Genomic DNA, 429291 nt, shown 5'->3' on the forward strand with positions numbered 1-429291 from the left:
ACTCATTTTTAATAAAAGTGCGTAAAATCCGCAGTCTATTAATCACTACCTAGCAATTAAGTGTTAGTTCTTGATCGTGTATTTTTTAATACGGCAAAATATATTTTCGTTCAGCACTGAAATCGCGAACCGATTACAAAGGGACAAACGAAGGAATAATATCCGCGATTATTAAGGAATAATATTACCGGGCATTCTCTTAACTTCGAATTTTCGCAGACTTTTGTATTTCTGGGGTGATGATCTCATATTTAACAGGAGCGTAACTAAAGTAAACTAGAATAAAAAACGGAAGATGCGTTGGATGTAGACGTAAATCCTCGCTGATCGTACCAGAGATAAGTTTTCTTTTACGTAATGTTCTGTATCTAGTAGTGCTTACCAAACGTGAGTAGACTCATTTCATCCCTGATCATGCACATGTATGTAGAGACAAACAAGACAGCAGACAGGTGGTTGAATATGTGTACAAGTGGCGTAGTACATTAGGGCGTTAAGGGGACGATGCAGTTAAAAATAATGAAAAGCGCAGGAAATTCTATCATTTTATCGATCTTTTAAACCAAAAAATATTAAAGTATTCTTTGTGAATTTTTTCGAATAATTTTGTCTAATTTCCCCTCTATTAATTAAATGGATACACGAATAATTTAAATTTTGAGCGTGTAAAGACTCGCGCGATATTTCATGCGAGAATAACCATCGATTGTAAAACTGATCAATCAATTGATCGCAAAAGAGTGTTTAAATTTCGGTGCAATTTGTGTTAAAAGAGTGCAATATTTATATTAAAAGAAAGGGATTAAATTTTAAGGTATATATATTTCTTTCTTTATTTATTTAACCGCATCTTCTCTTTAGAATCGATTTCGATGGAAATTTCGAGGTTTTCGACGTTCGAATCGAACATCGCAGTTGACACTACTGTGCCGATATAAATTCGAGTCAATGCCGAAGTTAACCTTGTTCTTGGCCTAGTTTGTCGGTAACGATGCAGGGGAGCGAGCTCGATATTTCCAAGGGATGATACACTGATAATGGAAGAAATTCTCGGCGCGAGGCGGTTCTGCGTTCTGCACATACGTCTTTTTTCTCCAGTTCCGTCAAAACTGTTCCACGTTCGTTGATCTGGTTTCGATTAAATGGTGCGACGTCCAGCTACGGAAAAATGCGATCATCATGTGTAAATATCCTGTAATGTAATGTTAATTGAACGACGCATCCAAAGATTCCATGGATTGTGGGAAACGTCAATTATCGCGAACGGACACGAGCGTGATTTTTTTGTGTACGTGTAGTACATAATTAAAGCGCAATAAATACGATCACTTAAGATTTAGGTTGTATCCGAAAGTTCTCGTGTAAGCACTTCTCAAGGTATGTATATATTCTAATTAGCGTTTCGTGTCCGTTCCAAACGATTTTTATATGTATTTGATTTAGTTTGTCTATTTGTGCATTGTTTCATATTTGTTTCCTAAACGTTCAACATTTTCTATTGAACGTCGAGGACATTATTTTTCCAGGTTAGTTCGCGAGCACATGACAGAGACCATCATTTTTCCCGCCGATTTTCGAAACCTTAGGATCGCGACGTTCGTTGAAACATTGCACAATCGCGAATTTTTCGGCAGTCGTAAATTTGAATTTGAATATCATCGGCTCTAGGAAAGCCTTCGAGAGCTTTGAAATGACGAGATAACATTCAGACAGCGGTTCTATTATTTGTTCCAAATGATGTTTCATACACCGAGATAACGAACTAAACGATTCAGTTAATGTGGAAACGATTTAATTATTAAAATCGAGAAACTAATTAATTGCTATGTAACTTTGTCAAGTGAATATCTGTTATTATAATTTGAGATTCTTGTTAATCTTTTTCAGACAACTTTCACGCATTCCTACCAACACATATATTTATTGGTAGAGTTTATCTGAAACTAATTTGGATTAGTTATTCGATCAGGCACAAAACACATACCAATATCATTCATGCAGTTCTATGTAGATATGATAGATAAAAGTAAAAGTTGCCGTGGGGTGAGTACAACAAGAATGTTATTTTACACAGAAATATTTGAATTCTGTGCTTTTTGCCTTTCCTTCAAAGTGTGCGAAATATAATTTACTGTAAGAACCACTGAGATAATTACATATTGAAATGAACGGAAACTATTAAAGTGTATTTCCCTTATCTAAGTCAATTATCTTATCTCTGTTGCATACAAGTTTTTTCTGATCCTCATGTTGAACGTTTAGTTCTAGCAAGAATATATTCTACTAAAGGTGATTCATTATTTCCAATTAATTTACACACACACACACAACATCAAAATTATAATATATTATTTTATAATTGGAAAGTGAATATACATTTCATATGATACCTTGTTACATGTTTATTTTTATTGATTTCTGTTTTTTTTTTTAATATTCTTTTTTTAGTTAGTGTATTGGTTAATGTTAAGGTGAATACATTTAAAAATGGCAATTGGAAGTATTATCTGTGGAGCCAATACTCCCAGAATCAAGAGAAAGAAGGCAAAGGTACATTGTGTTTCATTTTCATTATATTTAGTGTGAAATATTACACGAAATCATTTCTTATATACATTCGCTAGTAGCTATCAACGTTAACTATTTGCACTGATTTGTTACAGGCTACTGAACGTAGTTGGATAGAAGCAACTTTTCAAAAAAGAGAATGCTCAAAATTTATACCGAGTGCTAAGGATGAACACAGGTATAGTATATTTTTATTTACTTGTCTACTGTTGAGATTAAAGCTCTGTGTCTATGGATAAACTTAAAGTTAAAGTTACAGAAAATTTATCATCCATTTCAATTACCATATAATGTTCAGCCTGAAGTAACAACATTGAGTTAATCAACATTTGTACTTGTTCTTTTTTTGCACTCTCCTGTCAAGTGAATAATTTACAGATATTTCCTTTTGTCGCGGAAAAAACAATATTTTTGCAGAGGCAATATGAGAACAGTTACATAGTTATACAGTTAAGTTGATTACAGGTTAACTTCTCATTCTGTTTTATTTATTTTTTAAACCTTTACAACAGCCATATACACTATTACAGATTTATTTACACACTGTTTCAGGTTATCGTTAATACACATTTTCTTGTGTTCATTTACTTTTCATTTACTTTTCTTTCTTTCGTTCCATTTATAGGTTTTTGCAAGTACAGGGAGATAAGATTGCAGAATATGATGTGATCACCACTTCCAGGTGAGACTTCATTATGCATTCTGCCGCGACTTACACTTTTGTTTTTGTTATCTTTCTCTTTTCTTTTTTTTTCTTAGATAGATATTACAAACGAGAATATTTAATATTGCTTCTGCAAATATATCATATCTATAAAAGAGTATGGTATGCATTTTTATATATTCAAATAATTAACATATTGTTACTTATTTTGCGTGCATAGCGTTCTCAATTTCAATAGCCTTATATGCGAAGAACATTTCTAACTTCTGTAGATAGAAAGAATCTCATTGTAAATATTTCCAATAGTTCATTTCCATAATTTTGCTCATAAAATATTCATTAATGTTAAATTTTCTTTATTGCTTTGTACAGAGTGCTTGTTTCGAACATACGAGGCAATTACATTCATTGATTCATCTATACATATGTATGCAATACGTAAGGAATAAGAGTATCGTAGCTGTAGTATCATGTTTAATGGTAACTAGCATCGATTAAATCATTTCAATGAATTTAAATAATACTCAACATTATCTTTCTTAAGCCATGGTAAATTCTACAATTCCTTCGTGCAACGCAAGAGAATACAAAACTTGTACAGCAATATGCTATTCTATTGTGCCAACAAAGTGAACAGCTGTGACAAGGGGCAACTGCATGCAGAAAATATTATATTTTAATTATTAATTCCTGTATGCTTTTATGGTGTATTATTATAAGAGCTCCGCTTTAATTCAGAAGATAAGACATTGCATTCATTTCTGCCCAAGTGCGCTTGATCTCTTATTTACTTAACACTAACGCATGACTATAATTATTGTAGATGTTGTTGCGGCCATTCTTATACGCACCACTGTGGAACCGGAGCAGATATCAAAAGCTACACCACTAGCAATACCAAAGAGAAAGATCGGGAACAATGGTCTCCTGGTAAGAACACACGATCGGTTCCAACCGATGCTTACGGTACAATTGAGTTTCAAGGTGGGCCACATCCGACAAAAGCACAGGTAAATAAGAGATCTTCCTTACGTTTAAGTGATACATGCGTAACGCATTGTTAATGTTAACTAATCTGTATCCCATAGTACGTCAGATTAGCGCATGATACAAGACCGGAGCCAATAGTGCAGCTACTATGTAGAGAATGGAATTTGGGACTGCCAAAATTACTCATCACCGTACATGGTGGTCGTTCCAACTTTGACTTGCAATCCAGTCTGAAAAAAGTCTTACGAAAAGGCTTGTTAAAGGCTGCAAAGACAACCGGCGCATGGATATTCACTGGAGGGACTAATACAGGTTGGTCGCGAAATCTTCTTTTATTTCAATGTCACGATCAAATCGTAATCTCAATGGAAATTCGACAGGTGTTACGAGGCAAGTAGGCGATGCACTACTTTTAGAAAAGTCCCAAAGGCAAGGACGCGTTGTGAGCATAGGTATAGCACCATGGGGAATTTTAGACAAAAGCCACGAACTCGTGAGCCGTGGAGGCGAAGTCCCGTACGATTGTCTTTCATCTCCATGGTGAGAAAGAATTCTAAGTGAATGCTGCTGCACTATTCGCTTGTTTCGCTTGTTCATTCAGATAAATTTTTTAGGTCGAAATATGCGGTTCTAAACAATCGACACGCATATTTTTTATTGGTGGACAACGGTACCGGCGGTCGTTACGGTGCAGAAATCGTATTGCGCAGGAAGCTAGAAAAATACATTTCGAATTTGAAGCTGCAGCCATGTGAGCGTCACCTTTTTGCTTTCACAGCCTTTCACGACGTCTTCTGTACGTTTCAAGAAACATCTGTTTTGTTGTAGACACGCACAGCAGTATTCCCGTTGTGGCGTTGGTCATCGAGGGAGGAACAAACACGATACGCTCAGTTTTAGAATACGTCACAGATGATCCTCCAGTACCTGTAGTAGTTTGCGATGGTTCGGGTCGTGCAGCTGACCTTATCGCTTTTATGCACAAGTAATATTTAGTTTTTCAATGAACTACGTAGAGACTATAGTTTAAATATTAGTACATGCAATACAAAAATCATTTAGGTATGCCTCGGAGGGAGATGCGGAAGGGGGAGAAAGCGAGGGGCTATTAGAGAGTATGAGAAAACAAGTTTTGGACACAATCGAGCGTACCTTCAAAGTCTCCTCTGAACAAGCATGTCAACTGTATTCCGAACTTTTGCAGTGTACGCGTAAGAAACACTTGGTAAGTCTCTACAACTTTGCCCGATACACTCCGTATCTTCGTATGAATTCGATACACGATTTGATTTGTTTGCAGATAACAGTGTTCAGGATAACGCAGGATCGACCTCAGGAGCTCGACCAAACAATCTTGACGGCCTTGTTCAAGTCTAAACAACTATCCCCAGCAGAACAGTTGTCTTTATCATTGATATGGAATAGAGTGGACATAGCGCGCAGCGAAATATTCGTTTATGGGCAGAAATGGCCGCCGGGTGCGCTGGAACAAGCGATGATGCAAGCATTGCAACACGATAGAATCGATTTTGTGAAGCTTCTTTTGGAGAACGGTGTCTCCATGCGGAAGTTTTTATCAATACCTCGACTCGAGGAATTGTACAATACTGTGAGTTTAAAAACTTTTACTGAACCGTCTTGATCAAAGTTTCCCACAGCTTCTTTAGTTATCAAAGAAATTTCCTCGTTTAGAAAGAAGGTCCCACGAATACACTTGGTTATATACTGCGCGATGTGAGACCGAATATTCCTCGTGGTTATATGTACACGCTCCATGACATTGGCTTGGTGATCAACAAATTGATGGGCGGAGCGTACCGTTCTCAGTATACACGCAGAAGGTTTCGGGTGATTTATACCAAAGTAATGAAGCGATCGGGAGCTCATCAGCAGCATATGCACCGAAACAGTTGCGCCTGGGGAAGCGCTGCTCGTTATTATTCAGGTTCGAGCAACAAGCAGGAAAGTTCAACGATAAGTCTCTTGGCGGAGACCTTGCCGGCGAATCGGGATACTCCGCTTTTCGATTATCCTTTCAACGAGCTGCTGATTTGGGCTGTTCTGACGAAACGCCAGCAAATGGCGTTGTTGATGTGGCAACACGGAGAAGAAGCATTGGCGAAAGCGCTTGTAGCCCTGAAATTGTACAAAGCCATGGCGCACGAAGCTGCCGAGGACGACCTCGAGACAGAAATTTACGACGAGTTGCGAAGCTGTGGAAAGGAGTTTGAAAATATAGGTAAGAGCTTGTCTGGTAGAATTTCACGGGGCGACCAAGGTATTAACAATGATATTATAGGATAAAATGAAAACCCAACCACGTATTATACGAAACATAAGTTTCTATTCACAGCGTTGGAATTATTGGACTATTGTTATCGCCAAGACGACGATCAAACGCAACAACTGTTAACTTCCGAGCTACAAAATTGGTCCGGTCAGACCTGTCTTTCTTTGGCGGTTACGGCGAATCATCGACCACTCCTGGCGCATCCGTGCAGTCAAATTATCTTGGCTGATCTGTGGATGGGTGGTCTTCGAACAAGAAAGAATACAAATCTGAAGGTAATTTTAGATCACTCTTGGGGCGCATCACGGGCATAGACGCGACATAGTATTTGATTTTTAGGACTGATCGAAATTTCATTCGTGTCCAGGTTGTTCTGGGTCTCGCGTGTCCCTGGTACATAACTTGTTTGGAATTCAAAAGTCGCGAGGAGCTGCAACTGATGCCGCAGACTCAGGAAGAACATTTGATCGCTCTCGAGGATGAGAAAGAAGATAGCGACTCCGAGCACGGCGTGCCAACTGGTCCAGATGTCGAGGTAGCCATCCTTAACAGCGCCTACTTAAAATATCTTAAACTATTTTAGAAATATTTGAAAGGGAAAACTCTGTTCGGAGCTCTTGACTCACAAACAAATCGACTCGTAACATTCTATAGAATACCAAATACTAAATACGGTAATTAATATTAACTAATTAATTAATTAATACAATCTGCCAGTGCTTTTGTTATAATTCATTATTCATTCTCCATGCTGCAGTTATTACCATTGCTTTATTCATTTATTTACTTGTTCGTTTACTTATTTATTTATTCATTTATTTATTCGTTTCTTTGGTAATAGCTTTTAAAGTTACAAGATCAAATGAAAAATACTCGTTGCACTTTAATCGCTGATAGAAGTTGCTTAGTATATAAAACTGTATTTGCAATAAATGGTTAGATATGGTTGCTGGTTTTGAACTGTGTAGTGTGATGGAGTTACACACGAAAACGTATAATCGTGTAGATTCTATTAATAATATTGAAAAGTTTCGACCATCGGGTTGTGATCGGTATTAATATCAATAGAGCGTTGTTATTTCAGTTGTTGATTTTTGTTCCATACATGTGGCGTGAAAGGTGTCGCAGTTACATTTTATCGTTGGCAGTATACAGTTTTATTACTTGTTATTTGAATGCGTATATTCCAATGGTTTGTTTGATGAGGGTGTTACATGCTTATTGGTCGGCCAGTGTTCAATGGTATAAAGTATCAATCAATGTTAGAGGTATCGATATGTGTTTTTGTGATTCATAGACTATGTGGGTATGCGTATGAATTGTTTTTTAGAAACGTCAGCGCAGGAGCCTGAGCGTACGCAACAAATCCAGCAGCCAACAAGGCGCTAAGGTATAATCTATAATGGCCTGAAACACAATGACTCTCTATGACCAATAAGTTCACACTTTCCGGTGCACTTTTCAACTATCTCTCTTTTGTTGTTAGTTATCGACAAGGAAAACTTCTGTTTATTCAGTATCGGAATCTGTACCGGTGAGGATGATACCTAATGTTATTATCGTAAACGCATATCGTGCCGTATTATAAAATAACTTGAAATCATTTTATGTCGACGAGATACCTATTGTACAATACATATTATATTAATGTCATGTACTATACTTAATGTCGTGTGTCGAATATCGGTATCACTCCACCAAGTTAAATGTTTACGATCCGATTAACATCCGAATTTGCAGCACTTCCCCATTAATCGATAACTACTTTGGTCAACATTACTACTTTGGTAACATTACATTTTATTCGACCGGCATATTACCACGATACATCAATGTTTTCTACCGCGATGATCGAAGTACGAGAATTAGCACAACTACAACCGTTTCTAAAATTTCAGTCCACCGTTGGCTTCGAAACAGTTTGATATAAGAAATCGTTATCGATCAGAAGGAAAACGGAAATGGAAAGAAATTAAGTCTGTCCTTTACAATCTAATGATCCTCCTCACTTACTAAAATGCACTAATCATATATATATATTCTGAGCAGCCATGATTCTTGACACGAACTGCACCTTGTTCATCGCTTTCTATTTTTATTCTCACCTAATCCATAAGCTTCTTTAATGTTTTTTGCTGTGATTCAGTTGCCAATCTAGATTGCAGAATTGCTAAGTCCCCTATTGACATTCTATACACGAGGTGTTATCAAAAAGAAAAGGATGATCCAAGATCTAGGATACAGAGAAGTGACCTAAAAAAAGCTGTTAAGCTGTTTTTCTTTTTAACAGCACCTCGTGCACGTCTAGCTCTTCGAGAATCATATTCTCTCTCATTCTCTCACATTTTCTCATATTCTCTCAAGAATAAAATCTCTATTACATAGAAAACGAAGCATTTAAACGATAGCCATACATCTCTATAGATACTACATAAGACTCGCGTACCTATGATTCTCTGTCCCACTTTCTTCCAGAGTGTTCCGAGACGTTATAGAAATACTTTTATTTCGTTGTTTGCTTCTTGCGTACGATGTATTTACCATGTATTACCATGTATTACCATTGTATTACCAGACTGTCTCCCTTAATTGGTTTGTTCGCAAAGTCCTTACCGTATAATTCGTTTCCGAGAATGGTCAAGAATTAGTCAAGATAATTCTTAATACCTCTTCGATACTTGTAAATCTCCTGTTATCTATGTTTATATGTTCTGTACGACCAGCAGAAAAATCGCCTATGCTTTTTAAGCCTAAAACTGTTCTTTTTCGTTTAGGCTTTGATCAGCAACGAACACACCACCACGGTGGTGAAAGATACAATCGTCCAAGAAAACGGGAAAGTACTGACGGACAACGACGATATCATTCATCGTGCTTATGGCATTCATTCCGACTACTATGATATCAAGAATAGCAGGCCGCTACGACTGAGGAAGAAGCTGTATGAATTTTATACAGCTCCTATAACTAAATTTTGGGCAAATGCTGTGAGTACTACCGTTACGCTGTATATACCCTTACTTTATTCTAATCACTATAACTGAGAGTGCCGTGTATTTTCTTTGTCGCAGATAGCGTACGTAATTTTTCTGGTCTTGTTCTCTTACTCGATCCTCATACACATGGAGAACCATCCGTCATTGGCGGAGATTTACGCGATCGCCTACATTTGTACCCTTGGCTGTGAGAAAGTACGGGAAATCGCAACGTCGGAACCAGCCACGCTCTCGCATAAATTCAGCGTGTGGGCGTGGAACATGTGGAATCCCTGTGACGCAGCTGCCATCATATTTTTCCAAATTGGCTTGGCCCTGCGCTTAAGACATTCCACCCTCGACGTCGGCCGTGTCATTTACTGCGTCGACTGTATTTATTGGTACTTGCGGATACTCAACATTCTCGGCGTGAACAAGTATTTCGGTAGTATTTCTTGCCTTCTTAAAGATCATGTACTTGTACCGTACCGTACTGTAGCGTATCCGCTTGGACATAAGTATATACATATACACGTGTATGCATTTCTGTTCTCTTTTTTAGGTCCTCTGGTTACCATGATGGGAAAAATGGTGAAAAATATGATATACTTTGTGGTGTTGTTGTTGGTCGTGTTGATGAGCTTCGGAGTAACACGGCAGGCTATTTTGAACCCCAACGCCGAGCCGAAGTTAAAGATCATTCGAGACGTGTGTATTTTCTATCGATTACCTATGTTCGAGATTAGCACGATTACTTACCACGTTTCTTTTTATCACATATAGATATTCATGGAGCCATACTTTATGTTGTACGGGGAAGTGTACGCGGACAACATCGATCCAGACTGCGGGGACGAGCCGGGAATGATACCGTGTCTTCCAGGCCGGTGGATCACGCCTGCTGTAATGTCGATTTACCTGTTAATCGCGAACATATTGATGATAAATCTACTGATCGCGGTCTTTAATAATATTTTCAATGAGGTAAACGCGGTGGCGCACCAAGTATGGATGTTCCAACGTTTTACTGTTGTCATGGAGTACGAACAGAAACCAGTTTTACCTCCCCCGCTCATTGTAGTTTCTCACATATATCTGCTGGTGAAATATTTGCTGCGATATGTGACACAAGGGAAAGCGAGTACGGGTGAAACGTACGACAACGGGCTTAAGTTGTTCCTAGAAGCCGACGACATGCAGCGCCTCTACGATTTCGAAGAGGACTGCGTCGAGGGATACTTCCGCGAGCAAGAGCTCAAACTCCAAATGTCCACCGAGGAGCGCGTCAAGATAACGACCGAGAGGGTAGAGAACATGCATCAGAAAATAGAGGATATCGATAAGAAGGAGCACACTCAGAACGCTTCGCTTCAGGTAACGAACACATCGTTTCGATCACTAGAGCGGTCTAAATACCGTTTAGGCACCTGTTTAAACTTAGAATTTGTTTGCTCGCAGACTGTAGAGTTCCGCATCCGTAAGCTGGAGGAGCTGAACGAGCAGACACTGGCGCATCTTGGAGTGATCCACCGGTTCATGGCGACGCACATGCCCAACATCGAAACGATATCCAGCTTCGACTCGGAAGGTCGTCAGCGTAGAGTGTCGGAGCGATCGGAGCGTTCGGAGGTACTGTCGGAGACTGATTCCCACACGCAACTGCCCACCATAACGGCGAAACGCAAGAGATTGGTTCGATCGCTGACCGACGGGACGTTCCTCAGCATCGGTCCGCCGATAGACGACGAGTTGCTGAAGCACTCGGAGATGGCTGTATCGCGCGAGAATCTCAGTAGAAACGATTCTTCCGTGAGCGGGGACGGGAACACGGCTCAGGACGACTTCAAGACGACCACGAGTCTCGAGACCGAGGTTAGCAAAGGAGACAGCGGGGGAGACGTTCTGAAGAAAGATACGTTTTCACAGTCCGACAGCAGAGAAGCCAGCGGGGAACAGAGCAGAGAGGCTAGCGGGGAGCAGAGTAGAGATCAGAGTAGGGACCAAAGCAGAGATATCAGTAGCAGGGAGCCTAGCTCGGATCCCAGCAGACAGACCAGTAGGGAGACGAGCCGGGATGCGACCAGCAAAGAGCCGAGCAGAGAGGCGAGCAGCGAAGCTCCGGCTTCCGAGCCGGCTAGACAGGACTCGGTGGAGCGTCCCGCAAAGCAGAACAGTAGAACGCGCTCGGAATCGGACGAGGTGATCATCCTTCCTTCCGGTATCGCCAGAGGCGTCACCTGGGCGGAACCGCGAGTCGCGATGATCCCGTCGATGTCATCGAGCAGCAGCACCCAGAGGTCCATTCTATTGGCCATGCGAGCAGAATATACAAGCATAACGGACGAATTGGAGAGCTACTGCGGCCTGCTCAGTCCACCTAGAACGCCGCCCATCTCGCCACCGCCGTCCAGGGTCAGGCATCACTCTGAAATGTCGAACGCGGAAATGGCCTGGCAAATCGAGAACGAGCATCTGCGCGACGCCGAGGAGTGCGATTACCAGCAGATGGAGGATTTGATTCAGAGGAGGTACATCGGAGACGACGAGGAGACCTTGCACACCTCGGACGAGGCGAGCGGCGGTCCGTTTTTCATATCGAACGAGCACAGGCACCAGCTCCGCCGAGCATCCGCCATCGACGAGGAGTCTCGAAGACCACCACCCACCATCAGCGTCACCAGAGAAATCGAACAAACGCTTTCTCGACCGCCGATCCGCGAGCCCGAGAACTCCGACCCCAACGACAAAAATCTGAGCACCGTACCTGCTCCGGCTTCGGAGACCATGTGCTAACTTATCGACTGCTACGAATTTCGAAATCATAGCGTTCCCTCTGTAACTGTAACGTCCCCGTGACGCTTCCAACTTGACCGCCGAAGACGGACATGCTCAGCTACGGAGGTAACGAGATGTGCAGTACGCGCGTAAAGGTACCCTTGCTTGGTTCTGCTTGTGATCGCCGGTCCATCGCCGGCCATTGTTCGACGCCAACAACAAATATAGCTGCTCGCCATTACGGAGATCACCGAAACGGACACAGTGGTGTACATCTTATCTGAAATAATTTATTGTCGGCTCGCACAGTTATACACGTTCTGTCTTTCTCCTTCTTTTTTTTTACATTGAATCTCGTTTTCTCGAAACTAGAAAAACGAACCAGAAAACAGTGCTTTATAGTCAAACAAATGAATCGAGTTACTGGTTGTATAGCAGCGAATTTGATCGACTTTAATTGTCGTTAATTTTTCTCCGATTTGGCTCGATTTTATTCGATTTTATTCGATTTTATTTCTATTGATATACATATCTTTTTACTCTTATGCGAATAGACCGATTCCACGTTTGTTCCGTATATACTTTTATAAATTGTGCATAACGCGTGTGCATATCCATAGCAAATATGCGTGTACCGATAAGAAGGCTATTGTACTTTATAATGTTACAATTAATTCGGGTATTCAGATGTTGTTACATATTACGATGAGTTTTTTCCCCTGTTTGAATACTTACCACATTTCTATGTACAGAACGATTCGATGTTTTTATCGATTTTACAGACTATTGATCGACTTGTACAAAGTATTTTCAATTTCGACTTTTATGCACGTCGTATACAATTTTATCGATTATTTATTAACGCGCGATAAACGATTCTGGATGTAGAGAATGTAGACGGTACGATTACGATACGCTTTCGAATACTCGAAGAAGTTGGACTAACGCCAATAATACCATACCACACACCGTGTTGTACGCTATCGTTAGACTGTAACTCTTAATTTGGAATTTAACTGAACCGTGCAAACTTTTTGCCCAGCTGTACACACAAAGTGCACCTATACAATATTTCTGTACATAAACGTATCGTATAATTAAGCAGCCAGTACGTACAAAATGTAGAAGAAAGTATCGCGTTCGCGCGAGCGTTTTACATAATGTAGATGAATTTTCGCTCTGTATTCGGTTCGATCGATTTCGAATTCTCAACTTTTGATTAATCGCGTCGTATTCTTCGGTAAAGAGTACCGGCTGGTTAACGGTGTGCTTTTCTGCGTAGATTCGAGAATCATCGGCGATTCTCGGGACGAAAGAGCGACTTTACGACGGCGCACCGAGCGACGACGTCGATTCGTGATCAACGAATCCGCTGTCCGTTCGATCGACCGCCGCGTTTACGGTCGAGCACTTTGAACTTCGCTCTGTAGCGGTACTCGGATTCCTTCCATTTTCTAGATCGTGGACTTTACAATTTTGTATTTGTTGCGCGTGCATCTGTGTGTGGCGTGCGATTCGTTCGACGGGGCGGCAACACGCAGAACCGTACTGGCTTTAGGTGCAATTTCATTCTAGCGTGTACAGTAGAGAGATCACTCGAGAGATCGTTTCGATCGGCGTTCCAAACGTAAATAGTTTAGCGATGATCGTTCGTTAGAGACACGTGCGAAAAGCGTTCGCGTTGGTCGGACGTGCCGACGACGCGGCGACGTGCTACGGTAATGTCTCTCCAATCGACATCTCGGATCGTCCACGAAATTGGACAATTTGGGAAGAGGAGACGCGATTATTCGAGCCTTGCGACTCATTCTTATATATAGTTACCGATTATAATATAATATATATATAATATAATATTATTATAATATAATATATAATATAATATATTATTATAATATATATAATATAATATATAATATAATATTATTTATTATATTATAATATAATATAATATAATATAATATATTCTTATAGTTATAACAATTATAAAAATTAGACGCGGCGCTCGGACAGTCGTATCTCCTCTTCCCAAATTGTCCATTTCTCTGCACAATCCGAGCGTCAGTTACGGAGACATTGCCAATGTAATTAGCCGACTAATTAAACGGATTTTGATCCGGATCGAACGCCGTTCGTCTCGTCGGTTCGCTTCCACCGAAATACGAAAACCGTCCTCCGATTAAATTCGACACCTGGTTCCACGCGTGTCGAACGTTCAGGATGAAACATCGCCGAAATAGATGTAACACGGCCGGGGCATGTAATTCGCACGTGGGCTAATAACGATGATCGTTCGCGCGAGCACAGCGAAACGTCGCGACGGTTGCCGGGGGATGCTCGGTTAAATTTAAACGGCGCTTACAGGGTAGCGTTCTACCCCGATTCCATCGTCTTCGAGGTCCGACGATTTCGTCGACTCGATGAAATCCGGCCGAGAAACAGCCTGTACGTAATTCCTGTTCCTCTTCGAGATACATCACTGCGAATATAAAACCGAGCGAAACAACGTGTTCACGTTGTCACGTTACTCTCGCTTTCAATGCGCATAGAACGGGGACGGATCGATCGTCGATGAACGATTCGCACGCGTCTATCGTGTCACTACTGCCGAACGTTTTTACGAATCTTTTGACATGCAGCGGTGTAAACGAAACCATTTGCCCGGACGTTCTTGCTGGTCGAGGCTTCGCGCGCGAACGCGAACTTCGTTCGAATTCACTTCGCAAATACTTCGTTCTACACCCTGCATATTTAGGGCCTTATCACGCACTAACTGCTGCGTCGAACACGGAATTCTACGGACCATATAAAAGTGAACCATATCACGCGGATACGTTCCCCATGGGTGAACAACGCCAAATCCGTGTTAATAGTATCTACGATACGAGAAAAAAAAGAGAAAAAAAAAGAGAACAAACCGAGAGAAATAATAAAACGGACCGCGGACTCTCCGAGGATTCGCGGGGCTCCGCGGAAGTCCGAATCCTTCGATACCGAAAAAGGGTTTCCGCCGGGTTCTGCGAACTGATCTGTATTTCTGTAAACGTCCGCGGTCCTGATACCGAAGAGTTCAACGTTAATTATTGTTCGTTCGACGCGTCAAGGATACACAGGGCGCGTTTTCGCTTCGGAAAAGTTGATCCGAATCGTCGAATAAAGAGAAGCTAAAAAGTTCACAAAATCGTGGGAAATCAAGATCGGATCCTCGACGCGTGAACGAACGATAGAGAGGTCGAGAAACGAATGCCTAATTGTATAAAGGTGTGTGTGTATAGTTCACTTAAATCTTAAGGAGGAAACGTAGAGCAGATGTATTTAAGACTGTCGAAAAAAAAAGTAAAAACGATGCTTTATCGAGTCGCACGTGTATCGAGAGTTTTGCGAGCCGCGCGAATAGAACTCGCCGTTGCGGTTCCGATCGATCGGTTGTTCCGCGTTCGAACAAACGAACGAACCGGTCGATCATCGTCTGTAGCGTAAAGCATTTAGGGTTGGATCCATTGCCGAAAAGCGTTACTCGAATTCCTCGAAATCGAGCTGCCGAGCCGGCGGCAGCCGAGAAATCGGTTCCGAATCGGATCGGGCTGGCTCGGTTCTCGACTTCGAGCAGCGGTATTAGTTCAAATAACTTTTAGCGAAGTCGGTTTGCAACGCGGCGCGACCGCCGCGTAGAATGATTAAATTCGAGACAACGAATCAAAATGATATTCACAAGGATGTTGGGGGTAGCATCGGAGGAAACGAACGATGCCGTTTTGTTCCGCAAGGTTGAACATTGATCGAGAGACTCGCGACACCGTTTTTCGTGCTTCGCTTCGATTAGAAATTATGTACACGGAGTTGCGTCGAGATGGAAAAAACAAACGGCTCGTCATCGATGAAGAAAATCAGTTGCGCTGCAATTTGGTCGCTGAACCGTCGCCGGAGATTTTGTATATCCGCGACACGTTACGAAGCGCGAAACTTGCTCAAACGTTTTTTCGAGTACGGTGTGTAAACTTGATCCGGATTCAAGCGGACGCGTCGAATCAGCGTATATTATTACATTTCTTGCGTATTTCTCTTTTTATATTTAGTCGGTTCTGCGCGAACACCGGGTGCCTGTTTTGTAGAATCGCTTTTCGAACAACGGTTCGACCGAAGTTACCGCGCGCTTTTCTTTCATTCGGACGCCTCCGAAACTCATTTGATCCTAGTTCGCATAAGCGCTCGCGACGACGAATTGCTGTGACCGCCAACGCTATTGCTATATTTACTATTTAATTTACTTGCTGCGGTCGCACTTTGCAAGGTGTGCACGCTGCTCGAAAAGCGAACCGGCACGCGAGAGGCTCGAGTTACTTGTACATTCTTCCTTTCCATGAAAAGAAGCTACGGGGTGGCAAAATATATATTCATGGTATATTGAATTATTATGTATATCGCACCGCTTGCGACGCGACGACGACGAGACGAAGAGAGACGGAGAGCGAGACCATGTACTTATACATACATATATCCTGTTCGATCTCGCTTTCCGCGAGGTTTTACCCCCCGATTTTACCGAGGCGTTCATGAAAGTAACTTCGAACTCGATCTAGGCGACGGTATTATTGACTGAAAGGAAAAGAGAGTCGCACAAGTGTCGCTCAATTACTTCGTTACGCGTGTAACTTCCTCTCTCCAACTCTGCGTCGCTGTAATTCTCCGTTTGACGGTAATGTCTCTCTAATTGACGCTCGGATTGTCCACGGAAAGCGGACGATTTTGGAAGAGAAGATACTATTGTTCGAGCCTTGTGGCTCGTTATTTACGTCAACGACAATAAAGACGAGTTGCGAGGCTCGAATAATCGCGTCTCCTCTTCACAAACTATTTATTTCCGTGCATAATCTAAGCGTCAGTATGGGAGACATTACTGACATGTACTGTACAGTAATGTCTCCCGTACTGACGCTCGGATTGCCCACAAAAATGGACAATTTGGGAAGTAGAGCCTTGCGAATTCGAGTCTTGCGACTTGTTTTTATTACCGAGTTTTAGTTACCGATTGTCAACGATTATAAAAACATGGTGCAAAGTCGGAATAATCTAAGCGTCAGTATGGGAGACATTACTGACATGTGCTGTACAGTAATGTCTCCCGTACTGACGCTCGGATTGCCCACAGAAATGGACAATTTGGGAGGAGGAGCCTTGCGAGTTCGAGTCATGCGACTTGTTTTTATTACCGAGTTTTAGTTACCAATTGTCAACGATTTTAAAAACATGGTGCAAAGTCGGAATAATCTAAGCGTCAGTATGGGAGACATTACTGGCATGTGCTGTACAGTAATGTCTCCCGTACTGACGCTCGGATTGCCCACAGAAATGGACAATTTGGGAGGAGGAGCCTTGCGAATTCGAGTCATGCGACTTGTTTTTATTACCGAGTTTTAGTTACCGATTGTCAACGATTATAAAAACATGATGCAAAGTCGGAATAATCTAAGCGTCAGTATGGGAGACATTACTGACATGTACTGTACAGTAATGTCTCCCATACTGACGCTCGGATTGCCCACAAAAATGGACAATTTGGGAAGAGGAGCCTTGCGAATTCGAGTCTTGCGACTTGTTTTTATTACCGAGTTTTAGTTACCAATTGTCAACGATTATAAAAACATGATGCATAGCCGGAACAATCTAAGCGTCAGTTAGGGAGACATTACTGTATATTCTTGTAACGTAACGCTTCCGTAACACCGGCCACCGGTGGCACAGGGGGCGCCGCGTACGCTCGCCGAATATCTAACGTAGCTTTTCCACGACTCGATTCCCTCTGCAGTAATCGCGATTACGCACAAAGCATTCGAACGGAAGCTGAAATGCAACGCGTAACACACGTATGCGTGTGTACGGGATAAATGCGCAGCGAGACGCACGAGTTTCTGGACCACCGGATGGCAAAATCATTCAGCGAAATCTCCGAGAAAAATGTGTGTACAAAACGTGACTTCTCCGAAGCGATAAAAAGATAGAATTTGTATACATATACAGAGTGTCCCAAAAATGTCTCGCAATCCGGAAATGGGTTCCTCGGATCTTTTGAAGCAGCTTCTTCCTTTACGAAAATGTTCTCCGAGGCGCCGTTAACGAGTTATCAACGAAAAACAGTGACCAATAAGAACCGAGTACGGCTGACGCGAGGCGGCCCAGCCAGCCAGCGCGCGAAGCACAGTTCCGCTCGTTGGCTCGGTCGCCTCGCGCCAGCTGTGCTCGCCTCTCATTGGTCACTGTTTTTCGTTGATAACTCGTTAACGGTGCCTCGGAGAACATTTTCCTAAAGGAAAAGGTTGCTTCAAATGACCCGAGGAACCCGCCACTTTCGGATTGCGGGACATTTTGGGACATCCTGTGTATCTACAGCACGGCGAGAGAAAAGATACTCGTACGTCGACGACGTCCAAACCGATTCTCTAGTTGCATACTACAAATTTGTTTACCATATCGAAAGCAAGGGGCGGTTGTGCGTACGAATACTTCATATCTCGCCGCGCGTGCAGAGAGGAGTCGAAAAAAAGCTGTCACAGAGTGCCGTGAGCGTTTCTAAAGAATCAGATGATGCTAGATGCCGGATCGGTTGAAAATCGGTTGAATACCGCGCGATTGTCAAGTAACGCGAGAATTACCGGCACGCAAAAAGAAACAATAATTAGACAATAAAGAACTGTAGAGTCTCATCCGATACCGAAGATTGGTCGCGCGTTGCACTCTCCGCGTAGTCATTCGTCGTACCACGAAACGCTTGCGGATAGGTAACGGACAAAGGTTTCGAATCACGAGCATACGCGATATCTCTGTTAGATCCCCTTGAATTTGTGAAGAAATTTCTCTCCGATTCGCGGATCGGATTGCGCAGAAATATGGACCGTTTTGGAAGAGCGATCGTCAACAGCTATAAAAAAAGAAAAATGAGCCGAGCTTCTCCCATTCTTAAGTTGTCCATTTTTGTGCACAGTCTGTGAGCGCGAATTAGACAGAGATTACTATACTTTCTCTACTGTAAATACACTCGTTTTCCACCGATACCGATCGACGATGTCAATCCACGATACAATCATCGCCAGATTCGATTGTTCGTTGCTTCGGTCGTTTTTACGTTGCGCAGCTAAAACGCCTGCAAAAAAAATACCACGCAGCGTAGACGCTGGTTGCGGTCCACACAAGCTACGGTTCGAATGCTCGCGACTCTTGGAATTGTTCAGATTATACAAGTACAATTTATCGCTACACGAACAGTCGTTTATCCGTGGAAACAGCGTACGTCGCCGACGCATCGCGATTCTCGCAGTCGTGCAAACGATCCAGTTTCATTGCTTAAGGGATAACTTTCTAATTGGATAGATTATTAACCCTTTGCACTGGCGACTCTGAGGCGCCACTAAAAATTGGTATACTAGTTTTCAAAATCATTCTAAGAGCATCAGACTCTTTTATACTTAAAAAAAAACTATTAAAATTGCATTGTACTTGCCAATAGGCTCAATTTCATACGCACGAATCGCAATAAATTATATAAAATAGAAATACTGTAGATCAGAAATCATGTTTTGGATTTCGAATTCAAACAGCTTCGACTGCAAAGGGTTAATATCATACATACACGCATACACACAGAGGGAGAGACGCGCGCGCGCGCGCGCTCGCATCCACGCATGCATACATACATACATATATTGTCAATTACATTTTATAAATCAACTTTGTAGTATTTTTATCTTCTAAGTGTGGGTTTAATCGATTCCGTCTTTTTACACATCACAGCACGCTTATTATCCATGCATATAACATAGATATGTTAGAAATTTCGAACCGGTCGAAACGCATGATCGGCCGACCGCCGCAGCGCAGCACCATGATTTCCGATCATTGGCCACACGTGCGCGCGCACACTTCGGTGATCGGCAATAGGCGATATAAAACGTTGGTCCGTTTGTTAATCGATTCGTAAATTATCTTCGACCACCGCGGTCACCAAAGCCCGATCGTGAATACCAAGACTATCCGTAACCTTAAAGCCTAACATCGTCGAGCAGGTTGATAATGCCGGCTTCCTTCGCAGAGAGGACTTCGCGCCTAGCGGGCACGTGTACAATTGTAAATGCACGGGCGTCCGTTTGCTTGCACGAATTCTAAACGGTTCTCGAGTCCGGTCGATTCGACACGATAAACATACACCTATTCAGCTAATTTACTTGTTAAAACTCGCTCTAATGTATTGCTGTTCATTCGACTCCTAAATTGTGTTTCGACTCGACTGAAGAGGAAAAGAAAGCAATCGATTGTAATAAACGAAAACCGAATGCCGACGTAGTCCGATATCAAATGTGAATTAATCAAAGTACACTGTACATTGAAATACATAACTGATCTCAAAAGATATATGTTCGGCCCTTTTTGCTTACGAATAATACGCGTCCGGAGTACAGTAATGTCTCCCTTACCGACGCTCGGATTGTCCATTAAAATTGACGATTTGGGAAGAGGGGATACGATTGTTCGAGCATTGCGGCTCATTTTTATTATTGTGGACACTTTATATACATATATATAAGATATATATAAAAATAAATATGTAATATTATATTATTATATTATTATTATTATAATATTATATTATTTTTATAATATTATATTATTATTTTTATAATACTATAAAAATAAATCGCAAGGCTCGAATAATCGTGTCTCCTCTTCCCATATTGTCCATTTTTGTGGTCAATCTGGGCGTCAATTAGAGAGACTTTATTGTACAGTAATGTCTCCCTTACTGACGCTCAGATTGTCCACTAAAATAGACGATTTGGGAAGAAGAGATACGATTATTCGAGCCTTGCGGCTCATTTTTATAATTGTGGACAATTTATATGTATATAAGATATATATAAAAATAAATATATAATACTATATTATTATTATAATATTATTTTTATAATACTATAAAAATAAATCGCAAGGCTCGAACAATCGTGTCTCCTCTTCCCATATTGTCCATTTTTGTGGTCAATCTGGGCATCAATTAGAGAGACTTCATTGTACAGTAATGTCTCCCTTACTGACGCTCAGATTGTCCACTAAAATGGACAATTTGGGAAGAGAAGATACGATTGTCCGAGCCTTGCAGCTTGTTTTTATAATTGTGAACAATTTATAATTATAAAAATAAATCACAAGGCTCGAACAATCGTGTCTCTTCTTCCCAAATCATCCATTTTAATGGACAATCCGAGCGTCAGTAAGGGAGACATTACTGTACATACCGAGAAACGAATCGGTTGCATGCGCGAATCGATCTGCTTCAAAAAATCCGTTCGAATCATCCGCTCGATGATAATCGAATCATCGAAAAAGCGAAACACGTATTCGTGACAAACGAACAGGAAATAGAAACAGATGCGATCTACGATAGCCGATGGAATTGCAAGCTTTCTAGGCAATGTTCACGACTCTGAATGAAATTTTTACAGAAATTCGCCGTACAGTCAGATAAAATCTGTAACTTCCAAAAATACAACCATCGGCCGTTCGAATTTTTGAAAAAATGAAGTTTCACTTTCATTCGATCGAAATCTACTGTTGTAAAATCTAGAAACCAGCCGAGCCCGTGATTATGGATAATTCGCGCAAGCAACTGTGCAATATCGGTCGAGATGAAAGCGCAGAGGAGAAGGAAAATCGTGTGAACATTGTCGGCAACAAGATCGATGAAAAATCGGATGTGAACGTATTGTACACGAGCCAAGTAGATCCCACGACGGCCTCGCAGGAAGAAATACACAAGAAGATCTCGTCGGTAAAGTGTGTATTGGAGAAGGATCTTAAGGCAGCCGATTTCAAATGGTCGTTGTTTGTAGCGGCGTGCAACACGTATCGCTACGACACTTGCTTGAAGCCGTTTCCACCGATGTACATCAAGAACGAATGCAAAGACATCGAGGCCTTGGTAGAGTATTCGATATATTCATTGCAACTTGCCTTTATTCGACTGTAACCGAGCGTTAGTTCAAGATTCAAATTTTACTGCAGAGAAGAGCCGTAGAACTGATTCCACCACTTACTGTGATACTTAAAGCGTTGCAAGATCCAGATGTATATGAGCGATACAGCACAACTATAGAACTGTTGTATTGGGTTTTGATTCGTTTAAGGGATCCTACTATAAAAACTATTAGCAAAGACTCTGTAAGTACGTCCTGTTTCTTGGAACATTTTCTACGCAACTCCTTGGGTCCTTTAATAGATCAACTCTTTTGTTTGTTATTGGCAAATCTTTGGAGCGCAGTACGAGTCCGTATTGAGGAAGGTACCGTCAGAACTGTCAGTGGCTGCGCCGAATTTAATATTCCATGTTGCGAACGCGAAGCAGTCAGCATCAGAGGAAAAGTGGAAGACGATTGCGCAAGGTTGTAGAACCTTCTATGCTTATCACGGCAGCCGTTTAGAGAATTTCCATTCTATTATACATTATGGTCTGCAACAAAGTATGTGCAAGGCAAGTATTCTATATCGAAACGACCGTACGAAGCGGCATTTGTAATCACACATTATTGTTCCATCTTTAGAAATCATTGTTTGGTAAAGGAATTTACTTATCCAGCGAATTAAGTGCCAGTTTACCGCATAGTCCTATAGGATACGGATGGGGCGGTAGCGTTCTTGGAAGCGAGATGAATTGTATCGCTTTGTGCGAACTTGTCAATCACGTCGATGTCAAAAGTAGAGACACGGGTAATTATGTTTTATAATGACATATGTGCGATGTAGAGCATCGCAGATTATATACATATATGCGGAATAATAATACATGTATATCTCCAGAACCGGTTGCAGAGGGTACTGTTCAGACTGTATCTAAAGATTCCATGGGTGGCACAACCTCGAACAAATATTACTCGTTAACGAATAGTGAATTGGTACGAGTGAGATATCTTCTCGTTTACAGTCAAGAAGTACAAACCTCAAGGTAGTAATATTCAACATTTTAACACCCACCGTACAGTGGTATAACAATCATTCGCAATTTTTCAGGTCTACTAATAATAGAGGATTATTAGCATGGTTCAAGCAACATAAGTTATTAACATTCGTGCTCGGTTACCTGGTGCTACTGACCTCGGTTGGACTAACCCATAACAAACAAGTTGAAAAATATTATAAATTATTTGCTCAAAAAATTGGATTGGAGTAATTGGATTGGATATGTTTTTTACATTGCTGCGACTTCATTAATTCGTCCTTTTTTATTTACATTATTACATTCTGCTTTCTTTTTCTATTCCTTTTGTATACAATTTTTACTATAGTTTAACGTCAAATTGTATTTATTATCAGCAATAATATACACGCAGTTCAATACATATTTTAATATAGACGAATTATACATCAGATTCTGCTGAAAAATTCTGTAACCTTTCTTTAGTTCTCTAATGAGAACCATTAATTTTTTTAAGCGACCCTATATTGTGCATATGTGGCGCCTCTAGTGGAGGAAATATGAAGCTGCTTTCGATGTCCGTACAGCGTCATTTGGTGCAGTGGTAAAACGCTCAAACTGTTCGCCGAATTATCGACTGTCGAATTTGACTAGCTCCGTCGATGTCTGTATAGCGCCAACTGACGCCGTGGCAGAACGCTGAAACTGTTCACCGAATTACCGACTGTCGAATTTGGCTAGCTCCGTCGATATCTGTACAGCGCCAATTAGTGCAGTGGCAAAACGGTGAAACTGTTCGCCGAATTTGGCTGTCGGTAATTCGGCGAACAGTTTGAGCGTTTTGCCGCTGCAGCAATTGGCGCTGTACGAACATCGAAAGGAGCTTCGAAACCTGGCCGCAAGAGGCGCCAGTGGCGACAAATTTAAATAGTATTTTACAAGGAAAATTGCACGAATCATTCAATGCATTGATTTTATTTATGCTCGCAATTTTTGCAGGTTTATGTTAGGAATACGGATGCTAGGAGGACAAATGAAGAATCCACATCATTCATAATATCTTTATATTGCATATTCAATTCGTATGAGTGATCTTTCGATATACGTACCAACGCTATCTTTCCCGCGAAACGTGCCTTCCTAAAAAACGCTGATAACTAATTAAATTGTTACAAATTTGAGACGTAACCTTCGCGGAAACGTACGTACCTGTAGACGCCTCATTTCTGAATCACCATAATCATCGTAACTTAAACATAGAAATTGTTAACGAAAAAAAGTAACTTAAATATTAATTCTAATTAAATCTAAATTCTGCTGGGAAAAGAGCGGAGGTGGAGAAAGGTTTGCGAATGGATTTACACGTTGGTATGCTTCTTTACTCGAACAAAGTAAATCATACATAATTATTATATAAAATTATATAATCGTTATCCAAGTAGGATGACGGTGCAACAAAAAGTCCTCTCGATCATCTGGCGATGTATTCGCGACGTCGTAATTCCTGGAACTGGAGGAGCCTCGTTCTATTTTAAATAAACGACCGGGCAAGAGGCGGGACAGCTCTTTAATTAAAACGCGGGTCTTAATGGCTCTTTAAGAACCGCAGAAAGCAAGCAGAAGCGAGCAGGAGCGAGTGGAAAGCGAGCAGAAGCGAGTAGAAAGCGAGTAGAAGCCAGCAGGAGCGAGCAGAGGCGAGTAGAAGCCAGCAGGAGCGAGCAGAGGTGAGTAGAAGCCAGCAGGAGCGAGCAGAGGCGAGTAGAAGCGAGTAAAAAGCAAGCAGAAGTGAGCAGAAGCGAGTAGAAAGCGAGCGGAAGCGAGTAGAAAGCGAGTAGAAGCCAGCAGGAGCGAGTAGAAGCCAGCAGGAGCGAGCAGAAGCGAGTAGAAAGCGAGCAGAGGCGAGTAGAAAGCGAGCAGAAGCGAGTAGAAGCGAGTAGAAAGCGAGCAGAAGCCAGCAGAAGCGAGCAGAAACGAGCAGAAGCGAGTAGAAAGTGAGTAGAAAGCGAGCAGAAGCCAACAGAAGCGAGCAGGAACGAGCAAGAGCGAGCAGAAGCAATGTCTGAGTTCCAGCTCGGCAATAAGTTCCCAGATCGGAGCAGATACGGCGACGCTGATTTGAACGCGATGGAAAATACAATTGCGCGGGCGCATGCAGCCCAGCTAAATCTCGGGGCTGACAGGCATTCTATCGCGGCCACGATCCAAGAGCAAACACCCCGCGGCAGGTCCCGATTGCCCCGATAGCGAGCATAAACGTCGCCACGGCTCTCGTGGAACCATGTCCGCGGACTTTTTATCGGGGCCGAGCCTGCCGCGAACTTTTGGCTCCCGACGGCCAATTATTCCCCCGACTTTATAAATATTCTTCGGCTTCGGGACGTTCAAGGTCGTACTAGTTAGGGACGGTCGCATGAAGATCGCATCTTAATGATAGCGTGCCGCTACGCCGCCGGGGCGAAAGACCCCCGATATCGATCCCCAAGGACAACAGAAAAGGGTTGTGTCCACGAAATCGCGGTTTTCGACGGACACGTGACGAACGGCTTCTTTCCGAGTCAGTGGGTCAGGCGCGGCGAAAGTGTGCTGCCTTCGTGCGACGAATTTACTTGTACTTAACCCTTTAAAAAAGAAGCTGAAATTTCTGAACATTGTTGGGAAACATTTGTTTTCTATCGGCGGATGAGTAAAGAAGCGAACGAAATGCGAAAGAAGCGAATAAAATGCGAATAAAGTGCAACCCTGAGGTCGTCAATGCGTAGACATAAGCATACATACGTGCTGAAAGGGTTGAAAACGATGTTATTCAATTAAAGACGTCGAATGCTTTTTTATAAGATTTTAACTGACACAGTATAGGTGGAATAAGTTTGCCCTAATCGACGCTCAGATTGTGCTAAAAAATGGACAATTTGGGAAGAGGAGGTACGATTATTTATGTACTATTTACTTATAAATAAACTTGCGGCTCGATTTTATAGTTAACAATGGATTAATATTATTAATATTGATATTATTCGTATTAATATTATTAAAATTAATATTATTCGTATCAATATTATCCATATTAATATTATTCGTATCAATATTATTCATATTAATATTATTCGTATTAATATTATTAAAATTAATATTATACGTATCAATATTATCCATATTAATATCATTCGTATCAATATTATTCATATTAATATTATTCGTATTAATATTATTAAAATTAATATTATTCGTGTTAATATTGTCCATATTAATATCATTCGTATCAATATTATTCATATTAATATTATACGTATCAATATTATCCATATTAATATCATTCGTATCAATATTATTCATATTAATATTATACGTATCAATATTATCCATATTAATATCATTTGTATCAATATTATTCATATTAATATTATTCATATCAATATTATCCATATTAATATTATTCGTATCAATATTATTCATATTAATATTATTCGTATCAATATTATTCATATTATTAATATTAATATTATTTGTATTAATATTATTCGTATCAATATTATTCATATTATTAATATTAATATTATTCGTATCAATATTATTCGTATTAATATTATTCATATCAATATTATCCATATTATTAATATTAATATTATTCGAATTAGTATTATTAATATTATTCTCACGAATCCGAACGAACGTGCATACACTTAAATTATGGAAAAATTCGAATTTACATAAACAGATGATGGCGGAAGGGGGTGCCTTTGATTAGATCGAAGGGTGTCGCGACGGTTGTCTCCAATTTCCTTCGGGCTTTTCGAATGTCGGACAATGGGCCGGCGGCCTGTTATTCCTGGAGCCGTGGTATACATACATTCGGCGTCGGCGACGACGCAATAACGGAATGAGATTGAAGAAACTGCGGAGGGACGTGCCGCCGTGATTGAAAAGGGCGGCGGGGTTGGAGGGTCGTTGGCGTGACCGCAAAAATCGAACGAAACGTAGGAGAGATAACGAGCGAAGGCATTAAGTAATATGCGCGTCGGACATAGGTGAAAGGTGATGGGTGTGGGTGTGTATAGTGCGCGCGGGACACGATTTGAAGTCAATTGGGCCAATGAATTCAGCGGCGCGCGGAAGGTGGCCGAGGGGGTGTTGGTTCCGAGACCGGGAAAAATCCGCGCGGCGTTCCCGAACGGGGGGCAAGGCAACCTTGGTCGCGATCCCAAGGAAGATCGAATCGCGAAACTTTTCCACTAGAATCGCCGCTTCTAGGGCTTGGTCGACGAGCTCGCGAGTCTGCGAGGATTGAGATTGATGGGGGCGATTAGACGACGGTTCGGCCATTTTTGTTCGACTCGGCCTGGGCTAAAGTGTGTCAATTACCGGGCCCGTTCGAGCGACCGACCAAGTTTTTTGACGACAATCGAAATAGTTCTTTTTATGTATATTGTTCTGCTTATACGTTAATGAGCCGCGACGAAAAATCGAAATCGGATCAGAGCTCGCGAGTCGGTCGTAGTCTTTTTGGTGGAATATTTTTGTAGTTGTTTTATACATATAGTTATTTTGTACTGATATTATTACAGTTATATGTATAATATATAATAATAGAATATATATATAATAATAATATATGTATAATATACTAATAATAATATAATAATATATGTATATATGTTGTATATATGCAGTTATTTTATTTATTATATATGCGATATTATACAGTTATTATTACAGTTATATATGTATTATAAAATAAAATGAAATTGCAATAAATTATATAAAATAGAAATACCGTAGTAATTAATATTATTCCTATTAATATTACTCGTATTATTAATATTATTCATATTAATACGAGTCATATTATTAATATTAATATTATTCACATGATTTCGAATGAATGTACATACCCTTAAATTATGGAAATAAATAAAATAAATAAAATAGAATAAATAGAAATAAATAAATAAATAAAAAGGTAAAATAACTGTACATATATGTTATTATATATATAAATATTTTATAATGGTATAATATCACACATATAGTAAATAAAATAAAATAAGTAAGAATAAATAAAATGACTATGTATATATCTAAAATCGTCGATTTCGGTGGTGCTACAATTTAGACCGCGCCTCTTTTCATCCAAACTAAAAATCCTCCCCCAAAATAATCGCGTCGCGTCGCACCTAACCTCCATCCTTTAATTCGTCGCGCCCCTATACATTTCCAGCGTTCCTTTACCGTTCCATTTATCCGTAAATCTCGTCTATTTTAGCGAACAAACGACGCGTACACGTCGTCGGCCAGGGTGGCCGAACGCGTCGCCGTCGCCGTCGGTCCGAAGGGAAGTCGAGGGCGAAAGAGCGCAGGCCCCGAGCACCGCACCGCGTCGTATTCGAGAAGGAAGCCGAGGAAGGAGAAAACTGGCCGCCGAGGGTGGTCGACGGAGTCACGCAACGGCGAGCCGAGGCCCGGGAGGAGAGAGGCAACGACGTCGGGCAACCGCCGATTGTTTCCGAAGCAAATCAGTCAGTCTGCAGAATGAAGTGTCCGGCGTGGCTCGTTCTCGCTCTGTTCCCGCAGTTGTTCGCCGGGATACCGGTTACGCGGTCCCAGAGGACCCACGCGCGACAGGGCCTTGGTCGCGAGCAGCCCGTGGTCAACATCCCGGACCAAGGATCGCTCGCCGGCAAGGAGGTGCGACCAATTTTCTTCTGCGATCCGAGCCCGCGGCCGACGTCGACGTCGCCGCGCCGCGCCGTTCGTTATTTTGTTCTACAATAGTAGTCTCTCTCGCCCGACTTTCTCTCTGGGTCTCTCTCTCCTAGAGAGAAAGAGCCGCCCACCCCGCCGGCCCCGTGGATAATACGGTTGCTATGCGATCCAACCAAACGGTGGTGTTTCGGCCCGCGACTACTGCGGTTACCCCGGATTTCCCGCCGCGGGAACGCCAACCCCCTCGTCGGTAGAGAACTTTTTAAACCCCTTCGTCGCGAATGTTTCGTTTCTTCGAGCGCGGTTCGAATTTTTACGGGTCGCTGAAACCGAGAGGGATGGAGATATTTGGCGGAATTTGGTGGAACGTGGATTTTTACACGATATAGAAATTTGGGGTGGGAGACGCGTGGGGGTGGAGTATTGTGAACGAACGTTCTTTGCGATGTTGAGACCCTCTGCACTCGAGTGGCGACTTTGAAGCATCGATAAAAATTGGTATACTAGTTTTAGAGCATTAGACTCTCGTTTATATTTATAACAGAAAATTGTTGAAATTTTATTGTACTTGTTAAGAGGCTCAAATCTATACGCATGAATCGCAATAAATTTGTATAAAATTGAAATACTGTTAGATCAGATTAAATCAGATTTGGATTTCGAAATCAAATAGCTTCGACTGCAAAGGGTTAAATGATCGCGATTGCGGTAGATTTTTCCCAATTTTTCTTCGGCTTGTGAACGAAACTGGATGATTCAAGAAGAGGGGGTGGTATAATTATTCGAGCCACGCGGCTCGTTTTTATGGTCTCTGATTGTTAATGATGTTATTGTCAACCGTTTTTGTTTGCAAGATGAAGGAAAATTAGGAAAAACCTCCCACAGGGAATGAGCGAAATTTTTATCTCGGTCTAAGTACGAGCTCGTTTCACAGCGTACGCGTATCCGATTAGCGATAATATCTTCATGCTGCCGACAAAAAGGTTGCGCGTTACGTGATCACGATCTCCTCGCGTCGAATAACATGGCATTTTTTTCCGCGACTGAAAACTACGAAGAATAAAATACGAAAATTTCGAAGAATAAAACGCGACGCCATCCGGAACGGGATACTGGAACAAACTCGTTTGCGGTATCAAAAAGTCTTCCTACCTCAGCGCTTTTATGCAACGATCACATTATTTTGCGATTATCACGGTATTATTACTTCTTTCCATTGTTATCGTCAAATATTGTTCTTTGTTTTCTGAATGTTATTGCCATTTAATTTATGATGTTATCGTTTATGCCATTATTTTTATTATTATTATGTTATTATTATTATTTATATTGTTATTATATTATTTATATTATTATTATATTGTTATTTATATTATTATTATTTCTTATTACTCCATTTCCTTTGTATCATATATCTTCTTTTTCTCTCTCCCCTTCTTTCCGTCGTTTGCAAATCTTCAATATTTTTACAACAAAGAAGTGTTACATACATATATTATATCAAAAAAATATAATATATTAAATTACATTAATATCATATAAGAAAATATAATATATTGTATTCTATTAATATTATATAAATATTATATTATATGAATATTATTATTCTTTTCAACATGCAACATTTATTAAGAGAAAATACACACGCACATTCGACCCCCGTCCGCAGCATTTTTATTTTGCATAAAAATCCGCAGTCCAACGATCAGAGTTTCTTGGGGAGGGGGAGGATTCTGCAATGTCCGAGGGGGTTGAAAGTCGACGGGGTTGAAAAGTCGAAGGAGTTGAAAGTCGACGATATTCGTTCGATTCCGCGGAATATTTTCGCGTCGGGATTCAGCTCGTCAAATACATATGCTAGAGAGACGACGAGATTTCGACTGGCGCGAGCACAAACCGAGAACCACGATTCGTTGACACGCTCGTTACCGTGACCGGGATTTGCATATTTTCGCTGCCGCGTTTCCGTGACGTGTAATAATATTTTGATCGCGAAAACAGGGTCGCCGGGGGTAGGTATGCTCGTTTTATTTTTACCGCCGGCGGTTTTACCCCGGGTCATTCCATGACCCGGGTGCAGCGCGGCGAGCACCGTCGTCGCACTTTTACCGCGTAAGACGCGGCCGTATGCGGCCGAGACGCATATATCAGCCGTGTGCCGCACGAAAATCCGGCAGCGGCGGCGGCCGCGGCGAGGGAGCCGCGCTCGAATAATTACGCGGCCGAAGGCAGAGAGGAGCACATGCGAGCCCTCCACGAGCCTAAATCGTTCGAATCGATGCGACGTGCACGGCGCGATGTCTCGATTGTCTAAGGGATGCGATTCTCGAACGACTGTCTCCTCGGTTTTTATTGTTATTCGGTCGATTCGAATTAATGGACTGCGGACTTTATGCGGCTGCGAAAAATAAAGGTAGGTGAAATTTCGCAGGGCGAAAATATTTGCAGAATTTCAGGGGAAATATTTAATAATTGAATATATAATTCATATTTAATAATTGAATATATAATTCATATTTAATAATTAAATATATAATTCATATTTAATAATTAAATATATATATAATAAATATTTACTAATTTCGATTTACTGCAATTATTAAAGGAAGACGGTATTTACTGTTTAATTCGCGTTTGTTGCAATCGACGAAGAACATTATTTTTGCATAATCCAAGTTATATTGCATAAAGATCCGCAGTCTAATAATTACTTTGAGAATTAGGGTTAAAATATGTCTGTTTTATTTATTATTCCTTTTTCATTATATATTCGATTATAAATTACTTTGCGAATTTTTTAAGATAACAATGTCTATCTTATTTTTTAATCTTTTTTCATTATATATTCGATTAGAATTATTTTGAGAATTAAAATAACAATGTTATATTTTGTTTTCTTATTCTTTTTCAATTATATGCTCGATTTTAATTACTTCGGGAATTAAATTATGGACGACTATATCTTATTCATTTTATTCATTATGCATTCGATTATGGTTATGTCGAGAATTAAGGTAGAAACGACTTTTTTTCTTTCTCGTTCCTTTTTTCATTGCCCGTTCGATGATAATAAAAAAAGAAAAACTGGTTTTTCGAACTGTGCCACTTCGGTTCTCATTTCAAAGTATAATATCCGCGGCACCCTCGCCCTCTCGCATTTCGCGCGAAATGATGCTGTTATGTGGAATGTAATGCACCGATTACATCCACACAGTTCCCGCGCATGACATTCGTTCGTTAATATGAATAAATCATCATTTACCCCGTTGCCGAGTTTTTCGCAAAGGTGGCCACCAGAGAGGCCAACCCCGATCCGACCCGACCCGACCCGACCCGACCCGACCCGACCCGCCGCCGCGTCGAACCGGTTACATATTCTGCCGTAGTAAATCTCTCCGGAAATTGCTCGAAACCTCGGCGTGTTTATCGTTCGTTTCCAGGCGGAACTTTATACAATTTATCGAATGAGACACATATCACATCTATTCCATTATTTCGTTCACTTTCCGGTACAAAAATATCTTTTTATTCTTTTATGTCGTTCATTTTTTAATGCGACATTTTCTTTACTCTTCTATTTTACTTGTTCTTGAATGCGACATTTTTTTTACTGTTCTATTTTGCTTGTTCTTGAATGCAAAATTTTTGTACTGTTCTATTTTGCTTATTCTTGAATGCAACATTTTCTTTACTCTTTTATTTTGCTTGTTCTTGAATGCAACAATTTTTTTACTCTTCTATTTTGCTTGTTCTTGAATGCGACATTTTTTTTATTCTTCTATTTTGCTTGTTCTCGAATGCAACAATTTTTTATACTCTTCTATTTTGCTTGTTCTTGAATGCAACAATTTTTTTACTCTTCTATTTTGCTTGTTCTTGAATGCGACATTTTTTTTTATTCTTCTATTTTGCTTGTTTTTGAATGCAACAATTTTTTATACTCTTCTATTTTGCTTGTTCTTGAATGCAACAATTTTTTATACTCTTCTATTTTGCTTGTTCTTGAATGCAACAATTTTTTATACTCTTCTATTTTGCTTGTTCTTAAATGCAACAATTTTTTTACTGTTCTATTTTGCTTGTTCTTGAATGCAACAATTTTTGTATTCTATTATTTCGTTTATCTTCGAACACAAAATTGAACACGTCTCATTCGACAAATGTGAACCCAATTATTATTACATAAAGAACTAACAAAGATCTCCAGAAACCGCGAAACGCGAGCAATGCACGTTTCTCGACGGATGAACGGTCGTTAGTCGTTAACGGTGTTCCGAGTCTGTGATTGCTGGTCTCTTCGATCCGATTACAGTAATTTCATCCTAATTCATGTTCCGATTGCGCACAAAAATGGACAATTTGAGAAACGGAGATACGATTGTTCGAGCCCCGCGTCTCGTTTTTATAGTCACCGATTGTCTCTTTTTAAGGGTGCAATAACTCGCCCAACGATTTTTTCGCATATTTCGTATTAAATATTATCAATATTATTAATATTATTGTCATAAAAGTAGACCGAGGATTTGATGCATTTCCAAGAGAAATAGCTACATGATATTTAAAACAACGAAAACGTTCAAAGAATTTAACTCTGTGAAGCTATAAAAACTAGCCAGAAGGCTCGAATGGTGTCTCCTCTTCCCGAAATGTCCACTTTTGTGCGCGATCCGAGCGCTAATTAGGGAGAAATTGCTGCACCCTCGAGCGTCGAATTCGTCGGGCCCCTTCGCCCTTCGTTTTTCGCACTTCGTTCTTCGCCCTTCGCTCTTCGCACTTTGCTCTTTGCTCTTCGCACTTTGCTCTTCACTCTTCGCTCTTCACTCTTTGCTTTTCGCTCTGCACTCTTCGCTCTTCGTTCTTTGCTCTTCGCACTTTGCTCTTCGCTCTTCACTCTTCGCTCTTCACTCTTTGCTTTTCGCTCTGCACTCTTCACTCTTCGCTCTTCACTCTTTGCTTTTCGCTCTGCACTCTTCACTCTTCGCTCTTCACTCTTTGCTTTTCGCTCTGCACTCTTCACTCTTCGCTCTTCACTCTTTGCTTTTCGCTCTTTGCTCTTCGCACTTTGCTCTTCGCTCTTCACTCTTCGCTCTTCACTCTTCGCCCTCCGGCCTTCGCCCTCCGGCCTTCGCCCTTCGGCCTTGGCTCCTTCGCTCTTCGTCCCTTCGCCCTTCGCACTTTGCTCTTCACTCTTCGCCCTTCGCCCTCCGCCCTCCGCCCTCCGCCCAGAAATTCGAGAGTTCAGCGTACGATTCTCAGCGCTTTTGCGAGCACAGGTGCCGATGAGCCGGCCGCCGAAAGTGATACAGTACCTGGGCATACCGTATGCCCAGCCGCCGGTCCGCAAGCTACGGTTCATGGCGCCGGTTACGGAGCCTCTGCCGTCGTGGAACGGGATCAGGAACGCGACGCAATTCGCGCCGTCCTGCCAGCAGGTGACCAACAGGCTGAAACTGCACGAGAAGCTGTACCAGAGGCTGCTGCCGACCGATCAACCCGATCCCGAGGTCAGCGAGGATTGCCTCTACCTGAACATCTTCATGCCCGGCGGTGAGTTCAACGAGACCGTCGAGATACCGGCGGTCGCGTGACCGCGATTCCGCGTTGCTGACGCGTCGCCACGGTGGTCCGAATCGCCGAAAATACACGAACACGAAAATCGAGTCGTCAAATTCGTCGAAAATTTACAAAATCGTCGTTCGACGTTTCTTTCGAGCGTCTTCGTCGATCGCGAGAAACGTTGGCCTAATTAGATATTTATTTTTATTTTTAATAATGTCTTTCTTGTGGATGCATCGAATCCTCGGTCTACTTTTATAATAATAATATTAATAGTATTAATATTAATGATGTTAATAATATTAATGTCAATTATGCTAATAATATTAATATTAATGGCATGAATAATATTAATATTAATAATATTAACGATATAATAATAATAAGCATTATTAGCTTTATTATAAGCATAATAAGCATTATATTAATAATATTAATAATATGAATAACATCAATATTAATAATATTAACGATATAATAATTAACATTAATATCAACGATATAAAAAGACTTTAAAATGAAAAATTAAGTCGTTCGATGGCCGACGGCAGGGTTCAGCGTCGAAGCACGCAGCTGGTCGGTTCGCTCCGCGAAAAAGTCGGCGACGACGCATCAGATTCTTCAATTAAAACAGCTGTTGGCCGACGGCGCTGGTCGTTAAAATAGTTAACGCAACCGCGGTGATTAGCGAGCGATGGAAAACGCGAGAATCGCGTTCGCCGGGCGGCGAAACGTGCTCCGTTCGTCTGACACAAAGACGACCGGCTTGCTTGCTTGCTTCTCGTGATTTTCGCCCGCGTTGATAGCAGCGAGCGCGCCCGATGGAAGTCCTCGATACTCGTGTCACGACAACGTTTCTTCCGAGTAACGCTTTAGTCACGGCGACACGCGATCTCGGCCGCTAATGATGATCAAGCCCGGTCCCGCTTCCTTTCTTCTGTTTCTTCGATATATCACGGGGCAGCGCGCGGTGTGACGCGATCCTAATCGCGGCTATGAAAAGACTGCGGTTGGAGAACGTCGTCGTTGCCTTCTTCTTCGTCGCCGTCGCCTTCTTCTTCTTCGTCGTCGCCTTCTTCTTCATCGTCGTCGCCTTCTTCTTCATCGTCGTCGTCTTCGTCGTCGCCTTCTTCTTCATCGTCGTCGTCTTCGTCGCGTCTTCTTCTTCTTCGTCGCATCTTCTACTTCTTCGCCGCCGTCTTCTTCTTCTTCGCCGTCATCTTCTTCTTCGCCGTCATCTTCTCCTTCTTCGTCGTCGTCATCTTTGTCGCGTCTTCTTCTTCGTTATCATCTTCTTTTTCTTCGTTGTCATCTTCCTCTTCTTCGTCGTCGTCGATATTAGAATATTACAACACGTTTCCTTCGCAGAGAAATAGTCTACGAACTCTCCGGCGTGCGCGCGCGATTGCCGACGCCATTTTGTTTGTTCCGCTACAGCGACTTCGTCGTTTTTCTCGAGAACGAAGAGCCGTAGGAAGAAACCGCAAAGCAGATGATAGCTTCGTTTTCTGCCGAGGAATCGATTTCAGTGATTGATGTTTTCATTTCGGCACCCATGTCTCGCGGGTGACGCGGGTCAAAGGTTGATTCTTCGCGCACCCGCCGCCGTAGGTCACAGTATATCGATCCGGCGCGGCCTGATCGCAAGAAACGGGCCCTAATTATGCTAGCCGGTCCACTCTGCGATTAACAATAATTCCATATCCGCAGTAATTTCCTGCTCCAATTCTCCTCGATTGACAATAAATGCCGGGTCTGCGTGCCGTGGCCACGTAAATCTCGCTGTTTAAGGATGTCGGTGAAGGACTGGGCTAATATGCCGGCATTACGGGCATCATTTCGAGCTAATCTCGGATGTCTTGTGCTGTCGTGAGTCGTAAAAGTCGGCTCGAAGGTCTCCGGACGACGGTGTTCCACGGCGAAACGAATCGATATCGGAACCTATCGAAGTTTCATGTTCTCGCGGATCTTCGGATCGCAATCCAGACGTCCCGGCCGCGTCCTTCGCGCATCGAACCGGCCGCGAATCGTGTCTTGGCTTACTAAAAAGAAAAAAAAATGATCCGAGTAAAAATATATAACGACTAAGAAATAGAAATGTTTTCGAAGTACTATTTCTCACGACGGTATTACGTATATGCTTCGTTTGAAATAGTCGTTTATTTCGGTATGCAAAGAAACAGTGATTTATTTCTGGGTCGAATGAAATAGTTATTTATTTCTGTGTCGAATGAAATAGTGATTTATTTCTGTGCCGAGTGAAATAGTAATTTATTTCTGTGTCGAAGGAAATAATAAATGATTTCTGTATTAAATGAAGTAATAATTTATATCTGTATTTATGAAATAGTAATTTAGTTCTCTATTTAAGGAACAGCCATTTAATTTTGTGTTAAATGAAATAGTATTTTATTTCTGTATTAAATGAAATAGTATTTTATTTCTTTATTTATGGAACAGTAATTTATTTCTGTATTCAATGAAATAGTCATTTTATCATGACATATATATTATGAAAGAAACGTATAGATCAAATGCAACACTTTCAATGGCATCTCGGACGAATTTCAGGATATTTGTTATATAATTTTTAACATCTTACGATTATTAACATCGTAAAGACACTTTCGTCTAATTGATGTTCCACGAAATTGAATTTTCATTTGCACACAGAAGCAACAAAACGAACAAGCAAAAAGATATAAATAATTATTACGAAAAGAAAAGCTGTCTACAGCTTGAACAAAGTACTATACCTCGTCGGTCACTTTTCAAGAAGGTCGCGGCAGCCAGCTGGTTAAGTCATCGCCGAAGCGTTAATCGAAGTTAAATGGTAATTTCGTTGCTCCGTTCGCGGGTTCTAAATAAAGTGGAGGCATCGTGAAGCGTTTCTCCGTCGCCCTAACCGCGCGGTATAATCCTTCGAAATGCTTCAGAATTTCCGTGAATTATTTCTGTCGCTTTCTTTTCGCTGGAATCGCAAGCTTCGCGCCGACGAGTTCTCGAGCGAAGGGGAGACTTCGATAGCGGGAGAGGCGACGCGATGAAAGAGCAGATCCTCGTGTCCAGCAAGGTCGCCGGAAGCGAACCTAACACCGTCGTAGCTGGCAGCTAGTTAATCACAGGGAAAAGCCCGGGAACATTGTGCTTTTCTCAACTATCTGTCACAAAATCGTTTTAATCGTACGCCGTTCAACGATAGCATCGTCCCGATGCAATAATTGCGCGGCCCGCTTGTGCTATTTCGAGTGTAAAGCCGCTTCTCGACCCATATCCGGGGCTCGTAAAAATTACCCACGTGATAATCGAGAAGGCGAAGGTCATCGAAGATCGTCCTATAGCACCTGAAATTACAACGTGAAACTTTTATCCCCGGGAGTATCGTGCGACGTCGATCATAGTCAGGATTTTCTTCGTGTTAACGAGGACTTCGTGGGCTCTCGGCCAGCAGCGGGATAAAAATATTTCATAAAGTGGTCGAAATAGTCCGCGAGGATACGCTTGCTTCGATGGAACAATGCTTCGAGACCGATTAAGATGCTAAACCGAGATAAGTGTAGGAAATTCTGCTTAATTCGCGATCGGATTGCGCCACGATTTGGGAGCAAGAGATGCGATGGTTTGAACCCTGTGGCTACTTTTTATGGTTGTTGACAGTCGATAACCCTTTTTTTTTAATTACTGTACATTGTTGAAGCAAGTTTTGTAGTAGAAACTTTACAAAATCTAAATAAATTCGATCCTGTCGCTGAATAAATTCGCTGAGCGCGAATGAAGGAATCTCTGAAATTTACAGAATTGCAAAATATAAAAACGGTCGTTTTTTAACCCTCGTACGCGATGCTCCGCCGATCTCTCTCTCTCTCTCTCTCTATCTGTCTTATTTATAAATCCCCAGCGATATCATTCTCGAATCGATATGCAATATCGTCCAAACTTGTTAGCCAGAGGACAATCACGAAACCATCTCCAGCAGAGTTATTAAAGAGCCTCCATTAATTGGCTTCCGGTGGGCGAAACGGGTCGACACGAAAGAATCGTTTGGCAGAGAAAAAGATGCCGGAAGAAAACCGTGTCGTCGACGTTTGTCGAAACTCTCCACGCTGTGTGGAGATTCGGCTGGTTGAATGGGGAATGCGGGGAGGATCGAGTGACGGTGTCACGTGGGTTAGCATGGGGTCGGAAAGCAGGAAAAGGGACAGGTGAATCGGGAAATCGTGCCCGATCCCCCTTCGGCCGACACCCGGTCGATATACATAGAAGCAGCCAAGGAGTAAGAGTAGCAGTAACTGGCGCACGTCGCGGCACGCGATCTTTTAGGGTCGGTCGAGATGTTAAGATACTGGTGAGGTCGGTCACGAAACCACCCCCGCTTGCTTGCCCGTGTCGCTAGCTCTCTTTTCTTTCTTTCCCGTGCCGAATCCGATCTATCCTCTGATTCGCCCCAGAATTGTTCTCTCCCGGCGACGCCATCATCTTCCACGCGAGCAAGTCTAAGTCCGATTTATTTTCACTCGGATTGCCACGTGTGTTCGCTGGTTTCTACCGACTTGCCGTCGATGCGGTGCACGGTGGCCTGGAAACCCGCTTTTCGCGGTCAAAATTCAATATTTCTTCGCTTTCAGATGGTAAATTATATTTTGCTTCCTATAAAGTGATAGGAATAACCCTTTGAAGGGGTCACATACAAAATATTAAATCGTAATAGTCACAGAGCTAAAAACAAGGATAATGATAACAAGGGGGGATGGAAGGCATATATAAATGCAATGAAATAAATAGAATTGAATAGAATAGGAATAAAATAGAAATAGAATGGATAGAACAGGAATAGAATAGTATAGAATAGAATAGGAATAGAGTAGAATCGAATAGAGTAGAATAGCAACAGAATAGAACAAAATAGAATAGAATAGGAATAGAGCAGAATAGACTATAGAGTAGAATAAAGTAAAATAGAATACAGTACAATAGAGATAGAATAGAATAGGAATAGAATAAAATAAAATAGGAGAGAATAGAAATAGAATAGAACAAAGTAGAATAGAATAGGAATAGAGTAGAGTAAAGTAGAGTAGAATAGAGTAGAATAGAATAGAGTAGAGTAGAATAGGGATAGAATAGAATAGGAATAGAGTAGAGTAGAGTAAAATAGGAATAGAATAGAATAAAATAGAAGAGAATGAAAATAGAACAGAACAAAATAGAATAGAATAGGAATAGAGTAGAATAGAGTAGAGTAGAATAAAGTAGAATAGAATAGAATTTGGCACGAACGAGCTCAACAACGATAGACCTGTATCGTCGATCAACATAGGGGGGTGGGTAGTCTGAGTAATCGGCGTGGCTGTCTTTTAAGGGCTAATTGATACGCGGATACCATGTTTCGGAGCGTTTATCGCGGCGGAAGGCCCCGACGCCTCTCCTAGAACGGGATAGATCGACGTTCGATACTTAAATCGCATAAATCTCGTGGGCCGTGTTCCCGTCCGGAAGAATGCGCCCGGTTCTGACCCAGATCTCGCGGGGGAAGCTTGTTCCGGCGTCGCCGAACGAAAGGTAATAGCCCGAAACTATTTGTCAGCTCGGAGGACCGTGGTGGCACCCGGAGGAGACCGGCGAGATCGCGATAACCCGCTAATAAATTGTCGCCGCGTGGGTGGATCCCGGGAAAGCTATTCCGAGACGTCTCGGACAACCAACGCCGGCCGATAACCAAAACCAGCCCCGAACTTCCTGCTGGCGGGCCTCTGTATCGCCGCCCATCTAAAGCGCGTCCCACCACCGTGAAATAGCCTGGATCTCCCCGACCTTGGCACGCTTCAAAAACCGAGTCGGCGACGCTGAAGAACTCGCCGAAATTAATTATTCGAGCCGACCCCCGCGGCGTTTCCTCGCCGTTCAAGTCACCCTCGGCGAAATTGTTTTTTTTTTCTTAGAAAAAGTCGAAAGTCGATCTCTCTTTTACTCGCTGTCCCGGCCGGCTGATTGATGATCGCTTGACCTCTGAAAGTGAAATTCAAAAGAACGAAGGTAGAAAGAATTCAAGAAAATTGTTATACTACTCTCGATTAATTAAAACTATCGGAAGAAGAAATACATTCTTATTAGACTGCTTCTCCGTTATGCAATTAACATAGAAACACCTTTTTACTTTGCATAAACATCTCCGCAGTCTAATAACAACGACACGAAAATAATAAAAACCGAAGGAATTACCGGTGAACATAGATAAATCCTGAGACAATAGTTTCCTGCTGATCTCCGTTGTTGTCGTTGTTGCTTCTTCCGCGTGTAATCTGCTCGTTGAATTTAACCTCGGATCACGTCGCCGAGGCTTCGAAGAGCCCTGCAAGCGATTGTCTCATGGCGAGCAAGGGATAACGCTATGCAAATGGTGTCGCGATCGATTCGCCGCCGGTGCAACCGGAACCGGGGATGCAGGCTCATTTAGTGCGAACGCGAGTCCATGAATTGCTCGAGTTCCAGTGGCCGGTCGCCTCTGCTCGTCTCTCTCTCGGGTTTCTTTTTAATCAGAATGCGTGATCGATCGACGAGTCTATTTTCTCATCTGTGCCTCTGGAACCGAGCAACGAAACATTAAGCAATCATTCAAAGGAACGTTTGTGTAGCCTCCGCGAAGAACGACGAGAGATTTCAACGAATTTTCTGTCCGCAGGAAACAAACCGGACGACGGATGGCCGGTGATGGTGTGGTTCCACGGTGGTGACTTCAACACCGGCACGCCCGCCATTTGGGACGCGTCGGTCTTCGTCAACAAGCAGAAGGTAAATCGCGTCTCTCTCTTACATTAACAATTAATAGAAATCGCGCCGCGATGCTACGACCTTGGCGGAAATTCTCGGGGAGCGAGAGCCGCTGATCCGGAATCGATTAGGCGAGAGAGCCGCGGAAAAAGTCGACAGAAAATCGAACGGGATTAGGGTGTTTGTTGCGTGCCGGTTCGAGGTAAATTCAACCTTTGGAATCGCATTACGGTGCCCATCCATGATGCATGCTTTATGCACCGCTGTAAATGCTAATACTATGGCCGTTCTTCGTTCACGGGGCAAGATTCCGAACGCGAGAGAGCATCGTGAAAAAATAAAGAAAAAAGCGTGGGCGCGCGCGTTACATTGAGAAAGCGAGAACACGAGAAGAGCACCTTTTCGCGTTTCCTTACAATTCTAAAAAGAGAATAAATCACGCTCGGATAAAATGATTGTCTCTCCTTTTTGTAAATGCTTTATTCTCGGTTGGAAACACTCCATACTATAAATACGCTATCCGGAACAAGTAATTCGTAGCATGTTGGAAAATCTATGATAGAACACGGAATGACACCACGGGGTTCTCGAGTAAATACTAAACTGGACACGCTGACTGGTTCGTGGTCGTCAGCGAGCAGCGCGCGTTTTGTAATTCCTAAATCGTGTCGATATTCGTTAGCTTCGATCCTCGTTCGATCTACTCGGACCATTCTCTAGACTAATTTACCGAACGAGCTCGTCGGAAACTCCTCAACTTTAACAATAACGCTGGCCAACATCCTGTTTCGCGATTTTGCTAATCAACTAGACTGCGGACTTAATGCGTTCACGATAAAAAAAGAAGACGAGCTTTAAGCACGATACATATATAAAACCGCGAAAAGACATTAGAAAAACTTGAAGAGTGTTCCCACGTTATTCTGAATTCAGTAGAAATTATTAAGACGAGGAGAGATAACGTTTCTATTTCATTCGCGTTTAACACGTTCAGCGTTGACGATCGATCACTAAAATTTCCACGTGGGGAAAGCGCTTTAATTAATTAAACAGAAACTAGAACGTTAAAATCGATCATAGTGGACGACATTGGAACTCTTTCGCATCCTAGACAAATTCAGTTTGTCCGAATATATTACAATGAAAATGACATTTCAAAATTAGTAAAAAATCAGCGTCATTCATGTGTGACCGACGCGGCGCTCAACGTGTTAATACAATTCTCTAATCAAGATGATTAGCGCACGAAGATCCGCAGTCTATCGGCGGCTTGTCTCGACGTTCTCGTTCAAGAGAAAGATCGTCCGGTCGTTTAGCAGAACGCGGATGCTCGAAAGTCGTTGGACAGCGTGGTATATGAGAGCCTGCCGCGCCCCATTCGAAGGGTCTATCTTAAACTCTACGATTAACGGCTACGCAACCGGTTCTAGGTGCTAGTGGTCACGGTGGCCTATCGGCTGAACATCCTGGGCTACTTCACGACGACGGACGCGGAGGCGCCCGGTAACTACGGCATGTTGGACCAGATCGCGGCGTTGGACTGGGTGCAGAAGAGGATCCAGTACTTCAACGGGTCCCCGTCGAACGTGGTGATCTACGGGCACAGTTCCGGCGCGATCAGCGTGGGCCTGCATCTGATCAGTCCGATGAGCAAGGGCAAGTTCTCGAAGGCGATCGCGATGAGCGGGGACGCGATCAGCTCGGTGGGCTCGCCCCGGGCGGAGCTGCCGGTGGTGGACATCATCGCCGAGAAGTTCGGCTGCTACCGGCGTCCGACGTCCGCGCTGATGGAGTGTCTTCGCCGGGTGGAGGTGAACATCCTGGTGCGCGAGTCCTCGGACATCGAGACGTGGGGGCCGATAGTGGACGCCGAGACGACCAACCAGACGGAGCCGTTCCTGCCGATGCACCCCCGGGACGCCCTGGAGACCGGTCAGCTGAACAGCGTGCCTCTGCTGGTCGGCTACACCAAGAACGAGCAGGCCCTGGCGTACATGGAGTCGCTGGGCAAGGGCAACCCGGACGGCAAGCTGTCCCCGAGCAAGTTCGAGATGCTGATCAACGACGAGTTCCTCTCGGCGATCTCGTGCATGGAGGACAACTCGACCTGCGAGACCAAGCCCGAGACGGTGGCCGACGCGGTGCTGTTCTTCTACAAGCCGCATCCGCCGAGCAGGAACCAGAGCGTCCTGCGGGACAGATACTTGGACCTGCTAACCGAGAAAAACTTCGCCGCCGGGCTGACTCTGCTGGCCGGTAAGGTCGGCAGCGAGAAGCCCGCGTTCGTCTACAGGTTCGACTATCGGCCCAAAACCCAGTACATCACCAACGACGTGCCCGAGTGGGTCGGTGTCCCTCACATGTTCGAGCTGCCGTTCGTCTGGGGCCTGCCCCTGGTACCCGGCACCTCGATCCAGTGGAACTTCGGCGACAAACAAATGGCCGAGGTGATGATCATGATGCTGGCAAGCTTCGCCAGGTCGGGCAACCCCTCGCTCACGAACAATAAATGGGAGCCGTACACCGAGGAGAAGCCCGGTATCCTGATCATCGACAGGAACATCGACATGAGCGACGGGAACGACGTCGATTACAAGGCGCTCGACTTCTGGAACGAGTACTACCCCAGGCTGCTCCAGGAGGCGATGGACAACTGTTGCAATGTGACCAGTAGCGCCGCCACGTGGAGGGTTGCAAGCCCCAACGGTATCGCTATCGGCAGCCTCGCGGTAGCAACGATGCGGTGCCGTCTCGTTTGGTAGGCGACATCATCATCTCCGGGGCTGTTGTTGTAGGATATCTCTTTCTTTGTACATGCTCGATGGGGCTTCTTGCGGACGTTGGTCAACTGGGGGATATATTTTGATATATATATATGTATATGTATATGTATATGTACACGAGTGGCTCCTTTGTGTGCTGCTGACATCTATTGTACACTTTTTCCTCGATTAGCTACTTTACAAGTTCTCAGTCCTGCTTAGATAGTTTTCTGGTTCCTCCGCCGAGTCTTCTTCTACGGAACTAACGGAGCTCTCTCGGTGACTCCATCGCGCGTGGGAAAGGCCTGCCGATGCATAAACATTTTTCGTTAACATACGGACATCGGGGGGGATAGTAGGAGCCGACGCGAAAATACAACCGAAACACGCCCGTCCATCGAGGATCGATGCAATCGGGAACGCCTGAATGGTTTAAACGCAGGCTGCAGTCTTTCGGGATCGATTTCTCCGTAGCGTCGCGATTTTCTACGGACGCTTTCCTCTGATCGCGCTACATTCAACGAATCGTCGGTTAATCGAAGAAGAAGAGAGAAAGAGAGAGAGAGAGACTACGTTGTAGAGGAAATTGTTTAAATACAGTCTACGATGATTGAAAGCTAATTTATAGGATTTCCTCCGTAGTTTCGTTATGGAGGAAAAGAAATTTTCCAACTGTTTTAAACCACTCAGCCCGTCATCGGAGTTACACAGTGGCAAGGGAAATTGGGAGACGTCTGGTGTAGAAGCAAGGAGGACAACCACCAGCCTGGGCTTTTCGTTCTTATTTTTTTTTTCATAAATTTTTTTTTTGTTAACATTCACTGAGAGATTTTTTATTATTTGCTTTAATACGGAGAGATATAGAAAAAACATATATTGTTCGAGAAACAAACGGTTGATATAACTTATGAATATTTTGATGCTTTGATAATAATTAATAATAATAATAATAGTAATAATAATCATCGTGTGTGTGTGTGTGTACCGTCTATGTATAATTATTATATTATATATAAGAGAGAGGTGCGCGGCGGGCGATGCATGGGGGCTGGTGGCCTGCGCACGCGCACGTCCAAACATTTTCTTTTTGCTTTTTCCATCCTTTTCTCCTAAATATATTTATATATTTATATATATATATATATATTTATATACTATCATTAATTAATCAGATTCTTCTTCTTCTGCCTGCTTCTTCTCCTTTTCCTCCTCTTCTGCCGCCACATCCTCTTCATCTATCGTCCTCGCCATCATCATTACCATCATCACCATCATCATCACCACCATCATCATCATCATCTTCATCATCATCGTATCTTCATCATCATCATCATCATTATCTGCATCATTATCATAATCATTTACTTGCTTTTTTTCTTGTTTAATGCAAAACGCCTACAATGATAACCGACGCCACGGGGTCTCGTTAACACTAAAACTCTTTGTGCGCCTGTGTTTGCGCGTGCACACGAGCCACCCCGGGACCAACGTATATACAACATTATTAGTTTTTCCTCGCTGTCTCCTCCACCCTCCTCCCCGTACTCTCTCTGTCTCCTTCCCTTTCTGTCGCTTTCTTTCCCAGGTCGTCGCGTCATTGTCACCTTTCTGTTCCGGGTGTTCTACGACTATGTGTATTCCCCGTGTCCGTTCCACGCTGTGTCTGCCTCTATTTACTTATGATTCCGTTCAGCCCCCCTTCCACCTTGTCGCTAGTGTTTGCTCGGTAGTCGCCTGGAACCCCTGTTGTCCTCCTCCTCCTCCTCCTCCCACTCCTCCACGCCACTGGTATTTCCGGTTCTCTGACTCGCTTCCTTTTCCCTTCTTTCTTTTTTTCTTTCCTTCCTTCCTTCCTTCCTTTCTTTCTTCCTTCCTTGTCCACGCAGGAGAGTATGGGCGTTTCTGCTACGTCCCCTACTTTACAGAAGTAGGCACAGCGATTTCTTTTTCTGCTTCAGCTTCTTCTCTGGCGACTTTTTGTTGATTTGCCGAACCAGGTCGTAGAAGATCTGCAAGCAGCCGTTAAACATTGGTCATTAACGATGTTTCCGGCTTTTGGCCGAGCGAGGGGGCGGGGCAGCTTTCGAGAACTGGGTTACCACGAGGGAAACACACTTCGATCATCGAGGGGTTGTGAACTACGGGTTCATCCACTGAACAAGAAACATGGATGCTGAGAAAGATACACTAATAATTAGCTCAACGTATTTCTGATACAGTAGAATCTCCTCGACTGTACGAACCTACGATTACCCGAATTATTTATTAGTTGAACATTCTGCCACAGGTGATTGATGATAATCTGATCGATGATCAACGATTATAATCCATTAGTTACAACTAATTTATAATAATCTGCAATAGCCAATAATAATTTATAATCGTTCATCATTAATCAGATTATTTTTCGCCCAACTCTGGATTTTCATCCCCTAAAGTGAATTTACTCTATAATATGCCATTATCCATTTCTCCTGATTAGTTCGGATAAAGGTCCTACCGCGCTTCATGATAAAATTGATATTCATTTGTCGATTCGAGTAAAGAAAAGGTTCCTCCAAGTGCAGACCTTGGTTAATAAGAACAGTGCAAAGTAAAATTCATTTCCATTCGTTGATCCGAGTAGGAAGCAACACTGAACGATTGAAATTCCTGCTTCTTTGAAACCGTCTGTAACAAAGTGAATCTTTCTAAAGTCCCACGCTCCAATTATAAGTTGCGTTCGAACCGGAGGGAGACGTCAGTCGACACCTTTAATTACGGGGATGATTAACAACCGTCTTTGAATGTCTCTGTTAAGAATCAAGACCGCGGTTCGTTTCGAGGATGCTGCCGGTGGTTGGATGCAAATTAAATTGATTTTCGAATAATGATCCGCCGTTCGAGGGTGGGGGGGGGGGGTGGTTTTCTATACTATCGGCAGACTGTTATCGATTCCCGCGACTGCGATTGTCTCCCGAACGACCGTTAAAGTGGTCCACTAATTGCGGACGATGAAACTTTCAATTTTTCTGTCCTCCTCGCTTTATCCGAGCCAAATAATTAGCGCGTATCGTCGTCCTCGAAACAAGGGCCGCGTGTGCGCGCGCGCGCGTGCGATTCACAGTCCCATTCAAAGCCGCCAAGAAAACCGTGCTCCAATTACACAGCTGGATTGCACTTTCGGAGTACGGGCACGACAAAAGTAATCAAATTGCAGAGGAGAGAGACGAATGTTTGTTTCGGGGTAGAGAGGAGAGACAGCCGGGCTCATTCAGAAGCATTTGCCTGCGTGGTTTGCCGAGGATTCGTCAAGAGAAGAACACGCCCTTTCACGAGAGGAAATGTCCTCGAGGTGGTAAATATTTTCAGTCGAAGTCCCTGCAACAGGAGGCCAGCCTCGAAACGGCAATTCCAGCAAACTATTTTCCACAGAATCTCCGTGGACCACGGAAATCTACGTCGTTGCGCAGCTTTGTAAAACTGGAAACTGTGCAACTGGTATTAAAAAAAGCTTCTCTTTTCATTTCTACATCCGCTACAATTGCGGCAGCGTTCGAATCGCGTAGATTCACTTGCGAAAATGTTAACCCTTGAAACTTCTGTCGCAACTGGGTCATTGGTTGATCACGAATTTTTCTGCGGGGACATTGTTACTCCCATTAATACAATTTTACTTCGCATAAGGTAGCGCGTGATTCGTGTATTCATCATAATTTGTTTCTAACAGTAACAATTATTAGTGCGATACATTTTCAATCAAAAGTTGTCATATATACCAAAGAATTAGAAAAAACACCAATAAGTTCAAAACGTGATGTGACGTTATTATTATTATTTATTAATGCTTTAAACCAGTTTATTCGGCAAATACAGCGTTGCTTGAAACAATTATTTCTGATATTCCCAAACCATTAAATGGTGTTATTAAATAAAATAGATTTGCCATGAAATATTAACACTGAAATCTTCCAGAACTTACAATAAATGGGACAACCCTTGATTAAAAATGTGTTTATACAAAGCAGAAAATAAGGAACTAGTATTGTGTAAGAATATTAATGGAAGTAACAGTGAAGACAGAGAACGATCGCGATTATCATTTCGGTGGCTTGGAATTCGTTCGGCAACGGCCCTCGAAATTCACGAAAACGAATTTTTCTGTCGGAGATTGCTCTATGTTTCAAAGCAGCTAGTTATCTACGAGCTGCGTGTCAAACGTTACACGCTAGAAGCTGAGAATTCTGCTGCGCGCGGCCTGGAGTGCAACTCCCACACTTAGGCGATTGCATTCCCACATTCAATTAGAATATCTCGGCCTTCGTAACGGTCTTGAACTCCCACACGTCACGCTAATTGTCAACCAACAATGGCCTCCTGAACAGACTACTGTTATTTGGTAACAGCACGCCAGTGGTTTTTACGAACTCGCCGCGACAGTCGAATGACTCTGCTACTCTGCCAGGATAAATATATATATATCGTTCGTGGAACCTCTGTCTCAACGTTCTACTATCCGAACAGTGTCCCACAGCGACACATTAAGGGATCGTGAGTGTAATGTTTGAGGCACACACACAGTGGCTCACGAAACTGATCACTAGACTGCTGAATTTTCTGCAAAATAAAAATTGTTTGAATCAATTGCAATGTGTAAAAACACGAGTGGCAAGTTAATTCTTCCTTTGATCGTTCCGATAGATTAAAACTTAATACATTCACGCGTTGAAATGATTTTAATCCTTACACTGTTCTAAACTGTAACTACCCAATCGTCGGATAAAGCGTTCTGAATGGCGTGTGCAATTAGTAGACTGCGGATCTGTATGCATTTAAGAGAAAAATGAGTAATTTAAATGCAAAACAGTGAGAACGCGTTTAAAGAATTTAAAAACACTGTTATATCCCCATCAACTCATTTAAATTATGAATAAGAAAAATGTATGCGTACGCAGTACTGCTGTATCTTGCAATTAAGGCAGACAGTTTTTACTGTGCATAAAAATTCTCTTCGTTAATTGCAAGATACCACGTACACTTATTTTTGTCACTTTGCATTTAATCTGCTCATTTTTATCATCAATGCAGACAAATCTCAGTCTAATGATCAGTTTCGTGAGCAACTGTAAAGGATAGGAAGAAATTGGCCGCAGAGCAATGGGGACTGCAGAACAATTGTATCCGAAGAAACCTATGCGGAGGGCCTTTCGACGGTCACAGCTGGATCAAATGGCACGTGATTCGGATTTCAGTCCGCCTCGACGAGGGTCTCACGGAGGACAAAGGGCCAAAGCAATTGTACTCACATCGATAACATTAATTTTGGCTTTGGCAGAGGTCTCCATGAACGCACAGTTAAATTGTCGGGCAAGGTTGACGCCCTGCTCTTTGCCCACTACCCTCTCGTCTTCTAAGTCGCACTTGTTGCCCACCAACACCATCGGTACGTCATCTGTGTCCTTCACCCGCAGGATTTGCTCCCTGAGGTCCTGCAGGTCGTTGAACGTGGACTGCGCCGTTATCGAGTAAACTAGGATGAAGCCCTGCCCGTTCTTCATGTAAAGGTCCCTCATGGCTGTGAATTGTTCCTGGACAAACAAATCGTCTCACGTTACCATCCTGCCAACTTCCAAGGTCGTGACACGACAAAATTGCGAAACTTCGAACGAATCCAGTCTCGGTCGCCGAATTACGGAAACTTTTACATTAAATATTTACTGCTTTGGTAGCTTAATAGCGATAATTGCAAATAATTGCGAAAATAGCGTAACTTTATTCACTGCCATCGCGTTTCTTTTTTCAAATAAAGAAAAGTATATTCGTTACTTTTTCTATCTTCACCGATTAATTCTTTGTTCCAGTGATAAAACAAAGGTAGAAATAAATGGATTTAGAGCTAAACTACCGAAGTAAATAATCCGCAATTTTTCTACGAACATTTAAAAGAAAATTCTGCAAAAAATTCTACCGTAGCAGATAAATGATCGTGGCTGGAGGAAAAGTTCCAGCGGGAACGCGATCGACTGAATCGACTCGTCGCAGTTTCGCAGGCTGATTAGAGAAGCATTGTTAGAGAAAAATGAGCGTGTGTAAAACTCACCGTTCCGGCTGTGTCTAGGATTTCTAACATACATTGTTGACCGTCGACCTCGACCTGTTTCCGGTAACTGTCCTCGATCGTCGGGTCGTACTTCTCGACGAAGATTCCTTGAACGAACTGGACAGTGAGTGCGGACTTGCCTACACCTCCACTGCCCAACACCACTATTTTATATTCACGCATTTCCTTGCCCTAATTCCCTGTGCGCCTGTGGTCACAGCCGAGAGGGGTCACCGAATCCGCCACGTTTTGCTCCCCTTTGCCCTCAGTTGAACGGACCTGCAAAACCGGAGCACACAAACTTCTTAAACTCGTAACTCCTTCCGCGAACGATTTATCGCGATCCAGCGAGCCGATAAACAAAAATATACCCGGCGATCTGCGATCCGTCTTCTCACTATACTTCTGCTTACTCTAACACGTCGATAGATCAACCCTTCGCGCTCGAACGAGGCACAAATCATATTTTGCATTACTACAAATCACTTCTGCATTACTGAAACGTTTTATTTAATAAAACGCTTAAAATTCAAATTGCCGCGAGTCGGGCAAATTTTACTTTAAATGATAAGCAGTGTTTCAATAATTACTTCAACTAGTATTTCGTTAAAACAATTCATCGAATACAGGAATAAATTACAACCTCAGATGCAGCATACGCGAAACACAGTTGAGGAGAAGCGACGCTCGCAAAAAGCAATTTGTATTTCTCAGTTGAAATATTTTCAGTCAAGTCTGCGTTTAATTCGCCGTGGTTCGAGGGGATTTCGAATGAGTTCCTTCGGCGGCCGGGGCGGCCGCGAAATTGAAATCACGAAATTTCATTCATAACGATCGGAAAAACGAGAACCGTCGGAACAGTTTTTTTCCCCTCTGCCTCCATTGTCCTCGGTTGGAAAACTTTTTCCGTTGAACCTTTGTTTGTAAATGAAGGATGGCTGTGTGCCCGAGGGGTTCACCCAGTTTTTCCACCCCCTCCCCCACCCCGCCGTCCTCCTAGCGCGTCTTTTTTATTTGCCGGGAGAGCCGTGAAACAATAAAACACGTCGCGCGTTTCCGGTTCCATTTCCGAAATGGATGATAACAATTTTCGTCGGGAGGCCTCCTTTCGTTGAATTATTCTCGCGATCAACAAACGCGGGAGACACGTTATATCCCAGCCGTCGCCCTGCCTAGCCGCCGCCCTGAAATTCGCGTTTCCGGAAACGCGAGCCGCGATTTTAAAGGATTCCACGGCACATTTCATGGTACTCCATGGGCGTTTCGCAGCGTTTCATAGTATTTCATAGTATTTCATAGTATTTCATAGTATCTCGTGGCATTTCGTGGTATTTCGAGGTTTCGGGAGCCGCGCGAGATCCGCCGAAACGCGATCGCGAGATAGGAAAATCCGCTTTTCAAGTTTCTTCCCTCGTACCCTCCCGCAGTTTAACCGGAGCGCACTGCGCCTGCCTCGTGCACGCAATGCGCCATTTGTCTTAAAAACTAGACAAACTTGCCGGATTGCGGCACCGAGATCTAATAGAATGATAATCACCGGTTTGCACACCGGGTGGCTCTCAAGCACCCGGCCAGATTCTCCTCGCTTTCTTGATTACCGATCCCTATCTTCGACGAAAGTCGTTTCGAATTCCATGCGATACTCCTTCGAACTCCTTCCACTGTGATTAGTAATTTATATTTTTCACGGGTCCGTCGACCAGCACACGTTTTCCACCTTAATTTCTCGTTCCTCGTGCTCTTTCTATTTATACCGATCCCTTTTTTCTTTTTGTGCCAACGATTTTTATACTGTATTATTCTTTATTGTTTTCTCGGGTCTTCACTTTATTTAATTATTCTTGATCGCTTATTATTTCTACATTATTACACTATTATTATATTATTGCCTATCGCTATATTATTAACACTAAAATTGTTCTATATTAATATGACGTAACAAGTTTCTGTATAATCATTTAAATGAAGAGGATGCAACTTCTCTTGTAATTATCAGGCACAGTTCGGTCGTTAAAAAGCCTATTAAATAAACTTAACAGCGAGCGTAACTAAATTGTTAGCAACATCCAAAGTGGATTACGTTTTAAACCTTCGTCGTAATACTCTTTCGAGTCAACAGTAAATGATTCGATTCGACAACAATGCGGATTAACCCGTTGTGCTGGCAAAGGAAAGGTAAAGCAAACCGTTTTCATTTATTTCTTCGTTTGAATAAAAATCCGCGGAAAGCCGCTGGTCGCGTTAATCCGTCCTCCGTTGCGTTTGTAATTAAACAATCGCCCGTTTAGCCGGTGAAAAGCGAAAGGAGCCCCTCGAAGCGTTCCGATTCCGGCAGGTAAAACGCGAATAAGAATTTTAATTAACGTTTCCCTGAAGGGTCGCAGGTGCGAGACCTGTCTCCGAAAATAATTGCTAAGAAATCGCTGCGAGAGAGATGGAATTTTCGCGAGAGAGAGGGAGAGAGAGAGAGAGAGAGAGAGAGAGAGAGAGAGAGAGAATTTGCCACGAGTGCACGACTACGGGAAAACAAGACACGGTCGACGATTGGCCGGCGATACCATCATGGCGACGAGCCGCGGCCAATCCCCGGCCACGGATTTCTTTTCACCAATTCGTCATTGATTTTAGGTTTATGAATGGGACCGCTTACGCTGCCGCATCCCTTTCAAGATACTACTACGGCCAGCTAGCCGTAACTTTAAAGAGAATCACGCCTTGCGCGGTCCACGAGTTTCGAACTCTTCCCGTTCGATCGATGTGAATCAATGAAAAATAAACAATCCGAAAAAGAAAAATCGCACGATCGCGGAAAGGAGTTTGGAAAACGAGTTCAGCGAATAGCCTGATCTCTCGTCGGAAGCACTTCGAAGTATTTTACCAATACCACTGTGTGTGTTAACCCTTGTTACTTATTAGCCCTAGAACAACCCTATTCATTATATCGTTTATTACATTTTGCTAATATTTATATTGTTTAATAATGTATATTTTATTATATTATTATATTTCATATTAGATTGTATTTTATATTTATATTTTATACATATTATATAATACACGTTCACAAACGAATAAAAAATTTGATTGGATCTAGAGTCTTACATCCCGTAACTAAATAAATAAATAAATAAACGAATGAATAAATAAATAAATGAACAAATAAACAAATGATAACAACAATGAAATCGAAGGAGAATCGAAAGGCCTCAAAGGATTCGAATGGTCGCAGTTGTTTTAAGGTCGCGGTTGAATGAAACGCGAGCCGAGGATCAGCGGTTCAAGGAAAGAAAGGATCGGCAATTAGGAACGGTACATGGAATCTTCGTGTAGCTCGAATCGGAACGGGCGGAATGAATTTTCCATTAGTAGAAAATAATCGGACGACGGAGATAATATCATAAATTGGTGGCATTACTTATTCATGAAAATGAGAGAGAGCGCGCGCGCGCGAGAGCGAGAGAGGGAGAGAGAGAGAGGCCGAAGAGCGGATCGTGTCTTTGTTGACCCGGTGGCTCGAATTTCGTTTTCCATTTCGTGCGGCTTAATTCGTTTCGGTTCTTCTTGTTCAAGGGCTCGTTACCCTATTCTATTTCAGTTGTCCCAGTTACTTAATCAATTCACCTACGAAATATATTGCTCCGTAAATAGTTTCCTCGAGGTTTGTTCGATTCCTCGTCCGGTTTCCCTTATTAGCAGTCCGTCTCTCTATCGACCCCCTCGTCGACCTATTCAAGAAGAAAGATGGATGACACTCGAAACCGTTCGCGAAACCAATTTAACTGAAAACCCAAGAGGGTTGAGACAACTCTACAGAAGAACGGAGGATGTACAATGGGGGGTTGTTCGCTTTTTCCGGCTCGATTCTTGGGAAAACCGATCATTTCGATCCAAAAATCGATTTTTAATATATAATATAAAATGTTCCAAAATTGTATAGGGTGACTGTGAAACACCCAATCAAAAAATAAGTACCAAACTTAATTATCTAGTACATAATAAAAAGTATAAAATATTCCAAAATCGTGTAAATTATTTATGCAATTGTACGATACGATTTATTACCGCACAGTGAGACACACGAAATGTTCAAAAACTGCCTATCTATACAATTACACAATGTGTACTGCATTACTGAAATAAAATCTAGCAATTACCACCATTCTAATCGCAAGCTCGTTACACAAAAGCCATAAAGCTGTACACAGCAACGAGGGTGTGAATTGAAAACGAACGATCGATTCTCGCAAAGTCTGCTTCAATTCTACGAGAGAATCGATCCTCGCGATTCAATTCGGAACAGTTTCCTTAAAGAGAACCGAGCGCATCCCTAATGCAAAACTCTCGATATAAACCGCCCCGTCCCTTGCGATCGAGCGTAGCCGGTCGAAAATAGAACGCCGAATTTAGATTGATGATGCGGGGGTGGGTATCGATGACCTTAGGTGAAAACGAAAGGGATCGAGGAGCGAGGAGCTCGATAACGAGTCAAGTGACACGGAACGCGGGCTGTGTTTTCGGTCGAGAGCCACCCTTCTCTCGCAAGCACGCGCAGCCAATCGAGGGGTTAAGCGTTTCCAAGCGTTTCCAGGCTCCCTGGGCTGCGGAGCTAGGGCTAGAAGCCTCGAGTGCCGGAGTAGCTGCCATCTGCGAAGGAAGACGGTATATATACGAGTTCAACGATTCCATTTGCACTCGCGCACACCGGACGCCGGCGCCGGAAGGGTGACGAGAAAATCGCGAGGGTGGCTCTCGCAGGGGCCGATTATATTGGAGAACGACGCGAGAACTTGCGACCCGACACTCGGAAGACGGAGGAATCCTCTTCCGGATCTATCCCGATCCGATCTTAGTGCCTCCATCGTCGGGATTATTTTTCCTGATTCGGTGTTCCAGTCGAAAAATCACTGATTGTACGACGCCTACGAAGAATCGAATTCTACCCTTATCATGCTTTATTTGGCGGAAGCCTGTTAATAGGATTTTTAATGACGAAGTTAAAATATCCGTCTTTATTCGACGAGCATTCTAGGCCCCTTTTAAAGCATTGTTTATTCATTGTTTGTTCATCGAACGGGCAAAACACCCTTTAGATTACAAAATATATATTTTTATTACGTACGAACGGAACTCGATCATTTTCTTTTAAATAATTATTTCATTCCGAATGCATTTGATTTACTAGAAGAATTATTTCCAGAAATTTGATTCTGAATAGGTTCAATGTTTCAGAAGAATCGACCCTTAACATTCGATCCCGAATGCACTCGATTTTGTGGAATAATCGATTCTTAAAATTCGACTCCGATCGGATTCGATTTACTGGAAGAATTGTTTCCAGAACTTCGATTCCGAACGAGTTCGATGTCTGAGAAGAATCGACCCTTAAAATTCGATTCCGAATGCATTCGAGAATCGACTCCTCGGAATCGCGAGCATCCCTAGTTGTCGCCGGCTAACTGGACAAAATTTACGGGTCCATTCGCGGGGGCAATAGCGTTCGCAGCCTCCAGCAGCACATATCCAAAACGGAATCGATGCGGGGTGGTTCGGGGGTGTTAGCAAAATGGATCGCGACTCTTGCATCAGCAACAAGTCGACGAGTTTCGACGGCCGGCGCGCGATCGGGAACCCCCGTCGTTTTGGCCGTCGTCCAAAAAACTTTTGCCTGACCGGTGCAGCCGCGGGAGGGGGAAATATATCGGTATCCGCATACGTCCGCAGAGGGGGTTGAACGTGTTCGACCGGTGACCCAGTTATGCGGGACCCGATGCATCCACCGCCCTTTTCCCGGCCGAATTTCGAAGCTCCGCCCGCGCGGGAATTAAAACGTCGAGAAATTCGACACGCGGCTCTCCTCTCTCTTTTTCTCTTCGTCCGCCGGCTTTCTTCCCCGCGCCCCCTCCTCCGCGCCCCGCCGTGTTTCACGACCGAATAAACCCGGCTATAAATAAAATGTTCACGGTTTTTCATCCTTTTTCCTCGCATTATCGGCGCACGTCCCGGTGTAGACTAGAGCGTGAACGGAGAAAAATGGAGCGATCGAAGCTCCCGTGTCGTCGCGCGAGAGTTCCGAGATCGGGAGGGTTGGCGGCGGAACGATCCGTGAACCTGTGCCCGAACGTTTTCGGTTCCGCTCGGATCAAGTGTCCTCTTCGGGCCTGGCGCCGGGCCCGAAATTTCTAGCTGCTCGGATTTAAAATTGAAGTGAATGTATTCGAGTTATTCGAGTCATTCAAGTTATCCAAGTTATTCGAGTTATCCGAATTATTCGAGTTATCCGAGTTATTCGAATTATTCGAGTTATCCGAATTATTCGAGTTATCCGAGTTATTCGAGGTATTCGAGACACCAGAAGCGATCTTTGGGGATGTTTAAAAAATCCGAGAACATTTTAGAAACAGAAAAATCACGCTTCCTCGGGATTTCTCGATCAGATTCTCTGCGACGTCGCCGCTGTATCGAGTTTCATGGAGAAGCATCGGCAAAGACATTTACAGTGTCTCGCATCAACCCTCGGACACGACGGACCATTTTTTAACGACTAGAACAGTTGACTTTTATTCTAATAATTCTTAGCTTTATTCGTGCATTTTTGAATTTATTCATTCTGAAAATTATTCTTCTAGATCTATTATTCTTTCTGTTGTTCCTGGTGTCAAGAAATCATTTAAATTCTTCAGAATTTTGCTGTAATAGATTATAATAGATTATAATCGATTATTAGTAATAGATTTATAATAGATTATAAAAACCAATGAAACGTCCAAGCGTGTCTCCCGGCTTCGATCGGCGAAGATCGAGGAAAATGATTTCGGGACGAGACGAGTTTGCCAAAGCTTGGCAAAGCTCGGCAAAGTTTGCGCTCGTGAAGGCGGCCGGTGTGCCGGGAATTGGAAATCGTTATTCGTAGGATGTGCCGGTGCGTTCGCCTGTAGGGAAACCGATCGATAAAGTCCGGGTGCAAGGGAGAGATCTTCGCGGGATGCATGCCTGTGCATTCGGCGGCTGCGATTGTCTCGAGTGGAGCGTCTTGACACTGATGCGTTTAATTAAACGCGATGGAGCGGGAGGACGAAGAACGCTGGCAAACGCGATCCATCGTTCGGCCGTGGATCAAAGGGAAGCCTCGATTTATGCGCGCGCGGGATGCGTCTTTTTGGTTAGATAACGCAGACAATCTCGTTCGATCAGGTAACTGCCGAGCACGTGCTTTAAAACACACTTCAACCCCCGGCGAAACATCTTCGCGACCGTGTTTAAAGCAATTCCGAACTTTGTTCAGCAATCTTGTCATCCAGTCATTCTAAACCTCTGTATTTGCTATTTTTTTTTTTGTAATTTTATAACTAATGGGTAATTTTCCGTATATATTCGATAAATAAATAAATTTTTTCAAATGCATTGTCGAAGATATTTCTCGCAGACTTAGCAGACTGCCGATTTTATGCATTTGCGACAAGAATGGCTCGATAAAATAATAAAGAACTGAATTATTATTATTATTATTAATTATTGAATTTCTGTTTGTCGCAATCGATTTATATCGTTTCTATTTTGCATAAAAATCCGTTTACTCCCGCAATTGGACCGCAATTCACGTAAATCAGATTTCATCCCCCTCCCCGTAGATCATTTTCCCCTGGCGGATGCTTTCCAAAAATTTCGAGAAAAATGTGGCGTATTATGTACCTTAAGGCGCGTGTCCGAGAATTTTGTCAGATTTTATCGCCGCAAACAGTGGTCGCGAAAAATGAAGAACCCCCGGAAGCTCCGAAACTTACGGATTTCTCGAAAACAAAAAAAATATCGCTTCTTTTATATTAATTACTATGACGAGCAGCGTGCTCAATCATCTGCGGACATGAAAAACGATAAGAATCGAATTTGTCGAGGCTTTCGCTTCGACGGAGAGAGTTATTTCGGGAGAGGAGCTCTAAGGGTAGTTTCGACGGTCATTCGCCTCCGACTTATCGAGCAGCCGTTCGGCCGATCGGCTTCGAAGAAAGAAAACCTCGTGGCCTTCGAGAACCGTTGAAGGATGATCCGGCAGATACAAACGTGAGTTTAATGATGCCGTTCTCGCTGTCGGTCCGGCTCGGTGTACTTTTCAACCGCGCGCGACAGGCGCGGCGAAAGTAGTTCGCGGGGGAACGGTTTGAGCGTCAAGGGGTTGAAAACGGATTGTCGGCCGGAAGACAAACGAGCACGGCCGGCTTGGATCCATCCCCGGTTGTTTGCGCTTGTTTGCCGGCACGTGGACGCTGCTTGACGCGGCGAGAGGAGGGTCGTCAGAGCGCAGGGGGCGCGTCTACTTCCGGGGAGAAAAGAACGAAAAATCTCGCGGACGAACGCGGAGCACGTCGGCCGGGCGGCGATGTCTCAATTCGAGTGTCCGCCTTTTTCTCCGTCTACCTGGCGTTACTTCGATAATAAAATAACGACGCGTTTCCATGAGAATAATTGGTCCCGGTGTTTCGAAACTATTTACGATACTCCGACCGCGGCCAATTTCAAGCTTCCGGCGTGCAATTATTACGTTGCTACGAAACTAATTACCGGGGGGGGGGGAGCAATAAAACCGCTGTTCTAATTGAATATAGCGCCGGTGAAAGAAACGCGGCAAATTAATAATTCCGACGAGATTTTTCTGACTCCCATTTTTTATCCACTCAACAGCAAAATTAAAGCGTCCGCTGACTTTCGCCCGAAAAATTGTCTGCCTTCGATCAGCCGTAACTCCGTTAAAAGTTGTCGTAAAATTATGACTCTTACTGTAAATTAAAGCTCGAAATCTCTGCTTTACGATGCTGTATTTTGATTTTTAATACCATGCATCGCTGGGACTGTAGCATTCTAAATCCGAAGGCACGTTCTCGACACCGAAGGGGTGTAAAGTTCAACGCGCTCTATGGACTTGGACAAATTTTTTTCGAGGGTGCCGTTTATAACATCGTATATTTCGGACCTTCCTCTTTAATTTGAGGGCCGAATCAGGTCGATGCGATTTTTTCTCGCAAAGTTACAGCGCTTTAAAGTCGCTGTGTGACCTGTTGCAACATCTCCGATGGTAAATTCGAATAATTCGTAAATATTGTTCAGATTATTATTTGATCATAATTAAATGGCAGAGCGTAACACGTAAAAATCTGAAAAGAAGTGATAGAAAATGTCAAGTACAAGCAAAGTTAAAAAATGTAGCGGTTTTAGTGGGAAACGCGTTTGTGCTACTGTTTCAAGAAGGGGTCGCAATTGATCGGTGTTTGTCATAATTGAGCGGTATTATGAAACAGGTATATTTACCCGAAATATTTCTCTAAAATCCGCGAGATGCAGCCGCAGATCCGCGCGTTTTTCCTTGATCGTTTCGAGCACGATCGAGAGGCGATGTTTTTTCGGCCGGGTTACGGTCGAATCTAACGGGAAGAAACAATAGTTCGCCGAGCAATTAGCGCGCGGCCTTTCCTTTGCATTATTCTCGAAAGCAATTAACGGTTCATTGATTCGGGAACCGCGCATTATGAGCTTTTAAAGCCCGGCCAAGGTCCGATACTCTCGATATACGGGAAAATTGCTGGCCGGCCGACGGGCCGCGCCGCTCTGAAACGGCCATTATCGATGGAAGGCGAAATACTTGACTGGAAAACGCGGCTCGCCCGGAAAATTCGTGGAAAATTTCATCGCGACGGTATCGCGGTCAAAAGAAATCTTCCGAACGAAGTAAATCGCGTATAATTTGGGAAAAAGGCCGGTCGTTCTCTTCATTTCGTTGATCACTCGAAATTTGATCGTGCCTCTGAAGGACCCGCAATGGATGCATTTCATTTAACGAGGTACACTAAATCTTGAACGATGCTGGAATAAAATTTAAAAAAAGCTAAACTAAACTAAAATTTAAAAAAACGACGATGGAATAAAATTATATTCGAGTAAATGTAACGAATTCATTGTAAGAAGTTTAACGAAATGCACAGACTTTGTCAAATTTTTTTCAGAGTTGCAGTTCACGTAAGAATGAAGCTTGATCTTTTCTCTTCAGTTCAAAAAAAAAGAAACGTGACTGCGATTTTTTTTCGCGAAGTTGCAGCACTTTAGAGCGACCTTGGCAATTTTCAATACGACAAACATGGCTTCGCGTTTAAATGGCTACAGTGACGAGGGTGCGTCAATCTTAAAATCGAGAAAGGCTGTCTTAAAGCAGAGATTTCAAGCTTTAATGATGATGATCTTCCGCGGAGTTATCGACGGTCGAAGTTGGCCCATTTTTATTCAACATTTTACTATATTGCAATTAAGCAGTGTATTTTATTGATTTATTAGAATCGTTAGAAATAACGTATAGGTCACATTTGGACGAACTTTCAAGAACAAAAAGGTATCAAAGACGTCCCCGCGGTATCTGGGTATCGGATAGAAAATTCGACGAAAGTATTATCGGGTCGATTTCATCTAAATCGTTCCGTTCGGACGAGAAGTTTTAAAGATTCGTTGTTTGGACATTTCTTTCGTTACGACAGCGGGGGAGATGGGGAATCAGGGGTATCTTGGCGCGAAAACGAACTTCCCCGAGCACTTAGCGGGAGCAATTTATTTCCCGGACGTGGAAGAAGGAAGATGCTGGATCGGTCGAGCGAATAAGTCGGTGCCGGGGCCGTAATGCGAATAGTAATTTCGAGCGGCGGGTCGCGATAGAAATTACTTTCGGGATTAAATGATTTCTTTCCGGCCGAAATGGCCGGCGAGAGCTCGCCGATGCGCGGATCAAAAGCAGAAGAAAAATTCGTCTTTCCGGGAAAAGTATATCTCTCCGATGGATATCCTTCCTGATCGAATTCGTTCGAATCGCCGTGAAATCGACTCGACTTTCTTCGTTTCCCATTAAAATCTCCGCGGAAAATTGGGGAAAAATCGTTAACGTTTCATATTTACGTTCATCGATTCGTCGTGCCATCGTTGCGTAACCAAGGCGGAGTTGCAATTAAAAGATGGACTATATTAATTGAAAGTAAATTATCTAAAATAATCATCCAAATTAATTCTTTTTGGCTGACTGAATTATTTTTAGCCGAATATTTTAACCGAATTAATAATAACTAATAATTATTCGTCATAAAGTACTCTATTCGTTCGAACACAATTCTTTTATTACTTCGAACAATTCTCTATAATGATTCTAAGCCAAAATAAAGCGTTGCTTAAAATAACGTCTCTAATCGCGAAAATAATTACGAAATGAAACAACGCGTTGAAATAACATTTCGAAAAATGTCGTCTCACCGTTTCCAGTGGAGCACCACGTCGTGTAACCATGGCTGCATTGTTCGCCTAATTACTGCACGAATATTTCCTCGGTTAAACTGCCTCGAAGCCGACACTCAATTACCAACAAAGACTGGTAACGCGATTATCGTGCCGTATACGTACAAACTGGCGGCGGATCGAATCAATTACCGTCCGTGCCGAGTAACCCGACCGAATGCGAAGGGCTCGCGGCTTTAGGCGAGTTCTTTCGGCAACGAAGTCCGCGTGAATTCTGGTTCGAAAGGTCTTTCCGCGGTCGCTGAATATTTCTTTGAAAAGCAAAAGTTCTCGCGCGACGTGGCGAGATTCCCGCCAAAGTTCCGGAACAGGGACGTTCGCGACCCTGTCGAGGGACCCTGGCTGCGCTTTCGCTGCAGCCATTGCACCCTGAAACGATAGCCGGGTGGTCCTCGAGGAAATAAAGCCGTTCTCGCGACTCTTTTCCCCGTGGCCGTTGAAACGGGGGCGACTTTTCCCGCAGCGATGAAACGCGGACGAGGGTGAAAGCAAACAGAAGGATATTCACATTTTTAGGCGTTGTGATTACTGCTAAAACAATTATCGCTCGAGCTAGAAACTAATTACTAAGCTTCGTATTGCTTTTAGGATTAAGAGAAAATAGAATTAAAAATTGAAATTAAAAATTAGAATTAAAAATATTAGAATTAGAGAGAGACGCTCTCAGATGCTTCCGGCCGGCGAGGAGATCCGCGTGGACAAGATCTCGGATTCGCCGATGGATCCACGGATCCATGAATCGTCCTCGCGGCCGCAGCAAGCGTTTCGCAGAGCGTCGCGACGCGGGAATCATCCGGGGATGAAAAATGGACGACGGTAGCGAGAAAAAGGCGAGGGAGAGGAGCACTCTTCGGTTCGGTCTCTCGGCGAGCGTCGAGCGCCGAGTCCCTGTGACACAGTTTCGCACAATAGAGTAGTCTGCCGCTTTTACCGAGGCTCCCGTGGCATTCTTTTTCATTCTTAAAGGCCGGCCTCGCGTTCATTTTTAATTGTCGCCGCTCTCGGAACCGGCCGCGGCACACAACCACCGATACCGCGGATTAATTCTCCGCCGAATTCAATTTCGCCGACGGTCAGGGCCGACGATTTTCGCAGATGCGCGCCTCCGCGAACGCTGGGAGAACTGCGCGACATTCTCAAAGAACTGCGACGTTGAAGTGGAGAGAGAGAGAGGGAGAGAGAGAGAGAGAGACCAATTGTTCTTCGGAGTTTCCTCGTTGTCTAACTTTTCTCGACGCTATCATGGATTGCAATTTATTATTTATTTTCGGTTGAAATTTGATCTGGCGAACGACGATTTCTGGTGAAAATTCAATCTTTTAACTCTCGTTTAACGTCTCGTGGGTGTCGTTTCGACGTTGAGAATTTACGTTTTTAAGACGTCTTTGAATGACGTCTAGAACACGTCTGTAAATATCGACGAGAAGAAGTCGACGAGAAGACGTCTCTAAATGTCGTCGAGAAGACGTCTCTGAACGTCGTCGAGGACGTCTTATGGACATCTAGTATGTCTTATAGACGACGTTTAAAGACGTCTCCGAGACGATGTCCAGGAGACATCCTAGATGTCTACAAGATGTTCAGAAGACATCCTAGATGCCTACAAGATGTTCAGAAGACATCCTAGATGTCTACAAGATGTTCAGAAGACATCATAGATGTCTACAAGATGTTCAGAAGACACCCTAGATGTCCATAAGACGTCCATAAGGCATCCTAGATGTCTCTAAGACTTCCATAAGACACCCTAGATGTCTATAAGACGTCCATAAGACACCCTAGAAGTCTATAAGACGTCTTAATAGTCCACGTTTAGAGACGTCTTCTAAACAACGTTCTAGATGTCCATAAGACGCCTTAACGACGACTTCTAGACGACGTTTACGGACATCCTGAGCTCAACAGATAACGTCGCCCAATACTATCCGCTGAATTTTTACGAACGGATCGATTCGATGAACATCCAGCCACCCAACGCGTTCGAGTGTTCCTTGCGAAACGACCGTTCCCCGTTTTCCGGTAAGGGCGCAACAAGGCGCGAAACGCGCGGATCGACACCGCCCGTAAAAGTTCGCCTCTGTCCCGTGAAAGGATACGTCGTCGACGTCGCGAAAAGCCGATAGTTCCGTCATTAATTCAGCTTCGTTAGAAGTTCGAGCACGCTCCCCCCGTTTTCCCCCGTCCCCCGTTCGTTCGCGCACACGCGAGAGAACGACTCGAATTAATTCTGTTTTCGAGGATAAGAGCGCGGGACTCCTACAGTGCAGCCAATTGCATCCTGGAGTGTCTCCGCGGCCCTGTTCCTTCCCCGTCTTGTTCCGCGACATCCTTCGCTACCGTAATTTACGGAAACGATCGCGTATCGGCCGTTCCGCGGGGCGGAATTTCTGCGCGATTGCGAAATGGTCCAGAGCACGCGAGCGGATCCGCCGCAAGTAGAAAAGGTCTGCCATGCACGGACGGATCCTTTCTCGAATTCTGTTTCGTTGGGTCCGGTTAGACTTGTTCTTACGATTATCATTCGATTATATTGATGTTATCGTTTATTATTTTTAATGTAATTTTTAAAGCAATTTTTAAAGTAATTTTTAATATAATTTTTGAAGTCATTTTTAACGTTATTGGTACCCTCGTTTAACCAATGGTAAATCAATGGTTACCGTCACCTTCGTTTAACAATAAACTTAACGATAAACCGATCGACTTTGTGTTTAAACGTTTGGACGCTTTGCACCCGAATGAACCCTTTGACTCTGAGGCACCGCTAGAAATTGCCGCGTTATTATTTAAATGTTTATATAACCTAATTATTTAGGTTTATGTAACCGAATTGTTGAGCCAAATTTCGGTTTGCAAAGCGGTAAAACGATTCGAAGCAGAAGCACTCTCGCTCTTGATTCCTTTCGACAGAGGCTATTTTCCGCGCGAAACACGCCGGCAAATGATTTTCAAATGCAAAAAGAAGGGAAACTATGTCAAGGCAGTCAAGGAATTAGGGTCGCCTCGCGTGGAACCTCCGCTACACAGGAGTCACGGTGTGAAACGTGTCCATCGGACAGAATTCGACACCGGCGATGATCGCGTAAATGGATTTTTCCGTCGAACGGTTTCCCTTTTATCGCTCCGCTTCGCTTCGGAGGATTTCCACGGGCCTCTCTCTCTCTTTCTCTCTCTGACAGCGTCATAAAACGCGAAAATCCAACGACGACGACGAGGAGAAAAGAGGGGCTTGGAAACCATCGAAGTAACGGGGACCTGAAAGGAGATGCACGCGACGCGGCGTAACTTTTGCCGTGAAAAGCAAACGGCACGGGAAAATGTTTGCTGAACAAGCTCGATTGCACTCCGATCACCGAGCTTTCCCTCCCAATCTTTTCCTCGTGGATTTTCAGTGGCTCGTTTCCGCGCGAGACAGTTTTTACGAAGCGCCCCAGAGAGACGTTCGCCCTTCGTTCGTCCGAGAAATTCTTTCGTTGAGAATCAAGAACTATAATTAACTTCGTTCCGCGTTCCTTTTTTTCATGTTTTATTGCTGTCGGATCACGGACTCGTCTTGTCTTTGATCGGTAGATCGTGGATCGTTGCGCAAAAGCAAATTATTTCGCGTCGATAGAGTTGGGCATTGTTTGGATTATTTCGAACAAATGTTTATCTAGGATAATTATCCGAAGGAATAATTTTTGGGCGAGCTTTCTATTCAAATTACGATTATTCGGTATTTGTCTATTTATTAGTATTTATCTATTTGTTCGAATAATTAATTTTATTGCATCTGTTTATTCGAATAATTAATTTGATTGTATCTATTTATTCCAATAATTAATTTTATTCCATCTATTTATTCGAATAATTCTTTAGTCTGTCTACTTATCCGAATAATTCTTAATTCGAATGGAAATTATAAAATAATATTGTATTAAATACAATATCCCAAAATTAAATATTCGATTAAATACGTTAAAAATAAAATATTTAATAAAATCGCTCGTAACGCGTTTATTTCGACAGACACCGGACAGCAATAAATAAACGGTGGTGCAGCCGCGTAGTCCGAGTTTCTCGAAGGTATAATCGTATTCTCAGACGGAATAATTTCAAGTAAAAGTTACAAGCACTTTTCTGTACGCATCGCGAAACGCAACAGAACTTTCTGGTTGCTCGACGAAACGAAGGAGAACACGCTTCATCCGGTTGGAAAATGCTTTCGGAGATCGAAAGACATCGAACGTAATCTTTCGGTGCGCGTTGAAGGGGTTGTGTGTTCTGTTTGGGCGCGCAGGGGTGCGCTAACGAAATTCAGGGGGCGGCGGAGACGGAGCCGCCCTCAGGAAATCCAGGAAAACGTTATCGGCGAACCGCTGCCGAAGTGTTCGCGAGTCGAGTGCCACCCCCCCGTTCAAGTTAGCACCCTCTCTCTGTTAATTATCGCAACGCCGACTCTCTCCCCCGGAGAAGCCGAAACGAGAAAAACGAACAGCACAAAGGCGTCAAGAGATCCGACGTTCAAACTTTTCAGACGAGTCGCCCGTTGAACGCTCCCCCGAGCACTGTGCCGCCAAATATGTATTCCCGATTAGGGCCCTTCGCGGGGCTCGAGGATAATTCTATTGTCTTGTCTCGATATTCTATTGTCTTGTCTCGAAAAGTCGAGACAATGTCCGGACCAGGATTTCAAGTATTTTCGATGCGAGACACTCTCTCTCTCTCTCTCTCTCTCTCTCTCTCTCTCTCTCTCTCTCTAAAGCAAGAATGCAAACAGCGCACGATTATGTACTCGATATCTTGAAAAAAATTATGGTCTCGTCTTCATTAAAACTTCTAATGTGATTATTAAATATTATGAAATATGATATTGGTTGCTTGAACGAATTTAAAATAGATAGTAATTTTTAAAAAATTCGTAAATAACATTTTATAAAATGAAACTGTATTCTTGAAGTAAATAGTAATTTTTAAAGAATTCGAAAATAACATTTTGCAAAGTAAAACCGTATTCTTAAAATAAATAATAACTTTAGATAGTTTTATCAAGATCGAATTCGCAGAGTAAAATACGAGAAATTATCCCGAGCGAAGCGAGTTATTCTTTCGTTAAAAATTCGTTCAAAATCCGCCGTTCGGGTGTTAAAGAACGAACTACTGCATCGCGGGAATCGATAAAGATTGTTGTCGGCGGGTCTCTTGTTTACCGAAGAATTTTCGACACAGAATCATTTTCGGCGTCTAAAGTTCTCTCGAAGGGAGAGAAAGCCCTTCGGATTTGCTCGCGGGCGCACGAAAATAGCCGGAGAATAGATGGTCGGATAGATTACGGCCGAGATCCTGGCTGGAAGATACTGCCGAACAGACCGGAAGTAACTTTTCTACTGTATCTCGGGCTCTCTTTCTTCCCGTGTCCCGAATGCGCCGGGTTAGGTTCAACCTCGGCCCGCCAAACATCCCTAACAATCGCTCTAAATCAACGCGTAATCATCCTGGAGACGACGGGTGGCGATTCTCCGCGCGGAATTCTGGCAACGTTACGGATAAATTTAATATCAAATAAATACTAGTACTATTATTATTATTATAAATTTAATATTGTATTGCTTTGTCGAAAAATAATTGTCGAAATAGATGTCTGCTGCATACAATTATACGTGGCGGGGCGAACAACCCTTTCGTTATCAAAATATAGCCAAATACATTTTAATTTTAACACCCCTTTCTTTTACGATAATTTATTAATGGGCTACAAAAACAAATAAAAATTATTATAATCACTATTATTATTATTATTACTATTACTACTATTATTATTACTATTATTTTTTATATTATGTTGAATTATTGTAGAAAAATTAAAAGGACGTTTGTCCCATCGACGCTAAATAAATGAATGAATAATTAAAAGCTAAGCCAAACACGTACAATAAAATACTGTCGATACCAGTCGATCATAATCATATTATTAATTACTTCAATGCCTTTATTAAAAACATAATATGAAATCCAATATATTATACGTCAAAATCAATTGGTCGCTCAATAACGTCGAAGATACGAACACCGAGAATTTAATAATATTATATTCGATTCGATGCATAATTAAGAACATGGAAAATTTCAATCAATTTGCAAAATCGCAGCGGATTTAACGCCGTTGTTGCAGAAATTGATCAGAGAAATACAGAATTGGAAGAATTTAAGAAAACATTGTTACATTATTTTCGATAGATTAAAATTGCCAATTTTACACAGGAACACCCTCAACCCTTGCATCGTAACAACGCGACTCGCTGTCACGAGGATCACGAGCATGATCTGCGAACATCTGCAAACATAATCTGCACAAGATCGAATTTTTCTGTTATCGATATTTTATCGAATTGCAATCGAAACGGACGCAAAATAAATATAATAAATATGAATGTTCCGTCTCGCGCAAGAATTTCTCAGCGATAAAGGTGATTTCTCTCAGCACTAATCGTCGCAGCCGTGAAATAAATCGCCGCACAAGAAACGTCGGAACGATCTATAGCCGCCGAAAAATCGTTCGATCGGTTCTCGATCCGATCTTCTTGAAAGAATGGGATTTCGCCGCGAGGCGAAACGTTGTTCGCTGACAACGCGAATCGAAAGGTTCCGGTTAAGCGAACGCGATGGAAGGGATTCTCGCATAAATTGTACCGCGGGCTGATAAGCGTCCCGGATAGCAAGTTCACAGGATATGAAGTAATGCCTGATAACGAGAGCGAGCAGCGACACAAATCGGGCGTAACGCGGCGAGACTCGTTTTCTAGCGCGGGTTTTATTGGCCGAAACTTGCCGCTTGTTCCGACCAATCAAGCGAGCCGCGCTCAAAATGGAGCCGCATTCCTTCTGGAATCAGACAATTAACACGTTGACCGAGATATCGACCGCATAATTATTCGCGAAAACCTATCCCGCGAGAACGAACGAACCGAATGAACGAACGAACAAACGCGAACACACCCGCGCCGCAGTTTACACGCTCCTGAATATCTATGCGCTTTCCTTTATTCCTAATTCTATCATATCGAATTACTACCGCGAAAGTCGGCTCTCCGCTTTCGATTTTCTAAATTCATCGGCGAATAAAGGCGGGCTTCGTCGAGTGTGTACTTGGAAAACAGCCGGACAATTCTGCGGTCCAAAGTCCGTTCGTCGAGACGAGTCGCCAGATTTAATTACTCGATAGTCGATTAGCAGATTCGGGGATGGAATTTGCTGTTTCTCGGGCCATTTTGTCGAACGCGTCCTCCAAGTCCAGTCTGTATTATTATATTATTATATATATTATTGTATTATTACGTATATTATTATATAATATTATTGCGTATTATTACGTATATTGTTATAGTATTACACATATTATAATATTATTATAAGACGCCTTTTAATAACTTCTAACACACTATTTTTACCAAAGGGGTAAAAGGACATCCTTCAACCCTTTGCAGTTGAGTGGCGTTTTAATTCTATTAAAAACAAGAAACAACTGTTGACCGACAAAAGTCTATTTCATAGACTGTAATGTGAACTTAAAGTTCACCTTGTGTTCCCTTGCGCTGCGCGATCACTTGTTAAGACCTAACGAGGCTACAGTAAAAACAATCTCGACGATCAATTTCTAGCCGACGATGTCCAAAGAACTCGAGATGCCTCGTGTAAGAAATTAAATTGAAAAAATAGATCGCTGTGTGCGCGAGCAATCCGCGAAACGTCGAAGGAGAACCGCGGGGTCGTCGACGACCCGACGCGGTGCGTTCGCGACCCCTGGCCCCCGCGTTTCCCGAAACAACTGGGTCAATCGGTGTCCCAGAAGCGCGTGGAACGACCGGATACAGGAAACTGCAGTCTACAAACGGAAACCGCGACGATGTTTAAGACTTTCCGCGTGAGGAACCTGGAATCGCCGTGATTATCGACGTTGCGGTCATTTGCCCGGGATCGGCGAATTTCTTCAGGGTAGAGACCGTCGAAAGAATCGCGGAGAAGCGGGCGTACACGACCTGTGACCCGCGGCCAAGCGACTCATTTCATAATTTGACAATTATCATATATATTTGTTTCCACGATAATTAGAATTGTAATCTCGAACTTTTATGTTCGGTTCAAATTATTTTTTAATTCGTAATCTCCGCTCAATTACATCGTCATCCGTTGTTTTAGTTCGATTGCGTCGTAATTCGTTGTTTGAATTCGATTACATTCTAATCCGCAGTTAATGTAATTTAATTGCTCAGTCCTTGGTAATTGTACCGCAATTGCGATTAGGAATTATTAATTGTAATTTGGTTTAACGGTGATCTGAATTACGAATTACGGTGTATAATGGTGTTATAATGGAATTGAATTACTTCGTAATTATAATGGAATTGAGGTACTTTGTAATTATAATGTAATTAAACTACTTTGCAATTATAATGGAGTGAACTGTGCTTTGCAATTATGGTGGAATTGAACTTATTTGCAATTATACTGAAATTGGACTACTTCGTAATTATAATGGTATTTATATTGTATTATAACATAACCCTAATAAAGCTATAAAATATAACCCTATATAATAATAATACTATACTAATATTATACTATGTATATATATATATATACTATATACTATGTATGTGTATACTATACAATACTATACTAATAATACTATACTACACTATATAATAATAATAATAACTCTATAAAATATAGAATAATTAAATATAAAATATATACATAAATTTTCAAAATACTCATGAATTACTCACACCGTAGCAATAAACAAATGCATATTTGGTGGCTCTCATTGTCCGATGAGAAAGGCTATGGTTACCGTTGGTACACGCCGGCGCGAACACGTTAAATAAAACACTGGTATTGTTAACGTACAACCGTGGATACACTCCTGTTGACGACTCCGGCACGACTGACTGGTGTTTTGACACAGTCGGGACCTTCCGGACGTGCCATTCTTTGTTTTCGCTTATCGGCCCTCCCCACCTCTCGGCCTTTACACCGGCGGTTACCTGAGTATTTCGGAAAGGCTCGAACTGCCGGCTTTATCTAATCCTTTTTTTTTTGTGTGTGTCCCGGACTTTGTATCATCCTCAAATGAAATGTTGTCCTCGACCGTTGCTTCACGAAATCTCGCGGCTATTCCAGTAACATAATGCATACATTTACGCGCTTGGCTCGATCATGCAAAACAATGCTATTGCGTCGTAGCATATTTCGGCCAACGAGATCCGTGCGTCCTTCATTTTGGCGATTTCACAGCAAATGTATATATAGACGATCTTTATGACCTGTCTCCCTCTTCAGCCCTTCCGCCTTACGCGTAGATACGCATATTTTAACATTAATATTATTACGATACTCTATTTAATAATTTAATTTAATATATTTAATCTAATATACTTCATTTAATATAAATTAATACTTAATAATATTAATATATGATGTAATAATTAATGCTTAATTCAATACTCCATTTAATAATTTAATTTCATATATTTAATCTAATATATACTTAATTTAATATAAATTAATACTTAATAATATTAATATATGATATAATAATTAATGCTTAATTTAATATTAATTCAATCTACCCTTAACCGTATTATTTAAAATGAACTGTAATGACGAACTTGAATCTATCCCCTCAACATTTATAAAATATATAATTTAATGTGAAGGATATATATATATATATCGGTGTATATATATCCTTGTATATAGTCTACATAATCTAAATAACCAATTCATCGTTTTCGACGAGTACACTGCAATTATTTTGATATATGATTGCAATATTTTGTCTCGCGACGAGTATACTGATCGAAAATAATTGACCGGTGACGAAGCAACCCGATAGAGTATTTTCGGGCGATTTGCCAGAAAATGGCTCCATCCACCCTCCGTGGTCCCGGCTAGATTCTCGCGGGGAGGCCTAAACGTAATCCGACGGAGTCGCTCCGTCCCAGCGAGAATGCAGGCGGGAACGCGACGGAGCTCGCTATTATTATTGACTTTTTCATCTCCGCGGTAATTAAGAACGCTGTCAGTGGTCCATTAAAGCATTACGAGCCGTCTCGCCTGTGTTTAAGAAGCAAGTTTCAGGGCATCGCAGCCTCTCAGCCTCCGGGAGCCTGCTAACAATGTCGACAGCCTCCGGTCTCACGGCTGCTACACGCCGATCGTGTATCAAAGCAATCGAAAACGACATAAAGACTACGAAAAACTGCGAGAGATTGTGGAAGACTGTAAAAAAGTATCGTGAACTGTTATCAACTGTTAGAAAGTATGAAAAATCTATTACAAAGCATTGAAAACTATTACGAAGTATTACAAAGCATTAGAAGCTATTGTATAGTATTAAAAAGTATTGAAAACTATTACAAAGGATTAAAAAGCGTTAGAAATTATTATATAGTATTAAAAAGTATTTAAGAACTATTATATAGTATTAAAAACTATTGTATAGTATTAAGAAGTATTAAAAACTATTACAAAGTATTCAAAAATATTACAAAGTATTAAGAACTATTACAATCTATTAAAAACTATTCAAAACTATTAAAAATTATTAAAAGCTATTACAAAGTATTAAAAGGCCATTCAAAACTATTTTAAAGTATGACAAATTATTGAAAATAATAAAAGAAACTGAAAACGAATGAAATCTACTCGAAACAATGTTCTACTTCGATCTTGTCTCGTTTAATAATTCAAAGTCTTACATAACAATAATATATCATTTAATATGTCAAATTTTGTCCCATTTATCTCGGTACAAAAACGTCCCCGATATTTTCAGAATACGCGAATTAGATCGTGCGTCTGTCTAGCCGCTGTATTTTCTGTTTTTTCTTTCGAACTCTGCGTAGGAGTTTCTCGACACATATTTATTGTTTCAGCTGTGCGAAAAATCTTCGCCTCGTTGTTTCTCCGACGTATTTTCGGAAAATGCTATTCGAAAATTAACGAGCACGTAGCGCCGAGAAAAATGTTTGCAGGAACAGCCAGGAAACGCGTGTCATCCGTGTCGGATGAGCCTTTTTGCTCGAGGTCGGGCCTGAGTAAAAATATTTTTAGAAGTACTGCAAATTGTTAATAAAATCTGTTTCTACGACATATGATTTTCAATTTTTATTTGACGCCACAGCGACAAGTATACGTATTCGAAATAGTCATTTACTTCGCACACTGTTAATTAATCATTAATCAAATTAGCGTTCTCTTAAGATGCCCCCGAGATAATTATTTGAAATACTATTCGATGCATCGAAATTTCTATGAATTATTTTATCTCGTAAGATTAACGATAATTGCGAGAGAAAATAAAAAATAAGCTTGTATTCTTCAGTATTTCAATTAACCACCCCAGGTTCGCATTGTAAAATGTGTATATTAAATACCGATCGTACACTTGTGAAATAAAAATTAATCAAGTATTTCATTTGAAAAGTATTTCTTCCACCCTTGAAATATTTGTAATTCAAGTCCGCCCGAGGTATGCGGTCGGTAGCAACGAGGAACGAGGCGTAAAAAAAAAAAAAAAAAGAAATAGATTACGCGTGGGCGGATTTTTCAAATCTGCCGCTGACTGCATTAAATCGTCCTACGTACGCCCGGTCAATCTTATTTTAAGTCGGAGGCGTCGTCGCCGAGTTTTCTAGATGGCATTTGCATCCGAGAGGATATCCCCGTGATCCTCCGGAGACAATGTTTAACATTCCGCCTCCTTCGCGGGCGAACCGCCCTGAATATTCATCCGATAATCATCGACGGTAATCGATTCTCTTATCCGAGCAGAAAGACATCGAATGTAATTACTAATCTTTTCCCCCTTTTTTTCTACTTTACCCATCCGTTCGATGAATCTTCAACTTAATTGCGGCCCAACTGGGTCACTTCTCTGTCTCTGCGACAACTGCCGCCGCGATTATCTGCTGTTCATTAATTTATGCATGCGGAACGCGATACGCGATCTTACGAATCAAATTTCTATACGAATTTTCATCAATTTCATGGTATATATTTCTTCCAAAATTTCTGAACGCGGATAATTCCGTGTGAAATATTTAAATAAAATATTCCTATAAACAGCGATGCTTTAAATTGTGATTGAACATTTGAATATTGTTCGTAATAAACTTTTACCTAATTCAGTTCTAAAAAGAAAATGTTTACTAGATTGAAATAATTAACAAAATAAGTATCTAAATTTTATTGTTCTCACATCGAAACTAATTCATTCAAATGATATTATTATATTTAGATAATATAAATATATAATAATAATATTTAGTTTAATCAAATAAATAAGTTTAATATACATAAGGGTAGTTTCATTATGATCCATTCTATAAATTATATGGACGAAGATATCTGTTTCGATTTATTCATTTATCATTATTTACTGTATCAATATGTCATATCGCAATTATAAATAGAATAATTCTAATTAATAATATAGTCACCCTAACAATTCAAAATATAATATTACTACCCGCACATACAAGTAGAAAATTTTAAATATGATAATATCCTCACTCGAAATACAACAACTGCTACCTAAACATCCCGTTTTTTAAACGGAAAACACTTCCTTTCTTTTTCTTTCGAGGAAAATTGCGCAGAAAATGTTCCGAGCGGCACTCGCGATTTTAAAGAACAACGGAATGTTTCAAAGGGAACAAAGGGTGTTTCGCTGGCGATTCTCAAGAACAGCGGAAGGTTTGGAACGGAACAAAGGGCATCGTTCCAGCGCAATTAGAAGGGCCAGAAGTTTCGAGGAGCGTTCTTTAATAATCCTCCGCGGATACATCGATTCCCGGGGCAGAAACGTGTACACGTTTAACTGGGTTAAGTGTGTACAAACAGTTTTCCGGCCCCACCATTCCTCCAAAGACGTTAATCGCAGACTAATGTTCCTTTTAAGAGGGTCCGGGCAATCTCCGGCCGATAGAGGGTGAAACGAAAACCAACCCCTTACGCTGGACGCTCTTGAGATTTCTGCGCGTTCGCGTTGCGGTCAGGATAAAAATCTATTAAAAAGTATCGTTCTTGCTTGTACGAAATAATATTTCTCGCGCACGCGTTATTTACGCTGTGCTAAAAAAAAATTATTGATCGAAAAAGTATCTTTCATGTGTCGACGTTTCTATTAATTATCTGGAATAATATTTCAGATATTATAATGGTATTTTACGATCAATAAAATCGTATATTGTAAAATATACGTTTTACAATACTAATTAAATACTTGCGAAATTAAAATTAATTAAGTGGCTCAACTAGTCTGTCATTAAATACAAAAATAAATTACACTTTCATTTCATACAGAAATTCGAACATTTCTGCCTTTTTACAACGTTTCTTCTGATCACAGAGCGACGCGAGGTGGTTAAATAAAAAAAGAAAAGGAATAAAATGTCGAACAGCCAAGGAATCGTCGATGAATAAACAAAAATTGTTGTACGAATGCGAAAGCAGTAGAACTGAATTTCTGCCGGAATGTACGCTATTCGGAGCGCTGTGCTCCGGCTCGAAAGAGGAGAAGACCCGGCTATCTCTATGCGAACGCGACAACATTTTGCCCCTTTGAAAAAATACGCTATAATTCTCGAGTGGCCTCTCGCCGAACGAGACCCGCGCGCACACAATTCTAAAGCACATTCTCAGGTGTCTCGAGAACTCAAGTGTCTTAACAGAATTTCTTCAGTGGACCCTCGACGCGTCACGCGGAGTCAATGGTCGACGAGCAATAACTGGATCACCAGCGCCCTTTGACGACCAACCTGATCAAGGACCTCTCGGAATCCGCCCGAAACCCTTAATTAGCACGCTTCTATTCGATAATAAACATTACGCGCGGACGGCATTGGTATTTCACTTGCGGCCATCCTAGCTGCATCATTTATTTGGCCATTTTATAGGGCCAGACGCCATTTTAATTTTCTACAAAAATTCAACGTAATAATAATAATAATAATATAGATAATAATAGAATAACAATAGTAATAATGATAATAGAATAACAATAATAGCGATCATAATAGAATAATCGTAATAATAAAAATAGTGATAATAATAGAATAATGCTAACAACACAAAAAATATAGATAAATAATTCTGTTTAGTTAATTTCAACTAATTCGAATGAATATTAATTAATTTGAATGAATCTATTATCTGCCTTAATGCATAATAATCCAAATACACGATCCTAAATGTAATCTGTCCAATTTGGATAATCGTGAATTTAAAAAATTGGAAAATGGCGCGTCCACCAGTAAGCTTACGATATCGATAATTATACGATAATAAAATTGGTACATGGATAATAAAATCGGCCGGTTTTCGAGCGATTCTACGACGATCTGGATGGAACGTAGAGTTCGTCCGGCGTTCCGAAAGATTCACACGGCGAAGAGAACGGTGTCCGAGAGGATCGCGACGTAATTCCGAAGTAACCAGAAGACCGTGTCGCCGTCGTCGTCGTCGTCGACGACGTTCCCCGTATTATGACGCGACGAATTAGGAGTAAGCTGATTCTCCCGGCGTTTAATCATCGCTGAACCAGCTAACCGTGAATTCCTCTCGCGCCGCCGCGCGTTCGCCATTAACATCCGACGAACGGGCAAAGAGAACGATAGAACAGCACCGAAGCCGCCAGGTGTCTTATTCCAATGAATTCCTCATCGTCGATCTCTCTGTCACAGTTATTTCAGCATTCGTGCTTCATTTCTAAATGTTTTAAGCTTAATTTATTCGTGCTCAAGGTCGCGCCAAGGTCGTCTTACTATAGATCATTGGATTCCTCTTGATCTCAGCTATCGTGGCATAACGATAGAAATATGTAATCCTATTTGAAAAAACATCGGTGACCTTGAAATCTCGAAAAGTATGATCTTTGATAAGAAATCATTCCCACTGTAATATGTATCACTTCGAACTATACAATTTGTTCCTCCGGCATTTTTTTAGTATCGTTAACGATAACGGAGATATTGCATTGTAAGAGCTTTGATGAATCACCCTGTGCGTATGCTTGAACGAAGAGGTTTCTCTAAAAAGTCGACGATATCGATCAGTCGCGTTTAGAGGTACGTCGTTCCAGTGTCAGACACACCTTATTTTTATTTCAGCTCGAGCGAGAGACTCGATATTTTCCACGAAAATATATTGTTCGTGTAGAAATCGATTTTCGTGTTCTCGCTTTAAAAAATTATTCGCGTGATAGGGCCGAGGATCGATTTGGTCTGGAAGTTACGATTTTTGTCCCGAAACTAGCATAAGCTAGCGAGAGCACAGCGACAGAGCGACGCGGCGAGTTCGAAAGTTCTGTTTCGACGTTACATATTTCTTCGCGGTTTCTCGGATCCGAAAACACGGCTTGGAATTATTAGCCGGCCGCGATCGCGGCCCGGATAAAACGTTTACGAGCGAGATAATATCGACTTCTCGCGCAATTACTATATGCAGTCTATTAGTCACTAGTGAAAGGAACTAGAACGCGGGAGAGAAACTGCGTTAACAGGGACGCGCGGCGCGCAAGATGTGTTTACAATTCTCGGCCCGCGAAACTCTGCGCGCCGCATCGAACAATATTACCTGCGGTTCTTGCAATTTTATTGCACCGGTCAGCCAGGCTTTTCACCGCCTTTTTATTCGCAAAAAAAAAGAGAGAAGAAAATTTCGATTCGCATCGCACGGATTAGCGATTTTCCAACCGGTTCTCGCTGTCTCTTTTTTGGTCCGCTCGATGTTCCAGGCTCGGTTATTTACGGGGATGGACGTTGTTCGAGCAACATTTCGTTAGAAAAATATTTCGAACGAATTTTACGAATACAATTTTATTCGAGAAATGTTTCGAGTGAATTCTGTGAATGAAATTTTATTCGAGAAATATTTCGAATGAATTCGAGAAATATTACCAGTCAATTCGACAAGTCAAATTTTACACGAGAAATACATCGAATAAAATTTTGTTCGAGAGAAACTACGAATAAAATATCATTTGAAAACTATATCGAGTAAATTCTACGAATGAAACAGCGACGAATTTGTCTCGAAGCGCCGCAACGATACGAATAATATACGATACAATAAAAATAGAATCGACGACTGTAATAGAACCGTCGACGACGGATGCTGCAACGAAACGCGGTCCTAGATCGAGTCGGTTCGCCATCGAATACGGCACATTAATCGTTCAATAATTCATTTACAAAGTCCGAGCGCGGTGCATCGATCGGGAGCGATCGTTTCCCATAAAACCCGATTCGCGAATACAAAGCATAGAAGGGAGATCGACGCCCGTTATGGTCGCGAAATAAGAAGGCATTCAAGCAATGATTGATCGGGCCTGATTGCACAGGAAGCGAATCGCCAACGTAAGTAAGGCCGACCCGGCCGGCGTGCATCTGGGGCGCGCACATTACGCGTCCTCCTCATAAACGATCATTTCAGGCTGCTTATTAGCGGCTGACCTCCTTATGCAATTCCGATGCATTCAAATGTTCCACGGAGAACGTGTTTCCATCGCGATGCTAATTAATGAAAACACTTCTTCTCTACCACGGCCGACGGGGCCCGATCGCGGGCCGCACGCACCGCCGCCGCGGCGTCGTCGTCTCTGTTTGCTCGTCAAATCGGAAACAACGAACTGTTAAACAATGTTATTATTCCGTCGTCGTTAACCCTCATCCTGTCCCTCTCTCACTCTCTCTCTCCACAGTTTGACACACTTTCCGCTGATTCTGAATGAACGGTGCGTGCCGCACTCCGTTTCGTCGGCTACCAGCGACGAGAGTAATCTCGCGTTATTCGTTGTCAAGCGAAACTCGCGATTTCCGCTCCGCTCCTTTCGATTTCTTATTGCTGTTTTATTTATATTTCATATATCTCGGTGACGGAAGACCAATTTTATTCGATTATAATCATGGTATTAAATATTATTCGAATGGGTTTCGATCGTAGCGGCGTTAAGTCACATTTAATAATAATAATATTATCGTTAATAATGATACTAATAATTAATAATAATAATAAAGTCTCTGTTACAGTGAGAGAAAATAAGGACGGATGAAATACAAAAATATAAAACTAAAGCAAATTTAAACATAAAAACTCGAGAAGAGAACAAAATATATTCTAATTCTATATATAATAAAAAAACTGATCGAATGTATTGTTAAGATAATTTATAGTCAAGTTGAGGGCCCAGTAATTATCTCCTCTAAAGTTTCTAGGCGCGGAATCTCTTTGAAAATCGGCCTTCCGTTTAGGGCTCCGTAGAGCTCGTCGACTGCGTTAACGCAGAAAATGATTTTTTGGAGACGCTTCGCGGCCGGGAAGATCGACGGGATTAAATGTCGAACCAGATTTCGAAATTCCTCGGTTCACCGTATTCATTAGGCGGCCTCTAGACGGTTAGTGGACTATGCACGATGGGAACCACGCGATCACAATATCGAGCGAGCTATAGAGACAGCAATTTTGATAATGCAAAGCTTGATGCGGTTACCAGTAGGCCCATATCGATTTAGTATCGCGTAAATTATCCCGAGCCGATCGCGTCGCTGATCGACCTTAATTAATCCAATTCGTCGAACACGATTTTACTCGGATCAAATTTTATTCCAGCAATGCTGCGAGTAAATTCTAGCAATATAATATTTTCTAATACATTATTATTAGACAAACGTTTCGAGCAAAATTGTACTCGCATAAATGCTTCGAATTTGTTCTTCGAATACCATTTTGTTCGAATAATATTTCGAATAATATTTCGAATACAATTTTGTTCGAATAATATTTCGAATGAAATTGTATTCGTATAATATCTCGAATAAAATCATATTCGTATAATATCTCGAATAAAATCATATTCGTATAATATCTCGAATAAAATCATATTCGTATAATATCTCGAATAAAATCATATTCGTATAACATTTCGAATAAAATTGCATTCGTATAAAATTTCAAATAAAATCGTACTCGTATAACATTCCAAACGAAATCGTATTCGCATAACATTTTCGAGTAGAATTGTATTCGAATAAAATCTCCGGCTGAAATTGCATTCGAATGAACTCTCCCGATAAAAATCATAATTCGAACAAGTTGTTCGAATAAAATTTTACAACGAGCTCCTCGGACAGGCCTGTAACTCGAACGAATTCCTCGAATAAAATTTCCGCAATAAACTCGCCGAATAAAAATAGTATTCGAACAGACGGCGAAGCCTAGACGCGTGTACGCGCGCGGGAAGGAAGAAGCGTTTTCATTGCACCGTGGAAAAACTCGCGTTATTATGGCACGGGCCGGTGGAAGTGCCGTTTTATGTAACAAAATATTGGAGCTCGTACGAGGCGCTTGTTACGTTCCGCCTCATTTGTTACGAAATGAAACGCGCGGGGCAGAGGAAGAGGCCATCACCTTTTTTCCAGAGTACATAAAACCCGTGGAGGAGAGATTCGCCGGGGCTACTTCGGAACGTACGGCCGAGAATACACGAAACTCTCGTTTCCTACGGCATTACCTCGCGATCAAAAAATTACCATTTCTCCGAGCGAGTTTCTGAAAGGCGAAGAGGAGAAGCACACAGCATCGTGGCCGTGCAGAAATGTTCCGTCGATAAATCAAGCGGACGGGACCCGCGCCGGTCAGATATTAGATCCCCGTCACCGTTTATTGGCTGAATTAGAAATCATTATGAACTCGATGCGCGAGGCCGTCCTGCTCGAGGAAAAATAACGAACGCGGCGATGATAATTAGACGGCGAAAATGCATTGAATAAGTTAAACACGTAAAATGCGTTAAATATATGAAATGCATTAAATATATGAAAATGCATTGAATATATGAAAATGCATCGAATATATGAAAATGCATTGAATATATGAAAATGCATTGAATATATGAAAATGCATTAAATATGTGAAATGCATTAAGTATATGAAATGTATTAAATATATGAAATGCATTAAATATATTATATGCATTAAATGCATTAAATGCATCAAAGAATTTAAAAGTGCTGTTGCACTAATTATAACACGTCTAAATGATTACAAGAAGAAATAAATGTGTGCGCAGCTTCTGAAGCTTGCAACGAGTGCCGACAATTTTTATTTTGCACATAAATCCGCGGTCGAATTTATTCTTTGAACCCGTCGAATGAACCCTTTGAACCCGTCGAATGAACACAAAAATACAATAAAAATAGTAGAAAATGGAAAATGGCGAGGCAACTGATACAGTTATCGGCGCGGTAATCCAATTGTCCGGAGATCAATGAAATGCGTCGAGCACGATAAAAACTAGTCGAACAACAATTGCCTCGGCATAATAATTGTCTTACGATAATACATCGGTTACGAAATTTCGGATCGCGACATCGAAAGTTATTAATCGTCGCTGGGATCGTCCAGGACCCGTTAATTAATATCGTTGACGCGATTATTATCGGGACGGGCCCGGACTCTGTATTCTAATTAAGATTACTTTGGACCCGCTTAGGGCGAGACAATTACGTCGCGATGTTAATTAGGCACGTTAATTATATCCGCCGATACGGTGTCCCGGCCTCAGAAGTGCGGACCAGCCAGCCTCGGAGCAACGCGGTGCTCTTCTCGCTCGAAAAATCTCCGACGGCCGCGCCCGCCTTTCCGTCCGTGACAATGACGGCCGCTAATTAGGCTCGGTTTCCACGCACCGACACGCTCCACGGAACACCACGACGGATTGATATTTCCCCGTCGATGGCCTGATTATAAGGGTAACCAATTTTTCGGCGAAACCGGAAACATTTCCGTTACGGATCTCGGATCTCTCGCTTTCGCCCGGCTCGATTAGCTTCTCTCGACCTATCATCGTAAACGCACAATAACAGCGGAATATCTCGCGATCGTCCCTCCGGTCCTCCGAATATCGGAATCGTTTTGTTATTCGAACACGTTTCACCTCGTAATCGAAACACGATCGAAGGCGACTTGCGATGCGAAACATGATTTATTGCACAAATCGGGGAAGATGATATCATATACACTTTAATTAAAAAATCGTTCTTGTATTATCTGAAACGTTTATGTTACTCTGCTTGATCAGGATTATCCAGGTTCTACCGTGCTGGAAAATATCGGATAACGTATCTATGGTGTAGATTTAATTGGTGCACACAGCTGCAGTTTATTTTAACCTTTTTTTTTACTATTTATTTCTTGGTACAGTATACGCACGGAGTAAAATAAAGATCCAAATTGACGGAAAGAGATTTCAAAGAGAAGATCAAAATTTAAATTAAAATAAAAATTGTAATTAAAAATGCAAGTGTAAATAAAAATGTGAATAAAAATGAGAATCTGAATCAGGATCAGGGTGAAGATTTAAATGAAAATAACGATTTAAATTGAACTAAAAATTCTGATTACAATATAAAAATGAGAATAAAAATGAGAACCTAAATTAGGATGAAGATTTAACTAAAAAAATAGAGATTTAAATTAAACTAAAAATTCTGATTACAAAATGAAAATGAGAACCTAAATTAGAATGGAGATTTAAATGAGAATAATCATTCCAACGAAAACGATGATTTGAATGAAATTAGCGCGACTTACTCGATAAACGTAAAGATGATTACCATGCTCGAAACTAAACCGAAGGCAGAGTAATTGGCTACAAAAAAGAATAATTTCTCGAGGACGTTCGTCGCGGGAAGAGTACGTATCTCGAAGCCGTAACAATTACACGAAAGTTACGTGTAACGAGCGCGGTTACTATTTGAACAAACTTTCGTTCGCGGCGACGTTTGATATGCAAACGTGCGCGATAACCGCGGGAAAACTGCATCGATAATCTCGATAAGATTACGTTCGTTTGCACGGGAGAGGTATTCGCTGGTTCGGGCAGGATTTTAAGCCTGACACGAGAGAACACGACTGAGAGAAAGAGCGAAAAAGACGACTTCTCCTCGTCGGATCGGGAGGAACGCGATTTTCGCGGGGATCCGTCCTCGCGGTGTTTCGCGGCGAAGAACGAGAAAGGGAATCGAATTAATCGGCGAGGTTTATCTCCCCCACCGATGACCGCAAACCAAAGAGAACGTTGTAAAAATACTTATCCACGTACGCCTCGAGAAACAGAGGCGGGATCGGCGCGGCGCGGCGCGTTATCGACGCGTTTCCTGGCCAGAAGCCGTCGAAGGTCATGAATCATCGCGAAACTAATGAGTTTAATCCGTTCAAGGGGTCGGGGGACACACTTCGTGCATTTCGTGGAATCGGATTTCTTTGTTTTCTGCCCGTCTCGAGACGCGGCTATTCTTTTGCAACAATGCCGAGAGGCTGGATTTATTTGAACTTCGCGCGATTTACGGTACAATAAATAATTCGGCGAACCTTGCGGCTCGTTTTTACGGTTGTCAAGGCTATTTTTATCTTCTTCCCGTCTATTTTTATCCGCGATCCGACCGCGAATTAGGGAGAAATTACTGAATTTTGAAATGGTACTTTTCGATCGCTTTTTGAAGGAGTTCTAACCCTTTAGGACCGATTCAATCGGCGCTCTTAGTGAGACGGCGGCAATAAAAAAAGGCGAAACAAAAGAGACACGAGGCGAGGCCCACGGCGAGGGGCCAAGGGAACGGCACCGGTGTGAGAAATTACTGAATTTTGAAATGGTACTTTTCGATCGCTTTTTGAAAGCGGCCTAACCCTTTAGGACCGATTCGATCGGCGCTCTTAGCGAGACGGCGGCAATAAAAAAAAGGCGAAACAAAAGAGACACGAGGCGAGGCCCATGGCGAGGGGCCAAGGGAACGGCACCGGTGTGCCGTAAGGTTCCCGCACCCCCATGATTCATTTCGCGTCACGCAATGACACCGAAAGGCGTGCGAGCCCCGTAATTTTCTTCGCTGACCGTGACAACGCATCGCCGGTTCGTTTCCAAGAATCGACGATATATCGTTCCCCGGTCCCCCTATCCACGATTTCCACGTTTCTCGATCATGCTTGCAGTCGCGAGGCGACACGATAACCCCGGAAACCGGATGATTTCGCGAACCGACGCACCGGCTTCTCGGTCCCGGTCGTCCGGTCATCGATAACGACCGGATTCCTCTCTCGGAGAACGTTGTTTTTTAACGCCTTGTGCAGCGTGTACGCTTCAACTTTTGCGCTCGTATTCTTTCGGCCGCTTCTGTTAACGGAGGGCGTTCAGAAGAAAATCGAGTATCAGTCGCTTTTTTAAGATTAAATTTTGAACAATATATACTATCATCTATCTTATAGCTAGTTTTATTATAATTTACTATCCATCTTTTAAATACGACACGAATTATATGCAAATTATTTTGCTAACTATTTTTTTCGGCAATAAGAAAATATCTGCTACATGTATATTTATTATATATGTATACTGCACTATATTGTATTTTTTCTATAATCGCCCTTAACCCTTTGACACGCCATTTTCTTCGCAGTCCGATGCATATCGTGTGCCTAAATTTACTCGAATGCTTAAATATCGATGGCAAGAGATTAGAATTTTATTGCAATTTTAAAGAACAGAATAACATGCTCAATAAGTTATTACTAGAAATTTTCATGACGAGTCGAACTCGTCAAAGTACGGCGAGGGGTTGACTCGGCGAGAGACGCTACAGGGTGAAATTTCCCACGCAAATAACCGGGTAAAATGAAGCAGTTTCTGTTATGATTTTTGAAACAGGTTTAACTAAGATTTTTAGATGTATTTTCGGTATTGTTTGCGCCTCGAAGCTCCGTGCCTTAATATAAAAATAATATAATATAAAAATGATATAATACAAATATTCTAATATAAAAATAATACAAAAGAAATATTCTAATATAAAAATAACATAAAAGAAATATTCTAAAGCTATTCTAACAAATCCAATGGGGGTGTTTTCGATCCGGCGGCGAGCACCCATGTCGCAGCGAAGGGTGCTCGCCTCTCGCCGAGTTAATCAACAGAAGATCTGCCGGCAAGATCGGAAAATGTAGATTCCTTGCGGGAAACGGAAGGAATCCGAATCGAGAGGCCCGTTCGAAGGAAATAAAGGTACAAGTGGTTCCCGGCGACCTTGGAAGGGTTAATTCTCGTCGTTGCCGGTTAATTAGCGGACCGTTCTGACCGAGATCTACGCGTGACGGTGTCGGATTTCTCCGGCGAGACACAGATCGATACCCGTCGGTGCATGGTGTATCATCGTCGCGTAACGAGGGAATCGAGCGCGTATATACATATTAGAATATATACATACGGTATACCATGTAAATTTTAACCGGCACCGGTGTCGAGTATCGTAGTCGCGGCCGGTATCGTTTTCGAAGCTGAATCATGGCTGGTTAAAAGGCGTCGTCCCGCGGACTATATCATTTCACGGGGGTGCCCCCGACCGTCCGATTCGAGAACGTTGAACGGAAACAGGCGAAAACGATCGGTTGCGCCGTGAGCAAATATTACAAGCGACGATACGGGGGGCTCTGTCATTATCGCCGCCGTTCATCGAAACCAGAAGACGAATTAACGCGACGGAAATTAGAGGGTGAAGCGCGACGGCGATCGTTCGAGCGGACATTCTCTGGCACGAATCTGTGGAAAAGTCGATTCTTTTCGCACGTTCTTGGAGAATATAGGTTTAGAGGGATCTTTTCTTCTTTTTTAAAATGAAAATAAAATAATAATATAATATAAATTTAAATTAAAATGTGTCTCAGATCGTTATTTGGAAATACAAATAATATTGGCTCGTTTGAGATAGAGCGATTTCAAGTAATAAATTATATATGTAATTTATATAAATATATTTTATACTTATATATAATTTAATATTTAATATTAATATTAATATTATATTTATTTATTTATTTATTTTTTATGAAATTGAATTTCGCGACTCGAGTAACAGCTACACTTTGAACAGTATTTCAAACATAAACAGATTAAATAATGTTACAATCATACCGAAACGTGGCGTAACAATTTTAATATGGCGCCTCCGAGTCGCCAAAGGGTTAATTGTATAGGGAATTAATTATACAAGGGAAACGCTTTGTCCGAGAAGTGAAAACAAAGGAAACAGGAATTGATCGAGAGATCGAGAGAAAAAAAGAGAGATATCAGTGCCATCAATTTGTTGGAGGGATGCGCGAGAGGGATGAAGTAGCGCGGAGGGGTGGCTCGGGGACGGGCCGAGAGAGCTTGGCAGCGTGGTTTTCGGGGCGAATCCGCGAATTTTCGGGCGTACACAGTGTAATCGAGAGCCAGTAGACCGAGGCTAGTCAGAAACTATCGATTACAGAGCCATAACGCGTGCGTCTATGTCAACCCTTTTAGCGGCGACGTACGGCCGTTTGAAATATACGGCGGAACAGGCACACGGCCGCTTCCGTGATCGTTTAAACGGCCGTAATTTACCGTCCCTCGGCCGGATCCGTGCAAAGAAAGGCCCCGATTCTGATGCGGAAGGAATGCAATTTCAGATCTCGATGGATCTTCTTTTAACTCGCTTTTTGCCCCGTCCCGCGGCGTTCGCATGGAAACCCGTTTGTCGCGTCGGACATGATTTTAGCGATTTTTACGAGGTCTAAGGTCATAGCGTAGGTATACCTTTGTCCTTAGTTTAAACGCCTTTTTGGGAATTCGGAAATGTTTCGCCATTTTCCGGGAATTCAGAAATTATTCGAACGGATTCGACAGCGTCGCGGGTCTTTTACTTTTTAAGCAAGCTTAGAATATTCTAAATAGAGTTGAGTCGCAAATATGATTCCATTTCAACGTTTTCAATTATTTAACATATATGATTCTATAATATAATATTTATATATTTATAAATTATATAATATAATTTCATATTTGCCTCGAGTAACACATGCATCGAATAAATAACTACACAAATTGTATATCTTATATGAAAAATGTATCCTTGCAATTCGAATAACATTCGAAAAAAAGAACAAGGTAAAGATACGAAATTTTCATTAACCATTTGAAATGTCCGAAACACGCGGTAATTTTCACTGAACGCATAAAGGACCGCCCCGGAATCGGCGATTTTCGATTCGCCGATGGTCGATCAACGCGTCCCGGAAACGCAATAGAATGGGAGGCGGGTACGCGGCGCGATTAAATCATGGGAACGCCAATGTCAGCCGATTAAAATACGCAAAAATAATAGCTGAGCAATGCGGACATGACGCGACGCGACGCGAAACGAAACGAAACGGCGCAGCCCGGCCCGGCCCGGCGCGGCGCGGCACGCCGCCGTTGCGTCATTTCTCGTAAAACAATCGTCACAAATGATTGCATTAGTTCGTGAGTCATTCCCGTTTCGCTGAGCGAAGGTAACAGTAATTTCGCACGAAACTGTCGGCGCCGAAGCGCTAATCAAGACTGGCTTCTTCGGCGAGGCAGAGCCTAAAAATTCGCGCGGCGAGCGCGTTCGCGCTTTATTTCCGGCGCGGTTTCGGTTCGGAAAAATCATCGGTTCTCTTTGCTCATCGATCTCCGGTTCGGAGAACAAGCTCATTCGTTTATTTACTTATTTATTTGCATGTTTCTTGACTTATTTGCTCACTCTTGTTTACCGATTTATTTGCTTATTTATTTACTTACTGCTTTACTGATTTAGTTATTTATTTACCAATTTATTTGCTTATTCGTTTGCTTATTTATTTATTTGTTTAGTGGTTTATTTGCCTATTTGGCGTTTGTTGCATAAGACTTTGTCGCTAAAAACTGAGACCGAGACGATCACAATTTAAAATATTCATTTTTGTTACCAAAAAGTTAACAGACCTCTGTATTCTTTGATTTTATGACCGACGACTCGCTTCCCGTACAAATACATTAAATAAAAAGATAAATATAGCTTATAATCAAGCGCGATTTAATTTAAGCGCGTCTCCGGATCCGTGGAACCGCGGAACGCGCAGAAAACGGCGGGCCGTTGTAAGCGCGAGTTGGCGAAGGTGTTATCGGTGCCAGATAACGAATTCGAAAGCTGCTTCGTTTCCGTTCGGATTTCGAAAAATGCCGTGCCGATAACGCCGGGGTGCCCATAAACTCTTCGGCGGAGCGCCGACAGGGACGAGCAAAAATCCGCAACGTTTCCGCGCGTATTTTCGGCGGTGACGTTCTCGATCCGATTCGCGAGGCGACAAAGCACGAGGCGAAAAGAATTCCACGAACGATCGGAAACGTGCAACCGTGACGAGCCGTATCGATATACATATATGTATACAGTTGCTGCAGAAAGTTTCCGTTCGCTAAACTCGACGATCCCCGAGAAATTCGAATAAGGCATACCAAATGCTCTATTATTATTTTATTTTATTTGTTCTTACAAGAATAGGTAAACTGTTCGCAGGGACTTGTTTTACATTTAGTAACATTGGCTGCAAATAATCGGCTAATACTTTAAATTAACTTTATATTCATCGAATAGGACATGAAATTTTTGTATTCTTTTATTTTATTGATTTTTGAAAACGATCATATTTAACACGTTCCGTGCCGAGCTTTTTTTACTCGAATCTTCACACTTTGATATTTTACTAAAACTTGATGTATTACGTGCAATTATTAATTCTCGTACACATAACAACGTAACAAAAACTTATCAACGCCCATTGTTGCGGTGGAAATTGATTCTTCGGTTCTAAATTTCTTGTAAACAATTTGTTCAGTTCACTAAGTAAACATGCAAGCGTGTACCATCGATGGTACACGTGGCACGGAACGTGTTAATATAGCTTATACGATAAATATAAAATTAAATATCCTTTTATTTTGTTCATTCTTGAATAAAAATAATTGTACTATACTACTACCACCCTAATTGATTATTTGCAACGAACGTTATTCAATCTCAAACAAGTCTTTATAAATTGTTCACCTGCTTCTCTAATTCGCCGCTATTCGACGCAAGTTCTGCTACAATTTTAGTCACCGTAAAAATGACTGTTCATCCTTGCACATACAAATAAATCGTTTAAAATGCAATTCAACCGTTGCAACGTCGCGAAGACTTTTCGTGCAACGACGAGCCTGGAAATTCTAGCCGGCCGATGCCGAAATTCGTCGGAAATCGGAAATTTCGCGTACGTAGACTTTCTCGGGCCACTGTACACACACACACACGCACGCATACATAGAGAGCCCCGGGTATCGCGTGCAAACACGTACGACGAAAAACAAACACGTTTTGACGGCAAATAAGGAAATCGTCGCGAGAGCGGAATCGCGCGAGATTAAACCGCGCGGCGATTTTTTATTTTTCGTCGCCTCGGAATGCGGACGATCTTTTAACGCGGCTCTCTGCCCCCATATATGGGTCACGGGGAGTATAAATAAAAAGTTGCACCGGCGAAATCAAGCGGAAAGCCGTTTCAACCCCCTTGAAGCCGGTTCTTCGTTCGGTGTGTATTTCTTTCACGGTTTCCGTAATTAGAATTTTCTTTTCTCCGCGCGATACGCGGACCGCGGGGCTTTTTTCGTTTTTTTTATTTGTTTTATTCAAATGTACGCGCGACGACGGTTGTCCGACGCCCATCACTTTTCGGCGGAGCTATTCAACGCCGACGATAATTAACCGCGCTTCCATCAACGACACCGATCGGTGGCGACGATAAATTCGCACGTCGCGGCGGTTTGCCAAGTCCTAAAAAACGGAAACCTGTGTGCACGTCCCGCTGACGCTTCCGTTCGACCAATTTAGGGGATATTTACAGGGGGTTTGCGACCACTATCGCTGGATTTGCTATGTTCCTGTCATTTATAGAGCTTGCAGTCGAATGATGTGCTATCCTGCATTGCTAGCGGATCTTCTGGCAGAATAAACATTTTATTCGGCAATTGTATAAAACAAGGGTTGAATCTATTTAATAGATTCGATCGATTGAGAATAATGCAACGGTATCATAAAAGCAGAACAGTAAGGCAAAAAGTAATCTAATTAATGATTGACTAATTTATAATAATATGTATATTAATATAAACTAATATAAATTACTATTATACTATAATTATTATACTATAGCTATTATAGTATATACTATTATACTATAGCTATTATAGTATATACTATTATACTATAGCTATTATAGTATATACTATTATACTATAACTATTATACTATAACTATTATACTATAGCTATTATAGTATATACTATTATACTATAACTATTATACTATAACTATTATACTATAGCTATTATAGTATATACTATTATACTATAACTATTACACTATAAATTAATTTATAATTAACCAGTTATTCTCATGAACAGATAGATCACTTTGATTATTCGCTGTTCCGAATTTCTCTGATCAATTTCTGCAATAAATGCATCAAACGCGCTGTCGAGTTATTTCAGAGGGACTTAAAAAGTTCGAAGATTATTATTTAACCCTTTGCGCAACCGAGTGACGTCACCGCTACAAATTGTTACATTATGATTCCGAACGGTCGTTTCGCGATTAGGGCTGGCGAGTTTTTTTTTGTTATGGGAGCAACACGTAGCTCGGGGTGGCCATGATGAAGCCGTTGTCACCCGAGAGTAGCAAACGTTTTCCGTGCAACAGAACATTCGTTACGGGTCTTGGTAGATTAGAGCGGCGGTCGATCCCCCGCAAGAATATTTCCGGACACTCGAGAGAGGAGGACATGTGCCTCATGGTGATGGTGGTGGTGGTGGGGCTCTAAACGCGAGAGAAACAAATATTCGAGGCACAGCCGTGTGGTGTTGCTGCACGTTTGTAGCGGGTTTCTTTCTTCTCGTGTCACTTCCTGCGTCGCGGTGACTCACGTGAATCACCAGCCAGGAAGACGAAACGGGGAAAGTGTTCGAAAGGGACGACCGCAATCTGCTAGAGGCTAAATTCGAATCGGTTACTTTGTAGTTTTCTGGTTGCGCAGAAACGAAACCGAAAGAAATCCGTGAAATGTAACATCTGGTCGAACGGGGGGTGCCGCCCCCCCCTTTGTTTCTTTACGATTATGTATACGCATATCTGTGGCTGTGATCGCTCTTGAAAATAATATTTTCTGAAATATTATCTCGAATGACATGTTATTTTATCCGGCAGCGTCGGTACATAGAAACAATTGTTTGAGACAATCGTGAAACTCTTCTTCCCGGCGACTGAGTTGCAATACCGATCCGACTATGTTAAATGGTTATCCGATAACGAGGAGCATTTTTCTGAGGAATAACACCCGTCTGTCAGTTTCTGCGTCCGTCGAACCATTTACTTTCCTTCGCGATAACGTTAGATGAAGCCGGAGAAAAATCTGCGAACGCGTCGAACGACGAAAATCGACGGTAAAAATTCCTACAAAATCGAGGTAATTTAATTTGCTGAGACGGAAATTGAAAAATTAAAATTGATCACAGTGAATGGTATGCAATTGACTGTTTTGCAATTGATCAATTGAACAATCCTCGTTCAAATGGCAATAATTAGATACCCTTTAGAGTATTAAGTATTATTTTATTATTATTAAGTATTACATTATTATTTATTATATTATTATTTATTATTAAGTATTATATATATATATTATTATATTATTATTTATTATTAGTATTAAGTAATTAAAATAACTGGACAAAGATCTAAAGTTCAGACCTCTTTGTCCAGTTATTTTAATTAAACGCGTCTTCGAAAGAACGGCTACCGATTGAATGCGGTTGATAATGAATCGTAGAAACGGCTGTGTATTGAAAAATTAAAATTTCGTGTGGTTTATTATGGGAGGCTTAGACTGTGTGCCAGGGCAAACAATCACCAATGAGGTTGCCATTCATAGTTGGCTTTGTGAGCTGATTAAGGTCTAAAGTCTTCGATCATAATAAAGCAATTATGTATCGGTGCAAGCCCCCATAGATGCATAGAACATATGCGACAGAGGTCGTGCGGCGTCTATGTCTGTGAGAAACGCTTCTATATTTTTAGAACAGTTACAATGTAACCGAGTCGCGGCTGGATTACTCTATCCACTGTTCGAAGTACGCGTTACATTGTTTTATTGTTCGCACTAATGTATGAACTAAATGCATCGGGTCTACACACAATTGCAACTTAAATTGTTAATATGCCTTCAGAATAATTGAATAATACATGCCTGGAAAGTGCCATTAGAATTTCATTCACTTTCCACTGGATATTCAATCAGGTATGCCACGTATCTAATTTAAAAAAAGAAAAAAGAAACAATAAAGAAACAGTAGATTGCAGAGGCGTCTGCAGAGTTCAATCGAAACGACGATAAGAGCGAATACCAATTACTATATTCGAGCATTAAAAAAAAAAGCAAGCCGAGGTTTCTTGAAAACCAGGCATAACCTAACCTGCTAGTCAGGAAAGATAAACGTGCTCGTCAACAGTATTTATCTGTTAAAGACTCGATCCACGTATAAATAAGATAAACGATTTAATGGCAGCAACGGTGGACAATTAACGACCAGCGATTAATCATGAAATATAGATATTCTGCATCCCTGTCGAACGTTCTACCGCATATTTTCGAAATAATGAGCACGACGAATCCGCGTTCGCGAAACTTATAAATAATCGATCAAATGAAATGTTACACGGATGGCCGACTCTGATGCATCAGGTTAATTCTTCGTGTCCTATTTTGACACAAATCCCGGGCATATCTCAAACAACATTGTTCGCAATCTCATTTCAAACATGTTATTCTATTTCATATTTATCTCGATGCCTGCGATCGCTTCTGAAATATTATTTTGTTTTGTAATTATTGGAAACGTTATTCTATTTCATAATTATATTAATTATATACTATATATATATTAATTATATATTATATATATTAATTGTATATTATATTATATATATATTATATTAATTATAGACGAAATGTTTCCTGGAAATTGTATTAACATTTCTGCAAAATAAAAAGACCGATCCGACTGTGAAAACAAAAAATACTCTACCTGAAAGCAAATCGCTGCAAACATTTCTACAGATAAAATCTTTCCGAAGCAAATCGACGCATGGGTTCCTTACAAAGAAACTGACAAAGGATTTTCACCCAATAAGCTTTAGTTTCTAACAAAGGATTTTGGCCGATAAACGCTAACTAAATGGTAATAATACGCTCGATTCTGTTTTCACACGATCTAGAAAATTTGCTTCGTACACGATCTCACTTCAAGGACAATTATTTACGTTAGTCGTAATTTTCTAGACAGACATATATATGCATACGATGAAAAATAATTTAACCATGCACCGTGCACGATGTCTTTTTCTTACACGGTCTTGCCCTGGAACGTGTATCCACCGTGTAAAGACAGAATATCGCGTTGGAAAATAATAAAAACAAATTCACCGTTTCGCCAAACGACTCGTGCACCGTTCCTCGGAGCCGGTGTGCGCCAGCAGGTTTTCGCGCGAACGTACCCTCGACTTTATCTACACCGTCCGATAACTCGATCTGTCGAGATAATCGAACCTAACCTGTACGGGGAACCAGGTACCTCGCGCGAAGGTGTTCAGAGAGGACACCATTTGACACGAGAAACCGGCGTGCTCCGGATAGACACAACAGACCGATTCCGAATGCTAGATAGAACGACGATCTGTTGGCCCAGCTGGCGGCGATTGTTCGGCCGCGACGGACATCGTTCGAAGAAGTCCGCGGCGGTTCGAATCGAGAAAAGAAAGAGTGCTCCGCACGGGCACCGCCTGAGAAAAACGCGCGGGCGGCCACCGTGTGCATGATTTCCGGCGGCGTTCGCCTGGCGTGCCACGCCACAAAGAGGGCTCACGCACGCGGGGGGTTGCGGACGGAGTGTGTCTTTTTTTAGAAACCGCGTATCCCTATAGAGACACGTCCGATCTTTCTCGGCTTACCTCGAGCGTCTTCGAAATGTTCCCCGAATCCGTTCGGCGTCCTCGGTGTCTGTCGGTATCCTCTTCCCTAACGGCCCTCTGTGTCGCACTATTTCCGTCTCTCCCTTTCTTCCTCGCGCACTCCTTCGTTCACTATCCGTGAACGAAGTCTTCCCTTCTCTCTCTCTCGCGCGCGCCGTCCCCTCTCCGTCCCTGTCCCTCTTTCGTCGTCCTTGTCCACGGGCCACCGTATCCCAATCTACCGAGATTCGACGGCCGATTACTCGTTTCCTACTTCTCTGTTCTCGGTTCGTCGTCCCTCCGGCCTGTCGGACACATCGAATAGCCAAGGGGAGGATAGATCCGCGGGACGGTGGCGAAGTGTGGCCTCGGTCGTGCACGGACAACAGGGGACCGAAAGTATCCACCACGAACGTGTCACTGGCCGAGAAATTCCGCACTAGCCGAGAGCCGAGAGAGTCTCGCGCGGCGCGCCGCGGGTGCACCGAAGCCTCTCCTCGGGGCACGGTCCTCCTCCTTCGCTCGCCTCCGACAGACGATTACTCACTGGCCTAAATCCAGCCGAATCACACCACACCGGACTAACCTCGGTCCCGAGAACGAATCGCTTGATACGATCGGACGATCCACGGATACCTTTATCCCTCGATTTTCGCAGCACTCGCAGCAAAAAACCAGCACCACACCAGCCCACGATTCTACCGTTATCTAGGGCGATGCCTCTCTGGCTAAGAGCCGCTTTGCCCTCTACCCGTGACTACGCAAAACACAGCTGAACAGATGGCGTGCCTGATTCGCACCAGCTAGGTGGCGCCAGCTTCGCGGCGCTCGTCTCGCCTACCGCGACATTCGAACTGTACCCGATTTTACCTCGACCGGGATTCTATCGATTCAAATACGTTGTAATTCTATTTCGCGATTACATTGTGTTTCGGTTACATGGTAGTTCAACCGCGTTATTATTCGATTATGCGACGCGATACAATGTGATTGAAATAGAATTGAATTGAAAGTGTAATGTAGAGTGAAATACAGTTCTTCGAATTACAAGCCAGAACTTCGAAGAATGTGTATTTTCTCCTCTATTTTTACCTATTGATTTATGTATTATCTTTTAATTCATAATTTTCATTCGATTTCTTCTTATTTCGTAATTATCGTTCAATCGCATTGTAATTCGTAATTCTCATTCAGTTACTACATTCTAATTCGTACCATGATCGAACTGCGATCTGTTCCTATAGAAAATGTACACGTGACGCCATCAACGGTAAAATACCAGAACCATAAACTCAGAAAAACGGAAATATCTCTAGATCCGTATTGTCGCACTTAATGTAAACTGATAATATACTGCACAAATAATTTGGTTTACACATGCGTGTGTTTAAAAGAAATCTTCATTTGTAATCAAATTAATGAAATGTACGCGCCGAGTGAACTAAATTGGCGGCGCGAACGGACCATAGATCATGTCATAGATAGAGATCCTCTAGGATAGAATCGGACAATGCGACGCCATGTCGAACTAAAGCGAAAGTCACTACAATTGGCGGACAATTTAAATTGCTTTGTATAAACCATTGTCCACTAATCTATGAATCGTTGTTTCCAACTAACGTTGTTAGATTAACAATTGAGAAGGACAAATGTCTAATTTTCAGCTGATATTGTTGAATTGTACAAAAAGACACGAATTACGGTTTCCAAGAGAATAATTTAATTATTGAAATTGAATTAATCGTATGGCAAATTGAAGCAATTGAACGAAGTAATTGTTTCTGTAGCTTTATTTCACAGAAATGAATAAAACTTCGGAAATAATGACGTGTCGTCAAGTTAGACTTCCTTTCTCTGTCGTACTTCCGATTTAGATAAAAATGTCGGGAGCCAATAAAACACTTGTGCGTGTTGTCCGATCTCCTTCCTAGAGGATCCCTAACCATAGATAATGACATGAGGAAGGTCACTTTTATTAAACCATTTTCGAAAGCAGTTTTGCAATCTATAATACCGTTATGGTGTAAGACAAAGCGGATGTTAATCAGGCAGACTTATCGGTCACAGGTCGCAGTTATCGTTATCATGGTTTAATCGGAATTTTTTCCGCGGCCATCGAGGTCGATGATGTACCAATTAAGTTCAACGGTGTGCCATAATTATGTATATAATCGATTAGAAGATATGTGCGCTCGATGCAGAAAACGCATCTTCTTCGGTCCAGTGACCGAAGGATATTTGGCGAACGAGGAAATGTGCTGTTAGTCACCGATTGATTTAGCTTAGCAAAACTATGTAAGAACCGAGTGTCTTATGTCATCAATCTCCTGTTCACGTGTGTAATATCATCGATTATCGAGTGCGGGGCATGTGGCGGTAGCTTTAAAAACGGGCACCGCAGTGCGTACCGCACTGATATCGTCAAAATTCTGAGCAAATGGGAATAAAGGAGATATCAGATTGTCGTTAACTTCCCCCAGGATGGAAATTCTTTGTTAGACACTCTAAGGACACGATATTCGGAATGGAAGTTGTTTGGAAAAGCATTAAATTCAAATATATCTTTGCTTGTATTTTGATTACATTTGTCATTTCCTGCTTGATAAGCATTGCTCCAATAAGCATAGGTAACTCTTTTACTACCTTGATTATTGATTTTAATACTTTTTTAAAAAATGGCAGATCTATCTTTGTAATTTCAGATGAATGCAAGTGTGAAATACCTACACAACAGAGTCACTATAATAATCATAAACAGATAAACAATGGTGATAAAGGTCATAGGAAATCATCGCATCGTTTGGCAATACTTGTGCCATTCAGAGATCGTTTTGAAGAACTTCTAATATTTGCTCCACACATGAAAAAGTTTTTAGATAAACAAAATATAGATTATCACATATTTATACTCAATCAGGTAGCCTTTCATTTCTGTATCATTAGGAATATATATTGAAGGCAATTGGTTGATAAGAATAATAATGTTTTGATTTCTCCAGGTTGATAGGTTTAGATTCAATAGGGCCTCTCTTATAAATGTAGGCTTCCTTGAAGTTAACAAGGAGTTCGACTATATAGCTATGCATGATGTAGATTTATTGCCTGTAAACGATGAATTGTTATACTCTTTCCCTACCAAGGGGCCTTATCATGTATCTTCTCCAGAATTACATCCTAGATACCATTATTCAACCTTTGTTGGAGGCATATTACTTATTAAAAGGTGCTTATAATAACATCTAACACTTCATATAGAACTGAACATAATAATAATAATAATAATAATAATAATAATAATAATGAAATACTTTGCAGAGAACATTTTATACAAGTAAATGGAATGTCTAATAAGTACTGGGGCTGGGGTCTCGAAGATGATGAGTTCTACGTTAGATTAAAAGAAGCTGGTTTACTAGTCTCAAGACCACAAAATGTATCTACTGGAACACACAATACATTCAAGTAAGCTAAATCACGTAAATTACTGAAATATTGCCAATGTGTATATTCACATCATTGTATTATAAAAACAATAATTGTTACAGACACATTCACGATAGAAATCACAGGAAAAGAGACATGATCAAATGCTATGATCAACGAGAAGTTACTCGGAAACGGGATCGCCAGACTGGCTTAAAAAATGTCTCATATAAGTTATTGAGTACAATTAAAATGACTATCGGGGACACTCCATTAACCGTCCTTAATATTTCTCTAATGTGTGATAAGCTGAGTACACCATGGTGTGAATGTGATAAGGTAATGGGCTCTAAAGACGGTAAATCGAAGGAGAAGAAAAAGGTCAATAATAATAAGTCTGCCACTGGATTGTAACTGTACCAACGAGAACTGTATGGAGAAATATATATGTATATAATTAAATGTATCTTCTTCCCAGTTATTATTATTCATTGCTCTACTATTCTAATCAGCTTCAAATCAAGAACATATTTGCAGTATATCCCTTCAAGTAAATTAATTGATTATATTGAATGTTCCACTTTGTTCTCAAAGGCATTTAGGTGGGACACATTCTACATTCTTATGTACACTGATAGAATACTGTTGTGTACTGTCTGAGATGATTTTTTATATTACACATATTAATGTTTATACATATATTTACATTTTCCGAGACAGCATGAAATGGTATTGTACAATAAATATAATTAAGTGCACAATGGATATTGTACAATGATAGAAGGAAGTCTATCTAAATATTCATGATTTTACTATTTCCTAATTCTAAAATGGTAAAAAAGACGGCTATTCTTAAACGATAGTACCACGGCTACATAACTGCATTTAATTGCAGAATGAAATGTTCTCTCAGTTCGTTTGTACTAAAGTCATCACCGTCATTGTTCTCCTCGAAAATATCTTGTACCGTTCCTGTCACAGTTTCTGCACCATCTAATTCACTCGTTTTAGCGGTCGAGTCAGGAGCTTGTGCATCTTTTCCGTCTACTTCAGATTCATCGTTTCCGTCTTGCGCATCTTCCGTTTTGATACTTAGCTTTGGAGTAGAACTTTTAGCTCTTTCTCCATCACTTTTATTTTGATCTGTGGCGTCCTCGTTAAGAATTCCTTTCCTTAAAGCTGGCAGTGGCGGTAGAGGGAACCCATAAGAAATCAATTTATCATAGCCGATTCTTCCGCAGTTCTTTCTGATATCCGCTGCCATGACTAAAGCCTTCTCCGTGAATTCTTGTCTGGAACTGTCGATCAACATCTCATTAAACTTGGTCATCTTCTCATCCAAAAGTTTTCTCCTTCTCATTATGGTCTGCATATTCAACATCTTCCTCCTATACGTATTCGTGTTTTTCTCAGCTCTTTCAAGATACTTGGAAGCCTTCTCCAGTTTCCAATTAAGTTCCTTTATTCGATTATCCTTCTGCCTGATCTGGCCCTCGAGCTTCCTCTTCTGCTGTGATTCCAATATCACAGTCTTCATCAACTTCTTATTCATTTCCTCAAAATAATTTACCCTGTTTGACAAATCTTCTATCAATCTTTGTTTGGACTCCAAAACCTTCTTCGTTAGAGCCGGAGACTGCGTTGTATTGCTTGATCTTGTAAAAACTTTAGGCCCTGATTCGGGGTCTTTACTTTGACCATCCTGACCGATGTTTTTATTCCTCATATTGTTTTCCGTCTCTTTATAAACGATTAATTGATCGATTAACTTTCCAATTACGTTTTCTTGTATCTGTATTCTCTCTAAAAGTTCATCACAGTCTGAAGTAACAGATTTATCGTTCTTCTCTTGAGAAGCTTGATTAATGGGTGTAGAACTCTGTAATGGGATCTTGATCTGGCTTTTATTTTCTTCCTCGGAACAGGCGTTTCTGAAATTCAAAGACTGAGGTTTTTTAGGACTATGTGAAAAATCTAAACACGAAGATTCTCTCGCATCGCAGGGTGAATGATCTAGAATTGACTCGTTTTTGCTTGTATCCATAAAGTCCTCTTTTCTTATAGGGCTACCCAAATTGCTGTACGGTATCTCTGTGGAATTTTTAGGTGACAACACCGTTATTACGGATGTAACGAATGCGTTATTTTCTTCATTCTTGTAAAGAGGGCCGAACTTCTGTGTCTCTAATGTATTAGATGATAATTCTTCCATAATTTCATTTACATCATCAGGATCACCAGTTACTTTGATAACAAATCGAACAGTTTCTACATCCATATCGTTTCTCTTATTCATATTCTTCAGTTCTCGCGAGAATACAGACGATTCGTTCCTTGCATCTGTGTCTGACAATTCGGTATTGCTTGAAGAATTAACATCTGCATCGGATGTGCTCCTAATGGATTTCTTTATTGATTTCATTATCTCTTCTCTGGTTCTCCTCTTCCGTTTCATGGCAGCTCTTATATTTGGTATAACATGTACTTCGTCTTTAGTGAAGTTTTCTTCTATGTCTTCATTAAACACTTTCTTTTCATACTTAACTGTAATTTCTTCATTATTCGGTGCAATGTTATCGTTTAATTTATCCGATTTTGGTATTGCTTGAGGCATTTTCTCGTCTTCGCTTTCTATGCCAAAAATTATTTCAACATTTTCTTCTTTCTCCGTGAGAGCATGCTCAACTTTGTTTTTTGTTGGAAAACTAGGACTCTCATGTACAGATGCATCTACCTTGTGTTCATCGTTCTTTTGGTCACAACATAGATGTATTATTTCTGCATCTTCATCTTCTTTCTGGCTCTTAGTTTTCTGCTTATTCTTGTAGTTCTCATCTTCTGTAGAACCACCACCATCGCAAATCTGTTTCAATTTCTCCTCAATCTCGTCATAACTATCCCCAAATGTGTTCGGATCTATAACTTCAAGCTTTATCTCTTTCTTCACTGCAGTGCTTGACAATGTACACTCTGAGTTATTATCATTTATTTTTGCTTCAATAGTATCTTCTTTTACTGCATCAATGATGTCTGTAAGATTATCCTCAGCAATCATGATTGTGCTCTTTTTATTAATTTCAGTTTTAATATATTTCTTTTGTTCTTCTATGGGCTTGGAAACATACTTCAGTGTATTCTCAATGGACTGTATAGATAGTTCACAGACATCTTGGGAATCGGAGTCCTTCTCTTCTAAATGTCCTGTGGATGAATGCTCGGTGTCAGCTTCCATGTATTCCACGCTACATTCGCTTTGTGACAAGTTCTCTTCCTTAATGATCTTCGTCTTCTTCTTGGGTGATTTTCTGGTGGATGTTACAGTGAATATGGAAGGGACAGCGTTCTTCCTTAATTTAATCCTCCCAGTCTGCGTAATAGACCATTCCTGGGGCTCAAAATGTACGTGACAGAGAAAGGAATTATTCGATGGCTCCCAATCAGCTCTGGCTACGCGTTCCTGCCAAATTTTCCTGAGTTTTGGATCACGTGGAAAACATTTCATAATATATCCCTTCTCACTACGATTATTGCAGCCGACTGCTGCACAACCTGGCATATTTATACATCCAGACACTATATTGGAATCTGTAAATAAATTTCAGGTAATCTCTCTACTTTCAGAAACTTAACCCTACTTAAGGTAAATGCATTCCTGTATGATGCGAAAAAAAAACGCAATCGAAAATTAACTGTAAAAAATACGCAATATCAAATAATACTTTAATCCACTATATAGAATGTACCTATACCAGCGTAGCAAATAAAAAAAAAGAATAATAAAAATGATCTTTATGCGTACATTACAAAAAAAAAAGAAGAAAAGAAAAGAGTGTAAAGCTCAATGAAATATAGAAGCGCATTTAGATATATTTATTTCGTGTAAATCGAACCTTTGTTCCTGCGCCCATACGGCTGTATGGGAGTTAAAAAAAGATTGGAAACGATTAGCGTACTGTATGCAAAACATTGTAAAAACTGTGCTTGTGCAACCTGCACGATATGTTGCACGCGCGCGTTCTATCAGCGAATAATTGAAACCGCTCTTCAAATACTTTGCTCGATTGTCGATCAAGAGAAACAATATCTTTCTCACACCGTAGTCTGGTCCAATCGACAGCGTGCGATGTGAAAGAAGCCGAAACTCGCTCACCTCTCAGCCATCGGCTTTACTCGGAGTCCATTCTCGCAAATTGGAGCTCCGAAATTTACGAGTGCGTTATTCATTGACGGCAATTCAAATTCTATTTCCCAACGAACTTTATCGTGACCATTGAATTTGAAAGATACGAGAACTCAAAAACACACTACCGTAACAATTTGCTCCACCACTGACAATAGCACACGCGTTTCGAGATAAATTTCGAGTTCTCTGCGTATGTAATCGACTTATCTATTTCGGTATAATATGGCCGCCCTCAGGGTCGAGCATAGGTTAACTTCTCTGTTTTTTAATTACCCATCGTTAACTGTTTCTTATTAACATTATTGTTCTTTTTGTTATTCAGTTCACGTTGAATACCATTACCTTAAATGTTGTTCACAAACGAACCTTGCGTTTTATTTTCAATAACTTAAGTTTTGTACACTTTGTACAGGGTGATCCGTATAGTTCGGTTATGTATAGGGTGTGTGATTTTACTCGACCGCGATGAAAATTTTATGTACAATATGTACATATAAATGTACATATGTATAGTACATATGTATGTATGTATTTTCTATAAAAATGAAAAAATATTATTTCAGTTAATAGGTTTAATGTACAATTTGTTCTTTATGGTTTTTAACCAGTTAATATCTAAATGGCAGCTACCTGTTTTATAGATAACGGCGAGTACGCAATAAACGACTTGTAGTTCTCGTATAATTCAAAATGGTTCTGCCAGAACATGTACATATGTGAGTTAATACATACATATGTAGCTCAGATCTCTTGACGTTTGAATCACAAATAAATATGGTACCGAGCAGCATGTAGCTTCGTACGTACGATATGTCTGTCATAAGTTCGGCCTACATTATGAAAATGTCGCTCGTTCAAAATTTCATTTGTAAGAAGTGAAGAATGAATCGATTGTAATATATTTTAGCAGAAATGACATCATTAAGCAACGTATTGAAAGCCATAGAGGCTTTAAAAACAACTCATGAATCGAACGTTCTTCTGTCAGATTCGAGCGCAAGGTATAGCAAATTTTTCTTTCCGAATGTTTCATTTAATAACAATCGACACTTTCGATCATCTTCTTTTTACCATTAAAGAAAAGACAAGATAGCATGTTGCGTGACCATAGCAGAAGGGATGTGTTCACCAAGTGTCAAATTGACAGCCAAATTTCCTCAAGTTCTTAGTCTTTCAATTGAAACGTTATTATTATTGTGCAATGACGATGAATCCAATGTCAGGATGATAGCAGATGAAACTCTGAATAAAATCATACGGGTATGATTCTTATCTATAGTCTGCATTATTCCCTAACAATAGGCGCCAGAAGTTTTAACGGCCTCATTATTTGCTAGGCAATGACTGACAGCAATATTGTCAAAGTTCAAATAGAACTCTATAATGAGATTAAAAGGAATGGACCAGCTAGGACATTAAGAGCTGCTCTTTGGAGATTTGGGCATCTTAGTCACATGATACGTCCTACAAGAGGGAAAGCATACGTGTCTAATTTAATACCTTGCATAGTAGCTATTGCTCATCGGTCTGAGGAAGCTGTAATCGAAACATTGTCTCAGTCATTAGCACTAATTACAAAAGCTTTGGGGCCATTTATGACGGACAATGATGTTAAGGTAACACACGACAAGTTAAATGTCCCTTCCTTGTAACTCTAAATTGATCTGCATTTATATTTTGCAGACTTTACTGAAAGCATTCTTTGAAAACGTGTCTTCAGTACAAGCAGTATTTCGCAGAGCAGCTGCAAACATGATTCTGGCAACTTGCTTAAATTGCAGGAAGCCACAATACTTTTTGAATTATGTATTAAAGCATCTCTTAGGTATTGTGGTACCCATGAATGAGGACACGGGTGGTGTAGCTACTATTATTGGCATCTTTGGTTGTGTCAGAATCATTTTACCACACATAAGCAACCCTACAGAGCTTCAAGATGACGAAATTACGGAGATAGATAGCTTGCTACAAATCTATGAACTATGTTTGCATTACGCGAAATGGCATTCCGATCATAACGTTATAAACGCAGCTTTAGAAACTTTGACGCAGCTTTTGAAGTCACCGCCGAGAGCTCTAGTATCTTTATTGTTATCGAATCAAGGAATAACGTCTAGTAGAATAGCATTGAATCAAAATGATGCAATGCTGTCGCTGAGTCAAATGAGTATCTCGAGCGCTAACACTGCTTGCGGACAAAATTCGGAATCCACCTTGAATTTGCTCGATTCGGAAATGCCGGAAATAAATCCAGAGATAGAAAAGTGGATATTGGACTCTGAGACTGCGCCCACGTTGGCGAAGAGTGCACAAACTCAGAAGGAATGCTCCAGCGATATTATAGAAATGAAAGGAAAGGAATTGGACTATGGTAGTTTGAAAATAGGTGCTATAGACAGTAAGGGACTTTCATTAGTTCAACGTGCACATTTGTTCGGCACTCCTTTTACAATATCTATTTCAGACGATGCTATAGAAGAGGGTAGTGACGTTGGCAGCGAGTTAGGAAAGTCAGAGAAGATCTCTTCGTTGACACAGAATGAAATAAAAGAGCAGGATTGCCTGGAGGAGATTGCATCGTCTATTTCTACACCTAAGAAGCTTTCCTTGGATTTCTCGCTAAAGGAGATAGACATTGGAACGTTTACCGATGCTGACATGCCTCTGAAATTCTGCTGCCGTTATTTGGTATCCTCTTTTCTGTTAACCGGCACCGCTGGCCATGTGATGCCAGACAAGTACTTTCGCGTTAGCGTGAAATCGCTTGCTCTGAACTGCCTCGCATATATTTTGAAGCTCTGCCCGAATTTGCTATTGATGCCTGTCGCCAAAGAACCGGGTCATGCCGAGAATGAACAAGCAATAACAGACATCTTATTATTTGCAAATCATTCAGATCCTCAGATTAGGGGGAACATCTCCATGATCATTGGTACCTTCTTAAAGTCCGTGTTTACGCAGCACGGTGGATCCTTTAAAAATTTTGAAACAGAGTGCGCGAAAATGAGATTGAACGGGACCGTGTCCTTAGAGAATTTAGTGAAGTTGCTTCTAGAGGTAAAATATACTTGCTACTTTAAACGTCGACTATTTCCAGAGAACCGATCTATGCTTTTTGAAATAGGGATTAGAGGACGATTCTGCAACGACGTGTCGGCAAACGCTAATGGCGCTTAGTCTGTGTCTGCCAGAATTGTTAGAATCCGTCGACAATCATTATGGAGTTACCGTCCTAACTGCATTACCTCAACTAGTAAAGAATCCATATTTTTTGGTGAAAGTGAAATTAGTAGAACTATTGAGTGAGATATCGTACGTTACCATAGAACACATAACTGGGGGATCGATGTTTCGAGAACATTTCATGAACGTCATCATGACGCTGTTAGGCGATCAGGACCAAAGGATTAGACACGCTGCGGCGGATGCTATTGTGAAGTAAGATTCTCCGAAACTGATCCAATGCACATAATCGTTTGATCCTCCGCTAACGTCACTTATTCCAGGAGCATTCCACTGCTATATTTTCAACAACCTCATGAGGATGCTGTCACGAGAAGAGCTGTGCAGTACACCGAACAATATCTGAGCGCTGTGAGCGCGAGCAGTTTGGAGCTGTCGTCCTGCCAAGAGAAGCAGAAGTTGTACGTGAAGACGACGATACAGCCATTCGCGTCTTTAAATTTTCGTAATGGGACACAGTATCATCCAAATGTAGAGTATTCTCTGTCCATTATAGTGAATATGTTAGCAGAAATCCTCGGGGTACAGTCGTCTAAGTACTTAGTATACGGTTGCTGCGAGGCTCTATTCCACTTAAGCGATGTGTACACCGTCACTGTCTATATTAGAGGATGGGACTGCATTCTGCCAAAAACGTTGCTGAAGAAGTCTTATAAGAAGAACGGTAGCCGGCTGGATATCAGCGAATTGAGTTTCACCAGCGATGTTATGCCGTCTTCTGTCAGTGATAGTCTCCTGTCTCTAGCTCTACCGTTGCTCTCCTCTTCCCCCATCAGTCTAGACCTGTCTACGCACCGACATTTGATTCTACTTGCTGGCAACCTGGCTTCGGGTCTAGCCTTTTGCAATTTTAAACCGCACGACCCCTCTAAGAACTCGAGTACAACTATTAGGGACAAACAGATAGAGCTATTGCTGACGCATGTTACCAGAGTATTGAACATATACGTTCACATCATTGACGAGGTGCAATTGTTGCAACCGAGTGCTAAAACGACACTGACGACCTTGGCGTCCACGCAAACGTTGTCCCCGAAGAAGAAAACGGTAGGCGAGCAGAAGTCGAAGGAGAAAGGGGAGCGGTTCGTTAAACTGAGATTCGGTAAAGAACAGATAGGCGCCTTTGCTTCTGTGCCCCATTACATGAAGATGTACAACATCCTGAAGGCGGCGCACTCCAACTACTTGGTCACCTTGGAATCTGACGCCAGCGAGATGTACGTGTCGTTGTTAAACGCGGTGCTAGATGTTCTTTCTCAGATTCTTGAAATAATCTCCTACTGCGAAGGAGCTAAGATCACGGAGGAGATTCTGTATTACCTGCAAACCACTGTCGTTCTTTCGCCAACGTCGACTGTTCAATGCGTACAGCAGCTGCTTAAATGTCTCAGCAGCACGAACGTCTATGCACAGTGGAATGAAACAGAGGGCCAAAGGAATATAGATAGAATTGCTATACTAAGGGACGATATTAAAGGGTTCTATAATCACTGCTTCCAAAATCCTGCCAGGCAAATGGCGGACACTATTAAATCTATGGGGAACAATTGCAGGGGCGAAAATGAACTTGATGCAGGGTGAGTATACTGACTTATCAACAAGAGAAGATCCAAACCATGTATATATGTTTATATATATCTGTTTCTTTCTCATCGTTTAGGTGGGTAGGATTATTGCGTAGAGAAGGATATAGAAAACTGTTTTCAAGTTACAAGAACTTCTCCATAGGCTCATTCATTCGCCTCTTCGAACCCATGGTAATCAAATCTTTGAAGCAATACACGGTGACGACCAGCGTGCCATTGCAGTGCCAAGTTTTAATGTTGCTCAGTCAGTTGATGCAGCTGTGGGTGAATTACTGTCTGTTGGACTCCGAGAGAATATTTATAGGGTTCGTGCTAAAGCAGTTCGAGTTCATCGAGGAGGGCCACGTGCAACGAACGGAGAACCTTCTACCAAAGATATTCAACTTTTTGGTGCACTTGTCCTACGAGAAGAATCACTGTACAGCGATCATAGGAGTCCCAAAAATCATTCAACTGTGCGACGGTTTATTGGCTAGCGGTCAGCCAGCTCTCACGCATTGCATACCGGCTTTAACACCAGTCGTGGAGGACGTATTCTTAATCAGAAACGCGAGCTCCAACCCGATCGAGCAGAGAGAACTGGAGACGACAAGGGAAGTATTGATCTCGATGCTTTTACGTCTTGCGGAGTATTATCAGATCATCGAGTTGTTGGCGTTATGCCTGACAGAATCTAGATTTAGCGGCGATGGGAACGGCGAGGAGAAATGGAGGAGATGGTCCAGACTGACGATGGACACTGTCTTACCGATGCTGACTGCTGGTAAAATTCGGATAGAATCGGAGCGTGCTCACGTGGCTCTGGTGAAGCTATTCGCTGCGATATCGCCTACGGTCTTCCGGCCAGTCGATCCTCTATTGAAAGTCTTGCTGGTCGCGCCGGAAGATACCCTGGATGCGTCCATGGTGAAGTTGAAACGATGGCTGGGAATGATCAACGTTGTTCTACTATCGTTGATTTCGTGCGCGAAGGAAGAATCCATGTTGGCGAGGCTGTCTGATTTAAACATGAACATGACGGATCTCATGCAATCATTCCTCCTGCCAGATTCGTGTCAGACAGTTGACCCTCTGCACGTTTTGGGGATACAGCCTACCGACGTTCCTCCCGAGAGGGTGCTCGCTAGGTTCATCTTCAAGGTGATCAGCTGGGTCGGCGCCAAGGTGTACAGTTTCTTAGGCCTCGTTGACCACGAAGCAAACGACCCGTTCGTTCCGTTCGCCGAGTCTTTGGACAGCGATCGTTACTTGCTCCAACAGTTCGCATTCTTTCTGCAGTTGTGTATCCACATGTTCGAATCCGGCAGTCACTGCAAGGTAGCTAACGCCACCATGCAGATGATTCAAGGTCGCGGCGTGCCCGACGAAGAGAAGCTACCGATAGCAGATCTGAACCGTTTGATGCTGAGCATTGGGAACAGATGTCCTGTGCTAACGTGCCAGTGGGCCTACCTGATGACCCTGTTAGGCTACAATGAGATGTCCTTCTGGTCGAAGGTGTTGGGCACGCATCAGCAGCCTCTTGCCGAAGAGAAGAAAACCGAACGGCCCAGCAACATCAACATCCACATTATCAAAAAAGGCGGCAACATCCTGTTTTGCGACTACGTGTGCGAAAATCTAAGCGACGCCGAGCCGCTGACATGGTTGTTGGTTAACCACACCGAGGACACAGTGAACAACGGCACCGAGAGCCCTGTCAGAGATTTGCTGACAGCAGCTGTACACAGGAATCCAGCTGCCAGTGGGCTGCTCGTGCAGGCGATCGCTACCAAGTGCACGAACCTGTCGCAACCCAGCTTTGTCAAGCGTCTTTTGCAATGTATGGAGGGTGCTCATCACTCGCAAAGTGGGGCGGTGCTGATGACCTTGATACCGAGATTCTTGTCAACCAAGTACCTCGCGCTGTCCAGAATGGCGGCGAAGATAGCCAGCAGAAGAGTCGAGATCCTCCTGACCACTGCAACCGCGGATGTAATAAACCAACTGGCAAAGGAAGATTTCATCAAGATCATGGACACTCTGCAAGCGACGAAGCTCGCCAAGAAGCACGGACCCCTGATCAGTTTACTAAATAAACTGGGTGTACAATACTATGATTTGTCTCCGCTGGAGTTGGATCAATGCAGACCGTTCAATCCGTCCACGGTGAAGAGCATCCAACTTGATCGCGGCTGGTTTCTGTCGCAGGTGAAGCTGCGTTGTTGCAACTCGTATGCCGGTTACAGTCCTTCCGAGGCTGCTCAATTGCTGAAAGACTTGGACTTCGACGACTGTCTGGACATCCTTTCTTGCAAGGAATTCAACATCTCGATCTTGAAACCGTGCATAGTACTCGGCACCCGTACAACTATCGAGAAGTGTCAGAGGCTGGAGCTGAATGCAGCGCAAAACCGGAAGGAGGTCGACTTCGAGGCGAGCCCGTTGTACAAAGCTGCGAAGCAATGTCTGTTGGAGCACGTCCGCAGAGTCACCGATCTGATGCCGAAGCCTCATCACATCTTCCACCCCGGGCAACCGAGCGCGAACTCGAAGGAGCACAAGTATGCGGTACGGTTGGACGAACTGTTGTCCGAGACCGTGTATTGGGACATACTCTTCATGCTGATCCCGGCCGTGAAGATGTACGTGAAGACGCTGCCGAAGCTGGCCAGATACAACTTGTCGAAGACGGAATTAAAGTCGGAGGAGGACCTGGCCAAGTTTTCGGTGCTGTGTCTAGAGCTGACGCATTGGATGATTCACGGGGACGAGAAGCAAACGAGGAAGCTGAGGCCGAGGGACATGGAACTGGCCTTGAGCTGTGCTTCGGAGATCTTGAAACAGCCCGTTCCGTGCAAAATCATTGGCGACAGCGCGAGGTACTCGTGGGTCTGTAGCGCCACAGCCTCCCTGGCGAGAGTCGTCGAACATTTGCTAACGACGATTGACTCTTTGCCGGTTATAGATACTCGGGCTTTACTGCCAGCCCTCGAGGACGAGGATACCAAAGAGTTCGCGCAAGCTTGCACGCGAATGGCAGCGTTGGTCGCCTGGCTGGAACAGTACCAGAAGGAGGGCGCCTCGAAGAGCATTCCACAGTACCTCTTCGATACGATAGAGGACTTGATAGTGAGCATCAGCCGGCAGCCGTTGGTCAACTCCTACATCCTGACACCACCGTTAGTTTGGAAGCAGCATTGGGACGTGGTTGGCGGAGGGCCAACCAAATGCTACTTCCCGCTGATGTCGTCGGAGTCGAATTTGTTGCTGGAGGTGGAGATCCTCGAGCAGTTTATTTACAGGATCAATCTGCTAGGTTGGATCTCCCGGCTGCAATTCGAGGAGATCTGGATGGCTCTTCTGAGCGTGTTGAATCTTGCTCAGAACGAGGCCGTCGTCTCCGACGAGATTCCCACGTTGATACAAGCAAGCAGCCTGGCCGTACAAGCGATCACCAGGCTGTTGTTGCAGACCCTGTATCTTCCATACCCTGGCCATCCCAGGGCTAGCACTCTGATACATCATCCGAGGGATCCTCAGCTCGCCGTTACCAAAGTCAGCTCGCAGAAGCTGTTCGCGATCCAGGATATGCTCGCGTGGAGGTACGAGTGCATGAACGATTCCGAGACTTCAGGAGGACTGAGAATGGACCACGTGTTCCATCGGGGGAACGTGGAGAGAACAGCCAATTCGAACACTTACGCCTACAGTCAGCTCTCTGTATCCTATCTGTGGGCCCTATGCAATCTGTACGAAGATAAATTGAACGCCTCCGTTCTGAACTTGAAGAACAGAAGGAACGACGCGTTGATGTCTTCGTCATTGGACTTGGACTCCTGTCTGCGCTTTCTGGTGGAGCTCTACACGTCTTGGACCTCGCCGCAGTTCAACACGCCTGTGCAGCTGTTGACCGAGACCGTGAAATCCATTTTAGCGATTTCTGAACTGTTTATCGAAAGAAGCCAGTACCAGTGGATGCTGGACACATGTCTGGAAATCTCAAGGGTCCATCCTACAGAAAACGTGATCCTGCATCAATATCTAATCATGTCTGTCTGCAAGGCTTCGGCTGTCTTAACGCCGCTGGTGCGTTCTTCAAGTTCGATTCTTACGCAATGAAGCGTCCTCGAGACTTTTCTAATCTTGCCCTACATTCCAGGATTTCGAGACGCTGGACAAAGTGAAGCGTCAAGTGGACACTAATCTCAAATCCGGTTTCCTGCCAGCGAGAGTGGCCGCTCTTCATGGCGCACTGTACTTGTTGCAGAGCGCCGTGTTGACAAACTGCGAGGAAATGATGAACATTATAAACCCTCTGGCGATAGAGTATATTCAGAAACACTTTGACGCACAGGATTCCTACAGGTAGTATCATCGGGTCACTACTAGCTTTCTAATAGAGAATATCAAATGCTGACTTGGATCTTTGTTCTAGCGTATTGAGTCAAAGCGAGGAGCATCAAGGTGTAATGTGGGCCCTGGTATTTTTCCTACTGGAACACGTGGAGGATACACCGCCGGATGCCGAAGTCCCTGCCGTTTTGGAACGGGTTCTAATTCTGCTAAATTCTCAGAACATCTCCTCCAGTTTACACCAGACTCTCCTGCAGGTGTGCTGACCTCAGCTCAAGTCATTACAGAGTATTAATCCAATGACTTGTAACTAATAGAAGGTTGAAATCGACAGGGCTTGGAACGACTAGTGGTCACCAAGAGCGTGATAGGGAAAGTGGTCGAGCAAATTGTTAAGGTCGCTATAGATCGGATGAAGCAGCCCAGCCCCATGCTGTCGCTACCAGCCTTGCAGCTGCTATTGACCTGCATGTACACGGAAGCGTCCGACAGACTGAATCAACCGGAAATCGAGGAGCCATTGCCGGACTTGGAACCGGAAGCTTTGGTGCGTTCCATAGAACGCACCTCGGCGATTTTCGACAAGATTAGGAGAGGACACACCATGGAGGTGGAGCTGCTCTGCGCGGTTCTATCCGCCGTTCTAGGGGACTTCTTCCCGCCGTCTGAAATCCTGACCAAAGTTATAGGGGAATTCCTGTCACCGCAGCAGCCTCACCCAAGATTACTTTCTGCTGTAGTATTCAAAGTTTGTGTCTCAATGTATTCTAACTCCCATGCGGTGTTTAGCTGTTTACAATTAAGTGTAACTGAAATGTGTGTCGCAGGTGTGCGAGAGAGCCTGCACCTCGGCCCAGATGGAGCTACTCCAGGACTGGGTAGTGTTCAGTTTGCCAAATTTTATTCAGAGTCTGCCAGTGACTATGTCGATCTGGTGTCTGTCCTGTTTCTTCATTAGTTCGTCCACGAATCGATGGCTTAGAGCCATGTATCCTTTCGCAATCGAAAGAATCGTCTAACCGTCTTAAACGATTCTTTATCTTCCTTAACGCACCGTTCAGATTCCCCTACGTTCAGTCGAGAATCGGCAAATACGAGTACGAGGACAAGAAGATACTCTGCATTGCCGCGTCTGATTTTTATCACAAGGTACAGACTCGTCGACGCGACTTTTGGTAATCGTGCGTTCATCGTTTTTATTATTTTCTTTTTTTTTCTTTTAGTTGACCAAGGACACACAGAGGCAAGCGTTCGTGGAGACGTTCGAGGCGGCAGCGAAGGAGCCGGGGGCTCCTTTCGGCGACATTTTAGCGTCGTTTTAGCTAGTCTTGTTAATTATCGCGGTGCGTGAGAGAGAGCTGGAAATCAAAATATCGGGAGACACTCGTGGGAGACGGTGAACTGTTCGGTCTCCTTGTAAATTGATGTACAATCATGGTGCGGACGCCAACGTGTCGCATGTGTACAGTTGTATGTATGTGATGATATTTATTTTACATCGTGTTCTCTGTCGGGAAGAAGCAACTTGTTTTCAAATAAACGATATTTTTTAAGGAACCCACCCCCTCCGCCCTAAACTCCGAGGAAACTTTTCTTCTTCCTCTGGCTCGCCCGTCTCGCGTAAAAGCATGCGTGCACCGACATGAAGTAGATTATTTCCACGAAGGATAACACGCTGGCGCCCAGGAGCAATCCCGCAGCTCCGCCGACGCTGCCTAAGATAGAACATCCTTTAGTTGATTCCCTCGCGATTGGATCAAGTACTTACTTAAAAAATCGCTGAAGCCGTACAACAGCGATCGGTGGAAGATCTGGGTCGGAAAATGGACCTCCATTACGATGGACGACGAGACACCGCTGATTGTAACGCCAGTATCTCTGAAACGATTAAGCGGCATCAGTTTAGAGCACCTGTTAACACCGTCGGACAGATAAGCTCCAGCAAGTCCGATACATTTGGCTTATTTTGGTATCCGCGATCGAGTACTCGTAGCTGTCGCAGCTCGGAATGCATTTGCAATATGTTGGCGGGCTGCTGAACAGAAACAGCTTCTCTTTGATGCTTCCGATGCAACGCAGTTGCGCGGAGTTGCATGTCTCGACTCCGTCTGAAAGTAGAGATCGGGCCCCTCTCAGTGCCAATACGGACCACAGCTGAACCGCTCTCGAACGATGCCCTACGAACCTACGGGCCTGGCGAAGTGCGGCCGACACTTGCATAGCTGTTGAATCGTTCGCATTCTGCACTCCATCATGCACATGTTCTTCGAGTAGATCGGCCAGGTTCGCAGGCCACCGTCGCTGGTGAACTTGCAGCGTCTTTGATGCACCTGCAGCTCTTGCACGTTCGACAACGTCTTGATCAGCGATATCATCATGACCGGACGCTGCGCTGTGTTCGGCTTCATCGAATTGGTCGGTATGTCGTAGATCAGGATCTCGTTAGGGTCCACCATGGCGATCTAAGTAGCAAAGGAAAAACGTTCAACGGAAGGATCTAAGGGTGGACTTTAAGGAATTTCATTGGACACAGTAGAAATCTAGCAAACGTTCGAACGTTACCAGCGCTTCGGCATTTATGGTGAACGTTTCCGACGACCCGTCGTCGTTTATGTCGAAGGTCAGTACTTCCGCTTCCGGGACGACGGTCCAATTGTTGCTCATCCAGTATCTCGGGACCACGAGAAACGAAACGATGAAATAAGAGGGCAGACTTAACGAAATTTTCTATGTAATTTATAATGTGATCTCCGGTGTCTGGTGTCCAATACTCACTCGTAGGTGGAATACACCGCGACTGGGTTCCTGTTCACCGAACACAAGCCTCTTTCCGTGATGACTAGACCCTCGTAAGAGTCGGGTTCCTTCAAGGCTTGCGGAGGAATGTCCTTGCGTATCTCGTGAAGGATCTTCAGCCACTTCTTCGGCGGCACCTGCTCGAAATCCGGTGTCTTGTGCATGTTCTCGTAGTTCACGTTCGCCAGGAAGGTGAAGAACTTCTCTGCTTCCGGTGTGTACTCGATGCTGTTACTGCAGAGATTCTAATATGTTTTATTGTGTTATTAATTACGGCGTTAATTCGCCATGATAATATGGTATTGCAATGATATATGCAATAATGTGGTACATGCGATAATATGGTGTTACGTTAAGTTTCCGTTTGGCTATCGTTAACGATATTATTAGGTTGACAAGGATGAAATTTGTAGTTAATAATATTGCCAACTTCAACAATTTATTATTTGACATTGGCTTAATATTTTACCGTTCTGTTTTTTTTTTATTGGGAAGTTACAAATCTCGCTTGTTTAAAGAAATTATTTTAAGCTCTAAAAAATATTGAAAACTTTTTTAAAAATTAATTTTGTTGAAAACGGAACGGCCGAAAATTCGCACTATTATGAAGTACGAGTTCTTACGTGGAACTACGAAATAGACGCGTGAAACATTAATAGTGTATTTGGCTCTAGTGTAACTAAACAGCAGATAGTATCAAATTGGTCGTTATGATTTTATGAAACCTGGCTCACCGATCACAGCAGAAATATACTGCAACGAACTGGACGAAATGATGCAAAAACTTAAAAAAAAAACAGCCTAGATTGGTCAACAAATCGACTCCCATCTTATTGCATGCTAACGTTAGATCACACACTGCACAAACGACTGTGGCAAAACTACAGGAATTGGAGTTGGAACTTCTTCATCATCCTCCATACTCGTCACTTCTTCCACAATTTGAACAATTTTTTAATAGGAAAACAATTTAATTTCGACAATGCTTGTAAAACTGGTCTTCCAGGAATTCATTGACTCTCGTCCGCCAGGGTTTTATATCACCGGCCTGAACAACCTGCCGCTTAAATGGCAAAAGTGCATAGACAATACGGGTGCATACTTTGATGAATAAAATAATTCCTCATATTTGTAAGTTATGAAACAACTTTGCCTTCTTTTCTACAAATTTCATACTTGACGACCTGCTGAAATGATTTTGTGCGCAGACCACTGCAGAGTTCTTACTTCTTGAATACTTCTGGAATCTTACTCTTCTCTATGTTCGACACAGGGCAGATGAACACGGCCGGCTTGTTCAGCTTGAAGTGGTAGTAGTCGTTGTCCACCACGATCACGATGGCCTCGTATTGGTAGCGATTCCAAAACGTGATCGAGAGGAGCACCAGCAACACCAACGCCATGCCCACGACGATCATAACCAGGTATCTTGAGGATCGCGAACAAGAAAATTGGGTTACCAGCTCTGCTAGACACCGGCTGAAGAAGATCATCTACTTTACTCTCAAGATTAGATTTACTTTTCAATCGGATGTCTGTTCGGCGCGACGATATGGTTGAAACCGAGCACGGTGGAGCCGCTGCAGAATTCAACGAAGTACTTCCGGAGCTGCGATTTCGGATTGATCGTCGGCATACCAATCTCCGTTGGATCGTCCGGTGGCACCGCCGCCAGATTCTTCAGAGTCGCTTCGTTCCGAGTCTGGAAGTCCGACAAGATTTCATTGCCGTAAAAATAGTCAAGCTTTTGCAGCGGCATCGACTTGTTCAACGACGATTTCGGCATGGTCACGACGATTTCGGCATGGTCACGACTATTTCGCTACTTTTCCGTTTCTGTGCTCGATGGAACACGTTCTCCTCTGTTTTCTAGCATCATGCGACAATTAATTATGAATAGCTCGGCAGAGATCGGTGGAACAGACAACGTGTTCGAATCGACGCGATCTTGATCGCGATTGTGCGATAGGAGATAATGAAAATCGATGAAGAGAACGGTTTTAAAATTGTTCGCTTTTATTGTTCTTGTTACGAATCGCATCGTCATTCGTGATTAATGGTAATAGACCGCCGATTTTTATGCAAAAAAGGATTAGTTGTAAGATACGGAAGCTGATTAGACATTTCTTTCTTTCTACGATTATTACAAGTAATGCGATAGTATTTTTAAATAAATTAATTTGTAACGTTTTGCATAAAATCTGCGGTTTATTATTTACTCAGCATGTTGTAATTGCACTCCAATTGCAATCACGAACTACAGTCTAATCTAATTGGACAGAGATCTGAATTACGAATCACCATGTGATCGAATTACATATAATGAAAACTAAACTACAATATAATCGAACTGTAATATGTAATTATAATTCTTCGGGCAATTCAATTGTAATTCTGCGCAGCTCTGCAGCACAGCAACGTGGTAATTATAATTAATTGTAATTAGGGAAATCTTCGATCGCTGGTCATCGCCTACTGTGTAGTCGCGAGCGAAAGAAAAACACGCGAATCGATTCTTCGCGGAGTTCGTGCACGCTGTACGAGAGCACAGAACAGACAGACGGATCACGATCATCAAACTTAGCATGTGCGAACGGTGAATCCTGCTTCAGGGGGTTCCGGATGTGTCCGGGTCGAGCCGCGTCGCAAATTTAATCGACGTTTTCGAACCGTGTTACTTGCGAACTTTCATGGAAATGGTAACGTCGCGACGGGCACGTAATTTCGAACCACGTCTGTTTCCACATTTTCCGCAGGAACAGGCGTATTGCTCGTACTGCGTTCAGCCGATACAGGACATCGAGCTCCTGCAGCCGGAAGTCAGGCCAAGGCGAAGGCCGAAGAGCCAGCTGCAACGTTGCCCGTCCTGTCATTACTCTCTCGAGGTGCCGAAACATTCCTCTGGAAAGGCCAAGTAATTTCTCGTCGATCTGCTGCTGTTCCTGAAGTGTCTCGACGACGACACTCGGACACTTTAATAGCTTCTATTTGTAACAGCGTTTTTGGAAGCTTTTTATAGGTTTTATATTTAACAGTACTTATGGAGCTTTTTAATATGTTCTATTTATGACAGTACTTATGGAGCTTTTTAATAGGTTCTATTTATGACAGTGCTTATGGAGCTTTTTAATAGCTTCTATTTATAACAGTACTCGTGGATCTTTTTAGCAGGTTCTATTTATAACAGTACTTATGGAGCTTTTTAATAGCTTCTATTTATAACAGTATTTATGGAGCTTTTTAATAGCTTCTATTTATAACAGTACTTATGGAGCTTTTTAATAGCTTCTATTTATGACAGTACTCATGGTTTTTTTTTGCAGGTTCTATTTATAACAGTACTTATGGAGCTTTTTAATAGCTTCTATTTATAACAGTACTTATGGAGCTTTTTAATAGCTTCTATTTTTAACAGTACTCATGGATCTTTTTAGCAGGTTCTACTTATAACAGTACTTATGGAGCTTTTTAATAGCTTCTATTTATAACAGTACTTATGGAGCTTTTTAATAGCTTCTATTTATGACAGTACTCATGGTTCTTTTTTGCAGGTTCTATTTATAACAGTACTTATGGAGGTTTTTAATAGCTTCTATTTATAACAGTATTTATGGAGCTTTTTAATAGCTTCTATTTATAACAGTACTTATGGAGCTTTTTAATAGCTTCTATTTTTAACAGTACTCATGGATCTTTTTAGCAGGTTCTACTTATAACAGTACTTATGGAGCTTTTTAATAGCTCCTATTTTTAACAATACTCATGGATCTTTTTAGCAGGTTCTATTTACAACAGTGCTCATGGAAATATTTATATTTAACACTACATTTAAAATGACCGGTCTTTCTTTTAAAACCGTTGAAATTATAACGCGTCCCTGCTTGCAGATGCTACAAGAACATGGAAACGATATTGGACAGTTACGCGGACAAGCTGGGGATGAGCCTGCCGCAGAGCCACGAGGAATCGGTGATTCGAGTGGTGTGTGGTCGCGGGACATCTAATTCGTACAATCATTCGAGGAAACGGCAGACCAGCGGTCACCGGTGTCACCGGAGGTGCGAGGAGGACCAGATTTTTCTGGCTGACAACGTGGACAGTTGTTGCGTGTACCCGCAACACCTGGAGAACGGGCGCTTCCACGACAATTGGCGCGATTACAAAGTAAAGGTTCGAAGCTACCGGTATCTGTTTGCTAGAGATGGGACGCTCGAGAACCCGAAACCCCTCGAACTCGTGTAACTCAAACTCTATGTTCCTGGAGCTTTTTGCTCCTTGGAAAAAGGGGAGAGAAATGAGAAGTTTCGGATTTGAGTCTCGTTGATTTGCAAATCTATATTATAGATATATACAAATCTATATTATAGATATATATACAAATCTATATTACAGAGATCTACTCTAATCTATATTATAGATAAATATAAATCTATATTATAGAGATCTACTAATCTATATTACAGATATATACACAAATCTAGATTATAGATATATACAAATCTATATTATAGAGATCTACTAATCTATATTACAGATATATACAAATCTATATTATAGAGATCTACTAATCTATATTATAGATATATACAAATCTATGTTATAGAGATCTACTAATCTATATTATAGATATATACAAATCTAGATTATAGATATATACAAATCTATATTATAGAGATCTACTAATCTATATTATAGATATATACAAATCTATATTATAGAGATCTACTAATCTATATTATAGATATATACAAATCTATATTATAGAGATCTACTAATCTATATTATAGATATATACAAAGCTATATTATAGATATATACAAATCTATATTATAGAGATCTACAAATCTATATATAGATATATACAAATCTATATCTATATATCTATATAAGATTTACACATTTATACTGTCCGCCGACAGACGTTCCCGGAGGAGTACAGGAAGAGGAAAGAGTCCCGGAGTTCGAGGCAGCGCAGGAAGGACGAGCTGGAGAACGAGCACATCAGGTGCCAGCTGGACCTGCTGCGATGCGACAGCGCGGAGACCGCCGGCGATGATTTAGAAAATCGGCGAACGCAGAGGAAATGTTACAACAACTTGAACTTCTTAGAAGTTAGCACAAAGTGTTCCCGGTGACGAACGTCCTCGGCGTTTCACAAATTTCACCTCCTCTTTAAACTTTAGCCCTGTTCATCGCTTGCTCTTGCAGACGAGACTCGGAGGAAGGGGGACAGACGATCACGATCTCGCGAAGGGGAGATCCGAGCGCAGTCAGAATGCCCTAAACTTGGTGCCTAAGCCAGGCAAACGGTCCGCCGGTCGAAAGCACGCTGTCTGCAAGCCCGAGGACGAGTCGACGAACAGCGACGACGAGAAGCTTCTTCAAGGACGAGATCAGGACGCCAGGAAGAATCTTTACGACGCCGGTGACTTGAATCTTCGGGCCACGAAGAACGAGATCGTCGGCATGATCGACGAGGTCAGGCACGTGTTCTCATCGTCAACGGATCAACCAAAGGTCCGCTATAGTTGTCCACGTCCTCTGATCTACAGCAATGGTCGTTTTAAGATGCTGTTTCCAGGTAGCACAAAGACGTCTCAAAGACGTCTTTAAGATGCCTGTTGCAGGACATTCGGAACGTCCTCATAGAAATAAATTGATAAAATATTTTTGAAATACATTTAACACGTTCCGGAAATATCACTGCAACGACATCTGTGACATCTACCTGTAGAATTAATATAAAACTGGCCTCTTGAAACGTTCAATTTTCAGAACGTCCCTAAGACGTCTGAAATTGACCTCTTTAACATTAGAACCATCAAACCGGTCAAAACGACCGACGCCCGACTTCTTTTATAGCTATTGAAATTATAAAATTATTTCTACGAGAAACTTTTCGGCAAACTTCTTTATTGAAGCACATTACTGGTTCAAGGTCGCGCGAGGATCGTGTTATAACATGTTATCGGATTCGTCTTGATCTTAGCTATCACGATATAACGATAGAAAGCCGTGATTCCGTTTAAAGATACATCGACGATCTTGACACCTCGGAAAATATGACCTTTGAGAAAAAGAACTATTTCCACCGCGATATCACCCTGTATATTTAGCCTACTCTAATATTTACAGAACGTCGAGTCGACGCGAGGACTGGTGAAAGAGGAGCCCTGCGTAGAATTAACGCGTGCTCTGCAGGGCGACTGCTGCGGGTCCTTGAAGGACCTGCTGACCCACCGCGGAGTGAACCAGGACTGTATCAAGCACTTGAAATCGGTGCGGTGGAAGCACATGAACCACATCCAGGACATGTTCAGCCAGCTCTGCACCCTCCAGAAGTTCCTGGACACGTGTTCGCCCAGACTGTCGTTGTCCGCACCGCAAACGCACACGGCCGCGGTCGAGCAACGCGTCGAGGAGCGACAGCAACAGCCCCACGAAGAGAAGTAGCAACGCGAGCATCTCGCGCCGATTGCTCGAGAGACCGCGGCGGCGCCCACGATCATGCTTTTAGATGACTGTATTTTTCCAGCGATTTAAACGCGGCCTGTACGCCCGAATAAATGGCGTGGACGCGAGTGAAATAAATATATTTTCTAAGTATAAAGAAATAAATACTTGCAGAGCGTCGGCGAGGTTCGGTACCCGCCTCTTAAGCACTATCAGCAGTCTCTACTAACGATCGCTGGTCAACTACGTGGACGTGCGAACGAAAGATGTTCTCTAGAGACTGTCTCTTACTTCGAAGACCGTTTCCGAAGTGTAACGCGACGAATTTTACGAGATTTTAGTGTAATACAGTCTGTCGAAAAATATTTCTTGTATTGGCAAAATAATCCATGTCTGGGTTGCGAGAAGATACGGCTTTCTAAATTCGATATTGTTCAAACAATTTATTTCATATTGTTCAATTTCTTTTCCGGAAATGTTTCCAAGTCGATTAAAAACACGCATTTCAAAGCGAACAGTATACTGCGCCTTGCCAGTACTCGAGATATCTAAAAACGAAGACATATTTTTGATCCTCCAGCTTAGCATCGTAGCCGATATAAAAAGATACGCATAAAACAGCTTCCAACAAACTATATTACACCAAAATCTCGTTAAAATCGGCGCGTTGCGCTTGGAAACGTGGCCCTGTCGGCCGTCTTTATCGCATACTTTGCTTCCTGCAAAGTATAAAGCAGCTGTATCGCGGAGCACAGCTCGGTGAAATACGGTCCGGCCGCGTGCGCGGTTCAAAACCTAGTGTTGTCGGGCATTTTAACGAAGTACGCGACGTTGTCCTCGGCCACTCTGTAGTTGTGGATCCACCTGGAGCCTTTCCTGAGGCTGCCGTCGATCCCGTCCCTCCAGACGCCCGCCGGCAGGTAGACCTCCCTCTGCCTGCTCCCGGAATAGATGACGGGAGCGACGATCAGCTCCTCGCCGACGGAGAACTCGTCGATGACCACGTGGCAGGCTGGATCGGCCGGGTCCAGCATCCACAGGGGCCTGATGATGGGCAGACCGGTCTCCAGTGTCTCCTTCGCGTACTTCTTCAGCAACGGCGTCACGGTCTTCTGCCGGAGCGTGGTCAGCCTCTTGGCGATCTCCAGGACGGACTCGTCCGAGTATTTGCTGGGAAGATGCGTGAACCGGATCACCGGCAGGAAGGTCGACAGCTGCAGCCACCTGATGTACAGCTCCTTGTCCGGCAGGCTGACCTCGTGGTCGTTGTCCGGGTTGTTGTCGGACATCGGCAGCGCCACGTCCCCACCGACAGCCCCGGGCATGATGAACGGATAGCCTATCATTCCGTAAGTCAGCACCGTCGGTATCACGGTCTTGATTTCCTTCCACGAGGAAGAGAATGGCGGCAGGGCGACGAACACCGGCGGTCGCGGTCTGGAGATCGCTCCCGAGACACCGACCACCGGCACGGAGCCCACGATCGCCTTCGTGAACAAGGTCTTGTAATGATCCGGATTGGTCAACGGTTGCTCGCATTTGTAGTAGTGCGGCATGTCCTGCGCCGTCCCGAGGTCCAGGTAGAACGAGTCCACGTGGTACTTCATGATCAGGCTCTCCAGCTTGCTCTGCAGCCACGGCAGCGTCTCGTTGTTCGTGATGTCCAACACACCTACGCTGTTGCCCTGCTTGTACCTGGCGAGCAGAGAGATCGGTAAAATGCTGCGATGCGAGTACAAAAGTCTTGATCACTTTAAATTGGACATGGTATGTGTACATTGAATGACCAAGGTTTTGTTTCATTTTCTATGTATTATATATATTATTATATATAATAATATAATATAATATATATTATATATATATATATATATATATATATATATATATTATATATTTATTATTATTATTATTATTATTATTATTATATATATATATATATATATATATTATTATTATATATATATTGAATTATTATATTCTATGTTGGTTTTTTTTTTCTTATTCTCATTTTATCTATCTTATTTCAGTGCAAGGTATCTGACGGTATAAGAAGATGGACCACCTGTGTAATCCGTAAGGAAATCAACGAAGATCGTCGCCAATCTAGCAGAGAATGCTTTCAAATGCAGCGAACGAAGAAAACGATGCTTGGAGAAAAGTATTTGACCGAGCTAGATGCTGAAGAAAAATATTTACATGTTGCTTTTCTGAAGTGCTTCAAAGTTTTCTAAAGTATTTGAAGTTTTTGCCCGGTTTATAAAGTTTATAAAGTTTATAAAGTAGCACTCTAGATGCAAACAATTCTCTCAACGACAAGGTATGCACCTGGTCAACGCAGGTATCCTCGGGTCACTGCCCCGCTCCGAAATCAGAAGCCTGTTGTTAACCGCGTCCTTGAAGTTCACAGATTCGGTGGATATGAAGGGCTGTATGGTGAAGACGATCCTAAAGCCGCGACGATGGATGATATTGATGGTCTCCTCCATGGAAGGAAAGCGTTCCTCGTCGAGGACGAAGTCGCCGGTGCTGGGCTGCCATTCCTCGCTCAGCAGGACGTGTCCTTGCCGGAGGAAGCCGAGGGCGATCACGTTCTCGGTGTAATTGTAAATGGCGGCCTCGTCCATGGGCGTGATCTGCCAAACGGGCTCCGACAGCAGCGAATGGACCGCGTTCAGCTCGTCCGGCTTCAATCCGTCCCACAGAGACTTCTCCGCTATGGAGGAGTGCAGGTTCTTCATGTTGTCCGTCGCGCAGATCGTGTAGTTCAGCTGCGGCAGCGGCGTTAGGTGGTTGATGTACGCGAACGCGTCGTGCTGCGCCTGCGGTCGAGGGTGGATCGTTTAATTTAATTTGTCGATTGACGGAAAAATGTTAAATAATCTAATTTTCTTTGTCGCTAATCTATCAATCTGCCCGACAAATTGCGCGCATTTCGTTAAACTTTGTAATTCTCGATGCGACACCCATGGTAATTTTCAATGCGATAAACACGGCTCCGCGTTTAAATGGCTACAGTGGCGAGGGTGCGTCAAACTTGAAATCGAGCAACGCTATCTTAAAGTAGAGGTTCCAAGCTTTAATACTGAAAAAGAATCATTGTCCTACGATGATTTCTCGCGGAGTTGTCGTCGATCGAAGTTGGCCAATTTTTATCGAACATTTTTCTAAGTTATCGTATTTTTCAGCGGTAGCGCTGCGACCATGGAGCCGGAACTACCTGCAGACAGAAGTCGGTGCTCTTGTTGGCGTTGATAGAGACGTAGAGAGGCGAGTCCGGGTCGACGAGGATCGTCGCGCCCTTTGAATTCAGGAAGTAGCGCTTGAGGACGTTGCCGAAGGGATGTTTCGCGGCGTCGCCGGTGATGAACGGACTGAGATCGAGGCTTCCCCGTTCGAGGGGATACGGTATGTTCTGCAAGTTACTCGCGGGATGGTGCACCTGGCCGACTCCGTACCAATGGCCTCGCTTCGCCGACCAGTCGAAGCAGTCCGTCGGCTTGTAGAAAGGGTTCAAGCTCTGCCAGGTTACGTGGTAGCAGTGCATGTCCTCGTGCTGCGTGTGCGCCAGATAGAGACGCGTCTGCTGCAACCACTCCAGGCAGACGGAGTCCGGTTTCTGATGATGCGGCAGACAGGGGAACACCCCGGTGTCCGCGGGGATGCCTTCGCCCAATCTGGCCGCGATCACCTCAGCCCCTGTGCTGCTGTACACGTGCATCATCCTCTCGTTCTTGTTGAACCTGGCGCAACAGCGAACAGGTCCGCGTAACTCGCGAGCATTCGAAACTTCGGAATTTTAGAATATTCGAATATTCGGGTACTGATCTAGCGTAATAGTTTTATTAAATACTTATATATAATTATAATATATATAATATACTATAATAATAGTATATTATATATATTCATATTTATATTATATATATATATATATATATATATATATAATATAATATATAATATATTATTATTATATTATATATATTTATATTTGCATTTAAAATACAATGTAAGTAAAATAAAATATTGTCATAAAATACAATAATTCATTATTGTATTTTATTTGAGTTTAATTAATGGTATTTTATATTCTACGTCAGTTTGTTATCTTTTCTTGTTCTCATTTTATCTATTTTATTTTAGTGCAAGGTATCTGACGGTATAACAAAATGGACCACCTGTGTAATCTGTAAGGAAATCAACGAAGATCGTCGCCAATCTAGCAGAGAATGCGATGGGTTTCTATACCTGAACTTGTCGAAGTAAGCTCGCTGCAGGACATGCTGAGTATAATATATATGTGCGAATCCGACGAGGAAGACGACGCAGAGGAACAGTATGCCAACGAACGCTCTAAGCCTGGAATGTTACAAGAAGCAAATCCTGATCGAAAACGATTCAACAGTGTTTAATTACCGACCAATTATTATTATTATCGTTTAAAGACCAACGACTGACCGATAGTCCGCGTTCTGCCTCTTCTTGCTGCTGCGCAAGGCTTGAGGAAGAGACATCTGCAGCTTCTCCTTCAGCAAACTGCTGATGCTGTTCACGCTCGTTATCGTCGAGTTCGCGCTCTGCGCACCCGGCAGCTCCAGCTGATCGGCCCCCAGTTTTTGGTTCATCATCGACGGCACGGTTCTGATTTTCCTGCGAGGCGGAGCTTGCAAGGGAACCCTGAAATAGCGTTTTTCTCAGCGGACGAAAAGGAATCGCGCGAAATACCGCGGAACGGGAGAGACATTGTTCGCAGCGTGTACCTTTGCAGCGACATAGCACTGCCGACGTCGTATCTCGGGATCATTACGTTGGTTTCAGGAACAATCGTGTCAGAGTCACTCTACAGATGCGTTTGTTCGGTCGGAGACGAAGTAACCGTACGAATTGTGTGAATTGTGTGAATTGAAAGTATTGCAGGAATTGTATGAATTGAAAGAATTGAAAGAATTGTAAAAATTGTATGAATTGTGCGAATTGTGTGAATTGTGTGAATTGAAAGAATTTAAAGAATTGTAGAAATTGTAGGAATTGTGCGAATTGTGTGAATTGTGTGAATTGAAAGAATTGTAGGAATTGTATGAATTGTGCGAATTGTGAGAATTGTGTGAATTGAAAGAATTGTAGGAATTGTAGGAATTGTATAAATTGTATGAATTGTACAAATTGTACAAATTGTACAAATTGTACGAATTGTACGAATCGTATGAATTGTATTCAGAAAGCTCGTCGCACTGGCGTTTTAACACTGAACCTACCGACGATGAATGATGAACGATGAACGATGATGAATGACCGATTCCACGCTTTGTCTTTCAAACTTCTCGAGATTACAAAGACTTTATCGTACGAGATTATCGAGCGGATATCTCGGTTGCAGCGTGCATTGTAATAGAAATGGCAGAAAGTCTAAACGAGTACAGTCTTGTCATAATTACAAAGCGAGACACGTTAGTCACTCTCAGAGCTCGGCAGGTTTAGCGTTAAAAACCGGACGCGCGAAACGCGAATAGCGCGAGGCGGAGAGACGCGAGTTGAAGATCTCGCGAGAAGAAACGTTTCGTATCATTTGTAAAAATCAAACGAAAGAGAACCCGCTGGAAGCGGCGGCGTGGCGCGTCGTGCACACGCCGATCGACCGGACCAACGAAATGCGAGAGAGTTGAACGCACTTTTCTCCGCGAAAGAAAGAAAAACACGAAACGGCTCTTGACGGGCAGCAGCCGGTCGATCAACTACTGCGACGATTGCGAGAGCTGAAAACGAGTCGGTGCTACAAGCGATAACCCTCGGGCGATAGAAGCAAGGTCGGACCAGAAGATGATCCTCTCGAACGTCGCCCGACGCCGAGCCGGTTACCGGTTTCGTCCGGTTATTCGAAGGACTTTATTAAGAACATCTGGCTGCAACGTTGCAGTTCCTTCGCCGAGCAGCGTGCAATTCGAAACGGTTGCACCGGTTGCGACGGTCCCAACAGGAAGAAGTCTGCGACGAAATCATAATTCATCGCGAATCGAATGATCTCTAGATGAGTCGAGTTTGTTCGACCAGTCCAGCTGCTTTGGACGTTTCATTGTAACTTAATTGTAAGAGATCAACGCGATAAGGCATAGGCTGTTTTGGAGAACTGGCTTTAATTTTAATTCTTCTCATTCTGTAAGCGTATTTTCGAGTTGTCGTATATAGGCAAGGTTGCTTAGTCGCTTTCAAATGCTACCGAAGAATTTCAATGATTTATTGACTATCAGAGAGAGAGAGAGAGAGAGAGAGAGAGAGAGGGGCGCAATCTTCTTGTGTTGTCGTTTTCTTTTCAATCGGCGGAAATGATGAGATAACGGAAGCTCGTCGATATCCAACGATAGGGAGCTACCCCTTTCATCAGAGATACAGCAAGACGTTCTATGGATTCGACTGTTTAATCTCCGGGCTGATAAGATATTCGAGTATGTTATTAAATCCCTCTCATAAGGAACATTTTGGCGGCCGAAGAATATTCTGAGGATACAGAAATGTACAGCAAACTTTTTTTAGGCAAGAGATGCGCAAACATTTCTTGCAGACATATAAGACAAAAGGTAAGGGCACAGAAATATTGAGGAAAATTTTCTGCTTCCATGTCGTGTGAGCGAACATAATTAACAATATCGTAAAATATAATTATTTGAAATAATAGTTAATCATACTCTAAAGATCAATTAATTAAGTTTCGTAATGTTGTTATTTGTTGTTGTCTACGGTATCGATGCAGCAGACTCTCCTGAATATTTATGTACGTTTGGTTTAATTTTTCATGGCCTAATTTTGCCAAAGTTGATGTTTTTATGCAACTCTGCAGAGAGCACGTGTGGCGCCTCTGGTGGAGAAACAATGAAGCTGTTTCCGATGTCCGTACAGCGCCAATTAGTGCGGTGGCAAAACGCGGAAACTGTACGCCGAATTACCAACAGTCGAATTTGACGAACAGTTTGAACGTTTTGCCACCGCATTAATTGGCGCTGTACGGACATCGGAAACAGCTTCAATGTTCTTCCACCAGAGGCGTCACATGTGCACAACATAGGATCGCCTAAAACCATTAATTTTGACAAAATTAAGGCATAAAAAATTAAACTAAAGACACAGAACTGTTCAGGAGACTCTGCTGCATCGATATCGTATGCAACAACAAATGACAACATTGCGAAACTTAATTAATTGCTCTTTAAAGTTTGATTAACTATTATTTCGAATAATTATATCTTGCGTTAATATTAATTGTTTTTCTTACATGACATCGATGCAGCAAGTTCTTCTGGACAGTTACATGCCTTTGGTTTAGCTTTTTATTCCCTAATTTTGCCATAATTAATGTTTTTAAGCGACCCTACATTGTGCACACGTGGCGTCTCTAGCGGAGAAACAGTGAAGCTGCTTCCGATGTCCGTGCAGCGCCAATTAGTGCGACGGCGAAACACTCAAACTGTTCGCCGAATTACCAACAGTCGCATTCGGCGAATAGTTTGAGCGTTCTGCCACCCCATTAATTGGCGCTGTACGGACATCGAAAGGAGCTTCATTGTTCTGCCACCAGAGGCGCTGCCGGAATAATAAATCAAATAGAAATAGCAAATAAAACAAGTAATATAACGTTTTGCCGTCGGAATTTCTTAACGTTCGAGGACTCAAATTAAAGCTGAAAGTCTCCGCTTTAAGCTGAGGTATTTTTGGTTAAAAAAGAAAGTCGAAATCATTTCGAAAAATTGGAAAAACCCGACCACTTACTCGGTAGAAGATGACTCGATATTGAACGAAAACTTGAAAGCGATTTTAAATAGTGTTCCCGTGGCAATTTGTCAATGTTTGAGCACTAAAATTAAAGCTTAAAGTGTCCGCTTTAAGCTAAGAAACTTTTGGTTAGAAAAAGAAATCAAAATCATATCGAGAAATTGAAAAAACCCGACCGCTTACACGGAAGAAGATGACTCGGTATTGAACGAAGATTTCAAAGCGATTTTAAATTGCGATCCCGTGGAAATTTGTCAACATTTAAGCACTCAAATTAAAGTTGAAAGCGTCCGCTTCAAGATAGGATGATTTCTCTTCAAATCAAATTTCGCGATCGCTTCTAAAAAGTATAATGTTGACCATTGTAAAAAATACTCTATATTGGCGACGATAAAAAGTCTTCTTCGGCACGAAATGGCTGCAGAAAATTTCTCGGAATATTTCTGTAGTATAAATTACCACATTTTAGACTCACTTGGCCATTTCTTCGTCGTTCGCTTCCTCCTCGGTTTCAGAGCCGAGCGGGCTCCCATTCGGCGTTGATCCGCTGTTGCTGAACGTCACGCTGCTGCTGTCCTCGCTTTCGGTCCTCCCAAACTTCGACGTGGTTCCCTGCGACAATTTAACAAATTCCAAATATTTAATATACCATTCGCAGCAAAACCACCGACAGTTTTCATCCACCGCGAGAACGGCGAATTCTTTGAGATTCTTCGCTGAAACATTTCGCAAGCTTTAAAGCTGATTAAGCCAGGACCTGTTCGAGAAAATCTCGACCACAGTTCCACGTGTCGCCGACTTAACTGAAATTGCAGAAATTATCTGATGCGGTGATTCGGAGCCGCTGCCGCGGATCGCAGTGCAAACATCACGCCATCGCTGAGATATATGTATAAGTACATATGTACGACAGCCTCCCAGCGCACCGCACCAAATCATTTTCAGATTATGAGTGGTTCATACAAATTGTTAACATTATTGTATATTAATATTAATATTATATAAACAATAATATTAATATAGAATAATATTACTATATGATAATATTAATATACAACAATATTAATATAGAATAATATTACTATACAATAGTATTAATATACAACAATATTAATATAGAATAATATTACTATAGAATAATATTAATATACAACAATATTAATATAGAATAATATTACTATACAATAATATTAATATACAACAATATTAATGTAGAATAATATTACTATACGATAATATTAATATACAAAAATACGCCGAGCCAAATCAGTCGACTGAAGCGAAGACAGAACGATCGAACAGAGAGGGTGGAAGAGCCACCGTATCGGCAAACCGGAAACGAACCTCCTGGATCCTGTCCAGCCTCGGCTTCTCAGCGCCGGACAACGCTTTCTCCAACGAGTAGATCGAACTGTATCTGTGATCGGCTGCATCCTTCCCGTTCATAGAGAACCAACGGTCTTACGTCTTCGATTTCCACGCGGCGAAAGAGGAATCGCAGGCTTGCCAAAACCTTATCGAACAGTGATATTCGCAGCTCCAAAATTCTGATCGTTGCTGGATCAAGAGAGACAGAGAGGGGGCTGATCGACGAAGAGAGAACCTGGTAACGAATTTCTTCTGCACGCACAACACCTGATAATTGCGACGCTGCTCTTAATCCTGTTAGAAGCGACGCACTGACGACCGTTCGTAGGAGACGGTGTTGTTGTTGATCGCGATTGTTCTCGACGACTCGCCTATCACCGTCGCCGAATTCTGTGTACCGAAGCAGCTCTGTGATTATCGACGCCGCAATGTTTTTCCATATTAACCCTTTGCGCTCGAAGAATTAATGTATTAGATCTGAGATCTGGGAAAAGGCGAGGAAAATTACACGAATTCGAAGCGACGGTTCGGACAGAATTTCGAGATACGTTCCCGTGGAGATATTTTTATGTAACTTAGCTTAAACGAAAGCTGGAAGTGTCTACTTTGAGATAGGGTAGATTAGATTGCGATAGAATGATGAGATCATTTTGAAAAATTGAAAGGAATCGACCTCTGACATCGTGCGGTTTACAAGATTTAAAAGGAGATATTCTGATGAATTTTAAGATACGTTCGCGTGAAGCTATTTTTACGCACGTTAGCTTAAATGAAAGCTGAAAGTTCCTACTTTAAGATAGGGTAAATTAGATTGCAATGGAATGACGAGATCGTTTTGAAAAATTAAAAGGAATCGACCCGTAACATCGTGGAGTTTACAAGATTTAAAAGGAGATGTTCAGATGAATTTCGAGATACGTTCCCGTAGAGCTAATTTTATGTAATATAGCTTAAATGAAAGCTGGAAGTGCATATTTTAAGATAGGGTAAATTAAATTGCGATGGAATGACGAGGTCGTTCTGAAAAATTAAAAGGAATGAACCTCCGACATCATAAGGTTCATAAGATTTAAAAGAATATGTTTAGATGAATTTCGAGATACGTTCCCATGGAGCTAATTTTATTTAATTCAGCTTAAATGAAAGCTGGAAGTGTCTACTGTAAGATATGGTAAATTAGATTGCAACGTAACGACGAGATCGTTTTGAAAAATTAAAAGGAATCGACCCGTAACATCGTGGAGTTTACAAGATTTAAAAGGAGATGTTCAGATGAATTTCGAGATACGTTCCCGTAGAGCTAATTTTATGTAATATAGCTTAAATGAAAGCTGGAAGTGCATATTTTAAGATAGGGTAAATTAAATTGCGATGGAATGACGAGGTCGTTCTGAAAAATTAAAAGGAATGAACCTCCGACATCATAAGGTTCATAAGATTTAAAAGAATATGTTTAGATGAATTTCGAGATACGTTCCCATGGAGCTAATTTTATTTAATTCAGCTTAAATGAAAGCTGGAAGTGTCTACTGTAAGATATGGTAAATTAGATTGCAACGTAACGACGAGATCGTTTCGAAAAATTAAAAAGAATCGACCTCTAGCATCATAGAGATTTACAAGCATCTGCTTCGGATGAATTTCGAGAATTAATTCCCGTAATTAACGTTTCCTGGTGATTCTCTGTTCTTTACAAATTAAATAGTCCCACCTTTTGCCTGTCAATCCGCAGATCCTCCATTTCGTCCAGATTACTCGGCATCGATATGCTGGTTTTACGAATACGCGCCGCGTTCAGTGCTCCAGTCGTTTCAGGACGAACGAGTCCTGCGACGGTCCCGTTCTCGATGACTTCCGGCCGCCGTTCCGCCACCGTACTAGCTTTCGACGCGTTAAGATCGGTCAGCTTCTGATCTGTAACATAATTCCTCGATTTTACCACTGAACTTTCCAACGATTCTTTCTCATCCCTCAAACAATCTTCGATTATTGCGTTCCTTGCTTTTGTTGCTCTTTTATCGCCGTTCAATTTATATTTATTACAATTAAATTGCGAATCTTTATGCAAAATAAAAATACTCTGTATCTATTGCGAGCAGTAGAAACCCAATTAATTCACATTATATCTATATTGTATTTATATTATATTTATATTATATTTATATTATATTTATATTATATTTATATTATATTTATATTATATTTATATTATATTTATATTATATTTATATTATATTTATATTATATATATATTATATTTATATTATATTTATATTATATTTATATTATATATATATTATATTTATATTATATTTATATTATATTTATATTATATTTTATTTCATTTCGTATTATATTTTTTATCATATTTCTTTCTTTCTTTCTCTTTCTTTCGAAACATTTTGCAACAGACGTTATTACCATTTTTAAACCAATAAAACCTTTTTGTCGGCGACGCTGTCTTTTGTTTCAAACGCCTGTAACCTCCGCAATTTGAACGCGTCGCGCACGACGAAAAGAAGCCGAGGAATCTTCGGATCGTTCGCCATGTGCGACTGTCCCGACGTAAAGGACGAACGGCGAGCCGGCGCGGAAACCGTGACGCTTTTCACGTCGTGCGCGAAATCGTATCGTCCCGCGAAAGATGTGACCGGGAGAATCAGCTGCGCCACGATTTCGGATAAGGACGACCTGGAGCCGGTGGATTCTTCGCAGTCCATTCGAGGATTGACCGTCTGTCGCAACACGAACGTGTCTCCTGCGAGCTCCGTATCCTCCAGCGACACCAGAACGGTACAGCAAATTCTCCCCAATTGTCCCTCGGCTTGTACACGAAAGTGGACAATTTGGGATTTTTGTTTCCAAGCTGAGCGTCAATTAGCGAGAATTTACATTCGTTCGAATGGAAACAAATTTACGACCAGACTGCGGATTTTGTGCATTTGAAAGTGTTTAAGAACATCGTTGCATCGTCAACGACCTCCTAAAATTATTGAAATGGACAAATCGAGTTTCGCTTCGTTTCCGTTTCCCGCGATTGACTTGGACAATTTTTAACTCGCACAGAGATCCGCAGTCCGCTTACAGGAATTGCAAGATAGAATTACAAGAAGATTTGAGCTGCGCAATATATATATATATATATATATATAAAATAATAATAATAATATATATATATATATATATATATATATATATATATATATTATATACATATATATAATAATAATAATATATATATTAATATATATAAATATATTCGACAATTTCTCCAACGGAAGCAGCTTCACGACAATTATGAAATAATTGACGCTCAGCTTGAAAATAAGAATGAACAATTTGGGAATAATTGTATCTCCTCTTCTCAAATTGTCCATTTCTGTCTCCAAGCTCAATTAGAGCGAATTTAATTGCAATTGCTAGTACCTTTAACACTAGATTTACAGAACCCGCCAAAATGACTAATCTTTTCATTTACAATTATTCATATCGTAAAGGCACAAGTTATTTATTCAATTTATATGTTACTCAATAATTGCAAATGTTACAACAACACTTGTTCAAGATCAGAATAAATGTCTTATCGTTACTTTTATAAATATAAAACAGTTTTTCTCTGCTCCGCAAATCTAGTGTTAATCATTCTTCTCGAAACGTTCAACCGAACTCTGTGCAGTACAAGTTCGTCAGCCCTGCGGAATGCGAGTGCCTCTTGGGAGAATCTCCTCTTCCCAAATTGTCCAATTCTGTCTCCAAGCTCAATTAGAGCGAATTTAATTGCAATCCGACCGTATCAATGTTAGTACTTTTAACACTAGATTTACAGAACCCGTCAAAATGACTGATCTTTTCATTTACAATTATTCATATCGTAAAGGCACAAGTTATTTATTCAATTTATATGTTACTCAATAATCGCAAATGTTACAACAACGCTTGTTCAAGATCAGAATAAATGTCTTATCGTTACTTTTATAAATATAAAACAGTTTTTCTCTGCTCCGCAAATCTAGTGTTAATCATTCTTCTCGAAACGTTCAACCGAACTCTGTGCAGTACAAGTTCGTCAGCCCTGCGGAATGCGAGTGCCTCTTGGGAGAAGACGAGGAGGAGGCGTGGCAGCCGCCGGCGGTGTCGTTCGAGCCGTGCATCTGCGAGGAGGAAGCCGAAGAGGAGCCGGACATCGAGTGCACCCTGGCGATCATCAAACCGGAAGCTGTGGTTTACAGGAGGCAGATCGAGCGGCGCGTCTTCGAGGAAGGCTTCGAGGTGTATCGAACGCGGTGGCTGCAGCTCACGCCGGAACAGGTGTCCGAGTTCTATTCGGACAGGTACGGCCAGACGAACTTCGCGCACCTGGTGGCTTACATGGCGTCAGGCCCCATAGTCGTCCATGTTCTGGCCAAGCACCGCGCCGTGCAGGAGTGGAGGATGCTCATGGGCCCGACCAAGGTAGGCTCTTCAAGGTTTTGACGATTGTTCGGTATTAATGCGAAGTCGTTAATTAATTACTGTTGACATTGTTGTACGATAATTAATAAACGAACGCAGACGTTGAGGTATGCTGAAGTATACCTCTATATTCAATTTATGTGGTTGTTGCATTGTTTGTTTTGACCCTGCGTTTGAATTGCCAGCATTTATGTTATTTAATAGCATGAACGATATATAGATTAAATTAGAAATTGAAAATTGAGAATTGAAAAATAGAAATTGAAAATTGAAAAATGAAAATTGAAAATTGAAAATTGAAAAAGGGAGATTGAAAATTGAAAAATTGAACATTGAACATTGAAAATTAACAATTGACAATTTAAAATTGAAAATTAAAGATTGAGAATTACAGATTAAAAATTAAAAATCTAAAATGAAAGATCTCAATATAATCTATACATCATTTATACTATTAATTTCTATAATTGTCGACGATTCAGACATAGAATCAGAATCAGAATCAGAATCAGAATCAGAATCAGAATCAGAATCAGAATCAGAATCAGAATCAGAATCAGAATCAGAATCAGAATCAGAATCAGAATCAGAATCAGAATCAGAATCAGAATCAGAATCAGAATCAGAATCAGAATCAGAATCAGAATCAGAATCAGAATCAGAATCAGAATCAGAATCAGAATCAGAATCAAATCAAATTAATACATAAATTAAATGTCATCTGCCTCCATATTTACATTATTGTCTAATAATATTATTAACGACAATTAACGACGCAACCGTTTATATTTCCTGCCAATTCTCGTTGAACCCGGTGCAACGATCCGTGTCCAGGTGACAGAGGCGCGGCTGTATTATCCCGACAGTATCAGAGCCAGATACGGAAGGCGAGGCGAGGATTTCAAGAACGCCGTTCACGGTAGCTACTCCAGGAAGGAAGCGGAGAGAGAGATACACTTCTTCTTTCCTGAATGTGAGTGCAGATCCGAGTCTGTTTAAACGCGTCGGTGCTTCTAGATCTTCTTACGACGATTCCTTTTTTGAATTGTCCTCTCGCAGCGATCGTGGAGCCTATTTTGAAGAATCAAATGGCCGTCGACCACTTGGAGGAGGTCGTCAATTCGGTCCTCACGGAGGGACTGTCCTTGGTAAATGGTGACAAAACTTATAATTAGATGCAATTTTATGCAATTGGATATATTCTTTTAAAGCTTGACAGTTCTGGAGACTATAATTGTTGTGCCATGATCTGGTAATAATCAATTAATTATTCAGTGTTGCAAGCTGAAGCCAGCCGAGCCGATCCTGTGGCTGGCCCACTGGCTGATCCTGAACAACCCTAACAAGCCGAAGCTACCGCAGGACCTCGCAATGATTCCAACTTAAACCTCCTCTGTACCTTCTGTCTAATTCAGGATTCGATTAAAACCAGTCTATGCTAATCAATTAATTACTGATGTCTCACCTACTGTGTCCGGTCCTCTTTGAAATTCGCATCGACGACATGACGCGCGACTGATCGATCTTCTCAGCGAGCCCGACAGCACCGGACTGTACCTGGAAACATCGTGCTAATTAGCGGCAAGATTCAATTAACGCACCGGGAACTATCGAACGAATGAAAACGATCGATATCAGACTTTTTCTTTTAGAAAAGGTCATTTGAAACAACTTTTTCCTTAGCGAAAATACGATCCGCGGTTTCGTTTACGAGTTATTGACGAAAAACGGTGACCAATGAGAGGCGAGCGCGCGGCTGGTGCTAGGCGGCAGCGTCAGTGGGCGGGACTGGGCTTCGCGCGCTCGTTGGCTCGGCTGCCTCGCGTCAGGCGCGCTCGCCTCTCATTAGTCGCTGCTTTTCCGTTAATAACTCGTGAACGAAGCCTCGGAGAAAATTTTTGTAAAGGAAAAAGTTGCTTCGAACGACCTCAGGAACCTCTCACTTCCCGCTTGCACAATAATTCCGGCACATCTTGTATAATAATCTTGACGTTCTTACAAAGCAACACACATTCAATCTCGATAGTTCCAGCGTGATTCCGCGCGTCGATCAACAAACACACCTCGAAGTCACAAGGTTCTGCACGACGTTGACCAGCTCCTTGTCCTCGAAGCCCCTCGTGGGATCCTTGACCTCCAAGCAGTCCTTCCCTGGCTCCCTTTCGTCTATCCCTTCGGTCGAGGTATCGTTCTGGCATGGACTGACGATCACGGTAGGCAGAAGAAGATTCCCGGACGCGCGCGGCTCGCTCTTTCCCGAGTCTACCTTCAACGGCGAGCACCACGTGGAACTCCTGCGGATCGGGGAATCGACCGATTAGAGAGCCTGAATGATAAATCCAGTCGATTCGGTCGATCTCCCTCGAATTCCGTCGAGAGATTTCGGACGGTACCTGGGCCGCTCCTCCGTCTCGAATCGTACTCTCGCGACTGACCCGGCCCTGTACTCGTGATCGAAATCATCGCGCGTGATTTCCTGCGCCGCGCCGATTAACCCATTCCCGCCCGGAATTGTCTGATCGTCCCGGAGGCCGCAGTTACGCCTTGAGCTCCTCGCCGGCGACTTCTTCCTGCTCGATCTCTGCGACGATACCGGCGTGCTGAACCCAGTTTCCACCGGCGATCTGCGTCAACAATGCCAAAACTTGTCAAAGGGTTAATCGTCACGAGCCGTTACACTTTCTCGATCATTTCAAGAGCTATTGTCGATCTTTCCTTCTTTCTATTCTTTTATATTTCTTTATATTATTGCTATTATTAGAGCATTGCTACTATTTTTATATTTTATTGCATCTATATTCTTCTATTCTTTTATTATATTTCTATCCTTATTTCCACTATTACTGTTGTTTCTATTTTCTATTTTGTTTTATTGCATTTATATTCTTCTATATTTCCTCACATCTACCCTTATTTCCACTATTGCTATTATTTTTATTTTGTACTTTAATTTTACTGTATTTATATTTTTCTATCATTTATATTACCTGCGTCAACAATGCCAAAACTTGTCAAAGGGTTAATCGTCACGAGCCGTTACACTTTCTCGATCATTTCAAGAGCTATTGTCAATCTTTACTTCTTTCTATTCTTTTATATTTCTTTATATTATTGCTATTATTTTTATATTTTATTGCATCTATATTCTTCTATTCTTTTATTATATTTCTATCCTTATTTCCACTATTACTGTTGTTTCTATTTTCTATTTTGTTTTATTGCATTTATATTCTTCTATTTTTCCTCACATCTATCCTTATTTCCACTATTGCTATTATTTTTATTTTGTACTTTAATTTTACTGTATTTGTATTTTTCTATCATTTATATTACCTCGCGTCTACCTTTATTTCCACTATTGCTACCATTTCTGTTTCACACTTCATTTCACTGCATTTATATCAATGTCTTTCACACTCACTTGCTATCGTTATCCCTGTTCCTTCTACATTCGCCTAACACTTTTACGATTACTTGACCGCGAATCATTGCGCAAATTCTTATGTTCACACGTTCTTTCACAAAAGTCAGAATTAAAGAACAGAGTCGTGCGTCAACCGACAAATTTACCCGTTGCAAAAAGCAGATAACGAATAGCAATTACGAACGTACGTGCCGTAAATGCACAAATACGGTCTAATAATTATACTAAGTAATTATACCCTAAACAATTGTACTCTATAGTGCGATTCCGTGTCGCGTGCGTTGCTGAGACTCGTCCCGCAAAATACCAACAAATAATAGTAATTATTACAGTATTTAATATTGTCAATATTATGTGTGATACTAATATTATTAATATTAATATTATTAATATTATATATGATGTTATTATTCATATTATTAATATTATATGTAATACTATTATTAACATTATCTATAACAATAATATTAGTATTACTAATATTATCTATAACAGTAATATTAATATTATTAATATTATATATGATATTATTATTCATATTATTAATATTATATGTAATATTATTATTAACATTATTTATAACAATAATATTAGTATTATTAATATTATCTATAACAGTAATATTAATATTATTAATATTATATAATATGATATTATTATTCATATTATTAGTATTACATGTAATATTATTATTAACATTATCTATAACAATAATATTAATATTATATATGATATTAATATTATCAATATTATACATGATATTAATATCAATATTATCAATATTATAAATTATACTATTATTATTATTGGAACCTTCGACGGACGCAAGCTCCGCAGGAATCTCCGAGGAGGATCGGCGATCGGAGCAGAGGTTTACCTGGTCGGCGAGTGCCAAGGATCCACCCAGGTGGGTTCGGCGGAGCTGGACTCGGCGGTCCCGCCGTTGGAATTCGGGTCCAAAGCGTTGGTGTAGGCCGGCCTGTACCACGGCGAGGGTGGTCTTCGGATCGTTCTGCCGGGCGACGTCGACTCCTGCAGATTGTTCCCGTTCGATTGCGGCTGCGCGATCGATAGAGAAACGCCTCGACGCTCCGCCAAGCCGACCGGATCGACACTGGCCACTCGGACGTCCCAGGGATCGACGATCGAGAGCAACACTTTCTGCGCAAAGGGAACAAGGATGGAGCGCGAGCGACGTTACTGCCGGTTCGGGGACCGAGGGGAGAGAGCGGTGACATCGTCGACGCGGCAGTTGGCCAGTTAAGCTTGATTAAAGTGACAAACGGTGCGGGGCCCGGCCGAGCAGAATGAGAATGATCGTCTTGGACGATGCGCACAGCCGGCTGGGAAACAATTCCCGACTCGAGCCTCCGCTTTTTCCGCTTTCACGCCACAACGAAATTCTCGTTCGCCTGAAACTACGGGATTTGGGAGACTAGGACGATGCCAAGGATCTCTCGCGTGACTCTGGGATCGATAGATCGCGGATTTTCGATAGAAATTTTTATTCTTTCACGCTCATGGCGAAAGTGGGCGGGGCCGATGCAGAACGCTGAACACGCCGGAAGAATTTGAGAACGTTGATGCGTTATTTTTGGATTGTTAAAACCGACGGGGAAGGGGACGCGGTTTTATTTCACTCGTGTTTGACGCGATTTTAGCATGACGTTTTCTTTTTTTTATTTCAAGCAAAAATTCGCGGACCACCTGTTGATTCGATTCGATAAGATGTTTTTTTATTATATCGATAATTATATATCAAATTATCGAATGTTCTTCCGGTTTTATTTCGGACCAGACTATTCTACTCTGTTTTTCAGATATTTTCGACTATTTTGCAAAAGATTGTTTTTAATAGGAGAAGGTCGGTATTCACTTTCCTACGAGTTCGACCTTTAAACTTTAAAACGACGCTAAAATAATTGTGGCCGCAGAAAGGGAATTCGCAGACCGCTGTGCATTGCTGGGAACGGCCGACGCCTGGCGACATCTTAAGAGGGCAAGATAGTTTGTAATTTTCGAGAAATTTATCGTCAATTTTTTTTGTAATTTTATGGTACTATTTCTTTATTTTTAATTCTTTGTATTACTATTTCTTTATTTTTAATTTTATGTTACTATTTCTTTATTTTTTTAATTCTATGTTACTATTTCTTTAGTTTAAGTTTTATGTTACCACTTTTTATTGCAAATTTTATACTATTTTACTACAAATTAAAAAAAAAATCGATTTTCTTCTTTCGTTTTAAACGACAGTTTAATGTCTCGACGACGCGAGCCTAATCCTACACCTACCTGACACGCGTGACACGTACTTACCTCGAAATTCCTCGAATCTGAAAAAGTTGCGAGTCCTCGAAATTCGAGACTTCGTGCCGTTTTTTGTGATTCGAGACTGTCGAAACTCAAATGAATAATAACTCGTACGAACAACTTACGAGAATACACCGATGAAAATTAGAGATTTTACCCTTATTTTTCAGACTGGTCTAAACGACTTGAATTTTGCTTAGACGGCAAAAGAATCCGCCTATTATAATGATAAACGAAAAGAAAAATACTCTCCTAGAATAGAAATCGTACAAAGTTCGAATAAATTCAATCTCGACATCGTTGGGAAACAACGTACATTCGAGCTCGATAGTTCCAGCGTTAATCGTTCCGCGCGTCGACCGATATACAGGGAGTCCCAGAATTATGGTACTTCCGGGAAATTAGAGATTCCCGAGGTCGTTCGAAGCAACTTTTTCCTTTACAAAAATTTCCTCCGAGGCGTCGTTAACGAATTATTAACGAAAAACACTGACCAATGAGAGGCGAGCTCGACCGGCGCGAGGCGGCCCAGCCAACGAGCGCGCGAAGCCCAGTCCCGCCCACCGGCTCGGCCGCCTAGCGCCAAGCGAGCTCGCCTCTCATTGGTCGTCGTTTTTCGTTAATAACTCGCGAACGAAGCCGCGGATTGCATCGTCGCTAAGGAAAAAGTTACTTCAAATCGCATCGGGAACCCCTCGTTTCCCGGAAACGCCATAGTTTTGGGACACGCTGTACAGTAAATTCTCCCTAATTGACGCTCGGATCGTGCACGGAAATGGACAACTTTGGAATAGAAGCTACGATTATTCGAGCCTCGTTTTTATAATTATCGAATAACCGTATCTCTCGTCCACATTCGTTCGCAAGCCGAAAGAAAATTAGGGATAATTGACTCGCAATTAGCCGACGGTTCCGTAATTCGCGGGCGGCCGGTTGCGTCGCACCTACCGCATGTTTGCCGTGCGTACACGTTCCGCTGTTGCGGCCGCATTATCGGCGGTCTGGTATCTTGTTTACGCGCGGCACGGCGCGGCGGCCGGCGAACAGCGTTCTCAAACAAGCGGCACAATAAACCGATTAAAAGAGAAACCGCGCGCCAAGCGAAATCCGCCGATTAGCAAACGATAATGTTATCCCCCGGACAACCGTTTCGGGTTTGCTTTGTCGACGACGCTCGGCGACGCGGCCCCGATTAGGGCCCCGCGGATGAAAGTCGTCTCGATTGTTCCGGCAATATCGCCGATAAAACGCGACGGCGGCGCGTGTTCGCGCCACGGGATCCATGGATCCGGCGAGCGGATCTCGAGGGCTTCGAGCTTACGGAGATAGCGACGCTATTATCGGATCGAGTTTACCAACAATCTCCAACTTAGCCGTCGAACAATGTCCTCGCGTAATGCACTCGTTTCCTTTATCCCCTGTTTGCTCGCTGTATCTCCGCTCGCTCGAAACCGACTGCTATTTCTTCTGCGATCGTCTCCCGTTTCGTTATTTATAGCCGGCCGTTGTTTTCTTCGTCTCGCCGGACGATATAATCGACGGACGTGGTGCGATAATTATAATATTAGATGCAATATTGTATAATACTTTCGAAAGGGGGTGTCAAGTTTATATAATATTATATAATATTATATAATATTAATATAATATTACATAACTTTGTATTATACATCCCCTTCAAAAGTATCCGAACGCCTGCTAATTTACTGTAAATCGTAATTTTTCTTATATATATATTTAACATTATAAATGATAAATATATTCGTCAAACATTAGCTGAACTTAATAAGAAACATTACGATTTACACTAAATTATATATACACATATTTATCAATAAAAGGTTATTATATTTTCGTATGCAAGCTGAGAGTCAATTAGCCAGAATTTACCGCATCAATCTGCAAACAATGATTCGTGCACGTTTCCTGTTCCTTTAACCGCTTGGACGTGCAACTCGCGACGAAATGCCGCTTGTGCGGTGCCGCGAGCGTGTTATCCCGCGATGCAAGACCGTTCATGCGGCGCGATGTTGACAGACCGCTGGTTATAACTTAAAAAACCAGGTCGGCCGCGGTGATTAAAATTTTGGTCACCCCTGCTTTATACGAATAGTATAAGCATCGCGACATTGCACGTCGAAGAGAGAAAGAAAAAGAAAAAGAAGAAAGAGAAGGAAGAGAAGCGGTTAACGTCGGATCGCAAAAGAATCCCGCGTTTCGTCGAACCGCGAGAACTCCGCAGTTTATTAATAATAACATCATATCCGCGGTCGAATTATGTAAGAACCGAGCGTCGCGACGGCGCTCGACGAGCGCTGGTTCAACAGCTCCCGATTGATAATGAACGATCCGAGAGCGGTCGATCGTCTTCGAGCGGAGCCGAGCAAGTTTCCCACGAGCCGCGTGGAAATTAATCGGGCCGTATCGTCGCGATAACGAGGAAAATTCGCTCTAATCACCGTCGTTATCCGAGCGGACGCGCGTGCGGTAAACACAAGCTGCGAGAAGAGCCCAGTCTCGCGCCGGCGATTGATCGAGCTCTGCTCGATCTCCGTCGCGAGAAACGATGCGATCGGGTGATTACGACCTTCCAGGGACCGTCTGCTGCTAAACGGTCGCCAATATTTGCGGTTCGACCGAACGACCTCGGCGGAATCGTCGCGGAGACGCTAATCGGCCGGCCCTACGCTCGGCAGCGCAACAATGGCGTCCGCGCTGCGGGCGTTCAAGTCTCGAAGTGCGGTGAATTCTTTCCTAATTCGCGCTCGGATTCTGCACAAAAATGAACAATTTGAGAAGAGAGGATACGATTGTTCGAGAGTGAAGAATCGTTTTTACAGTTGGCGATTATCGATAATTATAAAAACGAGGCGCGAGGCTCGAATAATCGTAGCTTCTATTCCAAAGTTGTCCATTTCTGTGCACGATCCGAACGTCAATTAGGGAGAATTTACTGTACAGCGTGTCCCAAAATTGTGGCGGTTCCGGGAAACGAGGGGTTCCTGATGCGATTTGAAGTAACTTTTTCCTTAGCGACGATGCAATCCGCGGCTTCGTTCGCGAGTTATTAACGAAAAACGACGACCAATGAGAGGCGAGCTCGCCTGGCGCTAGGCGGCCGAGCCGGTGGGCGGGACTGAGCTTCGCGCGCTCGTTGGCTTGGCCGCCACGCGCCGGTCGAGCTCGCCTCTCATTGGTCAGTGTTTCTCGTTAATAATTCGTTAACGACGCCTCGGAGAAAATTTTTGTAAAGGAAAAAGTTGCTTCGAACGATCTCGGGAATCTCTAATTTCCCGGAAGTACCATAATTTTGGGACTCCCTGAATATCGGTAGACGCGCGGAACGATTAACGCTGGAACTATCGAGCTCGAATGTACGTTGTTTCCCAACGATGCCGAGATTGGATTTATTCGAACTTCGTACGATTTCTATTGTACGAGCTTTTTTCTTTTCGTTTAGGGTTAGTTAATAGGCGGGTCCTTCTGCCGTCTAAGCAAAATTCAAGTAATTCAGTCTGAAAAAGGTCAAAATAAATTCTCCCCAACTTTCCTTCGGCTTTTAAACAAAATTGACGATTCGGGAAGAAGAGATACGATTATTATACGAGCCTCGCGGCTCGTTTTTATAATCGTCGACAATCGGCAACCATAAAAACGAGTCGCGATGCTCGGACAATCGCGTCCCCTCTCCCCAAATCGTCCACTCTTGTGCGCAAACCGATTCGTTCAGCCTGTCAACGTCGAAACCGTCCGTAAAACCGCCTCGTCCGTTAATTAATCTCTCCGCTGGCGGATCCGCAATTATTCGCGATTCGCTATATTTCCGCGGCAAAGTTGCTTATTATTTACGTAATACGTCGACGACTGTTGCGAGAGCCAGAGCCGCGTCCGTCGGCTCGTTAGCATACTCTTTGGCAGATCGTGAAACAAAAATCGCCGGCGCAGTAGCGACAGCACAATGCCTCCAGCCAGTCCATCGAAGACGGTTCTCCGGAGCGCAGCGTCCGCGACAAAGCCGATTCTCGGGCGAACAATACACCCCGAAGAACACGGATTCCGATTTTTCGCACCGCGAACAAAGCCGCGACGCCGCAGTTCGCGCGAAACCGTCGTAGAATCCCGATCAATGGACCCATTGTCTCGGCGAAACTCGCGCGATTAGCGGATTCCGGAGGACGTGGTGGTGTGTACAATGAAGAAAACCGGCAGCCCCTTGCAACAATAAGATATTTATGCAGTAATGGGTATAGAAATTGTACAGAACGATTCACGCTTTGCTCGCCGGAAGCCTGCTAATAGGTTCCCCGCACTCGTCCGAACAATAATCTTCCAAGGAGAACCAACTCCGCTGTGTTCCCGGATCGATCGACTCGAGATCATCGAACACAATCCGCCGAGAAATTCTCGACCGATTTCGAGAGACCCGCTAGAAAACCGCCGGTGGACAAAGCGTCGAGACTTCGGTTCCCAGTCGCAAACATAAGAGATATACTTCCGACTCTCGTACACCGCGCGTCGGACCGTCGAAATCGTCGGGAAGCGTCGACGAAAAGATTCGCCAGCAACCTAGGCTAGTGTGAAATCTGAGCGCGTCTTTCCAGCCTCCGATCGTCGATCTAATTAACACCGATTCGGCGTGCGAATCGGCGCTGTCGAGTGTCGTCGGGTCGCAACGAAACCGAGAGTGTCCGCGGACGTTCCTAACGAAGCTAACGAGAGCTTGGAGAACGCGTCGCCGGGTAGCGAGATTTCGTCCGATCAACGAAAGAGGATTCACCCACCTTCTGGCCGTCGGCCCTCTTACGCTTCCTCTTCAGCTTCTCCATGGCTGCACGGCTTCGGGAGGATCGGCCCTCCCGGCGGGACTCGTCCGCGCGTTCGACGCCGCAGAGCAGCCTCGGGCACCGATACGATCGGCCCGTGGAAGAGCCTCCACCTTGCGGGACAGGTGGTTTTCGACTGATCCTCCGTTCCTTGTATCGGCGCCCACTTAGCGATATCTTGGCTGTGCGGCCGCGTTCAAGTGTATCGGTACCGCGTCCGCGCCGATCCGCGTTCGCTCGCTCGCACGCACACACGCTCGCAGGACGCCGAGAGCAGAGATACGTCCCTCTTTTCCGCCCACGGTCGACCGATATCGATAAGTCCCGCGAGTGACCAAATCGGAGCGCGCTCTGCTCGGATCGTAGACGAAGAGAGAGAGAAAGAGAGAGAGAGAGAGAGAGGAGAGAAAGAGAGAGATAGGACGCGGCGGTTTGCTTCAGGGAGATGATTCGCGGTCCGCAGGAGTTTGGCCAAGTTCGATTCGCGAACGACGAAGCGGAATTACATTTTCATTCGTTGGTCGATCGACGAGTAATTACATCTATTTGAAAAGAGTTCATTCGATTGAGAGATTCGCAGTCGAATCAGATTCATTCGCCGGAGACGAGTAACATTTTATTCGCGAATAAACTACTCGCAAATAAATTATTATATACATATAAATATATATTATATATATTGTATAATATAGTGTATATATTGTATAATATATTATATATATTGTATAAAACATATTATATATATTGTATAAAATATATAATATGTATTGCATAATATATTATATATATTGTATAAAATATATTATATATATTGTACAAAATATATTATACATATTTTATAATATATTATATATATTGTATAAAACATATTATATATATATTGTATAATATATTATATATATTGTATAAAATATATTATATGTATTGCATAATATATCATATATATTGTATAAAATATATTATATGTATTGCATAATATATTGTATAAAATATATTATACATATTTTATAATATATTATATATATTGTACAATGTATTATACATTATATAATATAATACATATATATTACATATATTATTTGTATATACAAACAGTTGAAAAATAATTCATACGCGAGCAAAGCAACCTGCTCGCAAAAGAATTATTCGCGAGTAAAATGATTCGATGATTTACTCGATCGAACAATTATCTACTCAAAAATTTATTCGAACGATGCCCAACTCCGCGGCTGTAGGAGTTTCGCGCCAGGGCCCGAGGTTTGCGGTCTCGGAGGCCATCCGAGACCGCGCGGAAGGTCGCCGGTTCGGAAGGCCTGAAACGGTCGAGAGCTGGATATTCGAAGCGCGGCGACCACTGGAGCGTTCGTTATACAATACGCGAAAAAATGGAAAAACAAGCGAGACAATTTATTACATAAGCGACATTGTATGCCGAGCGCCGATACCGAATCAGTGGAATTATGGGCACGAGAACTGTTCCGCGAGCGGCGGTTCGCTCGGATTTCCAGTGGTCGAGACGTGACAGAGATTTTCTGATCGACCGCGACGTTCTCTAAAGCAGGGGTGGCCGTATTTTTGATCACTATGGACGATTTGCTTTTTAAAAATTATAACAGGTACAACGTTGGCAATCAATCATTAAAAAATTTCCACAAAGTCAAAACAGTTTAATTAATGGAACCGAAACTGGAATGTTAAAATTTATCATAGTGAATGAAATTAGAACTCTTTCGTATACAAAATATGCTAGTCGAATTCGGTTTGTTCGAGTATATTACAATGGGAATTAATTTTCAGAGTTGGTCAAATATTAGTGTCGCCCATATGTGACCGACGCGGCGCTCAACGTGTTAAGTGATCATAAGTATTAATTTAACACTAGAACTAGCAAACCAGTCGGAGTGACTCATTATTTATTCCTTCTTTCACAGTTGCAGAAATTATAGAAACGTCTCAACGAGAAATCGTTTGCAAAACTATTTTACCGCAGCATATACTATGCCAGAAATCGTACAGAGTCTGAATAGATCAAACTTAAACACTGTTACAAAAGAATATGCTTCGGTCACGGTCAGAGTTCTAGTGTTAAAGCCAAAGATCAGTTTAAATTAAAAATAAACATAATAATATCAGACAGGCGGTCGCGACTAGGAACAGTTACACGGTCGGCGCTTCGGCCACCCCTGTTCTAAGGGATGAATCCCGGGTCCCGGGATAACGCGTGGAACGCTGAACACGCTGATTCAGCGAGTCACGAGATCGTAGCGAAATAATTCCACGCGTTAGTCACGCGGTAGGCGAAACGATAATGCGACGACGATTCAGATATTAACGAGGTTCGCTTAATAAAAGAGAAAAAAAGAGAAAAAGACAGAAGAGTGGCTCTTTTGTGATGACCGATCGCGGTGCACGCATTAAAACCGGTTTATGAATTATAAATACAATATAGTGCAATCGCTCTGTGTAATCTCGGGAGTAGTGGTGCACGGAGAGATGTTGACGCGAACCGTGGCGTGGACAGTCTTTTTTAATGAGAACATCACGTGCATGTTTATCGCGGTTGTTGTTGTTATTATTGCTCTTAAATTAGCCAGCACCATCGTTCCCGAGACTGCACGCGAAACACTGAAACCGCGGTCCGGACGCGGAGACGCGGTTGGAAGAGCAAGAGAACAACGCATTCCTTACGCCGCTCGAGTAAAAACAATATAATGCGAATAACGGAGAAACAAGGCAGAGCGTCGTAGCAGAATTTTAATAGTCGAAGAGAATTCAAGAAGTGATTTCTCTGCATTTCGTTTATTTCTCCCCGGTTTGTGAATAAGATGATTCGCAAAACAAATTCGAAGAGAGTACCGTGTTGTCGCTGATCCGGAACGCCGAGTCCCGCCGCGATGGCGATCGCCGCGCGGATCCCGGCGCCGGATGAATGAATTAATCGGAGCATTTCGTTATTTACGGGCTATATGATTATACATAATAATTCGTAATTAACGTCTAAGGAGTTTAACTGTAATGATATGGTCTTACTGTAACAATAATTAAATTATGCTACCTAACTTCGTCGTCCGACTCTCCCCGGACAGAACTTCGCTTTCGCAGCTTGGTTTTCATTAATGAAGTAATTAATAATTAATCGTGCCGCCCGCCTCGGTTTGTAAACCCATGGGAATTCGAATCGGAACACGGTCGTACACGCGGTGTCGCGGTTCGCTACGCTCGTTTTTACAAAAATACTATTGGGACGACAATAAATAATCATCAACGATCCGCGCACGTCTGCTGATTTTATTCGCGGACTAGGCGATCGCAATAAATATACACGTCACAAATAAATACACGCGGAACAATGAACGCCGATAAAATTTCTCGAGAAATTCTCTCTTCCTCTCTCTCTCTCTCTCTCTCTCGCTCGCTCTCTCACACGCATACACTTGCTCTCTCGTTTCCTCGCCTCGCCTCGAACTTCAATGAAGAAGACGCACCCCACCGTGTGCGATGCGCGTGTAACTTGGACGTATTTCATCTCACCGACCCGGCAAAATATACTCTTACGCTAAACGACACCCCTAATTTCACACCGCCGAAAAATCTTATTGCTGCGAATGTACACACCGAGAGAGAACGCGCTATCTCTCCCTCACACACTCTCTCTCTCTCTTTCTCTCTCGCTCGCTCTCTAACACGACGCGTGCGCTGTCCCGTTAATTATATAATTACTTCATCGATTAATGGAATAATACATCACAAAAAACTCATAAAAATCTAAACGGCTGCGTCTCTCCGACGACCGGCGGTCCTGCGACCGTCGGCCGCGGGGGGTGCTAACGCGGCCCGCCAATCGCGAGCCGCTCAACAACAGCTAGAACGCCGGCAACAACAGGTGTGTACGCGCCGCTCCGCACAGTTCCCGGGACAGAATTATTAATTATTAATTATTCACAGAACAAGAATTGTGGGTCGTGTTCGCCGCGCGTTCCCCGTTCGATCGGTCGACAACGGCAGGACCAACGAATCAACGCGTCCAGTAACATAACCGATCCTCTCGCACCCCCTGGCTCGCCAGGAACCGGCATCCGCGCGAACAACAGCATCCTCGCTCTTCCTTTCTACAGCCTACCCCCCCCCCCCTACCCCCTACCGCTATTCTCAAAACACATCGTTTCACAATCCACCCGGCGTCGCTCTTCATTCATCCAGAATAAAGTTTAAAAACATTAACGATTAGTTATACATCTATCCCTAGAATTATTATCTGCTGAGGCTGCTCTCGTTGCCGGCCGGTTCGCGAACCGTCCGGAGCGGGCAACGAAAGCGTACGCGATCTTGGGACAATCGTTGGCCATCGTTCGTCTCCTCTCGCTCGCCTAACGGCGCAACAAAACACGTAGCGCGTTCAACCCCTCGTGAACGTCTCCGTTTGCAAATCTTTCCAAGGATCGTCGGACAGGTAAAAATGCTACAAAAGAAACGTCGCATAAGCCGTTGCATCATCTACAGAAGACGGTAACGTGTCATTAGTTTCTATGCTCGAGAGAGAAACGCGACCGGCCAACGATTGTGCCAAAACAGCCTGTACAAGTTGTTCGTCGAACAATGGCGGAAGAAGTCTCGCTCCGGAGGACTCGCCGCGTAACCCGTGAACCGCGACGAGCAGGCCAAGGTCGTTCAAAAGTTCATCGGTATTCGAACCGACCAAAGACATTAAAATTACTCGTATATTCATATATATATATAATTTGTATATATATTTATATATCTTCATTTCGTTTTCTTATTATCAGCATCTATCCAACAGTGTCACTGAGTATTATCATTTATTACTTCTCCCATGGTTATGGCGTTCTCCACCGGTGTCTTCGAATGGCTTCATCGCCACTCTCCTGTCTCCGATTCATTCGGAGTAGTCGAGCCGTAGTGTGGTAGCCGATATTCTTTTCTTGAGTGTCCGCGCGAAACCGGAACCGCTCGCGACTCTGTGCCGACGTCTCTCCGGCGTGCAATAGTAAAAATATATAGCTCCCGAGGAAAATGATCGTCCCGCGGTCGCCCCGAAGTCCCCCTATGAACGGTCGCGACGATCGCCTGGACGAGTAAAACGAACGAGGAACGAAGCGCGCCTTGAAGAACGGACCTGCGCTGGATCGGTGCTTGAACGGAAAGCGAACGACTTAAACTAACACGTCGCGCAATAATACTTGTCGCCTGAGCTCCTTTCGCTCGCGCGAGAAAACCATTTTCCCGCGTACCTATGCGTTAGGCTAGTAAAGAGGAACGTCCGGTGATTCGTGGTCTCCCCGTGACAGAGAGAGAGAGACGCTCCGAACACCCCAAATGCGATAGCAACGAGCGATAGGCCAAAGGTTCGAGTCTATAGGCTGATGATCTTCAGCTCGGTACTGTAACCCCCTCTTACCCTGGATACTAACGTAATTCTCTTATGTCTTTTCCACCTTCCTGAAACTAGAGTGCTGTTTTACCATGAAGATCTCCTATGGTAGAGAGCTAATTCTAACGATGACATCTTGTTTGCCCGTGGTATTGGTTTCTGTCGCGGTTCGCCTGTATGTATGTATGTGTATGCGTTTACGTATGTTGCCTTGTAGAAGAGAATCGCTACCTTCACGGTAGAATATTTCCTAACCTGTTGCCTGTGTGTACGTGGTGTTTGCTATTTGATTTTAGAATGCGTGCGAACGATGCACCGTTCGCGGACGAATCGCGGAGACGATCGTCTGCGAACCTGACGAAACAATAGTCTGATATGATTTTGGATGGTGTCTTACTCGTCTCCCTGCGCTGAGTGTTCGCCTTAAAAAAGTAATCCTAATCGACGTGATCCGGCTACGAGGACAGACGCGAGCGAAACCTTCGATGAAACGGCACGGCATCCGTCGTCGCGTATCATAATGCACCAAACTTTTCGGACCTTAGCGGCGGACTGTACGTCATTCGCCTGGGTCGTCCCACTTCGCCTCTTCGGCTATTCGGTCGAAGCAGTCGGACAGGAACGTGTACTGCGAAGAGAACAACGATTTCAAGAGACTGTGAGAGCGAGTGAATCGACGATCTTCAGACAAGACACTTACGTAGGGTGTGAAGACCTTAAGCCAGCGAGGCGGACGGTTGTCCTGGCGCGTGTACTGGAAGCAGAACGCCATACCCTCCTCGTCTATCTCCCATCGGGTGATGGCGTTCCATTGGAACTCGACCACCTGAGACTCCAGGGTGCCATCCTCCTTTGCCGCGTGAAGCTTGAACGATGCGGCGCCTACGGCCGCGACCACGTGCCCTTCCTTCCTGGAGTCGCACGCGCAATGAGGGAACACGATGTCGCCGTAGCCGCTCAGCTCCTTCGCCAGCTTCAGGTACTGCGAGCAAAACACATCCGTCAGAAATCGATAGTAGAGACCTTCGCGGATCAAACTATGGAGACTCGGACTACTTTAGTACAGTACCTCGTGCTTCCTCGACGCGTCCTGCAGCGCCTTCAGCTGGTACAGTCGCTCGCCGGCGGTAACATGGCCCCTGTTCACTTCGTCTATAGTCTGCCAGAAGATCCAAGTCAACGCCTGCTCGCCGAGCGATCTGTTCACATTGAAGAGCCACCTCCGTATCGCGAGGCACGTCGCGCTGGCCGTCGAGTAGTTTTGAATGTACAAAGTGTGGGGGTGTTCGTGAGGTTGCAGCTTCCTTTCTGAAAGCACAGCAATCTCAGACATCGAGAGACCCGTTCGCGGACCGTTCTCACGGCGTACCAACCCACCGAAATTGTACTCGACGATCTCGAACAGATAAAAGTATTTCGCCGTCTCCGCGTCCAAGCCGACTCGGCTGCAAACCGCGTCGTACACGTCCCTCACCGAAGCGGCCTTCGCGACGGTCACCGTGACCACCTCTCGGTCCGGCAGCAACACCTTCAGGTCCACCGCCGGCCCCTGGTCGCCGTCCTCCTCCAATCTATCGGTGAGGAAGTCCTGCATGGCGTCGCTTTCGGCGATCACCCGCACCGCGCACACCTTCTCCAGGTACTGTTCCAGTCCCCGCCGCCTCGCGTCCAGCTGCTGCTCGCTCAATCTACAAACGAACGTCCATGTACACGGTGTCGCCGAAGTACGCTCTCGTCTGTAACGCTGTCCACGGTAACTTTGTCGAGGCTGCGGCGACAGCTGCGACGCCGGAACGCGAATCGGACGCGGTGCACGAGAGACCGTGCTCTTACCGTGGACAGAGTATAGCAAAGATGGCAACAGCTAGAGGGAGCGATATAAGTATTGTCAAGGTCCGAGACGAACTACCGTAGCCTTTTCTAGTATGTGAAAGTGCGTACTGGAACGGCCATTTCCCGGGCAGTTTCGGGAAGTTGAACCCGATGAACTCCTTCTTGAGGGCGACGTGCAGCGCGGCGAACTCTCTATAGCGTCGCGAGCACAGATGTCTGCCGGCCATATGGACGTTGAAGACCACGTAACGCTCGTGCCTCCTCTCGCGGACGTGGTAGTCGGGCACGCTGATGGGCAGCGACCGTTTCTCGCTGTAGTCCACCGACGCGTAACTGGAAGAACAAGACGGTTGTACATAATTGTGCGGGCGAGCCGAAGGCGATGAAGAAAAAACAATTCCGCGCCGGTGTTACCTCAGATCTTCGAACGGCTCCAATCGCTCCGCCTCCTGCGGCGTCACGGAGATGACGGTCAGCGTCAGGACGTCGCCCCCGGACTTGATCAAGTCGACCACCTGCTTGTGGGTGGCACCCTCGACGTTCACGTTGTTCCTGCAACCAGATACGGGACTGATCAATCCGGTGAACTCGACGGAGAAACGGCGAGAGCTGACATTACCCGCCGGCGATCGCCCGCAACGGCGAGTCCGCCACGCGGCGTCCATTGTCCAACCACTCGCATCGCACCGCGGTCACGTAGCAGGACAACATCTGTGTCGAGACGGCGAACGCGAGACACTCTGGCATGCCCGCCGATTTTCCTCGGCTGAACTTGCGCGCCGCGACGCGTGCCTCCGCGCGGCAAGGTTTCTGCCGACGACTTTCGCGAAAACAAGGTGATCAGCCTCGCGCGAATTCAGGACGTGAAAGGACGGCGGCGGCCGTTCGCGCAGCGGACACTAGCGACTAAATTCCCAAGACCCGCCCCCCTTGTTCTTTCTGCGCGTCGGCTTGGTGCACGGGCCCCTTCTTTCCCCCCTTCTAAGCAACTTCCACTATCTCCGATTCCGCGGCGAACCGAGTCCGCGGATAACAAGCCTTTTGCCACGGATCGACCGATATCTCGATATTTTTGCAACGCGATCGCGCAGCCCGTTCGCGGCGTTATCGTCGCGGCCGCGTGAATCCGCGCGGGCATCGACGGGATTCTGAATGTGGAGGAACGGCGTCGTTTTTCGTAACGGCTCTCGGTTTCGACGGGGAACGAGAACGAAAGTTGGGAATGACGCGCCTGGCGCGGCGCGCCGCGCCGCTCGGACACGTGGCCGCTCGTGACTGGACGATGCTACTTCCCGAAAACCGTGCGCGGCGCCCGCGGCACGGGTTCGGCCGTCCTGTAACCGTCCCGAGGCTATATCCACTGTGCACCGGGCTCTATAGGGTGGTAGCGTGCCCGACCGAGGCTTGCCGCATCCCCTTCTCGCAGACGCTCCTGCAGACGCATTCTACTGCAGGCGTGTTCTACTGCCGGGGTATTCTACTGCCGGCGCGGTCTACGATCTTCGTTCGACGCTACGAGCGAACGGATCTGTTAATAATAATTATTGTTATTTATTTACGGAAAGAAAAATCTCTTCGGAAAACATGCGATTCGCTCCTATGCCTTGCAGGTGACGCGGACAATTTTTATTTTGCGTAAACATCTGCGGTCTAGCAATGGCAAAAGAGTTGCAACTACAGTAATGTCTCTCTAATTGACGCTTAGATTTGTCTCCCTAATTGTCGCCCAAATTGCGCACTATAATAGACAATTTGGGAAGAGGAGACGCGATTATTCGAGCCTTGTGACTCGTTTTTTATGGTTATCGATTGTCAATAATTATTGATCTATACAATTATTATTTTATACGATTATTTATACAATTATTTTTACAATTATTTTATACAATTATTTTATACAATCTTCCCAGATTGTCCATTTTTCTGCACAGTTCGAGTGTCAGTAAGGGAAACATTACTGTAATTCTTCGAGCCTCTTGCGACTCGTTTTTATCGATCATTCTTTATTTGTTTGTTGCTTTTATTTTTTAGTCGTACATTTTTGTGCACAATCCGAGCACAATTCAATCGATTGGTAAAAATTGACTGTAATCGGAAAAATCGCTGCTGGAAACTCACGATCGCAACGACTGCGCACACATTTTCGAGCTTCTCGAGTATAATGATCTCCGCGAGGGTTGTTTCACGAGCAGTCTGCGCGCCGTTTCTCGCGCGACCGAGCCCGGAGACGGCGAGGTTTTCGACTCGTTCCGCTTTTCGCAACAACTTTTCCGGAGAAGAAACTCTCGCGGCGATATTTTTAACGGTGCATTCCTATTTTTACGACGAACCCTTTTACGAGGCGCGTCCGTGGTTACCCTGAATGACTATCGATGCAACAGTGAATCGCTAGCCCCGCTCCCTGCAACCCCCCCACTCGCCATTGTGCTTCAACTTCCCAGACCGCGTCGAAGTCGAACCGAAGAAAACGCCGCGTCGCCCGGCGTCTGCTATTGATCGAACGCAGAAATAGAATCATCGAATCCGGGGAAAAGCCCCGGTAAAAAATCGCCGATTTCGGTGCATCGTTTTCGATCGGATCGATGTTAGGAGCGATCGACGCACCGCGCTCGAAGGAGGAAGCTGCGACGAAATTGTCGTTCGCGTCTTCTTACCGCGTGCGACGTCGCTCGACTGTGAACGAGATAGCATTGTTGATCACCGGTAAACTGTGTTTGTCCACGATTCTTGTCGAGCATTATCGAACCGTACGAAAATGTGCCAAGATCATTTGTTAATCGCGCGCGCGATAACGACTTCATCGAACGGGGTTGATTGGACGCAGACGTTTTTAATCGCGTGAATTTTTAATCGGTCTGTACGTGTTCTGGCGACGCGGATTGACAAAATTCTGGTGAATTTAAATAATAATAATAATAATATTCTATTGTATTTATAAATATAATAACAATAATATTATTTATAATATTGTATTATATATTATATAATATAATATTATTATATTATTATTATATAATGTTATTATATTTATTATATATTATATATTATATAATATAATATTATAATTATTATAATAATAATAATATTATTAATGTTATATTTATAAATACAAAATATATATAATATGTATACTATTATATATTTTTTAATATTGTACGTTGTTATATATATTTTAATATTATATATTATTATGTATTTTTAATATTATATATTATTACACGATACTTTAACATTTTAAACAAAATTGAATGCGTTGCAATATTGAGTCGCATTAATACAGTTTTGTCGACTGTACAGCGTGCAAAGAAAAAATTCTTGTACCAGAATGCAATTATTTCTCAGATTATTAATTTGCAATTAATACAAATCGTTGATATTTCTTGAACTGTTGTCTTACGGCTTTCTCACAAATTTAAGAGATCAATATCAAAAATATATCCGAATGCAAACAAATAAATATATATATCTTCTCGAGACAATTAAAGCAGTATCTCGCGCGTCCACCGTTCAACAAAGTCGAAACGACCGAGTCATCGCGAGCTCCATCGACTCGTTTCCTGGAGCCGCAAGACCCGCGAGGCTCTAATCAGCAAAGTCGCGGGCGTAATTGAAGAGAAAGCTGAGCGTGCAGATCGCGGCGAATTCGCTGAACCGGTTAACACCTTCGCGAAAAACGAGATCGATCGTTCGCCTCTGGTTCTCTCTCTCTCTCTCTCTCTCTCTCTGGAATCATTTTCTTTCTTTCTTCGGAACGAAAAAAAAAAGAAGAAAAGGGAACACAACACGCGATCATCCCCGGCGAATTATGGATTCCGAGCGACCGCCATCTTGGCCTGGCGTGTGCTCTCGCGGAAGCAGAGCTCGTGGCACTTCGACACGAGGATAGGAATCGCGTTCCGTTCCCGTCGGGGATGTTACGTTGCTATTTGCCGTATACTCGGCCGGCTCCGAGCCTTATAAAAGAGGTCGCGCGCCGCGCGCTGTGTACATTTATCGGATCGATTCACGTTGATCGATAACGCCTCGCCTGGTAGGCCAGCATCCTTTCGAGCCGATCGAGGTCTCTCCTCGGATCGATCTGCCCACCGCCCACCACCGTAAATCCCGCGGCATCGAGACTGACATTCGCCGCAATTCCATCGGGGGGATAATGGTCTTGCGTGGACGAAATAAAGATCGCAGGCGAGGGATAGAGTAGACGTACCAATTATTGCCGAGTGTTCCTATTACTGCCGCTTTAATTGCCGGCAATAGAAGTAATAATAGTTCGTCGATGCCAACGGGAGAAACCCTTTGTTACACGGGGTGCAGAGAACGATAAGATGTAAGACGATATACAGAGAATAAATAAATAAATAAATAGGTGAATAATTGTAGAGAAACGATTGAAATTATTTTACTTGATAAAGAAGAAAGAGTTTCGTAAAAAGATCGCAGTGAGAATGAGCAGATGCCAACGGGAGAAACCCTTTGTTACACGGGGTGCAGGAGATAATAAGATGCAAAACGATATACAGAGAATAAATAAGTAAATAAATAATTGTGACAAACGATTGAAATTATTTTATTTGATAAAGAAGGAAGAGTTTTGTGTAAAAAGATCGCAGTGAGAATGAGCAGATGCCAACGGGAGAAACCTTTTGTTACACGGGGTGCAGGAGACAATAAAATGTAAAACGATATACAGAGAATAAATAAGTAAATAAATAATTGTAGAGAAATTATTGAAATTATTTTACTTGATAAAGAAGGAAGAGTTTCGTAAAAAGATCGCAGCGAGAAAAGAGCAGATGCCAACGGGAGAAACCCTTTGTTACACGGGGTGCAGGAGATAATAAGATGCAAAACGATATACAGAGAATAAATAAGTAAATAAATAATTGTGAGAAACGATTGAAATTATTTTACTTGATAAAGAAGAAAGAGTTTCGTAAAAAGATCGCAGCGATAAAAGAGCAGATGTACCAATTATCGCTGGTGTTCCTATTACTGCCACTTTAATTACTAGCAATAAAAGTAACGATAGTTTATAGATGTTAACGGAAAAAACCCTTTGTTACATAGGGTGCAGAAAAAAGTAAGATGCAAGAAGATGTATATAAAGAATAAATCAAGAAATAAAGAAATAATTGTGGAGAAATGATTGAACATTTTTTATATATATTTCACTTGTTAAAGAGGAAAGAGCTTTTTAGAAAATACAATAGAAAATCTTTTTGTTGCACGGTATATCGAGGATTATATATCTTGTGACATATTTAAAATGAGAAATAACGAAATAATTCGCTATTTAGAATGGAAAATAACGAAACAACTCATTATTAAAAATAAAGAATGCCTGAATAACTCGTCACAAGAAATTGCCATTGCACCAAATGCGATATCATTTTCATTTTCTCACGACCGCCTCGGCAATAATAATCCGAATCGAACGATTTCTCGCAGTATTTTCATGCTTTCGCGTCGAATTGAATTCGGCAGGGTCCGCTCTCGACCGTTTCTGCGTGCAGCGATAATTGCATTTGCTTCGCGGACGGTGCACGGTGGCCCGTTCACGCGTTGGTCAGCTTCTAACGAGGGCGGAGGGTGTAGGGGGAGAAAGAGAGAGAGAGAGAGAGAGAGAATCGTGAGAGAAAAATACTAAACGGGCTGGCTGCCTCTCTTCTCGCGGAGAAAGTGATAACACGCGCGAAGTTCCCGCGTTCGAAAGAGCACGCGACCAAGAGAGATCGGTGGAAGGGTTTCGGCTGGTTTGCGTCAGCCAGCGATTATGCAACGAATCTGGCCGATCGTCTTCCGCCTGGAATCCTCGCGCTGTTCCCGAACAGCTCGAAAGACGCCAAGTTCGAGCCACGAATCCTCGAACCCTCGAGGATTTCCGAAAATTCGAAGCGGCGGCCTCGCTCTCTTTGTTAACAATTGTCGCTTTTGCAGCTTTCCATTCCTCCCTCCGCTTCGCTTCTCCTCTGCTCGCTTTTCGGCAAATTGCACGGCCGATCCGACGTGATCGAGCCGGCTGCGATCTGCGGAACTAATTACAGTTCGCGGCGGTGAGTCTGCAAGTTTCCGTCGACTCGCTGATAAAGTGTCCAGCTCTCTCGGAGTACCTCGCCGGAATCGAAACACCGGACGCGAGATGCCCGTGTGCCGGGATATTGATCCGTTGCCGAACAATTCTCTATCCGTGATCGAATTATAGCCTCGCTTTGACGACCGGTGTCGCGAGAATGCGAGCGGGTTCCATCGGGACACGGCCGGTTTCCCCGAAATTGCTTACCCGCGGCAATTATTTTTGTCGAAGTAAGAGGAATTAACGTCTTTTTGAAGGATTCAATTCCAGGATTCAATTTCGTTAGATATCCGAAAGAATCCGTCCGTGAAATCCTAAAAATCCACGTTGCACACTTGTTATCTTATTATGTCATCTTATCGTCGGTTTTGCAAATATTACATGTTTCTTTTTTCATTAAAAAATGTCCCTTTCCAAGCTGCATCGAACGACTCGATTTTTGTCGAAGGGATTTTCCAAGTGCAACGAGTGAAATACTTCGTTCGCGAGTTTCAAAACTCGGAAATCAACGGAAAAAACGTTTAAAGAAAACAATTCTCCAGATTCTCAGAATTAAGGATTTATTATCTCAACCGCGGTCTGGTAGTAGACCAGTTCTTTTACCGTCTAAAAACAAATTCAGTCGATTCGGTCTACTTCGCGAAAAGCGATTGCGTTTCCGAACGCTTTTTGCCGGGGGTGGCAGCACCCCGTTGGCCAGCTTCGAACGGCGTCGGACAGCGTCGCCGGAATTAACGTTGCGGAACAGGTGTTGTTCCGCAAAAGATCCTTGAGTCCGAACGGTACGCGAGCCGGCCGTTAAATGTTAATCTAATATGGCGGCCTTGGCGGCCGGGAGAAAAATCCATCGAGATCGCCGTTCGGCACATGTGTTAAACACTTGTCTGAAGCCGCACAACCGGCAAACCTTTTAGGAACGACAGTCGTCCACGGGCGAAAGTAGCTGCCGCGGAGACCGAGAGATCCCGTCCCTAAAGGTCGTCTTTGTTTCCGTCTTACGTAATCCCGACTGGTTAATTGCATTATATAATTCCGGCGGCTCTGTGCTCGGGGTTTTAGGGTTCATTATGTGCGCAATGTCACCCGTGCAACGTTCTCCGCGCGCGGATAGCCCCTTGGATCCGCCGAGATCTTGCGGATTTTTCTTAAATTTCTAGGCAAAAATGGAGAATTTGAGAAGAGAAAATAGGATTATTGGAGCCTTGCGCGTCGTTTTTACAGTCGTCGATCGTCGATAATTATAAAAACGAGGCGCGAGGTTCCAATAATCGCACCTCCGCTTCCCAAATTGTCCATTTTCGTGCGCAATCTGAGCGCGGATTAGGGAGAAATGACCATAGACCGAGCGTGAATTAGGGGAAATGACCATAGACCAAGTGCGAATTAGGGAGAAATGACCATAGACCGAGCGCGAATTAGGGAGAAATGACTATAGACCGAGCGCGAATTAGGGGAAATGACCATAGACCAAGTGCGAATTAGAGAGAAATGACCATAGACCGAGCGCGAATTAGGGAGAAATGACTATAGACCGAGCGCGAATTAGGGGAAATGACCATAGACCAAATGCGAATTAGAGAGAAATGACCATAGACCGAGCGCGAATTAGGGAGAAATGACTTAGAGACCGAGCGTGAATTAGGGGAAATGACCATAGACCAAGTGCGAATTAGGGAGAAATGACCATAGACCGAGCGCGAATTAGGGAGAAATGACTATAGACCGAGCGCGAATTAGAGAGAAATGACCATAGACCGAGCGCGAATTAGGGAGAAATGACCATAGACCGAGCGCGAATTAGGGAGAAATGACTATAGACCGAGCGCGAATTAGGGGAAATGACCATAGACCAAATGCGAATTAGAGAGAAATGACCATAGACCGAGCGCGAATTAGGGAGAAATGACTATAGACCGAGCGCGAATTAGGGAGACATGACTATAGACCGAGCGCAAAATAGCAAAATTATCGAATCAATTCGCAAATATTACAGCATCTCGCTCTCAGCTCACTGAAACGACTAAGACAAGAAGGAAATGTCTACGGCGGTTCCTACAATTTGCAATCAACAAGGACCAATTTTTATTTCGCACAACGATCCGCGTAACTTCCGCATTGTTAACCTTCGAACTACCAAATAAATCAAAGCGACTGGTGTCCGGCTTTTTCTTCGACATTCCTTAATACTGTGAAAACGTTTTTGTCCGGCATTTTTATACGAACTTCTTCGCTCGAGCGTGCATTATATAATAAAAATCGCAGGAAAGTCCGCGGAGAAAACAGCGACGACGACAGGCGACGAGAACAAAGGCCGAGGTAGATAGGAAAAAGAGGAGACACGTGCGACCGAGCATACTTTATCCGCGAAGCTAACGGTATCGCGAGCTCGTTCAGGTTGCTAATGTTAATCGCGTGGTCGAAGGCGAACGGCAGCGGAAGCAGCGATCGAGAGAGGCTCGCTCGCTGTGTCTGCTGGATCGTTCCCGTGAAAATGCCGCGCGTTCCCGACGGAAAAGACCTTGATAGATCGATCGACCGATCGATCGGTCGATCCATAGATCCGCTCGCCGCTTCCCGGCGGAAGCGTTCCCCCGTGAACGGGTCGCGTCGGGTCGCCTACACGCGGATTAATAAAACGAAAACGACGGCACGGAACGAAGAAGACGTCAAGATAAATTGCTCGACTCGCCGTCTCGTCGGGACGCGACGGAGTCGATCGAATCCGCCGCGGGCTAATCGAATGTTAATTGCCTCCGCGGCTGCCGGCATTTTTCCTCGTCTCTCTCTCTCTCTCTCTCTCTCTCTCTCTCTCTCGACGCGGCATATGCGAAACCGCGCGCTCCGATAAAGAGACGGCTCGCGACGAATCGACTAATTCGCTGGATAGCCTCGATTTTTAATTAGAAGACGAATTTCGGCGGACGATTCGTCTCGTGCGTCTCGACGCGTCGTCACTTTTTCGCGACTCGCCGTCTCGCACACGTCGCAATTTATTCTCATGCTGTAATCGCCTCGTAACGACAGCTCTGTTACATCTGCCACGGGATCGTTTTCGGATCCGTCGCGTTCGATTCGAGCCGACTCGATGCCCGGCATCCGCTCGCAGATTTATTTGCGCGTCGGATAACGACCGCACTTCGACGCGGTGCAATTTCGACCCGTGGAGAACGGCTCGCAGAAACTGATTCTGCGAATGTGTTCCCGAAAGTGGCGTCGCTCGAACGATTGTTAACGTAATTGATATTGTACGATTGTTGAGCAATCGTTAATAATAATAATAACCGTTGATAATAATAATTGCTTGCAAACATATTGCTTCTTTTCAAAATTATAAACAACGTCACGGATTGCCCTCGCCTCCCCCCCTATTTATTATAAACTCGAATAATAGCTCACGTCCAATACGTAGCTGCCCGTTAATCAGAGCCGATGCTTATAAGATTGACCTCAGATTCCGTGACACTGTTACTAGAATTTATAATTACATTAATTCAGTAAGCCGCGACATTGATCTATTTACCAGATGCGCCGATGAATGTAGGCAATCGGCTCTCAAAATCGCCGATGCGGCCCGATCGAAGGTAATATTTTATCGTGAACGAGTATTTTCTTATTTATTTTTATTGTACAGTAGGCCGCTATAGCCTGTCCAATAAATAAAGAAATAAAGAAATAAAGAAAGAAAGAGAAAAAGAAAGAAAGAGAAAAAGAAAGAAAGTAATAAAGAAATAAAGAAATTATGAAATAAAGAAATAAAGTAATAAAGAAATAAAGTAATAAAAAAATAAAGAAATACAGAAAGAAAGAAAGAAATGCAGAAATGAAGAAAGAAAGAAAAAAGGAAAGAAAGAAAGTAATGCAGAAATGAAGAAAGAAAGAAAGAAAGAAAGAAAGAAAGAAAGAAAGTAATAAAGTAAAAAAGAAAAAAAGAAAGAAAGAAAGAGAGAAAGTAATAAAGAAATACAGAAAGAAAAAAAGAAAAAAATACTGAAAGAAAGAAAGAAATGAACAAATAAATAAACAAACAAATAAATGATAGGTTTCGCCGCAGATGAAGAACTAAATGAAAGAAAAAGAGAATAATTAATCGGGACGTGGTATTCGGTTATAGAAGGGAACGGGCTCGATCGAGAGTCTCGCTCCGCTTTTCGAATACATCTGAGGCTGCTCGAATAAAAATTGGATCGTTCGTCTGTAGAGAGCTAATGCGAGGGTACAAAAGGCAGCGGCGCGATCCGAATCGCGCCCGGCCGACCGGGCCGGCCGGCTGGCGTACCTTATTTAATTCAGATTCGTTAATGAACGGCTCTCGCGGCGGCGCTGAGAATGATTCCAAGGACCGGGGCAAGTGGCAGGAAACATTGTGCCAATTTATGGTTCGATTAAAACCGGCGCCGTGAGAAAGAAAAACGAAGAAAGTTCGCGAACAATGTACAGTCCGCGCGAAATCGAGCGGAGGCGACGAACAACGTTTCTGGATCTGCGTGCAGGACGATAATGACGCGTTGATGGACGATGATGTCGATCGAAATATCTTAGGAATCCTTGCCGGGTTCCGAATTCGATCCTGTTTGCTTTCGTCGCGACCGATACGTGTTTACATTCGCGGCCGCGACGGCACCCCGACACCTGTTTTTTTCGCGAGAATATCTCCCAAGACAATATCTCGGGAGAGCACGTCCCCGCGATCGTTCAATGTTTTTGGAACTCGATCTTGCAGGCTAACGGCACCCTATGCTAATTCGGCGTGCAAACTCCAATCTCGATTATGTCCAACGCCGTAAGTGATTTCCGGAAGATAAACCATTCGGGACGGTTGATTCGTGATCGTTGCATTATCGTTTTCCTTTTCTTTCTTTTTTTTTCTTTTTCTTTTCTTCTTTTCTTACCGAGCGGCGACCAACACCGAGAAATAACCTAACCGTATTACATAATATCTGGACGGATTGCGCATTGTTTGTGTTTATCTTCGATCTAGTGGTCAACGGGTTAAACAAATTACCCGGGACATCCGTAAGCAACGCGGAGACATCGATTTGGTTGCGTGATTTCATTGGTAGAACCAAGAATTATCTCCGGTTTCACGGAAATCGTCGTTCGACATTTTTATTTCATTTGATTTCATTCAATTTCATTTGATTTCATTTGATTTCGTTCAATTTCATTTGATTTCGTTCAATTTTATTTCATTTAATTCAGTTTTATTTAATTTCATTCGATTTTATTTAATTTCATTTTACTTCATTCAATCTTATTTTATTTCGTTCAATTTTATTTAACTTCATTTGATTTCAGTCAATTTCATTTTATTTCATTAAATTTTATTTTATCTCACTCAATTTCACTTGATTTCATTCAATTTGATTTCATTTCATTTTATTTCATTTTATTTCATTTTATTTCATTTTATTTCATTTATTTATGTGTACACATATATACGATACTCGCGCACACGTACAACGATAAAGAAAGAACGCCAAGAAGATATACGCGGTGAGATCTCATTAACAAAGGTGTTTACGGCCTCGACGTTGAGTTAAGAATCGTTTGAAACGCAGGTGTGTACATAATTAGTCGAAAGTGAAAATAAAACGAACGGAATACATACATACATACATACATACGTACTAGGGCGTCGGGTGTGTAATATCTTATTGCGTTTTGTTTCACCGGCGACGAGATCGCGAACAGAAATTCGAAGCGCGGACAATTAAAAAATCGTGGGATCGCGTTGCACGCGACGATTTCGTGTGGTACATACACACGGTATCGCGTCGACGATAATGCCGGGATCCCGGCGGCGAAAAGCTGGCGGTCGCGTGCGAATCGCGGATCGAAAATCGACGTAGCGATGACGTTTTCATTTTGTAAGCCGACGCTGCGTCCTGTTACAACCACGATAGTAAGCCGATGTATCGCTGATCCGACGGTTTTCGGAGTCGTTTTCGGCGTCACGCGAATATTAAACCTTCCGTTAAAAAAACGTCAAGGGACGAAAACCCACAAACCCGGTATTACCAATTTATTCTATAAACAAGCTACCATTTAACCCTTTGCACTCGAATGGTGCACTCTGAGGCACCACTAAAATTTGTTACATCACGTTTCAAGATCATTTCTATATGAACAAAGTTTAGATTTAAAACATTGTTAAGAGAGCAATTGTTGCGCGACTCCCAAGAGTCAATTTCATACGCATAAAATGCATTTTTCCATATAAACTGAAAACACTGTAAGTTAGAAAAATAATTTTATATTTACAGTTAAAATAGCTACGAGTGCAAAGGGTTAACACTAAACCTACCAGCAGCAGTAATACTAACCGGCATGTACTGCCTCATAAAAGTGAGAAGACCGAATTTATTCAGAATTTGTAAAGTATTTATTATAAAACTTGCTCCAATAATATAACTTATTCAGAATTATATTATTATATTATATTATTATTATTATAATATAATATTATATATTATGTTATTATTATTATAATATAATATTATATATTATGTTATTATTATTATAATATAATATTATATATTATATTATATTATTATATTATATTAATTATATTATTGCAGTATTAAAAAAGAATAAGAAAGCGGTCACTTTGACCGCGCTAGATTTAGCGTTAATCTAGGATCATCGGACGGTACACCCTCCGTTTTGCCACCCCAAAAATATCCGCGGAAACGAACGCACAGCGTTACTTTTGCAATCGAGAGAAACTAATTCGTTTATCGAACGAATTCCGTGAAAGGGGCACGCGGAAGAAACCCTTGCGAAGAGGCGATTTCAATAATCTTTCCAAGTTTTTCAAGATTCGTATCCGCCATTTTGTTTAACGGCGAACCGCCCCGCCGTTTGTTTCGCCGAACGACGAACAAGTTCGAATTCCTATCCGTTTCCCGACGGCAAGCAATCGTTCACGGCGACAATTTCCAATCGAACAACAACAGCGTGTATTAATTATCTCCCGAGATAATTCGTCGCGGTTATAAATTCATTTTGTCACGCTTCCTCCGGTTCGCGTCCGCCATGTTGGTACCGCGCGATTCGATCATAAATCATACGCGTCTAAGATTTAGCCGAGCGAGCATAAACGACGTCGTCGTGTGTGGCGCAACGTGTTCTCGGGGTTGAACGCGGGGTTCCAAGCTTTGCATACCGCAACCCCGTGTCGCGCGCGTACGCGCCGAGATTTCTCCCCGGATAATTCCGTTGCCCTCCTTGGGGCTACGCATAATTCCCCCGAGATCGGACCGGTCTGTACGATTCCGTGGCCAGACACCAGGCGAATGAAATAGATTCCACGGACGGCATTGTTGTCGGTCCAATTCATTTCGATCGCGAAAACCGTGCGCGCACACGCGCCTCGCTCTCTCGAATCCAACGCGTTCGAAATTGTTTGTAAATGTTCGTTTCAACTAAAAATAATCGAAGCTGGCCGTAAACGCGGAACAATGGAAACGGGCCGCGGTTATGTACGGTTTTGTTGATCGGCGTATCCGGGAATGTTTCCACAATCTCTGTGGAATTTGGACGGAAGCCGTCGGCGAAACGGTATTTTGCATACTTTGACAGATCGGAGTAGGGTCCGGGATCGCGAGGTCTCGGTTAACGAGCACGGGTACAACAATGGTACCCGGACGGGCACCTCGACGGACAGGTGGAACGCGGATCGTGCCAAGAATCCGTCGTTTCTTCCGCGGGTAAACAGCCCACGGTCTGTCTAACCAGTCGAATCGATTAAAGCGAGCGTTATGCTATCGCGTTGCCACCGATATAATATATGTATATGTATATATATATATATATATATATATATATACCGGAGAGTGTACACGGAAATCGTAGCGCGGCGTCTACGGTGTCGTACGTGATGACAGCTGCACAACACAACAGCACAACACACCGGTCTCTCGAAGCCACCGGATTACATATTTCGTCACGTAGGAGAGAGAGAAAAAAATCCGCGACACGCGCGAACTGGAACGAACGGTGTACGGCGAAAAGGACCACGAGCGAAATCACGCGACGGAGAATAATAATATAATCGCGAGCGCGAGAGGCTCCTGGAGATAACGATGAATCTGCGTGATAACTTTTGAGAGTCGCCTCTAAATCGTTCGACGGATTTTTCTCCTCGCTGGTGGAACGTTAGACGGTACCCGTTTGACAGGTACAGGCACGCACGTCGATCGCGGTTACTAGAAACGCTCTAAAATCGACACAAAAGACACGGATACCGTTGGAGGGAACGTCGTGCGGTACTCACACTTCGAGGATCCGGTCGCCTTTTCTCACGCCGGCCTTCTCGGCAGCACCCCGAGGCAGCACCGCGCTTACATGCTGAAGCGGCGCGTACAATTCCCCGTTGATGCTTCTCAGTTGTCCACCCTCGCTGACCTGGCCGCGTACGTTGAACCCGAAACCAGTCTCGGTTTTGTAAATGGTGACGCATCTGGGCCCCTGTCCGATTGGGTTCCCCTGGTTCACCGGGTGCTGAGGTACGCGCCCGTTGTTGATCATCGTCACGCCAACGCTCCTCGTTACGTCCTCGTTCGCGGCTGGCAACCGCTGCTGCTCCTCCGACTCGCAGTCCGCCATCTTACTCTCTGACCGCCCATTGATGTTCCTCTCGTACGCGGATCCGCCGCGAGACTGCGCCCGCGTCGACGCCACTCGCTTCGCTCCTTCCCTCTGGGCCTGCCCCCACCCCGTCCCGTGAATCATGCGCACGCTAGATCGGAAACCCGGTGCTCGTTCTCGCGAACCTGCCTTTCTCCATCTTCCTTTCGCCATTTTTTTTTTGTTACTAGACTGCGGATTCGATGACGCATTTCTGGCGAAATTCTGTAAATATATACAGAGCTACGAAAGCGTTAAAAGAATCGATTAACAAGTCTATTTTGAACAAATCCGCTCTAGACGTCGCATCTTAAAAAGAATAAAACCTTTTTGTTACACTGCTTTTAATTTATTGATAGTATATTTCTTATATTTATAATTTTATTATATATTTATATATTATATTATATTTTGTATATATTATATATTATATCTTGTATATTTCATTTGTTTTCATTGCTATATCGCGGCTCTAGCATATAAGTAGATCTTTTTGTAAAATAAAGATTGTATACATTGCAAAATATAAAAGCTATTACAACTACAATTTGATTTCTTCCTTTAATAATTTTGTGTAGTTATAATTACTACAACAACATTCGTAGTTTCTATGAATCTTTTCACTGTTTTCAATTCTTACACAGCCATTTTTGCCAGAAATGCATAAAATTCATAGTCTAAATGCAAAATATCATGAACGACGAACACCTTGGATAAACTGCCATAAGTATCGCAGAGTTATTCTTCTTCTTCAGTTTGAAATGCAAACGAGTTCTACATACATTGACAGTCTTAACCACGGTGTATAACTGTGGTCTTGACAATTGACACGTCAGTAAATTTTGCGAGGTTACTTTTGAGTCATGCAGTATAATTCCATAGCGGTGTGGAAGTGGAGATAATGGCAGATGACAGATGGCGTCGAAGTGTTTCGTACCAAGTGTCACGTTACTAAAATGTTGGATAGCTATGGGAACGGTACGTTAATGCAACCTAAAAGATTCAACAGTGGTTAAAGTGTCTACTAAAACCTGGCGTTTCTGTTCATAAATGGAAATGTCACCTCGTTTCACTCACTCTACGCTATTGTAAGGTATAGTAACCTTGACAGTAACCATACGCTTACGAAGTGCGGACAACAAAACTGGATAATCCAATTGCAATCGCATTAGCGGTTCTGCGACAGTTCACTTCAACATTCTAAAATGCGTGTTTGCTGACTGCATCGATTACCATCGTGTGCTTTGTTCTTAGCAAAATGTAAGTATCGTTCCGTTTAGTAATTTTCGTTTTCATTCATAGATCTTCGTGACACACTGTCGTGTATACAGAGGCAACGATGTTGAGCTCAAAGGTAACCGAGAAAGGGACACTGAAGTACACCAGCGTAAACGACCTGTTACAAAAAGCAAAGGTCGATTACAAAAACAAAAGACCGATTGAAGTCTCGAAAAGGTTACCCATCATGTACAACAAAGCCGAAGAGAATGGGAAACAGGGGAACGAAGAGGATCAGTACATCATGCTGAGAAGATGGCTGAATTCTATAGAATGGTTGAAAACAACGCACGAGTACAAAGACGACAAGATATACTCACTGACGCATTTAAATGTTAATCAGGTGGGAAATTGTATATGATTTATATTAAGTTTATTGTTCGCAGATAAGGGTCTCTCGAATTGTAACGTCTTGAAGCGGCAGGCAATAGTTTGATACACTGTCTAGAGTAAAGACAAGTGAAATGTATATATCATGTTTACATTGTAGATCAATGAAGTAAAAAAAATGCTTGCAGTTTTGAAGACAAAATTAGACACGAGGTACAAGCAGCAAGCGAAAGCAAGAATATTAGAAAAGAGCACTACTTTGGAGAAAATGGACATTGATAATGATGCCGGGATCAATTCTTTTATGTCCTCGCTTGACGGTCCGATACAACTGCCAGAAACTCCAACCAGAGATCCATTAGCTGGTGATAACGAAGAGATCATAAACTGTGAACAGCTCTTTCAATTGGTACAAGACTTATACGGCAGATATTTGATAATCGACATTAGGTCCAAGTCGCAGTATGAAAATTCCAGAATAAGGTCCAATAAATCTGTCAATATTCCAGCCAGTGAGATAAAGATCGGGTATGCAAATGATATTTCTTTTTACCAGAAAGAATCTTATTGTGTTCTAACGGTTTTATAAAATGATTTCAGATTATTAGCACAGCATTTCGAAAAATACCTCCGTAAAGACAAAAAGGCTTTGCAGTTGTACAGAGAAAGATCAGCCCAGTATGTGGATGTTACAATTTTACTCGATTGGAACACGTCGAGCAAGACTCTGGGGCTGAACAATCCACTAAACGTGCTCAGGAAGATTTTAGAGAGCTGGGACCCTGGCATACATAACAAGAAAGTTACTATCTTAGATGGCGGTTACAAGGAATGGTTGACACGCTATCCGGCGTATACAACAAACCCTAATATCGTGGAGCCTAAATTAAATAATACTTCGATGGAAATATTGGATGACATTGAGTACCCTGAATGGATACACTTCGACGACGAGGATAATCTGAACAAAGCACGCGAAAAGAAAATGTTTCTCTCGAAGTCTGTAAATAAGGAAGAGAATGCGAGGATAAACGTTTCCACGAATGAAATAGGCTATAAGCAGATGGACGTGGAAATACGTAACAATATTGCTTCTATAAAATCGAACGACTTCATGAACAGTGGTTCTACTAAGATCAACACTGTGGAATTGGAGAAAATTAATGTTAACAACGATGTTTGGAAGGGATTAAGCGAAACTCCGTCGAAGCTCGAACAGGAAAGGAAATTAAGTGCGAGGAAGAAAACTAATATCTCCGTGAAACCGACTGTCGATCGCAGTAAGAAACCGGTTTTGTTAGATGCGTCCACGTCCGAAGCTAAGACTGTGCTGAAATTACTGCGGCAGCTGAACGAACTTGCGAAAATCCACATGCGTTTGGAACAGGACATCTTGGAACATGAACGTTCCTTGTACGTGCAGTATTTTACCGAGTACGAAGAATCGAGTGAAGAGGCGTACATTCGCGGGAACAGTTTGAAATCTCTATGCCGGAAATTGGAGGAAAAGGTAGCAAACGTTTAACATTGTAAACGAACAAAATTGAACGGAGTAAAATAAATTACAGCTTCACTTTTATATAATAGAAAAAGGAGTACAAGAAGCTCGAAGACGAACTTGATAAGTATTATTCGAGGCCTGAGCCGATCGAGTTCAATCCTGCCGAAGACATGGAGAAACGCAACTTGGAATTTAGTCTCGGTTCAGCAAAACTGGACATGAAGAATATAGCCAAAGCGAGAAAGAAGCTGGGAGAGTAAGTCTTTCGTTGAGTTATAAATAAATTCCTTCGCAAGCGTCACAGAGAGAATTAAATATTTTGTATTTTCTCATTTATACAGGAAAACTGCGAAGAATGAATTCAAAGACTCGTCAAATAAAACGGATACTAGTATTCACAATGAGTCTTTAAAATCGGATGGTTCGTCGACGATAAGTGGTGGTTTGGAGCGATCGTATTCTAGTCCGAATTTGCTACAGGTATCTATCTTAAATTGGAAAACTGTTTGTATAGTTAAACACATTGAATAAATTATTTTAACCGTTTAGCTGATAGATCGCAAAGCACCAAGAGTGGACAGGACGTCGAAGCCACAGATTCCACTGCATAGTCAAAACGGTTTACACAGCAATGAAAAAGTGTCTCACATTAGTTGGGCAAATCGTGAAGAAAGGATGACACCTGTTCATGGAAGTGTGGTACATATCAAACTAAGATTAGAGCCTATAATATTTATAAAATATTGTTTCCGGTAGTACACATGCTTTGGATCTACGTGGTTCCTCTTCTCGTTAGAATGGACACGGAGATTCAGTTAGTAGATAAACTTTTCAATCGCTAAAATGATAAATCAGAAATTACTCTAAACCCGCGACGCGAGAAGGCACATGAGCACGAGAAACCAGCACCTGTAAGGCATCTGAATCCAATTTGATAGTAATGCGTCATGTGCATCAGTATTTACGCGGCCAACGTCACATTAATAATAGATACCTGTTCATTCTTTATTGAACCTCTGAGTGAGGCCACGATTCTGTATGTTTTCTTTTTTTCAACTCCCAACTGTGTACAGTGCGCGTTCATTGTAAGCTAGAATGTTGTGACAGATTTTTTCTAACATTCTGAAGCATGTAAAGGAAAGTTTCATTATTGTACTGTGCACCGAAAAATGGTAAACTCGTCTAGAAAATTTGTGCCTCACTTTAATGTTCACTATTTCCGAAAGGTAAACGAAAAGATGAATAAGATTCTATCAGTGTGATCAATTAATTGCATTAACATGACGAAACATCGAATTTTTGAAACAGTGTAAAGTGTTTTTAATTTTACTGTGATCTGGTTAATGTGAAACTGTTTGGAAAGTGTGCTGACGTTTGTGTTACAGCATCCAGGCATAACAGGGTTAAAGAACTTGGGGAACTCGTGTTATATGAATAGTATTATACAATGCTTGAGCAATACGACGCATTTAGCCAAGTATTTCACTGATAACTTGTACACCGACGATCTTAACACGAATAACGATAACAACACGCAAGGTCAAGTCGTAGAAGAGGTAGCTCAAGTGATTAAAGCCCTTTGGAGAGGCCAATACAAGAGCATATCTCCCCACGATCTTAAGGTATATTCGATTCAATATTAAAAAAGAAATGTAAACGATGCTAGAGAAATATTTTTGTAAATTGAAACGCAAAAATTGTAATTTCCAGATTGCTGTCGGACAATATAAATTGCAATTTGAAAGTTACGAACAGCAGGATTCCCACGAGTTTCTGACTTTCCTGTTAGATTGGATGCACAACGATTTAAAAAGGGTACGTACGTCTCTGCGTACCGTGTATTTTATTACTTTTCAGACCGCTTGACACTGACCGTATTATATTCGCAGAAGTGTAAGGTGCCCTTAGATATGACTGTTGCAGAAGAAGCGTGGGACAAAGCAATGGGATCTATGAAATCAATAATATCTGACCTGTTTTTTGGTCAGCTAAGGTCCACCATTATGTGCAGCTTTTGCAAACAAAGTAGCACTACTTACGAAAGTTTCAACAGTTTGACGACATCGTTACCTCATTCCAACCGGTGTACATTAAACGTAAGCGCGAATCCTCCAGCATTAATTTATAGCATAACCGATTGCCTAGCTTTAAACGGATCATTTTGCTCGCAGGATTGTATATTACGATTTGTAACCGGTCAGAAAGTAATCGGTTGGAAGTGCCCGAAGTGTCAGACCCCGCGGGAGGCTACGAAAAAGTTCGATTTCGTTAAGCTCGCGCCTATAGTGGTGATACACTTGAATCGTTTCGCTGAGAGTGGTGGCTGGCTCGAGAAGAGGAACACTGCTGTCGATTTTCCTCTGACGGACTTTAATTTGAAACCATATTTGGTTACAGACAGCAACACACCTACAATTTCGAACATTCGTAGCTATAATTATAGTTTATACGCAATGTCTAATCACTATGGAACCATGGAAGGTGGTCATTACACGGCATATTGTAAAAATGCCACCCAGAACAAGTGTGTATACATTTTCTAGTCATGTGTTATATTTTCATTGTGTTATTACCGTCCACGGATAACATGTTTTCCCTTGCCTTTTTTAGATGGTATAAGTACGACGATCAGACAGTAACAGAAGTTACGACGAACCAAGTGAAATCGCAGAACACCAGTGCCTATCTCTTATTTTATACGTCGTTTTCAAGCAACATTATTTAGTATCAGCATAAACAGCCGCGCGACGTGGTTATCCGAATTTATTACTTAAATAGTCGTAAATGTTATGTAACAATGTAGATATTAAATATTTTTTGTATGTATGTGTATTAAATATGTTATTACAGGCTGTTCGGTGCTGGGGTATGCAAACAATATGTAAATAAATAATCGTAAGCAGACATGTTATTTCGGTACGCTAAAATTTTTGTTGCGTCTCGTGACTTTCGAATTGTATTGGAAAATATTTAAAACGTCACTTCATTTCACTGGGCACGGTACTGCAATGTATTTCAGTAATGTTGTTACACTTTTGTAATTTAGTTACTTTTTCTTCATTCCTCTATACTTTTGCAGAGAAATGAAACTTTGTAAGAAGAAAAAAAAAAGTATTCTATGGTTTATTTAAAAACTCATTGCACATTGTGTAAATTATTGTTTTTCGTTGATGTTTCGCATCTCTGTGTGTGTGTGCAAAACCCGATCAAGAACAACGATAGATAATTCTGCGATGTTAATTTTATGAAGCACTTCCGATTGGTCATGTTGTGTTAAAACAGCCGAGACATTGTTTTATAATGTTACTGTTTGATGAAGCTGTGATGACCAAACGATTGTCCAAAACGTAGAGAGAGAGAGAGGAAACGCATTGTGTTCAAACATTGCTTGTGAAAATATTGTTGACAAATCATTTGATATTCATTGGACATGATGTTTCGAAAGTGCCATCTCTAGTGTGCTTATTTTGTATATGAAATAAACATTTTCAAGCTTATAAACTCCCGATGACTCGTCTTTATTTACAATTTAATTACAGTTTAATTACTTGCTTAATGAGCAACTGTTCAATAACGCTTCGTTCTCTATGGTTATTTAATTAAACAAAATATTAAATGCAGAACGTGTTCATTATTGATACTGGACTTTTTTTATCTTTGCGAATCTATTATCTTAGTGTATGTGACTACCGTTTTTTTAATTGAATATTAACTATCAGGGATCGATCTCCTTTGTTTTCTAAACTTTGTCGGAAAAGCTGCGCGTGTTGCCATGCACAGTCACCCTGGCCGCCGCGAACAGTGGCTGTAAGAGTTAATTTTGTCGAACCCTCTAATCGATCCGTGGAGTAATTGTTACAATCGTTTATGGAAAATACTAAAGATTTGCTAGGTTCTGTGTTATTAAAGAATGCTTCTAACTGCCATAATACACTCGCTCCTTGATACTCCGCTATCACAGTTCGCAGGTGAAACGTCGACACGCATAAATTCGGATTTGTAATTATAAAATTCCATTTCACTTGCCCGGAAGCAGCTTCGGGAGAACGAGCCAAGTACACCATTTTCCAATCGGACTCCGATTTTCGAAAAATCCCGCCTTGCACCTCGTTCACACCATTTTGCCAACCAGACACTTCCTCTATCATTCTATCATCATCATCCATCACCCTGTACACATCTTTAACGATCGAATAACACAAATGGAATGTTTCCCCATACTTCGAAATATCCCAGGAATAGGTTGCTCCTGGACTCGACTGGAATGTTTCCATTACAATTTTGGTTTCATTTCTCGTTTAATATAAATTCTCGGGCGGCACTCCCAACTTACCTGCGAAATCTCGCCTCTCGCCAATCTCCATTTATATGAACCGGTAGTCCTGCCCTGATAGCTTTTATCGTTATCAGACATCTGATCGCTGGGCATACGTATTAATTCTACGAGTTCTAATACTCTGCGTTTGATCACGTACTGCCTACGCGACGAACTATAATTCGGAGAACACTGTCGGTACTTATTTAACGATTCAATGAATTGCAATAGATTGTTCTCTGAACAAAGATTCCTTCTTTTCATCACAGCTGGTTGGTCCCGCGTGTACCGCCATGTAACGTCTTGCACTTCGTCCTTCGAGAAAGCAAATACGTAATTCAATTTCTTATTCCATCCCTTTTCATACATTAACGGACGATCTATGACGTCCTCGCACGGGTCCACGTGGATCCATCGCTGTTCACTAATGGACCATACCTAAAGCATCGTTCATCATTTTAAAAGAACGACTGGCAACCATCACAAATTATATTGGTAAATAATTGATGCGCATTCGCACCTCTATCCAAACGTGGTCGGTCTTATCCCATATGAATCTCGAATCGTATCCCAACGAACAGCAGAAAAGCATAAATACATTAGCCCACTCTCCGCAACGCCCGCGTCTTAGAGTTAGCAACGGTTCCGGATCATTGTAACGCGGAAATTTGACAAACGCGTCACAATTGGTACACCTAGAATAATATACAATTCACTTTTTAATCAATAATTATTAATACACAGGCTGAACCAATAAGAACTGCCAACATTTTTTAAACGGAGTTCTCATTGCATCACCCTATGCAAAATAAAAGAAAGCATTGACGAATTACTTGTGTATCTCTACATTTGAACACCTGGGGTCTTCAGAAGATACAACCTTGTGCATTTCACAACTACCCATACACATAGAACACCTGGGACTATCGACCCATGTGAAAAATTTATATTTAAACCAATGCGTGAGCTCCATTAGAAACAATTCCTTGACATCTATGTTGTTCTCTTCGAATTGTGTTTTGTTACTTGTTTCTGGATTCTCTTTACTCAGCTTGATACGCCTATAATGATAATGTATTACAGAAAAAGTACGAATGACAGACAGATGAAAAATTGCAATGAAAAATTACTCTTGCAGTTCTCTCATCCTATTCATGGTTGCTATCTCAAGTTCGGCGATAGGTATTAGCTTCTTCGCTTTGGTCTGTAAAAGTCGGTTCTCGTAGTACTGGAACACACTTTGGAAGTGATGGACAATGTTTGTGAACAAGGCTCTTTCCAATGGATCGGTTGTTTTCGGCAGCAAGTTGTAGGCTGCTGTATTGTCTATGACATTGTTCCTAGAGGAGCAGTTCTCGGATAGAAGATTTTCTAAAGCTAGCAGCTTGCAGAGAGACGCCTCCGGTGGTAAGATCAGAGAGTCGGCAGCCTGTTAAACAATTGTAAACTCTAAAGTTGTGGGACGAATATTGGAGATACTGACTGAATGTTGTCACTTTTAACGCAATTACCTCGACAAATCCAATGTCAAATAAACATTCCATAGCTCCAATAGCAGGAAGCAGCTTCTCAATTATAGGGTCCTCCAGACACACCTCTCTGAACTGTTTGTCATTAGGATGAGATAAGATGTTTTGACAGACAGTTAATAATGCACTTTCTGCGTTGCTTCGAACGATTTCGTCGTTCTCTTTTAATAGGTCTAGACAACGTTGTAAATCTTTATCCATGATCGTATTGTGCAAATAATCATCAAGAATGACACATGTAAACTCATGCGAAAAATTCAATTTTGCAGATGCAACCGAGTATATATTGTGGCGCCTCTGGTGGAAGAACAATGAAGCTCCTTTCGATGTCCGTACAGCGCCAATTAGTGCGGTGGCAAAACGTTCAAACTGTTCGCCGAATTATCGACCGTCGAATTCGGCGAACAGTTTGAGCGTTCTTCCACCGCACTAATTGGCGCTGTACGGACATCGGAAACAGCTTCATTGTTCCTCCACCAGAGGCGCCACATGTGCGCAACATAGGATCGCCTAAAAACATTAATTTTGACAAAATTAAGGCATAAGAAACTAAACTAAAGACACAGAACTGTTCAAGAGACTCTACTGCATCGATATCGTATGCAACAACAAATGACAACATTGCGAAACTTAGTTAATTGCTCTTTAAAGTTTGATTAACTATTATTTCAAATAATTATATCTTGCGTTATTTTTAATTGATTTTCTTATACGACATCGATGCAGCAAATTCTTCTGAACAGTTACATGCTCTTGGTTTACCTTTTTATTCCCTAATTTTGCCATAATGAATGTTTTTAAGCGACTCTACATTGTGCATATGCGGCGCCTCTAGCGGGGAAACAGTGAAGCTGCTTCCGATGTCCGTACAGCGCCAATTAGTGCCGCGGCGAAACGCTCAAACTGTTCGCCGAATTACCAACAATCGAATTCGGCGAACAGTTTGAGCGTTTTGCCACCGCACTAATTGGCGCTGAACGAACGCCGAAAGCAGCTTCACTGTTTCTCCACTAGAGGCGCCACATATGCTTTCCGCAGAGTCGCATAAAAACATTAATTATGTCTAAAATAACGCATAAAAAATTAAACCAAGGGCACTGAATTATTCAGAAGAATCTGCTGCATATTACCATCTTAGAAAACCAAACGATAACAACGTAAATTATAATTAGTTAACATAATACTTAATCAAACTTCAAAGAGCAATTGTAATTACTTTTCGCAATGTTGTCATTCGTTTTTGTACGCGATATCGACGCAGTAAATTCTTCCGAACAATTCCGGACCCTCCGTTTAGTTTTTTATACCCTAATTTTGCCATAATTAATGTTTTTAGGTCCAGGGGGTCCCCATAATCAATACCTTAGGTCTTAGACCAAAATTGGGTACAATGTACAATGTGTACGATTTACATAAAATTTCTTTTTCTTGCCGATCATGATGAAGTGAATGCGATCTTCAGTTCGTTTTTTAAATGAAACCTAAATCTTCTTTTCATGAAAACTGTATGCTCATCTGTGATTTCTTTTCACAGCCTTATATTTTGTAAATCAATGGCCCTTGATCGTGACGTGATTTCGCGACCTGCGATTTGCCCATTTGCCATTGCATTCAAATAGCGGGTAAGGTCACTGTTTTATCTGTTTAAGTGCTCGATACGTGTGTTTGTGCTCGTGATTCAGCAAAACGATAATTACATATTGTAACTCGCCGGTAACTGTTGCAGAAAAGCCACATTCTACCAGTGATCATCGCCCCAGTCAGTTGAAAATCCTCTGAAAATGGTGAAAGCCGTGTGCGTTCTTCAAGGCGAAGTCAAAGGCACCCTGTTCTTTGAACAAGCGGTAAGCAATTGTTCGTGAACGTTCGTTACAGATTTTATCGTGATCGATCGTTATTTATATTTTATTTTCATAACATAATTGTCATGTAGGACTCTTCAAGTGCGGTGAAGGTCACCGGTTCGGTTAACGGCTTACACAAAGGACTGCACGGTTTCCATATTCACGAGTTTGGCGATAATACTAACGGTATGCTTCGTTTATACAATATATATATACATGGCTTTATATAAATTCAATTGAACAACTATAAAATTGATAATTAAATGAAACAATGTTTCCATGGATTCGGTGATTGAACGACATTCGTGATATTTACATAGCTAAATTTAGAGGTCAAAAAATAATTATCCTGTAATTACGAATTCTAGAATCTCTAAATATATTTGAGAAATTGTCTTGATATTCATTTATTCTACACGTATACATAACACATAGATTGTTCGAATAAATGAAACTCAATATTTTAAATGTCGTTTTTATATCTAAATTTAATAGGGTGTACAAGTGCCGGCCCTCACTTCAATCCATTGGGAAAGGATCATGGTGGACCACAATCAGACACACGTCATGTTGGAGATTTAGGAAATGTTGAGGCGGGTGCCGATGGTGTTGCCAATGTCAACATTACTGACAAGATAATCCAGCTGCAAGGAGAACACAGCATAATCGGCAGGACCCTTGTGGTAAGATGATAATTTTATCATTCAGTTTTACTTTCTATAAACTTATTTATATCCATTGTTCGATTCTTTGTATCAGGTGCACGCCGATCCGGACGATCTTGGCAAAGGTGGACATGAATTATCAAAAACCACAGGAAATGCTGGCGCCCGCCTTGCTTGTGGTGTGGTTGGCATTGCAAAAGCTTAAATCTATATATTCTGATACAATACCGAAAACTGTAAACCAATTAGGCGTTCAGAGAACAAGTTCAAATATCATTCCTGCTTTCCTATAATAGGAATCTGTTACATGTCTTATAACCTTTGGTACACTAATGTTGACACCAATAAAAAATATGTTATGATTTCTTTATAAATTAGTTACGTAATATTATTTCAAATCCATCCCTCTAAAAATTATGCTCATCTTTTCCCATATCGAATCCTTCCCATGGATCAAGTTGTCCTACTTTGTTCTTTTATACTATTCTATTGAAAATAAATTTCAACATAAATATATTCTGAAATGTTGTATTTTACTGTATGTATGTAGCAATGTATTTAAAAGACTTATACTGTCAATAAAATAATAATATCCACGAAAAAAATTCTTTCTACACAGAACTTAATATTCTAAACATCTTTAATTGGGTCATTACTGCAACTAATAAAAATAGCAAATGAATAACCTTGTCTGATAAACATGTTATGCATTACCTGAATCTTCTGGAAGCTTACATTATTTAAAACTAACAATACTACATCGAATTGTTTTTATTCGGCTTTCCCCAAAGCAAAATCCCTTAAGACACCCACAAAATGCATTTTATTTGTAAAAAGGGTGCATTCGATTTAAAAAAAATGTGAATATGATCTGCAAAAATATGGATTCGGACCTATAAAAAATTAATCTATTTCATATTTTTTACGTAACATCGCTGAAAGTAATCGTTACACCACGATAATTATATCATACGTTTCAGATAAAGTCTTTGTGTAGTAATGATATTAATACCGTGGATGATATTTTGTGTTGTCGACATTTATTTTACGTATAATAGTAAATCATTATAACAAAAAGAAAACGATACATACAATAGTGCACATGCTCTAAATTTTTTAGTCTTTTTAATAATGAGTCCAAATATTTCTTTATGCATTCCATACATCGATTATTAATTATCATTCATCGTGTGTATAAATAAATGAATGCGTAGTTACATGTTTGTTACATAACGCTAGTTTACAAATACATAGACACCTGTGCAATCTTATAGTTTTTGTTATAGAATGCTAGTCAGAAAAAAAGAACTAGAAACCAGACGAACTTCCACGTAAATATTGGTAACACGTGTATTCGGTGTTTGGCTTTATGCGCATGTGGTGTTTTATGCACAAGCACCTAGAACAACTGACGTTTCCGTCACTTAATTAATTCGATATATGTAATCTGTGTGCACGTTGATTGAACCGGCAAGTGTCATAATAAATTTATATTTATTATGAAAAGCGATGCTGTCTCTGTCCTTCTAGATTTTTACATCGTCTCTATCGCATCGATTAAGAGAAAAAGTTTCAAAGAAATCACCAGATGAGAATGAATTTGCACGCTAAAAGATGAAATGACGTGCCGAGAGTGTTTCACGAAATTGTTAATATTTGTGATAATATAAAACTTGCTACCTCGAATGACCGATTTACCGTTGAAAAATAAACGAATATTAATCTCACTTGTGTGAACGATGTAAATATTGAAGTTCTAAAGAACAGTTGATTGCAATTTTAGGGAAGGCTCATTTGATTGTAATTTATTTACTTTGTATAGAGTGTGTGTTAATATGTTCAAACGAATTGAAAATAATGGAGAACATGAGTATTCCGTACCTGCCAAACGAACAAAATATGATACGAACAAAGTATCCTTGGCTGGCGTTTCTACAAATCGTAGAAGCTCAACAAACAAAAAGCTTGGGAAGGCTGATGATGTATGGGGCGATGATTTTGCAGAAGAAGATATCGAAGAGATGGATTTTGTTGCCTCGCAGGCTTGTGTACGGGTTTCATTTATTATTTTTGTTAACTCTCCGAGCATAGGTCTCTTTTGATCTAAACTAGGCCATATATTCAATGATTTTCTTCTTTGTAGGAAGAGATTGCTTTGACTCAAACAAATCGACAAGTATCGTTTGTGCAAAGATGTAGTAATGTAGCATCCACAAGCAAAGTTGCTGCTAACATAAATAATGTTATGAATAAATCATTAAGATCTCCTGCATGTATGTCTCAAAAGAGAGGAGTGGAAAACTTGAAGGATATCAGTCAAATAGTATCTGTTAACTATAAAGAGTTTGAAGATAAATTAATGAATAGACAAGTTTATAATTCAACGTTTAAAGTAGAAGAAAGTGTTGTTCCATCAGGTAATATCACAAGTCGTTACTTCTCACAAAACTATGTAATCGATGTATATTAATAGTTAATTTGTAATTACAGAATCAAAATACATAATGGAATTAGAGAAATTAAGATCTGAAAATAAAAAGTTATTAGATGATTTCATAACGAAAGAGGGAGAAACAGTCTTTTTACGCAATCAATTACAACAGGCTCAGTTAAGGGCAGAAGCTGATAAACTGGAGAAGACACGTTTTATCGAGGAGCAAGAGAGTCGACATAGAACGGAAATAAATGCAATGTGTAAAGAAAAAGAGTATCTGAAGACTCAATTTGAACTACAAGTTTGTATTTTTTTAACTGTGATATTGGTATTTAAATTCATTATATTGCGAATCAATTACTATTTCTTCTACAGACGTTCGAAGTAGGCAATTTAATGGAACGCTGCAAATTGTTAGAAACGGGAAATGTTAAATTAACAGAACCATGCTCTATAAATCTGAATACCTCTATGAAGAAAAATAAATTTAATTTATCAACGAACAGGTATTTTATAAAGTTGTTTAATACAAAATCATTCTTAAGATTTTCTGTTTCTTGACACTGTTATTTGCAGGACATCAATGTCAACGGCAAAGCCAGTGAAAGTAAAAGAATCTTGTGTTCAAGCTACTTTACACGATAAGAGCAGTCATATTCTCAAAACTTGGAGTCCTTGTAAGTAGAATGCAATTAAACGTTAGCATACTGTATGTTATGTATACTGATGCATTGTAACTTCTGCAGATTATCCTTTGACAAATATTTCTAAGTTAGTATATGATAAACCGCAGCCAGAAAAACCAATAGTCAACATTCAAGTGATAGAGAAAACCGGTCGAAGAAATTTACCGATTTTGCAGGAAGAAGATACATTTAGAATATTTGGTAAAATTTAATATTGAAACTGATTTCGCGCGCTGTGAAGAGAGAGGCTTCATGTTTGCTATTACAGAAAATCCAGAGCTTGTGAAACCTGTAACTATGATAGACGAGAGGAGGCTGTCGATAGAATTTATTTTACCGGAAATAGCAGCTCTTCAACGTAAAACGAATTCTGAGCTCGAGTCCGAAAATTCAATATGCGTAATGAATAAAGTGTGTAGCTCAGTTTTCCGTGGGCAGCTACTATTTTATTTAATTAATTGATAACGTTACCATTACGTTCTAGTTGGTCTCTACTTCGAGGGAGTTGCTTCTGAACGTGATCATTGTTCTCCAGACAATTTTTCAAGCTATGAGAAACGATGATATTCGAGACATGAACGACATTTATTTTTCTGACCTGTACTCGAATTCTGATTTCAATGGGAAGTCTGTATGCGATGCTAACGCGTGGCACGAGTGCGAGCGCGGTGTTGAAGTGAGAAGGGTGTTCGGCGTGATTTCATATGTGACTCTGGAATCAACGTATCTGAGCAAATACATTGCTGGAAAGACACCGTTGTTCATCGAAAGGGATGAAAATTACAAAAGTTATTCGCGGCAAATGGTTCGTTACGACATGTGGCTAGAGAAGGGTCAAGATTTTGAAATGCTGAAAATGATCTTGCAGTTCATCGTTTTAGTTGGATCTACGGTAATTCTAATTTCCAAATTTTTTAAGTTACATACTACATGCATGCATCGCTATAATATTGGACGTAATATAATGTTTCAACTGTTAGAATATTATTGTTACCGATTACATTTTTCTCACCGTCAGAGACGAGCACATCAATTTAGCGGCCTTATGTGTGCAATCATGATGATTATATGTAATGTTCACAAAAAGGTGGAATATTGTTCATTAGCGTAAGTGAACAATGTAGTTCTTTTTTATCGCGCAGTTGATTTAGGATTTACGGTTTCATAAGATTTCTTATACTTCAGGATGGAGTACGTTTACCAAATATTTAAGGAAATAGTCTTTTCTAGACCTCTGCCATATTGTTACTCGTTTCTTAGCCATATAATGGTAATATTTATTAAGTCTGCGACATACCTGAAGAAACTCTGTGTTAATTCACGTAAGTAAATTATCGCGCGTTTTCATAGAATTTATCGATGTTAATAGAAATAATTCAAGGCTTTCTGAAATATTTATTTAATAAAGTATCATTTCTGCAGGGGTGATGGCAGTGAACAATTGGAAGGGTTCGCTACATTTTACTCCAGGTAAAAAATGCTGGACTTGTTTATACTCGAATTATCTATATTTACATATTGGTCGTTCGTTGCAGATGCTTGCCCGTTACAAATCTTTCTGGCGCAGGTGGAGAATCATTATTTTGACACAGTGGTCGCCCTAGACATTACGGACACGTTGTTGCAGTTTATGCAATACGTGTTGCAAACAGACGTGATTCCCTTAAGGTCCGAGACCTTGGAATCGTGTAACTGTTGCATGAAATTGCTGCGGTTCACTATGAGAACTCTGTTCAAGTGCACGGAAGCAAATTTAAGCGCTATCGGGGACTTCGACTCGCGTCACTTCCCTTTGCAGCAGGAAGACCGTTGCAAGTTGAAGAACGTTTGTCCCAAACATTCGGTGTCTCCGATAATAATAAATAATAAGTGTATATGCGAGGTGTACAAAGACATATTTTCCGACGCAAACGCTTGGACAAGTTTGAAGAGGCGACAGGTGAAAGTATTGAGAGACGGAATACGATTCCTCGCTCACTTGGCTATATGCGATCCCGATTTCGTAATTCGGTTGTCGGACATCGAAGATTCTTTCCATTTGTTCATGAGGAACATAAGCAACTTCGACATTTGCCTACACGAGAATGAACGTAAGTGTGCACACGCGTCTGTTCTACCCGAAGCCACGCTAATTTTAAAACTCTGCTCTCACCGATAAGCTCATTCAGCTCTTTTTTCCTTTCACTTTCGTTTCACGATATCGAGCTTTAATTTGGTCTCATCTTATCAGGCTGCCAGAAATATTTACATTTCCGCCCGGTCCATTCGTTCCATTTCGTCATCAGCTGAGGGGGTGGACTGGTTCAGTTTGGTAGACTCGGACAGATTATGCACAATCATTGATACTTTGTATACGTATACGTATTTCTTTCATCTTCCGGCTTTTTTTTTAGAGGGTTCATACAAATTTATCATTTCCACGACGTTCCAAAAATAGTTTCACAAAAAGTCTATCATTTCCTTGGAAACCGGAATACCGCTTTAAGTTTGGCCTTGTGAAATCCTATAAATTATTCAGTAAATTTTATAGCTTGTAATTTATATTTCGATAGATGTTATTATAACGTGACTGATCGTCTCTTTGATTTCGATAGAAGAGGCCATGGATCGAATAAAACAAACGTTCATATTCGACAAGGTGCCTCAGTCCGAGATCGAAGCATTTGGCAGCAACAGCACAAGCCAGCTAGATATACTATCAAGTTTTCAGAAGCGACCCGTTATTGGGCAGGCCCCCGAGAACCCGAAGAAGAACGAAAATCATAATAAATTTTTAACAACAATCAGATCACTGTATAACGGTAGAGTCGAGTTATCCAATCATTAAGATGTATTGCGAAGCGAATTATACAGGTAGGAGAAATTTTGTAAGATAGATTATATTTCGATACTGTGAGAACTAACAGTATCCGAATTGTGATGCCATAATACTTTGTATATAAATTTATTCTGATGAAAGTCGAAAATAATTACCGCATACTATTTTATAAAAAAAAAAAGAAGAATAAATCGTGATATCATTATTTAAAGTGAATGCTTTATTCAATGCTCCGCCCTTGACACATCGTTCGAATTTATCAATAACATTATTATTATACTGTCCTTGCAATAATAACCTTCGGCCGATATCTTTTTTCCTTCCTTTCTCTCGTTCTTTATCTTCCAGTATTACTATATACTGTTATTACAATTGTCACGACGCTTGGACATCGTTCACTGGAACTTTTTAATCAATTCTTATATATATATAATTATAATTATATTATATATTCTTATATATATATAATATCTTATAATTCTTATATATTTTTTAATCAGCTTTTCTTTTCATATCTTCTGACGTCATCGACACCTTAGTCTAAACATTGTACATTTTACATTTCTTTGCACATATTTGGTTGACTTATAAATAAATAACAATAATATACATTTATATATATATATATATATATATATATATATATATATATACTTATATATATATATATATATATATACTTATATATGCACAATACTTATAAATAAATAACAACAACAACAATAATAGCGAATAAATGATAAATAAATATTAATAATAGTAATAATAAAAATAAATAAGTAAATAATAAAAAATAAATAATAATAGTAACAATAATATATATACATTTATATATATATATGCACAATACCTATAAATAAATAACAACAGCAACAATAATAGTAAATAAATGATAAATAAATATTAATAATAGTAATAATAAAAATAAATAAGTAAATAATAAAAAATAAATAATAATAGTAACAATAATATATATACATTTATATATATATATATGCACAATACCTATAAATAAATAACAACAGCAACAATAATAGTAAATAAATGATAAATAAATATTAATAATAGTAATAATAAAAATAAATAAGTAAATACTAAAAAATAAATAATAATAGTAACAATAGCAATGATAAAAATAATAAAAAATTGAAACTTGAGCCCAATGCTAATTTCTACTTCTATTTTATTAGCATTCTAATCAGTCTTCGCTTCGATTTACAGCAAACTCCTTCAGCTCTCTGGCGCCTACAAAATGAAAATTTCCCGAGCACAACGTCGCCGAGCCGTGTTACAGCGGAACCAGTTAAAAAATACCATTTCAGCCGTCGAGGAAAAATCGGCGAACGCATCGCGTTCGTCTAGGAAAGAATCGTGGCGCCTGCCTATCAACTCGCAGCTCCCGCGGGATCCATTTATCTCTGGTGCAGAATGCAATAATTTACAGGAATTCTCCTCAAGGCCTGGCAATGCTCGACAACGATAACCGCGGCCGGAAGTAGATAGAATGCTATCGCGGGCGGACCGCGACGCCGGAAGCGATGTTCCCGCCTTCGTTTCAAGCGGAATAACCCCGAAACACATCCCTGGCCCATTCATAAATGCGGAACGGCAGCCAGCACGGTTTTACTTTTTATTCCCCGTCGTCGGCTCCTCGTCGGCTCCTCGTCGGTTCCGCCGGGCCCCCCGAGAGCCTTCCCATCGGTCATCTTCTTCGCCGCCGTTCGGCCGTCTCGACGACCAGTGCGCCCTTTCAACCGTTCGCGACCTCATCTCGGGCGGCGACACGCGTGCGGATGTTCGAAACTCGCGGCCGAGGAACGCATCAATCTCCGGCTTCGTCGACGGACTATGTGCGCAGCAGTGGACAATTCGTAACCGTGAACACCTCTCTAACCGGCGAGTCCTCATCAGGATGAACACCTCTTTCGCAGTATCGATCCTCCTGCTGGCCTTCTTCGCGCAGGCCGCCGCCACTCCCTGGCCCCAAAGTAAGCGACAAAGTTAATTCGCGGGAGATCGCTCGTTGATCCTCCCCGGCTCATCGAGGATTCTCCGTTCCGAGCCGCTAGAATATCGCCGATCACGTTCTAATCCGACGACGCGGGGTTGCTTTAAGGAAGACGCGAGAGAACGCCGTAGACGATCGCGATCGATAGACAGGGGATCTTCGCGGGTTTATCGTGGAAACGGCTGCTGTAAGTTCTCCCGAATTCTTCTTTTTGCGATTGTAGGCGAAAATGGATTATTTGGGAGGGGGTGGTACGATTATTTGAGCCTTGCACTTTGTCGTTGTAATTATTAATTATTTTGTTTTATATTGATGTATAATATTATATATAATGTTATATTATAAATATAATTATATATAATATAGTAGAATATAATATAATATTATATATAATAATAAATATAAAATAAATATAATATAGTATAATATAGTATATTATTATATAATAAATGTAATATAGTATAATATAGTATATTATCTATATAAATATTAATATATAATACAATAATATTAATATTAATTATTATAGACAATTATAAAAATGATCCACGAGGCTCGAATAATCGCGTCTCCTCTTCCCAAATTGTCCACTTTTTCTTACAAAAGCTGAAGGAAAATCAGGGAGAATTTACTCTGTATAACGCAGTGTCATTTTCATTCCGTTGCTGCAGCAATTTGTAGTCAGTTGCTTTATTATTATCGACTTGCCAGTTGCTTTAATATTCTATCATCATTGATCACGGTCATCCGACGGTAATCTCCGCATTTTTGCATTCTTGCAAGTCCGTTTTCCATAGCGGACTTCCAGAGACACAGGCGCGCAGGAAAAGAGCGCAGAGGCGCGGCGGAAACGAAGCGTGTACGAGGAAAAAAATTGCGTGAAACGCGAGACGAATGGAAACTGCCGGACGACACTTTCCGCAACTAATTCCGCGAAGCATCGGCGGGAAACCCGCGGAAATCGCGACGCATGAATGAAGTCTAGAATGAACGATGCCCCGTGCTCTTTTCCGCGAACTTCTTCTCCGTTGTAGAAATCGAAGAGGAACGGTGTCCGTTCATTGAAACCGCGCTTTCTTCGAGCTTCGGTGATCGGCTCGAACGGTTTCGCGATTGAACAGCTGTCGGCGGGGAACAGTTAAGGCTTTGATCGTTAAACCGATTACGGTTGCCTTCGCGTCTCGATGGGAAACGCGGCGATATTTTCGCGGAATTCCTTCTCCAATTTTTATCAGCGCGATAAAAGCGCAATCGCGCTGAAAATGCAATCGTGACGCGTCAGGCAACCCGACTTTTCCACTCGGCTTTCAGCGAATCTAATTGTTGTTCCGTTTCAATCATGTATATGTTTAATATATGTATATTTATGTATATTTTATATATTATAGATTTATATTTAACTAATATATATTTATATATTATATATTAACTATAAGTATATAACTATATAACTACATAATTATATAAATATATAACTATGTAACTATATAACTACATAATTATATAAATATATAACTATGTAACTATATAACTACATAATTATATAACTATATAACTACATAACTACATAATTATATAACTATGTAACTATATAACTATATAACTATATAACTATATATTGTATATATAATTTAATATAACTATAATATAACTACACATATTATTATATTATATATACTATTATATGATATAATATAACTATATATTGTATATATAATTTAATGTAACTATAATATAACTACACATATTATTACATTATATATACTATTCTATGATAAATATATTAACTATATGATTATATATGTATAATCATTATATATTTTGTTAATGCGATGTTTTTTGCGTTTCAAGATGGATGCCCTGTGGTGAGGCTGCAGAACGGGAAGGTTCGAGTGAGGACCAGGGGACGAATCATCAGGTTCAGTTGTTACGAGGGCTTCACTCTCGTAGGTAACAAGTATTCCACTTGTATTCGGAACCAGTGGGATACACCTACGCCAGTATGCGTCAGTAAGCACGAGTTTCTCTAATCGTATTTGATAAAACCGTAACGACACACGCACGCCGATTAAAACGTTCTTCGACCACGGTCGCGCTAATTGTTTCGGCGATACAATGATTTTCTTGATTCGTTCGAGCTGGACTCTCGATCTTATAAGTACTTACTTTTCATCTTAAAGGTACGCAAGTGTGACTGCGATTCATTGTTTTGCACAGATATTTATGCTCATCGTGTTCGTAAGTTAATCATGATGATAGTTATAGCAACTTTATTCTTAACAATTATTATTAAGAATTAATAATTTTGTACAGATATTTACGATCGTCCTATTCGTAAGTTAATTATAATGATAATAAAAATGAATATATATATATATATAATATAATAATATAATATATATATATATATATATATATATATATAATATAATAATATAATATATATATAATATAATAATATAATGTATATATAATATAATAATATAATATATATAAAAATTATCATTGTAAATAAATTTATAATGATAACAATACCAACAATAATACGACCTCATTATAGTATCACATTAAACGTATTGTTTCACATTGTTCCACGAAGCTTTTACCAAACCGAACGGACGATACGAAATAATTATTCGAAGTGATCAATTATATATCGAAGTATTGAAGTGTTAATTAAAGTATTCACCGCATTCGTTGACTTAATTAACAGGGTGCGCGTAACATTACGTGCAAGACAGGTTTCAATTTGATTCGAATTCGAACGATCTCCAATATGTTGCGGAAGTAATCAATAATTAACGATGTTAAATTATCGAGAATCGAACGAGTTATAACAGTTTAACGACGCGACCCGTTTCATTGTTTCGACAGACGCCGAATGCGCCGCGCCACCCACGCCGGACCACGCGTTAGTGGCGAACAAGTATAACGGCTCGATATTGTTGTACTTTTGCGAGCCTGGTTACGCGCTGATCGGACCGTCCGAAATTTATTGCGACGGAAAAAACTGGAACACCACGACGCCGAATTGTCGAGGTAATATTTTTATTTAATTTTGTTCTGATTCATTAGATAAGATAATTAAATTAATCGTGAAATTGTCGGTCGGAAATAAGACGTTGATATTTTTCTATTGTTTCAATACGTCTACTGTTCCAAACTGCAAATATTCAATTATGCAATTGTATATTTTATTGAATATTTTATTATTTTTATCTTTTTATTGAATATTTTTTATTATGCACTTTTTACCAAAATGATGACGTCGGATGCAGATTTGCGAAGACAATTAGAACACAATTTTTATTTTGCAATCAGATACCACCGCCGAGGCTCCGACGCAATGCGATTTCGAGAAACCAGACCTCTGTTGGTGGGAGCAGGATCCTCAGCATGATTTCGATTGGCGGCGACATAATTTCGAGACGCCCAGTTCTCACATCGGGACCGGTCCCACGCACGATCACACATTGGGACCTGGAAACGATGGTAATTATCTCACTGTAACAAAGAGAACATTATAATTGGCAATTTTGGGTACATTTATTTGTTTTTTATTTGTGAATTTATTTGTTTTTTATTTGTACATTTATTTATTTACTTATTTAGGTACGGTTTTGTTATATAGGAGAAGGTACCTATTATGGAACGCTTTTTAGGGGTATAAAATTGTCAGCGACTGTTCTAATTATGAACTTAAAATAACAAAGTAGCAAAATAGCAAAGTAGCAGAGTAGTAAAATAGTAAAATAGCAAAATGGCAGAGTAGCAAAATAGTAAAATAGCAAAGTATCAAAATAGCAAAATAGCGAAATAGTAAAGTAGCAAAATAGCAAAATAGTAAAATAGCAAAATAGCGAAATAGTAAAGTAGCAAAATAGCAGAATAGCAAAATAGTAAAATAGCAAAATAGCAAAATAGCAAAATAGCAGAGTAGCAAAATAGCAAAATAGCAAAGTAGTAAAGTAGCAAAATAGCAAAATAGTAAAGTAGCAAAATAGCAAAATAGTAAAGTAGCAAAATAGTAAAGTAGCAAAATATAGCAAAATAGCAAAGTAGTAAAGTAGCAAAATATAGCAAAATAGCAAAGTAGTAAAGTAGCAAAATAGCAAAATAGTAAAGTAGTAAAGTAGGAAAATAGCAAAATAGCAAAATAGTAAAGTAGCAAAATAGAAAAATAGCAGAGTATAGCAAAATAGCAAAATAGCAAAGTAGTAAAGTAGCAAAATAGTAAAATAGCAAAGTAGTAAAGTAGCAAAATAGTAAAATAGCAAAATAGCAAAATAGCAAAACAGCAAAACAATAAAATAATAAAGTAGTAAACAAGTAAAATCTCCTTTTCGTCAACCGTAACATTCTCCCTTTCGGTCAAAAATCGCGGTAAGAACGCTGTTCCATACGCGAAATATACATTTATTTACAGAAAAATATGTAAAAATACCGCTACGTATGTTCTCGGGAAACACGGTCTCCAAAATTGACTTGTAGCACGCTACGCTCGCGTTCCTGCTCGGAATAAGTAGAAACGGTGCGAAATGGTCAGACACGTTCCGTTCGACGGCACACGTGCTCGGCGAACATTCAAATTCAGTTTTAGGATTCAAATATTCGAATTCAGATATCCGTACAGAGATTGTATATGGAGATTGATCGAAGGTGGAACACTTCAAGGTATTTCTTTGCGGAAGAATTTCAGATAGAATTTAATAACATTTCGGAATGTTAATTCGTTTATACCTTTTGCATCAGGGTTTGTTAAATGCGAAATAAAATGTCGTTCCTCGCGAGTAATATAATAAATGTGCAATAATAAATATAAATAAATATAAATGTGTGAATGACATGGTAATAAATATAAATAAATATATAAATGTGTAAATAATATAATATAATGTATAAACAAATTTGTGCACCGATTGCAATAGGCAGGAGCTTAACAGACGTTTCGGTCGCTCTTTAATCACTTCAATTAGTGTAATTCAATTAACGTAATAATAGTGTTAAATTCTTTGAAAATGTTTCCAATGCTTCGAATTTCATCCACTCGTTTTTGTCACAAACTCGCAGAACCCATATATGCATGAAATGCATGAAATGCATAAAATGCATGAAATGCATGGAAATCTAGCAACAATAGAGATAAAAGTTCCAAAACCGTGATGTGTTATTTTTCAGGGTATTACTTATACATCGAGGCTACGGGACGACTGGAGAAGGAAACTGCAAGAATTATGTCCCCTATCTACAAAGCATCGTACACCGAAAGCGGCTGTTTCTCATTCTGGTAATTCTGCTCGCAAGAAACTCGTTTCACGAAGTACCATTTCAAACCTTAAAATACGCAACCCAAACTTTCACGGTTTCTGTAATATTTCTGTAGAGGATAAAAACATCACTTTTTCGAGTATGTAATATTTCTCTGTAGAGGATAAAAACATCACTTTTTCGAGTATGTAATATTTTTCACCAGGCGCCTTCTTCTTACTGGTTAAAAAGTCAGCCCTTCGTGGGATTATATATCATCATATATAGATCTGTATTTAATATATCTACCATATCTATACAATATATCTCTAATATATTTAATATATTTAATATATCTAATATATTTAATATATTTAATATATTTAATATATCTCTAATATACCTAATATATCTAATATATCTAATATACCTAATATATCTAATATATTTAATATATTTAATATATTTAATATATTTAATATATCTAATATACCTAATATATCTAATATATCTAATATACCTAATATATCTAATATATCTAATATACCTAATATATCTAATATATCTAATATATCTAATATATCTAATATACCTAATATATCTAATATATCTAATATACCTAATATATCTACCATATCTATAATAATATATCTAATATACTATCTAATATATCTAATATATCCAATATACCTAATATACGTAACATATCTAACATATCTATATATCTAAAATGTGAAACGCGCTCGCATTTAAGCGACGATATTTTCATAATTTTTAAGTGAAATTTATTTCAGGTACCACATGTACGGCGTGACCATAGGCACCCTGAACATCTATTTCGCTATACCGGAGAAGGGATACGTGAACCTGATGTTCTCCAAAAAGGGCAATCAAGGGAATCAGTGGCTCCACGGTGTTTTCAATCTGCCGAAAGTTGAAACGGGCTTTCAGGTATATTTCCGACGAATATTATTTCTTCAGAGAAATTTAAATGAGTCGATTCCAAGCCGGAGCAACGTCAATTATAATGAATGTTTGTTATAAATTTGACTTGCAACGGATTTTTGATAGAAGCTTACATTTTGGTACATTTTCGATCGAAATTTATAATTGTAATAGATTTTTAGGAGAAATTTTTAGTAGAATTTTAAGATCATAATATAGATTTTTAGGAGGAAGAATAGAAGTTTAAAATTATAATAAACTGTTAGGAGAAATTTAAGATTATAATAGATTTTTAGGGAGGAAAAATAGAAGTTTAAAATTACAATAGACTTTCAGGAGGAATTTAAATAGAAATTTAAAATTCTAATAGATTTTTCGTAGAAATTTAATCTGCTTAAATTTGATCCCTTTAATCTCGCGGAGTAGCGTGTCGACGGAGAATTTCGCTCGCAGCTTCGTGAGGAGAAATCGCGAGAAGAAGGGGGTGGTGGTGGTGGTGGTCTACAACAGGAGAACTGCTTAAGGTTCACTCGGGAGTAAATCGGATTTCCCTCGTTTCTCGCCGAAAACAGTTCGTGCAAGCAACGAGTTGAATGTGTCCGTTCTAAATATATTCGCGCAGTCCGCTTATAAATTCATCCCCTGAAGCCTACGTTCGGAACCCTTTAAAGCATTCTGAAATAAAACTATCCGACCGAAGCGTCCGCATTCGAATGAACTGCCCTCGTCGAAATCCGCGCCAACAATAGCAGAATAGATCGTTAACAATAGCAGAATAAATAATTAACGACAGCGGAACAACAATAGCGACACAGTTAACAATAATGGAACAGCTAGTTAACAACAGCAGAATAAATAATTAGCGGCAACAGAATAGATAATTACAAATAATAATTTTCTTAGCCATTAACAGACTTTGATTATCGATAACATAACACGTTACATTGTTAATAATAATTTATTTATTTCTTTTAATCATTTTTATACTATCATTATAATTGCGCAAGAGTTCTACGTGCTTTAAATTAACGCCAACTTCACATTAGCACTAAAAACAGCCCAAAAACGTCCACCAAAAATAACTACAATAATTATCAAATAAATTTGAAGCGCGTCGTTTCGCTGCAGAACGGTTTACCGATTGAATGTCCTAGCCAAAAAATGAGGTACACCTGAAACAGGAGAATGTCGCCCACGCGTTCTACTCAAATTTCAAACAAAATGGCAGCACAGGACGCGTTCACGAAAGTTCACGAGTTAGGCGGTCGCGCAACCCTCTTTAGCGTCTCTCTCTCTCTCTCTCTCTCTCTCTCATTTAATTCTACTCGTTCATTGCAGATCATAATTGAGGGAATCCGTGGGAGCAGTTACGTAAGCGACATCGCGATCGACGACGTGGCCATTTTGCAGGGGGAGAAATGCACGAACGCGTCCAAAGCCGACAACGAGGGCGTGACAGAGAGCGACGATGGTAATCCGGTTTTTAATCAATCGAAACCCTGCTTTTTCGTTCGCCTGTACGCCTCTGAATTAAGCTTAACTTTAAGCTTAATTATTAGGAATTATTAATTATACACCTAACACCGTAACGACGTTGTCGGACCAACATGATAATCCACTACTGATTTCTGTTATTCGATTCTTTCGAATGGAAATTAAAAGCTGCCCTTCTCTCGTCGATAATTTAAATGTCACAGCAAAATCTGGCGTAGAATTGATCGAAGTTGTTAAAGTGTATTAGCAATTTATTAAAAAACATTTGCTGATCGACGTGGCCATTTAAGTTTTAATAGGGTCCAACAGGAAGATCAATGTTGACCTTAAGGAGGCAGGTTCAAGAAGATCCAGCTACGAGATACGGCCGCCATAAATGGCCAAAAGCGTTCGCTTTGCGAGCAAAATTCGCTGAAATATATGAATAATAACGAAAGATTTTATTTATCATTTTAAAGCTTTCTGGCTAATCTTTTTTCTGCTGTTCTGTTCATTTGTTTCACGTGGATTTATGTAATCAAAGATTTCATTTTTATGTTTGGAGAAAAATTATAATAATTAATCGCAGCTGTACAAGATTGAATAGTTAATAGCAGTTATAAAAGATATAAGATACAAGTTATACGAGATTTGATAATTAATTGTAGTTATAATAGAGAGATATTATAATTAATATTATATTATATAATATTACTATATATATCATTATAATTATAATTATATAATATATTTTATAATATATTTTTATATTATAATTATATAATATCATAATTAATTGTAGTTATAAAAGATATAGCAATTAATTGTAGTTATAAAGGATATAGCAATTAATTGTAGTTAGAAAGGATATAGCAATTAATTGTAGCTATAAAAGATATAGCAATTAATTGTAGTTAGAAAGGATATAGCAATTAATTGTAGTTATAAAAGATATAGCAATTAATTGTAGTTATAAAGGATATAGCAATTAATTGTAGTTATAAAGGATATAGCAATTAATTGTAGCTATAAAAGATATAGCAATTAATTGTAGTTAGAAAGGATATAGCAATTAATTGTAGTTATAAAAGATATAGCAATTAATTGTAGTTATAAAGGATATAGAAATTAATTGTAGTTATAAAAGATATAGCAATTAATTGTAGTTATAGTATAGTATAAAAGATATCATAATTAGTTGTAGTTACAGAAGATATTAATTGCATTTTTAAAAAATATCAATAGATACAAAATGAACGAATAAATTCTCGCAAAGAACGGCTCCGATAGATTGAGAACACTGCAAGGACGCATAAAATTCGTCTCCGACGAGACCTTTCGTAGCTACAGATGACGGGGTGGTAGTCTCGCTGCGTGTATTATGCATTTCTGATCGTCGTCGGTGACCGTTTGTTATCGTGCCGGTTGTGTGATACTTTTTCAGATCAAGTCGAGCAAGTGAACGCGCAGCTGACGTGCCGTGGGCGATGCAAAAATGTCGCGGCGACCAATTTCACGTATCACATGCCGATGGCACCGACTGCCACGTGTTCTTGCACCGTCGACTGCGCTGAACATTACATATGCTGTCCGGATTATGCTGAATACTGCGTATTGGGTAAGCATTTCTATGCGGTTACCTTCGTGTCTACATAAATTCAACTGTTTTTAACAAAAACCTCTATTACAAAGCTGCGTCAGTCTTTCATAAATAATTCGACGCTCTATGGAAATCGACGTAAAAAATGGGGATGGCTGAATTTCTTTAAAGCTGTTCGATCTGAATTGAACAGTTAATTAAACGAGGATTTAAATACCTTAATTAACCTGGATTTTTTGATATGTTAATAACTTGGTTCAACACCTCGATATATTAATGCCACTAGAATGGGAAAATGAACAAAATCGTGCAGCAAAATAATACTATATTGATTAATATTATTATATTAATAATATTAATATAATGCTATTATGTCACAGTATTCTATTAATAATATTAATATAATGCTATTATGTCACAGTATTATATTAATAATATTAATATAATGCTATTATATCACAGTATTATATTAATAATATTATAATACTGTAAAATAATATCCACTGTAAAAATGGAAAACGTTTTCAAAGATCGTTTACTAAATTGCGATTTGACTTTCCAATAATTGCACACATCTTCGAATAAATACAGTTACTCGCGAATTAACGAATAAAAATTGTCTTCGTTGCTACGAATAAGAATTCATAGTATTCGTGAAAAATAAGTACAAATTATACTCTTCTTCGTTATTACGAATAATAATCCACAACGTTCGTTACCAACGAATAAAAATTCCACCCCTATTTCTTACTACGAACAACAATCCGTACTATTCGTTTTAACAGTCGATAAAAATTATATCGTTATCACGAACAATAATTTCTAATATTCCTTACTAGCGAATATTATCTAATAAGGAAACAGTATATTTCTAATATTCCTTACGAAGGAATATCAAATTATTCGCCGAACGAACGAAGTTTGCCCTCGCTCCGATCGCTCGCGAACAATCTGAAACTAACGAGGCGTTGCCGGCAAGTGAGAACGAAGGTCGCGCTGATACGTCGACCTTGAATTCCGCAGGCTACACCGAGGAGGCAACCGCGGAATTTGCGGAGTTCACCACCGCGATTCCTGACCACGATGTCAGCGATACGGACGACAAAGGCATCTCCATATACCCGAAGGATGATATCGACCCCGTCTCGTTGAAACCGTCGACGGCCACCACCGCTGTGATCCGGGTTACGAACGTAACTAGGCCGAAAACTGAGAGACCATTGAAAACTACGCGGCGCACCGCCCCGACCGCCCCGACCACCCCGGCCACCCCGACCACCAAAGTCGCGCAAACAAAGGAGACGCCGTTCCTGCGGACGACCACTGTCACCAAGAGTTACCATCCGGTCGACGTGCAACCCGGTAATGGGAATTCGTAATCGTGTTCACAGTTTGACGGCTCGCGACGGCTCGACCCCTTCGAACGACGCCGCGGGAAAGTCGAAGGGCTGCTCGGCGTCGACGTTTTCCACGGAGAACGGTCGACGCTGTTTCGATAGGATCGTTCGAGATCTTCGCTGGAGCACAGTGATTTCGTCCAGAAATGCTCGCAAAAATGTTATAATGGACTTTTATTGTAGTCTTAAATTTTGGTGGATTTTTATGGGAAATTTTTTTTTTTTTTTTAATGGAAAATTTAATTATATATCTTTAGTAGAGATTTCAATTTGATTATTGCTTATAGAAACATTTTTGCTGATGTGATACAGATTTTTAGTAGAAAGATGAATTGTGATAGATTTTTAGTAGATATTTCAATTTTGTTTAATTTTAAGCGAGTGAAATTAAGGATAAGATTTTTAGTAAAGAATTTAGTTAGTATGGATTTTTATTATGGATTTAAATTGCAGTAGATTCTTCGTAGAAACTTAAATTGCAGTAGATTCTTAATTTAAATTGTAGTAGACTTTTAATAGAAATTCAGATTGCAGTAGATTTTTGTGAGAATATAAATAGAAAAATGAATTATCATAGACTCTCAGTAATAATTGAAATTGTGCTCGATTTCAAACGCAAGTAAAATTAATTGTAAGACTTGATAAAAGCTGCATTTACAATGGATTCATATTGCACATTTGACAGAAATTTAAAATGTACTAGATTTTTAATGGAAATTCAAATTGTAGCAGATTTTCAGAGTAATTATAGTTGGCAGAAATTTCAATTACACCGTTTCCCGTGCAAGCATTTTTTTAGAACCGACTTGCGAACCGAAAATATACATTAGCTACCCTAAAAATAAACTTACGTGCACGTTCGAAGCGGCGAACGTTCGCAGGTGTTCACGGTCCCGGGTAAATCGGTAGCCAAGATCGTTGTTTATCGACAGAAAGTGGCCTATATCTCCTGCTGCGAACTATAACACCGGCGTTTACTCCGTAGATCCGCACGTGACACGGCAGGACCTCGAGAAGCTACACAGCGGGACTTCGAAGTTCAGCCTTCCGGGCATGGTCGGCGTGGTGGTCGCGATTCTGGCGGCTACCTCGATCACTCTGATCGTCGCGATCGTGATCCTGAGAAAGCGAAAGACATACAAGAGGGGTGCAAACGGTTCGGCGTTGTCCGAGGACAGCGACGTCCGGTTCCTGACGTCCGACGAGATCCTGGACTTCACTTTGGCCAGGCCAAGCGAGCACGAGGAGTCGTAAACGAGTCGTTCGGAGGGTAGCAAACTAGTTGACGACGGCTTATTCACCGGAACGGAGGACCTCGGAGGTCTTGAGAGCTTCTGGACATACTTTTCGCGTCGAAAGACATCATTTTCTTTTATCCGTGGAGAAACGAACGCCGCCTCTAGTGTGGTAATTATTAATACTAATATTAATAATATTAGTATTAACATTAATATATTATATAATTAATTATATTATTATATTAATTATATATTGTACAAATTACCACTACTTGTTAATACTAATACTAATATTAATATTAATATTAGCACTAATATTAATACTACTGCTAAGATTAATATTAATATTAATATTAGTACTAATATTAATACTACTACTAATATTAATATTAATATTAATATTAATATTAGTACTAATATTAATACTACTACTAATATCAGTACTGATATTAATACTACTATTAAGATTAATATTAATATTAATATTAGTAAGTAATTAATATTAGTGCCAATATTAGTATTAGTAAGTAATTAATATTAGTACTGATATTAATATTAGTAAGTAATTAATATTAGTACCAATATTAGTATTAGTAAGTAATTAATATTAGTACCAATATTAATATTAATATAACTAATATAATATTAATATTAATATTAGTAAGTAGCAGTAATTAATCTTGAGATCGGAGAAAGTAATTGATTCAAATAATTATAAGAAGAACGATTGTACCAAGTGTACAATTAGCCAAAAATCTGTCTGCTCGTGTAAGAAAATGATTTCATCGTGTCTCGCAAACAGTTATTTTTTAAGCGACACGATAACGTTTACTGGAACAAATTCGGTGACGTTAGCTCGATCACGTGGTTGGCATAAACGCGTCCTCCATCGGAACGGACGGCCGGCTAATAAATGCTAAATAAATACGAAGAAGCTGTGCCTCTGCAATCTCCGTGCAAGCGAAGCGAAGCGAAGCGTAATCCCGGCGAATCTCTTTCAAGACTTCCGGGAATAGCCAGGCAACGATACTATGTATAATGTAGCAATTAATTCTATTCTAAGCTTTGTCGTTCGTACATCTCGGCGGTGATTTTTCGGCGAAATGATTTCGTAACGCCGCAGCTATTTTACGGTTGTTCCGGAAACGTGGAACCGTGGTTGTCCAAAAAACATGCACACAAGCAATTTTAACTGCTCTGTGCGACGGAACTGTGTGCGTGCGTGCGCGAGTGCGAGTGCATGTGTGTACGCGTGTGTGTATGTGTGCAATAATTAAACTGCGGATATCTTCGTGCAAAATAAAAATTGCCAGCATTAATAATAATATTAATAATAATAATAATAATAATAATAGCAGCGATGATAATTTATTGCAAGATATAGAAACTCCGTAGACGTTTTTTCTTTTCGTTAATTATATTATTCGGTAAAATAACATTCTGAAAACAATGCAATTTTTTAATAATTCTCTAAATGTTCTCATCGTTTTTTGCATTTGATCCACCCGTTTCCACTCGCGTCTCTTAAACAAATTATACGTATCTTAATTAATCAACCGCATTAATCAACCGACAGAAATATATTTTACGGAAACTCACCCCGGTCCGATTACGGTCTAGGATGTATTGTACGTACTTCGCGGTCAATGCGGCGCGTGTGCGCGCGTTTCCTAATTAAACGCGGCCGATCTGGTTCACACGTTCGACGAGAGAACGACGAACAATTTCCTTCCCCGAGACGAAAATCGTGCGATTTACGTGGACGATAATAAAGAGAGCGGCGATCGTGAAAACGTTCAGCTGCTGAGCGTATTATTGTATTTGTATAGTGAAAGGCGCAACGATCGTTGCGGCTGAAGCGTTGTATAAACGGGAAGTGCATGAAATAAAGATTGACTTTATTTAATCTAACAGTCGGTGTCCTTGTGTTATTAGTAGAATTAAACAGATAATTATAGTAGTAATAATATACAGTTAATTATATGTAAACGAGATTACAAGTAAAAAATCATGATATCTGTAAATAGTAATATATAATAATAAATGTGAATTATATATATAATGTTAAAAATATTAATATTGATATTATGTAATATAATATTATATTATAATATTATAATAATATATTATTATATTATAATAAATATGAATTATATATATAATATTAATATATTATAATATTATATCATTATATTATATTAACATTTTTTAAAATTATATATATATATAATAATAAAAGTGAGTTATATATAATGTTATTATAATAATATTAATATTGATATTATGTAACATAATATTATATTATAATATTGTAATAATACAATAATAATATTATTATGATATTATGTTATTATATTATAATATTATATCATTATATTATATTAACATTTATAAATTATATATATAATAATAAAAATAATAATAATAATATCTCTATCTCTACGCGCATCCCTTACGCGCATTTATAACGCAGAGGGATGTTCGTCCGTTTCAGACAGCTGGAATAATTATATTTCATTCGGCGATAACGAAAACGAATATTTCCAGTGTTTCTCGAATAAAATACGAATCGAAATATCATCCTAGAAATATTTTACAGCGAATGAAACGTGTAATTTTCGAACAGGTACGTTTCCTTTCGAGGAAACGTTTCGTTTCCAACGATACGTTCGCGATGTAAAATAAAATATTACTGCTCGCCATTCAAAGTGTACTGTTCCAGCAGGTTTTTCGCCGTAATTTAAATGTTCGCCGCTTTTTCGTACGGCCGAGAATCGTTCCGCGTTCCGCGGCCGGATGAATCGAGACTGGCGGATGAACAGAAAGTTTTCGCCCGTCGAAGTTCGGCCAGAAGTAGCTCGCCGGGCCGGTCGATAATTAGCTTAAAATAGCGGCGTGATATTAAAATTAAAATTTGCACGGCTACGGCCCCTAAATTTAGGGTTGCGTTCCGTACGGGATAGCCCCGTGCCACGGGAGCATGTCCGGCCAATAAACACGCGCCTTTATCGCTCCCCCGGCTCCCTCGATCTTCAATCTTGATCGCGATCCCGGACTGCTACTCGCCTTTCGAGCGCGTATTCGACGAGCCGGCCCGACCGAGGACGCGTTTAATTACCAATGAGTCTCGCCGCCCGCAAAACCGTCACGTATCCCGTAAAACAGAAGTTAGTGCGAACTGCTCGATTATCCGCGCTTCCATCCATCTTCTTGTCCATTCCCGTCCTTCCCTTAACTCCATCGTTCAGCTTTTACGCCGGCATTTACCCGACCGCGGGCATTTATGCGCGATAAACATGCAAAAGAGATGTTCTCCGAACGTCGTTTCATCTACAGGGTGTTCCGAGAGCAACCAGCAATCGTAGCTACAGGAATTCCTCAGGTCATTTGGAGCAACTTTTTCCTCGGCGAAAATGTTCTACGAGGCTTCGTTCAAGAGTTATCAACGAAAAACACTGGCCAATGAGCGGCGAGCGCTGCTGGCGCGAGGCCGCCGAGCCAACGAGCGCACGAAGCGCAGCTCCGCCTACTGGAGCGAGACCGCCTCGCGGCAGCAGAGCTTGTCAGTCATTGGCCAGTGTTTTTCGCTGATAACTCGTAAACGAAGCCGCGGAGAAAATTTTCGCCGAGGAAAATGTTGCTCCGAATGATCTCCTTCGTGTCGGGAACCCCTTGTTTCACGATTGCGAGTGCCTTTACGGGGGAACAACCTGTATAAACTTCTTGCTGAAAGTTGAAATGTTGGAAACAAAGTTGCAGAAAATTTCTGTCGTTGTCGATATCTTCGGAATCTAATTAACGCTTTTCCCGCGCTGCTCGCGATATTCGCGCTTGATCAGATCGAGATGAAGTTGTTTCATCGTTTCGTTATGTTACTTCGACAGAGTCTGTTACGTGGCCGGCATGAGAAATTTATCTGCAGTCCCCTTGTTCGCCTCACTTTTTAGAGGGTAATTGCTTCTGTCGCCTCGAATTGAAATTTTTGTCGCCCGGATATTACTCCGTCGAACACGATCGCGGGCTCCTTTAATAAATTTACTTTCTTCTCCTCTCCGCGGAGCGATTCTGCCGTTAATCCGTCGGACAAACTTTTTAAACGCGTCTCTTTTTTTCTATCGACAACCCTATTCGACGATAAATCTCTTCCTTAATTGCGTATTTTGTTTCGGTACTTTTTTTCTTTCTGTCGTCGCGTGCAGAAAACATCGTTGTTTCGCATGCATTTTTCTCGAGAATAAAAAAAAAAACAAGACAATCCCTATGAATATTTATTGTTTATTAGCTTAGCTTCGGTGGCTCGAATGAAATCAAATTTTTATCAATCGATTCGGTGCGCAGTGAATATAATTAATATCGAATTGAATAGTCGGAAAGAAGCTGTGAATTATTAATTTTTATTGCTTTATTTATCGCTTTAATTTATCGCTTTAATTTATCACTGCGTAAAATTGAACAATATAAAATGCAATTATGTAGATAATAAAATTAGTATGTCTATAGCTTACCTACTGGCTCGATCCAATAGTAATAAAAAAAATGAAAATATTATGCTCGAAATTTTATGCTAAACGAAATTGATATTATTCGTTTGAATAAATATTATAATTAAAAAATCCCCGCACTGGCTCAATGAAAGTTCTATAGATAATATACGAGTTGACGATTAATTTGAGAGATTTGATTAACGTTCGTTAAATATTTGAATAATTCCACTGTTTTGAACAGAGAAAATATTTCAGCAACGATCCTCTTAATTTTCTGCGCGAAAAATATTGCCCTCGGTTATTTTCACTCATCGCCGGCGAGCATGTTAACGTTTCGCAAAGCCGAGCATGCCACAGGTAAGTTTGTACAACAATTTGCATCCTCTTATTCGCGTGGCTATATCTCACTTAGCCCTCGTACGATAATATCGCGACGGTGAACGCAAACCCCTTTCCCTCCCGTTCATTCTTTATAATTAAACCACAATGCTCCGGTGTAATTTGACGGCGGCGCGGCGTCGTTTCGGGACACCCGGTACAGTAAAGTCTCCCCAATCGACGCTCAGATTGTGCACGAAAGTGGACAATTTGGGAAGAGGAGAAGCGATTATTCGAGCCTCGCGGCTCGTTTTTACAGTTACCGATTGTCAACAATTCTGATAATAATTATAATTGTTTGTTATAATAAGAATAGAATAATCGCACCACCTTTTCCCGAATTGTCCATTTTCGTTTCCAGGTCGAGGGTCAATCAGGGAGAATTTACTGCACTTGGATTTCTAGAAACCTAAAAAAAAAACCCTAATCGATGCTCAGATTGTGCACAAAAATGGAAAATTTGGGAAGAGGAGATGCGATTATTCGAGCCTCGCGGCTCGTTTTTACAGTTACCGATTGTCAACAATTCTGATAATAATTATAATCGTTTGTTACAATAATAATAGAATAATCGCACCAACTTTTCCCGAATTGTCCATTTTCGTTTCCAAGCCGAGGGTCAATCAGGGAGAATTTACTGCACTTGGATTTCTAAAAACCTAAAAAAAATCCTAATCGACGCTCAGATTGTGCACAAAAATGGAAAATTTGGGAAGAGGAGATGCGATTATTCGAGCCTCGCGGCTCGTTTTTACAGTTACCGATTGTCAACAATTCTGATAATAATTATAATCGTTTGTTACAATAATAATAGAATAATCGCACCAACTTTTCCCGAATCGTCCATTTCGGTTTCCAAGCCGAGGGTCAATCAGGGAGAATTTACTGCACTTGGATTTCTAAAAATCTAAAAAAAAAACCCTAATCGATGCTCAGATTGTGCACAAAAATGGAAAATTTGGGAAGAGGAGATGCGATTATTCGAGTCTCGCGGCTGGTTTTTACAGTTACCGATTGTCAACAATTCTGATAATAATTATATTTGTTTGTTATAATAATAATAGAATAATCGCACCACTTTTTCCCGAATCGTCCATTTTCGTTTCCAAGCCGAGGGTCAATCAGGGAGAATTTACTGCACTTGGATTTCTAAAAACCTAAAAAAAACCCTAATCGACGCTCAGATTGTGCACAAAAATGGAAAATTTGGGAAGAGGAGATGCGATTATTCGAGCCTCGCGGCTCGTTTTTACAGTTACCGATTGTCAACAATTCTGATAATAATTATAATCGTTTGTTACAATAATAATAGAATAATCGCACCACTTTTTCCCGAATTGTCCATTTTCGTTTCCAGGTCGAGGGTCAATCAGGGAGAATTTACTGCACTTGAATTTCTAAAAACCTAAAAAAAAACCCTAATCGATGCTCAGATTGTGCACAAAAATGGAAAATTTGGGAAGAGGAGATGCGATTATTCGAGTCTCGCGGCTCGTTTTTACAGTTACCGATTGTCAACAATTCTGATAATAATTATATTTGTTTGTTACAATAATAATAGAATAATCGCACCACCTTTTCCCGAATTGTCCATTTTCGTTTCCAAGCCGAAGGTCAACCAGAGAGAATTTACTGCACTTGGATTTCTTACAAAATTAAATTACATGATTACATAATTAGGATCGACATCGAATTCCGAAGGTTTCTACTCACGGCGACGGCCGGCGAAGTGGAAATTTTGCGGGGTGTCGGCAGGATTTCGCCGGGAATTACCGGCTGTTTCCGGATGTTCCGGGAAAACTGCTTCGGCAATCGTCGAAACTTCTCAAGAATTCCACGTCCGCGGACTGCGGAACCGGCGCGAGCCACGGCGAGAAATTCCGCAGCCATCGTCGTCACGAAATTGCAGGATAGTAAATCTCCTCGTGCCAGTTTCCGTCCAGTTTTTCGTCGTTGCGGCTCTGGAACACAACCACGAAAGCTGAAGCAAAGGAGGAATTGCGATTCGCAACCATAAATCTGCGACGCCTGCGAATGATTATGCTATTCGGAGCGACGATAAGGAAAATTAGGGTAGCGGAGCCGATTACTGTGGCTTGACCAATTCCTTCGCCATTTTTTTTTAGGTGTAATTGACTTTGTATTTATTGAATAAGATATATTACATTTCTTTATTCTTTTAATTTGTTTAATTTTTAACATACATATTTCAGGGTGTAATTAAAAATTTATGTTTATTGAATAAGACTATAATACGTTTCATTACTGTTTTATATTGGTTAGTTTTTAATATAAAAATTTCCTGGTGTAATTAAATTTATATTTATTGAATAGAACTGTAATATATTTCATTACTGTTTTATTTTGGTTTATTTGTTATTTTTAATACGAAAGTGTAACATATCTTATTCGATAAATATGAAGTTAATTATGCTGGAAAAATACCAAAGGCACAGCAATTGGTCACCCCACAGTAACCGGCTGCACTATCCTATTGGATATGAATTACTAGGGGTGAAATTATTAGGTGCTACCATAAGTAAAATTATTAGGTGTAACAATAAGTAAAATTATTAACTGCAACGATAACTAAAATTATTAACTGTAACAACAAGTAAAATTATTAACTGTAACAACAAGTAAAATAATTTGCTGTAATGAATTTGGTGTAAATGATTAACTGCAACAGTGAGCAAAATTATCGTATGCAACATTCTAAAAAGAAATTTTCATCCACGAGTATAAACAATTCTGTGCAGCACAGCATGCTAATTACAAGCATAAATTAGTTTTAAATGTTTTACTTACGCTTCCTGTGTGCGTTCCGCTGAACATCCGCGAATCAACTGAAGCTATCAGTTATGCAATTACCAAGGGAAATGAAACGAAACAAAAATTCTGAACTGTTACAAACTTCGTCGACCACCGGCAAATTTTAGTAAATTGTTTTCCCAGAGAATACAGCTCGGATATTAACCAAAGATGATTTGTAACTGACAAAATGTCATCTAAATTCGACAATCTTTTGCACATATAATTTCCATTAAATTTAAAACAAATAAGAAGACACATATTATTTCTTACCCCATCCGATTAAAATTCAATTAAATTAAAAATACCCCAATCGTTCGCAAGAAGTGAATACGTAATTGTTGTTCCTAAAGTGAAGAACATCGATGATACAAAGAAAATATTAAACATTAAAAATATTGAGAATATTACAAATATTAAACCTTCATCACCGATCGGCCAGCTCGCAATAATAAATGTTCGAAGGACGACGATTGAAAAGCCACTGTTAGTTTGATGAAACAAGCATCGTACATTTATTCAAGAAGCATGAAAAAACAGCCGAGTTCTATCGAGATTCGACGCGTCGTTCTGTCGCAGAAAAAAGGGTCACCGGCCGAACAATTGACGCAAAATGTTTGTCGGTGTGTACGTGTGTCCTTCGTGTCTCTCTCTCTCTCTCTCTCTCTCTCTCTCTCTCTCTCTCTCTCTCTCTCTCTCTCTGTCCCTCTGTCCTCTGTAATTATGCGTGTATATACGTATATATATATATATATGTATGTGTGTGTGTTTTCGTGTGTGTATGTTCGTGTGTGTATAGTATATACAGATATATTATCTAAAAATATATGTCCGAGGCTGGTGCCAACGTTAGCTTGGCCTGTATCCTCTGTACAACTTTCTAATTCTGGACTCTGGCCTCTGAAATTAGAGCTAGTCGTATTAAAAAGAATTTTGTTTAAGTACGGAGCATTGTTCTCGGTCGCGGGCATTTTTTGTGTTAACGCTTGACGGTCGGGGGGCTCGCAACGATAAACAACGGACCGTGAAACATTGATAAAAGTCTATCGGAACGTTTCTGCCAGGAGAAAAGCGTTCTGTCTTCTTTAATTTAATTTCTAATTAAATTATATTGATTTAATTTAGTTTCTATTTCAATTTAATTAATTCTCGTTTAGTTTCTAATTCAATTCAATTAATTTGGTTTAGTATCTAATTCAATTCAATTAATTTGTTTTAGTATCTAATTCAATTCAATCAATTTGGTTTAGCTTCTAATTCAATTCAATTAATTTAATTTAATCTAATTCAATTTCTAATTTCTCGCAGCACTGCGAGACAGGGAGAAAAAAGATTATTATAACTGCAATAATAATGCAAGAGAATATATTAGAAATAAGTCGTTTTTGTCTCTTCCAGCATGGAAGAAATATTTTTGAAGGCAACTGTTTTTGAAGGAAATTAGGGTTCTCGTGGATCGTGCGACCATTGTTAACGCGAATGCCGAATTGCGAGGCCTGCACAGATCGAGTCGTTGCTCTTATCGTTGGGCACCCCTCGACGTTCTCTTTTGTTATTTTCTAGGTTTTCTTTTCTACGCGATCACTCACTGCCGGTGTCGTCAAACGTGAGTGTTCTGATTGTTCTTCACGCTCTGCCGTTCCATTACATCGCCTCGGCATCGCCACCCTTGACGCCCAACCGGCCGCCATTTTCTGGTCGCCGAACGCCTCGCGCGAACTCCTTCGAAAAATTCCGCGACGAACGTTGTTAATAATGAATACAGAGCCGGTAATTATCGGACCGACGTGCGACGACGAACTGCGACGAGTTTACTTGGTGATCGAGACTTAATTAATAAGTATAATAATTTTACAGATCTGCAGTAATTTCACTGCTCGCGATGGAAGAACGTTCGGAAATAGAGAAATTTTAAATACATTTGAATTTTTAACATATTCTAATTTTGAATATATTCCAATTTCCACTATCTTTTAATTTCTAATATCTTTATTATCTTTTTAACTTCGATTTGAAAAAAGCTATTAGAAAACCGCCGGCAGCAGAACGAAATTCTAACGAAAAACGATGCAACTTTCCGATCTCTTCAATCGCAAAACAACTTCTAAAACCGCCGATTTAAACAAAAGTGAAGATTCTTCGAAGCTCGAAGACATCGTAGACTCATCATCAAACATCATGGTCGCTAAAAAGTCAAAAACAGCGGAACTCATGCCGAACATTCTCCGTTTTTTCCAGCTTAGGTTCGTCGCATTTTTGTTCCTCCGGATGTTCCATCGATCAGCGAACTTATCCGTTCGCAGTTCCGACGCGGCATTCGATTCGACGCCAATTAAAAGCTCGCCGCAGCTGGCCGAAACGTCGGCGAACGATTGAAAATATCGCGGGGCTCGCGAAAAGGGGTGAAACCGCGAACAGAACGCGGCCGGCCGAGCGCGAACGGCGACAATCAATTTCGGTTGAAGCGTCCGCACGCTGAACAACAATATTCTAAAGCCGTGTATCCACCAAAGGAACGGTCGACCCTTCGCGAAACATTCTCCGATAATTCCCCGGACATTTCGCTCGACATTTTCCCGCGATTATTTCCTCCGCGACTCCGATATCCTCGAAATCGAAGGCGATTTCATGCATCGAATTATCCTGGACTTCGAGCGTTTCCGAAGCGCGAAACGCTTCTTCGGGAGACTTTGGTCACGTTTTAGTTTTCTGGGGTTAAATTTCAGGTTCTGTCGACTGCTAGGTTCAGCGAAATGGGTTCAGCAAGGTCTAATCTGCGAACAATCGCTTCAACAATAATCTCTTGCAACGAGAGAAGTCGAATTGCGATAATTTTCAAACGGGTTTTCTTTCGAGGAGGCTTTTTCCCGAGAAAAACTCGCACTTAGATTCGCTCTTAAATCAAAGGGCGAACCGACGAAAGAGATTATCGTTCGAATGGCGAACGAGATTGCGAAAAATCCTTGTTGAACCTTCTGGAAACCGCGTTTCTCCGCAGCGTCGGCGATCCAGAGATGATCGTTTCCGCTAGGATAATCGTCTCGCGTCTCCAGAAAAACGCGTTTCACGTGTCTCTTGTGCTCCGTCGGCGTCGCGGGAACGTCGCGGAGGCAACAGAGGGTCGCCCGGAAGGGTCGCGATCGTTTGGTGGATGTCACAGGTCGAACGCGTCTCGATGAGACTCAAGACAAACCGCTGAGCAACAGGAAGCGTTCTCCTCTTAAAGTCTGCGCGTCGTTCGGTGAATATTAAAAATATTCTGTTCTGATGAAAAATACGTAGATTCTGATATGTTTTTTCAGTTCGCTCAGCCCTCCGTGACCCAGTCCCGTCGATAGAGAAAATACGGCGTTGCTCGGCGAAAGACGTTCGAACTGGATCCGAGAGAGAGGAGGTTTTTTTTTCGCGTGGGTCGCGGAGGGTTAAGGGTACAACCCTGTTTCTCAGATGATTCGACTAAACGAAGTTTGACTGGCGTGCTCATTTCCCGCGAGCCACGCCGAACTACTTATAACTCGGTCGACGAAACCATCGACTTGGCCGCCCGCGGATTTCGCTTCTTTCACGCTTTGACCGTCACCGCGTCGCTTCGACGGGACGAAATTAATGATTAAACCGACCCAGTAGGTTTTATAGGTCGCGAGATTTTGTATTTTTTTTCACACTCTGTTCACAATTTTTATCGTAAAGTTTGATTAGGTTTTTAAGCTGTTTCTTCTGCTGGCGTACTATTTTTGTTTAGTAATTTCTATTGGTTCTACGTGCTTTTTTTGCTCAACGTAGTTTTAAGTAATTTGTTGTTGAAAGTAATTTCAATTAGTTCTATGTAATTTGTTGTCGAAAGTAATTTGTATTAGTTTCGATTAATTTCTCGTTGAAAGTAATTTGTTGTCGAGAGCAATTTCTATTAATTTCAAGCAATTTATTGTCGAAAGTAATTTGTATTAGTTTCGATTAATTTCTCGTTGAAAGTAATTTGTTGTCGAGAGCAATTTCTATTAATTTCAAGCAATTTGTTGTCCAAAGTAATTTGTATTAGTTTCAATTAGTTTTTCGTTGAAAGTAATTTCTATTAGTTTTCGACACTTTTGAAGTAAAAATTGTGAAATCGGTGACTTCTTAACTTCTCCAATTTTTGTACAATTTTGTAGATTTTGGCTTCAAGCAGGGAGACAAATGTTTAATTACAATAATCTCTGACCGTCTTTGTCGTAACTAGACTGCGGATTCGAATAAATTTATTAAATCAAAATCGTCTACATTAATCGCGAGATGCAGGAATTACATAGACATTTATTTCTTTTCTTAACGATTTTAACGAGTCGACAGCGATACGATAATATTGTTATTTATATTGTTATTTATTAATTAATTAATATCGTTACCATTTCATTTAATCCGCAGCCTGGTCACAACCCCACGAGCTACGATCATTGTCTGTACACATTGTTTTCACAGATTTTGCTCGATCTCGTTTCCAATTTTCCAATTTTTATACGAATTTTTCTCGAAAATCGCTATCTCGTTCGCTCGCTGCGAATAACAAATAAACAACGCAGACGCGACGCATCCGCGAACAAATAAAAGTCGTTTGCGAGGCGGTTGTCAAAGTGTTCAGGGAAGCACCGCCATTTTCTCTTTTCTCGGCCGAGGAGCGGAGAACTCGCAGGGAAGCGTCCCGTTTCTTTTTATTATCTTGAGTTTATGCAAATCTTTATTCGAATAGACGGCTTCGGGGAGAGCCTCGCGTAAAATAGAATTGCGTTTCTGTGTTAATTTCAGCAAGTTCCGAGTAAAAATTCGCGTGCAAGAACGCGCGCGCCAGATTTCGTGAAAGGTCTTTCACCAACATTTCCATAACTGCATAGAAACGCATCAACGCGGTTAAGTGCATTCTGGTGATAATTTCAGAACTTGGTAAAATTCGCAACTTCCATTAAGCATTTTAACTTTAGTCTGCAAGCAACGACTCTTTTCTTGCGGCATCTCTGATCGTTCGTCAATTTATTGCTAAGCTCTCCGGCGTTTCTACGGTTATTTATGTACAGCTGATTGTACCGATTATACTGATTATACTTCGCAAAATTTCATGCACAACAGTACCTTTCGATCGCGTGCATTTGCTTGCAGAGTATGCAATCAATTGGATGCAAGCTTTGAAAGTGTTCGCTGATATTCTTTGGAACGATTGCAAATCAAAATGGAAGGTGTTCCTTTTTTATTTTCATTAGACTATGCAGTCTTGAATATTTATTAACAATATGCCACGTGACGTTCACGATTTTACAGTCAACAAGAAATTCGACCGTTAGGTAAATTAACGTCGACTTGCAATTCATGCTGAGTTCTAAATCATTCAATTTACGTTTGCAAAGCTGTGCAGACTTTCTAAAATCGCGGGCAAAGAAAAGCTTTCCAAATGCTATTGTTGTAAAAAGAGACATTTTTAAGCGCATAACTTTTCTTTCGACACTGAAACAACCTTCTTATTATTCGTTTCATTAAAAATACAAAATTACAGAAACGTCATAGTCCTCGCGCGACAAGAAGGCGCCTCTGCGTTCACATTCCCCCTCTTACCAGCCGCGGCAGTGCCGCAAGGAGGGGGAACATGCGAGCGCAAAGGTGGCTCCTTGTCGCGCGCGGACTGTAAGCACTCTTGCGTATACTTCTCCACGGCGTGCACGCTTCTGCCCACTGTATTCGATAAGAAGTGCATTTTTCAGTTGAACTATCACATTTTTCGAAAATCGTGTCGCCAGCAGCTCGACTTTCCAAACATTTCCAAACGACTGTCGCGTTTCTATAAAATCGTGTCGCCACACTAGCTCGATTCATCGAACGCTGTTTCGCCGATAAACAAGCACGCCAACGAACCAAGATATACCTCGAGACGCCTAATCGGCTCGATAAAATTGCGACTCGCTGGAGTTCACCGCGTCCTCTCTTTTAAGATCGTCCGGCCAAGCGATCTCCGGGCGCCACCGCTAGAAACAGAAGAACGTCTCTACGAACGAATCTGGCACTTGACGAATTGTTGAAGAGTGGTTAAAACACGACGGGTCCTCGAACGAGCCGTCGTCCCCCGACGACCTGACCCCGGGTCGATCGGGTCCGGTTATTGAGCAACGATCGGATCCCGAGCCTCTGGGAAGATCGTCTCGACCATCGTCTTCGGCCGCGAAACGAAACCTTTCAACAATGTACAGTCTAGACGCAGTTAATACTGAATTGACCTCTTGCAAAAAGGGGGTGGGGGGATGATCTCTCTGTTTCGCTCGACGTGTGTTTCGCGATCTATATACGTATGTGTTCCTCGTTCTATCTTCTTACACGTATTGCGTAGTTGAGCCTCGTCGGTGTCTGCCAATCGGAACGTCGTTGATTTCCTCGATCTCTCTCTCTCTCTCCCTCTCTCTCCCTCTCTCTCTTTCTTCTCTTTGAAACCTCGAGATGCATTTTATATTCTACCGATAGTTCGTTAATCCTAGAGTATTCTTTTTTGCTTTTCTTCTTTTGTTTTAATCGTAAAACCTTACAGTCTAGTCGACGAAACGAGATTACAATGTAATACCAACGGGTCTGAAGGCTGTCCACTCTCTCTCTCTCTCTCTCGCTCTCTTTCTCTCTAGTTTTCTCTATTTCTCTCTCTTTCTCGCTCTCTTTCTCTCTCTTTCTCGCTCTCTATTTTTCTCTATTTTTCTTTCTCTCGCTCTCTCGCTCTCTTTCTATTTTTCTCTATTTTTCTCTCTCTCTCTATTTTTCTCTATTTCTCTCTCTCTTTCTATTTCTCTCTCCCTATTTTTCTCTATTTCTCTCTCTTTATTTTTCTTTATTTCTCTCTCTCTCTTTCGCTTTATTTTTCCCTATTTCTCTCTCTCTCTCTCTCTCTCTCTCTCTCTCGCTCTCGACACCATCACGCAACAAACAATCAAACACGCGACGCGAAAAGGTGTCTCTGTGCATGATCGCGGTCCCGATCATCGACAGCCCAAACGTTCGACCGAGAGGCTCGCCGTCGGTGATTGCACCCTTTTTTTTATCCTTCAACGGCATTCTCGCGGGGTCGAGACCTTCGGCGACCTTGGAGCGGGACCACCCGACGCTAGATCAGTCTTCGGCAGGCCATTCTTCGAGCTCCGGTCTCGAGGCCGGTCCAAGGTCGAGGTCCTCCGACACAGAGAGCAGCCGTGAACAACGACTCTCGCGCGAGAACCGAGAAACAATTATCCCCGGCCGGGGAATCTTTCCACTCGAGGTTCAAGCACCCGCCGGCTCGCCTCCCCGGCTTCGTTCCGAGTAGGTAATTTGCAGAAAAAAAAGGGAGGTATCGCTCGAGAGACAATGTCAAACAGTTACCCGCTAAGCTAATGTTTACGTTGACGAGGAGGAAAACAGAACGGAGAAGAACAGCGCTCGGGAACGCGAGACGACGATCCAGCGGTGTCGGGGGTGTCTAGGGTGTCGAGGGTGTGAACGGGGAAAGGGGTAAACGCTTCGATCGGTAACCAAGGGCGACGACGATTCCGCGATTAATCATGCTCTCGCTCGTTTTGCGGTTTCCGCTCGTCCGAGGCTTATCGTTTCATCTCGGCGACCTTTCGAGTTACGAGCGGGGCCGTTTTTGCTACAACTCTAGAGCGTTTTAATTGGGGACCGAGAGCGGTCGACGCGGTTTCCAGGGGCTCCAAGATGGCGGGCGAGCTCCTGACTGACCGGAAGTCGTCATTCTTGGACCGTATGGAACGATAGACGCGACGTTCTGTCGTGGAAAGCTGAGAATCCAGCGGATTCTAACAAATAAGAACTTCTTTTAACTGAGAAATATTTTTTTTATAAATAGAAATTCTTTCTGAGCAAGAAGTAATTTTTCTAACAAATAAGAACTTCTTCTAAGCAAGAACACTTTTTCTAATAAATAAGTATTTCTTTCTAATAGATAAGTACCTTTTCTAATAGATAAGTACCTTTTCTAATAGATAAGTACCTTTTCTAACAAATAAGTACATTTTCTAACCAAGAAATATTATTTCGAACAAATAAGCGTCAATGTATAATTTAAGGCGAAATGTCAAGCTAGAAAACCAATTTTTCTCTTCTCGTCGAAATAAAATTTAACCAGAATAACATCACAAATGAATTCTTCGAATAACATTTTATTCGGACAATATATCGAATAAATTCTTCGAATAAAACATGACCGAACTCTGTTACACACGACGTCACCCTTAGCTGGTTCGCCTCTGCTTCATGAACATACTCCGAAGCAGCGTCTACAGTTACATAATACAGTGTAAGGTGCTCCCGGTCCCCGGGAGCAACTAAAACGGCTGGCTCGTCCTCAGTCTTCGATATAATCCCGTAACAGCGTTCTCGTATCGTACGAAAATAAAGCCGTCGAGAGCGAGGTTCTGCTCGGGTCTCGGGAATCGCTCGATCCCGTAGAGATCGCGGCCGGAACGATCGAAGCCGGTGCCTCTGGAACGATCGACGGGATCGAAGGGATCGCCCCGAGCACCGGCCGCGAGCGTTTCGGCTCCTTTTCCAACAATTCCCGATCGAGAACCTCGGAGCATCCTTAAATTTATATTTTGTCTCGCCCAACGCGTTGCGTGTCGTCATAATTGACGATCCATGTACAGGGTGTCGCAATAATGCCTCGCAATCCGGAAATGAGGGTCCCTGAGATTATTTGAAGCAACTTTTTCCTTTGCGAAAATGTTCTACGAGGCTTCGTTTACGAGTTATTAACGAAAAACGGTGGCCAATGAGAGGCGGCCGAGCCAACGAGCGCGCGAGGCTCAGTCCCGCCCATCGCCTCGCAATTGGTCAGCATTTTTTGCTAATAACTCGCAAACGGAGCCTCGTAGAACATTTTCGCAAAGGAAAATGTTGCTTCGAATGACCTCAGGGATCCTCATTTCCAGATTGCGAGGTGGAGGAAGGAAATAAAAATAAAGAATGCAAGAATAAGATAAAAATAAAAGGAGTTCGCTTAATATCCAATTGGAGAAATTCTAAAGCGACTAAAACGAATCGAAAATGAATTGGGTAAAAGAATAAAAGCTGGACGAAAGAAATAAAAATAAAGAATACAAGAATAAGATAAAAATAAAAGCAGTTCATCTAACGTATAATTGGAGAAATTCTAAAACGACCAGGACGAATCGAAAGCGAACGGTTAAAAGAATAAAAGGCGAACGAATAAATCGAAAATAAATGAAGCGAACGAAAGGGAACAAATAACGAAAACCCGCGGCCCGACTCGTAATCCACCGCGAACAATTTCGCCGCGGACGTTGTTAAATATTCTTTCCGCGGCGACCGCGCGAACAATTCGACTGTTCCGCGGCCAAACTTTCGCGAGTTTCGAGCCAACTTTATCATCGGGCGCAGGAAAAATGCCGCGGACTTCTCATGAATACGAAACAAGACGCGAGGCTGCGGGTCTCGCGACTTCGTCGTCGTCGTCGTGGTGGTCGTTCGACACAGCGATTCATCGCCGGGAAGAGTTTAGTTTGCTGGAAATCAGTTGGATCAGCATTGGAACGTGTTGGAACGGGCTCGCGTCGGAATCAATCCGCACCCTTCGGAGGATCGACCGTTTCCGGGCTGGGTGCTGTTCGAGAGACGATTCATCTTTACATTCCCCTGAGTTTGATTTCACCGTCTCTCTCTCTCTCTCTCTCTCTCTCTCTCTCTTTCTTTCTCTCTGTGTTCAATGTCATGCCGGAGAAGGGGGAAAACATTCTGCAAAATAGACGATGCGGGAGAATAGGGGAGAATGCGAGCAGGGTGACCGTTTCATCGTCGACCAGCGCTCCGTTTGCCAGCCGTGGAGAAAAAGAGGCGCCGGAGAGGACGCGCCGGGACTCCCGAAATATTTCGCCGGTTCTCGGAGACAACAAGCTGCTTTGGAATTCCGAGGCGGTTCGGCTCCCGGGACGACGCTCCGTTTCTTCGGGTTTAATTGCGACGCTGGGCGACACGCGATTCGAGTGCGAGATTCGAATAAGTTCGCCGAGTGACGCGCGATTCGAATAAGTTCGCCGGGCGACGCGCGATTCGAATAAGTTTGCCGAGTGACGCGAGATTCGAATAAGTTCGCCGGGCGACGCGCGATTCGAATAAGTTTGCCGAGTGACGCGAGATTCGAATAAGTTCACCGAGCGACGCGCGATTCGAATAAGTTCGTCAGGCGACGCGCGATTCGAATAAGTTCGCCGAACGACGCGTGATTCGAATAAGTTCGCCGGGCGACGCGAGATTCGAGTGCGAGATTCGAATAAGTTCGCCGAGTGACGCGCGATTCGAATAAGTTCGCCGGACGACGCGAGATTCGAATAAGTTCACCGAGCGACGCGAGATTCGAATAAGTTCGCCAAGCGACGCGCGATTCGAATAAGTTCGCCGAGCTTCGCCGGACTGCGAGAAGCATTCGAAAACCGGGACACACCGGATCCCGCCTAGTTCAAGACCGCGCGCATCGTTGCTTATTTTTTTTTATGGAAAACTGTGTAAAAATTTGAACAATAGAGGCTCGATTGCCGACTTCGATCCGTCGAATTCTCAGATTCGCATCGTTTAAAAAGCTTGCTGTTTTTGACGCGAAGAAACAGGAACTGTTTTCTGTTACGATTAAACACTGCGGAGACTTTTGCACTTCGTGCAAAATAAAGTTTGTCTTTTTTTAGTTGCAATGAAAGATCAGTCGAATAAATGTTCTTCGATGGTTCCTTTAATAATTTTGAAAGGTTCTTTGATAATCTTTTATAGTCGGTTGAGAATAATACGCGTAGATGTTTTTAAATTCTTTTGAGATTCTTTTTTCTCTCGTTTGAAACTTCATCTGCGACATTTTTATGCGAAATAAAAATCGTCTGCGCTAATTGTTCCGTTTCTTCATTGTTTTAATTAGTTGAAAACTGGTCGACAGGGTTTTTTTTAAAGTTTCTTCAATGTTTTTACGTTCGTTGTTTCGTTTTTTGATCAGTTTAATGAATTGAAAACTGTTCGACAGAGCTTTTAAACTTTCTCAAACATTTTTTTACGTTAATTATTTCGTTCCTTGATCGTTTTAATAAATTAAAAACTGCTCGACGGAGCTTTTAAACTTTCTCAAACATTTTTACGTTCATTATTTCGTTCCTTGGTCGTTTTAATAAATCGAAAACAGTTCGACAGAGCTTTCGAACTTTCTCAAACATTTTCACGTTAATTATTTCGTTCCTTGGTCATTTTAATAAATTGAAAACTGTTCGACAGAGCTCTTGAACTTTCTCAAATATTCTCACATTAATTATTTCGCTTCTTCATCATTCGAATAAGTTGAAACCATCTCGACAATATTGTTCAGCTTTCTCAAACGTTTAAATTAATTCGTTTCTTGATCATTTCAAGAATCGATCATCGATCGTCTTTCTCATAAATCAGCATTAATTTACAGCATTGATCAAATCAGAAAAATATTGTTGGCAATGAAACGACTACCATAAAACAGTCACCTGATCGCAACATAATTTTGTACGGTAAAACTCTGAAAGCTTCGCGAAAGCCCAAATAAAACAGCGTTCCCAATTTGAAACGCTATTTTACCCATCGACGTTCCGTCGGCGTGTCTCGGGATCCGCGCGTCGCGTTCCAGAAAGTCGCGAGCATAATAATTCGCTTGCGCGCGGGAACAAAAAATCCGTATAGACGGTGTTCGGGTTTCCTGTTACGTTCCATTGTGTTCGACGCGTAATAGAGTTCCGCGAGGAAAATCTTCTCGCGTCTGACAAAAGGTTCCGAGAAAATTCTCGAGCGCGGATTTACGGCGATACGCTCGAGAACGACGCGACGAAGTCTTCTTTCTGTCGCTTCTCCTCCGTTCGCCGTGTCCCGCGAGTTGTCGCAAATTTACCCTTTCGAGAATTTCCAGCCGAATGAGAAATCGCACTCGAATCGGCATCGGATGGATCGGACGAGCGTTTCGGGGCCAAGTCATCGTCGGGCCGAGCACCGAATTTCGGAACACCGAGCATCGTAAATTCGGCACGACAGAACGGAGAAGCTTCGTCGTTCCTCCCCCTCGCGCCCTTCGCTCGCAAGAAGAACGCTGGCCAGATGTGAAACGGTTCTTCGTTTTTTTTTCTTCATATATAGGGATTTCGTTGTATGTGTGCGGGTACACCAGAGCCTGTGTCCTCGTACACATACACGGGAATATATAATATACTGTATTTATATTTATATATGTATATGCACATACATATATATATATATATATATATATATATATATATATATATATATATACACACATATTTATATAAATATATAAATATATGCGTATGTATATTTATATAAATATAATTTATATGTAAATATATTTATATATATATTTATTCATGCGTATATATATATCTATATAAATATAATTTATGCCAATATATTTATATATATTTATATAAATATAATTTATGCCAATATATTTATATATATTTATATAAATATATAATTTATGTAAATATATTTATATATATTTATATAAATATATAATTTATGTAAATATATTTATATATATTTATTCATACGTAAATATATTTATATATACTTATACATGCGTATATATATTTGTATAAATATAAATATAATGTACGTAAATGTATTTATATAAATATAAATATAATGTACGTAAATATATTTATATAAATATAATTTATGCAAATATATTTATATATATTTATACATACATATACATTTGCATGTATATAGTAGTTATATATATATATATATATACACACACATTTAATCACATGTATGTATATATATACATATATATATACATGTATACATATATATATATATATATATAAGTGAATGTATAAAGAAGTAAACTCGTCAGACTTATGATTTTATACATAGGTCAGAGGTTCATCGTCAACAAAGGAATTAGCGTCCTCTTGCCCATCGCAGAATGGCATCTGCCAATACGTCAAGGTGAGCTTTCGTCTGAAACAGACAGAATAACATTTTCTCGTACACGCTGTGTTTGCTGGTAAAGGCCGCCGTATACGGTGCCCTTTAACACGTTGACTGCCTTTTGCAACATAACTTTGAGCGACATTTGTTTGCGGGGTGAATGAAAAGGAGATTTCGAGATGACGCGTACGATGCACGGATTTCGTTAGGAGTAGGAAAAATGGGACACGCTTGGAATCGGTGAGAGGTCGACTGCGATGTTTTCATTTGGGGATATTTTTAATGAAATTTGCCCACGCCTCGTCGCGCTCGAAATTAATGAAAATACGGGAATCGAAATATTTCTTTGGCTTGTGTTGTCAACGATTTTCAATTGCGGAACTTTCGACACTTTGCAAGTCAAAGTGTTAAGTGGCACAGTTGATTCTAAGGAGGCTGAGGATCTCTTTGTGAAATAAAGATGCAAGTAATAATGGCATACAAATATTGTTAATAATAATAATAATAATAATTATTATTATAATAATGCTATAAGAGAAAATAATATTTAGAGTAAAAACGAATTTCACATTATTCGAGAACAATTTTCTACTCGCCTCGAATTTGTCGCAGTTAACGTATTTATTTTGCAGAAAGTGGAAAGAAAGGCAAGAAACCTTCACTTTTTATCCTTTGTTATAGTTTATTAAAAGTATACTAAATCTTCAATCGAATGGCATTTCTTAAAATAACGATTCATACGAAAAGAAACGATTCTAACTGAAAATAACTGTTCGTTCGAACGAAACCGAGGCATAATTCTTTTAAAACGATGTATAAAATAAGACCACGGAATTATTCAGATAACAATTTCCTCAAACATCCATGCACAGCAATGCATATATTCATTTTCCGTTGTTCACGGATTTCTAAAACCTCGCTCTAAAACGTATGAATAATGGATCTGTTAAATTCCTGGGCAGAAAATAAACCACGAGCGTATTTACTTTCGTGCTCTCCGATCTATTATACAGGTCTATCGATCTATATCAATCTAATTTTATCCTTATTATCGATGGACGAGCGACTGTTCTATAAACTAACAAAGTGGAACGTGTTTCTTCGTAGATTGACGGCGAAAGTTAAGAAGAAACTTTACGTACCGTTGATGTTTGATTAAAATTTGATATTCACTTATTAAACTGGAAGTAAATATTGTGACGAAGCCTGTAGCACGTCGTTTATATTACAATATTGCTTGGATTTAGCGCTTGCGACAAGTAAATGGAACAATGGAGATAGGAAAATAAAATAGAAAAATTCAAGATCAAAATAAGAAATACAAAAATAAAATATGAAACACAAGAATAAAGTAAGAAATACGAAAATAAAATAGAAGATACGAGAATAAAATAAGAAATACAAAAATAAGATATAAAACACAAGAATGAAATAAGAAATACAAAAGTAAAATAACAAAAATACAAGATCAAAGCAAGAAATGCAAAAATAGAATAAAGAATACAAGAATAAAATAGAAAATACAAGAATAACATAAGAAATACAAAAATAAAAGAAGAAATACAAGAATAAAATAGAAAATGCAAGAATAAAACAAGAAATACAAAAATAAAATAAAACCGACAGAACAAAAAATTACGATTAAAGCTTACAAAATAATAAAAAAGATAAGACCAGTAATTTCGATGAAACAGAACAAATTTCTATCGCACAGAAAGCTGACTACCCCGAAGAACATGCATCCGTGCAACATGTTCCATAAATTCCGTCGATAAATCCAACGACTTTCCGCGAGAACGATAATACAATGCAATCTGAACAATCGAAAACCGAAGAGCCCGAAATCCTTCATTTCGTCGGACAACCAGCGGATTTCCGAAGCCAATGAAAACCGTCAGGAAGATCGAAACGGTGGCGATACGGGGGCGGTTCCGCAGCACCGGCGTCACGGAAAAATAGAAGCTGGCTGGTTCGATCCGAGGCGATACGATTAGAATGCGCAGCCGTTCTCATTTTCCTCCGTGAAACCGGGCATCGAAACTTATCGGATTTCTTTTAGGGAAGAATAGAAATCCCGTTGCCGGCGGATCGGAATTTTACAGCGGCGTTGTTTCGTTCCCGGCGAGCGCGCGTGCCGGAGCGGAAAGAGGGACGGCCGACTGGCTCTCTCCTACTCGGTTCCGATTCCCATCGAAAAGGTATCGACGTATCCCGCGATTGGCTGACGTGGGAGTCGTTGTATCGACGCCGTCCACGAAAATTCGACGGCCGAAGTTCCGCGAGCACAAAGTTCGTGCGTCGCCGACGGTTTTCCACGGCCGAAGTTCGACGAGAGAGCGTAACCGAGGTCTAATTCCAAGTCGAAAAACAATCGATTGTTTTCCACGCTGTCGACCGTTTCGCTTGCTATCGATAGCTCCGAAATATTTGCAGACACAGGGCACGGATTTATTCGAACAAATTCTTGCGTTCGGAGCGGATTTAGTTTGTCGATGCGCGGGATATTATAATACAAGCTGTCCCGAAATTATGGTATTTCCGGGAAATTACGAGTTCCTGAGGTCATTCGGAGCGACTTTTTCCTTTGCGAAAATGTTCTGCGAGGCTTCGTTTACGAGTTATTCGTGAAAAACGCGGACTCAACGAGCGCACGAGGCTCAGTCCCGCCCATCGCCTCTCATTGGTCACCGTTTTTCGTTAATAACTCGTAAACGAAGCCTCGCAGAACATTTTCGCAAAGGAAAAAGTTACTTGAAATAACCTCAGGAACCCCAGATTTCCTGGAAGTGCCATAATTACGGGATATCTTGTCTGAGGATTCGTTTATTTATTTATATAATATACACGGTAGTTAGAAGCTTGAATGACGAATTAGGTCAGCCGTAACTTAGCCGAAACAGGCGCATCTTTGAGACTCGGTCGTCGGACGTACCTGAAGGGGTTAAACGAACGGGGCCCGTCGGTCCCCGGGCCGTCGGAACGACTCGCGACGGCGAACGGGGCGCGACTACTACGTAAGTGTGCGGTATGTAGGGTTAAGTTCGAGTGGCTGATCGAGCAGGCGGAAGGAAAAGAAGCGAATATCGATTTCAAAGAGGCAAGAGAGACCAGGTCGGAATCAGCCTGGGGAGAAAGGTCAACTGTTCGCCGGATGCGATGGATGATAAATGGGGAAGGGGGCGGTACGTGGCTTGGATTTCCCTCCGGTCGATTCTATCCCTCTCGTTTATTTTTTCGCGCGCCGCGCACCCGGCAAAAATGACCGAAAGAAGCTCGTTATTTAGCATCGTTTATTGTACTCGAAACAGACTATTTTTATTCTCGATTAAAAATCCACGATCTAATAATTAGTTTCTCGTCATGTCGATTATTTATTCAGATCCGAAGGACATTTAGATTATTCTTCTCATAAAATCTTCAAAAATTGTTCAGCTGTACGAAGTGAAAAACGAATAATTACAGAGCTACAAGCATTGTGTCCGCGATTTCGCATAAATTCACCCCTGTGCGTCGCCGAGCCGTTTTAAGTATGAAAAATATACAAAAAGAAAATATAAAAAATACAGGAAAATATTTAAAAAATACTAAGGAATATAAAGAAGTATAAAACAAATATAAAAGATATAAAAAAAGATATGATTCAAGCAGAAGTTACGTGGCATCAAGATAGATACACGACATAATAATTGGCTTCTCGTTATTCCGGCTATTTAACGAGACCCGAGAGACGCCCGTAATTTCGTCCCGATAAAACGTTAACAAAGTATTCAGGTGTACGAAGCGAGAAACCAATATGATCACAGTTATTAGCATTGTCCACGATTTCGGGGAAATTCGCCGGCTGCGCGCCGCCTCGTTTCATTTCTCCAGCCTTTTCAGGCTGCATCTTCCTCGCGAGAGGAAGTCCCGTTTAATCTTCCTTTCATCCACTCTTCTATAATACTCTTGCTGCTGCCGCTGCGGCTGCTCGCAAGTGGTTCTCGCGTTAAACGCGACACGGCCGAATTGTTTTTAGGCGGCCGCCGCGGCGGGCCGAGCCGAAAACGCTTGAACGCCTGCCTTGCCTCTGGCGGTGCTTTTGAGGCGAACAGCTATGTTTATGTGCTTCCAAAACTTCCAGCTCCCTCGCTTTGATTCCGACGGGGCGCGACGGGGTGCGGAGATTGTGCGAGCGACGTGTTTTTTCGCTCGGATATTCGAGTTAATATTTTAAAATTAGTAAAAATTATATTTTTTATTATTATAATATATATATATATATATATATATTATTATAATATATATATATATATATTATAATAATAAAAAATATAATTATTTATAATTAAAAGAATTAAAGAAGTTCAAAAATTTCAATCTCTTATTTTTCACATATTAAAATGATCAAAGAAAGTACGAAAATATTAACTAATATTTAATAATTATATTATATAATATATTATAATATATTATATATATTTATATATATATAATATAATATATATATTATTTTATTATTATAATATATAATTTTAATTATAAATAATATTGTATTTGTATGAAATGTAAATAATGTGTGTGCATAAAATATAAATAATATAAAAGAAGATATGTATACGAATGGAACGATAAATTCTGCGAAGAGTTAAATGAAATTAATTAAATGAGGGGGTGAGAATCGACAAAAATCATTTTGAGAACTGTGTTTCATAAATTTGCTTGAGAGCTCTCGATCATTTCACAGGAATTTATTAAGCGATTTTCGAATTTAACAACAAGAGAATAGAAAGATGCGATTGTGCTATTGTGAAATATTTTAGGAACTTATAAAATTCATATAAAATTGATAAAGAGTTATAAAAATCTGCCGATCAGTTTTAATAAAGGTATCGATTGTTCCTTAACTCACAGAATATCAGCCAACCCCCGGCATTATTTTGTTATCGTATTCAAAATTGCCCGAATTTGGCAGAAACGGAGAGCCAATTTCTTCGCGCAGAATTCTAGATCACTTGTTTGAAAAAATCACGCCGATTCGAATACTGCGACCGATGAGGGAACAGTTTGGCCGGCTTTTCGGCAAAGATTGAACGGGACAGGTGGGTGCATTAGTTAGCCGCGTACATATTTCGCGCGAGCTACGCGAGCGTATTCGTGTCCGGGTCGCTTTAACGTCTCTCGTTGTCAGTCGTTTTCAATACCTGTCACTTTCAGCGCCGACATAATTGGAGCGAGCCGCCAACCACTGAAATTTGACATACTTCTGTCTATAAACACACGCTGGCTGGCTGCGCCGGGGACCGTGTTTATTGACGGAACGTTTCTGTTCTCTCGCGCGCGCCTACCGCCCGCGCGGACAATAGCCCGGCTGAGCGACAGCGTTTCCGGCAATAGAAAATTTCGCGAATTAAACGACTGCTTGTCAACTACAGTGTCCGCGACGTTTCAACATTGTCCGATAATTTAGCGAGAAACAGTCGCGCGGATAGGATCCCGACTTTTGCCATCCATCGTTCGCCGTGCTCGATAGAAGTTGGCCAACTTTGACCGACGATAACGTCGCGAGAAATCGTCGTAGGACGATGACTTTTTTTTTAAATTGAAGCTTGATACCTCTACTCTTTGAGCCAGTGTTTCTGTATTTTAAGTTCTACGCACCCTCGCCACCGTGACTCTTCAATTTAACGAAAAGGTCATGACGATTTTTCGCGGAGCTTTCGGCAACATGCAAGGGCTACTTCGAAGTGCGGTAACTTTGCGAGAAAAAATCGCAGCCACGTTCCCTTTGTTTTAAATTGAAGGGAAAAGATCGAAGTTAATTCCGATGGAAACGGCATCCTAGGAAAAAATTGTACGAGCTCTGTGCGTTCTGTTAAACTCGACAATTTTCACTGTGACATACATGGCCGCACGTTTAAAGAGTCACAATGGCGAGGGTGTGTTGAACTTAAAATCCAGAAATATTGTCTGAAAGTAGAAGTTTCAAGCTCCGATTCAAGCAAAGAGTCGTCATTCTACGATGATTTTCCGCGGAGCAATCGTCGATCAAAGTTGGCCCCAATATTTAGTCACAATTTCTCGCTGGCATAATTTTATCGAGCATCGTTGAGACGATTAGAAACCGAAAACAGACCAAGTTACAAATATTTGAGAAAATTGCGCGAAGTTAAAACGGCAGGCTCTCGTATTTTTATGAAATGATATTTCAAGATTTATTCGACGCCGTGGAGTAAGATTCCTTTCGTCATTTTGACCTGTAGAATCTACCGTGGCAAAGTGTTCCACGTTCTTGCTGACATTCAACGCCTAATCAAAGATTCAGCAGCTATAGGCTATCACGATAAAAGTAATTTTCAACTTTTGATCAACGGCGCGCCGCGAAACGCTGTTTACCACGAAAATTTCTGCGCGAACCGTGCAGCAATATATGTAATAAAAATATACGTACGCTATAATGCGACAGAGAAAGTGAGGAGAAGAAATGAAGACACAGTGTAGTAATAAAAAATAATAGAAATATACATACAATAAAAATATACGTACACAACAATACAATGGAAAAAGTAAGAAGAAAAGATTAAGATATAGTGCAGTCATGAAAGTAGTAAAAATATATGTACGATAAAAATATACGTACACAACAATACAATAGAGAAAGTAAGAAGAAAAAATTAAGATATAGTGTAGCAATAAAAGTAGTAAGAAGAAAAAATTAAGCCACAGTGCAATGATAAGATCAATAAAAATATGATATACCACAATAATAAAATAGAAGAAGTAAGAAGAAAAAAATGAAAACAAAGTGCAGTAATAAAATTAATAAAAATATGTATACAATAAAAATATCTGTGCACAATAATAAAATAGAGAAAGTAAGAAGAAAAATTTAAGCCACAGTGCAATGATAAGATTAATAAAAATATAATATACCACAATAATAAAATAGAGAAAGTAAGAAGAAAAGATTAGGATAAAGTGCAGTAACAAAATTAATAATAATATACATACAATAAAAATACCTGTGCACAATAATAAAATAGAGAAAGTAAGAAGAAAAAATTAAGCCACAGTGCAATGATAAGATTAATAAAAATATAATATACCACAATAATAAAATAGAAGAAGTAAGAAGAAAAGATTAAGATAAAGTGCAGTAACAAAATTAATAATAATATACATACAATAAAAATACCTGTGCACAATAATAAAATAGAGAAAGTAAGAAGAAAAAATTAAGCCACAGTGCAATGATAAGATTAATAAAAATATAATATACCACAATAATAAAATAGAAGAAGTAAGAAGAAAAAAATGAAGACAAAGTGCAGTGATAAAATTAATAAAAATATACGTCCACAATAATAATAAAATAGAAGAAGAAGAAAGGATTAAGACAAAGTGCAGTAATAAAATTAATAAAAATATCTGTGCGCGATAATAAAATAGAGAAAGTAAGAAGAAAAAATTAAGCCACAGTGCAATGATAAAATTAATAAAAATATATAATATACCACAATAATAAAATAGTAAAGTAAGAAGAGAAGATTAAAACAAAGTGCAGTAACAAAATTAATAAAAATATCTCTGCGCAATAATAAAATAGCGAAAGTAGGAAGAAAAATAATGAAGACACATTCTATCATATGCACGTCCTAAAAGAGAAAGAAGAACGCGAAGATTAACCGAGAAAGGGAGAAAAATGAAGTCGCATCTGAACCAGAGAACAATTGCAGCGCGTCTGAAATACGAGCTGCGAAAATAAAATTCCGCGAGAACAACAGCAACAGTTCAAATGATGAAAATAATATATGTACGTATATATCGGACGTATGTATTCGCCGAGGCGCGTTCCACTTCCGACGGAAGAGCATAAACGCTATTACATCGGCTCCATTTGCGGGGCGGTTTCGTTTCACCCTCGTTCCGCTCGCGTCGCGTTGTTTTTTAACCCGGCGCGCCGCCGGGGTAAGAACTCTTTTCTTGCCTCCGCGCCGGTTGAATTAAGCAGATCTCTGCCATTCAACGATTTAAGCTCTCTCGCCAGACACCGGCGACTGAATTGAGATTTCTTTTTCTCTCTTCTTTTTTTTTTCGTCTCTTCTCTCTTCGGGCCGAGAGAGGAAGAGAGAGCGGTTTATTCGCCGCGACTTTACGGGCGACCCGGAATGTGCCGGGGGAAGGGTTGATTGCTCGGGAAAATTAGCGCCACGCCGGAGATCGAGAGCGTTTCTTCTTTAAAAAGGTCATCCCCGGCTGAGCGCCGGAGAAATTTTAATGAACCGCCCGCCCGCGCGCGCGCGCTCGCTCGCTCGTGTTCGCTCGTGTTCGCGATATCGTCGACTATGAATACAAGCCCGACCCGCGTCGTTCATACAACCGATGGCTGGCTGATACTTTATGCGGGACCGCTGGATTAACGTTTCTTTCTCCCCCGCCGTGCTCTCTCGTTTTGTCGGCGGAATACGATTTCACGGCGAGCACGGTAATCTCGGGTCCTCTGCGAAGCAGATCGCGGAATTTTTTCGCTTCTTATTTGCCACGCACAGAGGAAAGTGGTACGTTCGCTGGTTACTTCGCTGGATATTTCAACGGGAAAAGAGAATCGAACGAGAACGAAATTGATGCGCAGCCATGAGATTCTTTCTCGAAATGGGTTTCTTGAATAATTCATGACTGTTGATAATAACAGTAATAGTAATAATAATGATAACATTGATAATATAATAATTATAATAGTAATAATAATAGAAATGATAATAGAAATAATAATAGTAGTCAAAATAATAGAAATACTAATAATAATAGTCGAAGTAATACAAATAATAATAATAATAGCCAAAGTAATAGAAATAATAATAATAATAATGATAGTCAAAGTAATATAAATAATAATAATAATAATAGTCATAATAATAGTAATAGTGGTAGTAATAATAATAATAATAGTCAAAGTAATAGAAATAATAATAATAATAGTCAAAATAATAGAAATAATAATAATAATAATCATAATAATAGTAATAGTGGTAGTAATAATAATAATAATAGTAATATTGAATAATTAAGGACTATATTCGTTAACTGACTATCGCAAACGACGGAAACAGTTGTTGGCTATGAATTATGCACGACGAAAACGTATTATATTACAAAAACACGATGCAGGTCCACGATATATTATTAACAATTATGAATGACGAAGATTGTTTTTTATGACAAGGTTGCGAATAGCCATTATCGACCATCAGTATTTCATTTGATTAATATCAATGTGCATAAAATACGAGAATCGCATGAACATCAAAAATGAATGAATGAATGAATGAATGAAATATTAAATATTAATAATATTAATTGCGTAAAAATTGCAATTTACAGCAGGAAGGTGGCTGTAAATAAATTGCGACTAGAATATTAAATCGTGCCACAATTTTGAGAAATAATTCGCGGAGATCGTTGAATTATTGAAACGCACCCCTGTCGCGGTCGAATAAAAAACCAGGAACCGACGAATTAAAGCTGTCGAAAAATTGTGATGTACAACGAAAACGTGGCCGAATAAACAGCAAAAATAAATTACGATATCAATGAAACCGCAACTTTGGAAAAATAATACGCGAAGATCGTTGAATATGCGTTGAAACGCACCCCCGTCGAAAAGAAAGCAAGAAGCGACACGAATTAAAGCTGTCTAAAAAATTGTGATATCCGACGAAAACGTGGCCGAATAAATAGCAAAAATAAATGACGATATCAATGAAACCGCAACTTTGGAAAATAATTCGCGAAGATCGTTGAATATGCGTTGAAACGCACCCCCGTCGAAAAGAAAGCAAGAAGCGACACGAATTAAAACTGTCTCAAAAATTGTCCGACAAAAACGTAGCCAAATAACTATCAAAATAAAACGACGATATCAATGAAATTGCAACTTTGGAAAGAAATTCGCGAGGATCGTTTCGCGCCGCAACCGGAAGGATCGCGGAGAAAAAGTGGACCGTCCGCAGAAAGACCATAAAGGGACGAAATTAAATCGCGGCGCGCCCAGTTAACGGACATTGCGCTCGACATTTTCTCCGTCTCCAAGGCGTAGAGGTTATTTATGGTTCGACCCGATGGTGTTCCGCTCGAACTTTTTCGAATCGAGTAAATCAGGAAATGGAGGCGCCGCGCTTACCGCGTAGGAATTGCAGCAGATTACAGAGCGTTGATTGGCGCGGGGGCGCCGGTGCAGCTGAAATTGAGATTCGCACAAACACACGCACGTGGGCACACGACGAACAGACACACTCTAAGACGCACGCACGCACGCACGCACGCACGCAGAGACACACGCATATATCACGGATTTTGATTAAAGACTTACGGTTTTGTAAAACATGCAGGCTTGCAAGTCCTCGTCCTCGCCTGAAGGGCAGTCTAAGAAACCGTCGCACAAGGCGTGATCATCGATGCAGTGATATCTACCAAATCTGTCCGGGTTCGGACACGCGAACCTTTCCATCCCGTCGTCGGAAAACGGACACTCTGCAAGCACAAAAAAAATGGAAAATAAATTGTCAGCAGCCGCAACGCGTCCTCCTCCGTCGATGCGCTTTAACGCAGCTGGACGAACGACGAAGCGCGTTCAATAATCCGAACTGTGCTTCAATTTATTTTACAATTCTATATTTTGTAATCCTATATTTTATGATGCTGCTTGAATTTATTATGAAATATGTGTATATTAACGTAGTCTAATTATTTCGTTCGCTTTTATATTTATTGGGTGTACCGTTTGAGACACCGCTTGATTTTAGTGTATTTAAATATATTATTTAATGTTATTTATTGTTTTCAAGATATCCCACGGAATATATTGTTTTAATCAATTATTTTTAACGTATCCTACAGGCAATATTACATTAAGTTATTATTTTTAAAATATCCTACGAAAAATATTGTTTCAATCAATTATTTTTAACGTATCCTACAGACAATATTATTATAAACTATCAGTTTTAGGATATCCTGCAGAAAATATTGTTTCAATCAATTATTTTTAACATATCCTACAGACAATATTATTTCAAACCATCATTTTTAACATATCCTGCAGAAAACGTTATTTTCAAGATATTCTTCCATCTAAAACTGAAAAACAAAATCTTGTAGTATTTCAATAAATAACACAATAAGAGAACATATACCCAACTGACAACGATAAACAAATTATGCGTCAGTGTATACACGATACAAACTACAAATAAACGACTAGTAACAAAATAATAATATAAAATAATATTATCGCTAATAAAATAATATAATTTCTCAAAATAACCTTAAGGAATAAAACTGTTGCAAACATGCTCTATGAAAACAAAATTCTTGCAAGAAGTCAACCCCTGTCTCAGCAATTATATGCAACACAGACACACAGACGCGCGAACACATTCCGTTTCGAAGAATGCGTCGAATTTTCGAGAAAACACAAGATTCTCAGATTGTTAACGAAAACTTCCTGTCGGCCGGAACTTTTCGAATTTCCCAATTATTCGTTTATAGCGCGCGGTAAGGAGTGACTTGTTGACGACACGAGCAGCAGGGGGTGGGGGGGGGGCGGGGCACCTCATTAAAACTCCTGTTCCGCGAGTGGCAACTTCTAGGGAGCCACTGCCGTCGTCGAACTTTCCGACAATGAAAGTAATCTGCACACTTTTGCGCAATACTTCGGTCACCCGTAACAGGTGCCTGAACAACCCCCGGTGCCACTAGCGCGCCCCTATAACCTATAGTTTACCAACGTGGTCGTTACCACCCACCTGTGGGCCGGGGTGAACTAGGCAACGTGAACATTTCTCTTTCCAGATAGACTTCGCGTTTCCTTCATTTCGATCCGCTCTGCGGTGAAAATATTTGCAACTGTTTCGGAAACAGTTGTTGGAACTTTATAATCGATTCAAATACCACCCTAATGATACTCTGTTACGTTATAGGGGGTGCTCGAATTCATTTTTATTATTGTTCTATTGTTATTATTATTATTATTATTATTATTATTATTACTATTACTATTAATACTAATATTAATAAATTGCTAGTTATTGAAAATTACTGAAATTAATAATAATACTCTGTTATATATTTAATCGATTCAAATACCACCCTGATAATACTCTGTTATGTTATAGGGTGCTCGAATTCATTTTTATTATTGTTCTATTGTTATTATTATAATTATTACTATTACTATTACTATTAATACTACTATTAATAAATTGCTAGTTATTAAAAATTATTAAAATTAATAATAATACTCTGTTATATATTTAATCGATTCAAATACCACCCTGATAATACTCTGTTACGTTATAGGGGGTGCTCGAATTCATTTTTATTATTGTTCTATTGTTATTATTATTATTATTATTATTATTATTATTACTATTACTATTAATACTAATATTAATAAATTGCTAGTTATTGAAAATTACTGAAATAATTAATAATACTCTGTTATATATTTAATCGATTCAAATACCACCCTGATAATACTCTGTTATGTTATAGGGTGCTCGAATTCATTTTTATTATTGTTCTATTGTTATTATTATAATTATTGCTATTACTATTACTATTAATACTACTATTAATAAATTGCTAGTTATTAAAAATTATTAAAATTAATAATGATACTATGTTATATATTTAATCGATTCAAATACCACCCTAATGATACTCTGTTATGTTATAGGGTGCTCGAATTCATTTTTATTATTGTTCTATTGTTATTATTATAATTATTACTATTACTATTACTATTAATACTAATATTAATAAATTTCTAGTTATTAAAAATTACTAAAATTAATAATAATACTCTGTTATATATTTAATCGATTCAAATACCATCCTGATAATACTCTGTTATTTTATAGGGTGCTCGAATTCATTTTTATTATTGTTCTATTGTTATTATCATTATTATTACTATTACTGTTAATACTAATATTAATAAATTGCTAATTATTAAATATTACTAAAATTAATAATAATACTCTGTTATATATTATCGAGGGCTCGAATTCATTTTTATTATCGTTCTACTGATAGTACTATTATTATTAATAATAATACTACTTACTATTATTGCTATTACTATATTATTATTATTATTGTTATTATTGTTATTATTACTATTATTATTAACATTATTGTATCGAATTTTTCTAGAAAAATTGAAAGAGCAACTGGCACGTTTATGCTAAATAGATTAATTTAAAATCGCATCCTTGCAAGATTCTTTTTTTTAATGATTTCTAAAAATTTCTATATGATTTAAAAAAATTCCTTCACGACTTCTGAACATTTCTTTACGATTTTTAAACGCTTCTCTACCACCTCCGAAAATTTCCTTACGACTTCCGAACATTTCTTACACGATTTTCGAAGATTTCCTTCGAGAAACGCGGACGCGGCCGCTCGGACGTTCTTGCTCGAGCGTCGACGAACTCTCCCCGTATAAACGTTCGAAATTCAGCAGACGTCCGCGCATTCCCGTAGAAAACCGGCCGAAGCATTGATCCCCTTATCCGGTAAATAATTCCGCTTTATTTCCCCTGTACCGAACGTCGAACGGCAAATGCCAGGCGGAGTCGTTCGAATAAATTCCCTGCCGATTTCCATCGACTGTCGACGATCGTCGACGCTCGTTCCCATGCGATCCACGTCCGACGATCCCCGGCGTCGTCTACGACGTTGTTATTGTAACACCGTTTCCGTCACGGTCCGTATAATTTTTCTATTACATTGTTCGCAGCCATCGATCGCTACTATTTTTATGCATAAAATCGACGCAGCCCCCGAAGGATCGGCGTTCCTTTACGCGAAATTCACGGCAAGGTTGCCTGCCGTTTTGAAACGCCTCGCCGCGTCGCCGCATGTGCAATTCAAAGCCATAGGGAAAAATACCAAGGTTAGTATTAATGTTTTCGTTTTATCGATTTATGGAGCGCGTTTTACGGTGCGCCGAGTGCATCGCTGATTGCGGGCTCCTGCATTCTCTCTACGGTCGCGATTTTATATTTTTCACAATGCCGACAGAGAATTAAGGACTTTATTTCAACGCGTCCTGAAAAATATTTAAACTTGCCGCGAACGTTTCTTTTTGCTTCTATGCGGATATGTGTGCTTCGCACAAACGAAGATAAATGTTAAATTAGGTACGCAATGTTATTTATTATATTATTATTTATTTGTATATATTATCATATTATTATTATTATTACTATTTATTATTATTATTATTATTACTATTATTATATATTATTCATTTATTTATACTCAATATCTAGTTTCTTCGCAATTGATTCATATTTGATTTAATATATATATTTTTATTTATTGTATTTAATAATTTTCGTATATTATATTATACTTATACTCAGTTCATTAATATCTAGATTGTTGAAGACACGAATGATAGAAAAGCTAAATAATAATAATAATAAATTCGAGTTACATCTCATGTTTAATTAATATATTCGTTTTAGTTCATCGATGACTATCTATACTATGATGTTTACGTATCAATTTAATTCCCATATGAATTAAATTATGTGTTAATTAATGGGTACATGAAAATAGATATTATAATTATTACGATTATAAATAGATAGAGATATTGTAATTATCATAAGTATAAATAAATGTTGTAATCAATTTTGATGTATGGATTAAGTTCAGTTATATATAAAATATCTAATATTGAATTATATATAATATATAAAATATAACAATAGTAGAATAATAATATATAAAATATATATAATAATAATAATGAAAATAATAATAATAGAATAATAATATATACAATGTATAAAATATATAAAATACATAAAATTAAATTATATATAATATATATAATATTAAAAATTGAAGGGACAATCTCGAATGTTGGTCGCAGTGTTCTCTCAGGGGTTGCTCGCCTAACGACATTCGTTCGATTTAAACTCTCGTCAGGCGGCGGTCGGCAACTTGTTTGTCCCAAATCGATTAGGGCGGAGACCAACTTTAAGGTAACATCGTCCCGGTCGGCGTCATCGATAAAAAAAAAAAGGAAAAAATAAAATAAAAGAACGAAACAAGGAGAGAGATCGCGAGCTCGAATCGTCCGGCGATCGATTTTTCGAAAAAATTCCGTCAAAAAATCCGCCCGTAAAGAACGCGTCGCGGTCGCCGGGGGTGCACGGAACAAAAAAAGAAAAAAAAACCCAGGAAATCTTATTGTCATCCGCAATTTCTCCGGCATTTTACTACATCGTTGTCTTACCGCTGTTCGATCCGATCGTTCCGATACCGATATACGTTCCGATATCATTCGGTCCGGAAGCTTTTTATAAAACGTTTCGATACTTCTCCGAAGACGGTATTCGCCTCCGAAACCGGAACTCGTTCCCCGGTTATTCTTTTATGGGGACGGCGTTGCTTCTGGATAGCTCGCAATCAGTTTTAGATATGATCCCTTCGAAAGGTATTCGATTACCTTCGAGACGGGACGAGACGATGCCCGAGTCGTTTTTAACCCCTTTGCCGTACTTCGACGTGTCTGACACGTGACGGAGATCTCCGGTGAAATAACTGTGTTAAGTGTGTGTGAATGCTGTTCCGTTCATTTTAGTCCGAATGAAATTCGGATTTCTCGTCGTCGATGTTTAAACATTTCGATAAATGATAAATATAAAAAACGATAAATATAAATTGTCTTTTTTCTTCGTAGGAATTGTTGCGATCGAGAAACGATTTTGATTATCGAAACTGTGAAAAAAATGGCACGGCGAGGGGTTAATCGACGAATCAATTTTAATCGAGTAATCATTTTTAATCGACGTACGTATATTTTCGACGTGCTGGGCGCGGAGGAGGGAGTTTATGAAATAAATAATCGAAAATATATCTTGCGACCGAAATAGCCGATGTAAACAGTGATTAATTTTGTTCTAATAATGTCGGGGCAGCGTGTGCTATAGATTAAGGTTTATTCTCACGCGGCCTCGAAAATAATGAACTTAAAAAATAAACACGGATATTATTTATGGCCAAGTCACGCACGGACATTATTTTCCCGTCGTCTTCCCGACGTGTTTTCGCTATGATGCTTTCGTTTCTCGTCCCTCGCGCGGACAAATTCGAAGGCAATTCGGAGACCTCGTGACTCGATTCGAAGGCAATTCGCAGGTCACATGACTCAATTCGAAAATTCGGAGGCCAATTGACTCGATTCGAAGGCAATTCGCAGGACAGATGACTCGATTTAAAGGCAATTCGCAGGTCACATTACTCGATTCGAAGGCAATTGGCAGGTCAGATGACTCGATTTAAAGGAAATTCGCAGGTCACATTACTCGATTCGAAGGCAATTCGCAGGTCACACGACTCGATTCGAAGGCAATTGGCAGGTCACATGACTCGATTCGAAAATTCGGAGGCCAGTTGACTCGATTCAAAGTCAATTCGCAGGTCACATGACTCGATTGGAAAATTCGGAGGCCAATTGACTCGATTCGAAGCCAATTCGCAGGTCACACGACTCGATTTGAAGTCAATTCGCAGGTCAGATGACTCGATTCGAAGGCAATTCGCAGATCACATGTTTCTATTCGAAAATTTGCTGGCCAAATGACTCGATTCGAAGGCAATTCGGAGGTCACACGACCTCGATTCAAAGGTCACGTACCTAGTGCCTCCCACGTACCTAAAAGCTCCATAGTTCCGTTACACAGGCGTAGGACGACCGCATAGAAATTCACAGCAACCCGAAGTTTGGCATTTCCGGGAGAAAATACTTGTCGAGGACGGGCGACCGTTTAACAATCAGCCCGGAGAACCGCATTTCGCGACAACAGGCATTCGACCGAACTGCACAGTTCTCCCCGCACGAAATCCACGGTCGACCGATTCGTATGTCAGATCGATAGACCTCGAAATTCTTCGAGTAATTCGAACATTGTCCCGGGTCCCGGCGGAGGATTCCCCGAAACAATAGGACGGACCGCGACGCGTTAATGGAACGAGCTCGCGCAAAATTTGCATGAATTCGCATCGCAGCGGCAGAACGGCGTCGTCGCATCGATTCGTAATGAAGCTTTTGTTGGTCCCGGGACAGCGGTTGTTGGACAAAAGGGTCGCCACCGGGGAGACGTCTCTCTCTCTCTCTCTTTCTCTCGCTCTCGCTCCGAACATTTTCCAACCTGGCTGCAAATTCCGGGCTACGGTTTTCTTCGACACCGGCCACAATGCCCGACTGTCTCCGACGGCAGACGCCTCGCATGCAGTCGCGCATCGGGTTGCCACACCCTGTATGGGCGTTCGCTCGAAACGAATCGACAGAAATATCGTTCCTCGGCAAGGTCGTCTCTCGCTCGTCGCTCCACACTTTCAGAGAACCGTTTCCGCGCCGCGGAAACCGTGAAACTTTTCGCGAACGCCTGCGTCGAGGACGCGCGGAAATGTCGTCCGATTCGAAACGGCTCGCGACGCTCGATCGTCCGCGGGATTCCGATGATTTTTCGACGATCTTTCCACGATTTTTCCATGATTTTTCCACAATTTTTCCACGACTTTTCCACGATTTTTCCACGATTTTTCCACGATTTTTCGACGACTTTTCCACGATTTTTCCACGATTCCAAGGTAATTTTTAGATCATTTAGAGGGTTCGTGATTTTTGTCGACGCACTTTTAACTCTCTGCCGCGATTTTTTAGTTCAATTGATTTGAATTTTCAGTAATTGTTTAAAAAGATAAGAAACTGATAGGAGAATTCAATTTACTTGGAAAGAAATTACGTTTTCTGAAGCTCGCGAAGAAAACAGCAATTTTTTCGCCGATAGTTTTCTCGCATTCGATTGCACAATTGTTACGAAACGAACCAGTGAAAACCGGATTAATTGCAAAAACACGGTGATAATTGCACTTCGTTATTTTCTCACAATCGAATGTTGAAAAACTGAGCTGTAAAAATAGATAGCCGCGTAAAGATCCTCTCGGTCTATATGCAACTTTATTGACCGAGTATGTCAAAGTGCAACGCGAGGAATAGCAAGATGATATTTCATAACATTCAGAAACAAAAGTGAGCGTTTACCAAAGGAGCGATGAAAGAGCAATAAAAAAACCGTCACTCTCACGTTTACGTTGATCGTCCGATTTTTAAGCGGTTTTTGAGATTCTCACGAGGGGCCTCAACAAAATTATACGACAGTAAAATTTTGGATACAAATTGCCCAGCTATGACCGACGATAACGTCGCGAGAAATCATCGTAGGATAATGATCTTCTTTTTAAATTGAAGCTCGAAACCTCTACTTTAAGCTAGTCTTTCTTAAATTTAACCCTGACGCACCCCCACCACTGCAACCTTTTAATTAAGAAAGGAAGTCACGAGGCCACGATGATTTTTCGTCGATTTATCGACAAAATGCAAGGACTGCTTTGAAGTGCCGTAACTTTGCGAGAAAAAATCGCAGCGACGTTTCTTTATGCTTAAATTAAAGCGGAAAGATTGAACTTAATTCCAACGTAAACGGTATCTTCGAGAAAAATTTGACGAAGTCCGTGCATTTTTTCAAACTTGCAAGTTTTAATGCACGTGACAATTTTCACCATGGCAAACATGCCTCTACATCTAAAGAGTTACAATGGCGAGAGTGTATCAAATCTCAAATCGAGAAAAACTGTCTTAAAGTAGAAGTTTCGAGCTTTAATTTGAGAGTAACATCATCGTTCTACGATCATTCTTCGCGGAACTATCGTCAGTCGAAGTTGACCAATTTGTATCCTTTTCTATCATATTATTGAGCAGCGTATTTTCGTCGGAGTCGATTTCCGATCGGCGAACGTATGGCAAACAGAAATTAGTATAGCGTGATGGTGCAGGCTAGATCACATTCGTGTGAGAGCCGCAACAGGTGCGAGTATCAGCTATCGATAATAACGCCGAGATTATTGTCATTATTTCGATATCTCCGAGCGACCATTGCGGCAATCTAGTCGCGGCAAACGATCGGACCGCAGGCTTTCAAGTGTTCCGCATTGTGTAACCCTTTCTGCCCTGTCTTTAACCGTAACGATCTTTCTGTATAACGCGATACGAAAAATACGTGGATTAAGTTTCCCTCGTTGACGCAATGATCCACTCTGTGGATCTTCCTAATTTGTAACTACAGCAAATTCTCTCAAAATAATAGTGAAACGAAATAGCAACAATTAAATACGAGATCATACAAAATCGTACAAAGATTTAAGATTTATAAATAAATTCGTAGGGCGCGCGCACGAAAAGCGTCGAACGTAGAAAATTCTCTTTAAAATCGCGCACATTTATTTGCAGCTTCGCGATGCTGAAATCGAGGGAAGCTCGGCTTCGAAGACACGATTCACGCGAGCTGTACGCCACCGTACGTATAGGTGGCCTCCGACGCGACGGCCGCTGCTCCGCCCTCTCCCCAATTAAAGCACTAATTAAATACATTTGTCTGAAAAAGCACGGTGCCGCGTCGCGCCGGCTGCTCCCGATTTCTATCAGTCCCGTGTCGCGAAACATTTTCAGGAAGGGTGTGGAGGAGAGGAAAGGGGGGGAAGAGGCGAGAAAGGGAGAGAAATAGAGAGAGAGAGAAAAGGAGGGAGAGGGAGAGAAAAAGCGAGGAAAAGGGAGAAAGAAAAAAAGAGAGATAAAGAGGGAAAAGTGGGAAAGAGAGAGAAATAGAGGAAAGAGGGTGGAAAATCGAGAAAAAGCGAGAGAAATCGAGAAAAAGCGAGGAAAAGTGAGAGAAGGAGAGAAATAGAGAGGAAGAAAGAGAAATAGAGAAAAAAGATAGAAAGAAGAATAGAAAGAACAGAGGGACAGGGATGGAAAATCGAGGAAAAGCGAGGAAAAGGGAGGAAAATCGAGGAAAATCAATAAAAAGCGAGGAAAATCGAGGAAGATCAATAGAAAGCGAGGAAAATCGAGGAAAAGCGAGAAAAATCAAGAAAAAAGCGAGGAAAATCGAGGAGAATCAAGAAAAAGCGAGGAAAATCGAGGAAAATCAAGAAAAAGCGAGGAAAGTCGAGGTAAAGCGAGAACAATCAAGAAAAAAGCAAGGAAAAGTGAGGGAAAAGCGAGGAAAAGCGAGAAAAGAAGAGAAATAGGGAAACATAGAGAGGAGGAGAGCGAAATAGAGAGAAAGAGAACGGGAGAAAACGCGGGAAAGAGAGATAAATAGAGAGAAATAGAGGAAAAGGGTGAGAAATCGAGAATAAGCGAGAGAAATGGGGAAAAAGCGAGAGAAATCCGGGAAAAGTGAGAGAAATCGGGAAAAAAACGAGAGAAAGAGTGTGTCGCGGCGTTTCCAATAAAACAAACTCGTCGGTGGCGGTATTAATACCGCTATAATTAATCACGGAGGCTCGTGCACGGAGCGCGCGCGTTCTCGATATCAATTTTAATTACAGCCGGCCGAGAGTACTGAAAACCGTCGCGAGACGAACCGGAGAGAGAAAGAGAGAGAGCGAGAGAGCGCGGGAGAGAGCGAGAAAAAAAGCACACGAGAGATAGAGAAAGAGAGAGAGAGAGAGAGAGAGAGAGAGAGAGAGAGAGAGAGAGAGAGAGGGCTGCACAATTATTTAATCAGCGACACCTCGTTTATCGTCGATCGGCTATTAGCTGGGCGAGACCCGCCGGATCGGCCGGCCGTCTCCAAAGGTCACAGCAAGGGGAGAATTAATCCGGTGACCCCGGCCGTTCGTCGTTGCTCGCGCGTCCCGGCCGTTTCTGCATCGTGCAGCTCTTCCGGCGTGCTCGCGGCTCGCGGCGAGAGAAAAATGGAAAAGGTCGCGGTGCTGTCGCGACGCTCTCTCGGCGCGCGTCTCGTTCGCCGCGATTAAATTGTCACTTCGCGGTAATCCGTCCAAGAATCAGCAGCGGGGGTGTGCCATCGCGATCACCTGACCCGATAAAAGTCATTAAACGCAGACCGGCCGGCCAGCCACCGCGGCTCGAGAGATCGATACGCGCGCGGCAAACGGGCGAAGAAATTCCGCGACGATATTTCCCGGCTCTTAATTAGCTCGCCGACACGCGCGACGCTAAGGGCGAGACCAGGCTGCCGCTCTCTTTTAGCCAGCCTTCGGGCGTTATGCGAATTAATCGGTCGGAAAATATCGGCGGAACGTCGTCGTCGTCGTCGTCGGCCGGTCCGACGCCGATCCTCTTGTTCGAAACAATCGCGCGTTTCCAGCGCGTCCTGCAATTCATTCTCTCGTTTACGTTGCTTTGCTAATCAGTCGGATCGTGTGTCATTTTGTCCGGCGATACACGCTGTTCGTAATGAATCGCGTTCATTTTCAGCCTGTAATTCGTTCTCCTCTATACGCGTCTTGTTTCGTATGCAGTCGTTTCATGCGTCGTTTTGTCCGCTGATTTGCTCTCTGCGAAATAATCACGAGCTCGTTTCAACCTGTATAATAATTTTATTCGTTTGATTTTATCTCGCGAAATATTGTTTGCCATAATAATGTATTAGTTTGTGCGAATACACGATTCATTATCTTGTCTACATCGACGTATATTTTATTATTTCATCCGGTTGCATGTTCATTGAAATAACTGAGTTAATTTATTTATATTATATATGATTACTTTTTCTCTAGATTATTTTGTTGTTAGTAATTCATTTGATATAGGTAATTATGTAATAGGTAGTTTGAAACATATTATTACAGGTAGGTATATTATGGTAGTTTGAAACATATTATTATAGGTAGGTATATTATGGTAGTTTGAAACATAGAAACGAATTTTTCTCTAGGTATTTTTTGTTTGGGACTTGTTTGCTGTAGTTTCATATAGTTTGATGTGTCATTTTATTTTGTTGCATGTTGTTTCAGATGATCGTCTTTCAGGTTGTTTGATTGGATGCAATTATTCATATCTAAATTATATATATATATAAATATAATTATAGTATATACAACATATATTATTATATATATATTAAATATAAATATAATTATAATATATATAATATTTATAATATATATTATAATATATAATATATACATAAATACAATTATAGTATTATACATATAATATATATTACATACAATAAATATAAACATAATTTAAATATATATAAAAAAAGGGTAACATTCCCGAGCGTTCTTTGGAACATCGGCATTTCGGAGGCGATCTCTCGACAATCGGAGGATCGAACGAGCAATTCTCTCGAACGACCGAGCCATTTGCGGGGCGCGTTTGAAATCTATGAGCGAAAGGTCAACGGGAGTTCGGGAAACCGAGTCGATCGTGGAAGGAGAGAATCCCAGCAAACTGTGAGAACTTCCTAACAGTTCCATGGAGCCCGCCCGCCCGGCAACGGGTATGTCGGTCTAAAGAGAGGAGATTGCCGGGGGATGAAGAGTGTGGGACGGAGTGAAACGAGAGGGTTGCAGTGCAGCGTGTTGGAGGCGTCGGGACGACGCGACGCGACGCGCGACGGTCACGGACGACACGCCACGAAAACGTACGACCGTGTTCGCCAGCCGGCTGAAAGCGTCAGCTTTAAAATTAGTTTTGAGGGACGCGGACCAGAAAGGAGGAGGAGGAGGATCTCGAATATTTTCGTAATTCAGCCGCGCGAAATTTACGCGGGGGTTAAAGGTCGCCTTTCCGTGGGAACAATTCGGTGGTCCGAGGGCCCTCGAATTACATTTGCCTTTCGGACTTTCGGAATTTCGCGGAATTTCGGGGACACACGTGTGTTTCGTAATGCACAGCGACGTCGACATCGACGTCGACATCGACGTCGACGACGACGTTGCTCGTTAACGAATAAGTCGACCGTGTCCGGGAAAAGTAATTGTCCGACGGGTCCGACACCGTTGGAACGAGGACTTTAAGCGCGCGTAAAACATTCGCGCGAGCAGGAACACCGTAATAAACGATGAATTAGGGCAGGACATTATCGGAGACTCGTGAAAATTGCACTGGTAGGTGTACGTATAGGGTAGTTTCATTCTTGGTACGTTCAACCCTTTGCACTTGGAACCGTTTTAACTCGAGATTTACTGTTTCGCGTGATTTATCGAGAGTTGTGCGTGTGCGAAATTGACGCTTTTGACAGGTATTTGCAGTTTTAACGGTTGTTTTTTTAAGCGTATATGGAGTTCGATATTTTTGGATATATGCAGTTAAATATTTTTGGATATGTGCGATTAAATAGTTTTGGATATATGCGATTAAATAGTTTTGAGTTTATACGATAAAATAATATTGAATATATACAATTAAATATTCTTGGATATATATAATTCAATACTTTTGAATATATTCGAATATAATTTCGAATATATTCAATTAAATATTCTTGGATATATATAATTCAATAATTTTGAATATATTCGAATATAATTTCGAATATATTCAATTAAATATTCTTGGATATATATAATTCACTATTTTTGAATATTTTCGAATATAATTTCGAATTTATTCAAATCAATATTTTTGAATATATTCGAATATAATTTCGAATATAATCAATTCAATACTTTTCGATAGACATACTTCAATATTCTTCAGCATATAGAATGAAATATTTTCGAACAAATAGAGTCAAATATGTTCAAATTTATTCAACCGAATATTTCTAATACTCATTAAATTAATGGAACTAAAGTAACGAAATTAAATATTCATTTCATCCCTAAAACCCGCGCCCCGAATTCCCACAATTCCGACCGCTTTCCCCAGCAAAAGATCACATTCCCCATAAACCAAGCTCCCGCCCTCCTCGCCCCGAGTCCTCGTTTCCCCGCAACCCGCCCCCCAATTCCTCTCAGACACCACCATAAACCCCCTAACCAATCGTGCCGTACAAATTGTTCGACCAAAGCACCAACGAAACAGACGAAAAACATAGTCGATTCACTTACGTATCTGCGGTATGTCGTACTGTATGCTTCCCCTGGTTGACCTGAGCAGAAGTTGGGGCGCGATGCTGATGCCGTTCCCATGAGGCGCCGGCGGTTGAGCTTGGTGGTTGGCGGGCTCAGCAGGAATGTCGATGCCGGCGCGTCGTCCAACATCGGCCAGCTGGCTCCTCTTCCCAGGCAGCTTGTTGCCATCGATGGCGAACGGCCTGCCGGCGAAGCCGTTGCTCCCCTGATACTCCCTGATCTTCTCCGCCCTGTTCACCGGGTCAGTCTTCAAGTTCGCGACGGCGGCGGCCGCGGCGGCGTTCCGTTTCTGTTCGAACAGCTCGTCGTAGTTCGATTGTCTGGTCTCGTGCAGGCTCTTCCGGCCGAGCTCGTCGTCGCAGACCCTGATCGGCAGGCTGACGGTGTTCCTCGAGTGTCGGCAGTCGATCCGCAGCTTCTTGCCGCGTTGCTGACCGCCGAGATGGCTCGGCTGCTCCTCCGGAAGCTGGTCCGGCTGGTGCTGGCTGCCGGTGGCCGAGTCCGAATACAGAACGTTCAACATGGCCGGCGACAGGGCGAAGAAGACCGTCTGCAGCTCCCTGGGCTCCTTGATCATGTCGTCGATCAGTATCCCGGCCGGCGTCCACGAGGAGATCCTCGGCTCCTCGTTCACCAGCAGCCAGTTCGAGAGCTCGTCGCGGTGCGACGCCTCCGACGGGTATATCCTCAGGTGCAACAGGTTATTGCCGACCGCGTTCAGCTCGTTCTTCTTCCGGATGCTGCTCCCGTGCCGGTAGTCGTGCTCCTGCGCGCCCTGCATCACGATCATCGGCCGGTTCCCGACCGCCAGGTCCAGGCCCTGTCCCACGTACGTGAGCAGCCAGAACACGCACACTGCCATCATATGGGAAACGTTCACCGTTCACCGCCGCGACAAGGCCAGGCGACGACGTGACACGAAAAATATGAACGGCGCGCACCCCGGGGGTTCGTCGATCGATCGGCCTCTCTTCCTTCGGACAGCCTTCGGTGTCAGCCTCTTCGGTGTCAGCCTTCGGACGGCCTTCGGACAGCCTCGTGGACGCGCGTCTGGGCGCGAAAGGCACAACTCTAGGCCGACTTTTCGTTAGCCGAGCAGAGAGGCTGGTTTGCGGCGGCGAGAGGGACGCGGCCGGGGAAAAACCGCGGACGAACACAGAGCGAGGATCGGCGATCGATCGATTACGATGACCGACGCCGACGCTGAAGAAGCCGCCTCCTAGGCTTCTTCCTGGCCCCGTCTGCGAAGCGTATCCCGGAGGCGTGATCCTCGAGGACTGCTGGCCGCCTCTCTCTCTCGCGTTCGCATCTAACGCGGAACCTCGTGTTAAGCTTGGACAGACTCGTCCGGGCTGAGTTCGCGCGGGCTACCGACGCGAGGATCAGCCTCGCATTTTGCGGGCAGCTGGCTTTCTTTTACTTTCTATCAATCTCTATTACTCTCTCTATTTCTCTCTATATGTCTCTCTATTTGTCTATTTGTCTCTCTATTTCTCTCTCTCTCTCTGTCTCTCTCTCTGTCTGTCTCTCTCTCTCTCTGTCTGTCTGTCTGTCTCTCTCTCTCTCTCTCTCTCTCTCTCTCTCTCTCTCTCTTTCTGTCTCTCTATCTCTCGACGGTGTCGGAAGGGTGCCGGCGTGTCCTGAAATCAGGCGGTTAGTTCAGGAGGAAGCGCGGCCGGCGTGCGGCGACCGAGGACCAATCGCTCTCGACGCTGATCTATCGAGGAGGATCTATCGAGGAGGATCCGTCGAGGTACGCGCGGCTCGGTGTGCGCGCTCGAAGTGCCGCGGAGGCGTCGACGGAAGGCCGCCGCGTCGCGGGGCACGGTTTTAAGGCGCTCTCGAGAGACCGCGCGGCCCGACACACAAACGAGACTGGATCGATCGGCCGCGGTTACGCGCTCCTGATCGGACCCCGTCTTCCTCCTCGGCCTCCTGGTCGCTCGGTCGCAGCTTCCGGTACCACGCATCGCGATCGCCGATCGGCTTTTTTCGAGCTCCAAGGAGAAACAAGCGGACTCGGCCGCTTCGCGATCGCTTCTTGTCCTCCGCGCGCGGCCTCGCGGCCTCCTCGAGGATCGAGGGACCCTCTTTCTCCGATCGCCGATCGTGGGAATCCGGCGCGGTTGCGGCACAAAAGCTGCGTAAGGTGCTCTCCGTGCTGCGATGCGGTGCGGGGAGGTGCGGTGCGGTGCGGTGCGGTGCGATGCGGTGCGGTGCGATCACGGTGTGCAAAACGGCGACATCGAACACGCCGCGGCCGACTGAATCTCGGGTGCGGAAAAGTCGGTGTGCAGGACGAGAGATCAACAGGTGCCCGAAAAATGTGCAAAACCGTGCGCCCGCGGATCAGAGGAGCGGATTAATTAGGCTCCGAGCCGTCCGGCGAGCTGCTGGCCTAAGAGTCCTCTCTCGCCGGGTCGTGGCACGTCAGGCCGGAGAACACAGCGGGCACATCGAGGGTACGGAGAGATTCAGAGGGGAGAGAGAGAGAGAGAGAGAGAGACAGGGAGAGACAGATAGAGAGTGACAGAGACTGAGAGATTGACAGAGACAGAGACAGAGAAAGATTGACAGGGAAAAAGAGGGAGAGATTGACAGACAGAGAAAGGGAGAAATTGGCAGAGAAAGAGAGAGAGAGAGAGAGACAAAGAAAGATTAACAGAGAGAAAGAGAGAGAGTTTGACAGAGAGAGAGAAATTGACAGAGAAAGAAAGAGGGAAATTGACAGAAAAAGAAAGAGAGAAATTGATAGAAAAAGAAAGAAATTGACAAAGAGAGACAGAAATTTACAGAAACAGAAAGGGAGAAATTGACGGAGAGATTGGCAGAAAAAGAGAGAGAGAGAGGCAGAGAGATTGACAGAGAGAGACAGAGAAAGATTAACAGAGAGAAAGAGAGAAAAGGAGAAAGATTGACAGAGAAAGGGAGAAATTGACAGAAAAAGAGAGAAATTGACAGAAAAAATGAGTAATTGACAGAGAGAAAAAGAGAGAAATTGATAAAAAAGTGAGTAATTGATAGAGAGAAAAAGAGGGAAATTGACAGAGGGAGAAAGAGAGAAATTGGCAGAGGGAGAAAGGGAGAAATTGACAGAGAGGGAGAGACAGAGAGATTGACAGAGAGAGAGACAGATAAAGATTAACAGAGAGAAAGAGAGGAAGATTGACAGAGAAAGAGAGAAATTGACAGAGAGAAAGACAGGGAGCTTGACAGAGAAGAAGAGAGAAATTAACAGAGAGAGAGAGAGAGAGAGAGAGAGAGAGAGAGAGAGAGAGAGAGAGAGAGAGAGAGAGAGAGATCAACAGGGAAAGAGCAACAAAAAGAAATATATATACATATATATAGAGATAAAGAATTTGATTGCGAGTAGACAGACAGAGAGAGAGAGAGAGAGAGAGAGAGAGAGAGAGAGAGAGAGAGAGATAATGTGCACGCACGCAAACGGAAAGAAAGTTATTGTGCAGAGCCGCGGCGACTATGTGGGTGGTGTGTGCAGTATGGTGCGGAGGAATACTTGCTTCTGAGTCCGGGTGCTGGGAGAGACACTGCTCTGAGGGTAGCGTGGCCTCAGATCCACTCTCGGGCCCACCTTGAGGGACACCTTTGTCCTCATGCACTGGCAACCTTCGATCAAACCGCCAGTCCTCGGTCGCACATGCCACACAGAGCGTCGTTGGTCAATGAAACTCCGCGGCGGTGTTCCCGTGGTGGCTTCTTCTCTCGCGGTTCACTGTCTACTCTCTGTCTCTCTTCCTCTCTGTCTTTCTCTCTCTTTCTCGAGTTGTTCTGTTCTCTCTCTCTCTCTTTCTCTCTCTCTGGATCACACGAACACAAAATGGTACGAACAATCGGTTAGCATGTTGCCGGCCGCTGTCTCGGATCGTCCGACGGTGAAACTGTGACGACGACGACGACGACGACGACGAAACTGTGACGACGAGGATCGCCGTCTGTTTTAGGCAGCCGCGAAGATTATTCCGTTGAGCCGCGTCTCGCAGCGTGTCTTGCGTGTCCCCCGTTGACGGCCGAGAGCATACTTCGGGCACGGAGCGTGTCTCGCGCGGCGTTTCGTCGGAACGCGACGCGATGCGATGCGACGCGATGCGATGCCTTGTGCGATGCGATGCGTTCGAAGCCGACCGGGGTTGGCTCGCCGACGGTGCCCGATGGCTGGCTGGCTGGCTGGCTTGCTTGCTCGCTCCGACGGTTCTGACGGCTCTGGTGGCGGCCGGTTGCTCGTCCTGGACAGGTGGAACCACGAAATAACGCAGCGGCGACCGACGTCCGTGCAAAAGGAGGTTGCGGCCGTGGATGTTGCTTTGCTGGCCGAAGGTCGAGGGATGGAGGATCGAAGGGTTGGGACAGTGGGTTAGTTTAGCGAGTGAGCTGGCTGGCGCCCTCACCAGAACTAACTCCCACGCTGCGCGACAACAGTCACCGGGTTTAATACACCGCGCATCCCCTCACTAGACCGTCGGCTCACCCTTCCCGCCCGCCTTCCCTGCCGTCTAACGCCCGCCGCTTCCACCCCCGCCGAGCCGGCCGCGGCTCGTGCTAACCTGGCCCCGGCCACCCCCTGCATCGCACATTTCCGTTCCGCATCGAATCGCACACGCACGCATCGGCAACCTTGTACCTTTCGCGGTGCGTTTCGAACGCGACGATGCTCTTTCTGTCTTCCTCGCCCTTTCGCTCTTTCGCACCCTTCCTCTCTTTATCCCTCGCGCTCGCTTTGTGTCTCTCGATTTTTCTCTCGATTTTTCTCTCGATTTTTCTCTCGCGCTTCTCTCGCTCTTCTTCTCTCTTTCGTCGCTCTCGTCGGCTCTTCCGTCTTCTTCGACTTCGTCTCGCTTCCCTGCCGGAACGCCGGTCTTCTTTTCTGCGGTCTCGTCTTCTCGTCTTCGCGTCTTCGGCCGCGCTTCGTCGCGCCTCTCTTTCTCGCGGAGCATCTCCGCGCCCGTTTTCTTCTCTCCCTGTAGCTTCACCCTCGAAGCTGCCATCGCGCTGGTCGATCGACAGCTTTTACGATGTACAGTGTCTGAAGAAAGTTCACGTGGGACGCGAGGGAACGCGAGGGAACGCGACCGTACGCGCCGCAACTAACGAGGAGAATTATGCGCCGCGACGCGACGATCGAGACCGGCCAAGCTCGCGCTTTTCTGCGATCGAGGGTGGTGGTGGTCGTGGGGGATTTTGTCTCTCGAGAGTTTGAATGATTTTCGAGCGGAGGCTCGTCGAGAGTTTGAATCGTTTCGAGCGTCACGACGGAGTGTCGATTAGTCGGAAGCGATCGAGAGGAGACTCGGAGGATCCAATGAGAGCTTCTCTCTGCAACGCGGAAGCTTTCGTAAAGTAAAAGAGCTTTTTAGGAGGGTTGAGAGCAGCTGTTTTATATTGGTTTATGAAACTAACGATGATACGATTATTTTTCATATTAACACGTATATTGAACAAATAATATTGAACGGATAATATTGAATATATATAAATAATAGTGAGTAGATAATATTGAGTAGATAACATTGAGCAAATAATATTGAGTAGATAATATATTATATAAATAATATTAAAGAAATAAAATATTGAATAAATAATATTGAATATAAGTAATATTAAATAGATAATATTGAATAGATATTATTGAATAAATAGTATGAAATAAATAATATTTTGAATAAATAATATTGAATAGATAGTATGGAATAAATAATATTTTGAATAGATAATATTGAATAGATAGTATGAAATAAATAATATTTTGAATAGATAATATTGAATAAATAGTATGGAATAAATAATATTTTGAATAGATAATATTGAACGAATATAATATTGAATGGATGATATTGAATAACTAATATTGAATAAGTAATATTGAATAGATAATATTGAACATAAATAATATTGAATAGATAATACAGAATAAATAATATTGTATAGGTAATATCGAATAAATAATATAGAATAAATAATATTGAACAAACAACATAGAACGAATAATATTGAACAAATAATATTGAATAAGCAATATTGAGCGAATAACTCCTAAATGAGTAATCGCAATCTGGATAATGGTGAACGGAAAAATTAGCGTTAATTGCTCGGTACTTTTACACTGCTGGAATTCGTTGACGAAGCGTACGATAGGGAGCCATTAGGTATAAAGAGAGTGTGTGGGCATTTTATCGGCAGATATCGGAACACTATCGTCACCATTAGTCCGCGGAGGAATTGCAGTGAATAGCAAAAAACGCTTTAGCGATCCTTCGGATTGTCTCTCGAGGAGTCGGCTATATATCTTCCACCCCCACAATAACACCCACGTCCCTAGTTTCACGGAAAAATACTAGTTCAAGTGTCCACCGGACAACGGTATTCCGAACCGTTTCGTTCTTTTCCTTTGTTCGTCCGCGACCGCTTTACAAACACACAACAATTAGACTGTAAAGAGAACCCCGAGGTTTTTCTATTTCCGCCGATGCACTCACGGTGCAACGGGACGGACCCGCGTATGCACCGAGAGCTTTCGATCCTTTTAACAAACTTTCAAAGACAGAAACCTAATTCGTATCTCTAGCGGCGATGTAATGTTCGAGCTGCTCTAATTTCGCGAAAGAGAATGGAAGAACGGCGAAACTGGACTCGTTTCGAACCATCGAAGTCTCTACTTTTTCTCTACTTTTGCAACGCTTTGTGCAATTTTCCCGGAGATTTTTTGTCTGCACCGCGTACAAAAGCTGACAAACGGAGCACTGGTTTCGCTAAAAAGTGCGAAACGATTCGGGAAACTTTGAACGATTTTTCTCGCCGCTGCTTTTATCGAAATAACAATGAAAACTTAGCATCGCTGTAGCTAAAAAGTAAATAATTTAGCACAACCGGGCGTAGAACAATAATTGTTCGTTATATTAGAATATCCAAATGCGAAAAAAGAATCGAATCGAATCGAATCGAAGCACTCGGCCGTGCCCGATCGAACTTATCGGTTAATCCGCAGCAGATTCCCGCGGCGAACGATTACGATTAATCACGAATTTATCGGCGACAGTTGAAAATTCAGCTCGACCGTGGATAATTTATTCCGCGAGACGCGTGTAACCGTGCATATCGCGCGGAAATCACTTTCGCGCGAATCATTGCCGTGCAACACGCGTGTCAGTTTATTTTAATCCGCGCGATGGCCGGATTAATTATCCTCGCCCGGCGAATGTAACGAGCCGAGTCACGGCGCGCGCGCGCGCGTGTGTGTGTTTTTTCTTTCTTTTCGTTTTTTTGTTTGTTTTTTTTTTGTTAATTGAGAAGGGACCCGGTCCCATGACGTGGCGGCGGCGAATAAAGATCGGGGAAAGTTCGCGTGAAAACGTCGACGTTATAAAATGTTTCAGGCGAACTAATTGCGACGTGAACGGCTAATAAAATGTCCGGGAAAGTAATTAGTAAGCCCGCGAAAATGTAAGGGTCAGACTACAGGAAATCTTTCTATAAAGGTGAACGTGCACGACCTTACGCCGGTTATCGTATTTTGTTTCTTCTTATTAGTGTGACCGCAATTTCTTTTTTTAACGCACAGCATTTTTACTGCAGCCTTGAATTAGGATAGATCGCTTCCAAGAATTAATTAGAACAGGTTTCTGTAATAATGGTCTATAGTATGGATCTTTTTTAAAGAATTCGTTAGAATAGATATTTTCAAGAATCTGTTAGAATAGATTTTCTTGAAGAATTAGTTAGAACAGACTTTTTTTTAACACTTTTTTTTGAATGCCACGCCGGTTTTACAGAAATTGTCCGTGGCGCCACGATGAATTTTCTTTTATGCGATACATATAACGTTGAAATATTATCTGCAATAGATAAGTTACAGTGTATAACCATGTTTGACGTGTTAATTGCGACAGGGGTCACTGTTTGAATCAACGATGGTAATAATACAAAATTTTAGATATTGACATTTCTTTTAAATTATATATATTTCTATCAATTTAGGCGCGCCGGTCACCGGTGACCCCCGTGGCATTCAACGTGTTAAGAATTAATTAGAATAGATTTTTAATTAGATTAGATCAACTTACGCAAACAGATTCCGCTTTTCTTCTTCAAATCTCGTTTCCTTGGCGACGCTTTCGCGCGAACGTATTTCCAACAGAGCGGCGGTTCTCCTTAGATAAAAAAATAAAAAGCAAAGAAAAAAGGAACGTCCGAGTTTCTTAAACAATTCGGAAAATGTTAATCCGCGGAGAGCTTCGAAGCTTTCGTGGATCCGTTGGATCGTCGATAAGGCACCGAGGCTGCACTTACGATCGTTCGTCGTAAAAAGCGGCTTAAAAGGGTTGCCGCAGCGTTGAAAGCGTCATCGTCGCAGCCCCCGGACACTTCCTACACTGCGCGCTCCGGGCGAAGACAATTTTTCAGGTTAAAGAAGCGCAGTCTCGAGGCCCTTGTTCGCGTCATTACAGCCCGGTGGGCGTTTTATGGGAATCGTAATGCCGTTACACGCCGGTCGCACGCTTATCAAGGATGTCGGGAGCAGGTTCGAGAGAGTAGGAGGGCTGTAAACGTCACCGAGCTCACCCCTCGGCGTCCCTGTGCTCACCTGTGCCACTCGTTCTCCGCGGCTTCTTCTCTCTTTTTTTTCCAAATTATTATTAAATTGTTATCGATTCCCCGGACCGACGACGACGAATTATTTAGGTGGCGTTCGCGGCATCGAAATCACTCTCGATCTCTCTCAAATCGTGTTCGACGATTTCCAGGATTTTTTTGGCACAATCTGCGGCAAATTGCACAATCGTTTGCTCGACGAAGCCCGAGTGTGGATATTACTGCTGTTAAAAATGAATCTCATACTTTTTTTTATATGTTTAATGAAAACGTTGTGAACGCTGATTCGAAAGGCATATTTATTTTATGTTATTTAATATACTGTTCGTTTCAGCGATTTTGTTCCATAAAGTGATCAGTGCTTTCATAAAAAATCGACTTACAGTCTCACTCTCATTTTTTCGGAAAATGAATTCTACTAGTCTCAGTAATTGGTCCAAAATTTTGCTGTTGACCTAGAGGGACCAGTTACTGAGACTAGTAGGATTCATTTTCCGGACTTTTGGGAGTTTCAAGGGATCTCCTAAGGCATGTTCACCGAAAACTAAAACTTAAAAAAAACTTGATTTTAGTCTTAGATCAACATGCCTTATGACATCCCTTCAAACTCCCAAAAATCCGGGAAATGAATTCTACTAGTCTCAGTAACTGACCCCCCTTAGATTGACAGCAAAATTTTGGACCAGTTTTACTGAGACTAGTAGAATTCATTTCCCGGATTTTTGGGATCTGTCCGGAAATCAATCCTACTAGTTTCAGTAACTGGTCCCAAATTTTGCTATCGGCCTAGGTGGACCAGTTACTGAGACTAGTAGGATGGATTTTCCGGATTTTTGTCATCTGTCCCGAAAATGATTTCCACTAGTCTCAGTAACTGGTCCATAGTCATAGTATTGAAAAAATCGCTAAAATGAACAGTTTGTTATTAATTAACCAGAACATAAATGCCCTTCCATTTATCGTTTCAGAATTATTTTGTTCGAGAATATGAAAAATAGAAGAATAAGACAATTCGAAGAAGAAAATTTTGGGGGAACCTTAGTCTATCTTCCTTTTATAAATCATTATTTTATTAGTATTATTATATTATTTAATTATTCCGGATTTTTGGGACATGTCCGGAAATGAATCCCACTAGTCTCCGTAACTGGTCCCCCTAGGTGGTTAGCAAAATTTTGGACCAGTTACTGAGACTAGTGGAATTCATTTTCCGAAAACATGAGACTGACAGCGTAGCTCCATTGTTTTATCCGAAAATAGCGCTAAAATACATTATTATTAATTACGAACCCACCCCTAATCGCATAAAACTCGTAAATGCAGTAAAAAAAAAAGAACTCTATCAAGAAAGAGGACACTTGCACACTTTTTATGTCATATACGTTTGTATCTCCATATATGTAGCTTTATTAGTGTACCAGGTTTGTCGTTATTTACTAAATAATATTTATATACATATTAACATATTTAAGCGCTTGCACAGCGCACAGAATTTTATCAACGCGCGTCTGTTCATCTTATGCTCGTGGTGCAGCACCGTTGCGCGTCGTGAGTGTGTGTATGTGTGTGTGAAAGGTAAATCGCGGAAACGGACCTCGGATCCGTTAATTGGCGGCTCGGCGAGACCGGGCGTGGACTACGGCGAAATTTAATTAACCCGACGATGAACGGCGGGAATTTTTGAGCGGCGCTCGCCGACCGCTTGTATTGCTTTCAAATTAGATCGGCTGGAGAGAGAGAGAGAGAAAGCGATTGCGCCGGTATGGGTCGGCCCGTTCGTTCTATCGGAAACAAAATGATTTCTGGTGCCCCACGCGGGAAATCGAATGGCCCGCACTGTTCCGACGATACACGAGCGCAGAGTTCCATAGACGAATTAATTGACCCGCGGAGGTGTCGCACGGTCGGCTGTTCGCCGCCCGATTTACCTGGCCGAAATTGTTTCTCTCGCTCGGCCTGTCCGAAATCTACCCCTCCCCCTCCTCCCACCGTTCACTTGTTTATCATATTTTTAGCTTGGACAAAGATTAGTAAACAAAAACTGAGAAAAATTACTCGTGAAATAAAATATTTTTATTATTCAGTGGACTCGAGAAACGTGCCTGCTTATTTATTTATTTATTTATTTATTTATTTATTTATTTATTTATTTATATATTTATTTATTTATTTATTTATTTATTTATTTATTTATTGGTGCTTTGACGTAGTCAGAATTATGTTAAGCATTGAAAAACAAATGTTATTATTATTTATGGTAGGTTAACGGGGTGAGAATTATGGTAAGCATTGAAAATAATATTACTATTTATGGTATTTTGACGCATTGAGAAACAAATGTTATTAATTGCATAGTGCGAATGCTGTATAATTTTTCAAACATATCGAAGATACTGAAGACTATAAAAAATGACTTAAAGATCGTGAAATTGTGGAGTCGATTGCTAGTAATAGTCTTGGGATTATGGCAGTTGTGGCATCGTCGACGATGCTCGAAACTGCTAAAAATAGAAATATCACAATGGAGTTTGGATGACCGTAATGTCACAAATACACCATAGCGATCGGTTAGGGGAAACGTCGATTGATTCGTTTGATTGCGGCGGGCCCGATAAGCGGAACATTCGAATTTCCGAACGCTGTATTTACACGTAGTGTTTCCATTTCGTCTGTTTTCTCTCTAATTACGAGAGAGAGAGAGAGAGAGAGAGAGAGAGAGAGAGAGAGAGCTTCAAACCGAATTTAAACCGCGAAATTATGGAATCGACCGACCTGACGTAAAGGGAACAAAAGAACCGCGAAACGAAAGATATTAATTAAAGCGGGGGGAAAACGATACGTAATTAACTCCGTAACGAAGCGATTGTAAAAGTGAGAATAAATAATATCGCTGGAAAGTATGTAGTAACGCAAGTCGTTCCTCTCGCAGAAACAACAAAATGGAGCAAATACCAACCAACGGCTTTAAGCTGGTAAAATGGAAGCTCGAAGCTCGTTTTTATTTAAATCGGTGAAGCGAGAGAAATTTTATAAATGCTCTGTTCGTTCTGTTCTTTCTTTTCCTGTTTTCGTTGGAACGAAGTGCATTAACATTTATAAAACAAACAGGGTTCCTTCATGCGAACGTTTCGGAACAAATATTGTTAAGTGGATCCTCCTCCGTGCGAAAACCGAGTTATTCGATTATCGGATGCGATACGAAACGACCCAATTCTGTTGTCGCAAATTAATCCGGGAAAAAATGCACGTAGGAGTAATTAGCATAACGAGCTCGCCGGTCGGTTTCGTACGGATACGGACAATCACGTTCAACGGATGCTGCTGTTATCGTTTAGCTAATTTGAACAAAATAGTGAAAGGTTAATGAAACGATATCGGAAATTGATATTATTTGTCAGATTATTTGCTTTCGATCGCGTTAAAAATATGTTCCTCGATTATTACTGCGAAATAACATTTCGAATCAATGTTTCGAATTCAATTTTATTCGACTAATCTTTCGGATTCAATTTTAATTGATTAATGTTTCGAATTCAATTTTATTCGATTAATGTTTCGAATTCAATTGTATTCGATTAATGTTTCGAATTCAATTTTATTCGACTGATATCTCGAATTCAATTTTATTCGACTGATTTCTCGAATTCAATTGTATTCGACTGATCTTTCGAATTCAATTTTATTCGACTGATTTCTCGAATTCAATTGTATTCGATTAACGTTTCGAATTCAATTTTAATCGATTAACCTTTCGAATACAATTTTATTCGACTAATGTTCCGAATTCAATTGTACTCGACTAATCTCCCGAATTCAATTTAATTCGACTAATCTTTCGAATACAAATTTATTCAACTAACGATTCGAATATACGCCTAAGAATATTAATATTATCAAGTCTAATGCATCAAAAATGAAAATTTTGTCCGAACAACGTTTCGAATAAATTCTTCGAATCAAGGAGACTTAATGCCCTCGGTCCGTTTAAGCAGATAATACCGGTTTTTAAAGCAACAAGTGTCCGGCGCGCGTTGGCGTTGCGGAAGAAATCTCCTTTCTTCTTCGGGTTGCGTTTCACGGCGAGCGAGGCGACGAGAGACGGCTTTATTAAAGGAAAGACAACGGGAATAAGCTTTGCGGAATTTCAGTCGGAACCGGAAGTACTCGGGATCGAGCCGACGCGGCTGCGACCGGCCCGCTCGGTCGCTTTTCCTTTCCCTTTCGCAGGGAGAAGGCTCAAAGGATCGATCAATTATTACCGGCGGACTTACGTGGAATTTATAAGCAATACCGAGCGTTGTCCCTACGACGCTTTGACCCCGCTCAAAGGACCGATCAATTATTGCGAGCGGACTTACGTGGAATTTCGAAGCGATACGAAGGCTCGCAACATGCCGGCGAATATTATTCAGGGGAAGCGAAAGGCTCGAACTTTCCTAAAATCCACCGAATTGTGTCCGTGTTGCGAACATATCGCTGCTAAAAATAGCAAACAATTTTGACCGCTGTAAATCTGGTGGAAATAACCTAATATATAATAATAAATAATTATATATATATATAATAATAAATAATCTAAGATGTTCGTAGAAATGTCAGCGAATTTGTTGTATCATCGAATTTGTGCTGAATTTTATCAGTTGGGGTTCAGGTTATTTTATTATATATTTAGTATTTATTTATATATATATATAATATGTTATCTATTATATATTTATTTCTATTTCTATTATATATTCCATATTTATTTGTATTTATATTATATGTTACATATTTATTTCTATCTCTATTATATATTTCATATTTATTTATATTTACATTGTACATTCCATACTTATTTATATTAATATCACATATTCCATATTTATTTAATTTAAATTTATTACCTTCGCAATCGTTATAATTTAAACTACAATTCTCCAAGACGATATTCGATAGTGTATCGAAAACTTCAATATTTATTCGTCGATTTCGAAAGAAAAAAAATATAAACGATCAGCGAACGTTGATTTAAAAATGTATTCGACGCGAATTAAAGAAAATCCTGACGCTACATACCGTCGAAATTAATTTAAAGGCCTGCCGCAATTATGCAGAGGAAGTTTCAAGAGTTACGAGGCATCGAATCAATGCTGGAATTGTGCACGGTATAACCGTGGTATCTGACGAAACGCTGAGTTAATTAATAACCGAGTTGCCGGATTAATAGCGGCTGCTAATTTCCCGATTTCGAGATGGACTTAATCGAGATCGATAAGCGTCGTGTCGCGCCGTGTCGGAGCTGCTTGCGTCGACAACACTGATTTCTGGGCATTGAATCGATGACACTCCGTGGGTGTGGATTACTGTAAATGAATAGTCGCGAAGGACAATAAGAGGCGTTATCGTTGGCGGCGACATTTTCCGACACGCCGAGAAGATTGAAATTATTATCGTCGTGTTCCCAACGTCGAGGAGCGTCCATCTTTTTTAACAGATTTAAGAGAGTACTCTCGTTGAAGCGCTACTGGATTTTTGCAATAAATTTTCGTTACCGTGCTTATCGCTTTATTATATTTTCTATATTTATCGTATTATATTTTATATATATTATACTTATTATATTACACTTATTACTACTTATTATATTATACTTATTGTACATACATATACTAATATAATATACTATATAATAATATTGTTATTATATTACTATATTGTATTATATTATATTATTATATACTATATTATATTACTATATACTATATAATAATATACTTAATAATACTTATAACATATTTTATGATATATATTGTTAATTATATATATAATTAACATATATATATATAGTAATAAATACGTATTGATTAAATACTTTTTTACATTTATTTAAATTGCTACTTTAGTCGTCGATTCGTTTATTGCCCAGATCTGTCTAGCAATGTAAAAATAAATACTTAACATAAAATGTGCGAAATAGTTTCCAATAGGCACAGCAATTTATTTATATATTTATGCATTTGTTTACTGAATTTGTAAAGGAATGCTAGATAATAATATATAATATGCAACTAAAATAATAATAAATAATAATATTAATAATATAAATACTGTAATGTAATAACATAAATAAGAATAAATAATAACAATAAAGTCCCATAAAATCGAACATTCTGAGCGTCAATTAGGGAGCAGTTACCGTAAACAGATAGAGACAGTCATCCACCGAGATTCAACGAGACGAAGTTCCGCGGCTTCGCAGTAAAGTAATTTTCCAAAGTTACCCTAAAACGTGTTTAGATTAGGATTCTCTCGCGAGACTCAAATTGTTTTCGGTATGTTCAAAGTTTCCAGGACTTTCGGGAACACTTTGAGCCGTGTACACGCGAAACGCGTCGAAGGTATAGGAGGTGGCTCCGTCGAGTTCGGTGTGTAATCTTTAGCAGAAAATGTTCGGTCCACCGGGCACCGTAATCCATAAAGTTCGCTCCTCCCCCCCCATATTTGGAAACACCCCGAAAACTAGATAACAACATGGTCTTCGCCGGACCGCAGGTTTTTGCGCAAAATAATACCCGTGCGTGCAATTATTCCAAATCGTAGGAGTTTAATGGACATTCAATTGTAGTTGCAACAATTCCACCGAATTGATTACGGTAGAATTGTATCTTTAAAATGATTTGCATTTTATCCTATACCATTTCTCTCATAAATGTACAAAATTCGCAGTTTAATTACTGCATCACTTTGTTTCTCTTATAAGAAAAAGATGATACGAATAAAACAGATATTACAATCGATTGCAACGGATAGAAAAAGAAAATAGAAAATATATAATAAAATAAAAGAAAATTAGGATAAGAGAACATAAAATAGGGGTTAGGGTTATGTGATATAAAGAATTTGCAACGATAGATTACGATAGAGATAATGGCTAGAAGAAGAAGAGAGTTAATATATAACAAAATAAGATATAATAATAAATGATAATAAAAGAATATAATATATAATAATAAAATAACAAGAGAAAATGAAATAGGTTAGGGTTATATAATAATAAAGAATATTCTGCAATAGATTACAGTAAAAAGAATGAATAGAAAAAGAAAAGAGTTAATATATAATAAAATGAAATAAAATTAGAACAAGAGAAAATAAAATAGGTTAGGGTTAGATAATAAAAAGGATATATTGCAATGGATTACAATAAAACGAATCGATAGAAAAAGAAAAGAGTTAATATTGAATAAAATAAGATAAAACTAGAACAAGAGAAAATAAAAGAGGTTAGGATTAGATAATAAAAAGAATATATTGCAATGGATTACAATAAAACGAATCGATAGAAAAAGAAGAGAGTTAATATTGAATAAAATAAGATAAAACTCGAACAAGAGAAAATAAAATAGGTTAGGATTAGATAATAAAAAGAATATACTATAATAAATAATAACAAAAAGAATGGATCGAAGAAGAAGAAAGCTAATATGTAATAAAATCAAATAAAATAAGATAAAACTGAACAAGAGAAAATAGAATAGGTGGTTAGGATTAGATAATATATACACTATATATTAGTGTACAATACACTATAATAAATAATAACAAAAAGAATGGATAGAGAAAGAAGAGAGCTGATATGTAATAAAATCAAATAAAATTAGAGTAACAAAAAATGAAATAGATTAGATATTACAATAAAGAATATACAACAATGCGTTACAATAAAAAAAGAGCATCGGATTGGCCCAGCAACGAAAATAACAAACTCGCTGGCGGTCGAGTGCGCTCCATGGGAATTGAGAGCGGATCTTTCCTCCATCGGGCTTTAACGAGGACCAAAGAGGCTGGGAATTTTCGTGAACAAAGAAAAGGAAGAACGAGGAGAGAGAGAGAGAGAGAGAGAGAGAGAAAAAATGGCTGCGAGCGTTGTGTCGAGTGGCGCTTTAAAGAGCCATCGAGGGACGACGAAGCATACAGCGAAAAGACACCCCTAAGTAGGCGCCGCCGTGAAATGGCACGCTTTAACAAGCGGGTATCGTTGCGCATGTCCACCCCGGCGTGACCCTGACGTCAGATTGCACAATTCCACGCGTAGACCGTGCGCGAGACGTATTCAATAACCGATGCAGCGGTGGCGGCTGTGTCTCGCGTTACGAGTAGCAGGTGGTGTGAAAGGATGGATCGCTCGTCGCGGGTTCAGCCGCGGATACGCGCGCTGCGTTATGCCACCGCGACCCGCGACCCCGGCGGCTGTGTTGAAAGAAACTTCAACCGCTTTTCAACCAACCGTGATGCCGCCGCTGCTGCTGCTTCAACGTCCGCGTCCTGTCCGCCAGCGCGATCCTCGCGGAGAACATGCAAAAGTTTTTAACGCGCGTCGCGTACAAAATACGAGGGGGCGAGAGAGGGAGGTTTTTAAGAGGTTTTAAAATGTCGATTCGCGCGGAGGTGCATGGCATTTTTTCCGAACCTAACGCGTTTTAGTTGAATTCGCACTTTAACAGCGATGGCAATCTGTAGAAATTAAATGGCTGCTTGAAAAATATTAATTCACAGGAATAGTCTTTGTTTAATTTGGTCGGTTATTTAGAAATTGTTTTAACGAGTATAGATAAATGATTCAGAGTAGTTATTATAAATTATTATGTAGATTGGTTATGATTATATATTATATATTATTATATAGAATAGTTACGATTATGTATTATATATTATTATATAGAATAGTTACGATTATATATTATATATTATTATATAAAATAGTTACGATTATATATTATATATTATTACATAGAATAGTTACGATTATATATTATATATTATTATATAGAATAGCTATGAGTATATATTATATACTATTATATCTTATAGATTATATATTATTATATGTTATAGATTACACATTATTATATTTTACAGATTATATATTTTATATTATTATATAGAATAGCTATGAGTATATATTATATACTATTATATCTTATAGATTATATATTATTATATGTTATAGATTACACATTATTATATTTTACAGATTATATATTTTATATTATTATATAGAATAGCTATGAGTATATATTATATACTATTATATCTTATAGATTATATATTATTATATTTTATAGGTTACATATTATCACATCTTACAGATTATATATTATATGTTATTATATGTCGCATATTAAATATTAGTATATTATTATTGATTAGATTATAACTCGTTAGTCCTTCCAATTAATTACACGCTAAATAACAGCAGAAATATTTTCGTCTTATTTTACGACAATATACGCTTGTTAGTCGCGAAACACCGGGCCGCGGAAATATTCATGCCGCTAATTATTATCAGCCCGCGAACAATTAGCTCTCCGTAAACCCGGTGTTGCAATTTCGATTCACTGATAGCGCCTGCAAATTTCCGAATTTAGTGCATTAATCGCGCTGCGCTGTCTGGCATATGATGCATTCGTTCCACTGCGCGTGCAGAAACCGACGCGGTTTCAGCCGTGGTTGTAAACAATCGGGAAGAAAACAACAAATTTGAATAAACAAAATCGTCATCTAATTGATAGAACAGTGCTGTAATCATTATCCATTTGAATAATGAAGTTGTTGTAACGAAACGCTGTTTTCGAATAACATTTTTTAACGAATTTACTGTAATAAAATATTTATCTGAAATAATATTATTTAATAAACTTGCTGCAGTAAAATATTTGTCCGAAACAATATTATCTAATAAAAATTAATATATAATTAATATATAATACAATCTAATTTTATCTAATAAAATCGTCGCGATGAAATATTTTTCTGAAATAACGTTTCTTAAATAAACTCGCCGCAATAAAATATTTTTCTCGGATAGCGTTTTCTTGACAAAAGCAATCCGCTATAATAAAATAGCATTATTAGACAATCTCCGGAGAACTTATACACGACGAAACTTGTACCACCACCCCGTTGAATTATATTTCTCCGAAAAATTTGCACGCCGTTTCTCTTGGCCGCGATCTCGGCCGCGAACTTTCTATTTCTTTCACATTAAATCTTCGTTTCGCGCGACATGAATTTGCATAATACGGCAATTTTTGGGGAGATAAATTCCGCGCTATACCGAGATAGGGTGGGGTGAGAGGGGGGGGGGTTACCTCGGTGTGAATACACGTATGCAAAGCCGAAATAAACCTCACCCGGGCTTCTAGGCGCACACGTTTGCCACTAGATTTACCGAGGTTCGTATTATATTTGGTAGAGATATGAATAAATATACTACATATTAGATTGCCGCTTACGAAACGTATGGTTTTTTTGCGACGCCAGAAACGATGCTGCGGGAGCATTTTCATCGAGAAACATCTTTCGTGACCTTCCTCTTTCGAAACTATTCTTCAGAACTTCGAACTTCGAAACTTCGAGAATCCGTAAGAAATTGTTCTTTGTACTTAAGAAATTACTCGTCTTATTTATTTATTCGTAAGAGATTATTCTGGCCATTTATTCGAAATAATTCCTTTATTCGGATATTAATTATTTAGTAATCGAAGAAGAATTACTCAATATTCCACGAAAATTATTCTTTATTCGTAAGAAATTATTCTATCCATTTATTCGAATGTGAATTCTTTTAATAAACGCTTTATTTGAGCAATAATTATTGAGTACTCGTAGAATAATTATTCAATATTCGTACAAAATTATTTTTCATTCATTATTCATAAGAAATTATTCTATCCATTTATTCGAATGTGAATTCTTTTAATGAACGCTTTATTCGAGCAATAATTATTTAGTACTTGTAGAATAATTATTCAATATTCGTACAAAATTATTTTTCATTCATTATTCATAAGAAATTATTCTATCCATTTATTCGAATGTGAATTCTTTTAATAAACGCTTTATTCGAATAATAATCAGTCAGTACTCGTAGAACAATTATTCAATATATTCGTACAAAATTATTCTTTACTCATTATTCATAAGAAATTATTTGTAAGAAATTATTCTTCACTTATAACAGACTATTCTATTTATTCGAATGAATTTATTTTAATGAACGCTTTATTCGAACAACAATTATTCAGTACTCGTAGAACAATTACTCAATATTCCTACAAAAAAAATTATACTTTACTCATTATTCATAAGAAATTATTTGTAAGAAATAATTCTTCTTCACTTATAACAGATTATTCTATCTATTCGAATGAATCCTTTCAACAAATACTTGAACAATAATTATTCAGTATTCGAATAACAATTATACAGTATATATATTCGTACGAAATTATTCTTCATTCATTATTCGGAAGAAATGAAATTCTTCGAACGAAAACCCCAACGAAAATAAACAATACTAACACAACACTACGAATAATAATGCGCATTATTTCTCGGCGAGTATCCCCTCGCACGAAAACATATTTTCGATCGCGAACGAACGCAGAGAAATACGTGCAAACAATAATGCGTTCTCGACCGTTTCTCCCCCTCCCCGAACGAAGAACGTCCCTCGAAACCGAAATAAACGGCGGTAACGGCGTACGAAGCGATAAGAACGATGAACTCGCCGGAGAACTTCTCGAGCCGGAAGAAGAAGAAGAAAAACCTCAGATTAGCGAGATAAAGCGTCTTAATATCGGGGCATCGATCACAAGGTCGGCGGGGTGGCGGAAGGGATGTAATATTTACGGTTGCGGGCGAGACGGAGATCGCGGAAATCTGGAATCCGCGGTGCTCGCTAAATTCCGTGTGGAAATGAAAGAAGAGAAAAGCGGCGCGAGGGGTGGCGCGAGGGCGGAGGGGGTGAAGGGCGAGGGCAAGGCGAAGGAAGGAAGAGGTCGGCATGGCATGGCGGGCCGATCGAGCAGCGTGCAGGGCCACAGAGAGCCAGGGCTACGGAGCACGGCCTCGTCCGCGATCGATTCAGCTTCCAGAATATTTCGCGGAGAAGCGGCGTCACGACCATAATCCACGAGGGCGTCATTATGCACGGAAACCGCACACCGGCGCACCCCGTCCGACACTTCTGTGCAACAGATTACACCACGCGCCGCTGGCTACAGTGGGTGCTAATGATACGCTCGCGACGGCAAACCCGATGGGACCGGACGGTTTTTTGGGCCCGAAGTCGAATCTCGTCGATTCGATTTTTACGCCGCGACGAGCCCTGAGAATTCGCGAATTTTTCGATCCCTCGCTGCGGTTTCTGTTTCTCCTTTGTTTTTAACACTTTGCACTCGAATGGCGACTCTGAAGGCATTGGCAATACTTGTTCGCACTTCGAAATCATTTTTGCAGGTTATGAGACTTGTTTTTATAGTCTAGAAACTGTTCTATTCTTCTTCTCGGTGCTGTACAGGCCGCAAGACACAATTTTATGTTGTTACAAGTAGTATCTATATCGGTATTGTTTAATGTTTTTAATTATTCTACTGTTTTCTTATCGGAGATATGTATTTTTTAATCTCGTTCCTGTTTGTAATTAATTAGAATCTAAATTTCTATTAATAAGCCATTGTAACGTGAAATTTCTAATTGTGTGTGTGCTTAAAATTTAATGCTACATTGAAAATCTATTATAAATCGAGTTTAAGATACAAATTCACTCTAATTAAGTACTATATTTAATTCGATAATATTAAATTTGTATTTAAAATCTAATAAAACTAAATTTTATGTAAAAAGTTATTAACGAGTACAAGCGCAGGGCGTTTATTGCGACGTTTATCGAAATACGTGCGAATGCCTGCGTCGTCACGGGAGGACTGACCTCTGCGACGAAGAGACGGGCCCGGAAAGGGCCGAGGCATGGAGGGGGTAAATTTGGAATTCCGACCCGCGCGGTAGGTGACGATGGAGTCTGCGCATTGTGCTTCAACGAAAATCTAGTGAAATCTATTAGAAGTCAAATTTGTAGTAAAAATTCGTTATAATTAAATTCTATGTATTATAAAAAATTACTGTAACTGATATCATCCCTATTTAAAATCAATTAATCTACTCTCACATTAAAAATCTATTGTAACTCATGATTTATAATGAAATTTATATTTAAAACCTAATCAAACTAGCGAAATCTATTACAAGTGAAATTTATAATAAAAATTCATTACAATTAATTGTAACGTACAAATAATATATATAATAATGCCCAAATAAATAAATAAATAAATATGTAATAATGTACAAATATTATATTATACTATATATTATGCTAATATTATATTATATTAAATTATATTATATTATATTATATTATACAATATTATATTTGATAAAAAAATTACACTAAATAAATCTGTTACAACTAACAATTTCTAATTAAATTTATATTAAAAGCACGCATTTTTCTACCTTGATCGACCGTCGAGATACTTCACGGAAGAAAGTTCATCCCCTAATTATCAAAAAAACAAAGTTGTGCTTCGTGAGCTACAGGCGAGCCGGTAATTTAATTACCATCGCGAACTTTGAACTGGGCGATGTCCCTTGTAAGTAGAAACGTCGAGCACTGGTCAGACACGATAGCTTATAATCACGTTCGACCCCCTTATAGTTCACCGGGACACGTGATCTACTGACCAACAGCCCAAAGTTCAAAGCAGTAGTTCCGATAATTTCGCGACAGAGCAATCGCGGCTAAACTGCGGATCATTATGCAAATTAAGGAGTTCTCGCGCGGTTTCGACTACGAAATACAAATTACAGCGAGTTCTCCCTGATCGACGTTCTCTAATCGACGCGCGCGCGCAAAAAAAAATGAACGATTTTGGAAAAGGAGGCAGAGACAGATTGTTCGAGCTGCGTTTTTATAGTAATTTATAGTTGGGAATCGGCAATATCGAAGGGAAAACATAAAAAACACCCCTCGCCGCACCTTCATCCGCTTCGACTTTCTCCATCATTTTTTAATAAACTTTCACGGAGTTCCCGTCGTTCCTCAACTTCTTTACAGTCTTTTTCTCCCGAAGTTGCTTGCGCTGCATGCAAAAAAGAAAGACGCGAATCTCTTTTCCCGCTACATTTTTTCCATCGGACGTCGAAGGATACGTGTTTTCGGTAGAATAATAATAATAATCCGGTAATAATAATTCGGTTGTTACTGTTAGATTATAGGTTTCATGAATTTGTGATAGAAATTAGACGATCGAATGCGAAACAGCGAATGCATTTAAAAAATTTAAAGAAATTTGTTTCGCAATTGTTTCGAATTTTATCGTAATTGAGATAGCAAATTTCATATTATGTATTAATAAAACGAACAAAATAATTCTCAAACAATAAATCGAAGGGCATTTACATCATCTTTTCGGAAAATCCATTCCACTAGTCTCAGTAACTGGTCCAACTGGACGATGGACCGATTACTGTGGCTAGTAGAATTCATTTTCGGGACAGATCGCAAAAATCCGGAAAATCCATCCTACTAGTCTCAGTAACTGGTCCCAAATTTTGCTATCGACCTAGGTGGACCAGTTACTGAGACTAGTGGAATGGATTTTCCGGATTTTTGTCATCTGTCCCGAAAATGATTTCCACTAGTCTCAGTAACTGTGGTCCATAGTCATAGTATTGAAAAAGACTAGTGGAATTCGTTTTCTGAATTTTTAGGATTTTTGAATGTTTGGAATTTGAAATTGGCAGTGTAAAAATATCGCTAAAATGAATATGTCATTATTAATTGAGACCCCGTAATTGCATAAAAATTGTAAATGCGGAAAATATTATATTATATTATAATAATAATAAAATAAAATATTAATAATAATATAATAATATAAAATATTATATTATAATATTGTTAATATTATATATTATATTATAGCATTATTAATATCCTGTATTATATTATAATATTATTAATATAATAGATTATTATAATACTGTATTACGATATCATTATAATAATAATAATAATAATAATTAAACCGAGAACTGTTGTAAAGCTTGAACCATTTCTATGTCTCCCATGAGATACATATATAATTAAAATATAATTGCCCACACAAGTATAAATAAAATATGAATTCAAACTTTATATTACAAGTTTATAATATATAAACTATATTAAAATATATAATACATAAATATAAATTTGCATCTTTCCGTACAACAGCAAGCAATCCAAACAATCGATCTCGCTGAAAATTTCATAAATTTGACATTTTCTCCAGCGCAATATTTCATCCGAAAGTTCTCCGACAAGCTCGATATAACGGAGAAAAAAAAATTCGTCGGTGAAAAATAACGTATCTCGGCACATCTCGAATTCGAAAAAAAAATTGTCTTTCGCCCGTAAATTGTCGAGCTCCGTACCAGTTGCGCGTCGACCGTTAAACGATTAATGAAAGCGTTCCCTGATCAAAGGGGCTGGTTTTTTAACGAGATTGAAATGCGTTCGTGTGACAAGGTATCGGCAGGGCGTGGCTCCGCGGCTCCCGCGTATAGCTGGTTTTTAGTAGCCCTGCGTGGTTCACGGTGCGCCCCGATCACACGCCACACCATTATATCACGAGGAATTTGCCGGGAACGTGTTAATTGTGCCGGTGTTCCGCTGGAAATAGAAACCGAGTCACGATTTCGTTTCTGGGCTGGCGCGGATCCAAGGGTAACAACGCCGGGCTAAAGGAAAGGGTGAGTATTAACGCCTCGCTAAGAACGGACTGACGTGCCTGTAATTTGCTGTTTTTTTTTCTTTTTGTTTTATTTATGCGTTCGAAGTCACGGCTTTTAATGGACACAGGGCGAAGAGGGAGGGGCGTCTACGAGCTTCCGCGAACTTTCTTTCTCTATCCGGCCCTATTTTTCCGGCTACGCGGTTGTCGGAGCGTACGAGATCTTATCCGTCTTATCGGCGCTGCTGCGCGAAATTATGTGCTCGTATCCCCGTGACTCGAGCTCGATAATCACGCGGAACAGACAACGGAGCGTGCGATATTTATTCTTGATTAATAATATAATCCTTATTAACCCGAGAAAGATAACCTACGTCGCAGAGGCGCCTGCGAAATAAACAACTGACTGCACCGTTTTCATAGAGGTCTAGTGATTTAAGTTTAAAATTACTTAAAATATAAAAAAACATAATATAAATGCATTTTATTTTTACAATAATGCCAAACCTTTAAAATGACTAGATTAACTTAAATAAATATCCATTGTTAGTATAAAATTGACGCCTTAGAAAAGCATGCGCCTCTGAAGCGTATGGTTATCTTTTACGTACGTTGTCATATGGTTATCTTTCTAGGGTTAAATTCCAGGGAAACGCAATATCTGCAAATGAAATACGAGAATTCGATTTATTTTCGTAAGCACGTTTGATTTGTTCCGTTGATTTTTTAAGACGATTACATTTGTTTATAGATCTGTGAAGATACGGAATTTATTTATAGATTTGTAAAACAGTTAAATATTATTTGCAGATTCGCAAGAAAATTGAATTTTATTTGTAGATTTACGAAGTGCGAAAATGTTTAACTTTCCACGAATTCGTTGCACGTTCATTTGCGAGAAACCCGAAAGGCTTGTTAGAATAATAATTATTGACCGAGTAACAACTGTGATTATATTATCGATCGAACAGACCGAATAATAATCGACAAAGTAGCCGCATAAAATTCAAAAAACGATCCGTAGAAAATCGAATAAATCCCTGGAGAACACACCGTCGCGAGCTAGATTCAACGGACAGCGGATATTTACCAAAATTCTAACGATTGAGCGACGGGAGCATGTTCCAATTAATTACAGCCATTGCGTGGCTGGGACGGGCCAATAGGAAATTGCACGGAACCTGGAATAATTAAACGGATTATGTGCCTGTATTTCGAAAATCGTCGGCATTGACCTTCCGGCGGCGCTCTGCCGCCGAACGGTCGGCCGGTGGGTTCCAGGATTAAATTAAAACGTCGATTACGCGTGTACACGATAAAACGAAGGAATTAATTTCTTCCGGGATTCTCACCGGAGAATTAAAAATGTTTCCACGCTTTGTTTTTCCGCCGGTTTCGCCGCTTCTTCGTTTCCGTGACGGTATTTGCTAATCTACAAAGAGAGAGGGAGAGAGAGAGAGAGAGAGAGAGAGAAATTTACTTTCCAGCCACGTTTTTCTTTTGCCGTTTCCTAGAAGTGCTGACGTCACGAGGATTTTTCGTAGGAAACATAGGAAGTCAATGTTAGCCTGATTGTTTTCGAAAGTCTGATAAACCTAATAATAATGCCTAATGCCTAATAATAATAATAATAATAATAATAATAATAATAATAATAATAATAATAATAATAGTAATAATAATAACGCCTTAATAATAATAATAATAATAATAATAATAATAATAATAGTAATAATAACGCCTTAATAATAATAATAATAATAATAGTAATAATAACGCCTTGATAATAATAACGTTTACAAAAAGTTGATCTACACTCGCACCCCACCCCAATCTATCCGAAAATCCATCCTACTAGTCTCAGTAACTGGTCTAAAATTTTGCTGTTGACCTAGAGGGACCAGTTACGGAGACTAGTGGGATTGATTTATGAACAGATCCCAAAAATCCAGAAAATGAATTCTACTAGTCTCAGTAACTGGTCCAAAATTTTGCTGTTGACCCAGAGGGACCAGTTACTGAGACTAGTAGAATTCATTTTCGGGATTTTTGGGGGTTTGAGGGGATCTCCTAAGGCATGTTCACCGAAGACTAAAACATAAAAAAAAAACTTGATTTTAGTCTTAGATCAACATGCCTTATGACATCCCTTCAAACTCCCAAAAATCCGGGAAATGAATTCTACTAGTCTCAGTAACTGGTCCCCTTAGATTGACAGCAAAATTTTGGACCAGTTACTGAGACTAGTAGAATTCATTTCCCGGATTTTTGGGATCTGTCCGGAAATCCATCCTACTAGTCTCAGTAACTGGTCCCAAATTTTGCTATCGGCCTAGGTGGACCAGTTACTGAGAATAGTGGTATGGATTTTCCGGATTTTTGTCATCTGTCCCGAAAATGAATTCCACTAGTCTCAGTAACTGGTCCATAGTCATAGTATTGAAAAAATCGCTAAAATGAACAGTTTGTTATTAATTAACCAGAATATATAAATGCCCTTCCATTTATCGTTTCAGAATTATTTTGTTCGAAAATATGAAAAATAGAAGAATAAGACAATTCGAAGAAGAATTTTTGGGCAACCTTAATCTTCCTTTCATAAATTATTACGTTTGCGATTATTATGTTTGTATTATTTCCTTTTGTGTTCTTTTCAATGACAGAAAATTGCCAACACTGCAAGGATGTTCCGTCCACGGCGTGCCGCATCGCGCCGCGGCTAAGATTCCGCCCCGAAAGGATTCCAGACACTCGTCCGGGTGATTCCGGGAAGATAAGGGTAGCTCGGTCTCTCCTCCGGCCGAGAATTAACCGAGCATCCCCCGACGAATCTCGGAAATACGGACCACGAGTCTATTTCCTACATCTTTGTGAGAGCCGGCTCTCCCTTATAACCCCACCCCCCACGGTCACAGATGGATTCCCCGCGTTTTCGCGTGGGATTTCCGCAGGCTTTATTACTGCGGAATCCGTCCGACTGCAATAAATTCATTTGCCGATGGTAAACTACTACGCTCCGCGCGCGGTGAACGTCGGCCATCGCAGAAAAATTTGCTACCGAAATTACACCGCTCCCGGACACCGGAAATATTTTATTCCGGTAATCGTTCGGATGTGAAATATAAAATGGCGAAATTGTTCTACAGTTAAATCGTCCGACTGCGGTGAACGCGTTTCGTTGCTGCAAAATTCTCGTCGCACGTTTTCAAATGCAGTCGATCGTGCAAAATTGTAGAATTTCGTTTCCGAAGTTGCACTCCGTCCAGAAACTGGAAACATTTTGTTCGGACAACTGTTACGATGTAGAACATAAAAATCGTTGGTTCAGTTGCACGTTCGAATTGTCCGACTGCAACGAATGCATTCGATTTCTGCAGATCGGCAGGAAACTGCATCGAGTTACGTCGGTTCGACGATCGATGGATTTTCGGTCGTAAAGTGGTTCGACGACGTTCGAATCATACGAATCGACGATTCGTCGAGTTTTCGAACAATGTTGCAACCATTTTTTCCACGAAGTTCCGAATCGAGACCGAATCGATCGATCGATTTGCCGAACGAGGAAGTTGCTTTCGGTAAATTTGCAGCTTTTCGATATACGCGTATACGCTTCTGGAAGTGATTTTGCACGCACGTGCCGCGTTCGGAATTTTTTATCAAGTTCGCGCTGATTTTTAGCACTTCGATAAAATAATTATCCGAGCACTGCGATGAAACGATTATCGGAGGCGCGCCGGTCGGATAATTCTTCGAGAATGCGATTGCATCTGGAGAAATCCGAGTGCAGGAAATTCTCCCTGATTGACCCTCGGCTTGGAAACGAAAATGGACAATTCGGGAAGAGGAGGTGCGATTATTCTGTTATTATTACAGTGAACGATTATAATTATTATCAGAGTTGTCGACAATCGTTAACTATAAAAACGAACCGCGGCTCGTATAATCGCGTCTCCTCTTCCCAAATCGTCCATTTTCGTGCGCACAATCCGAGCGTCAATTAAAGAGAACAAACTGCACTCGAAAGCGGACAATTCTCCGTTGAAAATAAGCGCATTCAGAACATTGCGAGAATCTTTTTCCAGGAAGTTCCGCGAGATCAAAGATCAGCTCGGTACTTCTGGGTGCGCTCGAGTCGAAGCACCAGCTTTATGAATCATTTGCGGAGGCACCGTATGTTTTATTCATTTTTCGGAAGTCGGTCGTTCAATCTCGCTTAAGCTCCGCCGGCGGAGCGCGGCGACGAGACGACAAAGGGATCGTTATCTCCGAGATTTAATCGGGTAATCGTCGGCGCATTTTCATTCGGTTGCTCTCTTTTTTTCCGTCCGGCGCCGCGGAGCCGGCGGCGTTCAAGGAGCGCCTGCGGAATGGCCGCGCGCGGAACGCCCCGCCGCGCCGCGCCGCGCCGTGGAAATTTGCATAAGCGGACGCGTTGCAAAAAGAAACACTTGAAAACCGCGCCGCGGCGAGGGGATGAAAATCGCGTCGACCGCTAAATAATTCCATTCCGCCGGGATTGTGTGATTGATGAGGTCGCTTAATCGGTTTTTCTTCTCGCGAACGAACGCGCGGCACCCTGAGAGAATCGCGACAATAAAATATTTATGTTGTGAAGTATAATTACTGTGATATATATATATATATATATTATAGTAACAAAATCTATATATATTATAATTTAATATACATGTATATACTATATATAATATAATATAATATAATATACTATATATAATATAATATAAATGTTATATAGAATATTATATACTACTATATATTATAAAATATGAAAAATTATTTATATTGTGAAGTATAATCACTTACTGTGATATTATACTAATACTATAAGTGATACTATTATATACGATTAAACTAATACTATATTATATTATACTATTATACTAATACTGTGATATTATATAGTAATAAAATCTATATATTATGATTTAATATACATATATATACTATATAGAATATAATGTAATATAATATAATATAATATAAATATGTTATATAGAATATTATATACTACTATATATTATAAAATATGAAAAATTAACATATAATTAATATGATATATGCATTATAATAATAAAATGTATATATCATGAAATATAATTACTATAATATGTATATTATAATAATAAATAATGTCCATATATTATAAAATATAATTAATATGATACGTACACTATAATATAATAATAAAATGTATATATCGTGAAATATAATTACTACGATATACATACACTATAATAATAAAATCTATCAATGGGAATAAAACCAATGGGAATTGCACAAGCTCGCGAAATCTGCCGCACCGGCGAAAATTCGATGCCGGCTTTCTTTCGACGAGCCGCCGGAACTTTTTCCGTCGCTGGCACACACTGCGGATACTTTTGCGCATAATGCAAATTTTCCACTTCGGCGGAGCTCAATATAGCCGTGGTTAAATTGAAAATAGCGGCGGGACGCGATTTTGATAGCTACGTAAAGAAATCGGGCGGAATTATGGAACGCCGCTTTTTGACAGCGACCCCATCTTGAAACGGCGGGCGCAAACGGTGCAGATTTTTCTTAGAAATCTAAATTATAATAAATCTGCGATGAAAGTTTTAATAGGAAACATAATTGTAACAGATTTTTAGCAGACGCGTTTGAATGATGATAAATTTTTGATGGAAATTTTAATTGGAAAGATAATCTAAACGGTGTCTTAGCAGATATATTTATATTGCAATAAATTGATGCGATCTTCTGCAGTAGAAAATGACTGCAAGGGATAAAAGTATACGGTAACGATGAATATAATTAAACTGTAATTAATATTGTGCTAATATGATATAATATTATCAATGAATAATTACAATGAATTATAATTAATACAATGATATACTTATATCAGTACAATATCAATTATAATTATCATTACCGTATAATTCCGTCCCTTATAGTCACTTCAGCAAAATGTTGCACAATTTCTGAAACTATAAAATTACACAAAATCTCACCCTAAATTATAATTAACACAACGATATTCATATATTAATATATATATATATATATATATATATATATATATATATATATATATATATAATATTAATTATAACGATCATTGCCATGTAATTCTACCCTTTATAGTCACTTCGGATAGCAAAAAGTTGCATAATATTTCGTCATTGCGTGTTCACACGTGCCGTGTGTGTACAGATCGTATCAAAAGTTCCATAATTTTTGAAACTTGTTACTCGTAGTTGTTCCCACATTGGTTATTGATTGAGTCCCATAGCTAATAGAGTCACGCCAGTTGGAAATGTCCCTGTTAGATCAGCGCTGCTTTATAACACGGTGTGGGTGTGAGAGGAAGAGACAGAGACAGAGAGAGAGAGAGAGAGAGAGAGAGAGAGAGATGTAGTCAAAATGAAGCGGACGGATGGTAATATCTTTGGATGGCGAGGTGAAACCGGAGCGAACTTTGCCATTAAAGTGCTGCCCCGTGAACCGCTCATTTATCCCGGTTTGCGGACGAAACCGCACGGCTCGTCAAACATACGCCAAATTGAATTTGTTCGCAGGCGCGGCGTCGGAAACAATTAATTTTTAACGCGCCGGGGAAATGTCGCGGGGCGGCCGCGCCACGTGTGCCGCGCGGGTAGCCGGTTTCCGGGCCGCCGGACGCGGAACAAATACGTTTCGAGAATTGTTAATTAACAATAAAGTTGCCGTTCGCACGCCGACGCTCTTTAAACTTCGACATGACGCGCGTAACTTTTCTCCGAGCCGAGCCGAGCCGACTCGAGTCGAGTCGGCGAACGAAAAATCGCGAAAATTCTAGGAAACGGCCGACGAGCATCGTAAAAATCGCGCGGAACGATAAAAAAAAGTTCCAAAAAATTGCGGTTGCTCGAACAGCCGTGGACGGTTCGGAAAAGCCGCGAGAATGACAAAAGTCACAGGAACCGCGAAAATTGAGCAGAAATCGCGGGAATCGCGGCGATTCGAGAAGCTTGCGGGAAAAATGGGAAAAATCGTGAAAATTTCACGAAAAATCGTCGGAATCGCGACGATTGCTTCTCGCGGAAATTTCGCTGGGATCCGTGCGTCGATGTGTAGGGAAACGTTGCCTCGCGCGCAGTCTCTTCCGACCGGAAATTTCCTTGATTTTTCGCGCCGGCAATTTTTCCCAGCCGGGAATCGCGGTCCGTTGTTCGCAATAAATCGCGGACGGGTTAAAGGAACAACCAGAAAGGTTTTCCTGTTTGTCTCGAGTGAAAAATCGCTTCTGCCGGACAGATAGTCCGGCCTCGGCCGGATAGAAGGAGATACGCCTGGGAGAAATTTTCCGAGCAATAACAATAGCAATGACAGCACAGTAATGATGTCCCGATCCACAAAAACTGCGATAACGGCTCATTGATTAACGGCACGTTCGCTCCGCGATCGAGTTCCCCGGCACGTGTTTCTTCGGCAATAGATCATCACATTTAATGCTTGCTCGGCGGTCGTTCTTTTTCAACGGGAATTATCTAATCGCGTCCGGCAGCAACGATCCCGGACCAAGTCATTGAACAGTAATGAAACGAGAGAGATAACGCGTCGATTCGCTTCTACAAATTATCCAGAATTTTCGATTCGAATTAGAAGTCGATCGAAATGTTCGACGCTTCGATCGGAGAATTGGCAATCGTAAAAATTGCAGCGAAGATGGATGCACTTTGTCACACTGGGTCCGTTGTAGCATAATTTTTCGATCGTTGTTCCGTTGGACGAAGATATATTAGTGCAAAGATTTATATAATAATAACAAATTATAGATTAATATTTTGCACAAGATCGCATTTATTTGCGAAGCAGAATTAATGAAATGAATATATATATATTCATAATCTATAATTTGTTATTATTATATATATATATATATATAGTGTTTTATTCATTTCATTAATTCTGCTTCGCAAATAAATGCGATCTTGTGCAAAATATTAATCTATAATTTGTTTAGTATAATATAATAAATATAAAGTATAATATATATATAAATACTAATTAAATATCTCAGAGTAACTATTTCCAACGTTATATCATTTTACATTATAATTTTTTATTTTAGTTTAGTTTGTACAGATTGCTTGAAATAAAAATTCGTGATCTTTAAAATACGACGAAGCACATTGAATAAGATATAAAATAATATGACGTTGGAAACGACACCTGAGCAGAATTTATCGTAAAATACGACAATTGCCAACAGTTTTGTTAAGTATGAATAAAAAATGATCGTATGTGATATGGTAGTGAACGCGTTGAATAAACGATTGCAGAGCACTTTGAGGGAAACGTCGTTTCATCCTGGAGGAAATTTTGCAAGAGATTTTTGCATTTATTTTGCAATCGAGGCCTTTGAGAACACGAACCTTTCGAAATATCATGCCAGAAAATCGAGATGTTTCAACCCCTAATTGCAACCAATTAAGGGCCAATTAAAAAAAAGGCCCGTTTTTCCGTTCGAATAATACGAATAAGTTTAAAGTAGTGCAACGTTTTGTATATTTATATATATATATATATACAGTTCATCGAGCAATAATAAAAGCAAACTGCATAAAAGTCGCTACATAAAAATGAGACACCCCGTATAGAATGCACCGCTCGATATCGTCGCGTCGTCTAAATCGGCCTTCCACCTCGTCGGATTCTTTCGAAATCACGGACAAAGAGCTCCACTAATTAGGTAACAATAATTATTGCAAAGCGTATCATCGAATCCTTGAATAAAAATCCCGAAGGATTGTACAAACAATTCTCATCGGAATTAGATTCGCCGACTAAAAGGTTCTCCGGTTCTGAACCGGACGTGTTTTTCAACTTTCGAATAATGAAATTTCAATGATACTGGCAAACTGTTTGAGCAAAAGGGCAAAGCTTCACGAACGGAAAAACCTTGGGAAATTTTCAAGCGATGTGCGCCGAGTGCAATTTTACAAAGTAACGAAACCCTATTAAAATATGCATTATGCAGTTCTTTCGCCGATCAAAGGCGCAACGCGCGATTCAGAAGTTTCGTAATCCCACAATAATTAGTTCTGTTTCGGCTGGAAACGTTTTGAAACGTCCGTTAAAACAATATTTTACAAAAGTATAAAATTACGATATTCCATGAAAATAGAAAATATTAAAAACCAAATGCCTGCACGGTATAATTTTTTAGACGATATTATTATGTCTCCCGAAATTTCTAAACATTGTATAATAATTCATTTTTTAATTATTTCAATTTGTACTAAAAGCGCGCGCGTACACGTCCATTAAAACAATATTATACAAACATACAAAATATTAAAAACTGAATTCCTTCGTAATGCAATTAAACAATATTATTATATCTCCCGAAATTTCTAAACATCGTATAATAATTCATTTTTTAATTATTTCAATTTGTACTAAAAGCGCGCGCGCGCGCGTACACGTTCATTAAAACAATATTATACAAACATACAAAATATTAAAAACTAAATTCCTTCACAATACAATTAAACAATATTATTATATCTCTCCAAACGTCTAAACATTCTATAACAATCCACTTGCCATACGAAAAATCTTCACGATTTCCATGAAACTCGATCGATCCAGAAATCGGATTACAACGTCGTTCGGCGATAAAAAATTAGATTGTGACGCGATCCGGTGCACGTGGATACGCCGCATATTCGAGAGATCGAAATCACGGCAGTCGGATTTCTATCCGGTTCCAGGGAATTAATCCATACGAATGCGTTTCCGGTGGAATAGCTCCGCGCACGTGGTAGAACGATGATCGTTCCGATCGACAAATCTGTATTAGCATTGTTCGTACGGGTATCGGGGCACGCGATAAGGATGATTAATTCGCGACGTTAATTGAGAATTACGATCAGCAATAATCGTCTCGCAGGACTCTCTATGTTCGGCCCTCGTTTTACAGAGTCTGCTTAAATATCTCGTTTCAACTTCTAGAATCGTACTCAACAGGTGGAGGAACAGCCCCCGTTCCCCTCCCCCCGCCCTGCTGTGCTGTCTATTTCTACGTGTAGCCGAGAATCGGATTCCGCTCGGGGGAGGTTAAAGCCCCGAATCGCTGACATTCCCGTCGGTTCTCGCGTTTATGCGACTCCCTCCGACCGAAATTCAACGCCGCTGTTTCACGCTGTTACATTCGTCGCGCGACGCGCCCCGCGGATTTTTCCACGAATCTCCCGCGGCGAATTGCGCGAAACGTGTGCAGAAAATATAATAATAATGATAATATTATAATAATGATAATTTTAGTTGTACATGCGGGTAAAAAATCCTTCGTTTCAGGAAGAAGTATTAAGAAGAGATTCTGCGTGGCTGTCGCTCGTAATGCGATAAAGATAAAAATACTGTGTTAATGTAATTTATTGTTATTAATAAATATTTGATATTTCTTTGTGTAATGTGCAATAGAGAAATTAAGACATGGCGTAGTATAATATTTTCTAGTAAGTGTATACTGTATAAAATAAGTATACAGTGTATATTTAATAAATATATAGTATGTAAATTATATAGTATAAAAAATTATAAATAATAAATTATATTATATTATATTATATATTATTATATATTTATTATATAATAATTATATAATATCAATTAATATTTATATATTATATTATTATATTATATTATATATTATATAATAATAAATTGTATAGTATATAAATTAAATATACAGTGTATAAAATAAATATATAGTGCATATAATAAATATATAGTGTATAAAATAAATATATAGAATATAAAATAAATATATGATATATAAAATAAATATATAGTAAATAAAATAGCTATATAGCGTATATAATAATTATTCATAGCACAGTATTTGGCATAAACAAATTGTTTGCGTGCAGCGGATTAATTCTAATGATCTCGTAAACATCGTTGCTTTTACCGGTTATCGGATTCGTTCGGTGTGCCATATAGTTTATTAATGTTTATTAATCACGTTCGAACAGATACGAGATAATTATAGTCACGATAATCAGCTTAAAATAAGAATATTTACTAGCGATCGTCGTTAGCCATTCACATCGGACGCATCGAGCCAACAATGATATTTGTATAACGCTGCAATTTTCAGGCAATTAAAAGCGCGCACAATTTCGACGATCTAAATTAAAACACTATAATTCCATTAAATGTTAATCGACTTTACAGTCAGTCGACGTTACTGTATCGGTTGCTTTAAAAAAGCAACTCGCGATCGGCTCGATGCAATTTATTGCTGTATTTGTGCGCGAGTAAATAGAAGCGATCGATCACAATCGATTCGTAAAATGTTTAATTACATGCGATTATTGTGTATGAGGAAAAATGTTGAGTTCGCGTAATTAGCGACAGCGCGCACCGATCTTCTCGTAATTTGACATTTAACAGCGACAACGCGTGACGCGGCAACGTTAATTAATCGCTGTTCAAATTGAAGTAAGCAAAGCAAAGCCGCATAAATCGAATCTGCGTTAATTGAACACGATCGAGCCACTAATTTGTAGACAAATGCGCACGGGCGTGACACAAAAAATTTCATACGCCTCGTTCGATGCACGAAAAGTGAATTGCAAAGCTTTCTATATCCTTGGCAGAGCGTTAAATAATTAGAACGAACGGATTCGTGTTTCATTTTCAATGTAATATTGAAGAGAATTAAATTCGTTTACATATTTATATTCAATGAACAGAAGAATTAAATTTATTCACGTACTTATAAGTAAATTTATAAGAGATTTAAATTGATTTACATATTTAAGATAATTTTACAGAAGCATCAAATTTGTTTGGATATTTATAATTAATTTACGCGAGAGAATTAAATTGATTCACGTATTTATAATAAATTTATAGGAGAATTAAACATATTTACGTATTTACAATTTTACAGGAGCATTAAATCGATTTACATATTTACAATTTTGCAGGACAATTAAATCGATTTACATATTTACAATTTTGCAGAATTAAATCGATTTACATATTTACAATTTTGCAGAATTAAATTGATTTACATATTTACAATTTTGCAGAATTAAATTGATTTACATATTTACAATTTTGCAGAATTAAATCGATTTACATATTTACAATTTTGCAGAATTAAATTGATTTACATATTTACAATTTTGCAGAATTAAATTGATTTACATATTTACAATTCTGCAGGAGAATTAAATCGATTTACGTGTTCACAATTTTACAGAAGAATTAAATCGATTTACATATTTTTAATAAAATTATCAGGAGAGTTAAAAACCTCCTTATATATCTATAATAAATTTGCATACAGATTAGTTAGTCTGTCTGTTTTTTTTTTTTAAGGCGAGGTACATTGCTCGATGTTTGTTCGTTCGGATAACGAACTCGGAAAAATTGTGACCAAATAGACTTTCCTGAAGTGAGAGAATCGTGGACTTCGCACGTTTCGATTCCTGAGTCACTTGTTTGTACCATGCGTTCTCGTCGATAGTGAAAGGACTCCAATTAAGTTCGACTAACGATCGTTTTGTTCCGTTTAATGGCTCCTTATCGAATCGATTCGGCCTGCTTGCGTTCTAATTGGTTAAACGGAGACAATGGAACCAGACGCTGCGCTAAAATAGAGCAGGAATTTCGTTTTCCGTTTCGCGGACAAACGTGATCGCCGAAAATTTCTTCATTCGGACGAATAGAAATTTCTATTTAAACTTCTATTAAAAATCGTAAATCGTTGTAATCGACGTAAATCCGATTTAAAATCAATTGATTTAAATTTCTATTAAAAATCCGTTATAGTTTTGAGTTTCTGTTAAAAATCCACGATACCGATAATTTACCATTTTTTTTATAATATTCCAGGCCCGTCGGCAGATAAACGAAAAGTTTGCGCAAAAATGCGCGGCGCGACGTCAGCAGTGTAAAACTCTGATGGAATCGTTTTTTTCCCCGATAACGATTGAAAGAAATGCAGCCGATAATAATTTATCAGAATAGAGGATGCTCGCGATGCATTATTGCAAGGTTACGCGAAATCGTCTCGGTGTTCGTTCGATTACGACAGAAGGGACAGCAAGCAACGAAACATGCGAAACGCAGGTGCGAAACAATCGTATTGTAAAAATTGCGTCGGTCCTTTGTTTACAACAGAGTTACAATGCAGCGATTGTTCGGCGAACATTGCGATCATGAATCACCTATGTTATCTGAACTTGCCAAGTTGTGTTACTAATTGGAGATAACGGTCTCGTGTAATTTATGACGCGTACAAAATTTATTGACTACTATTCGTTCAATATATTCCAATTTCATTTTGTTGCGGAAATGTTTGACTATTTTTAGGTGAACAGACTCGTTGAGAAATGTTTTCATAGTTGAACTCTAATCGGAGTTTAATTATAGTATATGTACAGTATAAACAAGTACAATTATACTTGTTGCAACAAATATCTTTATGGTTGAATTATACTTGTCGCAACAAGTATCTTTATGGTTGAATTATACTTGTTGCAACAAATATCTTTATGGTTGAATTATACTTGTTGCAACAAGTATCTTTATGGCTGAACTCCAATTATACTTGTTGCAACAAATATCATTATGGCTGTACTCCAATTATACATTTTGCAACAAATATCTTTATGGTTGAACTCCAATTATACTTTTTGCAACAAATATCTTTATGGTTGAACTCCAATTATACTTGTTGCAACAGATATCTTTATGGCTGAACTCTAATTATTCTTGTTGCAACAAATAGTTTTATAATTAAGTTCTAATTGTATTTCTTGCAACAATAATTTTTATAGTTGAACTCTAATTATACTTGTTGCAACAAATATCTTTGTGAACTCTAATTATTCTTGTTGCAATAAATACTTTTATAATTAAGTTCTAATTGTACTTCTTGCAACAATTATTTTTATAGTTGAACTCTAATTATACTTGTTGCAACAAATATCTTTGTGAACTCTAATTATTCTTGTTGCAATAAATACTTTTATAATTAAGTTCTAATTGTACTTCTTGCAACAATTATTTTTATAGTTGAACTCTAATTATACTTGTTGCAACAAATATCTTTGTGAACTGTAATTATTCTTGTTGCAATAAATACTTTTATAATTAAGTTCTAATTGTACTTCTTGCAACAATTATTTTTATAGTTGAACTCAAATTATACTTGTTGCAACAAATATCTTTGTGAACTCTAATTGCACTGCTCGCGACAAATATTTTTATACTTAAACACAAATTGTGCTCCTTATAATTTCGTTCGGGCGAAAAAAAACCGTTTCCATTGTTATTCGATTTAACACGAGCATTAATTATCAATAATCTTGCTGCTATCGGCCATTATACAACCGTTTCGTAACGCGCTGCTATAATATGTTTGGAACGATTCGCAGCTTGCACGAGATAACGTGCGAAAGGAGAAAAGAAATGCAGAATACTAATTCTGCGAAGTATGATCGTGCAGAAATATGATGATTATTGTAGATCGATGATATCATAGCTGGCGAGAGGAGACAACGATGATCATTAAAAGGGATGCACAGCGAATTTACGATATTATCGAGGCTTCGTGAAAATTTCATATTTAAAAGAGCTCAGATTTTTAAGATTCATATAATTTAATTTACTTGTCCATTTGCTTATTTCATTTCATTTACTCGTTTAATTTTATTCAATTACTTAACTCACGATCTCTCTCTCTCTCTCTCTCTCTCTCTCTCTCTCTCTCTCCGCCATGCCATGTCAATATCGATAATCTTAATACGGACAATGAGTCGATTAAGAGCTCCTTAACCGCAATAATTTCAATTATTGTCGGACAGATTGCATCAACTCTAAACGATCAAATTATTATATTGAAACCGATTTCTTAATCAGGCTTTAGTGCCGCAAGAACAATCAGAAAAATCTTACGAACTGGAAGTGTTACAGCATTCTTTACTGTAACATGATAGAAAACGAAGAACTTAGAATATAGTGTAATAATTATACTTGATATAAGTATAATATAAATAGTATAATAATGATATATAATAAATATATAATATAAATAGTGTAATAATTATACTAAACGTCATTCTCGCATAACCGAATCTGTTAGCTGCGATTCTGTAGAGCATAATTAAATGTTCATTTTTATTTTTATTTTCCGTTGATATTCTATTATTATTACTGTTATTGTCATTATTGTTACTAGGACGTTGTTTTTCTCGTAGCAAAATTAAAGGAGCATCTATGCTAAATAAATTAATTTGCATCGAAGTAAATTAAATTCAAGTAAACGAAGGTGAACGAAAACAAAAATAGAAGTGAATTGAAACGTCTCTAAAAAATATTGCATAATTCGTCGATTCGTGTCGACGAATATGAAAATCTGGCGTTAGTAAGCAAAACGAAACTTCTTCATTTAAATTACAAATAAAACTGCGGGGAGATTGCAGGATCTTCTGTGCACAAGGGTGGTAAACGAGGGTTGAAAGGAAACATATTTTCGTGAAAATAGTATCGCGGTACTTGCGGGCAGCGTTCAAGTCACCGCGAACTCGTGTCCACGATTTCGAAGTGATAACACCGTGACCGTTGCTCTGCCGAAGCATAAACAAATGCTGAAGTCAAGTCAAGAGTCCAAGCGTTCGCCAATCGCTCGCCCGCACGTCGACGGAACTTGGAAAACGTTTTCCACGGAGCGACGGATCGCTTCCGAATGCTCGGAACCTTCAATTCGATCCAAAAATCGAGCTTGATAATGTAATAAAACAATAATATAATAATATAATGATATAATGATATAATAATATAATAATATAATAATATAATAATATAATGATATAATAATATAATGATATAATGATATAATAATATAATAATATAATAATATAATGATATAATAATATAATGATATAATGATATAATAATATAATAATATAAGAATACAATAATATAATAATATAATGATATAATGATATAATAATATAATAATATAAGAATATAAGAATATAATAATATAATGATATAATAATATAATGATATAATGATATAATGATACAATGATATAATAATATAATGATATAATAATATAATAATATAAGAATATAAGAATATAATAATATAATAATATGATAATATAAGAATATAATAATATAATAATATGATAATATAAGAATATAACAATATAAGAGAATATAAGAATATAATAATGCACTGTTCTGTAAGACAAAAATTACAGCCGCAAAATCCGCGGTTCTGTAAGCAATAAAATGACTAAAAATTTCAGATAAATAAATAAATAAATAAATAATTGTAGATCGTGAGAAATAAAAAGTTGTTCGAGGGCTTTTCAACCGGAATTCCGAATGGCTGTCGTTCCTCCTCGGAACGGGCAGTTTCGCAAGGCGCTGTTGCAGGTAAGCAAAGAGAGAAAGCAGAAATGAGAAGCCAGGCATCGCCGGGCTCATTCAATTTCAAGGATCGATCCTCTCGACGGAGCTTCTTCGGGTGGAAACACGCCTCGCGCCGGATTTCCGTGGCGCATACCCGTCGCGTCCCGTCCTGTCCGTGAGATCAAAGCCGGCGTGCCCGCCGGTGTATCGTTGAAAATCGTGTTGCGGATCCTCTGTTCGCGTTTTCGAGGGGATGACAAACAGACACCCCTTTGTAGCTTTGATTACTCGCCGGTGGACGAGCTCCGATCCAGTTATCGTTGCGTCGCGCGCCGCGTCGACCGGGCTGAAAAGGCCGAAGGAAAATAGTGCCGTGTCGCAGGACAATGGCAACAGAGTTGCGAAACGATCCGCGAAATTCGCGTCTCCGATTTTACCGTGTTAATTGGGAAGTGGAGGATTGATTGTCGAATGGAAATATATTATCGATATAATATTGGTACAATATCGGTACAATATTGAGACAAAATCAATAAAATATTAATACAATATCAATAGAATATCAATATAATATCAATATAATATTAATACAATATCAATACAATATTAATATAATATTAATTCCAATATTAATACAATATCAATACAATATTAATATAATATTAATTTCAATATTAATACAATATCAATACAATATTAATATAATATTAATTTCAATATCAATACAATATTAATATAATATTAATTCCAATATTAATACAATATTAATTCCAATATTAATACAATATCAATACAATATTAATATAATATTAATTTCAATATTAATACAATATCAATACAATATTAATATAATATTAATTTCAATATTAATACAATATCAATACAATATTAATATAATATTAATTCTAATATTAATACAATATCAATACAATATTAATATAATATTAATATTATATTAATACAATATCAATATAATATCAATATAATATTAATATAATATTAATTCCAATATTAATACAATATAAATTCCAGTATACAATCAATAGAATATAGTGAATTAAGTTGATCTATATATTCGTGAGAAATTCACAGGAGAATTAAAAATCGACTTCTATATTTAAAATAAATACGTAAGAGACTAAAATAGATTATTCTCTTAATTGATAAGCAGATATTCAGATCAATTAGCCATCGTTCGCGGCTTCCTATAAACAATATTATTCATTAGCCGCGATCAACCGTGCACGCGGCGAAAACAATGTTCTGGATGACAATGATGCTCGTGTGCGTCACGAACTCTTCCATAACATTCATTTCCGGCAGGGAGCCCTAACCGGCAGCCGGATTATGTTAATAATGCCTCGGCTCGACAAAAGAATGCACGGATACACCAGCCAGCGTCAATTTTTTTTCAGTGGGTTAATAACCCGTTCCAATTGGTAATTTATTGTTTCTCCGAGCCACGTGGCTCCCGGGGACCGTACCTACTCTACTACTACTACTATTACTACACACTTGGTACGTATGTGCGTACTTCGTAGAGAATAAAAAAAGGATGGTCGGCGCATTCCATTGATTCTTTGATAATGGAATGAAATGATAATATACCACGAACGAGGTCAGACTGCACGTAACATTGTTCGTTTATTTGTTCGGTGCAACGATCGTAATAACGATTCTGCTAAAGTTTGTTTTCGACGTAATTGCAGCGTGTGTACAATAGCGTTCTGTTCGGTGCGGAATCGTAAAAATGTTTTACCAACTATAGTTCTCTAACGGTGAACTATTACGGTGAATAATTATACGAATTATATCGTGATTTAATTAGATGGTGATCTCAGTCACGAATTGAAATGACACTGAAGTAGAATGTAATCGAATGACAATTTATAATCCAATATAATCTGTTCGTATTATGATTTAATTGAATTATAATATGAATAGATTATAATTTAATTGAATTACAACACATGAATTGATTATAATTTAATTGAATTACAACATGAATGAATTATTATATAATTGAATTACAAGATGAATGAATTATAATATGAATGGATTATAATTTAATTGAATTACAACATGAATGAATTATAATATAATTGAATTACAAGATGAATGAATTATAATATAATTGAATTATAATATGAATGTATTATAATTGAATTGAATCATTACGTGAACGAATTACAATATAATTGACTTATAATGTAATTGAATTACAATACAGTCAAATTACTTTCGTAATTACAATCCCTCGAGTAATTGAATTACAATTGAAATCAATTTCAATTCTGCCCAGCATCGAATGAAATAAATAAATTCCAGCGAATTAAAACACAGTACTCTTCACGCTTCGAAAAGAAAACTTCTCAAAATGCATATTTCTAATCCCCTGCACCGACAGCGAAAAAGGCATTCTATCAAAAGTTCTTCGGCTCGGAAAGTTCATCAAAATGATTCTCCTCCGACCTTCGAACCCGAACGAATACTTTCCCGTAACGATGGTCAATCTTGACTTCGATGGAACATCGAAGTCAGAATCTGCGTTCGCCGAATTATCTGTCGGGGCGTGTTTACTTGGCCGAGGCCTCGTTACACCGAAGATTATTCCGGCAGCGTAATCTTGTTTTCCAGAAGATTACCGGCCAGGCGATTCATCGTTTACAGACTTTTCAGCTTGCCGGGAAGTTTAAACTCCAGTCGACGTCGGAAAGTACATACTTATTATAGCAGTCGGTCGTCGGGCGAAAAATGCGGCGACCGCCGCGCCGCGCCGGCTCGGCTCGCATAAACAGTGCCGCTATCCGAGCCGATAATAATTTATTAGGATTCCGAGGTTATCGGATATGAAACCGTGGTCGTGCTTACAATATATTTACGGATTTATGTAACGCGCCCATAGCCGATCCGAAACGAGAAATCTGTCTCGTCTCGGGCACAATCGTTGCAAAAACACTCTTTCGGCGATTCCGAACCTTCTTTACGCCACTTATTTCAATTTTGAACTTCGGGGACGCCTTTCGGCAACGCCTTTACAATCTTCGAAAAAGGCTAGGTACAGTAATTTCTACCGGAAATGCCATATTTATGTCGATTTTAAGGGTGGACGCAGTCGGGGAACCGTGCGATGCGGCACGCGACGCGATTCCCGGAAGACGACACCTCCGAATTGCCTTCGAATCGGGTCACGTGGCCTCTAAATTGCTTTTTAAGTGAATTATGTGGCCTTCGAATTGCTTTCGAATTGCCTTCCGAATTGCCTTCGAATTGCCTTCCGAATTGCCTTTGAATTACCTTTCGAATTGCCTTCGAATCGTGTCACGTGGCCACCAAATTGCCTTCGAATTGAATTATGTGGCTATCGAATTGCCTTCGAATTCAATCATGTGGCCTTCGAATTGCCTTCCGGATTGCCTTCGAATTGCCTTCGAATTGTCTTCGAATTGTCTTCGAATTGCCTTCGAATCGTGTCACGTGACCTCCAAATTGCCTTCTAATTGAATCATCTGGCCTTCGAATTGCCTTCGAATTCAATCATGTGGTCTTCGAATTGCCTTCCGAATTGCCTTCGAATCGTGTCACGTAGCCTCCAAATTGCCTTCGACTCGTGTCACGTGGCCTCCAAATTTCCTTCGAATTGAATCATGTGGCCTCCAAATCGAACTCTAGCATCGCTATGTAGTCATATTAACGTGCACCGACGTGCCGGCCGCTGCTTTTTTCGCCGACTGCCCCGAGTTTTCATAAAAATCGAGCCGCGAGGCCCGAAGAATCGCGACTTACTATTATTCTCGGATCTGCCGGTTTCAATTCCGAGCTCTCCGAACATTTCCGGGAGAAATTACTGTACATCGACGTACAAACCGTGATCGTCGAAACAACGGCGAGCCGGATTTGCTTTTTCGGAAGCCTGTAAATAACTTTCCCGTGACGCGATATCGCGCGCGGCAGAAGAGCCATTTTCAATGTGCATACACGCGCCAAATGCGGCGCGAAAACAGTGCCCGAAGCGAAAATCCGGTAAGCCGGGCGCAAAAAAAGAAGAAAAAAGAAAAAAATTCGCGCGACGCGAAAATTTCGTTCGTAAAACGAAATAACGACGGGAAAGAACGGAAGCATTTGCAGGAACGTTCTGTAACGCGGGATATTTTTTCACCGGGGTAACCCTTTGACTTCGTTCGCTTTCATTTTGCAATGCGCGTTCGCTCGCAAAGTGGTTCCGCTTTATTCGCCAGCGAAAAGTGCGTCGCGCGTTCGTCGCGGTATTAAATCGTACGAAATCGCATCTTTTGCGAGATTAAATTTACTCGAACGTACAGAACCCCTGTGTCTAATCAGATTCGAATTATCCGGGAGACGGTTAGGCGAACACCTGTTATCGTAACGCGATCGTTATTGGACCGCAGATTTTACGGGTTTTTTTTTGATAAAAATTACTGGATCATATACGAAATTGTAGAAACATGCAATATTTATTAAAAGAACCATTTGTTCATCGTTGACTCGTTACACTTATTTGACGTTTTCATCTGACTTTCGTTTCTCGCAATCTCACCTTAGGCAATTTTTATCTTCCGTTAAAATCCGCAATTCAATTATTAGCAATTAATCAAACAGTTTTCAATTCATAACTTTCGATTCGGTTGCATCGTAATTGATCATTTTAATTCAAATGCAATCTTTCCGTTTCATTCACAATCGCATCGTAATTAAGTTAACAAAAGTCCGACAAAGGGAGAGGAGGAGGGACGGATTTCGAATCCAAAAGAACAAAACTATTGTCGAGCATAAACGAAGCATTTGGCTTTGTCGCTCGATCTATCTTTTTTCCCGGCTGCTGCACCGCCGGCAATTAAAGTTGAATGCAGAACGCGGGCTTGCTTCGAAAAGAGCAAACGGTAAACAAAAAAAAGGGGGGGAAACGATGGAAGACAGAGCGAGTCGTGTAACGCGATAAGCCACAGGCCTCCGGGACCGAAAAAAAAGGAAGATCGTGATTGCATGTGACACGGGACGATCGTAAATCGATTTATCTCCGCCACGATTAAGCATTAAATTCACGATATTACGTCCCCTCTATGAAACACACACACACACGATCCTGAATAAAATCCTAAACTGCTACGGGTTTCTTCTGACACGGTCGACATTTTTTTCCGAGCTTGTCTCTCCTCTGGGTCCCTGATTAAAATTGCTCGTTTGCGAATTAAACAGTCGAGAACGAATGTCGGGGAGTGGCTGCAAAGAACAAGCTCGAAAAACCGTGCTAAAATCGAAGATTATTGTGCAAATACTTTTATTTTAAATTTGAGTTATTGTATTAATTTTTATTGTATTCATATTTATTGTATTAATTTTTATTATATTCATATTTATTGTATTAATTTTCGTTATATTCATATTTATTGTATTAATTTTTGTTATATTCATATTTATTGTATTAATTTTTATTATATTCATATTTATTGTATTAATATATAGATTGTATTAATATTTGTTGTATCAATATTCATTGTATTAATATTTATTGCATCAATATTTATTGTACTAACGTATATTGTATTAATATTTATTCTATTAATATTTATATATTGTACTAATACTTATATTAATATTGATATATATGGAAAATAAAATATATATCATATATTATATATTATTATTATATATATTATTATATGATATATATTATACTAATATTCATTGCATATTAATATTAATATTGCATAAATTCAATCTAAACTGAGACTACATCTGTTAAACATTGCCTTTTATCAATCGTCCAAGCTACGAACATTGTAATAATTATTAACATACGCTTACCGACGAAAATGAAGAAAACAAAGGAAATTATAAAATGAGATGAAAATTGTGAATTAAAGATATAATTGAAGTATGTGGGGGTTGACATTTGTTCGTCGGACAGGGAAGAGAGCCGGAGCAGTAATTTTAGAAGCCCTTGGCGAGCTAATTGAAGTCGAACTACGTAAACGGCCGACTTTTGATGAAGTTTTTCGCGACCCGAACGAACTTTCTTCTGCATCCTTCGGCGGTGATCAAGATTGCACTCAGGAGTTGACATTTTATTTCGCGAAACTGAGGGACCCGCGCGATAATTTTAAACATCCTTGGCGGGTCCCGCGCGAAGCAAACGCAAATAGCAAGCAATGAAATTCTCACTATTTCTGAAACGTTATGAAAACAATTGATATCATCTGCCGCTGTCGGGTATTGTCCTTGCATCGAGATCGAAGGATCTTAAGGCTGGAATTACGGTTCGAGATCCGCGTGCTTTCCGGCAGTTAAATTGCAGGCGAACGGGAGCCGGCGCGGTGCGATTTTCGATTTCTTGCATTTCACGAGTTGCAAATCGCGAGAAGGATTTTCGGATCATTCTCGCGGATTTTTCTGCATCATTTTCGCGGATTTTCCTGCGCTCGCGTCCGACGAAGACGTTAAAAAGCTAATAAAATCGAACGTTCGCTCGATTTTGAATAATTTCAATAAATTGTACGTGACACAAAAATATTCTGAAATAAAGAACAAAATATTGCAAAAAGAACATTTGCAATTTTGTTTTCGATGCGGTCATTTTCATGAGAAATGCACGAACACCGCAGTCCATCGATAACGTTAAATGTTGAAAATAGAATTCGATTTTATCTGAATTTCACAATACAGCACTGTGAAACTGCGAATCTGCGTAATCCGCGGTTTACCGATAACTCTTAGCTTTCGCGGGGGCACAAAATTACAATCCACAGAGTATAGTAACTCAAGCTGATGGATATTCGAATTGAATAATTCTTTCGTTATGAATCGGTTTTGTAAACTTAAACAAAAATGTATTGGGATTCAAATCGAATTGTTCTTTACGTAAAAGTTAATTATCTTGATGGAGAAGTTCGAACGAATTTTCGGTGGAAGAATTGCTCGCATCGAAATCAATTTCTCGAAATGCCTCGGGGAAATTTTTGTACTGTGCACACGTGGCTTCAGTGGATGTACGAAAATACTACAACCCTGTAATTTTTGTTCATAATTTTAGTTTATATTTTAGTATATTTTATCGTTTCAGTATATCTTATAATTTTGATATATTTCACGATTATAATTGTATTTTATAATTTTATATATTTTTTATAATTCGTCAGGCTTGGTTAAATAAATAATTTCATGTAATTGTCGCATTTAGGGTGGCGTCACTTCCTTAAATAATTGTTTGTCCAAGAATGAAAACATTGCAGTGTTTCCGCGAACGCGCTGTGCTCTCTGAATCATTTTTTTCGAACAAACATAGGCACGTGCGATACGAATGCATAATAATCTTGTGAATTATAATGATCGGAGGATCTGCTGTTCGCTGATCGCATTTGTTTTCTTTGATATTATATTTATGTAACCGATGAATCATTCGCTCCTCCGCTAGAAACGTTTCGAGAAATTATTTCCTGTTTTTTTCGCGTAGAAAGTTCATTTGGTTATTATTATTTAGTTATTACATTATTATTAGTTATTATATTATTATTAGTTATTATTATTTGGTTATTATATTACTATTAGTTATCATTATTTGGTTATTATATTATCATTAGTTATTATTATTTGGTTATTATATTATTATTAGTTATTATTATTTGATTATTATATTACTATTAATTATTATTATTTGGTTATTATATTACTATTAGTTATTATTATTTGGTTATTATATTATTATTAGTTATAATTATTTGGTTATTATATTATTATTAGTTATTATTATTTGGTTATTATATTACTATTAGTTATTATTATTTGGTTATTATATTACTATTAGTTATTATTATTTGGTTATTATATTACTATTAGTTATTATTATTTGGTTATTATATTATTATTAGTTATTATTATTTGGTTATTATATTACTATTAGTTATTATTATTTGGTTATTATATTACTATTAGTTATTATTATTTGGTTACTATATTATTATTTGGTTATTATATTATTATTAGTTATTATTATTATTAGATATATAGTATAGTTATATAATATAACAGCGGCCATCGTTGCACTCTTCGATGCAACAGTTGCAAACGACGTTATCGTTGCGAACAATAGAACGAGGGCCGCGTGAAAAACGCATTCGCGTTCGTAGATCGAAATAGGTCGAGATCATTCGGCGTACAGCCGATTCGGTAAACGCGAAGTGCAAATAACTCGAAGGAATCATTGGAAAAGTCAATCTTATCTATCTGTGTGCTGTACGCGTTGGCGTTCTTGCATATCGCTCGCGTCGATTACGTTAGGGTAGAGCACACATGCGTACAGTGAAAATAATTCGGTGCGATCCGATAAGAATCCCAATCCGAATTCGGTCTAGAAGACAACGACGAACCTTCCGATCATTATGATTATTATGTTCGTTAGCGTGGAGCCAGAACACGATAAACTGGCTGCACAAAGTGCGGCGAGCGGTTGTAATTTTATTCACGTGCAGACGTTGTTACAGAACGGATTAACGCGGGAACAAATTGCAAAGCTAATAGTCGTAATTAGGTAGCGGATTTCTGTGCAAGATAAAAATTGCATCTGCATCGATTGCAGAATAATTAGACAGAAATAGAATTTCTGTATCGCACCAAATTCACCCTTTCTTTCTTTCTTTATTTTAATAAATTGAAAATAATACATTGATATATTATTGTAGTCGTAATTAGATTTCGGTTTAGTATGCAAGATAAAAATTGCATCTGCATCGATTGCAGAATAATTAGACAGAATTGGAATTTCTGTATCGCACCAAATTCACTCTTTCTTTCTTTATTTTAATTAATTAAAAATAATACACATTGATATTATTATAGTCGTAATTAGGTTTCGGTTTATTATGCAAGATAAAAATTGTCCGCATCGATTGCAGTAAATTAAAACTGTATTGCACCAAATTCGTTTAATTAATGTGCGAGGCATGATTTATGATTTAATATTTGATGATTTTTCTAACGACTTCCTAATTATTTTGATAATTTAATTAATAATATTATATATATATATATATATATATATAATTTATATATAATAAATATATGAATTTATATATATAGTAAATATATAATAATAAATATATAATTTATATATAATAATATTATATATAATTAATAATATAATAATGATTTCAATAATATGATAGTTATTTTAACAATTCAATAATTATTTCAGTAATCCGATAATGATTTTAATAATCCGATAATTATCTCAATAATCCAATAATGATTTGAACAATGTCTGATTTAACAAACGAATGTTGCAGTTAAAATCATTGTTACACGTTCGTGCGATACGTGTTACTGCTTTCCGTATTATATTACAGATGTACGAGTTACCTAATGTTTCGAGGCTATTATTCTGTGTATGTGGTGTAATTGCAGCTTTGGAGATGGCCATGAAGATTGCGCGGAACGCGTTCGTTTCCCGAATACGGTTTTCACGACCGAGGTTCGCGTATTTACTGATTCCTGCGGCTTATAAAATATTTGCTAGAGTTCTATTTAACGATAAATGCACCGCAGCTTTTTATGCGAAGCGACAAATTTTCCGGCCGAATCGAGAGAGGCAAATAAAACTTCGCCTGCGGGAACATTATTTTTCACCGATTTAAAGTGGGAACTGTTCCAAATCATTATATTTCTAAAAATTATTATATAGAATTATTATTATATAGAAAAATTATATAGAATAAATACATTATATAAAAATCATACAGAATTATCTGTCGTGCAAAAATGATACAGAATCAAACAATATGCAACAAATTATATAGAATTACACAATGTACAAAAATTACGCAGAATTAAACATTACAGAAAAATGAAACGAAAATCATTCGGACCTTGCAGTGAAATAAAATCCCGTCGCGCACCCCTCGGGCGATTTTGACAAATAGCGTATAGAACGCGATATTTTAAAATTCTTCAAGCGTGTCCACGGCGTTGTATTTCGCCCTCCAATTTCTGTAATAAATATATAAAATCCACAGTCTACTAATGAGGGTACGAGTCGGTGATTTATGTCCCCTGACAGCCTGCTGGCAGGGAAAAACCTATCTGGCTAGTAGGGACACCAGTTGCTGAAGTTCCCTGGCCGCCCACTCTTTTACACACCCACATGAAGGCACAGCATGGTGGTTGTGATGTGGGTGTGAAAATTTGACACTGTCCACGGCAACACGCTTCTTCATGTTGCTGCAGGCGTCTTTCGACGATTTCTCCCATGTGAAGAACAAAAAAGAATGGAGAAGGAAGCTGTCCCGGTAGCGGCAGCTATAAATTCATGCCGGTTGAAACACTATAGCCTGGACGGCTGTCGAACGTTTGTTTATGCAATTCCCAAGTCGATACGAGTTCGTGTTTTGTTCACAATCGGAGCCGGGCGATAAGCGAGCCGATTGATGATTGACGATCCTAAGTTGTTAGTTATTTTACATTATTGTGATTTAGTTGTGGCAGAGAGTGCAACATAATTGGTTAGATTATACTTATATAATTAATATATTGATCTGAACTATAATTAAGAATATTATAACTAATCAGTTATAATATACTTAATTATAGTTCAGATTATGATATAATTAATTATAATGGAGAGTATAATATGATTAGTTATAATATACTTAATTATAATATAGATTATATATAGTATATTATAGTATAATAATATAGTATTATAGTATAATTATAGTCATAATACTTAATTATAATACAGATTATAGTATATTATAGTATAATAATATAGTATTATAGTATAATCAGTCATAATACTTAATTATAATACAGATTATAGTATATTATAGTATAATAATATAGTATTATAGTATAATCAGTCATAATACTTAATTATAATACAGATTATAGTATAATTAGTCATAATATATTTAGTTGTAGTAACAGATATAATATAATTAGTTATAATATGCTTAATTATAATACAGACTATAATGTACTTAGTTATAAAATACAAAATATAATATAATCAGTTAGTAATATGCTTAGTTATGATGCAAAATATAATATAATTAATTATGATATACTTAGTTATGATACAGACTATAATATGATGTAATATACTTAGTTATAATGCAAAATATAATATAAATAGTTACAATATACTTAATTATAACACAGACTACAGTATAATTAGTTATAATATACTTAGTTATAGTACCAAATATAATATAATTAGTTATAATATGCTGAATTATAATACAGAGTATAATATGATACAGTATACTTAATTATAATACAGACTATGATCATAACTATATCATTAATTATAATATACTTACTAGTTATAATCATAGTTACATACTATATATTATATACTAGTTAACTAATTGTGTTAGTTATATTACAAATAATTATATCAGTTATATTATATTATAACCAATTACATCAGTTATATTATATTACATCCAATTATATCACTTCTATTATATTACAACCAATTATACCACTTCTATTATATCACAACTAATACAATACAACTAAAATTAGTCACAACGCGACTAACTCTAAGATTCCGAATCTCCACGAATAATTAACCTGCATCGTTTCGCCACGGCAGGCAAACTCGAAGAAAAATACGCAGGAAAATCGGTAGTCAACAAAGTAGTCCCGATATCTCGAAAGGGATGATCGAGCGATCGAGTCACCTGTGTCGATCGAATTCCACCGCGTCGTCGATCGTGCACAATGGAGAACCGGTGGCGGAGTCGCGCCGGGACACCGTCGCATGACAAATAAACCGGTGGCCTATGGAACCGTGCGAACGATTGACCGAGATCGTGCATCCGCGGCACAAAGGGCGCCGTAATCTCGATCGTGATCGTTTAGGCAAACGTTTCGTGGCACCGATCGCGTTTGTCCTGTCGAACTTCGTCGTCACCGTCGGCTGTTTCCTTTCGCGACAGGTCGTCGTCGTCGTCGTCGTCGCGGCCGTCGGTCCCGGGCCCCGGGATCTCGTTATCTCAGTGTCAGCGTGACGAATAGAGCACACACGAGCCTTATGCCAATGTCCAGCAGCCATGGGGACACCGGGCGACAAGGGGTCCCGCGTTGCAGGAGGAGAGGGGACCGGCGAGAGCATAAAAGCACGGACGAAGAAAAGCATCGGAGCTTTTGTCGTGTTCTACTACCGTGGCCGCTTCTCGTGTCCAGCTGATATTGTGTGACGGACCTACGCTCTCAGGGCTTCTCTCTACGGGAACGTCATGGGGCAACCACCTCGACTCATGGGGACGGCCTTAGCGTGCCTGTTCCTCCTCTTCGCGGCCGCCGACGCGTCCAGTAAGTAGTACATCCACTCGTTTCGCCACTATTTTCACTGGTTTCACTGCGATTTTCTGTCAGACGATCCAACGAATTCGATTCAGAGATCGTTAAACTGCCCCAGATTTGCGCGGAATTCACGGCGAACCCGCCGAGCGCCAACGCTGCCGCTTATTTGATAATAAAAATAGTATGAGATAAATGAAGTAAAATACGGTAAAATTGCTAGGAAATATATCCTTCGCGAAAATGACGAGGGTGGATTTATTTATTACTTTCTGCCGTTTCTGTTGTAACGTATGCCTCAATCGAGATATCGGTTCGATGATTTCGTATGGGAAATGTCTTTGGAATCGCGAGCATTTTGGGAAATAAAGCGTGGTGTCGGTCGTCTTGACCGGCTCGGCAGTGCTTCAAACATTTCCGCGGCTGTTGAAACGAGGATAAAATCGCTGAATAAAAATGGATTTCAACTCTGAAGTATTTTAAGAAGTTCAAGATAATATTAGAAGCCACGATTCCTCGAATATTTTTGCTGCTCTCTCGTTTTTTCGTTTGTCGCAAAAATGCGTAGAATTCACGGCGATGACTGCGTCGAGACAGTCGCACATATTTTTCTTCAAATATTTCTAATATTTCTTATTCAAATAGAATTTTTTCTAACCCCAACATAACCCTGCTGATATGAAATTCAATTATTCAATTATATATTTCTTGAATTATTTCCAATATTTCTCATTGAAATACAATTCTCTGGTTTTCTTAATAATTGTTAGAAAACGTAATTGAAAACTTGGAATTCATTTTCTTCATCTAGAAATTTCCCTTTCGATATCTACAATCGATCCTTTGCAAATCAAATTCAATTATTGTTTACTCATATGTTTCTTAAATTATTTCCAATATTTCTCATTGAAATACAATTCCCTAATTTTCTTAATAATTGCTAGAAAACGTAATTGAAAACTTGGAATTCATTTTCTTCATCTAGAAATTTCCCTTTCGATATCTACAATCGATCCTTTGCAAATCAAATTCAATTATTGTTTACTCATATGTTTCTTAAATTATTTCCAATATTTCTCATTGAAATACGATTCTCTAATTTTCTTAATAATTGCTAGAAAACGTAATTGAAAACTTGGAATTCATTTTCTTCATCTAGAAATTTCCCTTTCGATATCTACAATCGATCCTTTGCAAATCAAATTCAATTATTGTTTACTCATATATTTCTTAAATTATTTCCATTATTTCCCATTGAAATACAATTCTCTAATTTTCTTAATAATCGCTAGAAGACGTAATTGAAAACTTGGAATTCATTTTCTTCATCTAGAAATTTCCCTTTCGATATCTACAATCGATCTTTTGCAAATCAAATTCAATTATTGTTTGCTCATATATTTCCAATATTTCCATTAAAACGCAATTCTCCAATTTCCTCAATAATTGGTAGAAAAAGCATCTTTAAAAACTTGGAGCTCATTTTCTTCATCTAGAAATTTCCTTTTCGATATCAATAATCGACCCTTCGGCGACCGATTTCCTGGACAGTAATCGGTGTCCCTCTTATGACACAGCGCCAGGTGAAAGGTCAAACAGCCATTCTAAAGGGAGAATCTGCAATCTTTGTTGCCGCGACGGGCACGTGTGTCCTCTTTAAGGACAAGTTTCGGGATTTTCGTGAGAAAGGGCGACGCCTTTCTCCCGCGGCGAAACTTTCTTCGGAAGGAAAAAGAAATTAGGGGAACAATGATATACCTTCTCCGAGAAAATACTGGAGGGTTTAGCGAGCAAATGTGGGGTGGGCAGAGACACACTATACCGTGCCTCGTAGAAATCATTCCTACGTTTACCAGGAGCTCGGTGATAATGCTTGAAAGAAGTATTGGAAACAGTTGAAATGAAATCTCCTTTTGTTTCTGTAAAATAATATTTCGAACCTTGAAGAAAATTGTTCGTTCAAGTAGCATTTTCTTACGACGTACTGGAAATAATTTTTTGAAATAGTATTTCGTGCGTCGAAATTTCTATTGTTTGAAAAAAGAATTCTCTCTCTCTCTCTCTCTATTTCCTAAAATTAATAGTTATTTAAAATAATAAGATTCGCGTTTGTTAGAATAATTTAATATATTATAATATTTATATTAAAAAGTATGAATGTACATTGTTTTGAAAATATAACAAGTCGAGAGAAAACGTATTTGCAAATATTTGTATTTATTAGTGGAGATATTTATTAATTGAAATATTTCTACACTCTCTCTCTCTCTCTCTCTCTCTCTCTCTCTCTCTCTTAGTAGTTGAAATATTTGTATTTATTAATTGAAGTATTTCTATTTATTTTAGTTGAAATATTTGTACTTATTAATTGAAATATTTTGAAATTTGAATTAAGATTGAATTATTTGCATTTATTAATTGAAAAATATTTGTAAGTATTAATTAAAATATTTGTATCTATTAATTGAAAAATATTTGTATCTACTAATTGAATTATCTGCATTCATTAATCGAAACATTTCTATTTATTAGTTGAAATATTTATTAATTGAGATATTTGTAACCAGTTCTGGAGGCGATACGTTTCCCTTCCGAGAAACATGAGAAATTCGTTAATCGCTTGACCAACCTTCGTTCCCCGACACGAGAATCACTCTTTTACGAGGGAATTAGGAGAAATGTAATGCAGAGAGAGCCCCACTTTCGAGGCATATTTTCGGCTACGGCAGGTCGTAAAGGAAGCAAATGGCGTCCCTTCCTTCGTTTTTCTTCTTTTTTCTGGTCGCCCGTCTTTCGGGCAAAAAAACGCCGGGTTTCCTTCGTCTCGGGAAAACAGTTTTTTGCCCGGCGAAAAAATTAGAGAGCGCGTCGGTGTTTTCTGGGAAAAAAGGCGTCGTCGGTCGTTCGTTCGTTCGTGCGTGTTGAAGGGCAGCAGATAGAATGTTAACCATTTTCATGGGTTTGCCGGTGAAATGTCATGGAAACAGAGAGTTTAGGGAAATTTTTCACGTGATCCTTCGTCGTTTTTTTTTCTTCGTATTCTTTCTCTTTATCAGGGGTCCCCGCTTTACGATCGAATGGAGGAATAACGTGCAGGATTTCATTTTGTCAAGATGATTCATTCGTTTCCTTTCGGTTACGGAAACAAGCTCGCCGCGACCAAAGTTAATGTAATTATGTTTCCTTAATGAACGTGGTTCTTCGAATTCCGCAATCTCTTCGAACGTCGGTTCGTAAAACGAACGAAGTTGCGCGAACTTTTAATTAAGAAAATAAAATAAACTGAACTGGCTTAAATATTGGTTTCAAATTTTACCAATTAATTGGAGGGAAATCAATGGAAACGATTTTTTAAGGCATCGAAGAAACATTTTAAAAGAATTTTATAAATTGTCACAGTGAGACTGACACCTCGTCGCAATGGATTATGCGATCGTTTCAATTCCAATTTGTGTCTTGATAATTGTAAATACTACAATAATTCGTTCGTAAACAATTTGCTAGAGTAAATTTGTGCTTCAGCATTATCGTTATTTGTTTAATCAAATTCTCCAGCTTGTCGTACAATATTTCATAAATTGCTCTATGCATTGAAGGATTCCTTCGACAAATTTATTATCGAGAAATTCAGGCATTGTCGTACTTCGAATAATTCAGCAACAATCCCTTTAAACAAAACTGCTATCCGAGACTTATAAAACCGTCTAGACGAAAAAATGTCCGGAGAATGGAATCGAGAGTGGTCGATGTCGAGACGCAGAAGACTCCGCGAGATAAGAGACAGTATTTTTCTGTAAAAACCCTGCGTCAACCCTACTCAGAAGGGAGCAAGTGATAATCGTCAGATAAAAGATAGGGCATACTAGACCGACGCAACTTACCATAATAGATAAAACTGGTCACACAAGAGATTAGATTTTATTTATAAACAAATGATAGAACTGTGACGAAGGAAAGAAAAGTGAACGTTCAGTTATTAAGAACACTTTGATTGCCATGCCATTAATCTCAATTCAATTATTATATTGGGTGTGTCCAGTGTAATGTTCAAGTATTATTTAATCAATATTTTCTATTCAATATATTCTATATTGTATATATTATATAATTTTATATTCTATATTCTACACTTCTATATTCTATAACTCTATAATTCTATAATTCTATAACTCTATGATTCTATAATTCTATAATTCTATAACTCTATAATTCTATAATTTTATACTGCTATAATTCTATAATTCTATAATTTTATAATTCTATACTTCTATATTTCTATAATTCTATAATTTTATTATAATTCTATAACTCTATAACTCTATAATTCTATAATTCTATAACTCTATAATTCTATAATTCTATACTTCTATATTTCTATAGTTCTATAATTCTATAATTCTATAACTCTATAATTCTATATAATTCTATATATATATATAATTCTATAATTCTAGAATACTATATTCAATATTCAATATTCTATCAAATTAAAATCGACAAGTTAAGTTGCACGCCGTCAATTTCGAATCTTCGTGCAAATATCCTGTACACATATAAATTATTTAACAATACATATCGCTCTTGAATAAAATCGGAATAAATTAACCAGCACTCTAAATCATCCTAAATAAACGTTCGAACAATCGCCGACAGCAAATACGCTGCAACGTTGTCAAACGTCCGATATATATTATTCGACAATAAATAAATAAATAAATAATATCTCTCGGACCGTCCAAAGAGCACCGCGACAAATCCAAGAAAGAATCGATATCGATTCGGCCGCGTGTCGAAAATTCGCGAACACGCGAGCAGCCATGGGCGACGGGGTATGAAACGGCGGCAAACACGGTGATGCGACGTTAAACAAACAAAACCACGGAGAATCGTAATTTTATTCGGCGGGAACGTTCTCTCCCGGGTGGCGGATCCGTCGCCGGCGAAATCGGCGGTAGCATTTTCCACACGGTGGTAGTCGCGGTGATTCAATTTGCACGGGGAAAAGTGTTCGGCGTGGCGCAACGGCGCGAGAGGGAGGCCACCCCACGCAGCAACAAATTTTCATTCAAGTTTGTTCAGGGCCGGCTTGCCGCGCGCGGGCCTCTAAAATGCATGGAACTACCCCTTTGGAGGCCTCCGAGGAGTTCCGTGTGGACCGAGTAAATAAGCCGCCGCCCCCGCAGATACGTATCCCGAATAAAAGTTTTCATCCATCGCGAACGGTGACGTTGTTATCGAGGCTGCCGCGACGGAACGAGAGAGAGAGAGCGAGAGAGAGAGAGAGAGAGCGCGCGCTAGAGAGAGAGAGAGAGAGAGAGCTAGAGAGAAAAAGCGCGCGAGACAGGGAGCAAGAGAGAAAAAGCGAGCGAGACAGAGAGCAAGAGAGAGCGAGAAAGAGCGTGAGAGAGCAAGAGAGAGCGAGAAAGAGCGCGAGAGAGCGAGAAAAAGCGAGAAAGAGCAAGAGAGAGCAAGAGAGAGCGAGAAAGAGCAAGAGAGAACGCGAGAGAGCAAGAGAGAACGCGAGAGAGCAAGAGAGAACGCGAGAGAGCAAGAGAGAGCAAGAGAGAGAGAGAGAGAGAGAGAGAGACTGGTCAGCGAGAAACTTCCGTCCACTTTTCCCCTATTTTCTTAAAATACAGCTTAACGCGTCGGCTGGACACCCCGAAAAGTTCCACTAAAATAACTTATTCAGCGACATCGAAATTGACAATTTGCGATGCCTTGGTTGCTCATCTTCAAAATTTTATTGCTTAATACAATTTCCGAAAAATTTGTTCCAACGAATGTATTAGCAAGATGGAGTGCTCTTTCAACCCTTATTTCATCTCCAATGTAACCAAAGTATCTTCAGTGTCAACCTTTACTCTTTCATCGTTCCTGTTCACCTTGACCACTAACGAGAATCTAATAAAATTCAATGTTTCATTAATCCAACGGTGCAAAAATTTAAAAGATCGCGATGTGCACAATGGTCGGCGATCCTCTTCAATTCTATCGTCTTCTGTAGATTCCGTAGAAGTGATTCGAACGAATCTATCAACAGGATCGTTCTTTTGAAAAAACAGTTATGTCATTTTCAATTTGATGAAAGTGAGAAATGATTTGTTCAGTGGTCTGCGAAATTGTAAATTACAAATTCTAACGCACGACGATCGGCGATCGTCTTCAAGTTTATCGAGTTCGTTAGATTCTGAAGAATTTGTTGCAGCGAATGTACTTTCTATATTTTATACATATTTTATGTACATTTTATGTATATTTTGTGTACATATCTTGCAACATATTACGCAAAAATACGAATTCGTACAGTTTCGCCCGCGGATTCGCGATCGACCTCTGCCGACGCGATAAAAGCCGCGCGCGATTCCGTCGCCCGATCGAGATTTCAGCAGATGAATCGGCAGAAATGCCGAGGCGGATCGCGGAAACTTTCCGCGATAGATGTGTACAACACGAGCCGCGATCGCGTAGCCGTTTTCGATTCGCGGAATTATCGGCCGATTCGACGCGAATTTCGCGATTTGATACGCCGGAACGATAGGGAAGGTCTCTGCGAGCCGCGTCGAGCGTGTCAAAAGGTTATTCCGCGGTGTCAAGGATGAAGAGATTATGCCCGGGCACGGCGGGATGTTGAAAACGGAGATTAATTCGTGAAAAGATAGTATTACGGTGGAGATTACACGGTCGGCCGAGAAATTTCAGCCCTAATTCGCGCTCAGATCGCCCATAAAAATGGACAATTCGGGAAAAGGTGGCACGATTGTTCGAGCCTCGCGGCTCCTTTTCATAGTCACCGATCGACAACGACTATATATATATTTTCTGTATTATATTTCCTGCATATATATATATATATTTTTAATATGATTTGTTGTTCGCGTACTAGTTCGAGCACGTTTCCATTGTTTACGATGATTTTGATACGGGTCGGCTGGACGTTCATTGACGGTTAAAAAGGCCAGCGTGAAAGTAATTGATAGAAGCTCGAATACGAAGTAACTGCGAGCATGCAATTGGCCTAATGTAGACCGTGCAATAGCGAGGCCGGCCGGCGTATCAACGATTTCCAAACCGACCAGATAATTGTCCGATGCGACCGTGTCATAAGGCACGATTATCGAAGCACAGAAATCGCGAGCAGGTCTCGAAACTGTTCCAAGAATAACCCCGAGAATAACTGGTTCAAGCTGTTACATAAAGCTTTCGATTGATTATAAATTTCAAGCATTTTTTTTTTAACGATAGCGTTCTTAACATCTTTCTGCAGTGATATCCTTCAACTTCTTTAGACACTGGTATCCTCACATTTTTTTTGGACAGCTGTGTTCTCAAATTTTTTTAATTGTAGCATTCTTAAAATTTGTCTATTAATAGTGATGATATTATTCTAATAATTTTTATATGATATATTATAATATATGTAATATAATATAAATAATATAATGTAATATGTTATATAATAATTTCGGAATATTATTAGATAATACTATACTATTATTATTGTACTATATTATTATACTATAATATAATATTATATATATAATATAATGTAATATATTATATAATAATCCCAGAATATTATTAGATAATACTATACTATTATTATTATACTATATTATTATACTATAATATAATATTATATATATATAATATAATATAATATGTTATATTATTTATACTATATCGTATATATTATATATGATGAGATATTATATTATCTAATAATAACATCCTGAAATTTTTTGAACAATAGTATCTTCGCAGTTTTTAAAAAAAAATTGTGTTCTTAAATATTTGTAATTTTTAAATTAACTTTTTAAAAACAGCGTTCTCTCCCTAAGCTTTTTATACTTCGGCGTTCCGTCAGCCCAACTTTGTCGCGAGTCCACGGAATCCGCGATTCAGCAGTTTAGTTTCGCGGATGATAATTCATCGGTTATCGGTGTACCGTGATAAATAACCTCTCCCGAGAGAAGTAAACAATGACACTGTGCGAATAGGAACGACAAATTCTTTTTCACGTACATACGATTCGATGAAACGACCACTTACACACAGCATCGCCGTCAACGTAACGATCGATTTATCGCTCCTGACCTCCGTCCGTTCACGATCTTTTTTTCCTCTGCGCGGGTAATTATCGTTGAGACCAAGTCGTGAACTTTGAGACGACTCAGATTTGAATTTCAACCGGAGCCAGAGAATAACAACGGTCGGTTTCGTCGCGCGTGAAAACTGCCTACCTAATAATCCTTTTTTTCCATTGGCGGCGCATCGATTTGCTATTTAGTGCACGTGATGCTGAAAATAGTTTTGCACGGACTGAATGTTCCGAATGTTCTTCTAACACCTTCGACTGTCACGCCAACGATCTCGCAGATTTTACGAAGTTCGAGTACATTTTATTCAGTTAAAAATGATTGATTACGTATTATATATAACGCACTGTTATATGTATTATTATTGATTATGTATTTGTTTATTTCAATTAATAATTCATTACAATGCAAAACTTGCACTTGAAGTTCAATTAAAAATTCATTATAATGTATAACTTATGTTCATATTTCCATGAAAAATTCATTATAATTTAAATTTATATTTCGAATTCGATATAATTTAAATTTATATTTAAAATATTTCGAATTAATTATAATTTAAATTTACATTTAAATTTGTGCTAAAAATTCATTATAGGGTAAATTTGTATTTAAATGTACATCTCGAATACTTACATTTAAATTTGTGCTAAAAATTCATTGTAAGTTAAATTAGTATTCAAATTTATATTTGGAATTCATCGTAATTTAAATTTATATTTAAATTTGTGCTAAAACTTCATTATACGGTAAATTTGTATTTAAATTTGTATTTCGAATTCATTATAATTTAGATTTATATTTCGAATTCGATATAATTTAAATTTATATTTAAAATATTTCGAATTAATTATAATTTAAATTTACATTTAAATTTGTGCTAAAAATTCATTATAGGGTAAATTTGTATTTAAATGTATATCTCGAATACTTACATTTAAATTTGTGCTAAAAATTCATTGTAAGTTAAATTAGTATTCAAATTTATATTTGGAATTCATCGTAATTTAAATTTATATTTAAATTTATGCTAAAACTTCATTATACGGTAAATTTGTATTTAAATATGTATTTCGAATTCATTATAATTTAGATTTATATTTCGAATTCGTTATAATTTAAATTTATATTTCTAGTTCATTATAATAACCAAGTCCGTTCTATTTCCACTTCTACGGCGGATTTTTATCAACAAAATGCGACGCGTTGGTTAACGAGGGAACAAGGACGATTCGAGTTCCGAATAAATTTTTCAAAATCCCATCTCGAAAATGAAGTGCCGCGAAGAAATGGGTCATATCCCGGGGGTGTCATCGTCCGGGAGCATCGTGTCGGATCGAACCCTCGCGACTCAATGTCTCGGAAAGGGAAATTTTTCTCCGGAGAGCCGCGCGTTCCCCGGATAATATTTCGAAAACAGTTGCGACCCGTGTTTACGGAAAACACACCGCAAGATACGGCGGGGCGATCAACGATATGGAAGGCTTCCTTCCACTTTATCTGGTCAATCGGTTGATGAAGTTAGATGGATGATGATGAACAATGATTATCCCGCGGGTTCTTTGAATTATTAATAATGGCCAATCTCCCATATTTCTGCCCCAGTTTCGCGCGCGGATCCTAATTTCAAGTAATTATTTCGAACAGTTTTAAAACAAGAGGAAAGAAGTAATATTTTGAATAATCCTACAGTGAAATGTAGATGAAACAATCTTTCGAATAACCGTAAAATAAAATAGCAACGAAATGATCTTTCAAAAATAATTCTAAAATAAAAAGTAGCAATGAAATAATCCTTCAAATAATTTTCTAAAATAAAATAGCAATGAAATAATCCTTCAAATAATTCTGTCAAATAATTCTAAAATGAAATAACAGTGAAATAATATTTCAAGCGACTGTAAAATCAACTAGCAACGAAATAATCTTGCAAATAATTCTAAAATGAACTAGCAATAAAATAATCTGTCAAATAACGATATCTCAAAAGTGCTCGCAGGTATAAAAATAGCTAGAAAAATAAAACAACGCGTCCCTTGAAATAAAATATCCAACAATGTCATTTCAGAAAAATGATCGCTGTCGAGAAAATAATTATGAAATAAAATAGCGTATTATTCGAAACGATATCACGACTAATGCGATTCGAAATGTTCGGTCCGCTCGTCGATTCGATCGGCTAGTATGTCTCGTAATTAACGCCTGCATGTTTGTGTCCCTGGCTAAATATCGTCGTGTTTCGATGCAACGACGATGATGACGATGACGATGATGATGATGATCCCGGAGCAAGAGACAAGCCGACAGCCATTACTCCATTTGCACTGGAAACCTATCCTTCGATCAATTTATCAATTACGCAGCAGATGCGCGAAGGCGAGCTGTTGTCAGCTTCCCCTTGTTAATCCCTACGAGTTTGTCGAACCCCTTGGCCGCGGCAAAATACAATTCTTATCGGCCGCAAGGAGGCAGATACGAGCGCGATCCTCTTCGTAAACAATATTAGCACACGCGATCTGTTCGTGCGAGTCCTCGCGAATCTGTTCGCGATACGCCGACTATCGCGGAACGCCCACCCTTTCGCTGTCGACAGGCCTTGCACCGCGACCGTGTCGGCTTCTGCGAGCCCGAGAAAATTCTTGGGCGAACGGGAAAAGTCGTTTTTTTGATTTTTCAATTCCTCGTTTTTGCAGTTTTTCAATTGCTCAAATTTTCCGCCATTTTTCGTGTACTCGTCGCAGAGAGAGAAGCGATTTTTCGATTTTTCAATGCTTCGGGTTCTCAATTTCTCAATTTTCCACTTTTCCACTCTTCGGTTTGTTCATTTGTTCGTTCTCTTCGTTTCATTGTTCTTTCAATTCTCCAATTTTTCAATTTTTCAATTATCTTTTGTACACTCGGCACACGAGAGAGGCAATTTTTCGATTTTCCAATGCTTCGGGTTCTCAATTTCTCAATTTTCCATTTTTCCACTCTTCGGTTTGTTCATGTGTTCGTTCTCTTCGTTTTATTGTTCTTTCAATTCTCCAATTTTTCAATTTCTCAATTATTTTTCATACACCCGGTACACGAGAGAGGCAATTTTTCGAGTTTTCAATGTTTCAATTTTCCAGTATCTTGATTCTCTACTTTTCCACTTTTCCATTCTTCAATTTCTTCATTTTTCCATTCTTTTCATTTGATCATTCTTTCAATTCTTCAATTATTTTTCGTAGTTTCTCGATTTCTCGATTCACAATAGTTCGGCAATATTTTCAACAGCTTTTAATAAATAACCCAAGAAAGAGTCGCGCATGGATCCAATGAATCGAAAATAATCCGACAATATCATAAACCATTTAACGTTTTAGAAAGCCGAGAATTTGCGTTGGAAATCTTTAAGTATATTTCCCAGTTGGAAGAATAGAATTAAATAGACTTCGGAGTAAATGCGTATCGGAATCTAATATTAGACGAGTAAGCGGAAGGTTCCGACGATCCAGTGAAGGATCCAGTAAAAAGTCCTCCGAGGTGAACCGTAGATCCTGATCCAGTTAATCCCTACCGGGTGCTATTTTCGCGTCGCGTCGTCGTCGTTTCGTTAACGAGTTAAACGCGTTAGCGTCCTCTACGTGCAGTCGGCGACAGAAAGAAAGAAAAAAGTCAAAAGTTTTTCATGAATGAATTACTATTATTATTATTCACTATTATTATTATTATTATTATTATTATTATTTACTATTATTATTATTCACTATTATTATTATTATTATTATTATTATTTACTATTATTATTATTCACTATTATTATTATTATTATTCACTATTATTATTATTATTATTTACTATTATTATTATTCACTATTATTATTATTATTCACTATTATTATTATTATTCACTATTATTATTATTATTTACTATTATTATTACTATTTATTATAATAAGTTTGATATCTCGAAAACAAAATCCCTCAATTAGAGAATATTGCGAAATGAAACACTAGAGAGAGAGAGAGAGAGAGAGAGAGAGAGAGAGAGAGAGAGAATTGCCAAATAGAAATTAAAAGCTAAAATACAATAAATTCCCTCGAATTTTCCCTCAGCTTTTAAACCAAAAAAATGGTCAATTCGGGGAGAGGAGACAGGATTACCGGAGCCTCGAGAACTCGATTTTATAGTCGTCGATTGTCAGCAGCTATAAAAACGTGCCGCGAAGCTGAGAGACAATTCGCGAGAGAATTTGCTGTATTCTTAAAATGAGAATCGTGTTTGCTATTGACAATTACGGTGCTCTGGGACAAAGGGAGCGGAAATTCTGTTTGCAAGCGTTCGCCGTTCAGTTCCGTTCAAATTGGATGCCTCGAATTTCGAGTAATAGCGCGAGCTTCTCTAAGCATGTTTAAATGGTCGACGAACTATATGTATGTATATGTGTATATATGTGTGTGTGTGTGTGTGGACGGACAAATACTGGGTTATTTTACGTCACTGGTTGTGTTGCGATGGCCTTGTCTCTTCGAGGGTAGGGGAGGCGAAATTATAATAAATTAAATTACTTGCCGGATGTAGAATACAGTAGATTCAACTACGCAGCGGTGATTATGGTACATTAAAGGGTCACTGGGTGTTCTTGCTTATGGGGTTAATCGATTCTAAAAATATCGGAATGATCGTTAGGAATCGTGCCTCTTTTTTTTTTATCGTTCGCAAAAATCCGAGGATTTTGCTGTACTTCGTTTCGTCGTCCGAGCGAGAAATTTTAGTCTGCGGGGAACATAAATTCATTCTCTTCCAACTTTGAAATAAAGTAATGTGACGATTTAAAATGTTACGAATATGATGATTTAAAATGTTATAAATTAGATAATTTAAAATGTTATAAGTATGAGAAATGAAAATGTTACGAATATGACGATTTAAAACGTTACAAATTTGTAACATTTTAAAAATTATTAATATATATATAACATTTAAATTATCTAATTAGATCATTTAAAACTTTATAAATATGATAATTTAAAATGTTACGAATATGATGATTTAAAATGTTACAAATACGATGATTTAAAATATTTTGCAGATATGACTATTTAAAATATTACAAGTATGATAATTTAAAATGTTACAGATACGATAATATAAAATGTTACAAACAAGATAATTTAGAATATTGCAAACATGATAATTGATAATCATATAATGTAAGTAATTATACGCGATAATTGATAATAATAAATGAAGAACACCGATATAACATTTTTAACTCTTGTCATAGATAGAAAAAGCAACATTCAAACAACTTTCACTTCTTGCAACAGGTGCCAAGATATATTATTTTCCACAAAGATCCTTACTCCAAGAGTTAACATAGGTTCGCATAAGCGGCACATTGTGCAACAATTACCGCATTCTCCGACGACCATGAGCAAAGAATAGAGCTCCGTGTAACTCTAACGAGACTTTTAATAAACGAAACAAAAGATTCATCCTACGCACAATGTACATAAAAAATAAAATAATTATATATATAAAATAAAATCTGCAAAATCCAGTGACCAGCGAAACGTGTACAAATTTCGCCTGATCGATTAAATCTACGCGAAATCTTGAGAAACGAATGAAGCGAAGACGGAACAAATTGCATTTCTCGTATTGGAATCGTGTGTCGATAGGAGCCGAGCGAATCCGCGGCGATGAAACAAAGCGATCGGAGATCGTTTTCGGAGAATCGCGCGTGAATTACATTTTCCACAAAACAATCATGCGCCTGATTACGTACGTACGGCCGGAGCGAGCCGACGTGTGCGTGCACGTACACGCGCGTACACCGCAACCGCATAATCGGCTGGAACGAGGTCTGTATCATTGAAATGATTACAGGTCCCCCGTACTCAACCGGATATTTGGTAAATTGATCTAACGTCCCTACTTCCCAATAAAATAGATCCGATACGATACGTTGCACTTTTTCTCCGTCTACACGCGCGTTCTTTCCGTCGACGTTTCGCTTTTCGCAGAAACCGAAAATTCCGCCGGACACAACGACGTCCCTTCTTCTGGTAAATCTGACGGTTTTCGCATAATTACCGAGAATTATCAATTCATTTTACAATCGACTATTATTATTATTATTCATATTGCAGTTGACAGTTATTAATTTATTTTGCAATTGGAGATTATATTATTATTATCTATGCTGCAGTTGACAATTATTAATTCATTCTGCAATTGGACATTATTATTATTATTCGTATTGCCATTGATAATTATTAATTCATTTTGTAATCGAAAACTATTAATTCATTGTCGCGATTGAAGGTTCGAAGATCGACCGATGTTCCGAATAGAATTTAATCCGCATAATGTTTCGCGTAAATTCTTCGAATAAATCCCTCGAACAAAACGTGATTCGATCGATCCTTCGACTGAGTTCTACGAATAAAATTGTACCGTTTATTCGTCGTTCGAATAAAATATACCCTATCTCCCCGATGGGCCAATCGGGCGCGGAGGGTCACTTCGTAAAATCCGAATAAATCGTAAGCGTGAAATGACGCGTTAACAATTTCGCGAACGCGTTTCCCGTCGACTCGATTTACTCGCTGAAAATGGCTGGCTGTGCGCGGCGGTGAGTAACCTTTCGCGTTCGGAACGCGTGGAAATCGAAGGCACAATAAAATGTTTCCCGATGCCGAGTTCGCGCGATCGACATTTCCTTCGAGTGAAAGACATGTCGGAATTTCGCAAGAGGAAATTGCAACAGGAATCTGTAGAATAGCCGGCATTCCAGAGAGCCGGGGAAAACGAGAACGGCGGAAAGCAGTTTTCATGCCGTTAGCCAACACGCCTCGATCGACGAGACGGGGGCCCGTCAACGCGGAAGAACAAACCTCCGATGATAATCGGATAATGGGAATTGTGTCGAGAAACTTGCAACTACGATCGAACGATTCATTTCGCGGCCCGCTTCGGAGTCCTTTGAACCGCTTCGCTTCAATCGAAAACGAAGCCCGGCTCGTCATTTTATTCGTAGAATTTATTCGACGAATCATTCGAATTTATTCGACGAATTATTCGACGATTTATTCGACGAATTATTCGACGAATTATTCGAATTTATTCGACGAATTATTCGAATTTATTCGACGAATTATTCGAATTTATTCGACGAATTATTCGACGAATTATTCAACGAATTATTCGACGAATTATTCGAGCAACGAATCAAATATTTATCCTAGAATTCATTCGATATATTATTCGAATAACGAGTAACGAATAACATGTTATTCGTAGAATTCGTTGAATATATTATTCGAATAACAAATAAAGTTTTATTCGTAGAATTGATTCAAAATATTCGAAGATATGAAACGAAGTTCGCTCGGAAGGGTGAAAAATTTGAATTTCTCGACGGAACAGGATCTTGAGGAGCTACTGATCATATTAATCGGATAAAGTTAACCGTGCGGACAGAGGGAGAATCGTCGGAGGGGCGACGTTATCAATCCCAATTTTCTAAAATCAGCGAGCAACGACGACGCGCGGTCAAATCCAATCTCTGGGTCCGCTAAAAGGGAAAAATGGCGGCGGCGGTACGTGACAGGAAACGCGGGCTGCTGCCAGGAACTTTTTATTGTAATTTATCATGACCTTTCGCCGAGAAGAGTGCACGTTGCGTTATTTGCCACACGGAACGCCGTCGGCATTCCGGACGAAAATTGTCGAAAATGCTCGTGGAAAATCGCTCGTATTACGGCAGATTGTAGGAACGAAGTGAATGCATACAGTTGCACGGTTTCCCGTCGCATAATTATTCCGCGGACCGATTCGAACCGATTTAACTATCCCGTATGGCCGAAGTGGACCAGAATTTAAAATTAATAACAAGAGTTTCAAGAATCTAACCAAGACAGTTGGAATTAATAACAAAATGTTTAAGAATCTAACGAGACAATTGAAATTAACGTAGACTGAAAATTTGTTTTAAAATGATTACTAATTATCTACCAAAAAAAGAAACATATTATATTCAAGAAATACATTTTCGATGCACCCTCGAAGGGTGCAACGTTTTCTCGACGAATTACGTACGGGAAACGTAAAAGGGATTTAATTCCGTCGTGCAGTTTCTCGAGCGGTGGATCTCGCATTCCGGCAATCAATCGGCACCGATTCAACTAAAAATAAGTCGTTTCAAGATCGGGGGTCAACTGTGTCGCGGACGATTGCATTATCAGTGCGACCGTACTACGAAGTTCACCGTCACCCCGCAGAGATACGCCTTCTCTCTCGCGGCTAATCAGCCGGACCGCCGTAAAAAACGATTATCGATTATAAAACGGAGTCAATAAGCATTTTTTTCCTGCCGTGCATAAATCACTGGCGCGAACTTATCGTATCTCCCGTTCAAAAACAAGCCGCCATTGAAGCGGCACGAATTCCATCGATTTCCATCGAATTCCATAACAATAATAATAATAATAATAATAATAATAATAATAATAATAATAATAATAATTTGCAATCGTACAATACGTGATATCGTTTCGATATATGCATGTCCAAGATAATTGTCCGAACGAATTCGTTTTAGTCGAGTACTTCGTTCGAATTACGATTAATCGCGATCATTAAAAACTTTTATTTCCACAGACTTTGCTTCGTGATTCACGCGTCTGTTTTTTTTGTCGATCGGTTTGCAAAAACGTTAATTCGTACTAGCCGATCGACGGACATTGTTTTTCATCGTGTCTCGAGTGTTAATAAATACGTCTGGCGTAAATGTTGATAGATAATGGTGACTCAACGTTTCCGCGATTCTTTGATTAATACAACTAAGTTTTTGCGAGACAGGAAAAAAGAAGATACGTTCGACCCGTGTTCAGGAAATTATTTGTCACGCTTACGCCGTCGTTATCCTCGAAACTGTCCAAACACAGCAATTGCGGTCGTTAAATGTTCCACTTGGCTATAAATGTTGTAACCTATAAATAGCATAAAAATAAATAGCATAAAATAAATAAATAGCATGTAAATAAATAGCATATTAATAAATAGCGTATTAATAAAGAGCATATTAATAAATAGCATATGAATAAATAGTATATTAATAAATAGCATATGAATAAATAGCATATTAATAAATAGCATATGAATAAATCGCATATTAATCAATAGCATATAAATAAATAGCACATGAATAAATAGCATATTAATCATTATGAATAAATAGCACATAAATAAATAGCGCATAAATAAATAGCATTGCTACATTATTTTCAACTCACCAGAATCAACGAAAGAAACAATTTACGTTCCTTTCACAGTCGTCTTCGAACATTTTTATTTCGCATAAAAATCCGCGATCTGCTTCTGACATATTTACGAAATCAATTGAGCAGTGCAACCGGTGTATTCCATTTGATACAGAAACAAATAACCATTTCAAACGAAGCGCACGTGAAGCAAATTCAAGAGAAAATAATATTCGCAGACACATTCGTACATCTCTCGGCAGAAATATTTTCATCTAGGTCTGGGAGAACTTTGCTCTCATAATCAGTATAAAAATAGAGTATCAAATCCATCGACGCGCCTGGGCAGGCCTCGAGGGTGTCTACCCTTCCGGCGAAAGAATGTTTTTACGCTTTGCCAATTCATCGGAGCCCGGGATATATATATATACATATATTAGGTTTCCCAGTCACGTTTCGAAATCCTTCGGCAACGCGAAAGTTTCATCGACGGGCAGGACAAGAGAGAAAAAAAAGCACTCACGGGAACGCAAGATGATTAATAACTTAGCTGGAGGGTCTATTCGGACCCCGGCATATCTTTTCTCTTGCTTGTTTAATTTAGCCCGGTAAGAAGGATTAATGGGGTCTCTCGACAGAGCCTCGTTGCAAATTTCATTGCGAGTTGTCGATAAACAATTTGTGTAGATTTCATCTTTGTTTGATCGTCAGAGACACGTTTTGTATAGACCGAATTTTTATTCAACTCTGTCGGACGCATTTTATGCGGACTGAATTTTTATTATTCAGCTCTATCAGACACATTTTATGCAGACTGAATTTTTTATTTTATTGTATCAGACACATTTTATATAGATTGAATTTTTATTCAACTCTATCAGACAAATTTTATGCAGACTGAATTTTTATTCAACTCTATCAGACGCATTTTGTGCAGACTGAATTTTTTATTTTATTGTATCAGACACATTTTATATAGACTGAATTTTTAATCAACTGTCTGAGACACATTTTATGCAGACTGAATTTTATTCAACTCTATCAGACACTTTTCATGCAGACTGAATTTTTATTCAACTCTATCAGACGCATTTTATGCGGACTGAATTTTTTATTTGATTGCATCGGACACATTTTGTGCAGACAGAACTTTTTAATTTCATCGAATCGATCACAGTCTCCACAGACCGAATTTTGAACCGTTCTATAAATCCTCCCCGTGCGTCTACTATTTCCAATTGCAACTATAATATCGCAATTACGTTGTTACCCGTTTATTGAGACGATTATCTCTCGGTTATTATTCTGTTATACATTTATTATGCCGCGGGTTGCGAGCTTATGCGCCGCTCGAAACAAATCTCTCGGCGATCGTGACTACTGCTCGGTCCCTTTAATCACTAGAACAAATGAACCGATTCAAGGACCGGCGCGGCGGTCTCTCTCGTTCGATGCAACTTTGCGTGCCCCCCATTGACCGTCAACGATTGTCGAAATGGACAGTAACGAAACAAACAATGCCCGAACTTCGTAGAATATAGAGGAATTCAATTTTCAACGCTGTTACGTATTCGAGGACACTGTAATCAGCGGACTCTGCGGACGTTTATGGATTATTTATATAACGCGACAATTTTTTCATGAATTTAGACTCGAGAATCTCTTATTTAAAAGGAAAAATTAAAATATATAGGAATCAGTGATAAAATAATTACAGGGAAATTATAAAGTTCTCCTTTATTTCTTAAAATCCAATTTATTTGAATGAAAAGTCGAATCTTATATATATGATCAGTTATATATTATTTATTTACTATTATTTATTATATATATATCTATTCATTTCTTTCTTTATTACCATTATTTATATTCATTTATTTATTATTATTACATCTTATATATTTATAATACAATCCCCTTGGATTTAGTATAGAAATAATATTGCAATTTGCAAATTATACTAATACCATGCTCCCTAAAATCAAGAGCGTTCACTTACACGCGATATTTCTATTGTTGCAGGTAAATGCAGCACCGGCTGTCGTGGAAGTAAGTTCTCGGATGTTAAACGCTTAGTTTCCGGTACATCCTCGCGACGTGTTTATTAATGTTGTCACGGTTTCTGAATCTTTTACAGTGCATTCGAATAAAGCGTATCAAGAAGGAAAAACGTATATCTACCAGTTAAAAGGAAAGTCAGTTACATCGGTCAGCGAGGCTGAAGGAGATGCGACCCTCGAACTGTCGGCCACTGTCGAATTGTCGGTGAAACCGGACTGCGTGCATCAATTAGTCCTGAAGAACGTTCTAGTTAACAAAGAGGTATGGTTAGATATATTATTAGTTCATTATATGTATCATAATAATTATATTAATGATATCTGTAATAATTATTATTAGATATATTAATGAGCAATTATACTGCAATAATTATAGTAATGAGCAATTATACTGCAATAATTATAGTAATGAGCAATTATACTGTAATAATTATAGAAATAAATAATTATACTGCAATAATTATAGTAATGAGTAATTATACTGCAATAATTACATTATTGAGTAATTATACTGCAATAATTATATCAATGAGCAATTATACTGCAATAATTATAGTAATGAGTAATTATACTGCAATAATTACATTATTGAGTAATTATACTGCAATAATGATATCAATGAGTAATTATACTGCAATAATTATATCAATGAGTAATTATACTGCAAAAATTACATTATTGAGTAATTATACTGCAATAATTATATTAATGAGTAATTATACTGCAATAACTATAGTAATGAGTAATTATACTGCAATAATTATAGTAACGAGTAATTATACTGCAATAATTACATTAATGAGTAATTATACTGTAGTAATTACATTAATGAGTAATTATACTGCAATAATTATAGTAACGAGTAATTATACTGCAATAATTACATTAATGAGTAATTATACTGTAGTAATTACATTAATGAGTAATTATACTGCAATAATTACATTAACAAGTAATTCCACTGCAATAATTACAACAATCGTCTTTATAGCAATAATTACGAAATCATAAACGTATTGCTATATTCGCATTATTCTATTCCCACGTTCCAGCGTCCAAATACGCCAGGACTTGAGGATGCAACAGTTCAGTTTAACTACCACAACGGGCACATCGACACGGAGATCTGTGCGGAGCCAACAGACAGCCAAGCCTCCTTGAACATCAAGAGGGCGGTCGTCTCCTTGTTCCAATCAGCTGTTTTGCAAGACAGCGGCACGGCGGCCATCCACGAGGTTTGTGCGCTACGAACATGACGGCGACGTCCGACCAAATTTATTCACAATAGTAACCTACGAGATCCAACGAATCGCCTTATTTCGTCGCGTCGAGAGCTTCGCTTTCGAAGCCACGAAGAAAAAGGCTTATCCTTCGCGTACAGACCGCAGTTTTGCCCGACGAATTCGCGCTAAAATCGCGCAGCTCCGACTCGAAACGCTCTATAAAGACAAAAACCACGAACAATAAAACTTAACAAAGCTTAACCCGAACATTTCCCCGCAGACCGACGTGATGGGCGTCTGCCCGACGAAGTTCTCGTTCTACAAGAAGGGCGAGACTTTGGTGGTGGAGAAGACGAGGAACCTGGACCAGTGCAGTTTCCGCGAGAACGTGAACCAAGGCCTGGTAACGGCGATGGTTGACACGGCGACCGGGCTGAAAACGACGCCTCTATTGGACTCCCATCAGACGATCAACCAACGCTTCAAACAAGGCGTTCTGGACTCGGCGACCTCCACCGAGACGTACAAGCTTCGTCCGTTCAGCAACGGCGAGTCTGGCGCGAAGACGGTGGTGGAGACCACGCTGTCGTTCACCGGCGAGAAACCGGAGAACCCGACGAAACCGGTGTCCGCGCCGAAGACCTTGATCTTCGACGCCCCGCACGCGGTCGTTAAATACAATCAAGAGGACATCGCGAAGGCGTTGAAGGCCGCGCAGGCGGAGATCGCCGGCGGCGTGAAGCCGGCCGCCGCGAGCAAGTTCACGGAGCTGGTGAAGGTGCTGCGGCTCAGCAACAAGCCGGACATGCTGTCGACGTACCAGAAGGTGAAGGCGGGCGCCGGGTTCGACAAGGGTTGCCTGCAGCTGCTGCTGGACGGGCTGTTCCACGCTGGAACCGGCGAGGCGGCGGAGGTTGGCGTGGAGCTGATCAAGAACAAGGAAATGACCGAAACGCAGACGCTGCTCTTCTACACCGGGCTGGCGCTGATCCGGCACACCACCCTGCCGACGGTCACGGCATTGACCACTCTTCTGGACCAGCCCGATCTGCCCCGGATCGGCTACCTCGGGATCGGCCAGGCGATCGGCAAGTACTGCCAACAACATTCGTGCGAGAACGTGGCGAAGGTGAAGGAGGCGGTGCACAAGATCCGCGAGAAGGTGGGCAACGGCAAGACGAAGACCAGGGCGCAGGAGGATGTGGTGATCTCCGCGCTGAAGGCGCTGGGCAACACGTTCCTGGACGACGCGACTCTGGTGAAACTGGCGAACATCGCCGCGGACAAGAACGTGAGGAACAGGGTGCGGGTGGCGGCCATCGAGGCGCTGCCCACCAAGTGCACCATGAAATGGAAGAACATCGTATTGAAAGTGTTCGCGGACAAGGAGGAGGACAGCGAGATCAGGATCAAGTCGTACTTGTCGTTGGTCGCGTGCCCCTGCCCGCACGTCGCCAGCCACCTGAAGGACACCCTGGACAAGGAGACGGTGAACCAGGTCGGCTCGTTCATCCAGGGCCATCTGAGGAACCTGCGAGCCTCCACGGACCCGAACAAGCTGAACGCGAAGAGCCATATCGGGCAGATCAAGCCGCGCACCAAGTTCCCGGAGGACTTCCGCAAGTTCTCGTACAACGACGAGCTGTCGTACAAGATCGAGTCGCTGGGCCTTGGCACGAGCGTCGACGAGAACGTGATCTACAGCCAGAACAGCTACGTGCCCCGGTCCGTGGACCTGAACGTCACCGTGGAGCTGTTCGGCCGCAACATGAACCTGCTGAGCTTGAGCACCCGCGCGGAGAACCTTGACAGAGCGATCGAGCACTGGCTCGGCCCGAAGGGCGAGCTCAAGTTACACGAAACGGTGGAGGACCCGTCCGACACGATTCAGACGTTCAAGCAGATGACGAAGTACACCGCGGCCAAGTACGACAGGCTGATCCGCGGGAAGAGGGCCGCGGTCGAGCAGCAGGAGCTGAACCGGTTCGCGAAGAACGTGCGGCTGAGGGGCAACGAGGTCGACCAGAACCTGGACCTGGACTTCTCGATGAAGCTGTTCGGCGTGGAGGTCGCCTACCTGAGCTACGAAAGCGACAACGTCGTGGACCCCATGAAAGTGGTCGTAGACCAGGTGTTCGATAAACTGGGCAGAGGATTCGAGCAGGCCAAGAACCTGAACCACGAGGTCGAGAGCTTCCTGCAGTTCCTGGAAGCCGACCTGATCTATCCGACCAACCTCGGCAGCTCCCTGTCCCTGGGAGTGACCGGGACCAGCGCGGCTCGCGTCAAAAGCAACGGCAAGGTGGACCTCGCGGATATCCTGGAATTCCCGAAGAAAGCGACGTTCAGAGTCGGCGTGGAGCCGAGCGTGGCGGTCACGGTGACCGGCAACATCCTCGTCCAGGCACTGGGCGTCGAGTCCGGGCTGAAGGTGGTGAGCACCCTTCACACGTCGACCAGCAGCGACTTGTCCGTGAGCGTGCTGGACGGCACAGGCATCGACGTCTCGCTGAGCCTGCCGAAGAAGAAGCAGGAGGTGATCAACGTGAACAGCGAGGTGCTGTTCAGCAGCGGCCCGCACGGCGAGTACGCGGCGCCCAAGTTCAGCAAGGGCAGAGAGTACAAGGACTGTTTCGACCAGCTGTCCACCATCTTGGGGCTGACCGTCTGCGGCGAGCTGTCGTTCCCGTACACGGACCTGGCCACCGTTCAGCAGAAGCCCGTGTTCCCACTTAGCGGACCGGCGAAGTTCGCCGTGTCCGTCGAGAACAACGACGTGACCGAGTTCCACTTCAGGGCGAAGCTGGACGTCGAGAACCCGGAGCGACGTTCCTTCGAGATCCTGTTGGACACCCCGAAGAGCAGGACGCAGAGACGCGTCGCTCTGACCGGGGAGGTCAACACCAAGCCGAACCTGTCCGCCAAGCTGGCCTTCGACTCGCCGATCAAGAAGGCCTCGATCGAGGCCGCCCTGAAGAACACCCCGGAGGAGCGCAGCATGACCGTGACCGCGCTCCACGACCAGAACGACTATTACGCGCGCGTCGGCATGCTGGTCAGCGGCAACAAGTACAAGCCGGTGCTGGAGTACAAGATGCCGGAGCACATCGCGAGACTTGCCGGCATGAAGCCCGACTCGCAGTCGGGCCAGCAGTACACCTGCCAGGGCACCGTGGAGGTCGCGGAGGTGGACGGCGGTCAGAAGTTCACCATCGACGACGTGGCTCTGCTGATCGGCGGCCAGAAGATCGTGGTCGTCGACGGTTCGATCAAGTGGACGCCGATGGCGGTGAACGTGGACACGAAGATCGGATACGGCGAGAAGCACCTGGACCTGAAGATGGACGGGAGCATGGTGCCCCACAGCCTCTGGATGCTCGCGGTGACCGCCAAGCCCTCGTCCGACCCCAATCTCGGGTTTTCGTTGGATTGGCAGCTGAAGAAGGAGAAGTCCGTGTGGATGCACAACCTGGTCTTCGTCCACGGGCCCGATCTGAAGTCCGAGGTGAACCGGCTGAGTCTAGAGCAGAAGTTCCACCCGCGTGAGTTGGAGGTGAAGGATGGCGAGCGGTCAAGCTACAAGCGTTTCGGCGTCTCGTTGTTCAACGAGCTGAAGTACCCCGCCACGAATCTGTTCCTGGGGCTCAACGGCGAGGTCGACAGGGATTCGGCGACCATCGGCGCCAAAATGACGTACGAGAAGTTCAAGACCAACTTCGGGATGTCCTTGCGTAGATCGCCCCACCTGAATCCGGGCAACTACGAGCTGGAGGTCACGGCCGAGCTGCTGGATAATAAGTTCCAACTGAAGTCGAAGCGCGACGTGATCGAGCCGACCAAGAGCAAGTTCACGAACTTGCTGGTGTTCACGCCGGGCGGCAGGTACGAGTCCGAGGTGACGGTGGTGTACAACGTGAACAAGGAGAACGCGCTGGTCCAGGTGAACGGCGACGCGAACCTGAACGGCAAGAAGGTGAAAGTGTCCACCGATCTGGAGGCGAACCCGCAGCTGTTGAACTCGCTGGTGTTCGTCAAGGTCGACGGCGTCAAGTACATCGAGTTCACCCTGAAGACACGGAAGAGCCCGCACCCGAGCGGCACCGTGAACCTGAACCTGAAGGGCTACCTGACGGCGAACGGCCAGTACTCGTACCAGAACGGCAAAGGGAACGCGAACCTGAACATCGACGTGCCGAAGATCGGTCGCAAGGTCCAGGCGACGGGCCAGGTGTCCGTCAACGGCCCGGAGCACGACGGCACCCTCGAGATCCTCTACGACGCCAAGAAGGACCCGAACAAGCGGATCAAGCTGTCCACGAACAACCACATCGTCTCCAACACGGACGACGCGAACAACCACGCCGTCTCCAACTCGATCGACACGAAGAACGTGCTCGTCTGGCTCGACCAGAAGCTCGAGGTGAACGGCAAGGGCAAGCTGGCCAGCAGATTCAACAACGTAGAGCTCGACCTGACCGCGGACGTCACTCTGCCGTCCGGCCGTAACTTCAACACGAAATTGTACCGGATATCCACGCATGGGGACAAGCTGACCGAGGTCATAGTGAACGCCGAGCTGCAGCACTGCCAGGAGAAGGGCGGGCCGGCCACCAAGCTTCAGTACAGGGCCAACTTACAGCTGGCCGAACCGGATTTGACCTTCGATTCGGACACGCAATTGAAACTGATCGACACCGAGAACAAGGACCTGCTGATCAACTATCATATCGTGCGGAAACTCGAGAACGGCAAGATGCTGAGCAGCATCGGCGTAAAGGTTGGCGGCGCGAAGGTCCCGCAGGAGTTCAAAGTCAAAGCCTCGTCTGACGAGGACGACTCGTGCAGCGAGAACAAGCTACATGGATCCTGGGGCGACTGGCTGGTGGAGGTAGGTGTTTCGGAGGTTGTTTAGGAGAGGATGGAGAATGTGGAGAAGTTCTTCACAGACAATCAAGGAGAATCATATTTTCATTGATCAAGATGATACAGTCACATTTCTCCCGGGAATGGTAAATTTTTGGTTGCCGTGAATTTCTCTGTGATAGTCCTGCGTCTATGGAATTTATTGCTATGTCGGTGCTAGAGGTCGATGGAGTCGGTCAGCCGTCTTCGAATTGCCTTCGAATCATGGCATGAGGCCTTCGAATTGCCGTCGAATTGAATCGTGTGGCCTTTAAATTGACTTAGAATTGAATCATGTGGCCTTTAAATTGACTTAGAATTGAATCATGTGGCCTTTAAATTGACTTAGAATTGAATCATGTGGCCTTTAAATTGACTTAGAATTGAATCATGTGGCCTTTAAATTGACTTAGAATTGCTCTGGAATTGAATCATGTGGCCTTCAGATTTCCTTCGAATTGAATCATGTGGCCTTTAAATTGACTTAGAATTGAATCATGTGGCCTTTAAATTGACTTAGAATTGCCCTGGAATTAAATCATGTGGTCTTCAAATTGCCTTCGAATTGAATCACGTGGCCTTCGAATTGAATCATGTGGTCTTCGAATTGCCTTCGAATCGAATCACGTGGCCTTCAAATTGCCGTCGGATCGTGACAAAAGATTAGAAATAAGAAAGTTACGTCATCGTTTCTCTAAAAACGAGCCGCGAGGCACGAAGAATCGCGTCTTAGTATTCTCGGATCTGCCGGTTTCGATTCCGGCCTCCGACCATTTCTAGGAGAAACGACTGCTCCGTTAGGCTTCTTCCCAAAGTAGTCGTCCCCCCTCCTCGAAGTTAACCCCCTCTTCTCCCAGTATCCGCTGAATGGCCCGTTTCGTTCGCAGAACAATCTGAAGATTGTGAACAAGGACAGCGACCAAGGTCTGGAGTTGGAGGGATCTGGGAAACTGGCCTGCGGCAAGGACAACGAGATCGGCTTGAAGTTGAGCAGCAAGACGGAGAGACGAGGCTCCTTGGACGCGGCTTCGGAGGGCAAGGGAGAGTTTGTGCTGAAGGTCGCCAAGCATCCTCCGTTGCAGCTGGAGGGATGCTACAAGTACGAGCCGTCCGAGGGGAAGTCCACCGCGGACGTGGACGTGAAGTTCGAGTACGGAGACAATAAGGCCACGTTACAGTCGAACAACGTGTACAAGCCAGACGTGGCGATCGTCACTGTCAAGGTGAACAGCGCGTTACCCATCGAGAAGTTCCGCAACGTGGCATTGGACCTGGACTACAAGGTAGGCGCGCCACCGTTCGAATTGGTCCGCGTTCGTCTTCGAACGAAGACAGACGAGAGATCCGTCGATGTCTTTCTTTGTCGAACGAGATTACACGTTTCCATCGTTATTTCGCAGAGGTTGAAAGCAGACAATCAGCTGACCACGAACGCGGTGCTGAAGGCTGACGGCGCGGAGTACACCCTGAAGAGCAACATCCAGCCGCAGGGTGCGCGCAGGGTGTTCGAGGTGACGACCACCTGTCCGCAAGGCAAATCGGAGCTGCTCTGGGCGTTCGAGAAACTCGGGCTGAAAGAGTACAAAGGTAAGAGGCTGTCATTTGGTCTCCGAGTTGAGGAATTGAGTCACGTGACCCGCGAATTGCCTCGAAATCGCGTCAAATCGGAACGATTTTACGGCGGCCAGTTGTTTCGCCGAGGTGGACAGTTCGTCTCGCAGGTTTCGCGATCTTGAAAATAGAAACGTGACGCCCAAGCGAGTCCTTCGAACGCTGACGATCGCTTCTTGTTCGCCGCAGGTGAACTGACCGTGCGCACGCCGAAGGGATTCGTCACCGGGGACGTGCACGCCGACCTTGACAGCGTAGACGAGTTCGAGATCACCGGGAACTTCGACAGCGACAAGACGAAGTACCGCAAGGTGCACGCTGAGATCTCGAACAAGCCGACCGCCAAGACCGGGAAGAGGATCATCGTGACGGTGACCAGCGACGGCAAGAACATCGTAACCGGAAGGTAATGGCAGCCATGCCGACTTAATGTCCGCGCCGCGTCTACCCGCGAAACCCGTTGTCTTTCGATGATCTAAAACCGTTCTGGTATATTCGGGAACTAAGACTGCACTGTCTATCCAGCACGAGCTACAAGAAACGCGATGAGGAGGGAAAGATCGTGGTCGAGGGCAACGGGAGCCTGAAGGTCGGCGACGACACCAAGAGCTCGTCCTTCAAGTACACCAGGCAACAGCTGACCATCGAGAAGGACGGAGAAGAGGGCATCGCTGTGATTTTGAACGCGAACTTCGGCCCCTCGGCCATCGTCGGCGAGCTCAAGTTGACGAACAAGGAGCTCCACGTCTTCAACAGCTACTGCGAGCAGACCAAGGACTGCGCCCACTTCAAGCTCCAATCGAGCATGGACACGACACGTAAGCTTTCCACGACCGCATTGTCGTTTCGACCATTCGCCTCTTTGCATTCGAAGCCGTACGATTTTATTTTATATATACATATATACGATTTTTTATTTGACAATCGGCGACAACTATCGAATTCCTGACGTCATTCGAAGAAACTTTTTCCTTTGCGAAAATGCGATGCGTGGCTTCGTTTGCGAGTTATCAACGAAAAACGGTGACCACTGAGACGCGGTGGGCGGAACTGGGCTCCGCCCGCCCACTGACTCGGCCGCCGCGCGCTCGCCTCTCATTGGACACCGTTTTTCGTCGATAACTCGCCAGCGAAGCCGCGGATCGCATTTTCGCAAAGGAAAAAGTTCCTTCGAATGATCCCAGGAACCCCTCGTTTCCCGGAAGTGCCATAATTTTTGGATACCGTGTATTAATTCAAACATCCAAATGCTGTAACGATAATACTTGATAACGATTCACTTCGAGTCGATCCAAATCCCCCGTTTTCGGATTGCGAGACACTTTCGGGACACTCTGTATATTCTCATCCTCCGACGATCTCTTCAGCGGGGAAGCAGTACCTGAAACACCAGCTGACGGTGGAGGTCGACCTGAAGAAGTTCAACGTGCCCGCCGAGTTCGGGCTGAAGACCAACACCGAGCTCAGCCATCCCCAAGTGGACCACACGTCGAATCTGTACCTGCACTCGACCAAAGACAAGTCCGAGTACACCTACCAGTTCTACATTCATCCGAAAGAATCCGGTAACTAGTCGGAGCCACGATTATACCGATTTTTAAGCGGAGTCGGCCGACGGTTGTTAACTTGATCGATCTCGTCGCAGCTTCCATTCTGACTCTGCCATCGCGCGAGGTCGCTCTGATTCTCGTCCACGTCGTGCCGAAGGCAAAGGCAGGCGGCCCGTACATGCTGGACCTGTCTTTGTACATGGATAAGAAGAACAAACCGGCGGAGAAGACCTGTCTGAGTGCCAACGGTGACCTGAACATCGACAAGGACGGCTTGTCTCTTAGCGGAAACGCGAAATTCTCGTACCCGACGCAGACCAAGGTAAAATCGCATCGATTGATCAGTTGCGAGAAAGGAAAACCGGATAGAAATTCAATTCCCTTTTTCTTTCTTCTTATCCATGATCTCTGTATGTACATAGTAATAACCAGATAGATGATTCTGGTATTATAGTATATATTATAATTATGCTATTTATACATGCTATGTCTAATATATTATAATTATAATACGTAGTATGATTTTACTACTATACTATTTATATTGTACTATATAATACTATATATAATATATTATAATTATGTTATACTATATAATAGTGTGTATGTAATATATTATAATTATATTATACTATATAATACTATATAATATAGTATAATAGCATAATATAAAATAACTATAATATATTGTATATATTACATACTCGTCATAGCATAGTATAGTAGTATATCGTATATGTATAATATAAAATATATTATACATAGATACACATATAAATATATATTATACATACATTTTATATTATACTATATATAATATAAAATATATTATACAAAGTATATATAATAGTATAATAGTATAATACCAGACACACCTAACTGGTTATACTATACTATTATACCATGGTATGAGGGATATATACTCATCATAACATAGCATAATGGTATAGTACAATACAAAATATATTATATATAGTATAGATAATAATATTATACCAAAAACATCTAACTAATTATATCAAATTATTATACTGTGTTATGACGAGTATACTTCTCACAATATAGTATAATAGTACACTATAATATATATGTAATTATAATATACACTATATACAGTATATATAAATAAGTATTATTATCATTACTCGTCACACAGCACAGTATAATATAATTATACTGTACAATATAATTATAATATATTACACTACAGCAACAACGAATCTAAAATAAACGCATTTGAATCTCCGGGAGGTTCTCATCCGCCAGCTTTCCAATCGTACGCATCGAAGAATTGTCTCCATAAAACGTCGCGAATAACAATCGATATTAACATCAATAATCTCGAATAATAAACAATAAAACGTTGTCGTCCATTTCCCACGAAGTGTTCGGGCTTGTTACGAACAGTTTCCTTTATAGGATCTCTCGGTGAAGGGAAGGCTGCACTCAGGCGACGAACGTCTGCTGGACGCCAGCCTGGACCTTGACGTCTTCGACAAAAAGTCCCAGAAGATCTCGATCACCGCGATCGTTCAGAAGCAGAAGGTCCTGGACGGCCAGAACGTCACCAGCAACATCGAGGTGAACAGCCGCGGCCAGCAGCTGAAGGTGAACCTGAAATCGGCCCTGGCATTCAGCAGCCAGCAGATCGAGCTGAGCAGCTTCTTCACGTACAACGATGTCCATCAGAAACCGAAGACGCTGGGCGCGTTGCTATCCGCGGACAAGGGCCAGGCCGAACTGTTCGTCACGTTGCCCGACAAGGTATTGATCAAGGACGAGTGGAAGTACCAGATCTCGAAGGAGCAGCAGACCATCAGCAGAGAACTGTGTCTGCTCGGCGAGCCGGCCGTCGTGGCGAAACTCGAGAGCAAGGGACTGAACAGCTTCGATTTCGTGACTTACTGCAAAGGTAGGCTCGCTATTCTTGTTCGAATTGTTTGAACAATCGTAAATGAATTCTTGAACCAGCATTTCGAATGGTTTTCTCCAGAGCGACGGTTATACGTGACAAATCGTTCCATCTATTTATCGGAATAATTCTTCAGTTTTCATTCGAACACTCGCGCGAATTACTTTTTATTATTTCTATTTTTATTATTATTTTTATTATTATTTTTATTATCTCGATTCTTATTCGAATGACGATTACGTGCTTGTTATTAATCGTGGACAACGTGCGATTGCGGGTGCTGTGAGAATGTAATTATTCTCTCGGATGTAATTGCTAGAGAAATGGAGAAAAATTTGTTCGCTTTGCAGACAAGCCGAATGATAAGGTGACCGTGAACGGCCAGGTAGTCCTCGGCCAATTAGCCGAGATCCACGCGGATTCGTACAAGGACGGCGCCAAGAAGAAGCTGTTCCGCGTTCTGGTGCATCTCGACGAGAAACAGTTCCTGAAGCCAGACATCAGTTACGACAAGGCGAATGTGATCGAAGTATTCGTAAGTAGCATTCACCGTTCTCTCATTGAATATTCAATATATTATAATATAATAATATAATTCTATTCTTATATTAATATATAACATAATCCTCTCAATCAAAGAAATGAAGAAGACGTAAGATGAACGTTTCTCTATCTTAACAATAATTTTACCGTACGAATTTCATAATGATCGTACGAAAAGCTGAGAAGTTCGTTAAGAAGGCGTGATCAAACTTTGAAAATTTGTTTCCCATAAAAATTGCATGAAAATGATTCGCGATCGTTCGTTATTCGATATAGAGCGGACAGTAATTCGATCGAACCTGAAGGGAGTCTCTCGCGCGATTCAAATTACCGAGACGTCGATTTCAAACGTTACAGGAAGTGCAGAAGAACAGGAGGATCGAGCTTGTACAGAAATTGAAGGAAACACAGGATTGGGTGGCGGATCAAATCCGCGCGGAAACCGGGGATCTTACGCAGCACTTGCAGAAAGCGCAGCCTAATCTGAAGCCGCTCTTCGAGTACTATCAGAACGAATTGTCGAAGTTGAAGCAAGAAATCAACGCTGACGAGACTGTCAAAGAAATCCAGGCTACGTTGTAAGTGTACAATACCTCGTCATTTCTTTCATTTAAAGATATATTACATTCCTTTCTTTTTTAAAGATTTTATTACATCTCTTCATTCTTTAAAGATATTATTACATATCTTTTTTCGTTAAGGATATCGATATATATATTTTTATTTAAAGAATAGCTGCTCGCGGTGATTAAATGACACTGTTGGCGTACACTGCGAGCAAAAATTGGACAAACCTGAATTCAAAATTCCGTCTCGACTGTATTTTTTTAATTTTTTCTGTTTTAAAGATATTATTATATATATTTTTTTCGTTAAGGATATCGATGAATATATTTTTATTTAAAGAATAGCTGCTCGCGATGATTAAATGTCACTGTTGGCGTACACTGCGAGCAAAAATTGGACAAACCTGAATTCAAAATTCCGTCTCGACCGTATTTTTTTAATTTTTTCTTTTTTAAAGATATTATTATATATTTTTTTTTCGTTAAGGATATCGATGAATATATTTTTATTTAAAGAATAGCTGCTCGCGGTGATTAAATGACACTGTTGGCGTACACTGCGAGCAAAAATTGGACAAACCAGAATTCAAAATACCGTCGCGACTGTATTTTTTTATTTTTTCTTCTTTAAAGATATTATTACATATTTTTTTTCGTTAAGGATATCGATGTATATATTTTTATTTAAAGAATAGCTGCTCGCGGTGATTAAATGACACTGTTGGCGTACACTGCGAGCAAAAATTGGACAAACCTGAATTCAAAATTCCGTCGTGACTGTATTTTTTTAATTTTTTCCTCATTGAAGATATTATTATATTTTTTTTTCGTTAAGGATATCGATATATATATTTTTATTTAAAGAATAGCTGCTCGCGGTGATTAAACGACACTGTCGGTGTACACTGCGAGCAAAGATTAGACGAGCCCAATGATAACGCGTGAAAATACGATCTTTCTGTTTCGCGAAGCAACAAATATTTGGGCGGTGTGGTCGGCGCCGCGTCGCACATCCTGAAGGACGTCGCCGAGGTCACGGAGAAGCTGCAGAAACAGCTGAACACGTTGTTGGACAGCTTTAAAGCGTCGGTGAACGCGGTCTACCCGAAACTGAAGGAGTCGTACCAGAACATCTTCAACAAGTACTTAGAAATCGTGGACGTGATCGCGAACTTGACGAGAACGTATCTCAACGCGCTCCTGGACCTGATCAATTCTCATCAGAAGGAGCTGCACGATGTATTGAGCATTGTCTCCACCATGGTCCATGACTACTCTAAGGCCCAGTCGAAGATCTTGGAGCAGGTGACGCACGACCTGAATGGGTTCACCTCGGAGCTGGTCGACAAAATAAAGGCGTTGCCGATTTACGAGATCGCCAAGGCAAAATACCAGAACTTGAAGAACTTCCAGGTGCCGGAGGCCATTTTGAAATCGCTCGAGGAAGCCTGCAGCGTCGTGAAGAACCTTCTGCCCACTCAGGAGCTGCAACAGCTCGCGCAGGTCTTCTGCAAGTACCTCACCAAGCTCGTCAAACACGAAACGGTGAGATCGCGGATTCGATATTTCATTGTTTCGAAGAAACGATTAACTTATTTTAGAGTTCGGATATTTAAGGATTTCGCGTTTTGATAAATTCGAAAGTATTGGTAACCGATGGCATGGTAGCATAATGTTATTGTGTTTCTAAGGGTTGCTGAAATGAAGTTGAACAGGGTGTTACAAAGTTATGATATTTTCGGGTAACATGGGGTTCCTCGGGTCATTTGAAGCAACTTTTTCCTTTGCGAAAACGCGATCCGCGGCTTCGTTCGCGAGTTATCGAGGAAAAACGGTGACCGATGAGCTGCGGTGGGCGGAACTGAGCTCCGCCCGCCCACTGGCACGGCCGCCGCGCGCTCGCCTGTCATTGGTCAATGTTTTTCGTTAATAACTCGTAAACGAAGCCGCGTATTGCATTTTCGCTAAGGAAAAAGTTATTTCGAATGATCTCGGGAATGCGCTCGAGTCACTTTCGAAATAAACGGCACAATTGTTTGCATTGTCTGTGTCGGAATTTGTTTGGAGAAATTTCGACTTACGATTATCGATGTCTTCGTTTCCAGATCGATCCAATGGACGCGATAAAGGAGATCAGCGCGAAAGCACAGAACGCGATCAAATCGCTCCTCTATATAGTGACGCATATCGGGGCGAGCGAAGACGTGTTGGGCTCCCTGAAATTCCAGTCGCCCTTCAATTTCGGCTTCCTGTCCGAGATCCCGAGCATTCCCATCGCCCAGCTGTCCACCTGGAATTTGTTGCGCAACAAGGAGCTGCCGACGCTCATGGATCTGTACTACGCTTACAGGTAAAACAGGAATTACAGGAATTAGAACCGAATTAAATCCGAATTAAACGCGACGGAGTAAACCGTCGAATTAAATCTCGCGATTAGATCGTGGATTTTGGTTGTATTTGCGACATTGCGAAGCTCGTGAAACGCTAGAGGATACGCCTATCCAGTTTATTCAATTATATATCATTGATATATAGATATGATATATAGATATATATATATCAATGATATATAGATGAATAATATATATAAATAATTATATAGATAAATAACACATGTAAATAATTATATAGATAAATAACATATATAAACAATTATGTAGATAAATAATATATACAAATAATTATATAGACAAATAACATATATAAATAATTATGTAGATAAATAACATATATAAATAATATACATATATAGTAAATATATATAAATAATATAATATAATGCATAATATGTATACTTCGTTACAGACCAACTCTGTATCTATCCGACATCATTCCACCGTTCAGCAAAGCAGGCGTGGTCACCGACGGAGGACACTTCTTCACGTTCGACGGTCGTCATCTGACACTGCCTGGCACCTGCTCCTACATCCTTGCCCAGGACATGCAAGACGGTAACTTCTCGGTGGTAGCTAACTTCAACCACGGCAGTCTGGCATCCCTCTCTATCACCGCGCCCGAAGAGAGCATGACACTCAAGTCCAATGGAAACGTGAGTACCGTTCTCCTTGTTCTCTTATTATTCATAATATCTATTTGCAAAATATTTGTTCGGCTTCTCGACGTCTTTTTATCGCGCTCAATATTTTATTGTTTCATTAATCTCCAACGAATATATTCTCTGAATTCCCATAAATTAATTAATTAATCTTGTAATGCATTAGAATTTCCCCGATTAAATTCTATGAGACAGGAGATGCTGTATTAAAAGAACAAAATGGACGTCGCTGATGTTATCCCTACGTATATAACTAATTGTACTTTTATTGATTAATATTAATCGTCTATCACGCAATTTATAATTTCAACGAGCTAAATAAAATAGCCCGAATGAAGTTCATATCCAATTCACGTGAACGTATAATAATTTGATACGTAAAAAAATCGTTGGATTTATAATGCATTCACCGCGGATTTGATGCATTTACAACAAAGACGAGTAGTTGCAATTTAAAATAGAGGTAGAATAATTGGAGGAATTTAGAAGTGTCACTATATTATTTACTACTAAAATCTACTAAAATTGTTTAAAGAAGAAAGAACTTTCTATTTAGCTTCTACTTCTTGGAATTGATGCAGGCAATTTTTATTCTGCATAAATATCCGCAATCTACTTCTAAAATCTACTTGTACACGCCAGTTCACATTAACACTCGAAGGGTCGGCTGAAATTAGAGAGATTGGTCGAGACTCGCGCCGCCGCTATTTTCAGTGTTTCAATAGGATCGCGATTACGCTTCCAGATACTGGTGAACAACAAACGAGCCGATTTCCCAGCGAGCACGGAGAACCTGCACGCGTACCTGGCACATCCGTTCGGCAGTGTCAAGTCCGATTATGGTGTTCGCATCACGTGCACGCGCAAGGCGCCGATGGTCTGCGCCGTCCGTGTTTCCGGTTTCTACCACGGCAGAATGCGTGGCCTGTTAGGAGATGGCAACAACGAGCCCTACGACGACTTTACTCTACCATCTGGAAAGGTATGTCACGACAGCGACCATTTTCACCGTTCTACCGAGGACTGTTCCTTCTGCGGACGTTTCTCCGAACGCCAGTTTTCTAGGAGCTAATTTTCCAAGGGCTATTTCCACGAGGACTGTTCCTCCAAGGGCTATTTCTTTAAAGATCGTTTTTCCAAGGGCTAGTTTTCATATGGCCATTTTTAAAAGGGTCGTTGTTCCAAAGAATACAGATTGATGGTTATTTCACCAAAGATCGTTTTTTTAAGGGCTAGTTTTCCAATGATCGCTTTTCCAAGGGTCGTAGTTCCAAAGATTTCAGTTCGAAGGATATTTTTCCAAGGGATATTTTTCCAAAGATCATTTTCCCAAGGGCCAGTCTTCCGAAGGCCATTTTTCCAAGGGCTATTTTTCTACAGATCATTCTTCCAAGGGCCAGTTTTCCGAAGACCACTTTTCCAAGGGCTATTTTTCCACAGATCATTTTCCAACGGGCTATTTTTCCAAAGATCATTTTTCCAAAGGGATATTTTTCCAAAGACCATTTTTCCAAGGGCCAATCTTCCGAATACCATTTTTCCAAGGGCTATTTTTTCACAGATCATTTTTCCAAAGGGCTAGTTTTCCAAAGATCATTTTTCCAAGGGCCAGTCTTCCGAAGACCATTTTTCCAAGGATTATTTTTCGAAGGGCAATTTTTCCAGGGATCATATTTCCAAAGAACGTCTCAGTTATTTTTTATTATCGTCAGGCTATTTTTCCAAAGATTATTTAACCAAGGGCTATTTTCCCAAAGGTCGTTTTTCCAAGGATTAAATTTCGAAAGAAGATTTCAGTTTGAAGGCTATTTTTCCAAGGATCATTTTTTCAGTGGTCATATTTCCAAGGAAGATTTCAGTTTAAAAGCTATTTTTCCAAGGATTAAATTTCAAAAAAAGATAGCTACTTTTCCAAGGACCATTTTTCAGTTGCATGAACATATTGGCTGAAAATGTGACAGAATTATTTCTACGACATCGAAACCAATTTTTCCATCGATATAGAAAATCGTGTACATGTGTGTACGACTCTAAATGGCACCAGCACCGGATCCGTCCCCGGATCCGACGTGGCGTTCCTGGAAACAGGAAATTCGAAGCTCACGTGCGAAACCTGGGGTATCTCTCGATCTTCCAGGGGGCAATGTTCCGTTCGGTTCCTCGCGCTAATTGACCCCTAGGCTCCGCCAGGGGCTTTCGTGGGATTGATTGTCAGAGGGATAAACAGATTAAGGGGTTACATACATCGGGCAACTCGAACCGACGCGAGTTATATTCGAGAATTCTTCTCCGGTCTGCGAATCGTGTTCCGTCGAGTAAATCTATTACAATACACGTTTATTAGAAGAAAGCATTCATTGTAATTAAATGTAATATTAAACAATTTTATGGCATGATAGGGGTTTCTTGGGAATTATATCCGCGATTTTCTCGTATTAGATTCTTCTCCTTCGATATAAATTCACTTTTTTTAGATCAAGTTCAGCTTTTCGAATCAAGCTCATCGTTTCAAGTCAAGTTCAGCTTTTCAAATCAAGTTCAGCTTTTCAAATCAAGCTCATCGTTTCAAGTCAAGTTCAGCTCTTCAAATCAAGCTCATCGTTTCAAGTCAAGTTCAGCTTTTCAAATCAAGCTCATCGTTTCAAGTCAAGTTCAGCTTTTCAAATCAAGCTCATCGTTTCAAGTCAAGTTCAGCTCTTCAAATCAAGCTCATCGTTTCAAGTCAAGTTCAGCTTTTCAAATCAAGCTCATCGTTTCAAGTCAAGTTCAGCTTTTCAAATCAAGTTCATCTTCTCAAATCAAGTTCAGCTTCTCAAATCAAGTTCACCTGTTTAGATCAAATTCATTTGCTTAGATCATGTTCGCCCGTTTTCAAATCAAGTACGCCTTTCTTTTTAAGATAAATTCGCGAGTCAAAGGTACTTCTAGATTGTTTTCCGAGACCATCGAAATCGAATCTAACGTGAATTCGTTTAATATCTTTCATTAGATCGCCGAAAGCGGAACCGATTTTGGAAATGCATACAAACTGAAGGGCGACTGTCCAGCTGCGACTGCTGTCGAGCACAAAGATCGTGCCCCAGTCTGCACGGACTACTTCATTGGCCAAAGCTCCACCCTCAAGTAAGCAATAATATCGCTTTAATGTAACTATAACTAACAAATATAACCATAAATACAGTTATAAATATAGCTATTATCAACGCTTAAACATCAAGCGATTGCAACGGCTAACCGGTCGATTAACTTGGAGGCGTTCCGTTAAGCCGCGGGGGAAGCAAATTCCGGGGATAACTAGTTGCGAAGGGCGAAAGGTTTCGAGCAGCCGTTAACGGCGAATAAAACGTGATTGCAGGTCCTGCTTCAAGTATGTGAACCCGAGTCAATATCGCGAGGCCTGCGACCACGCAGTGGCCGCTGACCCTGCCTATGGAGCTTGTCTGATCGCCACGGCTTATCACTATGCCTGCTACTCCGCCGGCATTAAAACTACCAGCGTGCCACCGCCATGCGGTAAGTTCTCCTCCCTCGATATCAACCGTGCCGGGTCGCTCGACAATAAAAAAAGGACAGCTCCGGCAACGAACGTGTTCGGTCGATGCGAACATCTCGCCCCTGACGAATTTCAAAACGTTGTTCCTCGCTCGAATTCCAGCGAACTGCCAGGTCGGCGCATCGACGATCGGCATCGGCGACACCTTCAGCGTAAAGATCCCGAAGAAGGAGGCCGACATCGTGATAGTGCTCGAGCAATCGTTGCCGAACGACCAAGTCTACAAGGATGTGATCACGCACCTGATTACTCTGGTCAGGGACGAGCTGAAGCAGGCAGGAATACCGTGAGTAATAGTTCTTTTTCTCGATGGAACGCGGTTGCGATGATTCGAGATGGAACGATCGGACGAGTCGAAGAATGTCAATGCCTTGTTTTTAATCCGTCGAAGCGATCGATTCTTTCCAAGAATTCTTCCAAAGATGTCAAATTTCATTTCCAACTTCGTCAAGTACGTCTGCGAAATTCTAAAAATTCTCGTTGCACACTTGTCGTCGAAATCTCATCGCCGCTGTTGCAACTATCATCAAGTGTTTCCTGAAAAGCGGATCTTTTTTCTCTCGAATTCACTGATCTTTCCTCGGTTAGGCGCGAGCAAAGCTCGATCGGAGACACGCGGATAGCGTGACAAAAAGAAGTATCTTCAATTACAGCAGATTGTAATGTAATCGCAAATGAAACTCCTCGCGTGTTCGCAGAGACGTGCACATCGGTCTGATTGGATACGCTGAAAACATGCCATGGCCGCAACACTACACGTTCAACGGAGAGACCAACATCACCGGCGAGTTGAAGAACATCAAGTTCCGCGGAACAGATCCCAAAGCCTCATTCCAGGTAATTTCGCTTGCTGTTTTTTTTTTTTTTTAGTTACGGTGGAACCTCGGTCATCCGAATTAGCGAATCAGGCATTATTCTACTCGAATAGTAAAACAGTTCTATCATCGAAGTGTCCCGAGATTATTATAGTATCTCAGAGATACGACGGGTTCCTGAGGTCATTTCGAGTAACTTTTTCCTTTGCGAAAATGCGATCCGCGGCTTCGTTCACGAGATATTAACGAAAAACGGTGACCAATGAGAGACGAGCGCGCAGCTGACGCGGGGCGGCCCAGCCAACGAGCGAGCGAAGCATAGCCCGGCCCACTGACTCGGCTGCCTCGCGCGCTCGCATCTCATTGGTCACCGTTTTTCGTTAATAACTCGTGAACGAAGCCTTGAATTGCATTTTCGCTAAGGAAAAAGTTGCTTCAAATCGCCCAAGGAACCCCTCACCTCCAGATTTTGAGTAACTTTCGGACACCCTGTGCATTATATAATGCATTAATTGCGTCAGAACTCGCGAATGTGAGAGTAAACGGATGTCCACTGTTCTACGAATTTCGTAAATAATCCGAGCAAATATCTGCGACGTTGCAACTTCCGCCAACAATCGGAGTAAATGTTTGAACAGGATTCTTCCTTCTCGCAATCTTTATCGGGGAAAAAGTAGATCGAAATAAATCCCTTCGACGATCAGATTGCCGGCGAACACGGGTTTTCGGTCTCGTCGAGCATCCGTCTGTTTGCCAATCGACGTTCGTCCCACGGCCAAAGACGGTCGTCAGGATCCGGATGACACGCGTTCAGAGGAACACGTGTTCACGCGGCTCCGTTAACGATCGCGAGAATTTAAATCGCCGACCGATACGGTCTCTTTTTTCTCTCAGCTGTAGAAGCACGTTGAGTCAGAACTTGTTGCGATCGCGATTAAACATTCGTCTAGCTCTACTGACCGATTGGGCGAGCCTAATCGCCGTTTTTCCGCGCTGATCCGCGCAAACGGCCGTCAATCACGGAACCGGCGCGGCTTGGCGATTAAATTCACCGTTTGCCGTTCAATCTTTTCGAGTCGCGGTTGCTCGGATAATCGAAAAGAGTGCACGAATTGCACGGTCTCCGGAAAGTTAAAAGCTTCGCCAACTGTTAAAAGCTTCTGTTAACTCGCGCGGTCCGGAATGAAAAAAAAGGTTAACTCGAGCAGACGGCCGAAAATATCCAGTGAAATTTTCGGGGTAAATTGATCGTTTACCGGCCTGTTGAGAAATCAGCAGGCTTATTTAAAAATAGATAAATAGACAATGATTCAAATTCCAATAAAATACAAAATAAATGAATAAATGAAAGAAACAAAATAATATATAATAATAATATATTATATTAATATTATTATATTGTTATATTAACATTATAATATTGTTATATTAACAATATAATATTATTACATTAATATTATAATATTGTTATATTAATATTATAATATTATTATATTAATATTATATATTATATAATAATAATCTGATAGGGGAAAATGGAAGTTATTTATGACTCGGCCCAACAAATAACGGTAAATTCTCCCTAATCGAGGCTCAAATTTTACAAAAAAATGGACAATCTGAGATCACTGGGCGATCGTTTTCTCCTGGATCGCCAGCACCGAAGAATCCGCGTCGCTGCAAAATGTAGCCGCTATTTGTAAGGCGAACAACATCATTAATCATGCCGGTTGATTATGCAAAACGGCGCCGGAAATAGACGAGCACGTTTTAGACGGTGCGTGACGCGCGTTCGACCATCTTGCTCGCGATTAGACGGCCGATTCGTTCCTGGTTTTTGCGCTACTCACCGAAGAAAAACGATCGTTTCCAGGAAGTGGTGAACGGACTGCGGGAACTCCGAAACTCGATGGGGCCAATCATGCTCCCTCTGATGTACGCCAAACAGAGGCTGGACGTTGAATTGGGCACCCTGAAGCTCACGGACGCCCACGAAGAGGCCATCGGCTATCCGTTCAGGCCTGGCGCAGCCAAGGCTGTGGTCGGCGTCCACGCTTTCGCCTGCGAGAAGAGCCCGCTACCGATTTCCGTAAGTAACGTTCTTGGACAAGCTGTCTATCGATATACAGGGTGTTCCATAATTATGTTCACGACCGGCAAGAGGCGATTGAATCGACAGAGAAAGGGTGGGAAAAAGTTTGGGAAAACTTTTGTGGGAACATTTTTGTAAAGGAATAAGTGTTGCTTCCAATGACCTCGGTATGGAAGTACCATAATTTTGGGACACGCTGTAGATACTCTGGGATCAGCCGGGATCCGCTAGAGGATTCGCGAAAGTAAGAATATCAGAAGGGCGCGTGAAGTCTGGTCATGTAGAAATTTAGTTCATCGCAGATGCGTAGGTGGTGGACTGACGATTTGATCATTACTAATAAACTATTCATTTTAGCGATATTTTTACATAGAGTAAGAAACCTACACTGGCATTCTCATTTTTTCCGAAAATGAATCCTACTAGCCACAGTAACTGGTGCAGATTTTTTCAATACTATGACTATGGACCAGTTACTGAGGCTAGTGGGATTGATTTCTGAAGAGATCTGAAAAATACAGAAAACCAATTCCACTAGTCTCAGTAACTGGTCCAAAATTTTGCTATCCAGCTAAGTGGACCAGTTACTGAGACTAGTGGGATTCATTTCCGGACATGTCCCAAAAATCCGGAATAATTAAATAATATAATAATACTAATAAAATAATAATTTATAAAAGTAAGATAAACTAAGGTTCCCCCAAAATTTTCTTCTTCGAATTGTCTTATTCTTCTATTTTTCATATTCTCGAACAAAATAATTCTGAAACGATAAATGAAAGGGCATTTATGTTCTGGTTAATTAATAATAAACTGTTCATTTTAGCGATTTTTTCAATACTATGACTATGGACCAGTTACTGAGACTAGTGGAATTCATTTTCTGGACAGATGATAAAAATCCGGAAAATCCATTCCACTAGTCTCAGTAACTGGTCCACCTAGGCCGATAGCAAAATTTGGGACCAGTTACTGAGACTAGTGGGATTGATTTCCGCACAGATCCCAAAAATCCGGGAAATGAATTCTACTAGTCTCAGTAACTGGTCCCTCTAGGTCAACAGCAAAATTTTGGACCAGTTACTGAGACTAGTAGAATTCATTTTCTGGATTTTTGGGATTTGTTCAGAAATCAATCCCACTAGTCTCAGTAACTGGTCCCTCTAGGTCAACAGCAAAATTTTGGACCAGTTACTGAGACTAGTAGAATTCATTTCCCGGATTTTTGAAATCTCTTCAGAAATCAATCCCATTAGTCTCCGTAACTGGTCCCTCTAGGTCGACAGCAAAATTTTGGACCAGTTACTGAGACTAGTAGGATGGATTTTCGGATAGATTGGGGTGCGAGTATAGAAGAAGCATTGGTAACACTTGAGAATTAGAATCAGCTGCAATCGGTTTGGTCGATTCGATGCCGCGTCATTAATATTTTACACAGATTGGACGTCGCAGATTATTTCGCCGATTAGAACGAATCGTTGCGTTTGTTTCAGCTGCAACATATAAGGCTGATGCTTGGACTGAAAACTTACCGGGACCTCGGGCTCACTTATTATCACATGTCTTACCCAACCGGATACGAACAGGACAAAGCGTACTCGGTGGACGACAGGAACAATAATCTCGCCAGCGAGAAGGGCGACGTCTGCGCTGACTTCGCGGTTTCCGTAAGTGTTCAACAAGTGGCCATTGCCTGCTGACAAAAACAATGTTCACTGACACTCTACGATGCGGTACACCTTTTCTTTTCTTTTTCTGTTTTTTTCCCCCTGACATAAGATCATTTAGGTTCGCCGCTTTTGCCGGTAATTTATTTGGATGCATTCGTTTGGATAACTCGTTTAGATGCATTTTAAATAAATAAATAGATAGGTCAATAAATGAATGAATAAATAGATAGATAGATGGATAGATAGGTAAATGAACGAATAAATAAATAGATAGATAGATAGATAAATAAATAGGTAAGCAAATGAATGAATAAATGAACAGATAGATAGATAAATAAATAGGTAAATCAATAGATAGATAAATGAATGAATAAATAAATAGATAGATAGATAAATAAATAGGTAAATCAATAGATAGATAAATGAATGAATAAATAAATAGATAGATAGATAAATAAATAGGTAAATCAATAGATAGATAAATTAATGAATAAATAAATAGATAGATAGATAAATAAATAGGTAAATCAATAGATAGATAAATGAATGAATAAATAAACAGATAGATAGATAAATAAATAGGTAAATCAATAGATAGATAAATGAATGAATAAATAAATAGATAGATAGATAAATAAATAGATAAGTAAATGAATGAATAAATGAACAGATAGATAGATAAATAGACAGGTAAATAAATAGGTAAATAAATCAATAAATAAATAAATGAATAAATTGTTCGAAATGGTCTGTTGCAGTCGGGCGGTGCAGCGTTCAATTTGGATAACTTGGCGCATGCCAGCCCGAAACAGAAGAAGCAATTCGCCCAAGTGGTCGCAAAGAAGATCGCCGCAGGGCTCATTCACACAGAACTCGAGGAGGATTGCTTGTGCGGGTACCAGTACGGTATCGTTGGCCGTGCTAAGTGCAAAATTGTCGGTAGCAAAAACCTGGCAAGGTGAGATCCGCACTATATTATACATATAGTATATTACACGTATATTATTCGGTAAATGTATTATACAGTACGTGTATAATACATAGCACGTGGTAGCGGTCGTAACTTCTTCGATAGAACAATTTAAATGTGAAAATGGTTCGGATAATATAAAAATATACTCGAATATGTTCGCGTGACTGTGATCTCGCTGTAAATCGAGATCCGATCGAGTTCGAACGAATATTAATTATTATAAAATTATAATTATATAATTATATAATTATTATAAAATTATTATAAAATAACGAATTTGAAGATGAACGGAGTTCCTTTCTTTACAGAGACACCAAGGCTGGAGTGAAGGGTTAAAGGGGAGTCACCGCGTCAACCTACCACTATTAATTAATTAATTAATTTAGGTGTATTGTATTTTGTTACTTGATTGTAATAGGTCGGGCGTTATTTTAATACTTGTAAGCGGCCTGAGGGACTAAGACTCAGTCGAAATAAAAAGAAAATATTTAATCGTTCTTCTCCACTCGTCCTCGTCGTTTCTCGCGTTCTTTAACGCATCTTCGAACGCCTAAACTCGGTAGGAAAATTCTAGGATTACGTTAGATCGTGTCATAAATCATTGGATGGAATCTATTGTTCGTAGTTCATCCAATATGCGTCATCGGGACGAACGAGTAATATTAAATATATCAATAATACAGAATATAATATATCATAATATATTTATATATTATATTATAATATTATTATGTATACATACATAATATTATAACAATATTAAATATTAAATTAAAAACATTTTAATAAATATAAACATAAAATAGAAGCATTAAATATTGAATATTAAATATGAATGTAATTCAAAATAAATAAAAATAAAAAAATGCAAGAAAGATAAATAAAAGGAGAAGAAGATCGCACGCCGATTTTTCGCTGGAATAATCGAGCAAGCTTTTCGATCGCTGAACCGCGAACGAAAGCGACGGACACGCGATTCGCATGATACGGGACGTCGTCGATACGATTTACGGTATACGATTTGTACGGCTTACTTTTATTAAATCAAGATACCGATACTGCACGACCGCCAGCTTAATCTGAACTCGATACAGACTTCCGCACCGTTTAAGCACGTCGATACGCGTCGCTGTATGCGCTGTATAGTCCCACGAGGAAAATCTACGTGCATTGTTCTGATACGCGCTCAAAGATCCATTTGTTTCCCGCAATTTTATCCCGGCCGTCCTTCCACCTCGTCGAGACACGGGCCTTTCACGCTGATAAATCGTCCTCCTGCGAACGATCGTGATAAATCGGAACCACTCGCTGCTTTCGCAGAGAGTTCACACTGGGACACGCTCTTGTTTTTTAATTGTACGATTGTTCGCGGTGGCGCGTGAATTTGTTCAGAGTTTCTTCAGTATTCGTTTCGAATTTGAGCAGAATTCAGCCGGGATTTGTTTCGAACTTGATCTGAATTCCTTCAGAATTTGTTTCGAATTCGTTCAGAATTCCTACGGAATTTGTTTCGAATTCGTTCAGAATTTTTTCAGAATTTGTTTCGAATTTAAGCAGAATTCATCCGGGATTTGTTTCGAATTTGCTTTGAATTTGAATTCCTTCGGAATTTGTTTCGAATTTGCTTCGAATACGTTTAGAATTTCTTTAGAATTTGTTTCGAATTCGTTCAGAATTTGTTTCGAATTTGAATTCCTTCGGAACTTGTTTCGAATTTGCTTCGAATTTGTTTCGAATACGTTCAGAATTTCTTTAGAATTTGTTTCGAATTTCTTCAGAATTTATTTCGAATTCATTCAGAATTTGTTTCGAATTCGTTTAGAATTTGTTCAGAATTCCTGTCGAATTTGCTTCGAATTTGTTTCGAATTCGTCCAGAATTTCTTCAGAATTCCTGCCGAATTTGTTTCGAATTCGTTCAGAATTTCTTCAGAATTCCTGCCGAATTTGTTTCGAATTCGTCCAGAAGGATATATCCGAGAAACATGTAAAAAAAAGCGATACAATTCCATAATTCTCGCGTGGAAACAAGAAATCGAATTTTCGTCTCATTCGACGGGATTTATAGTTGCACAATGATTGTCTTCCTTTTCATTCGAACATAGATTACACACTACACACGCATAGCACCCTGGGTGTGAACGCAGCGACTTTCTTGCGGGAGCATTTCAAGTGACCTGTTACGCAATACCGATATGCGGCATTAGGTGCAAGTTGCCAAACGTGTTTTTCGCCGTTGAAATGCGGTCTTAATTAATGGATTTAGGTTGAGCACACCGGGGAAAAAAATATCTCTGTTTTATTAGTATCACCTGTGAGAGCCAGGACTATCCGAACCTAATCCTCAGGGCCGATCAGTTCTGGTCCGCTCCTTTTGGCGGGCCTTCGCCGTCTAACCGGCCGCATTTTGCATAGTTATTATCCGTTGCATTCGAAATTGTTAGTGGACGACGTGTCGGTGACCAGAACAGGTGTGTCTCATGAGGCTTCGGTGTTCAAAGAACAGATCACCGTGCTCCGAACTGTAGAAATCATCTGCTGGCAAGTAAGTAGCGAATTTATGTTGTAAATGTGTTTAGGAAGGCTCTACGATTTCGTGTAAAATTGTAGACGATTTTTCTATGAATATTATGAAATCGAAAGAAATCCGTTTTCGATGGAAAACTAAATTTTATAGGCGCAAATTTATAATAATATCTTCACTCGCACAAACAAACGTTTATTAAATGAAATAGAATTTTCGAAAATTTGTGTAAATAATTATTGGGGGGTGATTGTTACAGTTTTATTTCTAACGTAAAAATAAATTCCGTTGTTTATAATATCTTTAGTCGCAACAAGTGCTTATTAAATAATATAAAATTCAGTGACCCCTAGTTACATTTTCAAACTATATTTAATAATTGTACTTCATAAAAACAGTTTTCTATAGGAATGTTAAAAAAGTGAACTTCATTGCTCATTGTTCGTTAATACAATTCATAGAAAAGCTTTATAGAAAAAAAAGACAGTAAAATCGTGCAAAAATATGCAAAAATATACTTCGATCGAGTGCAAGGGGTTAATATCTCGTGGATGTTCGAAGCTGTCCGATCTCCGGAGTGACGAACCTAAGTGGCCTGGAATAGTAAAAAGAGTTAATCGGCGGACGTTAATCAATCTAAGTCGACGACAACAGGATCTCGGGGATGAATAATCGCGTACTCAGGGTCGGGGGTTGCACGGCTGCTCGCGTTTCAACGAAATTCGCGCGGCCGGCGAGCGCGACGTGTCGTTTATCATTGATTTTATCTGCTAAACGTAACCCCTTTTTACCGAGGAATATACAATTACCGTCACGCCTCCGGTGCCGCCGGTCTCGTTCTTCGGGTTCTGGCTGCTCGTTATCATCAGCTGTTCCTTATCCTTCCTGATTTCGTTTGGCTCGCGGACGAAAGCGTTTCGATCTTCCACTCCGGTTAGCGGAAAATGTCAAAATTAAAACTCGAAATTAAGTGAAATCGATCCTGTGAAAAATCGACTACCAGTAATTGTTGAAATACGATCTTGAAGACCAATGTTCTCATAGCAATTTTTACGATTACTTAAACAAATGTGTAGAAATTACGGTATACAATTATTGAGTATAGATGTTTGAAAATATCTAATTAAAAACTAAATTATATTTGCAAACATTTACATTTAGCAATTACGTTCCATAAGAATAGTTTTATTTCTTAACATTTGCAAATAAAAATATTCCTATGGAACTCAATTTATATATATTATATATTATTATATATATAATTAAAAACTAAATTATATTTTCAAATATTTATATTTAATAATTGCGTACTATACAAATACTTTTATTTTCTAACATTTGTAAATAAAAATATTTTCATGGAACGCAATTATTAAATATAAATGTTTGAAAATATCATGTAGTTTTTGAATATTATTTTTATTATATATATTTCTCTTAATTATATATACTATATTATTATTACACTCATTTATTACCCTCGCTAATAAAACCGCACGTATAGGAACTCATCGAGAGAAAAAGAAACAATAAAAATTCGCGAATTCAATCGGAAGATACTTTTTACCATTGATTTCGAGTGCTTTGGCCCCACAGTTCGCAACATTCGCGGCGCCTCGATCGGTCGATCAAGCCGGAGGAGGGTTGGTTCGACGATACTTTTTTAGCCGCATTTACTCACGTGATCGAAGTGCTCTTTTTCTTCAAAGCATCACCCCATCGCGATGACGTTAATGCTACGCTAACGTAACAACGTCGTCGTCGTCGTCGTCGTTGTCGTCGTCGGTCACCGTTGGTGAAGGCTCGCATGCACAACGTTTACGCTTGCCACCACGGTGTATCTACGGCTCGAATCGAAATTCCCCGCGAGGTTAATGAAGGAGGTCCGTCAGATAACGCTACACTTATTTTTAAAATGTTTGCCTTAATTGTCGCCGAGCTGCTGGCTCGCTACCGAGCCAAGCAGTTTTGCAAATTTTTACCGCTGCTTAAAATTAGAACAGGCGAGCCCTGAACGCGGCTAATACGCATTCTTTTACAGCAACGACGAGCTTGAATTTACTTAAATTCTGCACGATTTTTGCTACGATATAATTAAATAAATTAAATATATTATATGTATATATTTAAATATAAAAATAAATTAAATAATATAAATATATATATTATATATATTTAAATGTAAAAATAAATTAAATAATATATATATATATATATATATTATATATATTTAATTAAAAATACAAATAATATATGCTAATAATAATAATAATAATAAATAACTAATAATAAGTAATTCTATTTCGGATGAAGCAAATTAATAATCGCAAATTTTGCAAAATCGCGAATTTCATAATTATTCCACAGATTTTTCTCGAAACGCGTTGGCTGCACAGAAATAAGATAAAAATCGACGAAGTGAAAATAACGAGACTGTATAGAAATTCGCGCGAGAATAACTTTTCCTGTTTGAAAGATTAAACAGCTGCAACAATATCTAGCCGACGCGGTCGCAAAAACTTCGCAGAAGTTGCGAAGCGAATTAGCATGCTAGATGGAAGCTTCGAGACGATGCAATTGAAACACTTGGCTACTATTGTCCTCGTAATCTGAGGCAGACGGATCTACTTGACTGACCTACTTGGCCGATGCGAAACTACTTAACCCCTTGACGACCACTTCGCCCCGTCTTCTGCACAATAAGCGCGCCACGCGTGCCGATGATTTCAACAATAAGCAGGTGCGCACGAAACTGCTAATTGCAAGAATTCTCGGTGATATATTTATAGCCGTCGCTTTGGTTAATCAATTGTTTCGGCTAATTTTTTCACGTCGAAGAAATCATTTTTTCCATCGCTCTTTGTTCGAGCGAATGAAACGTTCTAAACGTACGTCGAATAATTCATTCATTCATAATGATACAATTAAAAGAATATTTTGAGAATAAAATAATCATTTTTCGTCGATTGCTTACTAAAGTAATTGTTACTATTGATTAAATTTTAGATCAAATTTGACCGAGGAAAAATACAAAATTAACCGAGTGAACGTTCGTTTAAATGATTAGACCGCGTTCTAGCAATTAATCGATAGAAACAAAAGTATTAGTGTGCTAATTGCTGTGAACAAAAAATCAAGCGATCCTGCGCGGAGTCTCGGATTTTTTTAAAGCTATTGAATAATCCTATAATTAAACAATTGTATAATAAAATAATTGTATAATTGAATAATCGGATGTGTGGAAATCGAGTGATTAGAACGAATCATCATTAAAATTATTATCATTGAGACTCGGATGAACAGACGTGTACGAGGTACGCGAGGAAGAAAAAGAAATCTTAGCGAATCCGCAGAACAATAAAACAATTTTCCGTGAACGGGGCCTGGTTTCCACTTATTTTTAACATCCACTCTTTAGCAACAGCAATTTCCTATCTCGTCGCCGTGTAAATAGAGGGAATTGCGGAGGACTGCGTACTGTTTGATTGGTTGTCAAGATAGCCAAACTTCTTCGGCGCGGTTTGCGTCAACTTTACAGGAACGAAGAAAGTTCAAGGCGGAGCTCCGCCGGCACCAATTTAATAAAAACTTTCCGCAAGCCGATAATAAGCTCCGTCCGGTAACGAGGAAATGTTATTTCTCGTATTACTGCGGTCTAGCACGAAATCGGAAGATTCCCAGGCAATCCGGAATTCGAAAAGTGCACGGGGGGTGTATCTGTTCGTTTCGTTGAAAGCGCCTTTCGAAAGGCGACGAAACGGATCCGCTCGAAAGTTCGCGAGCACGTTCACTGAAATGTCTTCGATGTTCTCGCGCTGACACCGTCTCTTACGTGAATTAAGATTTCCCTTTTAGAGATAAGTGCGCGCTCAACGGCTCGAGCCAAAACGAGTCAAGGTTTGCAAAATTACGGGAAACCTGTTCCGTTCAACACACAAGACTGTGAGCTGTTCTACGATTTCATTTTGAAATTCCTTCGGGAATCTTTACGATCGCAATGCAATTATAAAACGTTTGCGAAAATCTATAATTGCACCTTAATTTTACAATAACTTGGGATGCGGTTTTAATAGTTCCAATATATTGCAAATATAAACTTAAATTGCAATGCAATTATAAAGCGTTTCCAAAAGTCTATGATTTTGATTTTACAATAACTTGAGATGCAGTATTAGTATTTACAACATATTGCAAATATAAATTTAAATTAAAATCCAATTATGAAGTATTTCCGAAAGTCTATGATTGCACTTTAATTTTAAAATAACTCGAGATCCAGTTTTAGTACTTCCGATATATTGCAAATAAACTTAAATTAAAATCCAATTATAAAGCGTTTCCAAAAATCTATGATTGCACTTTAATTTTAAAATAACTCGAGATCCAGTTTTAGTACTTCCGATATATTGCAAATAAACTTAAATTAAAATCCAATTATAAAGCGTTTCCAAAGATCTATGATTGCACTTTAATTTTAAAATAACTCGAGATCCGGTTTTAGTACTTCCGATATATTGCAAATAAACTTAAATTAAAATCCAATTATAAAGAGTTTCCAAAAATCTATGATTGCACTTTAATTTTAAAATAACTTGAGACACAATTTCAGTGTCTCCAATATATAGCAAATAAGCTATTAATTTTTAATACCAGACCGTCTTGTACCGAGTAAAAAGAGCGTCATTTTCAGAATACTGCGCGCACAGTTTAAAACAAATTATTTGTTATCTGCTAATCGAAACAGCAGATCGTCTCTTGAAGTTCTATTTTTCTCGGTATTGCTGTTTGTGTTGCACACTTGTTATTTCACATCCTTGAACCGTTTCTTAGAAACGTCAGGAAATTTATCATTCCGCGAAGCGACGTTTTTAATTGTACAGATGTAAATCTTCCTCCTGGCCAATGTGACTTTATTTCACGTGTGTGACAGAAACTATGAATATCATCGTAAGAGCCGTCAGCGTTTCCCTAATTCAGGGACATTAGTCACGCGTCGGAAGAGAAACACAAAACCCGTCGCATTCGGTTTGCAAAATTAGCCGAAGCTTGAAGTTTCGATCGGATCGCGTAGAAAATGCATTGCGTTGTTTGAGAAAAATATCGCGAAGAATTCTAAAAATGTAAAAACAGTTCACCATTCCACGTGTCATTTGTTTCGTTCAGAAAAAATAAAAAACGTATCTCTATTAAAACAAAATGCAGAAAACATTAAGAACGATAAATCATTTCTCAAAAAATGTTCCAGATTATAACTTGTTCCCGATCTTTCATTTGCTGCATCCACTTCGCCATATTATTCTTTTCGTAACGTTTAATAACGTTTATACAATAAAATCCTACAGACACAAACGCCAAAATAAATAATTAAATAAAACGGAACATTTCGATTCGAACAATTACCATTTCTCCAAGAATAATCTCTGTCGCTTTCCTTTCGTTTACTCTCAAAATAAATGGAACTATGGAGATATTGGTACGACGATTAAAATCTAACAGAACATACAACAAAGTTTCCAAAAAAGAAAACGTAACGCAGCCGGGTTCCTCGTTGAAACGGGAAAGCAAGTTTACAGATAAACGATAAGAGAGAGTGACATGGATCAAGGCAGAATTGCATGCGCTAATATTTAAATAATTTTTATTGAATATCATAGGTAATATGAATTAGCAAAGATCATACCCACAGCGGCATTTTGTTTTTTAAATAAAGAACAATACTGCTCACAAAACACTGATCATATATACCTGTACACATTCTGTATGGCCTACACTCTCTCATCCCTCTGTCTGTTTCACAGCACCCCGCACCTCTCCCACCCACGCACTGACTTTCTCTCCCTCTCACTCTCTCTCTCTCCCTCAATCTTTCTTTCTCTCTCTCTCTCTCTCTCACTCGTTTGTTAATCACCGGCAACATCGTCTAATTAACACTTTATATGGTACCTTAGAGAGCACGCGCATTCGTGTATCGTACACCGGCCACGCATTGTCCACACACACACACACACACACACACGCGCATTACAAACCACAGCTGCACGCATATGCACCTAGAAGTTACACCTATAACGTGATTGTACCTAATAAGCATGAACTTTCCGCGAGGCGCGCCCTCGACTCAGATACGATTATAAATACATCCTGGAAACCATGGGGGTCCTCTACTTTCGTGAAGCTGCTCCAACGATAATTTACAACCCGCGGGGTTGTGCGCGGGGGAATGGTTTCGCAGAAGACTCCAGCTCGGTGCATCCCCGTGCGCCACGGCAGCCTTCGCGAATGGAAACAACGGCTGATCACCGGGCAGGCCTCCTTCGCCGATTCGTCTTACACCGGCCCAGAGTTGAGCGATCGATCGACGGTTCGATCGCGAAAGTGATCGTTTACAGACTGACTCTGCCTCTCTATATTCTCACAGCTTATTTGAACATTGAATTCGGAGAGACGCGCGGTCGCTCCCGGTTCGAAAGATTCGTCGTAGCAAAACTAAACTAGAAATCACAGCAACTTTTCTTTTAATTATATAATACATGATCTTGCTGAATTTCGCTCGCACCCTCCGTGCAACCCTCTTAGCCGCTCGCGGCTTCTATCTTGGAACATCGAATCGATAGATTGAACTTCTAGGATCTAAACTAAAAAGCGTCGCCCCGATCGTCGGCGACGCGCACATGCATTCCTCGTGCTACGTAGAACCGTCGATCGGTAATCGGATCACAGTGTGGGCCTCGACTCTGGGCCCGGCGCCGCCGTCCCGAATGATCAGTGGCAGTGAAATTCTACGGATCCTACGGAGCAAAACGTTTTTCGCCTTCGCAAACTCTCTTCCAACGGATCGGAGACCTCTCCTCGACACGTGTCTATGTACAAAATGAAGTTCGATTAGCGTAATAATATCGAGCGGGCGCGTGGCGACTGGGCCCCGGATGTTCTCGCGGCATTTCGCGACGGATTCGCTTTCGCAACGCTGTCATTGAATGCGCTGATCGCCGCGTCGCGACAGCCGATACGATTAATTAAATAGTAAGATATCGCTGTCCTCTTAACGGAGGCTACCGGAATACCAATTTCTAATTCGTCGCGCTTCTACGGGAGAGCGGCGGTCACAGACAAAATAAATAGATTCGATAGAATTCTCGCAACTTTGTTACAAGACGCACCACCACCCTTTCAAGATCACCGCGACGCGCGATTCTCGCGGCCGCTTGAAATTCCTAGAAAACGATTGTACGAATTTGATCCCTCGCAGAAACGCAGTTCTCACGACAAACACGAAACGAGACAGTAACGATGCATAGAGAGACATTTACGCTTTCAAGCATTAATGGAATATACAGCTGTCGGAAAATTATGCTATTTTCGGGTAACATGGGGTTCCTCGGGTCATTTGAAGCAACTTTTTCCTTTGCGAAAATGCGATCCGAGGCTTCTTTCGCGAGTTATCGACGAAAAACGGTAACCAACGAGCTGCGGTGGGCGGCACTGAGCTCCGCCCGCCCACTGACTGGGCCGCCGCGCGCTCGCCTCTCGTTGGTCACCGTTTTTCGTCGATAACTTGCGAACGAAGCCGCGGATCGCATTTTCACAAAGGAAAAAGTTGCTTCGAATGATCTCGGGAAGCCCTCGTTTCAAGGAAATGCCGTAATTTTCGGATACCGCGTATAAATGAAAATACCTGACATACAAACACGCTGCATAACGTCTTAACAACGATTTTTACTTCGAGTCGACTCGAATCTACTAACTAGACTGCAGTTTCAATGCATTCACGAGAAAATCGAGCTCGTGCGAATCACAATGCCGGACACACCGAACGAATATATTAACAATGCCAACGTATTATCTTCGCACTAATAAAATTACTGAAGAACGGAATAACTTTCTACCGGGTGTGTCTACTTCTTGCAACTAGATCCGCGGTCCGCCAATCGCCTTTGAGTGCCAGAAATGATTCGCGCAGCCGCGTTTCGACGAAACAAGACCGGAGAAGATTGAGCAACGATGGATACAAATAACGTCGTACAGAAAAGTCGCGGTGAACGCGTCGAACGTCCTCGGTTCCGTGTCGACGACGTCGTTGCGGCAGAAACGAACGACACAACTTTTTAAGCTTCGATCACGCTTCCCGAACGTTCGAGATTCGCGGGATCCGGAGACGCTCGAAGATCCGCGGGCCCAGCTACGACGAATACAAGTATACCGCGGCGTCGGTTGGTCTGAACATTAAAGTATCGTCGCTAATTACGAAGGGGAAGCCTAACCGCGAATCGTCCAGCCACCGCGGACGAACGTGCCGGCCGCGAGAGGCGCGGCTTCGCGGCCGAGCAAGGTCCTCGGACAAAGCAAAACCGAAGCAAACGCTCTGCGCAAGGGATGAGACCGCGGCGGTTCGTCGACGCTTCGCCACCGTGGAGCCGTTCGTAAGGGTCGCGTGTCCGCAGAGCGACCATGGCGGCACACGAAGGGCACACCTTTCCGGGGGAGGAGGGGGGCGAGAGTCTACTTCCGTTCGGGAAAGGAGCTCCTAATCGAAGGGTCCGAAAAGTCGACATTACTATACACATCCTCTTATCCCGATAGAAATCTTAAATATATCTTGGTAAGGCAGTGCCAGCACGGTGGTACATGTACGGTGGTGGAGGGGGGCCGGAGTAGTGCCTCTGATGCTGATGGGGCAGCGAGGACCTGTGCGAGCCCATGGTGCCGCCGGACGGCGACACGTGCTGAAGCAGGTGGGACGTTCCATCCCCTAAGTCCAGCTCCAGCTCCTGCTCCTCGATCAGCTGCAACGCGCCGAAGGAAGCCGTCGCCATCGCCACGTCCGGCATCACGCCGGACAGCTGGCCGTCGCTGCACGAGTTGCTCTCTTGTTGCTGGAACGGACAATCATTTTAACAAGCTTCGACCAAAGCTTTCAAACCACGAACGTGCTCTGTCTTCCATTCTGTTAACTGGATCGCCTTCGTTCTTTCAAGCGGGGGCTATTCGAATATATTTTCCTGCGCCATAAGCTCCTTCATCATCACCATCATCGTCGCATCAGGCTCTTTATTTTTCTGAATTTTCTACAGTTTTCCGTGCAACGCGACTTCGAACCGCAAAAATAAAAATGCTCGCGACAAGCAGCCGGCGGATGTTTGTGCAAAATGTTACCCCCGACAAGTGGGTAATTTTGGAAACTGGAGTTTTTCTAATGTTAAATTTTGTTCTTGGCCCTGTCGTTTTCGTCGAGATAGAAAATATAACATGGAAATGTTCGCTTTTCGGCACCGATATACCATTTTGTATTCTTCAAAAATGGAACCGACGAAAGTTCTCGAGGAATATTGTATTCTTAGAAATATCTCTCAGTCATATTTTCTCGTTAGATCAATGAAATCTCCGGAATGAAAAAGACTCCGAATCCTTACGTCTGCGTTCAAGGAATATCTTCTATTTATCAGATCTTTGTCCCCTTCAGAGCAAAGGGGGGGAGAAGAACTGCAGGCTCGTAGATTTAGCTCGAGCTTTATACAGCCGCAGAGACGAGAGACTGAAAAGGAAGTTAATTAACAGAAATCCTGTGATAAAGCGCGGACTTTAGTTTTCTTCTTCGGCGCGTTTTCTTTCTCGACAATACCAAAAGCTGAGGGAATAAATTCGATCAACCGTGAAGCTTGCTTTCGCGTTCTCCGCGGCTTGTGCACAGTCGTTGCAGTTGGAAATAAAGAAAGAACGACAATTTCGATTTGTTGTCTAAGCTCTGTGGAAGTTATATTGCTATATTGTGTTGTTACCGTCGAAGAGCGAAGACAAAGAAGAAACGTCGGAAGATATTCTACGAAATATAATTCAACAAAAATACGATGCAGTTTTCACAGAATCGTGAAATTTCGAAAGCTTCGCGAATTATATAAAAATACTCAATGACGGATTCACGTGTCGCCGAATTAATTGCTTAGGAAGAGAAGAATAGCGAGCAATGTCTGATTCAACAATTTGCAATATTAACCCGAGTTATCAATACGTCGAATAGTAATTAAAAAATGACGTCCGCGAACGTTCGGAGCGACGCGAAGCTAAAAATCGAGCATCGTGCCACACATTCCATCTTCTATCTTTTTATCGTCGCCGTGAACGACAGAAGATAAGGTCCCACTGAATTTTCATTTTCTCGAATTACCTTCGAAGATAATCATTTACATACAATGCAACGGCGGCTCATAAATAATTCCCATTACATTGCTGCGAAGCCTGTTTTTTATAACTAACGCCGGCTGTCACTGGCGATTGTTCAAGGATAAAACGATATCTTTTTTTAATGCCCGGTCTAAAATTGGATCGCGGTGCTACCCTAACTCAAACAAATTATTACAGAAGTGGCCGGTAGAATTGAGATCGGGCCGGCGACGCGTGTCCCTGCCGTGGGTTCTGGAAACGTTCAATCGTGCATAGAGGCCATCGATGATGCTTCGGACTATGCTATAGATCCGTTGTCGGGACAGTTTTAAACGCGAATGGGTGAATAAAAATTGCGATTTTTATGCGATCTCGATTATCTTGTCTCCAATTTTCTTTCGGCAAATGAAAGCTGTTTATACAAATTATTTTTTTTAACGCGAACGATTTCGTTCGTTCAATGCTAAGCACGCTTAATTAGTCCAATAGTAAGCAACGCTAAATTAAGTCGGTGTTTTACGTAACGTTTAATTAATTCAATCGTAAGAATCGTTTAGTTAATTCAGTGATAAGCAACAGTTAATTAATTCAATGATAAGGAATATTTAATTAACTCAATGGTAGGCGACATTTGATTAATTCAATGCTAAGCAACACTAAATTAATTCAATGCTAAGCAACATTTAATTAATTCAATGCTAAGCAACATTTAATTAATTCAATGCTAAGCAACAGTTAATCAATTCAATGCTAAGCAACACTGAATTAATTCAATGCTAAGCAACATAAAATTAATTCAATGCTAAGCAACAGTTAATCAATTCAATGCTAAGCAACACTGAATTAATTCAATGCTAAGCAACACTGAATTAATTCAATGCTAAGCAACAGTTAATCAATTCAATGCTAAGCAACACTGAATTAATTCAATGCTAAGCAACATAAAATTAATTCAATGCTAAGCAACAGTTAATCAATTCAATGCTAAGCAACATTAAATTAATTCAGTAGTAAGCAACGTTATAATTAATTCCCAGAAAAGCAAAGAATTATCCTTTCCGGAAACAGCGACGCTCGGTTCCAGGCGTTCCGGTCCGAACGAAAAGTTTTTGCGTCGGCGGCGGACGGAAAAAGGCCAAGAAGCAATCTGCTGCGAGGCGAAAAGATTTCTGCCGTTGATAATGGAAACGAACGACCCCCCCGCTCGCAATTTTCTCGTAATTTCGAATCAGTTAGGTTTCTTCGCGATCCCGGAATTATGGTGTCCAATTAACGGGAACGGTTCCCCGGGCGCGTTTCTTACCTCGGCAAGAAGTCTGCAGCTTTCACCCTCGGTCACTATAGCTGGAAGCTCGTGTCTGTGCGCGCAGGACGAAGCCGGCCTAGGGAACGTCATGTTCCTTCCGTAGCACAATGGCGGTGCTGTTCTAGCGTTGATGCCCATGCCGGGCGAATCCATGTCCTCGATGTCAGTCAGCCTCTCGTTCTGCTCCTTCACGTTGTACGCGGCCGTGTTCTGCGAAACAAAACCGGACTGTTTCTCTTACTGCTTTGCCACCGTTCGTTCTCCCTCGCCGTTTCACCCTTTCTTTCTTTCTTATCGTTTCTTTTCGACATTCTCTTTTTTCAATCTTTTCATTTTCTTTTCTCAACATTTCTTTCGGGCATTTTCCTTTTTTCGTTTAAACAGCGGTCGATTTTTCTAACACGCCTCAACGTAGAGAAGAAAACTAATTTTTATAACGATTTATGATCATTTATAATGATCCGTAATAATTTCGAATGATTCTTGTAAATTCGCTCGTTCGAACGGAGATCGATTTTCATAGCCGAACGTGGAAGAATATTTATAAAAATCAGCCGACGCATTTCGTGCACTTAAGGGATGATTTTGATGAATTTAACGGATGCACAAGATTTTGATGCATTTATTTGATGCATTATGCGCGCGGTTTCGTGCAAATTAGCGGCAAGAATTCGGGTAATTTAATCGTCGAAACTGTCGGAAGAGGAAACAAATTCCCCTTTAAGTTCGAGCACCTTGCACCATTAATTTGGAGAATTTCTCCTGAAAGCTCGTGGTTCTCCGTGTACCTATCGATTAGGCTAGACTTTTTCCGCTTCCTGCTACGTCCGAACGATTGTATAGACTCTGTGTGTGTGTGTGTGTGTGTGTGTGTGGGAGTTTGTGGGTGTTGGTTTGCAGTTGTAAGACCGTTTGCACGCCCACGCCGGAACGGGACGAACATGCCGTTCTATGCGCAGTCTTGCGCTTTTGTTCACCCACGGGATCGAAGATTGTAAAATTCTGCATTCCCATTTCCCACCCGAATATCCAGTTATCCGTTATCCATCTTCGTCCGCGACCTTTGCCCTTTTCCCGTGCTTTTTTCCTTTTTTTTTTTTACGGCGACCGTGCAAAACCGCCGGGCGCAACCGCGACGCGAAAAGCTGATTACACGTTCGACGTAATTAGAACGAAGACGAAAATATCGAGAATTCGCGAATTCGTCGATCAGGGAAATGCAGATTACTCTCTCGATGCAACGTAATTTCGAGACGAGCCGATGGAAGCGAATCGTCGAGCGTTTTTAAGAGACACGGCGCGTCCTCGTTGCAGAGCGCAGCAATAAAATCCGACGGTGGAAACGTCGTTTTGAAAAGCCCCGGCGATTAATGCTGATCCTAGCAGTCGACGTAGTTTTGTTGAACAATAGACGATGTCTAGATCGCGCGGATTTTATGCATTTCTAACGAGAACGGCTGAACGAAGTTAAGAACGAGCGACTGAAACGGGGGAAAAATATTTTGTACGCCTTGTTCGATAAATATTTCATTACAAAAAAAAGACGAAGACATTTAGTGTGTTTTATTCGATAACTACAGAACTAATTGTGCCCGAAAAAAGACTGAAAGCACGGCGATTGACCACCTCGAATGGAATAAAAATGAAAATCGACGTTTTAAATTTTCGTGAAGCTTGAAGGTTTATTTTTTCTTGTAACTCCGAGTAACAGCAGAACTAAGAAACGATGTTTCAATCGTTCCACAGTAAATTAACCCCTCTATCGTCTGAAAAAAACAAACCTTGGACCAGTTGGTCCAGTTCGGAACACGTTATCGCGTTTCAAGATGTCTCGTTATCTCGTCATTATATTTTCCTGATCGATCGCAGCTCGACGGAAACGGCGGGAAACAGCTGCGAGACTCTGAGACGAAGAGAACAGACTCTGTTTTTTGGTGAAAATTCTGAGCGCGAGGAACGCTGTGGCACACGCTCGCGACAGCGTCGTTCCCATCTCTAGCCACGGCCGAGATGCGTGGGAGTGCAAGTGCATCCCTCTCGTATCGGGCCCGCGACCGCGACGCGTGTCGTGTCCGCGCTCTGAAATCCGTATCGGAGCTGAAAGATGGAGATACCATCAATGAGCGTCGAAAAGAGGGAGAATAGGGGTCAAAGTCAAACGGTAACGAAGCTCCGCTCAGTTGTCACGGCTTCGCTGCGCCAGCTAGCCGCGTCGAGTGCGTTCGACTCTCTGCGATTACGATTCCGATTGTCTGTGGAACGATTACGAGCCATCGAAGAAACAGGTATCATTCCGCCGAACTATGACATAAACGCGAGAAAAGTTTGCGGGGCCGGCACCGCGAAGCACCGAAATCGTCGCGATTTCCTGGATTGAGATAAATATTTGGGGAATTTTAAGTTGGAAAAATTGTTGACGTAACGCTATTGTTTTGTAGGAGATGATACCGCGAGATTCAGTCGATGTCATTGAGTCTGACATGAGTATTGAAAAGCGTTGTTTATGTCGTGGTCGAGTAAATTATTCAATGAAGTAGCCTTCTCTTCAGATGTATTGGGAATGATTGTTTGAAATAGTATTTTCTTAGGATGCTGTGGAAATAATTGTTCGAGAGGTAGTATTTCTCTTCAGATGCAGTGGAGATAATTGTTTGAAGCAGTATTTTCTTAAGATATGCTGGAAATGATTAATTGAAGGTAGCAGTTTCCTAGAATGTATTGGAAATAATTATTTGTAGTAGCATTTTCTTAGGATGTACTGGAAACTATTATTTGAAGCTACACTTTCTTAGGATGTACTGGGAATAATTGTCAGAACTAGCATTTTCTTAAGATATACTGGAAACAATTATTTCAAGTAGCATTTTCTTAAGATATACTTGAAACAATTATTTGAAGTAGCACTTTCTTAAGATATACTTGAAACAATTATTTGAAGTAGCATTTTCTTAGGATGTACTGGAAATAATTACTTGAAGCAGCATTTTCTTAGAAAGTACTGGAAATTAATTATTTGAAGCAGAATTTTCTTAGGGAGTACTGGAAATAATTACTTGAAGCAGCATTTTCTTAAGAAGTACTGAAAATTAATTATTTGAAGCAGAATTTTCTTAGGAAGTACTAGAAATTAATTACTTGAAGCAGCATTTTCTTAGAAAGTACTGGAAATTAATTATTTGTGTGAAGCAGAGTTTTCTTAGGAAGTACTGGAAATTAATTACTTGAAGCAGCATTTTCTTAGGAAGTGCTGGAAATAATTACTTGAAATAGCATTTTCTTTGGATGTGCTTGAAATTATTATTTAAAGTTAGCATTTTCATGAGACGTACTGCAAATAAATTAATTGAAAGCATCATTTTCCCACAATGTACTGGAAATAAAATAAAAAATAAACCCAAAGAAAAAATACAAGCAGATATTGTTTTAAAAAACAATCTTGCTTATTAGATACCTGCAAAATCAGTATATCAATTTATAGTTCACTTAATACAGAAATAAGATAACAATTAAAAATGAAGCTGATATGTACCAACGCAGTTGAGAAAAATGGTATTTGCAAATATGTTTTCGTTGAAATATTTTTACCGAGGTCCGCGCGATTAATCGTCGCGATTGCCGCTCGTTTGTCCCTTTTTAGGGGATTCTCCGGTTACGCAAATAATCATTGCGAATTTTTTTCTCTGAGAATTGTGCGCGATAACGAAACAAAATCTCTTGTGATCTCTGGAGGCATCCTTCAGCCGTGAGAAAACACGTTTCTTCAGTCGCGTTTGTTTCTCTATTCGATAATTGTTAACAATTACATCTCGTTGACATGTTGTGTAGCTTTCTTAAAGTTCTTTTATCATGTCGTGCCTTCGTGACAACGTTAATTTAACACTGACAGCCTTAAATTATTTGAATTTTTCTACCAGTTCAACTAACGTCTACTCGATTTTCCTGCAAATGCATGTACAATTACATACAATTACATTAGTTATTGTAATGTAGTATTCGTACAATTTTAGTTACTACAGTTAAATTGGTTATTATAATTATTATAAATTACCAAGAAATTAGCATAAATAACTGACGGCTTATAATCGTTAATAATTAATCAGATTACTTTTTACACAATTACTTTGCTATGCTTGTGCAAAAAATAAGTCTGCATTTTCTTCACCTGTTACACGAGAATCCCAGTTTAAACAATCGCTTAGCAGACCCTGTGCCACGACAAGCATGTTCGATCGAACACGATCCGCAAGATTGACTGTCAGTTTGCATACCGAGGGAACGGATTTTACACAGTTTGCGAAATCCCGAGATGAACGAGTTGCTCGCGTATTGGTTCCCGTTATTATCGTAGCTGGAATTGCACCGATGCGTTTACTTGACTGTTTACTGTATTTCGAACGAGATTTAAATAGAATTATTGAGGTCTCTCGACGCGTCGTCGTGAGATAATAGTCATTTTCTTGTCGATTCCGCAGCGTTATCCGCGTTCCTATTCTGTTCTCCTCAATTAAATTGTACTGGCTAATAACGTTTCCAATTAAAGATTTCTTAATGTTACGATATAAAGATATTTTCTGGATTTTTCATATCATTTAATAAACGTTTATTGCAAGTGGAGATATTATTAGCAACAAAGAATGAAGCTTTAAAGTAATAGGATCACATGTGTTAGAATTCAATATTAAATTCTATATTAGAATATTGAAGTTCAATATTATTTCCATTTTTTTGGAATATTAAACTTCAATATTAGAATATTAAACTTCAATATTAGAATATTAAACTTCAATATTAGAGTATTAAACTTCAATATTAGAATATTAAACTTCAATATTAGAATATTATACTTTAATATTAGAATATTGAACTTCAATGTTAGAATATTGAACTTCAATGTTAGAATATTAAACTTCAATATTAGAATATTATACTTTAATATTAGAATATTATACTTTAATATTAGAATATTATACTTTAATATTAGAATGTTAAACTTCAATATTAGAATATTAAACTTTAATATTAGAATGTTAAACTTCAATATTAGAATATTAAACTTTAATATTAGAATATTAAACTTCAATATTAGAATATTAAACTTTAATATTAGAATATTAGACTTCAATATTAGAATATTAAACTTCAATAATAGAATATTATACTTTAATATTAGAATATTAAACTTCGATATTAATTGAATAGTAGAAATGAATAGTAAAAATTCAAGATTAATTCAATATTACAATATTAAAGTTTAATATTATTATTTAATATTAGAATATTAGAATTATGGAATAATACCTCCTCTCGGATCTTAAACGAGTGAAAACAAATAAACAGAATTACACCTGGAACTCTATGAAGTGCATAGAATATTCCAGCTTCGCTTAAAGGGTGTTCCAAACGTTTTAAAATGTCCCAAACCCTTTGAAATATCCCGAAAACCGGCGAATTATTCGACGAGACATTTCAAACGAAGAACGGTAATATTGTTATCGGTTGTTTTACGAAATTGTCGACCGAGGAACGATTCGTTTCCGCGAATTGCGTCTCGTCGCGGTAAAAGTACAAGTATCGATGCTATTTATAGTTGTTCCGCAGAATTTATATTGCGAGGATATCATATTTTATAGCAAACGCGGGCATATTTTCCGTGTAACCGTGATATTATCGGGTCACTGTAAAATGTAGAATGGCCGAATCGTTTCGCTTCCTGTCTTCCGAAACATTGCCGGTGGAAATCGCTTGTTTCGATTCGAAAAAATAATTCGGAATTTCGAGCGGCGGCGGCGGAAACTGTGCTCGATATTCGATGGACACCCGATAATACGGATTGGACGCCGTCGAAACTCCTGCAATTTCGAATATCCCGATATTTCCATTACGGATTCATTGGCGTTCCGAAGTTCTCGCAAAAAGCACGTCGGATCTTTGACATTTCGAAGTTATCAAATTTTTCGAAGCCCCGGAAATGGGGATCAAAAAAAATTCCAATCACGGCGGCGACCAATCGGCGAAGAGTTATTCAACTTTCAGAACGTTATCGTTTGCCCTGCGCGGTTGTTCTCATTTTTCCGCTTCGCAAATACGCGTGCACGATGTTCGATCATATATCAATTTTTAAACTGTCGCTTAAATTTTCTTCTTCATTCTCTTTGTGTGCTCTCTATACATCAGTCAATCAAAATTATTATTATTTATTCGGTGAACTCTAAATAGGTTGAAAATGTTCATTTTGCTATTTAGATCTGAATAATAAAATCCGCTTCGATTTCGCGAGATTTTTCGGCGAAGCTCCGCTCGTTATGAGACACTCGGTACATTTAGACAGATTCGTTCTCTCGAGATGCGACACGTGTTCACTCGAGAACGGTCCTTGATAGTAATTGTTGAGTAATCCTCGACAGCGATCGTGCTCCAGCCGAAGCAGTAGCAAAACGAAAAATGCAGGCCTTATCTAAGTTCTATTCTGCAGATTAGATTATAATTGGTAGGCAAGGAAGATTAAGTCTGAAATGTGCATTCGCTAGAGAGCGAATTTTCTACAAAATCAACTCCGAATGATAATTGCTCCATGATTTAAGGCGCCCGCGGCAATTAGTCGGCGAAACAATATTTTTTTCTATCTAAAATCTTTATTCTCTTCTTAATTGAGAAGATATCGCGACTAGTGAAAGACGCGTTTCTTTCATTTTCATTTAATCGGGCATCTGACAATTAATACATATTTATCTAGAAGAATTACTCGAGTGAATTCTTTTTAGTCGAACATCTTTCTTGTTACAAGAATTATTCGTAACAAATTATTTTGTCCACTTATTCGAATAATCCTTTATCTTGTATTCAAATAAATTACTAGAATAAATTATTCGAACAGAGACTGTAGAATTATTCGAATAACAATACCAACAAACGTAGATCCGAACAAATCAATTTTTATTCCAGTTAAAAAAGGAAAATTCTCATTCGCGAACGAATTCTTTATTCGAATAAAAAACTCGTTCGGATGAATTGTTATCTCGATAAATCTTTATTCGATCGCGCTATTAAAAAAGTGATTAGGAACGTTACAGAATCGTTCAAATTTTTACGCCGATCCATTAACATTTCTCAATTATACGAAATCTCGCAGGAAGTTAGAACGTCGAAGGAGCAATCGACGGTCGCAGAACTTCGCCTTGCGATTTCAATTTAGTTCGACGAAATACTCTTGATACGACGGTGTTTTCGTGATTTTTGCCACGGTCGTCGAATGCGTTAACGACGCTTGATTCGTTCGATTACCGGCGTGTCTTCGTCGCGGTCTGAGAAAATTCGAAAGAACAATGAGCAGTTTTCCTGCTAGACATTCCAGCTTGGGAATTCCGTGAACTGTAACACGTGAGCCAACAGGAAAACTGTCTCGTTATTCTACGGTAAACAGTAAACAACTCGCGCGTCGGACACTGCATTAATCATCATTTGCATGCGGCGAACGTCGCCGCGATGACGAAGGAAGGTTCCGCTAGAGCTGTCGCATTGTCAACGGCGAAAATGCGGAAACCTTTCCGGCAACGGTATAATGCGTCGCACCGGTAGTTTTCCAATCGATCGGTTACCAATCTCGATAATTTCGCAATTATCTGACCGCGAACCCGCGATCGGCGCTTATTACGCGAGAGAGAACCCGCGATTCGTTGTTGCGTCAATGAACGGCCGCCGCGGGTCTTCGATTATGCGTGGAGCCGGGTCATGCAACCGAAGGTGACAACACATTTCGGAGACATTTATTGATAATATATTCGATATAACTAGAATACTAAACTTTAATATTATTATTCAATATTAGGATATTAAACTTCAATATTAAAATACTAAACTTCAATATTAGGGCATTAAACTTCAATATTAGAATATTACACTTCAATATTAATTGAATAGTAGAATTTAATAATAGGAATTTAATATTAAACTTGAATATTAGAATATTAAACTTCAATATTGATTCAATACTAGAATATTAAACTTCAATATCAATTCAATATTAGAATATTAAACTTCAATATTAATTGAATAGTAGAATTTAATAGAGTAGAAATTTAATATTAAACTTCAATATTAATTGAATAGTAGAATTTAATAGAGTAGAAATTTAATATTAAACTTCAATATTAATTGAATAGTAGAATTTAATAGTAGAAATTTAATATTATATATAAACTTCAATATTAATTGAATAGTAGAATTTAATATTAAACTTCAATATTAAATCAATATTTGAATATTGAAGTTCAATATTAGAATTCTGGAATATTGAAGTTCAATATTAGAATTCTGGAACATTGAAGTTCAATATTGGAATTCTGGAATATTGAAGTTCAATATTAGAATTCTGGAATATTGAAGTTCAATACTAGAATTCTGGAATACTGAAGTTCAATACTAGAATTCTGGAATATCCAAATAAACATGGTGGACAAATAAACGTGGCAGCTTTTAAAACGTTTTATAAGATCGAGCCAAACGTGTCGAATTATTCTGTGACATTAAAAAAGAAAGAACAATATATAAAAACCTGTGTTAGAGAATAATATCTCTGTCAGAAATAATATCTTGATGTTAGCAATATCAAAACTATCTTCTTCGTTTACGGAATGACTCAATGTTAAAGAAAATATTTTAAGTTTCGCTGTTTGAGATGTTCCATCATGCAAACAGCGAAATCAAACACTGTCGCCTTGAAACCTAGTTTTCGCCGGCTCAAATATTTAATCTCTGATAACGAACGTCTTGTGCCAACAGCAAAGAAATGGCGTAGATCTAGTTGCAGGAAATACGATTCGAAAGAGAACATAAAACGGAGATAAGCCGAACGATTTTACTGTGTTTAACTTTCTACTAGACAATTACCCGGGACAAATGCACTTGCCAATTTAATAACCTGATATCACAACGCTGGTAAACCTGCGGAGAATATTTATTTAAGAACTGGAACAGAAGAAGAAGAACGATTATTTTCTATCGCTTTTCCAAAAACAACTCTGAATTGCACTTCACCGAATATCGTACGATTTTTACCACAAAAATCACGCTTGAAAAAACAAGTACAGACAACACAAACTTTTTGATTCTGAAATTCCTCCTTTTGAAAACAGAGTGTTTACAATCTGTAAACTTTGTTTATCGATATCTTCGTTAATATCTTATTTTATCTCTCGCGACGCGTAATTTTTTAATTCTGTTATATTTATTTCTTTCTCTATATCAAGCTAATGTAATTAAGTCTAACGAAGTTTTTGCCTATATAATGAACAAGTAAATAAATACAGTAAATAATGATCACGGAATGGCCATTACAGCCGCAGTAAATCTAAAATAAACCATCCGAAGTCCGTCGTGTAGACCAGTTTCGTCCCACTGCATGCAGCTAATAGGTGCCGCAATTAAGTAACACGCCGCCACCAACGTAATTAAAGCGATCCACGTTGAAAGAACGAAATAGACATCAAAATTGACTCTGTAAGTATACCCGGTCTACTGTCGTCCGCTTCGTTTACGACACAGCCCGTGTCGGAAAGGTGACCTCAAATATTAATAAAAAAAAAAGAAGAAAAACGACACATCAACCTGACGAGTGCGTAAAGTCCAACGTCCCAATCTCGATTGAAATTCTTCTCGTTGATCGTCGAACAAAAATGGACACACGACCAACAATAAACCACGGCATTTCAATTCGCTTTTTCCAATTCAATCGGGACGATCCCTCTGAACAGAAAATAAAACATGCCAGCTTTTTAAATCGGCATTCGTCTCGAGTGAAATTCATTTTCGTGCAATTAAACGCATCTTCTTTTGGCTCGGTGCAATTAGGCGAGCGTCGCCGAGGTAAAATGGAGGCAATGAGGACAATAAAGGGCATCGTTGTTCCAATTCGATTTAGGATCCGTCTCCCTAAACGGGAAAAAATCGGTCGGGTTTTTAAACTAGGATTCGCGTCTAATAAATTAATTTATCTTCAATTATTTTTAATTGATAAATTGATTTTCGCTCGAGTCGAGCGAGACGGACGAGAAAAATGGCCGCGATAAAAGCAATAATGGCAGCTTCCAGTGAAATGAAATTTCGTGCAATTCAATGCATTTTCCTTCTCTTTTGGGGTGATGGGACCATTAGGCGAACGTCGTCGAGCAAAATGGACCACGACAATAGAAAGAGCATAAGAACAATGATGGCATCATTGCATCAATTCAATCGAGATCTGTGTAAACAGGAAAAACTCCGGCAGAATTTTAAATTAGGTTTTGCATCGAGTGAAATGAAGTTTCGCGCAGTTAAATCCATTTTCTTCTCTTTCGAGACGTTGGGACCATCATGCGAACATCATCGAGCAAAATGGACAACGAAAATAAGGAAAGAATAATAATAATGGCATCATTGTCAAGATGCATCAATTGAGATTTCTGTAAACAGGAAAAACTCTGACAGAATCCTAAATTAGGTTTTACATCGAGTGAAATGAAGTTTCGCGCAGTTAAATCCATTTTCTTCTCTTTCGAGACGTTGGGACCATCATGCGAACTTCATCGAGCAAAATGGACAACGAAAATAAGGAAAGAATAATAATAATGGCATCATTGTCAAGATGCATCAATTGAGATTTCTGTAAACAGGAAAAACTCTGACAGAATCCTAAATTAGGTTTTACATCGAGTGAAATGAAATTTCGCACAGTTAAATCCATTTTCTTCTCTTTCGAGACGTTGGGACCATCATGCGAACTTCATCGAGCAAAATGGACAACGAAAATAAGGAAAGAATAATAATAATGGCATCATTGTCAAGATGCATCAACCGAGATTTCTGTAAACAGGAAAAACTCTGGCAGAATCCTAAATTAGGTTTTGCATCGAGTGAAATGAAATTTCGCACAGTTAAATGCACTTTCTTCTCTGTTGAGACGTTGGGACCATCATGCGAACATCATCGAGCAAAATGGACAACGAAAATAAGGAAAGAATAATAATAATGGCATCATTGTCAAGATGCATCAATCGAGATTTCTGTAAACAGGAAAAACTCTGACAGAATCCTAAATTAGGTTTTACATCGAGTGAAATGAAATTTCGCTTAGTTAAATGCACTTTCTTCTCTTTCGAGACGTTGGGACCATTAGACGAACATCATCGAGCAAAATGAACAACGAAAATAAGGAAAGAATAATAATAATGGCATCATTGTCAAGATGCATCAATCGAGATTTCTGTAAACAGGAAAAACTCTGACAGAATCCTAAATTAGGTTTTACATCGAGTGAAATGAAATTTCGCTTAGTTAAATGCACTTTCTTCTCTTTCGAGACGTTGGGACCATTAGGCGAACATCATCGAGCAAAATGGACAACGAAAATAAGGAAAGAATAATAATAATGGCATCATTGTCAAGATGCATCAATCGAGATCTGTGTAAACAGAAAAAACTCCGGCAGAATTTAAAATCACGATTCCTCTCCGGTACAAAAACTTAACATCTCAATTCCGTTTGAAGCATCGCCGCGATTAGGAGAATATCGCGAGGAGAGGCGAACGCCAGCAAAAATTGAGACAACAACGGCCACCGCAAGAACAATAACGGCATCGCAGTGTGCAGCAGTTTCGATCGGAATCTCTCCGAAGAGGAAAAACTGTGTTCCCGGATTCCTCTCGAGCGCGAAATCTTCGCATCCTGCGCGTCGTTTGTCATCGCCGCGGTTAGGGGACTGCCGAGCAAGACGGCGGGCAGCACCGCCTCTAATTAGAATTCTTCCGAAGTAGAAGAACTACGCAGCGGCGCGAAGTGTGCCGGCTGCAATAAGGAAACGCAGCGGCGGGACGATAATGAAAGCAATAAACCGCTTGGAATCGTGGCTGATAATGACAAGGACCCCGCGATTAATTGGACCGCGGTGTCGACCGCTCGGAAAACAAGAGACGATAACGCGCGATTTTGTTGCCTCTGATCCGAAAGAGAATGAGAGAGAGAGAGAGAGAGAGACTCTCGCTTGACCTGGAATCATCCGTCGCGATGAAGTCACGATCGGCCGCGGCGAGATCGACGATCCGAGGGACCGTAAACGGAATCCAGGAACGGAAGACCATCGATCAGCCCGCGAAAAAGATCTCCGGCTAGCCGGGGCTCTAGTTTCCAATGCACTTTCTCTCGAGTTAATGTCTTCATAATTGGCGAATCGCGAGCAACCGAAGAAAGTCGGCTGGTCGTTCGCGGTTTCCGCGGTCTTTCGGAGTTCAACCACGAAACAGAAGCAATAATTATTCGTTATTTGTCGTTCGCTGAAATCGAATTGAAAGGAAATTGAAGAGAAATTTTAAATAAATTATTCGTCGAATTGTGTAAAGGTTTTTTTTTTATTGGACAGGAAAATAGAATTGTGTTTTGCCTTCGAGAATTCGTGAAGTATTACCTAATTGAAGTATTACCTAATCGACGATAAGATTGTGCACAAAAGTGGACAATTTGAGCAGAGGAGACGTACAACTATAAAAACGGGAAACTCATTGTTATTGAAGAACTTGCGTGCTTCGAATGAATAAGAACTAGTAGGCAATTACATGATAATTGCATTTAGGCGATAACTGCATATAAATGATAATTGCATTTACATTATAATTGCATTTACATTATAATTGCATTTACATTATAATTATATTTCCATTATAATTGCATTTAAATGATAATTGCATTTACATCATAATTGCATTTACATTATAATTGCATTTAAATCATAATTGCATTTCCATTATAATTGCATTTAAATGATGATTGAATTGAATACAATTGAAGCTGCATTTATAAATAAGAAATTAATTTCAGTGTTTCGAATGAGACTGATTTATACCTGTACAACCAACAAATAATTATTTTAGTGTAATTATATTGAACTATTAGTCGCAGATGAAATGAAATTTGCTCAACAAGCCCTCGAAACGAGTTTAGTTTAAACGCGAATAATCGTTTGAATCGATCGTGCAATTTTATAAATTAGAACAGTTCAAACATCGAGAATTATTCGATTAACGAAAAGTAAACTAACTAACTAATGCCTTTCTCCTGGCACCGAATACGGAGAACCCCCCGCTGCATTTCGCGATTACTCTCTTCCGGCTCGTTTCGTCAGGCACGTTGCAGTTATTAGACGCTAAATTGATGCGTATCAAGCCTCCCTTTCCCTGCAACTCGTTCGCGCTCTCCAACGACCGTGTCGTTTATGCAATTCCGTGTTTTCTGCTCGCTGAATCACGATTTGGTTATGTCATGTGCTGCATTGAAATCGAAGAAACGGAGCATTGAAACGGAAGGTGGGAACAAAAAAATTGTGGAAAAGAAACGCGACTGTGAAATGCAACGAAAATTGTGCAGGAAAGAAATGAAAACGGTGCAAAGGAAATTGCGAAGAAACTCTTATCGAAGTCCGTCGGTTTTACAATTTTAGTTTACGATGCATTCTCGTGTCAATTGATTCAAATTTATGGCGAAAGTCTGCCATAATTTAAAACGTTTGTTTCAATTCTTATCGAGAATCTTTTACAATTCAAATTTACAGTAGAAAATTCATTAAGTAAGAATTGATTAGAATTGATTTCTTTTTATCTCTATCTAAAATCAAGCGATCTAAATTTCTGACAAAAGTCTATGGTAAATTAACATGTCTAATAAAAACTCCTATGGTAAATTAACATTTCTAATAAAAGCTCTATGGTAAATTAAAATTTCTAATAGAAATCTATTGTAAATTAAAATTTCTGCTGAAAAATCTATTGTAAATTAAAATTTCTGCTGAAAAATCTATTGTAAATCAAAATTTCTGCTGAAAAATCTATTGTAAATTAAAATCTATAATAGTAATCTATTATAAATCGAAATCTATGGTAAATTAAAAGCTTTCTAATAAAAATCTACGGCAAATTAAAAACTTTCTAACAATATTACTATGAAAAATACAATAGAGCTTGATTTTCTCATAAAAATCTATTACAATCGAACTTTATAATTAAATATCTATCAAAAATCTTTTCCAATCCGTCGAATAAATGATTCGACCCTAAAATTCAATAATCCACAGAACATTTAACTAATTCAAAAAACGACACCATAAATCGAACACTCGTTACAGTGATACCAAAATCATTATCATCAGCCACGCGGTTCCTCGGTCGCAGATGCCGACGAGTTTAATTGCATATAATGCAACATAATTCGACCGGTGTCATCGGAATTCGGTGCAATTTTTGCGAAGGCTGTCCACAAACGGGACGTGCACCGACAGAATTTCCCGCCGCAGAAGTGTGCGACACTTATCGCGTTACGTTAGATTCCTCGATGCGCTGCGCAAACTATAAATAGAGTCTGCTTCGGAGCGGCCTTAATGGCGTCGAAACGACGGCTTGTTTAACAGTGTTTTTGCAACATTTGCCGTGCACGCGTTTCGCTGGTCGGATCCGCGGGACCAAAGGCTTCTGTATCGACGGCCTACGAGAGGAATTCGCCCGATTTTCTGAACAGCCAGCGACAAAGAGAGGTACTTCCTGCTAAAACGACCGCGAATATTTTCTGATCGATCGGCGATCGATCGTCGTCGCTGGTCGAGTCAGAGTCGAGCAAATTTTATTTGAAACAATACGCATGACAAACGGTAAATAGAAAAATTGCAAATTAAACGAATATTTCGCCCGCGAACAATAATTAAACGCTTCGTTCAATTGCGAAGTCGTTCGAGTAATTCCACGAATAATTTATTTACTATTTCTTATTCTATTATTAGAGAATAAGTAATCGTCGAAATCACGAATATATTATTATATATATATTAGTAAAATTATTAATCTCCTAAAGTAATATTTTTGTATTTTATTTTATTATATTAAATCGTTCGTTTCTACACGAACAACAAGTTTTGTCGTTTCTCTCCGCTGTTTAAACATCTCCAAACGACAAACGTTTCGTTGAAACTCGTTTAAACAATCGTTCGAACGAACACTTACTTAAACGACGTCGAACTATGTCGGTCGGATCGCTCAAATCGATCGGACAACTTCGATTTGCCGGGCGGTTAATAATCCGTGATAAAAACGACGCGCGTTCCTCCGTTCGTTTCGTCGACGAGCGAAAACGTGGCCGCGTTCAACGGTCTTCGTAACATAATTCATCGATCCCGGACTCGTTGATCGGCGATAAAAATGTGTTCCCGCGAAATTGCGACACACCGACGTTAAACCGCGGCAACGATTTGATTTTCTCCCCGGTCAATTTGCCGGCAACGCGATTTATCAAAGCTCTCCGAATAAATGAAATCGTCTTTCGCTTTTCCGCGAGCGGCCGCATAAAACCGGCGATTTTATACGATCGGCCGCGCGGCCGCTAATTTATTCCGCGGACGGTGTTCTCGCCATTCGCCCGACAGGACAATGCCGTTTCGCGACTGACTGATTCGATCCGCAGTGAAAGCTAATTTCGAAGCGGCGGATTAGAACGGACGAGTGGGACGCCGTTGAATAATTCGTTCCGCGGTTTATTGGCCGGTCATTTATAAAGCCGGCCCCGCGAACGCAGACGAACGCCCGCGCGCACGCGTAAAATCCCCGAGAGATTTTTCGAATCGAAAATCTCCTGTGATGCAATGCGCTTTCACGAGCGCCGCGACTCGCGCGAGCTTGGCCCGCGACGATTCGATAAGCTAGTAATTCAATAATTCGATAATTCAATTATTCAACTACTCAAGAATTCAATAATTCGATAATTCAATTATTCAACTACTCAAGAATTCAATAATTCAATTATTCAACTATTCAAGAATTCAATAATTCGACAATTCAATGATTCAGTAATTCATTAATACGATAATTCGGTAATTCATTAATTTAATTATTCAATAATTCATTATAATGCGATAATTCGATAATTCATTAATTCAATTATTCGATCATTCCAGAATTCAATGATTCATTAATGCGATAATTCATTAATTCAATCATTCAAGAATTCAATAATTCGATAATTCAATTATGAAATGAATGCCCTCCGAGACATTCGCACTCCGAAATCCCAGACGTTTCTTTCGACTTGGAATGTTCCCATTGCTTCTCAATTTTTATTCTCTTCTTCTCGCGTGTAGAAGTTAACGGAGTTTTAACAATAAAACAAACGGTAACATAAATATTCCTTGAAATTTGCTATATGTTTTAATAAATTGATAATAATGCAAAAACATTCTAAAATGCCATTCTCTTCGTTATTCTCTGTATTTTACTTATCAATTTTTGCCATGAAAATGCACTTTATCTGTTTATTGTTGTCGAAACGAAGTAGATTCATATTTAAGCAGACATCGCGGATAATGTAAATTTAAATAACATGCATTTTCTGCATTTCTTGCATGTTCTGTATTTTTCCATTTGCTGCGAACATTTTCCGCAAAGAATGTTCGAGACAACAACGGGCCGGTAAAAATCGCGCAGGGTGAAAGGATCCATGATCCAGCGTGAGAATTGTTTCATGGAAATCGCGGGGAACAGTAATTGTGACACGATCCCTCGCGAGCGATAAATTAATTGTTAAAGGAGACCAGAAATACCACTTGGCGAATAAATATGTATGAGGGAGTTCCAATTAAAAACAATAGGAAACAGCGTATATGATGTCGATAGCGGACATGATTGCATGTCCACCTCTGTGTTCCCCGATATATTTCCAATAACAAAGAACAATAACGTTGCTCCACCCTAATGCAATGGACACCCGCCAAGGTCGCGAACCCAACCAACGTAAATCAATTGATACCTGAACGTAATCGTTTCGATCGGTGAACCATCGGAGAGCAAATCGAACGATAACTTGATATAGCCGGTGAAAAATGTCAGTGGATTATTTTTAATCCGCCGATTAAATAACGATGCCGACGATTCTAGTGACGCCGACAAACCTAATTAATCGGTTAAATTAGACACAGGTGAATTGAATGCAAATAAATTGAGTATAGATGAATTAAAGACAGATACATTCAATAGAAATAAATTCAATACAGATAGATTAAATAGAAATGAATTAAATTGAATTAAATTGTATAAAACTGGATAGAATTGAATAAAATTGGATAAAATTGAATAAAGTTGAATAAAATTGAATAAAGTTGAATCAAATTGAATAGAGTTGAGTAAGATTGAATAAAATTGAATAAAGTTGAATCAAATTGAATAGAGGTGAATAAAATTGAATAAAGTTGAGTAAAATTGAATAAAATTGAATAAAGTTGAATCAAATTGAATAAAATTGAATAAAATCGAATAAAATTGAATAAAATTGGATAAAATCGAATAAAATTGAATAAAATCAAATAAAATTGGATAAAATTGAATAAAATCTAATAAAATCGAACAAAATCAAATAAAATTGGATAAAATTGAATAATCGCTAGATCGCAGGCGGATCGCCGACAACCATTAATCCTTTCAATCGCGAATTATCGTCGCAGCGTTTTCGCTTCACCTTTCCGACCTTTCCAAGCGAAACGATCGCGAATCGCAGCCGCGCATTCGGTATCGCGTTCGTCATCGCAATTAAGATCGGATCTGGAATCGTGTCTGCCCGGGGAAACAATGAACGCGACACCTTAATCGCCGGTGTTACGCGTGGGAGAATTTTCCCCGTGCAGTGTCAACCTTTGAAATTTTACGGACTCGCCGAACTGCGACCGTTTCGTTCGCGGTTATACGCGCGTTATCATAATTTTTCCCGGCGACGTTTTAAACGAACGGCAGACCTTCGCAGTCGGACCGCGGATAAGATAAGTGCATTTCATGCGCGCGCGCCTGCTCGCACAGAGATATACGGATGAGACAGGAATTATTTATCGTAGAAAAATGGAAGTTATTAATACACGTATAACAAGTGTTTGCTATTGCGCGGACCGATAGAAAGAACGTTATCGAGGAGACGAGTTCTCTCGGAGAGATAAACACGTCGGAGGTCTCGGCGGTAGCAACGAGGTTTGTAGAATCTTCTTCTGTTGGCACAAGGCCGCGCCGCACCATTTTAGTGTCACTCGAGCCTCGAGTGCAATGTAACTGCAACGAGAGCGATCAGAGAAATGACAACACGGCGAAGCGAAGCTCGAAGCGAGGGTGGAAGTGAAATTGCAGTGAAAATCGTTGAAGTGAAAATGAAAACTCCCATTGTCAGCGGCTAGACCAGTCGAATAGCAATATATCTTTGGGTCCGAACGGACCCCCGACGACCGATCATTCTTCTAATTTTTACGCTATCGACGAATGTCCAACGATATCGCCGATTCGACAGTCGACGCGACCACGGCACGCGAAGATCATTAATCAAATTGGCGATTCACGTTCGAAATGTTTGCTTTGCTAATTTCTATGACATCAGCGAACACGTTCTCATTCAAATGAAAGCAGCGACGTTTCCGATTACCGGATTCGTGATATCGAACTCCTTCGTCGAAAGGATGAAGATTTTTTATAAGAATAAAAGCTCGAGGCGATGCTTACGCGCTACGTGTTACGCATTATTCGTATCCACGTGATACAATAAAATCGATTCCGCGGAATAGTTCCGGTAATAACACGATGCTATCTAAATAAACGCGTACATGTTACATGCATGCATACATGCGCGCAACACGCGTCAAATGTTTCCACGTATCCGATCCGAACGCGGCGATCAGATCGCGGCGAAGTAATTGATAGTAAAGTCGACGAGCCGTTGCACCGTGTAAAACGCACGCTGTAATTCATAGCGACTCGTGACAGTCGAGACTGAATAAATAAACTGCGTGATATACACCAACTATTTACGCTGGATTAAGTTATGCTAACCCTTTGCACTCGACTGGCGACTCTGACGCGGCACATAGAAGTTGCTGTACTATTTTTCTTTCATTCAAACGAATGAAATTCGTTTAATATTCTTTATTTATATATGAATGCTTCATATTCCTGTGTTCATTTTTAATATTCTTCTTGATTTATTCCTTCGCAAATATTTCCCGTTCTTGTATATTTATTTATTTATTTGTGAATATTTTGTGTTCTTATATGTTCATTTATTTATCGGTAAATACTTTATATTCTTATGTATTTATTTTTTCTTTATACATGTGTACTTTCTATTCTTATATATTTATTTTTTTCTTCATAAATATTTTCTATTCTTATATGTTCATTTATTCCTTCATAAATATATCATATATTCTTGTATATTTATTCATTTCATCATAAATGCTTTATACTCCCATATATTTATCTTTTTCTTCATAAATGCGCTTTCCAGTTTTATATATTCATTTTATCCTTCATAAATACATCATATATTTTCTTGTATATTTATTTATTTCATCACAAATACTTTATATATTCTCATATATTTATCTTCTTCTCCATAAATACTTCCTATTCTTGTATATTCATTTATTCCTTCATAAATACATCATATATTCTTGTATAATTATTTATTTCATCACGAATACTTTATATTCTCATATATTTATCTTTTCCTCCATAAATACCTCCTATCCTTAAATATTCATTTATTCCTCCATAAATACATCATATTCTTGTGTATTTATTTATTTCATCACGAATACTTTATATTCTCATATATTTATCTTTTCCTCCATAAATACCTCCTATCCTTAAATATTCATTTATTCCTCCATAGATACATCATATTCTTGTGTATTTATGTATTTCATCACGAATACTTTATATTCTCATATATATTTATCTTTTCCTCCATAAATACTTCCTACCCTTAAATATTCATTTATTCCTCCATAAATACATCATATTCTTGTATATTTATTTCATCACAAATGCTTCATACTCTCACACATTCATCTTCTTCCTCATAAATACTCTTCCTACCCTTAAATATACATGTATTCCTTCATAAATTCTTCCAAAAATATTCTGACACATACATTTACAAATCAACTCATACCCCAGATTCACATCTGTCCCCAAGCATGTCCACAAAGCACTGCGCGTTCCAATTAGAGTTCCTCATCTATTCCCTGCGTTGATCCTCTAAAGTATAGAGAGCATCTCGCGAGCTACACCTAGACGCGTGTGTATGCAAATCCGCTCATGCAAAAAGGTTTCCCCGAACCTATTTGTATTCACCGTGATCATTCACACGCAGTTTCCCGGAAGATCGCGATCCGTCACGTGCGGGACCGATTCTTAAATGTCTCGCGTCCATCGTGTGCGTGTGCCGCGGAAAGAAAAACCGCGCGGAGAATTTTCCGCGCCGGTTGGAGAGTGTCCTGAAAGAAGGTGCAGAGAACACGGGGCGCGAGGGGCGGCGTGGCAAGAATTTGCCGAAGGTCTCCCGACGGCCTCGCCGAGGAAATTCAGTAAGCTGGAAGCCTGCCGGCACGTGCTCGGCCAATATTTTTTCGTGACTAGGCGATTTTCAATTGACCGCGAATTATTTAAGCATCCGTAAGCGGCGTTGTCTCGCGACAACGACGACGACGACGACGCATCTGCTTGTTTTCGTCGTTGCACAATCCACTTAATGCGGCACGAAACACGGACAACACTATCGAGAACAGCGCGTCTGTATTCTCATGGTAATTCGATGATGCAAGTCTTTTCAAAATTACCGACATGCTCGCCGCGTATCTCGCGCCAGCGACGCCCCTACCTTTATCTGTACGATCGCAAAAGTTGAACTATTAATACTGGTTCGCATTAACGCCCGTGAGACGACGCGTACGTGCTATCGATCGTATAATTCATCGGCGTTTAATTGGCCGATCGGATTTCTCGGAAGCTGAAAAGACAGCGGCTCGAACATCGGCGAACAGCTTTTTGGATCTGCCGCGAGCGTGCAGGGAAGCGTCAAATTTCTTCGTATTTTATTCCCCTGAAACAGCCCTTATTTATTTCGCTCGTGTTCGTTTGATTTCAACGTCGCAGATATTGACAGAACGATCGTCATTTTTCTATATGCTCCGGAATTTTATCAAATGCTTTTTTAATCAGCTGTGTCATGACGAGTATACTCGTCATGGAGAAGAGGCAGTATTTTTTGTTACGATGAGTATACTCGTTGTGGGGATGTGGTAGTATTTTTTGTGTTATGACGAATATACTCGTCGGGGAGAAGTGGCAGTATTTCGTGTCACGACGAATATACTCGTCATGGAGAAGTGGTAATATTTTTTGTGTCGTGACGAATATACTCGTCACGAAGACATAGCAGTATTTTTTGTCAGGACGAGTATACTCGTCATGGAGAAATGGCAGTATTTTTCGTGTCATGACGAATATACTCGTCATGGAGAAATAGCAGAACTTTGTGTCAGGACGAGTACACTCGTCACGGAGAAATAGCAGTATTTTGTGTCAAGACGAGTATACTCGTCATGGAGAACTGGCATTATTTTTTGTGTCATGACGAGTATACTCGTCACGAAGAACTAGCAGTATTTTGTGCCATGACGAGTATACTCGTCATAGAGAAGTGGCAATATTTTGTGATAACATTATTATTGAGATATATTGTGCGTTATGGTTAAGAAACTCAAGGGTAGCCTCCATATTTCGACGAAAAAAGGAGAAGAGAAAAGAGCTTTCCTTCGTACCAAACAATATTTCCTAGAAACATGTTTTTATGCAACATGCTTACAAGAGGAAGAATTCAGATGAAATGTACACCTTTTTTGCTTGTAATTAGTGTACTTTTTCAATCGAACAGAATAAGTCTAGGTAAAATATGCATCAAGCTGTAAAGAATGTTTCCACCTGGCGACTTTAACGCGAGCAACTGAATCTGTGTGGTGCAAAGTAAACGTATCCATTAGCCTGCTCTTAAAGTTAGCGTGAAAAGCGACACGACCGATGACCCAATATTGGATCAGCTGGTCAACAGATAAAATCGCCTTGGCGACCAATTAGCCACATGAATCCCCAACAAAGATTTGAAGGTTTCAAAGACGAGATCGCCAATGTGAGTTTTCTTTTCATTTGTGTTTTGCTTTGTTGCTGGATCGTTAGATTATTAAATTAAATTAAATAAGGTTATTGGACTATTAGGTCTTATTGTAAATAATAAAATAGGGTAAGAAAATACTGTAATTATAGTTCACTGTATAAAGTGAAAAGATGAAGATGTAAACTGGAAGTCATCCTAAGCCTAAATAGGCAAGGACTAAATAAATAATAATAATAAAATGAGGTCACCAATGTTGCTGGACCATTAGACTATTAAATCAGATTAAATAATATTAAATAATAGATTGGTGCGAGAAAATATATGCAATTGTAGTTCACCGTGCAATAGAAAACTAAAGATATATACTAAAAGTCATCCTAAGCCTAAATAGGCAAGAACTAAATAAATAATAATAATAAAATGAGGGCACCAATGTTGCTGGATCATTAGACTATTAAATCAGATTAAATAAGAACATTAAATAATAGATTGGTGCCAGAAAATATATGCAATTTTTTGTAGTTCACCATATATATATAATAGAAAACTAAAGATATATACTAACAGTCATCCTAAGCCTAAATAGACAAGAACTAAATAAATAATAATAATAAAATGAGGTCGCCAATATTGCTGGATCATTAGACTATAAAATCAGATTAAATAATATTAAATAACAGATTAGTGCAAGAAAATATATGCAATTGTAGTTCACCGTGCAATGGAAAACTAAAGATATGCATATGTATACTGAAAGTCATCCTCAGCCTAAATAGGCAAGAATTAATAAATGATAATAACAAGATGAGACGGCTGAAGTAGCTTGTCATAGATCCGCTACGTAATCGGCGAGATCGTGCAACGTTCGATGGCAGATAAAACCACTTAGTCAAATACGATGCGTCGATAGGGTTCTAATCAGTAAATGGTCGGGCACAAACAAGGAAATAAATAGTATTGCTGATAAATGTTATCGTCAGTTGGCGGTCTGGCTTCGCGCTGACAATATCGCGTTCCGTGCTCGCCGGTCAAGCATCGCGTATACATACATCGTGCCCGGGTCTGGTGTTTCCGTCGACGACAAAAGCCGACGTAGAGGATTCGAATCGAGTCTCGGCGGAATTCCGTCGCCGCAATTAGAGTAAGTAGCGGACCGAACAGTTCTTGAAAATCATTTCCCGACGATCATCGCCGGACATCAACGGCGGCGCTTAAATGCTGTCATTAGACGCACGAGATTGACGGCGATATAGGATAAAACGAATCTCGGCGCAGCGAGGCTCGGAGAGTAGATAAAATATCAATGAGAGACAATCTCGACGGGCAATGATACTCGACGACGATCGACAATTATGCAATGCCTGGACGCAACGTACCGGTAACAATCAACAAAGCGGGTGACTAATGTCGCGTAGCGTTATTTATAAATTGCAACTTGTTCGCCTTATGGTTGTTCCGCGAGACGGTAAACAGTCGCCGGATTCGAGAACTGGATTCCAAATGTGCGAATACAGCGTGGCCGATATTTAGTCCTCCGCAGCTCCGACAGACGTGTGTGGACGTTTCTTTTTCTATTTCGCTGTTAACACGTGCGGGATCGTAATTGAATTGTCGATGACTCCATTCAGCTATTATGATCAACGACGACGACGACGAAACTGTTCTCTTTCCTGGATCATCTAAATATTTGGATGAAACCCTGGCGGTCATTTCTAAAACATAGTTTTCAATCAGTAGATGTTTAACGTTTAAGGAAATTTTAGTACGCGTCGCTTAATACGTTTCGCGCGATTCTGCGGAATTTGAAAAGAGTACGGGCACCTCGGTGTAAAATAGTCCGGGTCGGACGAGACCCTGAAGCGTCCGCGGAGGCAGAGAAAACAGAATCCCCTATCTCGTAACTCGATTCATCTCCTAGCACTCTAAGAGGTAAATGCATAATCTCCGCCTAATTTGCTTAGTAACGATAAGATGATTTTCCTTGATGAGAAGTTACATAAACCGGTGATGTGGCTATTGCTCCTCTAACGAAGGAATATATCATAATAAACATTGTTGTTGTCGACCTGCAAAAAGACACGCATAAAAATGGCATGAACGAACGATGGGAAACGAGAAGGTTTAAAAAAAATGTGGGTGCCCTGCGGTCTTCGACAACTGTCCCAGAAAAACTAACAAGCTAATAATTCCTCCCTCGTCTGACGAGAAAATAAATAAACGAAGTTGACACTTTCAACGTCGATTACCGAAAGAACCAGTTTCAACGCTCTTTGCCTATTTCGCACAAATATTGAATCGACGCGTATGAAGACACACTTTTCAGCTAAATTCAGAATAGAACCAAACGCGAAGGTGGCAAGCGCCGAGATCCTGATCGCAGGCTTAATTTCAGGTGAACCAACATGACTCCGTCCATCGTACGATAAGTTGATATAGCCGGTGAAAAATGTCAGTGGATTATTTTTAATCCGATTATTTTTAATTAAATAACGATACCGACGATTCTAGCGACGCCGACAAACCTAATTAATCGGTTAAATTAGATACAGGTGAATTGAATGCAAATAAATTGAATACAGATGAATCAAAGACAGATAAATTCAATAGATAAATTAAATAGAAATGAATAAAATTGAATAAACTTGAATCAAATTGAATAAAGTTGAGTAGAATCGAAATAAGGTTGAGTAGAATTGAATAAAGTTGAGTAAAATTGAATAAAGTTGAGTAGAATTGAATAAAGTTGAGTAAAATTGAATAAAGTTGAGTAAAATTGAATAAACATGAATCAAATTGAATAAACATGAATCAAATTGAATAGAGTTGAATCAAATTGAATAAAGTTGAATCAAATTGAATAAAATCGAATAAAATTTAATAAAATCAAATAAAATTGAATAAAATCGAATAAAATCGAATAAAATCAAATAAAATTGAATAAAATCGAATGGAATTGAATAAAATAAAAAAAAACCGAATAAAATCGAACAAAATCAAATAAAATCGAATTTAACCAAACGCGAAGGTGACAAGCGCCGAGATCCTGATCGCAGGCTTAATTTCAGGTGAACCAACATGACTCCGTCCATCGAATCGTCGCCGATCCAGAACCTGGAGGAGCTGCTGGCCCAGAGTCTGGGGTCGAATTTCCTGATAAAGAATCTGGAATGGAAGCCGCTGACAGCCCCGGGGGAGAACTTCGGCAGCATTATTCTGGCGCTGAACGTGACAGTGACGCGGTCGAACGATACAGAAACCTTGAACCTCGTGGCCAAACTACCGCCCACGTCGGAGTACTTGTTGGAGCTGTTCGACAGCCCTGTCACGTTCCAAAAGGAATTGGAGTTCTACGGCGCGCTGACGCAAGAGTTCGAGAAGCTACAGCTGGAGAACGGAATAGACGAGAAGGACCTGTGCATCGTGGCCCCAAAGTACTTCGGCGGAAGACTGGGCCTGCGGAACCCGAACGAGTTCGACGAGCAGGCGGTCATCATTTTGGAGAACCTGAAGTACAACGGCTACGACACCGCGGACAGGATACACGGGCTGGACAAAGAGCACACGGAGTTCGCGCTGAAAGCGCTGGCGAGGCTGCACGCCCTGACGGTGGCGCTGAAGCTGAAGAAGCCGCAGCTGTTCGAGAAGATTGCGGCGATCGTTATGGAGGACAATCCGAACGATACGACGCTGAGATGCCTGTACGACATGATCAAGAAGGCGCAGGATGACCTGCACGAGATGGAAGAGGCGAAGCCCTATCTGGACCGCGTCGACAGGACCTTGGAGTACTGCGAGCAGGAGAGCAAGAACGCCAAGAAGCCGGAGGAACCGTGGGCGACGTTGGTCCACAACGACTTCTGGGTGAACAACATGATGTTCAGACACGACGCCCGCGGGCAGCTCCTTGGCGTGAAGATCGTCGACTTCCAGCTGAGCGTCTACGACTACGGCATCAAGGACCTGATCTTCTTCCTGGTGTCCAGCGCGAACAGAGAGGTCCTGGACCATCAGCTGGACCACATGATCGATTACTATTACGACAGCTTTGTCAAGTCGTTGAAGAAGCTGAAGGTCGACACGGAGAAGTTCTCGAAGAAGAAATTCGACGAGATCGTGAACTACTGCGGGCCCGTCAAGCTCAGTCAGTGCCTGATGATGGCGCAAGTGATTCAGGCGCCGAAAGAGAACGGCCCGGCGTTGGAGGACGTAACAAAAAGCGTATTCTTGACGCGGGCAAGCGACAACGTGTACAAGCAAAAGATGCTGCACATCGTGCAGCTGTTCGAGAAACGAGGATGGCTGTTAGAATAGTATTCAATTCGGTTGTTAACGCGTTGTTAGGCAAATTGTTGTTATTCAAGGATTATTTTTTTATACGCGGACATACTTAAAAGTACAAACACGACGACAACGAATGCATGTTTTATATATAATATTGTATTGATAGTAAATTGTACTTGTACGAGCGCTGCTAGTTCACGCATATATGTATATACAAATATACAGATACACGTATATGTATATATGTATATGATAGAAGACATTAGGGAGAAATAATACATACGTGGTATCTGAGAGCTGCATTACACGAAAATACCAAATATATAAGAATTATTTTTTGAACGCTTTACAAGCTACACATCTTCGATATATACAGAAATATTTCGATGCTTCTAAATATATTATTGCTTGTTACGAAATCCGGTGACGAACGTGTAAATAAATAAAATATATTTTTCGAAAATAATATTCTATTGATATATATGTACCGGCGATCCAAAAAGTGACCGTGACAAGCGTGACATCGTTGAGTAATCGATACGATTATGTAAATGCACAGGTGCGTGTTTCAGAGTCCTATTATCTCATACTTATTACGTGTTTCGAATTCGTGCTGCAATCACGGTCTCCGAGTACATATTTGTGGTCGCGTGAAATAGAGATGTCGTAAATAGAGTCTTATTCGGGTTTTCATCGGCGGACGCAGAATTGTTACATTTTATGTAACAACGACGGTAAGACACAAACGTGCTGACTAGTTTTTCGTTCTCGATCCGAACAACAATACAGCGATTTTACGTTATCGTTACACGATACGCTTCTCTCCGCGTCGAAAGCGTGGATCTATTTTCGATGATCGGCAAACTCGGTGCCGAAAACGTTTCTTTCTCAAGATCACATTCGCCCTATGCACATTTTTCGGTAGATATATATTTTATTCCGGCTGGAATTCCTCTATATATATATATTATATTATTATTATTATTATTATTTATATATATACCTTTCAGTGCATTAATGGATGCACTACATGCTTCAGCACGTTATCGTATATTTTCAACAAAGTAACATTAACGTTGTCTCAAGTATTCAGTATTGTTCACAGAAAATACAAGAGTACTCACCTCCAACAGATCCGCCACCGTGTCGGGTAAGTTGAACTCCCTGACAACGCGTAGCCGCACCTGCCTGTTGATCTCGTGCCGCGACGACAGCGGTAAATTGATAGCCCTCTGACAACTGGGAGACTGCCTCAATTTCTGCTCACGTTTCATCATAGCTGCCAAGGTTACTGAATCTGGAACTTAAATAAAACCTAAACTGAACAAGTTCTTCCCAAGGAAGAAACAACAACAACGCCGGCGAAATTGCAGTTAAAGTACCTGGAAACGCGGCAGCGAGGACATCTACGCCGGCCGTGCCAATTGGTCTGGGTTTCTCGTCAACCATGTACAAGGCATCGGGAATATCGGCAACGTATCGTGGCCTTCGTAATCTCACTAAATCTGCTTCTTGGACCATCTGTTCCTCAACTAAAGACTGCGAAGGAACGAAGAGTTATTATTCGGCGGCCGCTGCGATCGCGAAACCAGAAAGAAGATCGAGGGTTTGACTACACTGCATTTACCTTGATTTCCTCGTAATACGGCATAAACAGTCTCGGCCTTACAAAAAATCCGTTCTTCTTCCCGCCCCTTATCCAAGCGTTCATTCGAAGGTTCTCCCTTTCATCCCCTATCATGTGACTCGGCGGTGTTGATACCAACCCCCTCCTAATAGCCTAAATACAAAGAACACGTTAAAATCAACGAGCCCGTAGATATTCTTTCCAAATGTGAAAGACAGATTTTCGTTTAAAGTATTATAAAATTCTTACCTGTGTCAGTGCTTCACTGTTAGGCGGTAATATATGATCCATCCTGACAAGAGGTAAAAGTTCGCTGAGTATCTCTCGTAATTCTATGTCGCTTAGGTCCCGTTTCTTCAGCCCCTTTCTTGTCACGGAGTGCACTGTATGGCTAAGTAAATTAGGCTCTCTGTCTTCCATACGGCGCACCAATTCTTGTTCCCCCCACTTGAGTACTGCCTGCAGTATTTCAAGCTCGCTGGCTTGCAAAAAATGGCTTTGCAAAACGTTCGCCAAGTGTGCATGATCCAACTGATGCAGGATGGAAGAAGAGGCGACCGGCTGGAATTCCTCTCTCAGGTAATGCAACGCTTGTCGGTGTACCCATGCGGATCCGTGAGGCTGGCTACCCCATCTGCAAAATCAAGGGGCAAAAACGATAATGTGAAAGAAGTCGTTTTGTCATCGACTTATAAAACGACCGATAAAAAAAGCTTCGAGCCACGAAACTCACTTCAGTACAGCTGGAAGCGATTCCAATGTAAGGTATTCTAAAATAAGATCTTCACAACCCTGTGACAGTATATCTAACTCCAAAAATCTGCCGATTTGGTACAATTCCATTGCTTCCTCCAAAGGACTTGGTCGAACACGTCCAGTATGAGTGAGAGCTTGAACCTTGGAGCAAATACGAACAAATGAGTCTACACCGGTATCGAGATCGTTGCAATATCACCTAACTCGAAAACGCTGCGTAACATAATGTCCGAAATGAAATGACCGTCCAACGTGTTTCAACATCTTCCGACGTTTCAATATTCAACAGACGCGTCTTACATGTATATTCTCCATATACGAGATCTGAATTTAAGAACCGTTCTTCCGCATCGTACCCAATTTTTAGAAAAAATTGTTCTATTGGTTATCGAAACGTGGGACAATCGTTGGACAGTACAACGGAAGCCATATTCGTAAGCAACATATTTACCTCTCCAAGACTACCGGCGCTGTTTCCGCAACCATTACCTCTCATAATTAACGACAAATCAACGGTATCTAAATACACTGCATGTAATAATACTCTGGCATATCGTTTGGGAATTACACTCTCGTCCAAAACTATTCTAGTAGGTATATGAAGCGCCCTTTCTGTGTGATCTTCCCCCGATCTAGTCCGTCTTTGTATTAAGTTCCTGAAGAACGGAGATCTCGCAGAAAGTATCGCTTTATGACATGGCAGTTCTAACTTTGGCCGGAATCCGTATTCGGAACTTCCACTATCCGGTCTCTGATAATCACTGTCCGACGTGAACACTAGTGCGGCGTCCGCGTAATCACCGGTGTCCAGCAAATATCTGAGATCGTGTTCCAACGGGTTCGGCGTGCCGAATTCCTCCCCTAAGCGCCGCAGAAGATTCGCCTCCAGGGCCGCGTCGTGGGGGCAAATGTCGCCGGTGTAGAGGTAACGCAACAGGGCTGAAAACATTTGAACCTCGAGGTTCGGTGTTCTCAGCTCCAAGCATATCCTGGCACCGTACCCTGAAACGTAACAGGAAAACTACTGTAGCCATCTTTCTACTACTAGCATTCTTTCTTCGCTTGTCCGTTCAGTTCAACGATTCGAATGATGCTTCTCTCGTTAACCTTTTAGGTACGGCTGAATTCTGCGCGAGGTTATTTCTCTCGACGGCAGAGTCTGATGTGTATTGTACAGAGTCTGATACTGAATATACAGGGTGTCCCAAAAAATGTCTCGCAATCCGAAAGTGGCGGTTTCCTCGGATCATTCGAAGCAACTTCTTCCTTTACAAAAATGTTCTCCGAGGCACCGTTAACGAGTTATCAACGAAAAACAGTGACCAATGAGAGGCGAGCTCGGCTGGCGCGAGGCGATCGAGCCAATGAGCGGAACTAGGCTTCGCGCGCTGGTTGGCTGGGCCGCCTCGCGTCAGCCGTACTCGATTCTTATTGGTCACTGTTTTTCGTTAATAACTCGTTAACGGTGCCTCGGAGAACATTTTTGTAAAGGAAGAAGTTGCTTCAAATGATCCGAGGAACCCGCCATTTCCGATGCGAAGACAGAAGAAGTGTGAAACAATGCATACGAAGACGATTATTTGATTCGAACGATGAGCGAGTGAGCTACTAGAGCAAGCCACTATAGCGGCGCGTCGTCCGGAGAGATGACATCCGCGAAAGCCACTATAGCGGCGCGACGTGCCTAAAAGGTTAAGCGCAAATACATATGTATCTCTGTGTACCTGGACAGCCAGCTAGCAAGTCCCTGAAGTACGGACAACGCGCGGACAACAGAGCTCTGTGAACGGGAAAACAGGCTCCGCGGTAAACGAGATCCACGTCGGAGCAGTGTTTGTAATCGTATAACATGGACAAGTCTTGTTTGTACGTTGCTGCAGGTGGCCTAGCTAGTTCAGCTTGAACGTGGAGGTCTTTCAACGCAGCCAAGGCCTCGTACTCTTCCAGAAGAGCCGTCGCCTCCAGGTGGCTCCACGTCGACACCAAATCTCTGATTATTCTGCCATGGTCGCAGGCCTTCGAAGACCTGCGTCTTCGAATGAACTTCTTTCTCAGCGTCGCGAACCCCGTCATTTTCCTCTTCTTTTCCCTGGAAAATAAAAGTGGAACAGATGAGCCCAGGTTTTCTCAGCGAATTTCTTGCCACGATTGTTGAAGTTAAGTTGAAGTTAAGATTCCGAGAATACCGACAGCCGCCGGTTCTCAATTATGCGTGGAACTGTATCAGCGACGATACAGCTATAAAATGCAAAGTATAAACAAGATAGCGTGAATGTTTAACTACCTGATAGCAATGCCATGTTGATCGGGATTAGCAGAAGATGAGAGTCTAGCTGCCTGGACTGAATCTCCACCTACACTGGTGATGCTTGACGATGCAGAAGCACCCATCCTATGTATCATGTAGGAAGCATCTCCCCGCCGTCTTTTCACAAACCAGCAATCCCTTTTATCGGAATTATGTGCCTCCTTTGGTCGTCTGCGTTGCAATACACATGGAGTCAAAATTCGGAATACATTCATTGCTCACCCAGAGACAACAGCCTGAAATCATTGATACCACAGGGTAATATAAACATGTCTTTCTCGAGGATCGCTCGCTTTTATCTGTTACCAACCAAGCACAGTGAACTTTGAACCTTGCCATTGAAAATTTTCTGTTCTAATTATTATTTTTCTATTATTATATATTATTATAATATACAATAATAGAAAAATAATAAATAGAATAGAAAATAGAAAATAATATATAATAATATATATATATATTATTTTCTATTCTCTATTCGTTATATTATTTTCTATTTTCTATTCTCTAATCGTTTGAAACAATTTTTTTTTATTCGGAATGCAATAGAATGTTGTTTCAAAAATTGTTTCAAACGATTCTTCGATACGGCGACCTCGAACGATAATTTTCAATGCCAATACCTCGGATCGCCAAAGCCAAGAACAATGGCTTTTTTTAAAAGCGCAACCTCTGTTGTTCAATGAACGATTAATAATTAACATGCGCTATAAATAATGATTCTATATACACACTGTAAAAGTGAGATAAATAATTTCGTATCATTTATGCATTTCATATTTCTTTTTTATCGATACGTTCATTATTTATGTAAAATCTTTCGTTGATTAAACTGTGATCTCCTGTGATCTCGCGCAACTTTGTGCTTCGGATATTCATTTTTTCTTTCTTTCTTTTTCCTTAAGGAAGCTTCCACACGCGCTTCGAGCGGTTTACGTAAAAACAACGAAAGCCGTCGATCGCATCTGAAACTTTCACTTTGTTAGCTAACGTATGATATTTACCTAGAAAGTGCTCTGCATTGATTCGGAAGCGTCTTTTAAACGAATATATATTCTCAATGCCCGAAAATTCGTTCACCCATGTCCGACGAAATTATCGAAGCTTGAAAGGAATAAAAATTGTTCAATGTCATCACATGTTCAAATGCCAGTTTACAACGTGTTCACAACAGATTATCTTAACGCGCTATTCTAAGGGTAAAACTGTTTTATTAATGCCTCTAAGTATCTAATCAGCGCGAAGAAGCTGTGTGTGTGTGTAAACGCTGCTTTTTTAAAAATAACATCCAGCAAACACGAGTGTAAACGTGGAACAACGTTCGGAATAATAATCATTGTTTAAATAACTTGTCCGTTCAGCGTGCTAAATCGTGTAAAAAAGAAAGCTCGATAAATCAGTTCATGCACAATTCGAATGAATGTTTCAATTAGTGTACACGAGATACACGAACGCTTTAATTAATAATAAAAGGATTCTTCACAGAAAAGTTATTACAATCGCTGCCAAATTAAATGCTGTAGCTGGTAATAACGAAGAAGGTTGCATGTGAAAAATTAACACTTTAAATACTTATATTTTATATAAGTATGGACAATTTATTAGTATCTTAAGTTTTAAATATAATATATAAGTATTTAAAGTTTTTATATATATATATATAAATATATATAAATACATATACATTATATATATATAAATATATATAAATACTTATATTTTATATAAGTATTACATTATACTTATATTTTAGTTTATACTTATATTTTATATATATAAAAACTTTAAATACTTATATATTATATTTAAAACTTAAAATACCAATAAATTGTCCATTCTAAATGCCAGTGGAATCGGTAAATAAAAAAATTGTCCACTGCAACGAACTCATGGATGACAATAAGGGAAAAAGCAGTGTGCCATGTGTGAGAAGAGAGAAGCACATCTGACACCAACAATGCCTTCAAAACTCCAAGAATACACTTGTTATCAGTGTTTATTATTGCACAGATGACCTTTAATATCCAATACATGTATATTGGGTGCAAAGATTGAAGTGTAAGGTAGCAGGAAGTAAACTACCATCATTCTCAGCTGACCAACAAATACTACGAACAAATGCTGCTACAATTAACACGGTACAACAAACATATTAACAATATATTCTCACAAAAGCATGCAATAATAAAAGCGACGATAAATATCACGTACACACTCATAAACCACAACTTCGGTTGAAACACATAAACGAAACACAGAAAGAAAAATTAACACATATACGTATACACATATATTTCCATTTATATATATATTCATTTTATATTTATCGACGACTAATAAACAAACGATCGCCGATTACATACACGAATAAAATAGCTTCATTGAGAACAGCCACGAGCACGCGTTCCACTAAACGAAAACGTTTCATCGAGGGAACAACAAATAATTTTCAAAAAATGCGTAATCCATCGAAACAACAATCGACCACCGTAAATACACGTTGCACGTATACGTTACGCAGACGAATCGCTCCGTGTGCACCGCTGCAAAATGCAACACTCGCGATTGAGGACACTCGGATACAACATCACTGGCACACTTATTTAAATCGAACGCAACGAAAAAATTCCGCACAGAGATGAAACGATCCTTGCATCGACTACGGGAACGATCCGCGACGGATCGAGGATTCACGATTATCCAGCGGATCTGTCTCAGAAAAACAGCCCCGAAAACTTAGCTCTGACAGCAAACACCAATAGGTCAATAGTAGTCAGCTGAGCTATGATCGCGATCGCGTTACGTGTTAACAATGCGTATGACGTACGAGGTTCAGTCACCTTCGCGGGAAGCACGTCAAAAAGCGTAGAGAGAGAGAGAGAAACACCCGTTGTTCCGTAGAAGCGACAGGAGAACTGGAAAAGCCCGGCCGAGGGATAATTAACGGGCGAATATGTGCGAGGTTGTTACGCGAGAGGCACCGAATCGATGTGTGTAAGCAAGTGTGGCGAGACAAGGCAACACCGAGAGGGGCCCGAAAGCGGCCGAAACAGATGATCCAGCAATGACCGAAAGCTACTTTTTCGTTTACCTGGATATAATATCTGTCGTGCACGGGTCCCGTCCATTATTCCGTGCCCGGCTGGGCTTCCTCGGTCCCGCACCGACACGAGTGATCAACAGAAAGTGCGACGGCCATGTTTATACTCGTCGACTTTAGCTGCATGTAAATAACAGTTTATCGCGGCACAGTGGGTTCCTCGCCGTGCGGCCCGGTCCTCCTTCCATTATCGTCGGCGAGACGATCGAATCCGTGATCGTTTAGAACAGCCGAGCGGCATAACGGGTGAAACGAGAAACAGGGCCGTGGAGCCGACGACGCATTGTCGTCGCGAGCACAGGGAACAACTGATGACGATCGGTCGCAGGAAAACAAATCCTGTTGCGGACGGTCATGCTACTGGACGCGGTTAGATAGCACGGATTATAAATAACGCGAGAACTCGGGACGCGACGACAGCGTGCCCCCGACAGAGTTTGTTTATGTTTCGCGACGCTTTCACAGATAACAGTGTATCGTTTTAAAGGCATACACACAGCGACAGGATTTTTCTGACACAGAAAAATTTGCTCACGTCTGATCATGCGCGGCCACAGATGATCCCACGATCCCGGACACCGTCTCGCCGCGATCGTGCTCGGGGGGGCCTCCACCGAATACGAAGGTTAGGTTTCTCTCGGCTCGATAGCAACAACAAACGTGATCTATATTATTGGCGGACGACGCGATAGGTTTGCTTTCGAGCGATCCCTACGACCGGAATTAGGTTCTTGGAAACTGTTATCCTGCGTTTCCATGGAACTGATGAATTCTTCGGCCTAAAGGGGGAGCCACAATGCAAGCGTCCCGCGCATTGGCCGCCGCGAACCGCGTTCGAAAGTCGGACAACTCGGCGCCGATACGTTAAATTTTATTTCGTGAAATTTGTAATGATATAGTAATGATTGGAATATATATATATATATATAATATGAGAAATTAGGTTGGAAAACGCGTTCAAAGTTCAGTAGAATCTCGCGAACTGCGTACGTATACGTATAGAATAGATATCACTGGCTAGTGGATTTTTCTATGTGTGTATGCGCAATGCAGGGACGCCTGAAAACAATAATAATGGCAAAATTAGGGCATAAAGATCTGAATCAAAGATACAGAACTGTTCAGTAGAATCTGCTGTATCGATGTCGTGTAAGAAAATTAATTAACGACAACGGAAAATGTAATTAGTTAAGATAATAGTTAACCAAACTTCACGATGTTATTAATTACGTTTCGCGATGTTGTAGTTTCTTTCTGTCTGCTAATTCGATGCAGCAGATTCTCCTGAACAATTCTGTGTCCTTGGTTTCATTTTTGATGCCCTATTTTAGCCATAATTAATGTTTCTAGACGACAATACATTGAACGTACGTGGCGTCTCTGGTGGAGGAACAGTGAAGCTCCTTTCGATGTCCGTTCAGCGGCAATTAGTCCCGTGGCAAAACGCCCAAACTGCTAGCCAAATTCGACTGTCGGTAATTCGGCGAACAGTTTGAGCGTTTTGCCACGGGACTAATTGGCGCTGCACGGACGTCGAAAGAAGCTTCACTGTTTCTCCACCAGAGGCGCCACATGTGAACAATGTATCATCCTCTAAAAACATTAATTACGGCTAAAATATGGCATCAAAAATTAAACCGAGGACATAGAATTGTTCAGGAGAGTCTGCTGCATCGATTTCATATTGGAAAACCAATTGACATCGACGAAAAATGTAATTAATTAACACAATAGTTAATCAAACTTCAAAATGTAATTAATTACGTTTCGCAATGTTGCAGTTGGTTTTTTTGTGCTACATCGATGCAGCAGATTCTTCTGAACAGTTCTGTGATCTTGGTTTAGTCTTTTGTGTCCTATTTTAGCAATAAATTTTTGTGTCCTTTTTGGCGATCCCGCAGTCTGCACACGTGGCGCATCTGGTGGAGGAACGGTGAAGCTCCTTCCGATGTCCGTACAGCGCCAATTAGTCCAGTAGAGAAACGCTCAAACTATTCGCCAAGTTACCAACAATCGAATTTGGCTAACAGTTTGAGAGTTTTGCCACCGCACTAATTGGCGCTGTACGGACATCGAAAGGAGCTTCATCGTTTCTCCACCAGAGACGCCACAGATGTACAATGTATCGTCGTCTAAAAACATTAATTATGGCTAAAATAGGGCATCAAAAATGAAACCAAGGGCACAGAATTGTTCAGGAGAGTCTGCTGCATCTGTATCACGTTAGTAAACCAAACGACAACAACGCAAATTATAATTGTTTAACATAATAGTTGACTAAACTGCAAAGTCTAATTATTAACGTTTCGCAATATTGTCATTTGTTTTTTTATACGATATCGATGCAGCAGATTCTCCCGAACAATTCCATACCCTTTGTTCAGTTTTTTATGCATTAATTTTGATAAAATTAACGTTTTTAGCTTATGTACCTAGAAGACGGAGCCTAAAATGTACGCATGATTGCGGTTATGAGAGCTACGAATACGACGGCATGACGGATATCTTTTAAAACGAGCAATTTAACAGAAAATCCTTTATTGAGTAACGAACAACAATTAGTTCTCTTTACAACTATTACATGTTACGTTTGACTATTCTTTTTTCATACTAATTCAAAGCAATCTCACCGATTTTCAGGAAATAAGTAACGAAAGACGAAAGTTCCAGACTTGTCTTCTCGATTTTCTTAAAGACACAAAATTCATACGACGTTGGCGTAAAGATTCGACTTGTTGACAAAAATGATCATGCTTTGGTCATTGTTCTTTTATCGATGCCACTCGAAGTTATGTATAACCGGGAATCACCGGACACCAACAGACTCCTGGCGGTGAGCTGAAGAATTAGTTTCGCAGCTTTTATATTGTGTCAACTTGAGTCTGTGGCCTGCGGTTTCGTGATCGGGATGATACAGCGGGGCTGGTAACGGTAACGGGCTGATCTCGACCGATTTGCGCACGGTCGAGCGTTAAAAAAAACGGGAGGGAAAGTGAAAGGTGCGTGTGTTATTCAATATTGGCGAAGGTCTTGAACGAAATTTCATTTTCGTTGGTGTAACAGCGACAGCACGGGCAATTATTGTTTGTAAAATGCAGTAAGTCTCGAACCGTTTCCGATTAAAAATCATTCTATGCAAATGCGCGTCACGTCGACCAGTGTTTTCGTCGTCGCGTAGCTGTCATCTCTGATTTATCGACGCTCGTAAACGCTCGAACGGGTTCCCTTTCGAACCCAGTTGCTATCGATTCCGCGAAAGCAATCGCGTTTTACCGCAGTTCCATTTTCCATATGCACTTTGATTTCAGCTCGTGTCCCCGGGAATATGTACTTTGTTTGCACACGGTTTTGTTTTCGCTGTGTCGTGCATTGTGCGGTGTACATAACATGCAGGTAGCGATGGGACCAATACAGTAATACATATCGATGACGCTAGAAAAGCTCGATATCCGAATGCTCAATGAGAAGTATAGGAACCCGCCAAAAGTGATGAAAATTCATTAACCATCGGTATCAGCTTCGCAACGATCAAGCAGACGCGACAATAGTGATTAAATAATAAATAGATCAAATAATAATAATTTATTACCTGTGGAAGCCTTTTCGAGTATGCGTTTTATTCGAAAGATGTAGAGCAGATTGTTCAAGACGAATGTCCACAGTATCTATGAAATGACAGTGTAACTGAAATGATTGATAACAATGACGTCAACGAAGAATTAATTGATAATATCAGAACAATATACCTACGATTTGATAATGCAAATAGATAATTGTAAATTCGACGGATAGATGGCAAAATCTTGCTGACGATTTTGAAAATTCGATTAAATATGTTTGATTTCGAATGACGAATTGTCGAAAGATGAATAATCGTGACGAAATTAGAAAGATGCGACGGAAAAATAACGTTATCTGAAACAATACAATGTTAGATCAAACTTTGATAACACGCGGGATGTCGATCCCACCACTACGTGTGTATACAGCTGTTGAAGCGTAATGCGATATGTACGTCGGTTTGGCGCGCTCGAACATTTTTCATTGTATCTTGTCCTTTCGAATGTTATTCGAGTTTGATTAAACCTTGAATATCGTGTAAGGGAGACCGGTTTAAACATACGATAACGAAAGTTATTTATTGATGCAATATCGTGGTCAATGCGGTTGCCGAGGAATACACCGGACATCGAAACGCGTAACTTTAATTAATCAATTGTTCAAGTAAGTTATTTAGTGTTTTCACGAAGGAGATAATGCATCAGAGAAAATCAAGTGTAAAACGAGAATCCGAGTGAATTTTATGGAGTGCTTATAGACCCGACATTTGTAGAACAGTTACTGTACCGATGTGTTTTATATGTCGAATGACATAATGGCAAAGTGTGATGCAATATTATGTCACAACATATAGTTTGTGTGATGACCTTTTTAATAAGTTCAACACTTTATATATATATTTGTTTATCGGGAAAGAAAATAATTTAAATACCTCGCTTTCTGTTCAAAATTGGTGCTATACGAATTATTATTTTGTTGTTCCAGATATGGAGTCGTTCTTGGAACTGTTTGATCCAGGCAACCACAGGAACACGCGAAAGGAAACATGGAACGACTCCGAGAATGAAGGAAATGGAACGTCGGATTGCGAGAATTCCAGCACGGACGATGATCAGGAGGAAAGACTGCCACCGGAGCCGGAACAAGGCAACATCGAATATAAACTGAAATTAATCAATCCATCTAGTCAACGGTTCGAGCATCTAGTAACTCAGATGAAATGGAGGCTTAGGGAGGGTCACGGAGAGGCTATTTATCAAATTGGTACAGATCCGTTTATTCTCGCGACTTGTGCATAAATAGGAATGGCTCGTTTATTTCTTCGTCTCTTATTCTTTCCATAATCAGGCGTGGAAGATAACGGCAGGCTAACGGGCCTGACAAGAGACGATATGAAAGCATCCTTGAAGACTTTAAATGACATGGCAGCCAGACTAGGTGCTACGACAACTATATTACGCGAAAGACTTGCCAATTCTAAAAATAAAGATATATCCGCGCACGCTAACAACAAGGAGGAAAGGCGAGTGGCAGAAATTTTGGTAAAAAAATTACGGAAAGGCGACGGAGATGATCGGGATAGTATCGTTGATCTGAGACTTGCCGTGACTGGTGCACAGGATGCTGGGAAGTCAACTCTCTTAGGTGAGAGGATTAGCAGAGGACATTTAAGGTAGAGAAATATACTTAGTGTTTACTCTGCCATGCTTGTTGCTCATTTAGTCAATAACGGTAGAATTTATATGGCGGCACTAACGCATTCTAAATGTATAATAGGTGTACTGACGCAGGGTGAATTGGATAATGGGAGAGGAAGAGCAAGGCTGAATATGCTGCGGCATCTTCACGAAATAAAAACCGGTCGTACCTCGTCGATTTCCCACGAAATCATAGGGTTCGACAACGAAGGGCACGTGCTGAATTACGCGGAAATGGCAACTGCCGAGGAGATATGCGAGAACGCTTCGAAAGTGGTGACGTTTATAGATCTCGCGGGGCATCGTAAATATTTAAGGACAACGGTTCTAGGTCTCACCGGTACGATATTCCCGACGTTACTTCTGTACCGCGGTCAAGTTCACAATTGATCAAATTAACAGCCGACACTGTCTTTCAGGATATTCACCTCACCACGTTATGCTAGTCGTAGCACCGCCAATCAACGAAGCGTCGCAGGAGCACATGGCTCTCTGCCTCACCCTAGGACTTCCAATCTTCATAGTTGTAAACAAAATAGACCTGGGTCTCTGCAACATCGCGGAAACTCTAACTCAATTAGAGAACGCGATCAGCGCACAAGGTTACTCGAAACAGCTGCTAATGTACAACGACGGCCACATACCCTGGAACTACGAATCGGACGTGATACCAGTGTTTAATGTCAGTTGCGTCACTGGGGAGGGTCTGGAGCATCTGACGAACTTTATTAAAAATCTGTCTCCGCACGATGTGAACTCCACGGATTCCGAATCAGACTCCTGTCTATTTCAAATCGACGAAACGTTCAGGTAAACGCGCAGTCCTTGTACGAAGGTTCACGCGTGGTTGACGTAACCATGAAAAGAATAAATTTGTTTCTTTTGTTATAGGGTAGCAGGTTTAAACGAACCTGTCTTAGGCGGATTGCTCGTAAAAGGAGCGATCGCGCCCGGCACTCGATTACTGGTAGGACCACTGCCGGATGGGGAGTTCAGTCCTGTCAAGGTCGTCAGCCTTCATCGCAATAAGGCACCTTGTTGCCTGGTAAGGGCATCTCAAAGCGCAAGTCTAACGCTAGCACCACCTAACAATCGCAGTCCTCCCCTGCCGCACCTGCGACCAGGGATGGTTCTCGTTTCACTATGGGACCAACCGCATGCGACACTCTTTTTCCAAGTATGTGTCGCTTCCTGGCTGTGAAATCAGAGTGAACAATTGCACGCAATAATTGATGAACTTCTTTTTTTTTACAGGCGACGGTATTAATAGTGTATCACGCGACAGCAATATTTTCTGGTTTCCAAACGACAGTGCACATTGGGAACGTGAGGCAGACCTGCATCATTAAGGGAATAATGGACGCGAAGGACAGAGGTCTGCAGACCAACGACAAAGCCTCCGTGCTGTTTAGGTTCGTCAGCCATCCGGAATATCTGCACGTTGGTATGCGACTATTGCTGAGGGAGGGTCGCACCAAAGGTATCGGCAAGATCACACAGATATTTCCGTTGATAGGTCAACAGAACAGTATTCAGTAAGTCGAAACGAAATTTCTCGCGTGTAAAAAGTATTAAATGTTATAGATTGATTACAAAGATATAAAGGCGTTCGGCTATTTTAAAGTGATATGCGATTAGAGAGTACGCGTTTAACGTAAGTATCGTGAAATTATGTGTGATCTCTTTGGAACAATGTTTGTACGTGAACACTTCGCTGCGGTATTGTGAACGACGTGTAAAATGTAGTTTCTATATTATGGAGTTGGAACCAGACTCGGACATCGCACAAATATATTTGGAAAATAAAAAGATTTCAATAATAATATATTCGACGGGACGTTGTCTTGTGCTATGAAAATGATTTTTCCATGTAACTCCACTGTGAAATGAAATGAAGGTTGCTTTCTCTGTGCGATTTTTAAGATACAAATGATTTGAAATAATCGATCACATTTCACACTATAATAATAATTATTATTATTCTTTTTATTCCAAACAAGATGCGCCCATGTCTGGTACATACTGTGCACACACGGTTCTGTTTCGTTTATTTTATCTGGAGCATTTGCGATCGTTCAGGATAATAATAACACCGCGAAGGAAGAAAACTTATACAATATAACCGAGAGGAATAGAGCGCAACAAATACCTTCTGTTCCAAGTATGAAACAAAGATTCTATTCGCGAGAGAAGTTTACGGCTATCATTGTTTCGTGTTACGAAATAAATTATTGTCTCGATATCGTGATGTTTTGCGTATGACGCCCTAAACGTATTGAACACACAGTCGTAATAATATAAAGTCTCTAAAAAAGGAGAAAAGAAAAGAAATATCATTGAATATATTACGCGCGAAAGAGGAGCAAATTTTAAGCTATTGAAACTTGAAATACACAGAACGAATATTTTTCATAATCTATTACTATCGTAGGCTGTGTTGGGCATCGAGTAGACGACGAGTTTTCAGTTCGCAAAATTAACCGAGCCCGACGCGGGGATTCTGTGTATTGCAAAAAAAGCTGTTGTTTCTTATAGTCAGGGTTACTTAATTACGAGACGGTTGTACTTATGCTACGTACGAAACGAAACTGCGTGATATACTTTTGTTTCAATGATTTATGCGGCTACGTGTGATCCAGCGAAAGTTTATGTACATGAAAAAGTTTCTCTTCTATATAAAAATCGTTATACAGCCGTCCGAACAAAGATCTTCGATTTATTTCTGTTGCATCGGATTATTACAGTCTTTGTATTATAACTTGTAAAATATCCTTGAATAAAAGAACGAAATTTACATATCTAAACCGAGTGGATTTGTTTCAGAACGTATGCAGGCACGATCGCGCGCAATCGTGGTCGACGGCAATGGCAAAAAAAATAATACAGCGTATCGTTGTATCGTTGTTTTAAACACCTCTGTGTCAACAATCTCGCGTCTCGACGACAACGAAAACCGGTGGTCGTCCGAGCGCGGAACAGCGAGCAATGATGGAACGCGACACCTCGGAACCGTTTTATTCGTCGCGATTATGTAAAACAATTCTTTTAATAACTTAATTGTTCACAATGCCGAGATTAGCATTCGATGATGCAACGTTGAATCGCGCCGCGCGATATCGAACGCCGTGCGTGCGAGTTAGGAAGCGTGTTTCGAAAATACTGTCTTACTAGGAATCCAAAAAACGTGTCTACCATAAAACGACGATTATGGCTCGATTCGTGACGCCCGGGTAGTGTGTATAAGAGTCTACGACGGCGAATCAAGGAAAACTGTTACGAATAAGTCGACGCACGAGCGTCTCTGCCAGTCGCGTTTTGCACGGGCAACGTTTTTTTACGCAATCGTCTCACGTACAGTAATGTCTCTCTTACTGACGCTCAGATTGTCCACTAAAATGGACAATTTGGGAGGAGGAGATACGATTATCCGAGCCTCGCGGCTCGTTTTCATAATCGTGGACAACTTATAACTGTAAAAATGTGCCAAAAGGCTCGAATAATCTTATAAAATAATCGTATCTCCTGTTCTCAAATTATCCATTTTTGTGGTCAATCTGGGCGTCAATTAGAGAGACATTGACTCTGTTTCCTAACGATAATCGCCCGCATGCTGCGGGCGTCCGTGAAAACGAACGTCCTCGCGAACATGCTGGAAGCTACACGACGCTAAGCAATGGCATATAATATCGATTAATTAGAAAGTAAGGAGTAGAGGTCACGACCGGGCTATTTATAAGTACCAATGTTCGATGTTTAATACTGTTTCGCGGCGTCCGAGGAGGACACCGATCTGCGATCTGATGCGAAAACTCGTTTGCGATCGAGAACGGCCGAGCGAATGCTTCCTCGTCGAAGTCAGTTTTTCAAACTGCTCCACGTCGGTTCGCGACACCGCGGATGCTAAAACGCCGCAAATATTCTTCTCAGTCAACGGTTCGTGTACACGCTCGCGCCGCAGTTCTTACGCAAGCGGAAAACGTAAGCGATGACATGTTGCCAGCAGACTTCGCGCGGATGTCCTGCATCGGCCGCGAGGTTTCCGGATCGACTCATAGTAATAATAATAATAATATAATTATTTTATATTATATAGAATCATAATCGTGGTAATTTACAGCGGAGTCTCGCTTACACGAACCTGCGAATTCTTTACCGTCTCGATGCGATGCGAACAAAGGCGATCCAACGCTGTCTATTATAAAAACGAGCGAATATTTAATCCGTTAATTAGCTTAAGTAATTGCTGCGTCATCCGAGAACACGCGTTCCGTCCTACAGATCAGTATAATCGAGGCTTCGCTGTGTTCGACGTCCGCAAAAATTCTCTGTACCGTCTCGCATATTTACTTATCGACGTTCGCCATCGACTCCGCGGTCCTTCGTCCGCCTCTCGTCGGCAAACGCTCGTATCAGATCGCAAATCGGCACGTACGGACCCGGAGAGTCCCGCAAAAATCACGGATCGTGACCTCTTGCGCGGCCAGATTCCTCTGTAGGCGAGTACCTTAATCATAAGCACGGAGTCTCTCGCGGATTACGTGACGGAGTAGTTCGGCGTGGGCGAGTTCACGGTGCCCCAGAAGAGGATGAGCCCGGTGCGATCGTTCCTGATGATGAAGAGGAACGGCCGGCTGGCCAGCAGCCTCTTCTGGCTGCCGTCACGCTCCAGGATCACGCCGGTCACGGCTGCAGCCTCGGTGCCGGTCTCCGTGATGTCTATCTCGACCTTATGGAGCACGTCCGACGCGAAGATATGCGGGTTCACGAGGTTCGCGGAGTTCCTCAGGTCGTCGAGCCCGTACGACGGGAAGTTCCGCTGCTTGATGAAGTCGAGGAAGTCCTCGTTGATGGGCCTGCTCTGTCTCCTGGCCCTCTGCGCCATCAGGAACCGGTACCTGTTCGCCTCGAGACTCACGACCTTCGCGTCGCCCGCCGGATCCGAGCCTTCCACTCTGTAGACGTCCTTGTCCTCTTTCAGATCAGACCCACCGGCGACCTTGGACCGGCGCGTCGTCTCGGACTCGCGAGGCTTCCTGGACTTCCTGATGGAGAAGCCGGTCGACCACTGCTCCACCGTGTACCCCCGGTTCTTGTCTTCGTACTCGAACAAGTTCCTCCTCACCATGTTGTCGACGCCGACCCGCGTGCCGATCGTCACGCCGTTGGTCTGCCGCGACGGCATCTGAGTGGTTCGTCTGGGATCTGAGGCAGTCCTTGGTGAAATGGCGCCCTGCGATATCAAGCTCAGATCAGCCGTTGCCGGGTCGAACAGAGACGTCAGACCCAGATTCGCCAACGTCGACTTCAGGCTCAGGCTGCTCGACAGCTTCATCTTCGGCAGCCCCACGATGCAGGTTTCGTTCTTCATGTTGTCTATCAGGCTCTCGATGTTCTCCACCTTCAACTTGCTCAGGAAATCTCGCAGCGCTTTCGCGCCCCTCGCGTTTGGCAGCAGCACGTACATCGAGGTCTGGAAGAGGCGGAAATGACGTTAGGCGGGATAGTCTTGCTTGGGACGAGCAAAGCGAACGGATCCTTCGGGCAGATTCTGTGATACAGTTCGAGTTGCAGCGTGGAATGCGGCAATCGTCTGCGGTTGCTCGAGTTATTCGACATTTGAGACTGTAGGATGCATCACTGCGTGTCGTAACTGAACCGCGGATTTTTATGCGAAATAGAAATCGTCTGCATCGATTGCAAGATACAAAAGCTGCATTTATTATTTAAATAGACATTTATTTTCTTCTTTGATTGTTTTACTGATTTGAAAATAATGCGATAGCATCTTCGAGTTCTTTAAATGTTTTCACTGTTCTGTATTCGATCCACCTAATTTTTGTCAGAAATATGTCAAATCCGCGGTCTAGTTGTAGCTATAGAACTGTCCAAAAATGTTCAGTTTTTATAGTTAACATAATAATGAACGAAGTGTGCCATATTTGAGAAAAAGGGACAAAGTTTATTCAGCGAAGAAAAGGAAACTAATTTATTGTCTTGTAACTATATAATCAACAAGAATAGAACACTTTGTCGCACAAAAATTCAAAGCAAATTGCCTTCTAAAAAGACACATTGTTTCTCAATACGATTTCGCATATGGCATATTTCGTTCGTTATTATATTTTAACTGCTATGTACAAAGACTGAGTATTTTTGGGGTGGTTTTACAGTCATATATAGTGGCTTAGTTTCTCGCAGCTGGCGCAAGCAGACGCAGAACATTTCTCACAAAGATCCGCCTAAGTCTACCAATCGATATTCACCTCTCGGCCTTTGTAAGGCAGACCGATGATCTTTACACCGAGCTGCTTGTCTTCGTAGAAGGGGAACTGGCCGCCATTGTACATCATGTCTACGTTGATCGCCCGGTCTGGTTCGATGAAGAACTGCCTCCTAGACGAGTGAAAGATTCGAAATGTTAATACGACATTTCTTGACCCGTTAGCAATCGATTAAATTCGATCGAGAGACGCGTTTATTCTTCAGAGAGACAACAAAGGCGAACCTCTTAGTAGCCCCTTGCAAGAAGTGCTGATTCCACTCCCCGTTGAAGTAAAGCGCTGACAGAAGAATCAGCGTGGTGTCCGGAGACGGCACGTCGTTCAGGATGCTGTCGATCTTGCCCATCGTCTTCTGCTTCACCCACGCGTTTATCATTTGCTGCGCCGATCTCCCTTTCCTGGCGAAGTCCACGTCGATCACCTCGTTCCCGTAGACGTCTTGGCTGATCGATTTGAACTCTTGGAGGATCGGATAGTCGTTCTAATGTACCCAAATACGAATTCATTAATTTTTAACGTGACAGGAACATGATAGAACGTGATTTTTCATGGCGTTCGAGTGCCAAGGGTGAACGATATAAGATATAAACAGGGTAAATTTCGTGACTAATGAAATGATGATACATTTTTCGCAAAATCTGCGATCTTTACGGTCTCAAATGTGCAATGTCGAGGTCGCTATACCTGCACGAACGCGGCCGTGGCGAAGTCCAAGCGGGGCCCGGCGGAGTTCGCCAGATTATTGTGAAGTTGATCGAGCAGTATGCCGAACAGCTGATGAACGATCTCCGAGTTCCTCGAGATATCAACGCCGGACTCGAGGCCGAGGACTCTGGAGACCTCGCTGAAGGTTCTTCCGGCGGAACCGGCGAGGACGAGCGCCAGGGCCACCGACAAACTGATCGGCGAGAAGACTATGTTGTCCTGTTGCTCGAACATCGAGGTGCCCCTCGTCCTGTGGATTTCACGTTCGATGTCCAAGCTGAACTTTATCAGACCCCTCACGATGATATTGTTCACCTGTAATTAAAGATCGCCGCTCAAGTTCCTATTCGAAAAGAAATTCAAAGAATTCTGAAACTGCTTTTTTTAGGGGTGGAAATCGGCCCTCGAGTATTCGACTATTTTTCATTTTACGAAGCATTTCGCAAATGTAATTCGCGAATCTTTGACAATGTAAAAATGATCTTAAAACGTAATTTAACGATTTTAGCGATGCCTCGGAGTCAGCCACTCGGGCACAAAGGGTTGACGGAGAACAATTCGCGCCGAAAACAACGCGAATGCAATGAACGATGTTTATTAGCCAGTGTGTCGTTATCTGTAATGTTTGTTTCAGTTGTAGATTCGCTTACGTGCTCATCCCAGTCTTGGAGAGGATTCTCTGGTGCAGCTGCCTGCGCAGGTCTTGATGCAGCTACTGGCAATCGTTGCGGAGGTCTTGTTGTACCTACTGGAAATTGCTGCGGAGGTCTTGATGCACCTAGTGGAAATTGTTGCGGAGTTGTGAATGTAGGTCTCCCGCTCGGGAAAGACGTAGGAATCGGCAACGGCGTTGAATAGTACACGGCATTGTTGTTAGGAACAGCATTCACAGGAGGCCTCGATTGAGGTATATTGGCCACCTGTAGGGGCTGCATCGAGGACTTCAGCATCTCGAACTCGTCCGGGTAGATCAGCTGACCGGAAGCGCAGGCCACAAGGCCGAGGAACATCAACTTGAACATCGTGTCTGCAGAAGAAGAATAGGGGTTTTCATTATTATAGAAATATAGACGTAAATTAAAATTGAAATTAAATTCATTAGTAGACTGCGGTTGAATAGACATTTTTATTATTGTAGACGTAATAGAAATGTTTATTGTTACTAGAGTAGACTTTTTTATTATTGTAGACATAATAGAAATGTCTATTGTTACTAGAGTAGACTTTTTTATTATTATAAAAATCTAGATATGCCTTGTTAATTGGTAGAGTACGGATTATATGACATTATTAATTACTAGATCGCGGATTCTATGCATTCTTAATTAATAGACCGCGGATTCTATGCATCGTTAATTAATAAATATAATAACATCATATTATATTATAATATTATATATATTATAATATTTAATATATATAATATTTAATACATATAATATAATATATATAATATTTAATAGATATAATACAATAATAGATATATTATAATTATAATTTATTAAAATTGTCGAGTAAAGTCACAATATTTATTTTGCATAAAAATCCGCAGTCTCCTAATCATTTATTCCTCTCTATTCTTTACGATAATTAACGTAGTCTATTTTTGACGAATCCGCGATACAGCTAGGAACCGAAAGTACCGTTTACTTAATTGCGCCGATCATGCTAATTGCAAACCAGCCGATACAGTTCCGTTAAGGACTGATTGGAAAACGTCTACGAAAATCCTTAGCGAACAACCAATTAATTCGACAAGGTTATCGCGTAGCAGTCTCGCGATAAATTTTCATGCAAAGTTGTCGAGAAAATCGGCCTTGAACGGCTAATTGAGTGCAATTCTATTGTGATTCCGATTTTTCTTTTCTTTTTTTTTTTAGGAACCCAGTGATTGTCTGAACTGCTTTTTTTGCGTTCATATATTCATGATTCACGGGACGGATCGCAACGAATCTGTGTGCACGGCGATTGCCGATCTGATTATCCTTTTGTGAAAGTCATATTTTCAGGGAGCGTCGTTTGCAATATCAGCGACCTCGCAATATATTTTATATAATTGAAAGATATTCGACAACTTTGAGAGACTGGAAAATAATTCGACGACCGAAGCAGTTTTACTTAATCATTGTCAACTAAACTCTTCAATCTGTGGTCACTCGAAGTAAGTTTAATCCGATGGAGAGATCTGTTTTACTTCCACGCAGATCTGAAATTTCGATAAACCGGTTTCAACGTTTCATCGCTGCTGGCTCCTTGAGCTATATTTATCGCTTTATCGCGTTAACATCCAGCACAGAATGTTGGATTTTATTCACAAATCCCACGAGCGAGATCTTCATTTAACGAAGACGTGACGATCAAAGGAATTCGGAATCGTTGCGTGTTCGGATAAGCACATTTCGGACGCGTTATTAATTAGCCTCACTTAGAAGCAAACCTTATTAGAAGCGATGTAACGAGAAAATAAAAATGATCGTCGTTTCTTACGTCGAACAGAAAATATAATATATATAATATATAATTATTATATAATTATATAATAATTATATATTATATAATATATATATTATAATTATATATTATATAATATATATATTATAATTATATATTATATAATATATATATATATAATTATATATAATATATATATAATATAATTTCTGCTTGGAAATAAAAATGGACAAAAATTGGGAAGACAAGGTACGATTATTGCATCCCTGCGGCACGTTTTTATAATTGTTAACAATCGGTGTCTGTAAAATAATCGTATCTCCACTTCCCAAATTGTCAATTTTTGTTTAGAAGCTGAAGAAGAATTAGGTAGATTTTGCTGTACATGCTGAGAAAGCTGTGCTAATCTCGGAAATGAGAACAGAATCGGTCCCTCGGAACCAGTATCATCGATGCATTGATTTTTCTGTAAACACGAAACTCGTTTGATATCTCGATCAGCAGCCTCGAGTCGTTCGTTTTGTCATAAACAAGATTCAACTTTCAAGATCCACCTAACGAGATACCTTAATACGATCCGCATGCATATGTATGCGATCGCGACGATCTATTGTATCGAGGCTTCTGAGAACGCTAGTTTCTCGAAGAAATTTCACCGGCATACTAGTGCAGATGTACCAGTTTCCGTGCCCGACGCAGTTTCCGTGCCCGACGCAGTTTCCGCGTCGAAGACGCGTCTAAAGCGTATGGAAAAACAGAAGTTTTATATGGAAATTGATGATATATATCTTTTTTATTATGGTTGCTTAGCAGCATGTACGATTCGGCGAGAGGTGTTAATTTAATAATTATATATAATATTATTAATTAGTATAATACTATTAATAAATATATACATATAATATTATATTAAATAAATAAATATATATACATATATTTATTTATCGAATTTCCGTGGCTGTCCCAATTTCTGTCTCTGGATAAAAAACGTACAGAAAATAAATTAATTAAATAATCAATTAAATAAATATACATTTAATTCTCTCTCTATATAATATATATTAATTAAATAAATAAATATATATATACATATATTAATATTAATTAATATATACATATATTAATATATTATATAATATGTATATATATATACATATTATTTAATTAATTTATTTTCTGTACGTTTTTTATCCAGAGACAGAAATTGGGACAGCCACGGAAATTGGGAGGAGCACGAAAATTGGGACAATCGCGGAATCTCTAAAATTCCCGCCTTCGATCCGGAGACACGGAAATTGGGACAGCCACGGAAATTTGGACGGGCACGGAAACTGAGACGTCTGCCAAATGTGCAAGACGTTCGTCGATTAGAAAAATCTTGCGACGAGAACAGAGAGGAAAGGAACGATCGTGCACCGGAAGCGTTAATTACAATACGTATTTATCTGTCGATAAGAACGAGCGATGGATAATTACGAGAACGATTTCAATTAGCTACTTTCCTGTGACGGCAGCCCAGAGATTATTGTTTCGTATGTAAACACATGACCTCATAAATTTCCTTTTCGCTCGCATTATCGTGGTTTGTCGATTGCGGTTTGCAATTACTGCTAATTCCGCGACGATAATTGATACGAAAACCGCAAACAGCTCCTTGGGAAAATACTTCGGCGTATTGACAAACAGAAAATGTTATTGTGTAACGAATTGTGCACGCAGGGAAAAAAAATCTTTCCTCTTTTTTTTCTTCTTCTTCTTTGATCGACTTGGAGCATTTACGAGGCGAAGTTGACGGTTTATAGATTGCGATGAACTTGTTAATAGATTTTGGAAATTGATAATAATGTAACAGCGGTGCTAGATTCTTCAATTGTTCTCGCTGTTTCGTGTTTTAACTTTGTACAAGCAGAAAGAAGATGTGCATTTATGATTTTCATACGTTTTGTATAAATTGGAGAAAATTAATTTTAAAAAATAGAGAACAATTAAATTTTAAGAGATAGAGAACAATTGAATTTTAAGAGACAGAGAACAATTGAATTTTAAGAGACAGAGAACAATTGAATTTTAAGAGACAGAGAACAGTTGAATTTTAAGAGACAGAGAACACAATTGAATTTTAAAAGACAGATGACAAATTAATTTTAAAAGACAGAGAACAAACAAATTTCTGAAGCAAGAGAAAAAAGCGAACGACGCCAAGAATGAATAAATTCCGTCCAAAATCGTTGCAACGAATTTAAGCAGGAGCTTTGGCACGAATTTTGGGAAATTCCGAAATTCGTGGAATGACTCGGAGATTACGAAACGCCTTTGCATAGATATTCGATTACGGCTTTTGGAATGATGAAGTCGCTAATTTCGTCGGCGTCGTCGGTTTTGTTTCTCGTCGGTTGTTTTAGCGTGTTCGAAGAACCATTGAATTTCTTTTGTTGTTAGGTGGAAAGAAGAATTCAGTATCATTGTCCCGGTGTACATGTCCGGTAACACGAAGACGCTCTTGGAGACGCCGCAAACTCGTCACCGGACCTTGACAGATGGCAACACAACGTGTCTGTTGCGGTTGTGTGAGAGAATCCATTGGAAAAACCCACATCGAATAGGAGAGCCGGGATTCGACTCTTTATGGGATAAGGATGAACATGCAAAAGAAGCGTCCGTCGCGTCTATCGTGTAGGCGAGAACACAAAGAATACAATAAGTTTGAATTATTAACACTAAACCTGCCGCGCGTTAATAACAGCCGCTGACTACGACTCGTGAAATATGTCAGGATTAGTTGAAACTCGCGATCATTCTTTATGGATGTACAATAATTTCGATAAATTATGATGCGATCAATTTAAGCCTCTCTGAAATAGTCGAATTCGAATGTAAATTTAAGCGAGTTGATTTGAAATCCAAGTAAAATTAATAGTGACAGATTTCCATGGAAAATTTAAGTGTTATGAATTGTTGATGCAAATTTAAATTGCAGGGAGTTCCTAATATATATTAAACGTCGATTATATAATTTAGATTTATATTGGAAATCAATTGTAATTTCAATTTATATTGGAATTCAATTGTAATCTCAATTTATATTGGAATACAATCGTAATTTCAATTTATATTGGAATTCAATTGTAATTTCAATTTATATTGGAATTCAATTGTAATCTCAATTTATATTGGAATTCAATTGTAATATTCACTTATATTATACTTTGTATACATTATAAAGGTAAATTATAATTCAGATGAATATTACAAATCAATTATAATTTAAATTTATATTGGAACTCGATTATAATTTCGATTTATATTTGGTATTCAATTATAATTTTCACTTATATTAAAAACCAATTATAATTTAAATGGATTCCAACGTAAATCGGAAATCAATTATAATTTCAATTTATACTGGAATTCAATTGTAATTTTCACTTATATTATACTTTGTATATATTATAAAGGTAAATTATAATTCAGATGAATATTACAAATCAATTATAATTTAAATTTATATTGGAACTCGATTATAATTTCAATTTATATTTGCTATTCAACTATAATTTTCACTTATATTAAAAACCAATTATATAATTTAAATGGATTCCAACGTATATTGGAAATCAATTATAATTTCAATTTTCTAATCACATTATAAATAATTTCTGCACAGACGCAGACACCGACGCCGGCGCGGAATAATGAAGCAACGACGATCGGACAAATTGTATCGAATCACGTGAAATTCCGTGGGTTCAGATGTTTGCGCGAGATATCGGCGGCCTCGAAACTAGAGTGACAATAAATATCGATCGTCTGAACGCCCCGTAATTTGTTATATCGGAGGAACACGTGCTCGTTGTTGCGGACACGATAAACACCAGCGGGCGAATCCGATAGTCTGTGTCGCGTTTCATGTGCCTCCGGAAACGCAGTCACGATTCCAGTATTTTTTACTCAAAAACTGTTTCTTCTTTCACATAAAGAAAGAAGAAAGAAAGGAAGAAAAGACTGCGATTCTCTCGATTTGGAGTCTCGTCCAAATTCTCGAGATTCTATATTTTATGCATTTCGCGAAACACGCGCGACTATATGATCCGCGTGTACACAGATATAATCGATGACAATGAATAATCCCCGCGGTTCGATCGTTCAAGGCCTCCGACGCGCTTTCATCTTCCCGCGTCGCGGTTCAACGATTGACCTTTAGGCGGCACAGCACCTTCGTAAACGGCGAATCGACGGATCACGGAACGCGACGGAATTCCCTGAAGATTGCAAACTCAATGACCCTCCCCCGGTTAGTCGTCCGTTTCGCGGATGGAAGATCATTACGGGGCCCGATGTTGCACCGCCGCGGAGAAAAAGTTTCGCCGCGGAGAAAACGTTTCGCAGCGGAGGGTGATGTTCGACGAAGATAACGGCGACGTCGCCGCGGCGTGCATGATTAATGCCGTTGAAATCCGTCGACGATGGCCTTAGCGCACGTGTCCGATGCGAGAATGCGCGGATCTCGCGTCACCATTGATTTTACCGATCATTTTATTCGCGATCGTCCGGCCGGCCGGCCACAGGGTTGTACAATTTCGCTTATCTGCGGCCGTTTTCCGACGACTTCTGGTTTTCCCGGGGAGAGATACGTGTAATCTGCACAGCGATTGCGATTGTTTTTGTCACCGCGAGCTTTTTCTTCGAGGAATTCCGGCGTGTTCGCAATATCCGCGTATCTATGCAAATTTTCGTCGAGCAGCCGTAAATAGAGAGCTTTCGTGGAAATTTCTGACGCTTCTGTCCTTTCAGTTTCCTTTTTTTTCGGATTCAGGTCGAATATCAGCAGCAATTAGCATCCGCTGGTAATTGCTCGGAACAATGTATCCGCGATCATTGTTATTTTTAGGTCGATTAGTCGACGATCGGCTCGCGGGTGGCACGAGTCTGCGCGAATAAAAATGTTCTCTATTAATCATCGCGGAGCGAGAAACATTGTCGAAGATTTTATCCGGTCATTTATGTTTCAATCGCGATTATATTCCATAATTGCCGCGTTTAATTGAATTTTCAGATGGCGCCGAGAGTCGGACGCCGCGATTGAAATCATGCCGGAGAGAAAGAAGTTGTTAATTAATGGACGCACTGCTTTTAACTTGATCGATCGTCGAGATTTCTTTCTGCGTGGAAGTCGATACAGTGAATAAGAAACGATGGAGAAGATTGCGTTGCAGTTACGTTGCTTGAACGATTGTAATTGTGTGCGTTAATGAGTTCGTCTATTACTCGGCTCGATTAAACATTGACGGAAGAAATATTCGATTAGTATAAAGAACAGTTAAAAAAAGGCGTAAATAGGTTGTCAATTTTATAACTTCGCCAACTTGCATGATTATAATTATGTGCTTCGATACGTTTACATTACACCCACTCCAATTAAATATTGTTAACAGAGCAATATTTAATATATAATAATAATAATAATAATAATAATAATATTATTATTTAATATTTATATTAGAAATATTTAATTAGTATTCGTACATCAAAATCGCGAAGAAATTGTCAATTTCACAATTTCAGTAACTTGCATGCGTGTCATTAAATATTTCTATATTTAATATATATATTATATTATATATAACTTATATATTATAATATTATATAATATATAACTTATATATTATAATATTATATAATATATATTATATTATATATAACTTATATATTATAATATTATATAATATATATTATATATATTATATATTCTATCTCTATTCTATATTATATATATTCAAAGCATGAACGAATAATTATTTATTTGAATATATAATGGAATATTTAATTATAATGTATCTAATTATAACTACAACAATATAATGAAATATTTATAATGAATAAATAATTACTCATTAACGCTTTAAACCAGATGGTTTGTTTATCAGTGATCTATCAACTATAGAAATATTTAATGATATAAAAATTACGCGAAAATTAACACTGAAGAATGCTGCAGCAATTTTTAACGCCGCCCTCGAGTTCGAGTGTTTCCTTAGCCTCGAAGCACTTTTGCAAAGAAAATACTTCAGAATCGGATTATTGCTAAATCTTTTGCAACATTCTGACGCGATAAGAACGAGGGTACACAGTCATCCTTTCCTTTTGAGATTGTGCAACGAGCTAGGCAAATATGAATTTTTTCGCGAAGATCGGCGTCTTAGTAATCAGCGCGATGCACTTTGTTGCAACAGAAAATTGCTGCTGTCGATCTAAAGTTTTTGAAGTTCCGTTCGACCGTGCCAGTTTAAACCGTCCGAGAGGGTCGTCAACGCCTTCTCGAAATGTCAGAGTTACTGTCAAATGGCTTCACAAGTGACGCGATTTCGCAACACATTTGAAATCTTCGCGGACAGAGAAATTTAATCGAAGGTTACACGAGAAACATGCGAGAGAGAACGATCGCAATTATAGAAAGAAACGATGGGCAACAGATTGTCTTTAATGCAACAGGTTTTCGATGATCAATTCAATCGAAACGTTTCATACATTACTTTATTTCGACGTCTTGCGCGAAGAATTTAGCAATCGATTGAATCCGACTTCGGATTCGTTCGTAAATAATCGTTAACAATCTTCCATTCTCTTCACCAATCAATTCGCCAATGAAATACGGACGTGTGAAGTCGCAGGCTTATTTTTATAAGCACGCGAAATTACCGATGTGATTAATAAAGGATTGAGGTTTTTATTAGAGTTCAATTTTTTATAAAATTAATTATAAATGTCACAAGTGTAATGTAATTATGATCGTGTAATATTACAAAGACAAATGCTAGGCATTTTTAGGCATCGGTATTTCAGCTACAGTGAGGAATAACAATTTGTGTCTTTCAATAATAATAAGTTTCGATATATGATATTTTTCGAATATACAAATGTTCTTCTATTTTAACAATTGTGGCATTGAAATTATTTGCTGGACTTTTATGTCGTTCCTTCATATTTGTTGTTGTTATAATATATTTGTATTGTATGAATACAGGTATTTCTATTTGTGCATTATTGTTATAGGAATATTTTTATACTTTGATAGAGTATAGATGGAATGAATAAATAAATAAATTAAGAAGGAAAGAAATGAATAAATAAAGAAATGAACAAATAAATAGAGAAATGAAGAAAGAAAGAAATAAAGAAATAAATAAAGAAATAAATAAAGAAATAATTTAGCAATGTAACTTAATATCAATTTGACGTATTCCTGTGTTCATACAGTCTATTAACAGTTTCATGCAAGAAAGTAATGTGAAAAGCTATGCTCTTAATCGCGATGTTCTCGGAAAGAGACTATAAAATAGACATGATAGATCAGGGCAGATAAAAATATATTTAGAACCATCATTGATTCTGCGAAAGCCGTTCGTACCTATATGCTCAGCAAATAGTCTCGTCGCCCTAACTATATTTGCAGTTCATCAAACACTTAAAAACGATTCAAACGAGCTTCTGGTTGGTAAAATGCTGACAATGACGCGAACAGTAAGCAACTACAACTTATGACAGAGAATAGTACATAGAAATGGTAATTGTGAACATTGTGAAAATTGTAAGAATTGTGAAAATTGTAAGAATTGTGAAAATTGTAAGAATTGTAAAAATTGTGAAAATTGTAAGAATTGTGAAAATTGTAAGAATTGTAAGAATTGTAAAAATTGTGAAAATTGCAAGAACTGCAAGAATTGTGAAAATTGTGAAAATTGTAAGAATTGTAAAAATTGTGAAAATTGCAAGAACTGCAAGAATTGTGAAAATTGTACAACGACTAATAACGAACACGATATAACTCAGTCAGCGAAAAAGAATAATGGCAGGATCAGTAACCTTGAGTGAAAGGATCTTCACTAGACTTGACACTTGACTAATGTCTAAGAAGTCGAAGATCAACAGTGTTAACCTCTTAATTATATTCTCATTCGATCCACCAGCTTCGTCTACGAACGAACAATTATAGCAACAATTTAACAAATTTCTCAAACAGTATAAATACTTGACATATACTACTCAAATACTTGACTCACAAGAGCCTCTTGTATCTGTAACACAGTCATTGAAAATCTAACAACGACCAGCATCGACAACCTCGATGAGTAACTGCCATCAAAGATAAGGCATCATCAAATGATGCCATGATCTAATAATTTTTTCTAGTATATTTTCCTAAAACGAAATTGTTGATGTGCTATCATTAATAGACTGCGGAATTGGCATTTATGGCAACAATGAGTAGTTTCAATTTAAAATAGTAAAAAGTTAAAAAGAATTTTGAGAAGACACTTTGCAAGTATCACTGTATCATTCGCGATCTACTAAAATTATTTAAACAAGAAGAAACTTTCCACTTAGTTTCTATCTGTTTGATTTTGATGCAGACAATTTTTATTTTGCATTACAGATCTTAGTCGTTAAAAAACTACGAATAAACAGGATGGAAAACATCAGTGACAAAAAATGAAACTTGACGAATGCTACCATGATCTAACAATGTTCTCCAGCAGATTCCTCGAAAATAAAATTGTCGAGCCTCTTCGATCCACATCACAGTCATTAATTAACAAACCGCGGAATTCATGCATTTCTGGCAACAATGAACAGCAAATTAGAATGGTAAGAAATTAACAAGAGTTCAAAAGAGTCGCCGTATTATTCACGATCTACAAAAATTATCCAAAAATGTACAAAAACATTCTATTTAATTTCTGTTTCTCTCAACATTAATTTTGCATAAAAATTCGCAGTCCGGCCGATCGGATGAACGCGAATCACTATCAATACCGTCGACAACAACTACGAACGATGATCAACATCCATGAAAACCGAAGCTCAACAAACGCTACGATGACCAAGCAAATGTCTCTAGCGCATTTCTCCAACGTGAAATATCATTGAGCCTCCTCCATTCATGAAAAACCAGGTAAATAAGCTCGTGTCATCGAAAACGTCACCGGCGAAGCGGCCACGAAAACGGCAGAAGCAACGGAACTCTGCGACGCCGAACGAACGGAATGCGAGCGGAATCTGGCATTCTTCACGATTAACGCAGCTGTTTCTTACCTTTTGCAGTGTGTCGCGGTGCTCGATGGTCCTCCTCTCGAGATGGTATCTCTCTTCGAGCACGAGGATTCGTCTGTCAAAATTCACTCGGAGCACCCGCGAGCCAGAAAAAGAGGTCGCCGGGAGGTCAAGGTTATTCTTCTTGCCGGATAGCCGGAGGTTGCAGCAAGGATCTACGACGCGAGGATCTATCGGGCAAGCCCTAGAGCGGGAATGATCGCGGCTTCGACGTGGACGTGTGGATCGATCGAGAGCCACGAGACGACTGAGTCACTCCGGTCTTCGGTTCTGGTTGTAAATGCTCGCCGGCCTGCCCGTATTTACAGCATTTCTCTGCCGCTTCTCCGTCGGTGACGGTCGGTGACGGTCATCCGGGTCGACGCGGGCCACTCCGGGACCAAAGCAAATTCGCTACAGGACGTTCCACGGGTCGTCGCCCGTAATCCAGATTGATAGCGGCGGAGCGGATAGTCGATTAATCTCGATAGGCTTTTCATGGAAATCGAAATCAAAGCGATGATCTTGTTTTTTACACGTTGTAACGTCGGTGGATATGGGATGAATAGGGAGAACGTGGCGCGAACAGCTTTTCTGTACAATTTCAAGTTTAATGTAAATGTTCAAGTTTGACACAATTGTTCAAGTCTAATATATATGTTGAAGCTTGACATAAATGTTCCAAGTATAATATAAATGTTCAAGTTTATTATAAATGTTGAAGCTTGACATAAATATTCAAGTTTATTATAAATGTTCAAGCTTAACATAAATGTTGGAGCTTAACGTAAATGTTGAAGCTCGACATAAATGTTCCAAGTATAATATAAATGTTCAAGTTTATTATAAATGTTGAAGCTTGACATAAATGTTGAAGCTTGACATAAATATTCAAGTTTATTATAAATGTTCAAGCTTAACATAAATGTTCCAAGCATAATATAAATGTTCAAGTTTATTATAAATGTTCAGGCTTGACATAATTGTTCAAGCTTAACATAAATGTTCAAGTCTAACATAAATCTTGAAGCTTAACATAAATGTTTCAAATATAATATAAATGTTCAAGCTTAACATAAATGTTTCAAGTATAACATAAATGTTCAGGTTTGTGATATAATTGTTCAGGTTTGACATAATTGTTCAGGTTTTTCATAATTGTTCAGGTTTGACATAATTGTTCAAGGTTCAAAAACGTTCCTGCTACGTTCTCTCTATTTTTCCCTAATTCTGCAACATTTCAGCTTCAACATAAAAGAGAGATAGTCGCTTTAACTAATTTCTATGAAAAGTTCATTGATGTTGTCACGACTTCTCCTCTTCTCCCCACAGGACACCGTTGTGGCGGTTTCACCACGGCCAGGATATTCGGGTTTCCCGACAGATTAGGCCAGCCACAATGTGGATGTTTACTGATTAGACTAGGCACGTGGTCTGGGAAAGTCTCGCGCCACTTTTGATAAGCGATCCAGGTGAAGAGGACACCGGCTGTCCAAGGGATTACGGATTTCCCCAGCGAGGCGCGCCTCGCCGCGAAGGAAGCAATCTTTTCCGCATTCGGAATGCGTTTTATTATTGCTCCGATCGATTAATGATCGAACACTTTCAATCGGAATTCATTTCCTAACGCTAGACCTATGTATCGAGCGCCAAAGATGTGACGCGTCGCTTTATAAGCGAGGCTTGAATGAAATTACAGATATTTTCAGTATAGTAGTAGTATAGTAGTACAGTGATGTGAATAATTATCTTATTTATTAATTAAATAATTAGTATCAGCTTTTTCGGACATGACATGTACTTGGTTTACAATTAAACCATTTTCATTAAAGCATTTTAATTAATTGTCCGAAACGAAATCTTATTTAAAGGAAAATTTAACAAAACATTATATTATTATTATTAATTAACGAAACATTATATTATTTCTATATTGAAAATTTCTATATTAGAAATAATAGAAAATAGAAATTGTGGATTTATGAATTAGTGCATTTCAATTAACTGTCCGAAACTAGATAGTTGCATAACAATGTTTGGTATTAATTAACAATGATAACGATGACGTTTTGAGGCGCTCGATACATATAATCACGAATCGGGGATTCATTGATACGATGGTTGCGGAAATAACGTTGCGATCACTGACGTAGATCAGCAGGAGATCGAAGTTTTTTTTTAAATGGCGCCTCATTTCGTCGGGGATTACTGAATCGAATATCGATGAGCTGATTTTGTGCGATTTTTCGTACCATTTTAGTATCATTGATTTATTATTAGATTATTTCGATATTTATTTCGATAAATATCGGTATAATATCTAAGATTTTAACAATTTAGTATTATCGGAAGAAACTGTGCTCAAGAGTCGTCATGATCATCATCGAGAAACGAGGTCCGGAATGATGCTCATAATTGCGTCATTGGTCCCACCAAAGTAAACAACTATTATTCATCTTTTATATTTCTGACCACAAAATTCCCAGACACGTGCTTTATCAACGGTTGGAAACCGTTTGCGGATCTTATCGAGCATTACGGAAGTGAGGAAGAAAGTTCTGCCAGTGATTTAGCATGTTAACGGGCTACAGGATCCGCGGAAATTACACTTGTTTGCTTAATGATGCGCGCAGGAAGCGAAGCCGCCTAATAGAACTGTGGATTTTCCCGTAACGGATGCCGTTTAATCTACATCGAAGTTATCTTGGAACTCAAATTTTGCGGGCACAATTCGAATTACTGATGGAAGTGCGGTTCCTTCGGGAATAGCATGATTCCGACATAGCATTATCTCATAATGCATTACACATGGTTCGCCGAATATTTGATCTCTTTATTATTATCGAACTGTATTTCCTTTATTATTGAATTATCCTTCCTTAAAGAATTATTCGAACAAATGAATTGTCATTCGAATGAATGAATTATTCGAATAAATGAATTGTCATTCGAATGAATGAATTATCCGAATAAATGAATTATTCGATTGAATGAATTATCCGAATAAATGAATTATTCGAATGAACGAATTATCCCAATAAATGAATTATTCGAATGAATGAATTATCCCAATAAATGAATTATTCGATTAAAATCGCATTCGAACGAATTCCTGTCCGGATAAAATCTTATTCGGTAAAATTGTTGTCCAGATAAATTTGTATTCGATTGAATATTTATTCGATTGGATATTCATTCGAATTTAGCCCAGAAATTTTGCGAACCACTAGAATCGATTTCTTTGCAAAAAACCATTTCTGAAACGACAAATCACTGCAATGACTAATATTATTCTAGCGATACCGATCGTTTTTTATTGTGCAGCGGTGTTTGAACTTTGATAAGTGTACGTTCACCGATCACAGTATGTTACCTTTAGCGATAACGACGCGTTTCAGAAATGTTTTCTATCGACGCCATATTACGAACCTCGTTCCCGGTAAATAAGATATTTGGAATCGTGAATAAACATCTTGGATTAATAGATATCAATTGATTCTGCAGAATTGATACCGCGTGTTTGAACTGTTGACGCATCTAGCACCCCTTTATTTGGTCGAAACCGACTGGATTTCCCCGGGACTCCAGTTTGAATTGCAGGCAACTCGCGTAGAACGATTTCTAAACTTCCTAAAAATTTATACGTCTGCATTCTTTCGGCATTTGAAATACTTATAACATTTGTGCAACCAGGCTAATCTTTTTCTAAACAATTTTTCTCTCTGTCCAGCGAAATATAGTAAATTCTCCCTAATTGACCCTTAGCTTCGAAGCGAAAATGGACAATCGAGCCTTGTGACTCGTTCTTATAATTACTATAATTTTATGATAATTGTTAACACTCGGAAACTATAAAAACGAGCCGTAAGGCTCGAATAATCGTACCCCCTCTTCCCAAATTGTCCACTTTTGTGCATAATTTTAGCGTTAATTAAAAAGAATTTACTATAATATTTAACTCAGTAGCAAAAATGTTGGCGTCAAAGATTCAAAGACTAAAACGAACGATAGAAAACCTATTCGTGACTCGACCAAGATCTGTCAACAGTTCCGTCCTCCCCCCAAAGTAACGTTTATGCGCCGGACACTTTGAAAACCGCAATTAAGTCCGCTGCAATTGTGCTTGTCAGAGATGCCGACGCGCCGTGAGAAAAGGTGTCAATGAAAATGACCGTCTCCGCGATTATCTGACCTTCGTAATAAGAATAGATAAAAAGAAAACTCGGTCGCGAACGTTTAAACGTTTAAACGTTTAAGCTTTGACTATCTATGTTTCAACAATTCATATTTGTAACGTAACATTGTCATCTTATATTTTACCGAAGCAACGAATGAATAAGCCTCGCTGAAAAATCGATAAAATCGTACGAACATCGTTTCAAACGTTCGATCATTGACGCGAGGTGTGCGGGGTGGCCGATTAAAAATGATCACGAGAGCGTTGCTATAATCGATAGCGACAAAGAGCCAGTTAAAAACAGCGACAGATACCGGTCGGCTGAAGAATGACGGACGCGAGGCTGCCTCGAGTACTCGGAAACGCCAAAAACGAGTACGCGGAACCGGACGCGCGTCCCCGAAATTCGCGCAGCGACAAATTCCGGGTAATTTCGGCACGAAATGATCGATCGCGGCGGTGATCGCCGGATTCACGGAACAGTTCTCTTGAATGGACAATGCCTATTTCAGGGTGCCACGTAACGCTGCATTGTTCCCCGCCGTGAAACGACTGGTAGCATTTAATAAAATCGACAAGGTTCGCGAGATCCAGGAAATGATATCCGCCGGTAATTCGTGCCGGCCCTGTCCCTGGAACATCGATCGGCTACGCGAAGCTCACGTCGATCTCTTTCAATCGTGGGTTTCCTCCTTGCATCTAATTTTTCCGCGCTGGAAAGTAATACCGATTCGCGGCACAAATTGGATCGTATCAGTCTTACGAAACACGAGGAAAAAAGCACGGACCCGTTAGACGATTGCTGGAAAAATGTTAATCGAGCCGTTTGGCGGACAAATGGAATCCGTTTGCCGAGATTGTTTTCCAAGCGAATGGTTCGGGAATAATCGCGTCGTTGTGATCGGGTTGCGATTAAAAGGTGATCTAATTTGGTCTAATTTTTTAACGATTATTTCGAAGGCAGATAAATCGTTCAAATAATTCGTGCTGCGGAGTCAATCGTATGGTGCTTTTAGTATTAACAAATTATTATTAGATTAAAAATTGTATTGCAAGCAGTATATTATATTATATAATATAATATTTAATTAATATAATAATATAGTATTATTATATTATAATATAATTATATAATATAATATTTAATTAATATAATAATATAGTATTATTATAATATAATATAATAATATTATACTATAATGTTATAATATAATATTATTATATATAGTCTAAACAATGAACGCTCTTCTTTCGACAAGCTTATTTATTTACATAAATTTCAATTTTTATTTCGTTGTTTCTGATCGCTGCGGACGATTATTATTGTAAACGAGCGGACAGTGTAACAATAACAATTTTAAAATGAGGTCGCTCATTTCCAGCAGTTTGTCGAGAGCTAATCTGATGCGTAAATTTTGTCGATGATGCAGAAAGTAGACCAAAAAGCGCATAAACAATTGTCCTTTGCACGGGGAACGAAGATTATTTGCATGAAAAATTACGGCGAGCTTGCGTCCGTTGTTTTCGCGATAAAGGGGTTCCATTTATGCAGATGTGTTCCGAACGTAGAACGATGACACGATTGCTTACATTTTACAAATCATCGTCATCTAAGCAGAAATGCGTACGGAAATTCCGAGCTGCTCCCGTCGATGAATGATTCATGACGATCGATCGATTATTATAATAATCGATACGAATATCTCGGTATGTTCCTGCCCAAGGCTCGCATGATAATGCTTAACGATTATGAAGAGGATCGTTATGAGATTATTTTGATAATAATACACGTATACCAAGAAGAAGAGATTTTGATTATTTATTCGGTTTGCGTGGGCGTCGACATTTAAATGAGGATGATAACCGACGATATCTGGGTCATTGACAAATCTTGACCTTAAAACTCTGCCCTCTCTGAAGTTACACGTGCTGAATTAAACGCGCCAATTCGTTGAACGTATGTATGCACCTAAAATGGTCAATATATACTAATTCAACGAGCAAATGTTTATATAAGAAATTACATTTAAACATTTATTAGCAGAAGCATAATTGTGTATCAATACATTGAAATGAGTGAATAATACTTATACGTTGTTCGAATTGCTGACAATAAGCGAGGCCTCGTTCATTTTTATCAATTATTGCATTCTTTGAAAGAACGTTATCTATTCTAGTGGAAAAATGTATATCCCAAATGCAAATTTGTATTTGAAATATATAAAACAACGAACGGCGTGGAATCTGCTAATTCAGAGGCTAAAAGAATATTTTTGAAGGTGCAAAGATGTTCAAAGTAATCGTTTTCATCCATTTCATGCCAAAAAAGACTAATATACAAGAAATATAGAATACAGATTAATAAAGTAAATGTTACAATTAGTGCAAAATATGCCAAAATAATGTAGATATATGACTACATATGTAATGCTTGTGGATCAGTAGATCTGGAGCTGTTTTTTGTATTTTTTAATAAAATAAAAAGAGAAATTGTGATTCTGTGGCTTTATCTCTGTATGGTAAATCAGCCCATTTGATAAAGTAGAGTTTGTGGACACGAACAGCTCCACCGGTTTAAAAAATACGAAGTAAAATAAGAGACGTCAACGTGTGACGTGTACCAGTCGCCGGTGATCACCTGCACAATATTGGTGATTGGAATTAATGCAAAATGTTAGGAATAATCTGTTTTCTGGTAATAGGTAGTCTCACTGTTGTTCAATCGAACGGTCTCGAGACGGTGAGCGACGCAGAACTCACGGCTTTAATAGCAAACGAGAAATATGTAGTCGTGCTCTTCAGTAAGTTTTCATTTACGTTCAGTCACGTTTTTTTCGCTCTTATGACTGCAATCATTCTTTAAAAATTACTGATCACTCTCGAAACTCCCATTTACTCAAAGCAAACGAAGCTCTCCTTTAAAGAACGCATAGATTTTGATCTGTTGCTATGAATTCTGGCATAACCTACTGTTTCAGAGTTTCAATTTTTGAATGATTTAATTGCTCCTCTAATTTATTATTTATAGGCGAAATATTTATCTGTGTATACATCTCTTTCAGCAAAGGATAACTGCGAAGCATGCGACAACGTTGAGAATCAAATGACAGAGTTGAGGGAGGATCTGGTGGATACTCTGTCCGCATGGGTGGTTGTGGCAGTGAACAGTCAACTTAGGAAAGCAGTCAGCCCAAATGAGGAGCCTGTTCTCGTCTTCTATAGATATGGAAGACCCTTGATCTACGATGGTAACAAATAGAAGATATTTTTCTTATGATACAGAATTGCTATAGCTTGAGCTTACAGGACCCCTAGACGACGAAGAGATTCTATACATGTTTACGGAAAACAAAGAACCCACTGTGAAGCAGTTAACAGATGATACGTTCGAACATTTAACACAAGCAAGCAGTGGAGCTACTACTGGAGATTGGTTGGTCATGTTGTGGGTATCGTTTTAATAATGATATTTCTTCTCTCCTCTGGTATTTCACATGCGCACATTTTTTAAAACAGCTACAGTACAGATTGCTTAGAGTCTGCTAGATTGTCTGGCATATGGGAGACAGTAGGTGCAAAGCTCAAGCACAAAGTAAATGTGGCAAGAATTGACAAATCAACGACTGGAGCAGCTACAGCAAGGAGATTCAAAGTTTACGATACCCCCACTTTTATATTGTAAGTATATAGAAGATTGGATGCAGGAGAGCGGTAGAACGAGGACGGCAAAAATTGTAAGTACACGTTGCCATATTTAACATTATTTATTTTGTACTCCTAGCTTCAGGCACGGTAAAATGTATCGCTATGAAATCCCGAAACACGAAACGAACGCGTTCGTGTCTTTCGCGAAAGATTGGTACAAAAATTTGCGTGCTGAACCTGTGCCCGTACCACAAAGCCCATTGTAAGTGTACACACCCCTTTCATACAATTAATCCTCAGAGACTACACAATCGTCAACTGAAAGCTTTATCCACTGGAAGCTTGTTCCGAAATTTTCTGATTACTTTGTTACATCAAAAAAGGGAAGCTTAATTTTCTCCTAAATGAAAATCTAAGAGAAATGATTAAGTAATTGAAATTAAAGAATCAAATGAAGCTTCGGATAGGATCAATTCAGATTGACATTGTCGTCCCAGGATTAAAAGTAGAGCTCCAATTAATAGGGTGATATACAGTAGTGTAAAAATAATGATTCTTTCAGTGATGATTTTGTACAAATGATTGCGAATGCGCTACGCGACAATCCATGGATTATGAAGCTCGGCAGCATTACCATTGGCGTATTTATTATAATTTCGATAGCGTCTAAGTTTAGGCGCAAACCCGAGGAACCTCAGAAGAAAGACTAACTGTTTTATCCGTCAGCAATATGTTATGGGTACTGTGCAAAATTATCAACGTACACATAGTTGCATAAAACAATACGAATATCGGACGAATAAATTTGTTACAATAAGATTTTGTTCCATTCCCTGACGAATTTTATTTGACTATGAAAACAATATGCTTCCATTATTCTGTAAATAAATTCAGTACCCATAATATGTACAAAGCGACATAAATTTGTTCATATACAATATACCTAGACATTGAGTTGTATTCCATATAAAACAACGTGTACAACAGCTACAATATGGTTAATTCTTTTAAGAGAAATATTTTTTATGTTTTACAATAAATATTCTTGAATAAAAGTTGTTGGTGTTAAAAAATATTTGTGCTAACAGAAGTGCGCATTTCACGATTACATCCACTCATTCGACAATTAAATAATACGGTCCAACTGAGAGCAACATATTTATTTATGCGTTGCAAGTGTAGATTATACTTGAACTAATCTAACGAAATAAATTTCATTGTCCATACCGTCGCATTCATTAGATGCACCCATTTACAATATTTTATCGATAAGCTCGTAGAAAAATAAAGTAAAAATATATGAAATGCATCGAGTTCTTTGTATAGCCCTGCAACATAATCACTCAAAGACAACCGTGTGTTCAGATTTTTGCCTCTTACATTATCCGTAGCTGCTATTGTAATCACTCACAAGACTCTCAGTGCAACACATATATTACAGAAATTAGTTCTGTGCATTCTTTAAAATTACATTCATTCCCTGTGTGATATTTTTGGTCTTATCAACAGAAAATATTGCATCTATATTAAACATTGTCAACCGATATATTTATCCTAAATACAGTAGATGGGTCTGCTAATGCCATTCTAATGCTATTCTCAAATTTTTCTTGTATAGACGAGAATTCCATCATATTGCTTGGTTTCGAGTCTATCCAGAACCCATCGAATTCATAGAATAGATAACAATAAAATTGATGAAAGGCACGAATTGTTGGCAAAGTCTTACAGGAATTATAAATATGAGTTTTTGCAGCTCCATCTTTCAACAGACGCAGGGCCATGCTAGTTAAATTTATGCCAACTATAGCAAAAGCGTAACCATATCGTGGATGAGTAGAGTGGGACAGTACATGCGTCGCAGCACTGGGATATTTTTGAGCGAAATAAAGCAAATTTTCTAGTCCCAGAATTCCCATTCCACGGAAATCTGTTTTTGGATCATCACCCTGAAACCCAATCTCCTGCCACTGCTTTGTTACTCTAGCATCAAGCCGCTCGTGAGGCATTAATAAATTCCACAACAGAAATAAGAGCAACTCGTGCTGAGGATTTTTAGCGTCGTAAGGCGTTTTTCTAAGCTCTTCACACTCCACACAAAGCCTTTTATAGCCCCAAATTAATTCTATACATTTGCCAAAAGATTTAGCAAAGTCAGGATGAGCAGTTGGATTTATTTTCTTGGTCACCAATACGGTCCTAATGGCCTCCTCCAATATCTTAAGTTCTGTTGTTGAAACGATACCACGCTGTTCAGCTACATCGTTCAAGTGAGCCACAAGAGTTTTGATATTCGCATTCCTGGACAATCTCAGAGATTCCTCTACAGCTAGAGTTCTCCTTGCACCCGATGGCTCTCCATAACAGATTCTTTGAAGCTCGCACATTTGTGTTGTCTGGTGCAACAACCATTTTACAATTGGTCTGAAATACCAGCAGACTAATGACCAGAGTTGCATAAACATGCTTCCCGTTAATTGAGAACCTTGACACAAGGAATGCCCGAGAGAATCTTTCTAATGAAATCCAAGGTATGATTAACCTCTTCCCGTCATTATACTTGTCCGACCATAATTTCCATAGCTCCGAAAGGAAAGTCGAGTCTTTTTGTAGGCGAGAGTCGACGTCTCGGCTCGTGTTTTATTTCGCCGAGTCGAACTTCGTCCCGTCGTTTACGTTCAAAGACGAATGCACATAACCTGCGTTATAGCAATCGACGTGCATGACAGAAACGTGAATTCTGCTGAACGAAAATTGCCTCGGCCCGCGGACTATTTTTTTAATAAAACAAACTTACGGTTTCTACGTTACGCCATGAGGAGATCATTGATTTCCCTGAGCATTCCTTCTCGCCAGGCCGAGATCAATATTAACCAGCTAAACTAACGCGATACTGACGGTGGAAGAGGTCACTCACTGCCATCATCCTGTACCAAAGTTCACTGTAACCCACGTAAGTAACATACCTGTGCTGGGCCGAAATAATCGCTTTGCTTTTCGAATTGGACATCAAACGATCCCGCATTTCAATCATCGACAGCGAATTCGTGCAAAAATAGCAGCTGTTCCCACCATCCGTTCCAGCATTAGATATTATTACGTTCTCTTTCACTAATTATTGTTTCACCTTCACGATACGTCCTTGTGTTTACCAAACACAAGATCCATTATTAGTGGACGGTCGACTTTCGTCATGTGCGCTCGCTGATTAAAACGGTAATTAAACGTTACTTCCTTATATATCACGAATAAATAAATTCCTTTCGTATAGAAAACATTCGTCGTTATAAATAATTGATGAGCAAATTTGTATTCGTTGCGAAACTTGGTAGTTAATAGTGGTAATAACCTAGCGTCGAATGTTCGAACTTCTCGCGAACGAGGACTTTTTGAAATAATCCAAAAATAAAGTAATTTTTGGCTAATTGGTGAAATTATTGCCTCGCAATCTTGGGGGTTGCTTGCGTGAACCAATATGGCTGTATTCGTCCGCAAAGGGTTGCAAGTGAAACAAAGAAGCCATTATTTTTTTCTTCGTTACAGGGACAACTTCAGTCGGATTTTTAAATGGCGAGAACGTTCGGCGATTTTGCCAAGGGCTCCAACCAAAAGCTTTCGAGATGGACAATGATGCGAGATCGTTGTCAGAGACTACGATAGATTGCTCGCCGAACATCGAACGTTCGCAAAATACCGACCAACGATGCGACGAGCCACGAATCGAGGAGGAATCGATGGAGGACAAAACGGATCCCGAGTTGGTGCTGGACCTAAGGGGTGTACTTTCGGTTTGCGAGCAAGCTTCGGAGAACGAGGACTCCGTGGAGAAGCTTTCGGCCGTTCTTGAACAACCCGAGGACTCCTCGGTGACCATGGAAGACGTTCAATCGTTGCTAGACGATCATGCGAACAGGAAGTTAGGAACTACCAAACAAAAGTCTCTCCGATTAGCCCTTAGACGACGGGTCATTTTCACAGCTATACAATTCACGATACCTATGACCATTTTCCAACACATGCTTTCGAAGACGCTTGTCTTGTATATATTAGCCTCTCTGTTGTTCCTTGTGCAACAACAATGTAGTTTATCGAATCGCCGCAAATCGAGTAATTAGGCGACGAGTAAAATAATCGTTTTGAATTGTCAGCCATGTTCTCCGGGGACGAGTAGAGTCGCTCCGTGAAATCATGAAGTGTCTCAAAGAAGAGCTGCAAAACGAGGTGCAACTATGGCGAAAGGAGAGGGAGGAGCTGCAATTGTTGCGCGAGAAGGATAGTGCGATGGCTCTGCACGAGGCAACTGCAGCTGCGCGTGCTGCCGCGGCGGCATACGCAGCGGAGTCGCCTTTGTCGAATAAATTGGGTAAAAGAGAAGCGTGAAAAGTCAGGGAGTGTAGGAGGAGCACGAACGGTGAACAGAAGTTACATAGAATTTAATTTTCAGGAGACGTTTTGGACCTCGGCGCCGAGGACACGTTCAGAGAGCTCACTATACTCGAGTACGAGAAGAGGCTGGCGAAATATCAAGATTCCCGGGCGTACGATCACGCGGAGAAGCGTTACAACGCCTGTTGGATATCGATCGCGAACATTTACAAGCAGAAACTGATGGAGATCGAGCGGCTCTGTAACGTGGAGCTGGAGAAAGTGCAGCAGAACGCGAGCACGTTGCAGCCGCTCAAAGAAATGGTGTCGCAATGGTACGTGGACGAGAAGAACCACGGCGACACCGCGAGGACCTGCGAAATTTATGCTGGCGCACGGAAAAGTGTGGCCGACGACGAGAACCAGTTTTCCGATCGTAAATTTCAGAAGATCGACGCGGAAGTGAACATGACGCCGGAAATATTCGTCGCGAAATTCAAGTCCGACAATTTAACGAGCGGCAACAGGCATGCGCCGTTTTAAGTGTCCCATGAGCAACGAAGGTGAGAAAATAAATTGCAAGATCTTGAAAGAGTTACGTTGTTACTGGAGATTATTATCAAGAGAGATTAAAATTGCTCTAAATAGTAAGAATAATAAAAAAAGGAAATAGTATATCTTGAACTTTAAATTGGCGCCAGGGGCTCGCGATAAATGGCTACGTCGTTCTACCACAGACGAGATATAGGAGTAGACTCGACATCGAATGTATTATTTTGCCACCAAAAATGGGGCTACAGAAACCCTATTGCCATCCCTGTGTCACGCTCATCGTTACCGATGTTAGAGAAATTTAAGATTCTTAGCGAGAATCGAGTATTCTATATACCACATTTGCATTACGAGACGCTTTGTGATTAGAAAGACGCGAATTTGATTCATTGCCACTTGACAGCAATTTAAAACATTAGGATATCTGTAATTCGCAAGTGAGGTTTTCATGTTTATTATTCATGTTTCGTGCGACACGGAAATGGCAATGGTGTTTTAACGCCCCATTTTCCTGTGACATAAAATGCATTTAAATGCCAGTAATAATATTAATAGTATTAGCGAATTGTTTGTATAGTGAACAGAGAAAGATTTGGTAGAGTGTATATAAGTTCTGCGGCTCGGAAAACGTTATTATGCCTTATTGAAATCTCTCAAAAATAGATGAACACAAATTTGACAAACATAGTTGAAGACAAATTTTATAAAAATACTTCAAGGAAAATTTGACAAAACTAGTTCAAGACATATTTGATAAATATAATTCACAGCCATTAGCTCGATGTAATTATCGATTTACAATCTGTTATAAAATGATGGAGGTTTCTAACTCCGATTTATAACCGATTGGAAATCGAAAATTACATCGATTGCCCAGGTCTCACCACGAGGAGGTTGCTGCTTTAGAGACCCGAAAGGGAGTCAGAACGAAGCCGGAATTCGCTATGGCTCCCTTTCTAACAACGACGACTTATAAACTAACACACGCGCTCGTCAGCTAGCTAGCCACACACCCACATACTCACTCGTTCGCATATGTCAAGTACTATCGCGGACCAAAGTGGATCAAAGAAGAAGTCTCCGATCCACGGGGACCAAAATGAATCAGTGCAGAAGGCAGTGATTCTTTCAAAGTAAGAAACAAGTACGAGTCAGTGCAGAAGGCACTGCTCGAGGGTGACGCGACGCGTACAATGCTCGCACAAGTCTGGAGCCTCACAAATCTCGATGTCCGGCGCGATCACATGAGGAGTGACGATCCAAAGTTGGATCCTCCCACACAGTGGGATGCCATTTCTCGCCCTGCGACCTAAAACTAACTTAGGCCGCCTTACCCGTCTGAATCGGCACTAGGAGAGAGCCTACACAGGCAAACCTGTGTGACCATTTCTCTCCCAACACCCCGCCCCTCATAGGAGCTAAGGGCGGATTACTGGCCGAACAGCGACCAGGGAAGAGCATTCACGCCGCATGATCACTCGTCGAACATCGAGAAGTGTTCGTACCTACCCAAGAGATTGCGCAAGCAAGGCCGCCACAGCTTTCTGCTGTGGCGGAGTCAAAGACGAGACGCGAAAAAATAAAGCTAAGGCAATAATATTCGACATATGCGAAATTAGCGGCTCGGGTACCTCGGGGACGCTACCCCCCGTGCCCCCCACGGGCGCTCCCGTGGGTCGGGGGCCCCTGAGGAAACTTAACCCCTTGCCGTACCATGCTCTCTAAATTTATGATGACAAGAATTCTCCCGATTGTAATTATTTCTCAGAAGGAGAAGAAAATTTTATTTTATTGTGAGATTACACTTCCTTGAACGAGCAAAAAAGAATAAAAAGAGAGAATTAAATAATGTTCATTCTTAAGAAAAATCTTTGTTCAAAGCTAAACCCGTTAAAGTACGGCAAGAAGTTAAGAATCTTAAACTAAGCCACACACACACATATCAACTAACTCGCACGCACTTAATAACTAAGACGAATCCCTCGGCGGATGATAATCCCACGGCGGATGATAATCCCACGGCGGATGAAAATCCCACGGCGGATGATAATATCTGTAATGAACCTGAAAAGATTGAATTCTAGTTAGTATGAATACAAAATAGGTGACAAGTCAAATTAGGAAACCTAAGACCAGCACACGAGTGCCAAGCTAACCCGCACACGAGTGCAATTTTTGGGAAAATGAAGGAAACTAAGACGCATCCCACGGCGGATGCTAATATCTGTAATGAACCTGAAATGATTGAATTCTAGTTAGTATGAATACAAAATAGGTGACAAGTCGAATTGGGAAACCTAAGACCAGCACACGAGTGCCAAAATAACTCGCATACGAGTGCAATTTTTGGGAAACTGGAGGAAACGAAATTATGGAAAGTTTGAAAAATTTTGGCGAAAATATGGAACCTACGACGCATCCCACGGCGGATGATAATATCTGTAATCAACCTGAAATTATTGAATTCAAATTAGTTTGAATACAAGGCGAAATAGGAAACCTAAGACCAGCACACGAGTGCCAAACTAACCAGCACACGAGTGCCAAACTAACCCGCACACGAGTGCAAATTTTGTGAATATGGAGAAAACGAAATTCAGCAAACATAAATTAAGAAACCTAGCAATCTACAAGCGCCTCGGGTACCTCGGGGACGCTACCCCCCGTACTCGCCCACGGGCCCCTCCCGCAAGCGAGCCCCTGAGGGACCTCCGATCGGAGGAATTACAATTTCAACACTTTTCGAACGAAACATTATTCAGAACTCTGACTTATAATATAAATTCACACACTTTTACAATACATACTTCGTTACAATACAAAGTTTGCAGCTATTTGCTCGGTATCATCCTCGATCCAGAAATTCATTGCAATTCTCAATATTTCCTGAACCGAGGATGATACCGATTGCCCGGGTCTCACCGCGAGGAGGTTGCTGCTTTAGAGACCCGAAAGGGAGTCAGAACGAAGCCGGAATTCGCTATGACTTCCTTTCTTACAACGACGACTTATAAACTAATACACTCGCTCGCTAGCTAGCTATCACACACTCCCACACACGCACTCATCCGCATATGCCAAGTACTATTGCGGACCAAAGTGGATCAAAGAAAAAGTCTCTGATCCACGGGGACCGAAATGAATCAGAGCAGAAGGCTCTGATTCTTCGAAACTAAGAAACAAAGGCGTGTCAGTACAGAAGGCACTGACTCGAGGGTGACGCGACGCGTACAATGCTCGCACAAATCAGGAGCCTCGCAGATCTCGATGCTCGCCGTTTTCACATGAGGAATAATGATCCAAAGTTGGATCACCCTACAATGAGTCGGATCGCCCTGCGCCCCGCCCCCAAAAGAGAGCTAAGGACGTCTTACATTGCGAATACGCGAAGCGAGAGCCTCCCCAGCAGGAGGGTCCGCATTCGAATCACCATGCAACATGGTCACTCGTCGAACATCGAGATGTGTCCGGACTTACCCAAGAGTTTGCGCAAGCAAGGCCACCACAGCTTTCTGCTGTGGCGGAGTCAAAAACGAAACGCGAGAAAGTAAAAGTAAGGCAATAATACTGGACATATGCGAAGTTAGCGACTCGGGTATCTCGGGGACGCTACCCCCCGTGCCCCCCACAAGACAAGTTACAGTATGGCAAGAGGTTAAGAATCTTAAACTAACTCACATACACTTATTAACTAACTCGCACGCACTTAATAACTAAGTCGCACGCACTTATTAATTAAGACGTATCCCACGACGGATGATAATCCCACGACGGATGATAATCCCACGGCGGATGAAAATCCCACGGCGGATGATAATCCCACGGCGGATGATAATCCCACGGCGGATGATAATATCTGTAATAAACCTGAAAAGATTGAATTAAAGTTAGTCTGAATTCAAGTCAAAATAGAAAATCTAAGACTAGCACAGGGGTGCTAAGCTAACCCGCACACTAGTGCAATTTTTGCGAAAATTATGGAAACTAAGACGCATCCCACGGCGAATGATAATATCTGTAATGAACCTGAAATAAATGAATTCTAATTAGTGTGAATACAAAATAGGTGACAAGTTGAATTAGGAAACCTAAGACCAGCACACGAGTGCCACGCTAACCAGCACACGAGTGCATTTTTTGAGAAAATGGACGCAACGAAATCTAAGAAACTTAAATTAAGAACCCTAACAACCTACAAGCGCCTCGGGTACCTCGGGGACGCTACGCCCCGTACTCACTTGCGGGCCCCACCCGCAAGCGAGCCCCTGAGGGACCTCCAATCGGAGGAATACCAATTTCAACAATTTACGAACGAAACATTATTTCGAGCCCTAACTTGAAGTATAAATGCACATACTTTCACAATGCACACTATTTTATAATATAAAATTTGCAGCTATTTGCTCGGTATCATCCTCGACTCAGAAATTCATTGCAATTCGCAAGAATTTTTGAACCGAGGATGATACCGATTGCCCGAGTCTCACCGCGAGGAGGTTGCTGCTTTAGAGACCCGAAAGGGAGTCAGAACGAAGCCGGAATTCGCTATGGCTCCCTTTCTAACAACGACGACTTATAAACTAATACGCTCGCTAGCTAGCTATCACACATTCCCACACACTCACTCGTTCGCATATGTCAAGTACTATTGCGGACCAAGTGGATCAAAGAAGAAGTCTCCGATCCACGGGGACCAAAATGAATCAGTGCAGAAGGCAGTGATTCTTTCAAAGTAAGAAACAAGTACGAGTCAGTGCAGAAGGCACTGCTCGAGGGTGACGCGACGCGTACAATGCTCGCACAAGACTGGAGCCTCACAAATCTCGAAGTCCGGCGCGATCACATGAGGAGTGACGATCCAAAGTTGGATCCTCCCACACAGTGGGATGCCATTTCTCGCCCTGCGACCTAAAACTAACTTAGGCCGCCTTACCCGTCTGAATCGGCACTAGGAGAGAGCCTACACAGGCAAACCTGTGTGACCATTTCTCTCCCAACACCCCGCCCCTCATAGGAGCTAAGGGCGGATTACTGGCCGAACAGCGACCAGGGAAGAGCATTCACGCCGCATGATCACTCGTCGAACATCGAGAAGTGTTCGTACCTACCCAAGAGATTGCGCAAGCAAGGCCGCCACAGCTTTCTGCTGTGGCGGAGTCAAAGACGAGACGCGAAAAAATAAAGCTAAGGCAATAATATTCGACATATGCGAAATTAGCGGCTCGGGTACCTCGGGGACGCTACCCCCCGTGCCCCCCACGGGCGCTCCCGTGGGTCGGGGGCCCCTGAGGGAACTTAACCCCTTGCCGCACCATTTTCTTTAAATTAATAATGACTAGAAATATACCGATTATAATTATTTCTCAGAAGGAGAAGAAAATTTCTAATTATTGTGAGACTACATTTCATTGAACAAGTAAATATTGTAGTGAAAAGAAGAGAAATTTAGACGAAATTGGAAGAATAAAATAATGTTCATTCTTAAGAAAAATCTTTAGTAAAAGCTAGACTTGTTAAAGTACGGCAAGAGGTTAAGAATCTTAAACTAAGCCACACACACACACACACATATCAACTAACTCGCACGCACTTAATAACTAAGACGAATCCCACGGCGGATGAAAATCCCACGGCGGATGATAATATCTGTAATGAATCTGAAAAGATTAAATTCTAGTTAGTACGAATACAAAATAGGTGACAAGTCAAATTAGGAAACCTAAGACCAGCATGCCAAACTAACCCGCACACGAGTGCAAATTTTGTGAATATGGAGAAAACGAAATTCAGCAAACATAAATTAAGAAACCTAGCAATCTACAAGCGCCTCGGGTACCTCGGGGACGCTACCCCCCGTACTCGCCCACGGGCCCCTCCCGCAAGCGAGCCCCTGAGGGACCTCCGATCGGAGGAATTACAATTTCAACACTTTTCGAACGAAACATTATTCAGAGCTCTGACTTATAATATAAATTCACACACTTTTACAATACATACATCGTTACAATACAAAGTTTGCAGCTATTTGCTCGGTATCATCCTCGATCCAGAAATTCATTGCAATTCTCAATATTTCCTGAACCGAGGTTGATACCGATTGCCCGGGTCTCACCGCGAGGAGGTTGCTGCTTTAGAGACCCGAAAGGGAGTCAGAACGAAGCCGGAATTCGCTATGACTTCCTTTCTTACAACGACGACTTATAAACTAATACACTCGCTCGCTAGCTAGCTATCACACACTCCCACACACGCACTCATCCGCATATGTCAAGTACTATTGCGGACCAAATTGGATCAAAGAAAAAGTCTCTGATCCACGGGGACCGAAATGAATCAGAGCAGAAGGCTCTGATTCTTCGAAACTAAGAAACAAAGGCGTGTCAGTACAGAAGGCACTGACTCGAGGGTGACGCGACGCGTACAATGCTCGCACAAATCAGGAGCCTCGCAGATCTCGATGCTCGCCGTTTTCACATGAGGAATAATGAACCAAAGTTGGATCATCCTACAATGAGTCGGATCGCCCTGCGCCCCGCCCCCAAAAGAGAGCTAAGGACGTCTTACATTGCGAATACGCGAAGCGAGAGCCTCCCCAGCAGGAGGGTCCG

General features: G+C 40.5%; 26 protein-coding genes and 4 long non-coding RNA genes across 79 annotated transcripts; 17 read left to right on the forward strand and 13 right to left on the reverse strand.

Moving 5' to 3' along the window:
* Window positions 1–337: 337 nt before the first annotated feature.
* On the forward strand, window positions 338–20665 carry Trpm (transient receptor potential cation channel, subfamily M). Of its 11 annotated transcripts, none has more exons than XM_033473409.2 (21): window positions 338–1377; window positions 1888–2043; window positions 2664–2746; window positions 3194–3250; window positions 4056–4242; window positions 4321–4534; window positions 4603–4762; window positions 4837–4973; window positions 5051–5207; window positions 5285–5447; window positions 5523–5831; window positions 5915–6461; window positions 6576–6787; window positions 6880–7047; window positions 7843–7902; window positions 7999–8046; window positions 9287–9499; window positions 9584–9932; window positions 10050–10195; window positions 10271–10861; window positions 10946–20665. In XM_033473409.2, exons 2-21 carry the CDS (start codon window positions 1996–1998, stop codon window positions 12278–12280), a joined length of 5184 nt encoding a protein of 1727 aa, XP_033329300.1. In that variant the 5' UTR covers window positions 338–1377; window positions 1888–1995; the 3' UTR covers window positions 12281–20665. The 11 variants fall into 11 exon arrangements, with proteins under 11 accessions (XP_033329300.1, XP_076376559.1, XP_033329299.1 ...); XM_076520444.1 differs by having other exon boundaries at window positions 338–1183; XM_033473408.2 differs by lacking the exon at window positions 1888–2043 and adding an exon at window positions 2449–2550 and having other exon boundaries at window positions 338–1183.
* Window positions 20666–21893: 1228 nt separating this feature from the next.
* LOC117222068 (Poly(ADP-ribose) polymerase 16) lies at window positions 21894–23668 on the forward strand. The gene is made up of 6 exons (XM_033473544.2): window positions 21894–22226; window positions 22310–22465; window positions 22566–22775; window positions 22846–23011; window positions 23102–23246; window positions 23312–23668. The coding sequence occupies exons 1-6, from the start codon at window positions 21894–21896 to the stop codon at window positions 23469–23471; spliced, it is 1170 nt and encodes a 389-aa protein (XP_033329435.2). The 3' UTR covers window positions 23472–23668.
* Window positions 22131–23536, reverse strand: LOC117222069 (uncharacterized). Of its 4 annotated transcripts, none has more exons than XR_013033026.1 (5): window positions 23396–23527; window positions 23241–23316; window positions 22901–23159; window positions 22342–22754; window positions 22131–22268 (listed from the first exon to the last, which is right to left on the reverse strand). It is a non-coding gene; the product is annotated as an uncharacterized LOC117222069 (long non-coding RNA). The 4 variants fall into 4 exon arrangements; XR_013033025.1 differs by having other exon boundaries at window positions 22342–22514; window positions 22591–22754; window positions 22901–23316; XR_004490610.2 differs by having other exon boundaries at window positions 22901–23313; window positions 23396–23536.
* A 4981-nt stretch (window positions 23669–28649) lies between the features above and the next one.
* LOC117221960 (carboxylesterase 5A) lies at window positions 28650–44213 on the forward strand. The gene is made up of 4 exons (XM_033473343.2): window positions 28650–28898; window positions 34190–34463; window positions 41152–41261; window positions 42671–44213. Exons 1-4 carry the CDS (start codon window positions 28743–28745, stop codon window positions 44000–44002), a joined length of 1872 nt encoding a protein of 623 aa, XP_033329234.1. The 5' UTR covers window positions 28650–28742; the 3' UTR covers window positions 44003–44213.
* A 606-nt stretch (window positions 44214–44819) lies between these two features.
* On the reverse strand, window positions 44820–94059 carry Rap1 (RAS oncogene family member Rap1). 2 transcript variants are annotated; one of them, XM_033473344.2, is made up of 4 exons: window positions 93326–94059; window positions 50082–50360; window positions 49288–49569; window positions 44820–46011 (listed from the first exon to the last, which is right to left on the reverse strand). In XM_033473344.2, exons 2-4 carry the CDS (start codon window positions 50262–50264, stop codon window positions 45922–45924), a joined length of 555 nt encoding a protein of 184 aa, XP_033329235.1. In that variant the 5' UTR covers window positions 50265–50360; window positions 93326–94059; the 3' UTR covers window positions 44820–45921. The 2 variants fall into 2 exon arrangements, with proteins under 2 accessions (XP_033329235.1, XP_076376592.1); XM_076520477.1 differs by lacking the exon at window positions 93326–94059 and adding an exon at window positions 70163–70300.
* Window positions 94060–95218: 1159 nt separating this feature from the next.
* Window positions 95219–97214, forward strand: beta4GalT7 (beta-1,4-galactosyltransferase 7). The gene is made up of 5 exons (XM_033473604.2): window positions 95219–95952; window positions 96028–96242; window positions 96325–96548; window positions 96641–96787; window positions 96871–97214. Exons 1-5 carry the CDS (start codon window positions 95850–95852, stop codon window positions 97160–97162), a joined length of 981 nt encoding a protein of 326 aa, XP_033329495.1. The 5' UTR covers window positions 95219–95849; the 3' UTR covers window positions 97163–97214.
* A 217-nt stretch (window positions 97215–97431) lies between these two features.
* On the reverse strand, window positions 97432–101385 carry LOC117222098 (uncharacterized). Of its 2 annotated transcripts, none has more exons than XM_033473603.2 (2): window positions 100899–101385; window positions 97432–100333 (listed from the first exon to the last, which is right to left on the reverse strand). In XM_033473603.2, exon 2 carries the CDS (start codon window positions 100302–100304, stop codon window positions 97620–97622), a length of 2685 nt encoding a protein of 894 aa, XP_033329494.2. In that variant the 5' UTR covers window positions 100305–100333; window positions 100899–101385; the 3' UTR covers window positions 97432–97619. The 2 variants fall into 2 exon arrangements, with proteins under 2 accessions (XP_033329494.2, XP_033329493.2); XM_033473602.2 differs by having other exon boundaries at window positions 100639–101385.
* Window positions 101386–101639: 254 nt separating this feature from the next.
* On the forward strand, window positions 101640–111652 carry htt (huntingtin). The gene is made up of 14 exons (XM_033473596.2): window positions 101640–101932; window positions 102011–102191; window positions 102269–102547; window positions 102615–103329; window positions 103396–103988; window positions 104056–104369; window positions 104438–105751; window positions 105835–109828; window positions 109902–110107; window positions 110178–110352; window positions 110430–110843; window positions 110923–111083; window positions 111157–111244; window positions 111319–111652. The coding sequence occupies exons 1-14, from the start codon at window positions 101844–101846 to the stop codon at window positions 111415–111417; spliced, it is 8622 nt and encodes a 2873-aa protein (XP_033329487.2). The 5' UTR covers window positions 101640–101843; the 3' UTR covers window positions 111418–111652.
* On the reverse strand, window positions 111286–114688 carry LOC117222100 (uncharacterized). Of its 2 annotated transcripts, none has more exons than XM_033473605.2 (8): window positions 114412–114688; window positions 114119–114319; window positions 112871–113125; window positions 112658–112766; window positions 112281–112557; window positions 112050–112203; window positions 111864–111973; window positions 111286–111810 (listed from the first exon to the last, which is right to left on the reverse strand). In XM_033473605.2, exons 1-8 carry the CDS (start codon window positions 114675–114677, stop codon window positions 111668–111670), a joined length of 1515 nt encoding a protein of 504 aa, XP_033329496.2. In that variant the 5' UTR covers window positions 114678–114688; the 3' UTR covers window positions 111286–111667. The 2 variants fall into 2 exon arrangements, with proteins under 2 accessions (XP_033329496.2, XP_076376587.1); XM_076520472.1 differs by having other exon boundaries at window positions 112658–112808.
* On the forward strand, window positions 112582–119509 carry LOC117222128 (uncharacterized). 4 transcript variants are annotated; one of them, XM_076520474.1, is made up of 6 exons: window positions 114767–115590; window positions 115648–115805; window positions 116779–117061; window positions 117811–118002; window positions 118100–118408; window positions 119027–119509. In XM_076520474.1, the coding sequence occupies exons 1-6, from the start codon at window positions 115582–115584 to the stop codon at window positions 119342–119344; spliced, it is 1269 nt and encodes a 422-aa protein (XP_076376589.1). In that variant the 5' UTR covers window positions 114767–115581; the 3' UTR covers window positions 119345–119509. The 4 variants fall into 4 exon arrangements, with proteins under 4 accessions (XP_076376591.1, XP_076376590.1, XP_076376588.1 ...); XM_076520476.1 differs by lacking the exons at window positions 114767–115590; window positions 115648–115805 and adding an exon at window positions 112582–112715; XM_076520475.1 differs by lacking the exons at window positions 114767–115590; window positions 115648–115805 and adding an exon at window positions 114175–114315.
* Window positions 118788–144110, reverse strand: LOC117222097 (myogenesis-regulating glycosidase). 4 transcript variants are annotated; one of them, XM_033473597.2, is made up of 12 exons: window positions 143447–144110; window positions 137230–137513; window positions 135322–135552; window positions 134992–135222; window positions 134394–134485; window positions 130188–130390; window positions 127584–127720; window positions 123806–124024; window positions 123596–123706; window positions 122565–123087; window positions 121673–122166; window positions 118788–121039 (listed from the first exon to the last, which is right to left on the reverse strand). In XM_033473597.2, exons 1-12 carry the CDS (start codon window positions 143489–143491, stop codon window positions 120133–120135), a joined length of 3477 nt encoding a protein of 1158 aa, XP_033329488.2. In that variant the 5' UTR covers window positions 143492–144110; the 3' UTR covers window positions 118788–120132. The 4 variants fall into 4 exon arrangements, with proteins under 4 accessions (XP_033329488.2, XP_076376584.1, XP_033329489.1 ...); XM_076520469.1 differs by lacking the exons at window positions 135322–135552; window positions 137230–137513; window positions 143447–144110 and having other exon boundaries at window positions 134940–134997; XM_033473598.2 differs by lacking the exons at window positions 130188–130390; window positions 134394–134485; window positions 134992–135222; ... (1 more) ...; window positions 137230–137513; window positions 143447–144110 and adding an exon at window positions 128453–129300.
* Window positions 120926–125471, forward strand: LOC143259190 (uncharacterized). Its single transcript, XR_013033029.1, has 3 exons — window positions 120926–121058; window positions 121375–123106; window positions 123491–125471. It is a non-coding gene; the product is annotated as an uncharacterized LOC143259190 (long non-coding RNA).
* LOC117222101 (nucleoside diphosphate kinase homolog 5) lies at window positions 130962–134378 on the forward strand. Its single transcript, XM_076520479.1, is given in 5 exon segments — window positions 130962–131269; window positions 132533–132928; window positions 133763–133904; window positions 133943–134139; window positions 134141–134378. Coding segments are annotated over 5 exon segments (1155 nt in total). The 5' UTR covers window positions 130962–131023; the 3' UTR covers window positions 134315–134378.
* A 2161-nt stretch (window positions 144111–146271) lies between the features above and the next one.
* On the reverse strand, window positions 146272–165469 carry Snx27 (sorting nexin 27). Of its 2 annotated transcripts, none has more exons than XM_033473691.2 (7): window positions 165056–165469; window positions 151125–151262; window positions 150819–151043; window positions 150255–150565; window positions 149947–150185; window positions 149578–149859; window positions 146272–149505 (listed from the first exon to the last, which is right to left on the reverse strand). In XM_033473691.2, the coding sequence occupies exons 1-7, from the start codon at window positions 165385–165387 to the stop codon at window positions 149437–149439; spliced, it is 1596 nt and encodes a 531-aa protein (XP_033329582.1). In that variant the 5' UTR covers window positions 165388–165469; the 3' UTR covers window positions 146272–149436. The 2 variants fall into 2 exon arrangements, with proteins under 2 accessions (XP_033329582.1, XP_033329583.1); XM_033473692.2 differs by lacking the exon at window positions 165056–165469 and adding an exon at window positions 151330–151611.
* A 776-nt stretch (window positions 165470–166245) lies between these two features.
* Window positions 166246–172018, forward strand: LOC117222149 (Ubiquitin specific protease 8). 4 transcript variants are annotated; one of them, XM_033473685.2, is made up of 12 exons: window positions 166246–166386; window positions 166711–167029; window positions 167177–167544; window positions 167617–168526; window positions 168604–168773; window positions 168859–168997; window positions 169067–169216; window positions 169903–170139; window positions 170228–170332; window positions 170407–170613; window positions 170689–171041; window positions 171128–172018. In XM_033473685.2, the coding sequence occupies exons 2-12, from the start codon at window positions 166748–166750 to the stop codon at window positions 171240–171242; spliced, it is 3036 nt and encodes a 1011-aa protein (XP_033329576.1). In that variant the 5' UTR covers window positions 166246–166386; window positions 166711–166747; the 3' UTR covers window positions 171243–172018. The 4 variants fall into 4 exon arrangements, with proteins under 4 accessions (XP_033329576.1, XP_033329575.1, XP_033329577.1 ...); XM_033473684.2 differs by having other exon boundaries at window positions 166291–166501; XM_033473686.2 differs by lacking the exon at window positions 166246–166386 and adding an exon at window positions 166525–166668 and having other exon boundaries at window positions 166740–167029.
* A 1-nt stretch (window position 172019) lies between these two features.
* Pngl (N-glycanase Pngl) lies at window positions 172020–174649 on the reverse strand. Its single transcript, XM_033473688.2, has 6 exons — window positions 174344–174649; window positions 173963–174261; window positions 173666–173893; window positions 173353–173527; window positions 172851–173270; window positions 172020–172776 (listed from the first exon to the last, which is right to left on the reverse strand). The coding sequence occupies exons 1-6, from the start codon at window positions 174560–174562 to the stop codon at window positions 172204–172206; spliced, it is 1914 nt and encodes a 637-aa protein (XP_033329579.2). The 5' UTR covers window positions 174563–174649; the 3' UTR covers window positions 172020–172203.
* A 1298-nt stretch (window positions 174650–175947) lies between these two features.
* Window positions 175948–177244, forward strand: Sod1 (superoxide dismutase 1). Of its 2 annotated transcripts, XM_033473689.2 has the most exons (5): window positions 175948–175983; window positions 176088–176205; window positions 176295–176391; window positions 176701–176888; window positions 176965–177244. In XM_033473689.2, exons 2-5 carry the CDS (start codon window positions 176143–176145, stop codon window positions 177073–177075), a joined length of 459 nt encoding a protein of 152 aa, XP_033329580.1. In that variant the 5' UTR covers window positions 175948–175983; window positions 176088–176142; the 3' UTR covers window positions 177076–177244. The 2 variants fall into 2 exon arrangements, with proteins under 2 accessions (XP_033329580.1, XP_076376593.1); XM_076520478.1 differs by lacking the exon at window positions 175948–175983 and having other exon boundaries at window positions 176054–176205.
* A 646-nt stretch (window positions 177245–177890) lies between these two features.
* On the forward strand, window positions 177891–183019 carry mus304 (mutagen-sensitive 304). Of its 2 annotated transcripts, XM_033473687.2 has the most exons (14): window positions 177891–178611; window positions 178693–178918; window positions 179014–179287; window positions 179361–179605; window positions 179680–179810; window positions 179881–179981; window positions 180051–180191; window positions 180259–180401; window positions 180475–180882; window positions 181009–181097; window positions 181176–181312; window positions 181413–181460; window positions 181526–182080; window positions 182585–183019. In XM_033473687.2, the coding sequence occupies exons 2-14, from the start codon at window positions 178706–178708 to the stop codon at window positions 182815–182817; spliced, it is 2718 nt and encodes a 905-aa protein (XP_033329578.2). In that variant the 5' UTR covers window positions 177891–178611; window positions 178693–178705; the 3' UTR covers window positions 182818–183019. The 2 variants fall into 2 exon arrangements, with proteins under 2 accessions (XP_033329578.2, XP_076376586.1); XM_076520471.1 differs by having other exon boundaries at window positions 177891–178918.
* Window positions 183020–184402: 1383 nt separating this feature from the next.
* LOC117222074 (uncharacterized) lies at window positions 184403–198627 on the forward strand. The gene is made up of 10 exons (XM_033473552.2): window positions 184403–184796; window positions 186668–186826; window positions 187691–187855; window positions 188138–188308; window positions 189995–190103; window positions 190858–191014; window positions 192347–192479; window positions 193926–194099; window positions 195105–195443; window positions 196464–198627. Exons 1-10 carry the CDS (start codon window positions 184721–184723, stop codon window positions 196730–196732), a joined length of 1752 nt encoding a protein of 583 aa, XP_033329443.2. The 5' UTR covers window positions 184403–184720; the 3' UTR covers window positions 196733–198627.
* An 18599-nt stretch (window positions 198628–217226) lies between these two features.
* jeb (low-density lipoprotein receptor domain-containing jelly belly protein) lies at window positions 217227–245734 on the reverse strand. Of its 4 annotated transcripts, none has more exons than XM_033473631.2 (4): window positions 245157–245734; window positions 241284–242616; window positions 227698–227858; window positions 217227–217382 (listed from the first exon to the last, which is right to left on the reverse strand). In XM_033473631.2, exons 2-4 carry the CDS (start codon window positions 242170–242172, stop codon window positions 217323–217325), a joined length of 1110 nt encoding a protein of 369 aa, XP_033329522.1. In that variant the 5' UTR covers window positions 242173–242616; window positions 245157–245734; the 3' UTR covers window positions 217227–217322. The 4 variants fall into 4 exon arrangements, with proteins under 4 accessions (XP_033329522.1, XP_076376597.1, XP_076376596.1 ...); XM_076520482.1 differs by having other exon boundaries at window positions 241284–242947; XM_076520481.1 differs by having other exon boundaries at window positions 241284–242947; window positions 244900–245734.
* Window positions 245735–294092: 48358 nt separating this feature from the next.
* On the forward strand, window positions 294093–338614 carry apolpp (retinoid- and fatty-acid binding glycoprotein apolipophorin). Its single transcript, XM_076520483.1, has 26 exons — window positions 294093–294273; window positions 313620–313646; window positions 313735–313919; window positions 314710–314892; window positions 315161–319768; window positions 320670–321065; window positions 321183–321369; window positions 321583–321799; window positions 321919–322211; window positions 322761–322958; window positions 323039–323265; window positions 324363–324855; window positions 325206–325390; window positions 325756–325976; window positions 326936–327509; window positions 328070–328314; window positions 328770–329013; window positions 329765–330001; window positions 332009–332142; window positions 332375–332532; window positions 332675–332858; window positions 333271–333409; window positions 335261–335476; window positions 336973–337146; window positions 337908–338107; window positions 338431–338614. Exons 1-26 carry the CDS (start codon window positions 294198–294200, stop codon window positions 338456–338458), a joined length of 10029 nt encoding a protein of 3342 aa, XP_076376598.1. The 5' UTR covers window positions 294093–294197; the 3' UTR covers window positions 338459–338614.
* LOC143259191 (uncharacterized) lies at window positions 326025–328185 on the reverse strand. The gene is made up of 2 exons (XR_013033030.1): window positions 328046–328185; window positions 326025–327660 (listed from the first exon to the last, which is right to left on the reverse strand). It is a non-coding gene; the product is annotated as an uncharacterized LOC143259191 (long non-coding RNA).
* Window positions 336995–340823, reverse strand: LOC143259192 (uncharacterized). Its single transcript, XR_013033031.1, has 2 exons — window positions 340434–340823; window positions 336995–337172 (listed from the first exon to the last, which is right to left on the reverse strand). It is a non-coding gene; the product is annotated as an uncharacterized LOC143259192 (long non-coding RNA).
* Window positions 340824–342156: 1333 nt separating this feature from the next.
* LOC117221962 (BTB/POZ domain-containing protein 7) lies at window positions 342157–386911 on the reverse strand. Of its 8 annotated transcripts, none has more exons than XM_076520484.1 (12): window positions 386154–386911; window positions 384067–384166; window positions 383039–383298; window positions 382479–382843; window positions 381206–381756; window positions 380732–380895; window positions 380248–380632; window positions 379999–380151; window positions 379754–379910; window positions 379496–379674; window positions 352107–352337; window positions 342157–342492 (listed from the first exon to the last, which is right to left on the reverse strand). In XM_076520484.1, exons 3-12 carry the CDS (start codon window positions 383275–383277, stop codon window positions 342487–342489), a joined length of 2430 nt encoding a protein of 809 aa, XP_076376599.1. In that variant the 5' UTR covers window positions 383278–383298; window positions 384067–384166; window positions 386154–386911; the 3' UTR covers window positions 342157–342486. The 8 variants fall into 8 exon arrangements, with proteins under 8 accessions (XP_076376599.1, XP_033329239.1, XP_033329236.1 ...); XM_033473348.2 differs by lacking the exon at window positions 342157–342492 and adding an exon at window positions 346267–349518 and having other exon boundaries at window positions 379496–379668; window positions 386154–386910; XM_033473345.2 differs by lacking the exon at window positions 342157–342492 and adding an exon at window positions 346267–349518 and having other exon boundaries at window positions 386154–386909.
* LOC117221964 (uncharacterized) lies at window positions 354255–378837 on the forward strand. Of its 3 annotated transcripts, none has more exons than XM_033473351.2 (2): window positions 354255–354394; window positions 377156–378837. In XM_033473351.2, the coding sequence occupies exon 2, from the start codon at window positions 377166–377168 to the stop codon at window positions 378399–378401; it is 1236 nt and encodes a 411-aa protein (XP_033329242.2). In that variant the 5' UTR covers window positions 354255–354394; window positions 377156–377165; the 3' UTR covers window positions 378402–378837. The 3 variants fall into 3 exon arrangements, with proteins under 3 accessions (XP_033329242.2, XP_033329244.2, XP_033329243.2); XM_033473353.2 differs by lacking the exon at window positions 354255–354394 and adding an exon at window positions 366504–366657; XM_033473352.2 differs by lacking the exon at window positions 354255–354394 and adding an exon at window positions 375093–375231.
* Window positions 386912–388292: 1381 nt separating the features above from the next.
* LOC117222156 (GTP-binding protein 2) lies at window positions 388293–394224 on the forward strand. Of its 6 annotated transcripts, XM_033473696.2 has the most exons (9): window positions 388293–388384; window positions 388586–388706; window positions 388803–388995; window positions 390708–390986; window positions 391071–391367; window positions 391500–391760; window positions 391840–392230; window positions 392312–392597; window positions 392675–394224. In XM_033473696.2, exons 4-9 carry the CDS (start codon window positions 390710–390712, stop codon window positions 392957–392959), a joined length of 1797 nt encoding a protein of 598 aa, XP_033329587.2. In that variant the 5' UTR covers window positions 388293–388384; window positions 388586–388706; window positions 388803–388995; window positions 390708–390709; the 3' UTR covers window positions 392960–394224. The 6 variants fall into 6 exon arrangements, with proteins under 6 accessions (XP_033329587.2, XP_076376601.1, XP_033329586.2 ...); XM_076520486.1 differs by having other exon boundaries at window positions 388324–388706; XM_033473695.2 differs by lacking the exons at window positions 388293–388384; window positions 388586–388706; window positions 388803–388995 and adding an exon at window positions 389029–389259.
* LOC117222155 (serine protease inhibitor 28Dc) lies at window positions 394117–420697 on the reverse strand. Of its 2 annotated transcripts, none has more exons than XM_033473694.2 (6): window positions 420564–420697; window positions 399057–399433; window positions 398386–398721; window positions 397926–398182; window positions 397684–397813; window positions 394117–396890 (listed from the first exon to the last, which is right to left on the reverse strand). In XM_033473694.2, exons 2-6 carry the CDS (start codon window positions 399426–399428, stop codon window positions 395955–395957), a joined length of 2031 nt encoding a protein of 676 aa, XP_033329585.2. In that variant the 5' UTR covers window positions 399429–399433; window positions 420564–420697; the 3' UTR covers window positions 394117–395954. The 2 variants fall into 2 exon arrangements, with proteins under 2 accessions (XP_033329585.2, XP_033329584.2); XM_033473693.2 differs by lacking the exon at window positions 420564–420697 and adding an exon at window positions 409948–410436.
* Window positions 416716–418821, forward strand: LOC117222159 (protein disulfide-isomerase A4). Its single transcript, XM_033473706.2, has 6 exons — window positions 416716–416922; window positions 417184–417369; window positions 417428–417566; window positions 417638–417799; window positions 417903–418028; window positions 418329–418821. The coding sequence occupies exons 1-6, from the start codon at window positions 416793–416795 to the stop codon at window positions 418474–418476; spliced, it is 891 nt and encodes a 296-aa protein (XP_033329597.1). The 5' UTR covers window positions 416716–416792; the 3' UTR covers window positions 418477–418821.
* Window positions 417867–420867, reverse strand: LOC117222158 (ELMO domain-containing protein 2). Of its 3 annotated transcripts, none has more exons than XM_033473703.2 (2): window positions 420733–420867; window positions 417867–420190 (listed from the first exon to the last, which is right to left on the reverse strand). In XM_033473703.2, the coding sequence occupies exons 1-2, from the start codon at window positions 420798–420800 to the stop codon at window positions 419293–419295; spliced, it is 966 nt and encodes a 321-aa protein (XP_033329594.1). In that variant the 5' UTR covers window positions 420801–420867; the 3' UTR covers window positions 417867–419292. The 3 variants fall into 3 exon arrangements, with proteins under 3 accessions (XP_033329594.1, XP_033329595.1, XP_033329596.1); XM_033473704.2 differs by having other exon boundaries at window positions 420654–420789; XM_033473705.2 differs by lacking the exon at window positions 420733–420867 and adding an exon at window positions 420641–420659.
* Window positions 420584–422806, forward strand: LOC117222157 (uncharacterized). Of its 2 annotated transcripts, none has more exons than XM_033473702.2 (4): window positions 420584–420719; window positions 421310–421682; window positions 421915–422129; window positions 422211–422806. In XM_033473702.2, the coding sequence occupies exons 2-4, from the start codon at window positions 421387–421389 to the stop codon at window positions 422672–422674; spliced, it is 975 nt and encodes a 324-aa protein (XP_033329593.2). In that variant the 5' UTR covers window positions 420584–420719; window positions 421310–421386; the 3' UTR covers window positions 422675–422806. The 2 variants fall into 2 exon arrangements, with proteins under 2 accessions (XP_033329593.2, XP_033329592.2); XM_033473701.2 differs by lacking the exon at window positions 420584–420719 and adding an exon at window positions 420845–420982.
* Window positions 422807–429291: the final 6485 nt, after the last annotated feature.

The sequence above is a fragment of the Megalopta genalis genome, chromosome 3, assembly GCF_051020955.1.
Source record: "Megalopta genalis isolate 19385.01 chromosome 3, iyMegGena1_principal, whole genome shotgun sequence".
NCBI classification, from domain to species: domain Eukaryota; kingdom Metazoa; phylum Arthropoda; class Insecta; order Hymenoptera; family Halictidae; genus Megalopta; species Megalopta genalis.

Bases quoted from the DNA above. Each gene is read 5' to 3' on its own strand.
- Trpm (XM_033473408.2), top strand. From the start codon at position 2,488: ATGGCAATTGGAAGTATTATCTGTGGAGCCAATACTCCCAGAATCAAG. The intron at 3,251-4,055 runs GTGAGACTTCAT...TAATTATTGTAG, and splicing joins GATGTGATCACCACTTCCAG to ATGTTGTTGCGGCCATTCTT. The intron at 4,243-4,320 runs GTAAATAAGAGA...TGTATCCCATAG, and splicing joins CACATCCGACAAAAGCACAG to TACGTCAGATTAGCGCATGA.
- LOC117222068 (XM_033473544.2), top strand. From the start codon at position 21,894: ATGGATAATTCGCGCAAGCAACTGTGCAATATCGGTCGAGATGAAAGC. The intron at 23,012-23,101 runs GTAATTATGTTT...GTATATCTCCAG, and splicing joins TGTCAAAAGTAGAGACACGG to AACCGGTTGCAGAGGGTACT. The intron at 23,247-23,311 runs GTAGTAATATTC...GCAATTTTTCAG, and splicing joins CAAGAAGTACAAACCTCAAG to GTCTACTAATAATAGAGGAT.
- LOC117221960 (XM_033473343.2), top strand. From the start codon at position 28,743: ATGAAGTGTCCGGCGTGGCTCGTTCTCGCTCTGTTCCCGCAGTTGTTC. The intron at 28,899-34,189 runs GTGCGACCAATT...TTGCGAGCACAG, and splicing joins GATCGCTCGCCGGCAAGGAG to GTGCCGATGAGCCGGCCGCC. The intron at 34,464-41,151 runs GTGAGTTCAACG...TTCTGTCCGCAG, and splicing joins GAACATCTTCATGCCCGGCG to GAAACAAACCGGACGACGGA.
- Rap1 (XM_033473344.2), bottom strand. From the start codon at position 50,264: ATGCGTGAATATAAAATAGTGGTGTTGGGCAGTGGAGGTGTAGGCAAG. The intron at 49,570-50,081 runs GTGAGTTTTACA...TTGTTTGTCCAG, and splicing joins TCCTAGACACAGCCGGAACG to GAACAATTCACAGCCATGAG. The intron at 46,012-49,287 runs GTGAGTACAATT...GGCTGCTTGCAG, and splicing joins CCAAAATTAATGTTATCGAT to ATCTTCTACGACCTGGTTCG.
- beta4GalT7 (XM_033473604.2), top strand. From the start codon at position 95,850: ATGGAAGTTGTTTGGAAAAGCATTAAATTCAAATATATCTTTGCTTGT. The intron at 95,953-96,027 runs GTAACTCTTTTA...TTGTAATTTCAG, and splicing joins CATTGCTCCAATAAGCATAG to ATGAATGCAAGTGTGAAATA. The intron at 96,243-96,324 runs GTAGCCTTTCAT...TGATTTCTCCAG, and splicing joins ACATATTTATACTCAATCAG to GTTGATAGGTTTAGATTCAA.
- LOC117222098 (XM_033473603.2), bottom strand. From the start codon at position 100,304: ATGCCAGGTTGTGCAGCAGTCGGCTGCAATAATCGTAGTGAGAAGGGA.
- htt (XM_033473596.2), top strand. From the start codon at position 101,844: ATGACATCATTAAGCAACGTATTGAAAGCCATAGAGGCTTTAAAAACA. The intron at 110,844-110,922 runs GTTTGTGTCTCA...TGTGTGTCGCAG, and splicing joins TTTCTGCTGTAGTATTCAAA to GTGTGCGAGAGAGCCTGCAC. The intron at 111,084-111,156 runs GTATCCTTTCGC...CGCACCGTTCAG, and splicing joins AATCGATGGCTTAGAGCCAT to ATTCCCCTACGTTCAGTCGA.
- LOC117222100 (XM_076520472.1), bottom strand. From the start codon at position 114,677: ATGCCGAAATCGTCGTTGAACAAGTCGATGCCGCTGCAAAAGCTTGAC. The intron at 114,320-114,411 runs GTAAATCTAATC...GCGATCCTCAAG, and splicing joins AACAGACATCCGATTGAAAA to ATACCTGGTTATGATCGTCG. The intron at 111,811-111,863 runs GTAAGTACTTGA...GTTCTATCTTAG, and splicing joins CGGCTTCAGCGATTTTTTAA to GCAGCGTCGGCGGAGCTGCG.
- LOC117222128 (XM_076520473.1), top strand. From the start codon at position 115,582: ATGGAAATGGTAACGTCGCGACGGGCACGTAATTTCGAACCACGTCTG. The intron at 115,806-116,778 runs GTAATTTCTCGT...CCCTGCTTGCAG, and splicing joins CATTCCTCTGGAAAGGCCAA to ATGCTACAAGAACATGGAAA. The intron at 117,062-117,810 runs GTTCGAAGCTAC...GTCCGCCGACAG, and splicing joins GGCGCGATTACAAAGTAAAG to ACGTTCCCGGAGGAGTACAG.
- LOC117222097 (XM_033473597.2), bottom strand. From the start codon at position 143,491: ATGGAGAAGCTGAAGAGGAAGCGTAAGAGGGCCGACGGCCAGAAG. The intron at 134,486-134,991 runs GTGTGTTTGTTG...CGATGTTTCCAG, and splicing joins CAGAACCTTGTGACTTCGAG to GTACAGTCCGGTGCTGTCGG. The intron at 124,025-127,583 runs GTGAGTCTAAAA...ACGCTATTTCAG, and splicing joins AACGACGAAGAAATGGCCAA to GGTTCCCTTGCAAGCTCCGC.
- Snx27 (XM_033473691.2), bottom strand. From the start codon at position 165,387: ATGGCGGACTGCGAGTCGGAGGAGCAGCAGCGGTTGCCAGCCGCGAAC. The intron at 151,263-165,055 runs GTGAGTACCGCA...ATCTGGTTGCAG, and splicing joins GGCGACCGGATCCTCGAAGT to GAACAACGTGAACGTCGAGG. The intron at 149,506-149,577 runs GTAAGTGTCTTG...TTCTCTTCGCAG, and splicing joins TTAAGGTCTTCACACCCTAC to TACACGTTCCTGTCCGACTG.
- LOC117222149 (XM_033473685.2), top strand. From the start codon at position 166,748: ATGTTGAGCTCAAAGGTAACCGAGAAAGGGACACTGAAGTACACCAGC. The intron at 168,774-168,858 runs GTAAGTCTTTCG...TCATTTATACAG, and splicing joins GCGAGAAAGAAGCTGGGAGA to GAAAACTGCGAAGAATGAAT. The intron at 170,614-170,688 runs GTAAGCGCGAAT...TTTTGCTCGCAG, and splicing joins CCAACCGGTGTACATTAAAC to GATTGTATATTACGATTTGT.
- Pngl (XM_033473688.2), bottom strand. From the start codon at position 174,562: ATGGATAAAGATTTACAACGTTGTCTAGACCTATTAAAAGAGAACGAC. The intron at 173,528-173,665 runs GTAATTCGTCAA...ATATTATTCTAG, and splicing joins TCAAATGTAGAGATACACAA to GTGTACCAATTGTGACGCGT. The intron at 173,271-173,352 runs GTGCGAATGCGC...ACGATGCTTTAG, and splicing joins CCGACCACGTTTGGATAGAG to GTATGGTCCATTAGTGAACA.
- Sod1 (XM_033473689.2), top strand. From the start codon at position 176,143: ATGGTGAAAGCCGTGTGCGTTCTTCAAGGCGAAGTCAAAGGCACCCTG. The intron at 176,392-176,700 runs GTATGCTTCGTT...TAAATTTAATAG, and splicing joins GTTTGGCGATAATACTAACG to GGTGTACAAGTGCCGGCCCT. The intron at 176,889-176,964 runs GTAAGATGATAA...TCTTTGTATCAG, and splicing joins TAATCGGCAGGACCCTTGTG to GTGCACGCCGATCCGGACGA.
- mus304 (XM_076520471.1), top strand. From the start codon at position 178,706: ATGTTCAAACGAATTGAAAATAATGGAGAACATGAGTATTCCGTACCT. The intron at 179,288-179,360 runs GTAATATCACAA...TTGTAATTACAG, and splicing joins AGAAAGTGTTGTTCCATCAG to AATCAAAATACATAATGGAA. The intron at 181,461-181,525 runs GTAAAAAATGCT...CGTTCGTTGCAG, and splicing joins TTCGCTACATTTTACTCCAG to ATGCTTGCCCGTTACAAATC.
- LOC117222074 (XM_033473552.2), top strand. From the start codon at position 184,721: ATGAACACCTCTTTCGCAGTATCGATCCTCCTGCTGGCCTTCTTCGCG. The intron at 188,309-189,994 runs GTAATTATCTCA...GTTATTTTTCAG, and splicing joins ATTGGGACCTGGAAACGATG to GGTATTACTTATACATCGAG. The intron at 192,480-193,925 runs GTAATCCGGTTT...ATACTTTTTCAG, and splicing joins CGTGACAGAGAGCGACGATG to ATCAAGTCGAGCAAGTGAAC.
- jeb (XM_033473631.2), bottom strand. From the start codon at position 242,172: ATGATGGCAGTGTGCGTGTTCTGGCTGCTCACGTACGTGGGACAGGGC. The intron at 227,859-241,283 runs GTAAGTGAATCG...TTGTGCTTGCAG, and splicing joins GTACGACATACCGCAGATAC to AGTGTCCGTTTTCCGACGAC. The intron at 217,383-227,697 runs GTAAGTCTTTAA...TGTCTGTTTCAG, and splicing joins CCTGCATGTTTTACAAAACC to ACGAAAGCTCACCTTGACGT.
- apolpp (XM_076520483.1), top strand. From the start codon at position 294,198: ATGGGGCAACCACCTCGACTCATGGGGACGGCCTTAGCGTGCCTGTTC. The intron at 324,856-325,205 runs GTAGGCTCGCTA...TTCGCTTTGCAG, and splicing joins TTTCGTGACTTACTGCAAAG to ACAAGCCGAATGATAAGGTG. The intron at 330,002-332,008 runs GTATGTCACGAC...ATCTTTCATTAG, and splicing joins TTACTCTACCATCTGGAAAG to ATCGCCGAAAGCGGAACCGA.
- LOC117221964 (XM_033473351.2), top strand. From the start codon at position 377,166: ATGACTCCGTCCATCGAATCGTCGCCGATCCAGAACCTGGAGGAGCTG.
- LOC117221962 (XM_033473347.2), bottom strand. From the start codon at position 383,277: ATGAATGTATTCCGAATTTTGACTCCATGTGTATTGCAACGCAGACGA. The intron at 382,844-383,038 runs GTAGTTAAACAT...TTTATTTTCCAG, and splicing joins CAACATGGCATTGCTATCAG to GGAAAAGAAGAGGAAAATGA. The intron at 380,633-380,731 runs GTGAGTTTCGTG...TTGATTTTGCAG, and splicing joins TCGCTTCCAGCTGTACTGAA to ATGGGGTAGCCAGCCTCACG.
- LOC117222156 (XM_033473696.2), top strand. From the start codon at position 390,710: ATGGAGTCGTTCTTGGAACTGTTTGATCCAGGCAACCACAGGAACACG. The intron at 392,231-392,311 runs GTAAACGCGCAG...CTTTTGTTATAG, and splicing joins CAAATCGACGAAACGTTCAG to GGTAGCAGGTTTAAACGAAC. The intron at 392,598-392,674 runs GTATGTGTCGCT...TTTTTTTTACAG, and splicing joins ATGCGACACTCTTTTTCCAA to GCGACGGTATTAATAGTGTA.
- LOC117222155 (XM_033473694.2), bottom strand. From the start codon at position 399,428: ATGTTCAAGTTGATGTTCCTCGGCCTTGTGGCCTGCGCTTCCGGTCAG. The intron at 398,183-398,385 runs GTATAGCGACCT...TGGGTACATTAG, and splicing joins CCACGGCCGCGTTCGTGCAG to AACGACTATCCGATCCTCCA. The intron at 397,814-397,925 runs GTTCGCCTTTGT...TCACTCGTCTAG, and splicing joins TTGCAAGGGGCTACTAAGAG to GAGGCAGTTCTTCATCGAAC.
- LOC117222159 (XM_033473706.2), top strand. From the start codon at position 416,793: ATGTTAGGAATAATCTGTTTTCTGGTAATAGGTAGTCTCACTGTTGTT. The intron at 416,923-417,183 runs GTAAGTTTTCAT...CATCTCTTTCAG, and splicing joins ATATGTAGTCGTGCTCTTCA to CAAAGGATAACTGCGAAGCA. The intron at 417,567-417,637 runs GTGGGTATCGTT...TTTTTAAAACAG, and splicing joins GGAGATTGGTTGGTCATGTT to CTACAGTACAGATTGCTTAG.
- LOC117222158 (XM_033473703.2), bottom strand. From the start codon at position 420,800: ATGATTGAAATGCGGGATCGTTTGATGTCCAATTCGAAAAGCAAAGCG. The intron at 420,191-420,732 runs GTATGTTACTTA...CTGGTATTTCAG, and splicing joins ATTATTTCGGCCCAGCACAG to ACCAATTGTAAAATGGTTGT.
- LOC117222157 (XM_033473702.2), top strand. From the start codon at position 421,387: ATGGACAATGATGCGAGATCGTTGTCAGAGACTACGATAGATTGCTCG. The intron at 421,683-421,914 runs GTTAGGAACTAC...TTGAATTGTCAG, and splicing joins GACGATCATGCGAACAGGAA to CCATGTTCTCCGGGGACGAG. The intron at 422,130-422,210 runs GTAAAAGAGAAG...TTTAATTTTCAG, and splicing joins GCCTTTGTCGAATAAATTGG to GAGACGTTTTGGACCTCGGC.